The sequence below is a fragment of the Narcine bancroftii genome, chromosome 2 (genome assembly GCF_036971445.1).
Source record: "Narcine bancroftii isolate sNarBan1 chromosome 2, sNarBan1.hap1, whole genome shotgun sequence".
Taxonomy (NCBI): Eukaryota; Metazoa; Chordata; class Chondrichthyes; order Torpediniformes; family Narcinidae; genus Narcine; species Narcine bancroftii.
Genome location: NC_091470.1, coordinates 10281664 through 10858379, shown reverse-complemented (window position 1 = coordinate 10858379; position 576716 = coordinate 10281664). Strand labels below are relative to the sequence as shown.

Below are 576716 nucleotides of genomic sequence, written 5' to 3'. Positions count from 1 at the left end.
AAATGTTGTGCATATTGTATCAGGAGTGTGTAAATGAGTAAATGTTGTGCCTAATGTATCAGGAATGTCTAAATGAGTAAATGTTGTGCATATTGTATCAGGAGTGTGTAAATGAGTAAATGTTGTGCCTAATGTATCAGGAATGTGTAAATGAGTAAATGTTGTGTATATTGTATCAGGAATGTGTAAATGAGTAAATGTTGTACATATTGTATCAGGAATGTGTAATTGAGTAAATGTTATGCATATTGTATCAGGACTGTGTAAATGAGTAAATGTTGTGCATATTGTATCAGGAATGTGTAAATGAGTAAATGTTGTGCCTCATGTATCAGGAATGTGTAAATAAGTAAATGTTGTTCATATTGTGTCAGGAATGTGTAAATAAGTAAATGTTGTGCATATTGTATCAGGAATGTGTAAATGAGTAAATGTTATGTATATTGTATCAGGAATCTGTAAATGAATAAATGTTGTGCATATTGTATCGGGAATGTGTAAATGAGTAAATGTTGTGCATATTGTATCAGGAATGTGAAAATGTGTAAATGTTGTGTATATTGTATCAGGAATGTGTAAATGAGTAAATGTTGTACATATTGTATCAGGAATGTGAAAATGAGTAAATGTGTATATTGTATCAGGAATGTGTAAATGAGTAAATGTTGTGCATATTGTTTCAGGAATGTGTCAATGAGTAAATGTTGTGCATATTGTATCAGGAATGTGAAAATGAGTAAATGTTGTACATATTGTATCAGGAATGTGTAAATGAGTAAATGTTGTGCATATTGTATCAGGAATATGAAAATGAGTAAAGGTTGTGTACATTGTATCAGGAATGTGTAAATGAGTAAATGTTGTGTATATTGTGTCAGGTATGTGAAAATGAGTAAATGTTGTGTATATTGTATCAGGTATGTGAAAATGAGTATATGTTGTGTATATTGTATCAGGAATGTGAAAATGAGTAAATGTTGTGTATATTGTATCTGGAATGTGTAAATGAGTAAATGTTGTGCATATTGTATCAGGAATGTGTCAATGAGTAAATGTTATACATATTGTTGCAGGAATGTGTAAATAAGTAAATGTTGTGCATATTGTATCAGGAATGTGTAAATGAGTAAATGTTATGTATATTGTATCAGGAATCTGTAAATGAGTAAATGTTGTGCATATTGTATCAGGAATGTGAAAATGTGTAAATGTTGTGTATATTGTATCAGGAATGTGTAAATGAGTAAATGTTGTACATATTGTATCAGGAATGTGAAAATGAGTAAATGCTGTGCATATTGTATCAGGAATGTGTAAATGAGTAAATGTTGTGCATATTGTATCAGGAAAATGTCAATGAGTAAATGTTGTGCATATTGTATCAGGAATGTGTCAATGAGTAAATGTTGTGTATATTGTATCAAGAATGTGTCACTGAGTAAATGATGTGCATATTGTATCAGGAATGTGTAAAAGAGTAAATGTGCCTGTTGTATCAGGAATGTGTAAATGAGTAAATGTTGTGCATATTGTATCAGGAATGCGTGAATGAGTAAATGTTGTACATATAGTTTCAGGAATGTGTAAATAAGTAAATGTTGTGCATATTGTATCAGGAAAGTGTAAATGAGTAAATGTTGTATCAGGAATGTGTAAATGATTAAATGTTGTGCATATTGTATCAGGAATGTGTAAATGAGTAAATGTTGTGCATATTGTATCAGGAATGTGTAAATGAGTAAATGTTGTGCATATTGTATCAGGAATGTGTAAATCAGTAAATGTTGTACATATTGTATCAGGAATGTGTAAATGAGTAAATGTTGTGCATTTTGTATCAGGAATGTGTAAATGAGTAAATGTTGTGCATATTGTATCATGAATGTGTAAATGAGTAAATGTTGTGCATATTGTATCAGGAATGTGTAAATGAGTAAATGTTGTGCATATTGTATCGGGAATGTGTAAATGAGTAAATGTTGTACATATTGTATCAGAAATGCGCAAATGAGTAAATGTTGTGCATATTGTATCAGGAATGTGTAAATGAGTAAATGTTGTACATATTGTATCGGGAATGCGTAAATAAGTAAATGTGCATATTGTATCAGGAAAGTGTAAATGAGTAAATGTTGTATCAGGAATGTGTAAATGATTAAATGTTGTGCATATTGTATCAGGAATGTGTAAATGAGTAAATGTTGTGCATATTGTATCAGGAATGTCTAAATGAGTAAATGTTGTGCATATTGTATCAGGAGTGTGTAAATGAGTAAATGTTGTGCCTAATGTATCAGGAATGTCTAAATGAGTAAATGTTGTGCATATTGTATCAGGAGTGTGTAAATGAGTAAATGTTGTGCCTAATGTATCAGGAATGTGTAAATGAGTAAATGTTGTGTATATTGTATCAGGAATGTGTAAATGAGTAAATGTTGTACATATTGTATCAGGAATGTGTAATTGAGTAAATGTTATGCATATTGTATCAGGACTGTGTAAATGAGTAAATGTTGTGCATATTGTATCAGGAATGTGTAAATGAGTAAATGTTGTGCCTCATGTATCAGGAATGTGTAAATAAGTAAATGTTGTTCATATTGTGTCAGGAATGTGTAAATAAGTAAATGTTGTGCATATTGTATCAGGAATGTGTAAATGAGTAAATGTTATGTATATTGTATCAGGAATCTGTAAATGAATAAATGTTGTGCATATTGTATCGGGAATGTGTAAATGAGTAAATGTTGTGCATATTGTATCAGGAATGTGAAAATGTGTAAATGTTGTGTATATTGTATCAGGAATGTGTAAATGAGTAAATGTTGTACATATTGTATCAGGAATGTGAAAATGAGTAAATGTGTATATTGTATCAGGAATGTGTAAATGAGTAAATGTTGTGCATATTGTTTCAGGAATGTGTCAATGAGTAAATGTTGTGCATATTGTATCAGGAATGTGAAAATGAGTAAATGTTGTACATATTGTATCAGGAATGTGTAAATGAGTAAATGTTGTGCATATTGTATCAGGAATATGAAATTGAGTAAAGGTTGTGTACATTGTATCAGGAATGTGTAAATGAGTAAATGTTGTGTATATTGTGTCAGGTATGTGAAAATGAGTAAATGTTGTGTATATTGTATCAGGTATGTGAAAATGAGTATATGTTGTGTATATTGTATCAGGAATGTGTAAATGAGGAAATGTTGTGCATATTGTATCAGGAATGTGTAAATGAGTAAATGTTGTGCATATTGTATCAGGAATGTGTAAATCAGTAAATGTTGTACATATTGTATCAGGAATGTGTAAATGAGTAAATGTTGTGCATTTTGTATCACGAATGTGTAAATGAGTAAATGTTGTGCATATTGTATCATGAATGTGTAAATGAGTAAATGTTGTGCATATTGTATCAGGAATGTGTAAATGAGTAAATGTTGTTCATATTGTATCGGGAATGTGTAAATGAGTAAATGTTGTACATATTGTATCGGGAATGTGTAAATGAGTAAATGTTGTGCATATTGTATCAGGAATGTGTAAATGAGTAAATGTTGTACATATTGTATCGGGAATGTGTAAATAAGTAAATGTTGTGCATATTGTATCAGGAAAGTGTAAATGAGTAAATGTTGTATCAGGAATGTGTAAATGATTAAATGTTGTGCATATTGTATCAGGAATGTGTAAATGAGTAAATGTTGTGCATATTGTATCAGGAATGTGTAAATGAGTAAATGTTGTGCATATTTTATCAGGAATGTGTAAATGAGTAAACGTTGTGCATATTGTATCAGGAATGTGTAATTCAGTAAATGTTGTACATATTGTATCAGGAATGTGTAAATGAGTAAATGTTGTGCATATTGTATCAGGAATGTGTAAATGAGTAAATGTTGTTCATATTGTATCAGGAATGTGTAAATGAGTAAATGTTGTGCATATTGTATCAGGAATGTGTAAATGAGTAAATGTTGTGCATATTGTACCAGGAATGTGTAAATGAGTAAATGTTGTGCATATTGTATCAGGAATGTGTAAATGAGTAAATGTTGTATCAGGAATGTATAAATGATTAAATGTTGTGCATATTGTATCAGGAATGTGTAAATGAGTAAATGTTGTGCATATTGTACCAGGAATGTGGAAATGAGTAAGTGTTGTGCATATTGTATCAGGAGTGTGTAAATGAGTAAATGTTGTGCATCAGGAATGTGTAAATGAGTAAGTGTTGTGTTTATTGTATCGGGAATGTGTAAATGAGTAAATGTTGTGCATATTGTATCGGGAATGTGTAAATGAGTAAATGTTGTGCATATTGTATCAGGAATGTGTAAATGAGTAAATGTTGTGCATATTGTATCAGGAATGTCTAAATGAGTAAATGTTGTGCATATTGTATCAGGAGTGTGTAAATGAGTAAATGTTGTGCCTAATGTATCAGGAATGTCTAAATGAGTAAATGTTGTGCATATTGTATCAGGAGTGTGTAAATGAGTAAATGTTGTGCCTAATGTATCAGGAATGTGTAAATGAGTAAATGTTGTGTATATTGTATCAGGAATGTGTAAATGAGTAAATGTTGTACATATTGTATCAGGAATGTGTAATTGAGTAAATGTTATGCATATTGTATCAGGACTGTGTAAATGAGTAAATGTTGTGCATATTGTATCAGGAATGTGTAAATGAGTAAATGTTGTGCCTCATGTATCAGGAATGTGTAAATAAGTAAATGTTGTTCATATTGTGTCAGGAATGTGTAAATAAGTAAATGTTGTGCATATTGTATCAGGAATGTGTAAATGAGTAAATGTTATGTATATTGTATCAGGAATCTGTAAATGAATAAATGTTGTGCATATTGTATCGGGAATGTGTAAATGAGTAAATGTTGTGCATATTGTATCAGGAATGTGAAAATGTGTAAATGTTGTGTATATTGTATCAAGAATGTGTAAATGAGTAAATGTTGTACATATTGTATCAGGAATGTGAAAATGAGTAAATGTGTATATTGTATCAGGAATGTGTAAATGAGTAAATGTTGTGCATATTGTTTCAGGAATGTGTCAATGAGTAAATGTTGTGCATATTGTATCAGGAATGTGAAAATGAGTAAATGTTGTACATATTGTATCAGGAATGTGTAAATGAGTAAATGTTGTGCATATTGTATCAGGAATATGAAAATGAGTAAAGGTTGTGTACATTGTATCAGGAATGTGTAAATGAGTAAATGTTGTGTATATTGTGTCAGGTATGTGAAAATGAGTAAATGTTGTGTATATTGTATCAGGTATGTGAAAATGAGTATATGTTGTGTATATTGTATCAGGAATGTGAAAATGAGTAAATGTTGTGTATATTGTATCTGGAATGTGTAAATGAGTAAATGTTGTGCATATTGTATCAGGAATGTGTCAATGAGTAAATGTTATACATATTGTTGCAGGAATGTGTAAATAAGTAAATGTTGTGCATATTGTATCAGGAATGTGTAAATGAGTAAATGTTATGTATATTGTATCAGGAATCTGTAAATGAGTAAATGTTGTGCATATTGTATCAGGAATGTGAAAATGTGTAAATGTTGTGTATATTGTATCAGGAATGTGTAAATGAGTAAATGTTGTACATATTGTATCAGGAATGTGAAAATGAGTAAATGCTGTGCATATTGTATCAGGAATGTGTAAATGAGTAAATGTTGTGCATATTGTATCAGGAAAATGTCAATGAGTAAATGTTGTGCATATTGTATCAGGAATGTGTCAATGAGTAAATGTTGTGTATATTGTATCAAGAATGTGTCACTGAGTAAATGATGTGCATATTGTATCAGGAATGTGTAAAAGAGTAAATGTGCCTGTTGTATCAGGAATGTGTAAATGAGTAAATGTTGTGCATATTGTATCAGGAATGCGTGAATGAGTAAATGTTGTACATATAGTTTCAGGAATGTGTAAATAAGTAAATGTTGTGCATATTGTATCAGGAAAGTGTAAATGAGTAAATGTTGTATCAGGAATGTGTAAATGATTAAATGTTGTGCATATTGTATCAGGAATGTGTAAATGAGTAAATGTTGTGCATATTGTATCAGGAATGTGTAAATGAGTAAATGTTGTGCATATTGTATCAGGAATGTGTAAATCAGTAAATGTTGTACATATTGTATCAGGAATGTGTAAATGAGTAAATGTTGTGCATTTTGTATCAGGAATGTGTAAATGAGTAAATGTTGTGCATATTGTATCATGAATGTGTAAATGAGTAAATGTTGTGCATATTGTATCAGGAATGTGTAAATGAGTAAATGTTGTGCATATTGTATCGGGAATGTGTAAATGAGTAAATGTTGTACATATTGTATCAGAAATGCGCAAATGAGTAAATGTTGTGCATATTGTATCAGGAATGTGTAAATGAGTAAATGTTGTACATATTGTATCGGGAATGCGTAAATAAGTAAATGTGCATATTGTATCAGGAAAGTGTAAATGAGTAAATGTTGTATCAGGAATGTGTAAATGATTAAATGTTGTGCATATTGTATCAGGAATGTGTAAATGAGTAAATGTTGTGCATATTGTATCAGGAATGTCTAAATGAGTAAATGTTGTGCATATTGTATCAGGAGTGTGTAAATGAGTAAATGTTGTGCCTAATGTATCAGGAATGTCTAAATGAGTAAATGTTGTGCATATTGTATCAGGAGTGTGTAAATGAGTAAATGTTGTGCCTAATGTATCAGGAATGTGTAAATGAGTAAATGTTGTGTATATTGTATCAGGAATGTGTAAATGAGTAAATGTTGTACATATTGTATCAGGAATGTGTAATTGAGTAAATGTTATGCATATTGTATCAGGACTGTGTAAATGAGTAAATGTTGTGCATATTGTATCAGGAATGTGTAAATGAGTAAATGTTGTGCCTCATGTATCAGGAATGTGTAAATAAGTAAATGTTGTTCATATTGTGTCAGGAATGTGTAAATAAGTAAATGTTGTGCATATTGTATCAGGAATGTGTAAATGAGTAAATGTTATGTATATTGTATCAGGAATCTGTAAATGAATAAATGTTGTGCATATTGTATCGGGAATGTGTAAATGAGTAAATGTTGTGCATATTGTATCAGGAATGTGAAAATGTGTAAATGTTGTGTATATTGTATCAGGAATGTGTAAATGAGTAAATGTTGTACATATTGTATCAGGAATGTGAAAATGAGTAAATGTGTATATTGTATCAGGAATGTGTAAATGAGTAAATGTTGTGCATATTGTTTCAGGAATGTGTCAATGAGTAAATGTTGTGCATATTGTATCAGGAATGTGAAAATGAGTAAATGTTGTACATATTGTATCAGGAATGTGTAAATGAGTAAATGTTGTGCATATTGTATCAGGAATATGAAAATGAGTAAAGGTTGTGTACATTGTATCAGGAATGTGTAAATGAGTAAATGTTGTGTATATTGTGTCAGGTATGTGAAAATGAGTAAATGTTGTGTATATTGTATCAGGTATGTGAAAATGAGTATATGTTGTGTATATTGTATCAGGAATGTGTAAATGAGGAAATGTTGTGCATATTGTATCAGGAATGTGTAAATGAGTAAATGTTGTGCATATTGTATCAGGAATGTGTAAATCAGTAAATGTTGTACATATTGTATCAGGAATGTGTAAATGAGTAAATGTTGTGCATTTTGTATCACGAATGTGTAAATGAGTAAATGTTGTGCATATTGTATCATGAATGTGTAAATGAGTAAATGTTGTGCATATTGTATCAGGAATGTGTAAATGAGTAAATGTTGTTCATATTGTATCGGGAATGTGTAAATGAGTAAATGTTGTACATATTGTATCGGGAATGTGTAAATGAGTAAATGTTGTGCATATTGTATCAGGAATGTGTAAATGAGTAAATGTTGTACATATTGTATCGGGAATGTGTAAATAAGTAAATGTTGTGCATATTGTATCAGGAAAGTGTAAATGAGTAAATGTTGTATCAGGAATGTGTAAATGATTAAATGTTGTGCATATTGTATCAGGAATGTGTAAATGAGTAAATGTTGTGCATATTGTATCAGGAATGTGTAAATGAGTAAATGTTGTGCATATTTTATCAGGAATGTGTAAATGAGTAAATGTTGTGCATATTGTATCAGGAATGTGTAATTCAGTAAATGTTGTACATATTGTATCAGGAATGTGTAAATGAGTAAATGTTGTGCATATTGTATCAGGAATGTGTAAATGAGTAAATGTTGTTCATATTGTATCAGGAATGTGTAAATGAGTAAATGTTGTGCATATTGTATCAGGAATGTGTAAATGAGTAACTGTTGTGCATATTGTACCAGGAATGTGTAAATGAGTAAATGTTGTGCATATTGTATCAGGAATGTGTAAATGAGTAAATGTTGTATCAGGAATGTATAAATGATTAAATGTTGTGCATATTGTATCAGGAATGTGTAAATGAGTAAATGTTGTGCATATTGTACCAGGAATGTGGAAATGAGTAAGTGTTGTGCATATTGTATCAGGAGTGTGTAAATGAGTAAATGTTGTGCATCAGGAATGTGTAAATGAGTAAGTGTTGTGTTTATTGTATCGGGAATGTGTAAATGAGTAAATGTTGTGCATATTGTATCGGGAATGTGTAAATGAGTAAATGTTGTGCATATTGTATCAGGAATGTGTAAATAAGTAAATGTTGTACATATTGTATCAGGAATGTGTAAATGAGTAAATGTTGTGCATATTGTATCAGGAATGTGTAAATGAGTAAATGTTGTGCATATTGTATCAGGAATGTGAAAATGAGTAAATGTTGTGTATATTGTATCAGGAATGTGAAAATGAGTAAATGTTGTGTATATTGTATCTGGAATGTGTAAATGAGTAAATGTTGTGCATATTGTATCAGGAATGTGTCAATGAGTAAATGTTATACATATTGTTGCAGGAATGTGTAAATAAGTAAATGTTGTGCATATTGTATCAGGAATGTGTAAATGAGTAAATGTTATGTATATTGTATCAGGAATCTGTAAATGAATAAATGTTGTGCATATTGTATCAGGAATGTGAAAATGTGTAAATGTTGTGTATATTGTATCAGGAATGTGTAAATGAGTAAATGTTGTACATATTGTATCAGGAATGTGAAAATGAGTTAATGTGTATATTGTATCAGGAATGTGTAAATGAGTAAATGTTGTGGATATTGTATCAGGGATGTGAAAATGAGTAAATGTTGTGCATATTGTATCAGAAATGTGTAAATGAGTAAATGTTGTGCATATTGTATCGGGAATGTGTAAATGAGTAAATGTTGAACATATTGTATCGGGAATGTGTAAATGAGTAAATGTTGTACATATTGTATCAGGAATGTGTAAATGAGTATATGTTGTGCCTGTTGTATCAGGAATGTGTAAATTAGTAAATGTTGTGTATATTGTATCAGGAATGTGTGAATGAGTAAATGTTGTGCATATTGTATCGGGAATGTGTAAATGAGTAAATGTTGTGCCTATTGTATCAGGAAAGTGTAAATGAGTAAATGTTGTGCATATTGTATCAGGAATGTGAAAATGAGTAAATGTTGTGCATATAGTATCAGAAATGTGAAAATGAGTAAATGTTGTGTATATTGCATCAGGAATGTGTAAATGAGTAAATGTTGTGCATATTGTATCAGGAATGTGTCAATGAGTAAATGTTGTGCATATTGTATCAGGAATGTGTAAATGAGTAAATGTTGTGTATATTGTATCAGGAATGTGTCAATGAGTAAATGTTGTACATATTGTTTCAGGAATGTGTAAATGAGTAAATGTTGTGCATATGGTATCAGGAATGTGTAAATGAGTAAATGTTGTGCATATTGTATCAGGAATGTGAAAATGAGTAAATGTTGTGTATATTGTATCAGGAATGTGTAAATGAGTAAATGTTGTGCATATTGTATCAGGAATGTGTCAATGAGTAAATCTTGTACATATTGTTTCAGGAATGTGTAAATAAGTAAATGTTGTGCATATTGTATCAGGAATGTGTAAATGAGTAAATGTTGTGTATATTGTATCAGGAATGTGTCAATGAGTAAATGTTGTTCATATTGTTTCAGGAATGTGTAAATGAGTAAATGTTGTGCATATGGTATCAGGAATGTGGAAATGAGTAAATGTTGTACATATTGTATCAGGAATGTGTAAATGAGTAAATGTTGTGTACATTGTATCAGGAATGTGTAAATGAGTAAATTTTGTGTATATTGTATCAGGTATGTGAAAATGAGTAAATGTTGTGTATATTGTATCAGGAATGTGTAAATGAGTAAATGTTGTGCATATTGTATAAGGAATGTGTAAATGAGTAAATGTTGTGCATATTGTATCAGGAATGTGTCAATGAGTAAATGTTGTACATATTGTATCAGGAATGTGAAAATGAGTAAATGCTGTGCATATTGTATCAGGAATGTGTAAATGAGTAAATGTTGTGCATATTGTATCAGGAATGTGTCAATGAGTAAATGTTGTGCATATTGTATCAAGAATGTGTCAATGAGTAAATGTTGTGCATATTGTATCAGGAATGTGTCACTGAGTAAATGTTGTGCATATTGTATAAGGAATGTGTAAATGAGTAAATGTTGTGCATATTGTGTCAGGAATGTGTCAATGAGTAAATGTTGTACATATTGTATCAGGAATGTGAAAATGAGTAAATGCTGTGCATATTGTATCAGGAATGTGTAAATGAGTAAATGTTGTGCATATTGTATCAGGAATGTGTCAATGAGTAAATGTTGTGCATATTGTATCAAGAATGTGTCAATGAGTAAATGTTGTGCATATTTTATCAGGCATGTGTCAATGAGTAAATGTTGAATCAGGAATGTGTAAATGAGTAAATGTTATGCATATTGTGTCAGGAATGTGTAAATGAGTAAATGTTGTGCATATTGTATCAGGAATGTGTAAATGAGTAAATGTTGTGCATATTGTATCAGGAATGTGTAAATGAGTAAATGTGCATATTGTATCAGGAATGTGTAAATGAGTAAATGTTGTGCCTAATGTATCAGGAATGTGTAAATGAGTAAATGTTGTGCCTAATGTATCAAGAATGTGTAAATAAGTAAATGTTGTTCATATTGTGTCTGGAATGTGTAAATAAGTAAATGTTGTGTATATGGTATCAGGAATGTGTAAATGAGTAAATGTTGTACATATTGTGTCAGGAATGTGTAAATGAGTAAATGTTGTATATATTGTATCACGACTGTGTAAATGAGTAAGTGTTGTGCATATTGTATCAGGAATTTGTAAATGAGTAAATGTTGTGCATATTGTATCAGGAATGTGTAAATGAGTAAATGTTGTACATATTGTATCAGGAATGTGTAAATGAGTTAATGTTGTGCATATTGTATCTGGAATGTGTAAATGAGTAAATGTTGTGCATATTGTATCAGGAATGTGTAAATGAGTAAATGTTGTGCATATTGTACCAGGAATGTGTAAATGAGTAAATGTTGTGCATATTGTATCAGGAATGTGTAAATGAGTAAATGTTGTATCAGGAATGTATAAATGATTAAATGTTGTGCATATTGTATCAGGAGTGTGTAAATGAGTAAATGTTGTGCATATTGTACCAGGAATGTGGAAATGAGTAAGTGTTGTGCATATTGTATCAGGAGTGTGTAAATGAGTAAATGTTGTGCATCAGGAATGTGTAAATGAGTAAGTGTTGTGTTTATTGTATCGGGAATGTGTAAATGAGTAAATGTTGTGCATATTGTATCGGGAATGTGTAAATGAGTAAATGTTGTGCATATTGTATCAGGAATGTGTAAATAAGTAAATGTTGTACATATTGTATCAGGAATGTGTAAATGAGTAAATGTTGTGCATATTGTATCAGGAATGTGTAAATGAGTAAATGTTGTGCATATTGTATCAGGAATGTGAAAATGAGTAAATGTTGTGTATATTGTATCAGGAATGTGAAAATGAGTAAATGTTGTGTATATTGTATCTGGAATGTGTAAATGAGTAAATGTTGTGCATATTGTATCAGGAATGTGTCAATGAGTAAATGTTATACATATTGTTGCAGGAATGTGTAAATAAGTAAATGTTGTGCATATTGTATCAGGAATGTGTAAATGAGTAAATGTTATGTATATTGTATCAGGAATCTGTAAATGAGTAAATGTTGTGCATATTGTATCAGGAATGTGAAAATGTGTAAATGTTGTGTATATTGTATCAGGAATGTGTAAATGAGTAAATGTTGTACATATTGTATCAGGAATGTGAAAATGAGTAAATGCTGTGCATATTGTATCAGGAATGTGTAAATGAGTAAATGTTGTGCATATTGTATCAGGAAAATGTCAATGAGTAAATGTTGTGCATATTGTATCAGGAATGTGTCAATGAGTAAATGTTGTGTATATTGTATCAAGAATGTGTCACTGAGTAAATGATGTGCATATTGTATCAGGAATGTGTAAAAGAGTAAATGTGCCTGTTGTATCAGGAATGTGTAAATGAGTAAATGTTGTGCATATTGTATCAGGAATGCGTGAATGAGTAAATGTTGTACATATAGTTTCAGGAATGTGTAAATAAGTAAATGTTGTGCATATTGTATCAGGAAAGTGTAAATGAGTAAATGTTGTATCAGGAATGTGTAAATGATTAAATGTTGTGCATATTGTATCAGGAATGTGTAAATGAGTAAATGTTGTGCATATTGTATCAGGAATGTGTAAATGAGTAAATGTTGTGCATATTGTATCAGGAATGTGTAAATCAGTAAATGTTGTACATATTGTATCAGGAATGTGTAAATGAGTAAATGTTGTGCATTTTGTATCAGGAATGTGTAAATGAGTAAATGTTGTGCATATTGTATCATGAATGTGTAAATGAGTAAATGTTGTGCATATTGTATCAGGAATGTGTAAATGAGTAAATGTTGTGCATATTGTATCGGGAATGTGTAAATGAGTAAATGTTGTACATATTGTATCAGAAATGCGCAAATGAGTAAATGTTGTGCATATTGTATCAGGAAAGTGTAAATGAGTAAATGTTGTATCAGGAATGTGTAAATGATTAAATGTTGTGCATATTGTATCAGGAATGTGTAAATGAGTAAATGTTGTGCATATTGTATCAGGAATGTCTAAATGAGTAAATGTTGTGCATATTGTATCAGGAGTGTGTAAATGAGTAAATGTTGTGCCTAATGTATCAGGAATGTCTAAATGAGTAAATGTTGTGCATATTGTATCAGGAGTGTGTAAATGAGTAAATGTTGTGCCTAATGTATCAGGAATGTGTAAATGAGTAAATGTTGTGTATATTGTATCAGGAATGTGTAAATGAGTAAATGTTGTACATATTGTATCAGGAATGTGTAATTGAGTAAATGTTATGCATATTGTATCAGGACTGTGTAAATGAGTAAATGTTGTGCATATTGTATCAGGAATGTGTAAATGAGTAAATGTTGTGCCTCATGTATCAGGAATGTGTAAATAAGTAAATGTTGTTCATATTGTGTCAGGAATGTGTAAATAAGTAAATGTTGTGCATATTGTATCAGGAATGTGTAAATGAGTAAATGTTATGTATATTGTATCAGGAATCTGTAAATGAATAAATGTTGTGCATATTGTATCGGGAATGTGTAAATGAGTAAATGTTGTGCATATTGTATCAGGAATGTGAAAATGTGTAAATGTTGTGTATATTGTATCAGGAATGTGTAAATGAGTAAATGTTGTACATATTGTATCAGGAATGTGAAAATGAGTAAATGTGTATATTGTATCAGGAATGTGTAAATGAGTAAATGTTGTGCATATTGTTTCAGGAATGTGTCAATGAGTAAATGTTGTGCATATTGTATCAGGAATGTGAAAATGAGTAAATGTTGTACATATTGTATCAGGAATGTGTAAATGAGTAAATGTTGTGCATATTGTATCAGGAATATGAAAATGAGTAAAGGTTGTGTACATTGTATCAGGAATGTGTAAATGAGTAAATGTTGTGTATATTGTGTCAGGTATGTGAAAATGAGTAAATGTTGTGTATATTGTATCAGGTATGTGAAAATGAGTATATGTTGTGTATATTGTATCAGGAATGTGAAAATGAGTAAATGTTGTGTATATTGTATCTGGAATGTGTAAATGAGTAAATGTTGTGCATATTGTATCAGGAATGTGTCAATGAGTAAATGTTATACATATTGTTGCAGGAATGTGTAAATAAGTAAATGTTGTGCATATTGTATCAGGAATGTGTAAATGAGTAAATGTTATGTATATTGTATCAGGAATCTGTAAATGAGTAAATGTTGTGCATATTGTATCAGGAATGTGAAAATGTGTAAATGTTGTGTATATTGTATCAGGAATGTGTAAATGAGTAAATGTTGTACATATTGTATCAGGAATGTGAAAATGAGTAAATGCTGTGCATATTGTATCAGGAATGTGTAAATGAGTAAATGTTGTGCATATTGTATCAGGAAAATGTCAATGAGTAAATGTTGTGCATATTGTATCAGGAATGTGTCAATGAGTAAATGTTGTGTATATTGTATCAAGAATGTGTCACTGAGTAAATGATGTGCATATTGTATCAGGAATGTGTAAAAGAGTAAATGTGCCTGTTGTATCAGGAATGTGTAAATGAGTAAATGTTGTGCATATTGTATCAGGAATGCGTGAATGAGTAAATGTTGTACATATAGTTTCAGGAATGTGTAAATAAGTAAATGTTGTGCATATTGTATCAGGAAAGTGTAAATGAGTAAATGTTGTATCAGGAATGTGTAAATGATTAAATGTTGTGCATATTGTATCAGGAATGTGTAAATGAGTAAATGTTGTGCATATTGTATCAGGAATGTGTAAATGAGTAAATGTTGTGCATATTGTATCAGGAATGTGTAAATCAGTAAATGTTGTACATATTGTATCAGGAATGTGTAAATGAGTAAATGTTGTGCATTTTGTATCAGGAATGTGTAAATGAGTAAATGTTGTGCATATTGTATCATGAATGTGTAAATGAGTAAATGTTGTGCATATTGTATCAGGAATGTGTAAATGAGTAAATGTTGTGCATATTGTATCGGGAATGTGTAAATGAGTAAATGTTGTACATATTGTATCAGAAATGCGCAAATGAGTAAATGTTGTGCATATTGTATCAGGAATGTGTAAATGAGTAAATGTTGTACATATTGTATCGGGAATGCGTAAATAAGTAAATGTGCATATTGTATCAGGAAAGTGTAAATGAGTAAATGTTGTATCAGGAATGTGTAAATGATTAAATGTTGTGCATATTGTATCAGGAATGTGTAAATGAGTAAATGTTGTGCATATTGTATCAGGAATGTCTAAATGAGTAAATGTTGTGCATATTGTATCAGGAGTGTGTAAATGAGTAAATGTTGTGCCTAATGTATCAGGAATGTCTAAATGAGTAAATGTTGTGCATATTGTATCAGGAGTGTGTAAATGAGTAAATGTTGTGCCTAATGTATCAGGAATGTGTAAATGAGTAAATGTTGTGTATATTGTATCAGGAATGTGTAAATGAGTAAATGTTGTACATATTGTATCAGGAATGTGTAATTGAGTAAATGTTATGCATATTGTATCAGGACTGTGTAAATGAGTAAATGTTGTGCATATTGTATCAGGAATGTGTAAATGAGTAAATGTTGTGCCTCATGTATCAGGAATGTGTAAATAAGTAAATGTTGTTCATATTGTGTCAGGAATGTGTAAATAAGTAAATGTTGTGCATATTGTATCAGGAATGTGTAAATGAGTAAATGTTATGTATATTGTATCAGGAATCTGTAAATGAATAAATGTTGTGCATATTGTATCGGGAATGTGTAAATGAGTAAATGTTGTGCATATTGTATCAGGAATGTGAAAATGTGTAAATGTTGTGTATATTGTATCAGGAATGTGTAAATGAGTAAATGTTGTACATATTGTATCAGGAATGTGAAAATGAGTAAATGTGTATATTGTATCAGGAATGTGTAAATGAGTAAATGTTGTGCATATTGTTTCAGGAATGTGTCAATGAGTAAATGTTGTGCATATTGTATCAGGAATGTGAAAATGAGTAAATGTTGTACATATTGTATCAGGAATGTGTAAATGAGTAAATGTTGTGCATATTGTATCAGGAATATGAAATTGAGTAAAGGTTGTGTACATTGTATCAGGAATGTGTAAATGAGTAAATGTTGTGTATATTGTGTCAGGTATGTGAAAATGAGTAAATGTTGTGTATATTGTATCAGGTATGTGAAAATGAGTATATGTTGTGTATATTGTATCAGGAATGTGTAAATGAGGAAATGTTGTGCATATTGTATCAGGAATGTGTAAATGAGTAAATGTTGTGCATATTGTATCAGGAATGTGTAAATCAGTAAATGTTGTACATATTGTATCAGGAATGTGTAAATGAGTAAATGTTGTGCATTTTGTATCACGAATGTGTAAATGAGTAAATGTTGTGCATATTGTATCATGAATGTGTAAATGAGTAAATGTTGTGCATATTGTATCAGGAATGTGTAAATGAGTAAATGTTGTTCATATTGTATCGGGAATGTGTAAATGAGTAAATGTTGTACATATTGTATCGGGAATGTGTAAATGAGTAAATGTTGTGCATATTGTATCAGGAATGTGTAAATGAGTAAATGTTGTACATATTGTATCGGGAATGTGTAAATAAGTAAATGTTGTGCATATTGTATCAGGAAAGTGTAAATGAGTAAATGTTGTATCAGGAATGTGTAAATGATTAAATGTTGTGCATATTGTATCAGGAATGTGTAAATGAGTAAATGTTGTGCATATTGTATCAGGAATGTGTAAATGAGTAAATGTTGTGCATATTTTATCAGGAATGTGTAAATGAGTAAACGTTGTGCATATTGTATCAGGAATGTGTAATTCAGTAAATGTTGTACATATTGTATCAGGAATGTGTAAATGAGTAAATGTTGTGCATATTGTATCAGGAATGTGTAAATGAGTAAATGTTGTTCATATTGTATCAGGAATGTGTAAATGAGTAAATGTTGTGCATATTGTATCAGGAATGTGTAAATGAGTAAATGTTGTGCATATTGTACCAGGAATGTGTAAATGAGTAAATGTTGTGCATATTGTATCAGGAATGTGTAAATGAGTAAATGTTGTATCAGGAATGTATAAATGATTAAATGTTGTGCATATTGTATCAGGAATGTGTAAATGAGTAAATGTTGTGCATATTGTACCAGGAATGTGGAAATGAGTAAGTGTTGTGCATATTGTATCAGGAGTGTGTAAATGAGTAAATGTTGTGCATCAGGAATGTGTAAATGAGTAAGTGTTGTGTTTATTGTATCGGGAATGTGTAAATGAGTAAATGTTGTGCATATTGTATCGGGAATGTGTAAATGAGTAAATGTTGTGCATATTGTATCAGGAATGTGTAAATAAGTAAATGTTGTACATATTGTATCAGGAATGTGTAAATGAGTAAATGTTGTGCATATTGTATCAGGAATGTGTAAATGAGTAAATGTTGTGCATATTGTATCAGGAATGTGAAAATGAGTAAATGTTGTGTATATTGTATCAGGAATGTGAAAATGAGTAAATGTTGTGTATATTGTATCTGGAATGTGTAAATGAGTAAATGTTGTGCATATTGTATCAGGAATGTGTCAATGAGTAAATGTTATACATATTGTTGCAGGAATGTGTAAATAAGTAAATGTTGTGCATATTGTATCAGGAATGTGTAAATGAGTAAATGTTATGTATATTGTATCAGGAATCTGTAAATGAATAAATGTTGTGCATATTGTATCAGGAATGTGAAAATGTGTAAATGTTGTGTATATTGTATCAGGAATGTGTAAATGAGTAAATGTTGTACATATTGTATCAGGAATGTGAAAATGAGTTAATGTGTATATTGTATCAGGAATGTGTAAATGAGTAAATGTTGTGGATATTGTATCAGGGATGTGAAAATGAGTAAATGTTGTGCATATTGTATCAGAAATGTGTAAATGAGTAAATGTTGTGCATATTGTATCGGGAATGTGTAAATGAGTAAATGTTGAACATATTGTATCGGGAATGTGTAAATGAGTAAATGTTGTACATATTGTATCAGGAATGTGTAAATGAGTATATGTTGTGCCTGTTGTATCAGGAATGTGTAAATTAGTAAATGTTGTGTATATTGTATCAGGAATGTGTGAATGAGTAAATGTTGTGCATATTGTATCGGGAATGTGTAAATGAGTAAATGTTGTGCCTATTGTATCAGGAAAGTGTAAATGAGTAAATGTTGTGCATATTGTATCAGGAATGTGAAAATGAGTAAATGTTGTGCATATAGTATCAGAAATGTGAAAATGAGTAAATGTTGTGTATATTGCATCAGGAATGTGTAAATGAGTAAATGTTGTGCATATTGTATCAGGAATGTGTCAATGAGTAAATGTTGTGCATATTGTATCAGGAATGTGTAAATGAGTAAATGTTGTGTATATTGTATCAGGAATGTGTCAATGAGTAAATGTTGTACATATTGTTTCAAGAATGTGTAAATGAGTAAATGTTGTGCATATGGTATCAGGAATGTGTAAATGAGTAAATGTTGTGCATATTGTATCAGGAATGTGAAAATGAGTAAATGTTGTGTATATTGTATCAGGAATGTGTAAATGAGTAAATGTTGTGCATATTGTATCAGGAATGTGTCAATGAGTAAATCTTGTACATATTGTTTCAGGAATGTGTAAATAAGTAAATGTTGTGCATATTGTATCAGGAATGTGTAAATGAGTAAATGTTGTGTATATTGTATCAGGAATGTGTCAATGAGTAAATGTTGTTCATATTGTTTCAGGAATGTGTAAATGAGTAAATGTTGTGCATATGGTATCAGGAATGTGGAAATGAGTAAATGTTGTACATATTGTATCAGGAATGTGTAAATGAGTAAATGTTGTGTACATTGTATCAGGAATGTGTAAATGAGTAAATTTTGTGTATATTGTATCAGGTATGTGAAAATGAGTAAATGTTGTGTATATTGTATCAGGAATGTGTAAATGAGTAAATGTTGTGCATATTGTATAAGGAATGTGTAAATGAGTAAATGTTGTGCATATTGTATCAGGAATGTGTCAATGAGTAAATGTTGTACATATTGTATCAGGAATGTGAAAATGAGTAAATGCTGTGCATATTGTATCAGGAATGTGTAAATGAGTAAATGTTGTGCATATTGTATCAGGAATGTGTCAATGAGTAAATGTTGTGCATATTGTATCAAGAATGTGTCAATGAGTAAATGTTGTGCATATTGTATCAGGAATGTGTCACTGAGTAAATGTTGTGCATATTGTATAAGGAATGTGTAAATGAGTAAATGTTGTGCATATTGTGTCAGGAATGTGTCAATGAGTAAATGTTGTACATATTGTATCAGGAATGTGAAAATGAGTAAATGCTGTGCATATTGTATCAGGAATGTGTAAATGAGTAAATGTTGTGCATATTGTATCAGGAATGTGTCAATGAGTAAATGTTGTGCATATTGTATCAAGAATGTGTCAATGAGTAAATGTTGTGCATATTTTATCAGGCATGTGTCAATGAGTAAATGTTGAATCAGGAATGTGTAAATGAGTAAATGTTATGCATATTGTGTCAGGAATGTGTAAATGAGTAAATGTTGTGCATATTGTATCAGGAATGTGTAAATGAGTAAATGTTGTGCATATTGTATCAGGAATGTGTAAATGAGTAAATGTGCATATTGTATCAGGAATGTGTAAATGAGTAAATGTTGTGCCTAATGTATCAGGAATGTGTAAATGAGTAAATGTTGTGCCTAATGTATCAAGAATGTGTAAATAAGTAAATGTTGTTCATATTGTGTCTGGAATGTGTAAATAAGTAAATGTTGTGTATATGGTATCAGGAATGTGTAAATGAGTAAATGTTGTACATATTGTGTCAGGAATGTGTAAATGAGTAAATGTTGTATATATTGTATCACGACTGTGTAAATGAGTAAGTGTTGTGCATATTGTATCAGGAATTTGTAAATGAGTAAATGTTGTGCATATTGTATCAGGAATGTGTAAATGAGTAAATGTTGTACATATTGTATCAGGAATGTGTAAATGAGTAAATGTTGTGCATATTGTATCAGGAATGTGTAAATGAGTAAATGTTGTGCATATTGTATCAGGAATGTGTAAATGATTAAAGGTTGTGCATATTGTATCAGGAATGTGTAAATTAGTAAATGTTGTGCATATTGTATCAGGAATGTGTAAATGAGTAAATGTTGTGCATATTGTATCAGGAGTGTGTAAATGAGTAAATGTTGTGCCTAATGTATCAGGAATGTGTAAATGAGTAAATGTTGTGTATATTGTATCAGGAATGTGTAAATGAGTAAATGTTGTACATATTGTATCAGGAATGTGTAATTGAGTAAATGTTATGCATATTGTATCAGGACTGTGTAAATGAGTAAATGTTGTGCATATTGTATCAGGAATGTGTAAATGAGTAAATGTTGTGCCTCATGTATCAGGAATGTGTAAATGAGTAAATGTTGTGCCTAATGTATCAGGAATGTGTAAATGAGTAAATGTTGTTCATATTGTGTCAGGAATGTGTAAATAAGTAAATGTTATGTATATTGTATCAGGAATGTGTAAATGAGTAAATGTTGTACATATTGTGTCAGGAATGTGTAAATGAGTAAATGTTGTGCATCAGGAATGTGTAAATGAGTAAATGTGCATATTGTATCAGGAATGTGTAAATAAATAAATGTTGTGTATCTTGTATCAGGAATGTGTAAATGAGTAAACGTTGTGCATATTGTATCTTTGGCTTGGCTTCGCGGACGAAGATTTATGGAGGGGGTAAAGTCCACGTCAGCTGCAGGCTCGTTTGTGGCTGACAAGTCCGATGCGTGATAGGCAGGCACGGTTGCAGCGGCTGCAGGGGAAAATTGGTTGGTTGGGGTTGGGTGTTGGATTTTTCCTCATTTGCCTTTTGTCAGTGAGGTGGGCTCTGCGGTCTTCTTCAAAGGAGGTTGCTGCCCGCCAAACTGTGAGGCGCCAAGATGCACGGTTTGAGGCGATATCAGCCTACTGGCGGTGGTCAATGTGGCAGGCACCAAGAGATTTCTTTAGGCAGTCCTTGTACCTTTTCTTTGGTGCACCTCTGTCACGGTGGCCAGTGGAGAGCTCGCCATATAACACGATCTTGGGAAGGCGATGGTCCTCCATTCTGGAGACGTGACCCATCCAGCTGCGCTGGATCTTCAGCAGCATGGACTCGATGCTGTCGACCTCTGCCATCTCGAATACTTCGACGTTAGGGATGAAAGCGCTCCAATGGATGTTGAGGATGGAGCGGAGAGAACGCTGGTGGAAGCGTTCTAGGAGCCGTAGGTGATGCCGGTAGAGGACCCATGATTCGGAGCCGAACAGGAGTGTGGGTATGACAACGGCTCTGTATACGCTTATCTTTGTGAGGTTTTTCAGTTGGTTATTTTTCCAGACTCTTTTGTGTAGTCTTCCAAAGGCACTATTTGCCTTGGCGAGTCTGTTGTCTATCTCATTGTCAATCCTTGCATCTGATGAAATGGTGCAGGCGAGATAGGTAAACTGGTTGACTGTTTTGAGTTTTGTGTGCCCGATGGAGATGTGGGGGGCTGGTAGTCATGGTGGGGAGCTGGCTGATGGAGGACCTGTTTTCTTCAGGCTGACTTCCAAGCCAAACATTTTGGCAGTTTCCGCAAAGCTGGATGTCAAGCGCTGAAGAGCTGGCTCTGAATGGGCAACTAAAGCGGCATCGTCTGCAAAGAGTAGTTCACGGACAAGTTTCTCTTGTGTCTTGGTGTGAGCTTGCAGGCGCCTCAGATTGAAGAGACTGCCATCCGTGCGGTACCGGATGTAAACAGCGTCTTCATTGTTGGGGTCTTTCATGGCTTGGTTCAGCATCATGCTGAAGAAGATTGAAAAGAGGGTTGGTGCGAGAACACAGCCTTGCTTCACGCCATTGTTAATGGAGAAGGGTTCAGAGAGCTCATTGCTGTATCTGACCCGACCTTGTTGGTTTTCGTGCGGTTGGATAATCATGTTGAGGAACTTTGGGGGACATCCGATGCGCTCTAGTATTTGCCAAAGCCCTTTTCTGCTCACGGTGTCGAAGGCTTTGGTGAGGTCAACAAAGGTGATGTAGAGTCCTTTGTTTTGTTCTTTGCACTTTTCTTGGAGCTGTCTGAGGGCAAAGACCATGTCAGTAGTTCCTCTGTTTGCGCGAATGCCGCACTATGATTCTGGGAGAATATTCTCGGCGACACTAGGTATTATTCTATTTAGTAGAATCCTAGCGAAGATTTTGCCTTCAATGGAGAGCAACGTGATTCCCCTGTAGTTTGAGCAGTCTGATTTCTCGCCTTTGTTTTTGTACAGGGTGATGATGGTGGCATCACGAAGATCCTGAGGCAGTTTTCCTTGGTCCCAACAAAGCTTGAAAAACTCATGCAGTTTGGCATGCAGAGTTTTGCCGCCAGCCTTCCAGACCTCTGGGGGGGATTCCATCCATACCTGCTGCTTTGCCACTTTTCAGGAATGTGTAAATGAGTAAATGTTGTGCATCAGGAATGTGTAAATGAGTAAGTGTTGTGTATATTGTATCAGGAATGTGTAAGTGAGTAAATGTTGTGCATCAGGAATGTGTAAATGAGTAAGTGTTGTGTATATTGTATCAGGAATGTGTAAATCAGTAAATGTTGTGCATATTGCATCAGGAATATGTAAATGCATAAATGTTGTGCATATTGTATCAGGAATGTGTGAATGAGTAAATGTTGTGTATCAGAAATGTGTAAATGAGTAAATGTTGTACATATTGTATCAGGAATGTGTAAATGAGTAAATGTTCTGTATATTTGTATCAGGAATGTGTAAGACTTCACTATTATCTGGAAGTTCCAGATAGTTACTGATTCCACCTGCATTGAATTCATCCATTGTTATTGAATGAAGATCTACCGGGACAATGCCTGAAGAGAGCGCACAAAATCAGTGAACCGGTGCGGACTCGAAAGGCCAACATGGCCTGTTTCTGCTCCGTAAATGGTTATATTGTATTTGGAATGTGTAAAGCTACTCTGCAAATGTAAATGATTTCTCACTGATCTGGATGAAAGTCCAACTCTGCAGCAAGCAGGAGCAGAGATGAGGGAGGAGAATGTAAAGACATTGTTATCCTCTTTCATAGACTTTCACACATCCTGAAATTCTTTGTAGCCAAATATATTAGGAAGTATAATCACAAAATCCAAAGTATAGCATTGTGACATTGATCAGAGCATGCGTTTTTGAATTAATGATTGAGATGAAGTTTGAACAGGATATCAGGGAATCTCTGTGTGAGTTTGAAATAGATGTGGATTTAGAGTTGAAGGCTCTGGAATGGGAATTAGTGGATAACCTCAATCGCAGGCATTGAGACATGGTGTTGCGGGTACTGAAGACACAAGGTCATTTTTAGTGCAAATGGTCACATTAATTGTACTCCTTAACATGGTTAACATTCAAGAAGTTTTCTTAATCCTGTTGCTGCTTGTCACAGTCCAGTGGATGGAAAACAGAGAATGAAGCTAAGAGACAAGGCAAAGGGTATGGTTTGCTTTGCATCGACAAACTGCACCTGTTCTTCCTCATTACTCCCTAATTTAATGGCACAGAGGTGCAGCAGAAGGCAGGCGCACATGTGGGCAGCTTGCCAGAGACATTCTATACTGCCCCAAAGTCGGAGTTTCTGCTGAGTGAGGCAAGGAATATTTCATCACCATTAATTGGGCCAACTTCACACATTTTCCAAGCAGCAGTAAATTATGATCTCAAATAATTATTGGTGTCATTTTGAAACTATTCCAATCTTAAAACATGTTTCAATTTCAACAATCAGTTGGAAACGGCAACAGGCTGCCTCTTTGAAGTGGGATCAGGTTTCGACAGAACATTTTAAGTGAATTGCACAATTATTTCATCCAGTAAATAGTTCAGGCATTTAGTGAGAGGAAAAGTTGACTCTTAAATGTCCTCTGATATGGTTTAGAAAACCAATGAGATGGATCAAAGCATGGGAAGAGTAAAAATGGATGAACCTTCAGGACTGACCTTGGGACTAGGATTGAACTTGTCAAGAGAGCATCCAGCCCACAATGTGGGTATCAATTCTCCTGGTGAGAACCAGGACTCGGTCTCAAAATGAGCAAATGGTCATGGAGTCAGTCACACAATGTGTGGAAACAGGTCCTTGGGCCCAACTTGCCCATGCTGACCAAAATATCCCAGCTGCCTGTGTTTGGCTTATATTCCTCTAAACCCATCCTATCTGTATACTGTACTTGTCCAATTCTTTCTTAAACATTGCAATAGTACCTGATTCAACCACCTTTTCTGACAGCTTGTTCCATACCCCCACCACCCTCTGTAAAAAAAAAGTGACTTGGCTACCCTACCCAACTCTACTTTCAAATACCTCTAGACCATTCTGCCCTACAACACTCCCCAGTTCTCCACCACTCACCAAACTATTTCACATTTCTCTGTATTCCATTCCATGAACCATTCCTCAGCCCATCGATTGGACAAAAGATACACAAACCCTAGATTTAAGGTCCATTTCCTTCCTGTTATTATCAGACGTAGTAGAGAGACTGGAGAGTGGAGAGCAAGTTCCTTGGAGTTCACTTAACCAGTGACCTATCGTGGACACTCAACGTCTCCTCACTTGTCACGAAGGTGCAAGAGCAACTCCACTTCCTGAAAAGAATGAGGCGGGCACGGCTACCGACCACCATTGTGTCAACCTTCTATAGGAGCTCTATCGAGTGTCCTAGCCGGCTGCATCACCGTGTGGTACAGTTGCTGCACAGAGTAGATCACTGGAGTCTTCCTCCTCCACATCCCCACCAATCGACGTGATTTACTGGGATCGTTGTCTGAAGGGGGCACGGAAAATCATAGAAGACCCCTTCCACCCGCACACAGCGTCTTTCATCTGCTCCCATCAAGAAAAGATAGAGGAGGATCAGTGCATCACCAGCAGGCTGAGGAACAGCTTCTTCCCACGGGTAGTGAGAATGGTGAACGACCAAAGAAGCTGCTCACATCAACCCTCCAAGACTCTCATTTGTACAAAACAATATTTATCTTTATAAATAAAATACTTGGCCTGCATGGGTGTTATTGGCCTGCATGGGTGTTATTGGCCTGCATGGGTGTTATTGGCCTGCATGGGTGTTATTGGCCTGCATGGGTGTTATTGGCCTGCATGGGTGTTATTGGCCTGCATGGGTGTTATTGGCCTGCATGGGTGTTATTGGCCTGCATGGGTGTTATTGGCCTGCATGGGTGTTATTGGCCTGCATGGGTGTTATTGGCCTGCATGGATGTTATTGGCCTGCATGGGTGTTATTGGCCTGCATGGGTGTTATTGGCCTGCATGGGTGTTATTGGCCTGCATGGGTGTTATTGGCCTGCATGGGTGTTATTGGCCTGCATGGGTGTTATTGGCCTGCATGTGTGTTATGCCTGGTTGTGTGTCTGCATGTTTTGCACCAAGGACTGAAGAATTCTGTTTCGTTAGGATGTAGCGGGCGCACAGCGCGGTATTGCGAACCGCCAACGTCAGTTCACAGACTTACCTGACACATCGCGGACAAGCAGTGCTGGGTGCCAAAGTACAGCGAGTGGATCAGATGAAGCCCCTCCCTAAAGGCACGGGGCGCTAATGGCTCATAGTTTTAACCTCACTAACGAGCTCATTAACAGGCAGGGAATAAAAGGTCTGTGTATGTCTGCAATAAACCAGCATTGAGTTGACGACCTTTGAGTGTGTTTGCCTTTATTTAGTAGCATCTACCATAGTACCCACTACAAGGTTGTATTTATGCAATCAGATGACAACAAACTTGAGACTCTAAAATGAATCTCATGCTGGCAGAAGAGGATGCCCTTGAACTGTTTATAACTGTCCTTTCCTTTATACCCTGCACTCTGGGTTTGTACTTTTCTCTACACTCTGCTCTTCATATATTAATTTGGTTTCATCTGCTGAATAAGTTAACCTGCCTGGAGAGCTTTTCGCCCTATCTTGGTCAACATGTCAATAAACAATCAATTCAATTTTAAAAAATTCAGGTTTTTCACAAGGTAGCATCAATCTACAATAGCAAATACTCGGTGCCCAAAGATGTAGACTTTAAGGGACATGTGCAAGGAGCAAATATCGAGGGGGCAAGAAGTTTAGGCAGGCTATTTAAAATCTGAGTGCCTCAGAATCTGGCACCAAGATAGCCAGTGATGGAGTGGTTAAACGTCTGAATACACAAGAGGGCAGAACTGGAGAAGTGCAGAGAGCTCCAGAGGTTGCAGGGCAGAAGGAGGCAAAGGGGAGACCTTGAAAGCGGTTTAAAAAAGCTTAAACATTTAAAATAATTAAATCTTGTTTAACAAGGAACCAAAGTATGCCATCAAGTGGGAGGGGAATGACTGAATGAGGCAGCACAAATTAGCACATGGAGGAGAGCAGAGCCTGTGCTGACCTCAGGTTTGTGGAGGAGGAAAGCTGGCAGCTCACACAAAGTCAAGTGTAGAGGTAGCAGATGGAAACCAGGTGGAGTTTAGCCACATGACACATAGGGCAAGGTTCAACAGGTTAGGACTTTATTCCCTGGAGCATAGAAGAATGAGGAGAGATTTGATAGAGGTATTTAAAATTATGATGGGTAGAGATAAATGCAAATAGACTTCTTCCACTGAGGTTAGATGACCTCAGTGGACATGAGGACATGGGTTTAGAGTGAAAGGGAGAGGTTTGTCGGGAACATTAGAGTGGTAAATGCAGGTTTAATTTTAACTTTTAAGAAGAATTTGGACAGCTACATGGATGGGTAAGGTATGGAGGGCTATGGGCTGGATGCAGTTCAGTGAGACGAGGGAGAATAATAGTTTGGCAGAGACAAGAAGGGCTGAAGGGCCTGTTTCTGTGTTTTAATTTTCAGGTAAAGCCATGGTACCTGTTGAAGGTCTCTCAGGTTACACTGCATCAGGTAAGGTGCTTCACTCTATTCAGCATGAGAGACTGTGAGAACCCGGCCAGAGATAGGACGGCTACTTTTTCAGTCAAGGATAATACTTAAAGTAGCCTTTGACCTTTCCTACCCAAGCGCAGAAAGGTATGTTTTGAGAGGCAATACATTACCGGTTTCTGAGATTGAGGTCGAGGAGGGAAATCACAAACAGCCTTCCCCTGCCTGCCTTGTCGTACAATTGGGTCATGACAGACGATTCCTATTGACAAAAGAAATCAGCTATTACCTTCAAAGAAAGTCTTCAGATTGAGTAACTGTTCCCCTCACCACCAAACATTCTCCAAGTACCAGGGAGACCAATCGCATACTTGGGGACCATTTCACAGACCATCCTGAACTCCCAACTGCTGCTATGTCAACTCCCTTTCCTATTCCTATATCATCCTGGGCCTTCCGCACTGCCCCAGCGAAGCTCAACATAAACAATGACCTAGAACATTACAGCACAGTAGAAGCCCTATGGCCCACGATGTTGTGCCAACCTATAGATAAAACACACAAAAACCTACAAAACCCGACCTCATAACCCTCTATTTTTCTTTCATCTATGTGCCTAAGTTTGACAGTATTTTGAGGTGGATTGGGAGAAATTGCTAGAGCAGCTTGTACACACACATTTCAAAACAGAATTTTGGCAGGACTATTGCAGAATGCTTTTATAGAGAGAGCAACAAAGTTGCAGAATGCAGCTTGCCTGGAAACATGTGATCTTTGCAAGCTGGGCAGAAGAGTTTTGCTCTCAGAGAGGGAAGGTGCGAAACAGAGAAAGGAGTCACAGAAATCAGTTCCAGAGGGACAAGATGGCAAACTTTGGAAGGCTGCCTGGTCAAAGGAGAAGGCTGGCAGTCTGAACGGTGACCTGAAAGAAAGAGGATCATCTGGAGAACCCAGAAGGGGGCAAGTTTCGTCAGCAAGACTGATTGAGAAGGAATCAGGTGTGGATGTCCTGCAAAAGGTGTCTCTCTCTGAAAACCAACAAGAACCCTCCTGAGTGGTAACCATTTGCCTGTTAAACACCAAAGACTGATGAACTTTGATAATGCTAACTTCTGTGCACAGTACAAGAATTGCCTCCAACCAGTGAGATTGGACTGTGGTCTAAAGAACTTTTCTAATCTTAAACATACATGACACACACCTGCGCTTAGTATTAGAGGGGGGGATTAAGTAGGTTAAGTAAGTAGCTAGAGTAATAAGTTAACGTTTCTTTTTTTTGTTCAATTATAATTAAAAACTACTTTTGGTTAAGTGACCCGGTGTGTGGTGCAGATCTATTGCTGCTGGATTTTGGGGTCCTTTGGGCTTGTAACACTAAGAGTCTCTTAAATGTCTCTACTGTTCCATTCTCCACCACCACCTCAGGCAATATATTGCAGGCACCATCACTCTCTGTGTAAAAAAAACTTATCCATGATGTCTCCCCTAAACTTTCCTCACTTCACTTTGTACACATGTCCTTTGGTGCTTGCTACTCCCTTTTCCTGGGAAAAAGGTACCAGCTGCTCACCCTATGTACATCTCTCATAATATTGTAGACCTCTATTAAGTCACTTTTCAACCTTCTTCGCTCCAAAGAGAAAGTCCCAGCTCTGCTAACCTTGCTTCATAAGACATGTTTTCCAAGCTAGGCCACATCCTGGTCAATCTCCTCTGCACCCTCTCCGCAGCTTCCACATCCTTCCTATAATAAGGTGACCAGACTGAACACAATATTCAAAGTGTGGTTTTATCAGAGATTTATAGAGCTGCAACATCACCTCATGTCTCCTAAACTCAATCCTACAACTAATGAAGCCCAGCAAACCATAGGCCATCTTAACTACCCTATCAACCTGCGCGCCAGCCTTGAGAGATGCATAGATTTGGACCCCAAGGTCCTTCCACACTGTTAAGTATCCTTCTTCTCTTCCCGCCCCTTTTTTGAGCATCTTTCCAACCACCCTCACCCATTCTAGTCTTCTTTAGTTCTATTTCCCCATCCCATTCCCATCTGGAGTCTTCCGCTCTCTCATTCACACCCATCCCCCTATGACAGCATCATGTGGTTGGGCTGAATTACAGGAAATGGTGTGTTAGAACATGGGATGGAGATCCAGAATCCAATTGGGTGGTGCCAGAACAACATTCTTACTCTCAGACCAAGGAGCTTATCGTGGACTTGAGGGGAGGGGACAAACCTGTCTTCATTGATTGTCAGCAGTAGAAATGGTTAGGACCTTCAAGTTCCTCGGAATCCACATCATGGAGAACCTTGTAGCGAGCACATCGAGGCAACCATGAAGAAGGCCCCTTGGTGAAGGGCTCAGGCCCAAAACATTGGCTGTGGACTTTGATCTTTGCTACATAGAGTTCCCTGTTTGAGCTGCTGAGTTTCTCTAGCACTGTGCTTTTACTTCAATCACCGTGTCTGCAAATTTTCATATTTTACCCCCCATGCCCCTATTTGGCATGTTGTGAAATACTCTTATCAAACTTCTACAGGTTACTGACTGGTTGCATCAAAGCCTGGTTTGTAACGCAAGTGGCCAACAGTGCAGAAGGCTGCAGAGAGTGGCTGAATTAGCCCAGTCCATCACAGGCACCGACCTCCCATCCATTGAAAACATCTGTAAATACACAGAGCCCCCATTATTCTGGCCACAACTTCCTTTTGCTGCAACATTCGTGCAGAAGGCTTAAGTCTAGCTCTCCTGATTCAAGAACAGAACAGCAGGGGGGCAGCACACTTAGTGTACCAGTTAGTGTAATGCTATTACACGGCCAGCGATCAGGACAGGGGTTCAAATCCCGCACTGTCTGGAAGGAATTTGTACATTCTCCCCGTGTCGACATGGGTTTCCTCCCACTGTCACTTGGGTATAATTGGGCGGCACAGGCTCGTGGGCTGAAAGGGACTGTTATTGTCCTGCTTGTCTCAAACCTTGGTGCACGACTCGAACCCTGGCAGAGACTGGCAAAAGATCTGTATGCATTACTGAATCATCACTTTTTTTCTTGCACTGACAATATTTATGATATTTATAATTACTCTTTCTGTCTTGTAGTTGTGATCATTTATATTTTTACTTTTGATGAATACAACATACCTGTTATACATATATACGTGGCCTCAACAAATAAAACTTTTCAGTGCATCTGTACATTGAACTTATATATACGATAATACAAGAGGGTGCCGAGAACAGAGATTTCCTGATCGTAATGGAGCTTTGGATCTGGAGCTCAGGTTGTTGATGGTTTGGACTGAAGTCTGTGGCTGCAGAGATTGCGGAAGTGCTGGAGTTGAATCCACTGACACTCGGTGACTCCGAGGGGACTCTCTTTTGCTTCTCTTTGACTGTAAGAGGTGCTTCAGGCAATTTCTGCTGATGGCAAATCTGTCTGGCAATTTCATGTAAATATGACACTGATTTTATTACATGAATCTAAATGCTCATTGAATTGCATGGAATATAGGAGTTGGGAGGTGATGTTGAGATTGTATAAGACGTTGGTGCGGCCTCATTTGGAGTTCTGTGTGCAGTTCTGGTCGCCTAATTAGAGGAAGGATATAAACAGAGTGGAGAGAGTGCAGAGAAGGTTGACCAGAATGTTACCTGGGTTTAAGCATCTAGAGTCTAGGGAGAGATTGGACAGATTAGGTCTTTATTCTTTGGAGCGTAGAAGGTTGAGAGGGGATTTGATAGAAGTATTTAAGATTATGAAAGGGATAGACAGAGTGGATAGACTATTTCCGTTAAGAGGAGGAAAGATTAAAACAAGAGGACATGAGTTAAGAATTAAGGGGCAGAGGTTTAGAGGGAACATGAGGGGGAACTTCTTGACTCAGAGAGTGGTAGCCGTGTGGAATGAGCTTCCGGGAGAAATAGTGGCGGCGGAGTCAATTGTATTATTTAACAAAAGGTTGGACAGGTCTATGGATGAGAAGAAGATGGAGGGTTATGGGCATTGTGCAGGGAGGTGGGACTAGAAAGGGGTGTTTGGTTCGGTGCGGACTAGAAGGGCCTAATGGCCTGTTTCCGTGCTGTAATTGTTATGTTAACACTTTGGAGTGCTACCCCACAAACAACCTCCTTAACCTTCAGGCATCTGCCTGCTTTTTCCTACTTTGGCAAAGGGCTCAGGCCTGAAACATTGGTTACCCTTTACTTCTCATGGAGGCTGTGTGACCTGCTAAGTTTCTCCAGCACATTTGTATATTGCACTCAACCCCAGCATCTGCAGCCATTCCATAACCTATCCACCTTTAAATGCACATCTTCTTTCAACATACACATTTTTATTGGGTCAATTAACTCGTGTCACATGCATGACGACCCTTCCATCTTTACATCAGGGTCTGATTCATTTGTGTGTAAAAGCCCTCTCCATTACATTCCTACAGTACACTGAGCTCGTAAAAGACATTTCCTTGTCAGATAAACATTCAGATGGTTTTGTTTATTTCAGTCGCTCTAATAAATGTATTTACAAATTGCATTTAACCGTGGACATTGGAAAGTCCTTCAGGCCAATCAAATTACTTGGTTCAGAGGCAGTCCTGTACACATCCACCCACCAACAGTGTTACCCGGAGGCCTCAATGCTCACACTGAACCCCAAACTTGGAACAGCACGGAATAATCTCAATGTTGAGTGCTATTCCCTGCAATTAATTGTTTAAATATGTTACACACTAACTACATTTCCTGAAATACAATAAAAAACAATAACTGATCTGACATCAGCTAGAAAACAGGAGACACAAATTTTCCCCTCTCCGACAGTAAACTGTTTAAGCAACTTTAGTATTAATTGTAAGTTGCTTTTCTCTAAAGAAACTGGAGGATGCTCCAAGCTGTTCAGAAGCATCCTGGAAGTCCAGTCACTGTTGTATTACAGGTGCCTAACCTTTTATCAGGAATTCTGAAAACTGGTAACTTCCAAACACTGGCACTTTTTTCAGATGACATCTGCTCATCAAAGATGGAGTTTGGCACCAAGATAACCCAATGCGATCCAACTCAACTCCCAGGTATCCCGTCGTGTTCCGCTACTTTTTAAGTACTTTCAAATCACCTATACTAACAGCTAGCCAGCATCGCAGCACTTTCAATCAACCCAATGGCGGCTCAATGGCCGTCATCACTACCCATAATCCCCCATGCAACTGAAACCAAGAAAGGGGCTGTTTTGACGCTGGTACAGTAGGGGGCAAGAGGAGAGAGAGAGCGACAACAGTGCAACTTGGTCAGGCGAGGGGGAGGTAAGAGACGGCAGCGTGACTCGGACGGGTGAGGGGGAGAGACGACAGCATGTCTCGGGCGGGCGGTGGGAAGAGAAGGCAGCACGACTTGGGCAGGCAAGGGGAGAGACGGTAGCGCAGCTTGGGTGGGTGAGGGGGAGAGAGATGGCAGTGTGACTCGGGTGAGGGGTGGATGTGGCAGCACGACTTGAGGTGGCTTAATGAGACGGAAATCAAAATGATTCTGAAATCTGGAAGATTCTGAACAAATGCAGGTGTCCGGTCTCAACAATCCTGGATAAAAGGTTAGGTACCTGTATATGAAGATGGCTGGTATTTCCACTCAGAAACACCACCACATGATACCAGATAAAAAGTAACCAGACCTCTCTCAGGTAACAAGCCATCTTCAAGTGATAAGGAAACTCATTCTCCTAAAAATCACACACTCACCCACTAACGTAAACATGTCGGTCAGTAAACTTGCTTTAATCTTCAGATCCAAAGGTGCATCACTATTGAGATACAAAGAAAAATTCATTAATGGAAGGGTGGAAACAGTCAATTTCTAAACACTGCAGCCAAATAAAACTAAATACAGAAATACTGAAGAGTATAAATATAGAATTTGCAACATTAAGGAGCCTATTTGCCCAAGTATGCCAGTAGTACTCCTCTAGACAGACTAATGAATTCTACACCTACCTTCTCCATTAAAACAGAGCAGGGGGAAGCTCAGTTTCAGTTGATCTTGATCTGCCTTCTCCATCAAACATCTAATGATGTTCATTCTATAATTTCCATTTGACCCAAATTTTGTTTCTCCTTTTTAAGTACCCCATGAATCTTCTCTGTGCCACCTCCAAGACCAGTCTATTCTTTCTCAAGACCAGCACTGCACACAGTACTCCAACAGCAACCTCATCAGTACCCTGTACAGTTGCAACAAAACTTCCCGACTCTTAAATTCAATCCCTCCAGCAATGAAGGCCAACATTGTAGTTGCCTTCTTGGTTACCTGTTGCACCTGCAATTTATATGCATACACCCCCCAGTCGCTCTGTACAAATCCATGCTGCAATGTCAATACTTAAATAATTTATTATTTTTTCTTCCAAAATGACTGACTTCACATTTACCAATATTGTACTCCATCTGCCAGAACACCGCCCACTCAGTTAACTCATCGATATCCAAGTGAACAATTTGTCCTTCCACTCAGTTTAGTGTCATCAGCAAATGTGGATAAGCTACACTCAGTCGTCGCTTCCAAATCATTAATGCACTCCCTGAACAGTTGTGGGCCCAGCAATGACCCCTGTGGCATTCTGTTCACCACGGATTGCCAACCAGAGAATATCTGCCTTCTGTTGGTTAACCAATCCTCTATCCATACCAATACTTTACCCCCAACTCCATGCATCCTTATGGACAAGTCTTTCATGTGGCATTTTATCAAACTCCTTCCAAAAATCCAAATACACAATACCTCTCTATCCACTGTGCTCATTATAATCTCAAAGAACTCCAGTAAATTTGTCAAACATGACCTTCATGCTGCGTCTTCCTCGTGGAACCATTTCTATCCAGATATCTCACTATTTCTTCTTTAATGACAGTTTCAACCATTTTCCAGACGAAAGACATTAAATGAACTGGCCAATAGTTACCAGTCATTTGCCTACATCTTTTTATAAAAATCAGTGGCCTGACATTCGCTGTCTTCCAATCTGCTGGGGTCTATCCAGAGTCCAAAGAATTTTGGTCAACTATCACAAACACCTCTACTATAATTTCGGACATTTCTTTCAGTTCCCTGGGATGCATTCTATCAGGACCAGGGGACTTGCTTACCTTTGTGCCCATTAGTTGCTCCCCCCTACCTCTTCAGTGATGGCAAATGGATTAGGGAACTTCATCTCCCATCACGGCACGTTAGAAGTATCCTCCACCATGAAGACAGTCATTAATGACAAAATAGTCATTCAAACCCTCAGCCATTTCTGCGTTACCCAATACATGTATACCGTGCTTTTTGAAACTACAGCGTTCCTAGGAAACCTTTCATAAGGTGAAGACCTATTCACTACTATTGAAGGCTATTTTCATAAAACAAAAACTCATTCAAACCCTATTCCATTTCTTTCGGATAGCAAACACAGGTTTCTTTGTAAAAGTGAATTTTCGTAAAGCACGTATTCATAAAATGGGGTATACCATCTCCTCTTCCAAGGGACCTATGCTCACTTTAGCCACTTTTTCTGCTTTACATAATTATAAACATTTTCTATATCTGTATTTACATTTTATGCTAGTTTATTTTCATAATCTATCTTCCCTTTCTTTATTGACTGCTTAATAGTTCTTTTCTACTTTTTTAACATTTCCCCAATCTTCCAGTTTCCTCCTACTTTTGGTGACTATATACACTTTAACATTCATTTTGGTGCCTTATTTCCTTGGTTATCCATGGCTGGTTCTCCCCTGTGAAAAATTTATTTGAAAGTTTTCCATTGTTCCTCAACGGTGCCACCATCCAGCCTCTGTTCCCTAGGCTAACCAACTCCTCTCTCAGCCCATCGTAGTTGCCTTATGATGCAAGCATTAAGCCCTCTAGGACAAGGCAGTGGCTGAGACATCAGTGGTGGGGAAACCTTTGGAGCCAATAATCCATTGCAAAAGGATAAGCTGACAAACTACTAGAGGTGTCCTAAAATTTATTTAACTTGATTGAGTTCTCTGTTGAGGGTAACAGAGTGAATGTGAATTACCAGACAGCATTTGATGAAGTTCTGCATGACAGACGTTAATATGTTAGAAACTGTGGGATTAAAGAGGTCAATGGTTGTGTAGATACAATATTGGCCATTGTGTCTATACAACTGCTGGTGGTAAATATCAGTGGAATTTCTGAGCAGCTGGTATGAGGACCACTGCATTTTTTGACATATGCTTTCAAGACTATTTCATTGCAATTATTGCAGTTGGCACAGCACCACAGAATATAACGAACATTGATGAGGGCAGCACAGATCAGCACATGAAAACGAACACAGAAAGAGTGAAGTAATACATTTCAATAGGGCAAATAGAGTGGAGAATAGAAATCAAATAGCACAATATTAAATCTGCAGGAAGAGAGAAATATTTGGGCAAATGGAATAAACATTTCTAAATGGCAAGTCAAGGTTGAAAATGTAATTTTCCTCAAATTTGTTGAGAGAGAAAGTTTAAGGCTCCACATAAAATCTGGCTCAGCTTAAGGTTAAATATTTATGTTCAAACCTGGTTCCATACTTCAAGAAGGATATCAAGATCTCAGAGAGGCCACCAGAACAGTCCCAGAGATAAAGCTCAAGAAAAGGACATTCCTTTAAAACAGAGATAAGGAGAAATTTATTTAGCCAGAGAGTGGTGAGATCTGTGGAATGTGTTGTGGAGGCCAAGTCGTTGGATATATTTAAAGTGGAGCTTTAGAGATTCTTGATTGGTGAGGGCATCAAAGGTTAAAAAGGCAGGAGAATAGGGTTGAAAGGAAAAAATGCAGTAACCATGATGAATGGCAGAACAGACCAATGGGCTGAATGGCCTAATTCTGTCCCTGTCACCAGCATGTCAATTCAGTTCAAGTGGGGCCCAAAAGACAACTGAGGATTTTTATAATTCGAGCAAGAGCCCAGAGAAGGGTCCCAGCAGAAAGTTTAATGACCAAAGGCAAAAACTCATTGCTTACTTACCAGGCTAGTGAGGGTGAAAGATTGACTTCCAACAGCCAGGGTTTGAGGTTGGAGTCAATTAGGACATCAAAACCATACAGCTCTGTTAAAACACAAAACACAATTGTGTAAGGACTCTCAACATGTCTACAGATTTCCGATTGATGGTCCGAGTACATACATCACATACAACCCTGAGATTCTTTTTCCTGTGGGCACAGCAGATTACCACTTATTGGTACTGCAAAAACTAAACTGGTCACAGCGTGAACATGTAAACAAATAAAGAACTGTAAACAGATAACACATGTAAACAAACTGACTGTGCAATTCAAGGCGACAAAAAGAAAATCAATAAAATGCACAAGTAAGAGTCCTTAAATGAGTCCCTGATTGAGTTTGTCGTTGAGGGGTCTGATGGTGGAGAGGGAGCAACTGTTCCTGAACCTGATGGAGCGAGTCTTGTGGTACCTAGACCTCTTTCCTGATGGCAGGAAATTTGTAGATGGTATTATTTTTGTACCGAGTTACACAATCGCAGGTGTAAAGTGAGTAGAGCAGGGGGCTATGAACACAGCCCTGTGGTGCTCCAGTACTGATGGAGATTGTGGAGGAGATGTTCTTACCAATCTTAACTGATTGTGGTCTGGAGGTGAGGAAATCCACGATCCAATTAAACAGTGGGGTGTTAACTCCCAGGTCCTGGAGTTTGATCAGTTTTGAGGGGATGACGGTGTTAAATGCAGATCTGCAGTCGATAAAGAGTGTCCTGATGTATGCATCTTTGCTGTCCATTAGAGCCAGTAAGGCGGCATCTGCCTTAGACCTGCTACTACAATAGGCAAACTGGAGTATATATGGTGTGACCAGTTTAGTTTTTGCACTACCAATAAGTGGTAATTCTGCCGCGCCCACAGGAAAAAAGAATCTCAGGGTTGTATGTGATGTCATGTATGTACTCTGACAATCAATCGGAAATCTGAATGTTGCCAAGGATCTAGAATCACAGGACTGGGCACACCTTTGTCCTATGTCCTCACTCCTGTTCAGCTCCCACAATGGCACCATTCAGCGTCATCTACACACTGTATGACTTTTAATCCATGTTGTCCTTTTAAATGCAAACAAATTGCATGTCAGCTTTTTTAAACCATATTGCAGACCAACTTCCCGAAACTGATTGTGCCAATTATCAGAATTAGTCAATGAGCCGCCAATTTATGATGTGCACAGGCAGGAATCGGTGCAAACAATTCAGCCTTTGAGTTTCTTCCAACATTCAAGTAGATCTTGGTGATTTTTAACTCGCTCCTATTGCCCTTTTATTAATTACAAAACTCTTTTGGGAAGTAATCTATCATTTAGTGACCAGCATGGAATAGGTACTGCCTACTGTCGCTGATGGGACAAAGTGTCAGGAGGGATATCCAATGGATATTTAATACAGCAGTTCTCACTTTGTGCTAGCAACTAAATGCCAGCTATTACCCCAAAGGTTCAGTCGTAACATTTCAATCAAACCTTAACAACCACAGCCTTGAGGAAGGGGAATTGAAATGTTGCAGCTTCAAGTTTCTGAACTCTGTGCGAGGAAAAAAAATCCTCCTGATTTCCCTCTGGAGGACCAGCTTTCCACATTAAAGTTGTGGCCGCTTATCCTGTTTTTCAAACCAATTGACATAGTTGCTCTATCTTTGTAAATCTCAAACATTTTAAGTAAAAACATAATGCTGGAGAAACTCAGCAGTTCACATGGTGTACTTTAGAAGGCAAAGATAAAGATACATAACTAACATTTCGGGACTGAGCCCTTCATTAAGGTCTGCAGACTTTCGTGTTTCATTCCATCATTTTAAGTACCTTTATTTTGCAACTTAATTGTCAAAACTCAAAGGAATTTATATCCATGAATCAAATGTGAAGTATTCCGTACAAAGTTATACATTTTGGGTAGTTAGATCACAGAATGACACAGCTCTGGATAGTGTATATAGTTCAATGAACATGGGAGCACAGTTGGAGAAGGTGGGGAGAAACGTGGATGGCATTAGCCCAGAAAAGTCGAGACACTCTTACTGTTAGTCTAGTTAGAGGAACAGGACTAAATGTTGGTTTGTCCAGACAGAGTATTGTAGTGAAACACGAAAATCTGCGGACACAGTGACTTTAGTAAAAACACGCAAGCTGAAATGTCGGTTATAAATCTTTACCTCCTGTGGATGGTGCAAGACCTGCCGAGTTCCTCCAGCATTTCTGTGTTTTGACACATGGAGGATTGTGCAGTTCTCATCACCACATGGAAGCGACTGGATGGATCACTTTGTTCCTGATAAAGGAATCCAAGTCTAGTGGGCATAGGTTTAAGCTGAGAGGGAGGTGGCTTACAGGTGGCTGCCAGGGCGGGGGCGGTGGTAGGAAGGGTAACATGTAAGAGACATCTGGACAAGGACTCAAATGAGCAAGGCAGAGGGATATGGTATTAATGCAGGCAGTGGAATTGGTAAAGAGATCCACAATGGCTGGTGTAAACATTGTGGGTGGAAGGGCCAGTTTCCATGTGCTCAGGTTCTGTGTCCACGGAGAGCAAAACAGTATACACTTCGATCAGAAGGTCCCAACCTGAAACATTACCTATCGCTCTGTCTACATGCACCACAGGCCTGCTGAGAGCTTTCAGCATCTTCTGTTTTTATTTCAGATTCTGACTTCTGCATGTTTAAAAAATATTTTTCACACACATTATCTAACACTGTTAGAACAAGAGGGCACAACTTCGGGATTGAAGGGCGACCGCGTAGAACACATGCTGAGGAATTTGTTCCACCAGAGGGTGGTGAATCTGTGGGATTTCTTTCCACAGGTGGTTGTGGAGGCTGGGTCATTGGGTGTATTTAAGGCAGAGATTGATAGGTTCCTGATTAGCCAGGGCATCAAAGGTTATGGGGAGAAGGCCGGGCAGTGGGGCTGAGAGGGAAAATGGATCAGCTTGTGATTAAATGGCAGGAAGTCTCAATGGGTTGAATGGCCTATTTCTACTGCTATGTTTTACAGGCTTATAGTGGTCACACAGCTGTAGGACATGGAATTTTTTCTCTGGAGATTCATGGGTGACCTGATAGAAATATAAAAGTATGAGAGACATAGATAGGGTTAAAATGTCATATAATACAGACTCTAATTTTAAGATGAGAGGGGGGGGAAGTTTAAAGGACATGTGCAGATCAAGTACCCCCCACCCACAGAGACTGGTAGGTGCCTGAAGCACACTGCCAGCAATGAGGTAGAAAGGCATCTGAAAGCAACTTTCAAGTGGCATTTCGGCAGTTGTGCTCCAGCGGGACATGGAGGGATATGGACCAAGTGCAGGTAGATGGGATTAGTTAGACAGGTGCAGACACATTGGAGTCAGTGCTGTATAGTTCTACATTCTCATCACACCCTCATTGCATAAGGGGTTCACTCTCAGCATCGCGGTTTATTGGCCAGTAAATTCAGCCACCAACCCAAAATTCATTGGGAATAACACTCTAAATCCTGCACAGTGATATATTGGACCACAATTCAGGACTCCTGTTTTTTCCATTAACTCCAGTTTAGGTTCCAGTCCTTTCCCTCTTCCACAGGTTCAGACACTCATTGAAACACGATCCCATTGGCCTTAACGGTAGCTCAGTTTCTCCCATTCTTCTATGACTCCTCCTTCTCAGGCAGCCTCAAGACTAAGGCGAGCTTCTGCCCTGGACTGTGGGTCCCACAGTGGCTGATGGGGGTTTCCGCACATTCTGCCACAGGTGGGACACGAGCTGCCTCTTGGGGCTTGAGCAGTGGGCCTGGGTGGTAAGGGAGGAGGTACGGGCATAAGAGTGACACATCCTGCATTCATAGGGGAAGGTACATCAGGATAGTTGGGGGGGATGGGGGGGAGGGAAGGGAGATGCAATTGGTGGTGTAAGGAATTCGGACAAGGGAGTCACAGAAGGAGCAGACCCTGCGAAAGGCAGAGAGGGGAAGATGTGCCTGACAAACTCTTTTTCCATCGCCTCCATCTCCAGGACTTCTTCCACGACCTCCCCCCCCCCCCCCCCCCCCCACTGCTGGCACCTTCCCCTATGACTGCAGGATTTGTCACTCATGCCCGCACCTCTTCCCTTACCACCATTTGGGGCCCCAAACAGTCCTTTCAAGTAAAGCAATACTTCACTTGTGTATTCGTGGGATCCATTGTGGCCGTCTCTACATTAGAGAGACTGGGCGCAGACTGGGAGATCGCTTTACTGAGCACCTTCACTCTATCCGTATCAGTGACAGAGACCTCCCGGTGGCCAACCACTTCAATTCTACGCCCCAGTCCCATGCTCACATCTGTCCGTGCCCTCGTATACTATCCCACCAAGACCACCCATACATTGGAGGAACAACTCTTGATTTTCCGTCTGGGCCCTCTCCAACCAGATGGCATTAAGATCAACTTCTCCGGTTTCTGCGAGCCCATTCTCTGTTCTCCCTCCCTTTCCTTTCCCTTTTTCCTCCAGCTCTCCACCTCTTTCCCTCTCCATTCACAGAGCCATCCCTCCTCCCCTGTTGGCTGATGTGCCCTCCCTCCCATATCCACCTATTACCTCCTGCCTTTGGGGCTGTGCCCCTTCCCCTACCATTTTGTTCAGGTGCCTGTCGACATTTTTCCAGACCTTAATGAAGGGCTCAAGCCCGAATCGTCGGTTCTGCATCTTTACCTTTGCTATATAAATACACTGTTTGACCTGCTGAGTTTTTCCAGCATTATGTTTTTACTCCAACCACACCGTCTACAGACTTTTGTGTTTTACTTCTTGACTTTCACAAGATAGTAGATCAGCAACACAATCTCATGAAAGTTTTGGCAATGCTCTTCCATCATTTCCTCTATGACCTTGGTCATCCAGAGTCAATTGCCAGTTTTGGAAGTCCTATGCTGGGAATGCAAGTGGCATACTGCAGATATCAGAGTGTGATTCCAGCTGCTATCTGGGAGATGTTAGCCTGGGTGAGCTGATCTAATCTGATCAGGCTCAGTCATTCCTCCAAACCCACCTCAATTGCACTTTTGAACATCTTACCAGCACATCGACCTTTCAGCCACAGAGCAAATGGGGACACCTGCTAATTATTTCTCACACTTGAGCCCAGCTGGGTCAACTCCATCAACTTCACCAGTGTTTCCAAAAATGAGAGCATCCAAGCCTAAAGTCTGGAAGAGGCTGACAGATTGTGCAAGGAAGTACAAGAGGGAGACGGGCTGCTTTCGGGCAGAGGAGATTACAATGGAAAATGAGGGAGATGGTTTCACGTCATTCCAGTTCTATCCATGATATTACACTCTTTATAGAAAACAAAATATTTGTGAACTACAGAACTAAAGGAGTAACCCTGTAAATCAAGTAGAACCTGAATTTGGTGTTTCTTTTCACTTTTGGTTCAAGGTTTTTTCGAGTTATTATCTTTGGCAATAATTGGTTAATAAAACAAGCTTTAGGCAAACTTATGGTTTCTGTGAGAAATTGAAATTACAGTAAATTGGCAATGACATAAAATACCGACAGTTCCAAAGTCATTCACTGTCATCAGCATTTTACTCATCAGAGACATTTTCCCTCAAGTGACCTGATCACATCACTGGCCCATGTATTCTATAACAGGTCATCAGAAATATGCACATGACATCTTCTTTAAAAAAAATTATATTCTTAAAGGAAAACAAACTGCTGTCAAAAGACATTTTGTTAAAGTTGACTGTAAAATTATGCCTTTGGAACAGTTTCAGTTATTACAAAATCTTAAAATTGCAACCCTTTAACAATTCTGCCCAAATGTGCCTTCTTGGATGGCTTAGATCTTTTCCAAAGGTTATAGTGGAAATATTTTGATTAATTCACTACATTGGAGTGGATTTACCTCATTTAACATCCTTAAGATGGATATGGTAGTTTAGCCTCACAAAGATCAGCGCGTACAGAGCCGTTGTCATACCCACTCTCCTGTTCGGCTCTGAATCATGGGTCCTCTACCGGCATCACCTACGGCTCCTAGAATGTTTCCATCAGCGCTGTCTCCGCTCCAACCTCAACATTCATTGGAATGACTTCATCACCAACATCGAAGTACTCGAGCTGGCAGAATCCGCAAGCATCGAATCCACGCTGCTGAAGACCCAACTGTGCTGGGTGCGTCACGTCTCCAGAATGGAGGACCATCGCCTTCCCAAGATCGTGTTATATGGCAAGCTCTCCACTGGCCACCGAGACAGAGGTGCACCAAAGAAAAGGTACAAGGACTGCTTAAAGAAATCTCTTGGTGCCTGCCACATTGACCACCGCCAGTGGGCTGATATCGCCTCCAACCGTGCATCTTGGCACCTCACAGTTTGGTGGGCTGCAACCTCCTTTGAAGACCGCAGAGCCCACCTCACTGACAAAAGACAAAGGAGGAAAAACCCAACACCCAACCCCAACCAACCAATTTTCCCTTGCAACCGAGCCTGCCTGTCCCGCACTGGACTTGTCAGTCACCAACGAGCCTGCAGCAGACGTGGACATACCCCTCCATAAATCTTCGTCTGCGAAGCCAAGCCAAAGAAAAGAAAAAGAATTTGGCATCTGACATCTAAATTGGTGGTGCAGTGGACAATGAAGAAGGTATTCAGAGACCACAACTGGATGTAGAACTGGAAACCAAGGCCAAGGAATGGCAGATGGAATTTAACTTGGACAAGTGAGAAATGTTGCATTTTGGGAATTTAACCAAGGCATTGAATGGCAAAATCCTGGAGAACATAATATGACAGAGAAACCTCGGGGTCTAGGTACATGGTTCCCTGAAACTAGTAAAGGGAGTGATGGTGACAAAAACTGGCATTTTTTGGTCTTCATTAGTCAGGGCTCTGAGTACAGGTGCGGAAGCATCATTTTCCAGCTGGACAAGGTGTTAGGGAGACTGCAGTCAGGGTATTGTGTGCAGTGCTGGTAATCTTGTTATAGCATCATATTCCAGCTGGACAAGGTGTTAGGGAGACGGCAGTCAGGGTATTGTGTGCAGAGCTGGTAATCTAGTTATAGGATCATATTCAAGCTGGACAAGGTGTTAGGGAGACTGCAGTCAGGGTATTGTGTGCAGTGCTGGTAATCTAGCTAAAGGAAGAATGTCATTACAATGGGAAAAGTGCAGAAAAGATTTCCAGGGATGTAACTGGGGATAGCGGGCTTGAGTTATAAGGAGAGATAGAATGGGCTGGGACTTTTGCCCCTGGAGTGAAGAAAGCTGGGGGCCAGCATAGATAAGGTAAATATACACAACTATTTTCCTAGGATAAGAGAGTTTAAATTTAGGTGCATAGATTTAGCACGAGAGGGAAAAAGGTGTAAAAGGGATTGATGGGACAAGTTATTCCACACAGAGGAAATGAAACGAGCCACCTGAGGAAGCTGTTGAGGCAGGTACAATTACAACATTTAAAATACATTTAGGTAGGTACATGGATAGGAAAGGTTTTGAAGGATATGCGCCAAATAGGAATAGCTCTGGTAGGAAACTTAGCATGGATGTTGAGGCAAACCCAACAACCCTGTGAATACCTGTTATATCACCTGTCCTTTAGGATTATAATTCCTTGTGAAACAGAGAACAAAAAATGGCGGTGCTGCCACAGGTACAGACCTGGGAAGAGCAGGGAGAGGAGACACAGTTGCTCCTCTGCGGGGACCTACCGTCCAGTTTGGCTGTAGACGGCAATATTCACGCTTTAAACAGCTTGTTAAGGGAGCCATATTGTTTTATTTAAAATTCTGTGAACATGGGGTCTGGACCCAAGATGGTGGTGCCTGTGTTCGGTAGTGACCTCAAGAATCTGGGGAGCTGCAGTCAGGCGCAGGGCACCAGTAATGGAGAAACCACCTTCCCCTGATAAAAAAACCAGGAGAGATAACCCAAAGTATGGTGATCATGGTGGCGGACCAGCACAGAATTCTGCAGTTGAAAGTCACGCACAGGTACGAAGATACCGGCAAGGAACCCACATAGACTGCTGGTGACTTGAGATCAAGCGACTCACACCAGCTGTGGACTCCTGGAGACTGATTCATGAGAACCAGGCATCAGAAGCAGGATTCAAGAGAGTGCTGAAGGCTTCCTCATCGTGTCGGAGGCTTGGATCAGGGCTTGGATTGCCGATGGTTTGAACTAAACTGGAGTCTTATAGCTGCAGGAATACTGAAGGCGAAACCATGGAGACTCAGTGATTCGGGGGAATTCTTTTTTAGTTTGCTTTCTTTGACTGTTCTGAGTGTCAGGCAATTTCTGCTAATGGCGAATCTTTGTCTGCCTTATGGAACACCAGACACAATTTTACACAATATGACATTTCTGTTTTGTTAGATGACATCAAATAGTATCCGATCTGATGTGGTCAAAAAAGCACCAGACAAGCTGTTAGGACCAAGTGGCTTTCCTTACTTGACACGTTGATCTGCTCACTGCAGAACTGGCATCACAGTAAATACCAGCTAAGCATCCAGCACCACTCCACGTTCACAAGTGGTTTAACAGCATGACGTGGCTACGATTTGGTTAGTCCACGAACGTCTTATTAAGTTACACAACTTGGGTGGAATCACATTTTGATCATTTAATAATCTAGACAAGAGTCAAGCTCAGGAGGTACATGGCTAGAGAAGGTTTAGAGGGATAATGGGCAGAATACAGGCAAATCAAGTTTACTGTCATCTGGTTGCACAACAAAACAGAGTCTTCCAGTCCTCAGTGCAAAACATGCAGACATACAACCAGTCAACACACAGACATACCACACATATGCAGGACAGGTACTCATACATACAAATAAATAAATATTATTCATAAATACGAGAGTCTTGGGTGGTGAGTGTGAGCCGTTCCTTTGGTCATTCAGCTGGCTCTGATCCTCCTGTATCTCTTTCCCAACAGGAGCAGCTAAAAGATGGTGTGTGTGGGATTGAAGGGTTCTTTAATGATACTGTCCTCAAATAGTATTAGCTTCAAGAGGAATAGAATATAAGAGCAGGAATGTGATGTTGAGGCTTTATAAGGCACTGGGGAGACCTCACAGAGTATTGAGAGCAGTTTTGGGCCCCTCATTTAAGAAAGGATGTGTTGACATTGGAGAGGATTCAGAATAGGGTCACAAGGATAATTCCAGGAATTAAAGGGTTATCATATGAGGAACATTTAACAGTTCTTGGCCTGGACTCAGTGGTATTTATGAGAATGGGTGGGGGGGGGGGGGGGGTGGGGAGAAGAGATCTCATTAAAACTTTTTGAATGTTGAAAGGCATGGACAGAGCTAATGTCGAAAGGTTGTTTCCCATGGTGGAAGAATCTAGGACGAGAGGGCACAACTTCAGCATTGAAGGGCGTCCACTCAGAACAGAGAAGAGTAGGAATTTCTTCAGCCAGAGGCTGGTAAATCTCTGGAATCTGTTGCCATGACGGTTGTGCAGGCTGGATGTTATTTGGTGTGTTTAAGGTCGAGATTGATAGGTTCTCAATTAACCAAGGGATCAAAGGTTATGGGGGGGAAGGCCAGGCAATGGGGCTGAGTGGGAAAATGGATCAGCTCCTGATTAAATGGTGGGGAAGACTCGATGGGCTGAATGGCCTATTTCTGCTCCTATGTCTGTTTCCATGCTGAAAGATTATTCATAGTTTAGGAGGTGAAATGTAAGGGGATAGTAGTTCAAGATTTATTGTCATGAACAAGTAATGAAATTCATTGTTTTGTGGCAGTGTCACAGTTATATAAACCACTTTTCAAAATTTATAGAAATAGTGTATAAAAAGTCAAAGTCAGTGTCTGTGTTTCATTGATCATTTAGGAATCTAATGGCAGAGGGGAAGAAGCTGTCCTTGTGCCAGAGTGCATGGCCTAGGTGCTGGGGGTCCTGGAAGATCGAGCCGGCTTTCTTAACAGCCTCTTGTAGATGCCCTCAATGGAGTGGTGTGGTGCCTGTGATGCTGCAGGCCAAGACTTAAAAGCATTGATGTGAAGAGGGAGACTGGAGAGGGTACATTGGGTTCAAAACTGACTTGGTGGTTCGCAAAATTAAGAGGGGGTGTAGACAGAGTAAATGCAACTTGGCTCTTTCCACTGAGATTAGGAGAGATAAATACAAGAGGACATGGCTTTAGGCTGAAAGAAGAAAAGTTTAAGGAGAACATTAGGGGGAAATGCTTCACTCAGAGAGTGGTGGGAGTATCCAATGATATGGTGACTGCACACTCTATCTTGAGTTTTAAGAATAAATTGGACAGATACATGGATGGGAGAGGTCTGGAGAGTTATGGAATGGAAGCAGGTCATTGGAACTAGCTGAACAATGATCTGCACAGGCTAGAAGGGATGAATGGCCTGTTTTCTGTGTTGTAGCATTCTATGGTTGTTGCGGAGAAATGTTTTAATTCAGATTTATTGTTAGAGTACATATGTGAATGATATCACGTACAACCTTGAGATCCCTTTTTCCTGTGAGCCAGGCAGAATTAACACTAAATGGTAGTGCAAAAAATAAACTGTTCACAGTGTGAACATGTAAACAAATAAAGAATGTAAACAACCTGTCTGTGCAATACAGAGAGAAAAGAAAATCAATAAAGTGCACAAGTCCGAGTCCTTAAATGAGTCCCTGATTGAGTTTGTTGTTGAGGAGTCTGATGGTGGAGGGGGAGCAGCCAACTGTTCCTTTACCTGGTGGTGAGTCTTGTGGCCCCGATACCTCTTTCCTGATGGCAGCAGTGTGAAAAGAGCGTGTGTTCGGTAGTGTGCTGTTCTCCACTGGCAGCATTTCCCTATTCATGTGGTCAAAAGTGGGGAGGGTTTTGCCTGTAATGTCCTGGGCTGAGTTCACCACCTTTTGGAGGGCCTTATGCTCAGGGGTATTGGTGTCCCCATACCAGACTGTGATGAAGCCAGTCAGTACATTTTCAACCACACATCTATAGAAATTTGCCAGGGTTTCTGGTGTCATACTAAATCTCCACAAACTCCTGAAGAAGAAGTGCTGGCGTCCTTTCTTCACGATGTGTTGGGTCCAGGAAAGGACATCGAGAAAATAACTCCCAAGAACTTAAATTTGCTCACCCTCTCCACCTCTGATCCCCCACTGATCACTGGATTGTAAACCTCTGGGTTTCCTTTCCTGAAGTCAACAATCATCTCCTTAGTTTTGGTGACATTGAGTGTGAGGTTGTTATTGGTGCACCATTTGGACCAATCTCCATCCTGTACGCTGACTCAACCCCTCCCTTTATACAACCCACTACTGTGGTATCGTCAGCAAACTGGTAGATGGTGTTATTGTCGTACTAAACTACAGAGTCGTAGGTGTAACGCGAGTAGAGCAGGGGGGGCTAAGAACACAGCCCCTCAGTGCTCTGGTAATGGAGATTGTGGAGATGTTCTTACCAATCTTCAATTATTGTGATCTAGAGGTAGGATTGGAGGCCTGTGTCCATGTCAGTGCTATGGGATGCTGTACTGAGCTCACTGTTGTTTGTCACTGACAGGTATATTAACAATTTTGATGCCAATAGAGTCAATATAATTGGTAAATTTGCAGTGGACACCAAAATTGGTGGTGTTCTGGACAGTGAGGAAGAATATTCAACAGGATATAGACAACTTGGGAAGGTGAACCAAGGAGTGGCAAATGGAATATGCTTCTGAAAATTGTGAGGTGTCACACTTTGGTAGGTCAAACCAGGGAGGACTTACACGGTGAATGGTAGGTCAAACCGGAGAGGACTTACACGGTGAATGGTAGGTCAAACCAGGGAGGACTTACGCGGTGAATGGTAGGTCAAACCAGGGAGGACTTACACGGTGAATGGTAGGTCAAACCAGGGAGGACTTACACGGTGAATGGTAGGTCAAACCGGAGAGGACTTACACGGTGAATGGTAGGTCAAACCAGGGAGGACTTACGCGGTGAATGGTAGGTCAAACCAGGGAGGACTTACACAGTGAATGGTAGGTCAAACCAGGGAGGACTTACACGGTGAATGGTAGGTCAAACCAGGGAGGACTTACACGGTGAATGGTAGGTCAAACCAGGGAGGACTTACACGGTGAATGGTAGGTCAAACCAGGGAGGACTTACACGGTGAATGGTAGGTCAAACCAGGGAGGACTTACACGGTGAATGGTAGGTCAAACCAGGGAGGACTTACACGGTGAATGGCAGGTCAAACCAGGGAGGACTTACACGGTGAATGGTAGGTCAAACCAGGGAGGACTTACACGTTGAATGGTAGGTCAAACCAGGGAGGACTTACACGGTGAATGGTAGGTCAAACCAGGGAGGACTTACACGGTGAATGGTAGGTCAAACCAGGGAGGACTTACACGGTGAATGGTAGGTCAAACCAGGGAGGACTTACACGGTGAATGGTAGGTCAAACCAGGGAGGACTTACACGGTGAATGGTAGGTCAAACCAGGGAGGACTTACACGGTGAATGGTAGGTCAAACCAGGGAGGACTTACACGGTGAATGGTAGGTCAAACCAGGGAGGACTTACACGGTGAATGGTAGGTCAAACCAGGGAGGACTTACACGGTGAATGGTAGGTCAAACCAGGGAGGACTTACACGTTGAATGGTAGGTCAAACCAGGGAGGACTTACACGGTGAATGGTAGGTCAAACCAGGGAGGACTTACACGGTGAATGGTAGGTCAAACCAGGGAGGACTTACACGGTGAATGGTAGGTCAAACCAGGGAGGACTTACACGGTGAATGGTAGGTCAAACCAGGGAGGACTTACACGGTGAATGGTAGGTCAAACCAGGGAGGACTTACACGGTGAATGGTAGGTCAAACCAGGGAGGTTTACACGGTGAATGGTAGGGCCCTAGAGAGTGTTGTGGAGCAGAGAGACCTGGAGTACAGGTGCATAGTTCCAGAAAGTGGTGAATCAGGTGGACATAGTGGGGAAGAAGCCACTTGACATGCTGGCCTTCATTGAGCAGGGTACGGAGTACAGAAGTTAAGACCTCATAATTCAGCCATACAAAGCATTGTTAAGTGCACACTGGGAGTATTGTGTGCAATTCTTGTCACCCATTTATAGGAAGGACATCAATACATTGGAAGGGGTGCAGAGGAGTTTCACTAGGATGTTTCCAGGTCAGGAATGCTTGATATATTGGGAGGATACATAGAACATTACAGCACAGAATACAGGACATTTGACCCTTCCTGTCGGTGCGAACCAATAAAACGAGCTGACCTGCTCTCATTCCATAACCTTTCAAACTTCTCCTATCTATGTATTTATCCAATTTATTTTTAAAACTTAAGATTGAATCTGCATTCACTACATCAGATGGCAGCTCGTTCCACATTCCCATCACTTTGAGTGAAAAACTTTCCCTTAATGTTCCCCTTTCAGCCTAAGGCTATGACTTCTCGTATTTATCTCCCCCAATCCAAGTGGAAGCATCCTACTCACATCTACTCTGTCGATACCCCTCAATCTTATAAAACTCTATCGTCTCCTCTCATCCTTCTTTGTTCCAAGGAATATAGTCCTAACCTGTTTAATCTTTCTCAGTAACTCCTGAAGACCCAGCAACATTTTAGTAAATCTTCTCTGCACTCTTTCAATCTTATTGATATCTTTTCTGCTGCTGGGTGACCAGAACTGCACACAATATTCTAAGTGGGGCCACACCAATGAACATACCAAATTCTATACTGAATACTTTGATTTATAAAGGCTAAGATGCCAAAAGCTTTCTTGACCACCCTGTCCACATGCGACATCACCGACAGGGAACAATGTATATGTATTCCCAGAGATCTTTGCTCCTCCTTCTCAATGGTCTACCATTTGCTGTGTACATCCTACCCTGATTCACTCTTCCAAAGTGCAACACCTCACACTTATCTGCATTAAACTCCATCAGCCATTTACTTGCCCAATTTCCCAGCTGATCCAGATCCCTCTGCAAATCCTTCTCACAGTTCATGATGCCTCCTATCTGTGTGTCATCAGGAAACTTGTTGATCCAATTCACCACGTTATCATCTAGAACATTTATATAGATATCAAACAATAATGGTCCCAACACAGATTCCTGAGGCACACCACTCGACTCAGACGTCCAGTTTGAGAAGCCTCCATCACGTTATCATCTAGGTCTTTATTCTCCAAACAAAGGAGGCTTGAGGGATGATCTTGCACACATTGATAAAATCGTGCTCAGTATTTTTAACAGGGGAGACAATTCTAGAATGAGAGAGGAGAGGACCTGAGAGGTAACTGATCAACTTTCAGAGTTAGCTGTATCTGAAATGAGCTGCCACAGGAAAATGTAGAATGGGTGACATTTGGAATTTGGACAAATATATGTATAGGAAGGGCTTAAAAATAAATATACCAAATACCAGCCAATGGGACTAGTCTGGAATGCCAACTTGGCTGTAGGATTTTGACTTGGTTAAAGAGTACAAAACTCAGTCGTCTAAACACTCTGTTGTAAGGCATGAGCCTGCTTTAAGAAATACCTGCTTTTCTCTCTGTCTCCCTCTCATTATTATTCATTTTCCCATAACCCCCTCCTCCATCCCCACCCTACAAATTACCCATTTTCATTCCCTTCCCCTCCCAGCCAGCCTCTGTCCCCACTTTCACCCTCCCTCCATGTTTCTGAGAACCATAAAACAGAACAGCACAGAAACAGGCCCCTTCGGCCCTTCTATTCTATGCTAAACTATTTTTCTATCTCGTTCCACTGACCTGCACCCAGTCCATAACCCTCCACATCTTTTGGACCGGTACAAATTCTTCAATGTTAAAATCAAGCCTGCATTCACCACCCCAGCTGGCAGCTCGTTCTACACTCCCACCGCTCTCTGTGTGAAGAGGTTCCTCCTCAACTTTTCCTTTTTCACTCTTAACCATATTACCATAAAACCATTTACGGAGCGGAAACAGGCCATGTTGGCCTTTCGAGTCCGCACCGGTTCACTGATAACCCATGTCCTCTGGTTTCTAGCTCACCCACCCTCAATGGAAAAAGCTGACCTACATTTACTCTGTCTTTGGCTTGGCTTCGCGGACGAAGATTTATGGAGGGGGTAAAAAGTCCACGTCAGCTGCAGGCTCGTTTGTGGCTGACAAGTCCGATGCGGGACAGGCAGACACGATTGCAGCGGTTGCAAGGGAAAATTGGTTGGTTGGGGTTGGGTGTTGGGTTTTTCCTCCTTTGCCTTTTGTCAGTGAGGTGGGCTCTGCGGTCTTCTTCAAAGGAGGCTGCTGCCCGCCAAACTGTGAGGCGCCAAGATGCACGGTTTGAGGCGTTATCAGCCCACTGGCGGTGGTCAATGTGGCAGGCACCAAGAGATTTCTTTAGGCAGTCCTTGTACCTTTTCTTTGGTGCACCTCTGTCACGGTGGCCAGTGGAGAGCTCGCCATATAACACGATCTTGGGAAGGCGATGGTCCTCCATTCTGGAGACGTGACCCATCCAGCGCAGCTGGATCTTCAGCAGCGTGGACTCGATGCTGTCGACCTCTGCCATCTCGAGTACTTCGACGTTAGGGGTGTGAGCGCTCCAATGGATGTTGAGGATGGAGCGGAGACAACGCTGGTGGAAGCGTTCTAGGAGCCGTAGGTGGTGCCGGTAGAGGACCCATGATTCGGAGCCGAACAGGAGTGTGGGTATGACAACGGCTCTGTATACGCTTATCTTTGTGAGGTTTTTCAGTTGGTTGTTTTTCCAGACTCTTTTGTGTAGTTTTCCAAAGGCGCTATTTGCCTTGGCGAGTCTGTTGTCTATCTCATTGTCGATCCTTGCATCTGATGAAATGGTGCAGCCGAGATAGGTAAACTGGTTGACCGTTTTGAGTTTTGTGTGCCCGATGGAGATGTGGGGGGGCTGGTAGTCATGGTGGGGAGCTGGCTGATGGAGGACCTCAGTTTTCTTCAGGCTGACTTCCAGGCCAAACATTTTGGCAGTTTCTGCAAAGCAGGACGTCAAGCGCTGAAGAGCTGGCTCTGAATGGGCAACTAAAGCGGCATCATCTGCAAAGAGTAGTTCACGGACAAGTTTCTCTTGTGTCTTGGTGTGAGCTTGCAGGCGCCTCAGATTGAAGAGACTGCCATCCGTGCGGTACCGGATGTAAACATCCGCACCGGACTGCTCAAACTACAGGGGAATCACGTTGCTCTCCATTGCAGGCAAAATCTTCGCTAGGATTCTACTAAATAGAATAATACCTAGTGTCGCCGAGAATATTCTCCCAGAATCACAGTGCGGCTTTCGCGCAAACAGAGGAACCACTGACATGGTCTTTGCCCTCAGACAGCTCCAAGAAAAGTGCAGAGAACAAAACAAAGGACTCTACATCACCTTTGTTAACCTCACCAAAGCCTTCGACACCGTGAGCAGGAAAGGGCTTTGGCAAATACTAGAGCGCATCGGATGTCCCCCAAGGTTCCTCAACATGATTATCCAACTGCACGAAAACCAACAAGGTCGGGTCAGATACAGCAATGAGCTCTCTGAACCCTTCTCCATTAACAATGGCGTGAAGCAAGGCTGTGTTCTCGCACCAACCCTCTTTTCAATCTTCTTCAGCATGATGCTGAACCAAGCCATGAAAGACCCCAACACAATGAAGACGCTGTTTACTCTGTCTAGAGTCACGTGATGGAGTAGTGGCCGGTCAGGGAATTCCAGCCCTCTCCGGAGAAGTTTAAACAAAACGCACAAAACACAAAGGTACAAGATTAAAATTTAAAACAAAGTAAAAATAAAGGTGAGAAGAAAATGGCAGCGAAGAGAGAAAAGTCGAAAACAACGGGAAGAAGAGAAGAAGAAAGAACGTCGGAAGAAGAAGGTGAAGGCCTTACCTGTCCGAAGAGGCCCGCCGTGGAGAGAGAAGCCCGCTCCCGCAGGTCAGTGGAGGTCCCGGGCTCGGGACTACAAAAATGGCTCCCAGAGCCGAGGAAAAGTGCGCAAACGCGCATGAAAAAAAAGCACACTGACGGGAGGGGGGAACAGCTGCGGAGTCGACTCCACAGCTGAGAGAGACACCTGCAACACAGCAACAGGTGCAGAACACGGACAATAACGACAACAAGAAAGAAGAGGGTAAAAAGAAAACAAGGAAACAACAGATGGTCAACCCAGAGGAAGAAGAAGAAGAAGAACAGAAAGAAGTGGAAGAAGAAGAGAAAAGCAAGACAATGGATTTAGCTTTTTTTAAAGAATATATGGAATCAGTGAAAGAACGGCAATTACAAGAATTTGATGAGATAAAAAGAAGAATTAAAAATGCAGAAGAAAAAAATGAATAAAATAGAAATGGTCATGTCAGAGATAGGAAAAAGAGTGGAAAATATGGAAGAACTAGAAATAATCGTAGAAATGGAAGTAGAGGACTTAAAAGAGAAATTAGAAGAATCTAATAAAAAAAGCTAAAGAAGCACAGGAGCTGTTAGCTCAGTAGATATGATAGAAAACTATAATAGAAGAAATAATATAAAGATAGTGGGCCTTAAGGAAGATGAAGAAGGCAAGAATATGAGAGAATTTATAAAAGATTGGATCCCCAGGGTCCTGGGAAGACCAGAATTACAGGAAGAAATGGAAATAGAGAGGGCACATAGAACTTTAGCCCCGAAACCACAACCGCAGCAAAAACCAAGATCCATTTTAGTAAAATTTTTAAGATATACAACAAGAGAAAATATATTGGAGAAAGCAATGAAGAAAATAAGAGAAGACAAAAAGCCACTGGAATATAAAGGTCAAAAAAATTTTTTCTATCCAGACATAAATTTTGAACTCCTGAAGAAGGAGTTCAATACAGCAAAAACGATCTTATGGAAAAAAGGATATAAATTTATGTTAAAGTACCCAGCAGTACTTAAACTAGTTATTCCAGGGCAACAAAACAGACTATTCTCGGATCCAGAGGAAGCACGAAAATTTACAGAACAATTACAAAACAAGCAGAGAGATGAAGACATGTCTTCTTTGGCTTGGCTTCGCGGACGAAGATTTATGGAGGGGGTAAATGTCCACGTCAGCTGCAGGCTCGTTTGCGGCTGACAAGTCCGATGCAGGACAGGCAGACAAGGTTGCAGGGGAAAATTGGTTGGTTGGGGTTGGGTGTTGGGTTTTTCCTCCTTTGTCTTTTGTCAGTGAGGTGGGTGAGAGTAAAAATGACCACGAACTATATGTATGTGTGTATACATGAATGTATCTGTATTTAGAGGAAAATATATATAGATAAGAATTAATAAGGGAATGAAAGGGAATAGAGGGAATAAGGAGGGAATTAAAAGAGTGACCTTTGTTACATATGAAAATTGAAATCTTTTCCGGGGGGGGGCTGGGTGGGGAGGAGTTACGGTCACTGCAAATCAGTTGATGTTTGCGAGTGAATTCGCAAATCCAAATGGAGAGAGGAGATGTGGTTGCTCGACAAGGGATAAAGGGCAACTCAGGAGGGGGAGGGGAGAATGGGGTTAAAGAAGTTTTAAATAGGAGAATAAGGAAAATGTTTGATGTTTTAGAAATGTTGTCTTATAAAGTGTTCAAAACAAGAAAGCAGAAATGGATAAGAAGGAAAGGTGATGATGGAGAAACGGAAAGGGAAGATAAATAAAGTATGAAATGGCACGCTGAACTATATGACTTTAAATATTAACGGGATACAGAACCAAATTAAAAGGAAGAAACTGCTAAATTTACTGAAAAAAGAAAAAATTGATAAAGCATTTGTGCAAGAAGCACATTTAACTGAATTGGAGCACAAGAAATTAAAGAGAGATTGGGTAGGACATGTAACAGCAGCGTCGTATAATTCAAAAGCAAGAGGAGTAGCTATATTAATCAGTAAAAATGTACCAATTAAAATAGAAGAGGAAATAATAGATCCAGCAGGGAGATATGTAATGATAAAATGTCAGATATATTCGGAGTTTTCTCCTAACGAAGAAGATCAAAAGTTTATGCAAGATATTTTTTTGAAGATAGCAGATACGCAAGGGAACATATTAATAGGAGGGGATTTCAACCTTAATTTGGATTCAAATATGGATAAAACTGGGAAAAAAATTAACAGAAAGAACAAAGTAACCAAATTTATAATTAAATCGATGCAAGAAATGCAACTTTTGGATATATGGAGGAAACAACACTCAAATGAAAAGGAATATTCATATTACTCGGCTAGACATAAAACATACTCAAGAATAGATTTATTCCTGTTATCAGCTTGTATACAAGATAGAGTTAGGAAAACAGAATATAAAGCTAGAATATTATCGGACCATTCACCCTTAATATTGACAGTAAAGCTAGAGGACATCCCTCCAAGAATGTATAGATGGAGATTAAACTCCATGCTACTTAAAAGGCAGGATTTTAGAGAATTCATTGAAAGACAAATTAAAATGTACTTTGAAATAAATACGGAATCAGTGAAAGATAAGTTTATACTATGGGATGCAACGAAAGCGTTCATTAGAGGGCAAATAATAAGTTATGTAACAAAGATGAAGAAGGACTATAATCAGGAAACAGAGCAGTTGGAAAGGGAAATAGTAAATATAGAAAAAGAATTAGCAATGAAGGAAGATACAACTAAAAGAGAATTGGCAGATAAAAAAATAAAATATGAAACACTACAAACATACAAGGTGGAGAAGAACATAATGAAGACAAAACAGAAATATTATGACTAGGGGAAAAAATGCACAAAATTCTAGCATGGCAGCTTAAGACAGAACAAGCTAAGAAAATGGTATTGGCATCGAGGAAAAAAGACAAACAAATCACATATAATTCAACGGAGATCAATGAAAACTTTAGAGAATTCTATGAACAATTATACCAAACTGAAAACAAAGGGAAAGAAGGCAAAATAGATGAATTTTTAACTAAAATTGAACTTCCAAAATTACAAATAGAGGAACAAAATTAATTAACAGAACCATTTGAAATAGTAGAAATACAAGAGATAATTAAAAAAATACCAAATAATAAAACACCAGGAGAGGATGGATTCCCAATAGAATTCTATAAAACATTTAAAGATTTATTAATTCCTCCCCTCCTGGAATAATCAACCAGATTGACAAAACACAAAGCTTACCAGATTCATGTAAAACAGCAATAATTACAGTAATGCCAAAGCAAGGGAAAGATCCACTCGCACCAGCGTCATATAGACCAATATCATTATTTAACACAGATTATAAGATAATAGCTAAACTATTAGCAAACAGATTAGCAGAATATGTACCTAAAATGGTAAATCTAGACCAAACTGGATTTATTAAAAAAAGACGCACAACAGACAATATTTGTAAATTTATTAACTTAATTCATGCAGTAGAAAGGAGTAAAGCGCCAACAGTAGCAGTTGCTTTAGACGCAGAGAAGGCCTTTGACAGAGTAGAATGGAATTATTTATTCAAAGTATTGCAAAAATTCAGTTTACCAGAGAAGTATATTAAATGGATTAAAGCATTATATAAGGGGCCATTGGCGAAAGTGACAGTAAATGGATATATATCAAAACAATTTAACTTAAGCAGATCAACAAGGCAGGGACGCCCACTATCACCTTTATTGTTCGCGTTAGCTATAGAACCACTAGCAGAATTGATAAGAACAGAAAATAATATAAAAGGGATAAAAATAAAAGACAAGGAATATAAAATCAGTTTATTTGCGGATGATGTTATAGTATACTTAACAGAACCAGAACTATCAATAAAAGAATTATATAAGAAATTGAAGGAATATGGAGAAGTGTCGGGTTACAAGATTAACATAAACAAAAGTGAAGCAATGCCAATGAATAATGCGGATTTCTCAAAATTTAAGAAGGAACCACCATTCAGATGGCAAATGCAAGCAATAAGATACCTAGGTATACAAATAAATAAAAATCTCGGCCATCTATATAAACTCAATTATTATCCACTAATGAAAAAATTACAGGGCGATTTAGAGTATTGGAAAGATTTACCATTAACACTAATAGGAAGGATAAACTGTATTAAAATGAACATTTTCGCAAGGATATTATACCTATTTCAGGCATTGCCAATACACTTGACAGAGAAATTCTTCAAGGAGTTAAAGAAAATAATAAGGAAATTTTTATGGAAAGGGGGGAAACTGAGGATAGCACTAGATAAATTAACAGAATGGTATAAACAAGGAGGCTTACAACTGCCAAACTTTAAGAATTATTATAGAGCCGCACAATTAGGATACCTATCAGATTTTTACCACACATGGGAAAAGCCAGATTGGACTAGATTAGAACTAGATAAAATAGGGGAAAAGATACCTGAACACATATTATATAAATGGGATGAAAAATTGGTACAACGTTGGAGTTCTCCAGTATTACATCATCTGCTCAATATTTGGAAGAAGATTCACGTAGAAAGGAACAAATTACCAAATTTTTTCTTTGGCTTGGCTTCGCGGACGAAGATTTATGGAGGGGGTAAAAAGTCCACGTCAGCTGCAGGCTCGTTTGTGGCTGACCAGTCCGATGCGGGACAGGCAGACACGATTGCAGCGGTTGCAAGGGAAAATTGGTTGGTTGGGGTTGGGTGTTGGGTTTTTCCTCCTTTGCCTTTTGTCAGTGAGGTGGGCTCTGCGGTCTTCTTCAAAGGAGGCTGCTGCCCGCCAAACTGTGAGGCGCCAAGATGCACGGTTTGAGGCGTTATCAGCCCACTGGCGGTGGTCAATGTGGCAGGCACCAAGAGATTTCTTTAGGCAGTCCTTGTACCTTTTCTTTGGTGCACCTCTGTCACGGTGGCCAGTGGAGAGCTCGCCATATAATACGATCTTGGGAAGGCGATGGTCCTCCATTCTGGAGACGTGACCCATCCAGCGCAGCTGGATCTTCAGCAGCGTGGACTCGATGCTGTCGACCTCTGCCATCTCGAGTACCTCGACGTTAGGGGTGTGAGCGCTCCAATGGATGTTGAGGATGGAGCGGAGACAACGCTGGTGGAAGCGTTCTAGGAGCCGTAGGTGGTGCCGGTATTACCAAAACTAATAATTACGCAAAATCAGTTACTCCGATTTACAATAGATAACCTTTCCTTTAGAGAATGGGAGAAAAAAGGATCAAAAGAATAGAAAATTGTTTTTCAGGAAATAGATTATTATCTTTTGAACAAATGAAAGATAAATACAATATAACTCAAGATACAGTGCTGGCATATTACCAATTGAGATCCTACTTGAAGGACAAATTAGGAAGCAGTCTGAGTTTACCAGAGGGAAGTAACTTTGAATATGTGATTACAGATACAATGATAATCAAAAGATTTATAACAAATATGTATATTAAACTGCAAGAAAAGGAGAATGAGGAAACAAATGGTAAAACTAAACAAAAATGGAAACAAGATTTAAATCTAAAGATAAAAAAGGAAACATGGGAGAAGTTATGTTCTGGAACGATGAGAAATACAATAAACACGAGGTTACGTATGATACAATATAACTGGATACACAGGCTATACATTACACCTCAAAAGTTAAATAAATGGGACCCAACAGTATCTAACAGATGTTTTCGTTGTAAAAAAGAAATGGGAACAACAATTCATGCAATCTGGGCATGTGAGAAAGTAGAAAAATTTTGGGAAGATCTAAACCAGATATTAAAAAAAATTACAGAAAACAATATACCAAAAAACCCAGAGATCTTCCTCCTAAGTAACATAAAAAACAAAGAATTTGAACTTGATTTGGATGGTGCACAAAAAAGATTCGTTAAGATAGCTCTAGCCGTAGCAAAAAAATGTATTATGCCAACCTGGAAATTGGAAGATAATTTGAGAATACAACAATGGGATATAGAAATTAATAAATGTATTCCATTAGAAAAAATAACATATAATTTAAGAAATAATATTACAATATTTGAACAACTATGGGAGCCATACATGAAACACAATAGAGAAAACCTACCGGGGACATCTACCACCTAAATTAACGAAAGGAGAAGGAAATGAAAAGAATTGACTCAGTGGAATTTCTTGTTTATTTTTATTGAATGACAACATTGTTTGACTGGTTTAATGTATCTTAGATTTTATACTTTAAATGGATGGGGGGGGAGGTAGGGAGGATGGGATAGGAGGAGGGGGGGGGAGAAAATGACACTATATATTTGAAAAGGAAAATGTATGTATCATGGTCAATTTGGTTTATGGTGTGAAAAATAAAAAATTTTTAAAAAAAATTTACTCTGTCTCTCCCCCTCATCATTTTAAACACCTCAATCAAATCTCCTCTCATTCTTCTACGTTCCAGGGAAAAAAAACCCTAACATGTTTAATCTTTCCCTGTATCTCAGTTCCTGATGTCTGGGCAACATCCTAGTAAATCTTCTCTGCCCTCTTTCAATTTAATTGATATCCTTCCTGCAGTTAGATGACCAAAACTGCACACAATCCTCCAAATTTGGCCACACCAAACAGCATAACATTGAGTGGCACGGTAAGCATAGCAGTTTGCACAAAGCAATTACAGCGCCAGTGATCAGGACCAGTGTTTGAATCCCACACTGTCCGTAAGGAGTTTGTACATTCTCCATATGTCTGCGTAGGTTTTCCCCTGGGGCTCTGGTTTCCTCCCACCATTCGAAATGTACCGCAGTTTGTAGGTGAATTGGGCTCAAAGGGCCTGTTACCATGCTGATTTTTTTAAATCCCAAATCCTTTGATTTATGAAGGCTGATATACCAAAAGCTAACTTTACAACCCTTTCCACCCTGTGACACCTCTTTCAGGGAATTATGTATCTGTATTCCCAGATCCTTCTGTTCCACCACACTCCTCAGGACCCTATTAGTTACCATGTATATCCAGCTTTGGTTTGTCCTTCTGTCCATTTTTCCTAATCTGCTTCCACTCATCACCTACTTACCTCTGCCTCCAAACTGCTCATTTCCCCCTGTATCCATCTGCCCATCATTCCTTGCTCCGCCTCAGTCCACCTGTCACCTACAGGTCCCTGCCTCGCCCTCCCCCTCTTCTTTTTATATTGGCCATCTTCCATCTCCACCAAGTTCCCCCTCAAATGTTGACAATTCTTTTCTTCCCACAGATGCTGCTTGACACGCGAGTTCTTCCAGCAGTTGTTTTGTGCTGCAGATTCTGGCATCTGCAGTCTGCTGTGTTGCTAGAGATTATTGACAGCCTCACCAGTGATACCCACAGCTTCTCGCCAAATCTGCTGTGAAAGGGTTAACATCCATCTCAAGAGATTTGCATCTGGTGGCATTCCATAAACTTCAAGTGAGCAGCCAAGTAGGGGGGCCAAGTAGCAGGGCAAGGGTGGGGAGGGGGGGGGGATGAGGAAAGAGAGGGAGAAAGCATGATTGTGTTTGTGAGAAGGAAATGGGTCAGGATAAGAGGGTTATTGTTGCGCCTCTTCCCAGGAAGGGATCCAGCTCAGTGTGGTCTGGGTCTCTCTGGCGCCAAACTCAAGTTGAATCAGGGAGCTTTCCAAAAAAAGGCTTTCAGCTGGCTGAGTTGGCAGTGAGAAGGAAGCAGTGTGCTGCAGAAGTCGCCTTTGGGGATCCTGGCTGAGGATACTGTAAAGGCTGTGCTGAGAAGGAATGCAGGGCGAACAAAGCACTATTGCATACTTCCTCTGGAGGCAAGCAGCCACACGCGCAGTGTGTCATTCAGGAATTGGGATGGGATGGGGGGGGGGGGTGCTTTTCCTCCAGCCTGGGGGACGGATGCATTTTGTTTGTTCAAGTCAGATTGTAACAATTTGCACCTCATAATAAGCTAAATTAGCAGTAATTTAAGGTCATAAATTTGAATGCCCTGATTCTCCCCCCACCACTTCCCAGAAAGCTTCTTGCTTGCAAGCAACTTGTTAAAGAAATAGTACTGTCCCACTGGGAATCTTTCACAAAATCATCATGATTTTGTGCAACACTTCACAGAGTGGGGTTGGCAACCTAGATCGGGGAAAGAAGTGTTCCCAGAGGAGTAAGGCGCACTGCATAACATGGGAGACACAGAAGACCAGGTGCATGCTCGTAAAGCCACGGCCTAACGCTCCCTTCCTGCCAGGTTGTTCCAGAGAACACAAACAGCAAGGTGGCACAGTGGTTACCATTGCTGCCTCACTTCAGTTGTGCTCTGTGACAGTTTGCATGTTCTCTGTGACTGATAGGTTTCCATTGGGTTCCCTGTTCTCACGGACACAACCAATGTTCCCTCAGTGTGTGCAAAAATCTTAAGTTGTGCAGTTTTTTTTCCTGTGATTGAATGCTTGTGCAAATGTAAACTTGAAATAGTTTCAAGATAATTTTGGCACAGCCTATCTCTCATGGATAATAAAACTGCATTGGTATGTTTTAATCTTTCTTTGGCTTGGCTTCGCAGACGAAGATTTATGGAGGGGGTAAAATGTCCACGTCAGCTGCAGGCTCGTTGGTGGCTGACAAGTCCGATGCGGGACAGGCAGACACGGTTGCAGGGGAAAATTGGTTGGTTGGGGTTGGGTGTTGGGTTTTTCCTCCTTTGCCTTTTGTCAGTGAGGTGGGCTCTGCGGTCTTCTTCAAAGGAGGTTGCTGCCCGCCAAACTGTGAGGCGCCAAGATGCACGGTTTGAGGCGATATCAGCCCACTGGCGGTGGTCAATGTGGCAGGCACCAAGAGATTTCTTTAGGCAGTCCTTGTACCTTTTCTTTGGTGCACCTCTGTCACGGTGGCCAGTGGAGAGCTCGTCATATAACACGATCTTGGGAAGGCGATGGTCCTCCATTCTGGAGACGTGACCCACCCAGCGCAGCTGGATCTTCAGCAGCGTGGACTCGATGCTGTCGACCTCTGCCATCTCGAGTACTTCGACGTTAGGGATGAAAGCGCTCCAATGAATGTTGAGGATGGAGCGGAGACAATGCTGGTGGAAGCATTCTAGGAGCCGTAGGTGATGCCGGTAGAGGACCCATGATTCGGAGCCGAACAGGAGTGAGGGTATGACAACGGCTCAGTATACGCTTATCTTTGTGAGGTTTTTCAGTTGGTTGTTTTTCCAGACTCTTTTGTGTAGTCTTCCAAAGGCGCTATTTGCCTTGGCGAGTCTGTTGTCTATCTCGTTGTCGATCCTTGCATCTGATGAAATGGTGCAGCCGAGATAGGTAAACTGGTTGACCGTTTTGAGTTTTGTGTGCCCGATGGAGATGTGGGGGGGCTGGTAGTCATGGTGGGGAGCTGGCTGATGGAGGACCTCAGTTTTCTTCAGGCTGACTTCCAGGCCAAACATTTTGGCAGTTTCCGCAAAACAGGACGTCAAGCGCTGAAGAGCTGGCTCTGAATGGGCAACTAAAGCGGCATCGTCTGCAAAGAGTAGTTCACGGACAAGTTTCTCTTGTGTCTTGGTGTGAGCTTGCAGGCGCCTCAGATTGAAGAGACTGCCATCCGTGCGGTACCGGATGTAAACAGTGTCTTCATTGTTGAGGTCTTTCATGGCTTGGTTCAGCATCATGCTGAAGAAGATTGAAAAGAGGGTTGGTGCGAGAATACAGCCTTGCTTCACGCCATTGTTAAGGAGAAGGGTTCAGAGAGCTCATTGCTGTATCTGATCCGACCTTGTTGGTTTTCGTGCAGTTGGATAATCATGTTGAGGAACTTTGGGGGGCATCCGATGCGCTCTAGTATTTGCATCTGTGATACAAGTATAATTGGATGCTATGCAGTAACTCAAGTATAATTATTAATTACTATATTTTAGGTCACTCACTTTTTGTGTGTATATTTATGCCCTTTGTGCGCTGGTTGCAAAACTTGTATGCGGGCACACATGCACAGAGCGTAGAGGGAACAGTGGACACAAGCCTTTCGACCCAACTTATCCACACTAACCAAAATGTCCCACCTGCCTGCGTTTGGCCCAGATCCTTCTAAACCCATCCTATCCATGTATTCATCCAATATTTTCTTAAATATTGCAATAGTCCCTGCCTCAACCATCTGTCTGGCAGCTGTTCCATACATCCATCACCCTCAGTTTCTGCCTCAATCTCTTCCCCCTCACCTTAAACCAATGTCCTCTGGTTACAGATTCCCCTGCTCTGGCAAAAAGATCCTCTGTGTTCACCTGACCTATTCCTCTCGTGAATCTCTACAAGATCACCATCTTCCTGTTCCATGGAGAAAGCCCTAGCCTGCTCAACCTCTCCCTGTTGCTCAGGTTCCCAAATCCTGCCAAAATCCTTGCAAATCTCCACTACAAACCCTCTAGCTTGACAACATCTTTCCTTTAGCAGTGTCCAAAACTGAACACAATATTCCAAATGAGGCCTTACATATGTCTTGTGCAACTGCAATATGACCTCCCAACTTCTATAATTAATACTAACCAATGGTCAATATGCCAAACCCCTTTTTGACCACCTGATCCATGTACTTTCAAGATATTATGCACCTGTAGTCCTAGATCCCTCTGCTCTCCAACATTCCCCAGATCCCAACCATTCACTGTGAAGGTTCTACCCACATTAGACCTCCAAAAATGCAACCGCTTACTTGTCTCTACTTTAATTCCATCAACCATTCCTCTGCCCATCTGATCAAGATCCTGCTGCAATCTTGGCAACCATCTTCACTCTCTATGAGTCATCCACCAACTTGCTGCTCGTGCCATGTATGTGTTCATCGGAATCATTGATGAGAATGTCAAACTGCACATGGGCCCAACACTGGCCTCCAGGCCACCTTTATCCTCCTGCTGTTTTACCATGAAGCCAATTTTCTATTCAATCTGCAATTTCACCTTGAATCCCATGTGTCTAACATTCCAGAGCAGCGTTTTGCACAGAACCTAATTGGATGTCTTGCTGAAATCTCCTCCCAGATCCCAAAGATGAGCTGATTGGTTAATGAGTTAATGAGTGTAGGCAGCTGGCTGGCAAGGGAATCAGGGAGTTGATGGGCAGATGAGCGAGTATACATTACAATGGAATGGTGTTGATGGGAATGCTGAGAGCCAGCATAGATTTGACAAGGCCAATACTTGTCTATGTCGTGAGATCACAAAATCAAGGAACAGCAGTAGGCCATTTGGCCCATCGAGTCTGCTCCGCAACCGTTCTCACATCTAGTTCCAAATTCTAGCCTTTTCCCCATATCCTTTTGTACCCTGACTAATTAGATACCTATCAATCTCCCCCTTAAACCCCCCCAATGATTGGGCCTCCACAGGTGTATGTGGTAACAAATTCCACAAATCCACGACCCTCTGGCTAAAGAAATATCCCCTCATCTGTTTTAAATGGGTACCTTCTAATTCTAAGACTGTACCCTCTTGTCCCGGATTCACCCACCAAAGGAAACATATTATTCACATCTACTCTGTCCAATCCTTTCAGCATTTGATATGTTTCTGAGATCCCCTCTCATTCTTCTATACTCCAATGAATACAGTCCAAGAGCTGCTAAACATTCCTTATATGTTCACCCCTGCATTCCAGGAATCATCCTGGTAAATCTTCTCTGGACTCTCTCCAACATCATGACATCCCTTCTAAGGGGCCTCAAACTCAGCACAGTTCTCCAAATGAGGTCTCACCAGGGCCCCGTAGAGCCTCATCAACACCTCTTTACTCTTATACACCATTCCTCTTGAAACGAAGGCCAACATAGCATTCGCTTTCTTCACCTCTGATCCAACCTGGTGGGTAACCTTTTCGTTATCCTGCACGAGGACCCCAGGTCCCTTTGCACTTCTGAATTTTGAATTTTCTCCCCCATCTAAATAATAATCTGCCTGTTTATTTCCTTTTCCAAAATGTCCAATCGTACATTTCTCAACATTGAGTCTCATCTGCCATTTCCTTGCCCATTCTCCTAAACTGTCCAAGTCTCTCTGCAACCTTTCGGTGTCATCTGCAAATTCGACCACAAAACCATTCATTCCATAATCTAAATCATCAATACACATTGTAAACAGAAGCGACCCCAACACCGACCCCTGTAGAACACCACGAGTAACTGGCAACAGGATCCCTTCATTTCCACCCTTCGCTTCCTGCCCATCAGCCAAAGCTCCACCCAATCTAATATCCTTCCTGTAATTCCACGGACTGTCTTATTAAGCAGCCTCTTATGCAGCAACTTATCGAAGGGCTTTTGAAAATCCAAATAACACAACATTCACCTCTCCTTTGTCCATCCTACTTGACATTTCCTGTAGGCTATAATTACAATTAAATTTGTTTGGAACCATAGAACACTGCAGTATAGAAACAGGCCTTTTGGCCCATCTAGTCCTTGTTGAACTACCCTTCTGCCTGGTCCCATTGACCTTAACCCAGACCATGCCCCTCTCAGCCACACACCTCCCTAACATTCTCCTAAACATTGAAACCAAACCTGCACCCACCAGTTCCACTGGCAGTTCACACACAATACTCCAAATTTAGCCTCACCAATACAACATGGTTATCCAACTGCATGAAAACCAACAAGGTCGGGTCAGATACAGCAATGAGCTCTCTGAACCCTTCTCCATTAACAATGGTGTGAAGCAAGGCTGTGTTCTCACACCAACCCTCTTTTCAATCTTCTTCAGCATGATGCTGAACCAAGCCATGAAAGACCCCAACAATGAAGACGCTGTTTACATCCGGTTCCGCACGGATGGCAGTCTCTTCAATCTGAGGCGCCTGCAAGCTCACACCAAGACACAAGAGAAACTTGTCCGTGAACTACTCTTTGCAGACGATGCCGCTTTAGTTGCCCATTCAGAGCCAGCTCTTCAGCGCTTGACGTCCTGTTTTGCGGAAACTGCCAAAATGTTTGGCCTGGAAGTCAGCCTGAAGAAAACGGAGGTCCTCCATCAGCAAGCTCCCCACCATGACTACCAGCCCCCCCACATCTCCATCAGGCACACACAACTCAAAACGGTCAACCAGTTTACCTATCTCGGCTGCACCATTTCATCAGATGCAAGGATCGACAACGAGAGACAACAGACTCGCCAAGGCAAATAGCGCCTTTGGAAGACTACACAAAAGAGTCTGGAAAAACAACCAACTGAAAAACCTCACAAAGATAAGCGTATACAGAGCCGTTGTCATACCCACACTCCTGTTCGGCTCCGAATCATGGGTCCTCTACCGGCATCACCTACGGCTCCTAGAACGCTTCCACCAGCGTTGTCTCCGCTCCATCCTCAACATTCATTGGAGCGCCTTCATCCCTAACATCGAAGTACTCGAGATGGCAGAGGCCGACAGCATCGAGTCCACGCTGCTGAAGATCCAGCTGCGCTGGGTGGGTCACGTCTCCAGAATGGAGGACCATCACCTTCCCAAGATCGTGTTATATGGCGAGCTCTCCACTGGCCACCGTGACAGAGGTGCACCAAAGAAGAGGTACAAGGACTGCCTAAAGAAATCTCTTGGTGCCTGCCACATTGACCACCGCCAGTGGGCTGATATCGCCTCAAACCGTACATCTTGGCGCCTCACAGTTCGGCGGGCAGCAACCTCCTTTGAAGAAGACCGCAGAGCCCACCTCACTGACAAAAGACAAAGGAGGAAAAACCCAACACCCAACCCCAACCAACCAATTTTCCCCTGCAACCGTGTCTGCCTGTCCCGCATCGGACTTGTCAGCCACAAACGAGCCTGCAGCTGACGTAGACTTTTACCCCATCCATAAATCTTCGTCCGCGAAGCCAAGCCAAAGAAGAATCTATCTGTGACGCCATTTTCAAGAAATTGTATATCTGTATTCACTGATCTTGCTGTTCTTCTGCAGTTCCCGCCCATTTACCATGCATGTCCTACCATCCCAAAGTACAACACCTCAAACTTGTCCACTTTAAATTCCATCTACCATTTTGTACCCCATTTCTGCATTCTGCAGTTCCCGACCATTTACCATGCATGTCCTACCCTCCCAAAGTACAACACTTCAAACTTGTCCACTTTAAATTCCATCTGCCATTATGTACCTCATTACTGCATTCTTCAGTTCCCGACCATTTACCATGCATGTCCTACCCTCCTCAAACTTGTCCACTTTAAATTCCATCTGCCATTTTGTACCCCATTTTTCCAGTTGTTCAAGATTCTGCTGCAAGCTTTAAGAGTCTTCCTCATTGTCCATTATATCCCCAAAGGCGATGGGATGGTAAGGCTTTTGATAAGGTTCCTCATGTAAGGTTAGTAAGGAAGGTTCAGTCACTAGGGATTACTAGAGAGATAGGTTCAGAGGTGACTGGGAGATAGACAGCAGAGAGTCATGGTGGACAACTGACTGTCAGGATGGAAGCCTGTGATGAGGAGTGTGCCTCAGGGATCAGTTGTTTATCATTTATATTAATGATTTGGAGGAGGGGGTGGTTAACTAGGTAAGCAAATATGCAGACGATATGAAAATAGGAGTGGTGGATAGTGAGGAAGGTTTTCTTGGATTACATAGGATTTCATTGGTTTTGAAGAGTGGGCTGAAAGATGGCAGATAGAATTTAATGTAGACAAGTGCAAAGGTGCTGCATTTCAGAAAAAAATATCCAAAATAGGACATAAGTAGTTAAGGGGAGGGCATTGAGGTACGCAGAGGAACAGAGGGACCTGGGGGTTATGGTACAGAGTTCATTGAGGGTGGATTCCCATGTAGTCAGGGTGGTTAAGAAGGCGTATGGTATGTTAGCCTTCATAAATCAGAGTATAGGAGCTGGGAGGTGATGCTACGACTGTTTTAAAGCATTGGTGAGGCCAGGTTTGGAGTATTGTGTTCAGTTCTGGCCTCAAAATTATAGAATGGGTATAGATAAGGTGAAGAGAGTGCAGAGAAGATGCACTGGCTTACAACATCTAGAGTACAGAGAAAGATTAAGTAGACTGGGACTTTATTCATTGGAACTTAGACGGTTGAGAGGGGATTTGATAGAGGTATTTAAAATTATGAAGGGAATAGATAGACTAGACATAAACAGACTCTTTCCCCTGAGGACAGGGGAGATTGGAACAAAAGGGCATAAATTAAGGGTAAGGGGGCAAAACTTTAGGAGAAATGTTAGAGGATGCTTCTTCACTCAGGGAGTGGTGACAGAATGGAATGATCTTCCAGAGGAGATAGTTGTGGCAGGATCTTTTCAGTCATTTAAGAGATGGTTGGATGTGTACATGGGTATGAGGGGGTTGGAGGGTGGGAGGGGGGAACTAGTGGAGTTGTTCAAGTGAACAGGCACGGGCTCGAAGGACCAATATGGCCTGTTTCCGCGCTGTTAACGTTTATATGGTTATAAAGTGATTTCTGTATTCAGAGAACATGGAAAATTACAACATAAGCCCTTCAGTCCACAAAGTTGTGCTGGCCTATGTAAACATACTTCACAACAATCTAATTTTTCCCGACTCCACACTCATAATGCTCTAATTTCCTTACATCCATGTGTCTATCTAAGAGCTTTTTGAATGTTCCTATTGTACCAGTCTCCACCACCACCCCACCTTAGCAAAGCACTCCAGGCACCCGTTGTGCAAAAACAAAAAAAGAACTTGCCTCTGACATCTCCCCTAAGCTTTCCTCCACCAACCTTAAACAAATGTCCCCTGGAATTAGCCATTGTTGGCTTAGGAACAAGGTCCTGGCTATACAGCCTATCTATGTCTCTCATAATTTAATATACCTCAAAAAGTTACTTTTCATTTTCCATTGCTTCAAAAACAAAAGCCTTGGCTCGTTCAATTTTTCAATCACAAGATAATGCTCTTGAACCTATGCAAATCTTTTCTGAAGTCTCTCCAATGCTTCCATATCTTTCTTGCAATGGGGCAACCAGAACTGAACAAGTGTGGTTGAACCAAACTTTTATAGAGCTGCAACATTACCTCACAGCTATTGAACTCAATCCCCTGATGAATGAAGGCCAACGCAACATACACTTATCAACATTTGGCAAACATGAGGGATCTATGGACTTGGACCCCAAGATCCCTCCACACAGCCATTAACCACGTACTCTATCTTAAAATTCAACCTTCCAAAGTGCATCACTTCACAATTTTCCAGATTCAATTTCCATCTCTGCCCAATTCCGGTCTACATTCCATTGCAACCTACAAGACCTTAAAGAGACAGGAGCAGAAACAGGCTATTCAGCCCATTGAGTTTGTCCTGTCATTTAATCAGGAGTTGATCCATTTCCCCACTGCCTGGCCTTCTCCCCATAATTTTTGATTTCCTGGCTAATCAAGAACCTATCAATCTCTGCCTGAAATACAACCAATGACATGGCCTCCACAACCACCTGTGGCAACAAATTACACAGATTTACCACCCTCTTGCTAAACATACGACAATCTTGTACACTTTCTCCAGCATTTCCTAGCTCTACAAACTTACTGATGCACCCCTCTAATTCTTCGCCCATCATTTATAAAAATCACAAAGCCCAGCACAGATCCCCGTGGAACACCACGAGTCACAGACAACCAACCAGAATATGTTCCATCTCCTATCACCCTCTGATTTTTGCCAGCAAGCCAATTTCAAAACCATGCAGCCAAGTTTCCCTGGTCTCATGGCTTTCTGGATGAGTTTCTTGCACTAACTGCAATGGTGAATATTTATCGGTTTTTAATTTGGACATAGAACAAGGTAATGGTCCTTCCATTCCATGAGCCTGTGCCTCCCAATTACAAATGACCTATTAACCTAGGTCCTTGGAATCCTTTCACATTTATTATCTCTTTCATTTGAGCTCATTTAAATTTTTACCATTATAGTTGGTGCACCTTATGTACCTGTGTGGCTGCAGCAAGTAAGAATTTCAGTGCATCTGTACATCGTACTTCTTTCTCTTCTTCTTTCTCTTTGGCTTGGCTTCGCGAACGAAGATTTACGGAGGGGTAAATGTCCACGTCAGCTGCAGGCTCGTTTGTGGCTGACAAGTCCGATGCGGGACAGGCAGACACGGTTGCAGCGGAAAATTGGTGGGTTGGGGTTGGCTTTTTCCTCCTTTGTCTTTTGTCAGTGAGGCGGGCTCTGCGGTCTTCTTCAAAGGAGGTTGCTGCCCGCCGAACTGTGAGGCACCAAGATGCACGTACTTATCTACATGACAATAACTTGAACATTGACCAGTTAACTGCTCACAAGTGGCATGTAGTCCAGGGAGATGTAGTGATCTTGACAAGAGGAGAATATTACTGTGGAACAAGGTGATTTGGTTCATTGAATCCAAGCCAATGCCAAACAGAAGCTATCCAGCTACATATACTCCCTGGATGAAGCCCCAATGATCAGTGATGCTCGGCAGGGCTCGGTGCTAGAACCTGCTTCTTTTCATGTTACACATCAATGATGTGAACATTGAACACTACAGCACAGTACAGGCCCTCCCACCCACTTTGTGTCCTGACTTACCAAGAAAACCCTTCCTATCTCATAATCTCTATTATTCTTTCATCCATGTGCCCAAGTCTCTTTTCTTTCTTTTTAAAATACTTTCATTGATTTTAATAAAAAAAACTTGTACAAACAAAAAGGGTACAATTCAATAAGATGGTACGGACAGTTACATAAATAAATTGTAAATCATACCCATAATTCATATTCTAAATAGAACTCACCTTTGTTGAGAAATAAACTAATAATATAAAAAGAGGAAAGAAGAAAATAGTAGAGCATACAAGTCTCTTAAAAGACTCTTTTGTTCCAGCTGCCTCCACCATCCCTGGCAAGGCATTCCAGGCACCTACAACTCTGTAAAAAAAAAAAAATTACTTCTGAAGTTTCCCCTAAATTTCCCTCCCTGAACTTCATACAGATGTTCTCTGGTATCTCTGGCAAATCTCCTCTGCAACCTTTCCATGGCTTCCTACAATGAGGTGACCAGAACTGAACACAATATTTAAAGTGTGGTCTAACCAGAGATTTATCTAGCTATAACACGTTACGGAGTCCAGAGGACCCCAAAACCAGCAGCAATGGATCCGCACCACAACACAGGGTTACTTCAACAAAACTAGTTTTTAATTATATTTGAACAAAAAAACAGAATTGAACTTTAACTTATTACTTAACCTACCTAACTACTTAATCCCCCCTCTAATACTAAGCACAGGTGTGTGTAATGTATATTTAAGATTAAAAAGTTCTTTGGATCACAATCCAATCTCACTGGTTGCAGGCAATTCTTGGACTGTGCACAGAAGTTAGCATTAACAAAGTTCACCAGTCTTTGGTGCTCAACAGGCAAATGGTTACCACTCAGGAGGGTTCTTGCTGGTTTTCAGAAAGCACCTTTTCCAGGACATCCGCAACTGATTCCTTCTCAATCAGTCTTGCTGACGAAACTTGCCCCCTTCAGGGTTCTCCAGATGATCCTCTTTCTTTCAGGTCACCTTTCAGACCGCCAATCTCCTCCTTTAACCAGGCAGCCTTCCAAAGTTTGCCAATTTGTCCTGGAACTGATTTCATTCTGCTCTCTCTCAGTTCCACAGCCTCCCTCTCTGAGAGTAAAACTCTTCTCCTCTGCCTGCAAAGATCACATGCTCTCCCAGGCAAGCTGCTGTTGATACTTCGTTGCCTCCTGCAAAAAGCATGCTGCAAAAGTCCTGCAAATATTCTGTTTTAAAATGTGTGTGTGCAAGCTGCTCTAACAATTCCTCCCAAACCACCTCTAAATACTCTGTCACACATCTCTCAACTCCTAAACTCAATCCCCTGACTAATAAACTCCAGCATCCCATAGGCCTTCTTAAGTATCCTATCAACCAGTACGTCAACCTTGAGAGATGCATGGATTTAGACTCCAAGGTTCCTCTGTTCTTCAATGCTGTTATTAATAATGTACTCTGCCTTCAGGTTTGTCCTTCCAAAATGCAAGATTTCACACTAATCCGGATTGAACTCCAAATGCCTCTTTTCCACTCAACTCCGCATCTTGTCTATATCCTTTCCTGACCTATGACAACCTTCGAGACTATCCACAACTCCTCCAACCTCTGCAAACTAACTTCCCATCCTTCCGCCTCTTCATCCAGGTCATTTATAAAATTCACAAAGAGCAGGGGTCCCAGAGCAGATCCCTGTGGCACTCCACAAGTCACCGACTGCAAGGCAGATTACGATCTGCCCATTACTACTCTCTGCTTTCTAAAAGCTTGCCAAATATGTATCCACAGTCAAGTTTTCATAGATTCCACGTCTCATAGCTTTCTGAACGAGTCAACCATGTGGGACCTTGTTCAATGCCTTTCTAAAATTCATAAACACCACATTTACCACCCTACTTTCATCAATTTCTTTTGTTACCTCCTCAAAAAAACCCAATTAGGCTCGTGAGGCACGACCTTCCCTTCACAAAGCCCTGCTGATGATCCCTGAGAAGTCTGTACTTCTCCAAATCCTGTCCTTGTAAATCCTCTCCAATAGTTTGCACAGCACTGACATAACATGAATTGATCTCTAATTCCATGGATTTTCCCTATAACGTTTTTTTGGACAAGGGGACCACATTTGCCATTCTCTGATCCTCTGGCACCTCCCCTGTGGCAAAGGAGAATCGAAGATCATTGCCAACACCCAAGCAATCTCTTCCCTCCCTTCCCATGTAAACCTGGGGCACTTTGTGTCTGGTCCTGGGGACTAGGCAAAACCTAATGTTTTTAAAGAAGATCTAGCACTTTCCCTTTCTTAATCAAAACATGCTCCAACACACAAGCCAATTCTGACTTCACATTCTCTGGTGAATATTGAAGCAGACTATTCATTTAGGACCTCCCCAGCCGCCTCCTCTTCCAGGCATATATTGCCTCCTTTATCTTTAAGCGGCCCCACCTTCACTCTCGACATTTTTCAGTTCTTTAGATGAGGAAATTGATGGCTTTATGGCCAAGATTGCAGACGATACAAAGATGGGAGGAGGGAAAGGTAGTGTTGAGGAAGCCCAAGTCTGCAGAAAGTCTTAGGTTAGGAGATTGGGCAAGGAAATGTCACATGGAATTCAACGATACACTTCGGTAGAAGAAATGAAAGTGCACACAATTTTCTAAACAAAGAAGTTCAAAATCTGAGGTGCAGAGGGACTTGGGAGTCCTCATGCAAGATTCCCTAAAGGTTAACTTACAGGCAGAGTTGGTGGCAAGGAAGGCAAACACAATGCTGGAATTCATTTAAAGAGGGATAGAATATAAAAACAGGGATGCTGGGCATTATAAGGCATTGGTCAGACACACTTGGATATCAAAGCAAGGATGTGCTGTCATTGGAGAAGGCCCAGAAGAGGTTCAGGAGAATGATGTTTGGAATGAAATGGCTGTCAAATAAGGAGGATTTGATGGCTCTGGGACTGCATTTGCTGAAATTTAGAAGAATGAGGGGGAGATCTCATTGAAACCTATTAAATACTGAAAGGCCTGGATAGAGAGGACATGAAGAGATCTTTTCTGCTGGAGAGTCTGGGACCAAAGGGCACAGCCTCAGAATACAAAAATGTCCCTTTGGAACAATAAAGAGGAATTTCTTCATCTGGAAAGTGTTGAATCTGTGGAATACATTGCTGCAGGTGGCTGTGGAGGCCAAATCATTAGGTATATTAAAGACAGATGCAGATATGTTCTTGATTAGGAAAGGAATCAAGGGTTATGGGGAGAAGGCAAGAGAATGAGGTTGAAAAGGAATAGTAAATTAGCCATGGTGGAGTGGCAGGGTGAACTCGATGGGTTAAATGGCTGGATTCCACTCCTGTGACTTATGTGATATGATGCATTTTGGCAGCACCTAATAAGGCTGTGATCATGAGGTATAGAGTCCTAACGAATAGAAGGCATTGAAGCACAGAGGAATCTTGATGGACGTCCAAAGATCCTCGAAGGTGACAGTACAGTTGGATAATGTGGCTAAGAAGCCATATGGGATACTGGCCTTCATTCGATGGGACACTGAATACAAGAGCTAAGAGGATATGCTCAGTTGTGTGCTGACCTGGTCAACAGGAAAGGATGCGGCATTACTGGAGAGGGTGCAGAGCATCTTCACCATGGTGTTGCTTGGGATGGACTACTTCAAGTTGAAGGGAAACTTGAAAGGCTGGGTCTATTTTCTTGGGAGTGGAGGAGGCTTGACTGAGGTGAGTAAAACTATGGGAGATTAAAGACAGAGTAGGCTGCAGGTAGCCCCTCTTATAGCAGAGATATACAAGAGGACAGAGATGTTGGTTTTAGAGTGAGAGATTTTGAGGGGATCAGAGGGGGACCCTTTTTTAAACTGGTAGATGCAGACTTACTGACAGCACTGACAAGCATTTGCTTTGCCAAGGCACAGATTACTGGCCAAGTGCTGGGAGATGGGATGAATACAGATGGTTGCCACAGTCAATGTGGATCTGGTGGGTCGAATGGCCTGTTTCCACACTGTGACTCTACAACCTCTAGTTCCAAGGGAATCATTTCTTTCCACCTACTCTGTCCAGATTCATCACAATTTTAAACACTTGGATTAGGAGCCCTTTCGAGTTTCTTGGGTAAGAATCAGAATCACACAGCACAGAACATGTAGGTCCCTTGGTCCAACTCATCCAAGTTGACCATGCTGGCATTCTGGGCTCATCCTATCTGCCCGCAGTTGGCCCATATCCTTCCAAGCACTTCCGATCCATAAATCAGTCCCAACCCCTTTTGAATGTCAACACCATACTTCGACCGCTTCCTCCGACAGCTTGCTCCACATATGGACCACCCTGAGTGGAAAGGTTCCCTTCAGGCCTCCCTTAAATCTCTCCTCCACTCACATGAAACCAACCCCCTAGATAGAATCACCTTCCCTGGGAAATGGAACAGTGAGCATTCACCTTATCCATGCTCATATTTTATATATCTGGTCCCACGATGCCTACTAATCCCATGTTCCACACAAGGGTCAAAGCCTTTTATGCCATGGCATTTCAATTGTTCATTAAAACACTTAAATACCTGTCTCCACTGCCCTCACACTCTTGTTGAAAGGGACCAAATAATTTCTCCTGCTCTCATTTCCAATGTTCTCACATTCCTCGCTGCAACAGGGAAGCAGCCTGGAATCTTCGCCCAAGTCTCTGGTTTGCAGCGTGTTACCCACCACACGTACAACGACACACTCTTGCTTCAATTTTCAGCGAAAGGCCAACAGGCTCATGCGACACAAATTCAGGCATGAAGTAAAACAAATCAAGGCCCAAGTCATCACCACAGAGGACTAGAAGCATGACTGGAAAATCGAACAATACACAGTTGTTTTCAGGGATACCCGGATATGTTTGAAGGTTTGCAGTTTTCTACATGGTGCCAGGTATTGGAATGAACTGGTGAAAGACTAGGAAAAAGAAGATATGAATGACTTAAGACAAGAGAACAGCCATTCTGAAACTGACAGAGAAGGTCGCTTCTCAAATCACGCAGAACTATTTTAATAGACCACGCTCAAAATAGTTTCACAACCACAGAACACCAACTGGCAGAAAATTATAACACAAGGGTCCAATTCAAGGTTTATGAAAAGTAACCACCACTCTACATTTCCAAATCCCACAATATAACCAGATTGCACAAAGCTTCAGTGCATAGGACATAAAGCAATACAGCACAGTACAGGCCCTTGAGCCCTCAAAGTTGTGCCAACCCATATATTCCTTCCTGAAATAAAAGAATTAAACTCTCACTACCCCGTAACCCTCTATTTTTCTTTCATCCATGCGTCTAAGAGTCTCTTAAATGCCCGAAATGTTTCAACCTCCACCACCATCCCTGGAAAGGCATTCCAGCCCCCACAACTCTGTGTTAAAAAACATACCCCTGATGTCTCCTCTAAACTTCCCTCCCTTCACTTTATACAAATGTCCTCTGGTGTTTGCTGATCCTGCTCTAGGAAACAGGTGATGGCTGTCCACCCTATCTATGCCTCTCAGAATCTTACTGACCTCTTTCATGTCTCCTCTTATCTTTCTATGCTCCACAGTGAAAAGTCCCAGCTCTGCTAACCTTGCTTCATAAGATTTGTTTCCCAATCCAGGCAACATCCTGGTAAATCCCCTCTCCATAATTTCCACATCCTTCATAATGAGGTGACCAGAACTGAACACAATTCTCTAAGGGTGGTCTTATCAGAGATTTGTAGAGTTGCAACATGATCTCTTGACTCCTGAATTCAATCCCCCTATTAATGAATCCCAGCATCTAATAGGCCTTCTTAACAATCCTATTAACCTGTATGGCGACCTTGAGAGATGTATGGATTTTCACCCCAAAGTCTTTCTGATCATCCGCACTCTTAAGTAACTATTAACCCTGTATTCACCCTCCTGGTTTGTCCTTCCAAAATGTTTCACTCACACTTATCCAGATTGAACTCCATCTGCCACTTTTCTGCCCAACATCCTGTCAATATCCTCTTGTAACCTTTGACAACCTTCAGCTCCATCCACAACTGCTCCAACCTTCATGTCCCTCCACCTTTTCATCCAGGTCATTTATAAAAAAATCACAAAGAGCAGGGGTCCCAGAACAGATCCCTGTGACACTCCACTAGTCCCCAACTTCCAGGCAGAAAACTTTCCTTCCACTACTACTCTCTGCTTTCTTCCTACAAGCTAATTTTTTTATCCACACATCCAATTTTCCACTGATCTTGTGACACGTCTTTCTCAATGAGTCTCTCGTGGGAGACCTTTATCAAATGCTTTGCTAAAGACAATGTAGACCACATCTAGCTCCTTTCCCTCCTCAAAAAACTCAATTAGGCTTGTGAGGCACAACCTTCCCTTCACAAAGCCCTGCTGACTATCCTAGAGTAGACTGGATGTCTCCAAATGCTCATGGATCCTATCCTTAAGAACCCTCTCCATACGTTTACACACCCCTGACTTAATTTCCCCATTTAGAACTTTACTTAACCTGCTGTTCCTTTTACAAGATACAATAGCAACAGTTACAAAGTTAATAAAGCTGTCAACCTAGTATCGACCTGCTACCATCAAGAAAGGAGGTACAGGAACATCAAAATCAGGACTGCCAGGCTGAGAAACAGCTTCTTCCTGCAGGCTGAGATTGATGAACAGTATCCTCTAACCAAGTAAATTATTCCAAAATATTTATATATATTTATTTTACATTAATATCTTTATGTATAGATGTGATCATTATGTCCTGTGTATTGTGTGCACACGGTGGTCCATAGAAATGCTGCTTCATCTGGTTGTACATGTGCTGTCTGGTTATTTGGTAATTACTGTCAACCAAGTGTAACTGAGAATTTGGGAGTATACACATATCATTCCGACTTACTTAAATTAGCATACATTTTGGAATTTGTGAAGTGGCGAAATGGGGAAAGAGAGAAGTTAACTTAGAGTAAAAAAAAGCATAATAAATAAGCATGCAAGGGCACTGCAGAGAATTGTAAATTATGGAACTGTCAGGGTGAGTCCTGAACATTGAGTGACTTTCATATTGCAGACACAGACTCGTCAGAGAAACATTAAAGAAATCCTAAATGACAAAGGAGGTAGGGAAGGTGACAACAAGAAGAAAAGGGTTTTTGGCACAAATAATTCATAGGAGAATCAGGCTGAATACTAGAAGTGAAAATGGAAAAGTAAGGAGGAATTCAGAAGGTCATACAGAATCTATCGAAAGCAAATTGAATAGACAATTGGGCTACTCAGCAGAAACCTAGAAGAATTTCTTCACAAAATGCTCTAAAAAGTTGTGGTCAAGGTTGTGTTTAGGTTAGGAAGGGGAGAAGTTGAAATTGAAAATTTTAAGACCAAGAACAATTACTTTGGATAGACCATAAGCCATTCGGCCCATCAAAAGTACTGAAAATGCTGGAAATACTCAGGAGGTCAGGCAGTATATGTGGAAAAAGAAATATAGAACTCTACAGCATAATACAGGCCCTTTGGCACTCGATGTTGTGTCAACCCATATATTCCTACCAAAGAAATACTAAACCCTTCAGATCTTGTAACCTTCTATTCTTCTTTCTTTCATGTGACTAAGAGTCTCTTAAATGCCCCTAATGTTTCAGCCTCTACCATCACCCCTGGCGAGGCATTCCAAGCACCACAACTCTGTGTGTAAAAAAAACTTACCCCTGACGTCTCCCCTAAACTTCCCTCCCTTCACTTCGTATGGATGTTCCTGGTCTTTGCTACTTCCACCCTGGGAAAAAGACACTGGCTGTCTGTCTTATCTATGTCTCTAATAATTCACCTCTCATCCTTTGTTCCAACAATGTACATTGCAGGCCAAAGATCTTTCACAAATCTAAGTTTAAGTGTAGAGACAGTAGAGAGAGGGATGATTAGGACTAAGGAAAAAGGAAATATTCGTGACAGGATGAGATCAGTATCATCATCTGATTGTCAGATTCATTGGTCCCTCCTCAGTGAAAAAACACACCGAAATGCTGGAGGAACTCAGTGACTCTTGCAGTGTCCATAGGAAATAGATATATTATCAATGTTTTGGGCCTGAGCCCTTCTACACAGAATAAGTAATAAACAGGAAATCTCAAAAGAGTGACAGTGCTGGCTGAGGGAGGAGTCCAGACCAACAGAAGGTGTTAATTAGATATGATGTGATTTTGTCTATGTGAAAAGAGACAGTGGGAAAAGAGAGAGAGTCAGATCTGGGGGAAGAGGTGAGGGGGGGGTTAACAAAAGCAAGAAAAGTCCTTATTGTAAAAGGGTGAGATGGAACAAAATTTGTCAAGTGTGTCCAAGACGCATTCCTGACAGTGTTACAACAGGCCGACTGCAGGAGAGACCATACTGGAGCGAGTACGAGGTAATGAACCTGGTCAGGTTAGGGTTAGGTGACAGTCCTCTCGGTGGACAAGCATTATGGAGGCAGTGACCACAAATCCCCGACCTTCAGCAGTGCTATGGACAAGGATAGGAGCAATGATATGGAAAAGTGATTAATTAGAAGATGACTAATTATGATAGGAACTCAGAAGTGACATCTGGGAACAGATTTCTCTGGGAAATGCACAGCAGAATAAGAAGACATTTAGGAATCACTTGCATGGGGTTCGACATAGATGTGTCCCACTGAGGGATGGCAAGGTGAATGAACATTAGTTGACAAGAGAGATGGAATAGTGGGTCAAGAAGAAAGCATACTTAAAGAAACAAAAATCAGGAAAAGCTCTTGACAATAACAGGGTAGTCAGGAAGCAACTTAAGAAAAGGCTTAGTGGAACCAGAAGGAGATACAAAAAGGTCTTTGCAAAAAGGAGTAAGCATAAGGCAATCTACATTTATGTGAAGAGCAGGGAAATGAGGTAGGACAGTAGAAGACATGTATATGCATTTTAGTAAGGTGCTTTACAAGGTTCCCCATGGTAGGCTCATTCGGAAAGTCATGGAATATCGTCTGCTTGATGGGGAATTGACTTGCCTGCAGAAGGCAGAGGGTGGTAGCAGATGGAACGTATTCTGCCTGGAGGTCAGTGACTAGTGGAGTTCCGCAGGGATGTGTTCTGGGACCCCTGATCTTTGTGATTTTTATAAATGACGTGGCAGAAGATGAAACAAAGATTGGGGGTGTGTGGATAATGTAGAAGGTTGTCCTAAATTACCACAGAAAATAGACAGGATACAGATTTGGACAGAAAACTGGGAGATGGAATTCAATACAAATTATGTGTGAAGTGATGCCATCTGGAAGGTCAATCTTGAAAGGCGAAGTATGGGATTAATGGCAGGATTCTTAACAGTGTCAAGGAAGTGAGGGACCTTGGGTTCCAAGCACGCAGATTTCTCAAAGTTGCCATGCAAGTTGATAGCGTGGTAAAGAAGGGTACGGTGTGCTGGACTTTTACTTCATTCTGTGGATAGAGTGGCGAAGAAGGGTACGATGTGCTGGCCTTTTACTCCATTCTGTGGATAGAGTGGTTAAGAAGGGTACGGTGTGCTGGCCTTTTACTCCATTCTGTGGATAGAGTGGTTAAGAAGGGTACGGTGTGCTGGACTTTTACTTCATTCTGTGGATAGAGTGGCGAAGAAGGGTACGATGTGCTGGCCTTTTACTACATTCTGTGGATAGAGTGGTTAAGAAGGGTACGGTGTGCTGGCCTTTTACTCCATTCTGTGGATAGAGTGGCGAAGAAGGGTACGATGTGCTGGCCTTTTACTACATTCTGTGGATAGAGTGGTTAAGAAGGGTACGGTGTGCTGGCCTTTTACTCCATTCTGTGGATAGAGTGGTTAAGAAGGGTACGGTGTGCTGGCCTTTTACTCCATTCTGTGGATAGAGTGGTTAAGAAGGGTACGGTGTGCTGTCCTTTTACTCCACTCTGGAAGCTTTCATGATTACTTTTGATGTTATCCATAAATCACCAGATGTAAAGTGTTCAGTTTTGCAGTTGCCATGTTGGGATTAGCCCTGTCAGCTCTGACTCAGTGACAGCTCGTTCAACTCCAAGGCAGGAGGTTTCCTCTAGGGATACAAATAGTTTCTGTACATATTATTTTTTAACTCCCACTTTATCTTCTTTCATTTGGCCCATTAAGTCTCTATCAAGTGATCTCTCCCATTGGATGGCTCACAAGATCATGAACGCAAGTAGATTTTTCTCATCTCCCCTTTTGAACAAGTACTTAATTATAGTATGACTGTTCTCAGATAAACTTCAAGGGCCATCAGGCTGTTTACAAGTCTTTGTCATTACTTATTATTAAATCAACATAACCTGGCCTTTGCAAAAACCTATACTAGATAATATCACAGATCCAACCTTTTGTCAAAAAAATATAGCATCATGGCAGATGGAGATTAACCCAGACAGGCGGAAGGTTTTGCACTTCAGGTTTTGGAGTTCAGGCGGTCAAATTCAAGAAGAAAGTGTACAGCAAATGGCAGGATAGTTAGGAGCATTGATGCACGCAGGAATCTTGGGGCGTACGTCCACAGCTCCCAAAAGGGCAACACAAGTAGATCGACAATAAAGAAGACGTACACGTGCCTGCCTTAGACAGTCAGGGCATCGACTGAGGAATTCATGTTGCAGCTGTACAAAATTTTGGATCAGCCACATTTGGAAGAATGCCAGCAATTCTGGTTGCTGCATTACACAGAAAGTACAGTGTAGGCCCTTCGGCCCACAATGTTATGCTAACATATATAAATCTATTCCACAACAATCTCACCCAGTAGTTCTCAACTTTCCCCCACCATCCCCAACTCACATACCACCTTAAGTAATCTCTTACTAACCACAGAACACTTATGGATTACTTAAAGTGGTATGTGAATGGGGGAAAAGGTTGAGAACCACTGAGCTAACCCTTCCCTCCCTCACACCCATAACCCTCTATTTTTCCTACATCCATGTGCCTGTCTGAGACTTTTGAATGTCCTTATTTTACCAGCCTCGACCACCACCCCTGGCGATACATTCCAACCACCAAACACTCTCTATGCAAGAGCTTACCCCTGAATTTTCCTCCACTCACCTTAAACAGTTTTCTTCTGGAATTGGCCTTGGCTGTCCTGGAAAACGGGTGCTGGCTCTCCACTCTATCTAGGCCTCTCAATCTTATACACCTTTATTACGTCCATCTCATCCTCTGTCACTCTCAAGAGAAAGACCCCATTTTGCTCAACCTTTCCCGGTAAATCACCTCTGCACCCTTCCCAAAGCTTCCAAAACCTTCCAAAAATGATCTGACCAGAACTGAACAATACTCCAAGAGGTTTACAGAGCTGCAGCTTTTACCTCACGACTCTTGAACCCAATCTCCTGACTAATAAAGGCCAACATATCATACATCTTCCTAACCATTCTATCAATGCACAGCCACCTTGAGGTCTCTGTGGGATTCAATGCCAAGATCCCTGTCCCTCTACACTACTAACAGGCAAGCATCTGGGGAAAGGGCAGCAGGATCTCTTTTCTTCAGGACATCAGTGAAATACTTCATATTAAATCCTGCGTGTGCATGGGTCAAGACAATCATTAGCCACAAATCTACTCCCAAGTGTATAAGGTTACAAAGGTGAAGGTGGGCCAGAGCTAGGGATGAAGCAAGTAGTCATGGAACCCTAATCAGCTGAGGGAGAGGCAGAATGATTCTGTAAGACTCTGAAGAGAGAGCATGAAAGTGGGATAAGTGAATAATTCATGAAAACTGAACAGCCCTCAGTTAATTTCGGCTTTTCTTACTTTCATAAACCACAACTTCAGGTACTCAGCAGCAGGGCGTGTCAGAGCTAATGCACTTTCTTGTTTAACTCCACTCAGCACCCTATCCTGAAGAAGTTCTTCTCCTTATTGCACTTGACGTGCAGCTCCAGCGACCTGGGTTCAGTCCCCTCTTCCGGTGCCGTTGCTGTAACCACCTGGGCTACCCCTGGGTGCAGATTCCTTCTACGTAAGGAATCAAGGGCGGCACGGTTAGTGCAGCATTTAGTGCGTGTTGCACTGTAACAGTGTTTGTTATGGTGTCAGCGATCAGGACCAGGGTTTGAATCCCGCGCTGTCTGTAAGGAGTTTGTACATTCTCCACATGTATGTGTGGGTTTCCTCTGAGGGCTCCTGTTTCCTCCCACCATTCAAAACATACCGGGGGTTGTAGGTTAATTGGGTGTAAATGGGCAGGATGGGCTCGTGGTCTGAAAAAACTTGTTACCATGCTGTATATATGTCTGTATGTATAAAAGTGAGTGGCTAGGTTAATTGGTCACTGCAAACGCTCTTAGTTTTTAAGATTCAGGAGAATCAAAGGGGAATGGGCATGTAAGAGAGAAAGGATTGTCAGGAATGGAACTGCCTCAAGAGTTAGCATACACTCATTGGGATAAATGCTCCTTCTTCATGTCAAATATGGACAAGAAATTGTCAAGGGTGACCAAAACTTACCAAAGCAGTTGCCTTTGTGGGGCACAAACATTTTGGTGGCAGAGGCGATGGGGAGCTCTGCTGACATGAGGGCCTTGATGATGAGGTCCTCGATCTGAGTCATCAATGCTACAGAAGGAAGAGGAGACAACCATGGAACTGACCTCTTTCAAGACCCCACGCCACAAAATAGGGTTTTCCTTCCTTCCCTGTGAGGCCATTTGCCTCTCCCTTTACCTGAAGTCCTGACACCAATGTGGGTCTGCGCACCCCCAACTAACCCCCCCCAAACAGGAGTCCACCTACACCTCAGGAAAGTCTTCCTCCAAGTTCTTCACTCGTGAACACAGCTCGCACCCCTGGAGGCTTTTGGAGAGTGGATGGAGTCCCCGTGGGGCAAAGGTTTCAAAAGGAGCCACTCACAGGTCGTGTCGACTTCCTCCTGCTTCAGGTACCGCAGCATGGCACTCATGCTCCACTTGTTCCCATAATCCTCCACTTCCGGGTCATCACAACTGGAACAGACAGCACCACAGATGATTAGCACATTCCCCAGTGCAGTGCATTGCATATCCAATCACTGCTATTTCTTCACACGGTGTTGCAAGGGCTGCAAAAAGAATGAATTTAGGTTTATTAAATTTAGACACAGGATGTTAACAAGCCCATGCTGTCCAAATACACCCATCAACCTACAATCCCCGTAAGTTTTTGAAGGCTGGGAGGAAAACAGAGCACCCAGGGAAAACGCACAGACGCAGAGAGAACTTACAATCTCCTTACAGACAGCACCAGATTGAAACCCAGGTCGCTGTTGCTATAATAGCCATGTACTGACTGCTACTCTAACTGCCCAAATACAGCTTCTTTCACGATATCCCTCTGCAGCCAATTAAAAATAACTTTTGTCATGTAACAACATCAAGGTAGTAACTGCACTGGGAGAGACAGCTGCACAGAACTGGACTGGGGAGGTAGAAGAGCAACTTCGAAAATGGAATCGCTGGACTGGGCCGTGTTCAACAGGGGACTTGAATGAATATGCCATGGGTGTTACCGACTTGATCAGTAAATGATGCATCAGTGCATCTCGACGAAGAATATCCAGATATGTTCTAATGAGAAACCATGGATGAACCAAGAGATCAGCATCCCATTGATCAGATCCGTGACTTTCGATTCAGAGACAGAGAGGAAGTGTACAAGGCCATTACCAATGTTAAAAGACAATATGGGACTCAGCTGGAGTCTCAGATAAACACTCACGAGCTGTGGCAGGGCTTGCATGTCATCACTTCTTAAAAGGTATCAATTACATTTCTCTTTTTTACCTATGTACCTTTTATTAAGAGTACAGCTTTTTGCATTACGGATGAGCGAAAATTCTGCCTGGCCAGCAAAGGAAAGGTTCTCAGGATCATGCATGTTCTCTGACAATAAATTTGAACTTTGACTTTGAACTGCAAAATATTGTTTCTGGATGAGCCCAATGTCTTCTACGTTGCTTCGAAAGGAAAACTGTGATGCCCCCTCGCGAGCCTCCCCAGTCCCCCATTTTGCACCTGTGTGGTTGCAGCAAGTGAGAATGTCAGTGCATTAGTGCATTGTACTTATGAATATGACAATAAACTCTCATACTGAATTTCATTCCCAAGATTTGGGTATGGACTGAAGAACATTTGTTAAAATTTGCACTCAGGCCAGATCTTGGCACCCCTCAGCTGACTTGGATGGATAGGGACTACCTCAGAAGATGCACCCCAAGGACCATGAACCAGCAAAAAAAAAAAAATCACAGGTTCAGTCTTCCTCTCCGTTCCCACCCTCTCTCTCAAAATTCTTCTACAATAATCTCTCACCCAAACTATGGACTTTTTACTCTTCTTCCATCTGGTAGGCACTACAGGAGCCTTCACTCTCAAACCAGCAGGCTCAAGAAGAATTTTTTTCCCCCCAAGGCTGTGACCTTCAATTAAATCACAGCACTGAGTGTGGTACTACACCCACACTGTACTGTCGGTACGTTTCGAACTGTTTATGCGCTTGTTTTTATTTGTATATACCATGATGTTTTAACTTCTGGTTGGATGCCAATTGTATTTTGCTTGGCACAATGTCAACAAAGTGAAATAATCTAATCACAAACCAGTGCCCACAAAACTGCTTTACTCAGTCACTGTGACTGTGAGGCCAGATATTGCTCTAACTACATCTATCAGTTTGGAGGTCAGATATCAGCTTGGTTTGGTCACTGCTCTGCCCAGAAGATTGCAGAGAATGATCAATGTAGGTCAAGCCATTTTGCAAATAACCCCTCCTCCATTAGCTCCGTACCCCTCCCACTGTCTCAGGAAAGCAGCCTACGTATTATAGGAGCCATCCCACCCCAGTCACAATCTCCTCCCATTGGATGGAAAATACAGGAATTTGAAAATGTGCACCACCAGATTCAAGGATACTTTCTTTCCTGCTGTTATAAGATTCTTGAGAAGGGTTTCAGACTCTGGGGAGCAGCAGACTGGCACAGGACACCAGATACAGGCAGAGCACTGCCCTCCCACCCCCGAGAAGAAGCAGAGGAGACGACCCTGCAGGACAGTGACCACAGCAGCGGACCAGTGAGGGGCTCAGTGGCTGAGGGATCCACACCAGACTGTGGGCAATGTGGTCGGGGACCCACACAGGCTGCGGGCTGCTGGAGACTGGCTCGTGGCGAGCAGGGATCGGAGCTGGGATTCGAGAGGGTGCTGAGGGCAAAAAGGGCTCACAAAGGGCCTCAGGCGCCGAAGACTTCTTGAACGTGTTGGATGTTTGGATCTGGAGCTCGGGTGGCTGATGGATCGAACAGGAGTCTGTGCAGCTGCAGAGGCTGAGGGAGAGCTGGACGTGAATCTATGGGCACTTGGGAACTCCCTTTTGCTTCTCTTTCTGTAAGGGGCACTGGGCGACATGAATGGTGCGTTATGGCAGGCAGAAGGCAGTTTTGTGCATGTTACAAGTTCTGTTACAAGACGATGTTACAAGACGATGTTACAAGACGATGTTACAAGACGATGCCGCTTTAGTTGCCCATTCAGAGCCAGCTCTTCAGCGCTTGATGTCCTATTTTGCGGAAACTGCCAAAATGTTTGGCCTGGAAGTCAGCCTGAAGAAAACTGAGGTCCTCCATCAGCCAGCCCCCCCACATATCCATCAGGCACACAAAACTCAAAACGGTCAACCAGTTTACCTATCTCGGCTGCACCATTTCATCAGATGCAAGGATCGACAACGAGATAGACAACAGACTCGCCAAGGCAAATAGCGCCTTTAGAAGACTACACAAAAGAGTCTGGAAAAACAACCAACTGAAAAACCTCACAAAGATAAGCGTATACAGAGCCGTTGTCATACCCACACTCCTGTTCAGCTCCGAATCATGGGTCCTCTACCGGCATCACCTACGGCTCCTAGAACGCTTCCACCAGCGTTGGCTCCGCTCCATCCTCAACATTCATTGGAGCGCTTTCATCCCTAACGTCGAAGTATTCGAGATGGCAGAGGCCGACAGCATCGAGTCCACGCTGCTGAAGATCCAGCTGCGCTGGCTGGGTCACGTCTCCAGAATGGAGGACCATCGCCTTCCCAAGATCGTGTTATATGGCGAGCTCTCCACTGGCCACCGTGACAGAGGTGCACCAAAGAAGAGGTACAAGGACTGCCTAAAGAAATCTCTTGGTGCCTGCCACATTGACCACCGCCAGTGGGCTGATATCGCCTCAAACCGTGCATCTTGGCGCCTCACAGTTCGGCGGGCAGCAACCTCCTTTGAAGAAGACCGCAGAGCCCACCTCACTGACAAAAGGCAAAGGAGGAAAAACCCAAAACCCAACCCCAACCAACCAATTTTCCCTTGCAACCGTGTCTGCCTGTCCCACATCGGACTTGTCAGCCATAAACGAGCGTGCAGCTGACGTGGACATTTACCCCCTCCATAAATCTTCGTCCGCGAAGCCAAGCCAAAGAAAAGAAGAACAAGTTCTGTACTATTACATGACAAAGGAAACTCGAATTCACCACTCATTCATAAAAGTTGATGCCTTGCTCGATTTAACTATACTTTTCTCTTTAATACTACACCCTACACTTCTGTTTTATTGCAAAACTATTACGTGGTCTGTTGTTTTGATTCTTGCACTGTCTGTTGCAGTACATAGCTTTATTACCCTGAGAGCATGCAAAACAAAGTTATTCAGTGTATCTTGGTGCACATGACAACAGACAAGTTCATTCATTTATTTTGTAGCAGCTGTTGTTCCTGGCCTTGAGGAAGGAGCTCACTTATGGTGGGACTTCCTGCTGGTTCACCCACTGAGCCCCCTACTGTTTGGACATGCCATGGCAGTTCACGCTGCCAGGAGAAGGGGAGGGGCATTCTTTCAGGAAGGGCTCGGTGTGTGGGAATCCTACTCCTTTACCTCAGAGACCTAGGGTGGAGAGGACTGCAGGGAGGTGCCCAGTGCAGGTTTATGTTCATTCATGACTTCTCCAGGCACTCGCCCTTTCTGTGACTACTGAGTCAGTCCTGACTGAGAGGTTGCAGCCTGTGTTTGAGGAGTTCAAGAGACTGCTCCTCAGCCTCCTTCACCTGATATTTAAACATCCAGCAAGGAGGAGTGGATCCCTCACTCCTCGTGACACCCACGCTCAGAGGAGCCAAGGGTCAGTCGGGGGAGCTCCTCATTGGTCTGCCCCTTGGCCATGGCCAAAATGGCTGTTCCTGGTTACAGGCAGTAGGCTGTCAAGAATTCCACCCACACCAACTGCCTGTTCCTCTTCCGTGGATATGTCCATGCCCGGGTGTCCTTGGAGAGGGGGCTCCACTGGCTGTCTGGAGCCCTGGGTGCAGCATGGGCTGGAGTACATCTTGGACAGTAGGGATCACATTTTAAATGTAATTAATATGTCTAAAACACACAAAGAATGGGTTAGACAATGTAAAGGTCTCCCTATCCCATCCTGCTACCCACACTCTGGACAGTGTAGAGGCCGAGTCATTCATTACCTGACGTAGTCACGGCTTTTCTTGTTGATGCTGTAGTTGGTCAGATGCATGAACTGATTCTTGATATTCCTTGTACCTCGATCATATTTCACTGTGGCAAACCTTTTAAAAAAGAAAGTATACATTGCAAACATATTCCCATATTTCAGAAAAACTTCCTACATTCATGCAATTATGAGAAAGCAAAAGTAAGCAAAGAGCAACTATCAAATTAAGGTACAAAACAAATAAGATATATTTGACAAAGGGACGACACTCAAAATGATGGGTTCAGCAGCATCTGTGGAGGCAAACAGTGCAAGGTGACGTTTTGGGTCAAGATCCTTCATCAAAGCTGGGAGGGAACATGTGGGGGAGAGAGTGGAAGTGGTCAGTGATAGGTGGAGCCAGATGGAGAAGGGGATGATGGGCAGGTGAAGCCAGGCGGGGGAGGGGATGATGGGCAGGTGAAGCCAGGCGGGGGAGGGATGATGGGCAGGTGAAGCCAGGTGGGGGAGGGGATGATGGGCAGGTGAAGCCAGGCGGGGGAGGGGATGATGGGCAGGTGAAGCCAGGTGGGGGAGGGGATGATGGGCAGGTGAAGCCAGGCGGGGGAGGGGATGATGGGCAGGTGAAGCCAGGCGGGGGAGGGGATGATGGGCAGGTGAAGCCAGGCGGGGGAGGGGATGATGGGCAGGTGAAGCCAGGTGGGGGAGGGGATGATGGGCAGGTGGACAAAAGGAGTAAGTGGATGGCGAGTGTGAGAGGGTTGCACCAGGGATTGGATGAGCTGATATTGGGAAATTTGACCCATGAACCATAGAACTTCAGAAAACAACAGCACAGAAAACAGGCCATTCAGCCCTTCTAGTCTGTGCTGAAGCATCATTCCTCTAGTCCCACTGACCTGCACCCATTCCGTAACCTCCAGACCTCTCCCATCCATGTATCTATCCAAGTTATTTTTAAGACGAGAGTGAGCCCACATTTACCACGTCAGATGGCAGCTCGTTCCACACTTCCACCTCTCTCTGAGTGAAGTTCCCCCAATACATTCATCTTTCACCTTTAAACCATTTTCTTTCGTATTTATCTCTCCTTGAACCTCCCACTCCTTGATGATCTTTAATTGAAGGAAAAGATTCTGCAAAAACTCTTCCTTCTTTAGGTGCCACGAAAAATCTGTATTGATTATCGTCCAGAAACACCTTTAATGTAGCTGGGTGGGTGTCTGAATGTAAACTTGTAACCTTTCTTCCAAAGAATCTCCTTCACTGGATTAAACTTTTTTTCTATCCTCCACCACCTTGCTCAAATCAGCATAAAAGAACATTTTATTTCCATCAATAATCATTGGTGCTATATTTTGTCTTGCCTTTTGGACCTCTACCTTCAATATTTTTTTTAAATCTTGATAGTGTAAGCATTTAGCTAATGTGGCCCTTGGGTGGTTGAGTTGGCAGTGGCTTCCTTCTTAAGGTTCCAATTCAATTCCATTAGGAAAATTTTCTTCACCTAGAACTTTAGGAATCCATTTTTGAAAAAATTCCACAGGATTTTCACTTCCTTCAGAATCTTCTCAAAGACCAACAACATTATTATGTCTACTGTGATTTTCCAATATATCAATCTTTTCCAGCAATTCATTCTTTTGTTTTTCCCCAGACATTTCCAGAAGTTTCAACCCTCTCAACTCTGTCCACTCAAATGTTCACATCACTTTTAACAATCTGCACATCCAATTCCACTCTCTGAACTTTAACTTTATTAACTTCTGCTGCCTACTTCATCATATCAGTTCTGACATCCTTCACATCCCTTCGCATACTCTGTAAACCGCTTAAAATTAATGAAGGAAGATTCTTTCTAGTTGAACATTGACTTTCTTCAAGCTCTTCATCTTCCTTCAATTCTTGGTTTCCATTTCTTCTGTATCACTACCTGTCAAAAAGAAAACCAGGTGTTTCTGTCTGCTCTGTTCCAAGTTGTAATTCCCTAATTCTGCCAGTGCTAAAAGTGACGCTGTTGAATCTCTATTCAGAAGCTTGTTGTTCCTTTTCAAGCATACGCGGGGGTTTTGATGTTCCTCCAGAGATATATCTGAATGGCTCCAGTGCCATCTTCCTCAGTTCCCTGGGGTGGAGACACTGTTGCCGGCTTCAGGAAGGCGATCATCACCTGCGCCGTCCATGGGGGCCTCAGAACCTGAGCCCCAGACTCCAGTGTTAAGGTTGGCCATACATTGTCCATTCTGATCATTTCTTTGCTCTCTGTTAACTTGGTTTTTGCTGTCTTCCTTCTTCTACCAGCCATGCCCAGCACATTACAGGTATGTTCTAGAAAAGTTCTTATTTTCGGGCTTTAAATTACTCCCCCCATGAGAGTCTTTCCTCCATCTCCTTCCCTCATGCCATTACACTCCACTCCCTAATGCAGAGTCAATTTTAACATTGAAGAGGAACATGGATGGGGGAATGGAGGGCAATGGACTGACCAAGGTCAGCTGGACTAGCCAAAAATTAGTTTGGCACAGTCTAAAAAGGCTGAAGGGGCTGTTTCTGTGTTAAAGCATTCCTATTGAGATCCATGCAAGTGCCCATGGTTATCCCTTCGATCTCTGGAAATGGGACTAATCAGAAGGTTATTGAGGGCAAAGACAAATTCTGTCAAGCACTTGAGAGTTTTAGAGGGGAACCGCTTGTCAAGAACAAAATGGAGGGTATCAAGAAAACAAGATATAGGAGCAATAGTAGGCCATTTGGCCCATCAAGCCTGCTCAGAAACTTTCCTGATGGTGAATGGAGACTGGATGCCCATGTTAAATTGGAAACAGACTGAGAAGTTATAGAAATGGCGATGGGGATGAGAGGTGCCTCAGATGTGTCAAAAGGGAATGAGGAAAACAGGATGGAATTCATGCATGAAGAAGCAAGTTCAGTAGAGCTAGAGTAGGAAGAAACAATGACTCAACCAGAGTACCCTGTTTATGTATCTTGGGTAAAAGATTGGAGTAGGCAGTGCAGAGTTAGGGCACCGTGAGGTTAGAGGTTGTGGAAGGGAAATCTCCTCTGACGCCATGAGTTCTGTATTAGACCAGAAGATGGGGCCCGATGTGTATAAGTGGGGTCACAGTCCAAAGGAATCTCGAAGAGCTGCCGATTAGCCTCTGTAAGGTAGAGGTCAATGTGCCAGACTCTGACAGTACCTCCCTTGTCTGCCAGATGAAAGGGATTGTCAAGATAAGAAAAGGTTAGTAAACCCATGTCGCCTTACTGCACAGGAGTTGGGATATCATGTTGAAGTTGAATAAGGCATTGGTGAGGCCAAATTTGGAATATTCTGTACAGTTTTGGTCACCAAATTATTGGAAGAATATAAACAGAATAGAGAGAGTGCAGAGAAAATTTACGAGAATGTGGCCAGGGTTTCAGAGTTTGATTTTATACGAAAAGGTTGAGCAGGCTGGGACTTATTCCCTGAAATGTTGAAAATTGAGGGGTGATTTGATAGTGGTATTTAAAATTATGAGGGGGACAGATAATTTTCCATTGAGAATGGGGGAAGAGTCAAACAAGAGGACGTGGATTGAGATTGAAAGGGGAAAAGTTTAGGAGAAATATGAGGGGGAATTTCTTCACTCAGAGGGTGATGGGAGTGTGGAATGAGCTTCCGGCCAAAGTGGTAGATGCAGGCTCTATTTTAATATTTAAGGAAAAGTTGGATAGGTATATGGAGGAGAGAGGTGTGGAAGGTTATGGGTCAGGTGCAGATCAATGGGACATGTTGGAAGAAGGTGTTCAGCATGGACTAGAAAGGCCAAACTGGCCTGTTTCTGTGCTGTAATTGTTATATGGTTTTTTTAATTAACCTACAACCTGATACACTTTGGAGGGAGGGAAGAAATCCACGCAGTGAAGGAGAGAATATACAAATTCCTTAGAGATGGCATCGTATCGCTGGCACAGTAATAGTGTTGCACTAACCATTACACTAACCATGCCACCCAAATTGAATCACTGAGGGACAAGTGGGACAACACCACAGACAGCAATACAGAGAGGGCAGAAATATCAAACCCTTATTTAGCTGAGTATTTCTGAGGCAGCCACAACTGGTGGACACGGCAGTGAACAGTGAGATGCGGACTGATATGAAGACATTTTATAGTTGAGGGAATACATTACATAAACTAATCAAACTCAGAGCTCAAAGTCCTCAGTTCAGATGGTTTTAATCTGTGCAGTTTAAATTAATCTTGGAAAAAGACAACAGATTCTTTGCTGCACATATTTAATTATCCTTAGAAAAAGATGTGGTGCCAGAGGGCTGATGAACAGCTAATATCTACTTTTAATAGGGATAAAACATGAACTGACAAATATTGACAAATAAAGCTGTCATTTATCCCTGTTAGGAAAAAGAATCTAAGGAAGAGAAAACGAAGAAACAAAAAGCAAAGAAGAGAATTGAGAGATAAAGTTGATGCAGGAAATAGTGATGACATAAGGATCAGCTGCAGAACATAGAGCAATACAGGAAGAGGCCCTTCAGCCCAGTGTGCCTGCACTGGCCATGATGCTGTACATCTCCTTTAAAGGTACATCTTCTCTCACCTTAAAACTATGACCTCGAGCATTTGACATTTCCATCCTCGGAAAAGGACTATTCACGACTCTTATTAGGTTATAAACTTCCATCAGGTCTCCCCCCAGCTCTGATGCTCCAGAAGAAACCACCCAAGTTTGCCCAACTTCTTAGTTCAGACCCTTTATTTGGCATCTGCCTTTTTTCCACATTCCTGAGGATGGGTTCAGGCCCAAAGGTTGATGACCTTGTACTTCCCATGAATGCTGCATGGCCTGCTGAGTTTCTTCAGCAATTTTGTGAATTTCTGCAGATTTTCTTATTTTCCAACCCCTCATTGTGGTTAATGCCCTTTAATCCAAGCAACATCCTGGTGAACCTCTTCTGCACCCTCTCCAAAGTCAGATTTATGATCACAGTACATACATGACATCACATACACCCTGAGATTCTTTTTCCAGCGGGTGAGGCAGAATCATCACTTATTGGTAATGCAAAAAAACGTTATACAACGTACATATGCAAACAAATAAATGTAAACAACTGACTGTGTAATACAGAGAGGGAAAAAAATCAATAAAATGCAGTCCTTAAATGAGTCTCTGATTGAGTGGAGGGTACCAGCTGTTCCTGAACCTTGTGGCACCAAAACCTCTTTTCTGATGGCAGCAGCAAAAACGGAGTGTGTGCTGGGCGATGCGGATCCTTGATAATTGCTGCTGCTCTCCGATGGCAGTGTTCCCTGTAGATGTTCTCGATGGAGGGGAGGGTTTTGCCTGTGATGTCCTGGGCTATGTCCACGACCTTTTGGAGGCCTTTACGCTTGGGGGTATTGGTGTCCCCACACCAGACCATGATGCAGCTGACCAGCTCACTTTCCACCCAACATGTGGAGAAGTTTGCCAGGGTTTCCGATGTCATACCAAACCTCCATAAACTCCTGAGGTAGTAGAGGCTCGAATGTCCTTTCTTCACAATGCCATTTGCATGTTGGGTTCAGGAAAAATCGAGATTGGAAAGATAGTGGCTCCCAAGCAAAGTCCACCATGAGCTCCAACAAACTCTTTCCACTGAAGGTTTTTATGTGAGATCCTGCCTCAAGAAGGACCCCTATCAGCCTGGTCACAACCTCTTCCTGTGTTCCCTTCAGGTAGAGGGGACAGAGGCCTGAAGTCCAGCACCTCCTGGTTCAAGAACAGTATTTATACAGCAGCCAGCAGGCTCTTGAACCTCCCCAACTCCCCTAACCATAAATTCTAGTTTATAACACCTCAGTTTCACAAGATGTCTGCACTATTGACACTTCACTTTTATCTTGCCCCTACTGTGACTGTGAATATTTATCTATCTATCCTTTCATCTGTCCTTTTTCTGTCTTGGCACATTGCGGTAATTTAATGTACACTACTGTGGTTCTGTTTCTTGCCTGAAATATACTGAACTGATTATTGACACACAATCTGAAAGGTGCTGCCACCTTGCGTTGAACAAGCAATAAAAAAATGAGGCTTTGTATTTGAGAATCAAGTTTCTGTCATGTCTGCAAAGAACCAAATATCACTCACTCTTGTCACAACCACAATGTCTCCAATGAACACCCAGAGGAAACCTGCAGACACTGCAAAAATGTTTCATGCCACGTCAACCCAGTGCCCTGAGGCATATTCCACTCTCTGGCATCAACTGTCAGGTCAGTGTAGTGGGTTGGAGTACGTGTCCTGGTATGTCAGGGCAGTGCAGAGGGTTGGACACGGTGTCCTGCTGTGTCAGGGCAGTGCAGAAGGTTGGATACGGTGTCCTGTGTGTCAGGGCAGTGCAGAAGGTTGGACACGGTGTCCTTGAGTGTCAGGGCAGTGCAGAGGGTTGGACACGGTGTCCTGGAATGCACTTGGGCAGTGTAGCAGGTTGGACAAATGGCCTGAATTTCCCAACATTTACCCTCATATAAATTTTAGTAAATTAAGTTTTCAACAGGTGAGATGAAACTGACAAAAGAATTAGCAGTCAGCTACACAATGCACATATCACACACATGCACCTTCTCTCGCACACTTGGTGAAATTTGTTCTCATTGCCAGGTTTGAAGCACTTTGTAAAAATATAGAGGACTGGAAAAATGTCTCCAATCAAAATTACCACATATTTTTTGTTTTTTTTAAATAATTTTTTTTTCACACTGTGAACCATTTCAACCAAAATATATACAAACGTTTCTCATTAAATATTCACAGTGGCATTTTCTCCCTTCTTTCCCCCCTACCCTCTCTCCCCCAAAACCAATAAATATTCAACATAAATTAATGGAGCAGGTGAAGCCTGGAGAAAATTCTTAGAGATAGTACTTATAAACATCTGGATAGACAGGGTCTGATCAGGAGGACTCAACATGGATTTGTGGGAGGAAGGTCAGGTTTGACCAATCTGATTGAATTTTTTGAAGAGGTGACTAGGAATGTGGATGAGGGTAGCGCAGTGGATGTTGTCTATATGGACTTCAGTAAGGCCTTCGATAAGGTACCACATGGAAGGTTAGTTAGGAAGGTGCAGTCTTTAGGTATAAATTTTAAGATAGTCAAATGGATTGAACATTGGCTGAAAGGGAGAGGCCAGAGAGTGGTAGTGGATAATTGTCGGTCAGGTTGGAGGCCGGTGACCAGTGGTGTGCCTCAAGGATCTGTATTGGGCCCATTGTTGTTCGTTATATACATTAATGATCTAGATGATGGGGTGGTGAATTGGATTAGTAAATATGCAGACGATACTAAGATAGGTGGAATAGTGGAAATGAAGAAGGTTTTCAAGGATTGCAGAGGGATTTGGGCTGCTTAGAAAAGTGGGCTGAAAAATGGCAGATGGAATTTAATGCTGATAAGTGTGAGGTGCTTCATTTTGGTAAGAAGAATCAGAATAGGACATACGTGGTAAATGGGAGAGCATTGAGGAATACAGAAGAGCAGAAAGATTTAGGAGTGACGGTACATCGTTCCCTGAAGGTAGAAACTCACGTGAATAGGGTGGTGAAGAAGGCTTTTAGTATGCTGGCCTTTATCAATCATTGCATGGAATATAGGAGTTGGGAGGTGATGTTGAGATTGTATAAGACGTTGGTGCGGCCTAATTTGGAGTTCTGTGTGCAGTTCTGGTCGCCTAATTATAGGAAGGATATAAACAGAGTGGAGAGAGTGCAGAGAAGGTTTACCAGAATGTTGCCTGGGTTTAAGCATCTGGAGTATGGGGAGAGATTGGACAGATTGGGTCTTTATTCTTTGGAGCGTAGAAGGTTGAGAGGGGATTTGATAGAAGTATTTAAGATTATGAAAGGGATAGACAGAGTGGATGTGGATAGACTATTTCCGTTAAGAGGAGAAAAGATTAAAACAAGAGGACATGAGTTAAGAATTAAGGGGCAGAGGTTTAGAGGTAACATGAGGGGGAACTTCTTTACTCAGAGAGTGGTGGCCGTGTGGAATGAGCTTCCGGGAGAAATAGTGGCGGCGGAGTCAATTGTATTATTTAAGAAAAGGTTGGACAGGTATATGGATGAGAAGAAGATGGAGGGTTATGGGCATTGTGCGGGGAGGTGGGACTAGAAAGGGGTGTTTGGTTCGGTGCGGACTAGAAGGGCCTAATGGCCTGTTTCTGTGCTGTAATTGTTATGTTATGTAATGTTATATGTTACAATGCAATAAAACCATGAAACAATATCTTCACACAAAGGAAAATAAACAAGAAAAATGCGTCATCTGCTTTTACACACTGAATCTAGTCATTTTGTCTTCTTATCATTTTAGGGGGTGGAGGTCCGAGGCAAGCTCTCTCTGTTATGTTCCATGTATGGTTCCCAAATTTGTTCAAATAATGTGACTTTATTTTTTAAACTATGTTATTTTTTCCAATGGAATATATTTATTCATTTCCATGCACCATTGCTGTATTCTCAGGCTCTCTTCTGTTTTCCAAGTTGACATTATATATTTTTTTTTGCTACTTCTAAGGCTATCATAATAAATCTTTTTTGTGCTTTACCCAATTTGAGGCCTAATTCTTTACTTTTATTTAATATCTGATTTAGATCTTTCCAAAACATTTCACTTTCATACATGCCCAAATTGTATGTACTGTTGTTCCCATTTCCTTCTTACAGCCAAAACATCTATCTGATAATGATGGATCCCATTCTTTTAATTTTTGAGGATTGATATATACCCTGTGTAACCAATTATACTGAATCATGCGTAACCTTGTGCTTATTTTTCTTCATAGTTTCAGAACATAACTTTTGCCATGCATCATTTTTTATCTTTAAGTTTAAATCCTTTTCCCACTTTTGTTTAGGTTTATAGCTTATTTCATCATTTTCCTTATCTTGCAGCTTAATGTACATTTTCATTATAAATCTTTTAATTATAATTATGTCTGTAATCACATATTCAAAGCTGCTTCTTTCAGGTAAACTCAGTCTCTTTCCAAATTTATCCTTTAAATAAGTTTTCAGTTGATGATATGCAAACATTGTACCATGAGTTATTCCATATTTGTACTTCAACAGTTCAAATGTTAATAAATTATTTCCCAAAAAAAAAATTCTATTCTTTTGATCCCTTTTCTCTCCCATTCTCTAAAGGAAAGGTTATCTATTGTAAAAGGGATTAATTGATTTTGCGCCAGTAACAATTTTGGTATTTGATAATCCGTTTTTTTCCTTTCTAAGTGGATCTTCTTCCATATAGTAAATGATGCAGTACTGATGAGTTTTTATATTGCACCAGCTTTTCATCCCACTTATAAAGTATATGTTCCAGTACCTTATCCCCTATTTTATCTAGTTCTATCTTAGTCCAATCTGGTTTTTCCTTGGTCTGGTAAAAGTCTGATAACTACCTTAATTGTGCGGCTCTATAATTATTTTTAACGTTTGGTAACTGCAAACCACCTTGGTTATACCTCTCTGTTAATTTATCTAACGCTACCCTCAGTTTCCCCCCTTTCCACAAGAATTTCCTTATTATCGAGGAGTCACGTGATGGAGTAGTGGCCGGTGGGAGAATACCAGCTCTCTCCAGAAAAGAGGAAAAAAGTGAAGAAAAAGCAAAGCCCCAGACACACAAATCACAACAAATAAAAGATAAAGGTGTGGAGAAAATGTCACCTAAGAAAGAAAAGCCAAAAATAATGAGAAGGAAAGAAGAAAGACAGACACCAGAAGAGAAAGGTGAAGGGCTTACCTGCATGAAAAAGCAGAGACCCACCTTAGAAAGAGGAGCCCACTCCCCGAGGTTAGTGGAGACCCCACAAGGTCGCGACCCACTAACCGCAGGAGTGCAAAAATGGCTCACGGAACCAAACAGGGGTACGCAACTGCGCACGACAAGGAGAACACCAACGGGAGGGGGAACCAGCTGTGGAGTGAAACTCCACCGCACGAATAGCTGAGAGAGGCCTGACAGCAGGGCTGCAGCTGGAAGATAAAGAAAAGAATGGGAACGGGAGGGGTGAGAAAGAAAAAAGGAAACTAGAGACACAACAGATAACCAACCCAGAAGAAGAGGACCAACATCAAGACATCATGGAAAAAAAAATACCCAACAAAATGAGACAAGCAACTCAACAAGAAAGTCAGAAGAAACACAGATACAAGGAAGAGAAATAGAAGACACAAACCCAAGAGCAGACACAGAAGAAGAAGAAGAAGACGACCAATCTCTTCACTGAGGAATCGGAGGTAAAATGAATGGACTGTACAGAGATAAAAAAAAAACTCAAGAACATATGAAAGCATTAAAAGAATGGCTGACACTAGAATTTAGTGAAATGAAAAGTACAGAAGAAAAAGTGAGTAGAATAGAGCTGGTCATAACAGATGTAGGGAAAAGATTAGAAAATGTGGTAGAACATGTAATGGCGGTAGAAATGGAAGTGCACGACTTCAAAAGAAAATTGAAAGAAAGTGACAAAAGAGTTGAAGAAACAGGAGTTATTAACTCAGAAGATGGATATAATGGAAAACTATAGTAGGAGAAACAATATAAAGATAGTGGGCCTTAAGGAAGATGAAGGCAACAAAGATATGAAAGAATTTATAAAAGAATGGATCCCAAAGGTTCCAGAATGCCAGAAATGCAGGAAGGAATGGAAATAGAAAGGGCACACAGAACATTAGCCCCGAAACCACAGTCACAACAAAAACCAAGATCCATTCTAGTAAAATACACAACAAGAGAAAATATATTGGAGAAGGCAATGAATAAAATTAGAGAAGACAAAAAACCACTGGAATACAAAGGTCAAAAAAATTTTTCTACCCAGACATAAGTTTTGAGCTCCTGAAGAAGAGGAAGGAGTTTAATGCAGCAAAGTCGATCCTATGGAAGAAAGGCTATAAATTTATATTAAGATATCCAGCGGTGCTTAAAATAGTTATCCGGGGCAGCAAAGCCCTCTGATGAAGGCTTGAATGACAACATTGTCTGACTGTTCTCGGATCGGGAGAAAGCACGAGAATTTGCAGAATGCCTGCAAGACAGAAAGAGAGATGAAGAGATGTAACAAGAACAACAACAAATTACATATAAAGAAATAAAGATAATGTATAAGTAAGAACTAAAGGAGGGAAGAAAAGGGAAGTAAGGGAGAAGGGGGGGAAAAAAGAGGACGGGTTAAAAAAAATTAATAATAAATTAAAAAAGAAAAAGAGGGTGAACTTTGTTATATGTGAAGATAAAAGTCTTTTCTGGAGGGTGTTGGGTGGGAGAGAATAACAGTCACTGCGAAATCAGTTGACACTTGCGAGCAAGTTCACAATCCAAATAGAGAGGGGAGCTGTGGTTGCCCGACAAGGGGAAACTCGGGGGGGGGGGGGGGGGGACATTTGGGGTTAAGGGAATTTTAGATGTGGGAATAGTGGAAATATTTTATCTTTTAGAAGTGTTGTCATACAGTGCATTCAAAAAAAGAAAACCGAGAAATGGAAATGGGGAAAAGGGGAAAGGAGGTGGTGAGGAAGTGGAAATGAGATGTAAACAAAGTTTGAAATGGCCATGTTGAACTATATGACTTTAAATATTAACAGAATACATAACCAAATCAAAAGGAAGAGGCTGTTAAATTTACTGAAGAAAGAAAAAATTGATACAGCATTTGTGCAGGAAACACATCTAACTGAAGTGGAACACAAGAAATTAAAGAGAGACTGGGTAGGGCACGTAACGGCAGCATCATATAATTCAAAAGCCAGAGGAGTAGCTATATTAATCAACAAAAATGAACACCTAAGTTGATGGAAGGAGAAGGAAAGAAAAGAATGGACTCAGTAGAATTTCTGGTGTATTTTTGTTGAATGACAACATTGTCTGACTGGCTTAATGCAACCTAGATTGTATACCTAAAATGGATGAGAGGGGGGGGGGTGGGGGGGTGGCTTGGGAGGAGGGGGGGGAGAAAAAGTCACTGTATATGTGTGAAAAAGAAAAAGTGTATATCATGGCTAATGTGATTTATGGTGTGAAAAATAAAAAATTTAAAAAAAAATGAACAAATCAAAAAAGAGGAGGAAATAATAGATCCAGCAGGGAGATACATAATGTTAAAATGTCAGATATATTCAGAAATCTGGAATTTGGTCAATGTATATGCACCTAATGAAGAGGATCAAAAGTTTATGCAAGATATCTTTTTGAAGATTGTAGATACACAGGGGAATATACCGATAGGAGGGGACTTTAACCTTAATTTGGATTCAAAGATGGACAAAACTGGAAAAAAGACTAGCAGAATGAACAAAGTTGCCAAATTTATGATTAAATCGATGCAGGAAATGCAACTTTTGGATATATGGAGGAGACAACACCCAAAGGAGAAGGAATACTCATATTATTCGAGTAGACATAAAACAAACTCAAGATTGACCTGTTCCTGTTATCAGCCCATATCCAAGGGAGAGTTAGGAAAACAGAATATAAAGCTAGATTGTTATTGGATCACTCACCCCTGTTATTAGCAATAGAGCTGGAGGACATCCCACCGAGAACGTATAGATGGAGATTAAACTCCATGCTACTTAAAAGACAGGACTTTAGAGAATTAATTGAGCGCCAAATTAAAATGTACTTTGAAATAAATACGGAATCAGCGAAAGATAAATTTATATTATGGGATGCAATGAAAGCCTTCATCAGAGGGCAGATAATAAGTTATGTAACTAAAATGAAGAAGGACTACAATTGGGAAATAGAACAGCTGGAAAGGGAAATAGCTAGTACAGAAAAAGAATTAGCAACAAGGGAAGATACAACAAAAAGAAGAGAATTGGCAGACAAAAAAATAAAATACGAAACACTACAAACGTAAAAGGTGGAGAAGAACATAATGAAGACAAAGCAGAAGTATTATGAGCTAGGAGAAAAAACACACAAAATACTAGCTTGGCAGCTTAAAACAGAACAAACTAAAAGAACGGTATTGGCATCAAGGAAAAAGGACAAACAAATTACATATAACACAACAGAGATCAATGAAAACTTCAAGGAATTCTACGAGCAATTAGACCGAACTGAGAATGAAGGGAAAGAAGACAAAATAGATGAGTTTCTAGCTAAAATTGAACTATCGAAATTGCAAGAAGAGGAGCAAAAGAAATTGATAAAACCATTTGAAATAGAGGAAATACAGGATATATTAAAAAAGCTACCAAACAATAAAACGCCGGGAGAGGATGGACTCCTAATAGAATTCTATAAAACATTTAAAGACTTATTAATTCCTCCTCTCCTGGAAGTAATAAACCAGATAGAAGAAACACAAAACATTCCAGATTCATGTCTTTGGCTTGGCTTCGCGGACGAAGATTTATGGAGGGGGTAAAAGTCCACGTCAGCTGCAGGCTCGTTTGTGGCTGACAAGTCCGATGCGGGACAGGCAGACACGGTTGCAGCGGTTGCAGGGGAAAATTGGTTGGTTGGGGTTGGGTGTTGGGTTTTTCCTCCTTTGCCTTTTGTCAGTGAGGTGGGCTCTGCGGTCTTCTTCAAAGGAGGTTGCTGCCCGCCAAACTGTGAGGCGCCAAGATGCACGGTTTGAGGCGATATCAGCCCACTGGCGGTGGTCAATGTGGCAGGCACCAAGTGATTTCTTTAGGCAGTCCTTGTACCTTTTCTTTGGTGCACCTCTGTCACGGTGGCCAGTGGAGAGCTCGCCATATAACACGATCTTGGGAAGGCGATGGTCCTCCATTCTGGAGACGTGACCCATCCAGCGCAGCTGGATCTTCAGCAGCGTGGACTCGATGCTGTCAACCTCTGCCATCTCGAGTACTTCGACGTTAGGGATGAAAGCGCTCCAATGGATGTTGAGGATGGAGCGGAGACAACGCTGGTGGAAGCGTTCTAGGAGCCGTAGGTGATGCTGGTAGAGGACCCATGATTCGGAGCCGAACAGGAGTGTGGGTATGACAACGGCTCTGTATACGCTTATCTTTGTGAGGTTTTTCAGTTGGTTGTTTTTCCAGACTCTTTTGTGTAGTCTTCCAAAGGCACTATTTGCCTTGGCGAGTCTGTTGTCTATCTCATTGTCGATCCTTGCATCTGATGAAATGGTGCAGCCGAGATAGGTAAACTGGTTGACCGTTTTGAGTTTTGTGTGCCCGATGGAGATGTGGGGAGGCTGGTAGTCATGGTGGGGAGCTGGCTGATGGAGGACCTCAGTTTTCTTCAGGCTGACTTCCAGGCCAAACATTTTGGCAGTTTCCGCAAAGCAGGACGTCAAGCGCTGAAGAGCTGGCTCTGAATGGGCAACTAAAGCGGCATCGTCTGCAAAGAGTAGTTCACGGACAAGTTTCTCTTGTGTCTTGGTGTGAGCTTGCAGGCGCCTCAGATTGAAGAGACTGCCATCCGTGCGGTACCGGATGTAAACAGTGTCTTCATTGTTGGGGTCTTTCATGGCTTGGTTCAGCATCATGCTGAAGAAGATTGAAAAGAGGGTTGGTGCGAGAACACAGCCTTGCTTCACGCCATTGTTAATGGAGAAGGGTTCAGAGAGCTCATTGCTGTATCTGACCCGACCTTGTTGGTTTTCGTGCAGTTGGATAATCATGTTGAGGAACCTTGGGGGACATCTGATGCGCTCTAGTATTTGCCAAAGCCCTTTCCTGCTCACGGTGTCGAAGGCTTTGGTGAGGTCAACAAAGGTGATGTAGAGTCCTTTGTTTTGTTCTCTGCACTTTTCTTGGAGCTGTCTGAGGGCAAAGACTCATGATTCATGTAGAACAGCAATAATTACAGTAATACCAAAGATGGGGAAAGACCCACTAACACCAGCATCGTATAGACCAATATCTCTACTTAACTCAGATTATAAGATAATAGCTAAACTATTAGCAAACAGATTGGCTGACTGTGTACCAAAAATAGTAAAACTAGATCAAACTGGATTTATTAAAAGACGAACAGTGGACAATGTCTGTAAGTTCATTAACTTAATCCATGCAGTTCAAGGAAATAAGACGGCAACAGTGGCAGTTGCTTTAGACGCAGAGAAAGCCTTTGACAGGGGAGAATGGAATTATTTATTCAAAGTACTACAGAGGTTCAACCTACCAGAGAAATATATTAATTGGATTAAAGCATTATATAAGGGACCATTGGCGAAGGTGACAGTAAATGGATATATATTGAACCAATTTAAATTAAGCAGGTCAACTAGGCAAGGATGTCTAATATCTCCCTCACTGTTCGCTTTAGCTATAGAACCCTTGGCAGAACTGATAAGAACAGAAAATAAAATAAAAGGGATAAAAGTAAAAGAAAAGGAATATAAAATCAGTCTATTTGCAGATGACATCATAGTATACTTAACAGAACCAGAATTATCAATAAAAGAATTACATAAGAAATTGAAGGAATATGGAGAAGTATCGGGATACAAGATTAACGCAAATAAAAGTGAACCGATGCCAATGAATAATGCAGATTTCACAAAGTTTAAGAAAGAACCACCATTTAAATGGCAAACACAAACAATCCGAAACCTAGGTATTTGACGAGATAATTTAATTTGTATAGATGGCCTAGATTATTATCAGCCATTAATGAAGAAATGACAAGATGACTTAGAACATTGGAAAGATTTACCACTAACACTGATAGGAAGGGTAAATTGCATTAAAATGAATATCTTCCCAAGGATACAATACGTATTTCAATCGTTACCAAAAAAATTCACCAAACAGAGAAATTGTTCAAGGAGCTAAAGAAAATAATAAGGAGATTCTTATGGAAAGGTGGGGGGGGGGGGGGAAACCGAGGATACCGTTAGATAAATTAATAGAATGGTACAAACAAGGGGGCTTACAGCTACCAAACGTTAAGAATTATTATAGAGCAGCACAATTAAGATATCTATCAGATTTTTATCAAACAAGGGAAAAACCAGATTGGACCAGATTAGAGCTAGATAAAATAGGGGAAAAGGTACCAGAACATATACTTTAGATGTGGGATGAATAACTGGTGCAACATAGAAGTTCACCAGTACTGCACCATCTGCTCAACATTTGAAAGAAGATTCACATAGAAAGGAAAAAAAAACAAATTACCAAGTACCAAAATTATTATTGACGCAAAATCAACTAATCGCTTTCACAATAGATAACCTTTCCTTTAGAGAATGGGAGAGAAAAGAGATCAAAAGAATAGAAAATTGTTTTTTGGGAAATAATTTATTATCTTTTGAACAAATGAAGTACAAATATGGTATAACTCACGGTACAATGTTTGCATACCACCAACTGAAAACCTACTTGAAGGACAAATTGGGAAGCAGGTTGAGGTTACCAGAAGGAAGCAGCTTTGAATATGTGATTACAGACATAATGATAATTAAAAGATTTATAACAAACAAGTACATCAAACTGCAAGAGAAAGATGAAATAAGCTGTAAACCCAAACAAAAGTGGGAACAAGATCTAAACATAAAGATAAAAAATGAAAAATGGGAAAAGCTATGCTCCGGAACTGTGAGAAATATAATAAACATGAGGTTACGCATGATACAATATAATTGGTTACACAGACTATATATCAAGCCCCAAAAGTTAAAAAAATGGGACCCAACAGTATCAGATAGATGTTTTCGCTGTAAGAAGGAAACGGGAACAACAGGAACATGCAATTTGGGCATGTGAGAAAGTGGAAAAGTTTTGGGAAGATCTAAATCAGGTATTAAATAAAATCACAAAAAGCAACATACCAAAAAATCCAGAGATCTTTCTTCTTAGTAATATAAGAAGGAAAGAATTAGGCCTTAAACTGGTTGAAGCACAAAAAAGATTTATTATGATAGCCTTAACTGTAGCAAAAAAATGGATAATGTCAACTTGGAAAACAGAAGAGAGCCTGAGAATACAGCAATGGTACATGGAAATGAAGAAATATATTCCATTGGAAAAAATAACAATTTAAAAAATAAAGTCACATTATTTGAACAAATTTGGGAACCGTACATGGAACACAACAGAGAGGGCCTAACGCGGACCTCCACCCCCTAAAATGATAGAATGATAAGAAGACAGAATGACTTGACCCAGTGTGTAAAAGTAGATGATACAATTTTCTTGTTTATTTTCATTGTGTGAAGACATTGTTTAATGGGTTTATTGTAATGTATATGTTGAACATTTAGTGGGTTGGGAGGAGGGTGGGTGGGAAGGAGAGAGGGAAGGGAGGGGGGGGAAGGGGAGAAAATGAAACTGTGTATATTCAAGAGGGAAATGTTTGTGTGTATTTTGGTTAATATGGTTCATAGTGTGAAAAATTAAAAAAAAGAATTTCCTTATTATTCTCTTTAGTTCAATAAAGAATTTTTCTGTTAAAGGAATTGGTAACGTTTGAAATAAGTATTTTGTCCTTGAGAAGACATTCATTTTAAACTACAAAAATGTTAAGCTCAATTGCCATCATGTGGCCAAAAGGTGAACAGCATTACTGATGAACTGAGGTTTCCCTAGCCCAAGGGCAAGTGTTGTTTGCACCAGGAACACATGGTATATTAGAGGAGCCATGAATTATTGGCATGCATGGTGACTTAAAGAGCAACTATGAAGCAGGAGTCAGGTCATCAATGGTGCACTGTGACAGAGCTCAGAATAGAACATTTATTTCAGGAGTCTGGTGTTGGGCATGCAAATGTGACCTGCCCAATGTAACTCTGTATATGTCAGCATGGGGGAGTGGAGCCAATATGAAACTTACAAATTTACATGACAGTGCAGGCCCTTCAGCCAACTGTTCTGTGTCAAACTAATAACCTATTCTAACCACTGCCTATAATTTTCCCCTGCATTACCCTCCATTTTTCTCAGTTCCCTGAACCCATTTAATAATTATTTCAAAAACAATCCTATTGTCCCTGCCTCCACCACTGTTGTGCATTCCGTCTACCCACCACTCTATGTGAAGAAGTTGCTTCTTACACTCTCCCTTGTACATACTCTCAACCACCTTAAAAGCATGCCCCTACGATGACAAACAGAGTTGTATTGGTGAACTGGCCCTGATTGTCATGCGCGGTCAGCAGGGCAGCCACAGCAAAGATGGTGTCACAGGACCTTCTCTTCCGGTCCAGACTGGAAGAGCATGTGCGCACTTGCGTCAGCGTGACGCAAGCTCCGGAACGCAAGGGGTGGGCCAGACATGGCCTTAAAGGCCGCAGCGCAGAATTCAAAGTAAAGCAGGTTGTGTTACTCAAGCTCTCAGTCTCTTGTCTCAGTCTTCACCGCGCTTGCACACATCCTGCTACACTGGTGACCCCGACGAGTCTCTACGTCCTGAAGACTCAGCACAATGGACCCTACAGCTGGAGGCGCCGTTGTGTTGAAATTGCCAACATTCTGGACAAACAGGCCTTGCAATTGGTTTAGCCAAGTGGAGGCCCAGTTCAGAACAAACAGATAACCTCCGATTCAACAAGATACTTCTACATTGTCAGCTCACTCGACCAGGAAGCTGCTTCACGGGTTGATGATCTCATCCAGGCGCCACCAAAGGAAGGTAAATACATGGCTCTTAAAAACCTCCTTGTTAGCTCGCAAGGACTTTCCTGGTGCGAGGGGGCCGCCAGGCTCCTTCCCTTGGACAACCTAGGCGATAGGACCCTATTTGCCCTCGTGAACAAAATGCTCATCCTGGTAGAAGGGCACAAGCCCGCCTCATGTTCGAGCAGGCATTCATCGAGCAGATGCCCAAACAGACTCTTTATTGGCCGACACGAATTTCAGCGACCCGCGCAGGATCACAGCATGAGCAGATGTTCTCCATCGCTCAAAGCGCAAGACAGACTCAGTCAACCACATTACAGCTGCCACCAAGGGCAACGCCCAAGTCCAGTCCACCACATGAACAGGCCCCTCACTGCCAGAAAACAGAAAGGTCTGACCCAAAATGGTACTTCTACCATCAGTGTTGGGGAGCATCAGTGCTCAGGTTCCGCCAGCCATGCTCATTTCCAGAAATCAATGGGGCCAGCTGTCATTAGTGGCAGCGGTGGCTGGCCGACCGAACAGCCTTCTCCACATCTGGGACAGGATCTCGGGCCACAGGTTCCTCATGGACACGGTGGGGGGGGGGGGGGGGGGGCAGAGATAAGCATCTTTCACCCATGTTGCTCGAGTCGAGTCATGCACGAAGCCTCACAGCCCTTCCCTGTGCACAGCCAACAACACCGCCATTAAATGTTTTGGCAAGAGGCGAATTCCTGTACGTTTCGGCGAGACCACTTTCAATTGGTCATTCATGCTAGCTTCGGTGGACAAGCTCTATTAGTCGCAGATTTCCTAAGGGCACATTCTCTATGGGTGGACCTCCAGGGGAGACTATTAGTCCACACAGAGACTTTCTAGATGGTGCCTCTTGGCATGTCCCATGAACTGTCCACCCAGTTTGCCTCCGTGGAGGCTCCGCACGGCCAATACAGTCACCTCCTTGCTAGCTATCCCTCCATCCTTGCCAGCCTCCTAAGGGTCACAATACCTACTCACAGAAGTGGACAGGGGTTCACTCGATGGCTAGAGGCCATTCCCTTCCTGGACACCTCCAGCGACACTTGCGCCAGGGCTTTCCTCTCTGACTGGGTCTCCGGTTTTGGTGTCCCAGTGCACATAACGACCGACAGAGGAACCCGATTCACTTCTGCCCTGTGGAACGAGCTCTCCAAAATCCTGGGCACCCAACTGCATTGCACCACAGCCTACCATCCTCAGGCCAACGGGCTGGTCAAGTGCTTCACCTGAAATCAGCACTGATGGCATGGCTCAAGAAGCCCAACTGGGGAGACAAACTGCCCTGGGTTCTCCTGGGAATATGCACAGCACCTAAGGACGACCTCAAAATCTCCTCAGCTGAACTAGTCTATGGGGAGACCCTTGCATTCCCGGGCCAGTTCCTTCCTTCAGCACCCAGTCAAACCACCAACATCACAATCGTACTGGAGAGACTGCAAGACAAATTGAGCTCACTCACACCACCACGACACTGTCAACCACCTTTCAACTACCCCGCAGACTTATCCTCCTGCGAATACATGTTCATGCGAAGGGGCGGGCACAAGACACCCCTCCAGTGCCCCTATGAGGGACCCTATAAGGTGCTCCAAAGAAATGCATCCACCTTTACATTTGACATCAGGAGCAAGGAGGAACTGTTCACACTGGACCATTTGAAACCAGCCCACCTGGACTTGTCACCACCAGTGCAGGTTTCCCCACTGGTACGTAGGGGTCGGTCGCTGAGGCAACAGACCTCACCCTCAACGCATCATGAGACCATCGGTGCTGGTTGTGTTGGGGGGGATTGTATGGCAAGATACATAGTTGTAACGGTGAATCGGCATTGATGGTCACGCACGATCAGCAGGGAAGCCACTGCAAAGATTGCATTGCGGGATCTTCTCTTCCGGTCCAGACTGGAAGAGCGCATGTGCACTTGTGTCAGCGTGACGCAAGCTCCAGAACGAGAGGGGTGGGCCAGACGCAGCCTTAAAGGCCGCAGAGCAGAATTCAAAGTAAAGCAGGTTGTGTTACTCGAGCTCTCAGTCTTCATCGCACTCGCGCACAACCCGCTACACCCCCTCGTATTAGCCAGTTCAGTTTGGGAAAAAGCCTCCGGACATGCCGATGATGAATGGCTCTCATCATCTTGAAGACTAATCTGAAAAACTACCACCAGCACAGTAAGTGTAGCAGTTAGGGTGCAACACTTCTTCAGCACTAGTGATCCAGACTTGAATCCAGTTCTGTTTGTAAGGGGTTCATTCTCCCCATGACTGTGGGTTTCTTCCCACCGTTCAAAATGCAAGGGGTTGTCCGTTAATTGGTGTATTTGGGGGCGCATATGAGCTAGAAGGGCCTGTTACCATGCTATGTCTAAATAAATATATTTAACTTACACCAACTACGTTCTGAAACAAGGTCTACTGCAGCTCAATAGTTGAACTAGAACAGGTAAACAATGCTCGTGCGTGCTTGAAGGCAGAGCTCCAAGACGTCATCAACCCATTCACTGAAGCACAGAGGATAAAACGACTGAACTTCCACAAAATCAAGGTTCCCTATCAACTTGTCCTCTGTGCACTGCACTGCCCTCTGCAAGAAAGATGCATATAAGCTTCTGGAACTATGGACCTCTTCCCCTTGCTCGAGCCACTGCCTAGTGGAGAAAGACGTCAATGGTGACATTTCCCATGGATTTCAACGTGCTGAGTGCTGGTCAAGTAAGGATGAGTATCTGAAATTCAGGACATTGTACCCTGGTATAAAAGGCGTGGTCTGCCAGCAGACCCTGACCACACCCTTAGAGTGATAGACAGGGTGATGTTAGAAATGCTTCTCCCCATGGGTAGCTGCTTTCTGGCAGTAGACCAAAACACTGGAAAAACTCAGGAGGTCAGGCGGCATCCATAGAAAGGAATAGGCAGTCGCCGTTTTGGGCCAGCCTGAGCCCTTTTTCATGCATCCAAATGCTTTCTCCAGCACTTGTGTACTGCACTAAAATCCAGCATCTGCACATTACCTCCCAGCAGCTCTGAGACCTTTTCATGCAGAAAGTTCTGGATGCGGGACGTCAAGTGGAAATTTTAAATCTGACATTGTTTATTAGACAAGTGAACCAAGGCAGACATTTAAGATGGGATATGATCTTATTGAACAGAAGTGCAAGAGGTTGAAGAGCTGTTGCCCGTTCCTGTGCAATGGGCTTTAGGACTAGAATGCCCCTGCTAGCAGACACCTTCACGTAGTGTGAATTGTTACCCATCAAATGGTGGCTGTAGGGTCTCTGCCACCAGATGTTCCTCCTGTATCATTCCTGCAGCCTCCAGATCTATCCTTCTCTGCCCTTTACACGTCAACGGTGGAGGATGATGCTGACACCCAGCTCCACCTCACTGTCCCCAATCTTTCTTTCCCATTCCCTCACTGCTCATCAGCCATCTCACCACATCCAAGGTACAGTTTGAACATGAGGAAACTTCAGCTCCCACCTCTAGATCTAGATCCATTCCCATTCCTCAAACACCCTCTCATCACCACAGGCCAGAACGGATTGATGACATGCACACCAGAGCAGAAACGGACCACCTTCCCACTATGAACCTAAACCATAGAACAGCACTGCACAGAACAGGCCCTTCAGCCCAGGACCTCCATGTCCAACAAAATGACTACTGCTTCCCTGGGCACAGAACACCACAGACTTGCTCTTCACTGTGAGAAGCTGTTCTTACTCATCTGTGTCTTTAATTGACTTGCCTGAATCACGAGGCTGTGTCCCTTAATTATATTACCATTTATCAGTGGAAACAACTTCTCCATTTCTATTTTATCTATTTATTTCCTGAATTTACCTATTTCTCAGATCCCCTTTCATTCTTCTAAATTTCAGTGAGGACAGTCCCAGGTGACTAACCCCTCTTCATCGGCTAACCCCTTCACCTCCAGAATGAACCTCCCTGCACCACCTCCAAAGCCAGTACATTCTTTTTCAAGTAAGGAGGCCGGAAATGCCCACAGTATTCCATGTGTGGCCTCACCAGTCTCCTGATTGCAGCAGAATCACCTTAGCAATTCCTGCAGCAATGAAGGCCAGCATTCCATTTGCCTTCTGAATCAGCTTCAAACCACCTTTCTGTGATCATGCACAAACACTCCCTCGACAGAGTGCAAAGTGTACGTCCTCTATCTGCCAGACACTTGCCCACTAACAACTCATCTACATCTCAGATTCTGTGTCCTCCACACAATTTGCTTTTCCACTCAACTGCACCTCAACTCCCCACTAGACGGTAGTGTTTGTCCCTTGAAATCCCTCCTCAAATCCTCAAACTACACAGTCACCCAGCTCTTAAACCACTCATGTGTCTCCCAATTCAATCTTGCTTGTGTTGAAATGCTGCGAATATGCAATGTACCTGTACGTACCTGTAGTGCATAATCCATGTGTAAGATTGAAGATCCCTACCTTGTTAGTCCTTCTTCGTAGAGGTACACCACCAGAGGGTCGTAGGATGTTACCAGGACATATAGCCGTATATCGAACTTGAAGTCTGTAGATAAAAACTAAACAGTCAGCTCCACAGTTGAACGCATTTGTCGGATCAGGAAGAGAACATGGAAAGGAATGGATTGGCAACCTGCTTCAACCTCTGGATTATGATTCAAATTATTTCAAGGGCCTTGGTTGGAGCTTCAGATCATAATGAGAAATTGAGGCCTCAAGAACTTCCCTACTCATATTAAAGATACCATTGGATGGGAAACAAGGAGAATTCTCCAGCAAGGTACTCTTCCCAAGCTAACATCACCCAAAACATAACCTTCTCATATTGCTGATACACTCCAAATGTACGTCCCTGCCTTGCACGTTTGGATGTGCAAGCATATCAATCTGGCCTGACTGTTTCAGATGCTGGAGGTCACCACTATTAAGAGAATTCAAAACAAGGGCAACCCTAAAAATTAGCCTCAGATCCAAAAGTTTAGAACCTTCACAAATGGCAAATGATCCTGGGCCAATTAATAATTGAACATATTGGACCTACCGTATATTTTGGTGAATTAAGTAAGTCAAGAAACCCTAAAAAAAATTCTCAAAAAGGTGGTGGTGACGGGCAGGGGGGGGGTTCCACTTATACGCCAGATATACTTTTGAGATCTTAAATTCACCAAAAAAGCCAGATGACGTCAATTCGGTATACAAGTTGATGCTGGAAGCAGTTCCCCACCGCTGGCACCGCTGCTCCCTGACACCTCCCCATTGCTGGGTGCTGCCATAACCACTCTGACCTGGAATCCCAAGCTCGCCACTGCCACTCCTGCCTGATAGGCTGAGGTTTCTGCTCCTGCCGGGAGCATGATGTCTGTAATCTAGCTCCGTGGCCGCCGCTGTTGCTGCCTGGTAGGCAGAGGTTTTTGTTACCACCAGGAGCACGATATCGCTGTTCCAGCTCTGTGGGCTCACTGTTCCTGCCCAGTAAGCTGAGGGATTTTTTTTTTTTTTTAATAAACTTACTTAATTTACAGCTTTGTTACTTGCGATTGGGAGGTTTTAAAAAATTTCAGGTTATTCCAGGGAGACCCAGACAGCACAAAAAATATGGGCCGGATATACACCGGATATACCATAAAATGCTTAAAATTAGACGGGGAAATGGGGGTCGACTTGTACACCAAAATATACAGTAGACGAACAGAACAGGTTGGAGCATGTGGTATGTCAACAAAGACTCTTCATATTTCTACAGGAAATTTGGAGAGCATTCTAACTGGTTGCATCATTGTATGTTACAGAGGTGCCAATGCACAGAACAGCAAAAGCCTACAGAACTCAGCCATCATGGGCATCAGTCTTCACTCCGTCAACAACATGTGCAAGATGCAGTGTCTCAAGAAAGCAACTTTTATCATGAAGGACCCTCACCCCCCAGGCCGTGCCCGCTTCACTCTGCTTCCATCAGGGAGGAGGTCCAGGAGCCTGAAGATGAACACCCAATGGTACAAAAGCAGCTTCTTCCCCTCCACCATTAGATTTCTGAATGGACAATGAACCATGGACATGACCTCACTTTCTCTTCTTTGCACTATTTTTAAATGCAATTTATAACAATATTTGCACCTGTGATAATGCCACAAAACAATGAATTTCGTGACATGTTCATGACAAAAAATTCTGATTCCAACACCCATAGCAGAAAAGCCAACAGAGTGAATGCAAGCAATGAGATTACTTCTCAATTTCTCAAACACAGAGTTGACTCCAACATAGCAGGGCTGTAATCATTGCGATCCACATGCAGGACAAGTGGGAAACAGTCTTCAGAAAGTGTCTTTGACATGTTAAAAGTGTCTACCATGCCAACCTCAGCAGGTGCAAGTGTGAATCCTACTCAGGAAAGTGGCTTCTATGAAAGGCCTCAAAGGAAAGAGAAGAGATTAGAGAGAAAATTACAGTGAGGCTCAGGAAGAGGTGGGGAACATGCAACAAGGGTGAAATGAAATATTTCTGAGTCAGGTTGCAAGATGAGAGCAAGTCAGACAGTGAGATTAGTTGAAATAGGTAGAAAACAGGTCAAGGAATATGTTGAGGTTGACTATCCTGTAGTCGGCCACATCTCGACATCTGCCCCTAGATGATCTCCAGGCACAGCCTGACAATGTAGTCTGTATCGCACTACAATAAATGGTGAGCAACCATTTTGCCAGCACTGAAAACATTGAGAAAATGAAAGAGGGAGAAATGTGTGGCAGAGCAGAGCATAAGTAGAGAGTTTAACAGTTTTAGCAAGGCAATGGCATCCCTTAGTGCGATCACAAAAGGAATATTTTCCCATTTTGGTCAATAAACTTCCCATTCATCTTGTTCCCTCATCCCTGCAGGAAAGAACATTGAAAAGGCACTTTAACTTGTAGAGAAGATTTCTGGGTTCTTATATAGCCATCAAGTGACATCAGTGACCATAATTCTATTTATTTTAAAATAGAAGTTAGAACTGTACAGTACTGCGGAACTGCAGCCCACCAAGTCTGCACCACAAGAACAATACCAAATTAAACTGAAAATCTACCACTTATCCCTGTCCATATCCCTTTATTCCCTGCACTCAAAGTATCTATTTAAAGCCTCTTAAATTCTTTTATTGTATCTGTATAGGGAAAAGACTGGTATATTAGGCCAAAGATAATGTGGATGGTATGAGACAGAAAATTGCAAAGGTCAATTTGACTTAGATTTCAGATTTATTGTCAGTGTACACACATGCCATCACATATAAGTAAAAACACAAAGCTGGAGAAACTCAGTAGGTCAAACAGTGTCCCTTATAGCAAAGTTAAAATTACATGTCTGACGTTTTGGGCTTGAGCCCTTCATCAAGGTATGGAAAAATGTCGCAGGTGTCCAAACAAAAGAGTGGGGGTGGGGGGTGGGGAGAGGTGTGACCACAGAGGCAGGAGGTGATAGAGAAAGGAGGGAGGGGACAGCAACGATGAAGGGGAGGAGGGATGGCTAGGTGAAAAGAGGGGGAAAGGAGGGAGGAGAACTGGAAATGGGAAGGAGAGAAAAAGAGGAGAGCATTAGAAGGCCACAAAAGGAGCACAAAGGAATCACATACAACCCTGAGATTCTTTTTCCTAGAGACCAAGCAGAATTACCACTTATTGACAGGGCATAAATAAACTGTACTCTACATACACATGTAAACAAATAAAGAAATGTAAAGAAACTGACTGTGCAATACAGAGAGAGAGAAAACTCCATAAAGTGCACAAGAGTCCTTAAACGAGTCTCTGATTGAGATGGTTGTTGAGGAGCTTGTTCCTTATTTTGGTGATGCAAGTCTTGTGCCTTGGTTACAACAACTGGGAAAAGTGATCAAAGGAATGACAGATGAGATTTTACTCTGACATGCAGAAACATTGTTTCCCATAGTTGAGGAGTCTAGGACAAGAGGGCACAACTTCAGGATTTAAGGTCATCCACTTAGAACAGAGATGTGAAGAAATTTCTTCAGCCAGAGGATGATGAATCTGTGGAATTTATTGCTGTTAGCAGTTGTGGAGGCCAAGTCATTGGGTGTATTTAACAGAGACCACCAAGGCACGAAAACCAACAAGGTCGGGTCAGATACAGCAATGAGCTCTCTGAACCCTTCTCCATTAACAATGGCGTGAAGCAAGGCTGTGTTCTCGCACCAACCCTCTTTTCAATCTTCTTCAGCATGATGCTGAACCAAGCCATGAAAGACCCCAACAATGAAGACGCTGTTTACATCCGGTACCGCACGGATGGCAGTCTCTTCAATCTGAGGCGCCTGCAAGCTCACACCAAGACACAAGAGAAACTTGTCCGTGAACTACTCTTTGCAGATGATGCCGCTTTAGTTGCCCATTCAGAGCCAGCTCTTCAGCGCTTGACGTCCTGCTTTGCGGAAACTGCCAAAATGTTTGGCCTGGAAGTCAGCCTGAAGAAAACTGAGGTCCTCCATCAGCCAGCTCCCCACCATGACTACCAGCCCCCCCACATCTCCATCGGGCACACAAAACTCAAAACGGTCAACCAGTTTACCTATCTCGGCTGCACCATTTCATCAGATGCAAGGATCGACAATGAGATAGACAACAGACTCGCCAAGGCAAATAGCACCTTTGGAAGACTACACAAAAGAGTCTGGAAAAACAACCAACTGAAAAACCTCACAAAGATAAGCGTATACAGAGCCGTTGTCATACCCACACTCCTGTTCGGCTCCGAATCATGGGTCCTCTACCGGCACCACCTACGGCTCCTAGAACGCTTCCACCAGCGTTGTCTCCGCTCCATCCTCAACATCCATTGGAGCGCTTACACCCCTAACGTCGAAGTACTCGAGATGGCAGAGGTCGACAGCATCGAGTCCACGCTGCTGAAGATCCAGCTGCGCTGGATGGGTCACGTCTCCAGAATGGAGGACCATCGCCTTCCCAAGATCGTGTTATATGGCGAGCTCTCCACTGGCCACCGTGACAGAGGTGCACCAAAGAAAAGGTACAAGGACTGCCGAAAGAAATCTCTTGGTGCCTGCCACATTGACCACCGCCAGTGGGCTGATAACGCCTCAAACCGTGCATCTTGGCGCCTCACAGTTTGGCGGGCAGCAACCTCCTTTGAAGAAGACCGCAGAGCCCACCTCACTGACAAAAGGCAAAGGAGGAAAAACCCAACACCCAACCCCAACCCACCAATTTTCCCTTGCAACCGCTGCAATCGTGTCTGCCTGTCCCGCATCGGACTTGTCAGCCACAAACGAGCCTGCAGCTGACGTGGACTTTTTACCCCCTCCATAAATCTTCGTCCGCGAAGCCAAGCCAAAGAGAGATAGGTTCTTGATTAGCCAGGGCATCAAAAGTTATGGGGAGAAGGTCAGGCAGTGGGGCTAAGTGGGAAAATGGATCAGCTCGTGATTTTATGGTGGGGAAGATTCGATGGGCTGAATGGCCTATTTCTGTTCTTGTGTCTTATGGTCTTAATTGCACCTTGGTCAGCATGGATGGGTTGAGGTGAAGGGCCTGTTTTTGCCCTGTAACTCTCTATAATTCTATGGCAATGACAAAGAATCTAATATTGCCTGAATTCTGCTCCCTTTGTGGGCCAAGCAAGTTGAAACTAATGAGCACCAACACTGGGACAGGAATGTTCAATTAAACATTTGCAAATTAAAAGGAGCTGAATGGTCAAGTCCAGAACATGAAGTCGATTTAATGCACAGAAAGAAAAACTTACCATCTATCAGCAGTGGAGAGCGGATGTAACGGGAAACTAGGATACTCTCGTCTGTAGTAATTTGGCTGGGCTGAAACATTACAAAGAGAAGGAACATGTTTGAGTGAATGAAACAAACTGATACCGACAACCAGGTCGCAACACTTCAGGGTTAAGGTTAGCTCATCTCTGGGAGGAGTATCGAAACAAGGTTCTTGTGATACAAACCCCAGCGCATGAGTCATTGAGTCAAGAGCCCCACAGAGGAGGCCCCAAGGTGATACCCAGTGAACCTCATTGGGCAGAAAGGTGTGGGGGAGAAGAGGCAAAAATAAAAAATAATCGAGCATTATTCTTCGAAAGGGCCTGATCAAACTCATGAAGATGCATCAAAGGTCCTCGGCACACCATTTCTCAGAAGGTAGCGCTCTCATAGGTTCAAATGCCCACCCCCTCAGCTGCCAGGCATCAGGCAACCACTACTTAGGTAAAGCTCTATTAAATCTCTGCCCACTCATCTCAAAACCATGCCTTCTAGTTTTAAACTCCTTTACCCTGGGGAAAAAGACTATTTAGCTTATTTCTTCCCCTAATGATTTTATAAATCTCTGCAAGGTTCCCCCCACCCCACCCGCGCCCCCCCCCCCACCCCACTTCAGCCTCCTACACACCAGGGAGTAAAGTCCCTGCCTATTCTTACAACTTGAGACTGCCAACACTGGTTACATTGTCCTGAATCTTTTTGACACCTTTTTAGCATAATGACATTTTTCTGAGAGTTGGGTGACAAAACATTGGCCCCCGCGGCAAACCAGTGGTTCCAGGCCTCCAATCTGAGCAGCAAGCCTTCACTTTTTTCTTTCTTTCTTTTGCTTGGCTTAGCGGACGAAGATTTATGGAGGGGGTAAATGTCCACGTCAGCTGCAGGCTCGTTTGTGGCTGACAAGTCCAATGCGGGACAGGCAGACACGGTTGCAGCGGAAAATTGGTTGGTTGGGGTTGGGTGTTGGGTTTTTCCTCCTTTGCCTTTTGTCAGTGAGGTGGGCTCTGCGGTCTTCTTCCTGTCTAACATCCAACCAATTTCATATTCAACTGGCCAGATCAAGCTGCATCCCATCAAATCCGACCTTTTCAGACTAAATAGCCTAGCTCAGTCCCACTTTGCTTCATTTAGTTATCCATAACCCACACATCAGAAGCCAATTTGCAGTGAAAGTGACCGATGATAAAATTCACCAGTTATGCCTGTCTGACAAAAAGGGTGTGGAAAGATTGACCTTATTTGGCATAAAAGGCGGTATGATTAAACACAGAACACTACAGTACAGGCCCTTCACCCCTCAATGTTGTGCAGACCATATATATTATACCCTCCCTGCCCCGTAACCCTCTATTTTTCCTTCATCCATGTGCCTGTCTAAGAGTCTTTTCAATGCCTCCAATGTTCCAGCCTTTGGCAAGCCATTCCAGCCCCCCACAACTCTCTGCATAAAATAACATACCCCTGATGTCTCCCCTAAACTTCCCTTCCTTCCCTTCGTACCCATGTCCTCTGGTGTTTGCTGAGAAACAAGTGCTAGCTGTCCACCCTGTCTATGTCTCTCATAATGCCTCTATCAAGTCTCCTCTCATCCTTCTACACTCCAAAGAGGAAAGTCCCACCTCTGCTAACCTGGCCTCATAAGACATGTTCTCCAATCCAGGCAACATCCTGGTAAATCTCCTCTGATCCCTCTCCATTGCTTCCACATCCTTCCTATAATGCATTAACATACCAGTTAACACACCCTGTTACAGCACCCAGCATCCAAGGTTAGAATCCTGTGCTGTCTGTAATGTTTGCACATTCTCCCTGTGTCTGCGTGGGTTTCCTCCCACCTTTCAAAATGTACTGGGGGCTGTAGATTGATTTGGGAGTAATTAGCACAGGTTTGAAAGTCCAGAATTGACTTCTAATGTGCTGTCAATAAAAAAAGCTCCTAATCGATCACACAGCAGCAATTCCCGACTTTCAGACAACCAGTAGCAGGCACCTCGAAGAACAGTCTCCACAAAATTCTCCAAATTCACTTGAAGGCTAAGCAGACCAACATCGCCTGATTCTCAACACAGATGATCTATTTCAAGCTTTGTCATAGGAAGAGATTTCCAAGTGACCTGAGCAAATGATTCAAGGATGTTCTCAAAATCTCTTTGGAAAAAAAATTGCAGCATTCTCCTACTCCTGGGAATCTGGAATATGACTGCTCTTAGTAATGAAGGAGCATTCAATAGCTCAACCTATGTGTCACCGTACACCAAAACCCAGCATAAACCTACCCGTTAGCTGCCTCACTGGGCAACCATTGCCCATCTATGGAAAAGTCAGTGGTTCCCAGGTTTCCTGCTCATGAATTACCACAGAATCTGAAGAACCAGGGAGGAAGCAAGTCAGCCTCGATTCCAAGTGAACTATCTTGTGCATGTGACTCTCCTGGTGTGAGGAGACAATGACCATTAATATGCTGCTCAACATCAAGGAGGAGTCATGGTCAATCTGGTCCTCATTTGGCATCCAATGAAATGGACTTAGAAAGGGTTGAAAAAAGGAATCCTAATATGTAGCTCACAGCAAGACAAAGGTTTCTCTCTGAGCTTAAAACATCAAGGCCAGTTGTGCACTTGTACCACAGCCTCGATTTTGAATCCAGGACCCCAGTGATGATGTCCTGCAGCACTTACACTGCTGACCAGGTAGACACCCCGGCCTCTGGATGATGCCACAGGTTTGACGATCCACGGTCCCTTATCCTTTGAATGGGCATCTTGAAGATAAAAAGCATCATCAACAATGTTGACATTTCTAACAAAAAAAATTATGCCAAAGACAATGGTACAGGACCTTGTTCTCCCACTGGGACCAGGAATGGAACATTTTGAATTGCACCAAGGAACTAGAATAAATCCCGGACCCTATCCCTTGGGAGGGATTAAACTAGATGTTTTCAAGGTAGTAGTGAACCTGTCGTGGGGCCCCAAGAGACTAGAATAGATCCAGGCTCACTATGTGACAAGTTTGGGGTTAAAATACAAAAGTCTGCAGACACCGTGGTTGAAGTAAAAACACAACGCTGGAGAAACTCAGCAGGCCAAACAGTGTCCTTTATATAGCAAAAGTAAAAATACAGAACCAACATTTTGGGCTTGAGCCCCTCATCAAAGTATGAGCAAAATGTAGACAGGCGTTCTTGATGAAGGGCTCAAGCCTGAAACTCTCATTCTGGCGCCTGCCCACATTTTGCTCTTAAATTCTAACCCTAAAATTGCAAAAACAATGTATCTATCCAGACTGACTGATCCTTAAGGATTAAAACTTTGGAAAGGTGTACTCTGAACAACCCAGTTGGTGTTGACTTTGTTTCCAACCTACAAGGACATTTTATCAGCAAGTTAGATGGAAGATCAAGACAGCTTTCTGACCAAAGGGAAATAAAACTGATGAATAAGAGTACTTTGCTCTTATTCAAATGTTTAAAAGGAATTAAAAGATTTATGTATATATGTGATTAATATGTCCTTTGTATTGTGAATGTGCGTGCACAGTGGTCCAAAGCAACACTGTTTCATTGGGTTGTATATATACTGTCAGATAATTAACTTGAACTGGAGGGAAAATATTGCAAAATAAGATGGGTGGACTAAGCTGATTGATTAACAATGATTAACAAGAACAGAGAGTACCTCCACAGTGCTCAAATGGAGCCTTAACAAGTGTTCCAAGCAAGAGGCCTGCACAGCTGCTCAGAAGAGAGTTAAAAGTCAAGCCTCAGATCAATCCTGGACAGCAGGCTTCTTTTGTGAAGAATATTATTAAATTTATTGAAGCTTTTAACAAAAGCAAAATACTGCTTCTGCAGATAATGCTGGAAATACTCAAGAGATCAGGCAGCATCTCTAGAGAAAGAAAGAAAATTAACCTTTCAATTAGAGGATCTATTGAAAAACATCATTATACTCCGTGTAAAAGAGATTCTCAATTTAAATGGTCATTGAATGGAACAAAATATTTAGGGATACGAGTAGATAATAATTTAAATAATATATACACAAGTTAAATTATAAACCCTTTACTTCAGAAAGTTGATGAAGATTTTTAAAAATGGATGGAATTTCCAATAACATTATTGGGAAGAGTTAATTGTATAAAAATGAAAATATTTCCAAGAGTGCAATATCTTTTTCAAACATTACCTACACCTCTTCCGCAAAAATTATTTTCAGGAATTAAATAAATAGGTAAGAAAATTTCTTTGGAAGGGCAAACTGTCAAGAGTATCGTTAGAAAATTTAACATGGCGATATGAATTGGGAGGTCTGCGAACTTCCACACAAATAAGATTTCTCTTCTTTTTATGAAGGAGAGAAATCAGCATGGATTAAAATAAAGATGTACAAGATAGGAGAGAAGCCATCAGAAAATTTTATATATAAATGGGAACCAAGATTAATATCTGAAGATGTGCCACTGTTGTAGCACAGGTTTGGATTAATATATGAAACAATGAAATGGAATAGGAATTATGGGTTAATTAAAATGCCTTAGATTCAAAACAGACTTATACCATTTACCATGAACAATAGACTTTTTAATGTTTGGCTCTCTAAAGAAATTAGAAATATAGACAATTGTTATGAAGAACAAAACAATGTCATTTGATCAATTAAAAAATAAATACTGCATACAGAATAATACAATATTTTGCTATTATCTATTAAAAGCATATTTAGGAGATAAATTGGGTCCAATGAAAGAAGTAAAATAGAAACTTTGATTTGTAATAGACTTACTAAGAAATTTACATCTGCTATGTACTTATTATTGCAAAAAGGAACTTTGAAGCAGAGAATACATAGGTCTAAACAGATGGAAAATTGGTTTGAATACAAATATTGTGGAGAAAAATTGGCAAGAATTATGATGATTGTATGACAAACACAATAAATGTTAGATATAGATGGGTTTAGTATAAATATTTGCATCAATTGTACCTTGCGCCACAAAAATTAAATAGATTTAAAGCATCCAAGGTTATGGGAAGAAGGCTGGGCAGTGGGACTGAGTGGGAAAATAGATCGGCTCCATGATTAAATGGTGGGGCAGACTCAATGGGCTGAATGGCCCATTTCTGCTCCTATGTCTTATAACTGGGGAACATACGGGATGAACCAGCCTATACATACATTGCTTTATTTAATGGAAGTTAGCACTTTCTCTCAATCAACAACACCAGTATGTGCCATTCAGTCTCCACTCGAGTCAGTCTTTCCCATTTTTCTCTCCAAATCTCCCCCCTTCCTATTTAAAACATGCTTTATATACTACTTCTCCCAGTCCTGATTAAAAATCAGTTCACTAAATGTTGTCTTGGAGTCAAGAAAATTCAAAATTCAGAAGTGCAAAGGGACTTTGGGATCCTGGTGCAGGATAACCTAAAAGTTAACCACCAAGTTGGATTGGCAGTAAAGAAAGAAAATGCTATGTAGGCATTAATTTCAAGAGGAGTAGTGTATAAGAGTAAAGAGGTGTTAATGAGGATCTATGGGGCACTGGTGAGACCTCATTTGGAGTAACTGTGTGCAATTTTACACCCCTTGTCTTCGAAGGGATGTCATGATGTTGGAGAGAGTCCAGAGAAGATTTACCAGGATGATTCCTGGAATGCAGGGACTAACATATGAGGAATGTCTTGCAGCTCTTGGACTGTGTTCATTGGAGTCTAGAAGAATGAGAGGGGATCTCAAAAACATTTTAAATGCTGAAAGGATTGGACAGAGTAGATGTGAATAAGATGTTTCCCTTGGTGGTTGAATCAGAGACAAGAGGGCACAGTTTTAGAATTAGAAGGTACCCATTTAAAACAGAGATGAGGAAAAATTTCTTTAGCCAGAGGGTCGTGGATTTGTGGAATTCGTTGCCACATCCAGCTGTGGAGGCCAGATGATTGGGGGAGTTTGAGGAGGAGACTGACAGGTATCAAATTAGTCAGGGTATCAAGGGATATGGGGAAGAGGCTGGAAAATGGAACTAGATACAAGAATGGTTTATCTCAGGGTGGGGTTGCGGAGCAGACTCGATGGGCCAAATGGTCTACAGCTGTTTCTTTACCTTGTGAAATGCTGCCTGACCTGCTGAGCAATTACCAATTATAGTCAAACATTACCTTTTGGGCACTTTCAGATTGTGGAAACAGACTTTAATTCTCAGTTTTCTTAATGATGGAAATGAACAAGAAACACATTAACTGAACAGTCTCCTTTGGGCTGGACTACAGTGTGAGAGTACAAAATCCTCTTACTCCATAATTCCTGATACTCAGAAGGGAGGATAAATGCCTGAGGTATAATGTTGAAGTGCTTGAAACCATGAGTTTGTTGCATGCGTTGAATATTTTTATACAATCGATCCTTTCTGGTCAACTCATACGATCTGGACAAGAACAAAAAAAAACGATCAATAAAGTGAAATAACAATCATATCCTCAAGCTTCTCAGAGTACAAAGTTGAGAGTCAGAGCAGAATCAGGTTTATGGTCATGAACGTGCGTGAAATTTGTTTTGCAGTAGCAATATTGTGTACTGCAGGTGCAAAATTGCTACAAATTACTTTTCTGTAAATACAATATTTAAATTAATTAATTAGTGCAAAAAGAAGTAATGTCTAGAGATCATTGTCCATTAAGAAATCTGACGGCAGAGGGGAAGAAGCTGTTTTTGTAATGTTGGGTATGCATTTTCAGGCTCCTGTACCTCCTTCCTGATGGTGGCAGAGTGAAGTGGACATGGCCTGGGTGGTGGAGGTCTTTGAGGACAGAGGTTGCTTTCTTTGGACACCACCTCTTATTGATTCGTTAATGGTCATGACGTCATTGGCTGAGTTCACAACTCTCTGTAGCCTGCTCCTGACCTGTGCATTGACCCCTCCATACCCGACAGTGATGCAACCGGTCAGAATGCTCTCCACACTCCACCTGTAGAAATTTGCAGAGTCTTTGGTGACAGACCAAATCTCCTCAAACTCCTAGCCACTGGCTAGCTTTCTGCATGATGGCACTGACGTGATTACCATTGATAGAACAGAAATGACTCGGGTAGCAAAATCCCTGCAGTGTTTGACGCCACTTTCCCACAACTCTGGGTAACCTGGATGGAATCCTGAACTCAAAGGCCGATTGCAGAGCTTCCATGTCTCCTGTGACTATTTGAGTTTCCCCTGGTGCTTTGGTTTCCTCCACAAGCCAAAGACATACAGCTTAGTAGATTAAGAGATACGAGACTGGGCGAAGGGTCCTGAATCGAAACATAGACAATCCATTTCCCTCCACAGATGCTACTCAACCTGAGTTCTTCCAGCAGATAGTTTTTTGGGGCCAAGTTTGTATATTATTTGACCACTGCCAATTTCCCTAAATGATGATGTGTGGCACAAGAATCAGGTGGGGTTGAAAAGGTGGGAGCTTATTAGGAATGAGAGGGGGAAAGACAGGATTCGTGCAGATGGTATTTGAAATTCAGCACAGATGCAATTGGCATAGGAGTGATACAAGAAAGTCTGTAGATGCTGGAAAGTGCAGTACATGGACAGGCTCTACGCCCATTGTTAATACACAAAAGTGCTGGAGAAACTCAGTGAGTCTCACAGTGTCCTTAGGAGGCAAAAAGATATAACCATGACAACGAGTGCAGGCCCAAAACAATGGTGGCCTCTGGTCACTGTGGGACCAGCTGACTTTCTCTACTTTGTGTATTAACAACGGGCGTAGAGCCTGTCCATGTACTGTACAACTCTCAAGAGTTAACGGCTAGAATTCCAATGGCATTATTAACATGCTTCATAGTGACAGTCCTCAACAGAAATTATAACTTAAAGATTGGACTAGATCTAAGACGAGGCAGCATGCAACTTCTATCATATTTCAGCCAATCACAATTTCAATTTTTTTTTTTTTAAAAAGAAAATTCTGCTGATAGATACAAAATCAAAATACATTAATATAAATAACAATATATCCACTGGTTTAGAATATTATGTAGAACTTTGCAAACATCCAGAAAAATTAAACTCAATGGTCTAATAGAAATAGCAACGTTTAGAAATCGAAGGTAGCAGAGGAACTCAGGAGTTCTTGTGCAAAATTCGCTAAAGGTTAACCTGTAGGTAGATTTGGTGGTAAGGAGACATTCATTTTGAGAGGTCGAATATAAAAACGGATGTAATGTTGGGACCTTACAAGGCAAGTCAGACTGCACTCAAAGCATGGTGAAGAGTTTTGGGCTCCTTATCTAAGGAAGGATATGTTGCCATTGGAGAGGATCACTAGATTGATCCCTGAAATGAAAGGCTCATCATAGGAGTTTTTGAAGACTCTCCGACTGTACTCAGTGGAGTTTAGAAGAATGAGTGGAAATCTCAGTGAAACCTGTTGAATGGTGAAAGGGCTGGAGAGAGTGGATTTGGAGAGGATGTTTCCTGTGGTGAGGGAGACTTGGACCAGAGGGCAAAGCCTCAAGAATACAAACCGAGATGAGAAGGAATTTCTTTACCCAGACGGTGGTGAATCTAGAGAATTCATTGCCACGGACGGCTGTGGTGATCAAGTCATTGGGTATATTTAGGAGGTCGCTAGGTTCTTGATTAGGAAGGGAATCAAGGGTTATCGGAGAAGACAGGAGAATGGAGCTGACTCAATGGGGTCTCATTTCTGCCAAGCATTCAAAGCAATAGGCTCATTCACTACATTATCTGCTCAAGCTGAACATGTACTTCAATTCGTGATCAATCTGGTTAAAGTCTGTTAGCCTTTCCAGCCTCTGCATTTTCACAAAGACACGACGTGATGACTCCCATTAAGGTAAAGAACGCCACTATGTGCGTTTTTTTTGGTGATAGCTCATGCACTGCCGGCTTTAATACCTATATTTACAGGTCATTACTCGAGGATCTGGCTTGAACTTCATTTCCCCATTTTCAAGGAATTTATTTCACCCAGCAAAATGTACCATTGGCAAAAATCTTGAAAATAGCCAAGTGTCAATGAACCTTGGTTTTCAAGAGATATTGAGACTCTGGTTAAGAAGAAGAACGGGACCATTGCCTGAAGAGGGCGCACAAAACCAGTGAACCGGTGCGGACTCGAAAGGCCAACATGGCCTGTTTCCGCTCCGTAAATGGTTATATGGAAGTCTATTCCACTTAGATGTGCCAGGCTCCACATTGATAACCCTCCCCACTTTCCATAGTTTAAAATCTACAAATTTTATTTAAAGCTATTACTCTAATATGTGAGCCATTTATGTACAAGATAAACAGCATTTCCTCACCATCCCAACACACGGTTGACATAGTGGTTCATGCAATGCTGTTACAGTGCCAGCGACCCGGGTTCAAATCCTGTGCTGTCTGTAAAGAGTTTGGACATTCTTCCCATGTCTGCATGGGTTTCCTCTGGGGGGCACAGGTTTCCTCCCATCATTCAAAACATACCGAAGGTTATAGGTCAATGGGTTACAATTGGGCAGCATGAGCTCATGGGCTGGAAGAGACTGTTACCGTGCTGTATGTCAAAATTATTATTTTTTTTTTTAAAGGGAAAGGTTCCATTATAGTCACATCGTACTACATTGTAGTGGCCTGTGCAGAGATGCAAACCAGCCTGCAAAATGGCCGACAAACACTGTCTGTGAGGACCTGGGGGTGACACCGGCCACCATCCCAGGTGTCCTCCACATAGCAGGAAGACTGGTAACTCTGGCGGGAACACCAACCAACCCAAGGTCAGTGCTCCGATGACACGGGGCCTGACGTCAGTGCCAGGGGCCCATACAAGCAGAACTGTCAGTGCAATAAAGCAGTCTTTGACTCCTCATGTGTGTGAGTGTGTCCCTTCCACACTCGTCGTAGCGAGAATGTTACACTGATGACCCCGACAGGTACAACCGGAAGGTGACAGATCAAGCGGAGCCAGCGACCATCCACAAGGTCTCGCTCTGTGGCTTCCAACATTCTGAGTGTCACAGCTGCACGTGTGGTTGGAGCAGGTTGAGGCTCAATTCCAGCTTCGCTACACCACCGCTGACAATGCCTGTTACTTCTACATCATGAGCATTCTCGATCAAGACACAGCGGCAAGGGTTGAAGATTTCCTACGGCAGCCTCCAGACCGAGGCAAATACATGGCCCCTCAAAGAGCTACTAATCCACAATTGCTGGAAATGGACATATAGGGGGACAGGGCCCCATCCACCCTAATGAGTAAGATCCTCTTATTAATGAAGGGCCACAAGCCTGCCAGTTCTTCGAGCAGATCTTTCTGGAGCAGCTGTCTGAGGATTATATGGCTCTTGCTCACAGATGAAGACTTCAGCGACCTTTGGAGGGTCACTGCCTGGGCAGACATGCTTGAGAGAGTAAAAAAGGACACCAGTGCCATGGTGGACCACATCAACAAGCCCCGCGAACAACCCCCAGCGAGATCAAGGCCAAAGGAGAGGCAAGTGAACAATCTGGGACAGCTATGCTACTGCCATCAGCAATGGGGTGCAGAGGGCTGTTGATGCCACCCACCCTGTGGGTTTTTGGGAATGCCCTAGCCAACCATTGTTGATGGCTGCAGCGATTGACCCAGGTGATTGACCCAGGTCTGAGACTCACTGTTGGGCAGGAGTTTCCTGGTTGGCATGGGCACAGAGATAAGCATCCTAGCCCCTGTTGGCCTCGACACTTGCAATGGCAAGCAGGGCCTAACACCGAGAGCAGTCAACAGCTCCTGCATTCAAACTTTCAGGACCTGCACCATCCCCCTTTGTTTCAACAACGGCTGCTTTACCCTCATGGTAGTGGTGCAATCACTCCTGAGGGCCAACTTCCTCCGGGCCTACTGCTTGATGGTCAATGTCAAGGGAAGCCAGAACCTTTCAGACTCTGCCTCTGGGGGAAGCCAAGCTACAAGCCCCCCCACCTGGATTCTATAATGCTCTCAGATATCCTGGTGGAGTTTCCCTCAATAGTGACGCCATAGTTCTCTGCGGCCAACCCAAAGGAGGCAAGCCACCACAAACTGACCCAAGGCCCTCACTCCACGAAAAGCTCAGTAAGGCGAAGGAGGAGTTCAAAAAGATAGAGGAGCTGGAGATTGTGGGGTGCTCCAAATGTCCCTGGGCCTCTCCCATCCACATGGTACCTCAGTCAGTAGGGGGTTAGAGACCATGTGGAGACTACCGTCACCTCAATGAGGCCACCACACCAGACAGATATCCTGTGCCCCACATCCAAGACCTTGCCACCAACCTAGACAGGGCACGGGTGTTCTCCAAGGTGGACAAGGGGGTACTACCAAATCCCAGTTCACCCCCAGGACGTCCCCAAGACTGCAAAACCTTTCCAGAGGCTGATGGACACGGTGGGCCGGGACCTCCCATTTGCGTTCATCTATTTGCCGCAACCGCAAAACCACACTGCCCATCTGAGACAACTGTGCACCTGTCTGAGCGAGTTCAGGCTGACCATCAACCCCGTTAAGTGCCAGTTCGATCTGGACACCAGCAACTTTTAAAAAAAATATTTTATTTATATTTTCACACAAGCTTGTACATTGTTAGTGCCATCCAGGCAACTCGTATGCAAATTCACATATACTCCATTCTCATTATTGACTCTGCACATAGGCTCGTGTCTTTTCCAGCCCCCCCACGTCTAATACAAGACAGCTCATCCAGACTTCAACCAAAACTTTCTACACCAGGGAAATAAATATTAGGGAACGGAAATTGCCATGGTTCGGCGGGCGGCCATTGGGCTGATAAACATTCCCGACTTTCCTTGATCGGGGTTAGTGCTGGGGGGAGGGGGGGAGGAGGACGCCACAGCAGAGAACTATCAATCACCGCCATACGCCTATGTGGTGCATGTATGACTGCCATATCCTTCGAAAGGTGTCATATTTGTTTCTCAAATTATGTCATTTTCTGCAGGGGAATGCAGCTCTGCACTTCCGTGCTCCATCGCTTGATACCAAGACTAGAGTCGGACTTCCAGGTAGCCGCAGTGCACTTCCAGGCCACTGCCAATACAATTAACTCAAATTGTATTTGAAATTTGAACAGCTTCATTGTAAGCCTTGTGTCCATTATGCTGGACACCATCAACTTCCTGGGACTACCGTCAACTAACAGGGTTAACAGGCACAGGGCTACATCCCCTTCTGAGAAGGATGAGGTAATCCGGCACTTCACGAAGCAACGCACAGTGAAAGGGCTGCAGGAATTTGCCGGTATGATAAACTTTTACCACAGGTTCATACCAGCAGCGACACACATCATGCACCCCCTCTTTGCGCTGATGACCAGCAAGGCAAAAGACATTGCTTGGGACGAGGAGCTCTCCAGGACGTTCCAGAGTGCCAAAGACATGCTTGCCAATGCCACCCTCCTGGTCCAGCCCAGTCCAGAGGCACCTACCACTCTAACTATCGACGCCTCCAGCACAGCGGTAGGGGGCATGCTCCACAATCTACTGACTTTCGCCTTCCATAAGGTATCAGACCTGTGGTTGTCCCAACAGCAGACACTTGTCCCACATGTCCGAGTTTACCACAGACATTCAACATATCGCGTGGAAAAACAACGTAGTAACTGACTCTGTCTTGCTCCGCAATCGAGTCGATACATGCCCTGTCCCAAGGGGTCGATTATGTGGCCCTCGCCAAAGCACAGCAGCAGGAGCCTGAGATCCCCACTTACAAGACTGCTGTCTCCAGTCTCAGGGTGGAGGACATCCTGGTCGGCCCAGGTAACCTGACACTGCTGTGCGATGTTTCTACCGGCAGCCCCCACCCTATCATGGCTGCATGGAGGTGCCAGGTTTTTGAGGCTATCCACAACCTGGCGCATCCCGCCATTCGCACCACAGTCAAAATGGTGGCCAACAGGTTTGTCTGGCATTGCCTCCATAAACAGGTCAGCCAGTGGGCTAACACCTGCACAAACCATCAGTCCCTCCAAACTGAGAGTCGCCACTTTGTCCAGTGCCAGCACCTGTTATTCCCCCAAGCAGTCTCCCCTCCTGAGCCTGCTTAATTTCCAAGATCAGACAATCTCATGCACATTCAAGGCTATTAGGCTTCTGCACTTTCACAAACAACAAAGACACTCTCATTTTCAATCATAATCACAAAAGCATCACTATCCACTCAGATCATCAGGAAATATTGACGGACAGGAATTGGTCTGTTGCAGAACACTCAGAGCACAGCTCCCTGTTAGCATGGTTAGTGCGATGCTGTTATAGCGCTGGCGACACTGGTTTGAATCTGACCCTGTCTGGATGGAGTTTGTACGCTCTCCTCATGTCTGCGTAGGTTTCCCTGAGTGCACCAGTTTCCTCCCACCCTCCAAAACATACAGGGCTAAAGGTTAATTTGGGTATAATTGGGTGGAAGGGTTTAAATGGCCAGAATAGACTTCTACCATGCTGTAAGTAAAATTTAAATTTAAAATATAGGAGGTTGCAGGAGGGCCAGAGGGAACACCCATGGAAAATACAGACAAGCAGTACAATAGGTTCAAATTTGACAGAAAAAGCACAAGGAATCAAGCAAATGGATGGATGAGGAAGAAACAAGGTCGTTTAGATGTGTACCTGGGAAAGTGGTTGACTTTCTGAAACTCCAGTAGTGTGCGTAATAAATAAGGTTTCAGATGGGAGCCAGTCCACATAAGGTTGAAATCATTACTGTTGGGATGGACCTGTATGTAAAGATAAAACAATCAAGTCGATGTTAGAATTAACTCTTGCTTATGGGATGGATGCCAGTATATTCAAAAAACAGAAACAATGCGCTGAGGTGGAGATATCAAGCATCAACTGAGAGATAAATAACTATTCTCAATGGAAATCAGTATATGAAAAATGTGACATTACAGTACTTCAGACAGATCTTTTGATGGACCCAGAGTAATTTATGATTAGTGTTGGAGCAGACCTGGGAGATTCAAGAGCAGATAGCTGTTGGATTGAAACTTGTAGAAAGGCAGTAGCGAAAGAGATTCTGACCAGGGTCCTTCATCATGATGGCAGTCTTGGAGGCAGGATCTCACATAGATGGTTTCAATGGACAAGAGGCTAGTGCCCATGATGGCCTTGGCTTGATTTGACATCTTCTGCAGCTTTTTACATTCCTGGGGACTTCAGTTTCCAAACCACTCTATAAATGTTCCACAGTAACATGTAGTTCACAAGAGTATTCAATGGCATCTCAAATCTCCTCAGACTTCAGAAAGCAGAGGCTTTGATGCACCTCCTTCATGGCACCTCCATCATGTGCCAGTTCCAGGAGAGATTCTCTGACATTTGGACTCCCAGGAACCCCAATCATCCATAAACAAAGACAGGCGTGTCATTCCCTTGGCCTCTCCTTCTTGAAGTCCACAATGAGCTCCTTAGTCTTCCCAACAATGAGAGCAGGATTCTCAATTTCCATCCTATATTCTGACATCATTTCCCATTCCATAGAAGAAAACAGATCAAATGAGATTAGTACTGAGGCTTCACAGTCACTGTGGACAAGGTAGGCCTAGAGTGTCCATGTCTGGGCTACACAATTCTATTATTCTATGATTCACACAGGTCTACAGGTGTGGACTCAATGAGGGCCAGAGCAGAGTCACAGATCAAAAACACAAAGGCCTTTCAATCCACCATGCCCATGTTGACCATCACTTAGTCTGTGGTCTTCTTGGCCTTGGAAATTCAAGTACTTGACTAGATCGCTCTAAAATGCTATGCCAGTCTCTGGCTCCACCATGCACGAGGGTAGTGTGTTCCAAAATTTAACAACTCTGAGTCACGATTCTTCCTGAGGTTGACAAAAATCACTCATTTTAGACACCTACAATAGGAGAAAATGTTTCCACTACATTACACTAACCCTAATAGAGGTCCTTGTAATTCTATCTTCAGTTCTGGTCTCCTTACGTGAGGAAGGATGTACTGGCTTTGGAGGTTGTCCAGAGGAGGCTCACCAGGTTGATGCCAGAGATGAGGGGGTTAACCTAAGAGGAGATATTGAGGCATCTGGACTGACCTTGCTGGTATTCAGAAGAATGAGAGGGGATCTTGTGGAAACAGATAAAATTATGAAAAGTATAGATGAATAAGGTAGGTTGTTTCCATTTATGGGAGAGACAAGAACAAGGGGGCAGAGCCTCAAGTTTCAGGGAAGTAGATTTAGGGCAGAGATGAGGAGAAACTGCTTTTCCCAGAGGGTGGCAAATCTGTGGAATTTGCTGTCCATTGAAACAATGGAGGAGACCTCAGAAAATGTTTTCAAGACAAGGTTGGATAGAGTTTTACACAGTAAGGGAATAAAGGGGTATGGGGAATGGCAGAGCAGGCTATACAGGCCAGATGGGCTACTCCTGCTCCCATTTCTCTTATTTCTTATATACACCCCTCAGCTCCTGTCTACATTTAACTACGACATTCTATACCGCCCCAGGAGACTCAAATTAAATTAAATTGTACTGACAATAACCCCACCAGCAGTGCGAGTATAAGACAGCTTTAATAAACTAATATGGACACAAAGAGGTCTTGTCTCTCTGCAAGACCAACCTGGAAGACTTTATAGACAAGGTCACTGGGATGACCCCTGGTGGCCTAGTGGTGTAATTACATATTACCACAGTTCCAAAATAAAACAAACCCAATCTATTCAGTCTCTCCTCACAAATGAGATAAATGTGGCAACACTGGCAAAAAAAAAACTCCAGAACCTGAAAGTAAAAACAGAAAATGCTAGAAATACTTGGCAGATCAGACAGCTGTGGGGAGAGAAACAGGACTAACGTTTCAGGTCAAAGACCTTAGTCAGAACTGGGAAGGAGACAACAGAGCTTGTTAAGCTGCAAGGAGGTTGACCGAAGGTTGTGCGATGGGGCACTTACAAAAACATGGGTTAGCATGGAGAGAAGCTGTAAACAAGATCACTGTTACATTGAGACAAACAGAGGCTAGAGGAACAGCACCTAACACCTAGGCATGTTGCAGCCTTCTGGACTCAATACTGGTCACTTGATTTCTCAGTCATCCATCTGTGACATTAGGCAAGCTTGCTGTTTTTTTCCCCTCCCTTTTTAAAATGTCTCTGGGAGTGGAGGACATTCCCAGATTGACCTGCCGGGCATGGCTTCTGTTTTTAAAGAGATAGATTGTGAGGATTCAGTACAGGTCACTTCACTAACAGATACTTACACCACATTTCATTTAAAATGCAAGAGCTTTCAGACACCAGTGACTTTGCAAAAGACAATGGAACTGCTTTGGAAAGAATTTCAAAAGAAGGTGCAAATAGATAATGTTCACAATCAGAGGCTGATAAGATCTTTCAATGGGTTTGTAAAAGTTATTTGGCTTTTACAAGCAGAGAGAGGAAAGAAAACAGGATTCTTCTGAGAGAGGGAGGGAAGTCAGTTCTACAGTGGCTTTTGAGGCTGCAACATGGCAAGCTGGCAGGCTTGTTGAAAACCCCATTTTAAAGATGGGTTGAGAGTTCTGACTTCAGCCTGTTGAAAACCCTTGTAGTCCTTACAAGAGGAAATGGCTGGCTAGAGTTTTTTCTCTTGAAATAAGGGAAATAAGAGGAACTGTGGTGACCTAGAAGAGGATATTATTTGGAAAACCTATGATGGGGCAAATTTCTTCAGCAAGACACTGAAGTGGCTGATCGGAGGAAATCAGTTTGTGTGTGTGTCCAACAAGCAACAAATATCTCTCTGGAACCAACAAAAACCTTCCTGAGTGGTAACCATTTTTTTAATGCACCTTCTTTCTTTCTTTTCTTTGGCTTGGCTTCGCGGACGAAGATTTATGGAGGGGTATGTCCACGTCTGCTGCAGGCTCATTGGTGGCTGACAAGTCCTATGCAGGACAGGCAGGCACGGTTGCAGCGGTTGCAAGGGAAAATTGGTTGGTTGGGGTTGGGTGTTGGGTTTTTCTTCCTTTGTCTTTTGTCAGTGAGGTGGGCTCTGCGGTCTTCTTCAAAGGAGGTTGCTGCCCACTGAACTGTGAGGCGCCAAGATGCACGGTTGGAGGCGATATCAGCCCACTGGCGGTGGTCAATGTGGCAAGCACCAAGAGATTTCTTTAAGCAGTCCTTGTACCTCTTCTTTGGTGCACCAGATCCAGGTGAAGATTCATAAATGTTAAATTCTGTGCACACTATAAGAATTGCCTGATACCAGTGAACTTGGAGAAGTGAATGACTCAATTATTAAAGCAAAAAACTTTCCTGAACATATACACATACGCTTAGAATTAGAAGGGGGTTCTGTTAATAGTAATAAGTTAAAGTTCGATCCTGTTTTTATGTTTAAAGAAAATTAAAAGCAACTTTTGTTTAATAAACCATCTGTCTTGGTGAATTTCTATTGCTGCTAGGTTTTGGGGTTCTCTGGGCTCGTAACACTGTCCACGTTCTCCCTGTCAATCTGCTTCCATTCACCCAATGGCCAGATCTTGTTCTTTGCGGCTTATCCCCATGGCCACGCCAGCTTTACCCTTCAGAAACATCCTGACTCCCTCACTCTCCCTGCAACTTTACAAGCTTCCCAGTTCTGACAAAGGATTAACTCTCACTTCACACAGATGAAGCCCGTCCTTCAACAGACACGACCACGTCCTTCAAAAGTGTGGTGACCAAAATTGTACATAGTACTCCAGCTGTAATCTCACAAATGTTTCATACAAATGTTCCCTTCTCTCGCAGTGTAAGCCCAGGCTAATACAGGTAGGTCACTCATATGCCTTCTGACCTACTTGATCCACCAGTACTGCCACCTTCCAGGATCTTTGGACATGACAGGGACTCTCTGCTCCTCAATACCTCCTAGCCACCCAACATTGATCTGTATGTCCTATCTTTATTGGCACACCTGGTGGAGAGTATCACCTCACACTTCGCAGGATTAAATTCCATCCGCCACTGCCTTGTCCATTTTACCAACTGATCAATAACACCCTGTAATCAAAAACTAATCTCCTTACTATCACCACCACCAGTTTACACATCATCCGCAACCTAATTAAATCAGACCTCTTACATCCACATCATACATATATAATGAACAGTAAGAGTCCCTTACTCATTATAGGAAGCAAAAAAACAAATGGTGGGGGAACTCAACATGTGAAGTAGCTGTGTGAAAGAAGAAGAATATCAGTTGCATCTTCTGCCTCCAATTGCCTGACAAATTTGGATCTAATTTTTCAAGGTCTTGGACCCCATGGGCTTGAACCTTTCAGGCTAGTGTCCCATGTGGGACCTTGGCAAAGGCCATAAAAGACTAGGGAAACTACCCTCCATGACATAAATAGCTCAGTCGTGGAGAGAGTAGCGAGCACCAAAGTCTATCTAAGAAGTGACCTATTGTGGACATTTGACATCTCCTCACCCATCAAGAAGGCTCAACAGCAACTGCACTTCCTGATAAGACTGCAGTTTGCAAGGCTACTGACCACCATCATGTCAACTTTCTACAGGAACTCTATCAAGAATGTCCTGACTGGCTGCGTCACAGTGTGGTACAGTTACTGCAGAGAAATGGATCGGACGCCAATCCACAAGACCAGCAGAGAAGAACAATGGGGTTTCCCTTTCCCCACCCCCCCCCAACAATCAATGTGACCTACCGGGAGAAGGCGGCTCACAAAATCGTTGAGGACACCTACCAGCCCACACGCAGGATCTTTCCCGTCAGGAAAAAGATACAAGAGTATCAGTGCCAGCACCTCCAGACTGAGAAACCACTTCTTCCCACAGCAGTGAAACTGCTGAACCACTGAAATAAACTGTTCACAAACAATCCAAAGCTATACTATTTATTAAACAACATTTATTTTTATACATGTACATAGAACAATACAGCACAGTACAGGCCCTTCGGCCCTCGATGTTGTGCCGACCCATATATGCCTTCCTAAAAAACAGTACTAAACCCTCCCTACTCCACAACCTTCTATTTTTCTTTCATCCGTGTGCCTGCCTAAGAGTCTCTTAAATGCCCCCAATGTTTCAGCCTCCCCCACCACCCCCAGCAAGGCATTCCAGGCCCCCACAACTCTGTTAATAAATAATAATAGATAGATAGATGAATGGATAAATAAATAAATAAATAGATGGTGTTTGCTATTCCTCCCCTGGGAAACAGGTGCTGGCTCTCCACCCTATCTTTGCCTCTCATAATCTTGACGACCTCTATCAAGTCTCCTCTTTACTTCTACCCTCCAAAGAGAAATGTCCCAGCTCTGTTAACCTTGCCTCATAAGACTGGTTTTCCAATCCAGGCAACATCCTGTAAATCTCCTCTGCACCCTCTCCATAGCTTCCATAAAAGCTGAACATAATACTCTAAGTGTGGTCTTATCAGAGATTTGTAGAGTTGCAACTTGACCTCTCTACTCCTGAACGTAATGCCCCTATTAATGAAGCCCAGCATCCCATGGGCCTTCTTAACTATCCTATTAACCTGTGCGGCGACCTTGAGGGAATAATGGATTTGAACACAAAGGTCCCTCTGTTCATCCACACTCTTAAGTAACCGACCATTAAATCTGTACTCAGCCTTTTGGTTTGTCCTTTCACAATGCATCACCTCACACTTATCCAGATTGAACTCCATCTGTCACTTTTCTGCCCAACTCTTCATATCCTCTTATAACCTTCAACAACCTTTAGCTCCATCCGCAACTCCTCCAACTTTTGTGTCATCCACAAACTTACTGACTCATCCTTCCACCTCTTCATCCAATATATTTATAAAAATCACAAAGAGTAGGGGTCCCAGAGCAAATCCTTGTGACAATCCACTAGTCACTGACCTCCAGGCAGCCTTCCACTACTACTCTGCTTTCTACAGGCAAACCAATTTTTTTGTTCACACAGCCAAGGTTCCACCATGCCTCTTGACTTTCTGAATGAGTCTCTCATCCATGTAGACCACATCTACCACCCTAACCACGTCAATTTATTTTGTTAACTCCTCAAAAACCTCAATTAGAGTCATGACCTTCCCTTCACAAAGCCATGCTGACTATCCTTGAGTAGACTGGACTTCTCCAAATGCTCATAGATCCTATCCTTAACCCTCTCAATAAGTTTTCACACCACCTGATGCAAGACCCACTGGTCTATAATTCCCAGGATTCTCTGTGTTACCTTTTTAAAAAAAGGATCTACATTTGCCGTTCTCCAATCCCCCGGCACTTCCCGTGGCCAAAGAGGACTCAAAGGTCATAGATACTGCCCCAGCTATCTCTTCTCACTTCCCACAGCAGCCTGGAGTATATCGCATCTGGCCCCATAGACTTATGAAACCTGATGTTTCTAAGAAGATCCAACAGTTCCTGTTCCTTGATCTCCACAATGTCCAGCACACATTTCAACCTCATCGTGATCAAGGTCCTTTTCTCTGGTTAATACTGATGCAAAGTATTCATTTTGGACCTCCTGCACCTCCTTTATCCTTTAGTAATCCCACCTTCATTCTCGTCACCCTTCTGTTCTTCACATACGCATAGAATGCCTTGGGGTTCTCCTTAATCCTACATGCCGAGGCCTTCTCATACCATTTTTGAGCTCTCCGGAGTCCTCTCAGAATCAGAATTTATTGCTCTGAACAAGTCACGAAATTTGGTGTTTTGAGGTAGCATCACATTGCAAACATTCATACCATGAACCATCTTACAACACTAATATATATTAAAAAAAATAGGGCACAAAAAGTAAGGCCGTGTCTTTGGTTCATTGATCATTCAGGAATCTGATGGCAGCAGGGAAGAAGTTGTGCCTGTGCCACTGAGTGCTTTTGGCTCCTCAAGATTCAATTCATTGTCATAGTAATAAAACAATCATGCCACATGAAATTTCTTTTTGCCTGCTGCAAGGCAGACAGACTTACCACTGGCAGGAATTGCCTCTTACAGTCAGAGAGAGAGAAGGAAAAGAGAGCCCCCCAGAGTCACTGAGTGCCTCTAGATTCATCTCCACCACTGCCACAGCCCTCACAGCCATACAGAGTCCAGACCAAACCATTAGAAAGCAGAGCTCCAGATCTGAACCTCTGACACGATCAGGAACACTTGGCACCTGGTTCCGATACCTTCTGCCAGTTCAAGCCAATCTCCAGCAGTCCATAGCCTAGTGCGAGTCTCCCGACAGCAATCTCCAGCAGCCTATAGCTTCCGCAGTTCTTCGCCTCATCTCCTGTACCTCCTTCCCGATGGTAGCAGAGTGTCTTTGAGACTAGAGGCTGCATTTTTAAGACACCACCTCATGATGGAGTGAAGTCTGATGCTTGTGATGACACTGGCTGAGTTAACAACCTTCTGGAGTTTTTTTTTCTTGTCCTGAGATTTAGCTCTTCTGTACCAGACAGTGATGCTCTCCATGGTACACTCGTGTAAGTTTTAGAGTCTTCGGTGATGTACCGAATCTCCTCAAACACAAAGTATAACCGCTGGTGAGCCTTCTTTGTGATTGCATCAACATGGAGGCTCCAGGACAATGTTGACACCCAAGAATTTGAAGTTCTTGACCCTCTTCATGACTGAGCCCTCGATGATGACTGGGTCATGTTCCCGGACTACCTCCTAAAGTCCACAATCATTCTCCTTGGTTTTGCGAACGTTGAGCGCAAGGTTGTTGATGTGACACCACTCAAAGAGCCGATCTATCCCCCTCCTGTGTGCTTCCTCATTGCCATTTGTGATTCTGCCAACAACCATTATGTCATCAGTAAACTTGCAGATAGCATTGGAATTATGCCTGGCCACACAGTCGTGATGTATAATGAGTACAGCAGTGGGCTAATCATGCATCTTGAAGTGCATGTGTGTTGATAATTAGTGAGGAGGAGATGTTGCTTCCAGTGGAAAAACTCAAGGATCCAGTTGCAGAGGAGGGGTACAGAGCCCCAGTGTTTGCAGCTTCTTGGCCAGCACTGAGAAAATAATGTGTTGAAGGCTGAGCTGTAGTTGACGAAGAGCAGCTATATTTATGAATTGCTGTTTTCAAGGTGATCCAGAGCTGAGTGGAGAGCCAGCGATATTGTATCTGCTGTGGAGCCTTTGTGACGGTAGGTAAAGCGGATCCAGATCTTTGCTTAGGTTAATTCTGTCCATGATCAGCTTCTCAAAGCTGTTTATCTCAGTAGAAGTTAGTGCTAATGGGTGGGAGTAGTTGAGACAGCTCACACCACTCTCCTTGGGTACCGGGGATGATTGAAGTGCTTTTGAAGCAGACGGGAAGCTCCTTCCTGGCTATCATATACTTTTCCTGAGCCCTTCCTGTTTCTTGCTTCCTATATCTAACGTATGGTTCCTTCTTCCTCTTGACCAGTTGCCTGACTTGTTTCATTAACTACAATTCCCTTTTCCTACCATCTTTTCCTTGTCCCAGTGAGACAAACCTATCTTAAACCCTGCTTAAGTTGCCCCTAAACTCCCTCCACGTTACCTCTGTGCTTTCACCCTTGTTCCCAATTTCCTCTCGCTAGTTCCTGCCTCATCCCTTTGTAATTAGCCCTTCCCCAGTTAAACACCTTCCCCGTTTGACTGTTTATATCCTTTTCCATAACTATGTTGAAACTCAGGGAGTTGTGGGCACTCTCACCAAAAAGCTCTGCCACCGAGAGCTCCACCCCCTGACCAGGTTCATTCCCCAGAACCAGATCCGGTCTGGCCTCTCCTCTCGTCGGCTGGTCCACACGGTGTCAGGAATCCTTCTTGGACACACCTGACAAATTCAGCCCCACCTCTCCCTCTTGCAGTCAGGAGGTGCCATAACGACAACCCTGTATTTCTTGCTTCAATCCAAAATATGCCTGCTTTTCTGCCCCTCGGTATCCCGAGGGCTATTTGGGGCCTACAGATGACTCCCAGCACAGTGAGAGCTCCCTTCCTATTTCTGATTTCCAACCACATCGACTCAGTGGACCCTCCCTCTGCAGCCTCCTCCCTTTCGAAAGCCACGATACTATCCCTGAGCAGTAATGTTCCCCCACCCCCCCCCCCCACCCTATTCTACCTCCCATCCCATTCTTTTTAAAACACCTAAACCCAGGTACCTGCATCAGCCGATCCTGCCCTTCCTCCAGCCAACTCTAAAGTCATAACATCGTAGTTCCAAGTACCAATCATTGCTCTGTTCATTACCTTTATTCCTATACTCTTAGCATTGAAATGTACACATTTCAAACCCTCCAACTGATTGCCTTTATGTTTTGACCCCTGCCTGCTCTTTCTCAACAATTCAGAGCTCATAGCATCATGCTTCAGTCATTCTACCCTAATCTCTGCATTCACATTCTGATTCCTGTCCCCTGCCAAACTATATTAAACCCTCCCCATCGGCTCTAGCAATCCCGCCCGCCAGGAAATTGGTCCCCCTCCAGTTCAGGTGCAGCCCGTCTTTTTTGTACGGGTCAGACCTTCCCCAGAAGAGATCCTAATGATCCAGAAATCTGAACCCCTGCCCCCTGGGACCAACTCTTCAGCCACACATTCATCTGCCACAACTTCTTGTTCCTACTCTCTCTGCCACGTGGCACAGGCAGCGATCCCAAGATTATCACTCTTGAGGTCCTGCTTTTTAACTTATTTTCTAACTCCTTATATTCCCTCTTCAGGACCTCATCCCTACTCCTATCTATGTCAATAGTTCCCACGTGGACCACATCTGGCTGCTTACGCTCCCCCTCCAGAATGCTATGAACTCGATCAGAGACGTCCTTGACCCTGGCACCTGGGAGGCAACATCCCATCTGAGAGCCTCTATTTCGTTCACATAACCTCCTATCTGCTGTCCTAACCAATGAATCCTCAATTACCACAGCTCTTTTCTTCTCTCCCCCACCAGTTCCTTTCTGATCCGGGGGCCCATCCCCTGTGCCATTGATATATATGGTAGGTATCATTTCTTTGTATGTGTGTCTGCATGTTTTTTGCATCAAGGACCAGAGAATGCTGTTACGATGGGTCACACTTGTACAATTGGATGATAACAAATTTAAACTTGTTCTTTCTCATCTGTCTTACACCTACTCCCCCAAACCTCGAGGCCATGCCCCTTCCTACTAGTCTCACCTACCAATGGAAACAGCCTCTCTGATTCAATCTTATCTATTCTTTGATCATTTTGGATGTTTCTACAGGAATCCCTTTCATTCTTATTTCCAGTGAGTGTAATCCCAAGTGACTTATTCTTTCCAACCCCCTCATCTTTAGGATCAACCTGGTGAACTTCCTCTGCACCACCTCCAAAGTTGGTCTTTTCTTTCTCAAGAAAGGAGGCCAGATTGCACACAGTATTCCAGACAAACCAGAGCTCAAACTGGGGCCTGGGTGCTGGTCAAACTTTATCCTGTTGTCTCAGGTATTGGTGCCACATGAACAGTAATAAGAGGAGGCATTGATATATATCATGAAGGCATACTCAGATGAGCAGTCAACTGAACAAGTGACATTTCAACTTCAAACTTACCTCGTGGAAGCCGTGTACTGTCAAAATGCTGCGCACCAGTCTACTCTCAGTGCGTATGATCTTGTACGCCAGGTGATATCGCTCTGTGTAATGAGGGAAGGAAAAGAAAAATAGCAGATTGTGCCAGTAAAATTATAAACAAAAACTGTAAATCTGTACAATAGATCTGGGAGACAGTGAAGAAGGTTGTCTAAGGTTACAACAGAATAATGAATCTGGGAAAGTAGAGGAACAGTAGATGGAACTTAACTCAGATGAGTGTGAAGCGTTGCATTTTTGGAAGTTAAACCAGGGCAGTACTTGCACAGTGAATGCAGGTCCCTGGAGAGTGTTGTAGAACAGAAAGACTTAGGGTTACAATGCATCGTTGCATGACTCGGGATGGTGAATACACAAGGCATGCTTGTCTTCATTGGCTGTTACTTTCACAAGAGTTGGGATGTCATGCTACAACTGTACAGAATACTAATTAGACCACAAAACAGAGTTTTGTGTGCAGTTCTGGTCACCATCCTACAGGAAGGGTTAAACCAGAGGAGGGTGCAGAAAATATTCACCAGGATATTGATTAGACTGGAGGGCTCAAGTTATAGAGAGAGGCTGGATAAGCTGGGACATTCCTCCCTCCAATGAAAGGGTGTGAAGAGTGATCTTATTCAAGTTTATAAAATCAATAGAAATATAACTGAATTCAAAACTTGTAGCTCTGTTAAATTGTTTTGACTGAAAAAGTAGTCTACAGTGAACATATTTCAAAGGTCCAAGCCTCTACTCTAGAACTTGCTCTGAAGTATTTACATTCTTGCTTTGCACAAGTTCTGATAATAAAGTCAGCCTCACTATTCTGCACTTTGAATTCTGCACTGTTTGAATTCTGGATCGACAGATTTTTCTTCATAGCAGTAATACTTACCTCCAATTAAGCGCAAGTTGCTGTCTTTAGTCACAATACCATCTGCATAGAAAACCAAGATGGGCATCATTCTATTGCTGCCCGTCCATCGAAGGCACGGGTGCTCCCTGCAACATAAAGGTTGTTTTAGATGTAGATCCTCAGAACGAATACCCGAGGCCATTAAACCCATAACATTACTCTCTTCATTCTGTCCTTTCACCAGATCACAGTTTCTGAATGGAGCATCATCAAAAACAGAGTGTGAAAGAAAATCTGCACATCCCGGATGCTCCAAAGTAAATCTACGTGCAGCTCCAGTGCTGTCACGCGGTCTATCAGGAGCTGCAGCTGGACCCATTTACTGCACATGTAGTCCTCAGGGACACAGGAGGAGCATGACACGGGTCGGAGCTCATCTGCCATGTCTGAAATGAACCCCAGTGATATTAAATAAAAAACAACCCATGCCAAAGCCTCTCTGCGCCAAAGCAATACGCAAAAATCCTAGAGAAACTCAGCAGGTCACACACTTTTGTGTAATGCACCATAACCAGGGTACTCTGCTACACTTGTTCACACAGTCCCAATAGTAACATCTCATTACTTCTTGAATAGTTCACACTTGTATGGATATAGTAGTTGAGGTGTAAACTGTGCCTTCCATGAGAGAACAACATTTCTCTCAGCAACATTCTTCTTTACATACTCTGGCAGGGGTTGGGATCCATTGCAAGATGGAGACAGTGAGACAATGAGAGAACCGGTCTTGGGCCTAGTTCAGGTGAAAGGTGAGAGGCGAAGGACAAGCGAGGAGGAGCAAGTGATGGGGCAACAGGACTAATTGGTAAGGGCCAATAAAAGGAGGGGAAGATGAAGGAGCGGCCAGCAAGTGAGTGGCACAGAGAAGGAGTGGAGCACAGAGAGGCTTCAGCGCAGGTAAAAGGGTTTTTTTTTAATTTAATATCATTACTGGGGTTTGTTTCAGGCATGGCAGATGAGCTCCGACCCATGTCATACTCCTCCTGTGCCATGTGGGAACTCAGGGAGACTGAAAATGTCCTCGAGGACTATGTGTGCAGGAAGTATGTCCAGCTGCAGCTCCTGATTGACCACATGATAGCACTGGAGCTTCGCGTGGATTCACTTTGGCCCATCCAGGATGCAGAGAATGTGGTGGTCAGCACATTTAGTGAGTTGGTCACACCACAGCTTGAGAGTAGAGAAAGATAGGGACTGGATGACTAACAGCAAGAGCGATTACAGATAGGTAATGCAGCAGTCTCCTGTGGTCTTTACCCTCCAAAACAGACAGACCACTTTGGATATTGTTGGGGGAGATGGCCCATCAGGAGAAGGCAGCACTCGTCAGGATCATTGCACTATGTGCAAGAGGGAGGGAAAAGGAGTGGTAGAGCAATAGTTATAGGGGATTCTATAGTAAGGTGAACAGACAGGAGCTTTTGTGGCCTCAAAAGGGTCTCCTGGATGGTGTGTTGCCTCCCGGTTGCAAGGGTCAGGGGATTTCTCAGAGAGGCTGCAGGACATTCTGAAAGGGGAGGGTGAACATCCAGCTGTAGTGGTCCATAACGAGATAGGAAGAAAGCGAGATGAAGTCCTACAAGCCGGATTTAGGGAGCTAGGAGATAAATTAAGGAGTAGGACCTCAAAAGTAATAATCTCAGGATTATTACGGGTGCCATGAGCTGGCCAGAGTAGAACTAGAATGAATATGTGGCTTGAACAGTGGTGCAGGAGGGAGGGTTTCAGTTTCTTGAGGCATTGGAACTGGCTCTGGGGCAGATGGGACCAGTACAAACCAGATGGTCTACATCTGGGCAGGGCTGGGATCAATGCCCTAGGGCATTGTTCCTCTGTACCCCTAGGCATTTTTATAGGTTCCCGTATTCCCCTAAAAATTAAGGATTAAAAAAAAACACGACATTGCACAATCTGACTGCAGATTACAATACAGTAGTGGTTATTCTCTCAGACCCCCTGAAAAGTGCAAATGTACCCCCAGTGGTACATGTACCCCCAGTGGTACATGTACCCCCAGGTTGGGAACCCTTGCACTAGGGAGATTGTTTCCTAGTGCTGTTGGGGAAGGGGGGTGGGAACCTACAAAGAATGAGGAAGGTGGTACAGAGACCAAAGGCAGAGTTTGGAAAGAGAAAAAGAAAAATAGAGGACAGAAAAGTCAAAACCAAAGGATGCCGAGGTCACTAGATTCTAAAAGGACAATGAGCATAATGGTGTAGTATTAGAAACAAGGTTAGTGAATTTGAGGCACAAATCAGTACACAGGCATATGATTTAGTGGCCACCACAGAAACATGGTTGCAAGGCGGGCATGATTTGGAATTAAATATTCAAGGGTATCAGGTAGCACGGAAAGATAGACAGGATGGTGGGGTGGTGCTCTTAATCAAGGATAAGATCGGAGAGGAGTCACGTGATGGAGTAGTGGCCGGACGGTGAACTCCAGCCCTCTCCAGAAAAGTTGGAAAAAACAAAGGAAAACACAAAGGCACAGAAATAAAAGTTAAAGAAAAGTGAGTATAAAGGTGGAAAGAAGATGACAAAAAAAGAAAAATCAAAATCAACGGTAAGAAGAGAGGAAGAGAAGACAACGGAGGAAGAAGGAGAAGGCCTTACCTGTTCGAAGAGGCCCGCTGTGGAGAGAGAAACCCACTTCCTCAGGTCGGTAGAAATTGGACTACTAAAATGGCTCGCTGAACCGAGTAAAAGTGCGCAACCGCGCATGCGCGAGGAGTTGCGCATGCGCGATGCGCATGAAAAAAAACACACCGACGGGAGGGTGGACCAGCTGGGGAGTCCATCTCCACAGCCGGCAACGACAGCTGCAGAACACCTGCAGCAAGAAGAGAACACAGAAGACAATGGAAACAATAATGAAGAGAAGAAAAGGGCAACAAAGAAACAACAGATGGCCAACCCAGAGGAAGAAGAAGAGGAAGAGTACAGTGAAATGGAAGAAGAAAAGAAAGGCAAGATAAAGGAGGTACTTTCTCTTATTAAAGGATACATGGAGTCATTTAAAGAATGGCAGACACAGGAATTTAATGATTTAAGAAGAAGAATAAACAACACAGAAGAGAAAATGAATAAAATAGATATGACCTTAACAGAAATGGGAAAGAAAATGGACAAGATGGAAGAGCGGGAAACAGCAGTAGAAATGGAGGTAGAGGACTTAAAAAAGAAATTAGAGGAATCTAATAAAAAAGTTATAGAGACACAAGAACTGTTAGCTCAGTAAATAGATATAATGGAAAATTATAACAGAAGAAATAACATAAAGATAGTGGGCCTTAAGGAAGATGAAGAAGGCAAGAATATGAGAGAGTTTATAAAAGATTGGATCCCTAGGATCCTAGGATGTCCAGAACTACAGCAAGAAATGGAAATAGAAAGGGCACATAGAACATTGGCCTTTAAACCACAACCACAACAAAAACCAAGATCTATTTTAGTAAAATTCCTAAGATATACTACAAGAGAAAAGATACTGGAGAAGACAATGGAAAAAGTAAGAGAGGGCAACAAGCCACTGGAGTATAAAGGGCAAAAAATCTTCATTTATCCAGATATAAGTTTTGAACTCCTAAAGAAGAGAAAGGAGTTCAATACAGCAAAGGCGATTTTATGAAAGAAAGGGTATAAATTTATACTAAAGCATCCAGCGGTATTGAAAATATTTATTCCAGGAAAACAAAACAGACTATTCTCGGATCCACAAGAAGCACGAAAATTTGCAGAACAACTACAAAATAGACGGAGAGATGAAGACGTGTAATGAGAGTAAAAATGATCACGATTGATATGTATGTGGGTAAAGAGGTATAAGAGTGTATAGGTATAATGTGCATACGTGAATGTATCGGTACTTAGAGGAAAATATAGATAGTATAGACAAGAATTAATAAGGGAAGGTAATGGAATAGAGAGAATAAGGAGGGAATTAAAAGAGTGACCTTTGTTACATATGAAAAGTGAAATCTTTTCTGGGGGGGGCTGGGTGGGGGGGAATAGCGGTCACTGCAAAATCAGTTGACGCTTGCGAGTGAATTCGCAATCCCAAATGGAGAGGAGAGATGTGGTTGTCCGACAAGGGATAAAGGACAACTCAGGAGGGGAAGGGGAGATTGGGGCTAAAGAAGTTATAAATAGGAGAATAAGGAAAATGTTTGATGTTTTAGGAATGTTGTCTTATAAAGGGTTTAAAATAAGAAAACAGAAATGGAAAAGGAGGAAAGGTAATGATGGAAAAACGGAAAGGGAAGATAAACAAAGTATAAAATGGCTACGTTGAACTATATGACTTTAAATATTAATGGAATACATAACCAAATTAAAAGGAAGAAACTGCTAAATTTACTGAAAAAAGAAAAAATTGATATAGCATTTGTCCAAGAAACACACTTAACTGAATTGGAGCACAAGAAATTAAAGAGAGATTGGGTAGGACATGTAACAGCAGCATCGTATAATTCAAAAGCAAGAGGAGTGGCGATATTAATTAGTAAAAATGTGCCATTTAAAATAGAAGAGGAAATAATAGATCCAGCAGGGAGATATGTAATGATAAAATGTCAGATATATTCGGAGTTTTGGAATCTACTTAATGTATATTCACCTAACGAAGAAGATCAAAAGTTTATGCAAGATATCTTTTTGAAGGTAGCTAATATGCAAGGGAACATACTAATAGGAGGGGATTTCAACCTGAATTTGGATTCAAATATGGATAAAACTGGGAAAAAAATTAACAGAAAGAACAAAGTAACCAAATTTATAATTAAATCAATGCAAGAAATGCAACTTTTGGATATATGGAGGAAACAACACCCAAAAGAAAAGGAATATTCATATTACTCGGCTAGACATAAAACATACTCAAGAATAGACCTATTTTTGTTATCAGCTAGTATGCAGGATAGAGTAAGAAAAATAGAATATAAAGCTAGAATACTATCGGATCATTCACCCTTAATATTGACAGTAAAGCTAGAGGACATCCCTCCAAGAATGTATAGATGGAGATTAAACCCCATGCTACTTAAAAGGCAGGATTTTAGAGAATTTATTGAAAAACAAATAAAAATGTATTTTGAAATAAATACGGAATCAGTGGAAGATAAGTTTATACTATGGGATGCAATGAAAGCATTCATTAGAGGGCAAATAATAAGTTATGTAACCAAGATGAAGAAGGACTATAATCAGGAAACAGAGCAGTTGAAAAGGGATATAGTAAATATAGAAAAAAAATTAGCAATGAAGGAAGATACAACTAAAAGAAGAGAATTGGCGGATAAAAAAATAAAATATGAAACATTACAAACATATAAGGTAGAGAAGAATATAATGAAGACAAAACAGAAATATTATGAACTGGGTGAAAAAACGCACAAAATCCTAGCATGGCAGCTTAAGACAGAACAAGCTAAGAAAATGGTATTGGCATCAAGGAAAAAAGACAAACAAATTACATATAATCCAAAAGAAATTAAGGAAAACTTGAGAGAATTCTATGAACAATTATACCGAACTGAAAACGAAGGGAAAGAAGGGAAAATAGATGAATTTTTGACTAAAATTGAACTACCAAAACTACAAATAGAGGAACAAAATAAATTAACAGAACCATTTGGAACAGTAGAAATACAAGAGATAATAAAAAAATTACCAAATAATAAGACACCAGGAGAGGATGGACTCCCAATAGAATTCTACAAAACATTTAAAGACTTATTAATTCCGCCCCTCCTGGATGTAATCAACCAGATTGATGAAACACAAAACTTACCAGATTCATGTAAAACAGCAATAATTACAGTAATACTAAAACAAGGGAAAGATCCACTCTCACCAGCGTCATATAGACCAATATCTTTACTAAACACAGATTATAAGATAATAGCTAAACTATTAGCAAACAGATTAGCAGAGCAGGTACCGAAAATGGTAAATTTAGACCAAACTGGATTTATCAAAAAAAGACGCACAACAGACAATATTTGTAAATTTATTAACTTAATTCATGCAGTAGAAGGAAATAAAGCACCTGCAGTAGCAGTTGCTTTAGACGCAGAGAAGGCCTTTGACAGAGTAGAATGGAATTATTTGTTCAAAGTATTGCAAAAATTCAGTTTACCGGAGAAGTATATTAATTGGATTAAAGCATTATATAAGGGACCGTTAGCAAAAGTGACAGTAAATGGACATGTATCAAAGCAATTTAACTTAAGCAGGTCAACGGGGCAGGGATGCCCACTATCACCTTTATTGTTTGCGTTAGCTATAGAACCACTAGCAGAATTGATAAGAATAGATAATAATATAAAAGGAATAAAAATAAAAGACAAGGAATATAAAATCAGTCTATTTGCGGATGATGTTATAGTGTACCTAACAGAACCAGAACTATCAATAAAAGAATTATATAAGAAATTGAAGGAATATGGAGAAGTGTCGGGTTACAAGATAAACGTAAATAAAAGTGAAGCAATGCCTATGAATAATGCGGATTTCTCAAAATTTAAGAAGGAATCTCCATTTAGATGGCAAATGCAGGCAATAAGATACCTAGGTGTACAAATAAACAAAAATCTCGGCCAATTATACAAACTCAATTATTATCCACTAATGAAAAAAATTACAGGACGATTTAGAGCATTGGAAAGATCTACCACTAACACTAATAGGAAGGATAAACTGTATTAAAATGAACATTTTTCCAAGGATATTATACTTATTTCAGGCATTGCCAATACAACTGACAGAAAAATTCTTCAAAGAGTTAAAGAAAATAATAAGGAAACTTTTATGGAGAGGGGGGAAACCGAGGATAGCACTAGATAAATTAACAGAATGGTATAAACAAGGAGGCCTACAATTGCCAAACTTTAAAAATTATTATAGAGCCGCACAATTAAGATACCTATCAGATTTTTATCAAACAAGGGAAAAACCAGACTGGACGAGATTAGAATTAGATAAAATAGGGGAAAAGATACCTGAACACATATTATATAAATGGGATGAAAAATTGGTACAACATAGAACGTCTCCAGTATTACATCATCTCCTCAATATTTGGAAGAAGATTCATGTAGAAAGAAATAAAACAAATTATCAATTACCAAAACTAATATTGACGCAAAATAAGTTACTCCCTTTTACAATAGATAACCTTTCCTTTAGAGAATGGGAAAAAAAAGGGATTAAAAGAATAGAGAATTGTTTTTCAGGAAGTAGATTCTTATCCTTTGAACAAATGAGAGATTGTACAATATAACTGGAAATACAGCGCTGGCATATTACCAACTGAGATCCTACTTGAAAGATAAATTAGGAAGCAATTTGAGTTTGCCAGAGGGAAGTAACCTTGAATATGTGATTACAGATACAATGTTAATCAAAAGATTTATAACAAATATGTATATTAAACTGCAAGAAAAAGAGAATGAGGAAACAACTGGTAAAACTAAACAAAAATGGGAACAAGATTTAAATATAAAGATAAAAAAGGAAACATGGGAGAAATTATGTTCTGGAACGATGAGAAATACAATAAATACGAGGCTACGTATGATACAATATAACTGGCTACACAGACTATACATTACACCTCAAAAGTTAAATAAATGGGACCCAACAGTATCTGATAGATGTTTTCGATGTAAAAAAGAAATGGGAACAACAATTCATGCAATCTAGACATGTGAGAAAGTAGAAAAATTTTGGGAAGATCTCAATCAGATATTAAATAAAATAACAGAAAACAATATACCAAAGAATCCAGAGATCTTTCTCCTAAGTAACATAAAAAACAAAGAATTTGGAATTGATTTGGAGGAGGCACAAAAAAGATTTGTTAAGATAGCCTTAGCCGTAGCAAAAAAATGTATTATGTCAACCTGGAAATTGGAAGATAATTTGAAAATACAACAATGGTATATAGAAATGAATAAATGTATTCCATTAGAAAAAATTACATATAGTTTAAGAAATAATATTGAAATATTCGAACAAATATGGGAGCCTTACATTAAATACAATAGCGAAAACCTACCGGGGACAATCATTACCTAAGTTGATGGAAGGAGAAGGAAAGAAAAGAATGGACTCAGTAGAATTTCTGGTGTATTTTTGTTGAATGACAACATTATCTGACTGGTTTAATGTAACCTAGATTGTATACCTAAAATGGATGGGGGGGGGGGGGGGTGGGGGGTGGCTTGGGAGGAGGGAGGGGGGGAGAAAAAGTCACTGTATATGTGTGAAAAAGAAAAAGTGTGTAGCATGGCTAATGTGATTTATGGTGTGAAAAATAAAAAATTTTTAAAAAAAAAGGATAAGATCAGGGCAATAATGAGAGATGATATAAGATCTAAGGAGCAGAATGTTGAGTCCATCTGGGTTGAGATTAAGAATAGTAAAGGGGAAAAAAAAAATCACTGGTGGGAGTTGTCTATCGCCCACCAAAAAACAACAGCACAGTGGCACAGCCAATTAACCAAGAGATAGTTGAGGAATTTAAAAACGGAACGGCAGTTGTCACGGGGGACTTTAACTTCCATTTAGATTGGGAAAATCAATTGGGTTTGAGGGAGTCTGCAGGATGATTCTATTCTTGAGCAGCATGTTAAGGAACCAACAAGGGAGAATGCTATTTTAGATCTAGTATTGTGCAATGAGATGGGCAAAATGAACAATCTGGTAGTTAGGGACCCTCTTGGAAAAAACTATCAGAGTGGGATTGAATTTCTCATCCAGATGGAGGGTGCAATCGTTAGATCTAAAACCAGTGTATTACGCTTGAACAGAGGAGACTACAACAGGCTGAGGGAGAAATTGGTCAGCGTGGACTGGGAGCACTGGCTAGTTGGCAGAACAGCTGAGGAACAGTGCAAGACTTGCAAAGAGATTTTTCACAGCACTCAACAAAAGTATATTCCCGTTAAAAATAAGGGCAATAAGCGAAGGAAGAGCCAGCCTTGGTTAACTAAGAAAAGTATAAAATTAAAAGTTCATGTGTGCAAAATAGCCAAGAGTAGTGGGAAACTGAAGGACTGGGAAAACTTTAAAAGGCAATAAAGGATAAAAAAAAATAGCAAAAAATTTTATAAATATATAAAATGGAAGAGGGTGGCTACAGTCAATATAGGTCCCTTGTAAGATGAGAAAGGGAGATTGATATGATGAAATGGGCGAGGCATTGAACAGATATTTTGTGTCACAATTCACAGCCAAAGAGTGGTGATAGGAATGCGAAGGGAGGTGAGGGCCTCAACAAAATAACTGTTACAGAAGAGATAGTGATGAGCAAACTAATGGGTCTAAAAGCAGACAAATCCCCTGGTCCTGATGGGATGGATCCCAAGGTACTGAGGGAAATGGCAGGAGTTATAGTCGATGTACCAAAATTCTCTGGATTCTGGGCAGGTCCTGGCAGATTGGAAGACAGCAAATATCACACCACTTTTTAAAAAGGGATATAGGTAGAAGATGGGTAACTATCAGCCAGTTAGCTTAACGTCTGTAATCAGGATAAATGCTTGAAACTGTCATTAAGGAAGAAATAGTGAGGTATTTAGAACTAAGGGGTTCCATCAGGCAGACGCAGCATGGATTCAGAAAGGGCAGTTCTTGTTTGACAAATATGCTGAAGTTCTTTGAGGATATAATGGGTGCGATAGATCAAGGAGAACAGGTTGATGTAGTATATTTGGATTTCCAGAAGGCATTTGATAAGGTGCGGTACAAGAGACATCAAAAAGGTTAATTGACAAAAGGCAGAGAGCTGGGATAAATGGATGTTTTTCTGATTGGCAGACGGTGGTAAGTGGGGTGCCGCAGGGGTTGTTGCTGGGCCCGCAGCTGTTCACCATTTACACTGAATTTGGAAGAGGGGACAGAATGTAGTGTAGCCAAGTTTGCGGATGATACTAAATTGAGTGAAAAAGCAAATTGTACAGAGGATGGGGAGAGGCTGCAGAAGGATATAGTTACGTTAGGTGAGTGGTCAAAGGTCTGGCAAATGGAATACAATGTTAGTAAATACGAGGTCATCCACTTTGGTTGAAAAAAAAAAGATCAGATTATTATTTTAAATGGCGAAAAACTGCATCATGGTGTAGTGCAGAAGGACTTGGGAGTGCTTGTGCATGAATCACAAAAAGTTGGGTTGCAGGTACAGCAAGTTATTAAGAAGGCAAATAGAATGTTGGTCTTCGTCACTCGAGGAATTGAATTCAAGAGCAGGGAAGTCATGCTGCAACTGTACAAGGTCCTGGTAAGGCCGCACCTGGAGTACTGCGTGCAGTTCTGTCTCCATACTTGAGGAAAGAGATACTGGCCTTGGAAGCAGTCCAGAGGAGGTTCACAGGTTGATCCCAAAGATGAGGAGGTTGACTCAATTGCCTAGGATTATACTCCCTCAAATTCAGAAGAATGAGAGATTTTATAGAAACATATAAAATTATGAAAGGGACAGATAAGATAGAGGAAGGAAAATTGTTTTCACTGGTAGATGAGACCAGAATTGAGGGACACAGCCTCGAGATTCGGGGAGTAGATTTAACATGGAGATGAGGAAAATCTGTTTTTCCCAGAGAGGAGTGAATCTGTGGAATTCTCTGCCCAGGGAAGGGGTTGAGGCAACTTCATTAAACATATTTAAGGTTCAGTTAGATAGATTTTTTACATAAAAAGGAATTAAAGGATATGAGGGAAAGGCAGGTGGGTGGAATTGAGTCAATGATCAGATCAGCCATGATTTTATTGAATGGCGGAGCAGGGATGGCCAGTTCCTGCTCAAATTTCTTGTTATGAGAGACTTAAAGGTTAAGAGGGGTCAGGAAGGCAAAGGAAGAGCATTGAAGCAGAACTGGATGGAGGAAGGCAAATGTTGAGGTAAGAACACACAGTAAATGCTGAAAGAACTCAGTCAGTCTTGCAGAATCTATAGGAGGTAAAGATATTTTACCAACATTTCAGGACTGAGCCCTTCTTCGAGATATAAGCAGGAGTGCGGGGAGGTAAGCAGAGAATTTACTGCATCCGGTGCTCCCGTTGTGGCCTTCTCTACATCAGAGAGGCTAGACGCAGACTGGGAGATCGCTTCACTAAGTATCTTTCTTTTTAAAATTTTTTATTGATATTTATTCAATAGAAAAAAAATGAACAATTAGGATATGTGCTACAGAAAAAATTACAATAATGATCATGTGTAGAAATTCAGAAGGTACAATAGCACAAACATAACGATACAATAGAACCTAACCAAAAAAAACCAAAATATAAATTCTAAACCCCTTCCCCTCAGCAAGGTTGAAGGATGACATTTTAAAAATTCAGGTGGCATAATCTTGGAGAGAGGCAGCATTGTGCCAAAATTCCAAACCAACACGAACTCAAGGTTATGAAAATAGACCGTAAAGGAGCCAGATATTGTTTGGAATTTGATATTTGAATCAATGACAACATATCTAATTTTTTCCAAGTTTAAACAAGACAGAATATCCCTGAGCCATTGTGCATGGGGAGGTGAAATATTGTCTTTCCATTTATAATCAAAATTGCTTGTCTGGCCATTACAGAAAGATAAAATGTGACATTGATTTGAAGTTAGGGTTATGAAGTATTCCAAAAAGAGCTATTAAAGGGTTAGGTTCCAATTTTAATTTAAAAATAACCATAAGAGGGGTCGTGGCCACGCAAAGGACCAAGACAGACGTGTTTTGATTGAACTCTCTGTGAAGAGTATTAAAAAGACAGTTAAAACTTTAAAATTGTTTTATCCCCAAAAAATGGATAAAACAACTACTAAGAAACAAAGGTAGCCAAGAACAAGGAATGAAGAAGTTTCTACGCAGCCAGGAACATCAAGTGAAAGCTTGAAAAAGAGCAGTGCAAAAATGGTCTCAGGACCGGCGGACTCTGGCAGAGCTGGGGAGTTGGGACAAGAACTAAATATTATCCTGAAGATAGAAAACTTGAGCAACTAAATTGTTGACGTTGAAAATGTAATGAGAGACACAAATGAAAGGATGACTGAAATTAAAGAAATCGTTAAAGATTTAATAGAAAAAATGAACCAACCAGAAGTATACATGGTAAAAAACACAAGATAAGCTCAAAGCTTTGGAGAAAGATGCAAAGCAATGGGAGTCAGATAGACAAGGTCCGTTGGACAAGATCGACCACATGGAGAATTTCAGCAAACAAAACAATGTTCAAATTATTAGACTGAAAGAATGAATTGAGGGAGAAGATCCGGTGAACTTCTTTGAATGATAGATCCTGTGTGTGCTGGGAGAAGACACATTCAGAGGAAAAACTGCATATTGAAAGGGCTTAACGGAACCTCGGACCCAAGAAAGCCAGCAATCAGCACCATGACCGGTCCTGGTAAGATTTTTGAGTGACTGGGAACGGGAGACATTTCAGGGTGCACCACATGAATAAGCAAAATGATGGCCTGCCTGAGTTTGATCATGAAAAAGCACCATTTAAAAAAAGATATAATTTTAGTCCGACTTTGATTAAGCAAAGGTCGGAGTTTGATGATGTAAAAAGACATTCCAAAAAGTTGAAATATTTGATCATCTACCCACGACTCTAAGGGTCAAAATAGCAAAGATAATTAACACTTTTTCTAGACTAAAAACGAGATAGAAGACTTACTGCGAGGTTTATGAAAAATCCAAGGCTGCCAAAGAAGAAGACTGTGAAGAACATTTACAATAGGATGAAGTAAAAGTTTAATTTTTTTTTAAAAACCATATTGTATTTATTGTTGAAAATTAAATTTTATTGAAATGTTCATGGAGAGCTCAGAAAAGAGAGAAAACTTGGGAAAAGTAGTAGCAAGGTGGAGACTCCATTCTAAGGGGGATAATGGTGCCTGAAGAGGAGTATCTATAAAAGGATGGTGCTAAAGAGAGGGGTTCTTCTTCCTCGAGAGATTCTGCAGGCTTTTTTCATGGGCTTTCAGGGTTTCCTGTTTACATCTCCATGAGGGCAATGACGTTGTATGTTTTTTTAAAGTGCATTATTTAAACTACCGAAAAAGGTTTTAGTGTTCAAAAATATTTGTTTGAAAAATAAATATGGATAGAATATTAAAATTTTATTAGTCTTAATGTTAATGGGATAAATGGGTAGGTGAGGAGGAGGTGGGTCTTTACACACCTAAAAAAATTCAAGGCAGGTGTACTCTTTCTACAAGAAACTATCTTACAAAATTGGAACATGCTAAATTTAAAAAGAATGGGTGGGACAAGTAATATCGTCTACATTTGGCTCAAAAGCAAGAGGAGCGGGGAGGAGTCACGTGATGGAATAGTGGCCAGTAGGAGAATACCAGCCCTCTCCAGAAAAGAAGGAAAAAGGTGAAGAAAAAACAAAGCCCCAGACACACAAATCACAACAAATAAAAAATAAAGGTGTGGAGGAAATGGCACCAAAGAAAGTAAAGCCAAAAATAACAGGAAGAAAAGAAGAAAGAAAGACGCCGGAAGAGAAAGGTGAAGGCATTACCTGTACGAAGAAGCAGGGACCTGCCGTTAAAAGAGAAGCCCACTCCCTGAGGTCAGTGGAGACCCCGCCGGGTCACGACCCATCAAACACAGGACTGCAAAGATGGCTAACGGAGCCAAATAGAGGTGCGCAACCGTGCATGCGCGATTGATGTGCATGACAAAGACAACATCGACGGGAGGGGGGGGGGGATCAGCTGTGGAGTGAAACTTCACAGCACGAACAGCTGAGAGAGACCCGACTGGAGGGCTCCCAGCTGGAAGATACAGAAAATAACGGTAACGAGAGGGGTGAGAATGAAAAAAGGAAACTAGAGACACAACAGATAACCAACCCAGAAGAAGAGGGCCAACATCAAGACACCATGGAAACAAAAAATACCCAACAAATTGAGACAAGCAGCTCAACAAGAAAGTCAGAAGAGACACAGATACAAGGAAGAGATATAGAAGACACAAACCCAAGAGCAGACACAGAAGAAGAAGAAGAAGAAGACGACCAAGCTCTTCACTGAGGAATCGGAGGTAAAATGAATGGACAGTACATAGATTTTTTAAAAATTCAAGAACATATGAAAGCATTAAAAGAATGGCTGACACTAGAATTTAGTGAAAAGAAATATGAAAAGTACAGAAGAAAAAGTGAGTAGAATAGAGCTGGTCATTACAGATGTAGGGAAAAGATTAGAAAATGTGGTAGAACATGTAATGGCGGTAGAAATGGAAGTGAATGACTTAAAAAGAAAATTGGAAGAAAGGGACAAAAAAGTTGAAGAAACAGGAGTTAATAACTCAGAAAATGGATATAATGGAAAACTATAATAGGAGAAACAATATAAAGATAGTGGGCTTTAAGGAAGATGAAGAAGGCAAAGATATGAAAGAATTTATAAAAGAATGGATCCCAAAGGTTCCAGAATGCCAGAAATGCAGGAAGGAATGGAAATAGAAAGGGCACACAGAACATTAGCCCCGAAACCACAGTCATAACAAAAACCAAGATCCGTGTTAGCAAAATTCCTGAGCTATACGACAAGAGAAAATATATCGGAGAAGGCAATGTAAAAAATGAGAGGACACAAAAAACCACTGGAATACAAAGGTCAAAAAAAAAATTTCTACCCAGACATAAGTTTTGAGCTCCTGGAGAAGAGGAAGGAGTTTAACGCAGCAAAATCAATCCTATGGAAGACAGGCTACAAATTTATGTTAAGGTATCCAGCGGTGCTTAAAATAGTTATCCCGGGTCAGCAAAACAGACTGTTCTCGGATCCGGAGAAAGCACGAGAATTTGCAGAATGGCTGCAAGAAAGAAAGACAGATGAAGAGATGTAACAAGAACAAAGAATGACGACAAACTACATATAAAAAAGAAAAAATAATGTATAAGTAAGAACTAAAGGAGGAAAAGAAAAGGGAAGAAAGAAAGTAAGGGGGGAAAAAAAGAGGGTGAGCTTTGTTACATGTGAAGATAAAAGTCTTTTCTGGAGGGGGTTGGGTGGGAGAGAATAACAGTCACTGCAAAATCAGTTGACGCTTGCGAGCAAGTTCGCAATCCAAACAGAGAGGGGAGTTGAGGTTGCCCGGCAAGGGACAAGGGGAAATTCAGGGTGGGGGGGGGACATTTGGGGTTAAGGGAATTTTAGATGTGGGAATAGTGGAAATATTTTATGTTTTAGAAGTGTTGTCATACAGTGCGTTCAAAAAAAGAAAACAGAAATGGAAATGGGGAAAATGGGAAAGGTGGTGGTGAGGAAGCGGAAATGAGATGTAAACGAAGTATGAAATTGCCACGTTGAACTATATGACTATAAATATTAACGGAATACATAACCAAATCAAAAGGAAGAGGCTATTAAATTTACTGAAAAAAGAAAAAATAGATATAGCATTCGTGCAGGAAACACATCTAACTGAAGTGGAACATAATAAATTAAGGAGAGACTGGGTAGGGCAGGTAACAGCAGCATCATATAATTCAAAAGCCAGATGTGTAGCCATATTAATCAACAAAAATGTACCAATCAAAATAGAGGAGGAAATAATAGATCCAGCAGGGAGATACGTAATGATAAAAGTGTCAGATATATTCAGAAATCTGGAATTTGGTCAATGTATATGCACCTAATGAAGAGGATCAAAAGTTTATGCAAGATATTTTTTTGAAGATTGTAGATACGCAGGGGAATATACTGATAGGAGGGGACTTTAACCTTAATTTGGATTCAAAGATGGATAAAACTGGACAAAAGACTAGCAGAAAGAACAAAGTTGCCAAATTTATGGTTAAATCAATGCAGGAAATGCAACTTATGGATATATGGAGGAGACAACACCCAAAGGAGAAGGAATACTCATATTATTCGAGTAGACATAAAACATACTCAAGGATTGACCTGTTCCTGTTGTCACCCCACATCCAAGGGAGAGTTAGGAAAATGGAATATAAAGCAAGATTGTTATCGGATCACTCACCCCTGTTATTAGCAATAGAGCTGGAGGACATCCCTCCGAGAACATATAGATGGAGATTAAACACCATGCTACTTAAAAGACAGGATTTTAGAAAATTCATTGAGTCCAAATTAAAATGTACTTTGAAATAAATACGGAATCAGTGAAAGATAAATTTATATTATGGGACGCAATGAAAGCCTTCATCAGAGGGCAGATAATAAGTTATGTAACTAAGATGAAAAAGGACTACAATTAGGAAATAGAACAGCTGGAAAGGGAAATAGTAAGTATAGAAAAAGAACTTGCCACAAGGGAAGATACAACAAAAAGATGAGAATTGGCAGACAAAAAAAATAAAATATGAAACACTACAAACATGTAAGGTGGAGAAGAACATAATTAAGACAAAGCAGAAGTATTATGAGCTAGGAGAAAAAACACAAAATACTAGCTTGCCAGCTTAAAAGAGAACAAAAAGAACGGTATTGGCATCAAGGAAAAAGGACAAACAAATTACATATAACACAACAGAGATCAATGAAAACTTCAAGGAATTCTACGAGCAATTAGACCGAACTGAGAACGAAGGGAAAGAAGACAAAATAGATGAGTTTCGAGCTAAAATTGAAGTACCGAAATTGCAAGAAGAGGAGCAAAACAAATTGATAAAACCATTTGAAATAGAGGAAATACAGGATATATTAAAAAGGCTACCAAACAATAAAACGCCGGGCAAGGACGGACGCCCAATAGAATTCTATAAAACATTTAAAGACTTATTAATTCCTCCTCTCCTGGAAGTAATTAACCAGATTGAAGAAACACAACACATGCCAGATTCCCCAGACAGGGAAAGATCTACTAACACCAGCATCATATAGACCAATATCTCTACTTAACTCAGATTATAAGATAATAGCTAAACTATTAGCAAACAGATTGGCCGACTGTGTACCAAAAATAGTAAAACTAGATCAAACTGGATTTATTAAGAAAAGACGAACAACGGACAATATCTAAGTTCATTAACTTAATCCATGCAGCACAAGGAAATAAGATACCAACAGTGGCGGTTGCTTTAGACGCAGAGAAAGCCTTTGACAGAGTAGAATGGAATTATTTATTCAAAGTATTAGAGGTTAAACCTACCAGAGAAATATATTAATTGGATTAAAGCATTATATAAGGGACCATTGGCGAAGGTGACAGTAAATGGATATATATCGAACCAATTTAAATTAAGCAGGTCAAGTAGGCAGGGATGTCCACTATCTCCCTTACTGTTCGCGTTAGCTATAGAACCCTTGGCAGAACTGATAAGAACAGAAAATAAAATAAAAGGGATAAAAATAAAAGAAAAGGAATTTTAAATCAGTCTATTTGCAGATGACATCATAGTATACTTAACAGAACCAGAATTATCAATAAAAGAATTTCATAAGAAATTGAAGGAATATGGAGAAGTATCGGGGTACAAGATCAACGCAAGTAAAAGTGAAGCGATGGCAATGAATAATGCGGATTTCACAAAGTTTAAGAAACACAAGCAATCTGATAGCTAGGTATTCAACTAGATAATAATCTAGGCCATCTATACAAACTAAATTATCAGCTATTAATGAAGAAATGACAAGATGACTTAGAACATTGGAAAGATTTACCACTAACACTGATAGGAAGGGTAAATTGGATTAAAATGAATATCTTCCCAAGGATACAATACCTATTTCAATCGTTACCAATTCCCTTAACAGAGAAATTCTTCAATGAGCTAAAGAAAATAATAAGGAAATTCTTATGGAAAGGGGGGGAAACCGAGGATAGCGTTAGATAAATTAACAGAATGGTACAAACAAGGGGGCTTACAGCTACCAAACTTTAAGAATTGTTATCGAGCTGCACAATTAAGATACCTATCAGATTTTTATCAAACAAGGGAAAAACCAGATTGGACCAAATTAGAGCTGGATAAAATAAGGGAGAAGGTACCAGAACATATACTTTATAAGTGGGATGAAAAACTGGTGCAACATAGAAGTTCGCCAATACTGCACCATCTGCTCAACATTTGGAAGAAGATTCACATAGAAAAGAAAAAAACAAATGACCAACTAGCAAAATTATTATTCATGCAAAATCAACTAATCGCTTTCACAATAGATAACCTTTCCTTTAGAGAATAGGAGAGAAAAGGGATCAAAAGAATAGAAAATCGTTTTTTGGGAAACAATTTATTATCTTTTGAACAAATGAAGTACAAATATAGTATAACTCACGGTACAATGTTTGCATACCACCAACTGAAAACCTACTTAAAGGACAAATTGGGAAGCAGGCTGAGGTTACCAGAAGGAAGCAGCTTTGAATATGTGATTACAGACATAATGATAATTAAAAGATTTATAACAAACAATTACATCAAATTGCGAGAAAGAGAACGATGAAATAAGCTGTAAACCCAAACAAAAGTGGGAACAAGATCTAAACAAAGATAAAAAATGAAAAATGGGAAAAGCTATGCTCCGGAACTGTGAGAAATATAATAAACATGAGGTTACGCATGATACAATATAATTGGTTACACAGGCTATACACCATGCCCCAAAAGTTAAATAAATGGAACCCAACAATATCAGATAGATATTTTCGCTGTAAGAAGGAAATGGGAACAACAGTACATGCAATTTGGGCGTGTGAGAAAGTGGAAAAGTTTTGGGAAGATCTAAATCAGGTATTAAATAAAATCACAAAAAGCAACATACCAAAAAATCCAAAGATCTTTCTTCTAATTAATACAAGAAGTAAAGAACTTGGCTTCAATTTGGATGAAGCACAAAAAAGATTTATTATGATAGCCTGAGCTGTAGCAAAAAAATGTATTATGTCAACCTGGAAATTAGAAGATAGCCTGAGAATACAGCAATGGTACATAGAAATGAATAAATGTATTCCACTGGAAAAATAACATATAATTTAAGAAATAACGTCACAGTATTCGAACAAATTTGGGAACCGTACATGGAACACAACAGAGAGGGCCTATCGTGAACCCCCACCCCCTAAAATGATAGAATGAGAAGATGAAATGAACTGACCCAGTAGATGATACAATTTTCTTGTTTATTTTCATTGTGTGATGACATTGTTTAATGGGTTTATTCTAATTTATATGTTGAATGTTTAGTGGGTAGGGAGGGGGGTGGGAAGGAGGGAGGGAAGGGCGGGGGGGGTAGGGGAGAAAATGACACTGTGTATATTCAAGAGGGAAATGTTTGTGTGTATTTTGGTTAATGTACATAGTGTGAAAAATAAAAAATTTTAAAATAAAAAATCTAAACTGTTGGAGAATAAAAAATTGAAATACAACACATAGAATGGAAAATAAATATTAAAAATGAACAAAAATATTATGAATTATAGGGAACAGGTGCATTAAGTCTCATCTTGGCAGTTAAAGGCAGAGGAGTCTACTAGAATCATAAATGCAATAAAAACAGACTGATATTATAACATATAATCAAAAACAAATAAATAATGCTTTTAGACAATATTATACAAAACTATATAAATCAGAGCTATTAGGAGATGAAAATGAGATGGATGAATTTTTAACAAATGTTGAACTTCCAAAATTTGAAGATCGAAAACAAATGGATTCAGCGCCTCCTTCATGAGAGAGGAAATTGAGAAAGCTTTAGGTACTTTACAAGCTAACAAATCTCTGGGGAAGGATGGGTTTCCTCCAGAGTTCTACAAACAATTTAAAGACATTGATACCTCTAGTATTGGATGTATTAGACTGGGCAGTGGAGACCCAGACCCTTCTGGAATCTTTTTCAACTGTTATAATTACAGTTCTACCAAAGAAAGGTAGCGACCCATTAAAAACTTCATCATATAGACCTACATAACTCCTAAATACAGATTATAAAATATTGGTAAAGGCATTAGCTAACAGACTGGGACAAGATCTACCAAAATGAATATACAGATCAAAATGAATATACAGAGTAGCATAAATAGCAGGACTTACCGGGGCTCGGTCTTAGAAAGGTCGGACTCAGGGTCGGAGGAGGCAGTGAGTCAGCGTCTGGTGTCGTGTGAGAGGAGTTAATTGGGGTTAATTGGTAAGGGTTAATAAAAGGAGTAGAAAGGGAGGGAGCGGCCAGCGAGGAGCGGCGCAGTGAGTGAGTGGCCCAGTGAAGGAGTGGGGACTTGGGACTTTGGCTCGAGGGACTTCGGCGAGAAGGAGCTACTTGTGTGGGAAGGGTATTTACATTAAGAAAGGAGGAAATGGAGTCAGTTGGGGTAGTTAAGTGCTCCAATTGTGGGATGTGAGAAGTCGGAGACAGCACAGCCGTTCCTGATGACTACACCTGCAAAAGGTGCATACAATTGCAACTCATAAGTGACCGTGTTAGGGAGCTTGAGCTGCAATTGGATGAACTGAGGATCATAAGGGAAGCAGAGGTAGTGATAGAGAAGAGTAACAGGGAGACAGTCACCCCTAGAAGGCAGGAGTCAGGGAATTGGGTGACTGTGAGGAAAGGAAGGAGTGTGCCTGTGCAGAGTACCCCTGTGGAAGTGCCACTCAGCAACATGTATTTGGCATTGGATATTGCTGGGGGGAACAGCCTACCAGGGACGAGTCGTGGGGGGTCAGGTCTCTGGCACAGGGGCTGCCCCTGAGGTTCAGAAGGGAAGGAGAGATAAGAACAGGATACTTGTAGTTGGGGACTCATTAGTCAGAGGGATAGATAGAAGGTTTGTGGGACGAGATCAGGGATCCAGGTTGGTCTGTTGCCTCCCTGGTGCCAGGGTCAGGGATATTCTGATCGAGTTCATTGCATTCTGCAAGGGGAAGGAGAACGGCCAGAAGTCGTGGTCCATGTGGGGACCAATAACTTAGTTAGAAGTGGGGATGAGGTCCTGAAACATGATTATGTGGAAAATAGGTAGGAAGTTAAAAAACAGGACCTCCAAGGTAGTAATCTCTGGATTGCTGCCCGTGCCACGCGCTAGTGAGGGTAGAAATAGGAGGATGTGGAGGATGAATGCGTGGCTAAAGAGATGGTTCAGGGGGCAAGGGATAAGATTTCTGGATCATTGGGATCTCTTCTGGGGAAGATCGGACCTATACAAAAGGGACGGACTCCACTTGAACTGGAGGGGGACCAATGTGCTGGCAAGCAGATTTGCTAGACCTCTGGGGGAAGGTTTAAACTAGTTTGGCAGGGGGGTGGGGAACAGAGTGTGAGTGCAGTGTCATGGCCACCAAGATAGGAATAATAACGATAACAAAGGTAGGATGAAGATTAGGGTAAAAGGTAGAAAAGAGAATATATGTGAGGGTCATTCTCTGAAATGCATATATTTTAATGCAAGAAGCATAGTGAACAAGGTAGATGAGCTTCGAGCATGGACAGATACTTGGGGTCATGATATTGTGGCAATTAGTGAGACCTGGCTACAGGAGGGGCAGGACTGACAACTTAACGTTCCAGGATACATTTGTTTTAGATGTGATAGAGCAGGGGGTAAAAAAGGGGGAGGAGTTGCTCTGCTTGTTAAGGAGGACATTACTGCCGTGGGGTGGCAGGAAAGTCTGGAGGGATCTTCCAGTGAGACTGTTTGGGTGGAATTCAGGGGTGAAGGAGGCATGTGGGTGCTAATAGGGGTGTATTACAGACCACCAAATGGGCCAAGAAAATTAGAGGAACAAATTTGAAGGGAGATAACGTATATGTGTGAGAATCATAAGGTAGTGATCATGGGAGACTTTAACTTCACTCACATTGATTGGGATACCCATACAGTTAGAGGGCTGGATGGGCTAGAGTTCGTTAAATGTGTTCAAGATTGTTTTCTAAATCAATTAGTAGAAGAACCGACTCAGGACGGTGTAATACTAGATCTCCTGTTAGGGAATAAGCTAGGTCAGGTATCGGACATTAATGTTGGAGAACAAATTGGGTCTAGTGATCATAACTCTGTTAGTTTTAGGGAAGAGCAAGGAGGGGCCTAAAGTTGAGGTTCTGGATTGGAGAAGAGCAAATTTCGAAGGAATAAGAAGGGATTTGGGGAGTATTGAGTGGGACAGGATATTTTCAGGTCAGGATGTAAATGAAAAATGGAGGATATTCAAAAAAGAAATTTTGAGGGTACAGAGTAGTTACGTCCCAGTGAGGATCAAAGGAAAGGCTGGTAGTCATAGGGAGGCTTGGTTTTCGAGGAATATTGGAAATTTGGTTAGGAGAAAAAGAGAGGTGTACAAGAGGTATAAAGAGCAGGGAGCTGAGAGTTTGAAGGAGGACTACAAGGAGTGTAGAAGGAATCTTAAGAAAGAAATTTGAAAGGCCAAAAAAAGGCACGAAGAGGCTTTGGCAGACAGAGTAAAAATAAATCCAAAGGATTAGTGAGGGATAAAATTGGACCCTTTGTAGATAGCGAGGGTAAGCTGAGTGAGAAGTCAGAGGAAATGGGGGAAATTTTGAATAATTTCTTTGCCTAGGCATTCACTAGGGAAAAAAATATTGAACCAGTTGAAGTAAAGAAAAATAGTGGGGAGGTCATGAAGCATATAAGGATAACCGAAGAGGTAGTGATGGCTGTGTTGAAAAAGATCAAGGTGGATAAATCTCCAGGACTGGACAAAATATTCCCAAGGACACTCAGGGAGGCTTGTGGACAGATAGTGGGGCCATTAACAGAGATATTTAGGATGTCACTGGTCACGGGGGTAGTGCCAAAGGATTGGAGGGTAGCGCAAGTGGTTCCGCTGTTTAAGAAAGGGTCCAAATGCAAACCTTGGAATTATAGGCCTGTGAGTCTGATGTCTGTGGTGGGTAAGTTGATGGAAAGTGTTCTGAGGGATGGTATTTACAAATATTTGGAGGTACAGGGATTGATAAGGAGTAATCAGCATGGTTTTGTCAGGGGTAGATCATGCTTGACAAACCTGATTGAGTTTTTCGAGGGGGTTACAAAAAAGGTTGATGAAGGGAAAGCTGTGGATGTTGTCTATTTAGACTTTAGTAAAGCTTTTGACAAAGTTCCCCACAGGAGGTTAGGAAAAAAGGTGGAGGCATTAGGTATAAATGAGGAGGTAGTGAAATGGATTCAGCAATGGTTGGATGGGAGGTGTCAGAGAGTAGTGGTAGACAATTGTTTGTCCAATTGGAGGCCGGTGACTAGTGGAGTTCCTCAGGGATCAGTCCTCGGTCCACTATTGTTTCTTATATATATTAACGATTTGGAAGTAGGGGTGGAGAATTGGATAAGCAAGTTTGCGGATGATACAAAGATTGGTGGTGTTGTGGACAGTGAGGAAGATTACAGTAGATTAAAAGGTGATTTAGGAGGGCTGGAGGTGTGGGCTGAGAAATGGCTGATGGAATTTAATACAGATAAGTGTGAGGTGTTACATTTTAGAAAGGCAAGTCTAAATAGGTCATATGCATTAAATGGTAGGCTATTGAGACATGCAGAGCAACAAAGGGATTTAGGAGTTGTGGTAAATAGTACCCTCAAGGCTGATACTCAGGTAGATGGTGTGGTGAAGAAGGCATTTGGAATGTTGGCCTTCATCAATCGGAGTATTGAATTCAAGAGTAGGGAGGTTATGATGAAATTGTACAAGGCATTGGTGAGGCCAAATTTGGAGTACTGTGTACAGTTTTGGTCACCAAATTATAGGAAAGAAATAAACAAAATAGAGAGAGTGCAGAGAAGGTTCACAAGAATGTTGACAGGATTTCAAGGTTTGAGTTACAGGGAAAGGTTGTGCAGACTGGGGCTTTTTTCTCTGCAGCGTAGAAGATTGAGAGGGGATTTGATAGAGGTGTTTAAGATTTTAAAAGGGACAGACAGAGTAAATGTGGATAGGCTTTTTCAATTAAGAAAGGGGGAGATTCAAACTAGAGGACATGGTTTAAGATTGAAGGGGGAAAATTATAAGGGGAACATGAGGGGAAATTTCTTTACGCAGAGGGTGGTGAGGATGTGGAATGAGCTTCCGGCAGACGTAGTTGAGGCGGGATCATTGGTTACATTTAAGGAAAGACTAGATAGTTACATGGATAGGAGAGGACTGGAGGGGTATGGACCGGGTGCTGGTCAGTGGGACTAGGAGGGTGGGGATTAGTTACGGCATGGACGAGTAGGGCCGAACTGGCCTCTTCTGTGCTGTAAATGGTTATATGGTTAAATGGGATTGGTTAAAGGAAGACGCTCTTCAAATATCTAAACAGACTATTTAACATAATACATATGGAAAAGTCAGAAATGAATCTATCTTCCTAGATGCAGGAAAAAGCACTTGATCAATTAGAATGGTCTCTTATTTAAATGATTGGAAAAATTTGGTATAAGCAGAAAGTTTACCATAAACCACAAGCCAAAATTATAACTAACAATCATATATCAGCATTTTTTCCCTTGTGTAGGTCAAGTAGACAGGGGTGTCCTGTCTCCAACTCTTTTTATCCTAATTATTGAAACCCTGGCAGAGATTATTAGGAGAGACCCGGACATTAAGGGCTTCAAAGTTGGACAGGAAGAACGTAAAATTAGTTTATTTGCTGATGATGTACAATTATACACGTCTGACCTGGCTGAATCCTTGATAAAATTACAAACAATATTAGAAAATATGAAAGAGTATCAGGTTATAAAATAAATATGAACAAGAGTGAGATAATGCAATTGAAAAATTTTGATTATGAATGATATCAAAAAGGTAGTAGATTTAAATGGAAGACCATGTTATCAAATATTTAGGAATAATGACAGATAACAACTTACAGTATATATAATTACACTCCTCTTTTAGAAAACAAGATTTACAGAAAAGGAAAGACCTGCTGATCTAGTGGGAAGAGTAAATTATATTAAAATGAATGTGATGCCAAGATTACAGTATCTTTTTCAATTCTGCCTATTGCATGACCTAAATTATTGAATAATTATACAAGGTAATTCCTATAGAATAACAAAATGCCAAGAATTTCATTGGATAAGCTAACATGGGACTATAAGGTGGGAGAACGTAGACTTCTGGACTTTAAGAAATATTATTTACCTGCACAAGCAAGATTTTTATCATCCTTTTTTGAAGACAGTCCCTTTTCTTGGATTTGAATGGGATTGAAATCAATAGAAGAAGAAACAGTATATTTATAAATAGAATGTCAAGTTAATTAAAAAAAGATGGATAACCCTATATTAATACATATGATTAGAATATGGTAAGAAATTAATGTGTATTGAAAAAAAATCAGGTATATAATTAAGAACACCATTATGTAAAAATGAACTACTGCCCATGAATTTGGGTAACAAAAAATATTGAATTCCTGATACTGTATGATAAAGGAATAAGATATAGCGATGATTGTTATGTGGAGGGCTCTCATGTCATTTGAACAATTAAGAAATAAATACAGAGTGCCTAACAGGACTTTCTTTTGTTTTCTCCAGTTAAGATCATTCCCAAGAGAAAAATGGGGGCCAACCCACCTGAAATTAGTGAAATGGAATGAACAATTTGGCTGGGGAATACACCTAAATTTATAACTAAGATGTACTCTGCTATCCAGAATTAAAGTGCGGAACCAAGTTTAGAGAGATCGAGAGAGATGTCTGATTTTTGTGTTGCAATAATGGAAAGATGTTGGTCTGATTGGTGTTTGGATAGCATGATGTCAATTATAAATGCAAAATAATGGATTAGAGCAATACAATTTTTTTTTTTTTTTTAAAAACACCATTTATATCTCACATATATCAACATTGGAAATATTGGAAATGTGTTTTAGGTGTGGGACAGCAATAAGAACATTCTTGCATGTAGATGGTCGTGAGTGAAGGTGAGACCTTTTTGACAGGATATTAATGAAATATTAACAAGAATAGCAGGAGTGACCTTCACAAGCAATCTGGAGCTTTATCTTTTGGACAATTTTATTGAAATAAGTAAAAAAACTGACAAAATTCCAAATTTTATTTGTTAAAATAGCCTTGGCAATGGCTAAAAAATGTATTGCAATTACTTGACAAAGGTGACCATCTCATTTAATCCGTTTAATAGAATTTTTTTTCCCCCCAAAAAAGATGTTTATCGTTCTTGGTAATTGGAATACCCAGTAAATTGATCTCTCACAATCTTTGAAAGGAAATTAATATAACTTATAGGCATAGAAACATTTAAGGGTAAAGTTCATTTTTATGCAGATTCATCCTGAGACTTCGAGAACTGACTAAATTGAGAAAGAACAAATAATATGAATGGTAAAAAAGAGCCTCTGGATTAGATACAAAAAGCAAATGATTGTCTGGATAGAAGAAAACTTCATATTCAATACCTTTCCTATAAATCCCTGAAAGATCTCTACACTCACGAAAGGCAATTGCTAACAGCTCTAAGATCAAGTCAAAAAGTAATGGACTTCAAAGGACAGCCTTAATGAGTACCCCCTTGAAGATTAAAAGGTTTTGATTGTTATGAGTTCAAAAGGACTGAAGCATTAGGACAACAGTCCATACCAGTGACAGGGTTCTGCTAGTGGCCAATCATTTCAATTCTGCACCCCACTCCCACTCCCACTCCAACATGTCTGTCCATGGCCTCATGCAATGCCAAACCAAGGCCACCTGTAAATTGGAGGAGGAACATCAAATATTTCATCTGGGCACTCTCCAACTCAATAGCATTAACATCAACATCTCTGGTTTCTGCTAGACCACTCCCCATTCTTTCTATCTTCCCTTTCTGTTTGCTTTCCTCCAGCTCTCCACCCCCTTCCATCTCCATTCACAGAGCCAGTCCCTCCCCCTGTTTGCTGTTGTGCCCTCCCTCCCTTAACCACTCAATTCCTCTTGCTGGTGGACCTGCCCCACCTTCACCATTTTATTCCGGTGCCCACGTACACTTTTCTCATACCTTGATGAAGGGCACAGGCCTGAAATGTTGTTGATGTATACTTACCTTTGCTACACAGAGTCCACAGTTTGACCCACTGAGTTTCTCCAGCATTGTTTCAAACATGGTGTCTGCAGACTTTTGTGTTTGACACCATACAAATTGAGGTTTCTGGTGCACAAAGCTAAAAGTTGATACAGATTGCAGAATGTCATCAAAAGAACAATGGGCAGTGCTGTTGTTTAAGGGGAGGTACTCTCATGCTTCAGAAATGGAGCCTAGCTCAGAACTTCTTGGAAATGCTTCATTTGGTCTGGGCACCAATGCACACTGTCAATCAAGGAGGTGCAGGATGCTTCTCAGAGTCCTCCAGGGATAAGGGGTTCTGTTAGGGGATGTGTTGCAAAACACAAGTTCAAGATGAACAACTTGGGAGTTTAAAATCAAAGCTTTTTAGTAATATTGTTGATTAAGAATGGTTTCATTTGAATCCAGAATATGCAGTTTCAGAATGAAACCAGGAAGTACCATTTCCTCACAACAGGTGGTGTACACCTGGAAAGTCCCTGCCCAAAAATCTTGATGGTGCTGGCTTACATGATTTTGTCAGACAAGGAGATCCAAGTTTTCTAGGCAGGGAATACTCCACATGTTCTACCAGCATTAAACTTCCCAAGCACACACCTCACACTTTCCTGCTGAATCCTCAGACAACCTTCTTCACTAGCTAGGATTCCACCAATATCCATATTATCTGCAAACTGCATCTGAAACCACCAACATTCTTAAAGTAATTTATAGCAAAGGCCCCAGCACTGAACCCCGTTGTACTTCTCTTATTGCAGACTTTGTCAGAAAAATACATCCACCACTATACCTCCCAACACCCAGACAGTTTGGGATGAAGATTGGCAACATGCCTCCTTGGATCCCCTGCATCTCAAGATGGAGTGTTTGTTTCTTAAATTCCTCTTCAGATCCTGAAATTTAGAAAAACTCTGAGCTATGCCAATGTATTCTATGTGACTTGCACATGTACTGGCACAGACAGACATTTAGGGAAATCTTACACATCATTACACCTTTCTGACACCCAACTAAATTGCTCCACCACTGCAATATTAGAATAGTGCAATTAAAATGGTACACTGACGAGGAAGATACAAAAATGCACATGAGGCGTGGTCCATTTGAGCCACAGATTGGATGATAATGCACCACCTCACAGGATTCCTGTCTCTTTTGATTTAAGCCAAATTTCCATCCATGCTACAGTATCTGAAAGTAACAAATGTTCATTTGGCCATTTAAGAATTTTCCAAACCATGTCTACAGCGAGAGCAAAGATGACATTAAAGAGGTAAACAAGTGTGTTTTTTCACCAAAAATCAGGGTTAAAGCTGCAGAAAGCAAAATTTGCAATTCAGCAAAGGGTTTGAATCAGAGAAGTTGTAGAGCAGAATTTTAAACAGGCAGATAAAAGCAAAATCAAGGGATTTACAGATTTCCAACGTTAATCTCACTTACTCCAGCTCCTTCCCATCGGAGGAATTGGGAGAATCCTCTGGCACGTGACTTACAGCAGGCATTCCCTCCTGACTCGAGACCAATTGGCTACAGGTGACACATAAGCACTTGTGAAGATGTCACCTTCGTTGTCTGAATGATTCCATCCCTTGCCACTTCAGACCACTCTTCTCCAAGCACTCCATTCAACCATCTTCACTGGAAAAATAAAATCAATTCAGATTAAAAATAAACACATCATCTATTACGTATTGCAAGCAATTTTGGGTTTCTCATTTAAGAAAGGATATGCTGACATTGGAGAGGCTTTAGAGGACGTTCACAAGGATGATTCCGGGAATAAAAGGGTTATTATAGGAGCGTTTGACAGCTCCCAGCCTGTATTCAATGGAATTTAGATGAATGAGAGGGGGGGGGATCTCATTGAAACATTTTGAATGTTGAATGGCATGGATAGAGTAGTTGTTTCCTATGATGGGAGAGTAGAGGACAAGAGGGCACAACTTCAGGAATGAAAGGCATCCACTTAGAACAGAGATATGGAGGAACTTCTTCAGCCAAAGGGTGGCAAATCTGTGAAATTTGTTGCCACAGGCAGTTGTGGAGGACAGGTCATTTGGTTATTTAAGCCAGAGATTGATAGATTCTTGATTAGCTTGGGCATCAAAGGTTATAGAGAGAAGGCTGGGCATTGGGGTTGAATGGGAAAATGGATCAGCTCATCACTAAATAGTGGAGCAGACTCAATGGGCTGAATACCCAATTTCTGCTCCTATTTCTTATGCAGACCCTTTCTCTTTGATGTATGCCTCTCGACCGACTGAAGGTTCCACCTTAAACCTGCACCTGCACTTCAGTTTCACATGCTGGCTGACCTGCAGTACATTGCCAGAGTTTAAATGCAGAATTTCAACTTTTGTGGATTTCCTTTTAGATAACCAAAAATGCTGTAATTATTCTTCATTCCTAATTCAATATGCGCCATACAATTCCAATTACACATTTCAAGCATGGTTTAAGGTAAAATTACTGTTCAAATTAAAATTACAGATTTTTAAAATAGTTTTATTTTTGATTTTTTTCAAAAATTATACATATTAACTTTTTCTCACAAACAACAAATAAAAAAGTCCCTCCCTCCCCCCTTCCGTATATACAGATCCGTTCACTGTCAGAGCTTACATATATTTTAAGTATATAGAGTACAGTTGGGAAAACTACATATTTGTATATATGTTACTTTTGTACCCTTTTTTGTTCCTTTTTATTACTGGATCTGGGCCCCTGTGTGGTCCAGGTTTGGCTGCCAGACCTTTACATACGGGTCATATTTATTCCTTAAGTTATATGCGATTTTTTTTCCCCCATAGGTATCCAGCTGTTCATTTCCACAGTCCACTGTGCTATGAGGGAAGTCCAAGTGATCACAACACATTTTTTTGCCACCGCCAGTGCTACTTTTATAAATTAAATTTGATATTTGGTCAATTTGTTGCTTTTTTTCCATGAAATTACACAGTAATTTGGGAAGAATGTGGGAAGATTATTGATTTTGGAGGTAATAATTGGAATAACAATGACAGACATCATTCCCAGAGCAACACATCAACACTGATCATGCACTCAACTCAAGAACCAAGAGCAGGAGTAACCAATCAGCCCATCATACCTCCCCCACGACAATTAAATCTCAGCTGCTCATCTTAATGCCCTTTTACATACATCTGTAGAAGCCCTTGTGATTTTCTTTCACCTTGTCTGCCAGAGCAACCTTCTTAGTCCTCCCAATTTCCTTAAGTATTTTCTTACACCCTTCAAGTACCTCATTTGTTTCTTACTAACTATACCTTGCAATCCTTGCAACACCTTAAAAAAGATAAAGGTTGATAAATTTCCCGGACCGGACAAAATATTCCCTAGGACACTCAGGGAGGCTAGTGGACAGTTAGTGGGGTCATTAACAGCGATATTTAGGATGTCGCTGGCCACGGGGGTGGTACCAAAGGATTGGAGGGTGGCGCATGTGGTTTCTCTGTTTAAAAAAGGGTCCAAATGCAAACCTGGGAATTAATAAATGGATGACCCTCCCAATAACTTAGAATTCTATTTATACACAAGATTTTCTACTATCCTCTCACCAGCCATATGCAACTCCAATTTTATCCATGAAGACTTGTCTCCTCCATCAAAGAGGGATGTTGCAAACTTCAAATGGGTTTCCAAAATATTTTGAAATCCAGGAGCATTAATCCTTCTAATTCATAATTCTAAGTTAATTTTTCAATAGACTCTGGAAGGCTTATCTTTCCACAGAAACTTCCTGATGCATTTATTAAGGTTTTGAAAGAATCTCTGAAGAATAGGAACAGGCAAACTTTGAAAATAATATTGTACTCTGGGCAGCACACCAATTGACCCTTCCAATTATTGGGAGGGTCATCCATTTATTAAAGCTTTAGTAAAGCTTTAGTAAAGCTTTTGACAAAGTTCCCCACAGGAGGTTAGGAAAAAAGGTGGAGGCATTAGGTATAAATAAGGAGGTAGTGAAATGGATTCAGCAGTGGTTGGATGGGAGGTGTCAGAGAGTAGTGGTAGAAAATTGTTTGTCCAATTGGAGGCCGGTGACTAGTGGAGTTCCTCAGGGTTCGGTCCTGGGTCCACTATTATTTGTTATATATATTAACGATCTGGATGTAAGGGTGGAGAATTGGATAAGCAAGTTTGCGGATGACACAAAGATTGGTGGTATTGTGGACAGTGAGGTAGATTACCGTAGATTAAAAGGTGATTTAGGAAGGCTGGAGGTGTGGGCTGAGAAATGGCTGATGGAATTTAATACAGATAAGTGTGAGGTGTTACATTTTGGAAAGGCAAATCTAAATAGGTCACATGCATTAAATGGTAGGCTATTGAGACATGCAGAGCAACAAAGGGATATAGGAGTTGTGGTAAATAGTACCCTCAAGGCTGATACTCAGGTAGATGGTGTGGTGAAGAAGGCATTTGGAATGTTGGCCTTCATCAATCGGAGTATTGAATTCAAGAGTAGGGAGGTTATGATGAAATTGTACAAGGCATTGGTGAGGCCAAATTTGGAGTACTGTGTACAGTTTTGGTCACCAAATTATAGGAAAGATATAAACAAAATAGAGAGAGTGCAGAGAAGGTTCACGAGAATGTTGACAGGATTTCAGGGTCTGAGTTACAGGGAAAGGTTGTGCAGACTGGGGCTTTTTTCTCTGGAGCGTAGAAGATTGAGAGGGGACGTGATAGAGGTGTTTAAGATTTTAAAAGGGACAGACAGAGTAAATGTGGATAGGCTTTTTCAATTAAGAGTGGGGGAGATTCAAACTAGAGGGCATGGTTTAAGATTGAAGGGGGAAAATTATAAGGGGAACATGAAGGGAAATTTCTTTACGCAAAGGGTGGTGGGGATGTGGAATGAGCTTCCGGCAGACGTGGTCAAGGCGGGATCATTGGTTACATTTAAGGAAAGACTGGATCGTTACATGGATAGGAGGGGACTAGAGGGGTATGGACCGGGTGCTGGTCAGTGGGACTAGGAGGGTGGGGATTTGTTACGGCATGGACTAGTAGGGCCGAACTGGCCTGTTCTGTGCTGTAAGTGGTTATATGGTTATATGGTTATATGGCCTCACTTTAAGACATGACCGGGTTGAATGCAAGAAAATACCTATTTCTTAACGACAATGAAAACATTGGTCTGATATTTCCTATTTGAATTTATCTAACCTTTGTGGGGAGTAAGCTATAGTTATTGCACCATCTGACACCGTACATTAATCATACTGTCCCTACATCAGTTGGACCAACAAAATGGATCAATTTCCATACCCAAATCTGATTCCCACCTTTGTCTTGATTTAGCAAGCCCTTGTTCAGGGCTTCCCATATGAAGCAAGGAATACATTTTTAAAATAATCCATTTTATGCTCCCCTTTCGAACCAGAGTCTCTATTTTTCTACACTGCAGTAAGGTTTGTGCTGGACCTAATTTGTCCCTTAAATAAGATTTTAACTGAAGATAGCAGAAAAAAAATGAATTTTTATTCCCAATTTGCTCAAATGTCATAAATTGACTCCTCTCTGGGACCAAGTGTCCAGGATTTTATTATCAATCATTAATGGAATTAACAGATTTTGTGCCACGGATATTTTAGGTGAAAGACCCCCCCCCAACCCCTCTTGCCCCCAATTTGACCATTAATTTTATTCCATTTTGTATTTTATGTTTTAATGGGGGGGGGGTTTCTTTCAGGCCAGATAATTTAGAATTCTATTTATACACAAGATTTTCTACTATCCTCTCACCAGCCATATGCAACTCCAATTTTATCCATGAAGACTTGTCTCCTCCATCAAAGAGGGATGTTGCAAACTTCAAATGGGTTTCCAAAATATTTTGAAATCCAGGAGCATTAATCCTTCTAATTCATAATTCTAAGTTAATTTTTCAATAGACTCTGGAAGGCTTATCTTTCCACAGAAACTTCCTGATGCATTTATTAAGGTTTTGAAAGAATCTCTGAAGAATAGGAACAGGCAAACTTTGAAAATAATATTGTACTCTGGGCAGCACACCAATTGACCCTTCCAAACAAAGTTATTGGGAGGGTCATCCATTTATTAAGATCATCCTCAATTTTCCTAAGCAAGGAAAAAAAATGTATAAATTTTCCAGGCTGTTATCTACCTTGATACCTAAATATCAAGTCCCATTGAGCGGCCACTTAAATTGAGAATTTCTCTTAATTTGTTCCTAATTCTGTCCAATAAGTGGCAAAACTTCACTCTTGTCCCAATTGACTTTATAACCCCAAAATCTTCCAATTTAGACTGCAATTTTTGGAATGAGTGAATGGATGTCAGATATATTAGAACATCAGCAAATAAATTGATTTTACGTTCTTCTGAATTGATCACGAAACCCTTTATGTCTGGATTTAGACAGATCGATTCTGTTAACGGTTCAAAAGTCAGGAAGAAAAGAACTGTTGATAATGGATAGTGGAAATGCAGATGAAATTTGACCATTAGTTGTTACTTAGCTTTAGGCTCAGAATATAGAGCTCAAATCCAATTAATAAATGTTTGTCCTTGTCCAAATTTTTCCAGTATTTTAAATAAAAAGTTCCACTCCTAAATTCTTCTTAAATGCTAAACCTGAGCCTGCATTCACCACTTCAACTGGCAGCTCATTCCACATCCCCACCACTCTCGTGTTAAGAAGTTCCCCTAAATTTTACTCTTTCACCCTTAACCCAAGTCATAGGAACATAGGAAGTAGGAACAGGTGTAGGCCAAAAATGGCCCATTGAGCCTGCTCCGCCATTCGATACGATCATGGTTGATCTAATTTAGGACCTAACTCCCCATATCCCCTAATTCCTCTATCATGTAAAAATTTATGTAACCGAATTTTAAATATGTTTAATGAGGCAGCCTCAACCACTTCGCTGGAGAGAATTCCAAACATTCACTACTCTCTGGGAAAAACTATTTTTCCTCATCTGTCCTAAATCTACTCCCCCGAATCTTGAGACTGTGTCCTCTCGTTTTAGTTTCCCCGGCCAGCTCAAAAAACCTTCCTACATCTATCCTATCCATACCCTTCATAATCCTATATGTTTCCATAAGATCTCCTCTCATTCTTCTGAACTCGAGCGAATACAATCCTAGACGATTTAATCTTTCATCATAAGTCAACCCTTTCATCCCAGGGATCAACCTAGTAAACCTCCTCTGGACCATCTCCAAAGCCAGTATAATCCTTCCTCAAATATGGAGACCAGAACTGGACACAGTACTCCAGGTGCGGTCTCACCAGTACCTTATACAGTTGCAACATTACCTTCCTACTCCTGAATTCAATTCCTCTAGCGATGAAGGCCAACATTCCATTTGCCTGCTGAAACCTAACTTTTTGCGATTCATGCACAAGCCCTCCCAAGTCCCTCTGCACAACAGCATGCTGTAGTTTTTCACCCTTTAAATAATATTCAGCTCTTTTATTTTTCTTGCCAAAGTGGATAACCTCACACTTACTAACATTGTACTCCATCTGCCAGACCTTTGCCCACTCATCCAGCTTAACTCTATCCCTCTGCAGACTCTCCACATCCTCATTACAATTTGCTCTTCCACTCAATTTGGTGTCATCCGCAAACTTGGCTACACCACATTTTGTCCCCTCCTCCAAGTCATCAACGTAAATGATGAACAGTTGTGGGCCTAACACTGACCCCTGCGGCACCCCACTTACCACTCTCTGGCAACCTGAAAAACTTCCATTTATCCCGTCTCTCTGCCTCCTGTCAGACAACTAATTTTCAATCCAGGCCAATAGACTTCCCCGGACTCCACTTTCCTGTAACTTACTGAGAAGTCTCTTGTGCAGCACCTTATCAAACGCTTTCTGGAAATCCAAATATACAACATCAACCTGTTCCCCTCTATCCACCGTACCCATCATATCCTCAAAGAATCCTAACAAGTTTGTCAACCAAGATCTTCCCTTTCTAAAACCATGCTGCGTCTGCCTGATTGAACCCTTATGTTCCAAAAGTTTCACTATTTCATCTTTAATGATGGCTTCAAGCATTTTTCCAACCACAGACGTCAAGCTAATTGGCCGATAATTTCCAGTCTTCTGCCTACATCCCTTCTTAAAAAGTGGCGTGACATTTGCTGTCTTCCAGTCTGCCGGGACCTGCCCAGAATCCAATGAATTTTGGTATATGACCACCAATGAATCAACTATAATTTCTGCCATTTCCTTCAGAATCCTTGGATGCATATCATCAGGACCAGGTGATTTGTCTGGCTTTAGTCCCATTAGTAACAACTATTTTATCAAGGCCCTCCCCAACATTCGCATCCTTAACTCCGCACTTGGGCATGCTGGACGTGTCTTCCACTGTGAAGACTGACACAAAATATTTGTTTAATGCCTCGGCCATTTCCTCATTTTTTGCTACCAGTTTTCCTTTCTCATCCTCCAAGGGTCCTATGTTAACTCTGGCCACCCTCTTCCATTTTATAGATTTATAAAATTTTTTGCTTTCTGTTTTTATATTTTGTGCCAATTTACTTTCATAATCCTTTTTCCCATTTATTACCCGCTTTGTAACCCCTTGTTGTCTCTTAATGTTTTCCCAATCTTCCAGTTTCCCACTGCTCTTTGCAGCTTTGTACACGTGTGCCTTCAATTTTATAATCTCCTTTATTTCCTTTGTTAACCACGGTTGATTTTTCCCTCCCTTGCTGCCCTTTTTCCTGACCAGAATATATTTTTGTTGAACATTACAAAATATTTCTTTGAAAATCTTCCACTGTTCCTCAACTGTTTCATCAATTAGCCTGTGCTCCCAGTCCACTCTGCTCAATTCCTCCCTCATCCTATGGTATTCACCCCTGTTTAAGCATAATATATTAGTTTTAGATCTAACTATTTTCCCTTCCATCTGAATGAGAAATTCAATCCTACTATGATCGCTATTTCCCAGATGGTCTCTGACTATTACATCATCTACTCTACCTATCTCATTGCACAACACTAGATCCAAGAGAGCATCTTCTCTTGTGGGTTCCTTAACATGCTGCTCTAGAAAGCTATCGCGGATGCATTCTATGAAGTTCTCTTCCAGACTCCCACGACCAACTTGATTTTCCCAATCTATGTGGAAGTTAAAGTCCCCCATGACGACTGCCGCATCATTATTACATGCCTCACTTATCTCTCTATTTATTTCCTGTGCCACTAAACTATTGTTATTTGGTGGGCGATAGAGATAGTTATTCTTTATCTCTACCCAAATGGACTCAACATTATGCTCTTTAGATCTTATATCATCCCTCACTACTGCCTGGAGCTCCTCTTTGATTAAGAGTGCAACTCCACCTCCCTTACCATCCTGTCTATCTCTTTGCATCACCTGATACCCTTGAAAGTTTAATTCCCATTTCGGGTCACCTTGTAGCCATGTTTCCGTGATGGCTACCAAATCATAGGCATGGGTACCGATTTGCGCCTCAAGTTCACTAACCTTATTTCTAATACTGCGGGCATTCAGATAAAGTGCCCTTATGCTCTTTGTCTTTTTAATAGCTAGTGACTTCTGTAACCTTTTCTTTTGATTTTTCTGCCTACTATTTTCTTAACACTCTCATTGACCCGAAAACTCACTGCACCATCTGATTTTTTACTTTCTCCTCCCAACATTACTTTTCCTATTTTACTTTTCCTGGCCATTACTTTATCTTCCCTACCCTTTTCCCTATCACTCTGGTTCCCATACCCCTGCCAAATTAGTTTAAACCTTGCCCCACTGCTGTACCAAACATACTTGCCAAAATGTTGACATCTTTTGGATTTAGGTGCAACCCGTCCCTCTTGTAAAGATCATGCCTTCCCCAAAAGAGATCCCAAAGATCCAAGAAGCCAAATCCTTGCCTTGTACACCAGCCCCTCAGCCACACGTTCATTTTCCTCATCCTTACATTCTTTTCATCACTTGCTTTTGGAACAGGTAGTAATCCCGAGATCACCACCCTCGTGTTCCTGTCTCTCAGCTTTTGTCCCAGCTCACTGTAATCCCTTTTCATTACCTCGTCCCTTTTCTTGTCAATGTTGTTTGTACCCACATGTACCAAGACATCAGGCTGCTCTCCCTCTCCTCTCAGAATATTTTGGACCCGATTTGTGATATCTCGTACCCTTGCACCAGGGAGGCAGCACATCATGCGGGTGTACTTATCTGGCTCACAGAATCTCCTGTCCGTACCCCTGACAATGGAGTCCCCAATAACTACTGCATTTCTCCTTTTCCTTTTCTTTTGCACCAGTCTGCCAGGCTCATTGCCATTGACCTGGTGCCCGTGGCCATCTTCTGTCCGGTTATCTCCCTCAACAGAATCCAACACAACTGTTGCTGAGTGGGATAGTCACTGGTGTGCTCTCCGTTTTTCTTGCTTTTTTCTTTTCCCCCCCTGACGGTTTCCCACTTACCTGACACAGGTCCTGGAGTATTTACCGCCCTGAAAGTTGAGTCGATTAACTCCTCACTCTCCCTTACAAGCCGCAGGTCATCAATCTGCAACTCCATATCCCTAATTCGCTCCCTTAGTAACTGCATCTCGGAACACCTGGTGCAGATGTGGCCATTTGGGAGGGTGGAGGTCACCCACTGTTCCCACATCTGACACCCAGTACAGAGCACTAACCCTATTGGCATGACTCTGAATACGAAGGCAAATCACTCAGCTTACCTTTTCTCCTTGCCTGCTTTCGCCAAAGCCTGATAAGCCAAAGCCAAAAAGTCTCACTCCTTCACTGCTCCACTCACTCACTGAGCCACTCCTCGCTGTCCGCTCCCTCCCCTTTCACTGCTTTTATTGGCCCCTTGACCAATTAACCCTGTCACTTTCAGTAAGCTCCTCCTCCTCTGACTCACTTTCAGCAAGCTCCGCCTCCTCTGACTCACAGCCCGACTCTCTCCAAGCTCCTCCTCTGACTCCCAGCCGAACCAAATAGGTTGTCTGGTCCTCTGGTTTGTACCTCATCTACCCTCAGTGGAAAAAGCCTTTCGACATTTACTCTATCCATCCCCCTCATCATTTTAAATACCTCGATCAAATTTCCCCTCAATCTTCTACACTCCAGGGAATAAAGTCCTAACCTCTTTAAACCTTTCCCTGTAACTCAGTTCTTGAAGTTCAGGCAACGTCCTCATAAATCTGCTCTGCATTCTTTCCATCTTATTCATATCTTTCCTGTAGTTCAGTGGCCAAAGCTGCACACTACACTCCAAATTTGGCCTCACCAATGTCTTGCACAACTTTAACTCAACATCCCAACTCCTGGACTCAATCCTTTGATTGATGAAGGCCAAGATGCCAAAAGTTCTCTTTCCAACCCTGTCCACCTGTGACGCCACTTTCAGGGAATTCTGGATCTGGATTCCCAGGTCCCTCTGTTCTCCCGCCCTCCTCAGTGCCCGACCATTCTCCGTGTGTGTCCTTTCTTGGTTTGTCCTTCCAAACTGCAACCCCTCATTAAATTCCATCGCCACTTTTCAGCTGTTTTGAAAACCTTCCTCACTGTCCTCAACACGTCCAAGCTTAGTGTCATCTGCAAACTTGCTGACCCAATTGACCCCACATTACCACATTGATATCGAGGACAAACAACGGTGCATCTATTTAAAACTAATCAGTCGTGCCTGTTATATAGAGAATTTAGGTTAAAATGACTTAAGTTAAAATGTGATGATTAATCATAAACAGGGAAGCCAGAACGGACAGGGAGCTTACTAGCAGCCAAGGACAAAAGGTTCAGCTGGATATGTTTTTTTAAACCTATCTTTTCATGGTCATAGTGAGAGACATGCAGGAGACAAAGGATTGATAAGAAGGGTGAGAAACAGAATTTAGTGTATGTAGAGTTCGCAGCGTACGTAACGAACGTGATAATTAATAATGCAGTTGTACTTAGAATGTTTTTGTAATACTAACCAATTAAAACAGTATTAATAAGAAGGGGAAGGGCAAATAATAAAGGTATAAAAATCAATGCACTGTATGTATCGGGGCTTAACTGGTGAGAAACCAGTTGAGTCCAACTCTGCAGACTTGTAAATAAAGCTTGTCGTGTCATCAGTTTTAAAGAGACTCATGTGTGAGAAGTTTTATTTCTGACAGTGCCCTCATGTCGACAAGTTACCTGCAGCGGGCACGATTACCCTCTCCTCTCCGCCAAGGCCGGGGTAAAGCAGAGCAGCTCGCCGCCGCCGCACTGAGCCTCCTCCCCGGCCGCACAGGCCTCAACCAGAGACCCGGCAGCGGCACCGCCACAGTGAGGGGAGGGGGCGGGGGGGGGTGGGGTGGGTTCGGCCCCGGCTGCCCACCTCGTCGCCGCTCCTTCCGCAGCTTCACCCGTCTCCCTTGGTAACTGCAACAAACCCGCCAACCCCAATGCGCCTGCGCCTGCGCGTCCGTTCCGAGGAGTGCGCCTGCGCGTCCGTTCCGAGGAGTGCGCCTGCGCGTCCGTTCCGAGGAGTGCGCCTGCGCGTCCGTTCCGAGGAGTGCGCCTGCGCGTCCGTTCCGAGGAGTGCGCCTGCGCGTCCGTTCCGAGGAGTGCGCCTGCGCGTCCGTTCCGAGGAGTGCGCCTGCGCGTCCGTTCCGAGGAGTGCGCCTGCGCGTCCGTTCAGAGGAGTGTGCCTGCGCTGAGAATTGTTTCCCTCCCCCCGACCGAACCTGCGCAAAACGCCGCGTCAGTTCAGCGGAGTGCGCCTGCGCCACATCGGGGAGGAGGGGGGGGGGGTGCGAAGACCATACTGCGCGTGCGCACGATTTGGGGCTTCTCAGCCAAAGGGAAATCCAAAGACTTGTCATTCTAAATATTTACTGTCGGCCTCAGACATTGTTTTCACGAATAAATTATTTTCCAATTGCCCAGAATAGTTCTCGTCGTGCATGGGGATAAATGATGCAGGTTTCCCATTTATTGCCAGGGAACAGACAGGACGTCTCCTTCCCTTTCCCTCAGGCCAGGCAGAATTGCCACGACTTGGTCATGACAGAGCAGAAACATGTAAACAACCTGACTCTGCAATATAAAAGAAATCAATAAAGTACAAAGTACAAGTCCTGAAATGACTCCCCAAAGACCACAAACAGGCAGGCGTCGCTGGCTCCAATGCCCATGGTCACTCCTTTGATTTGTAGGAATTGAGATGAATTAAAGGAGAAGTCATTTAGAATGAGAACAAGTTCTGCCAGGCAGAGGAAGGTGGTGGCAGAGGGTGACTGGTCAGGTCTTTGGTCCAGGAAGAAGCGAAGTGCTTTCAGACCTGCTGTGTGGGGGATAGAGGTATAAAGGGATTGGACATCCATCATGACGATGAGGCAGGCCCGTTCAGAGAATCTGAGGTATTGCGGGACGTAGGTGGGGTGGGATTGGACCAAGGGAAAAAAGATAGAGTCAAGGGAAGATTAAACTAGATCAGTATGACAAGAGAAATCGGAAACAATGCGTCTGCCTGAATGGTTTGGTTTGTGTATCTTGGGTAGAAGGTAGGAACGAGCATCGTGGGGATGGGAGACAATGATGCTGGTGGCTGAAAAGGGGAGGTGACCAGAGGTGAAGAGGTTGAAGAAGGTGTTGGAGACAGTAACTTGATGAGCTGTGGTGGGTCCTGTGGAAGAGGGAGATGGGAGGAGGTGTCTGAGACCTGTTGTCTGGCCTCAGCAAGGTAGAAGTCAGTGTACCAGACCACAACACCACCACCCTTGTCTGTGGGTATGATGGTGAGGTTGGGATTGTTGCAGAGAGAGTGGAGGGAAGAGTGTTCTGAGGAAGTAAGATAAGAATACGAGAAGGAGGGGGGTGGTGAAGTTGAGACGGTGATGTCTCAGCAGCAGTTGGAAATAAAAAGGTCCAGAGCGGGCAGCTGGCCAGGATGAAGTAGAAGAAGTGCAAATCAGGAGAAGGAGTCTTGAGTGAAGAGTCATGGCATGGAAGTGAGGCTGGAGGCTGAGGCAGCAGAAGAAGAGTTCGGCATCATAGCGTGCATGGAACTCGTTAAGGTGTGGGCAGAGAGGGATGAAGGTGAGGCCTCTGCCGAGGACCAAGAGGAAAAGGTCAGAGGGGAGTGTAAAGACCAAGCAGGGATCAGAGTGGGAAAGTGTTGTCACTGGGCATATTTAATGAGAAACATTTGTACATATTTTGGTTGATATGATTCATTGTGCGATAAATAAAAAATTACAAAAAAAATGGGAAAGTGTTTTGGAAGGTGTTGCGGGGATTTGGAGGGTTGGGGAGGTCAAAGGATGGAGATGGAAGGTGGGGGGTTGGAGGTGGAGGGTTGACAAGGGGAGGGGGAAGGTTTGGGAGGTCAAAGGGGGGAAGTGGGTGGTGGGGGACTGTTCCACAGATGATGCTATAGCCATATCCCTTCACTCCATCCTGACCCACCTGGAGCCTCTTACACCAGTCTGCTGTTCATCAACTTCAGCTCAGTGTTTTATATGATCATTCCCCAGAGGGTGTGGAGAAGCTGTCCTTGCTGTGACTCAACACCCCTCTCTGTAACTGGATTCTGGATTTCCTCATGGAAACACCACAGTCTGCCAGAGTAGCAGAAGAATGTTGAGCACCGTCACTCTGAGCACAGGCACATTTCAGGGATGAGTGCTCAGACCATTCCTGTTCATGCAACTCACCAGATCCGGCTCCAACAGTGTCATCAAGTTTGCAAATGATCACGTAGAAAGGAAAAAAAACAAAATTACCAACTACCAAAATTATTATTGATGCAAAATCAACTAATCCCTTTCACAATAGATAACCTTTCCTTTAGAGAATGGGAGAGAAAAGGGATCAAAAGAATAGAAAATTGTTTTTTGGGAAATAATTCATTATCTTTTGAACAAATGAAGTACAAATATGGTATAACTCACGGTACAATGTTTGCATACCACCAACTGAAAACCTACTTGAAGGACAAATTGGGAAGCAGGTTGAGGCTATCAGAAGGAAGCAGCTTTGAATATGTGATTACAGACATAATGATAATTAAAAGATTTATAACAAACAAGTACATCAAACTGCAAGAGAAAGAGAATGATGAAATAAGCTGTAAACCCAAACAAAAGTGGGAACAAGATCTAAACAAAGATAAAAAATGAAAAATGGGAAAAGCTATGCTCCGGAGGTTACGCATGATACAATATAATTGGTTATACAGGCTATACACCATGCCCCAAAAGTTAAATAAATGGGACCCAACAGCATCAGATAGATGTTTTCGCTGTCAGAAGGAAACGGGAACAACAGTACATGCAATTTGGGCATGTAAGAAAGTGGAAAAGTTTTGGGAAGATCTAAATCAGGTATTAAATAAAATCACAAAAAGCAACATCCCAAAAAATCCAGAGATCTTTCTTGTAAGTAATATAAGAAGTAAAGAACTAGGCCTCGATTTGGATGAAGCACAAAAAAGATTTATTATGATAGCCTGAGCTGTAGCAAAAAAATGTATAATGTCAACCTGGAAATCAGAAGAGAGCCTGAGAGTACAGCAATGGTACATGGAAATGAAGAAATATATTCCATTGGAAAAAATAACATATAATTTAAAAAATAAAGTCACATTATTCGAACAAATTTGGGAACCGTACATGGAACACAACAGAGAAGTCCTACCGCGGACCTCCACCCTCTAAAATGATAGAATAAGAAGAAGATGAAATGAACTGACCCAGTGTGTAAAAGTAGATGATACAATTTTCTTGTTTATTTTCGTTGTGTGATGACATTGTTTAATGGGTTTATTGTATTGTATATGTTGAACATTTAGTGGGTGGGGAGGGGGGGTGGGAAGGAGAGAGGGAAGGGAGGGGGGAAAAGGGGAGAAAATGACACTGTGCATATTCAAGAGGGAAATGTTTGTGTGTATTTTGGTAAATATGGTTCAGAGTGAAAAATAAAAAAATAAAAAATGTTTGCGGATGGCACAACAGTCGTTGGACTCATCAGTAACAACAATGAATTACCTTGCAGGGAAGAGGTGGAAAATCTCGTGAACTGGTGCAAGAGTAACAATCTGAGACAAGTTTATTGTCATCTGATTGTACAAATACAACCCGACTAAACAGTGTTCTCCGGTCCTCAGTGCAAAACACACAGACACAGAACCAGAAATTATACACATACAGAAAAATAATACAAATGCAGGACAAGTATTGTATCTATACAAACAAATAAATAAATTTTGTTTTTACAAACGAGAGTCTCGGATGGTTAGTGTGAGCAGTTCCTTTGATCATTCAGCATTCCCACTACCCATGGAAAGAGGCTGTTCCTCAGTCTGGTGGTGCTGGCTCTGATCTTTCTGTATCTCATTCCTGATGGGAGCAGCTGAAAGATGCTGTGTGCAGGGTGGAAGGGGTCCTCAATGATTTTGTGCGCACTCTTCAGTCTCAATGTGGACAAGACAAAGGAGATGATCGTGGACTTCAGAAGGACCAGGAATGACCACCCTCCACTACACATCAACAACTCTGTAGTAAAGAGTGGAGATATCTGTCTCAGAGGGTGACATCAGGACATCATTCAAGAGGGTAAACCCTCGCAAGGTGCCAGGCCCTGATGGTGTACTTGGCAGGGTACTGAAAATCTGCGTTACCCAACTAGCCAGAGTGTTCATGGACATTTTCAACATCTCATTGTGGCAGTCAGAGATTCCCACCTGCTTCAAAAGGGCATCAATCATCCCAGTACCCAAGAAGAGTAGTGTGAGCTGCCTCAACACCTACTGCCCAGTAGCACTAGCTTCAACTGTGACAAAATGCTTTGAGAGGTTGATCATGGCCAGAATTAACACATATCTAAGTAAAGATCTGGACCAACTGCAATTTGTCTATGTCACAATCGCTCCATAGCAAATGCAATATCGCTGGCTCTTCGCTCAGCTCTGGATCACCTCAAAAACAGCAATTCATAAATGCAACTGCTCTTTATCAACTTCATATCAGCCTTCAACACCATTATTCTCTCAGTGCTGGTCAAGAAGCTATAAATTCTAGGCCTCTGTACCCCACTCTGCAACTGGATCCTTGACTTTCTCATTGGAACACCACAGTCAGTCTAAATTGGTAACAACGTCTCCTCCTCACTAATCATCAACACAGGCGTACCCAAAGGATGCGTACTTAGCCTACTGCTCTACTCGTTATACACCCATGACTGTGTGGACAGGCACAATTCCAGTGGTATCTACGTTTGTCGATGACACCACAGTTGTCAGCAGAATCACATACGGCAATGAGGAAGTGTCCAGGAGGGAGATGGATCAGCTCTTTGAATGATGTTACAACAATAATCTAGTGCTCAATGTCAGCAAAACCAAGGAGACGATTGTGGACTTCAGGAGGAAATCAGGGAATATGACCCAGTCCCCATTGAGGGCTCAGTAGAGGAGAGGATCAAGAAATTCAAATTCATGGGGGTTAACATCTCAGAGGATCTGTCCTGGAGCCTCCATGGTGATCACAAAGAAGGTTCGCCACCAGCTCTACTTTGTGAGGTGTTTCAGGAGCTTTGGTATGTCACTGAAGACCCTAGTAAACCTTTACAGGTGGACCGTAGAGAGCATCCTGGCAGGTTGCATCACTGCCTGGTATGGAGGCACCAACTCTCAGGACAAGAATAAACTCCAGAGGGTTGTTAACTTGGCCTGCGACATCACAGGGACCAGACCACTCTATCGAGGACATCTACATGAAGCAGTGTCTTTAAAAAAGCAGCATTTATCCTCAAAGACTCCCACCACCCAGGCCGTGCCCTCTTCACTCTGCTACCATTGGGGAAAAGGCACAAGAACCTGAAGATGAGCACTCAGCGGCACAAGGACAGCCTCTTCCCCTCTGTCATCAGATTCCTGAACAGACGATAAACCACAGACACGGCCTGACTTTTCATCCACTGTAATTGTTATTATTATTTCATTTTTTATAGTAATGTTGTAAGATGGTTATAATATGTATATTTGCCCTATGATTCTGCCACAAAACCCCGAATTTCATGACCTGTTCATAACAATAAATCCTGATTACCATGTTCCTTGGCATTTACTTAACTGGTGACCTATCGTAGACACACAATATCTCCTTACTGATCAGGAAGGTGCAACAGCGACTGCATTTCCTGAGAAGACTGAAGCGGGCAAGGCGACCGGCCACCATTATGTCAACCTTCTTCAGGAGTTCTATCAAGAGCATCCTAGCTGTCTGCATCAGTGTGGTACGGTTGCTGCAGAGAAATGAATCGGAGGTCAATCCACAGGACCATAAGAGTGGCAGAGAGGATCAGTGGAGTCTTCCTCTTCTCACCCACTCCCCCAATAACATAATCTACAGGGATCGTTGTCTGAAGAGGGCACGCAAAATCATTGAGGACCTCTTCCACCCCGCACACAGCATCTTTCAGCTGCTCCTGTCAGGGAAGAGATACAGGAGGATCAGAGCCAGCACCATTAGGCTAAGGAACAGCTTCTTCCCATGGACCAGTGAGAATACTGAACCACCAAAGGAACTGCTCGCACTAACCATCCGAGGCTCTCATATTCACAAAGCAATATTTATATATTTATTTGTACATCTAAATATAGCACATGTCCTGCACATGTACTGTTTGACTATATGTGTGTTATTACAAGCTCCTGTTTAAGTAAAATGCTCACTGTAAGGGATAGTATAAACAGGAGGGATTGAATGGTCACAGTTAACATTTAACTTTTCACACAAGCACAATACAAGTCACAGCCCAGCAAAAATTCAATATATTGGAGGAACTGAGGGAAGGCTTGTCACAGTCTGTTCCAAATTCAATACATTTGCAAATACATTGTGATTTTACAAGGGAAACCAATCTGACTGCGGAAAACAGTTCTTTGAAGCAGCTCTTGTAGCAGCCTCTTCTGTGGAATTCAGAGCAAAGCATGCTCTGTGAATGGCTTGGCCTTTTGTAAGGTAAAACATCATGAGATGGGAATGTGTAAGGAGTTACCCTGTACAGGGCTGTAACAAGATGTGAATGCATCCTTGTACTTACAAGATAAGAGAGACATTGATGGATTGAGAGGCAGGAAGCTAGCAGGGAAAGGATAGCAACAGTTTTAGTCATTGGACAAGTAATGATATGATGATGTTCTAAGCACGTATCCAAGGGTATAAAAAATCACCATTTTGCTGATAACGGCAGAATGCATTCTCCGACTAACATTGTTAGTTGCAAGTGTTACAATCCGGTAATAAAGAACAAAGAACCCTGATTTCGACTCAGTCTGGTGTTTGTCTCACTCATTCATGAACAAAGCAGACCTAACAATTTTCAGTGGATTGACCTGTGCGAGGAGGGTCTTTTTGGGAAGCAAAGTGCTTCAATTTAAGTGGGACTAACAGCAAAGTTACTTTCAGGGACTGGCGCCAGGGTCCTGGAAGCTTCATGGACGCCACCCAGTTTGAGTCTTGCCTTCAGAAGGACCACGAGTGTTATGACCACAGCTTGTGTGGATGGACATTTCTTCAAAGGCAACACATGGAGAATTCGTTAGTCTGTAGCAGCTCCAACTCTAGTCTTCCCATCAGTTCAACATTAATTCTGGGCATCAAACTTCAAAGGCCTGCGCTTCAAAACTGAATTTGGAAGACTAAACTTTGAAGTAACTTTCTAGATTTTGGCCTGAGCTGTAAGGGTTTGGGTAACATACACGCACACAGCTGTTTGGACATCCCTCATGTTCCCTCACACCTTGATGAAGGGCTCCAGCCTGAAATGTTGATGATGTATCTTCACCTTTGCTATACAAAGACACTTTGACCTGCTGAGTTTCTCCAGCATTTGTGTGTTTTATCACTCAACCTTGGTGTCAACAGAATCCTGTTACCACACAGAACTGGGGATAGATTTAGTGTTAAGGATAGTTTAAGAATTAAAACTACAGTTGAAGAGTTAGAAATAAAATAAGTGCTTTAAAATTAAATAGTCTGGTTCATTACACGCAGTTCATAACAGTGTTATGTCTGGTCATGCATCTGCATGTTTTGCACTGAGGACTCTGGAGAACGCTGTTTCATTGGGTGTTGTATATGTACAATTCACCGTGTCGAAGGCTTTGGTGAGGTCAACAAAGGTGATGTAGAGTCCTTTGTTTTGTTCCTAGAACGCCTCGGATGCCCCCCAAAGTTCCTCAACATGGTTAGCCAACTGCACGAAAACCAACAAGGTCGGTGTAGAGCTCGTCGAAAGAACCAAAGACTTGTTGATCCAAACCAAGGCTTTTATTAGCAAAAGACAGGAGCTCTTCACAGGTGGCTGACCAGTCCGGAATGATCCGACCTGGCTAGGGACACAACCCTTTAAGGCCCAGACAATAGGTGTGGCTTAGATCTCAGCCAATCGCTGTAAGCACAGTCTAGATACAGTAACTATATACACTATGTACATTGGTGATAGGTCTGTACTATCACATTCACCCCTTCTTGGAGAACTGACCCTGGAAAAAAAACAAAAAAAAACGAGGGAGAGAATGAAAGGAAGGGGTAAGTCAAGGACTGTAGCGGTCAGGGGGTCTGACCATCCGGCGTGACCGCCGTGGTGCCGGGATTAGGGTCGCTGGGATGGTGTCGCCAGCGGGCTCGTCGGGTGCGACTGCTCCGTCGCTCAATTCCCCAGTCATGTTGTCGGCAGGGTGGCCCGGGTCGTTGGGGTGCTGTTGGTCCTTCTGTTGCGGCACGGGGCCTGGGGAATAAAGAGTTGGGGAAGGTTGGGTTGGGGGGTTTGCTGGGTCTACCGCGTGCTGAGCTAGTTCCCGCACCAAAACAGTTTCCTCTCGCCCGTCTGGGAACTCAACGTAGGCGTAATGTGGGTTCGCGTGGAGTAGAGTCACTCGGTCGACCAAGGGGTCATTCTTTGAGTGCCGGACGTGGCGTCGCAAAAGGACTGGGCCAGGGACGGTGAGCCATGCCGGTAGAGTGGTTCCTGATTCGGATTTCCTCAGGAAAAGGAACATCCTTACGTGGGGGGTGGCATTTGTTGCAGTACATAGGAGGGAGCGGATGGAGTAAGGCACTAGTGAGAACCTCCTGCCAGTGAGAGGAGGGGAGACCTTTAGACCGGAGAGCCAGTGTAACCGCTCTCCATATGGTGGCATTCTCCCTCTCGACCTGGCCGTTACCGCGTGGGTTATAGCTCGTGGTCCTGCTTGAAGCAATACCACACTCCAGAAGGTACTGTTGCAGCTCCGCGCTCATGAATGAGGACCCCCTGTCACTGTGGATGGAATTGGGGTATCCGAAAATGGCGAAAATACTGTGAAGGGCCTGTATCACTGAGGTGGCAGTGGTGTCTGGGCAGGGCACAGCGAACGGGAAGCGGGAGTATTCGTCGATGGCCGTAAGGATGTAGGTATTACGGTTGGTCGACGGTAGGGGCCCCTTAAAGTCTACGCTAAGACGCTCGAAGGGGCGGGTGGCTTTGATAACGTGGGAGTTATCTGGACGGAAGAAGTGGGGCTTGCATTCAGCGCACACCGAACAGGCTCGGGTCATGGAGCGGATCTCCTCGACTGTGTAGGGTAGGTTGCGCGCCTTGACAAAGTGGGCAAACCTAGTGACCCCTGGATGACAGAGCGCCTCATGGAGTTTCTGTAGTCTGTCCATCTGTATGCTGGCGCACGTCCCCCTGGAGAGCGCGTCAGGCGGGTCGTTGAGCTTACCAGGCCGGTACAGGATGTCATAGTTAAAGGTGGAGAGTTCAATTCTCCATCTGGCAATTTTGTTGTTTTTTATCTTACCACGCTGGGTGTTGCTGAACATGAAGGAGACCGCGCGTTGATCAGTCAACAGTGTAAAGCGCCTCCCAGCGAGGTAATGTCTCCAACGACACACCGCTTCAATTATGGCCTGGGCCTCCTTCTCGATCGAGGAGTGTCTACTCTCCGGACCTTGGAGGGTTCTGGAGAAGAAGGCTACAGGCCGACCGGCCTGGTTCAAGGTGGCTGCCAGGGCGAAGTCGGTTGCATCGCTCTCGACTTGAAACGGGACAGACTCATCGATCGCGTGCAGCGTCGCAGCAGCGATGTCGGATTTGATTCGATCGAAAGCCCTGTGGCTTCGGTCGAGAGGGGAAAGGAGGTGGTCTTGATAAGAGGACGCGCCTTGTCGGTGTAGTGTGGAACCCATTGGGCGTAATAAGAGAAAAGGCCCAGGCAGCATTTGAGAGCATTCTGGGTATGGGGGGGGGGGGGGGGTAAGTCCATTAGGGGACGCATGCGGTCAGGATCTGGCATGACTATCCCGTTCTCCACCACGCAACCTAGAATAGCGAGTCGTGTGGTCCGGAAGACACACTTGTCCAAATTGTAAGTCAGGTTCAGCCGACAGGCAGTTTGAAGAAATTTGTCTAGGTTGGCGTCGTGGTCCTGCGTGTTGTGGCCGCAGATGGTGATATTGTCCAGATACGGGAAGGTAGCGGTTAGCCCGTTCTGGTCCACCATCCTGTCCATTTCCCGCTGGAAGACCGCGACACCATTCGTGACCCCGAATGGTACCCTGAGAAATTGATATAGCCGCCCATTCGCTTCAAAGGCCATGAATGGTCGGTCCTCGCAGCGGATCGGGAGCTGGTGGTAGGCCGAACGTAGGTCAATGGTGGAGAAAATGCGGTATTGGGCGATCTGGTTCACCACATCCGTGATGCGTGGCAGGAGCGTGAAGCAGTTAATGGTCTGGCTATAGTCGACCACCATCCGTAGTTTTTCCCCGTTCTTGACAACCACCACCTGGGCTCTCCAGGGGCTTGAACTGGGTTCGATGATGCCCTCATCCAGCAATCTACGCACCTCACTCCTAATGAATTGCCTGTTTTCGTAACTATATTGCCGACTTTTGGTGGCCACAGGCTTCCAGCAGGGGTGAGGTTTGCGAAGAGTGCTGGCAGGGCAATCCAGAGTGTGGAAAAGCCGCAGGATTGGCCCCAGGGCACGGGGGTGGGTTGCTCGGGTGCTTCAGGGGTGGGGCGATGGCAGACCGAGAGGGCGGCGTGGGGTTCCCCAAAGTGTAGGGACACCGTTCAGAAATGACACTGGAAGTCTAATCCCAGCAACACTGGGGCGCACAATTGGGGAAGGATGAATAATTTGAAGTGGGTGACCGTTACGCCCTGTACTTCCAGCATGGAGATGCAATACCCCTTTATCCCAGTCGAGTGCGACCTCGTCGCTAATGAGATCCTCTGGGTAGTGGGGATAATGTCAAGTCCCCAACGGAGGGCCAGATCTGGCTGGATAAAACTGTCAGTTGACCCAGAGTCAAATAAGCAATTGGTGTAGTGTCCATGCACTTTAATCAGTTCCATTGCTCTGGTGAGGGGATGAGAGCATTGCTGGATTAGTATTATTGAAGCAGTTGACAGGGGAGTTTTGCGCGATGACGTCACGCAACGGGATGGCGTCACGCAACGGGATGGCGTCACGCAACGGGATGGCGTCACGCAACGGGATGGCGTCACGCAACGGGATGACATAGTCAACGCTGAGGAGCAGGTTGGAGGATCTCCCGGAAGTGCTGTTGTGGTGGCATCGGCGGGTGAATGGTAAGTAGTGGGGTTTGTAGTTGCTCGCGATTGGCGGTGGGTAGGTCGTTGGTCGTGGCGGTCGGGCCCTGGCGGTCATCGGCGATGGATGCTAGGGTGTCTGTGGCGGCGGCAGCAGCGGCGGTAGCGTCGTGTGTTCCGCACGGGGGCTAGGGGTGGGCCAACACCATGGTTGTGAGGGTGGGCTGCCCCTTCCGGGTTCGGCGTCTCTATGACGTCAGGCGTTGCCGTGCAGGGGAGCCCTCGCTCTCATTGGATGAGAGCTCTGGGGAAGAAGAGTTTGAATGGTATAGTGGCGGTTGGGCTTCACACGAGGCACTGTGTTTGCCGCCGGCCATTTTAGACCTACAGACTGCAGCAAAGTGGCCCTTTTTAAGGCACTTCTGGCACCTGGCTTTTCTTGCTGGGCACTGGGACCTGCTGTGCTTGTCCCTCCTGCAGAAATAACATTTTGGGTTCGCAGGGGGAAGGGTAGCAGCAGCCGACAGGCCGTCAGTGGTAGGGTAGAAGGGCACTCTACTCACATCAGAACGTGGGGTCCAGTCCCTAGAGAACTCCCTACATCCTCCATTGTGATTGCAATCCAGGCCACGTCCTCTAGTTTTTCTACCCCTTGCTCGAGCAAGCGCAGCCTCACTTCGTTCGAATGGAGCCGGCCACATAGGCATCCCGGACGAGATCATTTGTGATCTCGGCAGCAGTTTTGTCCACACAGTTACAGTCCTTGCCCAATGCCTTTAATACGTGTAAATATACCCTGCTGGACTCGCCGGGCTGTTGCTTCCTCGAAGCAAGCACGAGCCGGGCATAAACTCTGTTCACCAGTTGATTATACAGTTCTTTCAGTACCTTTATGGCTGCGGTGTAAGTGGTCTCATCCTGGATGTTCTTGTAGACTCTCAAGGACACCATAGACAGCAGTGCTGTTAGATGCTGGTTATCCTCCTCCACCTCAATGAATCTCAGGAAGTTTTCAAAGTTCTGCAGCCAGAACTTAAAGGCTGACTGTGGGTCGATATCAAGTTTTTCTGGCCGAGTTAAACGCTCCATCCCTTTCAAAAAAAAATTATTTTTGCTAATAAAATTGTAGAGCTCGTCGAAAGAACCAAAGACTTGTTGATCCAAACCAAGGCTTTTATTAGCAAAAGACAGGAGCTCTTCACAGGTGGCCGACCAGTCTGGAATGATCCGACCTGGCTAGGGACACAACCCTTTAAGGCCCAGACAATAGGCGTGGCTTAGCTCTCAGCCAATCGCTGTAAGCACAGTCTAGATACAGTAACTATATACACTATGTACATTGGTGATAGATCTGTACTATCACAGTCGGGTCAGATACAGCAATGAGCTCTCTGAACCCTTCTCCATTAACAATGGCGTGAAGCAAGGCTGCGTTCTCACACCAACCCTCTTTTCTTTTTTTTTCAATTTTTTATTTTTCACACTATAAACCATATTGATCAAGATACATACATTTTCCTTCTTAACAAGTCCGCTGCCTGTCCCGCATCGGACTTGTCAGCCACAAACGAGCCTGCAGCTGACGTGGACTTTTTACCCCCTCCATAAATCTTCGTCCGCGAAGCCAAGCCAAAGAAAAGAAATATACAGTGTCATTTTCTCCACCCCTTCCCTCCTCCACTCCCTCCCTCCCTCCCTCACCTCCCCTCCCTCCCACCCTCACCTCCCCTCCCATTTATTTAAAGTTCAGAATATAAGATACATTAAACCCGTCAAACAATGTTGTCACTCAATAAAAATAAACAAGAAATTCCACTGAGTCAGTTCTTTTCATCATCTTCTCCTTCTGTCATTTTAGGTGGTAGATGTCCACGGTAGGTTTTCTCTATTGTGTTTCATGTATGGCTCCAATATTTGTTCAAATATTGTAATGTTATTTCTTAAATTATATGTTAATTTTTTCTAATGGAATATATTTATTCATTTCTATATACCATTGTTCAATTCTCAAGTTATCTTCTAATTTCCAGGTTGACATAATACATTTTTTTGCTACAGCTAGGGCTATCGTAACAAATCTCTTTTGTGCTCCATCCAAATCGAGTCCAAATTCTTTGTTTTTTATATTACTTAGGAGGAAGATCTCTGGGTTTTTTGGTATATTGCTTTTTGAGATTTTATTTAGTATCTGGTTTAGATCTTCCCAAAATTTTTCCACTTTCTCACATGTCCAAACTGTTGTTCCCGTTTCCTTTTTACAGCGAAAACATCTATCAGATACTGTTGGGTCCCATTTATTTAACTTTTGAGGTGTAATGTATAGCCTGTGTATCCAGTTATATTGTATCATACATAACCTTGTGTTTATTGTATTTCTCATGGTTCCGGAGCATAGCTTCTTCCATGTTTCATTCTTTATCTTTATGCTTAGATCTTGTTCCCATTTTTGTTTGGTTTTACCATTTGTTTCCTCGTTCTCCTTTTCTTGTAGTTTAATATACATGTTTGTTATAATTTTTTTGATTATCATTGTGTCTGTAATCACATATACAAAATTACTTCCTTCTGGTAACAGACTGTTTCCCAATTTGTCCTTCAAGTAGGATTTCAGTTGGTAGTATGCCAACATTGTATCATAAGTTATATTATATTTATCCTTCAATTGCTCAAAAGATAATAGTTTATTTCCCGAAAAACAATTTTCTATTCTTTTAATCCCTTTTTTCTCCCATTCTCTAAAGGAAAGGTTATCTATTGTAAAAGGGATTAGCTGATTTTGCGTCAATATTAGTTTTGGTAGTTGGTAATTTGTTTTATTCCTTTCTACATGAATCTTCTTCCAAATGTTGAGCAGATGATGCAATACTGGAGAATTCCTACGTTGTACCAATTTTTCATCCCATTTATATAATATATGTTCAGGTATCTTCTCCCCTATTTTATCTAGTTCTAATCTAGCCCAATCTGGCTTTTCCCTTGTTTGATAAAAATCTGATAGGTATCTTAATTGTGCGGCTCTATAATAATTCTTAAAGTTTGGTAGTTGTAAGCCTCCTTGTTTATACCATTCTGTTAATTTATCTAGCGCTATCCTCGGTTTCCCCCCTTTCCATAAAAATTTCTTTATTATTTTCTTTAAATCCTTGAAAAATTTCTCTGTTAAGCGTATTGGTAATGTCTGAAATAGGTATTGTATCCTTGGGAAAATGTTCATTTTAATACAGTTTATCCTTCCTATCAGTGTTAGTGGTAAATCTTTCCAATGCTCTAAGTCATCTTGTAATTTTTTCATTAGTGGATAATAATTGAGTTTATATAGATGGCCGAGATTTGTATTTATTTGTATACCTAGGTATCTTATTGTTTGCGTTTGCCATCTGAATGGTGATTCTTTCTTAAATTTTGAGAAATCGCATTATTCATTGCCATGGCTTCACTTTTATTTGCGTTAATCTTGTAACCTGACACTTCTCCATATTCCTTCAATTTCCTATGTAATTCTTTTATTGATATTTCTGGTTCTGCTAAGTATATTATAATGTCATCTGCAAATAGACTGATTTTATATTCCTTGTCTTTTATTTTTATCCCTTTTATTTTATTTTCTGTTCTTATCAGTTCTGCTAGTGGTTCTATGGCTAATGCGAACAATAAAGGAGATAGTGAGCATCCCTGCCTTGTTGATCTGCTTAAGTTAAATTGTTTTGATATATATCCATTTACTGTCACTTTCGCCAATGGCCCCTTATATAATGCTTTAATCCAATTAATATATTTCTCTGGTAAGTTGAATTTTTGTAGTACTTTGAATAAATAATTCCATTCTACTCTGTCAAAGGCCTTCTCTGCGTCTAAAGCAACTGCTACTGTTGGAGTTTTATTTCCTTCTACTGCATGAATTAAGTTAATAAATTTACAAATATTGTCTGTTGTTCGTCTTTTTTAAATAAATCCAATTTGGTCTAGATTTACTATTTTTGGTATATAGTCGGCTAATAGTTTAGCTATTATCTTATAATCTGTGTTAAGTAAAGATATTGGTCTATATGACGCTGGTGTAAGTGGATCCTTCCCTGCTTTTGGTATTACTGTAATTATTGCTGTTTTACATGACTCTGGTAAGCTTTGAGTTTTATCAGTCTGGTTGATTACTTCCAGGAGGGGAGGAATTAATAAATCTTTAAATGTTTTATGAGGTTTTTCAGTTGGTTGTTTTTCCAGACTCTTTTGTGTAGTCTTCCAAAGGCGCTATTTGCCTTGGCGAGTCTGTTGTCTATCTCATTGTCGATCCTTGCATCTGATGAAATGATGAAAAACCTCACAAAGATAAGCATATACAGAGCCGTCGTCATACCCACACTCCTGTTCGGCTCCGAATCATGGGCTACGGCTCCTAGAACGCTTCCACCAGCGTTGTCTCCGCTCCATCCTCAACATCCATTGGAGCGCTTACACCCCTAACGTCGAAGTACTCGAGATGGCAGAGGTCGACAGCATCGAGTCCACGCTGCTGAAGATCCAGCTGCGCTGGATGGGTCACGTCTCCAGAATGGAGGACCATCGCCTTCCCAAGATCGTGTTATATGGCGAGCTCTCCACTGGCCACTGTGACAGAGGTGCACCAAAGAAAAGGTACAAGGACTGCCTAAAGAAATCTCTTGGTGCCTGCCACATTGACCACCGCCAGTGGGCTGATAACGCCTCAAACCGTGCATCTTGGCGCCTCACAGTTTGGCAGGCAGCAACCTCCTTTGAAGAAGATGGCAGAGCCCACCTCACTGACAAAAGGCAAAGGAGGAAAAACCCAACACCCAACCCCAACCAACCAATTTTCCCTTGCAACCGCTGCAATCGTGTCTGCCTGTCCTGCATCGGACGTCAGCCACAAACGAGCCTGCAGCTGATGTGGACTTTTTACCCCCTCCATAAATCTTCGTCCGCGAAGCCAAGCCAAAGAAAGAAAATGTTTTATAGAATTCTATTGGGAATCCATCCTCTCCTGGTGTTTTATTATTTGGTAGTTTTTTTATTATCTCCTGTATTTCTTCTATTTCAAATGGTTTTGTTAATTTATTTTGTTCCTCTGTTTGTAATTTCGGTAGTTCAATTTTAGTTAAAAATTCATCTATTTTGTCTTCTTTCCCTTCGTTTTCAGTTTGATATAATTGTTCGTAGAATTCTCTGAAGTTTTCATTAATCTTCGTTGGATTATATGTGATTTGCTTGTCTTTTTTCCTTAATGCTAATACCATTCTTTTAGTTTGTTCTGTCTTAAGCTGCCATGCTAGAATTTTGTGCATTTTTTCTCCTAGTTCATAATATTTCTGTTTTGTCTTCATTATGTTCTTCTCCACCTTATATGTTTGTAGTGTTTCATATTTTATTTTTTATCTGCCAATTCTCTTCTTTTAGTTGTGTCTTCCTTCATTGCTAATTCTTTTTCTTTATTTACTATTTCTCTTTCCGACTGTTCTTTTTCCTGGTTGTAGTCCTTCTTCATCTTAGTTACATAACTTATTATTTGCCCTCTGATGAACGTTTTCATTGCGTCCCATAGTATAAACTTATCTTTCACTGATTCCGTATTTATTTCAAAGTACGTTTTAATTTGTCGTTCAATGAATTCTCTAAAATTCTGCCTTTTAAGTAGCATGGAGTTTAATCTCCATCTATACATTCTTGGAGGAATGTCCTCTAACTCTATCGTCAATATCAGGGGTGAGTGGTCCGATAATATTCTAGCTTTATATTCCGTTTTCCTAACTCTATCTTGCATGTGAGCTGATAACAGGAATAGGTCTATTCTTGAGTATGTTTTATGTCTGCCCGAATAATATGAATATTCCTTTTCCTTTGGGTGTTGTTTCCTCCATATATCCAAAAGTTGCATTTCTTGCATCGATTTAATTATACATTTGGTTACTTTGTTCTTTCTATTAATTTTTTTTTCCAGTTTTATACATGTTTGAATCCAAATTAAGATTGAAATCCCCTCCTATTAGTATGTTCCCTTGCGTGTCTGCTATCTTCAAAAAGATATCTTGCATAAATTTTTAATCTTCTTCATTAGGTGAATATACATTGAGTAAATTCCAAAACTCCGAATATATTTGACATTTTATCATTACATATCTCCCTGCTGGATCTATTATTTCCTCTTCTATTTTGATTGGTACATTTTTACTGATTAATATAGCTACTCCTCTAGCTTTTGAATTATACGATGCTGCTGTTACATGTCCTATCCAATCTCTCTTTAATTTCTTGTCTTCCACTTATATGAATGTTATATCAATTTTTTTCTTTTTTCAGTAAATTTAACAGTTTCTTCCTTTTGATTTGGTTATGTATTCCATTAATATTTAAAGTCATATAGTTCAACATAGCCATTTCATACTTTGTTTATCTTTCCTTTCCGTTTTCTCATCATCACCTTTCCTTCTTATCCATTTCTGCTTTCTTTTTTTGAACACATTATGAGACAACATTTCTAAAACATAAAATATTTCCATTATTCTCCTATCTAAAATTCCTTTAACCCCACTATCCCCTCCCCTTCCTGAGTTGCCCTTTGTCCCTTGTCGGGCAACCACATCTCCCCTCTCCATTTGGATTTGCGAAATCACTCGCAAGCGTCAACTGATTTTGCAGTGACCGTAACTCCTCCCCACCCAGCCCTCCCAGAAAAGATTTTAATCTTCATATATAACAAAAGTCACTCTCTTAACTCCCTCCTTACTTCCTTTCTTCCCTGACTTTCCCTTATTAGTTCTTATCTATACTCTTTTTTTAAAATATACATACACACATATATACATACATATATATATATACCCATATACACACATACATATAGTTTGTGGTCATTTTTGTTCTCGTTACATATCTTCATCTCTCTGTCTGTTTTGTAGTTGTTCTGCAAATTTTCGTGCTTCCTCCGGATCCAATAATAGTCCGTTTTGCTGCCCTGGAATAACTATTTTAAGTACCACTGGGTACTTTAGCATAAATTTATATCCTTTTTTCCATAGGATCGTTTTTACTGTATTAAACTCCTTCCTCTTCTTCAGGAGTTCAAAACTTTTTGACCTTTGTATTCCAGTGGTTTTTTGTCTTCTCTTATTTTCCTCATTGCTTTCTCCAATATATTTTCTCTTGTTGTATATCTTAGGAATTTTATTAGAATGGATCTTTGTTTTTCTTGTGGTTGTGGTTTAGGGGCTAATGTTCTGTGTGCCCTTTCTATTTCCATTTCTTCCTGTAATTCTGGTCTTCCTAGGACCCTGGGGATCCATTCTTTTATAAATTCTCTCATATTCTAGCCTTCTTCATCTTCCTTAAGGCCCACTATCTTTATATTGTTTCTTCTATTATAATTTTCCATTATATCTATCTTCTGAGCTAACAGCTCTTGTGTCTCTTTAACATTTTTATTAGATTCCTCTAATTTCTTTTTTAAGTCATCTACTTCCATTTCTATGGCTGTTTCTCGTTCTTCCACCTTGTCTTTTTTTTTTAATTTTTTATTTTTCACACCATAAACCACATTAATCATGATACATACTTTTTCCTTTTCAAATATATACAGTGCCATTTTCTCCCCCCCCTCCCATCCCACCCTCCCTACCTCCCCCCCCACCCCACCCCCCGTCCATTTGAAGTACAAAATCTAGGATACATTAAACCAGTCAAACAATGTTGTCATTCAATAAAAATAAACAAGAAATTCCACTGAGTCAATTCTTTTCATTTCCTTCTCCTTTCGTTAATTTAGGTAGTGAATGTCCCCGGTAGGTTTTCTCTATTGTGTTTCATGTAAGGCTCCCATATTTGTTCAAATATTTCAATATTATTTCTTAAACTATATGTTATTTTTTCTAATGGAATACATTTATTCATTTCTATATACCATTGTTGTATTTTCAAATTATCTTCCAATTTCCAGGTTGACATAATACATTTTTTTGCTACGGCCAGAGCTATCTTAACAAATCTTTTTGTGCACCATCCAAATCAATTCCAAATTCTTTGTTTTTTATGTTACTTAGGAGGAAGATCTCTGGATTCTTTGGTATATTGTTTTCTGTAAGTTTATTTAATATTTGGTTTAGATCTTCCCAAAATTTTTCTACTTTCTCACATGTCCAGATTGCATGAATTGTTGTTCCCATTTCTTTTTTACATCGAAAACATCTATCAGATACTGTTGGGTCCCATTTATTTAACTTTTGAGGTGTAATGTATAGCCTGTGTATCCAGTTATATTGTATCATATGTAACCTCATATTTATTGTATTTCTCATCGTTCCAGAACATAACTTCTCCCATGTTTCCTTTTTTATCTTTATATTTAAATCTTGTTCCCATTTTTGTTTAGTTTTACCATTTGTTTCCTCATTCTCCTTTTCTTGCAGTTTAATATACATATTTGTTATAAATCTTTTGATTATCATTGTGTCTGTAACCACATACTCAAAGTTACTTCCCTCTGGTAAACTCAGACTGCTTCCTAATTTGTCCTTCAAGTAGGATCTCAATTGGTAATATGCCAGCACTGTATCTTGAATTATATTGTATTTATCTTTCATTTGTTCAAAGGATAATAATCTATTTCCTGAAAGACAATTTTCTATTCTTTTGATCCCTTTTTTCTCCCATTCTCTAAAGGAAAGGTTATCTATTGTAAAAGGGAGTAACTTATTTTGCGTCAATATTAGTTTTGGTAATTGATCATTTGTTTTATTCTTTTCTACATGAATCTTTTTCCAAATATTGAGTAGATGATGTAATACTGGAGAACTTCTATGTTGTACCAATTTTTCATCCCATTTATATAATATGTGTTCAGGTATCTTTTCCCCTATTTTATCTAATTCTAATCTAGTCCAATCTGGCTTTTCCCTTGTTTGATAAAAATTTGATAGGTATCTTAATTGTGCGGCTCTATAATAATTCTTAAAGTTTGGTAGTTGTAAGCCTCCTTGTTTATACCATTCTGTTAATTTATCTAGTGCTATCCTCGGATTCCCCCCTTTCCATAAAAATTTCCTTATTATTTTCTTTAACTCCTTGAAGAATTTTTCTGTCAAGTGTATTGGCAATGCTTGAAATAGGTATAATATCCTTGGGAAAATGTTCATTTTAATACAGTTTATCCTTCCTATTAGTGTTAATGGTAAATCTTTCCAATGCTCTAAATCGTCCTGTAATTTTTTCATTAGTGGATAATAATTGAGTTTATATAGTTGGCCAAGATTTTTATTTATTTGTATACCTAGGTATCTTATTGCTTGCATTTGCCATCTGAATGGTGATTCCTTCTTAAATTTTGAGAAATCCGCATTATTCATTGGCATTGCTTCACTTTTATTTACGTTAATCTTGTAACCCGACACTTCTCCATATTCCTTCAATTTCTTATATAATTCTTTTATTGATAGTTCTGGTTCTGTTAAGTACACTATAACATCATCTGCAAATAAACTGATTTTATATTCCTTGTCTTTTATTTTGATCCCTTTTATATTATTTTCTGTTCTTATCAATTCTGCTAGTGGTTCTATAGCTAACGCGAACAATAAGGGTGATAGTGGGCATCCCTGCCTTGTTGATCTGCTTAAGTTAAATATATATCCATGTACTTGCCCTTCCCTTCTTCTTCCATTTCTCTGTGTTCTTCCTCTTCTTCTTCTGAGTCCACTCCAGGATCTGTGTCCTTTACCACTGTCTCTTCTGGTTTTCTTGTTGGGTTGTTTGTTTTATTTTGTTGGGTATTTTTGGTTTTCTTCTTATTATTAGAAGTGTCTTGCTGCTGGTCTTCTTCCTCTGGGTTGGTCATCTGTTGTTTCTTTGATTTCTTTTTACTCTCTTCTTTCTTGTTCTCATTATTTTCTATGTTCTCCTCTTGCTGCTTTGTTGTCAATTTCAGCTCTGGAGATCGACTCCTCAGCTGGTCCCCCCTCCCGTCAGTGTTTTTTTTGTCTTGCGCCTCACGCATGCGCGACTCCTCGCGCATGCGCGGTTGCGCACTTTTGTTTGGCTCTGTGAGCCATTTTTGTAGTCCCGAGCTCGGGGCTTCAACTGACCTTAGGGAGCGGGCTTCTCTCTCTGCAGTGGGCCTCCTCGGACAGGTTAGGCCTTCACCTTCTTCTTCCGACGTCCTTTCTTCTTCTCTTCTTCTCGTTGCTTTTGGCTTTTCTTTCTTCACTGCCATTTTCTCCACACCTTTATTTTCACTTTATTTTAGTTTTTGTGTTTGTGCCTTTGATTTTTTCTCTGTTTTTTTTAAACTTTTCCGGAGAGGGTTGGAGTTCCCTGAGCGGCCATTACTCCATCACGTGACTCCCTTGCACCAACCCTCTTTTCAATCTTCTTCAGCATGATGCTGAAACAAGCCATGAAAGAGCTCAACAATGAAGATGCTGTTTACATCCAGTACCACACGGATGGCAGTCTCTTCAATCTGAGGCGCCTGCAAGCTCACACCAAGACACAAGAGCAACTTGTCCGTGAACTACTCTTTGCAGACGATGCCACTTTAGTTGCCCATTCAGAGCCAGCTCTTCAGCGCTTGACGTCCTGTTTTGCGGAAACTGCCAAAATGCTTGGCCTGTAAGTCAGCCTGAAGAAAAGTGAGGTCCTCCATCAGCCAGCTCCCCACCATGACTACCAGCCCTCCACATCTCCATTGGGCACAGAAAACTCAAAACGGTCAACCAGTTTACCTATCTCGGCTGCACCATTTTATTGGATGCAAGGATCGACAACGAGATAGACAACAGACTCGCCAAGGCAAATAGCGCCTTTGGAAGACTACACAAAAGAGTCTGGAAAAACAACCAACTGAAAAACCTCACAAAGATTAGCGTATACAGAGCCGTTGTCATACCCACACTCCTGTTCGGCTCCGAATCATGGGTCCTCTACCAGCATCACCTACGGCTCCTAGAATGCTTCCACCAGCGTTGTCTCCGCTCCATCCTCAACATTCATTGGAGTGACTTCATCCCTAACGTCGAAGTACTCGAGATGGCAGAGGCCGACAGCATCGAATCCATGTTGCTGAAGATCCAACTGCGCTGGGTAGGTCACATCTCCAGAATGGAGGACCATCGCCTTCCCAAGATCGTGTTATATTGCGAGCTCTCCACTGGCCACTGTGACAGAGGTGCACCAAAGACGTACAAGGCCTGCCTAAAGAAATCTCTTGATGCCTGCCACATTGACCACCGCCAGTGGGCTGATATCGCCTCAAACCGTGCATCTTGGTGCCTCACAGTTCGGCGGGCAGCAACCTCCTTTGAAGAAGACCACAGAGCCCACTTCACTGACAAAAGACAAAGGAGGAAAAACCCAACACCCAACCCCAACCAACCAATTTTCCCTTGCAACCACTGCAACCGTGTCTGCCTGTCCCGCATTGGACTTGTCAGCCACAAACGAGCCTGCAGCTGACGTGGACATTACCCCTCCATAAATCTTCGTCCGTGAAGCCAAGCCAAAGAAAAAATATGTACAATTAGACGATAATAAACTTAATTTAGAGTTGCCACACCACCTCTCAATTCTTGAACTCAATCCCATGACTAACGAAGCCCAACATACCATAGGCCTTCTTAATGATCCTTTTGATCTTGAGAGATCTATGGATTTGGATCCCAAGGTCATTCTGTTAAGAATCCTGCCATTAATCAGTTTCATCCTCCAAAATACATCACTTCACAATCATCCAGAGGGGATCTGTATCACCCTTTAAACACTGTCTGGGTGGGGGGGGGAGGGGGAGGGAAGAGATCCGGTCCCCAGCAAGGTGGATCCTGAACCCCTGAACCCAGTGAGAGGGGTTCCCAGAGTCCAATGGGGTGAGGAGGGAGTCCCTGAACCAAATGAGGGAGGGGGGTGCCCTGACGCCAGTGAGGGGCGGAGTCCCTGAGCCCATTGAGAATGTGGGGGGGGGGGTGGATATCCCTGAGCACATTGGGGAAAGATCCCTGAGCCCGGTGAAGGGAGGGACCCTAAGACTGGTGAGGAGGGGAATCCCTGTGAGGAGGGGAATCCCTGAGCCCGGTGAGGAGGGAGGGGGTCCCTGAGCTCGGTGAGGAGAGGGTCCCCTGAGCCCAGTGAGGAGGGGGGGATTCCTGAGCTTGGTGAGGAGGGGGTCCCCTGAGCCCGGTGAGGAGGGAGGGGTCGCTGAGATCGGTGAGGAGGGGGGGGGGGGGTCCCTGAGCCCGGTGAGGGGAGGAGATCCCTGAGCTCGGTGAGGAGGGGGGGATTCCTGAGCCCGGTGAGGGGAGGGGTCCCCTGAGCCCGGTGAGGAGGGGGAGATTCCTGAGCTCGGTGAGGAGGGAGGGGTCCCTGAGATCGGTGAGGAGGGGACGGTCCCCTGAGCCCGGTGAGGAGGGGGGGGATTCCTGAGCTCGGTGAGGAGGGAGGGGTCCCTGAGCCCGGTGAGGAGGGGGGGGTCCCTGAGCCCGGTGAGGAGGGGGGGGTCCCTGAGCCCGGTGAGGAGGAAGGGGTCCCTGAGATCGGTGAGGAGGAAGGGGTCCCTGAGATCGGTGAGGAAGGGGGGGCCCTGAGCCCAGTGAGGAGGGGGGGGGTCCCTGAGCCCGGTGAGGAGGGGGGGATTCCTGAGCTCGGTGAGGAGGGAGGGGTCCCTGAGCCCGGTGAGGAGGGAGGGGTCCCTGAGATCGGTGAGGAGGTGGGGGTCCCTGAGCCCGGTGAGGAGGGGGGGGGGATTCCAGAGCTCGGTGAGGAGGGGGGGTCCCTGAGCCCGGTGAGGAGGGGGGGGGATTCCTGAGCTCGGTGAGGAGGGAGGGGTCCCTGAGCCCGGTGAGGAGGGAGGGGTCCCTGAGATCGGTGAGGAGGTGGGGGTCCCTGAGCCCGGTGAGGAGGGGGGGATTCCTGAGCTCGGTGAGGAGGGGGGGTCCCTGAGCCCGGTGAGGAGGGGGGGGATTTCTGAGCTCGGTGAGGAGGGAGGGGTCCCTGAGATCGGTGAGGAGGGGAGGGTCCTTGAGATCGGTGAGGAGTGGGGGGGTCCCTGAGCCCGGTGAGGAAGGGAGGGGTCCCTGAGATCGGTGAGGAGGTGGGGGTCCCTGAGCCCGGTGAGGAGGGGGATATTCCTGAGCTCGGTGAGGAGGGGGGGGGGATTCCTGAGCTCGGTGAGGAGGGAGGGGTCCCTGAGATCGGTGAGGAGGTGGGGGTCCCTGAGCCTGGTGAGGAGGGGGGGATTCCTGAGCTCGGTGAGGAGGGAGGGGTCCCTGAGATCGGTGAGGAGGTGGGGGTCCCTGAGCCCGGTGAGGAGGGGGGGATTCCTGAGCTCGGTGAGGAGGGGGGGGATTCCTGAGCTCGGTGAGGAGGGAGGGGTCCCTGAGATCGGTGAGGAGGTGGGGGTCCCTGAGCCCGGTGAGGAAGGGGGGAGTTCACGGAGCCCGGTGAGGAGGGGGGGGGGGATTCCTGAGCTCGGTGAGGAGGGGGGGTCCCTGAGATCGGTGAGGAGGGGGGGGTCCCTGAGATCGGTGGGGAGGGGGGGTCCCTGAGCCCGGTGAGGAAGGGGGGGGTTCCCTGAGCCCGGTGAGGAGGGAGGGGGGTCCCTGAGCCTGGTGAGGAAGGGGGGGGTTCCCTGAGCCCGCTGAGGAGGGGGGGGGGTCCCTGAGCCCGGTGAGGAGGGGGGGGTTCCCTGAGCCCGGTGAGGAAGGGGGGGGTTCCCTGAGCCCGGTGAGGAGGGGGGGGGGTCCCTGAGCCCGGTGAGGAGGGAGGGGGGTCCCTGAGCCCGGTGAGGAAGGGGGGGGTTCCCTGAGCCCGGTGAGGAGGGGGGGGTCCCTGAGCCCGGTGAGGAAGGGGGGGGTTCCCTGAGCCCGGTGAGGAAGGGGGGGGTTCCCTGAGCCCGGTGAGGAGGGGGGGGGGTCCCTGAGCCCGGTGAGGAAGGGGGGGGTTCCCTGAGCCCGGTGAGGAAGGGGGGGTTCCCTGAGCCCGGTGAGGAAGGGGGGGTTTCCCTGAGCCCGGTGAGGAGGGGGGGGGGTTCCCTGAGCCCGGTGAGGAGGGAGGGGGGTCCCTGAGCCCGGTGAGGAAGGGGGGGGTTCCCTGAGCCCGGTGAGGAGGGGGGGGGTCCCTGAGCCCGGTGAGGAAGGGGGGGGTTCCCTGAGCCCGGTGAGGAAGGGGGGGGGTTCCCTGAGCCCGGTGAGGAGGGGGTGGTCCCTGAGCCCGGTGAGGAAGGGGGGGGTTCCCTGAGCCCGGTGAGGAGGGGGGGGGGTCCCTGAGCCCGGTGAGGAGGGGGGGGGTCCCTGAGCCCGGTGAGGAAGGGGGGGGTTCCCTGAGCCCGGTGAGGAAGGGGGGGGTTCCCTGAGCCCGGTGAGGAAGGGGGGGGGTTCCCTGAGCCCGGTGAGGAAGGGGGGGGTTCCCTGAGCCCGGTGAGGGGTCCCTGAGCCCGGTGAGGAAGGTGGGGGGGGATCCCTGAGCGCGGTGAGGAGGGGGGGGGGCCCTGAGCCCGGTGAGGAGGGGGGGGGGTCCCTGAGCCCGGTGAGGAGGGGGGGATTTCTGAGCTCGGTGAGGAGGGGGGGTCCCTGAGCCCTGTGAGGAGGGGGGGGATTTCTGAGCTCGGTGAGGAGGGAGGGTTCCCTGAGATCGGTGAGGAGGGGAGGTTCCTTGAGATCGGTGAGGAGGGGGGGGGTCCCTGAGCCGGGTGAGGAAGGGAGGGGTCCCTGAGATCGGTGAGGAGGTGGGGGTCCCTGAGCCCGGTGAGGAGGGGGGTATTCCTGAGCTCGGTGAGGAGGGGGGGGATTCCTGAGCTCGGTGAGGAGGGAGGGGTCCCTGAGATTGGTGAGGAGGTGGGGGTCCCTGAGCCCGGTGAGGAGGGGGGGATTCCTGAGCTCGGTGAGGAGGGGGGGGATTCCTGAGCCCGGTGAGGAAGGGGGGGGTTCCCTGAGCCCGGTGAGGAAGGGGGGGGTTCCCTGAGCCCGGTGAGGAAGGGGGGGGTTCCCTGAGCCCGGTGAGGAAGGGGGGGGGTTCCCTGAGCCCGGTGAATAAGGGGGGGGTTCCCTGAGCCCGGTGAGGATGGGGGGGTTCCCTGAGCCCGGTGAGGAAGGGGGGGGTTCCCTGAGCCCGGTGAGGAAGGGGGGGGTTCCCTGAGCCCGGTGAGGAAGGGGGGGGGGTCCCTGAGCCCGGTGAGGAGGGGGGGGGTCCCTGAGCCCGGTGAGGAAGGGGGGGGTCCCTGAGCCCGGTGAGGAAGGGGGGGGTTCCCTGAGCCCGGTGAGGAAGGGGGGGTTCCCTGAGCCCGGTGAGGAAGGGGGGGGGGTCCCTGAGCCCGGTGAGGAAGGGGGGGGGTCCCTGAGCCCGGTGAGGAAGGGGGGGGTTCCCTGAGCCCGGTGAGGAGGGGGGGGTTCCCTGAGCACGGTGAGGAAGGGGAGGGTTCCCTGAGCCCGGTGAGGAAGGGGGGGGTTCCCTGAGCCCGGTGAGGAAGGGGGGGGTTCCCTGAGCCCGGTGAGGAAGGGGGGGGTCCCTGAGCCCGGTGAGGAAGGGGGGGGTTCCCTGAGCCCGGTGAGGAGGGGGGGGGTCCCTGAGCCCGGTGAGGAAGGGGGGGGGCCCTGAGCCCGGTGAGGAGGGGGGGGGTCCCTGAGCCCGGTGAGGAGGGGGGGGTCCCTGAGCCCGGTGAGGAGGGGGGGGGTTCCCTGAGCCCGGAGAGGAGGGGGGGGGTTCCCTGAGCCCGGTGAGGAAGGGGAGGGGTTCCCTGAGCCCGGTGAGGAGGGGGGGATTCCTGAGCTCGGTGAGGAGGGGGGGGTCCCTGAGCCCGGTGAGGAGGGGGGGGATTTCTGAGATCGGTGAGGAGGGAGGGGTCCCTGAGCCCGGTGAGGAAGGGGGGGGGTTCCCTGAGCCCGGTGAGGAGGGGGGGGTCCCTGAGCCCGGTGAGGAGGGGGGGGTCCCTGAGCCCGGTGAGGAGGGGGGGGGTCCCTGAGCCCGGTGAGGAGGGGGGGGTTCCCTGAGCCCGGTGAGGATGGGGGGGTCCCTGAGCCCGGTGAGGAGGGGGGGGGTCCCTGAGCCCGGTGAGGAGGGAGGGGTCCCTGAGCCCGGTGAGGAGGGGGGGGTCCCTGAGATCGGTGAGGAGGTGGGGGTCCCTGAGCCCGGTGAGGAGGGGGGGATTCCTGAGCTCGGTGAGGAGGGGGGGTCCCTGAGCCCGGTGAGGAGGGGGGGGATTTCTGAGCTCGGTGAGGAGGGAGGGGTCCCTGAGATCGGTGAGGAGGGGAGGGGTCCTTGAGATCGGTGAGGAGGGGGGGGGTCCTTGAGATCGGTGAGGAGGGGGGGGGGTCCCTGAGCCCGGTGAGGAGGGGGGGGGTCCCTGAGCCCAGTGAGGAGGGGGGGGGGTCCCTGAGCCCGGTGAGGAAGGGGGGGGGTCCCTGAGCCCGGTGAGGAAGGGGGGGGTTCCCTGAGCCCGGTGAGGAGGGGGGGGGTCCCTGAGCCCGGTGAGGAAGGGGGGGGGCCCTGAGCCCGGTGAGGAGGGGGGGGTCCCTGAGCCCGGTGAGGAGGGGGGGGGTCCCTGAGCCCGGTGAGGAGGGGGGGGTTCCCTGAGCCCGGAGAGGAGGGGGGGGTTCCCTGAGCCCGGTGAGGAAGGGGAGGGGTTCCCTGAGCCCGGTGAGGAGGGGGGGATTCCTGAGCTCAGTGAGGAGGGGGGGTCCCTGAGCCCGGTGAGGAGGGGGGGATTTCTGAGATCGGTGAGGAGGGAGGGGTCCCTGAGCCCGGTGAGGAAGGGGGGGGTTCGCTGAGCCCGGTGAGGAGGGGGGGGTCCCTGAGCCCGGTGAGGAGGGGGGGGGTCCCTGAGCCCGGTGAGGAGGGGGGGGTCCCTGAGCCCGGTGAGGAGGGGGGGGTTCCCTGAGCCAGGTGAGGATTGGGGGGGGTCCCTGAGCCTGGTGAGGAGGGGGGGGTCCCTGAGCCCGGTGAGGAGGGGGGGGGGGTCCCTGAGCCCGGTGAGGAGGGGGGGGTCCCTGAGCCCGGTGAGGAGGGGGGGGGTCCCTGAGCCCGGTGAGGAGGGGGGGGGTCCCTGAGCCCGGTGAGGAAGGGGGGGGTTCCCTGAGCCCGGTGAGGAAGGGGGGGTTCCCTGAGCCCGGTGAGGAAGGGGGGGGGGTCCCTGAGCCCGGTGAGGAAGGGGGGGGTCCCTGAGCCCGGTGAGGAAGGGGGGGGTTCCCTGAGCCCGGTGAGGAGGTGGGGGTCCCTGAGCCCGGTGAGGAGGGGGGGGATTCCTGAGCTCGGTGAGGAGGGGGGGTCCCTGAGCCCGGTGAGGAGGGGGGGGGATTCCTGAGCTCGGTGAGGAGGGAGGGGGGTCCCTGAGCCCGGTGAGGAAGGGGGGGGTCCCTGAGCCCGGTGAGGAGGTGGGGGTCCCTGAGCCCGGTGAGGAGGGGGGGGGTCCCTGAGCCCGGTGAGGAGGGGGGGGGTCCCTGAGCCCGGTGAGGAGGGGGGGGGGTCCCTGAGCCCGGTGAGGAGGAGGGGGGTCCCTGAGCCCGGTGAAGAGGGGGGGGGGTCCCTGAGCCCGGTGAGGAGGGGGGGGGTCCCTGAGGCCCGGTGAGGAGGGGGGGGTTCCCTGAGCCCGGTGAGGTGGGGGGGGTTCCCTGAGCCCGGTGAGGAGGGGGGGGTTCCCTGAGCCCGGTGAGGAGGGGGGGGTTCCCTGAGCCCGGTGAGGTGGGGGGGGGTTCCCTGAGCCCGGTGAGGTGGGGGGGGTTCCCTGAGCCCGGTGAGGTGGGGGGGGTTCCCTGAGCCCAGTGAGGAGGGGGGGGTTTCCCTGAGCCCGGTGAGGAGGGGGGGGGGTTCCCTGAGCCCGGTGAGGAGGGGGGGGGTCCCTGAGCCCGGTGAGGAGGGGGGGGTTCCCTGAGCCCGGTGAGGAGGAGGGGGGGTTCCCTGAGCCCGGTGAGGAAGGGGGGGGGTCCCTGAGCCCGGTGAGGAGGGGGGGGGTCCCTGAGCCCGGTGAGGAGGGGGGGGGGGGTCCCTGAGCCCGGTGAGGAAGGGGGGGGTCCGTGAGCCCGGTGAGGAGGGGGGGGGGGTCCCTGAGCCCGGTGAGGAAGGGGGGGGGGTCCGTGAGCCCGGTGAGGAGGGGGGGGTCCCTGAGCCCGGTGAGGAGGGGGGGGGGTCCGTGAGCCCGGTGAGGAGGGGGGGGTCCCTGAGCCCGGTGAGGAGGGGGGGGGTCCCTGAGCCCGGTGAGGAGGGGGGGGGTCCCTGAGCCCGGTGAGGAGGGGGGGGGTCCCTGAGCCCGGTGAGGAGAACCTGGACCAGGCCGGTGCCAAAATCAGCAGCAGGAGCCAAGGCAGATGACGTCACCCAGGCCGGCTCGCCGGGGCGAGTGCGCATGTGTCAGCAGCGCCCCGCCTCCTGGCCAGATCTGACCAATGGGGAGGGAGGATGGGCACCGGGGTGGTGGACGCTGGCATGGCGGCCCTGCGCTCCCCTCGGCTTCGCTGCCCGCAGCCTGGAGCGGCCGAGCGCCCGCTCACCCCGGCCCGGCCCAGTCTGTGAGGAGCCGCCTCGTCCGTCCCGAGCGTGTGACCGGAGCCTGAGTGAGCGGCCATGGGGCTACTGTCCGTGTGAGGGGCGGCGATGCCGGGCGGCCGGGCGGGCGCGGTCAGGGACGGGGAGCAGGACGAGGAGGAATTCCAGGATGGAGCCCCGTTCTATGTCAACCGAGGGGGGCTGCCGGTGGACGAGGCCACCTGGGACAGAATGTGGAGGCACGTCGCCAAGGTGCACCCTGAGGGGGACACGATGGTGCAGAGGATCCGAGGCTTGCCTTCCCTGCCCAAGGTGACTGCCGCCTCCCCTCCTTGCCAGCCGCCTCCCCTCCTTGCCAGCCGCCTCCCCCTCCTTGCCAGCCGCCTCCCCCTCCTTGCCAGCCGCCTCCCCCTCCTTGCCAGCCGCCTCCCCCTCCTTGCCAGCCGCCTCCCCCTCCTTGCCAGCCGCCTCCCCCTCCTTGCCAGCCGCCTCCCCCTCCTTGCCAGCCGCCTCCCCTCCTTGCCAGCCGCCTCCCCTCCTTGCCAGCCGCCTCCCCTCCTTGCCAGCCGCCTCCACCTCCTTGCCAGCCGCCTCCCCCTCCTTGCCAGCCTACTCCCCTCCTTGCCAGCCGCCTCCCCCTCCTTGCCAGCCGCCTCCCCTCCTTGCCAGCCACCTCCCCTCCTTGCCAGCCGCCTCCCCCTCCTTGCCAGCCGCCTCCCCTCCTTGCCAGCCGCCTCCCCCTCCTTGCCAGCCGCCTCCCCCTCCTTGCCAGCCGCCTCCCCCTCCTTGCCAGCCGCCTCCCCTCCTTGCCAGCCGCCTCCCCCTCCTTGCCAGCCGCCTCCCCCCTCCTTGCCAGCCGCCTCCCCCTCCTTGCCAGCCGCCTCCCCCTCCTTGCCAGCCGCCTCCCCCTCCTTGCCAGCCGCCTCCCCCTCCTTGCCAGCCGCCTCCCCCTCCTTGCCAGCCGCCTCCCCCTCCTTGCCAGCCGCCTCCCCCTCCTTGCCAGCCGCCTCCCCCTCCTTGCCAGCCGCCTCCCCCTCCTTGCCAGCCGCCTCCCCCTCCTTGCCAGCCTACTCCCCTCCTTGCCAGCCGCCTCCCCCTCCTTGCCAGCCGCCTCCCCCTCCTTGCCAGCCGCCTCCCCCTCCTTGCCAGCCGCCTCCCCCTCCTTGCCAGCCGCCTCCCCCTCCTTGCCAGCCGCCTCCCCCTCCTTGCCAGCCGCCTCCCCTCCTTGCCAGCCGCCTCCCCCTCCTTGCCAGCCGCCTCCCCTCCTTGCCAGCCGCCTCCCCTCCTTGCCAGCCGCCTCCCCTCCTTGCCAGCCGCCTCCCCTCCTTGCCAGCCGCCTCCCCTCCTTGCCAGCCGCCTCCCCTCCTTGCCAGCCGCCTCCCCCTCCTTGCCAGCCGCCTCCCCCTCCTTGCCAGCCGCCTCCCCCTCCTTGCCAGCCGCCTCCCCCTCCTTGCCAGCCGCCTCCCCTCCTTGCCAGCCGCCTCCCCCTCCTTGCCAGCCGCCTCCCCTCCTTGCCAGCCGCCTCCCCCTCCTTGCCAGCCGCCTCCCCCTCCTTGCCAGCCGCCTCCCCCTCCTTGCCAGCCGCCTCCCCCTCCTTGCCAGCCGCCTCCCCCTCCTTGCCAGCCGCCTCCCCCTCCTTTCCAGCCGCCTCCCCCTCCTTGCCAGCCGCCTCCCCCTCCTTGCCAGCCGCCTCCCCCTCCTTGCCAGCCGCCTCCCCCTCCTTGCCAGCCGCCTCCCCCTCCTTGCCAGCCGCCTCCCCCTCCTTGCCAGCCGCCTCCCCCTCCTTGCCAGCCGCCTCCCCCTCCTTGCCAGCCGCCTCCCCCTCCTTGCCAGCCGCCTCCCCCTCCTTGCCAGCCGCCTCCCCCTCCTTGCCAGCCGCCTCCCCCTCCTTGCCAGCCGCCTCCCCCTCCTTGCCAGCCGCCTCCCCCTCCTTGCCAGCCGCCTCCCCTCCTTGCCAGCCGCCTCCCCCTCCTTGCCAGCCTACTCCCCTCCTTGCCAGCCGCCTCCCCCTCCTTGCCAGCCGCCTCCCCCTCCTTGCCAGCCGCCTCCCCCTCCTTGCCAGCCGCCTCCCCCTCCTTGCCAGCCGCCTCCCCCTCCTTGCCAGCCGCCTCCCCCTCCTTGCCAGCCGCCTCCCCCTCCTTGCCAGCCGCCTCCCCCTCCTTGCCAGCCGCCTCCCCCTCCTTGCCAGCCGCCTCCCCCTCCTTGCCAGCCGCCTCCCCCTCCTTGCCAGCCGCCTCCCCCTCCTTGCCAGCCGCCTCCCCCTCCTTGCCAGCCGCCTCCCCCTCCTTGCCAGCCGCCTCCCCCTCCTTGCCAGCCGCCTCCCCCTCCTTGCCAGCCGCCTCCCCCTCCTTGCCAGCCGCCTCCCCCTCCTTGCCAGCCGCCTCCCCCTCCTTGCCAGCCGCCTCCCCCTCCTTGCCAGCCGCCTCCCCCTCCTTGCCAGCCGCCTCCCCCTCCCTGCCAGCCGCCTCCCCCCCCTGCCAGCCGCGTCCCCACAGCTTAAAGCGCCTGCAGGTTTCGAGCAGAGACTTAATAGAGGTTGACAGGATTCTGAGGGGCTTAGACAGGGTGGGCGGCAGCGCCAACACCAGAGGACACGTGTACAAAGGGATTTACCAGGCATTTTCCTGGATTGATAAATGAGGCAAGGTGAGCAGAGCCGGGACTTTTCTCTTTGGAGCGTACAAGGATGAGAGGAGACTTGATAGAGGTCGACAAGTTTCTGAGAGGCATAGATAAGGTGGAGAGCCAGCGCTGTTTCCCAGGGCAGGATCAGCAAATACCAGAGGACGTGTGTACAAAGTGAAGGGCGTGATGTCTCGGGGAGTCATCAGGGGTGAGTTTTTTACACAGTGAGTGGTAGGAGCTTGGAATGCCTTGCTGGGGTGGTGATGGAGGCTGGAACAATAGAGACATTTAAAAGGGTCTAAGACACATGGATGTAAGAAAATGGTGGGTTCTGGGTATGAAGTCGCGAAGGACTAGTTTGTTGAATGGGTTTATATTGGTTGGTACAATATCATGAGCCAAAGGGCCTATACCTTTCTGTATTCTGTTATTGCCTGTGGTGTGGCAATCAGTTCAAGATTCAATTTATTGTCATGTAACAAAGTGTCATATTACACAAAATTTCCTTTTGTCTGTTGTAAGGCAGACAGATTTACCATCGACAGAAATTACCTGAAGTGCCCTAGTCAGAGAAAGAGAAGCAAAAGAGAGTCCTCTCAGTGTCACTGAGTGTCCATGGATTCACCTCCAGTGCTCCTGCTGCCTCTACAACCACACAGTCCAGCTCAAACTATGGATAATCCGAGCTCCAGATATGAACCTCTGATACGATTAGGGACCCTTCAGCACCCTCTCTCATCCTGATTCCAATACCTGTATCCCTTCTGCCAGTCCCCAGCAGTGTATAGCCTACGTGGGTTCATCGCCTCTAGTCACTAACAGCCTGCTGCGTGTGTGGGTCCTTCAACGCCTCACTGGTCTGCTGCTGTGGTCACCGTCCCATCTCCTCTGCTTCTCCTCAGATGGGGTGGGTTATCTCCCCATTTTTCTGGTGCCCTGCACCAGTCCCTGGCTGATGCCCATCATCGGCACCTCCATCTTGGGCGCAGACCCTGCGGTGCGGGCATTTAAGAGACCCTTAGGCAGGCACAGATGAAAGAAAAATAGAGGGTAGGAAGGGTTTAGTCCTTTTTTGTAGGAATATAGGAGATGGCACAACATTGAGGGCGGAAGGGCCTGTAGTACTCTATGTTTTTCAAGCAGCTTGGCCATTGGAATGGTTGTACACTAATTTGCAACCATGACAAATAAGCCAGGTTTCTGTGCTCCCTGTTGTCAGGTTTAAGCTGTTTGGGGCTGGGACAATGCCTTTTAAATGTTATTCAAGTAGTGTGTGCGCATGTTCCGATTTTTATTTTTTTACTGATGCATGTCTTGAATTAATAAAAGGTTATGTGGTGCTTCTGTATCATGTCTATCCGGAATATAGCTGGTTTGTGCTCTATTTTTTGAGTTTTATCTGTTTTGTATTTTTGGTGTCTTGTAGCAGTAAACTGCCTTGAAGCTGATTAAATTTGTTTCTTGTGAGAGATTCCTAAATGGTGTTGCTCCTTTATTTTACTCTTCCTTGTCTTTTTCTTACACTATTTTTATTTATTTTGTAAGGTTTTGTGTAAGAATGTTTGCACCGTGATGCTGCGGCAAAACAATTAATTTTGTGACCTGTTCATGACAATAAATTCTGATTCTTGTCAATGTGTAAGACCTGTCTGTTTCCTCCCCACTCGGGCCAGTCATCTCATCAAACAGTGTGTGGAATTGTCAAAGTAAATCTCTGCTTCCTCTTCCTTTCCATGTCTGCAGTGAATTTACTGGATCGAGGCTAGAATCCTGCAAAACAAAGGTTTTCCCCAAAGAATTGGAAAGCTTTACAAAAGAAACTGGATTTCATTAATCATCAGTAGATGTAGGAACACCCAGTATAAACCCACCAGCTGCCGAACAAAACAAAACTGCTGCTATCATTTTGATTTTAATAGCAAAATGCAGTTGGTGAAATGTATCTTTAATTTTGCAATTGAATGTTTTTGAGGAGTTTCATGATTTGTTTGCAATAAATCTCTTAAAATTGCTTAAGTTTCGAGAGCTGCTTGTGCTAATGGATACGAGTTTATTGTCCTCTCCATTGCACAATTTGCATAGGCTCCCAAATTCTAATTTGCTGCAGCTGAACAGGTACTTGGTCAAAGAAAAAGAACTGCAATAATCTAAGTGAAGAAGATGTACAAAAAATAGAATAAATATTTAGTCACCATCGTGCAAGAAAAAAAAGTGATTAGATCTGTGCAGTTTTTGTGTAGTTTCAGAGTTGTCCATGGTTCGTGGAATGAGGCAAGGTTCAGGAGTCTGATAGCTATTGCAATGAAACTGTTCTTGAACCTGTTTTCAATTAAATCTAGACCTACAGTAGTAATTTACCTACAGCCCCCATACATTTTACACTATTGTCCCCGCTACCCAAAGGGAGCGGAGAGAAGAGGTTGTGACCAGGGTGATGGTGGTCCTTTATGATGTTGGCTGGCTTCTTGCGGCAGCTCCTCACATGTCCTGAATGGATGGGAGGGCTGAGCCTGTGAGGGACGTGGCTGTGTTTGCTATTTCCTGGAGCCTTCCTAGACACTTGAATGACAAAACTAGGCTGAGATGCAACCAATCAAGATACTGTCCTCACTACATCTGTACAAGGTTGGTAAAGTATTCAACCACAAGCAAAATCTCCTCTCATTTCTCTGAAAATATTAGTTCTAAGAAATATTAGAAACTGTTATTTTAATTAATGCTGAGGAATTTTTGTATCTAATTGCCTTTGTGCTCTAATGTGAGACCAACTTCAGTCTTGCTTGGATAGCAGCGTTGTAGTTTTGGATGCATTGGTTTTGATGGTAGACACTGAAGTCGGTCAATAAGGTGGAGGATAGATGCTTGGTGAAAGGGAGGATACATGGGAGATGGGCTGTGGCAAAGAGGAGAAAGCTCATGTTAGGATTGGATCGAATGTTTGGTCACAGGCAGAGAAAGAGAATGGCACTGGTGGAAAGGTAAATACCTTTCTCTTGTTTAACATTGAATTGCTGGATTGAGCCAAGACATCCTGATCAGACAATCATGAAGGAAATGATCATGGACTTCAGGAGGACTAGGAACAACCACCCTCCACCACACATCAACAACTCTGTAGAGCAGAGAATGGAGAGCACCAAGTTCCTTGGAGTTTACTTAACTAGTGACCTATTGTGGTCACTCAGCATCTCCTGTCTTGTCAGGAAGGCACAACAGTACTTCCTGAGGAGACTGAAGAGGGCAAGGCTACCGGCCACCATCATGTCAGCCTTCTATAGTAGCTCTGTCAAGAGCGTCCTGGCCGGCTGCATCACAGTGTGGAGAAATGGATTGGAGGTCAATCTACAGGACCATAGAGTGGCAGAGAGGATCACTAGAATCTTCCTTCCCCCCTCCCCACCATCGATGTGATCTACTGGGATTTGGAGGCCATGCAAAATTATTGAGGACCCCTTCCACCTCGCACACAGCATCTTTCAGCTGCTCCCATGGGGGAAGAGATTCAGGAGGATCAGAGCCAGCGCCACCAGGCTGAGGAACAGCTTCTTCCCACGGGCAGTGAGATGCTGAATGACTGATGAACTGCTGTCATATTCATTAAGCAATATTTATTTTTATAGATGAAATACTTGGGCTGTGTACATAATATTTGTCTGTATGGGTGTTATGTCTGGTTGTGTGTCTGCAGGCTTTGCACCAAGGACCAGAGAATGCGGTTTCATTGTGTTGTACTTGAACAGTTAGGTGACAATAAACTTTGATGAAAGTCTGGGGCAAATTATTGAATACTTGTACTCAGATGGAGGTGTCTGGTATTAATCTCCCTCAGTGGAAGAATCAGGGTGAAGGCTTCTCACATGAGAAGCATGAACACCTTTGGGGAAAATGGGCCATTTTAGATCAAATTGCATTTTTTTTTGTCATACATAGTGAAAAATGTTTTGCATGTTATTTAGTAAAATAAAAGAAAAGGGGAGAGTAGAATTTTATAAAGGTTCTGTTAAAATAGTGCAGGGGCATCGTCTTTTACCAATGAGAAGTCTGTTCAAGAATCTGATTGCAGGAGAAAAGAAACTGCCCTTGAATCTAGCAGAGCCTGTTTTCAAACTCATAACTTCCCCCCCCATCCCATTGGGCAGGAGAGAGCGCCACTGGGATGGGACAGGTCCTTTAGTATGTTATGAAACACGGAAGTCTGCAGGAACTCAGCTGGACTTGCAGCATCCATAGGAGGTAAAGATGGATGATGTTGGCAGCTTTCCTGAGGCAGTGAAAAGTGTCGACAGATCCTGGAGGTTTGTGTGGTGCATTCACAACTTTCACCAGTTCCTCACCGTTTTAAAATTAAATTTAGACATGCAGCATTGTCACAAGCCCTTCCAGTCCATGAGCCCGTTCTGTCCAATTAACCTCGAACCCCTGTACTTTTTGAAGGGGCAGAGCAGTTCCTGTACCACGGTGTCATAGATAGAGAATTTGGGTTAAAAAGGGTTTAAGTTAAAATGTGATGATTAGTCATAAAAGGGGGCTAACCACTAGAGTTTAGCTGGAAAATGTTACAAAAGACTTGCAACAGATTTAACTACAGAGAGACATGCAGGAGCCAAAGATTGATAAAGAGTGAAAAACAGAATTTGGTGTGAGCAGAGGTCATGAATGATCGTGGTGTGCGTGACTAACAGTAATCAGGATGATTCTGCAAAAACTAACCAATTAAAGCAGTGTAGTGGAGATGCCGAAGGACAAGCAAATTGTATAAAAAACAGTGCACTGTATGTATCAGGGCTCGACTTGGCAAGAAGCCGGTTGAGTCCAACTCTGCAGACTTGAGAATAAAGCTTGTCGTGTCACCTATCTTAAAGAGACTCATTTGTGAGAATTTGTGTTTCTGACAACGGGACAGGATGCTTTGCCTGGTTAGAAGAACATTAATACATTCCCAAAGATTGATTTCCTCCCTTTCCCATGGTGGTGAATCTTCACCTGATGCTGTCATCCCAGTGAGGAGTTCATGTTGACTGTGTCTCTTGGAGAATTCTGCCAGTAGTGAGAGTTAATTTTATCCTAATTAGATTGAGACCACCTTCCAAATGGTGATTACAACACTGCTGTTCTTGTAAACAAACACTAGATAAAACTCCCCTTGGCCTTTGACCTACAAATTGCAGTCAGTTTGTTGGCTTATTTTAAAACATTTAAAATATTTTAAAGTCATGACAATCTTCAGGAAAACAAATTTTCCTTTTTAAATATGACAAGTTTTCAATTCCTCACCTTTTCCTGAGGCATGTTCATCCTTGGCACAACGTGGTCCTCACTTCCTCTCCTGAGGGAATGTTCATCAAGACAGAAATGCTGGAGAAACTCAGCAGGTCTCCCAGTGACCAGAGATATATTACTGACGTTTCAGACCTGAGGCCTTCAAGACACAGTGTGATCCTCACTTTCTTGTTGGCCTCATCAGCAACAATGATGAATCACACTGTGACAGATTATAGATATGTTTTTGGGAGATAAATTGGGGCCGGTTTTTTAGTGTAGGTCACATACAGATCTCATTTAAAATACTGGAGCTCTGCTCGTGCTAGACAGGCTGGCTCCAAGAGCCTTTGCAAAAGTTGGAGAGTGCCCAAGAGACTTCACTAATGGATAGTTGCTTTGAGAGGAACAGATGAAAGAACATGGGAGCTGCAGGCTGTCTGGGAGTGCTGTTTGCTGTTCTAATAGGGTCATATGGTTTTTGCAAGCAGAGAGGGAGTCAAACAGGCTTTTCTCTGAGAGCGAGATCAATTCTTCAGTTTTACAGTCAGCAGTAACAGCTGGGACTGGAACAGGACAAGGTGGCAAGCTTGTGGAAAACCCCATTTGGAAGATGGGTTGTGAGTGCTTAGTTCAGTCTGGTCAAAGCCCTTGTGGTTCATATATGTTTCACTTGAAATAAGGGAAACAAAAAGGAACTCTGGGATGACCTGAAAGAAAGAGGTTATCATCTGGAAAACCCTGAAGGGGCAAGTTTCTTCGGCAAGACACAAGTGAATGATTAAAAGGAATCAGTTGTGGGTATCCAGTGAACAAATCTCTCTCTGAAAACCGACAAGAACCTTCCTGAGTGGTAACCTTTCAAGCACCAAAGCCTGGTGAACTTCATAAATGCTAAATTCTGTGCACAATCTAAGAATTCACTGCAACCAGTGAACTTGGAGGAATGAGAAGTGAAATTGGACTGTGAATCATACATACATGTCTGCTTAGAATTAGAAAAGGGTTTAAGTTAGGTTAGATAATAGTGAAAAGTTAAAGTGTGATCCTGTTTTCATGTTTAAAGATAATTAAAAGCAACTTTTGTTTAAGTAATTATTTTGAATATCTATTGCTGTTGGGTTTTGGGGTCCTCTGGGGTCGTAACAGCACTACATCCAAGAGATGGAGAATCTCATGATATGGTGCTAGAATAACAACCTGAATCTCAATGTAACATGGATAAAACAAAGGAGATGATTGAGGATTTTAGGAGGATCAGGGATGACTGCTCTCCACTGCACATTGATAGCTCAGTAATGGAGAGCACCAAGTCCCTTGGAGACAATTTAACTAGTGACCTTTCATGGACACATCACATCTCCTCACTGGTCAGGAAGGACTGCTCTTCCTGAGAAGACTACCGGCCACCATCCTGTCAATCTTTTGAGAGTATTCTGGCCACCTGCATCACAGTGTGATAGGTTGTTGTAGAGCATTGGATTAGAGGGTCATTTCACAGGATCATGAATGGCAGAGAGGATCAATGAGGTCTCCCATTTCTTGCCCCCCCACCCCCAATAAATGTGATGTACCAGGATTGTTGTTCGAAGAGGACTCGTAAAATCACTAATGACCCACTACTATTGAGCACGTCGTATCTTTCAGCTACTCTCATTGGGAAAGATACGCAGGAGGATCAGAGCCAGCTCCACCAGGCTGAGGAACAGCTTCTTCCCATGGGCAGTGAAAATGGTGAATGCTCATAAACACCCTCCAGTACTCTACTATTTATTATATACATTTATATAAAAAATGTATGTATGGTTTGACTGTGTTGTGTATTTGCATGTTTTGCACCAAGGTCAGGAGAAAGCTGTTTCATTGGGTTGTACTTGTACAATTGGATGAGAATAAACAAACTCGACTGAAGGAGATGAATTACTGACACCAACTGGTTTCCACTTCCTCCAGTGGCCATTCCTCCAGCTGCTGAACAATGTTAGCCAGCTGTTTATATATGGTGACAGCACAGCCAAACCCTAATCTCTTCCAAAGGGATTTCTAAACAATCTTTCTGCATGTGGGTGTTTACAACAGTCCTAAGCACAATGAGGCTTGTTGATTTCCCATCTAATGTCTGTTATCCCAAAATCCATTTAGATACAATCACACTTGCCTGGATTATACACCATCTAACATTTCTTTGCCCCTATTTGTAACTGATCTGTATCGTGCTGTATCCTCCTTTGACAACCTTTCTCACTATCCATGTCTACAAATCACCAATTTTGTGTTACCTGCAAACTTACTAATCAACCCACCTGCATTTTTGTCCAAATGATTTATAGATGATTACAGAACCGGAGAGACACAGTCAGCGAAGCAGTTTGTACGACATTATTACAGTGATACGGGTTCAAATCTGCTGCTGTGTGGAAGGAGTTTGAACCTTCTCCCCATGTCTGCATGGGTTTTTTCTGAATGCTCTGGTTTCCTCCTACCCTCCAAAACGTATGGGGATTGTATGTTAATTTGGGCAGGCATGGGCTCGTGGGCCAGAAGGCCCTGTTACCGTGCTCTATGTCTAAAAAAATAATTGCAAACAATGTGATTTGTGAATTTACAAAATACAGCCAAAACAATCAAAGAGAGAAAGGGGGTTTTGTTCCTGTGGAACACTCTTAACTCAATTACAGCTGCGATGGCAATGAGAATCCCCAGGGCCTGCTAGTCTGCACGCCAGAGTGCTGAATGAAGTGGCACATAGATAGTGAGTTCATTGGTGATTATTTTCCAACATTCTTGCACTCTGGATCAGTTCCCTTGGATGGATGGTGGCTAATGTGCCACCATTTTTTAAAGAAGGGATGGAGAGGGAATACAGTCCAGTTTACCTGACTTCAATGACAGGGAAAATGCTGGAGTCAATTTTTAAAGAATATGGTTATATGTCATTGTTGTGCAGACATGGAGGAGTGACAGGATTAGTCCAAATCAGCTTGCTTGACAGATTATCCAGTTTTTAAGGATGCTCAGTGGATGGGTTTGCAATATTGTGGCCATTAAGGATACTTGACTATCACGAAGGCAGGATTGGCTGTTTGATGCTTTGAGGTTCAGTTGTTTAAAAAGGGACAGGAGAGATATAAAAGAGAGAGGGGGAGTGCCATTGCTAATCAGAGATGGTACCTCAGCTGCAGAGGATGTCAGGGAGGGATTGTCTATTGCAGTGTGAGTGGGAAGGGAAGGTTGAGAATCACTACTCTTGACCCGACTGTTACTGAAATATTTTGCTTGAGAAAAATTGTCATTGGCCCATTTCCTTTGGAGTTATGAAACCGTGCACATAATGAGCCAATTAGGGATGATTAAAACAGTGGTTCTCAACCTTTTTCTTTCCACTCACACACCACTTTAAGTTTTCCCTAAGCCATAGATGCTACTTAAGGTGGGATGTGGGTGGAAAGAAACCATTTGAAAACCACTGTTTTAATCATCCCTAATTGACTCGTTATGTGCACGGTTTCATAACTCCAAAGGAAATGGGCTAATGACAATTTTTCTCAAGCAAAATATTTCAGTAACAATCGGATCTCGAGCAGTGATTCTCAACCTTCCCTTCCCACTCACAGACCACCTTAATCAACCCCTTACTCATCACAGAGCACCGAAGGCCGAGGGAATACTTAAAGTGGGATGTGAGTGGAAAGGAGAAGGTCAACTGGGTCAATGTGGGTGGAAGCCAGAAACAGGAAAGGAGCAATTGATGTAGAGTTAGTAAAAATACAAAATGCTGGAGAAACTCAAAAGGTCAAACAGTGTCCTTTATGGGTAAAGATACATAACCAACATTTTGGGCTTGAGCCCTTCATCAAAATGTGAGAAAATGCTGGCAGGTGTCCAAAAAAAAGGGTGGGGGGGGGTGGAAAAGGCAGGAGATGATTGGTGGAGAAAGGAGGGAGGGTTTACAATTAATGCCTTGGACAATGTTCCTCTTTGATGTAAAAACACAATGTTCTGTGAGATGTTCTAATCTTGCATAAGATATTCCATTGGAGCTGACCAAAAGAGTTGGAAAGCAATGTACGATCAAAGCAAATGGCTCCGGAGGAACAGAAACCAGCTCGACTACAGGCTGAGATACTTAGTGCAAATAAGCAAATGAAAAAGCATGGAGAAGTCCCGAAGAAACTGTGTATAAGCAGAACTGCAGGTCCAGTTGCTTGATAGCATTACACCCTGTGTTAACTGAGTTCTTGAGTTTTGTAAAACTAATAAAGTGGTATTCTTAATAATATGGTCCTGAAATTCATTCTAGCATTGAAAGGCACAAGGCTTTAACACAGTAACTCATTGGGAATAGTCGATGGACCTCCGAGTAGCCACTGGGCCACTGAAGAAGTAGTAGGCAGATTTTCACGTCAGAGAATTTGGAATGGTGCAAAAATAACAGGGTTGCTGTTATAGGAGACTTCAACTCCCCTAATATTGACTGGCAGCTCCTTTCTGAAAAAAAGTTCATATGGGGCACAATCTGTCAGGTGTGACCAAGAAGGAATCCTGGCACAGTTTGTAGACGTGCCAACTAGAGGAGAGGCCTTTGTAGTTCCAGTACTGGGACATATGTAGTGAAGGGGAGGACATTGGGGAATGCACAAGAACAAAGAGATTTTGGAGTTATGGTGCAGCGTTCCTTGAAGGTGGATTCCCATGTTGACAGGGTGGTTAAGAAGGCATTTGGTATGTTAGCCTTCATAAATCATAGCATAGAGTATAGGAGCTGGGAAGTGATGTTGCGACTGTTTAAGGCATTGGTGAGGCCAGGTTTGGAGTATTCTGGTCTCCAAATTATAGGAAGAATATAGATAAGGCGGAGAGGGTGCAGAGAAGAATTACCAGGATGTTGCCTGGCTTAAAATACCTAGAGTACAGAGAAAGATTTTGAAGAGGTTAGGATTTTATTCATTGGAATGTAAACGGTTGAGAGGGGATTTGATAGAGGTGTTTAAAATTATGAAGGGAATAGATAGACTAGATGCAAGTAGACTCTTCCCCCTGAGAGCAGGGGAGGTTGAAACAAGAGGACACGAGTTGAGGTGAAACATTAGAGGATGTTTCTTCACTCAGAGAGTGGTGGCTGAATGGAATAATCTTCTGGAGGAAATAGTTGAGGCAGAGTCAATTCTTTCATTTAAGAGGAGGCTGGATATTTACATGGATAGGAGGGGGTTGGAGGGTTATGGGCGGAGAATAGGCGGGGGGGGGGATCTAGCGGAGTCGTTTGAGTGAACTGGCGTGGACTTGAAGGGCCGAGATGGCCTGTTTCCATGCCATCAACTGTTATATGAACCTGGTCGGGTGAGTGAGCACTTTGTAGATGAAGTGACGACAACTCCCTGACCTTTATCATAGTTAATGCACAAAGGATAGAAGCATGAACTTGGGAGAGTAACTGGAGAACGGGTGTACAGTAGGAGGTTGTTTCGGGACCCCCTGCGCAGGGTTCTGGATAGGTTTGCCCCACTGAGAGGGAAAGGATGGTACGGTAAAGGAACCATAGTTGATAAGAGAGGTGGAACAATTAGATGAAAAGAAGGAAGTACACTAAAGGAAGCAAAAATCAGGTAGAGCTTTGAGGAAGGAACAAGAAGGGACTTAGGACAACAAGAAGGAGACATGAAAGGCCTGGCAAGTAGAATTAAGGAAAATCTTTTGGCGTTTTATGCATATTTGAAGAGCAGAGTATGAGAGATAAAGGGGGAAATGTGCCTGGTGACAGATGAGGTAGCGGAGGTCCTAAATGAATACTTTGCTTCAATATTTGCTAAGGAGAGGAACCTCGGTGAAGGTAATGTCAGCGTGGAGCAGGTTAATTTTAAAACATCTTAAATTTAGACATTCAGCATGGTAACAGGGCCTTTTGGCCTACAAACCTGCGCTGCCTAATTACACCCAGTTGACCTACAACCCCAGTACGTTTTTGAATGGTGGGAGGAAACCCACGCAAACATGGGGAAAATGAACAAACTCCTTTCAGACAGCTTCAGATTCGAATCCTGGTTGCTGGCGCAGTAACAGCAGTGCGCTAATTGTTATACTAACCATGCCACCCTATATAGCTGAAGCTTGTCAAAGTTACAAGAGAGGAAGTGCAGGAACTGAAAAATTGTCAGATAGATCATTCCTGGGACTGGATGGGATATTCCCCCTGGAGGCGAGGGAAGAGATTGCTGGGGCATTGACATGAATTTTTTTGTATCTTCCCTGGCCACAGGAGTGTTACCAGAGGAATGGAGGATGGCAAATGTTCCCTTGTTCAAGAAAGGAAATAAGGAGAATCCTGGGAATTGTAGACCAGCGAGCCGTGCATCAGTGATGGGCAAGATATTTGGAGAGGATTCTTATGGACAGGATTTATGAATATTTGGAGAAGCATAATGTTATGTATCAGACCAGCAGCAATAGAAATTCACCAGGACAATGGTATCTTCAAAACAATTATTTTTATTACTTACTATTAATATAACACTTCTTACTTAACTCTAACAACCCCACTGTGTGTGTGTGTGTGAGAGAGAGAGAGAGAGATAATCCCAAATCCATTACACTTCAGGTATAATTCTAAAAAGTCCATTTTTAAAAATTCAGTCAGTTTTGTGTTGAAACTCAGATTCTTTAAATTGTTGCTCAGAAGTAATTATGGAGTAGGTGTGAGGCATCAGACATCAAAACTCATGAAATTCTTGGAGTTGTTTGTCAGAATTGTTTCTTCATACAAATTATTTCCCTCTCTTGCACGGAGGTTTCAGAACTTGTTTTTTTTTCACGATGATTTCACAAACTCCGGAAAGGGTTACATGATGTGGTCACGTAAAAATGGGCAGTGAAACTGTCCTCTTTTCAAAGAGACAGCTGAAGTGGCTCTTCCTTGCCACTCATTTCCCATGGTCAAGAGAATAAAAGAACAGTACCTCTCTAACAGAGGCTACTGGATTTCTGACCTCAGATGTTTCTTGGTGCAAGATTAAAATGCAGCCTTTCCAATGTCTTAATCGTGTCTGCCTGTCCCGCATCGGACTGGTCAGCCACAAACGAGCCTGCAGCTGACGTGGACTTTTTTACCCCCTCCATAAATCTTCGTCCGCGAAGCCAAGCCAAAGAAAGAAATCATGTGACATGACATCACTGCTGATTTTGTTTCAAGTCCTTCACTTCCAAATGCACTTACGAGCCACTGCCTCTAATCTGCTGGCCATTGAATCAAAAGCTTTGTTTGAACAGATGCTTCTCCTTAGCAAACTCTATTATCTTCGATATTTCAAAGGAGAATCACTTTGGGATTTATGGCTGCTTATACAGCTTCAGACAACAATGGTTTAGCAGACATTTCGACTTTTCGACTTTCAAAATAGTTTATGTACGCAAGGGTCTGTGTGTCCCTATCCACCTAAGAAATGTGTATTTAATAACTAAAGATTAATAATAACATAATTCCATCACAGTCTTATTAGAGATAATCAGCATGGCTTTGTAAGGGGTAGTTCATCCCCCATGAGCCTAATTGAGTTTTTTGATGAAGTAACAAAAGAAATTGATGAAGGTAGGGTGGTGGATATAAATTACAGTAAGGCATTTGACAAGGTTTCCCATGATAAGCTCTTCCAGAAAGTCATGAGGCATGGGATCCATGGAAATTTGGCTTTATAGATTTGGAATTGGCTTTCCCAAAGAAGACAGAGGGTGGTATTAGAAGAGGTGTATTCTGCCTGGAGGTCAGTGACTAGTGGCGTTCTACAGGGATCTGCTCTGGGTCCCCTGCCCGTGCTCTTTGTGGTTTTTATAAATGAAAGATGAAAAGATGGAGGGGTGGGCAGTAAGTTTACAGGATGGAGGTGTTGTGGATAGTGTGTAGGTCTGTCATAGGAAATGCCAGGATATAGACAGGATGCAGAGTTGGGCGAAGAAGTGGCAGATGGAGTTCAATCTGGATAAGTTTGAGATGATGCACTTTGGAAGGTCGAACCTGAAGTTGGTGTATGTGGTTAATGGCAGGATTCTTATTTGAGAGATCTTGGGGTCCATCCCATAGATCCCTCAAGGTTGCTGTGCTGGTTGATTGGGTGATTAAGAAGGTGTATGGTGTTCTGGGCTTCATTAGTCGGGGCATTGAGTTCAAGAGCCGTGAGGCAATGTTACAATTCTATAAAACTCTAGTTAGACCACACTTGGAGTATTGTGTTCAGTTCTGGTCACTTCATTTCAGGAAGGATGTAGAAACTTTGGAAGAGGGTGGAGAGGAGATTTGACAGGGTGTTTCCTGGATTGTAGATCATGTTTTATGGAGCAAGGTTAACAGAGCTTGGGATTTTCTCTGGAACGAAGAAGGATGAGAGGGGAACGAGAGAGGTCTACAAGATTATAAGAGGCATAGATAGGGTGGACAACCAGGACCTACTTCCCAAGGTGACTGTAGTAAATAACAGAAGACGTCTGTACAAAGCGAGGGAGTGAAGTTTAGGGGAGATGCTAAGGTTATGTTTTTTTACTCAGAGAGTAGTGGGTGCCTGGAATGCATTGCCAAGGAGGCTGGTACAAAAGAGACATTTAAAATACACTTAGACAGGCACATGGATGCAAGATAAATAGGTTATGGAAGGTTTAGATTGTTAATTACATTTGTGTAGGTTGGCACAACATCATGGGCCTGTACTGTGCTACTTATGTTCTCCAATAGACGGGGTGATGGTACAGGACCGAGGTTGGGGGGAAGGGGGGTGTAGTGCTGGGGAGACACTTGTGCACAAAGCCACTCCGTCTGAGGCAGGAGAGGAAATGGACAAGGACAGAAGGCACAGCAGACGAGCAGGTGGAAATGTGAATGATAAAAACAGATCAGGAACACCTTCCGGGAGATTGAAGAGAGTCAGAAGAATTAGGTTGAGCGGGGATGGATTACTGTATTCACTTATGAATATAGTAAGTGAATCTGTGAACTGGAACACTGTTGCCACATGGCAGGGGCAGGAAGAATGGTTTGCAGCAAGAAAGATGTTAGGAGTGGCGTTAGCGAGAACAACTGCAGATGCTGGGGCTGAATACAAAACACAAACATGCTGGAGAAACTCAGCAGGTCACACAGCATCCAGAGGAAGTAAAGGGTAACCAACCCTTTTAAGTCCTCTCACCAGACGGCATTAAATTAAAATTTTGAATGTAATTTATTTTTACAAATTTGCAGCACAGTAGAGGGTGATTCCGGCTAAATCTAATCCTGTGTCGTCTAATTACATCCAAACCAACCTACAACCCTGTACGTTCAAGAGGGTGTGAGGAAACTGACGGAGACACAGGAGAACATACAAGCACCTTGAGAACAGCACCACACATTCAAACCCAGGTTGCTGGGTTTGAATCTTGGTCGATGCTCATCAACATTAACATCGACTTTTCCATTTAATCCTCTACCCCGTGTCTCTAACTTTTCCTTTCCCTCTAGCTCCCAACTCCCTTCCTTTATCAGAGAGCTACTCTCAAATCTCTCCCCCATTACCTCAACTTTTCTTTTTTCTACCCTCCCACCTCTGATGACCTCTTGCCGGTTAGCCTATACTCCTCCACCGACCCTTTCTATTATAGTTTGAGGTTTGAGTCAAAATGGAATCGGTGTATTGTTACAGAATGGGTTAATAAAATTATGATAGAAATATATCTTAAAAGGGATAAAATTGTGAGGTTTACTTGTTAGATTACATTTCACAAACAAACATCTCAAGTGCCATGCAGAGATAGACTTCATGTCTCCAATTGGCTTTGTTGAGACAATGGGAGAGGACTTGTGAGAGTTTTACAAGAAGGTGCTAATGGATCAGCAGGTTTGTACTGGGGCCCAGACTCAAGAGCTATTAGAACTAGTGCCAGAAGTTTAAATTGCTGGTTGAAGGTTGCTATTCTAAGAGGGGTCATGTGGTTTTGCAAACAGAGAGAAAACATTCATTCTTTGGGGGCGAGATAGAGACTGAGAGATTCAGTAGCGGTTTGTGTTGAAGACTGCAATTTGCAGATCTGCTGCAAGACCCCATTGCAAGATGGGTTTTAAGTTCCGAGTTTAGCCTGTTATAAATCTCTGTAAATCCATTGCAGAGGTTGTGGCTGGTTAATGTATTTCTCCTGAAATAGGGGAAAAACACTCTTTGTGGTAACGTGGAAGAAGAGATGATCTTTTGGAAAAATTCAAGAGGGGGCCAAATTTCTTCTGCAAGACACTTCAGTGGCTGATTGAAAGAGATCAGTTTGTGTGTGTGTCCAACAAACAATACCCCTTTCTGAGGGGTAACAATGTAAGTTCAAGCACCAGAGCCTGGTGAATGCAATAAATGTTTAATTCTGTGCACAGTACGGAAGATTGCCTGATTCCAGTGAACTTGGAGAATAAAACCAGTTTTGTGTAAGTAGCCGTTGTCTTGGTGAATTTCTGTTACTGCTGGGTTTTGAGTCCTTTGGGCTCGTAACAGTATTAACTATGTTTGAATTTCTAACCCAGTGCCTGGATGGAAATCAAGTGAGAAGTCTCCAAAGAGGATGAGAGGGGCATGTTCACAGTGGAGATTTCTGCAAAAACAGTCAGTGTAATTTTTAAATATAGAACATTCCAGTACAGTACAAACCCTTTGGCCCAATGATGTTTTGCTGACCTATATAAACGTGCTATACAAATTTGCAGTTTGAGTTTCTTCCAGTTAACTCAAAGGCATGTAAATAAAGGAATGTATCCCATTCTACCATACAGAAAGAAAATCTGGAGTTTGTTATGAGATGTATTGGCAGAGAGTTATCAAAGAAATCTGCTTCCGCAGTTCTGTTGCTTTCCCAACACTAAGCTCTATACTCCGAATCCTTTGTCTGTGCTCCCACACCTGTTCGACCCTGTCTACTGAATGTGCCAGCTAAGGCACTTCCCACTGCAGATACTTTAGATATTTGAGTATAAATGAACTTAATGCTGCACATTTCCTGTGTTTTCAGATTCCAATGCCATCTGTGCCTGCCTTTCAGCTGTCCACGCTTGTCCCTGAACGCCTGGAAGCCATACAGAGATACACCAGGGAATTGCAGTATCCTTTGGTGAAGTGCGGTCTGCACCTAGTGTCTGCCAGTGATTGGGGTGTTGCAGGAGCCCAGAGGAACTCAACAGCACATATGAAATAGAAGCAGGAATAGGCCATCTTGGCTATTGAGCCTGCTAATGAGATCACATCTGATCTGATGATGGGCTCATCTCCACCTACCTGCCTTTTCCCCCATATCCATTAATTTCCCCTACTATGTAAATATCTATCCACCCTTGTCTTAAATATATTTACTGAGGTTGCCTCCACTGCTTCCATGGACAGTGAATTCCACAGATTCACCACCCTCTGGGAAAAGCAATTCCTACTCATCTCCGTCCTAAACCTACTACCCTGAATCCTGAGGCTATGTCCACTAGTTCTAGTCTCGCTTACCAATGGAAACAACTTGCCTATCTCTGTCTTATCTATGCCTTTCATAATTTTATACATTTCTATAAGATTCCCTCATGAACCAGAGAGTGAAAAAATTGCAGATGCCTGAATCTGAAATAAAAGCACACAATTCTGGGAAAACTCAGCATGAAATAGCACTAATGTTTCTGATTGATAACCTTTCAAAGAAATGAGAATTGCAAGTCCAGACCTGTGGCAGGTCTTTCGGAGCCACAGAGGAGTGAGCCTCTCCCTTGAGTGGTTATTTGACCCAGGTTGACTGTCACGTGTTCACAATAGGAAATCCCCTTGTTACCCAGAGCAGCTCATGCAAACATACAACAACCTCCTCCAGCCTGCTCCACTACTTAATCACATCATGGCTGAGTAAACTCATCTCAACATTCCCATCTACCTATGGCCCCCTTTCTTGTCAAGAATCTACTCAACTTTGCACCACTGCTCTCTGAGGAAGAGTTCTAAAGATTCTCATAAAGCATCTCACAGACAGTGGTTCCTGGTTCAAGGTACTCCCACAACATGAAGCATACACCCTATCAAATAATGCTCAGGATCTTGTTTCAGTCAAACCTCCTTTCACTTTTCTAAACTCCAGAAAGAAGTCCAACCTGCCCAATGTTTTGTCATTAAGTAACTCAACCATCCCAGTTATTTGTCCAATAAGCCTACTGTGAATTGCTTTTAACATACTAATTTTCTTTCCTTAATTCGGAGAGTAATACTGTACTTATCAACAGTACAAAAAGCGTTCAGCACTGGAACGGGCCCTTCAGCCAAATGATGCCCGTGATACCAATTTAAAATATTCCCCTCTGCCTGCACATGATCCATATCTCTCCATGACTGTTTAAACTCCTCTAAAACATCGTTGTCATATCTGCTTCCACCACCACCTCCAGCAGCCTATTCTAGACACCTACCCCATTTCCTTCAACTTTGCCATCTCGCCCTCTATTATTTGACATTCCCACCTATAGCTAATACTCTCCAATCCAGACAACATCTTGTCAACCTCTTTTGCATCCTCTCCAAAGTAATGTGACAACCAGAACTGCATGATTCAAGTGTGGCCTAACCAAAGTTTATTCCTACACATGACCTTCTGACTTTTATATTCAATGTCCTGACTGATGACGGCAAATATGCCTTCTACATTACACTTTCAGGGAGCAGTGTATTTGCACCCTGGGATCCCTCTGTACATCAATGGTGCTGCCATTCACTGTATACTTCCCTCTTGCATTTGACCCCCCCAAAGTGCCACACCTCATACTTGTCTGGGTAAAACTCGACCTCCTATTTCTCTACCAATATTTCCAGCTGATCCTTTGTCAACCTTCCTTACAGTTCCAATCTATAGGTTTTCACAAGCGCAACCTTCCTACTTCTGTATTCAATTCCCCGAGCAATGTACAATAACATTCTGTTGACCTTCCTATTAAGAGAAAAACAGAATGCTAGAAGTCTCCCATTAATTAATTCAAGGTAAAGCAAGTTAAAAGTTAGGAATCACATAATTTGGTTTCATTTGTTAGCTGATTTATTTTGCAGCTGGTAAAAAAAAAACAATGAAACACTGAGTGCAATGGTATAATCAGTAGAAGTTATGTGAAGATCCTGTTACCAAGCTCGAGGTTAGCGGGCCCTTGAGTTGGAGAGACAAAGAGTCTGTTTAAACCAACAGACAAAAGGAGGGAAAGTGCAGACATGTTGTCTCCACCTTGCCCCTTCCCTGAGCTCTACTCCCAAATGGACTGGCAGGGTGGACTTGATGGGTGAATGGCCTTATTCCGCTCCAATGTCTTAGGGTCATATTTTGGCTGAGTTGAGTAATTCCTGGGGTAGGGAGTGGAGTTGCCTTCCATAGTAGCAGTATATACATGCTGAATCACAATGGAACATCCCATAAGGTCTCTCTGGTTTCCATCTGACTTCAGTTGAAAGATGTTAATTTACTCGCAAGCTCCCCATGCTTCAGTCAGCTCCTGAATAGCTAGAACATTTTATACATTTAACTGGCATTCTGTGAAAATGCAACTGCATTTAAAGCAAGGTTTATTTTATTGATGGCACCCTTTGCCATCATTTCAGGGCATAGGCAGGGTGGGATTGGGGTTAATAGACTCTCCTCCTGCACCCCTGCCCCCCACTCCCAGATCCATGCATCTTTCAACCCGTGAGGGAATATTGGGCTACTGCAGAATATTATATCAATTCTTTACTAAAATTGACAAGTCAGTTGGACCCAGTACTGCAGGGTCTCTTGTTGACAGGAATTTTGTACAAGAACAATTCTGCCTCAGCCATGCTGTTGCATTACTTAACTGCAATCCAGGTACAATCACACTGGGACCCAGTTCTTTGAGATAAAGAAGAATCGCCCTTTAACTGGGTAAGTATCATTGATCTGCACAGCCACTTGGCATTCTGTGAAAATGCAACTGCATTGAAAGCAACTGCATTTAAAGCAAGGTTTATTGTTGCAACAAACTTCTTCAAGCAACCAACTTTAAACCGCCTTTATAATGAACCCATTTGAGCCAGCTGTAAGTTTCTCCACCCTGAACATTGAATTTGCACAAAGCAGCAAAACGGTATTTTAGAAATCAGGATGGAATGTCCTACACACTGTGCAGAGGACGGGCTGGAACAGGAGGTGTTACAACTGAGCAGGGATTGGCATGTGACAAGCCCTCGAAGATGAAGTCCTGCCACACAGTTTTTCAGTTATGACTCAGAACACTCAATAGAGGTGGGGTGCACGAGAGCGCTATGTAAGTGAGCACCAGAGGGATAACTGCCCATCAACAGCAAGGTTAACAACATTAACGTTATAAATGAGTCACAATAGCTCAAACGACGATCTTTGAATCCTGTCTCCATCTTCATTTGGTTCCTTGTATTCCTCCCTATTCCTGTTAATGGGGAAGGAATTGAAACAGGAGCTAATCGATTCAATACCATCTATAGACACAGCCTTAACTTCAAGTCTGGAAAATTACTGGGAATGTCCAAGGAAAGTGATCAAAGTTTGGCAGGTTGTTGTAAAATGCTCAGATGCCTCACTAATGTCAAGGGTCCTTCTGGGTTGAGCACATATGCAGTGAGGTTTCCATACAGAACAGACATGCTTCATTAGGAGGCAGTGGAAGAGGTCAGTCAGGGCCTTGAATGGGAATTCAACACACTCTTAAGGGAAAAGAATTTGCATGACAACAGAGAAAGAGCAGCAAAGAAGGGTTGAAACGTTCCCTCCCAACACGTGGCCCTTGAGCGTCCTTTGTGTCAGAATGAATAACCTGGACTGCTACGTCGATTTTCTCGTCTTTTGTTAGGAGAGAGACAAGTCTGAGAGTTTGCTGTAAAAGCAGAAGAGCAGAGGCATTTGGAGCTGCGAGTCAAGAGAAAACGACAAATGGGCTCATCTAATTATGAGCTAATTAACAATATATTATCTTCTAAAGCTTTTGTTTCTTACAGCCTAATGGATCTTGCAAAAGAAATGATTCGAGAATCTCTGCCAATAAAGTGCTTGGAAGCAGTGATATTAGGGATGTATCCTTTTTATTTTATGGACATACTTGGAAAACAGGCTGCTGTATACTGGAACTTGCTGGTCTTTCCCAGGCAGAATGATCTCATGCATGCAAACACCCCAAGTAGGACTCAGCTGGGTGTCTATTTGTTAGTCTACTGCCTCAGTCAAGTCCGCTTCTCAAGTCCCACAGTTCACCTCTGCTTACAAAGTAACTATCTACCCCAGCCTTAAAAAAATTTCCAGATATGGCGGCATCAACACTCCTTTGAGAAGGAGACTTACAACTCATCTTTGTCTAAAAGTGGGTGACCAGTCCTTTAAACAGTGACCCAAGTCCATAGCTCCCTGAGAATGGCCATGCAAGTTGATAGGATGGTAAGGAAGGCTTACTTTCACTGGGGCACTGAGTAAGGAAGGCTAGTTAGGGCTGTACTGTAGGCAGTAAAATATTGATTAGGCTGCACTTGGAGAATTGCGTGCAATTCTGATTCCTCCATTGCAGGAAGAATGTGGAGGCTTTGGAAAGGGTCCAGAGATTTATGAGGATGGTGGCTGGATTAGAGGGAATGAGCTAATAGGGAGAGGTTGGATAAACTCGGGATGTTTTCTCTGGAGTGTCAGAGTCTGAGGGGAGACCTGATAGGTTTATAAAATTATGAGTGGGATTGATAGGGTGAACGGTTAGAATCTTTTCCCCAGGGAAAAAATGTCCCGCATTTAAGGTGGGGGTGGGGGGGGGGGATTTTAAAGGAGATGTGTGAGGGAACATTTTTATACAGAGAATGCTGGATGCCTGGAGTGGAGGAAGCAGGTACAATAGGAGTGTCTTCCAGATAGACCCGGATATGCAGGGAGTGGAGTAATATGGATCATGTGGAAGACATCTAACTTAATTTGGCATCCGGTTTGGCACAGTTATCACAGGCCCATGTTCCTGGTCTTTGATCCCTGGTTCCAGGTTCTCCCAGAAAATTCCAATGGATTCAAGCCTAGTCTGTCCAACCTTGTTCATTTCCAGGTTTTAAAATAATGAACCTTCTCTGAAATCTTCCGTTATAGGGAGCCCAACACCGTACTCAGTAATCCAGGTGTGATCTCACCAGTGCCCTCTATAACTGAAGCATAATTTTCCTTTAATTTCCCTCAGCAATCAACAATAACATTGTTAGCTTTCCTCATTCATTCATGCAGCTGCTCACTCTCCTTTTGTAATTCATGAAGAAGGATCCCTGGTTCCTCCTGGTCTCAGTTCTTCAATCTCTCACCCTTTGTTTCTTTATTTTCCTGCCCAAATCTTTTCCCATATTATATTTCTGTAAACCTCTCTGTCCATTTGTAGCCTCCTGATGTCCTCTTCACAATTTACATATGGAGAGATAAAATGAAATCTTATTGACAAATCAGATAAACATTTGATCACAGCTCACAATTTAAAGACCCGCTGGGAATGTTGGAGAACTGGTTAGCCATTAGGAAGATGAATAACTAGTTCATAATTTCAATGTTTGGAGCGTTGGAAAATAAAGTAACTTTGGATCATTGTTGACAGTAGAAAGGAGGGCAGGAATTTCCATAGACAGACGGGTTTTGGAGTTACATTTGCTCAACAAACGCTCTCAGCTGCTTCAGGCAAAGCCTGCACTCATCCTGTGACTACGTACATCCCTTCCACATCCCAAACACGTGCAGCTGTGGAAGATAAATGGCTACTGTATGTTATTCTTGGGGTGTGAGTGGGTGGTAGTGGGGAGGAGAGAGTTGTTGGGAATCTGGGCAGAATAAAACAGGCTCAATGCAGGTTTAGTGAATGGGTGATTAATGGTCATCATGGACTCAGTGAAATGAATGGCCTGCTTCTGGGATGGATGACTCCAGGACTTACTTCCAGAAAGCATCAGGGGATAGATGTGGCCACAGGCCTCAGGCAGAACCTCTGATGGTGGGCAGAATGAAACATGCTCCTTCCATTCCAACACTGGCTGGGAGAGGGGAACCGAGTCAGATTCCATGTTGGAGAAAGCTGGTCAGCTTCTTCCACCTGCTACGGTGTTAATTCCCCATTCTGATCCCGTTTCCTTGCCCACACTCCCTGGTCATCCCTTCTCAGTGGTGGCTGCATGCAGACGGTCCTGGTCATAGATGTTGTCCCTGTGCTGAAACTGCCCCAGTCACCCGATGGTGTGATTTTCCTTCATGTGTGTGTTCAGTTACCTCACCAACAACATGCCCGGTGTAGAGAGATTCCCTATCAGTTTCAAAACTCAGTTCTCAGGGAACCACTTCCGCCACATAGTGCTGGGGATCCACCATGCCGGGCGCTTTGGTACACTGGGCATGAGCCGGCGTGAGGACCTCATGTTCAAACCCCCCGTGTGCAGGACTTTGCTTGACCTCATCCTAGAGTTTGAGGCCTCCTACAGGAAGTGCTGGCACACGCTGAAGAAGGTCAAGATTGGCCAGTACGTGTCCCACGACCCTCACAGTGTGGAGCAGGTGGAGTGGAAGCACTCAGTTCTGGACGTGGAGAAGCTGAGCCGGGAAGAGCTGCGCAAGGAGCTGGAGCGACACACCCGGGATATGCGGCTGAAGGCAAGGCCTGGGGCCATTCTCTTAACCTGTTACAGGAATCTGAGCCTTGCCACCAAGGCCAGTGTAACACCTGAGCCGAGTTGCCTCTGGCTTCAGGGAGTGATGCACAAGGGCTGAGAATCTGTCCAGTATTTAACAGCTGATGATTAGTTCCCCTGCAAGAGCAAAGGTTTTAAACCATTGGGTGAATATGTTTGGTGCTTCTGGACAGAGACACGAGAGAGGTGGTCAATTTTCCCTGGGAGAGTTAAGCCCAGCATCTCCACCTGAAACAGCTGGCAGGCTGTGGTGGGGTGGGTTTGGGGGGCACTCACTAGAAAGGTGATAAGCTTGTTTCCTTCCCTGACCCACTGCAGGTTGTGAAGGGAGCAGCCATGCCCTCGTCCCCAACTCCTGAGAGGAAGAAGGACACGTCATCACCCCAGCGCAGCCAGTCAAGCCCGCATCGCAGGAATGGCCGCAGTGAGAGAAGGTAGGAGCTGCAACATGGGTGTTGGGATGAGTCTCCTCAATTCCCCCATTAACTGCTCTGTAATAACCCACCAACCTGTTTCATCAGATGTACATTATCTGGTGATCTAAAGATATCCTCAAACTCACCTTTAGACATGTCCTGTGGTCTGATCTCCAGGTTCAATACTTGGTGAAGAGTCCTATGTTTATCTGAGAGACATTCCCACAGAACACTACAGCACAGAAACAAGCCCTTCGGCCCATAAAGTCTGTGTCAAACGATTATTCCACCTAGTTCCATTGACCGGACCATAGCCCTCCATACCCCTCCCATCCATGTACCTGTCCAATTTTAAGGGTTTAAATCAAATCCATCTTTACTAGCAGCTCATTTAGATCATATCAGATACTATGTGTTGTCATTAATAAAACAGAAATGTCAGATTACACTTTGTCTCTGATCACAGAATTTAAAAATAATACACCATCGGCTCCTTTAACAGGCCGTTTAAAGCCTGTAGGGGCCATTGGTAGTAGGACTGGGCAGTAGGACCCTGCGGAGGAACGCTGTGTCTCCGCTCTCCACTCTCCCCGGGTCCGCACTAGGGGCAGTGCTGCCATTTTCTTTTCCATGCTCTGACCACCCTCTGAGTGAAGAGGTTCCCCCAAATGTTCTCCTTAATTGTTTCACCTTTCACCCTTAAACCATGTCCTCTAGTTGTTACATCACCCAACCTCAGAGGAAAAGCATTTACCCTATTTATACCCCTCAATGAAATCTCCCCTGATTCTTCAATGTACCAGGAAATAAAGTCCTAACCTGTTTAACCTTTCTCTGCAACTCAGCTCCTCAAGTTCAGGCAACATCCTTGTAAATTTTCTCTGCACTCTTTCCATCTTATTGATATCTTTCCTGCAGAGAGGTAAGACAATTCTCCAAATTTGGCCTCATCAGTGTCTTACACAACTTCAACATAGCGTCCCAGCTCTTGTCCTCAATCCTTGATTAATGAGGGCCAGTGTGCCAAAAAGCTTCTCTTGAGTTCCACAAATGTGCTGCCTGCTTTTAGAACCACTCAGTATCAGAGCATGAGAGATCAGCGCAGACACTCCTTACTCAGAGGTGACTAATCCTGAAGAGTGTCACATACTGACAGTCATTCTTTTAAACTAATCCATTGCTCGATGCTTAAACAACCCAGTCTCCCATTGAATCTTCCCCCTCTCACCTCGGTTCCATCTGGTCTCTCTACACCACCTTCTGACCTTCTCTTATCGGAACCAGCATAGGCAGCTTTTGTCTCAGATCGCCCCCTCCACCGCCCTCCTGTGTGACTCATCTTCCTCTGTCTGACCCCTTGGCTTATCTTGCTTCTCCATCCCTTTGTCTGGCATCTGCCAATCTACAGCCTCTGTCCATCATGTTCCACCTCTGCCTGCCCAACATGGGGCCCCTGTCCCAGCCTTCCCATCCTGTCCTCTTTACACTAGCTTTGTTTAAACTGTAAGATAATAAGATACAAGAGCAGAATTAGGCCATTTTCTCCCATCAAGTCTGCTCTGCTATCAAATCGTAGCTGAGTATTTTTTCAGTAAACCCATTCTTCTGCCTTCTCCTCAGAACATTTGCCACTCTCCTCCCTTACTAATCAAGCTCTGCTGAAGAAATTTCTTCTCATCTCTGTTCTAAAGGGATATTCTTTTATTTTAGGGGTGTACCCTCTGGTCCCAGACTCTCCCACTGATGGAAAAATCTTCTCCATGTCCATTCTATCCAATCCTTTCAATCCCCTTTCATTCTTCTAATCTCCAGCGAGTGCAGGCCCAGGATCATTCTTGTAAACCTCTTCTAGACCCTCTCCAACACCAGCACATCCTTCCTCAGACATGGGGCCCAAATCTGTTCGTAATACTCCTTATGTGGCTTGGCCCATGCCTTAAAAAGCCTCAGCATTCCATCTTTGTTTTTATATTCTAGATGCTGTTATAAATTTACATATCCTTCCTCACTGTCCACTACACTAGTACATTTCATGTCACCTCAAATGTATTAATCATTTTAACTTCACTGACATCCAAATTGTCAATCTAGATGACTAACAGCAGTGGACCCAGTACTGACTCCTGTGGCTCCCCACTGGTCACAGGCCTCCAATCAGAAAAACATCTCTCCACTACTCCCCTTGGATCCCATGTGATTTAACCTTCCAGACATGAGGGACCTTGTCAAACGCCTTAGAAAAATCCATATCTACAACATCCACTTCCCTGCCCTCATCAACCTTCCTGGATAAAACATCAGACTTGTGAGGCACTGAGACCAAGGATGATGCAAATATCTCAGCAATTTCTTCCCCAGCCTCCCACAAGCAGCAAGGTTGCAATAATAATATTGCCATATCCAGAAGTATAATACACAAATACATCAAAATTCCTACTTCCTGCAGCCAAGAAGGGATGCAGGATTCACCAACAACAATACGATGTATTAATTACCCCAGTACGGAAAGCAATAAGTATAAAGGATAGTTAGATAAATAAATATTCACAGTGCAGGAAAGAAAAGTGATGTTTCAGTAAAGGTGGTCCCGGAGTAGTTAATGAGGACGTTCAAGTAAAAGGCAGTTGACCTCTCGGGCCTGAGCTCTGCCTTTTGCTTTCTGTGGATGCTGCATGACCTGCTGAGTTTCTCCTGCACTTTGTTGAAATAGTGCCACTCTTCTGCAGTAATTCAACAATTCTGCCTTCCTTCGATGTCAGTGGCTCTCCCTTGCCCTCGGTGAGGTACTAAATGAGAGCATCTGAAGAGTTTCCCTGCAGGAATGATCATCCAGTGCAATCTCCCACCTCCTGCCGGCAGACACACTACTTGTCATTTTGATAGGTGTATTTTGCACCTCTTATTAAATCTGAGCAGTATTGATTCCTGCTCCACACTGTAACATGTATTTGACACCTTTGCTCAGTTAGGAATTGTGAACGAGTTCCTTGTTTGTTTTCCAGATCTTCAGGAGAGAAGAAAACTACAGAACAAAAGGGCCTGCATGATGTGGGCTACCAGATCCGTGTGTGAGCTTTCTACTCTGGGATTCGTGTTTGACTACACTGTGCATTGATGTCCACTCTCTCCTGTGTGCATTAACCTGTTAAGAACAAAGGATGCGATTTAGTATTTCAACGTAGCAGCTAACAGTATTAAACCAACTGTAACTTTTTACATTTTTATTTAATTGTTTTCTAATCTTCAAAGAAAGGCTTTTCAGTCAAAGAACAGATACTTGGATAGAAACTGTTCGGTTTGACTGTAAACTGAGGGGTGACAATTTTTAATTAACGATCCCCAATTCCTGTGGGGATGTTACAGATCCTCATTTAGATGTTGCCGATCTCAGAGACTCTTTTTAGATCTCGAGAAGGAACAGGGAATGCTGAGCCATACTGGCAGGCAGGCGAGGCCCCCAACTTTATTACAAGTGCTCTGAGTTAGCCAATTGTAACCAGGGCTATGGTTTCATTAGCCCAGACAAGGAAAACTTAGCAAGGTTTCTAATGTTCACTGTCCAGTGGGGAATTAGTATGCCATATTTGGCATACTAAAGGAAATTTTGTGTAATATTACATTGTCCATTTCATTACATGACAACAAAAGAATCTTAAATCTTGAAGAGGCCTAATAGGGAAAGTGGATGAACTTAGGGTTAGATAAGTATAGAACAGTGGGATGTTGTAACTAGAACGGAGACATGGTTGAAAGGAGACCAGGACTGGAGCTCGATGTTCTTGGTACTGTAGTTACAGGTATAAGGGGAACAGTGGGAAGAGAGGTGAGGGGGTTGCAATATTAGTCAAATACCACAGTCATCTTTTAAGAGGAAGTTGCTGGAGAACATTCATATGGTATAAATCAGGAAATGAAAAGGAATGGTGGATACTGCAGGCTACCAGGATACACCAGGGAGATACAAGATCAAATATGTCAAGAGATTGGTGATGGTTGCAAAAATAGCAAAGTTGGTATTGTTGGTGATTTCATCTTCCCCGGCATTGGGGGGGAATTGGATGAGGTGAACTTTGTTAAATGTGTCCAAGAGAGCTTTCTCCACAATATGTGGACAGGCCAACTGGGGATGGGCAATATTAGTCCTTGCACTGGCTAGTGAAACTGGTCAGGTAACTGAGGTAGGTAGAGAACACTTTGGGGCCAGTGACCACAGTTCTAGCAGCTTTAAGATAGTTATGGAAAAAGATAACACATTAGAATCCTCAGTTGGGGCAAGGCCAATTTCATCATGGTTGAACTGGATGAAAATGTTAGTGGGGAGGGTTTGAAGAGTATGATAGGAAGGTCCAGGACAAACGTGTTTTCAATCAGGTAAAGGGCAGGAATGGCAAGGTAAAGGAACCGTGGTTAACAAGGGCGAAAGGGCAGGATCAGAGAGAACAACAGATAGAGGAGAATAAGAAAGAGTAGGAGCATGGTGAAGATGGAAATAAGCTGGCTGTGTAAGAGAAAATACAAAATTATTTTATATATAGGAAGAACAAAGATCAGGAAGGGCGTCGATGAGTAGCGCTGAAGGAGATGGGGAAGGTTGTAAATGAATATTTTGTGAATATGTTTACTGTGGAGCAGGGTAAGCAGGAGTGGGAGGTAACTAAAGATAGCCAAGGGCATGTCTGCATCAGTAGTGAAGATGTGTTAGTTGTCTTAGATTATATCAAGGGGGATAAATCTCCAGCTCAAGACCAGGTGCACGCTAGAACATTTTGGGAAGGAAGGAACAAAATTGTTGGGGCCTCTACAAAGGTTTTTAACTCCTTGCTGAAGTTCCAGAGGACTGGAGGATGGCAAATGGAGTGCCGTGGTTTAAAAAGGGTCGTAGGAATATTCCTGGTAACTACAGACCTGTTAGTCTGACATCAGAAGTAGGGAAACTGCTGGAGGGGATTCTGAGATTTGGATGGCCAAAGGAAAATTCGTGCATGGGAAATCACGTGTTTCAAACCTGATCAAAGGTGACAAAGGGTAGATGAGGGCAAGTAAGTTGATGTTATTTATATGGATTTTAGTCAAGCATTTGATAAGGTGCCACATGGAAAGTTAGGGCACATGGGATAGAAGGCCAATGAGATAACTGGATAAAAAATTGGCTCCGTGATAGGAGTCAGAGAGTGGATGTAGAGGGCCATGACCTGTGGAGTGCCTCAGGGTTCAGTACTGGGACTCTTGATTTTTGTAATATACACAAGGATATTTGTGACAAGGTAAGTAAGTATCCTGATGACTGTTCTATGGTGTAGAGTTACCTGGGTTTACATAGGATCTGGACCAGATGAGGAGCTGGCCTGAGGAATGGCAGATGCAGATTTGCTTGGAGAAGAGCTGAATTTGGGTAAAATGGAACCAGCGCAGGACCATAAAGAGCATTGTGGAGCAGAGGGACGGAGGGGTGCAGGTACAGAGTGTTTAAAAAGTAGCAGGAAAGGGAGGTGTTTGTTTAAATCTTGCCAGCGTCACGAGCTGGGGAAGGTCAGAACGAGAAGATAGTATAGAGAAATGAGTGGCTGGAGATGGTGCAGGTTCTTGGATCATTGGAACTCCTTGGGGAAGGAGTGACCTGTACAAATTGGACAGGTTGCACCTGAGCTGGAGGGGAACCAATATCCTGGCAGAGAATTTGCTAATGCCATTGGGGGGTGGTGTGTTTAAACTAGATTGGCAGGGCAGTAGGAACCAGAGGGAAGAGGAAGAGGTGGTTGGTGCACGTTGGGACGGCTGGTAGGGAGGTTGTGTGAAGGGCAGGCAGAGAGGGCAACATTGCAGCCAGTGGGACGCGTTGCAATGCAACAGGAACAGAGTCAATGTAACAAATACAGGGCTAAAGGTTTTATATTTAAATGTACGCAGCATGAGGAATAAAGGAGGTGATCGTGTAGTACGGCTACACATCGGCAGGTATGCTGTGGCCATCACGGAGTCATGGCTAAAGGATGGATGTTATTGGGAGCTGAATGTCCCACGATACACAGGGTATCGAAGACAGGCAGGTAGGCGGAGGGGGTGGTCTGGCTCTGTTGGTAAGGAACATTACATCATTGGAAAGAGGTGACATTGGATCAGAAGATATAGAATCATTGTGGGTGAGTTAAGAAATGGTGAGGGTTGGCTGTTCTCTACAGACCTCCAAACAGTGGCCGAGATGTGGAATTGCCACAGCGAAGAGAAAAGGTGTGTCGGAAGGGCAATGTTGTGGTCGTCATGGGGGATTTTAACATGCAAGTAGATTTAGAAAACCAGATTGGGGATGGATCTCAAGAGAGAGAATTTGTAGAAAGCCTACGAGACTTTTTAAGAACAGCTCGTTGACGAGCCCTCGAGGGGATTGGCTGCACTGGACTGGGTTTTGTGTAATGCACCAGAGGTGATTCGAGAGCTGGGAGTAAAGGAACCGTGAGGGGCAGTGATCACAATAGGATAAAGTTCAATTTGAGATGTAACTTGGAGAAACTAAAGTCAGATGGGTCAGTATTTCAGTGGAGTGAAGGGAATTACAGCGGCACGAGAGAATAACTGGCCAAAGTAGATGGGAAGGGGGCAGAGCAGCAGTGGGTGGAGTTTCTGTAAGAAATGGGGAAGGTGCAGGAGAAATACAGACAAAAAAGAGGAGATATTCGAATGGAAAAACGTCACCACTGTGGCTGAGGAGGGATAACGCCAACGTGAAGAATAGAGGGCGAACAAGGAAGCAGAAATGAGTGGGAAGGAGGAGGACGGGGAAACTGCAGAAAACATATAGAAGTTGACTAAGAACTCATAAGGAGGGAAAAGATGAAGTATGAAAGTGAGCAGCAAATAATGTCAAAGGTCACGTAGGGGGCTGAGTGGGAAAATGGAGGGGCAGACTTGATGGGCTGAATGGCCTATTTTGACTCTAACTATGGTTAATTAAAAGGAACCTGAGAGGCCAATGTTTCCAAACACAGAGTGGTACATCTGTGAAATGAGCAAATGATGGCGGGGGTACAATTAGGACATATGGACGGGTACACAGAGAGGGTTAGAGGGATATCAGGTAAATGGTGCAAGCTCAGATGGGCAAGTTGGTCAGCATAGGTGTTCCGCTCCATGCCTCGATCACCAGCCTCACCGCAAGATGCCCTTTCTTCAACAGGGCAATCTACAAACTGCCTGGACACACTCAGCAAATTCTGCCCTATTTAATCCCCATATGAGAATCCCACGCAGTATCAATGAAGTTAAAATAACCTACTAATTCCACATTTATCTGTGACCTCCGCCAAGGATACAATCCCATCAGAGTGACCACCTCTTTATTTCCACCTTCTACCCATCCCACCTCCCCAAATGTACTGCCATGATATTCCCCCCCCCCCCCCCCCCCCAATCATTAGTACATCTCCTCCTCTTCCCCACCCCTGTCCTGTCACACTGGAGGCATCTGTACCCCAGAACACTGAGCTGCCCATCTCTCAGTCATGCTTCTGTGGGCTATAATCTTGCTATCCCAGATATTTCTAGAACAGCCATTTCCCCAATGTTTGGTCTTGTAATCGAAGCTCTCTGATAGAATCCCATCTGGGGGTGGCCAAACCTTGGTTCGCAAGCCACATGTGGCTCTTTGACATATAATATGCAGCTCACAGAGGTCCCTATGCCTAGGCCCCGCCCACCAGCCCAAATGAGCTCCTGACACCCCAAATGACACAGGCATTCACCACGGTCAAAAGTAGTAAAATTTACCCTCAAAATTGGTCCATAAAACTTGACTATTACGCAAGTAGATACTGTACGTGTATTTTAGTAACAGTTTAAAAACTACACACACAAATAAATATTATTATGCACATGTATTTCTTAATATTTATACAAGTTTTGTAACAAAATGTGCAGGTGAGAGTAAAAACATGTATGTAATATCTTTTCCATGTCTTGCAGTTCTCAAACATCTGAAGTTATCATATGTGGCTCTTATGTTGAACAAGTTTGGCTGGCCCTGATCTAACCTTTGCAGTTACTGAGACCTTCTCAGGAACTGAAACCCCAATAAACTAGAAGCCAGTCAAAGCAGGTCCCAGGAGTCTAACCCCTGGGACAATGCCGTTTATAAATGCCAAAACTGATATGAACCAGGATCTGGTTCAATGCAGACATAAAGCACGGTAACAGGCCCTTCTGGCCCACAAGCCCATGCTGCCCAATTAACTGCCAACCCCCGGTACATTTTGAATGGTGGGAGGAGACCAGAGCCCCCAGAGGAAACCCATGCAGACACAAGGCAGAACATACAAACTCCTTACAGAGTTTGTGGATTCTTCCAGTGTTCAGCTGCTTTTCCCAGCGCAGTTCGGTCGGTGCTGGTTTGCGGAGATACTCAGGTTAACCTGAGTGGTCTGCGCAAGTTCTCTGGTGTGGAAGAGTGGAGGTCAGCTGGCCTTGTAACATCAGGGTCAGTGATGCGAGCCCAGGTACGGAGGCTGTGGAGCCATGCTGAATGATGGAGTGGATCCAGGTCTGAAACAATCACATTGAATGACAGGAGAGGTTGGAGCCCAGGTCCCAAGTTCAACTGACACATTGGACTTGTTTCTGACACACTGGTCCAAATAAACGGGTTCCTTTGCCAAGGTTTGGAGCGGACTGGTGAGATAGGCACACACATTGACTGAGGTGCCAGAGCTGCCACGTTGGGAACAATACCAGCCTGATTCAGAGGGTGTTGCACTGTCACATTGCCTGAGGTATAAAGTAGATGCTGGGATGGAAAAAAGCCCATTGGCAAAAGGGAGGCAGTGATGTGTCTCACTGAGCCTCTGGGGTGGGAAGGTTGCTGTCCATCACTGCCACCGTGAGGTGTGACGAGGCTTGAACTGAATCTGTCGCGCTGGCCACACTGATGCCAACCTGTGTTCAGTACATGCCCCCAAGGTTTCTACATTCACATGCGACGCCAGCCGAATTTTGATGAATGGATTGTATTTTCCATTTATTGGCAAAAGGGAGGCAGTGATGTGTCTCACTGAGCCTCTGGGGTGGGAAGGTTGCTGTCCATCACTGCCACCGTGAGGTGTGACGAGGCTTGAACTGAATCTGTCGCGCTGGCCACACTGATGCCAACCTGTGTTCAGTACATGCCCCCAAGGTTTCTACATTCACATGCGACGCCAGCCGAATTTTGATGAATGGATTGTATTTTCCATTTCTAATTTGTATGATTGAAGTGTACAGAATAAATACCAGACCAATGCTCTGGTGCCTTGCACTGTCCTGGAGTATGACAGACAACCTCGTGTCCTTATCAATGCAGGATTGATAAGCAGGATGGATCAGTTACAGGAAGAGGTATGGAAGGCTAGTCTGGAATGAGGTAGACTATTAATTCAGCACAGGTTAGATGGGCTGAAGGGCCTGTTTCTGTGCTGACTTGTTCTAATGATAATTCTATGCCCAGATGGAGATGAGAATAATAAGAGTTCGATCTCACAGAAAATGCAGGATATGTCTCTATTGTAGCTCATCATGTGGAGGTTACAGGCTCTGACCTACCTCCTGTCCGAATCACTAGTGTGGTCTGTAAGATGGCCATGGAAGGTTGGGCCGAAAGGTCTGTTTCCGTAACTCAGAAAATCCCTGTCAAATCAATCCCAGTGATTGTCGTTCCATTTTTAAATCAAATGCTCACTCCTTTGTCTCGTTTACTACAGGGATCCAGTGTTCAGGCTCTAAATTTTGCTTTCCTTATTCCCCAGAGTAATTTCTCTACAATGCTGCCCGTTTCTCTTGACTTATGCTCCTTTCCTGCATCAACACTCGGGTTCTCATTTGCTGGATACTAATTTGTTTTTCACGTTTTCGATTTAATATTACACCTTAATTAATACTGTCCTTAATTTGATTTGATACTGAATTCATTATGACTCTGGCTGAGTTTCTCCAGCACCATTTAGAATTTAGATTTTCACATAGTTGGGGTAATTAAGGGATACAGGGAAAAGGTGGCGCTGAGTTATGATCACCTGGGGCTAGAAGAGGATTGATGGGCCGAATAAGCCACACCCCCTGCTATCCACACTCCCACTATTCTCTGTTGATCTCTTGTATCAAGACCCTCTCCCCCCCCCCCCGGTAAAAGCACGAGGCCCCAGCGAGGATCGAACTCGCGACCCCTGGTTTACAAGACCAGTGCTCTAACCACTGAGCTATGGAGCCACACTGCTGAGCGCCGCCGCTCTCCGCCCTAACACATTCCTCCCCGCCGCTCGGTCTCGCTCTATGGCCGCTCGCTGCGCGCTCCCACGCCATTCATCCACGGGCTCCCGCATTCACCGCCACGGAGGGGGGCACCGCTGCGGCGCGGCCGCCAGAGGGCGCAGCACTACATGCCCAACAGAGGCCACACTCCTCACCGCCAGCAGAGGGGCCACCCCACCACACTCGTCTCCGCAGGGTTCCGCCGCCCGGTTCTGATGCTGACGGCTCAATGCAGCCTTCAAAACGGCCTGTGTCCATGGTATTTTTAAATGAAATGCCACAACCAGATGACAGCACCTGTGCTGCAGCGGCCTTGAGGGGTTGCAGACCAGAGAGGCGCAGTGGACTGGCTCATGGCACCCATAAAAGGAGCAGAGACCCCTCCCTCGTTTCATCGCCACTTGCTGCCATTTTTCACACCTCGATGACGGGCTCAAGCCCAAAACATCGGGTTGACCTGCTGAACTTCTCTAGCATTTTGTGGTTTTACTTTGAATGTTTTAAGGCAGGCAAAAGAGTTTTGTGTAATATTACACATTCTGTATTATTCCACACTCCCACTATTCTCTGTGGCCCCTAAACTTTTCTTCCTTAACCCATTATTACAAGGTCCCGTTTTAGTAAAAATGGGATTATCACTAAGGATAGTATAGGACAGGAGGGACTGAATGCTCACAGAAAACATTAAACATTTCACACATCACATAGAAGATAGGAGCAGGAGTAGGCCCTTCGAGCCTGCTCCGCCATTCAACGAGATCATGGCTGATCTTAAAGTTCAGTACCCCGTCCCCGCCTTCTCTCCGTAACCTTTAATACCCTTATACTGAAGAAATAGATCTAATTCCCTCTTAAATAGATTGAATGAACCTGCCTCTACTGCCCTCTGTGGCAATGAATTCCACAGATTCATCACCCGCTGGGTCAAGAAATTCCTCCTCATCTCGGTCCTAAATGGTTTGCCTATTATCCTCGAACCATGGCCCCGGGTTCTGGACTCCCCCACTATTGGAAACATCCCATCTGCATCCATTCTGTCCAGTCCTGCCAGAATTTTATAGGTCTCTATGAGATCCCCTCTCAATCTTCTAAACTCCAGCGAGTACAATCCCAATTTGCGCAATCTTTCCTCCTAAGTCATTCCTGCCATTCCAGGTATCAGCCTGGTGAATCACCTCTGCACTCCCTCCATTGCAAGAACATCCTTCCTTAGATAAGGTGACCAAAACTGCCCAGCAACAAGTGGAGGAAGTGAGGGAAGGCTTGTTCCAGATTCAATACATTTGCAGATACATTGTGATTTTGCAGGGGAGAACCGTTCTGATGCAGGAGAGGAAACAGCTGTTTGCAGCAGCTCTTGCAGCTAGACATTCTGTGGGATCAGAGCAAAGTCAGCTCTGTGAATGACTGGGCCTTTTCTGGTGGATTGACCTGTGCCAGGAAGGTCTCTTTGGAAACCAAGTGCTTCATTTTGATTGTGACTAACAGTGGAGGTCACTTGGAGAGACCAGTGCAGGGACTTGGAAGCTTTGTGAACACCACCCAGTTTGAGTCTTGCCTTCAGAAGGACCACGAGTGTTATGACCACAGCTTGTGGGGATGGACATTTCTTCAAAGAGGAGAATTTGAGAGTCTGTAGCAGCTCCAACTCCAGTCTTCCCATCAGTTCAACATTAATTCTGGGCATCAAATTTCAAAGGCCTGCGCTTCAACACTGAATTTGGAAGACTGAACTTTGAAGTAACTTTCTAGATTTTGGCCTGGACTCTAATGGTTTGGGTAACACACACAATTTAAACACTGTCTGCTTCATTGTCCATTGCTGCTCATTATATTAACGCCAGTTTAATGCCATCCTTTACAGTCTTTTACCCCAAACGTGGCGAACATGTTAAAGACATGATATAGATTGGTCTGAAAACACCAAAAACTGTATGCGTCAAATGACATAGGGTTTTGGTCCTCAACAGGGTCAGCTGGAAACAGGGGGGGGGGGGGGTGGTGAAGAGAGAGAAATGCTGTAAAACATCAGTTTGCTATAAAAGGTCCCTAAAGCTAGTCACTGATACAGAACTGCAACTAGGAAAGTGGGATTGAAGCCAATCCCCAGAATGGTATGATCCATTTAAGACAGGGATCTATGGTTCAACAGAGAATTTCCCGTGGGTCAAGGTCACCCTTGGCCGACCAGACCTCGTCCTCTGATTAGTTACCCACTTTCTCTCTCTCCCCTCTTCTTCTTCCACCCTGCACACAACCACCCCTCCCCCCCTCCCCACAAGAGTCAGGGAGTGTTTCCAGGGTGGACAATGGAAGAGGGACTTCGTATGGAACTTCCAAGGTCCCCCGAACCAGAGCTTGCAGGAATCTCGACAGATGCCAGAGCCTTTACCATGGAAAACTTTCCAGTGACTGCCTGGATTGTTTATTGCCCGTGGCCGAAGGGGCCCGTGGCCGAAGGGGCCCGTGGCCGAAGGGGCCCGTGGCCGAAGGGGCCCGTGGCCGAAGGGGCCCGTGGCCGAAGGGGCCCGTGGCCGAAGGGGCCCGTGGCCGAAGGGGCCCGTGGCCGAAGGGGCCCGTGGCCGAAGGGGCCCGTGGCCGAAGGGGCCCGTGGCCGAAGGGGCCCGTGGCCGAAGGGGCCCGTGGCCGAAGGGGCCCGTGGCCGAAGGGGCCCGTGGCCGAAGGGGCCCGTGGCCGAAGGGGCCCGTGGCCGAAGGGGCCCGTGGCCGAAGGGGCCCGTGGCCGAAGGGGCCCGTGGCCGAAGGGGCCCGTGGCCGAAGGGGCCCGTGGCCGAAGGGGCCCGTGGCCGAAGGGGCCCGTGGCCGAAGGGGCCCGTGGCCGAAGGGGCCCGTGGCCGAAGGGGCCCGTGGCCGAAGGGGCCCGTGGCCGAAGGGGCCCGTGGCCGAAGGGGCCCGTGGCCGAAGGGGCCCGTGGCCGAAGGGGCCCGTGGCCGAAGGGGCCCGTGGCCGAAGGGGCCCGTGGCCGAAGGGGCCCGTGGCCGAAGGGGCCCGTGGCCGAAGGGGCCCGTGGCCGAAGGGGCCCGTGGCCGAAGGGGCCCGTGGCCGAAGGGGCCCGTGGCCGAAGGGGCCCGTGGCCGAAGGGGCCCGTGGCCGAAGGGGCCCGTGGCCGAAGGGGCCCGTGGCCGAAGGGGCCCGTGGCCGAAGGGGCCCGTGGCCGAAGGGGCCCGTGGCCGAAGGGGCCCGTGGCCGAAGGGGCCCGTGGCCGAAGGGGCCCGTGGCCGAAGGGGCCCGTGGCCGAAGGGGCCCGTGGCCGAAGGGGCCCGTGGCCGAAGGGGCCCGTGGCCGAAGGGGCCCGTGGCCGAAGGGGCCCGTGGCCGAAGGGGCCCGTGGCCGAAGGGGCCCGTGGCCGAAGGGGCCCGTGGCCGAAGGGGCCCGTGGCCGAAGGGGCCCGTGGCCGAAGGGGCCCGTGGCCGAAGGGGCCCGTGGCCGAAGGGGCCCGTGGCCGAAGGGGCCCGTGGCCGAAGGGGCCCGTGGCCGAAGGGGCCCGTGGCCGAAGGGGCCCGTGGCCGAAGGGGCCCGTGGCCGAAGGGGCCCGTGGCCGAAGGGGCCCGTGGCCGAAGGGGCCCGTGGCCGAAGGGGCCCGTGGCCGAAGGGGCCCGTGGCCGAAGGGGCCCGTGGCCGAAGGGGCCCGTGGCCGAAGGGGCCCGTGGCCGAAGGGGCCCGTGGCCGAAGGGGCCCGTGGCCGAAGGGGCCCGTGGCCGAAGGGGCCCGTGGCCGAAGGGGCCCGTGGCCGAAGGGGCCCGTGGCCGAAGGGGCCCGTGGCCGAAGGGGCCCGTGGCCGAAGGGGCCCGTGGCCGAAGGGGCCCGTGGCCGAAGGGGCCCGTGGCCGAAGGGGCCCGTGGCCGAAGGGGCCCGTGGCCGAAGGGGCCCGTGGCCGAAGGGGCCCGTGGCCGAAGGGGCCCGTGGCCGAAGGGGCCCGTGGCCGAAGGGGCCCGTGGCCGAAGGGGCCCGTGGCCGAAGGGGCCCGTGGCCGAAGGGGCCCGTGGCCGAAGGGGCCCGTGGCCGAAGGGGCCCGTGGCCGAAGGGGCCCGTGGCCGAAGGGGCCCGTGGCCGAAGGGGCCCGTGGCCGAAGGGGCCCGTGGCCGAAGGGGCCCGTGGCCGAAGGGGCCCGTGGCCGAAGGGGCCCGTGGCCGAAGGGGCCCGTGGCCGAAGGGGCCCGTGGCCGAAGGGGCCCGTGGCCGAAGGGGCCCGTGGCCGAAGGGGCCCGTGGCCGAAGGGGCCCGTGGCCGAAGGGGCCCGTGGCCGAAGGGGCCCGTGGCCGAAGGGGCCCGTGGCCGAAGGGGCCCGTGGCCGAAGGGGCCCGTGGCCGAAGGGGCCCGTGGCCGAAGGGGCCCGTGGCCGAAGGGGCCCGTGGCCGAAGGGGCCCGTGGCCGAAGGGGCCCGTGGCCGAAGGGGCCCGTGGCCGAAGGGGCCCGTGGCCGAAGGGGCCCGTGGCCGAAGGGGCCCGTGGCCGAAGGGGCCCGTGGCCGAAGGGGCCCGTGGCCGAAGGGGCCCGTGGCCGAAGGGGCCCGTGGCCGAAGGGGCCCGTGGCCGAAGGGGCCCGTGGCCGAAGGGGCCCGTGGCCGAAGGGGCCCGTGGCCGAAGGGGCCCGTGGCCGAAGGGGCCCGTGGCCGAAGGGGCCCGTGGCCGAAGGGGCCCGTGGCCGAAGGGGCCCGTGGCCGAAGGGGCCCGTGGCCGAAGGGGCCCGTGGCCGAAGGGGCCCGTGGCCGAAGGGGCCCGTGGCCGAAGGGGCCCGTGGCCGAAGGGGCCCGTGGCCGAAGGGGCCCGTGGCCGAAGGGGCCCGTGGCCGAAGGGGCCCGTGGCCGAAGGGGCCCGTGGCCGAAGGGGCCCGTGGCCGAAGGGGCCCGTGGCCGAAGGGGCCCGTGGCCGAAGGGGCCCGTGGCCGAAGGGGCCCGTGGCCGAAGGGGCCCGTGGCCGAAGGGGCCCGTGGCCGAAGGGGCCCGTGGCCGAAGGGGCCCGTGGCCGAAGGGGCCCGTGGCCGAAGGGGCCCGTGGCCGAAGGGGCCCGTGGCCGAAGGGGCCCGTGGCCGAAGGGGCCCGTGGCCGAAGGGGCCCGTGGCCGAAGGGGCCCGTGGCCGAAGGGGCCCGTGGCCGAAGGGGCCCGTGGCCGAAGGGGCCCGTGGCCGAAGGGGCCCGTGGCCGAAGGGGCCCGTGGCCGAAGGGGCCCGTGGCCGAAGGGGCCCGTGGCCGAAGGGGCCCGTGGCCGAAGGGGCCCGTGGCCGAAGGGGCCCGTGGCCGAAGGGGCCCGTGGCCGAAGGGGCCCTGGAACATTTCAGGTGCCGGTTCAGTTGCTTCCATTTCTATTTGATATAGGGACAATGTTATTGACCATGGATCAGGAAGTTATGGATAGATTGAATCTTTTGCTCTCTGGCAGGACTGGATAACCTACCCCACCTTTTTGTCTCATCCTGCTGGAAGTATGGTGGGTCAAAATGTACACAAAATCCTTTTGAAGAAAGGAGAGCCAGTCAGCAAAAACTGGAGATCCCCCTGTCTTCTTTCCCTGAGCTCTCCACGCCTTCCCTCTCTCGTCACTGAGAAAACATATGTCCTCCCCCTCTTGTTGCTGTCCCCCCCTCCTTTCTGTACCTGGAACAGTGCTCATCACACTGTACCGTTTTATTTAGTGCCTGTCGATATTTTTCCACACCTCGATGAAGGGCTCAAGCCCGAAACATTGGTTCTGAATCTATCTTTGCTATATAAAGGACCCTGTTTGACCTGCTGAGTTTCTCCAGCATCATGTTTTCACTCCTACAGTGACAGTTCTGTACTCAGCCTCGTCTCGTGTCAGGGGAGTCCAAAAGCAAACTTGAGGAACATTATTCCCCTGTACACCCTGAACCCCAACCACATGAATGGTGATTTTTTTGCCCCCACTTTAGGTAACCCCCCCAAAACAGTTTCCATTTCTTCTTGCATGTTCTGTTGTATACTTCACTATTCAGGCTCTCTGTCTGATCTGCCAAGTTCCGCCAGAAATTCTCGGCTTGCTGTGGGCTCCACGGTTTTGTTTAAAACTGGCATTTCCGATCACATTTCTATTGAAATTCAGACCGATACCAGTTGTTGATAACTTGTGCTCTGACAGGTTACTGCTCAAACTTTGCTGTTATTCCTACAAGCCTCTGCTCTTGGTGAAGCCATGGTTTTTGGGGCTGCCTTCAGAAAATGAGTCAATTCCCCACAAGGCAGGTAATTTGCAGTAGAGTGATCTCAACCATATAGGAACCATTAGAGCCACAGGAACCCAGTTCTTTTCAGTTGATGCATGAATAACACAAGATCCAAGGACAAAAAAAACAAAATCTAGTGGTCAATCAAAGTTTAGCATAAAAAGAGCAAGGCTGTGGCCAAAATATTTATTTGTGTTTAAAAAAAGTGAACCATTCCCCCCTCACCTGTTATGTGTATACAAAGGGTTTATTTTAAAATCAAGCTAACAACTCAAACAGCATGCAAAATGAAACTTAGTAAAGACAAACCTGGGAGACAAGAAAGTCCACCAAGTGGTTGGCAGCACAAAATGAACACTGATCCCAGACTCCTCTTCCATCCTGAAACTTCCCCACTGTTCCTTTCCTCTTTGCTTGTCCAAATCTGACCCCCTGTAGAGGAGTCTGTCAAAGGGAAAAAAAAACACTGGAAGGAAATACTCTCAACACTGCAGGAACAAGGAAAAGGGAGCAAACCACTAACTTTCTGCCAGATGCATGCGGCCTTAAACCTTAGTCGGAAACTTTGTACACCCAGGCAAAATTGCTGACAGGGCCTGTTACGCCTGTCTATTAGTCAACACTTCTAGTTTGCGGAGAAGTGCGTTGCCAAAGGCATCACGATATGCAGGGCTGAGCAAGTCCAACAGGGAATATATGGTCTCATGAAACTCCATCGACAAGGACTCATCCACTTGGTCAAAGTTGTAAGCTACCACCTGGAAGACAAAAGGCAGGTCAGTATCATGTGTGAACCAAGGTAACCACCAATACCCAGCAGCACTAGGTGTTCGTAGGAAGTGGACAATTCCATACATCTTTCAAATGAAGAGCCTTAAACCAACATCAACAGTCCCAACAATGGAGTTCAGCAAGTGAAATGATTAGGTCTATCAGATGTGTTGTGGACAATCACCAGCGTCTCCTGTTTAGTCTCGAGCTTACCTGCTCAGGAGTAAAAGTGATGAATTCTCCACAACACATCTGATACTTTGGATGAAGATCAGACACAATTTATATAAAAAATGCATCACGGCCAGAAGTGCTGTGACAGTAGCGCTGCCGCTGGTGTGGACCTGGAAGAGTGGGGAGCAGAGACACAGTGCTGCTCCATATCTTTAAGCGGCCTGTGAAAGGAGCAGACCTTTTTAAAAAAAATCCTGGAAGGCAATGCCCGTGTTGGACAGCGTATCGCGCAAGTAGTTGAAGAATACAGGGAAGTAGCGGACCAGCGCATGGCGACAAAAAAAAGGCACGGGAAAAAAAAAGACTGTCCCCGTTAAGAAGCATGGGAGATGACCGGGTAGGACGGTGATCACAGCACTGGACCAGAGAGGGGCTCAGCAGCTGAAGGACCCACACAGGCTGCAGTCTGCTGGAGACGGCTTCATGGGAATCATGATTAGAGGGCAGTGAAGGCAACGAGGGCTTCTAAAGGGCCTCAGGTGCTGAAACTTAGAACCATAGAACACAACAGCACAGAAAACAGGCCATTTAGCCCTTCTTGTCTGTGCCAAAAACATCATTCCTCTGGGAGAGAAGGCCGACTGCACAGGCAAGAGTGCCATCAGCAGGGCTCATGCGCCTTTCCATTTTAATTGCAGTGTGAGGAAGCCGTGAAAGATTAATGGAGTAAGGGTTTGTTCGATTGAGACAATTGATTAGGGCTAGAAAGCAACCAAGTTAACAGGTTGAGAGCAATTAAAGGAGGGACAGCTATTGGAGCAGCCAGTGACGGACTGGCTCAGTGAGGCATTGACATTGCAGCTTTGTCAAATAGTGACTGACGAAGAGGTTTCTCCTCATTAGGGCCAGTGAGTTTCTTTAATTGTGTTTATTGCAAGAATTCAGTTATGGAGCCAATGTTCCAATTGCAGGATGTGGGATGTCAGGATGTGGGATGTCAGGGGGAGCACGTGTTCCTAATGACTTTACCTGCAAGAGGTGCATCCAGCTGTAACTCCTGGGAAATCTAGTTAGGGAACTAGTTGGATGAACTCTGGATCATTTGGGAAGCAGAGGTTGTGATAGATAGGAGCTTCAGGGAGGCAGTCACCTCTAAGTGTAGGAAGGACCTTCAGGAGGGGCAAAGGGAATAGGCAGAGAGACAAGGGTAGATCTGTGGCCATTCCTGTTAACTATAGGTATACTGTTTTGAATACTGTTGGCAACTTACCAGAGACTAATTGTAGTGGTCAGGTCTCTGGGACTGGATCCTCAGCTCAGAAGGGAAGGAGGGAAGAGAGGAATGCAGTTGGGATAAGGGATTTGATAGGAGGATAAAGAGGTTCTGTGGTCTCCCTGGTGCCAGGGTCTGTGATAACTAAGATCACGTGGTCCCGATTCTCAGAAGGGAGAATGAGCAACCACATGTAGGGACTAACGATGTGAGCAGGAACAGTGAGGAGGTCCTGAAAGAGTTCAGAGAGTTGGTAACAAAGTTGAAGGAGAGGATCTCCAGAGTTGGAATCTCAGGATTGCTACCCATTCCATGTATTAGTGAGGCGAGAAACCCAAAGATAATCCATCTTAACACGTGGCTAAAGAGACGGTGCAGGAGGGAGGGCTTCAGGTTTCTGGATCATTGGGCTCTCTTCCCAGAAAGGTGGGACCCATTTCAATGGGACAGTTTGCACCTGAACTGGAGGGGAACTAACATCCTTGCAGGTAGTTTTGCTAGTGTTGCTCTGAGAGGGGTGGGGGGTGATTTAAACTAGATTTGCATGGGGAGGGGAACCAGAGTATTAGAACAGATGGTAAGGTGGAGGTCGATGAGAGTTATGCAAGGACTGTATGCGAAGACAGGGTTGTTCAGGAAAGAAAGTCTCACATACATTTACTTCAACGTGAGGAGTATTGTCGGGAAGGTGGATGAGCTTAGAGCGAGGATTCCCACATGGGATTATGACATTATTGCTATTAGTGAGACTTGGTTGCAGGAGGGGCAAGACTGGCAGCTCAATTTTCTAAGGTTTCGTTGTTTCAGATGGGATAGAGGGCAAGGGAGGAAAGGAGGAGGTGTGGCATTACTCGTCAGGGAAAATATCACTGCTGTGTATGGACAGGACAGCACTGAAGGCTCGTCTACAGAGGCCATATGGGTGGATCTGAGGAACGGGAAGGGGATGAGCTCAGTAATAGGGAGGTATTACAGACCACTCAATACTCTGAGAATTGGAGCAGCAAATCTGTGGGGAGATAGTAAGAAACAAAGTTGTGGTACTGAAAGATTTTAACTTAGCACACACGGGGGACTCTCATACGTGGATGGTTTGAAGTTTGTCAAATGTGTACAGGAAAGTTTTCTACATCAATATATAGAGATACCAACGAGAAAAGATGCAAAACTTGATCTCCCATCAGGGAACCAGACAGGTCAGGTGGCAGAAGTCTGTAGGTGAGCATTTTGAGTCCAGTGACCATAATAGCATTAGATTCAGGTTAATTATGGAGAAGGATGGGTCTGGTCCTCAGGTTGAGTTTCTGAATTCAAGAAAGGCCAATTTTGAGGAAGGATCTCAAAAAAGTTAACTGAAATAAGTTATTTTATGGCAAGGAAAGCCTCCAAGGACAACATTTTGAGCGTGCAGAAATAATGTTGTAGAAGGGCAAAGCTAACAGACATTGGGAACCCTGGTTTTCAAGGGATATTGGAGAGTTGATGAAGGAGGGGGCTATATCTGCAGTATGGACAACAAGGAGGAAATTAGTTACTTGTAGAGTATAGAAAATGTAAGAGAATGTTTAAGGAAATTAGGAAGGCAAAAAGGTGGTTTGGCAGATAATGGGAAGGAAAATCCAAGGGGTTTCTACAAATATATTAAAAGTAAAAGGATAATAAGAGACAAAATTGGACCCCTAGAAAATCAGAGGGACAACTACGTGTGGAGCCTCATGAAATGGCGGAGGTCTTCAAACAATTTTTTTGCATCAGTATTTACACAGGCAACTGGCATCATGAATAAGGATGGACCATATGGAGGTGCTCACTGCCTTGCAACGAATAAAGGTGGACAAAACCCCTGGACCGGATATGATATTCCCCCTATGCCTTGAGGGAGACAAGAACTGAAATTGCAGGGTCCCTGGCAGATATATTCAAAATGTCTTTAGTCACAGGGGAGGTACCGGAGGATTGAAGGGTGGCTCACGTTGTCCCGCTGTTCAAGAAGGGCTCCAAAAGTAAACCAGGCAATTATTAGGCCAGTGAGCCTGACGTCAGTAGTGTGTAAATTATTTGAAGGATTTCTGAGATTGGATATAGATAATTGTACTGTCAGCAGCTGATTCGGAACATCAGCATGGATTTGTATTGGTAGGTCGTGTTTAAATTATCTTGTAGAGTTTTTTTTTGAGGAAGTTACCAAGAAGGTTAACGAGGGAAAGGCTGTGGATGCTGTTTATATGAACTTTAGTAAGGCCCTTGACAAGATTCTACATGAGAGGTTGGTTCAGAAGGTCAGGGCACTAGGTTATACATGGAGAGGTTGCAAACTGGATTCGAAATTGGATTAGTGGAAGAAAACAGAGTGGTGGTGGATGACTGCTTTTCAGACTGGAGGCCTGTGTCGAGTGGTTCACCTCAGGGATCTGTGTTCGGACCATTATTGTTTGTTATCTCTATAAATGACCCAGTTGACAACGTGGTGAATTGAATCAGCAAGTTTGCTGATAGGAAGCATCGTGGATTGTGACGAATCTGGACCAGCCAAACTCCAAGCCATCCAGCTCTTTTTATAGAACAGGAGTGCCAGTCAATATGTGGCAAATTAAAATCTCCAACTATCAAAACCTTCATTGTGTTGGAGATTTGGATCTGGAGCTCAGGTTGGCGAACAATTGAACAGGAGTCTGTGCTGCTACAGAGGCTGCGCAAGCGCTGGAAACTGAAGAGACTTTTGCTTCTTTGTCCCTTACTGCAAGGGGTGCTTTGTTTGCCTGATGACATGACATATACATGACATTTTTAATGTATTACAAGACAATAAAAGGAACCTTGAATTAACCTATTGCCAAACTCCTCAATAATAAATTGACCCCAAAACCATACTTTTAAGGATTATTTCTATAGTCTTTGACTTGAGAAATCTCATCTAAATAACAGATTGATTCCATGTACATCTTCAATAAGATAAAGCATTTGTAAATTTATCTTTGCTCAGATGAAGGCTATTGAATTGTGATCTGGAATTAGTGCTCTCACCCGGAGTCCTGCTTCAGTCAGCTCAAGGCAGTACCGGTTTCTTTCTAGTGTTTCTACATTGATGAAGACAACATCTTCTCTGACTGGAAGCATTGTTGAGACAGCCATGTGGTTGACAGCAAAGCTGACATCATGGATCACTGCCTCAGCTTCCTCTCTCATATCCTTCACGCCTGCCTCTTCCCAATCTTCAAACTTACTTGAACAGTCAACACGTGGGGAAATCGTACTTTTTCCAGGATGTTAACTTTGTTCCTCGTGATAAGACTGCAAATCCAAATAAAAGTGCGATGCACAATTATTTCAAAAAACAAACTGGCTAATTATTACAGTCAAATCCCCATTATCCAGGATTCAAGCAACCAGCAGCCTCAAACAACTGCCGCAAAAAACCCACACAGGAAGGATTAAAATTGATGGCACAAGCCAATAACACATGACGCTATCTCAAGCAATCCGGCATCTATCAATCCCCATAGGTGCTGGATACTAGTTTTTTATTTCATATAAACTGTACTTGCATGGAAACCAATCCATTATTCTCAAAACAGTTCTCTGCTCCCGTCCCAATGACAATAATCAACTCTGGATCATCTTGGCAAGTTTTATTGCTATTAATGTAGACCATTTGTTCCATCAAAAGGCAAGTATGGGGCAAGAAATCAATTCCAACACTTTCAAGCATATTTGAACTCATTCAGTTGGTGGATTCAAATACAAATGTCAAAGTGCTTGCATTTGGCAGAATCAAACTCAGGTTTGCAAACCAGCTCTTTCCTTTCCAAATTGTGCTTCACTCATTACAAGACCACAAGATTGCAATATACAGAAGTAGGCCATTTGACCTATTAAGTCCAATGTTGTTCCATCATGAGCTGATCTATTCTCATGAAACCCCACCCCTTGGCCTTATTCAAACGTCACCTTGGCAATAAGGTGAGAGTGCCAACTTCTTAAAATCTTATAACCTCCATTATAACCTCATCCTGCCTCACTCCAAAAAGAAAAGCTCCAACTCTGACATCTGGCAACTCCCTTCCCTCTGTCCTCCCCCTCCGACACCCAACTCTCCTCCCTTCACCCACTTTCAACATTCCCTCTCCCCTTAATCCCCGCCTTTCAACACCAACACCCCACCACTGACCCGACCCATTTTCATCCCTCTTGTTCCCCCACTCCTCCTCCCCCCCCAGCCGCCCCCTCTCCTCCACCGCCCCAGCCGCCCCCTCTCCTCCTCCACCCCCCAGCCGCCCCCTCTCCTCCTCCACCCCCCAGCCGCCCCCTCTCCTCCTCCACCCCCCAGCCGCCCCCTCTCCTCCTCCACCCCCCAGCCGCCCCCTCTCCTCCTCCTCCTCCCCAGCCGCCCCCTCTCCTCCTCTTCCTCCACCCCCACAGCCGCCCCCTCTCCTCCTCTTCCTCCACCCCCACAGCCGCCCCCTCTCCTCCACCACCCAGCCGCCCCCTCTCCTCCTCCTCCACCCCCCCCAGCCGCCCCCTCTCCTCCTCCACCCCCCCAGCCGCCCCCTCTCCTCCTCCTCCACCCCCCCAGCCGCCCCCTCTCCTCCTCCTCCACCCCCCCAGTCGCCCCCTCTCCTCCTCCTCCACCCCCCCAGCCGCCCCCTCTCCTCCTCCTCCACCCCCCCAGCCGCCCCCTCTCCTCCACCCCCACAGCCGCCCCCTCTCCTCCTCCTCCTCCTCCCCCCCAGCCGCCCCCTCTCCTCCTCCTCCTCCCCCCCAGCCGCCCCCTCTCCTCCTCCTCCTCCCCCCTCAGCCGCCCCCTCTCCTCCTCCTCCTCCCCCCTCAGCCGCCCCCTTTCCTCCTCCTCCTCCCCCCCCAGCCGCCCCCTCTCCTCCCACAGCCGCCCCCTCTCCTCCTCCTCAACCCCCCCAGCCGCCCCCTCTCCTCCTCCTCAACCCCCCCAGCCGCCCCCTCTCCTCCTCCTCCTCCACCCCCCCAGCCGCCCCCTCTCCTCCTCCTCCACCCCCCAGCCGCCCCCTCTCCTCCTCCTCCCCCCCCCAGCCGCCCCCTCTCCTCCTCCTCCCCCCCCAGCCGCCCCCTCTCCTCCTCCTCCCCCCCCAGCCGCCCCCTCTCCTCCTCCTCCCCCCCCAGCCGCCCCCTCTCCTCCTCCTCCCCCCCCAGCCGCCCCCTCTCCTCCTCCTCCCCCCCCAGCCGCCCCCTCTCCTCCTCCTCCCCCCCCAGCCGCCCCCTCTCCTCCTTCTCCCCCCCAGCCGCCCCCTCTCCTCCTTCTCCCCCCCAGCCGCCCCCTCTCCTCCTTCTCCCCCCCAGCCGCCCCCTCTCCTCCTCCTCCCCCCCAGCCGCCCCCTCTCCTCCTCCTCCTCCCCCCCCAGCCGCCCCCCTCCTCCTCCCCCCAGCCGCCCCCTCTCCTCCTCCTGCCCCCCCAGCCGCCCCCTCTCCTCCTCCTCCTTCCCCCCAGCCGCCCCCTCTCCTCCTCCTCCCCCCCAGCCGCCCCCTCTCTTCCTCCTCCCTCCCCAGCCGCCCCCTCTCCTCCTCCTCCCTCCCCAGCCGCCCCCTCTCCTCCTCCTCCCTCCCCAGCCGCCCCCTCTCCTCCTCCTCCCCCCCAGCCGCCCCCTCTCCTCCTCCTCCCCCCCAGCCGCCCCCTCTCCTCCTCCTCCTCCACCCCCCCAGCCGCCCCCTCTCCTCCACCCCCACAGCCGCCCCCTCTCCTCCTCCTCCTCCCCCCCAGCCGCCCCCTCTCCTCCTCCTCCTCCCCCCCAGCCGCCCCCTCTCATCCTCCTCCTCCCCCCCAGCCGCCCCCTCTCATCCTCCTCCTCCCCCCCCAGCCGCCCCCTCTCCTCCTCCTCCTCCCCCCCAGCCGCCCCCTCTCCTCCTCCTCCTCCCCCCAGCCGCCCCCTCTCCTCCCACAGCCGCCCCCTCTCCTCCTCCTCAACCCCCCCAGCCGACCCTCTCCTCCTCCTCCTCCACCCCCCCAGCCGCCCCCTCTCCTCCTCCTCCACCCCCCCAGCCGCCCCCTCTCCTCCTCCTCCCCCCCAGCCGCCCCCTCTCCTCCTCCTCCCCCCCAGCCGCCCCCTCTCCTCCTCCTCCCCCCCAGCCGCCCCCTCTCCTCCTCCTCCCCCCCCAGCCGCCCCCTCTCCTCCTCCTCCCCCCCAGGCGCCCCCTCTCCTCCTCCTCCCCCCCCAGCCGCCCCCTCTCCTCCTCCTCCCCCCCCAGCCGCCCCCTCTCCTCCTCCACCCCCCCAGCCGCCCCCTCTCCTCCTCCTCCTCCACCCCCCCCAGCCGCCCCCTCTCCTCCTCCTCCTCCACCCCCCCCAGCCGCCCCCTCTCCTCCTCCTCCTCCACCCCCCCCAGCCGCCCCCTCTCCTCCTCCTCCTCCACCCCCCCCAGCCGCCCCCTCTCCTCCTCCTCCTCCACCCCCCCCAGCCGCCCCCTCTCCACCTCCTCCTCCACCCCCCCCAGCCGCCCCCTCTCCTCCTCCTCCCCCCCAGCCGCCCCCTCTCCTCCTCCTCCCCCCCCAGCCGCCCCCTCTCCTCCTCCTCCCCCCCCAGCCGCCCCCTCTCCTCCTCCTCCCCCCCCAGCCGCCCCCTCTCCTCCTCCACCCCCCCAGCCGCCCCCTCTCTACCCCCCCAGCCGCCCCCTCTCCTCCTCCTCCACCCCCCCACCGCCCCCTCTCCTCCTCCTCCCCCCAGCCGCCCCCTCTCCTCCTCCTACCCCCCCAGCCGCCCCCTCTCCTCCTCCTCCCCCCCCAGCCGCCCCCTCTCCTCCTCCTCCCCCCAGCCGCCCCCTCTCCTCCTCCTCCCCCCAGCCGCCCCCTCTCCACCTCCTCCTCCACCCCCCCCAGCCGCCCCCTCTCCTCCTCCTCCTCCACCCCCCCCCCAGCCGCCCCCTCTCCTCCTCCTCCCCCCCAGCCGCCCCCTCTCCTCCTCCTCCCCCCCAGCCGCCCCCTCTCCTCCTCCTCCCCCCCCAGCCGCCCCCTCTCCTCCTCCTCCCCCCCCAGCCGCCCCCTCTCCTCCTCCTCCCCCCCCAGCCGCCCCCTCTCCTCCTCCACCCCCCCAGCCGCCCCCTCTCCTCCTCCTCCACCCCCCCACCGCCCCCTCTCCTCCTCCTCCCCCCAGCCGCCCCCTCTCCTCCTCCTCCCCCCCCAGCCGCCCCCTCTCCTCCTCCTCCCCCCCCAGCCGCCCCCTCTCCTCCTCCTCCCCCCAGCCGCCCCCTCTCCTCCTCCTCCCCCCCAGCCGCCACCTCTCCTCCTCCTCCTCCTCCCCCCCAGCCGCCACCTCTCCTCCTCCTCCTCCTCCCCCCCAGCCGCCACCTCTCCTCCTCCTCCTCCTCCCCCCCAGCCGCCACCTCTCCTCCTCCTCCTCCCCCCCAGCCGCCCCCTCTCCTCCTCCTCCCCCCCCCAGCCGCCCCCTCTCCTCCTCCTCCCACCCCCCAGCCGCCCCTTCTCCTCCTCCCCCCCCAGCCGCCCCCTCTCCTCCTCCTGCCCCCCAGCCGCCCCCTCTCCTCCTCCTCCCCCCCAGCCGCCCCCTCTCTTCCTCCTCCCCCCAGCCGCCACCTCTCCTCCTCCTCCTCCTCCCCCCCAGCCGCCACCTCTCCTCCTCCTCCTCCCCCCCCAGCCGCCCCCTCTCCTCCTCCTCCCCCAGCCGCCCCCTCTCCTCCTCCTCCCCCCCCCAGCCGACCCCTCTCCTCCTCCTCCCCCCCCCAGCCGCCCCCTCTCTTCCTCCTCCCCTCCCCATCCCAAACAGAACAGTTCCCGCTCTCTCGCCCCTCCATGGGACTGAGGGTGGCGGCCCCGGCCCCACTAGGCCAGGCGGTCGGCGTGACCCTACGGTTTATTCAGCAACAACCTAATAATTGGGTGATATTTCTCAGGTCGGGAAAGCCCGGCCCGTTACCGAACGGTCCCCGGAGGGAACAGGCGACCCCCATACCACTCACGTTTACAGGAGGCTTCAGCATCCAGCAGCGCCTCTCCCCCGACATCCAGCTCCGCGCTCGCCCGCCATCTTTATGACAGGCAGCCCGTCTGCCGGGCTGTCAACGCGATGACGTCACGCAACGTCAGCGCCGGAGCCGGGCTCAGGTGGTGGGATCGCGGTGTCAACAGAGACTGAGGCCTGGCCTGGCCTGGCGCTGATGGCCGCCTGTCGTGTCTGTGGGGCCTCCGGCCAGTGTTGACAGGAACTGTGAGGGCTGCTGGGCAGCGCCACGGAGTAGCTTGGGTGTGCAGACAGGGAGAGGTTGGGGAGGTAAATGTAGAGGGAGTGAGGTAAAATATCGGGGGGTGAGGTAAATATTGGGGGGGGTGAGGTAAATATTGGGGGGGTGAGGTAAATATCGAGGGGGGGTGAGGTAAATATCGAGGGGGTGAGGTAAATATCGAGGGGTGAGGTAAATATCGAGGGGGTGAGGTAAATATCTAGGGGGGGTGAGGTAAATATCGGGGGGGTGAGGTAAATATCGGGGGGGTGAGGTAAATATTGGGGGGGTGAGGTAAATATCGAGGGGGTGAGGTAAATATCGGGGGGGTGAGGTAAATATCGAGGGGGTGAGGTAAATATTGGGGGGGTGAGGTAAATATCGAGGGGGTGAGGTAAATATCGGGGGGGGTGAGGTAAATATCGAGGGGGTGAGGTAAATATCGAGGGGGGTGAGGTAAATATCGGGGGGGTGAGGTAAATATCGAGGGGGTGAGGTAAATATCGAGGGGGGTGAGGTAAATATCGAGGGGGGGTGAGGTAAATATCGAGGGGGTGAGGTAAATATCGAGGGGGGTGAGGTAAATATCGAGGGGGGTGAGGTAAATATCGAGGGGGGATGAGGTAAATATCGAGGGGGGTGAGGTAAATATTGGGGGGGTGAGGTAAATATCGAGGGGGGTGAGGTAAATATCGGGGGGGTGAGGTAAATATCGAGGGGGTGAGGTAAATATCGAGGGGGGTGAGGTAAATATCGGGGGGGTGAGGTAAATATCGAGGGGGGTGAGGTAAATATCGAGGGGGGTGAGGTAAATATCGAGGGGGGGTGAGGTAAATATCGAGGGGGTGAGGTAAATATCGAGGGGGGTGAGGTAAATATCGAGGGGGGTGAGGTAAATATCGAGGGGGGGTGAGGTAAATATCGAGGGGGGTGAGGTAAATATCGGGGGGGGTGAGGTAAATATCGAGGGGGGTGAGGTAAATATCGGGGGGGTGAGGTAAATATCGAGGGGGTGAGGTAAATATCGAGGGGGGTGAGGTAAATATCGGGGGGGTGAGGTAAATATCGAGGGGGTGAGGTAAATATCGAGGGGGGTGAGGTAAATATCGAGGGGGGGTGAGGTAAATATCGAGGGGGTGAGGTAAATATCGAGGGGGGTGAGGTAAATATTGGGGGGGGTGAGGTAAATATTGGGGGGGTGAGGTAAATATCGGGGGGGTGAGGTAAATATCGAGGGGGGTGAGGTAAATATCGAGGGGGGTGAGGTAAATATCGGGGGGGTGAGGTAAATATCGAGGGGGTGAGGTAAATATCGGGGGGTGAGGTAAATATCGAGGGGTGAGGTAAATATCGAGGGGGTGAGGTAAATATCGAGGGGGTGAGGTAAATATCGAGGGGGTGAGGTAAATATCGAGGGGGTGAGGTAAATATCGAGGGGGGTGAGGTAAATATTGGTGGGGAGTGAGATAAATATCGGGGGGGTGAGGTAAATATCGAGGGGGTGAGGTAAATATCGAGGGGGTGAGGTAAATATCGAGGGGGTGAGGTAAATCAAGGGGGGGTGAGGTAAATATCGAGGGGTGAGTTACATATCGGGGGGGTGAGGTAAATAGCGAGGGGTGAGGTAAATAGCGAGGGGTGAGGTAAATATCGGGGGGTGAGTTACATATCGGGGGGGTGAGGTAAATTCGGGGGGTGAGTTACATATCGGGGGGGTGAGGTAAATAGCGAGGGGTGAGGTAAATAGCGAGGGGTGAGGTAAATAGCGAGGGGTGAGGTAAATATCGAGGGGTGAGGTACATATCGGGGGGGTGAGGTAAATAGCGAGGGGTGAGGTACATATCGGGGGGGTGAGGTAAATAGCGAGGGGATGAGGTAAATATCGGGGGGTTGAGGTAAATATCAAGGGGTGAGGTAAATATCGAGGAAGGTGAGGTAAAAGGACTGGTGAGGTAATTATCGAGGTGCTGAAGGAAGGCTGGTGATTTCTGTGGGGAAAGTCTTGGCTCAAAACAACGTTGAATCTGGAGACAAGGGTGATGATTCAGGAAGGGAAACGACAAAGGGAATCATAAATACTGAGGGGAAAGGCCCTTGGCACAGGCTGGGCAAGTCAGCAGGGACAAGTGGGTTAGAGGGTGAACAGGGGAATCAGACTAAATAGACTTGTGTGCAGCAACACGAGTTGAAGCTCAGGGAATTTTGTGGCACTGAAAATAAGAAAAAAATGCATGTTTATTTAACAACTTTGTTGTAGTGAAGTGGAGGAGGAAAGAGGGAGAGAGTGAAAAGTCTTCCATCAGGTCTGGGGGTTTTATTTTACTGGGATTAGGGTCATTCTGACAGGGCATCCATTGTTGTGTATGGGTCAAAGTCAAGATGCCTTGGCCGTTCTCCGAGTCAATAAAGAAGCGGGCATGCAGGTACCTTCTCCACCGATACCTGGACCACTTCCTGGAGGAGAAGTTGAGCCTGGAGCAGCTGAGTGTGGACCTCTATCAGGGCACTGGCTCCCTTGCACAGGTGCCTCTGGATAAATCGGTAGGCGTTTGACTTGCTCTGCATGTAGCAACATAAATAATTGGTAGAGAGGTAGCAAATCTTACCCAGTACAAACTAATTGATGGAGTCAAGGCACAACGCTGGAGGAATTCAACAGGTCAAACAGTGCACTTTGTAGAGCAAAGATAAAAATACATCATCAACATTTCAGGCTTGAGCCCTTCATCAAGGTATGAACAAAATGTAGCCAGGTGCTCATACCTTGATGAAGGACTCAAGTCTGAAATGTTGATGATGTATCTTTATCTTTGCTCCATAAAGTGCATTGTTTGACCTGTTGAGTTTCTCCAGCATCGTGTTTTTACTTTAACCATTGTATCCGCAGACTTTCCTGTTTTATTCCTGTGATATGAAGTGCAGAGTGTTGGCAGGGTGTTGTACAGATGAGTTTGTATCTTGCAACAAATTACTGCACAAGTTAATGAAATGTAGCAATGATACAGTGAACATTTGCAATTCTGTCAAATCTTTGGTAGCTACAACATAATCAGGACCTGCTTTATAACCACTGAAGTAATTTGTAAGAGTTACTGTTGTACAATCTGGAAATGAGCTGCCAGAGGAGGTGGAGGAAGGAATAATGACAACATTTAAAGTGCATCAGGACAGGAACTTGAATGAACAGGGCAAAGAGGGAGATGTAGTTAAAGTGAGCAAGTGGAATTAGTACATCCATGATGGCCAGCATCAGTGTGTTGGGCTGAAAGCTCTATTCCCATGGTGCACAACTGTGTTTCCATGACTATAAAGGCCAGTTTGTACAGAAAAGTTTCACAAACAGCAATTAAATTAACCATTTATGTCAGAAAGAACTATTTGGCTTCAACAACTGAAGTACTTTGTCAAAGCATTGCTTGACATGACTGGTAAAGTAGACATTTCCTTCAGTTAACAAACATTTCGCAAACTTTAAGTAATCCCTATGCTATAGGTGCTCAGTGATTAGTTAAGGATTACTTAAAGTGGTATGTGAGTGGAAAGGAAAAAGTTTGAAAACCACTGATTAAACATCTCGATCAGACATGCAAGTTCCCCTTGGTACTGAGCCCCATTTGTTTATACTCTTTCAATGTATTCCTATTGATATGAATGCCAACATTGTATTTGTCTTCACCACTAACTCAGCCTGAAGGTTATCCTTTAGGATCTCCTGCACGAGGACTCCCATCACTTTGCATCTGTGGATTTTGAATTTTCTCCCAATCCAAATCCCCTTTTATTCTTTCTACTAAATTGCATGACTGTACACTTTCCAACATTGTATTTCATTTGCCACTTTGCCCATTCTCCTAATCTGTCCATCTTTCTGAGGCCTCTCCGTTTCCTCCTCACTTTCAGCCCTTCCACCTGTCTTTGACTTCCTTACTCTTCTACTCAATGAAGGCAGCATGAATCATGCATCCTTTACCAGCTAAAGTACAGACAAGGAGATTTTTCAGGGACTTATGGATTCTCTGTACATCGAGTTCAAGTTCATTGTCACATGTACCAATATGAGGTGATGGAGGTTGTTTTGCAAGCAGACTATTGGCCATCTCGTGCCTAGTGCAAGAAACACAAAAAGGTGGAATTACAGCGAGATCAGTTGGTACAGAGCAAAGACAACATAATTTTACTTTTTTTGAGGTTCATTCAGTAGACTAATAACGGCAGGAAAAAAATTGTCCTTGCATCTTGTAGTGTGTGATCTGTACTATTTCCTTAAGAGGGGAGCAAGGAGGAATGAAGTGCAGAAAGATTGTGACTGGGTTGGGATGAGTCTTTCAATCAAAGACTGAGGATTGATTCTAAACTACAACTACACGAGATATTAGGACAGATGACTCAAAGCTTAGTCAAAGAGGTAGAATTTAAGAAGCATCTTCAGTCATTCCAGAGACATGGTCTTCAATGATAGTGTGATTAAATTCAAGAAGACCGAATAGGAGGAGTGAAACATGAAAGTCTGCAGAAGTTATGATTGTAGTAAAAACACAGAAATGCTGGAGGAACTCAGCTGGTCTTGCAGCGTCCCTAAGAGGTAAAGTAAAATAACTGACATTTTGGGCCTGAGCCCTTCAAGGTTTGAGTAAAAACCAGGCAGGCGTTTGAATTAAAAGGTTGGCGAGAAGAAAAGGGCAGGGGGAGGAGCATAGACAATTGGTATTAATTGCCATGGATAGGAGGACAGGAGAGGAAAGGCAAGAATTGATTAGGGCAGGGGATGGCTCTGTGAATGCAGAACTGGAGGACAGGAGACAGGGAAAAGGAAAGAGAGAGAGAAAGCTAGAGGAAAGGAGACATGTAGGGATAGATGGGGGGGGGGAGGGTTTGATTTAATAGAACCTAAGAGTCAATGCCAGCCAGCTGGAGGGTCCCCAGATGGAAAATGAGGTGATGTGCCGAGGAAAAGGAGGAGCTCAATTATTGGACTGGAAGAGATGATGAGGGACAAAACCATGGAGGCATTTCAAAATAAGGATGTAGATCCCCAAGCATAGGAATGCTGGCTGAATGGGGATTAGGATGCAGACAGAGTTCTGGTTATTTTCAGGTTTGCAGAAAGATGAATTACAGAGACTAGCCAGATCATTGTATCCAGGGATGAAAAGGCATTGAAGGAGGATTTCAGTGCCAGATAAACTGAGGAAGGGGCATGATTTCAATATAAAAATAGTTGTTCTTTGTGGTGATATAAATATCATGTTCTTCTCTGGATCAAATACCTTCTGTCTCATTAGTTACCAGGAGAGGAATGGTATCAGAGGGTAGGGGAAAGGGTGTGCGATGGAACCTGAAAACAGCCTTCTTGAATTCCCAAGCCTGCAGCCTTTTCCACCATGAGATCAAAGCAGCAGATGCTTGGAATCAGCACAGGCAGGTTCTGCTCCAATCTGTGCACCATCCCGACTTGGAAATGAATCAAAATTCCTCCATTCTTACAGAGTTGAGATCCTCCAACTCCCAACCCAACAATGTTTTGGAATTGCCTTCATGGGATGAACTGCCACAGTTCCCCTTCAATAGAGCAAGGGAAATTGGGGGATGAGTAATAAATGGGGGACGGCTTGCTGGTAATGCCTACATACTGAAAAAGTTTTTTAATAAGTTGGAGGAAAATTCTCTCTTCAGGAATGATTATTGGTCAAGTCTTTGGACAACTGATAAATGATTTGGTGGAGGGATCAGGATGGATGATGATATGTCAGAGGATACATGAATTTTTTAATTTTTAGATAAGTCATACAGCACAGAACAGACCCTTCAGCCCACTCAAGTTGGCATTCTGGACTAATCCCATTTGCCTGCATTTGGTCCATATTCTTCCAAGCCTCCCTTACCCATAAATCTATCCAAATGTCTTTTGAATGTTGTGATGGTTCCCACTTTACAGTCTCCACTAGCAAATCATTCAAGATATGGACCACCCTCTAAGTGAAAATGTTACCTCTCAGGTCCCATGCCTACATCTTTCCCATCTCACCATAAATTTATAAGCTCCAGTTCTAGCTTCATGTACCCTGGGAAAGGATTTTGAGCATTTATTATATCCATTTAAATTTAGACATACAGCACAGTAACAGGCCCTTCTGTCCCATGAGCCCATGCCACTCAAGGTCAACCAATTGGCCTACAACTCTCATACGTTTTGAAGGGTGGGAGAAAACCCACAATGTGGGTTGCTGGCAGCCGTAGCAGTGTTGTGCTAACTGCTACACTTACAGTGGTGCTCCCAAATTCCCCGCTATAAGATTATCCTTCAGCCCTCTTTGCTGTATGGAATAGCAATCCCAGCAACATCCTGGTGAATTCCCTCTTCCAAATTTTTGATGTCCTTCCTACAGCTGGATGACTAGAATTGCACTCACTATCCCATTTGGTCTAATGTTGACTTCATACAGCTGAATCATGAGGTCCCAACTCTTAAACTTAATATCCCACTCAATGAAGGTCAGTGTGCTAAACACAGCCTTCATTACCTTTTCCATCTGAGTCATCACTTTCAGGGAATTGTGACATGTTCCCTCGATGTTTTAAGGTGACCTCATGGCAGGTAGCATTTGAATAGGAATAGAGTGTGTGTGTGTGTGTGTGTGTGTGTGTGTGTGTGAGAGAGATTCTTTGGCTAAAACTGCTCCGTCAAGCTGAAGACAGTTGGCCATTGTGCATTGCAGCCTGTATCTATACTGAAGCATAGATTAACTGTTAAGCAGAATTCATGCAAACTTTCGACTTGAAAGATTTTCCAAAATAACTGTTAACAACTTGCATGTTTTTTTTAATGAGAATTGACTCTAGTCTGAAAGGCTAGATTTGTATATTACTTTCTAGAGGTAATTTCCAATTATTACAAGTGTTTTATACAACCATAAATCTCTACTAACAAACTCTTATATGTAATACTTATAAATATATTAATTCATGTTTCTGATTATAATTGTATTAATTCACCACCAAAATAGCAGATTAAAACCTGTCATGAGAGAATTGATTCGCTGCAACCTTAGCTTTTAGCAGATTAAGTGGCATTGAGGAAAGGAGCAGAGGGATATGGCCTGATGCAGGCGTATGGGGATAGAGCAGATGGGCATCATGGGAGCATGGAAGTGTTGGGCAGAAGAGCCTGTTTATGTGCTGTACAACTCTTCACAGAAGAAGCTTGGGTTCCCAACATAAGGGCTATACTGTGTTTTGACTTTGTACATTTTTTATTTAATTGGAAAATCTGTTTATCTCTTTATGGATTCTTTTTGGATGATTTATTTGGGGTAATAAAGGGGTTGTTAAGTAATGTCATTTGCACCCTCAAGTTGTCTTACTACTGAACATAACATTCATAAAATGGGTAGAATCGGTACTGAACAACTTTTAGTGAGACATAACTTTGCTTCCATCAGATGATATTGACAAAGAATTATTTAAAATGCCATTTGTCACAGAATGGGAAAGAAAATGGTTTGCCAGGAAAACTATTCAATTGAGCTCCTAGAACTGATGTTGAACTTGCATATTTTTCTATGCTTTCAGTCCCTGAATGAAATCCTCGAATCCCTTGATGCACCTGTGGAAATGATTGAAGGATTTATCCAAAAAATTTCAGTTTCTATCCCTTGGTCTTCACTCTTGCAAGAGAACTGTGCGGTGGAGGTACAGGGACTGGAGATGGTCTTTCGTCCAAGGCCTCGAATAGGTATGTGGTTGTCTTTTTCACAATTGTCCATCATCATACAAACAGGGAGCCTTCAGCCCCTCCAAGGTGTTTTGGTTTTCAAGCTTAACCATTGACCTCAATATCTACCAAAACTGATTACAGACCAGGTAGGATTTGTTAAAGGAAGACATTCCACTAATAGTCTAGGAAGGTTATTTAATATAATACATATGGCAAAATTTGAACAGAATCCAAGTATTGCACTCTCCCTGGATGTGGAGAAAGTATTCAACCATTCGGAATGGCCCTTTCTGTTTAAAACACTGGAAAAATTTGGCAGAGAAACTATTACAGCGGTACTTCAGCAAGATAGATGAGAGGGTTTATCCAGGGAGGATGGAATTGAGTAATGGAAAAGGGATAGTTACTAATGGGGAATGAGGAGCAAATTTGTAGGAGATCGCAGGGTTGTGATTGTGAGAGATTTTAAGTTTCCAAACATAGATTGGGAAACCCATTTTGTGAAAGGGCTGGATGGGTTGGAGTTTGTAAAATGTGTGCAGGATAGTTTTTTTGCAGCACAACAAGAGGTACCAACGAGAGAAGGGGCAGTGTTGGATCTACTGTTGGGGAATGAGATAAGTCAGGTGAGAGGTATGTGTTGGGGAGCATTTCGGGTCCAGTCATCATAGTGCCATTATCTTTGTTACAAGATCAAACCAGCAACCACAAAGAAGGCATATCACACATGGATAAAGATGAACAATTATTTTTATTAACAAAAATTCACCTTCAAACTTTAATTCAAAATCCCCCCTTTTATAACAATGCCCACTGGTTACTATGCAAATTTCTATAACAGTGTAAAACTAATAAATTCCTCAGCCTAAATATAACATATGTAATTAAAGTCTAAGTTATATTTCCAACCAGCCCACAGAAAAAACAGACACAAAACACATAAGACTCAAAAAACTTCAATCTCAACTAAAGCAAAGATTGTAAACAAAATACAGTTTGTTTGGTAAACTGAAGCTAAAAGATCTTTGAGAGAGAGAGAGAGAGAACACAAAATTTGAAGTTGTCTTGTGTTGCTTGCAGGGAGAGGAACAATGACTTGGTCCGGATCCTTCTGGCTGCCATCGGAATGTTCATCCCTTTTAAAATACCCAACATTCTAAACTGTCTTCCAGACAATGACTCATGTTTTGGGCCTTCTTCCACTCCACAGCACCACCCAGTGGTGGTTTGTCATCCAAGTCCAGAAATTTTTAGATCATTTTCTGCACATGCTCAGTCCGTCTACCACTCTCTGCAGTCCACCTTCACCTTGGCTCTCAAAGGCAAACTGTCACTTTTTAACATAAAACCACACAACACATAGGTGAATACACAACACAGAACTCTGTAATTACATCTTCAATGTAATTATGGAAAGGGATAGGTCAGGACCGAAGGTTGAGGTTTTTGATTAGGGAAAAGCTAGATTTAAGGAGATGCGAAAGGATTTACAAGGAGTCGATTGGGACAATCTGTTTTATGGGAAGGATGTAGTAGAGAAATGGAGGTCTTTTAAAGGTGAGATTTTGAGGGTCCAAAATCTTTATGTTCCTGTTAGGTTGAAAGGTAGGGTCAAAAGTTTAAGAGAGCCATGGTTTTCAAAGGATATTGGAAACTTGGTTTGAAAAAAGAGGGAGACCTACAATAAATATAAAAAACAAGGAAAAAAGATGTTCAGTAAATACATTGAATGTTAAAAGAACCTTAAGAAAGAAATTAGAAAAGCTAAAAGAAGGTATGAGGTGGCTATAGCAAGCAAGGTGAAAATAAATCCAAAGGGTTTCTACAAATATGTTAATAACAAAATGAGAGTGAGGGATAAAATTGGTCCTTTAGAGAATCAGAGCGGACATTTAGAGAATCAGAGTGGAGACGAAAGAGATGGGGAAGATCTTGAATGATGTTTTTTTGGTATTCACTAAGGAGAAGGATATTGAATTGTGGGGAGTAAAGGAAGCAAAGAGGGAAATTATGGAGACTGTAGTGATTAAGAAAGAGGAAGTACTGGAGCTTTTGAAGCATATAAAGGTGGATATGTCTCCCGGACCCGACGGGATTTTCTTCATGAAGTTGAGAGGTTAGTGAGGAAATAGCAGTGGCTCTGGTAGTGATTTTTCAAATGTCATTGGAGATGGGGATAGTGTCGGAGGATTGGCATATTTGCTAATGTGGTTCCTTTGTTTAAAAAGGGTTCAAGGAGCAAGCCTAGCAATTATAGGCCTGTACGTTTGACGTCTGTGTTAGGTAAGTTAATGGAAAATGTTTTCAGAGATAATATATATAAGTATCTAGAGAAACAGGGTCTGATCAGGAATAATTATCACAGGTTTGTGAGTGGAAGGTCATGTTTGACCAATCTTGTTGAAATTTTTGAAGAGATGACTAGGAATATTGATGAAGGGAAAGTAGTGGATGTTGTCTATATGGACTTCAGTAAGGCCTTCGATAAAGTTCCACATGGAAGGTTAGGAAGGTTCAGTTGTTAGGTATTAATTTTGAGATAGTCAAATGGATTCAACAGTGACTGGAAGGGAGATGTCAGAGAGACGTAGTGGATAACTCTTTATCAGGTTGGAGGCCATTAACAAGCGCTGTGCCTCAGGGATCTGTATTGGATTCTTTGCTGTTTGTCATATACAGTAATGATCTGGATGATGAGGTGGTAAATTGGATTAGTAAATATGCAGATGATACTAAAATAGGTGGAATTGTGGATCATGAAGATTGCAGCGGGATTTGGACGCTTAGAAGAGTGGGCTGAAAGATGGCAGATGGAGTTTAATGCTGAGAAGTGTGAGGTTCTTCATTTTGGAAGGAATATCAGAACAGGACGTACATAGTAAATGGGAGGGGATTGAGGAATGGAGTGGAGCAGAAAGATCTAGGAATAACGGTGCATCATTCCCTGAAGGTAGAATCGCATGTGGACAGGGTGGTGAAGAAGGCTTTTAGTATGTTGGCCTTTATAAATCAAAGCACAGAATACAGGAGTTGGGAAGTGATGATGAGACTGTTCAAGGCATTGGTGAGGCCAAATGTAGAGTACTGTGTGCAGTTCTGGTCACTGAATTCTAGGAAGGATATCAACAAGGTAGAGAGAGTGCAGAGAAGAGTTACGAAAATGTTACCTGGGTTTCAGAATCTAGATTACAAAGAAAGATTGAGCAAATTAGGTCTTTATTTGTTTGAGGTATTTAAGATTATGAGGGGGATATATAGAGTTGAGAGTAGGAGAGATTGAAACAAGAGGTCATGAGTTAAGGCACAAAAGTTTAGAAATAACATGAGGGGGAACAACTTCACTCAGAGAGTGGTGGCTGTGTAGAATGAGCTTCCAGGAGAAGTAGTGGTGGCAGGGTCAATTTTGTCATTTAAGGAAAAATTGGTAAGTATATTGATGGGAGGGAAATGGAGGGTTATGGGCAGGGTACAGGTAGGTGGGACTAGAGGAGAGGACTTGGTTCGGTGCAGACTAGAAGATTTGAGATGGCCTGTGTCCGTGCTTATATAATTATAAGCAGATAAAAACTTTTTATCATAAACCACAAGCTAATAACCAATAGTCAGATGTCAGCAGTGTTTCTCATGAGCAGATCAAATAGACAGGGATGCCCCCTGTCCCCAGTGCTTTTTATACTAGCGTTTGAACCACTAGTAGAGATTACAAGAAGGGATCCAGATATAAAGGGCTTCAAAGTTAGTCTATTTGCCCATGACGTGTTATTGTACCTATCAGACCCAGTTAAACCTTTGGAAAATTTACAAGGAATATTAGAAAAATACGGAAGAGTGTCTGGCTATAAAATAAATATGGACAAAAATGAGATAATGCCATTGACACATTTAGAATGTAAAAGGTATCAAAAAGGAAGTAAATTTAAATGGAAGAAAGATGGAATGAAATACCTTGGAATAGCAACTGACAATAATCTATAGAATCTGTATAAACTAAATTATGTTCCTCTTTTGGGAAAGATAGAAAAGGGCCTGCAGAAATGGAGAGATTTGCCAATTACTTTTATGGGAAATATTAATTGTGTCAAAATGAAAGTAATACCAAGACTATAGTATCATTTTCAATTGCTGCCTATTTTATTATCTAAAAATTTCTTTAAATTGTTAAATAATCATATTAAACATTTCCGATGGAATTGCAAGGTACCAAGAATTGCACTGGAAAATCTAATATGGGGCTACGGGCTGGGAGGACTTAGATTTCCAGATTTAAAAAAATACTTCTTAGCTGCACAGGCAAGATTTCTCGTAGCCTTCTTTGTGGAAGACGGCCCCCTGTCTTCAAATGGAAATGTACTCAATGGTGGAGGGGTGGGGGGGGGAAAGCAAAATTAATGAATGAACAGGAAAAAAAAGGTATATCAATAAAGGCTTCACTTTGTAAAAGTGTGTTATTGCCTATGAACATTGCCAATAGAATACTAAATTCATGGTGTGACAAAGGAATAAGGTGTATTAAAGACTATCATACAGAAGGAACTCTTATGTCCTTTCAACAACTAAAACATAAATATGAAATGGCCAATGGGACCTTCTATTGTTTTCTCCAGTTAAGATTGTTCCTAAGAGAAAGATGGGGACCAATGTTGACCCCACCTGAAACTAGTGAAATGGAATGAACGGTATGGATGGGGAATACACCCAAATTTATAACAAAAATGTATTATGCTGTCCAAAGTGAAAGTGCAAAACCAGGTTTACAGAGGTCAAGGGAAAGATGGGAGTTGGTCTTGGGTGTAGTAATCTCAGAAAGAAGCTGGTCAGATTGGTGTACGGACAGTATGACATCAATTATAAATGCAAGATGTGGACTAGTTCAGTATCATTTTCTGCACCACTTATATCTTGCTCCACAGAAGTTAGATAGATCAAAAGCAAAAATTTCAGAGATGTGTTTCAGATGAGGGACTGAAATAAGAATTTTTCTACATGCTGCATGGTCCTGCGTAAAGGTGAGGCCATTTTGGCAAGATACCAAAAATTAACCAGGATAACAGGAGTGGCCTTCACAGGCGACCTGGAGCTATATTTATTTGGTAATTTTATGAAAATAAGCAGCAAATTGAATAAATATTAAATCTCATTTATAAAAATAGCACTGGCGGTAGCAAAAAAGTCCAACTCCCCACTACTGAAAAAATGATGGACTGTGGAAATGAACAGCTGTGTACCTATGGGGGAAAAAAATCACAAAAAAACTTAAAGAATAAATATGACACTTTTGTAAAGATGTGCTAGCCGTAGCTGGACTGCATTGGGGCCAAAATACAGTAAACGAAAGGAATATAAATGCTGATATTATACATACCCAAAAATGATTTCCCCAATTGTATTCTATCTATGTAAACAATGATGGTGTGTTGATCTGTGTGAGGGGGAGGGACTGGTTTGTTTAATATATTGTGATATTAAAGTTTTTATGTATACTTTTGAGAAAAAAAACCCAAATATTAAAAATAAAGCTTAACCATAGACCTGTACTGTAACTCCATTTACCTATCTTGGGAAATTAACCTTTAAGACTCGTAACCAATTAAAATATTCCAGTTAAATTTTCTGAATGTCTGTTTTCTGTGGTCAGAACAACAATAACTTGCATTTAAATGGCAATTCTGAGACTAAAAATATTCCACAATGTTTTATAAAAGTATTTTCAAATAACATTTAACAGAATCAAATTTTAAAATTTAAATTTAAACATTCAGCACCGTAAAGGCTCCTTCAGCCCATGAGTTTCAAATATTCCAATTAATCTACATTCCCCATGTTTTTGAAGGGTGAGAGGAAACCGGAGCACCTGGGTGGAACTCTCTCAAACATACCAAGAACGTATAATCTCCCTACAAACAGTACCAGATTCGAACCTGAGTCACTGGCGCAGCAATAGTGTTGAGCTAACTGTATGCTAGCCATGCCACCCAGCACGTTACATTGTATTGGGATGTATTGGGACAGGTCAAAAGTAGAACATAGGACATAGCACAGTACAGGTACTTGGGCCCACAGTGTTTTTTAAAAAAAAATTTTAAAAAATTTTCACACTATGAATCATATCAATCAAAATACATACAAACATTTCCCTCTTAAATATACACAGTGGCATTTTCTCCCGTTTTTTCCCCCTACCTTCTCTCCCCCCTTCTCAATCCTCTCCAAATCCATTTAACGTTCAAGATATACAATCTTCTTTTTTCTTTCTTCTTTGGCTTGGCTTCGCGGATGAAGATTTATGGAGGGGGTAAATGTCCATGTCAGCTGCAGGCTCGTTTGTGGCTGACAAGTCTGATGCGGGACAGGCAGACGCGGTTGCAGGGGAAAATTGGTTGGTTGGGGTTGGGTGTTGGGTTTTTCCTCCTTTGTCTTTTGTCAGTGAGGTGGGCTCTGTGGTCTTCTTCAAAGGCGGTTGCTGCCCGCCGAACTGTGAGGCGCCAAGATGCATGGTTTGAAGCGATATCAGCCCACTGGCGGTGGTCAATGTGGCAGGCACCAAGAGATTTCTTTAGGCAGTCTTTGTACCTCTTTGGTGCACCTCTGTCACGGTGGCCAGTGGAGAGCTCGCCATATAACACGATCTTGGGAAGGCGATGGTCCTCCATTCTAGAGACGTGACCTACCCAGCGCAGTTGGATCTTCAGCAGCGTAGACTCGATGCTGTCGGCCTCTGCCATCTCGAGTACTCGCTCCAATGAATGTTGAGGATGGAGCGGAGACAACAATACAATAAAACCATTAAACAATGTCTTCACACAATGAAAATAAACAAGAAAATTGTATCATCTACTTTTACACACTGGGTCAAGTCATTCTGTCTTCTTATCATTCTATCATTTTAGGGGGTGGAGGTCCGAGGCAAGCCCTCTCTGTTATGTTCCATGTATGGTTCCCAAATTTGTTCAAATAATGTGACTTTATTTTTTAAATTATATGTTATTTTTTCCAATGGAATATATTTCTTCATTTCCATGTACCATTGCTGTATTCACAGGCTTTCTTCTGTTTTCCAAGTTGACATTATACATTTTTTTGCTACAGCTAAGGCTATCATAATAAATCTTTTTTGTGCTTCATCCAGTTTGAGGCCTAATTCTTTTCTTCTTATTTACTTAGAAGAAAGATCTCTGGATTTTTTGGTATGTTGCTTTTTGTGATTTTATTTAATATCTGATTTAGATCTTCCCAAAACTTTTCCACTTTCTCACATGCCCAAATTGCATGTACTGTTGCTGTTTCCTTCTTCAGCGAAAACATCTATCTGATACTGTTGGGTCCCATTTATTTAACTTTTGGGGCTTGATATATAGTCTGTGTAACCAATTATATTGTATCATGCGTAACCTTGTGTTTATTGTATTTCTCATAGTTCCGTAGCATAACTTTTCCCATTTTTTCATTTTTTATCTTTATGTTTAAATCTTTTCCCCACTTTTGTCTGGCTTTATAGCTTACTTCATCATTTTCCTTCTCTTTCAGCTTGATGTACATGTTCGTTATAAATCTTTTAATTATCGTTGTGTCTGTAATCACATATTCAAAGCTGCTTCCTTCTGGTAATCTCAGTCTGTTTTCCAATTTGTCCTTTAAGTAAGCTTTCAGTTGATGGTATGCAAACATTGTACCATGAGTTATTCCATATTTGTACTTAATTTGTTCGACTGTTAATAAATTATTTCCCAAAAAACAATTTTCTATTCTTTTAATTCCTTTTCTCTCCCATTCTCTAAAGGAAAGGTTATCTATTACATAGAAACATAGAAGATAGGAAAGGGATTAGTTGATTTTGCGTCAGTAATAATTTTGGTAGTTGGTAATTTGTTTTTTTCCTTTCTAAGTGAATCTTATTTCATATATTGAGTAAACGATGCAGTACTGGTGAGCTTTTATATTGCTTTTATATGCACTAGCTTTTCATCCCTCTTATAAAGTATATGTTCTGGTACCTTCTCCCCTATTTTATCTAGCTCTATCTTAGTCCAATCTGTTTTTTTCCTTGTCTGATAAAAATCTGATAAATACCTTAATTGTGCTGCTCTATAATAATTGTTAAAGTTTGGTAACTGCAAACCACCTTGTTTGTACCATTCTGTTAATTTTTCTAATGCTATCCTCAGTTTCCCCCTTTTCCATAAGAATTTCCTTATTATTCTCTTTAGTTCATTGAAGAATTTCTCTGTTAAGGGAATTAATAACGATTGAAATAGGTATTGTATCCTTGGGAAGACATTCATTTTAATGCAATTTACCCTCCCTATCAATGTTAGTGGCAATTCTTTCCAATGTTCTAAGTCATCTTGTAATTTCTTCATTAATGGCTGATAATTTAATTTGTATAGGTGACTTAAATTATTATCTAATCTAATACCGAGGTATCGGATTGCTTGTGTATGCCATTTAAATGGTGATTCTTATTTAAATTCTGAATAATCTACATTACTCATTGGCATAGCTTCACTTTTATTTGCGTTGATCTTGTACCCCGATATTTCTCCATATTCCTTCAATTTCTTATGTAGTTCTTTTATTGATATTTCTGATTCTGTTAAGTATATGATGTCATCTGCAAATAAATTGATTTTAAACTCCTCCTTTATTTTTATCCCTTTTATTTTCTGTTCTTATCAGTTCTGCCAATGGTTCTATTGCTAAAACAAACAGTGAGGGAGATAGTGGACATCCCTGCCTAGTTGACCAACTTAATTTAAATTGGTTCAATACATATCCATTTACTGTCACCTTCGCCAATGGTCCCTTATATAATGCTTTAACCAATTAATATATTTTTCTGGTAGGTTGAACCTCTGTAGTACTTTGAATAAATAATTCCATTCTACCCATTCAAAGGCTTTTTCTGCGCCTAAAGCAACAGCCACTGTTGGTATCTTATTTCCTTGAACTGTATGAATTAAATTAATAAACTTACAGACATTATCCACTGTTTGTCTTTTAATAAATCCAGTTTGATCTTGTTTTACGATTTTTGGTACACAGTCGGGCAATCTGTTTGCTAATAATTTTGCTATTATTTTATAATCTGAGTTAAGTAGAGATATTGGTCTATATGATGCTGCGGTTAGTTGATCCTTTCCCGTCTTTGGTATTACTGTAATTATTGCTGTCTTACATGAATCTGGCAAGTTTTGTGTTTCTTCTATCTGGTTCATTACTTCCAGGAGAGGAAGAATTAATAACTTTTTAAATGTATTATAGAATTCTATTGGAAATCCATCCTCTCCAGGCGTTTTATTGTACAGCAGCTTTTTTAATATATCCTGTATTTCTATTTCCTCTATTTCAAATGGTTTTATCAGCTTGTTTTGCTCCTCTTCTTACAATTTCGGCAGTTCAATTTTAGCTAAAAACTCTCTTATTTTATAATCTTTCCCCTCATTCTCAGTTTGGTACAATTGTTCATAAAATTCCTTAAAGTTCTCACTAATCTCCATTGGATTATATGTAATTTGTTTGTCCTTTTTTCTTGATGCCAATACAGTTCTTTTAGCTTGTTCTGTTTTAAGTTGCCAGGCTAATATTTTGTGAGTTTTTTCTCCTAGCTCATAATACTTTTGTTTTATTTTCATTATGTTCTTCTCCACCTTATACGTTTGTAATGTTTCGTATTTTATTTTTTTGATCACCAATTCTCTACTTTTTGTTATATCTTCCCTTGTTGCTAGTTTTTTTTTTGTACTTACTATTTCCCTTTCCAACTGCTCTGTTTCTTGATTATAGTCCTTCTTCATCTTAGTTACATAACTTATTATTTGCCCTCTAATGAAGGTTTTCATTGCGTCCCATAATATAAATTTGTCTTTCACTGATTCCGTATTTATTTCAAAGTACATTTTAATTTGGCGTTCAATAAATTCTCTAATTTCCTGTCTTTTAAGTAGCATGGAGTTTAATCTCCATCTATATATTCTTGGTGGGATTTCCTCCAGTTCTATTGCTAATAACAGGGGTGAGTGATCAGATAGCAATCTAGTTTTATGTTCAGTTTTCCTAACTCTCCCTTGAATATGGGCTGACAGCAAAAACATATCAATCCTTGAGTATGGTTTATGCCTACTCAAATAATATGAGTATTCCTTCTCCCTTGGGTGCTGCCTCCTCCATTTCTTGCATTGATTTAACCATAAATTTGACCACTTTATTCTTTTTGCTAGTATTTTGTCCAGTTTTATCCAACTTTGTGTCCAAATTAAGGTTAAAATCCCCTCCTATCAATATATTCCCCTGCGTATCTACAATCTTCAAAAAAATATCTTGCATAAACTTTTGATCCTCTTCATTAGGTGCATATATATTGATCAAATTCCAGAATTCTGAATATATCTGACACTTTATCATTACATACCTCCCTGCTGGATCTAGTATTTCCTCCTCTATTTTGATTGGTACATTTTTTTAAATTAATATAGCTACATCTCTGGCTTTTGACTTATAAGATGCTGCCCTAATGTGCCCTACCCAGTCTCTCTTTAATTTATTATGTTCCACTTCAGTTAGATGCATTTCCTGCACAAATGCTATGTCTATTTTTTATTTTTTCAAGAAATTTAATAGCCTTTTTCATTTAATTTAGTTTTGTATTCCATTAATATTTATAGTCATATAGTTCAACATGGCCATCTCATATTCTGTTTAGACCTCATTTCCCCTTCCTCACCACCACCTTCCCCCTTTTCCCCATTTTCATCTCTCAGTTTTTCCTTTTTGAACTCAATGTATGACAACCCTTCTAAAACATAAAATACTTCAACAACTCCCACATCTAAAATTCCCTTAACCCCAAGTGTCCACCCCCCCTCTCTGAGTTGCCCCTTGTCCCTTGCCGGGCAACCTCAACTCCCCTCTCCATTTGGATTTCAAATCCGCTCGCAAGCGTCAACTGATTTTGCAGTGACTGTTATTCTCTCCCACCCAGAAAAGTCTTTTATCTTCACATATAACAAAGCTCACCCTCTTTTTTTCCCCCCTTACTTCCTTTCTTCCCTATTCTTTCCTTTCTTTATTTCTTACTTATACATTATTTTTACATCTTTATATGTAGTTTGTCGTCGTTCTTCGTTCTTGTTACATCTCTTCATCTTTCCTTCTGTCCTGCAGGTGTTCTGCAAATTCTCGTGCTTTCTCTGGATCCGAAAACAGTCTGTTTTGCTCCCCTGGGATAAATATTTTAAGTGCAGCTGGATATCTTAACATAAATTTATAACCTTTTTTCCATAGGATCGATTTTGCTGTATTAAACTCCTTCCTCTTCTTTAGGAGCTCAAAACTTATGTCTGGGTAAAAAAATATTTTTTGTCCCTTGTATTCCAATGTTTTTTTGTCTTCTCTAATTTTATTCCTTGCCCTCTCCAGTATATTTTCTCTTGTTGTGTATCTCAGAAATTTTACTAAAATGGATCTTTGTTTTTGTTGTGTCTGTGGTTTCGGGGCTAGTGTTCTGTGTGCCCTTTGTATTTCCATTCCTTCCTGGATTTCTGTCGTTCCCAGGACCTTTGGGATCCATTCTTTTATAAATTCTTTCATATTTGTGCCGCCTTCATCTTCGTTTAGGCCCACTATCTTTATGTTGTTTCGCCTACTATAGTTTTACATTATATCAATCTACTTTGTGACTCTTATACATTATTTTTACATCTTTATATGTAGTTTGTTGATGTTCTTCGTTCTTGTTTCATCCCTTCATCTTTCCTTTGTCACTGTCTCCCAATTTTCTTCTTAAGTCATTCACTTCCATTTCTACAGCCATTTCTTGTTCTTCCACATTTTCTAATCTTTTCCCTATTTCTGTCATGACCAGCTCTATTCTACTCACTTTTTCTTCTGTACTTTTCATTTCACTAAATTCTAATGTCAACCATTCTTTTAATGCTCTCATTTGTTCTTGAAATTTTAAAAAATCTATATACTGTCCATCTTTTTTTAACCTTCTATTCCTCTGTGCAGAGCTTGGTCTTCTTCTGTGTCTGCACCTGTGTTTGTGTCTTCTACTTCTCTTCCTTTTATCCATGTCTCTTCCGACTTTCTTGTTGAGCTGCTTGCCTCACTTTGCTGGGCGTTTTTTTGCATGGTGTCTTGCTGTTGGTCCTCTTCTTCTGGGCTAGTTATCTGTTGGGCCTCCTGTTGCTGTTCTTCTTTCCTATCACTTCCTTTCCTGTCGCTTTCCTCTTCCAGCTGAGAGCCCTGATGTCGGGCATCTCTCAGCTGGTTGCGCTGTGTGAGTTCACTCCTCAGCTGGGCCCCCTTCCCGTCGGTGTTTTCTTTTTCCTTAGTGTGCGCACTGTGCATTTCTCTTTGGCTCAGAGAGCCATTTTTGCAGTCCAGCGGTCGGGAGGTTGCGACTCTGCAGGGTCGTCACCAACTTTGGGGAGCGGGCTCTTTTCTCCATGACGGCTCCCTGTTTTTTCGTGCAGGTAAGGCCTTCTCCTTTCTGTTCCGGCATCTTTTCTTCTTTTTTTCCCATTGTTTTTACTTTTTCCTTCTTGGGTGCCATTTTCTTTCTTTGCTCCACAACTTTATCTTTTATTTGTTGTGTTCTGCGTTTCTTGAACTTTGTGTTTTCTTCACTTTATTTCTTCTTTTCTCCATCACGTGACTCCTCTGTGGGCCCACAGTGTTGAGCTAACCTAACAACCTACTCAAAAAACTTAACCACTGCCTAGAAATTTCCTACTGCATAACCCTCCATTTTTTTCAGTTCCATGTCCCTATCTAAGTCTCTTGAAAGTTCCTATTGTATTTCCCTCCACCACCGTTGCTAGCAGTGCATTCCATGCACCCACCATTCTCGGTGTGAAAAACATACCTCTTACATCCTTCTTGTACTTACTCTGTAGGCTTTAAGGTGAACTTTAAAAAGGGTTGATAGAGTTGGAGATATTTAGGGAGGGAATTTTAGAGTTTTGGCTTGTGAAAGAGGAATTTAGGCCTGGTTACCCAAGAAAATTCTACTGCAATTCTTCACATAATATTATAAGGTGGTTTGCATCTGTCTAAGTGCAGAAAATGAATTGGTTTAGAAGCTGAAACTAAAGTTGCTATTGTTGGTAGTAATAGGTGCTGCTGCTTCTCTCACCACACTGCCCCTTCAGTTTTGCAGTAATGTCAGCTCAAAGTGCACAAGTAGAGTTGTGAGTGAGGTGAGAGTGCTGTCCACTGACCCATGTCTATGTTGGTTTTAGGCAGAGCCTAGACTGTAATTTGTGTAGGTTGGCAACAAGTCGTTCTTACCTGGTTATATATACTGTTCAAAAAAGCATTCGACTCTTCAAGCCATGTAAAAGCAATGACAATGAAATTGAATTGCTCTGCCTTTGCTTTATAGAATGTATAGTTTTGTAGATAGATCCAAAATCTAACAGTGGTGAATGGGGAGAGTTATTGTGCCAATTTTTCACCCACTCATGGATTTGATGTCACTAGTGGGAAGGTGTTTTACAGAAACAGTTATCCCTCAACAGTTGTTACTAGATGCTGAAGCAGCTGTCCAGTTTTTGCTCTGTTGTTAAGTAATTTTTTTTCATTTTAAGTTTCATTCTCACTTAAATGAAGAATATTAGCTTTAGATCCAGAGTAGCATTTCAGCTCAGTCACTAATTTATTCAGGGTCATGCCGGAACCTTACATATCACTGCTTTATTAGGCCTCAGTTGGAGTATTGGTGACATTTCTAGGCACTGTGGATATTAGAAAGGTTATAGAGGAGAATTTCCAGATTGTTCGGTGGGATGACGAACTTTCATTACAGGAGAGGTTGGAAAAGTAAGAATGTTCTCTTTGGGCTAGAGAAGACTATGAAAGCTTGTTTCCCATGGGGGAGATTTTAGGACAAGAGACTTCAGGATGGAACATGGAACCCTAATGTTTCCTACCAAAAAGACTCAACCCTCCCTACCTCGAACCTATTTTTCTTTCATCCATGTGCCTATCTCAGAGTCTCTTAAATGCCCCTAATGGTTCAGCCTCCACCACCACCCCTGGCAAGGCATTCCAGGCACAACAACATATCCCTGATGTCTGCTTAGAACAGAGAGTGGTAAACCTGTGGAATTTGTTGCTACAGGCAGTTATGGAGGCTGTCTTTGGGTGTATTTAAGGCAGAGATTAATCTGGTTAGCATAGCGGTTTGTGCATTGGTATTACAGTGCCAGTGACCTGGATTCAAATCTGGGACTGTCTGTAAGGGATTTGTACGTTCTACCCCTGTTTGTGCGTGTTTTCCCCAGGTGCTCGTTTGCTCCCATCCTCCAAAACATACTAGGTTGTAGGTTAATTTGGGTGTAATTGGAAGACTACACAAAAGAGTCTGGAAAAACAACCAACTGAAAAACCTCACAAAGATAAGCGTATACAGAGCCGTTGTCATACCCACACTCCTGTTCGGCTCCGAATCATGGGTCCTCTACCGGCACCACCTACGGCTCCTAGAACGCTTCCACCAGCGTTGTCTCCGCTCCATCCTCAACATCCATTGGAGCGCTTACACCCCTAACGTCGAAGTACTCGAGATGGCAGAGGTCGACAGCATCGAGTCCACGCTGCTGAAGATCCAGCTGCGCTGGATGGGTCACGTCTCCAGAATGGAGGACCATCGCCTTCCCAAGATCGTGTTATATGGCGAGCTCTCCACTGGCCACCGTGACAGAGGTGCACCAAAGAAAAGGTACAAGGACTGCCTAAAGAAATCTCTTGGTGCCTGCCACATTGACCACTGCCAGTGGGCTGATAACGCCTCAAACCGTGCATCTTGGCGCCTCACAGTTTGGCGGGCAGCAACCTCCTTTGAAGAAGACCGCAGAGCCCACCTCACTGACAAAAGGCAAAGGAGGAAAAACCCAACACCCAACCCCAACCAACCAATTTTCCCCTGCAACCGCTGCAATCGTGTCTGCCTGTCCTGCATCGGACTTGTCAGCCACAAACGAGCCTGCAGCTGACGTGGACTTTTTACCCCCTCCATAAATCTTCGTCCGCGAAGCCAAGCCAAAGAAGAAAGAAAAAATTGGGAGGCATGGGCTTAAATGGTTTCTAATTTGTTGTAAATAAAATTTTAAATTTTGATTAGCCAGGTCATCAAAGCTTAGGGGAGAAGGCTAGGGAATGGGGCAGAATGGGGAAATGGATCAGCTCATGATTAAATGGCAGGGAAGATTTGATGGGCTGAATGGCCTATTTCTGCTCCAATTTTTTATGGTCTAATTTAAAAGAGGTGTTTGAGATGAGGAGAGGTGTTTATGGAATGGATGGAGAAAACCATTCCTTCTGGTGACCAGATCAGTAATCTAAGGTTAGGCAGTCAAAATGATTGATAAGAGAATTTGTAGGTAGAGGAAGGGAACTATGTTTGACTTGGAGTTGTTGAGCTATGAAAGACTGTTGCTGTGCCAGTGTATTGTTCCATGATCTGATGTGTGGGTTTTCTGTGGCAGTGTCGGGCTCCGAACCCATGTACTGGTCCAGCTTTATGACCGACAGTATGCAGCTGGCCAAGGAATGCCTCAACCAGAGACTGACGGATGATCAAGCTGAAGGGTCACAGCCATTTGAGGGGCTCGAGAAGTTTGCAGAAACCATCGAAACAGGTTAGTAATGGTCGGGGAAACTGGGAGTGCTGCTCAAACACTGATCCTTTATTGGTGTAGCAGCTACACTGTAGCCTCTTGTTTTTCTGCCTTGGCCTGCAGTGATGTGAATGTTGCTGAGTTCCTGTGGTGAGTGGAGAAACTATCATCTTGGAATAAAATTACCCAAGTTTTACACCCACGATCAAGCATTTCAACTCTGCTTCAAAGTGTAGGGGTGGTTTGACTGGGCCTATCCCCGGGCCAACAATCCTGCATCACTAAAGTACATGAACAAAGTTAATGAGATTGTACTCTTATCATAGAACCATAGAACGTTACAGCACAGAAAACAGGCCATTTGACCCTTCTAACTGTGCCACCAATAAAACTAGCTCGTCCCACTGACTGGCTCTCATTCCGTAACCCTTCAGACCTCCCCTATCCATGTATTTATCCAATTTATTTTTAAAACTCGAGATTGAATCTGCATTCGCTACATCAGATATGGCAGCTTATTCCACACTCCTACCACTCTGAGTGAAAAACTTTCCCCTAATGTTCCTCTTGTATCTCTCCCCTTTTAGCCTAAAGCTATAACCTTTTGTATTTATCTTCCCCAATCTGTGGAAGCATTCTATTCACATCTACTCTGTCTATACCCCTCATAATCTTATAAACCTCTATCAAGTCTCCCCTTATTCTTCTTCGTTCCAAGGAGTATAGTCCTAACCTGTTTAATCTTTCCCTGTGACTCAACACCTGAAGACCCAGCAACATCTTAGTAAATCTTCTTTGCACATTTTCAATCATATTGATATCTTTCCTGCTCCTGGGCAACCAGAACTGCACACAATATTCTAAGTGTGATCTCACCAATGACTTGAATAACTTCAACATAACATTCCAACTTCTATACTGAATACTTTGATTTATAAAGGCTAAGATGCCAAAAGCTTTCTTTACAACCCTGTCTACATGTGACGCCACTGACAGGGGGCAATGCATATGTATTCCCAGAGATCTTTGCTCCTCCGCACTCCTCAATGGCCTGCTATTTGCTGTGTATGTCCTACCCTGATTCACTCTTCCAAAGTCCAACACCTCACGCTTATCTACATTAAATTCCATCAGCCATTTACTGGCCTAATTTTCGAGCTGGTCCAGATCCCTCTGCAAGCTTTGAAAATCTTCCTCACTGTCCACGACGCCCCCTATCTTTGTGTCATCAGCAAACTTGCTGATCCAATTCACCACGTTATCATCTAGGACATTTATATAGATATCAAACAATAATGGTCCCAACACAGATCCCTGAGGCACACCACTCGAAACAGACCATACATCATTCACTGAGAAGCAACTATCCACCACCACTCTGTTTTCTTCAACCAAGCCAATTTTGAATCCAGTTTGAATACCTAGTGTCCTGACCTTCTGAAACAACCTCTCATGTGGAACCTTGTCAATGGCCTTACTAAATTCCATACAGACAACACCCACAGCCTTTCCCTCATCCACCTTCTTGGTAACTTCCTCAAAAAACTTTACAAGATTTGTTAAACATGACCTACCACACACAAATCCATGCTGACTGTCCTTAATCAGATGATCCAAGTAATTATATATCTTATCTCAGAAATCCTTCAAATAATTTGCATACTACTGACGTCTTGATCTCTGGCCTATAATTGCCTGGTTTACTTTTGGAGCCCTTCTCAAACAGTGGGACAATATGAGCCACCCTCTAATCCTCCAACACCTCCCCCATGACTAAGGACATTTTGAATATATCTGTCAGAGGCCCTGCAATTTCAGCACTTGTCTCCCTCGAGATGAGTAAAATTCTCGTAAAAGAAGAAGGTATAAACATATAATTGGGTTATAATGGTGATTGGGGGTGGGGGGAGGGCAACAGTGAGTTTGACTTCATTCACCCAATGGAAAGATTGTGGTCAGGGGTTGGAACTCTGCAAGCTTTATTGACACTCCCTCCACTCTGAACCGCACTTCACTACCAATGTTCTTGCTGAGGTTGAATAAACTCAGCACTTACTGAGTCTATGTTTCTTCCTTTACTGTATTGGGGCAGCTTCGAAGTTCTTGCTTGGTTAGATTGGAAATGTTGGTCAGGAATTTATTTCCAGCATCCCACCTCCTGAAGCTAACATATAATACTGCTTTTTTTGTTGTTCAGTTCTAAGAAGAGTCAAGCTTACATTTATAGACAGTGTTCTCAGGATTGAGCATGTTCCAGAGAATTCAAAAACTGGAGTCGCATTGGAGATTCACATTCAGAGGTAAATCATGTGGCTTAATTTCCCAACACCAGTTTGGCTGCTTGCATTGTCCAGCTTCAGCTGCAGTGTCTAAGGTATCTGGCAGAACCACCCACAGGCTGGTGGCACAATACCTCTCAGATTCTTTTCATTGGCCAGCAAGGCAAGTATTGGGTATGGCCAGAGCATGGATTTTTAAAGCATGTTGTTCCATCATCCTGATCTAGCAGATTCATCATTTGCAGTGTGAATTCTGCAGGTTAGGAGCCAATGCCAACACTTGTCTCAAAACAGATGGATTGGAGATTAAACATGAAAGTCTACAGATGCTGGGGTCAAGTGCAATGCACAAAAGTGCTCGAGAAACTCGGCAGGTCAAGCAGCATCCATGGGAAATGAAAGATAACCAGTGTTTTGAGCCTGAGCCTTTCATTGGGAATAAGAACCATCATTATGACAGACCAGGCTGCAAAAGCTATTATTTACCTTTCCTCTACTTTTTTTTGGAATATTTTATTTATGATTTTCTAAACGTAAACTCAGTTATCAGCATTATTAGTGTCAATGTTAACCATATCAGCATTGACTACAATTTATAATTCTCCATTTTATACAGTTTTCTAGAGTTCAAGCTCGTTTCATCACCCTCTCTCCCTAACCCCCATATTTAATACTTACCTAACCACAGATATACATGACACTCAAGACATTCACAATGGAGGTATTATACGTATATCAGGGTTATGGGTTTGTCATGATCAGTGCTCAGGCTGTTTTCTTCTCTTGACTTTTTTTGGTTGGGATGGGATGGATATCTCCCCCCGCCCCCTTACCTGACTGAGGGATAGACGGGAAGGTAGGGCAGCAAGGCATGATGGTCCACACTATAATCTTGCTCCTCTGGAATTTAAGTATGGCTGCCAAATTTACACTTTTTTCTTAAGTTATAAGTAATTTTCTCCAGGGGAACACAGCTTTGCATTTCTGTGTTCCAGTGAGTAATGCTCAGGCAGGAATCAGATTTCCAGGTAAACCACTTTGCACTTCCTGGCCATGGCCAATACAATCATTACGAACAGAATTTGAAATTTAGACAGCTTCATCTTAAGTCTCAAGTCCATTATGTTTCCCAACAGGAACAGCTCTGGGTCCTGTGGGAATTCTTTGCCTATGATTTTTTTTGGACTTGGCCTAATTCCACCCAAAAGGGTTTCACCTTGGTACATGTCTAGGTTGTGTGCACAAAGGCTCCATTTAAGCACTGATCTGACAATTCTGGTTGAGATCTGTTCAATTTTTGCGGCGTCAGGTACAGCTGGTGCAGAAAGTTGTATTGCACCAGCCTGTACTGTGTATTAATGATTGCAATCATACTGGTCCAACACAAGTCAGACCAGCAGAACTCATCAATCTATATTCCTAGGTCCAACTCCCACCTCTGCCTTGATTTATGAAGGCCTGATTTAGGTCCTTCTGCTTGGAGCGAGAAATACATTGCCAAGATAAACTTTTGTGTGTTTCCCCCTTCAAATCAGGTTCTCTATGTCACTGCATGCTGGTAGGACCATAGTTGGACCTAATTTGTCCTGCAAGAAAAATCTTATCTGAAGGTAGCAGTGGAACGTCTTATATGATAAATCATACTTAAGCCTGAATTGTTAAAAAGATATTAGATATCCCTGCTTGTAACAGTCCTCTCTTTACACACCTGATGCCAGTTCAATGCCAGGTGTCCAGCACCTTGTTGTCTACCGTCAATGGTATTAATCTATTTGGAGTCAGGGACGTTTTGGGGGACAGCCCCTCTTTGGTTCATGGATATTGGGTAACTTTATTCCAAATGAAGATGATTTGTTTTAGTATAGGGCTGCCTGTTTTCCCAGATAACAATTAAGCATTCTATTTATAAATGAAGTCCTCTGCTACTTTCTCACCTGTGCAGGTCAATTTGGGCCCAGGATGGTACATTTCTCCCTTCAATGAGTGATGCAATATATCTTGACTTGGCTTTTCAATAGTATTTTTTGAAGTCTGTCATCTGTGATTCGGCCAGACTGTAATCCCAGGTCAATTTTTCCATAGAGACCCTGGCTACCTTTCCATTCCATAAAAAGTTTCTTATTTGTGAGAGGAAATTTTGGAAGAGTTCCTGGAGCAATGCCATGGTACTGAAGTCTCGACAACACATTCATTTTGACACAGTTGATCCTGCCCACTAAGGTTATAGGCAGGGACATCCATCTATTTAAGTCCTTGATTCTCCCAAGCAAAGTGGTATAATTTAGTTTGTATAAATTATTCAAGTTATTGTCTATTCTGACTCCTAGATATTTAATCCTGTTTGTGGCCACTTTAAATAACCGTTTTCTTGGTTATGACTGTAATCTCCCTTAGAAAGTGGCTTAATTTCACTCTTGTCCCAATTGACCTTATAGCTGGTGATTTCCCCATAATCCTCCAGTGCAGAGCGCAGCTTGGGCAACGAGTTTGTTAAGTATGTCAGATATATCAGCATGTCATCGGCAAATAAATTGATTTTATGTTCTTCCTGGCCTACTCTAAAACTCATGATGTCTGGATCCTGGCGAATGGCTCGTACGAACAGGGCTGGGAAGAACAGGCACCCTTGTCTACTTGATCTTGTCAGTGGGAAAGCTGGAGAAATTTATCCATTGGTCACAACTTTCGACTTGGGCATATGGTACAGCGACCTTATCCATTTTATAAAAGGTTTCTCTAACCCCCAACTTTTTCAGCACTTTGAATAAGAAATCCCATTCCAGTCTGTCAAATGCCTTTTCTGCATCCAGGGCCACAGCCAAACCTCTCTCTGGTTTGTGCCAAATGCATTATACTCAACAGTCTGCTAGTTTTATCCGCTGCCTGTCTTTTTTGCACAAAGCCTGCTTGGTCTTTGTTTATTAGTTTTAGCAGATGTTTTGCCAATCTATTTGCCTGGATTTTGGCAGTATCTTACAGACTGTGTTTAACAGTGAAATGGATCTATAGGAAGATGGCATTAGTGGATCTTCGTCTTTTTTAAGGATCGTCGTAATGATTGCTGTCGAAAAAGATTCTGGGAGAGTATGAGTCTCCAATGCCTGGTCTACCACCTCCATATAGAGAGGCGTCAATAAATCCTTAAATTCTGTATAAAATTCAGGTGGAAATCCATCCTCCCCTGGAGACTTGTTAGTGTGCAGTGAATTCAATGCTTTCCCTATCTCTTCTTTTGTAAAGGGAAGATCTTGGCTCTCTTGTTCTTCTGGGTCTAAATTTGTTAACTCTAATTTAGACAGGAACTCACTGGCTTTATTAGACCCTGTCAATTCTGATTTGTATAAACCCTCAAAGAATTCCATGAAGGTTTCATTAATCTCTTTTGGTTTATGGGTGATCCTGTCATTCCCAATTTGTACCGCATTGATCGTCCTTAAGGCCTGTTCTGTCCTCAACTGTCGGGAAAGGGTTTTGTGGGCTCTCTCTCCCAATTCATAGTATTTTTGTTAGACTGCATTATGGCCTTTTCCATACTATAATGTTTGGAGTGTATTATATTTCAAGTTTTGATTTGTTTGAGCCCTGTAATGGTTCTTTGAATCCTTTTCTAAATGAGTAATTTCCTTTTTTAATTCATCCACCTCCCTCATTTTTTTTTACTGTTTTGTACCCAATTATCTGACCTCTCAAATATATTGTGAGGATGTCCCATAGGAGGAATTTATCTGGCGTACATTTGGCCTCACAGAACACATCTATCTGCACTCTTATGAAACTATAAAATTCCAGCTTCTTTAACAGTAGCATACACCATCTGTATTCTGATTCCTGTTTATCTGGCATTTCTATTGTTAATGTCAGGGGTGAATGATCTGAGAAAAGTCTAGCTGTGTACTCAGCCTCTATGATCCTACCCTCTACATGGGCTGAGTAGAAGAAATAGTCCCTCTCCCTCGGATGCTTCCGCCTCCACACATCTATCAAGTTCAGCTCCCTCATGCTGCGTCTCTTTTGGTTATTTTCTTTGTTGACTTATCTAGGACAGGATCCAGAGAAAAATGAAATCTCCCCGAACCAGAATGTTTTCCTTTCCCTCTGCCAATCTCTGGAAAATGTTCTGTATGAAGTTTTCATCATCAAAGTTGGGGGTGTACAAGTTCACTAAGGTTCAGGATTCTGAATATATATGACTGTACACCATTTACAAATCTTCCTGTTCTGTCTGTAATCACATTCTGCACTCTCACTGGAACACTCTTCCCTATCAGAATTGCCACCCCCCTTGCATTTGAGCTGAATGAAGAGGCTATTACCTGGCCCACCTTTTTAGTTTTTGGTGTTCCCGCTCCATTAAATGCATTCCTTTTTTTTAATGTGTGCCAAAACTCTTTTTCTCTTCACCATCCCAATCAAGCCATTAACATTAAAGCTAACGTACTTTATACTTTTGGCCATTGCCTCAGGGATTCTCAGATGTGTTTTCCCCCCATACCTCTACTACCCTGTGTCCATCGTTTGTCCAACCTTTTTCCTTCAGCCCTCTGCTCCAGCCCGTTGGGCCCATGACAAACCTTAGAAAGATAAAACAAGAACAAGGACCACAAACCCAAAAAGGACAGATAAAAGAAATGATTTCAACAAAAGAAGAAAAAGGAAAAAAAAACAAAGCAACACAATATACTACACCAAACCCCAATCCCATGCAGCATCCGCCTTCCCTTCTCCCTCTGCTGGTGACTGAATTCCCCATTTTGTCACCACCCCCTTTTATATTAAAGGTTGTGCCTTTCGCACCCATCTACCTCCCTCTTCTCTCCACTCACCCTTCCTGTTTTCCTCCTCTTTTTAAAGTAATTTTATGTTTTATAACTCAGGATAAAGAGCTTTGTTCTGGATGTGCCATTTATTTCTTGATTTTTCTGAATGCCCCTGTAATTTCTCAAGAGTTTCTGTTCCTTACAGGATCGAATACTGTGATGAATCTGCAACTGAATGTCCAGATGTCAGCATTCATCTCCCCACAGCTTTTGCCCACAAGAACCTGCAGATGGGTGGAATCTCGTTATTCTGGTTTGAGTTCCCTGAAAGTGCGAGAACCTCACCCAGGGTTTCGCCAATGCAGGTGAGAGCCCTATGGGTGGTTTTCAAAGTGGCACATGGATGACAGAGACATGCATTCAGTCACTGCATTGGTGCAGAAATGCAGCACACAACACTTCACAGATAGGTAGAGATAGAACAGGCGGGAAGCAATTTTGTGTAATATTACATGTTCTACTCTGTGACATAGATAAAGGAATCTTGAGATAGAATATAGGTTCATGGTTGGTGCAGACTGAAAACCCAAAGGGCCTGTTCCTCTGCTCTGCTGTTCTAAGTGCCCCTCTTTAGAAATCCCTTTTACTGGAATTTGATTGGTGGCTATTATGTGTTGGCGTTTCAAGTGCTTGGAAGGTCTTTGGTTTGAGGTGCTAAATCTTCTGTGCTGCTGGATTTCCTAACGATTTTATTTCTGCATTTCCTCAACTACAGTTTTTTCATTTTTATTAGCCAGTGTGCACTGGTTAGGAAAAATGAGGGGTGGATAATACATTGAAGCCATGTGCTTTAGTGAAAGGAAATGATGGAGTAGATGCTGAATAATTTTTTTTCCTCGGGCTTAGAATAAAGGGTTGACTATTTAGCCCAAGATGAAGAGAGATTCTTTTCTCAAGAAGTTTGAACATTTTCGCAGTTTCACATTCTTTGGTCCATTCTGCAGTCTTAATTCTTTAAAATCATTTTGTAGGACCTCATTCCTTTGTATGGGCCGTGAACACCCAATATCAGTTTGGGCCTTGAGTTCTGATTCAGTCAAGGGAATACAGCAAAATTTGTATACTTATGCATCACAATTGAACCTGTTTAGTGCTGGTAGAATTTTTTTAAATTTAGAGATACAACACAATAACAGGCCCTTCCAATCCATGAGCCCGCACCACCCAAATACACCCATTTGACCAATTAACCTATTAATCCTGTCTCTTTGGAATGTGGGAGGAATGTGGGCAAGTTGCCAGATGAAGTGGCGAATGCGGGCTCGGTTTTAACATTTAAGAAAAATTTGGACAGGTGCAAAGAAGGGAGGGACATGGAATGGGTGCAATATAGAAATGGGACTAGGCAGAATAATGAGTTCATCATAAATGAAAAGGGCCAAAGGGCATGTTTTCTGTGCCGTAATTTTCTGTGGTTCTATGAAATGAAGCTCCCAGAAGAAACACATGCAGCCATGGGGAGAATGTACAACAGAGAGTGTTGGATTCAAACTCTTTTACAGTTAGTGCTGTAATCGTGTTGTGCTATCTGCAAGGCAAACTGCTACCAAAGGCAGGTAATACTTTACCAGGAGCATAACCCTTCTAAGTGCAGGTAACACATTTTGACAGGGAATGAAACACAAATCCTCTGTTTGATAACTCGTATTTGAGGCCTATATCATCCTCCAAGCTAAGGCTGAATAATATGCTCCTTTTAGAATAAATCAATCTGCTAATGGTGTTGTTTTATTTCACAGGAAATGGAACCAAAGCTTTCTCCAAGTTGGAACCCGAAGATTGTTTCTGAACCTCATCCTCAGTTCACGAGAAAAGCATCAGATGCTGTTCATTTTGATCCAGTCCAGATTGGGAGCTGTGAAGGAAAGATGGAACTGGAACTCACTCTGAGGCAGAATGAAGCACATCCAGTTGCCAAGGTAAGACATTGCCCAATGTTCACGCACTTCTGTAAATAGTAGATTGTCTAAGAGAAGATAGGAGTATCTTATTGCCACCAACAGCACAAGAGTTCCCTCAGAATCAGAATCAGTAATCTCAGGTATAAAGAAGTCTAGAATATCAGTCCCAGTGCTATAATGAATGTCCATAAAATAAATCTTGAGGCAAAATATCTTTTTAGTGGGGAATATTAGATGCTTTCACTGATACCTGTCAGAAAGCTTTCTTCCTGCTCCCAGGTTCTTTATGCCAAACTGTCATCGTGGCAGCAACCTGCACTGCCCATAATCGTGTAAGAAATCTTCACCCTGCTAAGACATTGCCAAAACATTTGTCTGACTCACCAAAGCTGAATACTGCATAGATCATATGTAATGTATTCTGTCATGGACTTCTCACTTCTCCCAAGCGAGGGGAATGACCAGGAATGCAAGGCTTTGGGAAATATTTTCATGTTTTCTAAAAAAATTATTGAATGCAAACTGCAGGATAATCGAGGCAACATTAGTAAACTAATGGTCTTGCATCGTTATAATCCACGATTGAAAGAAAGAGATTGTAGACGGTGCTGCTGGTGGCATAACAAGGGCAGTTTTCATTAAAGGGGAGTAGAGAGAAGATCCTTTAGAGAGCTTGTTAGATCCTTTAAAGAGTAAAGGAGAATGAGAGATGACTTAATAGATGTCTACAAGATCATGAGAAGCGTAGATAAGGCAGACAGCCAGCACCTTTTTTCCCAGGTCGGGATTAGCAAACACCGGAGAACATCAGTACAAAATGAAGGGAGGAAAGTTTAGGGAGACTTCAAGGGTAAATTTTTTTACACAGAGATTTATGGGTGGCTGGAAAGCCTTGCCACGGAAGGTGGTGGAGGCTGGAACTATAGGGTCATTTAGAGACTCTTAGATAGGTTAAATGGATGAAAGAAAAATAGAGGTTTATGAGGTAGGGAAGGTTTGGTTTTATTTTGGTAGGTATATATATGTCAGCATAATATTGATGGTCGAAGAGCTTGTAACTTTGCTGTAATGTTCTGTGTTAAATGAAACTAATCCAATGATTGGAAAATCAGTTGCTAGTAGAAGTCTGATGTCATCATCCACTGAATAAAAGGTGTGTTGTAGAATCCTGACCAGCAATCCACGGAAACCAATCATAATCATCCAAAATGACAGTCAACAAGGGTTTGAAAAAGTAAACCTTTAATGAGTTGAGAAGGCTGCAGGAAAATGGGCCACTGCCCATAAATGTTATAATTAAATTTCCTTGTAACATCCAGTGAGTGAAGGCTCCATGACTGTGCCATTCTATAAAGTCAGAGATTTGACTGGATTTAATTAGCTGGTGTTAGTTGGGGTACCTCTGTTGCCTTTGGTGTTCTTAATCTGGGTAGGTGAAAATCAACCTGCTCTGAAGCTTGCTGGCCACTCCTAGTATCTAAAGAAGTTCTGAAAGGACTGGACCTTATTTGGTATGGCTGGTTCAATTTCCTGTCAGAATTTATTTTGGATTGGTAGTGAAAAATAGTCACTTGGAAAAAGGATCCTGGCTTCATCAGCATTCACAGACCTACACCCAGCTAGTGCCAACTCATTAAAATAAAAAAGACTACAAATGCTGCAAATCTTAAAAAAGAAAGCTGGAAATACTCTATGGTTCTTCAAAATGTACTGGGGGTGTAGTTAAAACTACTCCGAAATGCTGGAGTACCTTGGCTGGTCTTTTCAGCGTCCATAGGAGTCAAAGATATATTGGTGACTTTTTGGGCCCGAGCCCTTCAAGGAATAAGCACAAGCCAGAAGCAGGAAATCTTGGAAAGTCGCAGAATTAAAATAATGGGGAGAAATCTAGACCATCAAAAGTGGTTAATTGGATATGATAAGGGATGAGGTATGAATTGATCGTGTTTGTGCGAAAGGAGACAGAATGGAGAGGCAGATCAGGAAAAGAGGGTGTTTTAATGAAAGCCAGAAAAGTCAATATAAATGGCATCTGGTTGGAGGGTGCCCACTCATATAACCATATAACCACTTACAGCACAGAACAGGCCAGTTCGGCCCTACTAGTCTAGGCCGTAACAAATTCCCACCCTCCGAGTCCCACTGACCAGCACCCGGTCCATACCCCTCCAGTCCTCTCCTCTCCATGTAACTATCCAGTCTATCCTTAAATGTAACCAATGATCTCGCCTCGACCACGTCTGCCGGAAGCTCATTCCACATCCCTACCACCCTTTGCGTAAAGAAATTTCCCCTCATGTTCCCCTTATAATTTTCCCCCTTCAATCTTAAACCATGCCCTCTAGTTTGAATCTCCCCCACTCTTAATTGAAAAAGCCTATCCACATTTACTCTGTCTGTCCCTTTTAAAATCTTAAACACCTCTATCAAGTCCCCCCTCAATCTTCCACGCTCCAGAGAAAAAAGCCCTAGTCTGCACAACCTTTCCCTTTAACTCAAACCTTGAAATCCTGTCAACATTCTTGTGAACCTTCTCTGTACTCTCTCTATTTTGTTTATATCTTTCCTATAATTTGGTGACCAAAACTGTACACAGTACTCCAAATTTGGCCTCACCAATGCCTAGTACAATTTCATCATAACCTCCCTACTCTTGAATTCAATACTCCGATTTATGATGGCCAACATTCCAAATGCCTTCAGAGGATGAGTTATTGTTCCTCCAATTTACAGATGGTCTTAGTCTGTACTGAGGGTATAGGTCAATCGGGTGTAACTGGATGGCAAGGGCTTGTAGGCCGAAAGGGCCTGTAACTGTGCTGTATGTATGTCTAGGTCAGGCAGCGTTTGTGGGAAGAAGGACAGGTGGAGACCCGTTGCGAAGCGGAGGAGAGAAAAAAGGTTACAAAGCTGCAGGGAGAGTGGGAAAGTGGGATGTCTTGGATAGGGTAGAAACATAGAAACATAGAAGATAGGAGCAGGAGTAGGTCATTCGACCCTTCGAGCCTGCTCCGCCATTCAACGAGATCATGGCTGATCTTAAAGATCAGTACCCCGTCCCCGCCTTCTCTCCGTAACCTTTAATACCCTTATACTGAAGAAATAGATCTAATTCCCTCTTAAATAGATTTAATGAACCTGCCTCTACTGCCCTCTGTGGCAATGAATTCCACAGATTCACCATCCTCTGGGTCAAGAAATTCCTCCTCATCTCGGTCCTAAATGGTTTGCCTATTATCCTCAAACCATGGCCCCGGGTTCTGGATTTTCCCATCCTTGGAAACATCCCATCTGCATCCATTCTGTCCAGTCCTGCCAGAATTTTATAGGTCTCTATGAGATCCCCTCTCAATCTTCTAAACTCCAGCGAGTACAATCCCAATTTGCGCAATCTTTCCTCCTAAGTCATTCCTGCCATTCCAGGTATCAGCCTTGTGAATCGCCTCTGCACTCCCTTCATTGCAAGAACATCCTTCCTTAGATAAGGTGACCAAAACTGCACACAATACTCCAGGTGGGGTCTCACCAAGGCCCTATACAGCTGCAGTAAGGTATCCTTGTTCCTAGACTCAAACCCTCTTGATATGAAGGCCAACATACCATTTGCCTTTTTAACTGCCTGCTGTACCTACATGCTCGCATTCAGAGACTGGTGTACAAGTACACCTAGGTCTCTCTGCACTTCCCCATCTCTTAATCTATTGCCATTCAAATAGTAATCTGCCCTCCGGTTTGTATGACCAAAGTGGATAACCTCACATTTATCCGCATTACAGTGCATTTGCCATGTATCTGCCCAGTCCCTCAATTTATCCAAATCACACTGGAGCTTCCTGACCCCCCTCTTCAGTGCACACAATCCCTCCTAGCTTAGTGTCATCTGCAAATTTGGAGATATTCCATCCAATCCCCTCATCCAGATCATTAATGTAAATTGTGAACAGCTGGGGTCCCAGTACAGATCCCTGTGGCACCCCACTGGTCACCGCCTGCCACTCAGAAAACGAGCCATTTATCCCAACTCTCTGTCTTCTACCTGCCAGCCAGTTCTCAATCCACATCAATACTTTGCCCCCAATCCCATGAGCCTTGATTTTGAAAGCCAGTCGTTTATGCGGGATCTTATCGAAGGCCTTTTGGAAGTCCAGGTACACCACATCCACTGGCTCTCCCCCATCTATTTTACCTGTCACCATCTCAAAGAATTCCAATAGATTTGTCAAGCACGATTTACCTTTTGTAAATCCATGTTGACTCTGTACGATCCCTTCTCTGCTAGTCATATGCTCCGCTATTACATCCTTAATAATGGATTCCATCATTTTGCCCACTACTGATGTAAGGCTCACCGGCCTATAATTCCCCGCTTTTTCTCTACCCCCGTTTTTAAATAGTGGGGTAACATTAGCTACCCTCCAATCCATGGGTACTGATCCTGAGTCTATCGAGTTCTGGAAAATAATTCTTAAAGTATCTGCTATCTGAATGTCCACTTCCTTAAGTACCCTAGGATGTAGATTATCAGGCCCTTGGGATTTATCTGCCTTCAATCCCATCAATTTCTCCAAGACCATGTCCTTAGAGATACTGACTTCTTTCAGTTCCTCCCTTGCATTAGTCTCTATGTTTCCCAACATCCTTGGGTGGTTATTTGTACCCTCTCTTGTAAAACAGAACTAAAGTAAGAATTTAATTGGTCTGCCATTTCCTTATTCCCCATTATATATTCCCCTGATTCTGACTGCAAAGGACCTACTCTGGATTTCACCAATCTTTTCCTCTTGACATATTTATAAAAGCTTTTGCAGTTGGTTTTTATATTTGCCGCAAGCTTACTTTCGTAATTTATTTTTGCTCTCTTGATTAATCCCTTTGTCCTCCTTTGCTGCATCTTGAACTGCTCCCAGTCTTCGGTTGTGGTACTTTTTTTGGCCAATTGATATGCTCTCTCTTTGGACCTAATGCTGTTTCTAATTTCCCTTGTTATCCACGGTTGAGTTCACCTTTTTTGGTTTATTTTTATGCCAAACCGGTATAAACGATTTTTGCAATTTCTCCATTAGATCTGTGAATGCTTTCCATTGTCTATCCACAGTCAACTCCCCCATAAACACCACCCAATCAATCTTACTCAACTCCCGTCTCATACCATCATAATTCCATTTATTTAAATTCAGGACCTTAGTCTCGGTTTTAATTTCATCACTCTCCATGTCGAGTGAGAATTCGATCATATTGTGATCGCTCCTACCCAAAGGGCCTCGTTCAACAAGATTGTTGATTAGCCCCTTATCATTGCATAATACCCAATCTAAAATGGCCTGTTCCCGAGTTGGTTCCTCGACATATTGGTCTAGATAACTGTCCCGTAAACATTCAAGGAATTTCTCCTCCTCAGTATTTTTACCAATTTGACTAGTCCAATCTATATGCAAATTAAAGTCTCCCATGATGACAGCTGTTCCCTTATTGCACGCTTCTCTAATTTCTCTTTTAATGTCTTCCCACCTCTACACTACTATCTGGAGGCCTATATACCACCCCCCACTAACGTTTTCCGCCCCTTGCTATTCCTCAGTTCTACCCATATAGATTCCGCATCTTCTGAGTTAATATCCTTCCTGTCAATCGTGTCGGTCCCTTCTCTCACCATCTTTCTTGCCGATCCCTCCTAAATATCGTATACCCTGGGATGTTAAGTTCCCAGGCTTGCCTCAGTAAAACTGAGGTGGCCATGGGATAAGCTGTAAACAAGCTGGTCTGGTTGATGAGTGAATGGGAGCAGTTAGGGAGAGAGAATTAGAACATTGACCAAAGAACAGAGGTAAGAGAATGTGGGAATTGTGAAATACAGAGCAGGAGGACATGCCAGGCAGGTCAGACCCTGCTCCCAAAGAGAAAAAAAGAACAAAATATGGGGAAAAAATGAATTGAGTGAACATTGGAGAAAGATGACTGATACTGTCTGAGAAATCATTATCTAAATCATAGAATTTAGTATCGAGTCCATGAGGCTGCATCGTGCCCAGACAGAAATTGAGGTGCTGTTCTCCATACTTATGTTGGGCCACCCTGTGTCAGTACCAGAGGCCACAGACTCATAGGTCAGGCTAGGAGAAGAATGAAAAATTAAGGTGGCAGGCGATGGGAAGCTCAGGACTGCAGGCTGACTACAGGTCCTCCACAAAGTAATATCCCAATCAAAGCTTGATTTCTTCAGTGTTGGGGAGATAACATGGTGAGTGAATACAGTGCAAGTCAATCTGCCTCAGCTGTTTGGGTCCCTGGGTGATGGGAAAGGACTCCTATGTATGTAAATGGGGGTTCATCAGGTGAAACTCTGTCTTTTGGCAAATCCACCATTTGTTGTTGTCCAGGTTTAGCATTTGCACATCGACAATTAACACATTTTGATATAATTCTTTTGATCAATGTTGACGCATCAAATATCCAATATTTCTTATGCAGTTCTGATAACACAACTTGTTTTTGAAACATTCAGATTCTTCTTCTATTTTGATATCTCGTTATCAAACACCTTTTTCTGATTAAAAACGAATTATCTCCAATTCAGGATTTGCCAACTCATCAACTGTTAGGTAATGGGTTTTTCAAGTCTTCAGATTCTCTTTCTTGATATGATTTAAAAGCATGGTTTTTAACCTAAGAATCCATGCTACAGCCTTTTTCAAACAAAACTATAAAAAGTGATAGCAAATTAATTGAGTGATTGGATAATTTTTGATAGATATTTGAATAGTATTTACATTAGTGTTTTGGATTTCAGGATCCTACATTGAAATTTCTTTTAACTCTTTCGGATTTTGAGGCCAATCTTCTTGAGATCGCATAAGAAATTGAGGACCAGATACCCATGTGTTGGCTCTCTTCAGAAAAGATTGAACTTTGATTCTCGTGAACCCATTATCAGCTGGATTATCCACTATTTTAACATATCTCCATTGATTAGCATACAAAACCTTCTCGATTTCACTTAATCTGTTAGTCACAAAGGTACAAAACTTGTGGTTTTGTTATTACATACTTAAGCAGTCAAAAACATAGTCTGCTCACTTCATCTGTAATTTTCTTCTTGACATAGTGTCCATTTTGCTTGCATAGTAGCGACAGTCAATGCCATTCAAGGTATGGTGACTGACTTTAATGGAGCCACTCTGGCTTTTCCCATTACAAATCCACAATGCACTTGCTCTTGGTTATTTCATAATACTAAATAACTGACAGGTCCAAAACCACCCTCACTTGAGTCAGCAAAGTGGTATAACTGAGCAAATGTGGCCATTCCAAAGTCTGTTGGTTTAAAACATCCATTGACTTCAAAACTTTCTAACATTTTAACACTCTCAATCCAATTCCTCCAATTTTGTGCGATGGATTCTGGTATTGTTTCATCCCATTCAAATTTCTTTCTACTCAATTCTTGCAGAAATTTCTTGGCTATTAATATTACTAATGCCAATATTCCTAAAGGATCATATGATCGAAAGAATGCCTCTTCTTGTTAAAGGACATTCTTTCAAAACAATCTTGAATTTCAAAACATCAGTTCGAGTACTCCATTGCACTCCTATAGATATTTTATCTCCTTTGCTCTTTCTGTCTCAGGAATAACAGCCGACACATCTCAACTGTTGCTAATCCATTTCGTAAGGAAGAAACCTCCTTTATTGCAGATCTCCTTTAACTCTTGATAAAGATCAATTGTTTCTTTCTTTTGCCTCCTTTAAAACCTTGGTCTGGATCCATATATTGGCAACTTTTGACTGGTTCCTTCACCTGTCCTGCAGTTTACTGTTCCAAGTAATAAAGACGATCTTTAGTGTTTTTAGTATTACTTTCAATGTGATGTTCAAAAGATTTCATGAACGTCAGATATTGTAATGGATCTCCATTTAAAAACTGGAATTTCCTTCTTAGGTAAACGTTGTTGTGCTAACAGAGCAGAGATTTCATTTTGTTTTGCTATGAGTGATATATTGTCTTGTCCACCATGGCTTGAGACTGGTTGTATTAAGGTAAATGGAGAAAATGGATCTTGAACTAGTGCCATAGGTGTAGAACCTTGAGTTATAAGTGATGGCATTGATGGGAATCCTTTGGTTGTAAATGATGGCATTGGTGGAGATCCTTGACTTGTAGCTGGTTCTCTAGCAACATGAAGAGACGTCAGTGGTTAAGTACGATTAACTCGCAGGGTTGAACTTTTTTGAAGTAATCTCCTTTCGGGAAGATTCTTAGGTTGTGCGCTCTAGAGAGATTGAATGTCGCTAGTTCTTTCCATCTGATTGGTCATTGTCATTTGAGCATTAGCAGCGACACCCGTGGCTCCTTGCTTGAGTAGATTTGTTTCTTGTGGCTGCGTTACCCATTGCTCTGCTGGAAGGTTAGGTGCTAACCTTTTGAATATGTCACTTTGAGTGGCAAATCTTGCAGAAGCCTGAACTAATGCTTTCATTTTGGCCATATTCACAGTACATTTTTCCTCAAGCTCTAATGTTTTCTTTTGTCTATTCAATAATCTATTTTGTTCTTTTTGCTGTATCTTCATTTGAACCTCCCTATCATCTAAAGCATATCTTTTCTCCAACCACTATTGTTGAGCACAGACAGTAACCAAATCTGTTTGTGCCTTAGCATACATAGCTGATGTGCTTGAAGCATGTGAAGCTGTACTTGCTCTAGATGCCTTTGAAGACTTGGAAGATCTCCCTGATCCCATAACCTTGGAAATATTATCATCAGGCTTCACATCTGAACTTTCAGATACTGATAATTGTGTCTCTATCTTCTACATTTTGCTTGGTTCAGCACCAGTGGGATTTTGCAACATAGATTCATCTGTCCCAGTTCCACTAACCTTTAAGCCAGCTAATGAAACCTGCAGTGCCTTGACAGAGTCTTCTTCTTGCTTGATAGTTAAAGCCGCTTCTTCTTTGGCTACTGGCTCCAACCTCCTGCCAAGCGTTGTTGGTCTGCCTTGCTGGCTCAACTCACAACCAAACAGTTCTTTGAGAGGAGCTGTTTGCTCAAGGTCTTTAGCCCAAAGAGACTTCTTCTTATCCATCTTGGGTTCTTCATGCTGCAACCTAGCTTCTCCTGGTTCCTGGGAACTGTAAACAGGTTTTGAATCTTACTTGGCCCTTTAAGAGAGTTGCTGCTGGCTGAATGGACTTGGTTCTGTCGATATGCACACAAGCTTCCTTATCTGTGATTGTTTATAATATTTCATGGGCTTCCTGCCAATTCTGCCATAAGAGTTCTGGCTTATCTTTTCAAGGTCACAGGTGTCTGGCCAGACCTTGGCTCAATTTCAAACTGCAAAATTTACAGACAGGTTCTCATGGTTTCTGGAGTATTCTATTATTACACCATAGATGCCATTTGCTTTAAATTAAGATGTTAATTCTTTTGACAAATTTTATGAGCCTTTCTTCCAAACAAAGTTCAAAATTTTCTTTGAATCAAAATATAGATGACACTTATTCTAATATATCCTAATTTTAAAGTATCATTTTCCAAAAGCATGAGGTACGATATTCCAAATTTCGATTTCTTTAATCCAATAAATCCAACTCTGTGACTGCTGCTTTATGTAGTTTTAATTCGTTGATAAAATGGATAATCATTTTGTATAGCTTTGCATTAAGACTTTCATAACAATGAATAACAAAGCATTTACTGTATAATGATAGAGATATAAAGCATATATAAAGAAGCTCAAACTTTAAAGAGATATAAAATGACATTTAAAGAGACAAAAAGGTATTTAAGGAGAAACAACTCAATGAAAAATTTCTTGTGCTCATGCCTTCTCTACATCCTGAAGAATAATAATTAGTCTGGGCAGATATTATGACATATGACATCACAGTCACTATGGTAACACTACAAACATTAGTCTCTTAAAGAGACAGGCACAAATTAATGAAGAATTAAAAAAACACAAGGTTTTATCCTTTACGCGGAGATGCCAACACTCAGGAAAGAAAAAACTCCAGAGGGTTGTTAACTCGGCCTGCGACATCATGGGCACCAGACTTCACTTCATCGAGGACACCTACATGAGGCGGTGTCTTAAAAAAGCAGCCTCTATCCTCAAAGACCCCCACCACCCAGGCCATGCCCTCTTCACTCTGCTACCATCAGGAAAAAGGTGCAGGAGCCTGAAGATGAGCACCCAGCGGCACAAGGACAACTTCTTCCCCACTGCCATCAGATTCCTGAATAATCAATGATCCACAGATACTGCCTTACTTTGACTTTTCGTGCACTATTTTTATTTATTGTTTTAAGGTGGTTTATATGAATGTTTGCCCTGTGATGCTGCCACAAAACACCAAATGTTGTGACTTGTTTTATTTTGAATATTTTATTTTTGATTTTCCAAGACTCTCACAAATCTAAACCAACAGTACAACCTTCTCAGCAATGATATATTGTAGAGTTTCGTTTTGTGAGTGTGGAGAAGAATGAGACTAGTTTACTTCTTTGGCTGTTGTGCTTATATGGGCCCCAGGTGTTGACGTCAGGGCCCACCATCATCGGAGCACCATCCTGAGATTGGCTTACCTTCCCGCCAGAAGTCCCCGTCTTCCTGCCTTGCGTAGATCACCTGGAATGACAGCTGTGTTCGTCAGCCATTTTGCAGGCCGGTCTGTGTTTCCGTGCGCGGGCTGCTGCAAAATCACATTACATTCAGAGTCCATTTTTCCCCCCACCTACCCCTCTACCTTCTCTCCTATACCTTAATACCACAAGGAAAATATTATGTAAGTTAAACAAATATAAAGAACCAAAAATCTATGGAGCTACAGACCCTTAAAGGAACCAAATATAAACCCAGAGTAACATAAAGTAAAATGAAAATAATATGAAACAAGAGCACATCACCTGTGCCACCACCCATTGCATTTATCTCAATCATTCCAGTATTAGTACGGATTTTTACCTTTCTTTTATTTGGAAAGGCTGTAGCTACATCTGCATACCTATATGCTGCAGATAAGGCTTTCACACCCCAACGAATATGTCATATTTCCTCCTTAAACTGTACGTGATTTTCTCCAGGGGAATACAGCTCTGCATTTCCATAGTCCATCGTGTAATATTTAGTTGGGAGTTGAACTTTCACATGACTGCTATACATTTCCTGGCTACCGCCAAGGAGACCGTCACAAACTGAATTTGGTACTTGGTCAGTTTAAAACACATGTCCATAATGTTCCCCAGAAGGTACAATTCCGGATCCTGTGGAAAATCCACCTTTGTAATTTTTTTCAGAATGTCCCCAGAAGGATTTCACCTTTGTACACAGCCAGGTTGAATGGATAAAGGTTCCAATCTCCACACCACACCTAAAGCACACTTTTGAAACTTCTGGGTTGGATTTATTAGTTTTTGTGTTGGGAGGTACACTTGATGCAAGAAATTATATTACACTAATCTGTACCTGACATTAATAACTGCTGTCACGCTGACCCAACATGGATCTGACCAGCACCACCCGTGTGTGCGCCGTGTAGAGTAGACACAGGAATCCTGCCCACACCTTCAGGCTTCAGAAGGGTTCGGGGGATTCCAGGACCACATGCTATTGTTATCCTTAAGAGCCTGTTTAACCCATTGTTGTACCTCATCACGGGTAACTGGGGCAGGAGAAGCTGACTCGATAGAAGCAGCAGTGGGAGCAGAAGGCACAGCTGGGCTAGGAGGACCCAGCAGCTGGGGATGATGTTCCCCTGCCTTCCTCTTATAAAGGGCATACAGGACCGCAGTAGGTTTCCCATCAATATCACTTTTAGATACGCCTAACTTTAACAAAGTTAGAAAAAGGTCCTTTCTGGTCAGTCCATTATTAACAGCAGCCCCTCTCCTTTCATCCTGTCTGTTTGCTTTAACCTGGGTTGTACGTGGATTTTACCTCCCAACTCCAGTTCTTGGAGTCCAGATAGGGCATGCACCGCCTCAGACACGAGGTGCCCAATTAGCGGACTAGTTACGGACAGGACCAATCCCCGTATGGTAGGTTAGGCTGAACGAACCAATCGGGTATGCATTCCGTCTGTGAATAATTCTTCATCGGGGCTCCCCCCATGCATCCACAGCCTTAGACGCCCCGCATACAAAGCAGAGGCCATGGCCTGTTGGCGAATCACTGCTATACCTTCCTCTGGGGTGTGCCCCAATGGTTCTGCAAATGCAAATCCCAATCTACTGGTGACAGATACACCCGTAACAGGGCTTCTCCTAGGGTAGCAAGCAAATAGTCTACATCTCTCCTTCTGCCACGTAATTCGGCAGTGACTCGAATATCAGTAGTTAATGATCCTAACCCCAACAATTCCTCAGGGGTCAGGTATATGCTACCTCCCCCTTGCTCCCAAACACGCAGAAGCCAGGCTGCCAAAGTTTCTCCTGTCTTTTGCCTAAATCGATCTCCAATGGCGGCCAGCTCTTTTATAGTGAAGTCACGTATTGTTGTTGACTGTTCCCGACCCCTGTTCCCACTCTGGCACATAGGGCCCTCTACCCAAGGGATGGGAGGCTGCTGAGACCATCCCGTTGAGGGGGGAGCCCACTGAGCATAAGCAGGGGTTTGGGAGCCTTCCCCTGGGTCTGCGGGATATCGGGGCACCTGTCCCTTCAGTTTCTACACTTACATCATCCCCCCTTTCGCCTTCGTCTGCTTGGGAAGTCCGCTGCCTTACGGGGTGGGCTTGAACAGCGGAGGGAGAGGGGAGTATGCCAGGCACATGCCGGGGGGTATCTGCATTATTACCATTATCATCATACCAGATATTCCCGTCCCAATCATCAATTACATCAGGATCGTTGCCATTCCTTATCATGGCACAAATACGATGTGGATCAGGTTCTATCCCTTGCTTTTCCTTATTCGCACAGAGCTTCTGCCGGAGTTTAATATTACGGCAAATTGTTTGAATATGCTTATCCTCCCATTCTTTGGCTCGATCCTGACTGGTGCTAACAATTTCGCTCATCATCGAGCAGCGTTGTCGTATAGTCTCTACTTCCTCCTCTAGTTGTTTTCTCTTATGTTCAGACTTCACTTGCTTCTGAACTAATTCAACTTCACGCAGAACGGCGCGGCGTAAGGCTGTGGCCAGCAGCCAAAAACCGTCCGTCAGCGTCCCCCGTTTTTTTGGAAACTTACTTTCTCGAAGGAGAGTGGCAACCCGCTCTCCCAGAGGCGCCCTTAAGGGATCTAACCTTTCATCCCAACTGATGGGTGGTCCCAACAAAGACAGGGTATTAGCCAGCATGCCAAACCCATCATCTTTGGAAGTCCATCCCGGAATCCAAAACTGCTCAGGGCTCACCTCTTTCTTTCGGCGAAACATCTTGAGACCAATCCTGCTCGCAGCGCCAATTGTCTTGGGTAAACTTGTACCTCTCACTTTGTTCGTTTTAGATTGGTCACAGTGTTTGTGCTACCGAAAGAAAACAGAGGCACACACCGAGAGCAGTTCAGTCTACACAAATGTTTATTACAAATTCAAAGCAGGTTTCAAACTACAATATGCAAGCCCTGCCTAATCATACTTAACAACGCCTGGACTGATCCCAACTGCCGAAGCGAGGCATTGACGGCACACTTGTAGTAGGTTGCCGGGGCGCCGGTAGCAGCTTCTTCACCTCCCCCGACCAGGACGTTGCTCGGACTCTGGCTGTTCTTCCTTCTTGACAAGGGATGTTCCCATCCATCGGAGAGTCTAAACTTCAGCAGCAGGACCACAGGCTTATATACCCCAAAAACAATTAATCATGCACCCATTCCCTCTAACATTTGTCAGTCAAAATCAAAGCTGAGCATACTATTCTACAATTTAGAACACACATGTCAAGAACACACATGTCAAACTCTGGCCCGCGGGCCAAATTTGGCCCGCGATATAATTATATTTGGCCCGCAAGATCATTTCAAAAATGTATTAGAGGTGGCCCGCTGGCCGCCGCGCCAGTATAGCACATGCACAGTAATACAACAAATCCCAGAATGCATTGGCGTCAGCCTGCTAATCGCCCCCACCTCCTCTGTTTACGTTGCAGGGTCTCATCGTGGACTCTGGTTTTGGGGCCTGGCCGGTGTCAGGGGAAGGAAGCCAAGGCCGCTTCCCAGCGCCCGGAAGCGGAAGCGGAGGCCTCAGGCCTGACCTCGCCAGGACCGTTGCCCACTCCCCCTCCCTGCTGCAGGCCGATCCGCGACTCACGGTGACGGGGCTACTGATCCGCCGAGATGCTGTCCTGCAGCAAGAGCCGATGCCCCCGCACTGTCGTTGTCCAACCCGATCGCCCGCAAACCCCGCCCTCCTGCACACAGGGCTGAGTAAGGATTATGAACTTTAATCTCAGGATAAAACGACCTTCCAATATTTTCATGTCACAGTGATAAATATATTCCTGGTTAAAAATGGTCCTGCACCTGGATACAAGCTCATTAGGCATAAAACTTGAAAAGTGTGTAAATCAAAGGATATCTGTACCAATAGAAAAAGGGCATGGCAAATAACCCTGCTAGAGTTCATGCCCACAATCAGTCACCCATTTGATTGTTTCAGGAATCATGTTATTCTCCCACATTCTCAATAGCCCTCAGATTTTACTATTCGACAGCACACTAGCAACATTTGACAAATCCTCTATAGAGAAATATTATTTATTGAATATTTTATTTCTCATTTGTTAATGCTTCTGGAAAGAGTTTATCCAAAACTATTATTAAACATTTATTTTAATAAGAAAAAGTTTAACATTACATATGTTGAAAGAAGAGAAAACATGCAGATGTTGTTGAAAATTTTCAATAAATATTTAGTTCGGGCCTCGACTTAGTCCAAGTTTTTAATTTTGGCCCTCCGTGAATTTGAGTTTGACACCCCTGATTTAGAAGATTAATTATTATGGAACCAGGATGCTATGATATCCTGGTTTACCTCGTAGATACAAAGACTTATTGAAACTTCTAAGGCTTTGCAATGCCATGCTATCCTACATTTAGGAAAGAACAATTAGTCATGCGCCTACTCCTTCTAACATTTGTCAGTCAAAATCAAAGCTGAACATACTATTCTACAATTTAGAAGATTAATTATTATGGAACCAGGATGTTATGATTTTCTGATTTATCTCGTAGATACAAAGACTCATTAAAACTTCTTGAGCAAGACAGGTTGTGACCAATTCGTCAATTTCAGAGTGTCGTATTTGACAACTGCTTTCCCTGGGCCTCAGTGGAATTCCATTTCAAAGTGTATCTTCAGATAAATCCCCATGGCTGAGTTTAATTACATCTGCTAATTCTGAAAGTAAGGTGACCTGAGTGTGGCCCCAGTGTCGTCAGTTTCACATAAGCAAACAAGCATCTGAGCACATGGTTTTAATCCTCCATTACACACTACTCGTGGATTGTTGTGCCCAAGTCCATCTCCCACCTTTTCCTTGTCTTGTGTAAGCCCAGCTTCAGACCCTCACTTTGGAATAGGAGGTACATCAAAGAAATAAACTTGCACGTATTCGAATTAGAAGCTCCATGACACTACACATGGGTAAGGCCATAGATGGTCTCATGTCGTGATAAATTTAATTCTGATTCTGAATGAGGAGATGAAATGCTTTACAGGAGGCAGGGAAAGACGAAGAGTTGTTGAAAGCACTGTGGGAGTTGGTGGGCTTATCATGGATGTGAGTACCTAGCCTATCACCTAAGATAAAAACATCCAGAAAAGGAAGAGAAGAATGAAAATATTTACCAAATGAAGGTGAGGGCATGGTGGAAATTAGCAGCGAAAGTAATGAAACTGTCAGGTTCTGCATGAGTGCAAGTGGCTCCACCAGTGCAGATATCGGTGTACCAGAAAAGGCAGTGGGCCTGGGTGGAGCTGAAACATATCCCCTAAAGGACGGCATAGCTTGAGGTCATATGAATGTCCACAATTATAACTCTGATAGAACCATAGGACGCTACAGCACAGAAAACAGGCCATTTGGCCCCTCTCGTCTGTGCTGACCATCATCTCCCTAATCCCACTGACCTGCTCCTATACCATAATCCTCCAGTCCTCTCACATCCATGTTACTGTCCAGTTTACTCCGCAACGCCTCCTATCTTTGTACCATAAGCAAACTTGCTGATCCAATTCACCACATTATCATCCAGATCATTGATGTAGACAACAAACAGCAATGGTCCCAACACGGACCCCTTAGGCTCACACTGGTCACAGGCCTCCAATCCGAGAAGCAACCATCCGCTACCACCCTCTGCCTTTTCCACACAGTCAATTTTGAATCTGGTTTACCACCTCTCCTTGAATAACTAGTGTCGTGGGGGTGTGGCAAGATGGCGTAAGGATCAGACGTGCCTTCCAGTCCTCTCCTGACTCTATCTTATTGTTTTGTCTAGAAATGCCCGTTAAAATTCTTTAAAAGTTTAGATAATTTCAGTGCTTTTAATTTAACTTATGATGGTACATTTGATGGAAAAGAGCAAAAAAAAACGACAACAGATCATCAAAAAACTACATTTTCCAAAAGTTCAAGTTTTGGAGCCTACCTACAGGAAAGACACCGGGACTCAGCGTGAAATGGATCCCAGGAGAGAGGTACAGTGTTCGGATGTAGAGCTCTATGTTACATTGGTAGAGCCCCCTAAAGAGGGCGCCAAACAGCCTTTAGAACAAAGAGTTACTCAAAGGCATTTGTCAACTGTAGAGGTGGCGCTGCAAACTGCATCTCTTGAGATAGAAGATGTACTGGGAGAACTTAATACATTATGGACTGGGGAAAACCCCGGCCAGCGTCCTCCAGTCACTGCTGGAGAGGCTGTGGCTGAGGTTTCCACACGTAGACATACTACAAGGAAGGCAACCAGAATGAAGGAAGGAACAGAAGATCCTTTGGTTATGCAGAAGAAGCAGGAATCTGTTGAGCCAAAATCTCTTCCAATTGAAAATATTTTTGTGAATCTTGAATTTAAATTATCTTATACAATGCAGGGATTATCTAAGATTATGACTGAACTTGGTACTAGGTTTAATACTCTGGTGAAAATACATTCTCAACAGATGGCTGAGTTTGGAGCTTTTAAGCTTGAAGTGAGAGATAAATTTAATTCGAGTGAAGAAGATATAGACGAAATACGGGATCAAGTTTTTGATGTGACCAAAATGGTCGAAGACTTACAAACTCAAAATAAAAATTTGGTGAAAAAGATTGATTATTTGGAAAACCAATCCAGACTGAACAATATAAAGATTATTGGTTTGCCGGAAGGTATGGAGGGACCAGATCCAAGAAAATTTTTTACTGAATGGATTCCGCAGGTGCTGGGTCAAGAACATTTCCTGGAAGGTATAATACTGGAACGTGCTCACAGAGCCTTGCGTAAAAGACCTATTTCAGGTCAAAGTCCAAGACCTGTTTTGGTTTGTTGCTTGAATTATTACGACAGAGAAATAATTTTACGAGTGGCTATTAGAAATGCACAACAGAGAAAATCACCCTTGATGATTCAAAATAATCGAGTTTTCTTCTATGCGGATTTGAGTCAAGAAGTTATGTTCCAAAGACAGGAATTCAATCCTGCTAAAGAATTGTTGTGGAAGAAAGGTTACAAGGCAACCTTTAGATATCCAGCTGTTTTGAAGGTTTTTCAAGATGGTTGCCAACCAGTTCTTTGATTCTCCAAAGGAAGCTATAGCATTTGTTCAAGAGCTGCCAATTACTCAGTTTCAACAGAGACATAGTCCGCCGCGATCTCTAAGGAGACAAGAGATGGAAGAAAAGAGCCGTGCTCCAAGAAGGAATGGTTGTAATGGTGACTCGGCAGTTAGAGCTGATTAAAAGAAGAGTTGTCCCTTTTTTTTTTCTAATGTTTTTTTTTAAAAAAAAGGGATATTAAATAATGATGATGTTAGTTTAAGATGAAGTGAGAGTTGGGGGAGAGAACTGGATAGGCACTATTTCCTGAAAGTTATCTCACACCCATTTTTTTTTGGGAATTACCGCATTGCGCGGTTTAGACGAGAGGGGGTATTTTTAACCTCCTACCTGTTTTTTTCCTTTTTTTTGTATTATTAGATTAAAGAGTGAAGGGGTTTTTTTTGTTTATTAAAAAAAAAGCATAAGAAAGTATTTGATTGTTTAAAAAACTAAAAATTGATGTGTTTTTTTTTGTAAAGTTTATTCAGTAGATAAGGAATATTTGAAATTTAAATGTGAATGGGATGGATAAGTTTTTTTATATTTTTTCTTTAACTTTAAGGTGAAAGGAGTGGTAATTCTGGTGTATATTATTTTGTTATTTTAGTTATAGAACGAAGGGAATAATGGTGAAAGTTATAAATTGAATTGTACAATTCTTAATGAGGCTTGAATTTTGTTTGTGGTTTATGCTCCATTTGTTGAAGATATAGATTTCGTTGTAGATGTGTTTTTATTATTTGGATATCTGAATTTTAACGTAATGATTGGGGATATTTAAATGTGGTATTAGATTTCGGAAAGCCAGATTTAAACCTACCCGAATTGTGCTGCTGTATCCACCCCCACCCCCTTCCAGTCAGCCTTCCGTTCCCCCGCCCTCCCGCCCGTCCGACTCGCGCTGCCAGTCTCTTCCCCCCCCTCGCTCACCCGACTCGTGCTGCCGCCTTTCTCCCCACTTGCCGGATTTTGGAGCTTTCTGGATTTTAAATGTCCGGATAAATGATCATGTACTAGTGAAGAGGGCTTCTAATATTCTTGTATTCATCAGTGTGGTGATATAACATTTTCTGTCTCGTCCAGCTGGATGTGAAGGGCCAGATCGAGTCGATGAAATTTTTCCTGTCTCCACAGCAGGTCCACCTTCTCCTGGACATGATTAGTACCATCCTGCTGCCAGGTCAGTCCTTGAGGAGCTTTCTGTTTGTATTTTAAATGTATCAGTTTCTCTTCTCGATTTCATCTTTCTTGTCTTATTCAACTTAATTCCAACAGCCCAAAAAAAAGACATTGGTGAGGCAAGATTTGGAGTGTTGTCTGCAGTTTTGCTCACCTAACTACAGGAAGGCTAGCAGTAAGATTTAAAGAGTTCAAAGAAGATTTACTAGGATGTTGTTGAACTTGAGGAACTGAGTTACAGGGAAAGGTTAAAGAGGTTAAGACTTTATTCCCTGGAGTGTAGAAGAATGATGGGAGATTTGATAGAGGTATTTAAAATTATGAGGGGTATACATAGGGTTAAATGCAAGTAGGCTTTTTCCACTGAGGATAAGTGAGATACAACCCAGATGACATGGGTTGAAGGGGTGAAAGGGGAGAGGATTAGGGGGAATTTCTTCTCACACAGAGTGGTGGAGGTGTGGAACAAGCTGCCAGCTGAAGTAGTGAATGTGGGCTCAGTTTGAATTTTTAAGAGGAATTTGGACAGGTACATGGATTAGAGGGGTATGGAGAGCTGTGATTGTGGTCAGTGGGATGAGGGAGAATAATAGTTGGGCACAGACTAGAAGGGCCTGTTTCTGTGTTGGACAGGTACATGGATGGAAGAGGCTTGGAAGGATGTGGAAGGTGCAGGTCAGTGGGGCGAGGCAGAATAATAGTTTGGCTCAGACTAAAGGCTCTGGCTTGTGATCAGTCTGTAGATAATGCAAGGGTGACTTTCATGCACTCCAGCCCACTCTCCAGTTTTCTTTTCACCACGGAGTCATATGTCATCTCAGGGCAGTTCCTTTGGTTGATCAGGTATGTGGGGATTGGTATGATTATATATGATCTTGAGGCCACACTTATGCTGTGTACAGTCTTTGTCCTCTTATTTAAAAAGGGATCTTCAAGCATTAAACTAGTCTAGAAGAAATTCACTTGTCTAATTTCTGGGAGTGAGGGTTTTCTTGTTACAAATGGCTAAAAGTTGGCTTGATATTCCTTAGAGTTTAGAAAGAAATGTCTTAAGAGCTATGACTACGTAGATGTTGAAATATTTCTACAAGTGGGAGAATCTCGAACAAGTATAGGCGGCAGTCATTTAAAACCAAAATACGTAGAAAGGTAATGCAGAGGGCGGTGAATCTCAGAGAAATAGAGAGGCTGGATCTTAGGAGGCTCTTGATGAGGAGATAGATAAAGATTCAAAAGATCAGGGAATGAGGACCTTGTAGAATTTGCACAAGAGAGGAGGTTGGGGCAGATTGCCATGTTTGTACTGAATGGCAACTTTGAGGGGCTACATAGCCTATTCCACCTATTTTCTTATGTTAATCTCCCAGTCAACAGGTTGACTATCCTAAGAAGCGAGGTTTCTGTTTGCTTAATACGAATCTGCACCAGGTGTTCTCAAACTCTGGCCTCATCCCAGCCTCCCACCAGCAGAGGCCGGTTGTTATACCAACAGATGTGACCGTTAAACTCTGTCAACTTCCCTCAGTCCCTTGACATCTGAAACTAACTGTTAAGTCTTCCTTTCTCTTGAGTCTGTCAAAAACATTCAAAAAACATAATTTATGTTTTAAGGAATGCATAATTACCTGTTTAAATTTATTCTTGTGGGTGTTTTTGGTAAGGCTGGCATTTGTTTACTATCCCTAGTTACTCTGAAGGGCGTACCTTGTTTAACAATAGTGAGAATCTGTAATTGATTAGACTGGGTAAAGACTTCTAATGCCTTTCTCTAAAAGTTGTTAGTGAATCATTTTGGCTTATACAACAAGGTGATATTTTCCCCTCAAAATTAATTTATATTATTAAGCAGCCATGGTAGGATTTCACTTTCTCTGTTATTTCTGGGTTTTAGGTTGTTATTATTAATCTAATGGAATAATCAATTTCCTACAAAATGTTCTACAAAATGTTTCATTCTAATATTGACAATTAGGATAACTGCCCTAATTCAAGTTGGGTCAGACAAGAGCAGAACAGTCCAAGAAACAGCACATAATTTGTCTGTAACTACCCGATGAGGTTTTATTTCTGAGCTTGGGTGTTGCTGCTTTTTCAGTTCCTGTAGTGGCCAGTTTCTGGTGTGGGTGAAAGGCTCACAGAGTGCACCTTGAAATTCTTAAAGCCACCATGTTTTATTTGCACTTAAAAATGATGAATGAGTTGGAGCAAAATCAGTCCTCATGATCTTCAAGGCAAAGTGGTGAGAATTGTTGGAGCTACCCAAAATAATGAATCACCTTGACAGAAACATTGACCTGTTTCTTGTTTAAAAATTTGCATGAAAATTACCAGTGATATTGAAACAAGGATGGTAGTCATAGGCAATAGGGCAATATTCATCAGCTGGGATGTTGGGCGGATCAATGGCAGATAGAATTTAGTTCCAATACCTGTAAGATGCTAGTACTCGCCCAACCTTTAAAACATTTCTGGATCAGCACTTGTGTCATCATGGCAGAGAAGGTTTGGATCAAGTGCTGGTAAATGTTGGTATTAATAGAGATGGGTTCTTGGTGCTTCAAATGAGTGGTTGGCCCTTTGTGTGGTGTATGACTCCATGACTAGATTTTAAATGCAGGGGCATGCAAGGCAAGGAGGGAGGGTAGCATGATGCTTTGCAGATCATTGCGTTCCCGTTGGCTTAAAAGGCCTCCTGACATCTGAGCTTCCATGGTCCTTTGCATCTTGCCTCTTGGCTAAAGCTCATCAGTTTGAAATGTGTACCAAAAATCCAAAATGTAAGAGCTGCATTGTTGGCAGTACCACTCTGCATTTAACTTGGGCCCAGGCGATCCATCAGCTGAATATTACATATAGCATGACATTCTCGGAAAAGGCACAGAGATTTCCTGAGGTCCTCCAAGATTTTTTTCTTGGCTAAACAACAGCTTGCAGTTATGCACCAAAGTCAAATAATTGCTGGAAATTTGAAATACAAATAGAAAATATTGGAAATGCTCAGTAACATTCTGATGAGAGATCATTAGCTTGGAGTGTTTCTCTCACTGCAGCTGCAGCTTAACATTGGAGTATTTCTTGCATTTTTCTGATATTAATGCATTATGATTTTACTGTGGTAAATACCCCAAGGAGCTCAATAGATGCTTTATTAGACAGAATTTGACACCAAGCCACCCACAAAGGTATTGGGAAAAGTGATTTGATTGGTCAAAAGGTAGGTTTTACAGAGGAGCTTTAAGGAAGAGAAAAGAAGATTTAAGATGGGAGTTTAGGAGCTTATGGCAAGAGCTGGTCATTGCTGATGAGGAGCTGTCAAAATGCAGGCAGTTTTTAATCTTCAGTTGGTTGAAATGAATGGTCTGTTGAAGATGCAACAGCTGTTATGTGGTTTGTTCAGGATGCACAGAGGCAACAGTTCTTCAGTCGAAAAGCCGGCGGAATCGGCCGATGCAGCAGGAGGATCAATATCTCATTCAGATGGAACTCAACCGATGCCTGCAGAAGGACACAGCTTCCCCCGGCATCTCAGCAGAACAGAGCTATTACGAGACGGAAACAGTTCGAACCACTTCAAGTCGCGGTACGGAACACATTCAATGATGAACTTCAAATCAAAATCTGAACCATTTTCAAATGCATTGATTGCTCAGTTCTGAGTTTAAGAGGCATTTAGACAGATGCACAAACTGGCAGGGAGATGGGCCATATGCAGGAAGATGGGATGTTAAAATTGGAATTGTGGTCAGCACAGACTTGATGGGCTGAAGAGCCTCTTCCTGTGGTTTATTCTGGTGATTGCAACCTTTTCACACTGCCATCTTTTACCAACGTTGCAGTGAAATCTCATCCCCTGTTGACAATGGCTTGAATTTGAATCCCACTGAGGAATTTGAATTTGAATAATTAATTAAATCTGGAATTTAAAATAAATGCTGATTGTAACAATTGCATTGTTATTAGAAATTCCCCTGATTCACTACTTCTATCTTTACCGAGTCTAGCTCTATGTGACTCCAGAACCATACCCTTTAGTCAAGTCTTAACTGCCTTGTGAAATTGCTTGTTAAGCCACTCAGTTTGGGGGCAAATAGGAATGGACCTGCCTAGTTAAAAACATCTAAATCACATGAATTGTATTAAACATAGAGAGATAAGTGGTACAGACCCCTCGTGCCCTTGTATACATCACACTGAGAGCTGATGCATTCTTAAACATATAATCGAGAGAGAAACCATTCTCATCAGGGGCCACGGACTGAAATCATAAAATATTTTTTGTATTTTATGTAATTGGTAGGAGAGAAGTGCAGAAGAAACTAACTAAACCTGACTGCTTCTCAGGGGAGGTGGTCCATAAACCTCGGGCATAGCCCTAAGGTACTATTGTCAAAAAAAAGGTTGAAAATGGCTGATCTAGAGCTTGTACACAATTATAATATGCTGAAATAACCACTCCAGTTGTTGTTCTTCCTGGCCTGGTCTCTGAGTAAGTAGTTGCATTGTTAGTCACGTTTTCATTTCTCAACGAAGCCAGACTCTGCTCTCGTGACTCTGATTGATGAATGCTGATCTCGTGTGAGTACTGAGGAGCTGAAATGTAGACACTCTGCTGTCATAATGAGGAAACCCCTTGGGATGTGATTGGAAAATGGTTCACATCACCCTAAACACCTCATGCATTCTGCATTCTTTGTTAGTTGATGATTTGAAATTGGGAAGCTTTGGGCAACCGTGCCTCAGTGTTTGGATTCTAACGACTGGGCTAGCTTTAGAGTTTCTAGAGGGAAAGGGAGAGTTTAAGACATGGGATGCCTTCTTAGAAACAGTGGTGGAAACACAATCGAAGTCAGTCTGAGGAATTTCCAGAGGTGTCGGACTGGGTGGGTATCATTTTTTCTTGTCCTAAGAAAATAAAAGTAGCCACTCTCTCCCCCACCATCCTTCCCTGAACTGGTATCTAGTTAATGCTCAGAGTGAGAATTTTAGGTAAAGTGAATGAAAGGGTGTTTATTTATGATGAGGTCATTGCAATTCCAAAACAGAATACAGATAGATTGGGTGAAAATCTGATAAATGGGAATTTAATGTGAGGAAGCACGAGATCATGGCTTTGGCAAGAGGAATCAAAAGAAAGGGCAAATTATCTGAATGGAGAGACTGCGTGAGTGAAGTTTAGAGGGTCTTGGGTGTTCTCGTGTGTGAATTACAAAAAAGGTTAGCAAGCATGTCCATCAAGTATGAGGGCAAATGGCATGTTAGCCAAGAGGTTGGAATTTGAGAATAGAAGGGTTTTTGTACAGTTTCAAGATTCTTGTACACAAAACTGCCTTTAGTCTGTCGTAAGAAAAAGATTCGTCAGATATTGCCCAGTGCTCCTTACAGTCAGAGAAAGAGAAATGAAAGAGTGCTGAGAGTCACTGTGTCCGTGTATTTTCCCTCAGCACAACTGCAGCCTCTGCATACCTGTTTGACACGTCATCAGCCTGAGCACTCGATTTAAATTTCCGATGCAATCAGGAAGCCTTCAGTCCTTCGACACCCTCTCGCCTTCCGGTTCTGATACCTGGTATTCCTTCAGCCCGTCTCTACCCAGTCTCCAGCAGTCTTTAGATTGGTGTGAGTCCCTTGACCTCCGTTGCCAGTAGCCTGCTGCCTGCATGGGTTCCTCATCTTGAGTCAACCGAACTGTTGTGCAGGATGTTAGTGAGGCCACATCTTATTCCCCTAACCTGAAATAAAAGAAGTGGTCCAAATGAAATGCTCCAGGCTAATTCCTGGATGAGAAGGTTTCCCCATCAGGAAGGGTACACTGTTTGGTTCTGTTTTTATTCTTCAGACAAGGGCCCTTTGGCCCTCTAGGGGCCACAGCAGATTTAAATAAAAACCTTGTTCTCTTTTCAGCTCACAACATACAGTCAATAGCTGTATGTTTTGTTAATGTAGTTGGTAAGAGAGAAGTATGACTGCTTCACAGGTCCACAAACTTTGAGCAGAGTCCTAAGGGGGCCATAGCCAAAGAGAGATTAAGAAGAGTGAGGAGTGGCCTTAATCAAACGTGAAGGATCCTAATGGCTCTTGATGGTGGGAGTTGAGATGTTTCTGCTGCTGGACGTGTCGTATTACAAGGGGACTTTGTTGAAAATAAGGGGCCTGTTAGTAAACACGGATGTACGTAGAAATGGGTAATGAATTCTCCACAGTGTTCTCTTCTCAAAGGTGAAGGAGGTCAGATCATTACATACATTGAGTTGGACATAGATAAACATTTGCAATAAAGAACTGGCATAAAGTTGAGGCCAGCATGGACCAGCTTGTGGTAATAGTGGTGCAGGTTTGAGAAGCTGGCTCCTATTTCCATGTGATGATGTTCAAAATAATCTGCATGTTTCTGTTCTTGACCAGACTGGGTTGTTTCATGATTAAATGAGCAATGAGGCAAATGCGATATTGAATCCCCATCCTGTGTACATCATCAGCCCCCGTTCCCAATCCACCCAACTTCCCTTTCCAGCCTTCCTCTTCCACATGGGGTTGAGTGGGTGCTGTGCAGTGACCGGCTATGCCATGTTTGTAACTACGCGACTGAACTTGAACTGAATTCTGCTATATTTCATGGATATTTTGCATCAGTGCTCATTTGGATATTGTTCCCTCTTAATGCAGCAGCATATCCCAATTGCTTCCTTCGGCCAGACGGTGAGTGAGTGAGTGAGTGAGTTCGGGATCGGAGCCGTTATTTTATCATTTATGCCAGTGCTCATCCAAAGATATCCCTTGACAAATTCGGTCGAGTGCTAGATACTGTGCTCATTTCATAATTTAGTATCAGTGGTGCTGAGATAAAACCACATTGAAGCTGTGGTCAAGAAAGTGCACCGATATTTGAAGCCTAAAGAAGCTAGGCATGTCCCCAGTGTTGCCAGTCTTTATAAATGCACCAGAGGAAATATCCTGTCTAGATGCATCACAGCATGGTACAGGATCTGCTCTTCTCAAGACGTTGAGAAATTGCAGAGTTGTGAATTCACAACTCACAGGCCACCTTTGTAAACTAACCTCCATTGACTCTGTCTGCACAACCAGCCACCTTGGGAAAGCTGCCAACAAATGAAAAGACACATCCTCCCCCTCCCAAAAGGCAGGAGATGAGAGTTTGAAACGCGCACCAGATTCAAGGACGGTTACTTCCCTGCTGTTGTAAGACTATTGAACAGAAGCCTCTTTAGTCAAATGATGATGGTGCTCTTGCACTATTTTAACTGAACATTTTCCCTGTGTCACTTCACTCTGTGCTTTTATTTTGCATTGCCTGTTGTACTTTAATATGGGTTGACTTGTTTGGATAACACCCAAAACAAAATTTTTCTGAAAATTGTTTATTTTTAAACAATTCAATTTATTAGCTTTTCATTTCTCACAGCAGAAGATGATGTCTTCTTCTCAATGGCAGACATGGAGATGTCAAACAGTGTGACATCCCTTCCACCTCTTGGAGAACCAACTGTAGATATGGAATTATCATTGAGCAGTACACATGTTAACTCACCAGACAGCTCTCCGCAGAGTGCGACAGGGGTAAGAAAGGAGTGTGTATGCTGATCCAAGTGATTTTCGTGCTTCTTTGCCCACTGTTTTATATGTAACGGTTTCGATGTGAACTTAGGAGTTGTGATGAACAAATATGTCGGTGACATGAAAGTTAGTGGTGCTGTGGAAAGTGCGGAAGGTTGTCAAGGTCTACAGCAGGATATCAATTAGATGAAGGGCCTTTCAAGTGAAGCAACACTTCACCTGTGAATCTGTTGGGTCATCTACTGCATCTGGTGCTCCCAATGTGGCTTCCTCTACATCGGAGAGACTGGACACAGACTGGGAGATCATTTCACTGAGCACCTTTGCTCTGTCCACTGCAATAAAGAGGACCTCCCAGTGACCAACTACTTAAATTCCACATAGCACTGCCACACTGACATGTCCAACCATGGCCTCGTGTGCTGCCAAACTGATGCCACCTGAACATTGGAGGAACAGCACCTTGTATTCCGTCTCACCAGTCTCCAACCAGAGAGCATCAATGATGACCTCCAATTTCTGTTAACCTCTCCCCCAGTTTCTCCCTCACCCCTCTTGTTTCTCTTCCTCAGGCTGTCTTTCTTAGCCCTCTGCCCTCTCCCCCTATCAATTCTCACCTATTTTCTCTTTTCCCCTCCCACCTCTATCCACCTATTATCTGTTGTCCTTTCCTTCCCTTTCTCCCCGCTCCACCCACCTGTTTTATTCAGGGATCTGCCTGATTTTTGGCACTCCTGAAGAAGGGCCCAGGCCTGAAATGTCGACTGCCTTTTACTTCTTATGGATGCTTCTGAATTTCTCCAGCACTTTAGTGTACTGCATCTAATGTTGTGAGATCAGTAAAAAGGCCTTTTGATTCTGAGCATGGTGTAAAAAAAAAAGTAATATGAATCGAATTATTCTACGTTTCAGTTTTCCACGTCGTGGGATGATTACCTGGATCGTTCTGGACCAGGAGGTCGAATTATACGGGAGTCGCCGTTTAACTCCAAAGAGTTGCCAATAATACAGAGGCCTCTCCGATCAAGCAGTAGGTTGCAGAGTGGATTGTCAAATGGGACTCTGCCCGGGTTCAGTTAATTGACAGCTGAGTCGTGTTTAAACTATTGAGAAAGTTTTAGGAAGACTTTAAAAGACTTTTAAAAATGGCAGGAGGCAAAGCAATTGAGTGAGTTATGAGTACTTAATAGTTAGCACACTTGAAGTATTATGTGTAGATCTGGTTGCCATGCAACAGGAAGGATGTGATTCTGCTGGGGAGAGTGCAGAGGAAATTCATCAGGATGCTGCCTGGATTGGAGGACTTTAGTGGGGAGAGATTGGATAGCCTGGGCATGATTTCCCTGGAGCGAAGAAGTCTGGGGAGTGGCTTAATCGATAGAAAATTATAAAAATCACAGAGGGGTAGACCATGGCAGGGATATCAAAATCAAAAGGGCAGAGATTTAAGAATTATTTCCTTGTGGGTCCAGGATAGGAGTTTGAATCTCGGGATATTTTTACTCTCAAAGGTGAACATGTGCATTCTTCAAGAACAGAAGGCAGTTGAAACCAATTCATTTAATATATTTAAAGAGGAAATAGGTAGATTTCTAGACAGAAAGTTTTATAGGGGATCTGAGGGGAAAATCTTTTACACAAGGGTTATTGATATCTGGAATGAGTTGCCAGAGGAGGTGGTGGAATCAGACGGCCTTCAATAGACAAGGCACAGAAATATACAAGTCTAGTGCAGGCCAGTGTAGGTTGGCAGAGGTTGGAATGAGCCTGATGGAATTTCTGTACAGTTCAACTGGATGCCAAGAACATCTCAGGGTTTTGACAATCCCCTCCAGAAGTCCATGGAGGGGGGGCTTACATGGGAAGGCTTTTCACCCAAAATGATAAAAGACCAATGAATCAATCTTATCAGTGGCTTTATGGTTCTCCTAATAATGCTGGTCCTTGGTTTGCAACCATTGGCCTGGAAGACTACACTTGGGGACAAGTCATTGAACCAGTGCCATGCAGAGATGCATGATAAAGTGGCTCATTGCCATTTGAATCTGCAGTACCATCCAATCATGAATGGTACCGTATTATATTCCCTGTCTCCCCCTGCATGCCTTGACCCTCTTTCTGTCCAGAAATCTAACAATTCCCTCCTTAAATATATTGAATTGGCTTTAACTGCCTTCTGTTCTTGAAGTATTCACAGTTACCTTTATATGAAAAATATCCCGACATTGCAAAATCCCATCCTAGACGCACAAGCAAGGAGAAACACACTCTCTATATCCACCTGTTGTGCTCTGTCATCCTTTAAACTCTAGTGGATACCATCAACCTGATCTCTCATTGTACTACAGTCCTTCTACACCAGGAATCAATGTGATGATCCTCCTTTGCACTCCTGCTGTAAGACCTTCCTTTGGTAAGGAGACCAAATATCTGTACAGTAAAATCCCTGTTATCTGAAATTCAAGCAATTGGCAAAAAAAAGTGAAAAATAAATAAGTTTAAAATTGGCATATCTCGTTGTTTGTTTGCCAGTCACATACTGAAAAATTCACTTATCCGGCATCTACCAATCCCCATAGGTGCCGGATACCAGGGGTTTTACTGTATTTGTAACAAGATATCCTTGCTGTTGTGCAAATCTGATCGAGATTCTTGAAGAGGCCAGGGTGATAGATGGGGTAAAACACAAAAGTCTGCAGACCCTGTGATTGTAGTCTAAACACAGAGGTGCTGGGTGGTGCATATTGTCTATATTGACCTTCTCAATACCTTTGAGGCCCTGCATGATAAGATAGTCTGGATGGTGAGATTACATGGTGTCCAAAGTGAGCTGGCCAGTTGGATTCAAAATTGGCTTCATGCAAGGAGTCAGAGGCCATTTGCAGAGGATTGCTATTCTGAATGGAAGTCTATGACCCAGTGCCACAAGTGATGGTACTGGGTCCACTGTTGTTGGTCATCTGCAATAATCATTTCAAGTTCATTTATTATGATTTGATTGTACATAAACAACTGGACAAAACAGGGTGAATCCAGACCATGATGCACACATAAATACACTATACACAGTACATAATGATCACATTTAAAAATTTAAACATATATATATATATATATATATCTCTCTCTCTCTTTGGCTTGGCTTCGCGGATGAAGATTTATGGAGGGGTAATGTCCACGTCAGCTGCAGGCTCGTTTGTGGCTGACAAGTCCGATGCGGGACAGGCAGACACGGTTGCAGCGGTATATATAGTGTGTATGTGGATGATTTACATCAATCTCACTGCCTGCAGGAATAATCTATTACCTAGCCAGTCAGTCCTGATTTAGATACCCCTGCACCTCCTCCTTGTTGATAGAGGGTTAAATATACTGTGCGCTGTATGGAACTGGCCTTTGATAATTGACCCCGATTTAGGCAATGTTTCCAGTAAATATCATTAATAGAGGAAAGGGAGACACCAGTACTCCTCTCCACTGTTTTGATGATCCTCTGTATAGACTTGCTTTGTAGCTACCGTCCCACACAATGATGCCGCCAGACAGGACACTCAATAGTACTCTTGTAAAAGGTTGTCAAGATGGGGGCCGGTAGCCTTGCCCTTCTCAACCTCCTTAGGAAGTGTGGGTGCTGCTGTGCTTTCTTGACTAATGAGAAGGTGTTGTCGGTCCAGGATAGGTCATAATTTAAATGCACACCAAGGAACTTTTTGCTCTCCACTATGTTCACGTCAGACCATTGATATGTAGCAGAGAATGGTCGTCCTACGTCCTTCTGAAGTCCACAGTCATCTCCTTTATCCTTTCAATCTCCTCTCTAGAATGCTGATGAAGCCAACTACTGTTGTATCATTCACAAATTTGATGATCCTGTTGGAACTGAATCAGGCACTGCAGTTATGGGTTAGCAGCATGAATGATAGCGTATCTCATTGTGATGGGGCTTGAGATTTTGCTGCCAATTTGGACAAACTGTGATCTTTATGTGAAGAAGTCTAAAATCCAGTTGCAGAGAGAGGTGTTGAGTCTCAGTAAGGTCAGTTTATCTACCAGCCTCTATGATTGTGTTTCAATGACGATATAATTAATTTTGACAAGAAAATGAAAATAGTTAGTAAGTTCGCTGATGATACCAGAATTGATGGTGTAATGGCCAATAAGGAAGGATATTTAAGTTTACAACAGGATCTAGATCAGTTAACTGACAAGTGTGAGGTGTGGCATCATGTTAAATCAAATCAGGGAAGGACTTGCATGGTAGAGCCCTTGGGAGTGTTGTAGAGAGATGTAGGAGTACAGGTACCTCATTCCCTGGAAGTGGTGACTTGGGTGGATAGGGTAATGAAAATGTTTGGCCCACGTCATCATTGGGTAGGGCATGGAGTCATGATACAGTTGTCCAAGTCATTGGTGAGACCACACTTGGGGACAAGTCATTGGTGAGACCACACTTGGGGACAAGTCATTGGTGAGACCACACTTGGGGACAAGTCATTGGTGAGACCACACTTGGGGACAAGTCATTGGTGAGACCACACTTGGGGACGTCATTGGTGAGACCACACGGGGACAAGTCATTGATGAGACCACACTTGGGGACAAGTCATTGATGAGACTACACTTGGGGACGTCATTGGTGAGACCACACTTGGGGACAAGTCATTGGTGAGACCACACTTGGGGACAAGTCATTGATGAGACTACACTTGGGGACGTCATTGGTGAGACCACACTTGGGGACAAGTCATTGATGAGACCACACTTGGGGACGTCATTGGTGAGACCACACTTGGGGACAAGTCATTGATGAGACCACACTTGGGGACGTCATTGGTGAGACCACATGGGGACAAGTCATTGGTGAGACCACACTTGGGGACGTCATTGGTGAGACCACATGGGGACAAGTCATTGGTGAGACCACACTTGGGGACAAGTCATTGGTGAGACTACACTTGGGGGATGGTGTGCTGTTCTGGTTCCCCAGCTGTAGGAAAGATGTTGGAGATTTTGGATTCCAAAAATACTGGAGAAACTCAGCAGATCATACAGCATCCACAGGAAGTAAAGGGGATCACCAATTTTTTTGGGCTTGAGCCCTTCAATGGAAAAGATGACATTGTTGGAAAGTGTGCAGAAGAGATTTACCAGGATGTCACGAGGTCTTGAGTTATTGGGAGAAGCTGGTTAAGCTTACCTTTACTCGATGGAGCCTCGGAGGCTGAGAGGTGATCTTCTAAAGGTATATAAAATCATGAGGGACATGGATAAAGTGAATGCACACAGTTGATAATTCCAGAACTGGAAGTGAGAAGGGAGTGATTTAAGATGGACCTGAAAGGTAGTATTTTCACTGAAGGTGGTCTGTATCTGGAATGAGGTGCCCAGAGAACCAATAGAAATGGTTCAAAAGATGTTTGGCCAAATCTATGGAAAGGAAGGGCTGAGAACAATAAGGGCCAAATTCAGACAAATTTCATAGTCTAATGCCATTAAAATTTTTAATTTTAATTTTAGACATACAGCATGGTAACAGGCCCTTCTGGCCCACAAGTCCATGGCACCCAAATATTCCAATTAACCTACAACCCTTGGTATGTTACCCACACAGACACGGGGAAAACATACAAACTCTTTACAAACAGCATGGGATGGCGCTGTAATAACATTGCGCTAACTGTGCTGTCCTTCATTTAATATACCTCCTTCCTGCTTTTTTTCTTTATCAAAGTGGTTAACAATTTTTCATGTTATGCTGCATCTGCCGTGTATTTTCCTACTCGATTTATCTAAATCAACTTGGAGGCTTTTTTTGCATCCTTCTCAGCACTCCCAATCCACCCCAGTTTAATGTTATCAGCAAGCTGAGAAATATTGCATTTGTTGCTTTCTTCGAGGTTTGTTTGGGCTCTAAACACTGTGATACTCCATTAGTTACTACCATCCCCCATTCCTAACAAAGACCTATTTATTCCTTTCTTATTAAGTCTTCTCAAACCAGTTTTGAATCCACCCTGAAATAACATTTTCCTTCACCCCCCACTATCCCCCCCCACCCCAATTCAATACATTTGTGGGACTTTGTTAAATGTGTGAAAATACAAAGACATCACAACTACTGGTTCTCCCTCATCTATTATAGCAGTTACATTCTCAGAAAAAAATTCCAATGGACTTACAATGGCCAGAAGTCTTGAAGTACTGGAATTGTGTGCTGTTGGGAATGAAGACTGTATATGCCAAGTTTAGTGCCAGAGGAAGCTGATGAACACTTTGCTGTAAACCCTAGGGGAGGTTTGGGGCTTGAATGGAACTGAATTGAGTTGTTTACTGTCACATGAATTGAATGCTTCATTTTGCATGTGATGCAATCAAGTCAACTTGTACAGCAGGAAATACAATAAAAAAACAGAAGAGGGAATAGTTTTATAATAAGTTTGTATTTACAAATATAGTAAAACCCCTGGTATCCAGCACCTATAGGGATTTGTAGATGCTGTATTTTTTGGTAGCTTGTGTCATACTCAACTAATACACCTGCCATTAAGAATAAACAGTTTAAAAAAGACTAGACTGTACATAAACTGACCAAATTTCACTGGCATGAATGTATAAACCTTAAAGCATTTTACTTTATTTTCAATCACATTCTTTGAAGACATTTAACTATAACTACATCTGCAGATTCTTCCTCCTTCACAGAACTCCCTGAAAGAAGAACAATAAAATTATAGATAATTAACCCTCCCCACCAAGTTTACAGATAAAGCCTCTGACTGGGGAAACCCTTACTAAGCAGGGATAAGGATAAGGAGGTACTTTGAGAATCACCCAATGGCAAGAGGCATCAACCAGCTCTTCATCCTGGGTGACGCCATTGCTGTTTCACATAACTTTATTTAAACAACTGCCAAGAGCAAAGTATGATCAAGGCACTCAGCTGGCTGAATATATGCTCCCATCTTCACCAAAGGTTTATGTATTATGAGAACATTTACTTTTACAATTTTAAACCTGCATAATTTAAAAAAATTTCCTCGATTTTTTTTTTCTTTTGCTGGTTGCTTAAGGCTGCTGGTTGCTTGAATTCCGGATACCAGGGTTTTACTGTATAGAGATGAATATAGTTTTAAAACAGAACTTTTTCTGGTGACAGATGCATTTAAGAGTCCAGTGACTGCAGGAAAGAAACTAAATCTGTTTCAAGAATCTGAAAATTGATCTTTTCAAGAGCATGTATCTTCTTCCCAAAGGGAGGGGTGAGGAGGAGGGAAGAGAGTGTGATGGGGGTGCGATGGGTCCTTTGGTATGTTGGAGCTTTCCTAAGATAGCAGGGTGTAGATGGAGTCAATGGATGGGAGGTTGGTTTGTGTGATATCCCAAGCTATGTTCACAACTCTCTGCAGTTCCTTACACTCTTGGGTGGAGCGGTTACCCCACCAAGCTGTCAGACAGAGTGCTTTCGATGGTGCATCTGTAAAAGTCGGTAAGTGCCAAATGTCCACCAGATTCTAATGAAGTGTGAGGATGCTATCATTGGGAAACCCACTGAGTGTACTGAATATGTCGAGCCTTGGTTTCAGCAGGGGGAATAAGCTGGGAAGGATGAAGTCTGGGAGTAAGGCTTAAGTTAAATTGGAAGAGTGTGATTGATTCTTGCATGGAGCATTTTCCATGTATGCTTTGTCCATGATTAATTTTTAGGAATTCCCTGTAAAGTTTCCCCTTTGTTTTACAGGTCTCCTCACCAAGTCACACCCAATTGATGAATCCAGGCCTGAGGTTGTTATCCGGCTGGTGATTGGCAGTCTTTCTGTGTCTGTGCTGCACATTGATCCACTGCCACCACCTGAGAGCCCGTTACACCTTGAACCCTTAACAAGGATGGCATCCCATTTCTTCGAGCATTTGAAGACCCTCGATCTCTCTCAGTTCCCGGCAAAAGATTTCCACGTACTGCGAAACAAGTTTGCCACGGCCTGTCCCCATGATCACCTGTGGTTTGTGCAATGTTGCCTATTAATGCTCATTCCATCCTATATCTGTTCGGACTTCTTCTAGAATACTGCCTCTTTTCTGATAGCCCAGATGTTGTAACCACTAAAACAGAATGTTTTCTGTATTGTAGCAACTCAATCATATCCTCTCACAGTCAATACACTTTCTGTGAAATGTGTGGTTTCTTCTCCAAACCTTTCAAAATAACAAATCCCATAAATGTGTTGTAATTTTTTCATGACTGTTCTCCAGGCCGCCTCCAGATATGACATATTCCACTATATGAAGGGTTCAAACTGAGGAGGTGGAGTTGTGAAGCATAGAACAGACTCTATGGCTCAACTCAGCCATATCAGCCAGGGTGGCTTTCTGCACATGTCCCACTTGCCTGCATTTGTCCATCTCAAACTCCCTCCTCCTGAGAGAAAAGGTTGCCCTTTAGTTCTCTCTTGTACCTTCCCCTTCATCTTAAATTAATATCCTCTCATTCTAGAATCTTCCACCCAAGGAAAAAAGACTGTGAGCGTTTACTTTATTCATGCCCCTCATGACTTTTTATAAAGGTCACTATTCAGCCCCCTACACTCCAGGGAATAAAGTCCCAGCCTATCCAGTCTTTCCCTATAACTCAAGGTTCCAATCCTGGCAACATCCTGGTGAATTTTCTCTGCCACCATTCCAACTTATAACATCTTTCCTATCTGGAATATGAGCTTCATAGTTTAATTGCCCCATTCTTTCATAGGCTGTTTGCAACCAGCATGAAGCTGAACTATGAACAGCGAAGGGGCACCAGCTCTAGGAGTCTCAGTACTGACGTTTGCATTAATTGGATGGAACTGCTGGAATGTTTGTTCCCTATGGATTTCCCAACATCCATACCCCAGTATACAGAGGTGAGAGTCGCCAGAAGCACAACTCTAATCAGGGCCCAACTTCTTCACCACACCTAATCCACACCACTACTTCCCTTTTCATCTTTGTTCCATATAATGGGTCATTAAAGTAGAAACCTTTCCTTTTGAAACCCCCCTCCTGTGAACAATTAAAGTGGAGGGTGGGGTTAGGTTACGGTTCCTCATCTTCGAGGTGTTTGGCCGATGAGAGATATTGACCATTAGCTTTTGGAGCATAGGCCATTCAATCTGTCGAATCCTCTCTGCCGTTCCATTATGAGCTGAATCATTCTCCCACTCAGCCCCACTCCCCTGCCTTCTCCCCATAACCTTTGATACACTGACTATTCAGATACCTATTAATCTCTGCCTTAATATACCCAATGACTTGACCTCCACAGCTGCCTGTGGCAGCAGTTTCTAGAGGGTCACTGCTGTCTAGCAAAAAAAAAATTCCTCCACATCTTTGTTTTAAATGGGTGCCTTTCAATCCTGCCTTCTGGTCCTAAACAACTTTGCTGCATCTACTCTGTCCAGGCCCTTCAACATTCAAAATGCTTCTATGAGGTCCATCTCCTAGACTGCAATTGTAGGTGAGAGATGTGGATCACTGGCATTTAGATGAGTTCTTGTGGGGTATAGAATGATCCATTTTGGGTTCTGAGTCAGCCCCAGCTAGCTTTGGTTAGATGTGGATGCACTGGCTTCCATTTCATGAGCCAGCTATTTCTGTAGTCATTGTGACTGAATGCGCCAATTAATTATGACACCTACGGATGCTGCTCTTACTGGGACTAGGAGTTTGATTTGCCTGTATGTTAAAATGCTCAAAACCCACTTTATATTTTGTCGTGCTTCATCTTTTCACTTGCTGTTTGCTTGTCATATGGTTTTTCTATGAATTTTTATGTTCAAAATGGGGCAGGATAGTGCAACCTTTTTGCGAGCTGGCTGAAGAGCATGCAACACTATGTTTGCTGTAATTCTGTACAAGTCATATTAAACTAAATCACTAAGTCAAGTTGACAATAATTTGGCAAGTGGGATTAAACGTATTTCACCAACTGCTCACATTTACATTTGAGCTTTGCATCTGTATTGACTGGCTTTCAACCTACATTTCCCCCTGGTTAAGAATGCATTTTTTTAAAGCTCATTGGATGGTGACATTGCTATCAGAACTCTGGGAGAGACATCCATTCTTAGAGGAGTAATTGCATGATACCATCCTATCTGCATATGAAATTGAAGTCACTCTACTTCACTGTAATCAAGGTTCAGTAGAGGATGTTCTAACATGATTTTGATCTGAAAGGGACTTCTCTCTGGGAAATTTTGCCTGAAATTCTTACCCTCTCGCCTTTTCTGACTTTTGGCAGCTGATCACATTTCAGTCCGTGGGTGAGAGTGAAGCTCAGCCTGTACCTCCTGTACAGATTCATTACAAACACGTTGACCGAAGAGGAGTGCAGGTATGAACAGGATGAGCAGTTTCCAATTTCTCTTCTCATAGCTATTCGCTGCTTAATGCTGAATGGGAACAGCCCCATCACTTTGTCCACAGCTGGAAATGTGATAATGACAAGAACCTAACTTTTTGGTATTGAGGGGTTGAAAAGTGGACCCAGAGCAATGCAGTATGTTCTTCAAGTGAAGTCCATGGGATCCCTTACCTCCTTCTGGGATGTCTCATTTGAAAGATGATGCATTTGATTTGGCAGCAGACTGGTGCTGCAGACACTGTAGCTTCAGAGACCCAGACTCAAACCAGACCTCTGGCACTGTCTATGTGGAGTTTGCACATTCTTCCTGGGGCTGTGGAGATTTTTTCCAGGCATTATGGATTCATCCCATGTTCCAAAGCCATGTGGATTGGTGGGATAATTGGCCAGTGTAAGTTGGTCCTAGTGTGTGGGTGAGAGACAGAATGTAAGGGGAGTCGATGGCACGGGAAAAACAAAGTAGGATTAGTGAGGAAAGATGCTGATTTTAGTGAGGACTTGGTAGGCCTGTAGGACTTGTTTCTGCGCTGTAAAACTGCCTGACTGCATCTTTCCATCAGTGGTGCGCTGGGTTTTGATCTAGATTTTTATGCTTGAATCTTGAGCAGCATTTCCTTTCTTGTGTCCTGAGTTAGAACAGTAGAACACTACAGCACAAAAAGCAGGCCCTTAGGCTCATCTATTCTGTGCTGAACTCTTATTCTGCCTCGTCCCATTGACCTGCATCAAGATCGTTGCCTTCTATACCCTTCCCATCCACCTACCTATCTAATTTTTTTCTTAAAAGTCAAAATGGTGCTCACATTCACCAGTTCAATAGCTAGGACAATGGTTGATGTGCTCTCTATTTTCAGGGCAGTCAAGGGAGATTGACATCGGTGCCACAAAAAGCAGACCTGCAAATTGAGCTCGGCTTGATTCATTCGGAATTGGACATCAGTATTGTGGACAGACTCAACTCATTGCTGCAGCCACAGAACCTTGCGACGACAGAGATGATGGCATCACACATGTACACTTCATTTAACAAACACATCAATCTGGTCAGTTTGTGGGCACAATTACATTCAGCATACAGTCATAAAATCAATGTCCTACTGGGAATGATCATGGAAAGTTATGGCAGAGAGGGAGAACATTTGGCCCATTATGTCCATGCCAGCTGAAAATGGACCTTGAGTCATATAGATTGGACTAGCCAAATTAGTAAAAACACTGAGGAGGAAGAATTCCTTGAATGTTTATGGGATGGTTACTAGACCAATATGTCGAGGAACCAACTCTGGAGCAGGCCATTTTAGACTGGGTATTATGTAATGAAAAGGGGCTAATCAACAATCTTGTTGTACGAGGCCCTTTGGGTAGGAGCGATCACAATATGATCGAATTCTCACTCGTCATGGAGAGTGAAGAAATTAAAACCGAGACTAAGGTCCTGAATTTAAATAAAGGGAATTATGATGGTATGAGACGGGAGTTGAGTAAGATTGATTGGGTGGTGTTAATGGGGGGGTTGACAGTGGATAGACAATGGAAAGCATTCACAGATCTAATGGAAGAATTGCAGAAATCATTTATACCGGTTTAACATAAAAATAAACCAAAAAAGGTGACTCAACCGTGGATAACAAGGGAAATTAGAGACAGCATTAGGTCCAAAGAGAGAGCATATCAATTGGCCAAAAAAAGTACCAAATCCGAAGACTGGGAACAGTTCAAGATGTAGCAAAGGAGGACAAAGGGATTAATCAAGAGGGCAAAAATAAATTACGAAAGTAAGCTTGAGGCAAAAATAAAAACCAGCTGCAAAAGCTTTTATAGATATGTCAAGCCTGAAGAGAGTGCACAAAATCAGTGAACCGGTGCGGACTCGAAAGGCCAACATGGCCTGTTTCCGCTCCATAAATGGTTATATGGTTAGATGGTTAAGAGGAAAAGATTGGTGAAAAAGGTCCCTTGCAGTGAGAATCAGGGGAATATATAATGGGGAATAAGGAAATGACAGACCAATTAAATTCTTACTTTAGTTCTGTTTTCACAAGAGAGGATACAAATAACCTCCCAAGGATGTTGGGAAACAAAGAGACTAATCCAAGGGAGGAGCTGAAAGAAATCAGTATCTCTAAGGACATGGTCTTGGGGAAATTGAAGGCCGATAAATCCCAAGGGCCTGATAATCTACATCCTAGGGTACTTAAGGAAGTGGCCATTCAGATAGCAGATGCTTTAAGAATTATTTTCCAAAACTCGATTGGATCAGTACCCATGGATTGGAGGGTAGCTAATGTTACCCCACTATTTAAAAAGGGGGTAGAGAAAAAGCGGGGAATTATAGGCCGGTGAGCCTTGCACCAGTAGTGAGCAAAATGACGGAATCCATTATTAAGGATGTAATAGCGGAGCATATGACTAGCAGAGAAGGGATCGGACGGAGTCAACATGGATTGACAAAAGGTAAATCGTGCTTGACAAATCTATTGGAATTCTTTGAGAGGGTGACAGGTAAAATATATGGGGGAGGGCCAGTGGATGTGGTGTACCTGGACTTCCAAAAGGCCTTCGATAAGGTCCCACATAAACGACTGGCATGCAAAATCAAGGCTCATGGGATTGGAGGAAAGGTATTGATATGGATGAGAACTGGCTGGTAGATAGAAGACAGAAAGTTGGGATATAAACAGCTCATTTTCTGAGTGGCAGGCGGTGACCAGTGGGGTGTCACAAAGATCTGTACTGGGTCCCCAGCTGTTCACAATTTACATTAATGATCTGGATGAGGGGATTGGATGGAATATCTCCAAATTTGCAGATGACACTAAGCTAGGAGGGACTGTGTGCACTGAAGAGGGGGTCAGGAAGCTCCAGTGTGATTTGGATAAATTGGGGGACTGGGCAGATACATGGCAAATGCACTACAATGTGGATAAATGTGAGGTTATCCACTTTGGTAATACAAACCGGAGGGCAGATTACTATTTGAATGGCAATAGATGGGGAAGTGCAGAGAGACCTAGGGGTTCTTGTGCACCAGTCACTGAAGGTGAGCATGCAGGTACAGCAGGCGTTTAAAAAGGCAAATGGTATGTTGGCCTTCATATCAAGAGGGTTTGAGTATAGGAATAAGGATACCTTACTGCAGCTGTACAGAGCCTTGGTGAGACCCCACCTGGAGTATTGTGTGTAGTTTTGGTCACCTTATCTAAGGAAGGATGTTCTTGCAATGGAGGGAGTGAAATGTTCTTGCAATGGAGGGAGTGAAATTCCAGAGCTCAGAGCTTTGGCAGTTCAAGCTCGGGGTACCAGTGATTCAATTCAGGTTTGGGAAATTACTCAAAATTTGAAGAGCACAGATATTCAGGATGTTTTAGATCTAGAGGAGATCATAGAGTCTTGTGTGCTATCCATTTCTAGAGGAGCAGTCTCCTTACTGCCATATCATAGAGTTTTACAGTACAGAAACTGGCCATTCACCCCAATAACAATGTTTACCAAGTTATTTCCCTGTATTTTCCCCATATACTTCCATATTTCTGTATGTATTTAAGTACCTTTTAATTGTCCCTGCCTCTCCAACTTCCTCTAGTGGGTTGTTTCATATACCAAACCCTCTCTCTGAGAAAAGTGCCCCTCTAGTCCCTTTTAAATCTATCCTTTCTCTGCTTGTCTGTATCTTCTTGTTTTAGACTCTTTCCTGCAGAAAAGACAATGTATCTATCTTATCTCTGCCCCTCAATGTTTTATACACCTCTACAATGTATCTATCTTATCTCTGCCCCTCAGGGTTTTATAAACCTCTATAATGTATCTATCTTATATATGCCCCTCAGGGTTTTATATACCTCTATAAGGAACTCCAGCCTCATGTTTTAGGGAGAAAATGGTAATCTATCCTTTTAACTTCAGCCTGCCAGTTCCGACAACATTCTTATGAATTTTTTCTGCACCCTTTCCAGATTAATGACATCTTTCCTATAGCTAGGTGACCAGAACTGCATGTAATACCCTGGGTGATGGTCTCACTGTGACGTTGCTTGTGCTTCCCTTTGCAGCAGAGAGCTTTTACAGAAGTTTTCCGAGATGATTCTGGCTCTCCGGCCAACTATCGAATGTCCATGCAACTCACCACACCCATGTTCAAAATGGCCATCCGCTTCCCAATCCCAGACCTTCGGTCTGACCAGGAGAGAGGGCCTTGGTTCAAGAAGTCACTTCAGAAGGAGATTTTACACCTGGAATTCAGCGAGTTGGAATTTAAGACAGAGTTCTGCGGGAGTTTATCCCACGAGCAACTGAAACTTGAACTCACTTTCAAGGAGCTCCTTGGTGAGCTGAGTGGCCGTTGTTGTTGCTTTTGTATTAATTGTTTTAAAGAAGTGCTAGATTTTATTGTACACATATTATATCTACTGAGGGATGAGAGAGCATTTCTGATATCATTGGACCATTTAGCCAGCTCACTGGGGTTCAAATCCTGCCATGGCGAATTGGTAACACTGGACAACAATTTTCCTCAAAAGGTTCACTTCCTGAGGAAAACAATGGGGATTATGATAAACAACTTCAAGCTGAACAAAGACAATTTCAAATTTGCTGCATCACATAAGGATGTTGGAGAAACATTAAATTAACTTTTATTGAATTTAGCATGTTTAATTGCATGATGATGCTGACACTTTAGAACAACTGACTAAAAATGTTTTGCCACTGATTTTTATTTGTACTCAGCATCTGATGCCTCTTGAGTCAGTGACCAAAAATAGACAACCAGCATTAATGGATTCCAGTTGCCCTGATAACACTTTTCCATGATCATAATGTCCTGGTGAAACCTTTCATCATGTTCATCACTGACTACATCAGCAGGGAAGAACATAAGAAATAGGAGCAGGAGTTGGTCTTTCGGCCCATCGAGCCTACTCTGCCATTTATTAAGATCATGGCTGATCTGATCATTGAATATGCAAGTACATAAAATGAATTTTCAATGACACTTAAAATATGGCAAAATAGATTATATCTAAAAAGTGGTATGTTATAGGAAAATTTTAAGGTGATTTTCATGATCAGCAGCCTACAAGCCATAAAATACACCGAAAAATGTTCAGGAAGCAAAATCTTCATTGTCCAGTGTCATTTGTCTCTCTGGAGTTTGCAGCTTATTTGCAAATTGCCCACGCTGTCCACTATTTTTCTCTGGTGATGGAACGCTCTTTTCTTAATCTTTTGTGCATCCTTCCTTTGCTGAAGGTGGAGAGCCTTTGGTCTTGCACATCCATGTCTGAGCCTAACGGGATGTCCGTTGCTGGGAAGCACTGTACTTTGTGAACGAGATTGGAACTATCGTGCTGTCTCCCCTAAAAGTAATTCCAAGGTCTGTTCAACACAGGAGGGCCTGGGAGATTCAAGGATGTGGCAAGGATGTGGCTTTAGGGACATTACAGCGCTCTGGGGAGGAGACAGCATATGCTCGAATCTGAAGCTAACCACAGTCTGTTGGAGAAGCTCAGTGGGTCAAACAACACCAGTGGGAAAGAACTGAGGTGGACTTCCTCCAACAGATTGTATTTAGCCAGTGCTGTGGATCACATTCACACTGGGGACATTACTTATTAATCTTTGCTTTATCTTAGGTAAGCTTCAGGAGGATCTTGGGACTCCATCATTCACCTTTATAAAAGTTTTACATGGTGCTGATGGAGACCTGTCGGCCTCGAACAGCGGCAAGTTTGATTGGCCAAGGTAGGTGTCACTCCATTTTCCTGTATCACAACAGGGACTAGTTCTTTTTAAAGTTTCTCATTGGGCTGAAAAGTACATTGGAAAACTTGGAGGTTGTGAAAGGAGCATTTTCGCCTAATTCCTAATGAAGTGATGTTTGAATCCAAGCATTTTGGCATGAATTGAAGAAGTACTTTGCGATGTCCAGTCTCCAGATCATTTCTTAGTAGGACAGGTGTTGATTCCACAGCACATTTGTATTGGTTTCTCTGAATCACAATTATTCCCGTTTCTTTTCTTCCACAACCTGTGTTTTCACAAAGATACCAAGATAGATTCAAACGCATAAACTTACGACTTTATTCCCTGGAGCTTAGAAGAATGAGGGGAGATTTGATAGACGTATATAAAATTATAAATGTTAAATTTAGACCTACAGCATGGTAACAGGCTCTTTCAGCCCATGAGCCCGTGCCACCCAGTTACGCCCAATTGACCTATCTCCAGTACGTTTAGAAGAGTGGGAGGAAACCGGACCCCCTGGGGAAAAACACGTGCAGTCATTGAAGGATGTGACAGATAGAGAGGGATTCAAACCCCAGTCTCCATTGCTGGCGCTGTAACGGCGTTGTGCTATCTGTGCCGTCCCTACGCTAACTGTGCTGTCCTGATGGGTATAGATGGATAAAGTTAATGCAAATAGACCTTTTCTACTGAGGATAGGTGAGCTACAAATTGGAGGGCATGGGTTAAGGGTGAAAGGGAAGCGGTTTAGTGGGAATATTTGGGGGAATTTCTTCACACGGAAAGTGGTGGGAGTGTGGAACGAGCTGCCAGCTGAAGTGGTGAATGCAGGCTCAATTTTAATATTTAAGAAACATTTAGGGGCGTGCTACGTGATGACATGGGGTTAGTCTGATAATCCCTGCTCTCATTGAAAAAGTTGAGAAAAAGTGACAGAAAGGTTATAAAAGTTACAGAAAATATATGAAAGAGTTGTCTGAAGACATATAGACATTAACAATGCCACCAGAGAAGGGCGATGGACTTATGACTGTACAAGAAACCAAGTAAGAAAAAGAACAAGAAAAGGAAGAGAGGCCGACCTTAAGAAAGGATCCTGGAGCTGTTCATAAGGTTACATCCAAAGGAGAGAGGCCAGAAGCCGGGGAGACCTTGGACACTGCTGCACAAGGTCTGCCCTGACAATGGCCGCCGACTTTGGGCGAAGAAATGACTGCGCATGCATGACTCCATGTGCAGAGCACAAAAAAAAGAGGAAATTTTGAAAAAGATTCCAGACATCCACAGCTCCAGTGATCAAGAAGAAGACCTGGAAAAACAAAGGAAAGAACAAGAACAACTGACAATCAAGAAAAAAGCTGAAAAAGGTGCAGAAGCTTCTTTATCTTCTGGTGAATTAAAGCAAACGTTAGACTTTTTTCGACAATCCATGGAAGTGTTAACTGATGAAATCAGGAAGAATGGTGATAAGATGGAAAGATTAATGTAACAAGTGGACACTAGATTTGAAATAGTGGATAGAAAAATTAAAGGAAATTAATTTGAGATTCAAACTCTGAAAGATCAAGTGTAGAAAGTACAAGCAGAAGCAGCTGTAAAGCATGATCGGTTAATGCAAAAAATAGACATTTTGGAAAATTTCAGCAGACGGAACAATATCAAGATTGTTGGACTTAAAAAAGTGGGTGAGGGTCAAGACTTGAAGAAATTTCTGCAATGGTGGATACCGGAATCTTTGGGTCAGGCTGCATTTCAAGGGAATTTGGAGATAGAATGAGCCCATAAGGCATTGAGACCTAAACATCAGCCTGTCCAAAGGTCCTGTCCAATAGTTGTCAGATTCCTTCGATATGAAGTAAGAGAGAAGATATTGGAGCTGACTGCGAAACAAGCTAAAGAGAGACAATCACCTTTGATTTACAATGGAAATAAGATTTTTTAAAATCCAGATATGTTTTGATTTGTTGAAAAAGAGAAAGGAGTTTAATCCAGTTAAAGATGTGGAAAAAAGGCTATGCTGTGGCAGCGCACATTTCTGTGAGCAAACTGACCCCACTTTGCCGGGGGGGGGGGGGTTGTGTGGCGGTGCACATCTCTGTGAGTGAGCCGGCCTCGTTTGTACCTCTGCGCTGGCGAGGCAGCTGCAGAAAGATGGTGCTGTCGGGGCTTGTTCATTGGCTCATGGCTTAGGCCACAGCTCGCGCCCCGGGCAGTGTGGTGATGTCACCGCTGCATGGGGGTTGAACTGCCGTTGGCCTTAAAGGGGAGCGCACGAAATTCAAATAAATTGTTCAACTGAATCCTCCAACGTGTCCAGTGGTGTGTTTCCGTGTGTGTAGCAGCTGCTACATTGGTGACCCTGCAGAGCCCAGATGTTATCTGGTCTCCAAACATGGATTCGTCGGCGATCAACGCTTCTCCCACCCCCAGACCCATTGATCTCACATGTGGTTTCGGCATGTGGAGGCGCAGTTTCATCTCAGACAAATCACCTCTGTCTCCACGATGCTCTACCATGAGGTGAGATCCCAACCCTTCTCGTGGACCTCTGCAACAGACTCGCCTTGCTGGCACCCCCACCACCGACCCACCACGGCAAGAACCCAGCGAACATCTCCAAAGAGCTGGCTTCAGTGGAGTTTGTGTTCATCCGGCGTGGCCCACACCCGACCTCCCCTGCAGCGCCCGTGCGAGGGCCCGTACCAGGTCCTCCACTGATCGGGAAAGACTTTCACTCTGGACATCGGGGGCAGGGAGGAACAATTTACGGTTGACCGACTGAAGCTGGTGCACGTGGACTTAGACCAACCCATGCAGACAGCCCAACCTAAATGGAGGGGTCGGCCGATCAAGCAGCGGGACATGTAATCCAGTTCCGGGGGGGGGGGGGGTTGTGTGGCGGTGCACATCTCTGTGAGTGAGCCGGCCTCGTTTGTACCTCTGTGCTAGCGGGGCAGCTGCAGAAAGATGGCGCATTCGTGGTTTGCTCATTGCCTCATGGCTTAGATCACAGCTAGTGCCCCAGGCAACACAGTGACATCACTGCTGCGTGGTGTGAACTCCCATTGGCCTTAAAGGGACGCACGTGAAATTCAAATAAACAGTTCAACTGGAACCTCCACCGTGTCCAGTGGTGTGTTTCTGTTTGTGTAGCAGCCGCTACAATCCCTTTGTTTTGAGATATCCGGGTGTTCTGAAAGTATTCATCCCAGGAGGTAGGAATAATTTTTTTTACTGTGCCTAATGAAGCAAAGGTATATGCCGATTCATTGCCTGCTAAAGATCAGCAGATGGTCGAAGACACCTGAATTTATTATATAACTGAGATGTTTCGCTGTAACTGAAAATACATTGTGTTTCGAGAGGGTTAAAAAAGGGAGGAAGGTTTAACCTATACTGGGTGTGATCTAATATACTGGATAAGATTAATGGATTAAAAGGTATATTGATAAATTTATAGTAAGGGATGGTATGGTGATTCGAGTGAGTTAGTGAGGAATGTGATGTTGACCACAATGCTGTCATGGGCACTAATGCAACTAGTTTTGCATCCCGTATAGTTCAGCGTGATAGAGACGCTTTAACATCACACGCCTCTAGGGTTTTTCTTTATCCTTTTTTCTTTTTTTTGGTTTCTAACCTGAACCATTTATAGATGCAAGATACATGGAGAGGGTTGGGTTGGTTGGAGAGATGGAGGGGGATGCTGGAGGGATTATAGGTTTGAACTTGGATGTCTCATGGCAGGGAAATTGTAATTTATTAGTATTAATATTAATGGAATTCAGAGTCTGATAAAGAGAAAAAGTTATTGAATTATATGGAAAAAAAACTAAGGTAGATATGGCTTTTATACAGGAAACTCGTTTTAACAGAAACAGCATACGAAATTAAAGAGAAACTGGGTAGGGGAGGTATTCTCTTCTTTATTTAATTCTAAGCTAGAGGAGTTGCAATATTAATAAATAAAAGTCTACCAGTTGAAATATTGGATGTAATGACTAATAAAGTGGGGAGGTATGTAATGATAAATTGTAAAATATATTTTGAATGTTGGACTTTGATGCATATATATGGAAAATTTATACATGATGCTTTTATGCAGTTAATTAATGCAAAAGGGAAAATAATTATGGGAGGAAACTTTAATTTTACATTTGATTCCAAGTTGGATAGATCAGGAGGAATTATGGTTAAAAATAAGGTGCAAAGGATGTGAAAAAATTTATGAATGAAATGAACTTGTTGATATTTGGAGGAAGATGCATCCTGATATTAGAGTTTATTCATTTTATTCTTATAGGCATAAGACATATTCCCATATAGATATGTTTTTAATTGCCTCTCATCTTCAGTCAAGAGTTCATGGTAATGAATATCAAGCATGTATATTGTCTGACCATTCACCTTCAGTTATGTCAGTTTTATTGGAGGAGCAAAATATAGGTTATAGATGGAGGTTTAATGCATCATTGTTGAAAAGGAAAGATTTTTGCGATTTTATAAGGCAACAGATAAAAAAATTTTATGGACCTGAATGAACATTCTGTAACTAATAAATTTGTGGTATGGGATTCTTTGAAGGCTTATTTAAGGGGACAAATAATAAGTTATATGGCTAAGGTTAAAAAAGAATATATGTCTGGAAGTTAATTCTTTGGAAAAGGAAATAATAAAGAGTGAAAAAGAATTACAAAATCGAGGGAATGATGAACAAAGGAAAATGTTGGATTTTAAAAAATTGAAGCTCAATACAATACAAACAGAGAGAGTAGAGACAGATATAAAATGGGCCCGACAAAAATATTATGAATTGGGAGATAGAGCACATAAAATTTTAGCATGGCAATTATAATCTTACTTATAAAACACAAGGTATTAATGACGTGTTTATGAAATTTTATAAGAAATTATATAAATCAAAATCTTTGAAAGATGGGAATAAAATAGATGAATATTTGTCCAAAATTACTTTACCACAGTTAAGTATAGAAGAGAAGACAGAATTAACAAATCCATTTACAGTTACAGAATTCTATGATATTTTGATGTCCTTATCAAATAATAAGGCTCCAGGGGAGGATGGTTTCTCTCTGGAGTTTTACAATGAATTTAAAGAGTTAATTAATTCTGATACTTATGGGATTGTAAGAACAAATGGAAGATCTTTTGGACTTACCTGAGTCGTTTAAAACTGCATTAATAACATTTATTCCAAAAAAAAAGATAAGGACCCTTTGCTTCCACCTATAGACCAATTTCATTATTGAATACTGATGATTACATTTTGTCCAAATAAATAGCTAATAGATTAGCTAAATGTTTGCTTTAATTGATTAACATGGACCAAATAGGTTTTATTAAAAATAGAAGATAAGCTGATAATATTGTAAGATTTTTGTTGAATAGATATGGCTCAGAAAAGAAAAATGCCATCAGTGGCTTTAGCTTTAGATGCAGAAAAGGCATTTGATAGATTAGAATGGGACTATTTATTTAAAGTACTGAAGGTTTTTGGAATTCTGATGTTTTATAAATTGGATAAGAGCATTATATCATTCTCCAAAGGCTAAAGTGATTTCAAATAGACAAATATCAAAATCCTTTCTGTTGGAAAGATCATCTAGACAAGGATATCCATTATCTCCTTTTTTATTTGCATTAGCTATACAACCTTTAGCAGAGGTAATTAGAAGTGATAATGAGATTGAAGGCTTTAAGATACATGATAAAGAACACAAAATTAATTTTTTTTGCAGATAATGTAATACTATATCTTACAAACCCTGAAAGTTCATTTATAAAAAAGTAAATGATCGATTGGCGGAGTATGGGTTAGTATCAGGTTACGAAGTAAATATTAATAAAAATGAAGTGATGCCAGTGATGGAGACAGATTACCGCTGGAAGCAGCAGTACATCTAGGGCCTATATAAGCCAGGGAAAACCGTCAATAAATCAGTATTGACTGTACTCACTTTGTGTAAGTGTCTTGCTCTCACATCTTGCTGCAGCACGCGCTACACTATAAATACATATAATTTTATTTCTTGGAATTTGAATGGCTTTAATCATCCTCTTAAGTGCAAAAATATATTTAATATTCTTAAGAGATTTCAGACCGATATTATCTTTGCGCAGGAGATTCACATTCGTAAAGAGGATGAATATAGGGTTTTTTTTAAAATTTGGGTTTATAATTCCACTGCCTTTCTCAAGCTAATGTTAGAGGTGTCTTGATTTTTATTAATTCCAAGGTTCCATTTGTACATTTTAATACATTATCTAATGTAGCTGGTTCATTGGGAAATAAGAAGATGGTAATGGCATATATATATATATATATATATATATATATATATATATATATGTGTTCCCAATATCACCTGTCCTGAAATTTTTCAAAAGGTTTTTAATTCTCTACCTAATCTGAATGAATACAATGTAGTGGCACGTGCACGGAGATGTGGGCTGGCCCACAAAATGGCCGATGAATGCAGTGACTGTACGGATCTGGGGGTGACACCAACCATTGTCCCAGGTGACCTCCCGCATGGCAGGAAGATGAGGAACTGTGGCGGGAACGCCAGCCAATCCTAGGCTGGCGCTCTGATGATGTGGGGCCCTGATATCAGTACCTGGGGCCCATATAAGCGTGACAGCCATTGCAATAAACCAGTCTAGACTTCATTTTTGGTGTGTGTGTTGTCCTTCATGAATGGTACATTGATGACCCTGACAATTCCAACTGGCAGTTGGACCAGAAGATAACGGATCAAGCAGAGCTAGCGATCATCTACACGGTCTCACTCAGGCTCCCAATGTTTTGGGTGTTGCAGCCACACATATGGTTTGAGCAGGCCGAGGCTCAGTTCCAGCTTCGACATATTGCTGCCACCGACACCCGGAGCAAGGCAAATACGTGGCTCTCAAAGAGCTGTTAACCTGCACTTTGGGCTCTCCCGTTGCAAGCGCACTGCCCAATTGCTACATATGGACAGATTGGGGGACGGCCCTGTCCGCTCTAATGAGCAAGATGCCACTGTGACCAAGGGCCACAGACTTGCCTCTTGTTGAGCAGATCTTTCTGGAGTAGTTGCCCAAGGATATCCAACTTTTGCTCTCAGACAGGGACTTGAGCGACCTTTGGAGGGTGTGGCCTGGGCGGACATGCTCTGGAGAGCAAAGAAGGACACCAGCACCATCGTAGACCATATCAGCAAGACCAAGACCAGCGGAGAGACAAGTTAATACCCTGGGACGATTCTGCTACTGTCATTAGTGATGGGATGCGGAGGTCTGTTGATGCCAGCCACCCTGACGCCTTGCACAACCGCCGTTAATGGCTGCGGAGGTTGGCCCACGTGATAACCTTTTCTATGTTTGGACTTTATAACGCTTTAAGACAACAAATTCACCAGCATCTTGACACATTTTTCCTCAATATTGGCACCACAGTTCTCTGCGGCCAAGCCAAAGCGTGGCGTAAAGCACCACATTCTGACCGAGGGGGGGGCACTCTTTGCCAGGGCACCCAACTCCCTCTCAAGAAGCTCAGCCTAGCGAGGAAGGTGTTTAAGAAAATGGAGCAGCAGGGGATTGTGCAGCCCTTTGACAGTCCCTGCACCTCCCCCTTCCACATAGTGCCAAATAGCAGTGGGGGTGAGGCCATGTGGCGACTAACGCTGCCTCAACGAGGCTACCACACCCAACAGGTATCCAAGACTTCACCGCAAACCTGCACAGGGCACAGGTGTTTTCCAAAGTGGACCACATCCGGAGGTACCACCAAATCCCAGTTCATCCCCAGGACGTCCCCAAGATCACGATTATAGCCCTCTTTGGCTTGTTTGAATTCTTCCATGTGCCCTTCAGTCTAAAGAAAGTGGCACAAGCTTTCCAACGACTGATGGATGCAGTGGACCGGAACTTCCCATTTGCGTTCATCTATTCTCATCGCTAGCTGCAGCTGCAAGGCCACGCCATCTACCTGAGGCAACTATTCACTTGGTTGAGTGAGGTCGGGCTAGCAAGGATAAACCCTGTAAAGGGTACAGGGATAAACCCTGTAAAATTCCAATTCGGCCTGAGCACTATTTCCTTGGGCACAGAATAAACAGACATGGGGCTATACCCCTCCTTGAAAAAGTCAAGGCGATTTGGTACTTCACCAAGCCACGAACAGTAAAAGGGCTACAGGTGGCGTTGGCCAACACCACCCTCCTGGTCCATCCCAGACCGGAGGTACCTACTGCTCTGACAGTTGATACCTCGAGCACAGTGGTAAGGTGCATACAGGAACAACTCATTGAAGGCCGGAACTCAAATACAGCACTTTTGACTGAGAGCTATTGGCACTGTATCTGGCAGTAAGACACTTGTGTTATGTTTTGGAAGGTTGCAATTTAAGGTCTTCACTAATCTCAAGCCATTGACCTATGCCTTCCATAAGGTATTGGACCCATGGTTGGACCTATGAGGGGCCCTACAGGGTCATCAAGGACAATTGCTTCACTTTTGTCCTTGACATTGGTGGTAAGTAGGAGACTTTTACCATTGACCACCTGAAACTGGCATATCTGGACTGTACTTAGCCAATCTCCATTCCTCCCCCGCGACTTAGGGGCAGACCGCCCAAGTCAATGGTATACATGATCGCTGGTTCTGGGGGTCATGTAGCGACCCGCACAAGGAGACGCGGACCAACCCACAAAATGGCCAATGAATGCAGCGACTGGGGGTGACACCGACTGTCGTCCCAGTTGACCTCCCGCACAGAGAGAAGATGGGGAACTGTGGTGGGAATGCCAGCCAATCCCAGGCTGGCACTCCAATGACGCGGGGGCCTGACATCAGCACCTTGGGCCCACATAAGCGTGACGGCCAGTGCAATAAACCAGTCTCGACTTCAAGGCTTTGGTGTGTGTGTCGTTCTTCTCCACACTTGCGTAATGCAAACTCTACAACGTGCTGATTATGGGTGGAGTTTCAACTGTTGCTTAAGTCCTGTGATTGATAGGTCCTCTGCCATTTAGATGCTTCCAAATAAATCAGGTAGTTATATTAACTCTTTCCTGCTGGATTATGGTTTATTCAATATATGGAGATTTTTACAACCAAAGGAAAAGGAATTTTCTTTTTTTTCCCTCATGTATACCATAAATACTCTAGAATTTTTTTAAAAAGTTGATACGCAACTGGTGTATTCGATAAGGAAATGTGAATATGACACAATTGCTGTTTTTGATCATGTGCCTTTAAAGCTTTCTGTTGAAATTTCCAGTGTCACTTCCGGAGTTCAACAATAGCGATTCAATTCCACTCTGCTTCAGGATGAGAAATTCGTTTAGCTTTATTAAAGGTCAGATCTCTTCTTTTTCCAGACCAACTCTACTGAAGGAATGTCCACTCTGATAATTTGGGATGCACTTAAAAGCATTTTTACAAGAACAAATAATTTCTTATTCTGCTGGACTTAGTAAACATACTAAAAATGAACTGACAGTACTCACTAACAGAGTTAAAGAGATCAACAAATTATATTCTATGACGTCTAGTATGGACTTTTATAAGGAAAGAATAGAACTTCAAACTCAGCATAATTTATTATTAACTTACCCGATCAAGAATCAAGTACATAAACTTAAATTTCAATTTTTTGTACATGGAGAGCAATCAGATAAATTGTTAGCTAGTCACCTGAAGGCAGTGTCATCTAAAAGACAAATTACAAAGATACGTAAGAATGATGGAAACTTTGATCATGTTAAAATGAATAAACTGTTTCAGGGATTCCATTCAGATCTATACAAATCTGAATTTCCTGATAATTCTATTTCTCTGCAATGATTGAATATTCCCTAAATATCACCAGAAGATCAAAACCTGTTGGAAGCTCCAATTTCAGAGTTGGAAGCTTCCCAATCTATTTCTTCTCTTCAATCTGGCAAGGCCCCAGGTCCAGATGGCTTTATGATATAATTTTTAAAATAATTTACTAATTTACTTGAACCTCAACTATGTAAAGAATTTGAAAATTCCATTTTTTAACTTTTTGTGAATTGTCAATTTCAATGATTCCTAAAAAAGATAAAGTTCTTATTCAATGTACTTCTTTGCTGAATGTATATTTTAAGGTTCTTTCTAAGATTTTGGCCAGTAGGTTGGAAAATATCCTTCCCTCTGTTATATCTAAAGATCAGACTGGATTTATTAAAGGTCGTTATTCACATTTTAACATCCATAGATTATTGAACATTATCTATTCCCTTTCGGATATAATTCCAGAATGTATAGTTTCTCTAGATGCTGAAAAGGCTTTTGATAGAGTGGAGTGGAACTATTTATGAAACATTAAGGAGATTTATGGGCTTTATATCATGGATGAAATTGATTTATATTATGGTGGTTAGTAATAATAACAAACCCTCTTTATTTAGCCTGTTTCAGGGAACTAGACAGAGATGTCCCCTTAGCTCCTTGCTATTTGATCTAGCTTTAGAACCTCTGTCAGAAATGGAGTAACTCATAAGGTTTCTTTGTATGCAAATGACTTATTAATTTATATTTCAGATCCTGATAGATCTACCCCATTATGTTATCTGTGTTTTTTCAATTCAGCTCTTTCTCTGGATATAAATTAAACCTTCATAAAAGTGAACTTTATAAACTCAATTTTTTATCCTCTATTTGAGTCTGTGAGATTGACATTTTCCTAGATGGCCGCCTTTATCATTATCTTTAATAGGTCATATTAATGCAGTTAAAATGATAATATTACCAAATTTATTATATCAATTTCAAGCGATTCCAGTTTTCATCTCAAATTTTTTTTAATGATATTGATTCAAAAGTTTCTTCCTTTATTTGGAAGAATAAAAACTCTAGAATTAGTAAATTTCATTGACAAAAAAAATTATTATTGGGCTGTTAATACTCATTAACTACCTTTTTGGAATTTTTATTCTGACAAATTGGATCATTATGGACAGATTTAGAACTGAAATCTATACAGCAGTATTCAGTGGCCTCTTTATTGGAACTTCTCTTCCATTTAGTTTTTCCAAGATATACCTAATCCAATACTCAAACTATATTGTGAATCTGGTTCCAATTTAGAAAATTTTTAAATTTAACTTAAAAAACTTTGTTTTCTCTAGTGCTGTCTCTCATAATTATTTTTTTCCACCATCAATAATTGATCAATCCTTCTCCATATTGGAAAAATCAAAGATATTATTTATTTTGCATATTTATTTAAGGAAGGTTGTTTAATGTCTTTTGAACAGTTGGCAAGTAAATATGACTTGCCAAATGCTCTTTTTTTTAGATATTTACAGATTAGTAATTTCTTAAATACCATATTACTGGATTTTCTATTTGTATATCCACCAGATCTAGTTGATATTTTTCAATTGAATCCTTCTCAGAAAGGATTAATTGGAATTATATATGATAGATTATTGAAGTTACATCCAGTGCTTCACAATAAGATTAATAAGATTTGGGAATTGGAACTTGCAAGACCTTTATCGGAGGATATATGGGACAAGATTCTTTAACTAGTGAATACATCTTCAATATGTGCCCGACATTCATTAATCCAATTCAAAGTGGTGCATCTTGTTTACATGTCCAAAGGTAAACTGGCTTGTATCTTTTCTAATATTAACCCTACTTTTGACAGATGCAAATCCGATATTGCTACATAGACACATATGTTTTGGTCTTGTCCATCCTTAGAAAATCTATTGGAAAGAAATTTTTAATATCTTTTCAACTATATTGCAGGTGGAGCTATGACCCAATCCAGTAACTTCTCTTTTCAGGGTTATTGACCCAGACATGGGGAGGTTTTCTGTATCTGTGCAATGGGTTGTGGCCTTCACTATATTGTTGGCTAGAAGAGCCGTCCTATTCAAATAGAAGGACTCTAGACCTCCAACAGTGTTTCAGTGGTTCTCTCATGTCCTGTTTAAGTTCAGAAAAAATTAGATTCATCAGTGAAATTTGAAGACACACGGTGACCTTTTATGTCTTATTTTCATTTGATGTAAATGTTTTTAATGTGATCAGATGTACCTACTTTTCCTTTGTTTTTTTTGACTCAAGGTGTGAATCAAACACTACAAAATATATATAAATATTTTTGATGCCTTTTTTTGCTTTCATCCAGTGCAGTGGAGGGGGGATAGAGTTTATACTGTTTGAAGTTTTATCTTGATATATACACATATGTGATCTTGTATTTTCAGTTTAATTCCCTTTTCTTCATTGTACTGTATTTATTATAAAAACCAATAAAAAAATTTGAAAAAGAAAGATTTATGATGAGAGGAGAAAGATTTAAAAAAGACCTGAGGGGGACCTTTTTCACACAGAGGGTGGTAGATGTATGAAATGAACTGGCAGAGGAAGAAGTAGAGACATACTGTTTAATCTTTCAAAGACATTTGTACAGTACATTGATAGGAAAGGTTTGGAGGGGTATGGGCTGAAATTAGGCAAATGACATAAAAAACTTGGACATGATGGGTTGAAGGTCCTCTTTTTGGGCTGTAGAACACCATGCCTCTTTGGAGAGTACCTTCAATGTAGTCCAATGTCCACATCCTTCTACAGTCACAGTAGTGATAATTGGGGAAAATATGACACTCAGACTTGAAATATTTGGCAAGTATCCAAAAGCTTGAACACAAAAGTAGATTTTAATGATCTCTCTCGCTCTCTCTATATCATTCCACCTCCATCTGCTCTGATCCCATGATCCCATCATATGACCAAGAGTGACTTGGGTCGTCATTTTGATTCTATTGCTGTTTAATAGCAATTGGGATGTTTCTCTCTGTACTGAATGAGACACATTTGTTACTAGGGTCGTATTAAAGGTGAATCCAACGGCTGTGCATTCCATCTTGGAAAGGATAACAAGTGAAGAGGAGGAAGCCCCTTACGGAAGTCCCTTACTGGAGGAGGATGAAGAAGGTGGAGGCCATTCACTAAAAGATGTCTGTGATTTGGGAAAGTGGGAACCTTCACCATTCTCCTCTCGAAGAGTCATGTATGAAAATGAGGAGGTAAGTAAGATCTACATGTGAAACAGATTGGTAAGATTCTATCTTTGCATTGCAATAGCCTTCTACCCAACCTTTTTTATTTAGATGGCTGCCTGCTTTTTTCTCATAACTTGAAGACGTTGGTTATATATCTCCACCTCTTATGCACACTGTGAGACCTGCTGAGTTTCTCCAGCTTTTTTGTTTTTTCACTACAATCACTGCGTCTGCAGATATTCACTTTTTCAATGTCATCATTGATATTTTATGATTTTGATAAATAAATCTTTGTTTATCAAGGCAAAAGAGTTAGTGTTTTGTTAAAATTTCGGTATCCAAATTAATACGGTGCTTCTCATGAGGGTTTGTTAATATCGACCTGCGCTATATCTCCGCTGGATAAAACGACAGGAGAACAAATGAGCAACACAAACAATCTTTTATTGTATGTCATTAGCAGAAGTGGGGAGCAGAAATGAGGAGTAGCTTTCACTATTTGATTCCTTCTGCTATATATCCACTCAATCAATAGAGTTTTGTTTACTTTAAACAGTCTTCAAGGTTGACATCAGACTCTACGTGCAGCTGGTCTTGGATTGGATATTCCACAATTACTTCTTGATGTCTCTCACAATATCATCTTATGGTTTCAATCACACGATGTCTGACCACTTCCCTTTGTTAATGCTAACAAAATTATGTCACTTTATTTTCTACAATAGAAGCTCCCTAGCACCTTTACATTCCCTCCTCTTGTTTCATGATAATATAGTAAATTCTGGTTGTAGAGAATGCAGTAAGAATCTCACTTTTGTTTAAGGGGTTAACTGTGTACATATTGACTTCACCTTTTGACTGGGGGATTTACACACAAACCCAGCATGCCTTCTGTGACACTTTCTCCCATAAATGTGATACAGTGACAGGAAGGTATTCTATCCTGATGAGATTTTGCTTCTCCTAAACAACACCCTGCATATGAATGAGTGACAACTACATTTTCTTATTTTTATTCAAGGCTTTTACAGTCAGAACGCTGTGTCCCCCATGGCTGCCCTTTAACTTTCACAGCTTTAGGTGTTGTGACAGAATATATAGAAATATTTTTGGGAGATAAATTGGGAAAGGTTGGAGTAGTTTACATACAAACACTTTAAAACAGATCTTATTTGAAATACTGGAGACTTCATGTCCACAGTCAGTGACTTTGCAGAAACTTTGAAGAGTGCCTATGGAGACTTCACATGTAGGTGTTAATTCGACTGATGTTGTCGAATGAATGGACTATTGTCTTTAAAGCAACAGCAGAGACATAGTGGCTCCTCACACCTTTTTTCAGGAGCTTTGAAGAGTGCTCAGAGAGGTCACTGATGGGTTCTTGTTTACCTAAAAGCTAAAAGGCTGACTCCTATGGTTTCCTGGAGAAATTTGAGGTTTTGCAAGCAGGGAGAGAGTCAAGCAAGCTGTTTGAGTCTCAGTCTCCGTGTGTGTGTGTGTGTGTGTGTGTGCGTGTGCGTGTGCGTGTGTGTGTGTGTGTGTGTGTGTGTGTGAGAGAGAGAGAAAGCAGTCTCTGATTTAGTGTCAAGCAGTAGAAGCTTGCTGGAACTGAAACAGAAGCTCCAGAGTGGAAGATGGCTTAGAGGACCAGCTATCTAATGTTTCACTTGGAATAAGTGGAACAGAAAGGAACTCTGTGGTGACCTGAAAGAAAGAGGTTATCATCTGGAGAACCCTGACAGGGCAAGTTTTGTTAGCAAGACACTGAGTGACTGAGGGAAGTACCTCAGTTGTGGATGTCCTGAAACAACACATCTCTCTCTCTCTCTCTCTCTGCAAACCTACAAGAACCTTCCTGAGCAGTAACCATTTACCTTTCGAGCACCAAAGCCTGATGAACTTTATAAATGTAAAATTTTGTGGACACTCTAAGAATCTAAGAATTGCCTGCAACCAGTGAACTTGGAGGAATGAGAAGTGAGATTGGACTGTGAATCAAAGAACTTTTCTGAACTTACTACACATTACTTACACATACGCTTAGAATTAGAAGGGGGTTAGGTTAAGTTAAGTAATAATAAGTTAATAATAATGCATAAGTTAAAATTTGTTTCTATTTTCATGTTTAAAGATAATTAAAAGCAACTTTTGTTTAAGTGACCATTTGTCTTGGTGAATATCTGTTGCTGCTGGGTTTTGGGGACATAACAGTGCAGTCAACAATACTTGAAACAAGCCCTTCCACCTTGGCACCAACTTATTCCTCTTCCAGTGTCTTATCAGGACATAATCTCCTGACTTAATTTTTGGAGGGGGCCTTTCCTTATCGCCACCTTCTCTGAAAGTTGCTAACTTGCAAATGTAAGGTCTTAAGAACATCAATTAGTTCTTGAACATAGATGATCATCTTATCACTAAGGGCTTGGCTTGCAAATCAAAGCACACTTCTATATTCTAGTAGTTCGCCACCCATGGCATGCAAATATCACCTCTGCTGGAGTTATCCTGGTCCTTCTGTGTGTTCTTCTCATTTCTAAGAGCACCAAAGGAAGCACCTTCAGCCAAGTAAAACCTTTCTCTTCCATTAATTTGGTCAGTTTGTTGTTCAAAATGCCATTAGTCCTCTTCTCTATTCCTGCTACCTGGGGATGATGGGCATGGTGGAATTGCTTTATTTTAAGGTGCTGACACAGTTCTTCATTCACTTTGGCAGTAAAATGTGATCCATTGTCCGAGTTGATAACAACTGGGAGTCTGAACTGTGGTATTATTTCTTACAGTACAACTCCCACTGCTGTTTCAACTGTACTGTTGACTGTAGGAATAACTTGTATCCATCTGCTAACAAGGTCAATAATAACCAAACAATATTTATAACTGTGTATTCTGGGGAAACTCCATAAATCTATTTGTATACATTCAAAGGATCCAGTCCGCATCCCTGTCTTACAGGGTTGTTTTTCGGTCAAATTGCACAACCCCGTGCATTTCTCTGTGCTTCCTTACTTAGATGAGAATGCCACCATGTTTGTAATGCCACTTTCACCATTCCCTCCTTTCCAGGGTAGGTCATGGTCTAGACGAAATTCAAAAAGATCGGGAGAAACAGGTCAGGTACACAAACTTGATTGGCAGGGGTGAGCCAAAGTCCTGTGGTAGGATGATGGGCACACCCATGCTGCCACCACATATGCATTTGGGTTTCAGAGGCTGTAATTGTTTCACATAGTCCATGTCTCGTAAGGCTGTTCTATTCAGTAACTGGTTCAGTTCCTCTGCACTTACAACAAGAGCTTTGGTAAGAGTTGCATTTCATGCAACCTCATCTGCTTTTGCATTTCCCAGGAATATGAGGTCTTTGGATTTTGAATGGGCCTCACTCTTAATTACTGCTATATCTTTTGACAACAGGAGGGTCCCTGAGGAAGTCAGGAACCCGCGATGTTGTCACAATGTACCAAAGTCATGGGACATCCAAAGGCATACGGGAATTTGTATAAATGGTGATGGACAGGCAGTGGCCAAATGCAGGCATGTGTTAAGGCATATCATCCTGCCTGCTGGGTGGAAAGGGCCAAAAGGCCGCACACTCCAAAATCTCATCATCTGTGACAATAACCCGAGCATCTGTGCCCATGGCTGTCAATAGAGATCACCTGTCCACAAACTAAGCAGGCACCTCTGACAGCAATCGATCCTTTTAATCATCTCGTGCCGAAGTAAGCAGTCTGTTACGTTGAAAACAGCCAGTTCAGGCTGCTCAGGAGTGTCGGGTGGTTCAGTTAGAAAAGCTGCAGGGTTGATAGTAGTATAGCTGTACAATGTCAAAGAAGTGTTAGCAAGGAGAGAAACCTCATAGCAACCTAAACGAGCCTGTGTTAATTGTTGCGTTATGTTGGATGTTAGGAGGGCAACAATATAATGTTGGGTGCATACCTCAACAGGTTGAGAGGGAGGAGTCACGTGATGGAGTAGTGGCCGGTCAGGGAATTCCAGCCCTCTCCCGAAAAGTTAAAAAAAAACACACAAAGCACAAAGGTTCAAGATTGAAATTTATAATAAAGTAAAAATAAAGGTGAGAAGAAAATGGCAGCGAAGAGAGAAAAGTCGAAAACAACGGGAAGAAAAGAGGAAGAAAGAATGTCGGAAGAAGAAGGTGAAGGCCTTACCTGTCCAAAGAGGCCCGCCGCGGAGAGAGAAGCCCGCTCCCTCAGGTCAGTGGACGTCCCGGCCTCGGGACTACAAAAATGGCTCGCGGAGCCGAGTAAAAGTGCGCAACCGTGCATGAAAAAAAACACACTGACGGGAGGGGGGAACAGCTGCGGAGTCGACTCCACAGCTGAGAGAGACACCTGCAGCACAGCAGCAGGTGCAGAACACAGACAATAACGACAACAAGAAAGAAGAGGGTAAAAAGAAAACAAGGAAACAACAGATGGTCAACCCAGAGGAAGAAGAAGAAGAAGAACAGAAAGAAGTGGAAGAAGAAGAGAAAAGCAAGACAATGGATGTATCTTTTTTTAAAGAATATATGGAATCAGTGAAAGAATGGCAATTACAAGAATTTAAGGAGATAAAAAGAAGAATTAAGAATGCAGAAGAAAGAATGAATAAAATGGAAGTGGCCATGTCAGAGATAGGAAAAAGAGTGGAAAATATGGAAGAATGAGAAACAATTGTAGAAATGGAAGTAGAGGACTTAAAAGAGAAATTAGAAGAATCTAATAAAAAAGTTAAAGAGGCACATGAGCTGTTAGCTCTGAAGATAGATATCTTTGGCTTGGCGTCGCGGACGAAGATTTATGGAGGGGATAAATGTCCACGTCAGCTGCAGGCTCGTTTGTGGCTGACAAGTCCGATGCGGGACAGGCAGACACGGTTGCAGCGGTTGCAGGGGAAAATTGGTTGGTTGGGGTTCGGTGTTGGGTTTTTCCTCCTTTGCCTTTTGTCAGTGAGGTGGGCTCTGCGGTCTTCTTCAAAGGAGGTTGCTGCCCGCCAAACTGTGAGGCGCCAAGATGCACGGTTTGAGGCGATATCAGCCCACTGGCGGTGGTCAATGTGGCAGGCACCAAGAGATTTCTTTAGGCAGTCCTTGTACATTTTCTTTGGTGCACCTCTGTCACGGTGGCCAGTGGAGAGCTCGCCATATAACACGATCTTGGGAAGGTGATGGTCCTCCATTCTGGAGACGTGATCCACCCAGCGCAGCTGGATCTTCAGCAGCGTGGACTCGATGCTGTCGACCTCTGCCATCTCGAGTACTTCGACGTTAGGAATGAAAGCGCTCCAATGAATGTTGAGGATGGAGCGGAGAGAACGCTGGTGGAAGCGTTCTAGGAGCCGTAGGTGATGCAGGTAGAGGACCCATGATTCGGAGCCGAACAGGAGTGTGGGTATGACAACGGCTCTGTATATGCTTATCTTTGTGAGGTTTTTCAGTTGGTTGTTTTTCCAGACTCTTTTGTGTAGTCTTCCAAAGGCGCTGTTTGCCTTGGCGAGTCTGTCGTCTATCTCGTTGTCGATCCTTGCATCTGATGAAATGGTGCAGCCGAGATAGGTAAACTGGTTGACCGCTTTGAGTTTTGTGTGCCCGATGGAGATGTGGGGGTGCTGGTAGTCATGGTGGGGAGCTGGCTGATGGAGGACCTCAGTTTTCTTCAGGCTGACTTCCAGGCCAAACATTTTGGCAGTTTCCGCAAAACAGGACGTCAAGCGCTGAAGAGCTGGCTCTGAATGGGCAACTAAAGCGGCATCGTCTGCAAAGAGTAGTTCACGGACAAGTTTCTCTTGTGTCTTGGTGTGAGCTTGCAGGCGCCTCAGATTGAAGAGACTGCCATCCGTGCGGTACCGGATGTAAACAGCGTCTTCATTGTTGAGGTCTTTCATGGCTTGGTTCAGCATCATGCTGAAGAAGATTGAAAAGAGGGTTGGTGCGAGAACACAGCCTTGCTTCACGCCATTGTTAATGGAGAAGGGTTCAGAGAGCTCATTGCTGTATCTGACCCGACCTTGTTGGTTTTCGTGCAGTTGGATAATCATGTTGAGGAACTTTGGGGGGCATCCGATGTGCTCTAGTATTTGCCAAAGCCCTTTCCTGCTCACGGTGTCGAAGGCAGGTATGGATGGAATCCCCCCAGAGGTCTGGAAGGCTGGCGGCAAAACTCTGCATGTCAAACTGCATGAGTTTTTCAAGCTTTGTTGGGACCAAGGAAAACTGCCTCAGGACCTTCGTGATGCCACCATCATCACCCTGTACAAAAACAAAGGTGAGAAATCAGACTGCTCAAACTACAGGGGAATCACGCTGCTCTCCATTGCAGGCAAAATCTTCGCTAGGATTCTCCTAAATAGAATAATACCTAGTGTCGCTGAGAATATTCTCCCAGAATCACAGTGCGGCTTTCGCGCAAACAGAGGAACTACTGACATGGTCTTTGCCCTCAGACAGCTCCAAGAAAAGTGCAGAGAACAAAACAAAGGACTCTACATCAGAAGATAGATATAATAGAAAACTATAATAGAAGAAATAATATAAAGATAGTGGGCCTTAAGGAAGATGAAGAAGGCAAGATATGAGAGAATTTATAAAAGATTGGATCCCCAGGGTCCTAGGAAGACCAGAATTACAGGAAGAAATGGAAATAGCGAGGGCACATAGAACTTTAGCCCCGAAACCACAACCGCAGCAAAAACCAAGATCCATTTTAGTAAAATTCTTAAGATATACAACAAGAGAAAATATATTGGAGAAAGCAATGAAGAAAGAGAAGACAAAAAGCCACTGGAATATAAAGGTCAAAACATTTTTTTCTATCCAGACATAAGTTTGAACTCCTGAAGAAGAGGAAGGAGTTCAATACAGCAAAAACGATCTTATGGAAAAAAGGATATAAATTTATGTTAAAGTACCCAGCGGTACTTAAAATAGTTATTCCAGGGCAACAAAACAGACTATTCTCGGATCCAGAGGAAGTAAGGAAATTTGCAGAACAACTACAAAACAAGCAGAGAGATGAAAACATGTAATGAGAGTAAAAATGACCACGAACTATATGTATGTGTGTAAAGGGGTATATGTGTGTATATATATAGTGTGTATACATGAATGTATCCGTATTTAGAGGAAAATATATAGAGTATAGACAAGAATTAATAAGGGAGGGAAAGAGAATAGAGGGAATAAGGAGGGAATTAAAAGAGTGACCTTTGTTACATATGAAAATTGAAATCTTTTCTGGGGGGGGGCTGGGTGGGGAGGAGTTACGGTCACTGCAAAATCAGTTGACGTTTGCGAGTGAATTCGCAAATCCAAATGGAGAGGGGAGATGTGGTTGCCCGACAAGGGATAAAGGGCAGCTCAGGAGGGGGAGGGGAGAATGGGGTTAAAGAAGTTTTAAATAGGACAATAAGGAAAATGTTTGATGTTTTAGAAATGTTGTCTTATAAAGTGTTCAAAACAAGAAAGCAGAAATGGATAAGAAGGAAAGGTGATGATGGAGAAACGGAAAGGGAAGATAAACATTTTAAGTATGAAATGGCTACGCTGAACTATATGACTTTAAATATTAACGGAATACATAACCAAATTAAAAGGAAGAAACTGCTAAATTTACTGAAAAAAGAAAAAATTGATATAGCATTTGTGCAAGAAACACAGTTAACTGAATTGGAGCACAAGAAATTAAAGAGAGATTGGGTAGGACATGTAACAGCAGCGTCGTATAATTCAAAAGCAAGAGGAGTAGCTATATTAATGAGTAAAAATGTGCCAATTAAAATAGAAGAGGAAATAATAGATCCAGCAGGCAGATATGTAATGATAAAATGTCAGATATATTCGAAGTTTTGGAATCTACTCAATGTGTATTCACCTAACGAAGAAGATCAAAAGTTTATGCAAGATATTTCTTTGAAGATAGCAGATACGCAAGGGAACATATTAATAGGAGGGGATTTTAACCTGAATTTGGATTCAAATATGGACAAAACTGGGAAAAAAATTAACAGAAAGAACAAAGTAACCAAATTTATAATTAAATCGATGGAAGAAATGCAACTTTTGGATATATGGAGGAAACAACACCCAAAGGAAAAGGAATATTCATATTACTCGGGTAGACATAAAACATATTCAAGAATAGACCTATTTTTGTTATCAGCTCGTATGCATGATAGAGTAAGAAAAACAGAATATAAAGCTAGAATATTATCGGACCATTCACCCTTGATATTGACAATAGAGTTAGAGGACATCCCTTCATGAATGTATAGATGGAGATTAAACTCCATGCTACTTAAAAGGCAGGATTTTAGAGAATTCATTGAAAGACAAATTAAAATTATAATTAGAAATAAATACGGAATCAGTGAAAGATAAGTTTATACTATGGGATGCAATGAAAGCGTTCATTAGAGGGCAAATAATAAGTTATGTAACCAAGATGAAGAAGGACTGTAATCAGGAAACAGAGCAGTTGGAAAGGGAAATAGTAAATATAGAAAAAGAATTAGCAATGAAGGAAGATACAACTAAAAGAAGAGAATTGGCAGATAAAAAAATAAAATATAAAACACTACAAACATATAAGGTGGAGAAGAACATAATGAAGACAAAACAGAAATATTATGAACTAGGGGAAAAAACGCATAAAATTCTAGCATGGCAGCTTAAGACAGAACAAGCTAAGAAAATGGTATTGGCATCAAGGAAAAAAGACAAACAAATCACATATAATCCAAAGGAGATCAAGGAAAACTTTAGAGAATTCTATGAACAATTATACCAAACTGAAAATGAAGGGAAAGAAGAGAAAATAGATGATTTTTTAACTAAAATTGAACTACCAAAATTACAAATAGAGGAACAAAATAAATTAACAGAACCATTTGAAATATTAGAAATACAAGAGATAATAAAAAAATTACCAAATAATAAAACACCAGGAGAGGATGGATTCCCAATAGAATTCTATGAAACATTTAAAGATTTATTAATTCCTCCCCTCCTGGAAGTAATCAATCAGATTGATAAAACACAAAGCTTACCAGATTCATGTAAAACAGCAATAATTACACTAATACTAAAGCAAGGGAAAGATCCACTCGCACCAGCGTCATATAAACCAATATCATTACTTAACACAGATTATAAGATAATAGCTAAACTATTAGCAAAAAGATTAGCAGAGTATGTACCTAAAATGGTAAATCTAGACCAAACTGGATTTATTAAAAAAAGACACACAACAGACAATATTTGTAAATTTATTAACTTAATTCATGCAGTAGAAGGGAATAAAGCACCTGCAGTAGCAGTTGCTTTAGACGCAGAGAAGGCCTTTGACAGAGTAGAATGGAATTATTTATTCAAAGTATTGCAAAAATTCAGTTTACCAGAGAAGTATATTAATTGGATTAAAGCATTATATAAGGGGCCATTGGCGAAAGTGACAGTAAATGGATATATTTCAAAGCAATTTAACTTAAGCAGGTCAACACAGCAGGGATGCCCACTATCACCCTTATTGTTCGCGTTAGCTATAGAACCACTAGCAGAATTGATAAGAACAGAAAATAATATAAAAGGGATAAAAATAAAAGACAAGGAATATAAAATCAGTTTATTTGCGGATGATGTTATAGTATACTTAACAGAACCAGAACTATCAATAAATGAATTATATAAGAAATTGAAGGAATATGGAGAAGTGTCGGGTTACAAGATCAACGTAAATAAAAGTGAAGCAATGCCAATGAATAATGCGGATTTCTCAAAATTTAAGAAGGAATCACCATTCAGATGGCAAATGCAAGCAATAAGATACCTAGGTATACAAATAAATAAAAATCTCGGCCATCTATATAAACTCAATTATTATCCACTAATGAAAAATTACAGGATGATTTAGAGCATTGGAAAGATTTACCATTAACACTAATAGCAAGGATAAACTGTATTAAAATGAACATTTTCCCAAGGATATTATACCTATTTCAGGCATTGCCAATACACTTGACAGAGAAATTCTTCAAGGAGTTAAAGAAAATAATAAGGAAATTTTTATGGAGAGGGGGGAAACCAAGGATAGCACTAGATAAATTAACAGAATGGTATAAACAAGGAGGCTTACAACTGCCAAACTTTAAAAATTATTATAGAGCCGCACAATTAAGATACCTATCAGATTTTTATCAAATAAGGGAAAAGCCAGATTGGACTGGATTAGAATTAGAACAAATAGGGGAAAAGATACCTGAACATATATTATAGAAATGGGATGAAAAATTGGTACAACGTAAGAGTTCTCCAGTATTACATCATCTACTCAATATTTGGAAAAAGATTCATGTAGAAAGGAATAAAACAAATTACCAATTACCAAAACTAATATTGTCGCAAAATAAGTTACTCCCTTTTACAATAGATAACCTTTAGAGAATGGGAGAAAAAAGGGATCAAAAGAATAGAAAATGTTTTTCAGGAAATAGATTATTATCCTTTGAACAAATGAAAAATAAATACAATATAACTCAAGATACAGTGCTGGCATATTACCAATTGAGATCCTACTTGAAGGACAAATTAGGAAGCCGTCTGAGGTTACCAGAGGGAAGTAACTTTAAATATGGAATTACAGATACAATGATAATCAAAAGATTTATAACAAATATGTATATTAAACTGCAAGGAAAGGAGAATGAGGAAACAAATGGTAAAACTAAACAAAAATGGGAACAAGATTTAAATATAAAGATAAAAAAGGAAACATGGGAGAAGTTATGTTCTGGAACGATGAGAAATACAATAAATACGAGGTTACGTATGATACAATATAACTGGATACACAGGCTATACATTACACCTCAAAAGTTAAATAAATGGGACCCAACAGTATCTGACAGATGTTTTCGATGTAAAAAAGAAATGGGAACAATTCATGCAATCTGGACATGTGAGAAAGTAGAAAAATTTTGGGAAGATCTAAACCAAATATTAAATAAAATTACAGTAAACAATATACCAAAAAATCCAGAGATCTTCCTCCTAAGTAACATAAAAAACAAAGAATTTGGAATTGATTTGGATGGTGCACAAAAAAGATTTGTTAAGATATCTCTAGCCGTAGCAAAAAAATGTATTATGTCAACCTGGAAATTGGAAGATAATTTGAAAATACAATAATGGTATATAGAAATGAATAAATGTATTCCATTAGAAAAAATAACATATAGTTTAAGAAATAATATTGAAATATTTGAACAAATATGGGAACCTTACATGAAACACAATAGAGAAAACCTACCGGGGACATTCACTACCTAAATTAACGAAAGGAGAAGGAAATGAAAAGAATTGACTCAGTGGAATTTCTTGTTTATTTTTATTGAATGACAACATTGTTTGACTGGTTTAATGTATGTTGGATTTTGTACTTTAAATGGATTGGGGGGGAGGTAGGGAGGGTGGGATGGGAGGAGTGAGGGAGGGAGAAAATGGCACTGTATATACTTGAAAAGGAAAATGTATGTATCATGATCAGTGTGGTTTATGGTGTGAAAAATAAAAATTTTTAAAAAAAACAGGTTGAGGGGGGTGATAGTTCTTGTGTAAGTATTGCAATAATGGGGATCCACTGGTGGCAGAAATTTACCATTTGCTTTGGTGTGGAGGGCGGTGGATAAAAATTTATGATGGTTGTCAGGTGGGCCGGTGTCAAGACCCGTTTTTCTGCACTTAATAGAATGCTCAGAAATTTTATTTATTTCTTCCCCTGGCTGACCTTATTACATAAACCCAGATGTGAAGGGCATTCATCAAAAAGTGAATGTCTGTCTCATTAATCTCTTTACTAATGCTGCTGTTTTCTCCGGCAGACACTCCATCAGTATTGTGTTAAACTGTGCAGACATTTGGCCCCCATTAAATGTCACAGCCCCTGCATACATTTGATAGGCCATTGTAAATCTTTCCCAGAATTCCTGGCCCTTTTCCTTGGATCTTGGTCTGTATTCCAAGACAATTCTCATATCATTTGGACTTTTCAGGCTATCCACCAGGGCTGTAGCATGGTATTAACTTGTGCCTGGGGTGCCACATTATTGAGGCCATCATAATTATTAATTGGTTAACCACTCACACCATGCCTACATTTTCTTAGCATTTTCTTCCAGTATTAAGATAGCGTGACAGAGGGAGAATAAACCTTGTGGCTGTGCCCAATACCTTGTTTGGGTAGAACGAAGGTAATTATCGAATCCGATCGGGCCCTTATTTCTATTTCGGGCGTGATTAGTAACATTTCCTGTAGCTTCCAAGGGGTTATACACCTGGATGGTTTGATTCTGTCCATCATTGTCATCCTGGGCATGGGGGATGTAGGAAAAAAAACTAATAGTTGTAAATTTTCTACTCACTGCTCCGTGTACTGTGTGGAACTCTAGTCAATAGTACCAGCTCCCTAGACTGTTGAGTTAAAGTAATTAATACCACCCTGTGATACAAGTTCCCTGGATCACTTGATCTCTGTTGCCTAATCAGCTTCCTGCTGATCTGAGCTTTTCAACTCCAATTGTCTGAGACACCTGATTCCAATTGCCAGGTACAGCCTTCAGATAAAATCCTTGTTGAAATCTACGACAGGGACAACTTGGAGAGGAAAGGCAGAGATAGGTTCGGTCTCTGGGTTTGGTCCATACCTACATTCTGCTTTCCTCTAGGATTTGTTTTTACTCTTCCTCCTACTGTGTAGGTGGGTAGACAGAGAGGGGGGTCTGGGATGGTGGGGCCACATTCATTCCCGGAATTTGCACTACTACTGGCATCTCCTGTAATATCCGTGGAGCCATGGGTACTTATTGATGGTTTGGCACATGAGGTGCGGGGTGTTACCAGCTCAAAGAGCCTTCCAACCCTTGTTTGTCGTTATCATGCAGAAATAGGGTTTGTTTGTTTTTTTAATTTTATTTGCATCAAAACATATACAGTATTTATCCATAATATAAGAATAATAAGAACTAAGACACAAAAAGAATACAGTTTTTAAATATTTTCATCCCCCAACCCACCCACCCCCCTCCCTTCTCAAAAAAATAAGAAAAAGAAAAGCCTGTCTGATAAAAACTTGTATCTTTCAATTAATTAATGACAGTTTACATAATAATCTTAAACCATAACTAATTAGGGCAGGTTGGATGGGGTGTGGTGGACGCTGAAGGTAAAGTCGTAGCAATAAAATAAATCCATGTAGGGTTTTCAAATCATTTTCAAATTTTTCTGGTTGATTTTCTAAATTATATGTTATTCTCTCTCATAGTATACAATTTAATAATTACGTCCGCCATCTATTCAACCCAACAATATCACCAGATTTCCATGTTACAGCTATAGATTTCTTTGCTATTGCTACACTTAAAAACTTCATTAGATAAATATCTAACTTAAATTGGGGAATATCTCCCAATAAAAATACTCTAGGATCCTTCAAAATGAGCGTCTACGTCCCAATAAAACACTTGTATCTTTCCAAAACTTATCTACCTTTTCACATTGCCAGATTGCATGCAGGAAAGATCTTACTTCTTTATTACATCTAAAACATTGATCAGAACAATTCGAATGAAGTGCATGTAATTTGTATTGAGTATAATATAGAAGAAGAAGAATATGTGATGTAGAAAATTAAATGTACCATTTGATATCTTACATTAATTGTATTAGTTACACATACATAATATAATTTTGACCCTACTTCGTCTTGAATCTGTATATTTAAATCTTTCTCTCATCTAGATTTAGATTTAAATAAATCCTTTTTCTTAATAGTCTCTTGTTATTTTGCTAGACATATTTCAATAAACGTATTTCAATAAACATATTGGTTATTAGATATTCAAATGGACTTTGTTCTGCTAATTTAAAATTCCTCCCTGATTTTCTTTTTAAATATAATTTAAGTTGATAATAAGAAAAAAAAAGTGTTATGTGGTATGTTATCTTTCAATTGGTCAAAAGTTTTAAAAAAAAAAGGATCCCAAAAAACAATCCTTTTTTTTATTCCACAATTATACCAAACATCAAAATAATGATTATTAACTGTAAAAGGAATTAAAGAATTTTGATTTAATATAATTTTAGCTAACCAATAATTCTTCATTCCTCTTTCTACATGAACTCCAGTCCATTCTTTAAGTATAAGCTTCAAAACTAGTGGAACAGATTTTCCTTTTAATAATCCCTCAGGCCATTTATATAAAATATGTTCAGAATTACTTTCTCCTATTTTACTCATTTTGATTTGTACCCATGGAATCTTTTCATCAGTCTGATAACAAGAAGTCAAAAATCTAAGTTGAGCTGCTTTATATTATTTCTTAAAATTATGCAATCGAAGTCCCCCTTGATCAAATTTCCATGTTAATTTTTCCAATGCCTTCTGAGGCATTTTATCTCTCAAAATAAATCTTGTGTGGTGGCGCAATCTCTCGTGGCGAACTGGCCCCGCTTGTACTGCCGCGTGGTGGGGCTGCCATGAGAAGATGGCGCCATCAGGGGTTATCCCTTGCCTTGTGTTTCCAGCCCAGCACGTGCCCCGGGCAGCTGTTTTGACGTCACCACGCTTGCGGTGGCTGAGCTCACGTTGCCCTTAAAGGAGCGCATACAGGATTTGAATAAAACAGTTGTTGAGTGCATCCAACGTGGTGGCTGTGAGTTTCTTCACTGTAGCTACCACTACATTGGTGACCCCGACGAGCCCAGATGGTTTTCTGGTCTCAAAACATGGATCCTGCCGAGATCAACGCCGTTGCTATCAAGGTGCCCCCCTTGTGGACCCATCGCCCGCATACGTGGTTTGGGCAGGCAGAGGTGCAGTTTCGCCTCCGGAGCATTTCCGCGGATGCCACGATGTTTTACCACGTTGTGAGCATGCTGGACGAGGAGACCGCGGCCAGGGTGGACGATCTCATCCACAAATCACCAGCTGAGGGTAAATACCCTGCCCTCAAAAACCTCCTTCTGGGCACATTCAGTCTCTCTCCACAACAGCGGGCCTCCAGACTTGTGCATCTGGACGGATTGGGAGACCGAACGCCATCAGCCTTCATGGACGAGATGCTGGTGGAAAATCACAAACCCTGCTTCTTATTCCGCCAGATCTTCCTGGAGCAGATGCCTGAGGACATTCAGCTCCTGCTGGCAGATGAGGATTTCACAGACCCACGACGAGTTGCAGCCCGAGAGGGAGAACGAAGCCGCCTTTAGCCAAGTCACCCATCGAGGAACCAGCCGGCCGCAGCCTCCCCCCAGCACAAGCCAGAGGAACTCCACTCCACCTGGTGCTTCTATCACCAATGCTGGGGGGCACAAGCTCGTAAGTGCTGGCAACCTTGTACCTACCAGGGAAACGACTCGGCCAGCTGCTGTTGATGGCTGTGATGGCTGGCCACGTGAACAGCCTCCTGCACGTGACCAATAAGTCCTCCGGCCAGCGTTTCCTGGTGGACACTGGAGCGGAACTGAGTGTCTTGCCACAACAGCCCTCAAGACACGCATCGAGCTTGTGGTCATACCCTGTGGGCGGCCAACGATTCCGACATCAAAACCTTCGGCACCCGCAGGGTGCATATCCAGATCAGGAAGGAGAAATTCCACTGGAGGTTCATGCTAGGCTCAGTAGGTACCGCGCTGTTGGGGGCCGACTTCCTCAGAGCGCATGGTCTATAAGTAGACATGAAGGGTAAAAGATTGATTAACGCCCACACATTCCACTTGTTCGCCTTGATGTCATAGACGCCTGCAAACCCGGAATTGTCGCCATCGCCGCTCCCAGGGATGAGTATTCCAGCATACTCGATGAGTTCCCCTCCATCCTGTAGCCACGGTTAAATGCCACCTTACCCCAGCACAGGGTATACCATCACATCTCCACACAAGGTCCCCTGCTGCATGCCAAGGATCGATGACTTCCACCTGAGAAGCTGCAGTTAGCCAAGGAGGAGTACTCGCGCCTGCAGGTGTTGGGTATCGTCCGCCGCTTGGACAATCTCTGGGCATCCCCTCTTCAGATGGTCCCCAAATCCTCTGGAGACTGGAGACCCTGCGGGGATTATTGACACCTGAACGACACGATATCCCACATCCAGGACTTTATGGCCAACCTCCAAAGTCTTCTCAAAAGTCGACCTGGTGCGGGGTTATCATCAAATTCCAGTCCACCCCGAGGACATTTGTAAAATGGTTATCATCACCCTGTTTGGCCTTTTCAAATTCTTGCGTATGCCCTTCGGGCTTAAGAATGCGACCCAGACTTTTCAGCACCACATGGACGCAGTGGGCAGGGACCTGGACTTTGTGTTTATTTACCGTGAGGATATCCTTAATTGCCAGTCATGACCACGAGGAGCACAAGGCCCATCTCCGCACCCTGTTTGCCCGCCTGGCGGAATTCAGCCTCACATTCAACGTGACCAAGTGCCAGTTTGGCAAGCAGACGCTACGGTACCTGGGACACACCATCTCGTCAGCAGTAGCCGCCCCGGTGCCAGAAAAAGTCATGGCCGTCCGGCAGTTCCCCAAACCCACCACCCTCAAGGGCCTGCAAGAAATTGTAGGTATGGTAAACTTTTATCATCGGTTCATCCCCAGTGCCGCCCGCATCATGTGGCCGCTGTTTGCATTGATCGCCGCTAAAGATAAAGTCCTGGTCTGGTCAGAAGAGGCAGTGGGCACTTTTGCGGCAACGAAGGATGCTCTGGCCAGTACTATCTTGCTGTTTCACCCGTGCCCGGAGGCACACACCGCGCTCTCAGTAGACCCCTCAGCCACGGCCGTTGGGGGTATACACGAGCAGTGGGTTGATGAACAGTGGTGCCCTCTGGCCTTCTTTAGCAGGCACCTTCGCCCACCAGAGCTCGAGTACAGCACCTTTGACCAGGAGCTCCTGGCGCAGTACCTGGCCATTTGGCTCCTCCGGTATTTCCTGGAGGGCAGACCATTCACGGCGTTCACTGACCACAAGCCCCTCTCGCAGGCCCTCGCAATGGCCAAGAATCCGTGGTCGGCCCGCCAGCAATGCCATCTCTCCTACGTGTTGGATTTCACCACCGACATCCAGCACAGGGCAGGTAGAGACAATGTCGTGGCGGATGTGCTCTCCCGACCAGCAATCAACACCCTTGCCCCCAGCCTCAACTACACCCAACTGGCGCAAACACAGGGAAAGCGCAAAGACACAGGCCCTCCGGACTGTCATTTCGGGGCTCCACCTCCCAAGACATTAGGTTGTTGAACAGCCCGGACCTGCTGCTCTGTGACGTTTCCACTGGTTCACCGCACCCAGTAGTCCCGCCGCAGTGGAGGTCGTGGGCCTTCAGCATGGTCCATGATCTAGCACACCCCTCGGTGAAGGCATCAATGCATATGGTGACGGAGTGGTTCATGTGGCACAGGCTCAAGAAGGAGGTGGCCGAGATGGCGAGGAGCTGCACTCAGTGCCGGGCCTCCAAGTTCCTCCCCATACGCAGGCCCCGATTCAGCAGTTCAACCCAACAGTAAAGAGGTTCCAGCACAAACATGTTGACATCATTGGGTCCCCTGCCAGTGTCCAGGGAGGCACGCGACTTGCACACGATGGTCAACCGGACCACGAGATGGCCGGAAGCCATCTCCATCAAGGAGACTTCCACCGAGATGTGCGCCAGGACTTGAGTCGGCCACTGGATCGCCAGGTTTGGAGTTCCGGCGCACATCACCAGAGACAGGCGCCCAGTTCACCTCCGTCCTCTGGTCTCAACTGGCGAACCTTCTGGGGGTCAAACTCCACTACACCACAGCCTATCATCCGCAAGCAAAACGTGTGATGGAGAGATTTCACCGCCACCTAAAGTTGGCCCTCATGGCTCACCTCACAGGCTCTGGTTGGGTGAATGAACTACCCTGGATCCTCTTAGGCATCAGAACAGCACCCAAGGAGGGACTACAGGCGTCGTCTGCAGAGTTGCGCGCCACTCTTGTTGCCCGGTGACTTCTTCGGCCTGGAATGTTCATTCAGGTCCATAAATTTTTTTATCTGTTGCCTTATAAATTCACAAAACTATTTCCTTTCTGCAATGTTGCATTAAAACTCCATCTATAACCTATATTTTGCTCCTCCTTCATTAAAACTGACATAACTAATGGTCAGACAATATCCTTTTTTGATATTCAATATTATGAGCTCTTGTGTGAAGTTGAGAGGTGATTAAAAAAACATATCTAAACAAGAATATGTTTTATGCCTATAAGAATAAAATGAATAATCTCTAATATCAGGATGCATCTTCTTCCAACTATCAACAATTTTCATTTCATTCATAAAGTTTTTCACATCTTTTGTTACCTTATTTTTAACCATAATTCCTTCAGATCTATCCAACTTGGAATCAAAGGTAAAATTAAAGTCTCCTCCCATAATTATTTTTCCTTTTGCATTAGCTAACTGCATAAAACATCTTGTATAAATTTTCCATCATTATTCGGTGCATATATGTTCATCAAAATCCAATATTCAGAATATATTTTACAATTTTTCATCACATACCTCCCCACTTCATCAGTCATTACATCCAGTATTTCAATTGGTAAACTTTTATTTATTAATGTCGCAACTCCTCTAGCTTTAGAATTAAATGAAGAAGAGAATACCCCTCCTACCCAATCTCTCTTTAAGTTCATATGCATATTTCTGTTAAATGAGCTTCTTGTATAAAAGCCACATCTACCTTAATTTTTTTCATATAATTCAATCACCTTTTTCACTTTATCAGATTCTGAATTCCATTAATATGGAATAAATGACAATTTCTCTTCCATTAGACATCAAAATTAAAACCTATATCCATCCTGCTTCCCCCTCCCTATATAATATATCTATAAACAGTCAAGGCTAAGAACCCAAAAAAGAAAAGATAAGAAAGGAAGAAAAAAATATAAAGAAAAACCCCAGAGGCAAGTGATGGGAAAGCATCTCTATTACCCTGATCTGTACGGGATGCAAAACTAGTCGCATTCGTACCCAAGATAGCGTAGTGGTCAGCATCACTTTCCCTACTAACTCACTTGAAACATCATACCATCTTTTAAGCTTATCAATAAACCTTTCAATCCATTAATTTTATCCAGTATATTAGATCACCCACAATATAGGTTAAACCTTCCTCCCCCTTTAAACTCTCTCAAAACTCTATGTATTTTCAGTTATAGCAAAACCTCTCAGTTTTTAAAATGCATTCAAGTGTCCACAACCATCTGCTTCATTAGGCTCAGTAAAAAAATTTATTCCTCCCTGCTGGGATGAATACTTTCAAAACAGCTAGATATCTCCAAAGACATAGCCTTTTTTCCACAATACATCTATAGCTGAATTAAACTATGCAGGAATAAGGTTGCCATACACACAATGGTTCCCTTGGCTCTCTTTCTGTTTATTGGCCATTTTAGTCATAAACTGGTGCTGCGCCTTATTTTTCTCATCTCTTTTTCTCCTGACAGCTCCAAGATCTCCCAGTCTTTTGGTCTGCCCTCCTTTGCACATATCACAATCCCTTGCTTACTTGCATTATTCCTCCAACTACCCTCCTTAGCCTTCTGCCAATTTTTTTAAACCTTGTTTCTTCCATTCCCCTATCCTCTTTTTTTCCATTTCTTTCCTACATCTTTTTTTCCCATAGCAACAGCTCGACCTTTCCTAATTCCTTTACAGACCAAGTACCCCCGACTGGCCATCCCTCATTGCCTAATCTTTTTGTTAACATGGTCTACAGCTATTGATGGTCTTTCTGATTTTTTCGGGTAGAAATAACACATTTGCTGTACTTTTATCCAGTGCCTGGCCCCTTTTGCTGCTTTTCAAATCCTAGTTTATTCCAGCAAGTACAGCTGCAGTTCGAATTACAATTTATCCCAGCTTCCAAGTGCAAACCTGTAGATATCCTGCTTCTTCTCCAGATCTTTTTCAGATTGAGGCTAGGATCTAGGTCTCCCTTGGATGAGGAACCTCAGTGCTCCTGGAGGCCAGTGCAGGAGTCAGATGCACAGGATGTGAAGTTGCCTTATTTCTCTCTCCAGCTTGCTGAACACTGTCCTCTGCTGACTCAGTCCGAGGCAACCCAAGCGTCCAATGACATCCTGCTAATTTCACCATGTTAAAGATTTCACCGTGCTGTATCTTAGCTGGATAAAGCAACAGCAGAACAAATGAGCAACACAAACAATCTTTATTGCTAGCAGGAATGGGGAGCATTCACTACTCGTTTCCTTCTGCTATGCCCACTCAATTAATACAGAGTTTTGTTCACTTTAAATAGTCTTTTCAAGGTTGACATCAGGCTCTATGAGCAGCTAGTCTTGGGTTGGAACATTCCACAATTACTTCTTGAGAAGTCTCACAGTATTTTCTTTCAGTTTTGATCGCATGATGTCTGGCCACTTTCTGATGTCTGTTAATGTTAACAAACGTAAGTCAGTTTATTTTCTACAACAGAAGAACCCCTAGCACTCTTATATTTTCCTGCCCTCCCCTTTTACACTAGCACGCTTGCATTTTCCTGCCCTCCCCTTCTCAAGTTAGACACAGCAAAACTCATTTAGTGCAGCCTTTTCAGACTTCCTCAGGCAGGTAAAGCAGGGCAGATTTGGTACGAACAAAGAATTAAAAGAATTTTGTGTGGCATGGTTAGTGTATTGGTCAGCATAATGCTATTGGATCGCAAGTGACGCAGGTTTGAATCCCCTACTGCCTGTAAGGAGTTTGCATTTCCATGTCTGCATGGGTTTCCTCCAGACAATCTAGTTTGCTTCTCTATTCAGAGCGAGTAGGTTAAATTGGGTGTATTTGATCACCATGGGCTGGAAAGGCCTGTTACCTTGTTGTATTTCTAAATTAAACCAGAAAGTGCTGAAAGTTTTGAAATTCTTAGATTTTTCACATCCATTTGTATGTGGCCTTTCTAACTGAAGTTGGCAAAGAAGTGCTGACTTGGCATCTCATCTGAAGAGTTGCATTTGATCTATGGTCAAACATGAGGTCACAGTGGGGGGTGTGGTGAGATGGCAATTCCACCTCTCCCCAGTTGAACTATTTAAAAGTCTGAAAAGTTCTTTAAAAAGTTTCTGAAGGTGTCTGAAGATTGAAAATAGACAATGGCTGCAAATGTGAAGAAACCAAAAGCTCAATTACAAAAGAAACTACCTTATAAAAGTGCTGAGGAATTGAGGCCTACTTACCAGAGTGAAGCCATGGAGTCGATTGATCTAGCTCCTAAACCTCAATGAACTCCAGGACTGATAAATATGACACCGGCACTGGCATTGTTACCCGCCTGGACGACTCTGAAATGTGTGGACAAGGCAGACAAATTGTGTCTTTCAACGTTGGCGTGCAGTCCCGCTACTGTGCCCGGCAACCCCAAGACACGCAGTGGTGCCTCAGAAGACAGGCCTGCACGGTTGGTAGCGCTACCGGGCATGCGCGGAGCATCACGAGCTGCTGGAGAGGTTCTGAGTGGCGGGGGGACCTGACTAACGCCAGACTGAAGATGACGGCCCGGCGGCATTGGTCGGGGTCCAGAACCGCAGTTGAGGGACCTGACCGGCAGCAAGTGCAGGTGAAGAAGAGGAAGTAAGTCCTGCTTTGTTAGAGGCACAGAAACATGAAGAATTTACTACAATTATTGAAGCTAAAGAAGGTAGGTCTCAAGGTGGAATGGTGGGGGGGGTGGTGGTGGAATAGTGGGGGGGGGGGGGGAACCAGGATTTGAAGCTGTCTTTTAGAAGAAATGGACAAATATGTCATTACAGATGTCTTCTCAGATGAATCGGGGATTTATGGACATGAAAGTTAAAATGAATAATATCTGTGAAGGATTGTCATCTGTAAAGAAGGACATAACTGATAAGATTAATGTTAATAAATGTCTGAAAGCAGTGGATACAGTACAAGAAATTTTTTTTTAAATTGAAGAGATATTTCATGAATGCAAAGATCAAGTGGAACAGAATAGAGAAAAAATAGAACAAGTGGAGGATTCATTTGTTAGATGGGAGATTCAGAGGAGAGAGTTGTTGAAGAAGATTGATTCTTTGGAGAATCAAGGTCGACAGAATAATGTGAAAATAGTAGGACTTCCGGAGGACATTGAAGGTTCAGATACGGTGAAGGTTTTCAAAAAGTGGATTCCAGATGTGTTGGGTATTGAATTTTTTCTGGATGACTTGGAATTGGACAGAGCACATAGGACGTTGAGGAATAAACCTTACCCGGGTCAGCTGCCTCGAGCAGTTTTAATTCGGTTTGAGATATCAGGACAGAGAGATGATTCTGTGGATTGCTGTCCAGAAAGCTCGACAAAATCAAGCTCCAACGATGGTTCAGGGCAGTAGGGTGTTCTTTTATGCTGACCTAGTCAGGAGATTATTAAGAAATGTAGTGAATTTAATTCAGCTAAAGAGGTGTTGTGGAGAAAGGGGTATAAGTTTACTTTTCGATACCCGGCTGTGTTGAAAGTTTTCTATGGGAATTATCAATCTCAGTTTTTTGAGAGTGATCTTGATGCATTAATTTTTGCTAATTCTTTGCCAGACGTGCAGGGATCGGATCGATCATTGTCACTCAAGAGGAGAGTATCTGATAAGAGGAATAGGAATGGAAAGAGGGGAGATCTGACACCAAGTTTTCTTGATCCGGAACAATCTTTGGGACTGGAATCAGTGCGATGTATTTGACTGAGATGAATAATTGTTGAGAAGTTCGGAGGGGGTGGGGGGGGTGGATGACTCTGAAGCTTTTGAAAATATTCAACCACTAGTGGGTTTGTCCACACCCAGTTAATCGGGGAATTACTACATCGGTGTAGTTCTAGGAGAATTTTCTATTGTATTTTTTTAGGGTCTTTTTTGTATTTTATTTAAGGGAAGTTATTTTTTATTTGTTTAAGCAAGGGGTGCTTTTTTTTATATAATTGTTAACTGTGTGGATAGTAGATTTTTTATATAAAATATGGCTAATTTGAATTTTGCGACTTTTAACGTAAGGGGTTTCAATAATCCGATTAAGCGTAATCGTGTATTGGCTTATATTAAAAAGATGAAGGTTGATACTGCTTTTTTTACAAGAAACATATTTAACTGAAAAAGAACATTTTAAATTGAAAAGAGATTGGGTAGGTCATGTAGTTGCTTCTTCTTTAAATTCGAAGGCGCGAGGAGTGGCGATTCCAGTTCATAAGAAGATACAGTTTGAATTGGAATCATTTTCTGAAATAGCTGGTAGAGTTTTAACGGTGAATTGTAAGATTTTTGGAGAATCTTGGACGTTGTTGAATGTTTACACACCCAATGTAGATGACGAACAATTTATATCTGAGGCTTTTATAAACATTAAACCAGGCTAATGAAAATATTTTAATTGGAGAGGATTTCAATTGTGTTTTGGATCCGTTTTTGGATAAATCTCCGAAAAATATTAAGAAATCTTAAGATGGCCATACAGATAACATCTTTGATGAAAGATTTAAATTTGGTAGAAATTTGGAGAAGATTAAATCCAACAGAAAAATATTTTTCTTTTTATTCATCCAGACATGATTCATTTTCTACAATAGATTTGTTTTAGTGTCGGCACATCTTCAAGCTTGAATTGTTCAGGCTGAATATAAGAGTAGGATTGTGTCCAATCATTCTATGTTATTTATATCTTGTGTTGGTTCTGAGATTATGCAATCAACATTAATGCAACATTAATGAAAAAAACTTTAGTTTATTAGCTATATTAAGGAACAAATTTCTTCTTTTTTTAAGTATAAATATTAATTCAGTACAGAGTAATTTTATTTTGTGGGATGCTTTGAAAGCATATTTAAGGGGTCAAATTATTAGCTATTCAGCAAAAGTAAAAAAATAATATTTGGCAGAAAGCTTGACGTTGGAGAAACAGATAAGTGAGCTGGAAAAAGAATTTCAGAAGAATACTACTGAAGCATTGACTAAGTTGACGTACAGAAGAATAAACGCAGCATTCACTAAGTTGAAACTTCATTATAATACACTGCAAACATATCAATATGAGCAGTTAATTCAAAGATCTAAACAGCGTTATTATGAATTAGGAGATAGAGGTCATAAGGTATTAGCTTGGCAATTGAAAACTGAACAAGCATCGAGAACTATTAATGCTGTTAAAAAGAATTCAATAGTTACTTATAAACCTCAGGAAATTAATGATCAATTTCATTAATTTTATCAGAAATTATATACTTCTGAGGGGGCTCAGGGTAATGATTCTATTGAATCTTTTTTATCTACTTGGCATTTGCCAGTCTTGGGAGAACAAGAAGTGAAAGAACTGGAGTCTCCATTTACAGATTTTAAAATTAAAGAAGCTATACAAAATGTGCCAACTGGGAAATCTCTTGGAGAGGATGGATTTACTGTAGAGTTTTATAAGGTGTTTTATGAAGATTTGTCTCCTATATTTATATTTATGGATGTGCTTCAACAAATAACAGATGAACAGTCATTACCAGCATTTTTTTCAAGTGATAATTACAGTAATTCCAAAGAAAGACAGAAACCCGTTTAATGTGGCTTCATATCGACCAATTTATTTATTAAATGCAGATTATAAAATAATAGCTAAAATATTGGTGAATAGACTTGCTAAATATTTACCTCAATTAGTACATGGTGATCAAGCAGGTTTTATTAAAAATAGGTATGCTTCGGATAATATTCTTAGATTATGTTGATCAATGCGTTGAGGCAGCAACCCAACCAATCAATGGTTGTTGCACTTTATGCAGAAAAAGCATTTGACCGGGTTGAATGGAAATTTTTATTTAAAGTGTTAGAAAAATTTAATTTTGGGCCATATTTACTGGTTGGGTTAAAATATAAAAATCCACGATATAAAAATCCAGTTGCTAGGGTAGTGATGAACGGACAAACTGACATAGAAACATAGAAACATAGAAGATAGGAGCAGGAGTAGGTCATTCGACCCTTCGAGCCTGCTCCGCCATTCAACGAGATCATGGCTGATCTTAAAGTTCAGTACCCCGTCCCCGCCTTCTCTCCGTAACCTTTAATACCCTTATACTGAAGAAATAGATCTAATTCCCTCTTAAATATATTTAATGAACCTGCCTCTACTGCCCTCTGTGGCAATGAATTCCACAGATTCACCACCCTCTGGGTCAAATTCCTCCTCATCTCGGTCCTAAATGGTTTGCCTATTATCCTCAAACCATGGCCCTTTGTTCTGGATTTTCCCATACTTGGAAACATCCCATCTGCATCCATTCTGTCCAGTCCTGCCAGAATTTTATATGTCTCTATGAGATCCCCTCTCAATCTTCTAAACTCCAGCGAGTACAATCCCAATTTGCGCAATCTTTCCTCCTAAGTCATTCTTGCCATTCCAGGTATCAGCCTGGTGAATCACCTCTGCACTCCCTCCATTGCAAGAACATCCTTCCTTAGATAAGGTGACCAAAACTGCACACAATACTCCAGGTGGGGTCTCATCAAGGCCCTGTACAGCTGCAGTAAGGTATCCTTGTTCCTAGACTCAAACCCTCTTGATATGAAGGCCAACCTACCATTTGCCTTTTTAACCGCCTGCTGTATCTGCATGCTCGCCTTCAGAGACTGGTGTACAAGTACACCTAGGTCTCTCTGCACTTCCCCATCTCTTAATCTATTGCCATTCAAATAGTAATCTGCTCTCCGGTTTGTATGGCCAAAGTGGATAACCTCACATTTCTCCACATTGTAGTGCATTTGCCATGTATCTGCCCAGTCCCTCAATTTATCCAAATCACACTGGAGCTTCCTGACCCCCTCTTCCATGCACACAACCCCTCCTAGCTTAGTGTCATCTGCAAATTTGGAGATATTCCATCCAATCCCCTCATCCAGATCATTAATGTAAATTGTGAACAGCTGGGGTCCCAGTACAGATCCCTGTGGCACCCCACTGGTCACCGCCTGCCACTCAGAAAATGAGCCATTTATCCCAACTCTCTGTCTTCTACCTGCCAGCCAGTTCTCAATCCACATCAATACTTTGCCCCCAATCCCATGAACCTTGATTTTGGAAGCCAGTCATTTATGCAGGACCTTATCGAAGGCCTTTTGGAAGTCCAGGTACACCACATCCACTGGCTCTTCCCCATCTATTTTACCTGTCACCATCTCAAAGAATTCCAATAGATTTGTCAAGCACGATTTACCTTTTGTAAATCCATGTTGACTCTGTCTGATCCCTTCTCTGCTAGTCATATGCTCCGCTATTACATCCTTAATAATGGATTCCATCATTTTGCCCACTACTGATGTAAGGCTCACCGGCCTATAATTCCCCGCTTTTTCTCTACCCCCCTTTTTAAATAGTGGGGTAACATTAACTACCCTCCAATCCATGGGTACTGATCCTGAGTCTATCGAGTTCTGGAAAATAATTCTTAAAGCATCTGCTATCTGAATGGCCACTTCCTTAAGTACCCTAGGATGTAGATTATCAGGCCCTTGGGATTTATCTGCCTTCAATTCCATCAATTTCCCCAAGACCATGTCCTTAGAGATACTGATTTCTTTCAGTTCCTCCCTTGCAGTAGTCTCTATGTTTCCCAACATCCTTGGGAGGTTATTTGTATCCTCTCTTGTGAAAACAGAACTAAAGTAAGAATTTAATTGGTCTGCCATTTCCTTATTCCCCATTATATATTCCCCTGATTCTGACTGCAAGGGACCTACTCTGGATTTCACCAATCTTTTCCTCTTGACATATTTATTAAAGTTTTTGCAGTCGGTTTTTATATTTGCCGCAAGCTTACTTTCGTAATTTATTTTTGCTCTCTTGATTAATCCCTTTGTCCTCCTTTGGTGCATCTTGAACTGCTCCCAGTCTTCGTTTGTGGTACTTTTTTTGGCCAATTGATATGCTCTCTCTTTGGACCTAATGCTGTCTCTAATTTCCCTTGTTATCCACAGTTGAGTCACGATTTTTGCAATTTCTACATTAGATCTGTGAATACTTTCCATTGTCTATCCACAGTCAACTCCCCCATAAACACCACCCAATCAATCTTACTCAACTCCCGTCTCATACCATCATAATTGCCTTTATTTAAATTCAGGACCTTAGTCTCGGTTTTAATTTCATCACTCTCCATGTCGAGTGAGAATTCGATCATATTGTGATCGCTCCTACCCAAAGGGCCTCCTACAACAAGATTGTTGATTAGCCCCTTTTCATTACATAATACCCAGTCTAAAATGGCCTGCTCCCGAGTTGGTTCCTCGACATATTGGTCTAGATAACCGTCCCGTAAACATTCAAGGATTTCCTCCTCCTCTGTATTTTTACTAGTCCAATCTATATGCAAATTAAAGTCTCCCATGGTGACAGCTGTTCCCTTATTGCACGCTTTTCTAATTTCTCTTTTAATGCCTTCCCTCACCTCTACACTATTATTTGGAGGCCTATATACCACCCCCACTAACGTTTTCCGCCCATTGCTATTCCTCAGTTCTACCCATATAGATTCCGCATCTTCCGAGTTGATACCCTTTCTGTCAATCGTGTCGGTCCCTTCTCTCACCATCAATGCTACCCCACCCCCTCTGCTTTCTTGCCGATCCCTCCTAAATATCGTATACCCCGGGATGTTAAGTTCCCAGGTTTCCCCACCCTGCAGCCAAGTTTCTGTAATCCCAATCAAATCATATTTGTTTATCTCAATTTCCACAGCTAATTCATCTACCTTGTTCCGAATGCTTCTTGCATTAAGATATAAAGCCTTCAGATTTGCTTTTTTTTACCCTCTTGCTCTTTCTGATTTTTTACTTTCGCTGCCTAACCTAACTTTGTCATTTAACGCGTCAAGGCTGTCCATTGTCACCAGCCTTATTTGCATCGGCTATAGAACCATTAGCTGCAGCAATTAGACAAAATGATAATATTAAAGGGATAAAAATTGCGGAAGATGAATATAAGATTAATTTATTTGCTGATAATGTATTGATATATTTAACACATCCAAAACAATCTATGAAACATTTGCAAAAATGTTTGGAGCAATTTGGAGTATTATCGGGATATTTATTTTAAAATTGGGATAAGAGTGAAATATTACTGATTTCAGATGGGAATTATAATGAGTGAAAGCATATTACAAGATTGCGATGGTCTGATAAAATTAAATATTTAGGGTTAATTGTTGATGTGGATTACCATTATTGAAAAAGATTAAAGTGGATTTGAATAAATGGAAAGATCTTCCGTTAACATTAATAGGTCAGGTAAATTGTATTAAGATTAATATCTTTCCACGTATTCAGTATCTCTTTCAATTGATTCCATGTTTACTTCCAAAAGTATTTTTTCAAGATTTCAATATGGCGGTGTGGAAATTTTTATGGAAGGGAAAGTTAGCTAGATTAGCATTACAGAAATTAACGTGGAAGTATGCTTTTTAAAAAAAAAAAATTTTTTTTCACACTGTGAACCATATCAATCAAAATACATACGAACTTTTCCCTCTTAAATATACACAGTGGCATTTTCTCCCCTTTTTTACCCCTACCTTCCCTCCCCCCTTCCCACCCCCCTCCAAACCCATTAAACGTTCAACATATACAATACAATAAAACCATTAAACAATGTCATCACACAATGAAAATAAACAAGAAAATTGTGTTATCTACTTTTACACACTGGATCAAGTCATTTTGTCTTCTTATCATTTTAGGGGGTGGAGGTCCGAGGCAAGCCCTCACTGTTATGTTCCATGTAAAGTTTCCCAAATTTGTTTAAATACTGTGACTTTATTTTTTTAAATTATATGTTATTTTTTCCAATGGAATGCATTTATTCGTTTCTATGTACCATTGCTGTACTCTCAGGCTCTCTTCTAATTTACAGGTTAACATTATACATTTTTTTGCTACAACATTTTTGTGCTTCATCCAATTTGAGGTCTAATTCTTTACTTCTTGTATTACTTAGAAGAAAGATCTCTGGATTTTTTGGTATGTTGCTTTTTGTGATTTTATTTAATACCTGATTTAGATCTTCCCAAAACTTTTTCACTTTCTCACATGCCCAAATTACATGTACTGTGGTTCCCGTTTCCTTACAGCGAAAACATCTATCTGATAATGTTGGATCCCATTTTTTTTAACTTTTGGGGCGTGGTATCAAACCTGTGTAACCTCGTGTTTATTATATTCTTCATAGATCCAGAGCATAACTTCTCCCATATTTCATTTTTTATCTTTATGTTTAAATCCTTTTCCCACTTTTGTTTGGGTTTATAGCTTATTTCATCATTTTCCTTCTCTTGCAGTTTGATGGACATGTTCGTTATAAATCTTTTAATTATCATTGTTTCTGTGATCACATATTCAAAGCTGCTTCTTTCTGGTAATCTCAGTCTGTTTCCCAATTTGTCCTTTAAGTAAGCTTTCAGTTGATGGTATGCAAACATTGTACCATGAGTTATTCCATATTTGTACTTCATTTGTTCAAGTTTTAATAAATTATTTCCCAAAAAACAATTTTGTATTCTTTTAATTCCCTTTCTCTTCCATTTTCTAAAGGAAAGGTTATCTATTGTGAAAGAGATTCGTTGATTTTGCGTCAGTAATAATTTTGGTATTTCCCTTGTTTGATAAAAATCTGATAGATATTTTAATTGTGCTGTTTAGCTGAAAGCCCCCTTGTTTGTACCATTCTGTTAATTTATCTAGCGCTATCCTCGGTTTCCCCCCTTTCCATAAGAATTTCCTAATTATTTTCTTTAGCTCATTGAAGAATTTCTCTGTTAAGGAAATTGGTAACGATTGAAATAGGTATTGTATCCTTGGGAAGACATTCATTTTAATGCAATTTGCCCTTCCTATCAGTGTTAGTGGTAAATATTTCCAATGTTCTAAGTCATCTTGTAATTTCTTCATTAATGGCTGATAATTTAGTTTGTATAGATGGCCTAGATTATTATCTAGTCTAATACCTAGGTATCGGATTGCTTGTGTTTGCCATTTAAATGGTGATTCTTTCTTAAACTTTGTGAAATCTGCATTATTCATTGGCATCGGTTCACTTTTATTTGCGTTGATCTTGTACCCCGATACTTCTCCATGTTCCTTCAATTTCTTATGTAATTCTTTTATTGATAATTCTGGTTCTGTTAAGTATACTATGACATCATCTGCATATAGACTGATTTTATATTCCTTTTATTTTTATCCCTTTTATTTTATTTTCTGTTCTTATCAGTTCTGACAAGGGTTCTATAGCTAAAGTGAACAGTGAGGGAGATAGTGGACATCCCTGCCAAGTTGATCTGCTTAATTTAAATTGGTTTGATATATATCCATTTACTGTCACCTTTGACAATGGTCCCTTATATAATGCTTTAATCCAATTAATGTATTTCTCTGGTAGGTTGAACCTCTGTAGTACTTTGAATAAATAATTCCATTCTACCCTGTCAAAGGCTTTCTCTGCGACTAAAGCAACCGCCACTGTTGGCGTCTTATTTCCTTGTACTGCATGGATTAAGTTAATGAACTTCCAGATATTGTCCGTTGTTAGTCTTTTCTTAATAAATCCAGTTTGATCTTGTTTTACTATTTTTGGTACACAGTCGACCAATCTGTTTGCTTATAATTTTGCTATTATCTTATAATTTGAATTAAGTAGAGATATTGGTCTATATGATACTGGTGTTAGTGAATCCTTCCCCGTCTTTGGTATTACTGGAATTATTGCTGTGTTACATGAATTTGGCAAGTTTTGTGTTTCTTCTATCTGGTTCATTACTTCCAGGAGAGGAGGAATTAATAATTCTTTAAATGTTTTAAGGAATTCTATTAGGAATCCATCCTCTCCAGGCGTTTTATTGTACGGCAGCTTTTTTAATATATCCTGTATTTCCTCTATTTCAAATGGTTTTATCAGCTTGTTTTGCTCCTCTTCTTGCAATTTCGGCAGTTCAATTTTAGCTAAAAACTCTTTTATTTTTTAATCTTTCCCCTCATTCTCAGTTTGGTACAATTGTTCATAAAATTCCTTAAAGTTCTCACTAATCTCCATTGGATTATATGTAATTTGTTTGCCCTTTTTCCTTGATGCCAATATAGTTCTTTTAGCTTGTTCTATTTTAAGTTGCCAGGCTAATATTTTGTGAGTTTTTTTCTCCTAGCTCATAATACTTTTGTTTTATTTTCATTATGTTCTTCTCCACCTTGTACGTTTGTAATGTTTCATTTTTTATTTTTTGTCTGCCAATTCTCTTCTTTTTCTTATATCTTTCCTTGTTCTTAGTCCTTTTTCTGTACTTACTATCTCCCTTTCCAACTGTTCTATTTCCCGATTGAAGTCCTTTTTCTTCTTAGTTACATAACTTATTATCTGCCCTCTAATGAAGGCTTTCATTGCATCCCATCATATAAATTTGTCTTTCACTAATTCCTTATTTATTTCTAAGTACATTTTAATTTGGCGTTCGATAAATTCTCTAATTTCCTGTCTTTTAAGTAGCATGGAGTTTAATCTCCATCTATATATTCTTGGTGGGATTTCCTCCAGTTCTATTGCTAATAACAGGGGTGAGTGATCAGATAGCAATCTAGTTTTATGTTCAGTTTTCCTAACTCTCCCTTGAATATGGGCTGACAACAAAAACATATCAATACTTGGGTATGGTTTATGCCTACTCGAATAATATGAGTATTCCTTCTCCCTTGGGTGCTGCCTCCTCCATATATCCATAAATTTCATTTCGTGCATTGATTTAACCATAAATTTGGCCACTTTATTCTTTTTGCTAGTCTTTTGTCCAGTTTTATCCAACTTTGTGTCCAAATTAAGGTTAAAATCCCCTCCTATCAATATATTCCCCTGCGTATCTACAATCTTCAAAAAATATCTTACATAAACTTTTGATCCTCTTCATTAGGCACATATATATTGATCAAATTCCAGATTTCTGAATATATCTGACACTTTATCATTACATACCTCCTTGCTGGATCTAGTATTTCCTCCTCTATTTTGATTGGTACATTTTTTTAAATTAATATAGCTACATCTCTGGCTTTTGACTTATAAGATGCTGCCCTAATGTGCCCTACCCAGTCTCTCCTTAATTTATTATGTTCCACTTCAGTTAGATGCGTTTCCTGCATAAATGCTATGTCTATTTTTTCACGAAATTTAATAGCCTGAAATTTAAAATTAAAATTTAATTTGGTGATGTATTCCATTAATATTTATAGTCATATAGTTCAACATGGCCATCTCATATTCTGTTTAGACCTCATTTCCCCTTCCTCACCACCACCTTCCCCCTTTTCCCCATTTTCATCTCTCAGTTTTCCCTTTTTGAACTCAATGTATGACAACACATTTAAATCATAAAATACTTCAACATCTAAAATTCCCTTAACCCCAAATGTTCCCCCCCCCCCTCTGAGTTGCCCCTTGTCCCTTGCCGGGCAAACACAACTCCCCTCTCCATTTGGATTGCGAACCAGCTTGTAAGCATCAACTGATTTTGCAGTGACTGTTATTCTCTCCCACCCAACCCCCTCCAGAAAAACCTTTAATCTTCACATATAACAAAACTCATCCTCTTTTCCCCCCCCTTACTTTCTTTCTTCCCTTTTCTTTCCCTTCTTTAGTTCTTACATCTTGTTTTTACATTGTTTTTACATCTTTATATGTAGTTTGTCATCATTCTTCGTTCTTGTTACATCTCTTCATCTCTCCTTCTTTCCCGCAGGCATTCTGCAAGTTCTCGTGCTTTCTACAGATCCAAAAACAGTCTGTTTTGCTCCCCTGGGATAAATATTTTAAGTGCAGCTGGATGTCTTAACATAAATTTATAGCCTTTTTTTGCATAGGATCGATTTTGCTGTGTTAAACCTCTTCCTCTTCTTTAGGAGTTCAAAATTTATGTCTGGGTAAAAAAATATTTTTTGACCCTTGTTTTCCAATGGTTTTTTATCTTCTCTAATTTTATTCCTTGCCCTCTCCAGTATATTTTCTCTTGTTGTGTATCTCAGAAATTTTACTATAATGGATCTTGGTTTTTGTTGTGTCTGTGGTTTCGGGGCTAGTGTTCTGTGTGCCCTTTGTATTTCCATTCCTTTCTGCATTTCTGGCATTCCCAGGACCTTTGGGATCCATTCTTTTATAAATTCTTTCATATTTGTGCCACCTTCATCTTCCTTTAGGCCCACTATCTTTATGTTGTTTCGCCTACTATAGTTTTCCATTATATCCATCTTCTGAGCTAACAACTCCTGTGACTCTTTAACTTTTTTGTCACTTTCTTCCAATTTTCTTCTTAAGTCATTCACTTCCATTTCTACAGCCATTTCTTGTTCTTCCACATTTTCTAATCTTTTCCCTATTTCTGTCATGACCAGCTCTATTCTACTCACTTTTTCTTCTGTACTTTTCATTTCACTAAATTCTAATGTCAACCATTCTTTTAATGCTCTCATTTGTTCTTGAAATTTTAAAAAATCTATATACTGTCCATCTTTTTTACCTTCTATTCCTCTGTGCAGAGCTTGGTCTTCTTCTGTGTCTGCACCTGTGTTTGTGTCTTCTACTTCTCTTCCTTTTATCCGTGTCTCTTCCGACTTTCTTGTTGAGCTGCTTGCCTCACTTTGCTGGGTGTTTTTTTGCATGGCTTCTTGCTGTTGGTCCTCTTCTTCTGGGCTAGTTATCTGTTGGGCCTCCTGTTGCTGTTCTTCTTTCCTATTACTCCCTTTCCTCTTCTTCCAGCTGAGAGCCCTGATGTCTGGCATCTCGCACCAGGTCGTGCTGTGTTAGTTCGCTCCTCAGCTGGGCGCCCCTCCCGTCGGTGTTTTCTTTTTCCTTACTGTGCGCATTGCGCATTTTCTGTTTGGCTCAGAGAGCCATTTTTGCAGTCCAGCGGTTGGGAGGTCGCAACTCTGTGGGGTCATCACCAACCTTGGGGAGCGGGCTCCCTTCTCCATGAAGGCTCCCTGTTCCTTCATGCAGGTAAGGCTTTCTCTTTTCTATTCCGGCATCTTTTCTTTTTTTTCCCGTTTTTACTTATTCCTTCTTTGGTGCCATTTTCTTTCTTTTCTCCATAACTTTATCTTTTACTTGTTGTGCTTTGTGTTTCTTGAATTTTGTGTTTACTTCACTTTATTTCTTCTTTTCTGGAGAGGGCTGGTATTCTCCTACCGACCACTACTCCATCACGTGACTCCTCCCCCGACGTGGAAGTATGCTTTAGGAGGACTTCAATTGTTTCATGTTCAAAATTATTATGAGGCAGTACAATTAAAATGTGTTAAATATTACTCAACCTGCTAGTTAGGCCAAAGTGGAATTAGGTTGTCCTCCGAGTTTCAGGTGCATCATTTTATATTGAAGTGGAATTCTTGTTTACTACAGGGATATAATATGCCTGTTTGAAAACATTTATTAGGGATTTAGAATAAAAGGAATTCTGTTATAGGTTCGAGGGGTAAGATATCATCTCTAACTCCATTATATCAAAATAGGATTATTCCTTTTTCAATGAATAATATGTATTTAAAGATTTGGGACTGTGAAGGTATAAAGGTGTTTGAGGATTGTTTTGAAGAAGGGCAGTTTCTTTCTTTTAATCGACTTAGGGAAAAATTTGGAATAACATTTAATTCTTTATTTGTGTATTATCAAGTTCGTGCTTTGGTAAGAGATATGAAGCTACCTGAATTAACAAAGTTTGAGTTTTAGATTTTGCAAACATTAAAAAAAGTTTTATTTCTGATATGTATGCTTTATTACAGGATAGTATGAATAAACCAGATTTAAGTAAATCTAGAAATAAATAGAAAGAAGATTTATCTTATGATGGGAGGTTATGTGTCAAGATGGGGTGATGAAACTACTTAATGTCCACATGAGTTTCCTCCAGGCACTCCAGTTTGCTTCCCTATTCAGAGTGCGTAGGTTAATTGGTCACATGGGTGTATTTGATCACCATGGGCTGGAAGGGCCTGTACCTTGTTGTATCTCTAAATTAAATTAAAGCAAAAAGTGCTGAATGGTTTGAAATTCTTAGATTTTTTCACATCCAGTTGTATGTGGCCTTTCTAACTGAAGTTGGCAAAGAAGTGCTGACTTGGCATCTCATCTGAAGAGATGGATTTGATCTATGCTCAAGCATGAGGTCACTGTTGCCTTAGAATTGTTTTTGTAACTTGGTATATTTATTTGATGTGTGCACAGAAATTCTGACCTAAATCACAAGTCAACTTATGGAATTGGGCAACTCTTGCCAACGTATTGTTTAAGGCAACTTTGATTTGTACTTTGAAATCTGGCATCAGTCCCTGGTATGTGAATCTGAATCTCTGACCTGATCTCTGTGTTCTTCGCAGATGGTGATGCCAGGGGATCAGCTCGAAATGGGCCAGTTCCAGGATAAAACCATGAGCACCTCCCATTATGTCCTGGAACTTATGTTACCAAATGTCAGCCTTGCCCTGCCATCCAAGGCCTTCTATGAGAAGGTGTATAATAGGCAAGTATATAGTCCTTCTTGCTCTAAATACAACAAACCAGGTTATGATCGAGTTTTGTTTTGCTATTGAGTACAGTTTTCTTGTTAAATTCATAAGTATTCTTAGTGCGGGATCATGGGCAAAGCTAGCACTGGTTGGCCGTTTCTAACGTCGTCAGACACATTGCTTGGCCATTGACCCATGTTGGAATCATGTGTTCACAAGTTTCCTGGGGTTCTCTTATTAATCTAACCAATTATTTATGAGTAGTTGGGTACTTATTATAGTCTAACAGTTTACCTTTACTAATATCACTTTGATAATTCTTAATTTTTAAAATTAAACTCTCCATTTGCTTTTCTGCAATTCTAGATGTATTAATCCGCACCTCAGTGTAACTGATCCAGTAATGTAGGGGTTAAAAAAAAATTTACATTTTAGTTTTTGCTTTTTTTGTCATTTTGTACAAAGTACTTTGTAAGAGTAAGGTTTTATAAATAATTTTGGCCATTTGTCGTGTTTTGTTACATTTCATAGTTTCCTTTCCATTCCTCTTTTTTTAAAAAAAACCTTGGCTTCTTTTTTCCAAGAACTTGAGCTTCTCAAATTTGGATGAGACATGGAACCTTGCAGCGCAGTACAGGCTCTTTGGCCCACGATGTTGTGCCGTCCTATATATACTTACCCCCCAGAAAGCTAAACCCTCCTTACCTCATAACCCTCTATTTTTCTATCATCCATGTACCTAAGAGTCTCTTAAATGCCCCTATTTTTCCAGCCTCCACCACTAGCCCTGGCAATACATTCCAGGCACCCACAATTCTCTGTGTTTAGATGAAAAAAAATACCCCTGATATTTTCCCTAAACTTTTCTCTCTTGTACAGGTATCATCTGGTGTTTGCTACTCCCACTATGGAGGGTGGGGGGGTGGTGGAAAAGTGCTGGCTGTCTACCTTATCTACGCTTCTCATAATATTGTGGACCTTTATTAAGTCACCTAACATGACATGAATATGTAGTAGGAACTGCCTGTTCAGGTTAAAGATCTGATGGAACAAGGTGTTCCTCTGGTGTCTGTGTCAACATTTCTTCCTCATCAACCAACACAAGCAAAAACCTTTTTGCATGCTCTTATGCAGGATCACATTGGGAAACAGAACATTGCAGTGCAGTACTAACCTGCAGCTCATCATACTGTGTCAATCAATGTAAACCTTTTCCACAGCAATCTAATTTTACCTCACACCCATAACCCTCTATTTTTCTTTCGTCCATGTGTATATCTAATAGTCTTTTGTACCATACTCCACTACCACCTCCAGCAATCCACTCCAGGCACTGCTACTCTCAGAGGATATAAAAAAATACCTCTGACATCTCCACTGAATTTAAACTGATGTCTTCTAGTCTTTGCTATTGTCACCCCAGAAAAAGGTGCTTATTGCCCACCCTATCAAAGAAGTCTCTCATCATTCGTCGTTCCAAAGAGAAACCCTTAGTTCTGTCAGTGTTGCTTCATAAGATAAGTTCTCCAATCCAGGCAACATTCTTGAAATCTCCTCTGCACCCTCTCTAAAGCGTCGACATCCTTCTTGTAATGAGGCGACCAGAATTGAACGCCTTGAATGTGTAAATTAGGTGTTTTGGCTTCCCTTATTACAGTTGCTATGAAGGAAATGTTGAAGATGTGACAGGTTAACCCAATTCCACTGTCTTTGGCTGTGAAATCCTGCATATGTTCTATAGCTAAGATGAATATTAGTACAATTAAATAATTGTTTGCATGCTCTAACTACAGAATAAACAATTTGTTGCTCTGGGAGCCTGCTGCGCCATCTCCTGTCGAGACGGTTGAAAATGTTACCTATGGAGTTGGGTTGTCTGTCGCCAGCCAGATGATTAATGCGTTCAGCAAAGAGAGTCTCACTCAGCTTAAGTCTGCCCTCCTCCAGGATGGTATCGTATATTTGTGATCTTTTGTATTTTCTGACTGAACCCGTTTAACTTTAGGTTTGAAGTGTGAGGGTTGAACAGTGGAATCGTTTCCTATCCCCATAACACTCTCCCCTGGGGTGTTTTCTTTTTCCCAGTCCTGCACTTTGACTATAATTAGATTATCAGAACTGGGATGTGGGAGGGTGCCGCAGGCAGGAGGGGTTCCCAAGGGGCCTCCAGCACGGAAAGCTTCCTGATCGTGTTGGAAGTTTGAATCTGAAGCTTAGGTTTGGAAATGGTTTTGGCTGAAATCTTTGTGGCTGCAGAGGTTGCTGGAATGCTATAGGTGAATTCATGGACACTCATCGACTCTGGGGGGACTCTCTTTTGCTTCTCTTTCTCTGACTGTTAGGTAATTTCTGCTGATGGTGTATCATTTTTGTGCCATACGGCAGACCAAATGCAATTTTGTATAATATTATGTTTTTTTACACAACGATAAAGGAATCTTGAATCATGTTCTGTTATACAATCTTAAGAAGTTTCTAGGATTGATCCCTTCTGTGAAGAGGCTTCAGAAGGAGAGGCTTGAATTTCTGACTTACTTTTAGCATCCCTTCAGATTGTTTTGTCCACAAAGTACGTTCGGAAGAGCAGCTGGTGTTATGACATCAGTCAACATGTAAAGACAAAGTTCCTCAAATTGCCACGTAATAATATTGAGATAAGCTGTTCCAGGCACAAAAATTGGCCAAGTCCCCAGGAAAGGCCCACTGCCCTTCTGGAAGAGGTGGCTGTGCCACAGTGTAGGATTGCATCCAAAAGCCTGATGAACTAGAAGAATAATCAAAAAGTTTCCAATGACAGAATTGCCAGAAACCACAAGAGAGAGATTTAAGCAAATTTGTAGAAACATTAGAAGAGAGATGTCATGCGTTACCATCTGGATAATGTACTCTGAAAGTTGGTGGGCACTCACGGACCAATTTGCAAGTCAAAAGGAAAAGAACAGGGATTAGGGAATAATTGGAATTGCTCTGTCCAAGGTATGACCCATCTTCAATCCTGTTTTGTTTTATGAAGCTGGTAGACAATCAAACACTGATTAAATGAGGGTAATAAGATCAGAAATGCAGTTGTGGGGGAAGGAAAGGAATGTCAGTTTGTTCATCTTTTGGACTCTAGCTGGTGCAGATTTCTCCTTGCCCTCTCACCTGCCGTTTGAACTCTGTGTACTTCAGCGTTCGACCATTCACGCGGAGACCCACAGTGTTCAGCTGGGGGACAGCCCGTGTCACTGCCCGATTCTTGATCCCTTCCCTGTGTTTTTGCAGATGAGGAGAGTGGATCCGATGATGAATCTCTGCAGTTCCAGTCCACCGTTGATCCGGTCCACAGGTCACGGCGCAAGAAGAAGGTTGAGCAGCTGAACAAGAATTGTCAGAGCCTCTTGTCGATCCTCCTCAATGTGTCTCATGGATTGGTGACAGTACATACAGATACCAAGGTTTGGAGCATGGAGGGCTATGTGCTGGATGTCTGGGGGTCTTGAGATGGTGGAAGGTGAATAACCTGATACATACGGGCACTTAGGAGCTGATGTGACACTGGACTGGAATGTTTGAGATTGAGTTCAAATCTCACATTTAGTCGTTAGAGAATTCAAGTTCAGATGTAATTGGAATTGAGAAATTATTTATTAGAAAGTTGGATGACCATAAAACCATGTGGTGAGTGAAGGAAAAGTCTGTCCTCTGTTCCCATTCAGTTGATGGGGGCCATGCTCAGTTGGCCAAAAAAAACACTGGATTGCATCAAAGACACTATGAACAGTGCAAAAAGCTGGCTTTCCACCTTGTCTAATGATCTGCACTCATTGTTCCCTTGCAGAGTGAAGATGGCACAGTGTTAGCTGGAAAGCACAGTGAATTCTGGTTGGAGATTGAAAATGGAAGCATGTTCACTGTGGGGAAGTATCAGGGCTGTGACGACCAACATTATTTCTGTCTTCAGACCAACAAGGTTTTCCTTTGTCACCAAGGTACAGGTGGGATGCAAACGTAAATTTTCTGAGTTATATTTTTCATACACTCTTTCATTTTCTGAATTCACAGACTGTCTGGTCTCATGCTTCCTACTTTCCTGTTTAGAATGATATGCTGCTCCATCAGTATGCCCTTGTAACTTTAAAATACAGGGCTGTTTTTTTCACAAGATCAGGTCTTCCAGTCCAAATCATCCAAAATGTTTTCCTTCTCTGTTTTATTCCTATTCATTCCCAATTCAATTTCTAACCAAAGTCACTGATTATAAATTGAGGGGTCACTTCTCCTGAGTGTATCTCAGGTGAGTACAGGTCTCCCTCTTTCTCCAGGATACTTATTCACTCTGGGAAGCACAGTGGTGCAGCAGGTAGAACTGTCTCCCAATTCCAGAGCCCTAAATTCAGTCCTAACCTCCAGTACTGACTGTGTGGAGTTTCCATGTTCTTGCTGTGACCATGCGAGTTTCCTCTGAGTTCTATTTTTTTCTCCCATATCCCAAAGATGTGCGAGTTGATAGGTTAATTGACTAATGTAAATTGTCTCTTGTGCGCAGGTGGTAAGAGCTTGTGGGAGGAGATGAGAGTGTGAGAGAATTTTTCAAAAAAAGAGGGATTAGCATAAGTGGCTACTAGATGATTGGTGTGGACTCTAAAATTGAAGTACACGCTTACTTGCAGTATGACTATGACTCCACGACCCTCCACAGGCTGAAAATATAGCACCAGGAATCAAATTGGAGTCCCATCGTGTCAATGTTTCAGTGTCACTGATTGTGTGTGAAGAATATGGCCAAAGTGTTGCAAAATTCTATGGTTCTGTTCAAGGAAAAACTGCAGCACTTCTTTGCATCTAGTTATTGTGTGTAGACATTTTTAACACAGAAAGACTGCTAATCATTTGATTGCAGAACTGTTTTGTTTTCTAACAGGATGATACAGTTAGTGTAAAGGTGACATGGTTAGCATAGGGCAGCATGATTAGCGTAGCAGTTGGTGCAATGCTGTTATAGAGCCAGCGACTGGGATTCTAATCCTTTGCTGTCACTAAGGATTTGTATGTTCTCCCTGTGTCTGAGTGGGTTTCCTCCAGATGCTCCAGTTTTCCTCTACCATTCAAAAAAACGCAACGGAGGATGTAGGTTGGGCTGCGCAGGTATGTGGGCCGAAAGGGCCTGTTACTGTGCAGTATGTGGGCTGAAAGGGCCTGTTACTGTGCAGTATGTGGGCCGAAAGGGCCTGTTACTGTGCAGTATGTGGGCCGAAAGGGCCTGTTACTGTGTAGTATGTGGGCCGAAAGGGCCTGTTACTGTGCAGTATGTGGGCCGAAAGGGCCTGTTACTGTGCAGTATGTGGGCCGAAAGGGCCTGTTACTGTGCAGTATGTGGGCCGAAAGGGCCTGTTACTGTGCAGTATGTGGGCCGAAAGGGCCTGTTACTGTGCAGTATGTGGGCCGAAAGGGCCTGTTACTGTGCAGTATGTGGGCCGAAAGGGCCTGTTACTGTGCAGTATGTGGGCCGAAAGGGCCTGTTACTGTGCAGTATGTGGGCCGAAAGGGCCTGTTACTGTGCAGTATGTGGGCCGAAAGGGCCTGTTACTGTGCCGTATGTCTATATTAAAATTTCAAATCATCATTCCTTTGGGAATGGAAAAGGAAAAAGACATGCTGAAGGATTTCAGCCCAGAAGATTGACTATTCTTTATCTCACACTGATGCTGCTTGACCTGCTAAGTTTCCCCAGTAGATTTTTTTGTTCTTGACTCCACAACTACTGTCTCGTGTATCTTCCCAAAAGCAAAGGTTCTCCAGATTATTTTATAACATAAGGACACAAAGCTTAGCTCTGGTTTTCTGAGCCTTTTTCCCTCTGGTTTTATTTAGGAGTGGTGGAGGATGTTGGTGATGTGAATCTCCCCAGCAATGCTTGGCCTCAATGGCTCGAGCCCACCATCTACCCATCTGAGGAGGGTGTGTGGACCAAGCAGGCTGCTACTTCAGTGGGAAGTGGTATAGAGAGTCCAAACATGCTGTCCATTGCAGCAAAGGTTCACCACAACAAGAGTGAGAGCAACATGAAGGTAACATTGAAGGGCACAGGCCCAATACATTGGTGACCCTTTACCTCCTTTGGATGCTGTGTGACTTGCTGAGTTTCTCCAGCATGTTTGTGTAATTGCATTCAACCCAAGTGTCTGCAAACTTTCTTGTTTAACTTTCACCAAACTTCTGTCTTTTTCATTTTGAAGACACCTTGTTGATCCTTTGATGTTAGGTGGTCATGAGCTGAGAGAATCTCACCAATCGCTTGTCAACTGGAAGTCTTGATCCTTGTATGTTACTGTAACTTTCATTAAATTAAATTGAATGCTTCATTCGACCAGGAGTAGTTACTCTCCCTATGTTGCAATTTCTCATTTGATAATGTTTCTGTCAGATTCTTTGCTGAATAATTTCTATATCTTTAGTCATTTGCATGAAAATGGATAAAAAGTGTATTTGATGGGTGACATCACAAATTTACAAAAGTTGTTAAATAGTCTGTCACAATTTGATGAAAACTGGAACTCTGCCCCTGCTTGTCCTCAATTCCATCGTCGTCATGGGTAACGATGCCATTGGCTTCCAAGGACTTAATGAAATATCCTTCTGAAACTTTTCCACCACTCTGTGTCATCCTCTTTAAAACAAGAAATAGAACATACCCCATCAAATCAGGATGTTCATCACCCTTCCCAAATAAATCCTTGTGTTCCTGCGTATTTTAATCCTTTTCTCTGGAGCATCCAGAGTGTTTAAAACTGTTCAACATGTTTTTAATGGGGGGTGTGGCAAGATGGCGTAGAGTCTAGACGTGTAATCTCGACCTCTCTGGCTGGACTTTTAAGTACCCGTTTTTTAACCCTTTGTTTTCAAGTTTAAACTTCTTAAACTTTAGTTTAAAGTATTAAGGAACTATTATGGCCATTAATGGTAAAAAGATTAAAGTGCAGAAGAAGTTACATTTTCCAAGTACTGAAAATTTGGGGCCTAAACAACTTGCTACAGCTTCAGGTTTAATTTCTTCAGTGCCTAAACTACAAAGACTGCCTGTGGGAGCTGAAAAAAAAAATGTTTACTACTCACCAAGTGAAGGATAGCGCTGGAATTACCCGTTCTCTGGAGGAAGGTGCGTGTTCCCAAGAAGTGGATCCTGATTCTGGCAGCCTGCCGATTTTAACGGAGGGAGTACGCAGGAAGACGACTCCATTGTCTGAAATGCTGCATCAGGAAGCATTTCAACCAGAAGATATCGCTTTCCTCCGTGATTTTTTGAAAAAACAGCGAGCTGCGGGGGGAGACCAGCGTTGACCCCCTGAGGAAGTCGGGGTGCCATCGCTGGGAGTCCAGACCTGCAGTAAAACCGTTAAAATGCCTTTTGTTGAGTTTCAGCAGGAACTGCAGTTACCTGGTCTGCCACTACGTTAGAGAAAGCAGGCCTGAGCTTTTCTGAACTACAATGTAAGCAGTTAAATGCTGTCATCCAACCTATAATGAATGAGCTGGCTCAAAGGATAAGTTCAGAATTGAATACAGTTAAAGCACATGTAGAAGCATCTTGTGAAGATTTTAAAAAAATTTAGTCTGCGTTTTTGGAATGTCAACAACAAGTGGCTTCAAATACAGAAAAAGTGTTGAAGGTTGAAAAATTCGTTATCGAATTGCGAGAACGTGAGAAGGAGTTAGAGAGGAAAATAGACTATTTGGAGAATCAAAGTAGAAGGAATAATGTGAAAATTGTTGGTTTGCCAGAAGGTATGGAAGGACAAGATCCTCTTCGCTTTTTTAAAGACTGGATCCCACAAGTACTAGGGCAAGAATTTTTTTCTGAAGGTTTGGTATTGGAAAGAGCTCACAGAACTTTAAGGAGATCACCTCTACCTGGTCAATCACCGAGACCTGTAATAATTCAATGTTTGAATTATTTGGATAGAGAAGCAATACTTCGACTGGTGGTGCAAAATGTGAGAAAACGACAAACTCCCTTATTGATTCAGAATAGCAGAGTTTTTTTCTATCCTGATTTGAGTAAAGAGGTTATTCAATGTCGACGTCGATTTAATCCAGATAAAGAAGTTTTGTGGCGTAAAGGTTATAAGTCTACTTTTCGCTATCCAGCAGTGCTGAAGATGTTTCATGAAGATTATTAATCTCGGTTTTTTGAGGATGATCATGAAGCAATGATTTTTGCTGATTCATTGCCAGATATAAGAGGACAAAGACGTAGTCCACCACTGTCTCCTTAAGAAAAATCTGGTTGTTCTGGAAACGGAAGAAATGGTAGAAATGGGAAAAACGGGAATGGAAAGAGTCCAACTTCTTTTGAAATGGGATCTCCAAGTTTGGAACCTCTTGGATGAATAGCAGAATGTTCTTATTTTTATTTTACTTTTTACGTTATTATGATATTTTGAGATTATTTTGTTTGTTCGGCTGGGGAGGAAGAGATTTGTTCTAGGTTCTATTAGTCATCAGCCACTGGTGGGTGATCCACACCCAAATTTTGTTTAGGGATTACTACCTTTTGGTAGTTTTTTTTTGTGGGGGGGGGGGGAAGGGTTTGTTAATTATTTTTTTTCTTATTTTTTTTTATTTTCATTTTATCTAGCTTTTAATTTGTGATTTTTTTTCTCCTCTTGGAGGGCCTATATACGATGATTTGAGTTTTTATATAAAGATATTATTGGTCTTTAGTAATATTAGTAGATATGTTAAAGTTGAGGTTTGGTACTTTTAATGTTCAAGGTTTAAACAGTTCGATTAAGCGTAACGATGAGGGACAGCTATAGTATTGATAATTGTTTCTTTATTTTTAAATTTGATCTTTGGTAAAATGTGTGTTTGGTAGCAATATGATTTTACCTGAAATGACTAAATTTGAGACTTTTCTTATGAAGGTACCAGAGAAGGGTTATATTTAATTTATGTAATAAACATTATAGGATGGTATAGATAAAAAGGGTTGGGATAAATCCAAATCTGTATAAGATTAAAATGCCTTTAGATCTGATAGTATCTTTATTGGGCAGTTTGCAATCTTTGAGAGGTTTGGGATTAGATAAATTTCAACTTGCTTTTGTATATTTAGCTTTATTTGTAGTGAAAAAATGTATTGTTAGTACATGGAAAGATACAAATATGATTGATATTAATAGATGGCATAATGAGATGACATACTGTTTAATAATGGAAAAAATTACAAATGTTTTGCGTGATAACTATAGCTTTTTTATTAGTAAGTGGTTGTTATATTCAGAATATTTATATTTTGATTTATGTTGATTAGATTTTAATATGTATGTTTAATTTTTCCTTAATTTTTTTTTCCTTTCTTTATGATTCTCCTTAGGAGAGCTGGCTGAAGGGGGGGAGGGTTTTTTTTTCATTTTTTCCTTTTTTTTCTATAAAGTATAACGTTCATGTTTTTGGTTTATTGTTGTATATGTTATTTACGATCTGTATTTTGAACGAATAAATAAAGTTAAAAAAAAGCATGAGATATCTAAGCGGGTGGTTTTCTGTGAATGCTAATACTCCCTCTATTTCAGGAGATCCTCGTGGCTATCGGTGTGCGTGGAGCCACCCTTCAGTACCGCAACGTGCCCCCAGGTCAAGGCTGGCATGAACAGGTAAGCTGCTTGTCAGTCCCCAATGGGTAGAGAATGGAAGAAACCGGAGTAAGAGTCCACCAGTCAAATCCTAGGCTGCTCTGCCATTCAGTAAGATCATGAGTCCCATACCCCTAGCTTCCCTGCAGTTCAAACATTTATGAACCTCTGTCTTTAATCTTCTTTGTCATTCTTTCTTCCAAACTGGAGAACTTTACATTTCCCCACATTGTATACCTTCTGCCAACTTCTTGCCCATTCATTCAGCCTGTCTGCATCTTTCTTCAACTTCAAAATTCAGATTTATTGTCAGAGAACATACTGTACATGACATTACATAGAACCCTGAGATTCCTTTTCCTGCAGGCTAGGCAGCATTTCTACTTCTCGGTAGAGCTACTCAGGATAAGGCTAAGTATACAAAAGAGAGAAATGTAAAGAATTTATAGAGAATAAATACTGAATAATTAGTAGAGTGCAAAATAAGAGTGCTTAAATGAGTCTCTAATTGAGTCTGTTGCTCAGGAGTCTGATCGTGGAGAGGTAGCAACTGTTACTGAATGTGGTGGTCCGAGAACCTGGTAGCACCCTATACCTCTTTCCTGATGGCAGCAGTGAGAACACAGCGTGTGCTGGGTAATCTAGATCTTTGATAATTGCTGCTGCTCCCCGATGGCAACATTTAACGAAGATTTTCTCGATGGTGGGGAGTTGCCTGTGATATATTGGGCTGAGTCCACTACCTTTTGCAGAGCTCTCCAGTCAGACATGTTTGTGCCCCCCCCAATACCAGGCAATGATGCAGCTAGTTAGCACACTTTCCACTACATATCTGTAGAAGTTTGCCAAGGTTTCTGATATCATACCAAACCTCTGCAAACTCAAGAAAGTAGAGATGCTGACATGCTTTCTTCACAATGACACAAATGTGTCAAGTCCAGGAAAGATTCTCTGAGATAGTGACTCCCAGGTTCAATGTAGATCTAGCTGATTAGCACTGAGCCTCAGAGTTCAGACTCTGGATGTAATGTTTTGAATGAAAGAGCCTGTTGGTGTGGGGATTTAGACATGGTAGCTGCTATTTACAGTGGCATGGATGGAACAACTAAAAGGCAGGAGAGGGAAGGGGAAGATGCAGACTTGGTTCGGCTGTGAGTCGGAGGAGGAGCTTGGAGAGAGTCAGGCTGTGAATCAGAGGAGGAGTAGCTTGCTGAAAGTGACAGGGTTAATTGGTCAAGGGGCCAATAAAAGGAGTGAAAGGGGAGGGAGCGGCCAGCGAGGAGTGGCTCAGTGAGTGAGTGGAGCAGTGAAGGAGTGAGACTTCCTGGCTTTGGCTTATCAGGCTTCGGCGAAAGCAGGCAAGGAGAAAAGGTAAGCTGAGTGATTTGCCTTCGTATTCAGAGTTATGCCAATAGGGTTAGTGCTCTGTACTGGGTGTCAGATGTGGGAACAATGGGTGACCTCCACCCTCCCAAATGGCCACATCTGCACCAGGTGAACCGAGATGCAGTTACTAAGGGAGCGAATTAGGAATATGGAGTTGCAGATTGATGACCTGCGGCTTGTAAGGGAGAGTGAGGAGTTAATCGACTCAACTTTCAGGGCGGTAAATACTCTAGAACCTGTGTCAGGTAAGTGGGAAACCGTCAGGGGGGGAAAGAAAAAAGCGAGAAAAATGGAGAGCACACCAGTGACTATCCCACTCAGCAACAGTTATGTTGTGTTGGATTCTGTTGAGGGAGATGACCGGACAGAAGATGGCCACGGGCACCAGGTCAACGGCAATGAGCCTGGCAGAGTGGTGCAAAACAAAAGGAAAAGGAGAAATGCAGTAGTTATTGGGGACTCCATTGTCAGGGGTACAGACAGGAGGTTCTGTGAGCCAGATAAGTATACCCGCATGGTGTGCTGCCTCCCTGGTGCAAGGGAACGAGATATCACAAATCGGGTCCAAAATATTCTGAGAGGAGAGGGAGAGCAGCCTGATGTCTTGGTACATGTGGGTACAAACGACATTGACAGGAAAAGAAACGAGGTAATGAAAAGGGATTACAGTGAGCTGGGACGAAAGCTGAGAGACAGGAACGCTAGGGTGGTGATCTTGGGATTACTACCTGTTCCAAATGCAAGTGATGAAAAGAATGTAAGGATAAGGAAAATGAACGTGTGGCTGAGGTGCTGGTGTACAAGGCAAGGATTTGGCTTCTTGGATCAATGGGATCTCTTTTGGGGAAGGCATGATCTTTACAAGAGGGACGGGTTGCACCTAAATCCAAAAGGTGTCAACGTTTTGGCAAGTATGTTTGGTACAGCAGTGGGGCAAGGTTTAAACTAATTTGGCAGGGTTATTGGAACCAGAGTGATAGGGAAAAGGGTAGGGAAGTTAAAGTAATGGCCAGGAAAAGTAAAATAGGAAAAGTAATGTTGGGAGGAGAAAGTAAAAAATCAGATGGTGCAGTGAGTTTTCGGGTCAATGAGAGTGTTAAGAAAATAACAAAGAAAAATAGTGGGCAGAAAAATCAAAAGAAAAGGTTACAGAAGTCACTAGCTATTAAAAAGACAAAGAGCATAAGGGCACTTTATCTGAATGCCCGCAGTATTAGAAATAAGGTTAGTGAACTTGAGGCGAAAATCAGTACCCATGCCTATGATTTGGTAGCCATCACGGAAACATGGCTACAGGGTGACCCGAAATGGGAATTAAACTTTCAAGGGTATCAGGTGGTGCAAAGTGATAAACAGGATGGTAAAGGAGGTGGAGTTGCACTCTTAATCAAATAGGAGCTCCAGGCAGTAGTGAGGAATGATATAAGATCTAAAGAGCATAATGTTGAGTCCATTTGGGTAGAGATAAAGAATAACAAACGGAAAAAATTATTGGTGGGTGTTATCTATCGCCCACCAAATAACAATAGTTTAGTGGCACAGGAAATAAATAGAGAGATAAGTGAGGCATGTAATAATGATACGGCAGTCGTCATGGGGGACTTTAACTTCCACATAGATTGGGAAAATCAAGTTGGTCGTGGGAGTCTAGAAGAGGACTTCATAGAATGCATCCGTGATAGCTTTCTTGAGCAGCATGTTAAGGAACTCACAAGAGAAAATGCTCTCCTGGATCTCGTGTTGTGCAATGAGATAGGTAGAGTAAATGATGTAATAGTCAGAGAGCATCTGGGAAATAGCGATCATAGTATGATTGAATTTCTCATTCAGATGTGACTACCATAGGATGAGGGAGGAATTGTGCAGAGTGGACTGGGAGCACAGGCTAATTGATGAAACAGTTGAGGAACATTGGAAGATTTTCAAAGAAATATTTTGTAATGCTCAACAATTCCGGTCAGGAAAAAGGTCAACCGTGATTAACAAAGGAAATAAAGGAGAGTATAAAATTGAAGGCGCAGGTGTACAAAGCTGCAAAGAGCAGTGGGAAACTGGAAGGTTGGGAAAACTTTAAGAGACAACAAGGGGTTACAAAGCAGGTAATAAGAAATGGGAAAAAGGATTATGAAAGTAAATTGGCACAAAATATAAAAACAGAAAGCAAAAAATTTTATAAATATATAAAACGGAAGAGGGTGGCCAGAGTTAACATAGGACCCTTGGAGGATGAGAAAGGAAAACTGGTAGCAAAAAATGAGGAAATGGCCGAGGCATTAAACAAATATTTTGTGTCAGTCTTCACGGTGGAAGACACGTCCAGCATGTCCAAGTGCAGATTTAAGGATGCGAATGTTGGGGAGGGCCTTGATAAAATAGTTGTTACAAAGGAAGTAGTGATGGAGAAACTAATGGGACTAAAGCCAGACAATCGCCTAGTCCTGATGATATTGCATCCAAGGGTTCTGAAGGAAATGGCAGAAGTTAGAGTTGATGCATTGGTGGTCCTATACCAAAATTCTTTGGATTCTGGGCATGTCCTGGCAGACTGGAAGACAGCAAATGTCACGCCACTTTTTAAGAAGGGATGTAGGCAGAAGACTGGAAATTATTGGCCAATTAGCTTGACGTCTGTAGTTGGAAAATTGCTTGAACCCGTCATTAAAGATGAAATAGTGAAACTTTTGGAACGTAAGGGTTCAATCAGGCAGACACAGCATGGTTTTAGAAAGGGAAGATCTTGTTTGACAAACTTGTTAGGATTCTTTGAGGATATAATGGGTGCGGAGGATAGAGGGGAACAGGTTGATGTTGTATATTTGGATTTCCAGAAAACGTTTGATAAGGTGACACACAAGAGACTTCTCAGTAAGTTACAGGGAAGTGGAGTTTGGGGAAGTATATTGGCCTGGATTGAAAATTGGTTGTGTGACAAAAGGCAGAGAGTCGGGATAAGTGGGAGTTTTTCAGGTTGTCAGAGAATGGTAAGTGGGGTGCCGCAGGGGTCAGGGTTAGGCCCACAACTTTTCATCATTTACATTGATGACTTGGAGGAGGGGACAAAATGTGGTGCAGCCAAGTTTGCGGATGACACCAAATTGAGTGGAAGAGCAAATTGTAATGAGGATGTGGAGAGTCTGCAGAGGGATAGAGTTAAGCTAGATGAGTGGGCAAAGGTCTGGCAGATGGAGTACAATGTTAGTAAGTGTGAGGTTATCCACTTTGGCAAGAAAAATAAAAGAGCTGAATATTATTTAAAGGATGAAAAACTACAGCATGCTGTTGTGCATAGGGACTTGGGAGGGCTTGTGCATGAATCGCAAAAAGTTAGGTTGCAGGTGCAGCAGGTTATTAAGAAGGCAAATGGAATGTTGGCCTTCATCGCTAAAGGAATTGAATTCAGGAGTAGGGAGGTAATGTTGCAACTGTATAAGGTACTGGTGAGACCGCACCTGGAGTACTGTGTCCAGTTCTGGTCTCCATATTTGAGGAAGGATATACTGGCTTTGGAGATGGACCAGAGGAGGTTTACTAGGTTGATCCCTGGGATGAAAGGGTTGACTTATGATGAAAGATTATATCGTCTAGGATTGTATTCGCTCGAGTTCAGAAGAATGAGAGGAGATCTTATAGAAACATATAGGACTATGAAGGGTATGGACAGGATAGATGTAGGAAGGTTTTTTGAGCTGGCTGGGGAAACTAAAACGAGAGGACACAGTCTCAAGATTCGGGGGAGTAGATTTAGGACAGAGATGAGGAAAAATAGTTTTTCCCAGAGAGTAGTGAATGTTTGGAATTCTCTAACCAGGGAAGTGATTGAGGCTGCCTCATTAAACATATTTAAAATTCGGTTAGATAAATTTTTGCATGATAGAGGAATTAGGGGATATGGGGAGAAGGCAGGTAGGTGGAGTTATGTCATAAATAATCAGCCATGATTGTATTGAATGGCGGAGCAGGCTCGATGGGCCATTTTTGGCCTACTCCTGTTCCTACTTCCTATGTTCCTATGTTCCAGACAGTGCAGAGTACCCCTGTGGCCGTTCCCATCAACAAAAGGCATACTGTTTTGGATACTGTTAGTAGGAATGACCTCCCAGAGACAAGTTGTTACGTCTCTGGCACAGAGGCTGGCTCCCCTGGCTCAGGAAGGAAAGGGAGAGAAGAGGAGAGTGATGGTGATTGGGGACATGTGGATAGGGGGGTTCTATGTACAAGATCGAGGCTCCCAGATGGAATGTTGCCTCCTAGATGCCAGGGTCACGGATGTCTCTGATCGAGTTCATAGCATTCTGGAAGGGGGAGGGGAGCAGCTGGGTGTTGTGGTCCACATGGGAATTAAAGACATAGATAGAAGTAGGAAAGAAGTTTAAAAAGCAGGACCTCGAGGGTGGTAATCTCATGAATGCTGCCTGTGCCATGCGCCAGAGAGGGTAGAAATAGGAAGTTTTGGCAGATGAATGCGTGGCTGATATTTGGTACAGGGAGCAGGAGTTCAGATATGTGGATCATTAGAATTTCTTCTGAGAAGATCTGACCTGTACAAAACTCTTACTCCCACACCTACCTGGACTACACGTCCTCACGCCCTGTCACCTGCAAGGACTCCATCCCCTTTTTTCAATTCTCCGTCTCCGCTGCGTCTGCTCCCAAGATGAGGTCTTCCAGTCCAGAGCCTCTGAAATGTCTGCCGCCTTCCACAAACGTGGCTTCCCCTCCACCACTATTAACTCAGTCCTCACCCACAACTCATCCATTCCCTGCTCATCTGCCCTAGTTCCCCCACCCCCCAGAAACAATAAACATAGAATCCCCCTCATCCTCACCTACCACCCCACCTGCCTCCACATCCACCACATTATCTGCTGGAATTTCGAGTTCTTATCCCACCATCAGACACATTTCTCCTTCTCTTCCCCTCTCAGCCTTCCGTATGGACCGCTCCCTCTGTGAATCCCTTGTGCACTCTTCCCTCCCCTCCCATCGCCCCCCCAGCATCTTCCAATGTGGTCGTAGGAGGTGTAATACCTTCACCCTTTGCCTCTTCCCTCGCCCTGGTTCGAGGTCCCACACAGACCTTTCAGGTGAAGCAATACTTCACCTGAACCTCCAAATAACTCATTTACTGCATCTGGTGCCCCCTCTGTGGCCACCTGTACTTGAGAGAGACTGGTCGCAGATTAGGAGATCACTTCGCCCAGCACCTCCTCTCCATCCACAATAAAAGCGACCTCCCCATAGCCAACCATTTCAATTCTGAGTCATGCTCTCAAGCTCACGTATCTGTTTTTTTTATTTTATTTTTTTATTTTTTATTTTTCACACCATAAACCACATTAACCATGATACATACTTTTTCCTTTTCAAATATATACAGTGCCATTTTCTCCCCCCCTCCCTCCTCCCATCCCACCCTCCCTACCTCCCCCCTCCCGTCCATTTAAAGTACAAAATCTAGGATACATAAAACCAGTCAAACAATGCTGTCATACAATAAAAATAAACAAGAAATTCCACTGAGTCAATTCTTTTCATTTCCTTCTCCTTTCGTTAATTTAGGTAGTGAATGTTCCCGGTAGGTTTTCTCTATTGTGTTTCATGTAAGGCTCCCATATTTGTTCAAATATTTCAATATTATTTCTTAAACTATATGTTATTTTTTCTAATGGAATACATTTATTCATTTCTATATACCATTGTTGTATTTTCAAATTATCTTCCGATTTCCAGGTTGACATTATACATTTTTTTGCTACGGCTAGAGCTATCTTAACAAATCTTTTTTGTGCATCCTCCAAATCAATTCCAAATTCTTTGTTTTTTATGTTACTTAGGAGGAAGATCTCTGGGTTCTTTGGTATATTGTTTTCTGTAATTTTATTTAATATTTGGTTTAGATCTTCCCAAAATTTTTCTACTTTCTCACATGTCCAGATTGCATGAATTGTTGTTCCCATTTCTTTTTTACATCAAAAACATCTATCAGATACTGTTGGGTCCCATTTATTTAACTTTTGAAGTGTAATGTATAGCCTGTGTATCCAGTTATATTGTATCATACGTAACCTCGTATTTATTGTATTTCTTATCGTTCCAGAACATGACTTCTCCCATGTTTCCTTTTTTATCTTTATATTTAAATCTTGTTCCCATTTTTGTTTAGTTTTACCATTTGTTTCCTCATTCTCCTTTTCTTGCAGTTTAATATACATATTTGTTATAAATCTTTTGATTATCATTGTGTCTGTAATCACATATTCAAAGTTACTTCCCTCTGGTAAACTCAGACTGCTTCCTAATTTGTCCTTCAAGTAGGATCTCAATTGGTAATATGCCAGCACTGTATCTTGAGTTCTATTGTATTTATCTTTCATTTGTTCAAAGGATAATAATCTATTTCCTGAAAAATAATTTTCTATTCTTTTGATCCCTTTTTTCTCCCATTCTCTAAAGGAAAGTTTATCTATTGTAAAAGGGAATAACTTATTTTGCGTCAATATTAGTTTTGGTAATTGATAATTTGTTTTATTTCTTTCTACATGAACCTTCTTCCAAATATTGAGTAGATGATGTAATACTGGAGAACTTCTATGTTGTACCAGTTTTTCATCCCATTTATACAATATGTGTTCAGGTATCTTTTCCCCTATTTTATCTAATTCTAATCTAGTCCAATCTGGCTTTTCCCTTGTTTGATAAAAATCTGATAGGTATCTTAATTGTGCGGCTCTATAATAATTTTTAAAGTTTGGCAGTTGTAAGCCTCCTTGTTTATACCATTCTGTTAATTTATCTAGGATTCTACTAAATAGAATAATACCTAGTGTCGCCGAGAATATTCTCCCAGAATCACAGTGCGGCTTTCGCGCAAACAGAGGAACCACTGACATGGTCTTTGCCCTCAGACAGCTCCAAGAAAAGTGCAGAGAACAAAACAAAGGACTCTACATCACCTTTGTTGACCTCACCAAAGTCTTCGACACCGTGAGCAGGAAAGGGCTTTGGCAAATACTAGAGCGCATCGGATGTCCCCCAAAGTTCCTCAACATGATTATCCAACTGCACGAAAACCAACAAGGTCGGGTCAGATACAGCAATGAGCTCTCTGAACCCTTCTCCATTAACAATGGCGTGAAGCAAGGCTGTGTTCTCGCACCAACCCTCTTTTCAATCTTCTTCAGCATGATGCTGAACCAAGCCATGAAAGACCCCAACAATGAAGACGCTGTTTACATCCGGTACCGCACGGATGGCAGTCTCTTCAATCTGAGGCGCCTGCAAGCTCACACCAAGACACAAGAGAAACTTGTCCGTGAACTACTCTTTGCAGATGATGCCGCTTTAGTTGCCCATTCAGAGCCAGCTCTTCAGCGCTTGACGTCCTGCTTTGCGGTAACTGCCAAAATGTTTGGCCTGGAAGTCAGCCTGAAGAAAACTGAGGTCCTCCATCAGCCAGCTCCCCACCATGATTACCAGCCCCCCCACATCTCCATCGGGCACACAAAACTCAAAACGGTCAACCAGTTTACCTATCTCGGCTGCACCATTTCATCAGATGCAAGGATCGACAATGAGATAGACAACAGACTCGCCAAGGCAAATAGCGCCTTTGGAAGACTACACAAAAGAGTCTGGAAAAACAACCAACTGAAAAACCTCACAAAGATAAGCGTATACAGAGCCGTTGTCATACCCACACTCCTGTTCGGCTCCGAATCATGGGTCCTCTACCGGCACCACCTACGGCTCCTAGAACACTTCCACCAGCGTTGTCTCCGCTCCATCCTCAACATCCATTGGAGCGCTTACACCCCTAACGTCGAAGTACTCGAGATGGCAGAGGTCGACAGCATCGAGTCCACGCTTATGAAGATCCAGCTGCGCTGGATGGGTCACGTCTCCAGAATGGAGGACCATCGCCTTCCCAAGATCGTATTATATGGCGAGCTCTCCACTGGCCACCGTGACAGAGGTGCACCAAAGAAAAGGTACAAGGACTGCCTAAAGAAATCTCTTGGTGCCTGCCACATTGACCACCGCCAGTGGGCTGATAACGCCTCAAACCGTGCATCTTGGCGCCTCACAGTTTGGCGGGCAGCAACCTCCTTTGAAGAAGACCGCAGAGCCCACCTCACTGACAAAAGGCAAAGGAGGAAAAACCCAACACCCAACCCCAACCAACCAATTTTCCCTTGCAACCACTGCAATCGTGTCTGCCTGTCCCGCATCGGACTTGTCAGCCACAAACGAGCCTGCAGCTGACGTGGACTTTTTACCCCCTCCATAAATCTTCGTCCGCGAAGCCAAGCCAAAGAAGAATTTATCTAGTGCTATCCTCGGTTTCCCCCCTTTCCATAAAAATTTCCTTATTATTTTCTTTAACTCCTTGAAGAATTTCTCTGTCAGGTGTATTGGCAATGCCTGAAATAGGTATAATATCCTTGGAAAAATGTTCATTTTTATACAGTTTATCCTTCCTATTAGTGTTAGTGGTAAATCTTTCCAATGCTCTAAATCGTCCTGTAATTTTTTTCATTAGTGGATAATAATTGAGTTTATATAGTTGGCCGAGATTTTTATTTATTTGTATACCTAGGTATCTTATTGCTTGCATTTGCCATCTGAATGGTGATTCCTTCTTAAATTTTGAGAAATCCGCATTATTCATAGGCATTGCTTCACTTTTATTTACGTTGATCTTGTAACCCGACACTTCTCCATATTCCTTCAATTTCTTATATAATTCTTTTATCGATAGTTCTGGTTCTGTTAAGTATACTATAACATCATCCGCAAATAAACTGATTTTATATTCCTTATCTTTTATATTTATCTCTTTAATATTATTTTCTATTCTTATCAATTCTGCTAGTGGTTTTATAGCTAACGCGAACAATAAGGGTGATAGTGGGCATCCCTGCCGTGTTGACCTGGTTAAGTTAAATTGCTTTGATATATATCCATTTACTGTCACTTTCGCCAATGGTCCCTTATATAATGCTTTAATCCAATTAATAAACTTCTCTGGTAAACTGAATTTTTGCAATACTTTGAATAAATAATTCCATTCTACTCTGTCAAAGGCCTTCTCTGTGTCTAAAGCAACTGCTACTGTTGGCGCTTTACTCCCTTCTACTGCATGAATTAAGTTAATAAATTTACAAATATTGTCTGTTGTGCGTCTTTTTTTAATAAATCCAGTTTGGTCTAGATTTACCATTTTCGGTACATACTCTGCTAATCTGTTTGCTAATAGTTTAGCTATTATCTTATAATCTGTGTTAAGTAAAGATATTGGTCTATATGACGCTGGTGCGAGTGGATCTTTCCCTTTAGTATTACTGTAATTATTGCTGTTTTACATAAATCTGGTAAGCTTTGTATTTTATCAATCTGGTTGATTACTTCCAGGAGGGGAGGAATTAATAAATCTTTAAATGTTTTATAGAATTCTATTGGGAATCCATCCTCTCCTGGTGTTTTATTATTTGGTAATTTTTTTATTATCTCTTGTATTTCTACTATTCCAAATGGTTCTGTTAATTTATTTTGTTCCTCTATTTGTAGTTTTGGTAGTTCAATTTTAATTAGAAATTCATCTATTTTCCCTTCTTTCCCTTCATTTTCAGTTTGGTATAATTGTTCATAGAATTCTCTAAAGTTTTCCTTGATCTCCTTTGGATTATATGTGATTTGTTTGTCTTTTTTCCTTGATGCCAATACCATTTTCTTAGCTTGTTCTGTCTTAAGCTGCCATGCTAGAATTTTGTGCGTTTTTTCCCCTAGTTCATAATATTTCTGTTTTGACTTCATTATATTCTTCTCCACCTTATATGTTTGTAGTATTTCATATTTTATTTTTTTATCTGCCAATTCTCTTCTTTTAGTTGTATCTTCCTTCATTGCTAATTATTTTTCTATATTTACTATTTCCCTTTCCAACTGCTCTGTTTCCTGTTTATAGTCCTTCTTCATCTTGGTTACATAACTTATTATTTGCCCTCTAATGAACGCTTTCATTGCATCCCATAGTATAAACTTATCTTTCACTGACTCCGTATTTATTTCAAAATACATTTTAATCTGTCTTTCAATGAATTCTCTAAGATCCTGCCTTTTGAGTAACATGGAGTTTAATCTCCATCTATACATTCTTGAGGGATGTCCTCTAACTTTATTGTCAATATTAAGGGTGAATGGTCCGATAATATTCTAGCTTTATATTCTGTTTTTCTTACTCTATCTTGCATACGAGCTGATAACAAAAATAGGTCTATTCTTGAGTATGTTTTATGTCTAGCCGAGTAATATGAATATTCCTTTTCCTTTGGGTGTTGTTTCCTCCATATATCCAAAAGTTGCATTTCTTGCATCAATTTAATTATAAATTTGGTTACTTTGTTCTTTCTGTTAATTTTTTCCCAGTTTTGTCCATATTAGAATCCAAATTCAGGTTGAAATCCCCTCCTATTAATATGTTCCCTTGCGTATCTGCTATCTTCAAAAAAAATCTTGCATAAACTTTTGATCTTCTTCGTTAGGTGAATATACATTGAGTAGATTCCAAAACTCCGAATATATCTGACATTTTATCATTACATATCTCCCTGCTGGATCTATTATTTCCTCTTCTATTTTAATTGGCACATTTTTACTAATTAATATAGCTACTCCTCTTGTCTTTGAATTATACGACGCTGCTGTTACGTGTCCTACCCAATCTCTCTTTAATTTCTTGTGCTCCAATTCAGTTAAATGTGTTTCTTGCACAAATGCTATATCAATTTTTTCTTTTTTCAGTAAATTTAGCAGTTTCTTCCTTTTAATTTGGTTATGTATTCCATTAATATTTAAAGTCATATAGTTCAGCGTAGCCATTTTATACTTTGTTTATCCTCCCTTTCCATTTCTCCATCATTACCTTTCCTTCTTATCCATTTCTGCTTTCTTGTTTTGAACGCTTTATAAGACAACATTTCTAAAACATCAAACATTTTCCCTTTTCTCCTATTTAAAACTTCTTTAACCCCAATCTCCCCTCCCCCTCCTGAGTTGTCCTTTATCCCTTTTCAGACAACCACATCTCCCCTCTCCATTTGGATTTGCAAATTCACTCGCAAACATCAGCTGATTTTGCAGTGACCTTAACTCCTCCCCACCCAGCACCCCCCAGAAAAGATTTCAATTTTCATATGTAACAAAGGTCACTCTTTTAATTCCCTCCTTATTCCCTCTATTCCATTTCTCTCCCTTATTAATTCTTGTCTATACTCTATATATTTTCCTCTAAATACGGATACATTCATGTATACACACTATATATATACATGCATATACCCCTTTACACACATACATATAGATCGTGGCCATTTTTACTCTTATTACATGTCTTCATCTCTCTGCTTGTTTTGTAGTTGTTCTGCAAATTTCCTTGCTTCCTCTGGATCCGAGAATAGTCTGTTTTGTTGCCCTGGAATAATTATTTTAAGTACCGCTGGGTACCTTAACATAAACTTATATCCTTTTTTCCATTAGATCGTTTTCGCTGTTCAGAGTTCAAAACTTATGTCTGGATAGAAAAAAATTTTTTGACCTTTATATTCCAGTGGCTTTTTGTCCTCTCTTACTTTCTTCATTGCTTTCTCCAATATATTTTCTCTTGTTGTATATCTTAAGAATTTTACTAAAATGGATCTTGGTTTTTGCTGCGGTTGTGGTTTCGGGGCTAAAGTTCTATGTGCCCTCTCTATTTCCATTTCTTCCTGTAATTCTGGTCTTCCCAGGACCCTGGGGATCCAATCTTTTATAAATTCTCACATATTCTTGCCTTCTTCATCTTCCTTAAGGCCCACTATCTTTATATTATTTCTTCTATTATAGTTTTCTATCATATCTACTGAGCTAACAGCTCCTGTGCTTCTTTAGCTTTTTTATTAGATTCTTCTAATTTCTCTTTTAAGTCTTTTACTTCCATATCTACAAATGTTTCTCGTTTTTCCATATTTTCCACCCTTTTTGCCAATTCTGATATGGCCACTTCCATTTTATTCATTCTTTCTTCTGCATTCTTAATTCTTCTTTTTATCTCATCAAATTCTTGTAATTGCCATTCTTTCACTGATTCCATATATTCTTTAAAAAAAGATACATCCATTGTCTTGCCTTTCTCTTCTTCTTCCACTTCTTTCTGTTCTTCTTCTTCCTCTGGATTGACCATCTGTTGTTTCCTTGTTTTCTTTTTACCCTCTTCTTTCCTGTTGCCGTTATTGCCTGTGTTCTGCACCTGCTGCTGTGCTGCAGGTGTCTCTCTCAGCTGTGGAGATCGACTCCGCAGCTGTTCCCCCCTCCCGTCAGTGGGTTTTTTTTTCATGCGCGGTTGCGCACTTTTACTCGGCTCTGGGAGCCATTTTTGTAGTCCCGAGCCCGGGACTTCCACTGACCTGTGGGAGCAGGCCTCTCTCTCCGCGGCGGGCCTCTTCGGACAGGTAAGGCCTTCACCTTCTTCTTCCGACGTCTTTCCTTCTTTTCTTCTTGTTGTTTTTGGTTTTTCTTTCTTCGCTGCCATTTTCTTCACACTTTTACTTTCACTTTGTTTTGGTTTTTAAGTTTGTGCCTTTGCTCTTTCTCTATCTTTTTTTAACTTTTCTGGAGAGGGCTGGAGTTCCCCTACCGGCCACTACTCCATCACGTGACTCCCCTAGCTCACATATCTGTTCATGGCCTTTCACATTATCCCACCCTGACCAGCCGCAGATTGGAGGATCAATACCTCATTTTTAATCTGGGCACCCTCCAACCCCAGGGCATGAACATTGAGTTCACTGCATTCCACTAATTATCTTTCCTTTTCCCCCCCCCACCCTTAACTAGTCATTCCAGTTCCTACTTCCTTTCTCTCTCCACCTAACCTAGATTCCTCCCTTCTTCCTTTCTCTGGTCTTCACCCCCCCGCCCAACTTATCATCTCTCACCCTCACCACACCCCCGTCTCCCCTTCCCCCTTTTGTTCAGACATCTCTCATATTCCCCCACACCTTGATGAAGGGCTTAAGCCCAAAACGTTGGTGATGTATCTTTACCTTTGCTACATAAAGGCACTGTTTGACCTGCTGAGTTTCTCCAGCATTTGTGCGTTTTTTCACTTAACCACGGTGTCAACAGAATCCTGTGTTTTACCCCAAAAAAGAAGGGTTGTTTCTGTGGTTCATTGTCCATTTAGAAATCTGATGGCAGAGGGAAAGCAGCTGTTTTTGTACTATCTTCAGGCTTCTTAGCCCCCTTTCTGATGATAGCAGTGTGAAGAGGACATGCCCTCTGGTATTTGATATTTCTACTCTGAATAAAAGACTCCCTCACTATCAATCTACCTTGTCTATGCCTCTCATATCTTTCTATACTTCTATTAGTTCACCCCTCAGCCTCTGACATTCCAGAGAAAACAATCCAAGTTTGTCCATGATGATGCTGGCCACATTTACAACCTCATGTAGTCTCTTTCTGTCCTGTGCATTGGCACCGTCATACCGGACAGAGATACCACTAGTCAGAATGCTCTCCGCTGTACACCTGTAGAAATTTGCAGGAGTCCCTATTAAACCTGTCTGCTACATTGCCCTGACCCAGAAGGATGACCAGGAAAGAGGTCTGAAATTGCAATGAGCCTCTTTTCCTGTTCACAGTTCCTCAACAACTTCAGGGAACTTCCTAATTCCTGAACATTATTGATTCATACGTCTGCAATATACTTAGTGTAAAGGTAAGTAGGGGTTGATAAGAATAAAAAATTGGGATTGTTGCATGATATTTGTGTTTTAATTAGGATTCAAAATGTTTCCTGCTGCTGTTTGTGATTAATATCTAATTTTGTCTATTAGATACTGGATTTCTTGAATATCGCTGAGGAGCCAGTGTTGGGGTATTCTCGTCCAGCCAATGCAACAACCTTCCATCTTCACCTCTGGAGCTGCGCCCTTGACTACAGGTGAATAGAACATCAAACAATCCAGCATAGGAAAAGGTCAATGATTGGATCAACTGTGGTGCCAATTTAAACTAATCCCATCTGCCTGTGCATTGCCTATATACTTCTATTCCCTGTCTGTTCATGTATCTTATATGTTGTCTGCTTCCATCACCCTCCCTGGCATGTTCCAGGCATCTATTTCTCAGTGGTAAAAAGAAACTTACCTTGTAAGTCTCCTATAAATTTCCCCCCTCTAACCTTAAAGCTATGCCCTCTGGTATTTGATAGTTCTACCCTGCATAAAAGACTCTCTGACTATCAATCTACTTTGTCTATGTCTTTTATATCTTTTTATACTTCTATTAGTTCACCCCTCAGCCTCTGACATTCCAGAGAAAACAATCCAAGTTTGTCCAATCTCTGCTGATAGCTAATATTATTTAATCCAGACAACATTCTGGTGAATCTCTTCTGCACTTTCTCCAAAGCCTCCATATCTTTCTGTAATGTGGCAACCAGAACTGCACACAAGACTCCAGGTGTGACCCAGCTACAACCCGATGGCCCAGCTTTTATACTCAAGCTCACACCAATGAAGGGCTACATGCCCTCTTTACCATCCTATCTACTTGTGTAAACACTTTCAGGGAGCTAGGAACTTGCAGAAGAACATAAGAAATAGGAGCAGGAGCTGCCCGTCTGTCCTCCTATAACTCCCATAATTTATTTCAGTCGCCTGGGATGCATTCCATTTGGACCAGGAGACTTATCTTCCTCCATGCCTACTTGTTTGCACCCCAAAATTTACATTTGATCTCCCAACATGGAAGACCTCTCTATCTGCCATTTCTCTGCTCTTATTTCCAACTGATCCATACCCTTCAACAAACTTCCTCCATGAGTGTCAGCATTGATTTCTGCAGAATACCACTGGTTACCGACCTCCAGTCAGCACTTCCTCTAATGAAACACTGCCAAATCCAGGTCATCTGGACTCTATTGTTAACATTGAAACTTGGCCTTCATCTTGTTCCTTATTCCAGAGGATTGCAAGGAACAAAGTGATATCTGGATGAAAGCTTAAGTTGGACATCTTGATACAAGACACCAGTGAGGTTAAAGAATTGTGGATGCTAGGCTTGGTTTATAAGCAAAAGAGAAGGTGTACCATTTCAAGAAGTGCGAAATGAGTTGGAGTAGAGGATGTTTTACCTGTGCTTTTGTCTACATTCTAGGCCTCTGTATTTACCAGTTCGAGCAATAGCAACCGTTGAAACCTTCACGATATCCAGTAACATTTTACTGGACAAGAACTGCTCTACGTTAAGGTACTGACTAAACTTCTTTCAATTCAATTGTTTATTTTTTCTGTTTTTCAACCAGCTAACTGCTATCATAATCTATCTTCTTCATCTTCCAGAATTATTATTGATGACGCTGCATTATACTTGTCAGAGAAATGTCATAATGCCGGGGTGAACTTAAAGAAAGGTGAGATCCTTCATTACTTCATCAGAGGAGGAGGAGCTTGCTGAAAGTGACAGGGTTAATTGGTCAAGGGGCCAATAAAAGCAGTGAAAGGGGAGGGAGCGGACAGCGAGGAGTGGCTCAGTGAGTGAGTGGAGCAGTGAAGGAGTGAGACTTCCTGGCTTTGGCTTATCAGGCTTCGGCGAAAGGAGGCAAGGAGAAAAGGTAAGATGAGTGATTTGCCTTCGTATTCAGAGTCATGCTAATAGGGTTAGTGCTCTGTACTGGGTGTCAGATGTGGGAACAATGGGTGACCTCCACCCTCCCAAATGGCCACATGTGCACCAGGTGAACCGAGATGCAGTTACGAAGGGAGCGAATTAGGGATATGGAGTTGCAGATTGATGACCTGCGGCTTGTAAGGGAGAGTGAGGAGTTAATCGACTCAACTTTCAGGGCGATAAATACTCCAGAACCTGTGTCAGGTAAGTGGGAAACTGTCAGGGGGGGGAAAGAAAAAAGCGAGAAAAATGGAGAGCACACCAGTGACTATCCCACTCAGCAACAGTTGTGTTGTGTTGGATTCTGTTGATGGAGATGACCGGACAGAAGATGGCCACGGGCACCAGGTCTATGTCAATGAGCCTGGCAGAGTGGTGCAAAAGAAAAGGAAAAGGAGAAATGCAGAAGTTATTGGGGACTCCATTGTCAGGGGTACAGACAGGAGGTTCTGTGAGCCAGATAAGTACACCCGCATGATGTGCTGCCTCCCTGGTGCAAGGGTACGAGATATCACAAATCGGGTCCAAAATATTCTGAGAGGAGAGGGAGAGCAGCCTGATGTCTTGGTACATGTGGGTACAAACAACATTGACAAGAAAAGGGACGAGGTAATGAAAAGGGATTACAGTGAGCTGGGACAAAAGCTGAGAGACAGGAACGCTAGGGTGGTGATCTCGGGATTACTACCTGTTCCAAATGCAAGTGATGAAAAGAATGTAAGGATAAGGAAAATGAACGTGTGGCTGAGGGGCTGGTGTACAAGGCAAGGATTTGGCTTCTTGGATCTTTGGGATCTCTTTTGGGGAAGGCATGATCTTTACAAGAGGGACGGGTTGCACCTAAATCCAAAAGGTGTCAACATTTTGGCAAGTATGTTTGGTACAGCAGTGGGGCAAGGTTTAAACTAATTTGGCAGGGTTATTGGAACCAGAGTGATAGGGAAAAGGGTAGGGAAGTTAAAGTAATGGCCAGGAAAAGTAAAATAGGAAAAGTAATGTTGGGAGGAGAAAGTAAAAAATCAGATGGTGCAGTGAGTTTTCGGGTCAATGAGAGTGTTAAGAAAATTACAAAGAAAAATAGTGGGCAGAAAAATCAAAAGAAAAGGTTACAGAAGTCACTAGCTATTAAAAAGACAAAGAGCATAAGGGCACTTTATCTGAATGCCCGCAGTATTACAAATAAGGTTAGTGAACTTGAGGCACAAATCGGTACCCATGCCTATGATTTGGTCGCCATCACGGAAACATGGCTACAAGGTGACCCGAAATGGGAATTAAACTTTCAAGGGTATCAGGTGGTGCAAAGAGATAGACAAGATGGTAAGGGAGGTGGAGTTGCACTCTTAATCAAAGAGGAGCTCCAGGCAGTAGTGAGGAATGATATAAGATCTAAAGAGCATAATGTTGAGTCCATTTGGGTAGAGATAAAGAATAACAAACGGAAAAAATTATTGGTGGGTGTTATCTATCGCCCACCTAATAACAATAGTGGCACAGGAAATAAATAGAGAGATAAGTGAGGCATGTAGTAATGATACAGCAGTAGTCATGGGGGACTTTAACTTCCACATAGATTGGGAAAATCAAGTTGGTCGTGGGAGTCTAGAAGAGGACTTCATAGAATGCATCCGTGATAGCTTTCTTGAGCAGCATGTTAAGGAACCCACAAGAAAAAATGCTCTCCTGGATCTCGTGTTGTGCAATGAGATAGGTAGAGTAAATGATGTAATAGTCAGAGAGCATCTGGGAAATAGCGATCATAGTATGATTGAATTTCTCATTCAGATGTGACTACCATAGGATGAGGGAGGAATTGTGCAGAGTGGACTGGGAGCACAGGCTCATTGATGAAACAGTTGAGAAACATTGGAAGATTATCAAAGAAATATTTTGTAATGCTCAACAAAAATATATTCCGGTCAGGAAAAAGGGCAGCAAGAGAGGGAAAAATCAACCGTGGTTAACAAAGGTAATAAAGGAGAGTATAAAATTGAAGGCGCAGGTGTACAAAGCTGCAAAGAGCAGTGGGAAACTGGAAGGTTGGGAAAACTTTAAGAGACAACAAAGGGGTTACAAAGCGGGTAATAAGAAATGGGAAAAAGGATTATGAAAGTAAATTGGCACAAAATATAAAAACAAAGCAAAAAATTTTATAAATATATAAAATGGAAGAGGGTGGCCAGAGTTAACATAGGACCCTTGGAGGATGAGAAAGGAAAACTGGTAGCAAAAAATGAGGAAATGGCCGAGGCATTAAACAAATATTTTGTGTCAGTCTTCACGGTGGAAGACACGTCCAGCATACCCAAGTGCAGATTTAAGGATGCGAATGTTGGGGAGGGCCTTGATAAAATAGTTGTTACAAAGGAAGTAGTGATGGAGAAACTAATGGGACTAAAGCCAGACAATCGCCTAGTCCTGATGATATGCATCCAAGGGTTCTGAAGGAAGTGGGAGAAGTTATAGTTTTTTTTAAAATTTTTTATTTTTCACACCATAAATCACATTAGCCATGCTACACACTTTTTCCTTTTCACACATATACAGTGACATTTTCTCCCCCCCTCCCTCCTCCAAACCCACCCCCCCACCCCCCCCCCCCTCCCATCCATTTAAGGTATACAATCTAGGATACATTAAACCAGTCAGACAATGTTGTCACTCAACAAAAAAAAAAACACCAGAAATTCTACTGAGTCCCCATTCTTTTCTTTCCTTCTCCTTCCATCAACTTAGGTAATGATTGTCCCCGGTAGGTTTTCGCTATTGTATTTAATGTAAGGCTCCCATATTTGTTCAAATATTTCAATATTATTTCTTAAACTATATGTTATTTTTTCTAATGGAATACATTTATTCATTTCTATATACCATTGTTGTATTTTCAAATTATCTTCCAATTTCCAGGTTGACATAAAACATTTTTTTGCTACTGCTAGAGCTATCTAAACAAATCTTTTTTGTGCATCCTCCAAATCAATTCCAAATTCTTTGTTTTTTATGTTACTTAGGAGAAAGATCTCTGGATTCTTTGGTATATTGTTTTCTGTTATTTTATTTAATATCTGGTTGAGATCTTCCCAAAATTTTTCTACTTTCTCACATGTCCAGATTGCATGAATTGTTGTTCCCATTTCTTTTTTACATTGAAAACATCTATCAGATACTGTTGGGTCCCATTTATTTAACTTTTGAGGTGTAATGTATAGTCTGTGTATCCAGTTATATTGTATCATACGTAGCCTCGTATTTATTGTATTTCTCATCGTTCCAGAACATAATTTCTCGCATGTTTCCTTTTTTATCTTTATATTTAAATCTTGTTCCCATTTTTGCTTAGTTTTACCATTTGTTTCCTCATTCTCCTTTTCTTGCAGTTTAATATACATATTTGTTATAAATCTTTTGATTATCATTGTATCTGTAATCACATATTCAAGGTTACTTGCCTCTGGCAAACTCAAACTGCTTCCTAATTTATCCTTCAAGTAGGATCTCAATTGGTAATATGCCAGCGCTGTATCTCCAGTTATATTGTACTTATCTTTCATTTGTTCAAAGGATAATAATCTATTTCCTGAAAAACAATTTTCTATTCTTTTAATCCCTTTTTCCCATTCTCTAAAGGAAAGGTTATCTATTGTAAAAGGGAGTAACTTGTTTTGCGTCAATATTAGTTTTGGTAATTGATAATTTGTTTTATTTCTTTCTACATGAATCTTCTTCCAAATATTGAGGAGATGATGTAATACTGGAGAACTTCTATGTTGTACCAATTTTTCATCCCATTTATATAATATGTGTTCAGGTATCTTTTCCCCTATTTTATCTAATTCTAATCTCGTCCAGTCTGGTTTTTCCCTTGTTTGATAAAAATCTGATAGGTATCTTAATTGTGCGGCTCTATAATAATTTTTAAAGTTTGGCAGTTGTAAGCCTCCTTGTTTATACCATTCTGTTAATTTATCTAGTGCTATCCTCGGTTTCCCCCCTCTCCATAAAAATTTCCTTATTATTTTCTTTAACTCCTTGAAGAATTTTTCTGTCAGTTGTATTGGCAATGCCTGAAATAAATATAATATCCTTGGAAAAATGTTCATTTTAATACAGTTTATCCTTCCTATTAGTGTTAGGGGTAAATCTTTCCAATGCTCTAAATCGTCCTGTAATTTTTTCATTAGTGGATAATAATTGAGTTTATCTAGTTGGCCGAGATTTTTGTTTATTTGTACACCTAGGTATCTTATTGCCTGCATTTACCATCTAAATGGAGATTCCTTCTTAAATTTTGAGAAATCCGCATTATTCATAGGCATTGCTTCACTTTTATTTACGTTTATCTTGTAACCCGACACTTCTCCATATTCCTTCAATTTCTTATATAATTCTTTCATTGATAGTTCTGGTTCTGTTAAGTACACTATAACATCATCCGCAAATATACTGATTTTATATTCCTTGTCTTTTATTTTTATTCCTTTTATATTATTATCTATTCTTATCAATTCTGCTAGTGGTTCTATAGCTAACGCAAACAATAAAGGTGATAGTGGGCATCCCTGCCACGTTGACCTGCTTAAGTTAAATTGCTTTGATACATGTCCATTTATTGTCACTTTCGCTAACGGTCCCTTATATAATGCTTTAATCCAGTTAATATACTTCTCCGGTAAACTGAAGTTTTGCAATACTTGGACAAATAATTCCATTCTACTCTGTCAAAGGCCTTCTCTGCGTCTAAAGCAACTGCTACTGTAGGTGCTTTATTTCCTTCTACTGCATGAATTAAGTTAATAAATTTACAAATATTGTCTGTTGTGCGTCTTTTTTTGATAAATCCAGTTTGGTCTAAATTTACCATTTTCGGTACATGCTCTGCTAATCTGTTTGCTAATAGTTTAGCTATTATCTTATAATCTGTGTTTAGTAAAGATATTGGTCTATATGACGCTGGTATGAGTGGATCTTTCCCTTGCTTTAGTATTACTGTAATTATTGCTGTTTTACATGAATCTGGTAAGCTTTGTGTTTCATCAATCTGGTTAATTACATCCAGGAGGGGCGGAATTAATAAGTCTTTAAATGTTTTGTAGAATTCTATTGGAAATCCATCCTCTCCTGGTGTCTTATTATTTGGTAATTTTTTGTTATCTCTTGTATTTCTACTATTCCAAATGGTTCTGTTAATTTATTTTGTTCCTCTATTTGTAGTTTTGGTAGTTCAATTTTAGTCAGAAATTCATCTATTTTCCCTTCTTTCCCTTCGTTTTCAGTTCGGTATAATTGTTCATAAAATTCTCTAAAGTTTTCCTTAATTTCTTTTGGATTATATGTAATTTTGTTGTCTTTTTTCCTTGATGCCACTACCATTTTCTTAGCTTGTTCTGTCTTAAGCTGCCATGCTAGGATTTTGTGCGTTTTTTCACCCAGTTCATAATATTTCTGTTTTGTCTTCATTATATTCTTCTCCACCTTATATGTTTGTAGTGTTTCATATTTTATTTTTTTATCCGCCAATTCTCTTCTTTTAGTTGTATCTTCCTTCATTGCTAATTCTTTTTCTATATTTACTATTTCCCTTTCCAACTGCTCTGTTTCCTGATTATAGTCCTTCTTCATCTTTGTTACATAACTTATTATTTGCCCTCTAATGAATGCTTTCATTGCATCCCATAGTATAAACTTATCTTCCACTGATTCCGTATTTATTTCAAAATACATTTTTATTTGGTTTTCAATAAATTCTCTAAAATCCTGCCTTTTAAGTAACATGGGGTTTAATCTCCATCTATACATTCTTGGAGGGATGTCCCTCCAAGAATATTGACAGCTTTACTGTCAATATTAAGGATGAATGGTCCGATAGTATTCTAGCTTTATATTCTGTTTTTCTTACTCTATCTTGCATGCTAGCTGATAACAAAAATAGGTCTATTCTTGAGTATGTTTTATGTCTAGCCGAGTAATATGAATATTCCTTTTCTTTTGGGTGTTGTTTCCTCCATATATCCAAAAGTTGCATTTCTTCCATTGATTTAATTATAAATTTGGTTACTTTGTTCTTTCTGTTAATTTTTTTCCCAGTTTTATCCATATTTGAATCCAAATTCAGGTTGAAATCCCCTCCTATTAATATGTTCCCTTGCGTATTTGCTACCTTCAAAAAGATATCTTGCATAAATTTTTGATTTTTTCGTTAGGTGAATATACATTGAGTAGATTCCAAAACTCCGAATACATCTGACATTTTATCATTACATATCTCCCTGCTGGATCTATTATTTCCTCTTCTATTTTAAATGGCACATTTTTACTAATTAATATAGCCACTCCTCTTGCTTTTGAATTATACGATGCTGCTGTTACATGTCCTACCCAATCTCTCTTTAATTTCTTGTGTTCCAATTCAGTTAAGTGTGTTTCTTGCACAAATGCTATATCAATTTTTTCTTTTTTCAGTAAATTTAGCAGTTTCTTCCTTTTAATTTGGTTATGTATTCCATTAATATTTAAAGTCATATAGTTCAGCGTAGCCATTTTATACTTTGTTTATCCTCCCTTTCCGTTTCTCCATCATTACCTTTCCTTCTTATCCATTTCTGTTTTCTTGTTTTAAACCCTTTATAAGACAACATTCCTAAAACATCAAACATTTTCCTTATTCTCCTATTTAAAACTTCTTTAGCCCCAATCTCCCCTTCCCCTCCTGAGTTGTCCTTTATCCCTTGTCGGACAACTACATCTCCCCTCTCCATTTGGGTTTGCGAATTCACTCGCAAGTGTCAGCTGATTTTGCAGTGACCTCAACTCCTCCCCACCCAGCCCCCCCAGAAAAGATTTCACTTTTCATATGTAACAAAGGTCACTCTTTTAATTCCCTCCTTATTCCCTCTATTCTCTTTCCCTCCCTTATTAATTCTTGTCTTTCCTCTATATATTTTCCTCTAAATACGGATACATTCATGTATACACACTATATATATACACACATATACCCCTTTACACACATACATATAGTTCGTGGTCATTTTTACTCTCATTACATGTTTTCATCTCTCTGCTTGTTTTGTAGTTGTTCTGCAAATTTCCTTACTTCCTCTGGATCCGAGAATAGTCTGTTTTGTTGCCCTGGAATAACTATTTTAAGTACCGCTGGGTACTTTAACATAAATTTATATCCTTTTTTCCATAAGATCGTTTTTGCTGTATTGAACTCCTTCCTCTTCTTCAGGAGTTCAAACTTATGTCTGGATAGAAAAAAATGTTTTGACCTTTATATTCCAGTGGCTTTTTGTCTTCTCTTTCTTCATTGCTTTCTCCAATATATTTTCTCTTGTTGTATATCTTAGGAATTTTACTAAAATAGATCTTGGTTTTTGTTGTGATTGTGGTTTAAAGGCTAATGCTCTATGTGCCCTTTCTATTTCCATTTCTTGCTGTAGTTCTGGACATCCTAGGATACTAGGGATCCACTCTTTTATAAACTCCCTCATATTCTTGCCTTCTTCATCTTCCTTAAGGCCCACTATCTTTATGTTATTTCTTCTGTTATAATTTTCCATTATATCTATTTTCTGAGCTAACAGTTCTTGTGTCTCTATAACTTTTTTATTAGATTCCTCTAATTTCTTTTTGAAGTCCTCTACCTCCATTTCTACTGCTACTGTCCGCTCTTCCATCTTGTCCATTTTCTTTCCCATTTCTGTTAAGGTCATATCTATTTTATTCATTTTCTCTTCTGTGTTGTTTATTCTTCTTCTTAAATCCTTAAATTCCTGTGTTTGCCATTCTTTAAATGACTCCATGTATCCTTTAATAAGAGCAAGTATATCCTTTACCTTGCCTTTCTTTTCTTCTTCTATTTCCCTGTACTCTTCCTCTTCCTCTGGGTTGGCCATCTGTTGTTTCTTTGTTGCCCTTTTCTTCTCTTCTTTCTTGTTTCCATTGTCTTCTGTGTTCTCTTCTTGCTGCAGGTGTTCTGCAGCTGTCGTTGCCGGCTGTGGAGATCGACTCCCCAGCTGGTCACCCCTCCCGTCGGTGTGTTTTTTTTCATGCGCCTCGCGCATACGCGATTGCGCACTTTTACTCGGCTCAGTGAGCCATTTTTGTAGTCCAATTTCTACCGACGTGAGGGAGCGGGTTTCTCTCTCCACCGCGGGCCTCTTCGAACAGGTAAGGCCTTCTCCTTCTTCCTCCGTTGTCTTCTCTTCCTCTCTTCTTACCGTTGCTTTCGATTTTTCTTTTTTTGTCGCCATCTTCTTTCCACCTTTATACTCACTTTTCTTTAACTTTTATTTCTGTGCCTTTGTGTTTTCCTTTGTTTTTTCCGACTTTTCTGGAGAGGGCTGGAGTTCACCGTCCGGCCACTACTCCATCACGTGACTCCCCCCTCAGAAGATGCATTGGTGGTCCTATACCAAAATTCTTTGGATTCTGGGCAGGTCCTGGCAGACTGGAAGACAGCAAATGTCACGCCACTTATTAAGAAGGGACGTAGGCAGAAGACTGGAAATTATCGGCCAATTAGCTTGACGTCTGTAGTTGGAAAAATGCTTGAAGCCGTCATTAAAGATGAAATAGTGAAACTTTTGGAACGTAAGGGTTCAATCAGGCAGACGCAGCATGGTTTTAGAAAGGGAAAATCTTGTTTGACAAACTTGTTAGGATTCTTTGAGGATATAATGGGTGCGGAGGATAGAGGGGAACAAGTTGATGTTGTATATTTGGATTTCCAGAAAACGTTTGATAAGGTGCCGCACAAGAGACTTATCAGTAAGTTAGAGGAAAGTGGAGTCTGGGGAAGTCTATTGGCCTGGTTTGAAAATTGGTTGTCTGACAGGAGGCAGAGAGTCGGGATAAATGGGTGTTTTTCAGGTTGGCAGAGAGTGGTAAGTGGGGTGCCGCAGGGGTCAGGGTTAGGCCCACCACTGTTCATCATTTACATTGATGACTTGGAGGAGAGGACAAAATGTGGTGCAGCCAAGTTTGCGGATGACACCAAATTGAGTGGAAGAGCAAATTGTAATGAGGATGTGGAGAGTCTGCAGAGGGATAGAGTTAAGCTGGATGAGTGGGCAAAAGTCTGGCAGATAGAGTACAAAGTTAGTAAGTGTGAGGTTATCCACTTTGGCAAGAAAAATAAAAGAGCTGAATATTATTTAAAGGGTGAAAAACTACAGCATGCTGTTGTGCAGAGGGACTTGGGAGGGCTTGTGCATGAATCGCAAAACGTTAGGTTGCAGGTGCAGCAGGTTATTAAGAAGACAAATGGAATGTTGGCCTTCGTAGCTAGAGGAATTGAATTCAGGAGTAGGGAGGTAATGTTGCAACTGTACAAGGTACTGGTGAGATCGCATCTGGAGTACTGAGTCCAGTTCTGGTCTCCATATTTGAGGAAGGATATACTGGCTTTGGAGACGGACCAGAGGAGGTTTACTAGGTTGATCCCTGGGATGAAGGGGTTAACTTATGATGAAAGATTAAATCGTCTAGGATTGTATTCGCTCGAGTTCAGAAGAATGAGAGGAGATCTTATAGAAACATATAGGATTATGAAGGGTATGGATAGGATAGATGTAGGAAGGTTTTTTGAGCTGGCCGGGGAAACTAAAACGAGAGAACACAGTCTCAAGATTCGGGGGAGTAGATTCAGGACAGAGATGAGGAAAAATAGTTTTTCCCAGAGAGTAGTGAATGTTTGGAATTCTCTAACCAGGGAAGTGGTTGAGACTGCTTCATTAAACATATTTAAAATTCAGTTACATAAATTTTTACATGATAGAGGAATTAGGGGATATGGGGAGAAGGCAGGTAGGTGGAGTTAAGTCATAAATTAGATCAGCCATGATTGTATTGAATGGTGGAGCAGGCTCGATGGGCCATTTTTGGCCTACTCCTGTTCCTACTTCCTATGTTCCTATGTTCCTACTCTCAGTGAAAGCCAATGCTCCTGAGTGTCAGTTCACTAGGGATCAGGGTCACTGGAAATATGACAGTCCTCAAGTGTTGGGGCTCTAGTTGGAGCTCCCCCAAAAGGAAGTGTCCTGGAGGTTTGAGAATCTCCCCTTTTTCCCACTCTCCCCACCCCCAAAGTTGTGAGAAGTTAATCCCAGTGTTCTGACATATGGACAATAAAGGAAAGGAAATATAGTTCCAAGTGGGAGGGGTGTGTGACTGAGAGGTAAACCTGCAGTTGGTGTTTTTCTGCTCTTGCTGCCCTTGTCCTTGGTGGTAAGAGTCAGGTGCTATTGGAATAGCTGGGAGTGACTAGAATGTCAATAGCGCACTGTGTGCCAGTGGTGGAAGGAATGGATATTAAACGTAGCGTGCGGATTTCCAGACAAATGGCTGCTTTGCCTGGATAGTGTTGAGTGTCTTGAACATTGACAGAGCAGCACTCATTGAGGCAAGTGGAGAGTGCTCCATCTTACTCCCAATATGTGCTCTTGATGACAAAGGCTTGGCAGTGTCAGTACACAAGTTCCCACCATCCCAGGAGAAGATGTTGGTTTTTCTAAATCAAAGCATTAAGTACAGGAGTTGGGATATCATGGTGAAATTGTATAAGAAATTGGTGAGGCCAAATTTGGATTACTGCATGCGATTTTGGTCACCTAACTACAGGAAAGATCATCAATAAGATTGAAAAAGTGCAGAGATTTATAAGAATGTTGCTGGAACTGGAGTAGCTGAGTTACAGGGAAAAGTTAGAGCTTACGACTTTATTCTCTGGAATGTCTGAGAATGAGGGGAGATTTGATAGGGGAATACAGAATTATGAGGTGTTAAGAGAGAGTTTATGCAAACAGGCTTTTTTCATTGAGGTTGGGTGAGACTTGAATGAGAGGACATGGGTTAAGGGTGAAAGGGAAATATTTAAAGGGAATATGAGGAGGAACTTTACTGCCAACTGAATGTGGGCCCAGTGTTGACATTTAAAAATATTTTGGATAGGTACATGGATGAGAGAGGCAAAGAGGGCAATGGGCTGGGTGCAGGTCATTGGAATGAGGTGGAATAATAGTTTCGCATCGTCTCGATGGGTTGAAAGCCTGTTTCAGTGCTGAAATGTTCTCTGGTTCTAAGAGGGAAGTAGTACCATTGGAAGAAAGGGAACCATGTCACTTTGTGTGGTAGAAACTGGAGAATGGAGAGGAATCTTATTCAATACAGCCAACTGGTTTAAGATGGCTTTTCTCTAATCAACAGGATCACAGAAATTTACTCAACAAAAGAGGGCATAGTTAAATGTGTTCAAGAAGCAAAAATAACCCTTGGGTTAATCGCACTTGCAACTTGTCTTCACTGTTTGTTCCAGATTATGTCCGAGTATTGGACATGGGGTTGTTGGAATTCCGCATCACTGCATCAAAGCCGACAGAGGAGGAAGAGAGGGTGAGACCCTGTTTATCCATGTGAACCTTGCTGTGCTGCACAGCTCGGACGTCCCACTGAACCTTGCTTTTCTGTACAGTTGCAGCCTCGGTTCGAGCTGCGCTGCTCCAGTGATGTCATCCACGTGCGGACCTGTTCTGACTCCTGTGCTGCCCTTATGAACCTGATCCAGTACGTGGCCAGCTACGGAGATCTGCATCCACCCTGCAAGTTCCAAGGCACTCCTAGAGCAGCAACACACAGGAACAGGGTAATGAAGGAAATATTTGCAGCATGAGGATCAAGTTTATTGCTGGCAATGCTGGAATTGGTCAGGCTTGGAAACCACCTCCCCCCCCTTCATTTAAATAGATTGATGTAAATCACTTGTGTGGATCTGCAGATATAATTCTGACTGCTTCTCCTGTTGTTTGCCATTGGCTTCTCTGCCTGACATTGTCTTTGCTTTGTCATCTGGAATTTCATTTTACAGTTTTGGTCACCAAATTATAGGAAAGATATAAACAAAATAGAGAGTGCAGAGAAGGTTCACGAGAATGTTGACAGGATTTCAAGGTTTGAGTTACAGGGAAAGGTTGTGCAGACTGGGGCTTTTTTCTCTGGAGCGTAGAAGATTGAGAGGGGACTTGATAGAGGGGGGTGTTTAAGATTTTAAAAGGGACAGACAGAATAAACATGGATAGGCTTTTTCAATTAAGAGTGGGGGAGATTCAAACTAGAGGGCATGGTTTAAGATTGAAGGGGGAAAATTATAAGGGGAACATGAGGGGAAATATCTTTACGCAAAGGGTGGTGGGGATGTGGAATGAGCTTCCGGCAGACGTGGTCAAGGCGGGATCATTGGTTACATTTAAGGAAAGACTAGATAGTTACATGGGTAGGAGAGGACTAGAGGGGTATGGACTGGGTGCTGGTCAGTGGGACTAGGAGGGTGGGGATTTGTTACGGCATGGACTAGTAGGGCCGAACTGGCCTGTTCTGTGCTGTAAGTGGATATATGGTTGTATGACTCAAACCTGCCTTCTCAATTAACCTTTCAATGAGTTGTCATAATTACTCTTTTATGCAGTGCACCTTGAAACATTGAAAAGATACCATAGTAACATTATGCACATATGAAGATCTCTTCCACCCTCCCCTCTGCCCCCCACCCCCACAACCAAAGAACATTACAGCACAGAAAACAGGCCTTCCTAGGAATAAAACCACAGTTCATTTGATTGCAGACAAAAACCAATGCCAGTTAAAGGGAAACAACCTTTTGGTGAATGTTTAACAGCCAATTGGTATGGCTAAACAGCTAATATAGACAAAAATACTTCTAATTCAGTTCTTTTCCAAAGAATAAGTTAGAGAAGACTGAATGAAGTGGGGTGTGGTGATATCTGTTCTAGGCACTGGGCAGGAGAAGGAAAAAGAAATGTGGTTTTGGACAGTGTTGTTGGTTCACGTAGTAGCATACTCATTTCTTTGTGTTTAGGAAATGAGTACGCTACTACATATCCCTGGAGGATACCTCCACAGCCAAACTAGGGCCAATCGTAAATTGGAGGAGCAACACCTAAGCATTCTCCAACCAGATGGCATTAACATTGACTTTTCTGGTTACCATTCAGCCACTCCCTATCTCCCTCTCTTCCCTATCCCTCTGTCTCCTTTACTGCAGCTCTTCACCCCTTCCCTTTCCATTCAGAGAGTTACCCCCCCCTCCCCCTATCACTTCTCAGCTTTTTACATGTGCCCTCCCTCCAATATCCATTTATTACCTCTTGCCTGTCAGCCTGTACTTCTCCCCCTGCCTCTCCCCCTTACCATTTTATTTAGGCACCTGCCTGCTTTATACCTTGATAAAGGCCCAAAACATTGGTTATATACCCAACATAAAGAACCCTGTGTTACTTGCTAAGTTTCTTCAGCATTTTTGTGTAAGTTACAATCACAGCATCTGCAGACTTGTTTTAAGAGAATAAACCAAGTTGTTCAGGTAAGTATAAACTGGTCTCCAGATATTGTGTCCTGCCTGCTGTCACTCTGCAGCCCCAGGACATAGGAAACTAGACAAACAAACAGTCCCTCACAAGCTGACAACCTTTCTGCCCAGAAGAAGGGGACAAATGCACAGGAACGACAGGTGTGCAGGGTTCTCTCTGAGTTGCATTAGGTCCTGATCTGTAAGTACATTATAGGACCTCCATCAATACTAAGTCCTTGCACTCCCTCCTCACAGCACCTTCACCAGAACATAGAACAGTCCAACACAGGAAAAGGCCTTTTTCCCCAAGATATCTATGCCAAACATGATGTCGTTAAATTAATATGTTTAATATGAAGGTGAGGTCAACAAAGGTGATGTAGAGTCCTTTGTTTTGTTCTCTGCACTTTTCTTGGAGCTGTCTGAGGGCAAAGACCATGTCAGTGGTTCCTCTGTTTGCGCGAAAGCCGCACTGTGATTCTGGGAGAATATTCTCAGCGACACTAGGTATTATGAGCACCGTGAGCAGGAAAGGGCTTTGGCAAATACTAGAGCGCATCGGATGTCCCCCAAAGTTCCTCAACATGATTATCCAACTGCACGAAAACCAACAAGGTCGGGTCAGATACAGCAATGAGCTCTCTGAACCCTTCTCCATTAACAATGGCGTGAAGCAAGGCTGTGTTCTCGCACCAACCCTCTTTTCAATCTTCTTCAGCATGATGCTGAACCAAGCCATGAAAGACCCCAACAATGAAGACGCTGTTTACATCCGGTACCGCACGGATGGCAGTCTCTTCAATCTGAGGCGCCTGCAAGCTCACACCAAGACACAAGAGAAACTTGTCCGTGAACTACTCTTTGCAGATGATGCCGCTTTAGTTGCCCATTCAGAGCCAGCTCTTCAGCGCTTGATGTCCTGCTTTGCGGAAACTGCCAAAATGTTTGGCCTGGAAGTCAGCCTGAAGAAAACTGAGGTCCTCCATCAGCCAGCTCCCCACCATGACTACCAGCCCCCCCACATCTCCATCGGGCACACAAAACTCAAAACGGTCAACCAGTTTACCTATCTCGGCTGCACCATTTCATCAGATGCAAGGATCGACAATGAGATAGACAACAGACTCGCCAAGGCAAATAGCGCCTTTGGAAGACTACACAAAAGAGTCTGGAAAAACAACCAACTGAAAAACCTCACAAAGATAAGCGTATACAGAGCCGTTGTCATACCCACACTCCTGTTCGGCTCCGAATCATGGGTCCTCTACCGGCACCACCTACGGCTCCTAGAACGCTTCCACCAGCGTTGTCTCCGCTCCATCCTCAACATCCATTGGAGCGCTCACACCCCTAACGTCGAGGTACTCGAGATGGCAGAGGTCGACAGCATCGAGTCCACGCTGCTGAAGATCCAGCTGCGCTGGATGGGTCACGTCTCCAGAATGGAGGACCATCGCCTTCCCAAGATCGTATTATATGGCGAGCTCTCCACTGGCCACCGTGACAGAGGTGCACCAAAGAAAAGGTACAAGGACTGCCTAAAGAAATCTCTTGGTGCCTGCCACATTGACCACCGCCAGTGGGCTGATAACGCCTCAAACCGTGCATCTTGGCGCCTCACAGTTTGGCGGGCAGCAGCCTCCTTTGAAGAAGACCGCAGAGCCCACCTCACTGACAGAAGGCAAAGGAGGAAAAACCCAACACCCAACCCCAACCAACCAATTTTCCCTTGCAACCGCTGCAATCGTGTCTGCCTGTCCCGCATCGGACTGGTCAGCCACAAACGAGCCTGCAGCTGACGTGGACTTTTTACCCCCTCCATAAATCTTCGTCCGCGAAGCCAAGCCAAAGAAAAAAAAAATATGAAGGAGTTGAGGAAGGCAGCTCAGAATGATTAGTAAATGCTGGCCTTGCCAGAGGCATCTGAACCCAACTGACTAGACGCATAACAAGCCAGGTATCAAATAACATCGAAATGGAATGTAGGAAAGAGATTGAAAGTTGGTGGTATGGGGCCAAGATAACAACCTCAGTCTCAATGTCATTCTGGCAAAGGAAATGATCAGTGACTCAGGAGAGGAGTCAAAGTTTACCCTCCTGTCCTCATTGGGTTGCTCGACCTCATGGGCTGGAAGGGCCTGTTACCATGCTGTAAGTTTTTTTTAAATTAATGCTGAAGTCACAGGATCTTAGAAATAAATGACCAGACCTGGGACAAGCACATTGATGCAATGGCCAAGAAAGTACATCGATGCCTCTACATCTCAGAAGACTAAGGAAGTTCGTCATGTCGCTCTTTTCCTCAACAACTTCTACAAGTGCACCATCGATTTGCTGGAGGAATCAAGGTGTGGTACAAGAGTACTTGGCTCAAGATCAGAAGAAGCCACAAAAGTTGGTGAACGCAGCTGAAAACGTCACGTAAACATTTCTCCCCTTCTTGGACTCCGTCTACATCCGCTGTCTAGGAAAGGCAGCCAACCCAGTGCAGAACCTCTGATGCACTCTCTCTCCCGCCATCAGGGAGAAGGCTCAAGAATGTGAGAGCACATACCACAGGCTGAAAGTTTTTTTGCTGCAGCCATTAGGCTCATGAATGAACCCCTCAACAGTGCTCTAATGTTGGCCTTACCTGCTGGTAATTGATCTTCCTATTCATGCAGTCCTACACTCTGTAATTGTACTCTTGACACTGATATATGAATGTTAGAGATAGCCATTTGGCAGGGTCACAACAGACTTTTCTCACTGCACGAGTTATTGGGTGACAATCATCTTGAGCTAAAGAGAAAAACTGGATCAGCAAATTTGGAGCAGTGGAACGTAAGAGGGCACAACGTCATCAGACACTGGTGCTCATCTTGTTGCACCTCGTCAATCCATTGATCATTGCCAGCCTTTTACTGCTGCCTGGTTGTGATTGTATCTTTTTTTTCCACAGGTTGGATCCGGTGACAGCACTGCCTGCAGACCCTCAGGCCTCGCTGAGGCTGAGCAGAAGCTCCTGCGGGATCTGATGATCGATGCAATGGAGGAGACAGTTGTGTTGCCGTCATTACCTCCTCCCCCTTCCGCTGGACAGCAGTCAGATGGTGAATGAACAAAGTTGGGGGAGGGGGGGGAACATCAAAAGCTGGGATCATTGGAAAATATGAGTCATTAAGGGAACATGAAGGGTAAAAAGGGATAATGATTTAGTGAGGAAATAGGAAACAACATGTCCCATTTTGCAGAAGACACGAAGCAGGGTGGGGTTGTGAGCTGGGTGAGGCAGTTAAGGTGTGTAGGGTTACTTGGCAAATGCATGGCAGATGCATTATAATGTGGTTATCCACTTTGGAGGAAAGAATGGGAGGGCTGAGTACTATCTTAATGGTATCCAATTAGGAAAAGGGGAGATGCAAAGAATCTGGGTGTCGCTGTGCATCAGTCATTAAAAGTGGGCAGGCAGGTGCAGCAAGCAGTAAAAAAGGCGAATGGTACGTTGGCGTTCGTATCAAGAGGATTCGCGATCAGGAGCAGAGAGGTATTGATGCAGTTGTGTAGGGCCTTGGTGAGATCTCACCTGGAGTATTGTGTTCAGTTTTGGTCTCCTTATCTGAGGAAGGACATCATTGCCATGGAGAGAGTGCAGAAAAGGTTGACCAGATTGATACCAGAGATGGCGGGACTTGCATATGAAGAAAGGCTAGAACGAATGGACTTGTACTCGCTGGAGTTTAGATGATTAAGAGGAGATTTAATAGAAACGTTCAAAATTCTTAAGAGATTTGACAGGCTAGATGCAGGAAGATTGTTCCCAATGTTGAGCAAGTCTAGAACCAGGGGTCACGGTTTAAGTCCTTTAGGACTGAGATGAGGAAGAATTTTTTCACTCAGAGGGTGGTGAATTTTTGGAATTCTCTGCCACAGGAAGTGATTGAGGCTGGTTCCATAGCTATATTTAAGAGAGAGTTAGATTTAGTACTTGTGACTAGGGGGATCAGGGGGTATGGAGAGAGAGCTGGAACAGGGTACTGAATGGATGTTCAAAATGAATGGTGGTGTAGGCTTGAAGGGCCAAATGGCCTACTCCTCCACCTATTTTCTATGTTTCTATAATTTAGGAAATTATAGCCAGTAAAACCTCACTTCAGTGATAGGGAAACAATTGGACAGGATACTTAAGGATGGGGTTTAAACACATTGGAAATGTCACGGTCAGATCAGGGTCATCACAAGTCATCACAAGACTGTGTGAGAGGGGCAGGTCCTGTCTTATCAATTTGATTCCATTTTTTGTGAAGGTGACAAAGATTGTTGATGAAAGATGTTGTCAATATGGACTTTAGTAAGGTGTTTAACAAGGTCCCTCGAGGCAGACTGATTTAGAAGGTGCAGATATATGGGATGCACGGAGAGTTAGTAGTTTGGCTGGCCTCTCGAAGACGAGGTGTGGCGGAAGGCTGGTATTTGAACTGGAAGCCTGTGACCAGTGGTGTTGGGATTGGTGCTGGGACCCCTGTTTGTGATGTGTATAAATTTAAAAGATATTCTCTCAGACCTTGAAGGAAGCTAGTGCAGAAATTGCAAGAATCCTAGCAGAGGCATTTAAAAAGTCCTTAGCCATGGGTGAGGTGCTGGAGGATGCATCACAGGATGAATTTATAAAATCTGTAATTGCTGAAATCTGAAATAAGATCAGTGCTGCAAATTCTGCCTCACCTGCTGAATATTTGTGAAGTTTATTCAATCCAATTTATTTTTAAAAAAAATACACTACTGATGCTTCATCAAGAGCCTTTTGTTCCAAGGTGAGAAATGTGTCTGTGGATAGGTTCTTCCACCGGTTGTGTGGGCAAACTGCTGTATTCACAAGCAATTTAATGATCCTGTTGCATGTGCAAATGTCCAAGCTTAGTCTTCGTGACACAACATTAGGACAGTACAAACAATGGAAAATCCAGTTACTTCCTCTTGCTCTAACCACTGATTTTTAGGGTCATTGTTCAGTGTGTACACATGGCAAATTACATCAGTTATCTTTTTTCCACGTTTTACCTTCAGGGATCTACAGAGACCTCATTCAGGAGCGAGAGCCTGCACGGTCTGATCTTTTTCTCTTCCCTGATGAGAGCGGAGGCTCTTCACAAGAACAAAGCCCAAGTTCCACCATGGCCCTTCCTGAACAACACTCAGCCTACACGCCATTACCCAGTGAGCAACCTGAGAGTGAAGACTTCTGCATCCTGGACGCACCAAAGCTGGCAGTCACGGTAAGTGATGGAAAAGTCTTGGAACCACTGGTGTCAGAAGCAAGGGAAAGGCTTGGCTCAGATTTTGAATTAAGGTGACAAAATGTTCTGAGGGGGTTTAACAGCCTGAGAATTTCCTGGACTCTCTATCTGCTCATTGCGGAATGGGTAGATTGCTCAGAAAGTCTTATAGAATATTACCGCATAGTCTAGGCCCTTCAGCCCTCGATGTTTTGCTGACCTACAATATATACAATATTCTACCAAAATAAAATAAAACTAAACCCTTCCTACCTCGTAACCTATTTTTCTTTCATCCATGACCCTGTCAAATAGTCTCTTAAACGCCCCTAATGTTCCACCACTATCCCTGGCAATGCATTCCAGGCATCCATAATTATGTGTTTTTAAAAAATTAACCCCTGATGTCTCCCCTAAACTTTCCATCCATCATTTGTACAGATGTCCTCTAGTGTTTGCTACTCCTGCCCTGGGAAAAAGGTTTTGGCTGTCTACCTTATCTATGCCTCTCAGAATCTTATAGAACCTCTATCAAGTCTCCTCTCATCCTTCTATGTTTCAAAGAGAAAAGTCCCAGCTCTGCTAACCTCGCCTCATAAGACTTACTTTCCAATCCTGGCAACATCCTGGCAAATCTCCTCTGCACTGTTTCCATTACTTCCACATCCTTCCTAAATGAGGTGTCCAGAACTGAACACAATATTTTAAGTGTGGTCTCACCAGAGATTTGTAGAGTTGCAATATGACTTGGGTTTAAGTGTCACACCAGAGACCAGCTCACAACTTGGGATGGCACGATTTAAATTTTAAATTTAGGCATGCAGCATGATAACAGGCCATTTCAGCCCATGAGTCCATGCTGCTGAATTGACACACAATTAACTTATATCCTTGGTGCGTTTTTTGAATGGTGGGAGGAAACCGGAGTCCTTGGGGTGAAACAAAAACACACGGGGAGAACATAAAACTCCTTACAGACAGCACGGTCCCGAATGCTAGCTCTGTAAAGACGTTGCACTAACCGTTATGCTAACTGTGCCGCCCCAATGGGTTGTTCTTTGGAGGTAACGCTGTTTGGGTGGAATATTAAACCAAGACATGGTCTGCCTTTCCTTTTTGCTATCTTAAAGAGCAATAAATTCCCTCCAATGCCCTGGCCAACCTTTATCCATCAATAAAGCAGCTGGTCGTCAACACTTCATTTACTTTGGTTTTTCCAATCTCTGATTACTTTGTGGCAGATGTAAGTTGTGGACATATGCCATCAAGTTGAAATAAGATGAATAACGAGACCATACCTCAGGTTTCAGCCAGAGAAGAGTAGAAGAGTAATTTATTGATGTGCTGTCAGGCTAGATATAGACAAACAACAGGTGACCTGGCGTCATGACATTTGCAGTACTTACTACCTCATGACATTCACGTTGAGTAGGCCAGGGCTTCTCAGCAGACCTACAGGTGTTGCTGAGTCACTATGTTGTAGTGGCAAGTTGCCAGCCTGTTGTGTCTAGCTATCATGAGTTTGAAGTTGTTAGTGCTGGCTCTGTCTATTCCAACCCCCCAGTGTACTGCTACAACTGTATATTTTGGTGTATAAGTCAAGTTGTGAACCCTTAAAATCTCTTCAAAAATTGGGGGGCGGGGTCAACTTATATGCCAAATATAACTTTTGAGACCTTAAAACAACTCAAAACTGCTCTACATTGATTTGGCATACAAGTCAACCCTTGAAAAATCCCAAAAAAACCGACTACAACAGATTTTCATTTAAATTTTTATTGAAAACAACAACACATTTAGAACTCTACAAAATCACTATCGGTATCTTCATCTGAGGCAAAGTTCGTGGCAAACACATTCATACTCTCACTGTTCATATGTCTTTATCTGATGAGGCGGATTCAGCTTCATCTTCATTGTCCCACAATAAATCATCTTCCGTGCCATCCGTTGCACAAGGGATACCGCACTTTTTAAACTATTTTTACAGTGTCTACTCTAACTTTGTCCCATGCCTTGAGCATGAAGTCACACAGCATATCAAGTGATGCGACACGCATTGCCCCGCCGTATGTAAACAACTTTTCTACACTCGACATCCATTTATTCCATTCCTCATGGACTTTGGATGGCTTGTTCAAGCAAACATCAAGAGGTTACAAAATAGACATCAAACCACCCGGAATAACTGCTATGCAATATAGACGTCAAACCACCTGCAATAACTGTTATGTAAGTATTATGTAGAGCTAATCTACTTTTAGTGTTCTCAGTTAAGTGGCTACAAAACATATCCCAGACCAGTAAACTCTGTTCATTGTGTAAATCTCCTGGCTGCCTGTTCCACCATTTTCATCCATCTATACTTTTTCATGAAAATGTACAAAAATACCTGCTGGGAATTTTATTTTAGGTTTAATTTTGTGTTTGAAGATTACCTTGGGTCTTAACTTCGTCCCATGCAAAATTGCACGACAGTAAACCTGGTCCTTTCATGCCCTGTACTTCTGTTTATTTTTCTTTTTGAATATTTAATTTTTTCCATACATATAGTTAATAAACATTTATATGAAACAATAAGAATTTAAATTTGAGAGTTTCAATCATTACATGATAGTTATAACCCCCCCCCCACCCCCAAATAAATTTATAGAAAAGGAAAAATAGCATAATTGACTGATAATGAGGGTCATTTTCCAACTCACAGGACTCCAACAAGGTTTATATGATCAATTTAGGGAAGAAGATTAATAACTAAGCTGGAAGATACCTAAAATTTGAAGAAACGGCTCCAAATTTGCAAAAGTACACCATATTTATTTAACCATATAACCACTTACAGCACAGAACAGGCCAGTTCGGCCCTACTAGTCCATGCCGTAACAAATCCCCACCCTCCTAGTCCCACTGACCAGCACCCGGTCCATACCCCTCCAGTCCTCTCCTATCCATGTAACTATCCAGTCTTTCCTTACATGTAACCAATGATCCCGCCGCGACCACGTCTGTCGGAAGCTCATTCCACATCCCCACCACCCTCTGCGTAAAGAAATTTCCCCTCATGTTCCCCTTATAATTTTCCCCCTTCAATCTTAAACCATGCCCTCTAGTTTGAATCTCCCCCACTCTTAACTGAAAAAGCCTATCCACATTTACTCTGTCTGTCCCTTTTAAAATCTTAAACACCTCTATCAAGTCCCCTCTCAATCTTCTACGCTCCAGAGAAAAAAGCCCCAGTCTGCACAACCTTTCCCTGTAACTCAAACCTTGAAATCCTGTCAACATTCTCGTAAACCTTCTCTGCACTCTCTCTATTTTGTTTACATCTTTCCTATAATTTGGTGACCAAAACTGTACACAGTACTCCAAATTTGGCCTCACCAATGCCTTGTACAATTTCATCATAACCTCCCTACTCTTGAATTCAATACTCCGATTTATGAAGGCCAACATTCCAAATGCCTTCTTCACCACACCATCTACCTGAGTATCAGCCTTGAGGGTACTATTTACCACAACTCCTAAATCCCTTTGTTGCTCTGCACATCTCAATAGCCTACCATTTAATGCATATGACTTATTTAGATTTGCCTTTCCAAAATGTAACACCTCACACTTATCTGTATTAAATTGCATCAGCCATTTCTCAGTCCACACCTCCAGTCTTCCTAAATCACCTTTTAATCTACGGTAATCTTCCTCACTGTCCACAACACCACTAATCTTTGTATCATCTGCAAACTTGCTTATCCAATTCTCCACCCCTACTTCCAGATCGTTAACATATAACAAACAATAGTGGACCGAGGACCGATCCCTGAGGAACTCCACTAGTCACCGGCCTCCAATTGGACAAACAATTTTCTACCACTACTCTCTGACACCTCCCATCCAACCATTGCTGAATCCATTTCACTACCTCCTCATTTATACCTAATGACTCCACCTTTTTTCCTAACCTCCTGTGGGCAACTTTGTCAAAAGCTTTACTAACGTCTAAATAGAACACATCCACAGCTTTCCCTTCATCAACCTTTTTTGTAACCCCCTCGATAAACTCAATCAGGTTTGTCAAGCATGATCTACCCCTGACAAAACCATGCTGATTACTCCCTATCAATCCCTGTACCTCCAAATATTTGTAAATACCATCCCTCAGAACACTTTCCATCAACTTGCCCACCACAGACGTCAGACTCACGGGCCTATAATTCCCAGGTTTACATTTAGACCCTTTCTTAAACAGCGGAACCACTTGCGCCACCCTCCAATCCTTTGGCACTACCCCATGGCCAGTGACATCCTAAATATCTCTGTTAATGGCCCCACTATCTGTCCACTAGCCTCCCTGAGTGTCCTTGGGAGTATTTTGTCCAGTCCCGGAGATTTATCCACCTTTATCTTTTTCAACACACCCATCACTACCTCCTTGGTTAGCCTTATATGCTTCATGACCTCCCCACTATTTTTCTTTACCTCAACTGGTTCAATATTTTTTTCCCTAGTGAATACCGAAGCAAAGAAATCATTCAAAATTTCCCCCATTTCCTCTGACTTCTCACTCAGCCTACCCTCACTATCTACAAGGGGTCCAATTTTATCCCTCACTAATATTTTACTTTTAATGTACTTATAGAAACCCTTTGGATTTATTTTTACTCTGTCTGCCAAAGCCTCTTCATGCCTTTTTTTGGCCTTTCTAATTTATTTCTTAAGATTTCTTCTACACTCCTTGTGGTCCTCCTTCAAATTGTTAGCTTCCTGTTCTTTATACCTCTTGTACACCTCCCTTTTTCTCCTAACCACATTTCCAATATTCCTCGAAAACCAAGCCTCCCTATGACTTCCAGCCTTTACTTTGATCCTCACTGGGACATAACCACTCTGTACCCTCAAAATTTCCTTTTTGAATATCCTCCATTTTTCATATACACCCTCACCTGAAAATATCCTGTCCCACTCAATACTCCCCAAATCCCTTCTTATTCCTTCGAAATTTGCTCTTCTCCAATCCAGATTATTTTCTCCAAGGGGATACATCTTTGAATTTCTGCATTCCATCTTTCCATACCCAAGTGTGAATCTGACTTCCAGGTTACTGCAATATATTCCTTGCCACCACTAATGCTATTTTAACAAATTTCATTTGGTATAAATTGATAGTTTCAACTTGGGTCTTGTTCCTTCTATATTTCCAAACAGAATTAAGTCTGGGTTTTATGGAAATACAATGTAACATGTTCTTAAAAATTCCCTAAGTTCACCCAAAAAGGCTGTACCTTGGGACATGACTAAGTTGAATACAAGAAAATTCCTGTCTTTTCACCACACCTAAAACATTGATCTGAATTATTCTGCTTTCATTCTATTCATTTTTTGTGGTGTCAAATATAGCTGAAAAAATTATATTGAACTAGTCTATACTTTACATTAATAGTATTTGTCATACAATCTCAACATAAGTAGGTATGGAATACAAAACAACACGATATTCTCTTATTATCAGTTAAAGGCATATTTAAGAGAACATTTAGGTCCAGATTTGATATTACCTGAACAAAGATGGAGGAGGTCCAGCGCACAAGACACAGGAGAACCAGGTGGTGGTTTGCCTACCTGATGCCAAGGTCCAGGATGTTGCTGCTTGTGTCCAAGATATCATAAAGTGGGAGGGAGATGAGCCAGAGGTCATGGTACATGTAGGTACCAAAGACATAGGGAGGAAGAGAGAAGAGGTCCTGAAAAGTGAGTACAGGGAGTTAGGTAGAGAGCTGAGAAGAAGGATTGTGAAGGAAGTAATCTCAGGATTATTGGATGTGCATATGACAGTGAGAGCAGGAATAGAGTGAGGTGGAGGATGAATGCATGGCTGAAGGGATGGAGCAAGGGGCAGGGATTCAAGTTTCTGGATCACTGGGATCTTTTATGGGGGAGGTGGGACCTGTACAGAATGGACGGGTTCTACTTGAATCCCAGGGGGACCAGGATCCTGGTGGGGACATTTGCTAAGGCTGCTCAGAGACTTTAAACTAGAATAGTTGGGGGGAGGGAACCAAATGAAGGAGAATAGCAAGGAGAAGGTTAGATTGCAAACAGAAAACTTGTAGAAAATGTTTGGGGGTGGATAGGCAGGAGATTGAGAAGGACAATACTTTGTATGAAGATGGAGGAGAGATGGTAGAAAAAGAACATAAAGTTGTTTGTAAAGATAGGGACAAACAGAATAAGTAGTAGGAAATCTTTGAAATTCATTTACTTTAATGCCAGGAGAATTGTAAGGAAGGTGGATGAGCTAAGGGTGTGAATAGACACTTGGCAGTATGACATGGTGGCGATTAGTGAAACATGGTTGCAGGAGGGATGTGATTGGCAGCTAAATATTCCTGGATTTCATTGCTTTAGGTGTGATAGAATTGGAGGGGCAAGAGGGAGTGGTGTAGCATTGCTTGTCAGGGAAAATATTACAGCGGTGCTTAGGCAGGATAGATTAGAGGCTCATCCAGGGAGGCTGTACAGGTGGAATTGAGGAATGGGAAAGGGGTAGTCACACTACCCCATTAGGCCACCTAATGGGGAGCAAGAACTAGAGGAGCAAATTTGTAGGGAGGTAGATATTTGTAATAAGCACATGGTTGTGATTTTAATTTTCCAAATATAAATTGGGAAACCCATTCTGTGAAAGGGCTAGATGGATTGGAATTTGTAAAATGTGTACAAGACACAGGAGGATGCAGGATAGTTTTATAGAGCAATACATAGAGGTACTAACTAGAGAAGGGGCAGTGTTGGATCTACTGTTGGGGAATGAGATAGGTCAGGTGACAGAGGTTTGTGTTGGGGAGTATTTCGGGTCCAGTGATCATGGTGCCATTAGCTTCAGTGTAATTATGGAAAGGGATAGGTCAGGGCCTAAGATTGCGGTTTTCGAGTGGGGAGAAGCTAGATTTGAGAGATGAGAAGGGATTTACGAGAAGTGGATTGTGACAATTTGTTTTATGAGAAGGATGTAGTAGAGAAATGGAGGTCTTTTAAAGGTGAGATTTTGAGGGTCCAAAATCTTTATGATCCTGTCAGAATAAAAGGCAGGGTCAAAGGTTTGAGAGAGTCATGGTTTTCAAGGGATATTGGAAACTTGGTTTGAAAAAAGGAGACCTACAATAAATGTGTGGAGAATAAATTGAATTTAAAAAAAATCTTAATAAGAAAAGCTAAAAGAAGGTATGAGGGGCTATTGCAAAATATGTTAATAGCAAAAGGAGAGTGAGGGATAAAATTGGTCCCTTAGAGAATCAGAGCGGACAACTATGTGTGGAGCCAAAAGAGATGAGGGAGATCTTGAACAAGTTCTTTTCTTCGGTATTCACTAAGGAGAAGGATATTGAATTGTGCGGGGTAAAGGAAGCAAAGAGGGTAATTATGGAGACTGTAGTGATTAAGGAAGAGGAAGTACTGGAGCTTTTGAACCATATAAAGGTGGATAAGTCTCCAGGACCCGACGGGATTTTCCCCAGGACCTTGAGAGAAGTTAGTGAGGAAATAGCAGCGGCTCTGGCAGTGATTTTTCAAATGTCATTAAAGATGGGTATAGTGCCAGAGGATTGGCGTATTGCACATGTCATTCCTTTGTTTAAAAAGGGTTTGAGGAGCAAGCCTAGCAATTATAGACCTGTAAGTTTGACGTCTATGGTAGTAAATTAATGAAAAACGTTCTTAGAGATAGTGTATATATAAGTATCTGGAGAGACAGGGTCTGATCAGGAAAACTCAACATGGGTTTGTGGATGGAAGGTCACGTTTGATCAATCTTGTTGAATTTTTTGAAGAGGTGACTAGGAATGTTGATGAAGGAAGAGCAGTAGATGTTGTCTATATGGACTTCAGTAAGGCCTTCAATAAGCTTCCACATAGAAGGTTAGTTTGGAAGGTTCATGCACTAGATATTCATTTTGAGATGGTCAACAGTGGCTGAAAGGGAGATGCCAGAGAGTCATAGTGGATAACTGTTTATCAGGTTGGAGGCCGGTGACAAGCGGTGTGCCTTAGGGTTTTGTATTGTTTGTCATTTACATTAATGATCTGGATGATGAGGTGGTCAATTGGATTAATAAATATGCAGATGATACTAAATTAGATGTAATTGTGGATAATGAAGGTTTACAAAGATTGCAGAAGGATTTGGGACGCTTAGAAGAGTGAGTTGAAAGATGGCAGATGGAGTTTAATGCTGAGAAGTGTGAGGTGCTTCATTTTGGAAGGAATATCAGAACAGGACATACATAGTAAATGGGAGGGCATTGAGGAATGCAGTGGAGCAGAAAGATGTAGGAATAACTGTTCATCGTTCCCTGAAGGTAGAATCTCATGTGGACAGGTTGGTGAAGAAGGCTTTTGGTATGCTGGCCTTTATAAATCAATGCATCCAGTACAGGAGTTGGGAAGTGATATTGAGATGTTCAAGGCACCAGTGAGGTCAAATTTGGAATACTGTGTGCAGTTCTGGTCACCAAATTATAGGAAGGATATCAACAAGGTAGAGAGAGTGCAGAGAAGATTTACGAAAATGTTACCTGGGTTTCAAAGGCTTTTTCTATTAAGAGTAGGAGAGATTGAATCAAGAGGTCATGAGTTAAGGTGCAAAAGTTTAGAAGTAACATGAAGGGGAACTTCTTCACTCAGAGAGTGGTGGTGGTATGGAATGAGTTTCCGGGAGAAGTAGTGGCGTCAGGGTCAATTTTGTCATTTAAGGAAAAATTGGGTAGGTTTGTAGATAGGAGGGGAATGCAGGGTTATGGGTAGAGTGCAGGTAGTGGGACTAGAGGAAAGTACTTAGTTTGGTGCCATCTAGAAGAGCCAAAATAGCCTGTTTCTGGTGATCAAGCTGGTGCTGGGCACCTAAAAGCCAGCAGACCATGCAGTGGCACTGGACCTAGCAAGCAAACTGGAGAATGAACAGCAAGGGCAGCCAGCGACCCCAAAATGGCACTGGCCCCACTGCACATCAGCAATTGGAGCAAACGGTGAGAATGCGAGAGGTATAAAAGTTGGTCTTGAGTCCTAATAAAACACAGAGCTTAACCTGACTACATTCGTTAGTGTGTCTTTCTTTCAAGTAGCGTGTGGCTACAAATGGTGACCCCGAAAGTTTAGATGGCATCTAAACCAAATGATGAGCGAGCCGGCAGCAGTCCACGCAGTCACCCTTAAGCTGTTGACCTTCTGGACAAATTAGCCATGCGTATGGTTTGTCTAGGCTGAGGCACAGTTACAGATCACAGCAGAGTCCACCTGGTACTACCACATGGTGAGCACCCTGGACCAGAACATGGTGACCAGGACAACTTCAACCAAGAAGGTGTATACACTGCCTTCATGGACTTTCTAATCAAGATCTTTGGGCTCTCATGGCGAGAGAGAGGCATGACTGCTCCATCTGGACGGGTTAGGGGACAGGCCCCCATCCGCTCTCATGAACGAGATGCTGACCCTCCTGGGAAAACATGAGCCCTGCATCATGTTTGAGCAAGCATTCTTGGAGCAACTGCCCCAGGATGTCCAACTGCTCCTGGCAGGCGTTGACTTCAGCGACCTCTGGAAAGTTGCAGGATGAGTGGACGTTTTGTGGAAACAGAAAAGAGAATGCTCGGCATCCGTGGGGCTCGTCGCTAAATTCCGCAGCCAGACCCATGCAGACCTGTTGAAGGAACAGCTGCCCCACAGAGGAGGTGGCCCCAATGACCAGTGGTGCTTCTACCACCAAGGATGGGGCTCCCGAGCCCGCCAGTGCAGGCCACCATGCACATTGCAGGGAAACACTGGGGCCAGCCTTTGCTAATGGCCACGACGGCTGACCAACAAGATAGCCTCCTGTACATTTGGGACAGCCAGTGTGGATGGCGTTTCCTCATGGACACAGGAGAAGAGGTCCCCCATTGGGACAGGACACCAGGAACAAGCAGTCGGGCTGCACACTGATGGCTGTCAACAACAGCACAATCTGGACCTCCAGCACCCAAAAGGTCCAACTACAATTGGGAGGCACCCTTTTCTCGTGGGTGTTCACAGTGGCCACAGTGGAACAGCCGCTCCTCAGAGCAGACCTCCTGCGCGCCCATAGCCTACTCGTGAACCTGAAGGGTCGGAGACTGGTCCACACTAAGATTTCCAAACCTCCCCCCTCAAAGACACGAAGCTTGCAGTACTCCATGTAGACTCCGCGCAGCGATCCACGGACAGATATACCAAGGTCCTGGCAGAGTTCCCGGCAGTGCTTACCCCCCATTTCACTACGGCAATGCCCCGGCATGGAGTAGAGCACCATATCCTGACCCAGGGCCCGCTGTTCCACACATGAGCAAGACGCCTCCCTCTGGAGAAGCTCCAACTGGCAGAGGAAGAATTCTTTGGAAGAGCTCGGCATAGTGTGGTGGTCAGACAGCCCATGGGCTTCTCCCATGCATATTGTGCCCAAAGCCACTGGGACTTTGAGACCATGTGGAGACTGCTGCCAGCTCAATGAGGCCACAATGCTAGATCGATAGCCCATGCAGAACATCCAGGACGTTGCGGCTAACCTGCACAGGGCAAAGATCTTTTCCAAAGTGGAACTCTTGCAGGGATATCATCAAATCCTGGTATAACCCAATGATATCTAAAGACAGCCATCATCACCCCGTTTGGCCTGTTCAAATTCCTGCGAATGCTGTTCAGGTTGAAGAACGCTGTATGGACTTTCCAGTGGCTGATGGATCCACTGGGCCGAGACCTGGATGCCACCTTTGTTTACTTAGACGGCATCCTCATGGCGAGCAAGAACACCTGATGCACCTCCACAACCTCTACTCGCCGAGCGAGTTCGGACTGACAATTAAACCAGCCAAATGCCAGTTCAGGTTGGAGGTCATTGACTTCCTGGCCCATAGGATAACCAAGGAAGGAGCCACACCTCTACCCAGCAAGGTGGAAGCCATCTGGAAGTTTCCCGGACCCAGGATAATCAGGGCACTACAGGAATTTGTGGGAATGATCAACTCCTATCACAGGTTCATCCCCTCGATTGCCAGATCATGCGAACCTTTTGCACTTTTGACAGAGAGCTGCTGGTGCTGTACATGGCTATCCGCCACTTCAGGTACTTCCTCGAGGGCAGGTCTTTTATGGCTTTCACAGACCACAAGCTCCTGATTTTTGCAAGATCTTGGACCCCTGATCAGCCCGCCAACAGCGTCACCTGTCTTAAATCTTGGAGTACACCACAGCAAGGACAATGTGGTGGCCGATGCACTGTCCCGGCAGACTATCCATGCGCTATCAAAGGGAGTGGACTTTGTGGTGCTGGCAGAGGCGCAACAAGACGACAAAGAGATGCCCCAGTACAGGACAGCCATATCTGGACTGCAGCTCCAGGACATCCCAGTCGGCATAGATAACACCACCCTTCTGTGCGACGTGGCCACCAGCCAGGTCAGGCCTATCGTCCCGGTGGCTTAGAGACAGCAGGTTTTCAATTCCATCCATGGGCTGGCTTACCCATCCATCAAGACCACAGTCTGGCTGGTGGCCAGCAAATATGTGTGGCATGGATTGAGAAAACAAGTCAGCAGGTGGGCGAAGGCATGCACGCAGTGCCAAATAGCCAAGGTACAGCAGCATACCAAGACCCCACTTCAGTACTTTGAGCCCTTGGAACAAAGATTTGACCATGTCCATGTGGACATAGTAGGACCCTTGGCAGTGTCCCAGGCTTTCCACTACCTGTTCATGATGGTCAACCGCTTCACTAGGTGGCCAGAAGCAGACCCACTGTCAGACATGCCCATGACCTCGTGCACCAGGTCCCTCATCATGTGCTAGATGGCACGGTTCGGGTTACCCTCCCACATAGCTTCCAAACAGAGGGGCCCAGTTCACCTCTAGCCTGTGGTCCAACCTCGCCAGCGTGTGGGGCGTCCAGCTGCACCACACAACGACCTACCACCCACAGTCAAATGGGCTGGTGGAGCGCTTCCGCAGGCATCTCAAGGCTGTGCTCATAACCAGACTCCAAGGACCTAACTGGCTGGACTAGCAGCCATGGAACTGTTGGATATCCGCACGGCACCCAAGGAGGACCTCAACACCTCTTCGGCCGAACTCGTCTACAGAACTCCACTGGTAGTCCAGACAGACAGCAGGATGACGCAACAGCTCTACTCCGCAAACTGAGGGAAAGAGTCAGCAACCTGGCCCTGACTCCACCTTCCAGGCACAGACACACAAGGACCAACATGCCCAAAGACCTACAGGATTGTGAGTATGTTTTCATTCGCAGGGGTCTGCATTATCCACTGCTGCAGAGGCCATACGAGGGTCTGTTCCGGGTTGTCTGTAACAATGGAGCCATGTTCGAGCTGGAGGTTGGAGGAAAAACGGTCTTCACCACGGACAGATTAAAGCCTGCAAACCTGGACCCAGCGAGCCCAGTCAAAATGCCAGCACCACGCAAAAGAAGCAGGCCACTGAAACCTGCAGAGACACTGCCTCTGGGCAACAGGGATGATTCCACTGGTTCTGGGGGTTGGGGGGGGGTGTCATGTGGTGGCCTTCCACCGCGCCGATCGAGCTGGTGCTCTGGGCGGTGAGCGCTCCTAAAAGCCAGCAGACCGTGCAGTGGCACTGGCTCTAGCAAGCAAACCGACGGACAAACGGAAAGGGCAGCGTAAGGGCAGCCAATGACCCCAAAATGGTGCTGGACCCACTGCATAGCCAACAGATAGAGACAGTGTGCGGGGAAGAAGATATTGTCATGCAAGAAAGTATCCGCGCATGGGAAACCCACTTTTGTTATGCAGGTTGTTACATCTGCAATTGGGGCAAACGAGGCAAATGCCCAGATGATCCAGTGGGATTTAGAACCTTAACTCCCTTCCCCAACCCTCCTGCTGCATTTACCATTTAATCTTTAATCATTTAATTTGTACATAAAGAATTTTACAAAGACCAACAGAAAAATAAGTAGATATTTTACAAAAATTGTCAAATACTGTATATTTGCAGCAGGAGTGGCAACAGTGGAAGACCTTGCACAAACTCCTGTGCTTGTCAAAAACTCAAAAGTAACTTATTGTAACCTCCGGGCAGAAAAATCTTAGGTAAGGTGATGTAATACAAATTGATATGTTTTTTCCCAAAGAATCTTTTTAACAGGATTAAATTCTTTTTTTTAAATAAATCTGCTCTTATGTCAGGGTAAAATAAAACTTTACCCCCTTCAGACTCAAGCAGATCTTTTCTTGCTCTTGCCCCTTCTGCCACCAGAGTCAAAATCTTTTCTCTATCTTGATATCCAAGAAACTGAATTAGCACAGAACGTGGCTTCTGATTTTCACTTTCTGCTGGAGTTTTTGATTTTCCGTGGTTAAAACAATAGTCGTGTCTTCCTTCCACTCTTGTCACTTTCTCATCAACATGCTGCATTTCTTCCTGCATTTTCTTCTTTTTCCCATCTAACTTATGCCTTCTTAAACTGCCGTGGTCCACGTGGTGAATATTTTACCATAAGGCCATTACAGAGGGAATGTTTGGATTTGGCCCCAGCCACAACGAAGTGTTGGTCAGGATAATGTGTGGTAGAAAGGTGCTTGCAGGTGGTGACGTTTCCTTGAGTGGGTTGCCTTTGCCCTTGTCCTACCAGATGGTAAGAGCTGAAGATCTTATTTCATATCTTACCCAGCAGAGAGAGACTGAACCCGTAGTGAGGATGTTGGTCTCTGGCCCCATTCTCGTCAAAAATGAACACTTTGCATCACCTGTCAAGAAGATGGACAAAAGCAAAGCACCTCTGCATCTTCCTATCCCAGAGACCCGATATGCGGTGAAGGAGATCTCCGTTGTGTGGCATCTATATGGAGGAAGGGACTTTGGAACGGCGGTCACTTCACGCTCTCCCATTAAAAACATTCCGTGAGTTTCCTGTGAACTTTGTTACCACTATGTTCGTTGGTTATCATAATAAAATTCATTGAAGCCAATGTGATTAAACATTGGGCAGCACAGTTAATGTAGTGGTTAATGCATTGCTGTTACAGCCTCAGTGATCGGGACTGGTGACCAAATCCCATGCTGTCTGAAAGGAGTTTGTATGTTCTCGCTGTGTCTGTGTGGGTTTTCCCTGGGGGTTCTTGTTTCCTCCCACCTTTCAAAACGAACAATGGGTTACAGCTCAATTGTTTGTAAGTGGATGGCACAAGTCTGTGGCCTGAAGAACCTGAAACTGTGCTGTATGTCTAAATTTAAATTTAAAATACATGATGCCTTCAGCTCCCAGCACTAGTGACAGACCCATCTTCACCACACTGACAAATCCAGAAATCCTGAGCCTGTAATGGTAATAGTGGAGCTTCTTTTCACAATTCACTGAATGGAACTTTCACATATTCCCTCACAGACTTGATTCAATCTTCGTGACTGCACTAGAGATTTGAAAAAAAATGAAAAAAACCACAGGTCACTAATGGGTAATTTCAGGTTACCCACAGCCACTCTTCCCACCAGTGACAAGGTTCCTTCACTGTCATATAATAAATACAGAAGATTTGCTGCTTGCCATAAAGGCACACAAAGAAGCACCACTAGTATACACCATCACCCAAAATGACAAGAGAGAAAATCAATAAGGGCTCCATTTTGAGACAATGAGTATCCATGTCCATCACTTCCATGACCTCCTGTTCAGTCCAGCAGTAAACCCGAGCTCCCGGTTCCAAACATCCGACTCATTTAGAAAGCTTTTGGCCCTCAACACCCTTCAGGAGCTCCTCTTGTCCTCTGCACCCTCTTGAATCCTTGTCCAAATACATGGTCTTACCAGCCAGTCCCCAGTAACCCATGTGGGGGTCCCCCAGTCCCCAGCAGCCTGTGCACTTCCTTAAGTTTCCAGCAGTCCACGTCCTGCGTGGCTTTCACCTGCTGAGCCCCTCACTGGTTCTTCCCTGTCAGGTCATCTCCCAAACTTCTCCTCAGCAGGGGGTGTTCTCCCACTTCTGGTGTCCTACTCCAGTCCACTGATCTCCCTGAATCCGCAATTTCTGACAGCCCACTTCCATGGGTGTACCCATTTTGGGTTCAGAGCTCTGAGGTGTCAAAGATATGAAATAAGCACACCATAAGCCCCTTTTGCAGAGAATATAAAACCTGTACTGAGCAGTAGGACCTGTGGAGGAGCACTATGTCTCCATCCCCGCTTTCCTGGGTCTGCACTAGCGGCACCTGTCCATCTAGATTTCTGCTCCATATGTTCACTTTCCCATCCCCATTCTACACCTGGCTCCATCTTCCCATCATCCCCTCCCCAGCAGATTCCAACTATCACCTCCCAGGTTCTGTCCCAGCCTCTTCACTGCTGTATGCCAGCAATCTTTACCCCTCAGTCCTGATGCCAGGTGTCGACCCAAAACATCGGCTTATATCTTTTGCTTTATGAGTGCTACTTGACCCACTGAGTTCTTCCAGCAGTTTGTTGTTCCAGATCCCAGCACCCACAACCTATCTTGCCTGCAAAACTAATGTTGGTCATGTACGCAAGAGTTCAAGGCACAGTTGGAGGATTATTTTGAGATCAGTAAATCTGTTCCTATAAAATCACCTTCATCACCACACTTGATAAATGTGGACCAGTTCTAGCACAGAGACAGGTCTTGTAGACACTGAGCCCACATTGGCCATCAGGCAACAAATTTTCACACTACTCCTACCTTAACCCATTCTTCCCACAACACCTCGATTTCCATCAGATGCTAGTGGCAATTTACAGTGGCCAAGTCTCACTTTTTTAGTTTGTAAGAAGAAACTAGAGCTGAGGATGTGGGTAAGTCCTAAATATATGTCTTGTCTGTATTTCCCAATGAGAAGTAAGTGGGTGATAGCGAATTCATGAAGGGTTACGTTGATGGTTTGGAGCACCCCATTATTAAGAAGGGGGAGTATGATGCCATGGAATATACAAGGACTGATAAATCTCCAGGGCAAGGTGAGATTTTTCCCTCATTGCTATGGGAAGCAAGAAAAGGAGAGGTGCTGGAGTGCTGGGCCCCTGATGGAGATCTTTGCATCTTTATGAGTTTGCATTTAAACACAGAGCGGTACAGCTCTGCATCAGGCCCTTCATCTGACCCATTTAAATACAGAGCGGTACAGCACTGCATCAGGCCCTTCATCTGACCCATTTAAACACAGAGCGGTACAGCTCTGCATCAGGCCCTTCATCTGACCCATTTAAACACAGAGCGGTACAGCTCTGCATCAGGCCCTTCATCTGACCCATTTAAACATAGAGCGGTACAGCTCTGCATCAGGCCCTTCATCTGACCCATTTAAACACAGAGCGGTACAGCTCTGCATCAGGCCCTTCATCTGACCCATTTAAACACAGAGCGGTACAGCTCTGCATCAGGCCCTTCATCTGACCCATTTAAACACAGAGCGGTACAGCTCTGCATCAGGCCCTTCATCTGACCCATTTAAACACAGAGCGGTACAGCTCTGCATCAGGCCCTTCATCTGACCCATTTAAACACAGAGCGGCACAGCTCTGCATCAGGCCCTTCATCTGACCCATTTAAACACAGAGCGGCACAGCTCTGCATCAGGCCCTTCATCTGACCCATTTAAACACAGAGCGGCACAGCTCTGCATCAGGCCCTTCATCTGACCCATTTAAACACAGAGCGGCACAGCTCTGCATCAGGCCCTTCGTCTGACCCATTTAAACACAGAGCGGTACAGCTCTGCATCAGGCCCTTCGTCTGACCCATTTAAACACGGAGCGGCACAGCTCTGCATCAGGCCCTTCGTCTGACCCATTTAAACACGGAGCGGCACAGCTCTGCATCAGGCCCTTCATCAGACCCATTTAAACACGGAGCGGCACAGCTCTGCATCAGGCCCTTCATCTGACCCATTTAAACACGGAGCGGCACAGCTCTGCATCAGGCCCTTCATCTGACCCATTTAAACACGGAGCGGCACAGCTCTGCATCAGGCCCTTCATCTGACCCATTTAAACACGGAGCGGCACAGCTCTGCATCAGGCCCTTCATCTGACCCATTTCAACACGGAGCGGCACAGCTCTGCATCAGGCCCTTCATCTGACCCATTTAAACACGGAGCGGCACAGCTCTGCATCAGGCCCTTCATCTGACCCATTTAAACACGGAGCGGCACAGCTCTGCATCAGGCCCTTCATCTGACCCATTTAAACACAGAGCGGCACAGCTCTGCATCAGGCCCTTCATCTGACCCATTTAAACACAGAGCGGCACAGCTCTGCATCAGGCCCTTCATCTGACCCATTTAAACACAGAGCGGCACAGCTCTGCATCAGGCCCTTCAACTGACCCATTTAAACACAGAGCGGTACAGCTCTGCATCAGGCCCTTCATCTGACCCATTTAAACACAGAGCGGCACAGCTCTGCATCAGGCCCTTCATCTGACCCATTTAAACACAGAGCGGTACAGCTCTGCATCAGGCCCTTCATCTGACCCATTTAAACACAGAGCGGCACAGCTCTGCATCAGGCCCTTCATCTGACCCATTTAAACACAGTGCGGTACAGCTCTGCATCAGGCCCTTCATCTGACCCATTTAAACACAGAGCGGCACAGCTCTGCATCAGGCCCTTCATCTGACCCATTTAAACACAGAGCGGTACAGCTCTGCATCAGGCCCTTCATCTGACCCATTTAAACACAGAGCGGTACAGCTCTGCATCAGGCCCTTCACCTGACCCATTTAAACACAGAGCGGTACAGCTCTGCATTAGGCCTTTCATCTGACCCATTTAAACACAGAGCGGTGCAGCTCTGCATCAGGCCCTTCATCTGACCCATTTAAACACAGAGCGGCACAGCTCTGCATGAGGCCCTTCATCTGACCCATTTAAACATAGAGCGGTACAGCTCTGCATCAGGCCCTTCATCTGACCCATTTAAACACAGAGCGGTACAGCTCTGCATCAGGCCCTTCATCAGACCCATTTAAACACAGAGCGGTACAGCTCTGCATCAGGCCCTTCATCTGACCCATTTAAACATAGAGCGGTACAGCTCTGCATCAGTCCCTTCATCTGACCCATTTAAACACAGAGCGGTACAGCTCTGCATCAGGCCCTTCATCTGACCCATTTAAACACAGAGCGGTACAGCTCTGCATCAGGCCCTTCATCTGACCCATTTAAACACAGAGCGGTACAGCTCTGCATCAGGCCCTTCATCTGACCCATTTAAACACAGAGCGGTACAGCTCTGCATCAGGCCCTTCATCTGACCCATTTAAACACAGAGCGGTACAGCTCTGCAGCAGGCCCTTCATCTGACCCATTTAATCACAGAGCGGTACAGCTCTGCATCAGGCCCTTCATCTGACCCATTTAAACACAGAGCGGCACAGCTCTGCATCAGGCCCTTCATCTGACCCATTTAAACACAGAGCGGTACAGCTCTGCATCGGGCCCTTCATCTGACCCATTTAAACACAGAGCGGTACAGCTCTGCATCAGGCCCTTCATCTGACCCATTTAAACACAGAGCGGCACAGCTCTGCATCAGGCCCTTCATCTGACCCATTTAAACACAGAGCGGCACAGCTCTGCATCAGGCCCTTCATCTGACCCATTTAAACACAGAGCGGTACAGCTCTGCATCAGGCCCTTCATCTGACCCATTTAAACACAGAGCGGTGCAGCTCTGCATCAGGCCCTTCATCTGACCCATTTAAACACAGAGCGGTACAGCTCTGCATCAGGCCCTTCATCTGACCCATTTAAACACAGAGCGGTACAGCTCTGCATCAGGCCCTTCATCTGACCCATTTAAACACAGAGCGGTACAGCTCTGCATCAGGCCTTTCATCTGACCCATTTAAACACAGAGCGGTGCAGCTCTGCATCAGGCCCTTCATCTGACCCATTTAAACACAGAGCGGCACAGCTCTGCATGAGGCCCTTCATCTGACCCATTTAAACATAGAGCGGTACAGCTCTGCATCAGGCCCTTCATCTGACCCATTTAAACACAGAGCGGTACAGCTCTGCATCAGGCCCTTCATCAGACCCATTTAAACACAGAGCGGTGCAGCTCTGCATCAGGCCCTTCATCTGACCCATTTAAACATAGAGCGGTACAGCTCTGCATCAGGCCCTTCATCTGATCCATTTAAACACAGAGCGGTACAGCTCTGCATCAGGCCCTTCATCTGACCCATTTAAACACAGAGCGGTACAGCTCTGCATCAGGCCCTTCATCTGACCCATTTAAACACAGAGCGGCACAGCTCTGCATCAGGCCCTTCATCTGACCCATTTAAACACAGAGCGGCACAGCTCTGCATCAGGCCCTTCATCTGACCCATTTAAACACAGAGCGGTACAGCTCTGCATCAGGCCCTTCATCTGACCCATTTAAACACAGAGCGGTACAGCTCTGCATCAGGCCTTTCATCTGACCCATTTAAACACAGAGCGGTACAGCTCTGCATCAGGCCCTTCATCTGACCCATTTAAACACAGAGCGGCACAGCTCTGCATCAGGCCCTTCATCTGACCCATTGAAACATAGAGCGGTACAGCTCTGCATCAGGCCCTTCATCTGACCCATTTAAACACAGAGCGGTACAGCTCTGCATCAGGCCCTTCATCAGACCCATTTAAACACAGAGCGGTACAGCTCTGCATCAGGCCCTTCATCTGATCCATTTAAACACAGAGCGGTACAGCTCTGCATCAGGCCCTTCATCTGACCCATTTAAACACAGAGCGGTACAGCTCTGCATCAGGCCCTTCATCTGACCCATTTAAACACAGAGCGGTACAGCTCTGCAGCAGGCCCTTCATCTGACCCATTTAAACACAGAGCGGTACAGCTCTGCATCAGGCCCTTCATCTGACCCATTTAAACACAGAGCGGTACAGCTCTGCATCAGGCCTTTCATCTGACCCATTTAAAAACAGAGCGGTACAGCTCTGCAGCAGGCCCTTCATCTGACCCATTTAATCACAGAGCGGTACAGCTCTGCATCAGGCCCTTCATCTGACCCATTTAAACACAGAGCGGTACAGCTCTGCATCAGGCCCTTCATCTGACCCATTTAAACACAGAGCGGTACAGCTCTGCATCAGGCCCTTCATCTGACCCATTTAAACACAGAGCGGTGCAGCTCTGCATCAGGCCCTTCATCTGACCCATTTAAACACAGAGCGGTACAGCTCTGCATCAGGCCCTTCATCTGACCCATTTAAACACAGAGCGGTACAGCTCTGCATCAGGCCCTTCATCTGACCCATTTAAACACAGAGCGGTACAGCTCTGCATCAGGCCTTTCATCTGACCCATTTAAACACAGAGCGGTGCAGCTCTGCATCAGGCCCATCATCTGACCCATTTAAACACAGAGCCGCACAGCTCTGCATGAGGCCCTTCATCTGACCCATTTAAACATAGAGCGGTACAGCTCTGCATCAGGCCCTTCATCTGACCCATTTAAACACAGAGCGGTACAGCTCTGCATCAGGCCCTTCATCAGACCCATTTAAACACAGAGCGGTACAGCTCTGCATCAGGCCCTTCATCTGACCCATTTAAACATAGAGCGGTACAGCTCTGCATCAGGCCCTTCATCTGACCCATTTAAACACAGAGCGGTACAGCTCTGCATCAGGCCCTTCATCTGACCCATTTAAACACAGAGCGGTACAGCTCTTCAGCAGGCCCTTCATCTGACCCATTTAAACACAGAGCGGTACAGCTCTGCATCAGGCCCTTCATCTGACCCATTTAAACACAGAGCGGTACAGCTCTGCATCAGGCCCTTCATCTGACCCATTTAAACACAGAGCGGTACAGCTCTGCAGCAGGCCCTTCATCTGACCAATTTAATCACAGAGCGGTACAGTTCTGCATCAGGCCCTTCATCTGACCCATTTAAAAAAAGAGCGGCACAGCTCTGCATCAGGCCCTTCATCTGACCCATTTAAACACAGAGCGGTACAGCTCTGCATCAGGCCCTTCATCTGACCCATTTAAACACAGAGCGGTACAGCTCTGCATCAGGCCCTTCATCTGACCCATTTAAACACAGAGCGGCACAGCTCTGCATCAGGCCCTTCATCTGACCCATTTAAACACAGAGCGGCACAGCTCTGCATCAGGCCCTTCATCTGACCCATTTAAACACAGAGCGGTACAGCTCTGCATCAGGCCCTTCATCTGACCCATTTAAACACAGAGCGGTACAGCTCTGCATCAGGCCCTTCATCTGACCCATTTAAACACAGAGCGGTACAGCTCTGCATCAGGCCCTTCATCCTACCCATTTAAACACAGAGCGGTACAGCTCTACATCAGGCCCTTCATCTGACCCATTTAAACATAGAGCGGTACAGCTCTGCATCAGGCCCTTCATCTGACCCATTTAAACACAGAGCGGTACAGCTCTGCATCAGGCCCTTCATCTGACCCATTTAAACACAGAGCGGTACAGCTCTGCATCAGGCCCTTCATCTGACCCATTTAAACACAGAGCGGTACAGCTCTGCATCAGGCCCTTCATCTGACCCATTTAAACAGAGCGGCACAGCTCTGCATCAGGCCCTTCATCTGACCCATTTAAACACAGAGCGGTACAGCTCTGCAGCAGGCCCTTCATCTGACCCATTTAAACACAGAGCGGCACAGCTCTGCATCAGGCCCTTCATCTGACCCATTTAAACACAGAGCGGTACAGCTCTGCATCAGGCCCTTCATCTGACCCATTTAAACACAGAGCGGTACAGCTCTGCATCAGGCCCTTCATCTGACCCATTTAAACACAGAGCGGTACAGCTCTGCATCAGGCCCTTCATCTGACCCATTTAAACACAGAGCGGTGCAGCTCTGCATCAGGCCCTTCATCTGACCCATTTAAACACAGAGCGGTACAGCTCTGCATCAGGCCCTTCATCTGACCCAGCCTTTCCAAATGAGTGTAACTCGTACTCCAAGCTTTCTTGGTCCAGAATTCTCAGCAAGGCAGAATAACTACTCATTACTGCTTATTATTTTTTAGCATGAGACCAGGTTCAAGGTCTTCCCACAGTTTGCCGTCTCAGCCTTCTGCTCATCACAGCCACTCGACCAGGCGTGTGCAGGGCGGACCTGGGAGGAACCACAACATCCTGATGGAGATTCAGTTCAGTAAGGTAAGACGTTCAAGCATGCTTTACCTGCTCTCCTCTGACCATTGTTCTCCCTGCACCTATAATATCAAAAGACATAGGAGCAGAAATAGCCCATCGAGTCTGCCTTTCCATTCCATCATGAGCTGATCCCTTTTCCCACAATCCCACTGCATGGCCTTCACCCCATAACCTTTAATGCCCTAGTTAATCAAGAACCTATCAATCTTTGCCTTAAATCCATCCAATGATCTGGCCTCCACAACCTCCTGTGCCAACAGATTCCACAGATTGACCACCCTCTGGCGATTGAATTTCCTCTGCATCTCTGTTCTAAGCAGATACCCTTCAATCCTGGAAGTTGTGCCTCTTGTCCTAGACCAGGGATGGGCAATCTATGGCCCACAATCCAATTTATCCAGCCCACAACCGGTCAGCAATTAGCTGCGTGATTTTTTAGATCCCACCAACATTGCCAGCTACGGTTTTGGCTAATGTAGTGCAGTGCGGGACAATTGAGCGCTGCTGTGTCAGGTGGGCAGTGGGATCCGATTTCAAACAGTTGTTAAAAGGTTGAAAACATTTCCTTTTGTTGACTCTACATACCCAAACCAAGATAAATTTATTGTATAATATTTCAAATTTAACCAAAAGTTATACGTCAACAACCATGTCGCCCAATATCGAAATGTTTTCAAACCTCAAACCAAATCCAGTTTCCCTCTGATTTGGGGAGAGTCATTTTCTTTTCATTGTGACTAATTTTTCTCCTTTTTGACTTTTGTTTTTTTTATTGTGTCATTTTAATGCAAACTCAGATTTTTGGTGCATTTCCAGATTTGAAGATACCTTCCCTGACCTGAAATGCATTATCATCGTTTTTTGGAAGAAATACGGTTGATCTCGTTGCTTGTACTTTTTCTGTGAATTGTTTTTTGATAAATTGTTGTAAATTGTGTACCTCAAGCAGAGAGAATCGAATGTTCAATTATTTATAGTAGCATGTCGGGTTGGCGTTACAGTTAGTGCAACGCCTTTACAGTGCCATCCATTGGGACTGGACCAGAGTTCAAATCCCACACTGCCTGTCTGTAAGGAGTTTTTACATTCTCGTCGTACCTGCATGGGTTTTCTCTGGGGGCGCCGGTTTCTTCCTACCATTTAAAATGTACTGGGGGTAGAGATTATTGGGTTATAAATAGGACAGCATGGATTTGTGGGCCGAAGCGGCTTGTTACCATGCTATAAGTCTAAAAAAAAATCAGTGCGGCACTCCAGTCAATCACTGACACACCATCTGGCCCATGCAGGGTAAAAGGTTGCCCACCCATGTCCTTGACTCCAACCCTAGAAAACAAATTTTCTATAGCTACTCTGTCCATGCCTTTCAATATTCAAAATATTTCAGTGAGATCCCTCCTATTCTCTTAAATTCCAACGAGTACAGGCCAAGAGCTGTCAAATGCTCCTCATATGCTAACCCTTTCATTCCCGACATCACAGCGACCACACTGACCATATTCAAACACTCCTCGAGTGGTGAATGAATTCCTGGCATAGGCACACCTATACATGTGAATGAGCTGCAACAATCAGGGACTGGGTTCAGCTGAACTGTGAATGCTAAGCAGACTAGTTGGTGAGGTTAGCTGGTGGCAGCTCATCCCATGCTCACTGTCCCGTCACAGCAGATACCACCATCTTCTTCGACACGCTGTTTGAGGAGGAGTCACGTGATGGAGTAGTGGCCGGTAGGGGAACTCCAGCCCTCTCCAGAAAAGTTAAAAAAAGATAGAGGAAAAGCAAAGGCACAAACTTAAAAACCAAAACAAAGTGAAAGTAAAAGTGTAGAGAAAATGGCAGCGAAGAAAGAAAAACCAAAAACAACGGGAAGAAAAGAAGAAGGAAAGACGTCGGAACAAGAAGGTGAAGGCCTTACGTGTCCGAAGAGGCCCGCCGCAGAGAGAGAAGCCCGCTCCCACAGGTCAGTGGAAGTCCCGGTCTCGGGACTACAAAAATGGCTCCCAGAGCCAAGTAAAAGTGCGCGATGCGCATGAAAAAAAACCCACTGACGGGAGGGGGAACAGCTGCGGAGTCGACTCCACAGCTGAGAGAGACACCTGCAGCACAGCAGCAGGTGCAGAACACGGACAATAACGACAACAAGAAAGAAGAGGGTAAAAAGAAAACAAGGAAACAACAGATGGTCAATCCAGAGGAGGAAGAAGAAGAAGAACAGAAAGAAGTGGAAGAAGAAGAGAAAGGCAAGACAATGGATGTATCTTTTTTTAAAGAATATATGGAATCAGTGAAAGAACGGCAATTACAAGAATTTGATGAGATAAAAAGAAGAATTAAGAATGCAGAAGAAAAAATGAATAAAATGGAAGTGGCCATATCAGAATTGGCAAAAAGAGTGGAAAATATGGAAAAATGAGAAACATTTGTAGATATGGAAGTAGAAGACTTAAAAAAGAAATTAGAAGAATCTAATAAAAAAGCTAAAGAGGCACGGGAGCTGTTAGCTCAGAAGATAGATATAATAGAAAACTATAATAGAAGAAATAATATAAAGATAATGGGCCTTAAGGAAGATGAAGAAGGCAAGAATATGAGAGAATTTATAAAAGATTGGATCCCCAGGGTCCTGGGAAGACCAGAATTACAGGAAGAAATGGAAATACAGAGAGTACATAGAACTTTAGCCCCGAAACCACAACCGCAGCAAAAACCAAGATCCATTTTAGTAAAATTCTTAAGATATACAACAAGAGAAAATATATTGGAGAAAGCAATGAAGAAAGTAAGAGAGGACAAAAAGCCACTGGAATATAAAGGTCAAAAAAAATTTTTCTATCCAGACATAAGTTTTGAACTCCTGAAGAAGAGGAAGGAGTTCAATATAGCGAAAACGATCTTATGGAAAAAAGGATATAAGTTTATGTTAAGGTACCCAGCGGTACTTAAAATAATTATTCCAGGGCAACAAAACAGACTATTCTCGGATCCAGAGGAAGCAAGGAAATTTGCAGAACAACTACAAAACAAGCACAGAGATGAAGACATGTAATAAGAGTAAAAATGACCACGATCTATATGTATGTGTGTAAAGGGGTATATGCGTATATATATATATATAGTGTGTATACATGAATGTATCCGTATTTAGAGGAAAATATATAGAGTATAGACAAGAATTAATAAGGGAGAGAAATGGAATAGAGGGAATAAGGAGGGAATTAAAAGAGTGACCTTTGTTACATATGAAAATTGAAATCTTTTCTGGGGGGTGCTGGGTGGGGAGGCTGTGTACGGCCCCTCACCCCAAGTCCAAAGCCCGCTGCGCAGCTCAGACGGCAAAGTCCTCCTCAGCGACAAGATCTCCATCCTCAACCGATGGTCAGAACACTTCCAATCTCTTTTCAGTGCCAACCGCTCAGTCCAAGATTCCGCCCTGCTCCAGCTCCCTCAACAGCCCCTAAGGCTAGAGCTGGATGAGGTTCCCACCCTGGATGAGACATATAAGGCAATCGAACAACTGAAAAGTGGCAAAGCAGCAGGTATGGATGGAATCCCCCCAGAAGTCTGGAAGGCTGGCGGCAAAACTCTGCATGCCAAACTGCATGAGTTTTTCAAGCTTTGTTGGGACCAAGGTAAACTGCCTCAGGATCTTCGTGATGCCACCATCATCACCCTGTACAAAAAACAAAGGCGAGAAATCAGACTGCTCAAACTACAGAGGAATCACGTTGCTCTCCATTGCAGGCAAAATCTTCGCTAGGATTCTACTAAATAGAATAATACCTAGTGTCGCCGAGAATATTCTCCCAGAATCACAGTGCGGGGAGGAGTTAAGGTCACTGCAAAATCAGCTGATGTTTGCGAGTGAATTTGCAAATCCAAATGGAGAGGGGAGATGTGGTTGTCCGACAAGGGATAAAGGACAACTCAGGAGGGGGAGGGGAGAATGCGGTTAAAGAAGTTTTAAATAGGAGAATAAGGAAAATGTTTGATGTTTTAGAAATGTTGTCTTATAAAGTGTTCAAAACAAGAAAGCAGAAATGGATAAGAAGGAAAGGTGATGATGGAGAAACGGAAAGGGAAGATAAACAAAGTATAAAATGGCTACGCTGAACTATATGACTTTAAATATTAACGGAATGCATAAGCAAATTAAAAGGAAGAAACTGCTAAATTTACTGAAAAAAGAAAAAATTGATATAGCATTCGTGCAAGAAACACATTTAACTGAATTGGAGCATAAGAAATTAAAGAGAGATTGGGTAGGACACGTAACAGCAGCATCGTATAATTCAAAAGCAAGAGGAGTAGCTATATTAATTAGTAAAAATGTGCTATTTAAAATAGAAGAGGAAATAATAGATCCAGCAGGGAGATATGTAATGATAAAATGTCAGATATATTCGGAGTTTTGGAATCTACTCAATGTATATTCACCTAACGAAAAAGATCAAAAGTTTATGCAAGATATCTTTTTGAAGATAGCAGATACGCAAGGGAACATATTAATAGGAGGGGATTTCAGCCTGAATTTGGATTCAAATATGGACAAAACTGGGAAAAAAATTAACAGAAAGAACAAAGTAACCAAATTTATAATTAAATCGATAGAAGAAATGCAACTTTTGGATATATGGAGGAAACAACACCCAAATGAAAAGGAATATTCATATTACTCGGCTAGACATAAAACATACTCAAGAATAGACCTATTTTTGTTATCAGCTCGTATGCAAGATAGAGTAAGAAAAACAGAATATAAAGCTAGAATATTATCGGACCATTCACCCTAATATTGACAATAAAGTTAGAGGACATCCCTCCAAGAATGTATAGATGGAGATTAAACTCCATGCTACTTAAAAGGCAGGATTTTAGAGAATTAATTGAAAGACAAATTAAAATGTATTTTGAAATAAATACGGAATCAGTGAAAGATAAGTTTATACTATGGGATGCAATGAAAGCGTTCATTAGAGGGCAAATAATAAGTTATGTAACCAAGATGAAGAAGGACTATAATCAGGAAACAGAGCAGTTGGAAAGGGAAATAGTAAATATAGAAAAAGAATTAGCAATGAAGGAAGATACAACTAAAAGAAGAGAATTGGCAGATAAAAAAATAAAATATGAAACACTACAAACATATAAGGTGGAGAAGAATATAATGAAGACAAAACAGAAATATTATGAACTAGGGGAAAAAACGCACAAAATTCTAGCATGGCAGCTTAAGACAGAACAAGCTAAGAAAATGGTATTGGCATCAAGGAAAAAAAGACAAACAAATCACATATAATCCAAAGGAGATCAAGGAAAACTTTAGAGAATTCTATGAACAATTATACCAAACTGAAAATGAAGGGAAAGAAGGGAAAATAGATGAATTTCTAATTAAAATTGAACTACCAAAACTACAAATAGAGGAACAAAATAAATTAACAGAACCATTTGGAATAGTAGAAATACAAGAGATAATAAAAAAATTACCAAATAATAAAACACCAGGAGAGGATGGATTCCCAATAGAATTCTATAAAACATTTAAAGATTTATTAATTCCTCCCCTCCTGGAAGTAATCAACCAGATTGATAAAACGCAAAGCTTACCAGATTCATGTAAAACAGCAATAATTACAGTAATACTAAAGCAAGGGAAAGATCACCAGCGTCATATAGACCAATATCATTACTTAACACAGATTATAAGATAATAGCTAAACTATTAGCAAACAGATTAGCAGAGTATGTACCGAAAATGGTAAATCTAGACCAGACTGGATTTATTAAAAAAAGACACACAACAGACAATATTTGTAAATTTATTAACTTAATTCATGCAGTAGAAGGGAGTAAAGCACCAACAGTAGCAGTTGCTTTAGACGCAGAGAAGGCCTTTGACAGAGTAGAATGGAATTATTTATTCAAAGTATTGCAAAAATTCACTTTACCAGAGAAGTATATTAACTGGATTAAAGCATTATATAAGGGACCGTTAGCGAAAGTGACAATAAATGGACATGTATCAAAGCAATTTAACTTAAGCAGGTCAACACGGCAGGGATGCCCACTATCACCCTTATTGTTCGCGTTAGCTATAAAACTACTAGCAGACTTGATAAGAACAGAAAATAATATAAAAGGGATAAAAATAAAAGATAAGGAATATAAAATCAGTTTATTTGCGGATGATGTTATAGTATACTTAACAGAACCAGAACTATCAATAAAAGAATTATATAAGAAATTGAAGGAATATGGAGAAGTGTCGGGTTACAAGATCAACGTAAATAAAAGTGAAGCAATGCCTATGAATAATGCGGATTTCTCAAAATTTAAGAAGGAATCACCATTCAGATGGCAAATGCAAGCAATAAGATACCTAGGTATACAAATAAATAAAAATCTCGGCCAACTATATAAACTCAATTATTATCCACTAATGAAAAAATTACAGGACGATTTAGACCATTGGAAAGATTTACCACTAACACTAATAGGAAGGATAAACTGTATTAAAATGAATATCTTCCCAAGGATATTATACCTATTTCAGGCATTGCCAATACACTTGACAGAGAAATTCTTCAAGGAGTTAAAGAAAATAATAAGGAAATTTTTATGGAAAGGGGGGAAACCGAGGATAGCACTAGATAAATTAACAGAATGGTATAAACAAGGAGGCTTACAACTGCCAAACTTTAAAAATTATTATAGAGCCGCACAATTAAGATACCTATCAGATTTTTATCAAACAAGGGAAAAGCCAGATTGGACTAGATTAGAATTAGATAAAATAGGGGGAAAGATACCTGAACACATATTATATAAATGGGATGAAAAATTGGTACAACATAGAAGTTCTCCAGTATTACATCATTTACTCAATATTTGGAAGAAGATTCATGTAGAAAGGAATAAAACAAATTATCAATTACCAAAACTAATATTGACGCAAAATAAGTTACTCCCTTTTACAATAGATAACCTTTCCTTTAGAGAATGGGAGAAAAAAGGGATCAAAAGAATAGAAAATTATTTTTCAGGAAATAGATTATTATCCTTTGAACAAATGAAGGATAAATACAATATAACTCAAGATACAGTGCTGGCATATTACCAATTGAGATCCTACTTGAAGGACAAATTAGGAAGCAGTCTGAGTTTACCAGAGGGAAGTAACTTTGAATATGTGATTACAGATACAATGTTAATCAAAAGATTTATAACAAATATGTATATTAAACTACAAGAAAAGGAGAATGAGGAAACAAATGGTAAAACTAAACAAAAATGGGAACAAGATTTAAATATAAAGATAAAAAAGGAAACATGGGAGAAGTTATGTTCTGGAATGATGAGAAATACAATAAATACGAGGTTACGTATACAATATAACTGGATACACAGGCTATACATTACACCTCAAAAGTTAAATAAATGGGACCCAACAGTATCTGATAGATGTTTTCGATGTAAAAAAGAAATGGGAACAACAATTCATGCAATCTGGACATGTGAGAAAGTAGAAAAATTTTGGGAAGATCTAAACCAAATATTAAATAAAATTACAGAAAACAATATACCAAAGAACCCAGAGATCTTCCTCCTAAGTAACATAAAAAACAAAGAATTTGGAATTGATTTGGATGGTGCACAAAAAAGATTTGTTAAGATAGCTCTAGCCGTAGCAAAAAAATGTATTATGTCAACCTGGAAATCGGAAGATAATTTGAAAATACAACAATGGTATATAGAAATGAATAAATGTATTCCATTAGAAAAAATAACATATAGTTTAAGAAATAATATTGAAATATTTGAATAAATATGGGAGCCTTACATGAAACACAATAGAGAAAACCTACCAGGGACATTCACTACCTAAATTAACAAAAGGAGAAGGAAATGAAAAGAATTGACTCAGTGAAATTTCTTTTTTATTTTTATTGAATGACAACATTGTTTGACTAGTTTAATGTATCCTAGATTTTGTACTTTAAATGGACGGGGGGGGGAGGTAGGGAGGGTGGGATGGGAGGAGGGAGGGGGGGAGAAAATGGCACTGTATATATTTGAAAAGGAAAAAGTATGTATCATGGTTAATGTGGTTTATGGTGTGAAAAATAAAAAATTTAAAAAAAACAAAAACATGCTGTTTGAGTGAACTCCCGACACAAAAATTTCAGGTTACGGACAGTTCTCAGGTGCAGGGACTGCCTGTTCCCGCAGGCCCTCTTGCATTGAACTATTTACCTTGTATTTTCTCTCCTCATTGACTGGACAAAGGTTTCAGCGACAGCAAAATCTTCCTTGGGCTGACAGCAAAATCTTCCTTGGGCAACCTTTCCCATCTTTCTGCCTCACCCAATTTATAATATCCTATCTTTTAGGTGCTGATTCACTGTTATTAGCTGCCTTGCATTAGTATGAACCAGAGGACATGGGTAAAGGGTGAAAGGGGAAAGGTTTAGAAGGAACATTAGGGGGAACCTCTTAACACAGAGAGTGGTGAGAGTGTGTAAGAGCTGCCAGCTCAAGTAGTAAATGAAGGCTCAATTTTAACATGGAAGAAAAATTTAGACAGGTACATGGATGGGAGGGGTATGGAGTGCTATGGATTAGCTGCAGGTCAATGGGACAAGGCAGAATAATAGTTTGACAGAGACTCGGCGGGCCTGTTTCTGTGCTGAAGTAATCTGTGGTTCTAAATAGGAAATTCCCACAACAATTGCAGACATTGTTTCCAGCCTGAAGCCACACTTGCCCTGGTGGCTCCAACCTTTCACTATCCCTTGCATTTCAGGGAACGTGTGTGGACAGAGTGCTGATTGTGGATCTCTCCACAACAGGACAAATGCTCAAGGTCTGTGTGGTCTGCCTTTGGAGATTTGACCACTGTTTAAGATAAACTGGAACCTGCCATTGAGTTTGTCTGATGCTGCCTTACATTACTTGAGCGCAATGAACAGCAGGTCTAGACAATCAGCTCTTCCTTGGCCATTCCACCTTTCTGGATTAGAAAAGAGGTAATTCTTCATAATGCAAACCACCCAGCAGATCGATACAATTGAAAAGAACAAGACTGAAGAAAGGGAAAACATGAGGCTGGAGAAACTCAGCAGGTCACACAGTGTCTTTTATAGAGCAAAGATAAAGATACAGAACTAACGTTTTGGGTCTGAGCCCTTCATCAAGGTAAAATGTAGGTAGGCCCAAATAAAATGGTGGGGGGAGGGGCAGGGAGAATAGCACAGATCCACAGGCAAGAGGTAATAGGTGGATATGGGAGGGAGGGATAGCTCTGTGAATGGAGAGGGAAGGAGATGAAAAGCTGGAGGAAAGGAGACAAGGATAGGGAAGAGAGGGAGAGCGAGGAGTTCTGAAGTCTGAAGGAAGAGTGGCATCTCGTTTATTTTGCAAGCTGACCTTAAATGTCTGTGGTTTTTTTAACCCCAAAAGGTGAAATTTCAACATGAAGTTTATCCTCAGACAGACCACAGTGTGGATCCAGGCTCAGCAGAGCGTCCCATCTCACGGCAGGTCTTAATCATCCAGGACCTTGAGATTCGAGACCGGCTTGCAACATCGCAGATGAACAAGTTCCTGTACTTGTACTCAAGCAAAGATCTCCCAAGAAAAGCTCATGCCAACATGGTGAGGCAGGGATTGAAACCAGATGGGGGAACTCGGCATTGAGTTGGGGGTGAGGAGGGGTCCAGATACCGAATTTTATTGTCATGTTGCATTTAGTATGGTGTCAGGCAGCCATTAGCAGAAATTAAAGAGGTGCCTGGCAATTTCATCAGAGAAAGAAGGGAAAGAGAGTCCCTTCAGAGATACTGAGTGTCCGTGGATTCGCCTCCAGCCCTCCCGCAGCCCCTGCAACCAAACAGACCACTCTGAACCATCCCACATCATCAGGAAGCCTTCACAGCCCGAGACCCTACAACACTCTCTCACCCAAGGTACCCATTTGCATCCTGGTTCTGATACCTGGTACCCCTTCAGTCAGTCTCTAGTAGTCTGCATCCCGGTGTGAGTCCTTTGACTACAAGTTGTCAGCAGCCTGTAGCCTGCCTCAAGTCACCACCTGTGCCCTCGTTGATCCACTGCCATGTTCACTATCCCAAATGGCTTCTCCTGTGCTTCTCCTCCTCAGATGGTGGGGGGAGGGGTAGTCTTCCCAATTTCTTGTGCCTTGTGCCAGTCCTCAGTTTCACTGGATTATGCAACCTCTTATGGCTACTGCCAGAACAGGTGCCCCCATCTTGGGCTCAGACCTTGTGGCCACATTATTTTAAAATAAAACACCGTCTGCTCCTCTAAAGGGCAGTTTAAAGCTAGTATGGAGCCATCAGCATTTAGACTGGGCAGTAGAACCCAGCGGAGTAGTGCTGTGTCTCGAAAGTACAGAGCCCTTTGATAACTTCCAATTATAGTGCTATTTTGTTCAACAGTAGTGAAAGCACCTATGTATGTGAAACTGGATTGACTGTGGCATTCAGGCTGGGTCTTGCCCTCATTGAAGGAGAAATTATCAACCCCATTGAAGTTTGACTGTCTGTTTAATCACCAATCTCAGATAGGCCTAGAAATAATGTTAAAATTTATTGTCAGGAGTACATGCATGTCATCATATACAACTCTGAGATTATTTTTCTTGTGGGCCAGGCAGAATTTCTACAGGAAATATTCTAGAGAATTCAAGCCATTTTACTGTGCATTGGTCCCCCTGGGAATCGAACCCGTGACTATTTAATTTAACATCTGGCCATTTCTTTTCTAGCTGACTGTAAAAGCGTTGCATGTGAGTCCTGATTCCATTCGGATGCCCCAGGAGTGTTGTCTGCGTGTGACACTGATGCCCCTTCGACTAAACATTGATCAGGTTGGTAAAACTGAGTTTGAGAGAAATTCCACCAAAACCCTGAGTCTTGTTCAAGATTCAAGATTCCTTGATTGTCATGTGATAGTACAGAATGTAATATTACACCAAATAGCCTTTTCTCTGCTGTAAGGCAAATAAAAAGTTGTCATTAGTGTTGCCCAGCGTCCCTTATAGTAAGAGAGAAAGAGAAGCAAAAGAGAGTCCCTTCAGAGTCGCTGAGTGTCCATGAATTTGCCTCCAGTGCTTTTGAAGCCTCTGCAGCCGCAGACACTCCTGTTGAATCTTTGGCAAACCCGAACTCCAGATCCAAACCTCCAACACAATCAGGAAGCCTTCGGGGGCTCTTCTTTTCCTTAACACCCTCTCAAATCTGGGCTGCTAACTGTTACCATGAGCTGGTTTCCAGCAGCCCACAACCCATGTGGATCCCCTGACCTCATTTCCCTTTACCTCTGTGGGTGCCTTGGCTGCTGAGTCCCTTACTGGTCTGCTGTTATGGTCACTGTCCTGTAGGGTCCTTCGACTGCTGAGCCCAGCAATTTATAAATAACTTTGAGGAGACCTCTGTAGTGTTACCATGATTGTGCAGGAGGATTTTATTGCTGCTGGAGCCATGACCCTGGGTGGACCGGTGTCTTCAGAATCAATATCTGAGCAAGGATTGGCCTTGGCAGAGTCCTTACCACAGTAAGGACTGGCAGAATGTATACACGATGCCTTTCCAGATTCACAGGTTGAGGAACCAACTGGAAAACCAAATATTTTGAATCTTGTTTTGCCCACTGAGAAAGGGTTAATTGATGATCTTGTTAAGAGAGGTCTGACAAAGAATAATCATGATGTTTTAAAGTTTGATTGAAAGTGAAGGTTAAATGGGTCCTTGAGCCTAAACAAGGGAGACTATGCAAGTGCCAGAGGAATGTTGGTTGTTGCTGATTGGGAGAATGCAATGAAAGGCCAGAAGGTGGATAGGCAACGTGAATAGGGTTACATATCCAAAAATAAATTCCTTTAAGATACAAACCCCACCCCCCTCCCCCAACAGGAGAATTGTTTCCACCATGACTGAAGAAGGAAATTAAAGATGTAAATCTGAGAAAGAGGCTATAAAGTTTCCAGAAATGTCAAGTTCTCTGGCAGGGAAAATGGCCCTTCCCTGAGCTCATCTGTGCCAAGGAAAGTGGTCCTGTTTGCCTGCATTTGGCCCTTGGATTAAAAACATTTCAGAGCTCGACAAAGAAAATCCACAAAACAGCTAAACCCAAGAGAGTCCATAACTGGTGAGAAACATGGGCTTTTACGGGTTGATAAAAAGGTATCTATCAGTGGACTGTCGGACAGAACTGAGAGTGGGAATAGACTGGCCTTTCTCATGTTGGCAGGCAGCAGTTATTGGGGAATTGCAGGGTTAGGAGCTTGGGCTCCAGTTACTCACACCCATTGTCAGTGGCTGTGGGACCAAATATTATTTCCAGGTTTTCTGTTTGGACTGGACAAGGTGGGATAGTGAGGACTGAGAGGATGTCAAGAAACTTCAGGAGGATAAGATGAGTGGATGGGCTAGAGCAGCCATTCTCTATGGGGGCCTGTGGCTTCCTCCCCAGGGGCCACAGCACATTTAGGTAAAAGCCTAGTTTGCTTTTCACCTCATGTAATATAAATAATTTTGGTTTTTTTCTGTACTCGCAAGGAGAGAAGTACAGAAAGAAACCAAAACTTAACTGCTTCACAGGGTAGGGGGCCCATAAGCTTTGAGCAGAGTCTTGGAGGGGCCAGAACCGAAAAAAGATTGAGAATCGCTGGGCTAAAATGTGGCATATGGAATACAATGTGAAAAATCTGAGATCATCCATTCTGTTACGTGTAAGGGAAGAACAAGGTCGTTCTTCTAAATGGGGAAAGATTGAGAAATCAGTTATACACCATGGAAACAGGTGGCCCTTCAGGCCTTCACTGCTGAGTTGGCACCTAACGCCCATCCGCACTCATCCTACTTGAATTCTCATACCCTTGTCAAACCCCCCCCCGCCCTTCCATTCGATCCTAATTCTTCTATTACTCCCCTCAACTAGAGGTTTTGTGGACCATGCACTGGCCTTTTGGACAGTGGACTGTTACTTTAAAGGATGAATTTCTACTGAGAACTGGAGGTTGGTGATTTATGGAATTCCAGTCTGGTCCAGGAAATAACTAAAAGCTAGTGTGTGTGTGAAATCAACCAGCAACAAAACCAGCCACCATGGATATAGAGGGATTTTTGGCATTGTCTTCTCTTCAGAATTTCAAAAAGGCTAACAAGCAAGAGTTGGTGACATTCGCCAATAGGTTGGCAATTGCTTCAGTAGAACCATGTGTGTGTGCATGAGCACAGTGAGAAGAACTGAGACAGCAGGCTGTGAGCTTGTTAAGCACAACTAGTTTACTTTGAGTTTTGCGCTGTAACCTTTAAGGCCCTCTGGAGCCCGCCACTTATGTCCCAGAACTCACGTTATGCTGACGTGAGTGTGTATGCGGACTTCCAGTCTGTACTGGAAGAGAAGGACCCGCGACACCATATTTGCTACGGCTGCTCCGCTGACCACACGTAACAAGTAGAACCAGTTCACCACTACAAATATGTGCGCTGCCACACAACACCCCTCCTCCCCCAGAATCAGTGCTGGTGGTCTCACTGCGCATCATGGGTGAGGTCATCTTCTTGGGTGGCTGACCCCTGCGTGTTGGCGGTGGGACTGCCACTGGCTATGACAAGTCCAAATATGCCGGTTTGAGGCAGTCCAGGGTGAAAAGTTCTTCTTTGTCCTCAATATCAAGCGTGAAAATTGAGGCATTCCTGTGAAATACTTTGTAGGGTCTCTTGTAGGGACACTGGAGGGTGGTCTGTGTCTGCCCCTGCGCACAAACTCATAGTCACAGGTGTCTAGGCCAGTGGGATAAGCTGGTGGGAGGGTGGGTGGCAGTGTCGTGACAGCAGTGGTGGTGCGAGTGATCCCAGTTTGTCTCTCAATCTTTCCAGTACGATGGTGGTGTCCCTGTCCTGCCTTGGTGGTGAAGGCAGGAAACGGCCCAGGATTGCTAGGGGTTCACCGTAGACGAACTCAGCTGAGGAGGTTCACAGGTCATCCTTTGGTGCTGTGTGGATTCCGAGAAAGACCCGTGGCAGTTCGTCCACCCAGTTTGGCCTCTCTAGCCTTGCCATCAGTCCCATCTTAAGGTGGCAGTGAAAGCGCTTGACTAATCCATTGGACTGTGGATGGTTGGCGGTGGTGTGTAGCTGGGTGCCCAGGAATTTAGAGAGTTCATCCAAAGAGCAGAAGTGAATTAGCTCCCCGGTCAGTTGTTATATGCGCTGGGACTCCAAATCAGGAGATTCAGGCAGAGAGAAGGCCCAGGTGCAAGTGTCAGTGGTGGTGTCCAGGATTGGGATGGCCTCTGGCCACCTGGTAAATCTGTCCACCATCATGAGCAGATAGTGCTACCCTTGGGAGACTGGCAAGGGGCCCATTATATCGAGATGGATGAACCTGTTGTAAAAGTTCACCATGCCCATGAATTCTTGCAGCCTTTTCAGGCTCATTGGCCTGGTGAACGATGGGACAGCCTTCACCATGTCAGGTAAAGGAGTGGCGCCGTCCTTGCTGATCCTGTGCACCAGGAAGTTGATTTTGTCAAGGCCAAACTGGTACTTCGCCGGGTTGATGATGAGGCTGTATTCACCTAGCTGGTTGAAAAGCTGGCAGAGGTGGGAGGTGTGCTTCTCATGTGTCTTGCTCGCTACCAGGATGTCATCCAGGTAAATGAAGAGGAACTGCAAGTCTCTGCTGACCGTGTCCATGAGGCGCTGGAAAGTCTGGGCTGCATTCTTTATGCCAAATGGCATGTGGAGAAATTCAAAGAAGCTGAAGGGGGTGATGAAAACAGTCTTCTGGACATCATCCGGGTGGTATCCCCGGATCAGGTCAACTTTGGAGAAGATGTTTGCGCCATGGAGGTTGGCTGCAAAATCCTGTATGTGAGGATCGGGTAGTGGTCGGGTGTCGTTGAGGCACCTGTAGTCTCTGCAGGGTCTCCAGCTGCCATTGGACTTGGGCACTAAGTGGAGGGGAGAGGTCCATGGATTGTTGGAGTGGCGGATGATATCGAGTTCCTGCATGCACAAACTCTTCCTTGGCAAGGTTGAGCTTGTTGGAAGCCAGACACTGGGCTCAGGAATGTACAGATGGGCCTGTAGTTGTGATATGGTGCTGGATGCTGTGCTTTGGCATGGTGAACTGGGGACGCAGAATAGAGAGATAGCTGGCAAGGAAGCGGCTGTATTGGCCAAGTGAAGCCTCCATAGAGGCAAGCTGGTTGGCTGGCTCATTGGACATGCTGAGGGGTACTGTCTGGAAGGTCTCTGCTCTGGAGGTCTACCAGTAGGCAGTGTGCCTGCAAAAAATCTGCTTCCATAAGTGGTTTGTCCATGGATGCCACAGTGAATGACCAATTGAAATGATCTCACTGAAACGTACAGGGATGTACCTTTTGCCAAAAGTTTTAATAGTGGTGTTGGCTGAGCGCAGGGTGGGGCGATGGGGTCTCGTGTCTTGAGTGACATTGGGGGATGACGCTTATCTCCACACCTATGTCCCAGATATGGAGTAGGCTGTTTGGCTGGCAAGCTGCCGTGGCCACTAACATCAACTGGCCCTTTCATTTCCCTGAAACAGCAGGGTTGGTGGCACCTATAAGCTCCTGTGCTCCACCGTTGGTGATAGAAGTACCACTTCGGGTCGGGCTTCTCCATTCGTGGGCGGGACAGTTCTGGCTCACATATTGGGCACTGGCTTGGATGGTGGCTTTGACATGCAGTTGGCTTTCATTGTGGGCTCGTGTTTAGAGCGGTTAAGGACGTTTGCCCGTGCCGCAACCTTACGTGGGTCACTGAAATCCGCTTTGGCCAGCAGCAGCTTAATGTCTTCGGACATTTGCTCGAGGAACGTCTGCTCGAACATGAGGCAGGGCTTGTGTCCCTCTGCCAAGGTGAGCATCTCATCCATGAGGTCGGACAATGTTCTGTCCCCTGGGCTCTCCAGGTGGAGGAGCCTGGTGTCTCTTTCGCCTCTTAAGGAGGGTCTTTAAAGCCATGTATTTACCTTCCTCTGGCAGTGACTGGATTCATGCAAGGCCTTCTGGTCCAGCGAGCTGATGATGTGGAAGTATTTTGTCGAATCCAAGGTAATCAGTTTTATCTGGAACTGGGCCTCTGGTTGGCTGAACCAAGTGCGTGGCCTGTTCACCCAGAATGTGGGCCGCTTTAATAGCCTACAGCTGCGGGGTCCATTGTGCCGAGACTTCAGAATGTAGAAACTCATCAGGGTCGCGTGTGTGTGTGTGTGTGTGTGTGTGTGTGTGTGTGTGTGTGTGTGTGTGTGTGTGTGTGTGTGTGTGTGTGTGTGAGTGTGTGTGTGTGAGCTCAGCGAGAAGAACTGACACTTTAGGCTGTGAGCTTGTTAAGCCCAACTAGTTTACTTCAAGTTTCATGCTGCAGCCTTTAAGGCTCTCTGGAGCCTGCTGCTTATGTCCTGGAACTCATGTCAAGCTGATGTAAGCATGTACATGTTATTTCAGTCTGTATAGGAAGAGAAGGACTTTGGCACGACTGCTCCATTGACCACTCCAAGTGGAGCCGGTTCGCTGCTACAAATATGTGCACTGCCATACACGAATGAAAATAATGGAGAATGGGAGGAAAATTGCAAAATACTACATAGAAACAGGAAAGCTTGACCAAATGTTAGAGCAGTTTTCCAAGAGTAAAACCTCTGAGAAAATACAGTTGGAATTAAAAAGATTAGAAGTGGAACAGAAGAGATTATGGGAAAATCCAGAACCCGGGGCCATGGTTTGAGGATAATAGGCAAACCATTTAGGACCGAGATGAGGAGGAATTTCTTGACCCAGAGGGTGGTGAATCTGTGGAATTCATTGCCACAGAGGGCAGTAGAGGCAGGTTCATTAAATCTATTTAAGAGGGAATTAGATCTATTTCTTCAGTATAAAGGTATTAAAGGTTACGGAGAGAAGGCGGGGACGGGGTACTGAACTTTAAGATCAGCCATGATCTCGTTGAATGGCGGAGCAGGCTCGAAGGGCCGAATGACCTACTCCTGCTCCTATCTTCTATGTTTATCTATGTTTCTATGTTAGATTAGAAATTGAAGCTATATTCCAGGCTTATGAGTTAGTTTCAGAGGCAGAACTTCAGGAATTTTAAAGACATCCAATCGAAAACAGATTTTGCATGTGAAAAGGCTGTGTGTTTTGACTGGTGATGCGCATCGAAGACAGTAAACAATGATTATAATCGATTGTGAGAATTGATAATAATTAAGATTAAAAGATGTGTTCCTAATGATATTAAAGCATTCTTGGATGAGAAGGAGGTGAAAACTTAGCAGGAATCTGCTAAGTTAGCCAATAAATATGCTTTAACACATAATCCTAAGTTAAAATTTTAAAAAGAGCACTGTGGATAATGCAAATAAGATGGAGAGTAAATGTGAAAATAGTAATAGGGGTAAAGATTAATGTAAGTTGGTAAAGGAGAAACCTTTGGCTCCCCTTTGACATTATTGACCACTACCGTAAAGAGGCTGGTCACATGCTAGCAAGTTGTCCTGTGCTGAAAGAGAGAGGAAAACAGGTAGCACTGAATGCTTGTATTCAAAGTGAAAAGATGGATAAAAACCAAGAGGGATCCAAATTTACTGATAAAATTAGGGATGTATTCCAACCTTTTGTGACTGTGGGTTTGATTTCAGTTAAAGAAGGCGTAAAACAAATGCCATTGAATATATTGAGAGATACTGGTGCTGCTTGTGTTAGACAGAGTTTTGGGAATTTAGTGAAAAATCGGACACCTTTGATTAAAGGTATCAGGGGTGATACTGAGCCCATTCCTTTGCATGGAATAGTGTTAAAAATCAGCCTTGGTTAATGGACCTATTACAATAGGAGTTAGGTCGAACTTGTCAGTGAAAGGAATCTCACTGTTGTCAGGCAATGTCTTAGTGGAGGGGAAGGTTGTTTCTACAGTAGGAATGACAGCTAAACCAGTCGTTGATGAGTCAGAGAGGGACTCTGATATTTACCTTGTTTATGCTAACAAGAATAATGTCTAAAAAGGCTGTGAAAAATGATTTGACAGAAAATAAAGCCTGTGATCATCCAAAATAGCATTTAGGTGTAAATGACCTGATAAAGGTTGAGCAATCTTCTTTATTAGACCCAACCACTGATAGTAAACTTGAGGCTACAGATTTGTTGCTATCCAAACAAGAGTTGATAGCAAGGTAAAATGAGGATCCTGATCTTGCTGAAGTGAGAGATAAGTGCCAGTGGGTTATTATGTCAAAGATGAAGTATTGATGAGAAAGGGGAGACCCTGTGATGTTTCTCCCAGTGAAGATTGGAAAGTAGTGCACTAGTTTGTGATCCCTAAAGCCTATAAGGATGAAATTATAATTTTCTCTCATAGCATGCCCTTCGGTGGTCACCTTTGAGGTGAAGAAAACTATGGATAAGTCAATGAAACAATTTTATTGGCCTAGTTTAAAGAAGGATGTTGTAAGCTTTTGCTGGGCCTGTCATACTTGTCAGATGGTTGGTAAACCTAATCAGGGTCCTCCCCCTGTGCACCCTTAAAGCCTTTATCTGCTTTTAGTGAGCCGTTCTCAAAAGTGATTCCCAGAACCAAAGCTGAGAATCAGTATTTGTTGACAGTTATGTGTGCAGTCATAAAGTTTCCAGAGGCAATTGCGCTGGGAAACATTAAAGCAAAGTCAATTATAAAGGCTTTGTTGATTTTTTTTACCTTGGTTGGCCTGCCTATAGGAATTCAGTCAGATCAAGGGAATAATTTTCTGTCAGGCTTATTCCAACAAGTAATTTATGAATTGAGAGTTAAAGCAGATTGTATCTTCTGCATTCCATCCAGACAGTCAAGAGGCCATGGAGAGGTACCATTCAACCGTGAAAAATATGATGAGAACTTACTGTTTTGAGAATAAGAATGATTGGGATAAAGGAATTTATTTACAGTGAGGGAGTCTGTCCAAGAATCACTTGGCTTTAGTCCATTCATGTTGGTTTTGGACATGAGGTGAAAGGTCCTTTAATGTTATTAAAGGAATAGTGGGTTAATAATGATGTGCATTTAAATTTGTTGGATTCTATCTCAATTTAAGGATCAGTTGCATAAAGTTTGTGAAATGGCAAAGGAGAATTTAAAGGCCATTCAACCGAAGATGAAAGTTTGGTTTGATCACAAAGCACAGATGAGAAATTTTAAACCTGGTGACAAAGTGTTGATTCTGTTTCCAACACATTCAAATCATCTTAGTCCTAGGTTTTTAGAACCATATAAGGTTAAGCCTAAACATAATGAGGTCACTTATGCCTAATCGCAGATGAGAAACTCAGGACTGTCATGTAAATATGATTAAGCTACATTTTGAACAGTAGCCTCACAATGAGACTAAACGTTTGCCAGAGGTGATGGTTATCAACCAGGATAATGAGAAGGTCACAAAAGTTGATAAGCCTGAGCTTGGAAAATTCCATGTTTTTGCAGGACCTGGAAACAAAGTTGGTTCATCTCCAAACTTCAGAAATGGAAAAAAATGAAATAATTACTTTTAAAATTTGAGAATCTATTTTCCGATGTACCTCAGAAAATTTCCATAGCTTTTCATGATGTGAATGTAGGTGATGCAAGACCTATTTTTTTCTTCTTTGGCTTGGCTTCGCGGACGAAGATTTATGGAGGGGGTAAAAAGTCCACGTCAGCTGCAGGCTCGTTTGTGGCTGACCAGTCCGATGCGGGACAGGCAGACACGATTGCAGCGGTTGCAAGGGAAAATTGGTTGGTTGGGGTTGGGTGTTGGGTTTTTCCTCCTTTGCCTTTTGTCAGTGAGGTGGGCTCTGCGGTCTTCTTCAAAGGAGGCTGCTGCCCGCCAAACTGTGAGGCGCCAAGATGCACGGTTTGAGGCGTTATCAGCCCACTGGCGGTGGTCAATGTGGCAGGCACCAAGAGATTTCTTTAGGCAGTCCTTGTACCTTTTCTTTGGTGCACCTCTGTCACGGTGGCCAGTGGAGAGCTCGCCATATAATACGATCTTGGGAAGGCGATGGTCCTCCATTCTGGAGACGTGACCCATCCAGCGCAGCTGGATCTTCAGCAGCGTGGACTCGATGCTGTCGACCTCTGCCATCTCGAGTACCTCGACGTTAGGGGTGTGAGCGCTCCAATGGATGTTGAGGATGGAGCGGAGACAACGCTGGTGGAAGCGTTCTAGGAGCCGTAGGTGGTGCCGGTAGAGGACCCATGATTCGGAGCCGAACAGGAGTGTGGGTATGACAACGGCTCTGTATACGCTTATCTTTGTGAGGTTTTTCAGTTGGTTGTTTTTCCAGACTCTTTTGTGTAGTCTTCCAAAGGCGCTATTTGCCTTGGCGAGTCTGTTGTCTATCTCATTGTCGATCCTTGCATCTGATGAAATGGTGCAGCCGAGATAGGTAAACTGGTTGACCGTTTTGAGTTTTGTGTGCCCGATGGAGATGTGGGGGGGCTGGTAGTCATGGTGGGGAGCTGGCTGATGGAGGACCTCAGTTTTCTTCAGGCTGACTTCCAGGCCAAACATTTTGGCAGTTTCCGCAAAGCAGGACGTCAAGCGCTGAAGAGCTGGCTCTGAATGGGCAACTAAAGCGGCATCATCTGCAAAGAGTAGTTCACGGACAAGTTTCTCTTGTGTCTTGGTGTGAGCTTGCAGGCGCCTCAGATTGAAGAGACTGCCATCCGTGCGGTACCGGATGTAAACAGCGTCTTCATTGTTGGGGTCTTACAAGACCTATTAAACAGCATCCATATCAGATGAATATCGAAAAGTGCAAACTAGTAGATCAGGAAATTGATTACATGTTAAAGAATGGCATCATTAGAAAGTCCACTTCAGGCTGGAGTTCACCTTGTGTTTTAGTGCCTAAGCCAGATGGAACTGTTAGGTTGTGCACAGACGATAGGAAGGTAAATGCTGTGACGAAGACAGATGCTATTCGTTGAGTGGATGATTGTATAGACAAGGTGGAGAAGGCAAAATTTCTTTCTAAAATTAACTTGTTGAAAGGTTACTGGTGTGTTCTTTGAACAGATAGGGGTAAAGAGGTTTCTGCATTTGTAAAACCTTCTGCCCTTTGAAATGAAGAATGTTCTGAAGACATTTTAAAGAATGATTAATACTCTAATTCTGGGGTTCTACCTGGTGACATTGCTGATTTAGTTATCAGTAATGACACGTGGGAAGAGCATGTCCTTGAGTAAGACTTTCAAAGGCAAATCTCACCATTAAGTAAAAGCAAGTTTGCTCATGCGACTGTTACTTATCTGGATTATGTGTCATAGAACGGGGGCAGTTGGTGCCAGTTGAGGCAAAGATTTTGACCATCTCTGAGTTCCCTGTTCCAATTAGTAAGAAACCTCTTAAAAAGCTCCTGGTAATGATTGGCTATTATCACAAGTTTTGTAAAATTTTGGCAGATATTGCACTCCCTTTAACAAAACTGCTTAAGAAGGGATAAAATTTTGTCTGGTTGAATTGTTGCCAAGAGCATTTGAAAAATTGAATGCCATATTATGCCACAAACCTGTGCTTAAGTCACCTGATTTAGAGAAACCATTTTCTTTAGCCGTGGCCTGCCAGTGATGAAGATGTGGTTGTGGTGCTGTTACAGTAGAATGATGATAATATTGACTATCTTGTGGCCTACTTCTCAAAGAAGTTTAATGATCATCAGAAAAATTATTCCACCATAGAGAAAGAGATGTTAGCTCTTGTGTTGCTATACAACACTTTGATGTTTACATTTATACAGCTCAAAAACCTGATCATAATCCATTGGTCTTTTTGTGTAAAAACTGGAGTTTGATTTTGCAAGAGTATGAATTGATAATAACACACATTAAAGGAAAGGACAGTTTGATAGCTGATTGCCTTTTTAGATGCTAAACTTTGTAAATGAAATTAGTTACTGTGCGTTTGTATATAAACATTGTTTTGATGTATATTATTGTTGTGACACCTTAATTACTAAATTTTGTTCTTGCAGGTCAAAATTTTCTTTGTGGGTGGGAGGTGTTATGGACCATGGACCGACCTTTTTGGACTGTGACTGTCACTTTAAAGGATGGCTTCTACTGAGGTGTAACAAAGTGCTATTTCACCAAGGTCAAGCTATGCAGATAAGAGAGAGGGGAATATATTAATTGCTAGAACTTTCTAGGAGGAGGGGAAAATCCCGCTGCTGAAGTAGAGAGACAGAGTTCAGTGGAGTAGCCAGAAGGATACACAGAGACACTACATGCTCTGTGTTGAGAATGGTTCCAGCTGACTGAATACGAGTGTGACAAAAAGGTCACTTTATGTCTTCTTGTGAAGAAAATTGTGGAGGGCTGTATGAAATGCACATGCTGCCTCATAAGTGAGGTGGTTCAAAAAAACACAACCTTCAAGAACCAAGGTAAGTCCATCTAAAGAAACCTGCCAAAGGATTCATAAGTTTAATGCAACGCAACATCAGTCCTCTCTCTCTCTCTCTCTCTCTCTCTCTCCCCCCCTCTCTCTCTCCCCCCCCTCTCTCTCTCCCCCCCCCTCTCTCTCTCCCCCCCTCTCTCTCTCTCCCCCTCCTCCCCCCCCCCCCCACAATGTTCAATTTGATGTCTTTTTGTTATCAGTTAAAGAACTGATTTTTGGCATTGAACTTTGAGATTGAATTCTGTGGACTGTGTTTTTGGACTGACTTGTTTGACTGGACTGACCTGGGGTTTTGGAGATTTTTTGAGTATTGGACACAGACTGTAATGGTATGTTCCCCCCCCCCCCCCCTCCCCACATACACACTGTTTATGAACATATCTGCATATTTACTATAGAGGATTATAGTGGGGTTAATTTGGGTAAGACATCATATTGTTAATAGTTTTTAATAAAGGTAGAGTTTTGTGTTGCATTTTCTGTTGTTGCTGGTTTGAGATGTAACAAAGGCAAGATACAGCAATCATTGAACTTGCCATCCAATGTTACTGCAATGTGAGAGGAAACTAGAGCACCTGAGGAAAACTACCGCAGTTACTGGGAGAATGTGCAGATTGCCTGAGGTTGGGAACAAACTTGGGAGGTTGCAATTGTAAGACAGCAGCATGAAATGTTGCACCACTGCAATGCCCTGCTCTGAGGAATGGAGGTGTGGAGTATGTTCAGTGTCTGAGGGGTCCTCCTAGCTTACGGTCAGTAATCAGTGAGGTAAAAGTCAATGGCTTGTTGTTCCAAAAGGATCTTAATGCTATTTTGGACTTTGGTCTCCACGTGAAGGAGCAGGCCAATAGTCTGCATTTCTGCTGCACTTCACAGCTGTCCTGGAGAAACTCTGCAGGGCACACTTCATCCAGATAAAATAAAAGGCAGTCAACATTTCAAGATCAAAATCCTGGCAGATGCCTGAATAAAAAGAGTGAGGGGGAGGTGAAGGGGGCGATGGTGGAGACTTAGGTTAACAAGTGAGAGGTAAAAGATGGACAGAAGTGAAAGAAGCTGCTGGCCCAACCAATATGAATGATGCAATCTTGGCCTGAACACCATTTCCCTACCCTCTCCCCAGGGTGTGGGGTGTAGAGCGGGTCGAAAGAACCAAAGACTTGTTGATCCAAATCAAGGCTTTTATTAACTAAAAGACTGGAGCATATCACAAGTAGGTCGACCAGTCCAGAATGACCTGGTTTGGCTAGGAGCAATCCTTTAAGACCTGCCAGTAGGTGTGGCTACACTCTCAGTCAATCACAGTTATCCTGCACTACCATCTGTACATATGTACATATACACATTAGTGATAGAATCTGTACTATCACATTCACCCCTTCTTTGAGAACTGACCCCAGGGTGGATGGAGGTTAAGGGCTGTACCGGTCATGGGCCTGACCATCCAGCGTGACCGCCATGGTACCGAGATTGGGGTCGCTGGAGTCATGTCGCCAGCAGGCCCGTAGGGTGCGGCCACTGCTTTGCTCAATTCCCCAACAGCGTTGTCGACAGTCTGATTTGAGCTGGTGGGGTGGTGCTGGTCCCTCTGTTCAAGCACATGTCCTGGGGAAGAAGGAATAGCGGGGAGGTTGGGTTAAAGGCATTGCTGCGCCTGATGTGGCTTGGGCTAGGTCCCTTACCGAGACTGTGTCCTCCCTCCTGTCTGGGTACTCAACATAGGCATAATGCGGGTTCGCATGGAGTCACTTGGTCAACCAAGGGGTCAACCAGATGTGGTGTCGTCAGAGGACCGGACCAGGAACCGTGAGCCATGCCGGTATGGTTGTTCCCAATTCGGATTTCCTCGGGAAAGAGAACATCCTTTCATGGAGGGTGGCATTGGTCGCGGTGCATAGGAGGGAGTGGATGGAGTGTAGGGCACTAGTGAGCATGTCCTGCCAGCGAGAGGCGGGGAGACCTTTGGACCGAAGGGCAAATGTAACTGCTTTCCAGACAGTGGCATTCTCTCTTTCGACTTTCCCATTACCACATGGGTTATAGCTAATGGTCCTGCTTGAAGCAATACCACGCTCCAGAAGGTACTGCCGCAGCTCTGCGCTCATAAACGAGGACCCCCTGTCACTGTGGATGTAACTGGGATACCTGAAGATGGCAAAGATGCTGTACAGGGCCTCTATAACTGAGGAGGCAGTCATGTCCAAGCAGGGCACAGCGAAGGGGAAGCGGGAGTACTCGTCGATGGCTGTAAGGATGTAGGTGTTATAGTTGGTCGACGGTAGGGGTGGGTGGCTTTGATGTCGTGGGCGTTCTCTGGACGGAAGAAGTGGGGCTTGCACTCAGCGCACACCGGGCAGGCTCGGGTCATGGAGTGAATCTCCTTGACCGTGTAGGGCAGGTTGCGAGCTTTGACAAAGTGCGCGAACCTAGTGACCCCCTGGATGACAGAGCTCCTCATGGAGTCTCTGCAGCCTGTCCAGTTGTATGTTGGCACAAGTCCCCCTAGAGAGCGCATTTGGCGGGTCGTTGAGTTTACCAGGCCGATACAGTATGTCATAATTAATGGTGGAGAGCTCGATTCTCCACCTGCTGATTTTGTCATTCTTGATCTTACCTTGTTGGGTATTGCTAAACATGAAGGAAACTGCGCATTGGTCGGTCAGCAGCGTAAAGTGCCTGCCAGTGAGGTAGTGTCTACAACGATGTACTGCTTCGACTATGGCCTGGGCCTCCTTCTCGACAGAGGTGTGTCGGCTCTCAGGACCCTGGAGGGTTCTGGAGAAGAAGGCTACCGGGTGGCGGCCTGGTTCAGAGTAGCTGCCAGTGCAAAGTTGGACACATCGCTCTTGACTTGGAACGGAATGGACTTGTTGATGGTGTGCAGCGTTGCAGCAGCGATGTCCAATTTGATGCGGTCGAAGGCCACTCTGGCTTCGGTTGACGGGGGAAGGAGGTGGTCTTGATGAGTGGCTGTGCTTTGTCGGCATAGTGTGGAACCCATTGGGCATAGTAAGAGAAAAAGCCCAAGCAGCATCTGAGTGCCTTCTGGGTGTGGGGGGTGGGGGGGGGGGGGGTGGGAGGTGGGGCAAGTCCATGAGGGGACGCATGCAGTCAAGGTCCAGCATGACCACCCCGTTCTCCACCACACAACCCAGAATTACGAGCCAAGTGGTCTGGAAGACACACTTGTTGAAATTGTAGGTCAAGTTCAGGTGAATTGCAGTCTGAAAAAATTTCTCCAAGTTGGCATCGTGATCCTCTGTGTCATGGCTGCAGATGGTGACATTGTCCAGATACGGGAGAGTAGCAGTGAGCCCATTCTGGTCCACCATCCAGTCCATTTCCCACTGGAAGACCGCAACGCCATTTGTGACCCCAAAGGGTACCCTGAGGAATTGATACAGCCGCCCATTCGCTTTGAAGGCCATGAAAGGTCGGTCTTCTCGGTGGATCAGGAGCTGATGATAGGCCAAACCTAAGTCAATGGTGGAAAATACATAGTGTTGGGCAATCTGATTCACCACATCCATGATCCGTGGAAGGGGGTACACATCCAGAAGCATGAAGCGATTGATTGTCTGACTGTAGTCAACCACCATCCGCGGGTTCTCCCCCGTTTTTAATAACCACCACCTGGGCCCTCCATGGACTCGAACTAGGTTCGATAATGTCTTCATCCAGCAGTCTGCACACCTCGCTTGTGATAAATTTCCTGTGTTCATAACTATATTGCCGGCTTTTGGTGGCTACAGGCTTCCAGCCGGATGAGATTTGCGAAAAGTGCTGGCGGAGCAACTTGGAGGGTGGAGAGACTACAGGTGAGGCCCTGGGGCGTGGGGGCGGGTGGCTCGGGCTGCTGCTGGCAGGAGGTTCCCGGGGTGGAGTGGTTACAGACAGAGAGTGGAGCATGAGGCCCCCCAAAGTGCAGGGAAACGGTTTGAAACTGGCACTGAAAATCCAGCCCCAGCAGTGCAGGGGCGCACAATTGGGGAAGGACTAATAGTTTGAAGTCTGTGAACGTGATGCCCTGGACTTTCAGGGTCACCACGCAGTACTTCTTTACCCCAGTCAAGTGCGATCTAGTCGCCAATGAAATTCTCTGCAGTGGGGAGAATAGCCAGTCCGCAACAGTGGGCCAGGTCTGGGCAGATAAAACTGTCAGTTGACCCCGAGTCAAATAAGCAATTGGTATAGTGTCCAAGCACTTTAATCAGTTCCATAGCTTTTGTGAGGGGTTGGGGGAAGTCCTGGTCAAGGGTTATTGATGCAGAGACTTGTAATGGGGACAGTGGAGTCCTGTATGATGACGTCACGCAACGTGTGCATGATGATATCACGCAAACAGTTGGGCCTGAAGAGACAGCATCGAGTAGTTGGTGCTGGGGGTGTCAGCCAGCCAACGGTAAGTATTGGGGGGTCGCTGCTTGCCATCGGCGGTGGGGCGGACAGCGGCAGCGGGTCCCTGGTCGGCAGCGTTGGGTCCCTGGTGAGCAGCGTCAGTGGGTACCGGATCGGTAGCGTTGGTCGCAGTTGCGGGTACCAGGTCAGCTGCTTCAGTGATGGTGGGTCCCCAGTCGGTAGCGGCGGCTGGTCCCCGGTCAGAAGCAGCAGCGGGTCCCTGGTCGGCGGTAGCGGCGGCGGGTCCCTGGTCAGTGGCAGCGGCTGTTGATGTTGGGGCTGGGGCCTGGTCGGACGTTGCTTCGTGAGGTAGGGTGAACGTCATTGCGGCAAGGGCAGGTTGTACCTTCCGTGCTCGGCGTCTGCCCCGTGACATCATGTGCTGGCGTGCAGTGAAGTACTCACTCTCATTGGACAAGAGCTCTGAGGAAGAAGTGTTTGAAATGGAGAGTGATGATTGGGCTTCACACAAGGCACTGTGTTTGATGGCAACCATTTTGGAGTGACATACTACAGCAAAATGGCCGTTTATTTTTAAATTATTTTTCACACTATGAACCATATGAATTAAAATACACACAAATATTTCCCTCTTGAATATACACAGTGTCATTTTCTTCCCTTTTTTGCCCCCTTCCTTTCCTCCCTCCTTCCCACCCCCCACCAACCCCATTAAACGTTCAACATATACAATACAATAAACCCATTAAACAATGTCATCGCACAATGAAAATAAACAAGAAAATTGTGTCATCTACTTTTACACACTGGGTCAGTTCATTTCGTCTTCTTCTCATTCTAGCATTTTAGGGGGTGGAGGTCCGCGGTAGGCCCTCTCTGTTGGTTCCATGTGCGGTTCCCAAATTTGTTTGAATACTGTGACTTTATTTCTTAAATTGTATGTTATTTTTTCCAATAGAATATATTTCTTCATTTCCATGTACCATTGCTATACTCTCAGGCTCTCTTCTGATTTCCAAGTTGACTTTATACATTTTTTTGCTACAGCTAAGGCTATCATAATAAATCTTTTTTGCGCTTCATCCAGTTTAAGGCCTAATTCTTTCCTTCTTATATTACTAAGAAGAAAGATCTCTGGATTTTTTGGTATGTTGCTTTTTGTGATTTTATTTAATACCTGATTTAGATCTTCCCAAAACTTTTCCACTTTCTCACATGCCTAAATTGTTCCCGTTTCCTTCTTACAGCGAAAACATATGTCTGATACTGTTGGGTCCCATTTATTTAACTTTTGGGGCGTGATATAAAACCTGTGTAACCTCGTGTTTATTATATTCTTCATAGTTCCAGAGCATATCTTCTCCCATATTTCATTTTTTATCTTTATGTTTAAATCCTTTTCCCACTTTTGTTTGGGTTTATAGCTTATTTCATCATTTTCTTTCTCTTGAAGCTTGATGTACATGTTTGTTATAAATCTTTTAATTATCATTGTGTCTGTAATCACATATTCAAAGCTGCTTCCTTCTGGTAACCTCAACCTGCTTCCCAATTTGTCCTTCAAGTAGAATTTCAGTTGGTGGTAGGCAAACATTGTACCATGAGTTATTCCAAATTTGTACTTCATTTGTTCAAATGATAATAAATTATTTCCCAAAAAGCAATTTTCTTTTCTTTTAATTCCAATTCTCTAAAGGAAAGGTTATCTATTGTGAAAGGGATTAGTTGATTTTGCGTCAATAATAATTTTGGTATTTTGTAATTTGTTTTTTTTCTTTCTAAGTGAATCTTCTTCCAAAGGTTGAGCAGATGGTGCAGTACTGGTGAACTTGTATGTTGCACCAGTTTTTCATCCCACTTATAAAGTATTTGTTCTGGTAGCTTCTCCCCTATTTTATCTAGCTCTAAATTGGTCCAATCTGGTTTTTCCCTTGTTTGTTAAAAATCTGATAGATATCTTAATTGTGCTGCTCTATAATAATTCTTAAAGTCTTAAAGTTTGGTAGCTGCAAACCACCTTGTTTGTACCATTCTGTTAATTTATCTAGTGCTATCCTCGGTTTCCCCCCTTTCCATAAGATTTTCCTTATTATTTTCTTTAGTTCATTGAAGAATTTCTCTGTTAAGGGAATTGGTAACGATTGAAATAGGTATTGTATCCTTGGGAAGATAATCATTTTAATGGAATTTACCCTTCCTATCAGTGTTAGTGGTAAATCTTTTCAATGTTCTAAGTCATCTTATAATTTCTTCATTAATGGCTGATAGTTTAATTTGTATAGATGGCCTAGATTGTTATCGAGTCTAATACCTAGGCATCGGATTGCCTGTATTTGCCATTTAAATGGTGATTCTTTTTTAAACTTTGTGTAATCCGCATTATTCATTGGCATCGCTTCACTTTTATTTGCGTTGATCTTGTACCCTGATATTGCTCCATATTCCTTCAATTTCTTATATAATTCTTTTATTGATAATTCTGGTTATACTATGATGTCATCTGCAAATAGACTGATTTCATATTCCTTCTCTTTTATTTTTATCCCTTTTATTTTATTTTCTGTTCTTATCAGTTCTGTCAATGGTTCTATTGCTAAAGCGAACAGTGAGGGAGATAGTGGACATCCCTGCCTAGTTGACCTGCTGAATTTAAATTGGTTCGATATATATCCATTTACTGTCACCTTCACCAATGGTCCCTTATATAATGCTTTAATCCAATTAATATATTTCTCTGGTAGGTTGAACCTCTGTAGTACTTTGAATAAATAATTCCATTCTACCCTGTCAAAGGCTTTCTCTGCGTCTAAAGCAACCGCCACTGTTGGCGTCTTATTTCCTTGTACTCCACATTAGGGTTAGGGTTAACAAGGTTAGGGTTAACAAGGGAAATTAGAGACAGCATTAGGTCCAAAGAGAGAGCATATCAATTGGCCAAAAAAAGTACCACAACCGAAGACTGGGAGCAGTTCAAGATGCACCAAAGGAGGACAAAGGGATTAATCAAGAGAGCAAAAATAAATTATGAAAGTAAGCTTGCGGCAAATATAAAAACCAACTGCAAAAGCTTTTATAAATATGTCAAGAGGAAAAGATTGGTGAAATCCAGAGAAGGTCCTTTGCAGTCGGAATCAGGGGAATATATAATGGGGAATAAGGAAATGGCAGACCAATTAAATTCTTACTTTAGTTCTGTTTTTACAAGAGAGGATACAAATAACCTCCCAAGGATGTTGGGAAACAGAGACTAATGCAAGGGAGGAACTGAAAGAAATCAGTATCTCTAAGGACATGGTCTTGGGGAAATTGATGGGATTGAAGGCAGATAAATCCCAAGGGCCTGATAATCTACATCCTAGGGTACTTAAGGAAGTGGCCATTCAGATAGCAGATGCTTTAAGAATTATTTTCCAGAACTTGATAGACTCAGGATCAGTACCCATGGATTGGAGGGTAGCTAATGTTACCCAACTATTTAAAAAGGGGGGTAGAGAAAAAGCGGGGAATTATAGGCCGGTGAGCCTTACATCAGTAGTGGGCAAAATGACGGAATCCATTATTAAGGATGTAATAGCGGAGCATATGACTAGCAGAGAAGGGATCGGACGGAGTCAACATGGATTTACAAAAGGTAAATCGTGCTTGACAAATCTATTGGAATCCTTTGAGATGGTGACAGGTAAAATAGATGGGGGAGAGCCAGTGGATGTGGTGTACCTGGACTTCCAAAAGGCCTTCGATAAGGTCCCGCATAAACGACTGGCTTACAAAATCAAGGCTCATGGGATTGGGGGCAAAGTATTGATGTGGATTGAGAACTGGCTGGCAGGTAGAAGACAGAGAGTTGGGATAAATGGCTCATTTTCTGAGTGGCAGGCGGTGACCAGTGGGGTGCCACAGGGATCTGTACTGGGACCCCAGCGTTTCACAATTTACATTAATGATCTGGATGAGGGGATTGGATGGAATATCTCCAAATTTGCAGATGATGCTAAGCTAGGAGGGGTTGTGTGCACGGAAGAGGGGGTCAGGAAGCTCCAGTGTGATTTGGATAAATTGAGGGACTGGGCAGATACATGGCAAATGCACTACAATGTGGATAAATGTGAGGTTATCCACTTTGGTAATACAAACCGGAGGGCAGATTACTATTTGAATGGCAATAGATGGGAAAGTGCAGAGAGACCTAGGGGTTCTTGTGCACCAGTCACTGAAGGCGAGCATGCAGGTACAGCAGGCGGTTAAAAAGGCAAATGGTATGTTGGCCTTCATATCAAGAGGGTTTGTGTATAGGAACAAGAATACCTTACTGCAGCTGTACAGGGCCTTGGTGAGACCCCACCTGGAATATTGTATGCAGTTTTAGTCACCTTATCTAAGGAAGGATGTTCTTGCAATGGAGGGAGTGCAGAGGCGATTCACCAGGCTGATACCTGGAATGGCAGGAATGACATGAGGAAAGATTGTGAAAATTGGGATTGTACTCGCTGGAGTTTAGAAGATTGAGAGGGGATCTCATAGAGACATATAAAATTCTGCCAGGACTGGACAGAATGGATGCAGATGGGATGTTTCCAAGGATGGGAAAATCCAGAACCCGGGGCCATGGTTTGAGGATAATAGGCAAACCATTTAGGATCGAGATGAGGAGGAATTTCTTGACCCAGAAGGTGGTGAATCTGTGGAATTCATTGCCACAGAGGGCAGTAGAGGCAGGTTCATTAAATATATTTAAGAGGGAATTTCTTCAGTATAAGGGTATTAAAGGTTACGGAGAGAAGGCGGGGACGGGGTACTGAACCTTAAGATCAGCCATGATCTCGTTGAATGGCGGAGCAGGCTCGAAGGGTCGAATGACCTACTCCTGCTCCTATCTTCTATGTTTCTATCCATGGATTAAGTTAATGAACTTACAGACATTGTCTGTTGTTCGTCTTTACATAATAAATCCTGTTTTACCATTTTTGGTACACAGTCCGCCAATCTGTTTGCTAATAGTTTAGCTATTATCTTATAATCTGAGTTAAGTAGAGATATTGGTCTATACGATGCTGGTGTTAGTGGATCTTTCCCCGTCTTTGGTTTTACTGTAATTATTGCTCTTTTACATGAATCTGGCAAGTTTTGTGTTTCTTCTATCTGGTTCATTACTTCCAGAAGAGGAGGAATTAGTAACTCTTTAAATGTTTTATAGAATTCTATTGGGAGTCCATCCTCTCCAGGCGTTTTATTGTTTGGTAGCTTTTTTAATATATCTTGTATTTCCTCTATTTCAAATGGTTTTATCAATTTGTTTTGCTCCTCTTCTTGCAATTTCGGTAGTTCAGTTTTAGCTAGAAACTCATCTATTTTGTCTTCTTTCCCTTCATTCTCAGTTCGGTATAATTGCTCGTAGAATTCCTTAAAGTTTTCGTTGATCTCTGTTGGGTTATATGTAATTTGTTTGTCCTTTTTCCTTGATGTCAATACCGTTCTTTTAGCTTGTTCTGTTTTAAGCTGCCAAGCTAGTATTTTGTGCGTTTTTTTTCTCCTCGCTCATAATACTTCTGTTTTGTCTTCATTATGTTCTTCTCCACCTTATACGTTTGTAGTGTTTTGTATTTTATTTTTTTTGTCCACCAATTCTCTTTTTGTTGTATCTTGTTGCAATTTCTTTTTCTGTACTATTTCCCTTTCCAGATTGTATTTCCCGATTGTAGTCCTTTTTCATCTTAGTTACATAACTTATTATCTGCCCTCTGATGAAGGTTGTCATTGCATCCCATAATATAAATTGGTCTTTCACTGATTCCATATTTATTTCAAAGTACATTTTAATTTGGTGCTCAATAAATTCTCTAAAGTCCTGTCTTTTAAGTAGCATGGAGTTTAATCTCCATCTATATGTTCTCGGAGGAATGTCCTCCAGCTCTGATCAGATAACAATCTAGCTTTATATTCCGTTTTCCTAACTCTCCTTTGGATATGGGCTAACAATAGGAACTGGCCAATCCTTGAGTATGTTTTATGTCTATTCGAATAATATGAGTATTCCTTCTCCTTTGGGTGTTATCTCCTCCATATATCCAAAAGTTGCATTTCCTGCATTGATTTAACCATAAATTTGGCTACTTCGTTCTTTCTGCTAGTCTTTTGTCCAGTTTTATCCATCTTTGAATCCAAATTAAGGTTAAAGTCTCTTCCTATCAATATATTCCCCTGCATATCTACAATCAAAAAAATATCTTGCATAAACTTTTGATCCTCTTCATTAGGTGCATATATATTGACCAAATTCCAGATTTCTGAATATATCTGACACTTTATCATTACATATCTCCTTGCTGGATCTATTATTTCCTCTCTTATTTGGATTGGTACATTTTGAATTATATGATGCTGCCATTACGTGCCCTACCCAGTCTCTCCTTAATTTATTGTGTTCCACCTCAGTTAGATGCATTTCCTGCACGGTATATATATTTTTTTCTTTTTTCAGTAAATTTAATAGTCTCTTCCTTTTGATTTGTTTATGTATTCCATTAATATTTATAGTCATATAGTTCAACATGGCTATCTCATACTCTGTTTACATCTCATTTCCGCTTCCTCACCACCACCTTTCCCCATTTTCATATCTCAGTTTTCCTTTTTTGAACGCACTGTATGACAACACTTCTAAAACATAAAATACTTCAACCACTCCCACATCTAAAATTTCCTTAACCCCAAGTGTTCCCCCCCCCTCTCTGGGTCACCCCTTATCCCTTGCCGGGCAACCACAACTCCCCTCTCCATTTGGACTGCGAACCCGTTCGCAAGTGTCAACTGATTTTGCAGTGACTATTATTCTCTCCCACCCAAGCCCCTCCAGAAAAAACTTTTAACTTCACATCACAACAAAGCTCCCCTCTTTTCTTCTCTTTTCTTTTTATTTAACCCCTCCTCTTATTTTTCTTTTTTTTTCCCCCTTCTCCCTTACTTCCCTTTTCTTCCCTCCTTTAGTTCTTACTTATACATTATTTTTACATCTTTATATGTAGTTTGTTGTCATTCTTCATTCTTGTTTCATCTCTTCATCTCTCTTTCTGTTCTGCAGGCGTTCTGCAAATTCTTGTGGTTTCTCCGGATCAGAGAACAGTCGGTTTTGCTCCCCCGGGATAACTATTTTAAACCCCGCTGGATATCTTAACATAAATTTATAGCCTTTTTTCCATTGGATCGATTTTGCTGCGTTAAACTCCTTCCTCTTCTTTAGGAGCTCAAAACTTATGTCTGGGTAGAAAAAATTTTTTTGACCTTTGTATTCCAGTGGTTTTTTGTCTTCTCTCATTTTATTCATTGCCTTCTCCAATATATTTTCTCTTGTCCTGTATCTCAGAAATTTTACTAAAACGGATCTTGGTTTTTGTTGTGACTGTGGTTTCGGGGCTGGTGTTCTGTGTGCCCTTTCTATTTCCATTCCTTCCTGCATTTCTGTCATTCCCAGGACTTTTGGGATCCATTCTTTTATAAATTCTTTCATATCTTTCCCTTCTTCATCTTCCTTAAGGCCCACTATATTTATATTGTTTTGCCTACTATAGTTTTCTATAATATCCATCTTCTGAGCTAACAACTCCTGTGTTTCTTTAACTTTTTTGTCACTTTCTTCCAATTTTCTTTTTAAGTCGTTCACTTCCATTTCTACCGTCATTACATGTTCTTCCACATTTTCTAATCCTTTCCCTACATCTATTATGACCAGCTCTATTCTACTCATTTTTTCTTCTGTACTTTTCATTTTTTCTTCTGTACTTTTCATTTTTCTTTTCATTTCACTAAATTCTAGTGTCATCCATTCTTTTAATGCTTTCATTTGTTCTTGAAACATTTTTTTATCTATGTACTGTCCATTCATTTTACCTCCGATTCCTCTGTGCAGAGCTTGGTCTTCTTCTTCTTCTTCTTCTGTGTCTGCTCTTGGGTTTGTGTCTTCTATTTCTCTTCCTTGTATCTGTGTTTCTTGTTGAGCTGCTTGTCTCAGTTTGTTGGGTTTCTTTTTCATGGTTTCTTGATGTTGGTCCTCTTCTGGGCTGATTATCTGTTGGGCCTCTTGCTTCTGTTTTTCTTTCTCACCCCTCCCTTTCCTGTTGCTTTCTTTATCTTCCGGCTGGGAGCCCTGCTGTCGGGCATCTCTCAGCTGTTCGTGCTGTGGAGTTTCACTCTGAGATTCCTCGCGCATGCGCAGTTGCGCACCTCTGTTTGGCTCAGTGAGCCATTTTTGCAGTCCCGCGGTCGGTAGGTAGTGACCCTGCGTGGTCTCCACTAACCTCGGGGAGCGGGCTCCTCTTTCCACGGCGGGTCCCTGCTTTTTCGTGCAGGTAAGACCTTCACCTTTCTCTTCCGGCATCTTTCCTTCTTTTTTTCCCATTGTTTTTGGTTTTTCTTTCTTAGGTGCCATTTTCTCCACACCTTTATCTTTTATTTGTTGTGTTTTGTGTATCTGGGGCTTTGCTTTTTCTTCATTTTTTTTCCTCTTTTCTGGAGAGGGCTGGTATTCTCCTATCGGCCACTACTCCATCACGTGACTCCCCCCCAAACTGGATGTTTTTAAGGCACTTCTGGCACCTGGCTTTTCTTGCCGGGCACTGGGACCTGCTGTGCTTGTTCCTCCCGCTGAAATAACACTTTTGGGGTTGCATCGGGCAGCGTAGCGGCAGTAGTAGGGTAGAGGGAGGGCATCCTACTCACATCAGAGTGTGGGGTCCAGCCCCGAGAGTACACGTCCATACTTAAGACCGCAGCCTCCATCGTCCCTGCGATCCGGATCACGTCCTCTAGGTTTTCTCCCCCGTGCTCTAGCAGGCGCTGCCTCACCTCATTCGATCGAACCCCGGCCACATAGGCATCCCGAATGAGATCGTCTGTAGTCTCCGCTGCAGTTCTGTCTGTGCAGTCACAGTCCCTGCCCATTGCCCTTAGTGCCTGAATATAAGCTCTACAGGACTCACCAGGCTGTTGCCTCCTTGTAGCAAGTTTGTACTGAGCATAGACCCTGTTCACCGGTCGCTCGTAGAGCCCTTTCAGCACCTTCATGGCTGCGGCGTAAGTGGTCGCATCCTGGACACTCTGGTAGACTCTCAGGGACACCATAGTCATCAATATTAGTAGTCGATGGCTGTCCTCTATCACGGCAGGGTGCGAAGCATCTCACCCAGTGCTTAAAGTCATTCGAGACTATAGCTGAATGTGGGTCGATGTTGAGGCATTTCAGCCGTAGCATAAGCTCCATCCCTTCAAAGCTTTTTAGTTAATAAAATTGTAGAGCGCGTCGAAAGAACCAAAGACTTGTTGATCCAAACCAAGGCTTTTATTAACTAAAAGACTGGAGCATATCACAAGTAGGTCGACCAGTCCAGAATGAGCTGGTCTGGCTCGAAGCAATCCTTTAAGACCTGCCAGTAGGTGTGGCTACACTCTCAGCCAATCACAGTCATCCTACACGACCACCTGTACATAGACACATTGGTGATAGAATCTGTTCTATCACATGGGGGGAGGAATGTTCCTCTTCTAAGTTAAAAGATGGCACTTGTCTAAAATATTCAGTGTGAAGTTTGTGCCTTTTATTTTCACCTTATTTTCTTTCTATGGAGGGTTTCCTTGGAAACTTGCTGATCGATCTTCTGTTCTGTCTCTGTTCAGGATGCCTTGTTCTTCTTAAAGGCCTTTTTCAGTAGTCTGGCAGCAGAGCTCGAGCTGTTGATCCCTCCAGATCCTGTTCAGGAAGGTGAGTAACGGCATTTATTTGTTACCTCCCACAGTCAGCAGTTGGAGCAAATATCAAAACCATTTGACAAGGTCAATTATTTTTACCTTTCATTGCTGACTCGCAGGGAATGCTAACTCCACAGATTGTGGCACAGAGACTATTCAGTCACTGACCTTTACTGTGGAAGAGATTATATGGGCACACACTATCTGAGATTATATATTGTGGGATGGATTGTACGGGCACTGACCCTTAGTGTGGGAGGGATTGTATGGGCACTGACCCTTACTATGGGAGGGATTGTACAAGCACTGAATTTGGAGATTTTGGAATGACCACATAACTATCATGTCTCCAGTTCTTTGAGCCGTAGGTCGCCCAGGACTCAGAAGCATGCAAGAGGAAGGAATCCCTGGTGCCCTGTGGAGTATGAGTTTTGGGGTGGGTCTAAGGTTGACCATCAAACACCCTTTTCCTGGAATGTAGAAAGACTGTGCCCCTTCTCAGCGGATGGTTGAGGAGATGAGACACATGTAATCTGATGCAGTGGCCTTCAGTTGGGAAGGTGCAAGGACAGCCTCTGGCTGGATGAATCATGCATGGGTCCCTTCTCCTGATCACCAGCAAATGAGAAGATGATGTTGGTAAAACAAACCAATCACTGACACGGGAGAAACAGAGCTGCAGATGCTGAAACCTGGATCAGACCAGGAACTGGTGGAGAGACTCAGCAGGTCAAGAGGGCATCATGGGGGACATAGTTAGTCAACGTTTTGGGCCTGATCCCTTTTTCAAGACTTATAATTGACACACTCTGTGTTGATGTTGGCTCTGTTGACTGCGCTGAATGTTTTTCTTGTAATTGATAAAACAGGAAAATTATGTGAGTTGTTACTTGAAAGTGAAATCACTGAGAGAAGTGAGGTTCTGTCTGATCATTTTGCTCACTGCGTGCCTTTCCTCAGTGAGGAAATCTCCCGGGGTGGATGCTACCAGCAACCTTTCCAAAAACGAAGCTGGTGCTGTGGATCACAGCCCCATTATTACTCTCCCAGGTCAGAGACCGGTCCGGGCAGATCCTCTGACTGTTGCTGCCAGAACCTCAATCAATGAGCCAGAAGGCACCTCTTCAACAGTGTTTGGAGACCAGCCAATCTTCTTCAGGTGAGGAGTGTGGTGTGGGCAAGTGATGGTTCTTAGCTGTGATGTGGTACGCCCTTCCTCATCTGCCTTCTCGATCCCTACTATGTGTGAAAAGCACTGGGGTCATCTCTTGAGGGCTAATCGGTCAACATTTAAACTAGTATCAGGCTGGGTTGGCCACATGGAATACTGGAAACTGTCTGATTAATGTTTCTATTTACGACACAGTAGAATCCAATTTCCGCCATTTAAACTATTGCCAATTAACCTACAACTCCATATGCTCTGGAGGGTGGGAGGAAACCACTCAGGCAGGGGGAGAACGTACAGACTCCTTACAGACAGTGAGGGATTCGAACCCAGGTCACTGGTGCTCTAATAACATTGTGCCAACTGCTATGCTAACCACGTAGCCCATGGTCTGATCTCCATTTGTTATCAAAGATTTTGAACACCGCAGAAAGTGCAAGATTTACAGATACCCTGGAGCCTCCTATTGAATTGATATTAAATATTTCCATTGATCATGAAAATGGATTTTCATGGCCCCAACCCCATGCCCACAAGGATGCTTATTTACACTAGTCCCATATTACCATTTGCAATCTTTCCTTGCCATGTACCTGGTTGATTAATGCTTTCATTGACTGACCTTAGGATTCCCAGCATTTTCTTCTCTGTGTCCAAAATTGATCTTGCTTGGAGTTCATAATTTAGAAAAAATAATTTGGAAGAATCACTTGGATGATCTGCTCTGCTATTTTTGTTTATCCTTGCTTTGCATCTGAGAAATAAAATGTACAAACAGTTCAAGAGAGTTCCCCAGGGACCAGGCCCATCCCCAGCTAAAGCAGGCAAGGTTGATAGATTTATTTTATTTGCTTCATTTCTTTCTATAAATTTCAGCAGGGAAGAAAAGGCTTAAAAAGAATATTTTTATGGGAAAATACTCGTCTGTTCAAGAAATTGTTTTTTTAGTAAATGCGGCTGCAACATGTGATAACCAAGGCTGTGCTGTTTTTGAAGCTTGTTCTCTGTTTTGCTGACATCTACAGATGACAGGTCACGTGAATAGCTGCAAACGGGCTGCAGAAAGGGAAGCTGAACCTTGTAAAAGAGCTTGTGCCCATCTGCATATGGACTTTCTTGCAGAAAGACCCTGTTGTAGGTTACAACAGGTCTTCTTGTATAACAGAGCAAGGCTACCAGCCACCATTATGTCAACCTTCTACAGGAGCTCTCTCAAGAGCATTCCAGCTGGCTGCATCTCCATATGGTACAGTTGATGCAGAGAAATGGATTGAGTGTCAAATCCACAGGACCATAAGAGTGGGATAGAGGATCATTGGTGTCTCCCCACCCCATGTTTGACATGATCCAACGGGATCTTTGTCTGGATCACTGAGGACCCTTTCCACCCTGTACATCAGGAAAGAGATCCAGGAGGATCAGAGCCAGCACCACCAGGCTAAGGAGCAGCTTCTTCCCATAGGCAGTGAGAACGCTGAACGATCAAAAGAACGGCTCACACTGACCCTCTGAAACTCTCATATTCATGAAAGAATATGTATTTATTTATTTAAAGAGATGAAGAACTTGTCCTGCGTATGTATTGTTTGTCTGTGTGTATGTAGATTTGAGGAGATGCGAAAGGACTTGCAGGGTGTGCATTGGGACAATTTGTTTTATGGGCAGGATGTAGTAGAGAGATGGAAGTCTTTTAAAGATCAGATTTTGAGAGTGCAAAAGCTTTATATTCCTGTTAGGTTAAAAGGAGGGGCAAAAGGTTTGAGAGAGCCGTGGTTTTCAAGGAATATTGGAAACTTGGTTCGAAGAAAAAGGGAGGCGTACATTAGATATAAGAAGCATGGAGTTAAGGAGATGTTTGAAAGATACATTGAATGTAAGAGGAATCTTAAGAGAGGAATTAGGAAAGCTAAAAGAAGGTACGAGAAAACTATGGCAAGCAGGGTGAAAACTAATCCAAAAGAGTTCTATAAATATGTTAATGGTAAGAGGAAAGCTAGAGACAAAATTGGTCCCTTAGAAAATCAGGGTGGAAAACTGTGTGTGGAGCCTAGAGAAATGGGGGAGATATTGAACAGTTTCTTTTCTTCGCTATTCACTAAGGAGAAGGATATTGGGAGATGTGGGATAAAAAAAGCAAAATGGGTAAATATGGGGAATATAGAGATTACAAAAGGTGTAGTTTTAAGGCTTTTGAAGAATATAAAGGTGGATAAGTCTCCGGGACCAGACGGGACCTTCTCCAGGACATTGAGAGAAGTGAGGGAGGAAATAACAGAGTGGAGAGAGTGCAGAGAAGGTTTACCAGAATGTTGCCTGGGTTTAAGCATCTGGAGTATGGGGAGAGATTGGACAGATTGGGTCTTTATTCTTTGGAGCGTAGAAGGTTGAGAGGGGATTTGATAGAAGTATTTAAGATTATGAAAGGGATAGACAGAATGGATGTGGATAGACTATTTCCGTTAAGAAGAGGAAAGATTAAAACAAGAGGACATGAGTTAAGAATTAAGAGGCAGAGGTTTAGAGGTAACATGAGGGGGAACTTCTTTACTCAGAGAGTGGTAGCTGTGTGGAATGATCTTCCGGGAGAAATAGTGGCGGCGGAGTCACTTGTATTATTTAAGAAAAGGTTGGACAGGTATATGGATGAGAAGAAGATGGAGGGTTATGGGCATTGTGCAGGGAGGTGGGACTAGAAAGGGGTGTTTGGTTCGGTGCGGACTAGAAGGGCCTAATAGCCTGTTTCCGTGCTGTAATTGTTATGTTAGTTTTAAGGCTTTTGAAGAATATAAAGATGGATAAGTCTCCGGGACCAGACGGGATCTTCCCCAGGACATTGAGAGAAGTGAGGGAGGAAATAGCAGAGGCTCTGGTGGTAATTTTCCAAATGTCATTAGATATGGGGATAGTGCCGGAGGATTGGCGCATTGCGCATGTGGTTCCGTTATTTAAAAAGGGTTCAAGGAGGAAGCCTGGCAACTATCAGCTAGTAAGTTTGACGTCTGTGGTAGGTAAATTAATGGAGAAAATTCTTAGAGATAGTACTTATAAACATCTGGATAGACAGGGTCTGATCAGGAGCACTCAACATGGATTTGTGGGAGGAAGGTCATGTTTGACCAATCTGATTGAATTTTTTGAAGAGGTGACTAGGAATGTGGATGAGGGTAGCGCAGTGGATGTTGTCTATATGGACTTCAGTAAGGCCTTCGATAAGGTACCACATGGAAGGTTAGTTAGGAAGGTGCAGTCTTTAGGTATAAATTTTAAGATAGTCAAATGGATTGAACATTGGCTGAAAGGGAGAGGCCAGAGAGTGGTAGTGGATAATTGTCTGTCAGGTTGGAGGCCGGTGACCAGTGGTGTGCCTCAAGGATCTGTATTGGGCCCATTGTTGTTTGTTATATACATTAATGATCTAGATGATGGGGTGGTGAATTGGATTAGTAAATATGCAGACGATACTAAGATAGGTGGAATAGTGGATAATGAAGAAGGTTTTCAAGGATTGCAGAGGGATTTGGGCTGCTTAGAAAAGTGGGCTGAAAAATGGCAGATGGAATTTAATGCTGATAAGTGTGAGGTGCTTCATTTTGGTAAGAATCAGAATAGGACATATGTGGTAAATGGGAGAGCATTGATGAATACAGAAGAGCAGAAAGATTTAGGAGTGATGGTACATCGTTCCCTGAAGGTAGAAACTCACGTGAATAGGGTGGTGAAGAAGGCTTTTAGTATGCTGGCCTTTATCAATCATTGCATGGAATATAGGAGTTGGGAGGTGATGTTGAGATTGTAGAAGACGTTGGTGCGGCGTAATTTGGAGTTCTGTGTGCAGTTCTGGTCGCCTAATTATAGGAAGGATATAAACAGAGTGGAGAGAGTGCAGAGATGGTTTACCAGAATGTTGCCTGGGTTTAAGCATCTGGAGTATGGGGAGAGATTGGACAGATTGGGTCTTTATTCTTTGGAGCGTAGAAGGTTGAGAGGGGATTTGATAGAAGTATTTAAGATTATGAAAGGGATAGACAGAATGGATGTGGATAGACTATTTCCGTTAAGAGGAGGAAAGATTAAAACAAGAGGACATGAGTTAAGAATTAAGGGGCAGAAGTTTAGAGGTAACATGAGGGGGAACTTCTTTACTCAGAGAGTGGTAGCCGTGTGGAATGATCTTCCGGGAGAAATAGTGGCGGCGGAGTCAATTGTATTATTTAAGAAAAGGTTGGACAGGTATATGGATGAGAAGAAGATGGAGGGTTATGGGCATTGTGCAGGGAGGTGGGACTAGAGAGGGGTGTTTGGTTCGGTGCGGACTAGAAGGGCCTAATGGCCTGTTTCCGTGCTGTAATTGTCATGTTATTATGTGTTATGTCTGGTTGTGTGTTTTGCATATTTACATTGAGGACTGGAGAACACTGTTTTGGGGGTTGTACTTGTACACTCAGATCATTTGGCTTTGGCTCTGGTATCTGTAATGATATCACTTCACTTCTGCAGGAAACAGGCCCTGCCCCCAAGTGCATTGTGTGCACCTACCATTTGCTGGCGATTTTTTTTCCCCCAAATTTTATTAACACGTAACCAAAATTACATACATATGTCAACATTAATCTAGTTAACAGAAAACATACATGCATTTTTTCATTTTTCTCCCCCACACCAACTCCCTCCCAAAGAAAAGAAAACAGAAAAAAGGGGAAGAAAAAAGAGAAAGAAGAACTAAACTAATTTAATATCATTGTAAAATTAAATATTATGTTAATCACAACCTAACAATAAGTACATCATATGTGTAGAAATGTAAAAAATTGTTATAAATGTAAGTTATACTTTCATTATGAAATAAAATATAAAATAAACATATTACAGCATAAAATGAGGCCATGGTGTGACAGATTACCCCAAAATTAGCTAATAATCCTAATATGATTATAAAATAACCGCACCAATCTTTAAACAGGCCATCTCGGGCTCTCTAGTCCGCACCGATTTAAGTGATCTCCTCTAGTCCCTCCTACCTGCTCCCTGTCCATAACCCTCCAATCCCCTCACATCCATGCACTTATCCAACCTTCTCTGAAATGACACAATTGACCCTGCTGCACCACCTCTTCCGGAAGGTCATTCCACTCAGCCACCACTCTCTGAGTGAAGAAGCTCCCTCTCATGTTACTTCTAAACTTTTGCCCCCTAACCCTTAACATGACCCCTCAAGGGGAAGAGCCTGTTCACATCTACTCTATATCCCCCTTATAATTTTAAATACCTCTATCAAATCCCCCTTCAGCCTTCTACGGTCCAATGAATAAAGACCCAGTCTAATCAATCTTTCTTTGTATTCTAGATACTGCAATCCAGGCACCAATTTAGTAAAACTTTTCTGCACCCTCTCTACCTTATTGATATCCTTCCTATAATTTGGGGACCAGAACTGCACACAGTATTCCAAATTTGGCCTCACCAATGCCTTGAACAGTCTCAACATCACCTCCCAACTCCTATATCTATGTTTTGATTTATAAAGGCCAGTATACCAAAAGCATTCTTTACCAGTCTATCCACATGAGAATCCTCTTTTAAAGAACAATGAACCATTATTCCAAGATCTCTGTTCCTCTGCATTCCTCAATGCCATCCCCTTCACTGCATGTGTCCTGTTTTGATTATTCTTCCCAAAATGAAACATTTCACACTTATCGGTATTAAACTCCATATATGGGAACCAAATTTTCAAAAAATCTCCATACATGTTCCTTAAATTATATGTAATTTTTTCCAAAGGTATACAACTTTGAATTCTGCTATGCCAATGCTCTAATACTAAATCTGTTTCCAATTTCCTTGAAACTGCTACTCATTTTCAAGCAAGTGCCAATCCAATCTTTAAAAACTCCTCTGAGATCAATCCAAATTAGACCCAAGGTAAACCTTTACTATTATCTCCTAGTAGAAATAGCATAGGATTTCGTGGAAGTCAGGGTATGTTACCTGTTGTAGGAAATCAATCAATTTGGTCCAAAAGAAATTCAATTTAGAACATGTCCACGTGGAATGTAAGAAAGTACCAATGTTCTGTTTACATCAAAAGCATTTATCTGATAAGTCTAATTTCATCTTATTAAGTTTTTGAGGAGTAATATACAACTGATGCAAAAAATTATATTGAACCATTCTATATCTAACACTTACTGTATTTTTCATTCTGTCATGACATTTCTGGGCCCAACTTTTATCATTTATAACCATACTAAATCATCTTCCCACCTCTGCTTGGATATATGAAAGTCTTTTTTCTTAGCTCCTCTTAGAAGTAGAAGATACATAAACGATATAAACTGTTTAAGTTTGGATTAGTTATAATAGTTTAAATTTCATCATTTTGTGGTAATAAATAGAGCAAAGTCAAATTCTCTCACAAAAAGGCCTTTAATTGATATTATCCCAACATTGTAGTATTTTGTATTCCATCAGTAGTTTTCAATTGATCAAACATCATTAAACGTCTACCTTGATAACAATCTTTAATAAACTTAATCCTTTCTTTGACTAGTCAATAAAATTCTTATGGTCCAACGTAAAAGACATCAATCTATTTTGTACCAATGGTGTATTTGCTAATCCGTATCCCGTCATTCTCATCAATCTATGTATCTTATGTTCTGTTAAATGTCTAAATGTTGGTGTATCTACTTCCCCAGTTAATAACGCTTCATTCCATTTGTATAATACCTCTTCAGGCTTTAGTTCACCTATTTTATTCATTTAGTCAGTCCCCAGATCCTCATCGATTCCATAAACATCAAACCATCCTTAAATCCAGTTATAAAATTATTACTTAATTGAATAGAAAAAGAAAGAAAGAAAAAGAAAATTCCCCCCCTCGAGTACTGTGACACAGTCCCTCGACAATGCTAACCCCCTCCATTATTTGGGCTGCGAATAATTTAGCAATAACATTCACAAATCAGTAGAAGCCAGCCACCATATCTCCCGCTCCTCCGAGTACATTAAACTCATCTACACCTCAGTAACAAACACTCCAAACATTACATCTCCAAGTGGGGGACATTCAAACTAGAGGGCATGGTTTAAGATTGAAGGGGGAAAATTATAAGGGGAACATGAGGGGAAATTTCTTTACGCAGAGGGTGGTGGGGATGTGGAATGAGCTTCCGGCAGACGTGGTCGAGGCGGGATCATTGGTTACATTTAAGGAAAGACTGGATAGTTACATGGATAGGAGAGGACTGGAGGGGTATGGACCGGGTGCTGGTCAGTGGGACTAGGAGGGTGGGAATTAGTTACAGCATGGATTATTAGGGCCGAACTGGCCTGTTCTGTGCTGTAAGTGGTTTATATGGTTATGGTTATAAGTTATGCCCGTCACTCTTCAAGTGTTCACTTTTCCAACTCCATCTTGGTGCAAGTCTGGCAGTTTTTCAGCAAATTCTTGGGCATGTTCTGGATCCATAAAATATCGACTCAGTCCAGCTTGAACAAACACCTTCAGAGAGGTGGGGTAATGCAAGATAACAGTGTAGCCCTTCTTCTACAAAATATTTTTGACCAAATTAAAACTTGCGTCTCTTCAACAACTCAAAACTAATGTCAGGTTGAAAGAAGATCTTATTCCCTTCTGTTCCCAGTGAAGCTCTTCTCTCTTTGGCCTGCTTAGCTGCCAGTTCCAAAATGTTCTCCCTTATTTGGTATCGAAGAAATTTTACTAAAATAGGTCTTGATTTTTGATCCAGTAGAGGTTTAGATCTAAGGGCTCTGTGAGCTCATTCAATCTCGAAACCTTCTTTAAAATGTTCCTGCCCAAAAATTTGGGGTATCCATCCCTGTATAAATTGGATCATATTATCTCCCTCCTTTCCTTTTAAGCCAATAATCTTAATATTGTTACTCCAGCTAAAATTCTCCAAAGAGTCCACTTTATCAGATAGTTGTTCATTTTTGTCCTTCGTACGCTCAAATCCTTCCTACAATAGAGTGTGTCCATTTTTCCTTTAAGAAACTGATTTTCCAACTCAAGATCTTTAACCCTTCCTTCTACCTCATTATTTTTTACTTGCAGTTCTTTAATCAAATCAGAGACTTTATTAACTTTAACATCCATTTTATTTTCAGATCTTCTAATATCCCTTCTAATCAGCCTTAATTCATCCACAATAATAGTCGAGGAGTCTTGAGTAGAAGTAGCAGCCTTAACTTTCTGCCTTGCCCTCTTCTCCTCTTCCAATATTTCTTCCATGCTCATCTCCTTCCTTTTCTTCTTTTATAGCTCCTGCTTCTGCCTCTTCCTGTTGTTCTTCTTCTTCCAGTCTCTCTACACTCTCAGCCAGCTGTTCCTCTTGCCATCCTCAACGATGGTCTGGGGTCCTGGCCAACAGGCTTCATGAGCTTTTCTGATAGGGCCTCCCATTGCCAACAATCGCACATGCGCAAGGAGTCGTGCATACATGATAACATGGCTCCCCTCCCTGACTTGTCCAGGCCCTCCTGTTGTTGCAGGGATGCCTTGGTTCGCTGGGGGTAAGTCAGGAGGCTCTCCTCAAACGGAGAGCCGACATTACTCCGGGTCCCGACTTCATCAATAAGGTAGGACTTTCTTTGTCTTCTTTCTCTTCTTCTAGTTGCTCTATCTTTTCTTCCACTTCTTTGTCCTTCTTGAGTGGCATTTTTATGTTGTCTCCAGTTGTTCACCTTCACTGTAGATGAATTTTCAAACTTGTCTCTTCACTTTTTCTTTCTTTTTTAACTTTTTCCGGAGGAGCCAGATTTCTCATTTTGGCTCTACATCATCACGTGACATCCTCTGTCTGGCTATTCTTTAACAAGTTCAGTTTAGCTTTTACATTTTTAAATCTAATTTTTGAAAATCCATTTTCATGATCAGTGGAAATATTTAACATAAGATTCAAAAGAAGTCTCCAGGGCATGCTTTGCTTGATGGATTTTGTTGGTTCTGGAACATGTCAAAAATATATAAAACCAAAGTTTTTTTTCTCATTCCAGGGAATTTCGCTTCACATCTGAGGTGCCAATTCGGTTGGACTACCATGGCAAGCACATGTCTATGGATCAAGTAAGTAGTAGAGAGTTGTACTTGTATACAATGTACAGCTACACAAAATTCTTGCTTGCAGCAGACACACAGGTAGGCAACATAACCAACACCAATAGTGTATCCTAATGATTATAATATTCCAGGAGATCGACACAGAAATGATGAATATAAAGTGAAAAATTCACAGTTGCAGTTAGGACAATGGAGATGAAGCTCCTCAGAGGGAGAAGAGTCAGCACTTGATCAGTTGTTCCGGATGAGAGAGCAGCCCTGGGACAGGATGGTCATGTTCGAGCACCACAAAGGGTGAACCATGAAACAGATGCCATTTTCTCCTCCTTTAGCCGAGTCTGGGACAATATCTGCCAATGTTTGCAATAGGATTTGATTAAAGAATAGATCAGGAACAACCTCTGCACAAGATTATCGTCGATTTCTCACTTTGTGAAGAATATCCACAAAGGTTTGATTCTGTGCTTATCCAGTTCCCATTTGAATCTGCCTCAACCACGCCCCCTGAGAGTGGAGTTCAGGCCCAAACAACTTACAGCATAATGCAGTTCTCAGTTCATGTTGCTTGCTTACCTTTGACCACTTATCTTCATTCTGTGTCCCTGGTTCTTGACCCTTCTGGAAATGGAACAGTTTTTCTCCATACATTTGTGCATTCCATGTATGATTTAAAACAGTTCCGTCAGATAGTGGCACGAACCCTGCTTCTCACTGTGGTACAGTGGAAAAGATGTACTAAAGGTATGAGTTTGACCCCACAACCTCTCAGCTCAAAAGAGAGAGGTGTCCACCCAGGTCAGAAAGGAGTTGAGGAGTTTGACTTGTCTGCTGCTGTGAGATGGGATCAATTCCAACTGATTATCCTGGCATTTGGTGAAGTGCTGTCCAGTGGGCTGGGAGTGAGCCTCGTGTACAGCATGTCTGAATCAAGGTTGAGGGATGTGAACAGCTGTGGCTACCGGACTGAGCTTGTTCCTGAAGGGGAACGGTAATACAGATTGACAACAGAGTCTTCAAACCCTGTTTCCTATTTCAGGGCACCTTGGCTGGAATCCTGATCGGGCTGGCTCAGCTGAACTGCTCCGAGTTGAAGTTAAAACGGTTGTGTAACAGACATGGGTAAGAGCACATTTGGTCTGAATAAATATGCTGTAGTGCTGACCTGACTTGGTGTGGCCTTGGTCAAAGCTAGCCCTCAGGAGAGTAGATTTTCAGATTTATTGTCAGAGTACTGTACATACATGACATCACATGAATCCCTGATTGAGTTTGTTGTTGAGGAGTCTGATGGCAGATGGGTATTATCTCTTCCTGAACCTGGTGGTGTGAGTTTTGTGGCACCAATACCTCTTCTGATGGTAGCAGAGAGAACAGTGTGTGTGCTGGGTGATGTGGTTCCTTGATGGTTGTTGCTGCTCTCTGACAGCAGCGTTCCATGTCGATATTGTTGATGGTGGGGAGGGTTTTTTTCCCGTGATATCTTATCTATGTCTACTACTTTTTGGAGGGCTTTACACTCAGGGTATTGGTGTTCCTATGCCAGACCACGATGCAGCCAGTCAGCACACTTTCCAATACGCACCTGTATAAATTTGCAAGGGTTTCTGATGTCATACCAAACCTCTGGAAACTCTTGAGGAAGTAGAGCCGCTGTCGTGCTTTCTTCATGATGCCATTGGTGTGTTGGGTCCAGGAAAAATCCTCCAAGATAGTGACCCCCACCCAAGAACTTAAATTTGCTTACTCTCTCCACCTCTGATCTCACAATGATCACTGGATTGTATGCCTCTGGTTATCCCTTTCCTGAAGGGTTTGAAATATGACTCCTGCAGTGAGGTTGTCCCTGGAAGATGGCCCCATCATGGATATTCTCATATATAGCAGGGTGCTCATGAGAAAATGAGACCCATTCTGATTTTTGACCAAAGAAGCTGTGAAAGCTTTCAATCTGCTCCCAGGTGTCTTTATCACAGCTCCTCCTGCCCATCACATTTCTGACCTCTGACTTTCTATGTCGGAGTTCTCAAGTTCCGTCTGACACTCAACCCACATTGATTGTTCTGCAGGCTTCTGGGAGTGGACAGGCTCATCTCGTATGCACTAAATGAATGGCTGACTGACATCCGAAAATACCAGCTGCCTGGTATCCTTGGAGGCGTTGGACCCATGCACTCATTGGTCCAGTTGGGTGAGTGTTCACGAGATGAAAACTATTAAACTTCAAAATTCTCGTCTGTCGTATTCTACAGGGATCAGTCATTCAGGGGTTACTCTTTGGAGCAACAAAGGAAGAGAGGTGACCGTACAGAGGTTAGGACAGGCTTAGATAGGGACTTGTCAGTTGTCAGCCTGCAGCAGATGTGGACATACCCCTCCATAAATCTTCGTCCGCGAAGCCAAGCCAAAGAAAAAAAAAGATAGGGTGGACAGCCAGACCCCTTTTCCTGGGCCAACAATAGCAAACACCAGAGGACACCTTTTTAAGGTGAGTGGAGAAAAGTTTAGGAGAGATGTCAGAAGTAAGATTTTTTTTACACGGAGAGTGGTGGGTGCCTGGAATGCATTGCTTGGGGTAGTGGTGGAGGCTGGTACAAATAGGACACTTAGATCAGATTCAGAGTACATACACGACATCACATATAACCCTGAGATTCTTTTTCCTCTGGGCCAGGCAGAATTTCTTCTTACCGGTCGTGCAAAAAGCTGGACTCAAGAAAAGATCCATACACAAAAGAGGGACATGTAAAGAAGAAAGAAGTGCAAACAAACTGACTGTGCATGACAGCAAATAAATATTTAATAATAAATAATGCGCAAAGTCAGAGGTCCTCAAATGAATCCCTGATTGAGTTTGTCATTGAGGAGTCTGATGGTGGAGGGGGAGCAGTATTTCTGAACCTGGGGGTATGAGTCATGTGGCACCTGTACCTCTTTTCTGATGGTAGCAGCAAGAACAGAGCGTGTGCTAGGTGGGGTGGATCCTTGATGATTGCTGCTACTCTCTGATGGCAGCATTTCTTGTACGTGTGTTCATTGGTGGGAGGGGTTTACCTGTGATGTGTTGGCCTATGTCCACTACCTTTTGCTTTCCGTTCAGAGGTATTGGTGTTCCCATACCAGACCGTGATGCTGCTGGTTAGCACACTTTTCATTATACATCTGCTGGGAGGAATTCAACGTGTCAAATAGCATTAGTGGGAGGAACTGGAGCCCCCTGAGAAAACTCACGCACACACAGGGAGAATGTACAAACTCCTTACAACAGTGCAGGATTCGAACCCAAGTCCGGTCCCGATCGGTGGTGCTCTAAAGGTGTTATGCTAGCTGCTACACCAACCGCGCCACCCAGACTGAGGAGGACCTCAATAAATATTCAGACATGTAAGTATTTTAACTGTTTAAGTTCATAGTGTGCTTGACTTCTCCTGTTTTTGCTTAGTTCAAGGGTTGAAGGACTTGGTTTGGCTGCCCATTGAGCAATATCGCAGGGACGGACACATTGTGAGAGGTCTCCAGCGAGGAGCAGCCTCATTTGGGACCTCCACTGCCATGGCTGCACTTGAACTGACCAATCGCCTGGTACAGACCATACAGGTAAGCCAGAGGATGTCTCTCATTAACCCAGACAATTGCAGAGAGGCAGCAAATGTCTGATAACAACTTTTTATTTACTGCAGGCAGCAGCTGAGACAGCCTACGACATGGTTTCTCCAGGGAGCAATTCACACAGCTTGATGAGAAGCAAACGCATTTCTCAGCATCGATTGACTCACCAGCCAGTTGATCTGCGTGAAGGAGTGGCTAAAGCCTACGACCTGGTGAAAGAAGTAAGAGCGTGTGGGATGTGGTGGGCTGACTCAACGGTTTAGCAAGGAAGAGGATGAAATAACCAAGAGATCAATCCTGTTCACACAACCAAGCAGTAACTAATGGGGTCCCACAGAGTTGAGGCTAAACCTTCCCAACCTCTCATCCATGTGTTATTTGAATATCCCTACTGTACCAGCCTCCACCACCATCCTCAGCAATGCATAGCAGGCATCCTCCACTCTCTGTGTAAAATAAATAAATAATTTCCACATCTGTGATCTGGCCGAGGACTCAGTTCCACCTACTGCCCCCGCCCCCCCCCACCCCCCCCCCCCCCCGCTCCCCATGATCCTGAATTTCCTGACTGTGCAAAAATCTATCCAACCATGCCCTAAATGCCCTAAATATATTTAATGAAGCAACCTCTACTGCTTCCTTGGGCAGAGAATAGAGGGTTATGGGTGTGAGGAAGGGAAGGTTTAGATTGTTGAGAAGATTTATATAGGGAGGCCTGCACTGTGCTGTAATGTTTGATGTTCCATCATTCATTTTATTTGTGTCATTACCTCACACCCATAACCCTCTATTTTTCATGCATCCATGTGCCTGTTTGAGGTTTTTAGATGCCTCTATTGTACCAGCCTCCACCACCACCCTGACAATGCATTCAAGGAACCCACCTCTCTCTGTGTAAAAATAAACTTGCCTCTGACAGTGACATGCTGTTCAAGAAAAATATCACTGCATGAAGTCCTCCTCCAGCCTGATTTGCCCAATGTGCAAGTTAGTCTCTGTTGTTCTATGCATCAGATATACCACTGTAATGTTATAATTGATGGCCTTTCGACAACTCCCACCAGTGATCTTTTCCCTGTACTGTTCCTAATCTTTCCCCAGATGGGTTCAACATTCTGCTCCTTGTATCTTGTATCATCACTCACTAAAACCTAATCTCATTCATAATTAAGAGCGCTCCTCCGCTTCCCTTATTTTCTTGCCTAATCATTCCGAATTACCTGATACCCTTGAATATTTCATTCCTAACCCTCTCTGTATTGCAGCCACGTTTCTGTAATGGCTACTAAGTCACATCCCTTTGCACTGATTTGTACCATAGATTGGCTGACATTGTTTCAAATAATATGGGCATTCAGGAAAAGTGCCCTTAGACTTGTCCTTTAAGAATTTAATTATGTTTTTTTTTGCATTGGCTTTTCAGTTCTCCACTTTTTTCTAACTCTTGCTGCAGTCCCTGCATTGCTTTCCTCTGTCTTTCTGCCTGGATTCCCATCCCTCTGCCATATTAATTGAAATGTTCCCCAATAGGAAGTTCAGACCTGTCTTCTGTGACAAATAGATTGCCGTAATCTGGATCAGGATGAGCAAAAGGTTCATTAACTTGACCCCTGTGCTCCAACTGCCCCCATATCCCATGTTGTTGACCTCTGAGCAGGCTGTTGGGTGAGATGTAGCACGGCTATGGCAGATTTTAAGACTTTCTGCTGTTTGATCTTGTGTGTTTGGTTTGCAGGGATTCACAGACACGGCACAAATGATTTACGAGACTGCAACACGGGAACATGAAGAGCGAGGGATGACCGGGGCAGTGGGAGGAGTCCTGCGGCAGATCCCTCCGACCGTGGTGAAGCCTTTGATTGTGGCCACAGAGGCCACCTCCAATGTCCTTGGTGGGATGCGGAACCAGATCCAACCTGATGCGCGGCAGGAAGAGTCCCAGAAATGGCGGCTTGGTGACCAGTAATAGTGCTGGTTTGTCCCTGTAAACTTCAACCATGTGGGAAAGGGAAGTCCTCAAACTCCAGGGGCTGGGAACTGCAGGGCATCACTGCACGTTACGCTTTGCTCCCTGTAGATTTTTATCTCATTCAGATCTGTGAAATACAAAAACTCGGTGTCAAGGAGGGAAGATTTTAGCATTTAAATAATGTCTTTGATCTGGTAGCTGCAGGGAAGAAATGCTTTGAAAGGCCGAGCAGTGACTGGAAAATCCATTTCCTCGGTGTCCGAATGCTGAGCATCAGCAGCAGTTTGGCGATGCCTCGTGGGGCCTGCAACCAAAGAATCTAATTCCTCCAAATGTTTTTCATGGACTTGCTCCCCACGATTATAGCTACATCACCAACAACTCAAGCATCAGACTTTCCTTTCTGGGGAATCCATTATCCAGACTTCTGTGGCAGTCGGTTGAGATTAAACTGAAGGCGCTTGCTCGCCTGCTGTTGCTCCTCATGACGGTTTGGTAATCGGCATCAGGTGTTGCAGACATCCAGGGGTTAGATGTCGCAGTTCATTGAACATGTTGTGGAGCACAAGGCATGCAGCTTCAGCAGTCGCATTCTTGGTAGGAGCCTGTTGACAAGTTGCTTGGATGTGACTGGAGAGGAATGAGTCAGTGAGCACAAGAAAAATGCAGTAAAATGTGAGAGTCCGCAGACGCTGAGATTGTAGTAAAAACACAGAAATGCTGAAGGAACTCAGCAGGTCTTGCAGTGTCCATGGGAGGCAAATACCAATGTTTTGGGCCTGAGCCCTTCTTCAAGGTACAAGCAAAGAACAGACAGGCATCAGAATAAAGAATGGACAGGGGAAGGTGTCCAGACCAACAGAGGTGTTAATTGTGAGGGAACAGAGAGGTCTTGGGATCTAAGTCCATAGATCGAACACCTATTGACATTTTTGCATACCTTGATGAAGGGCTCAAGTCCAAAATGTTGGTTATGTATCTTTATCTTTGTTTTATACAGTAAGATGTTTGACTTACCAAGTTTCTCCAGTATTGTTTTTACTTCACTCACAGTGGCTGCAGACTTTCGTGTTTTACTTCTCCTTGGGACATAGTTTAAAGGGATGGTGTGGGAGAGGTTGGTGAGGTGGGTGTTGGCGGTTCAGTTAAGAGCTAATAAAGTTGTGATCTAAACAGAGTTGTGGAGCTATCCATCAGGTCAGGCAGAATATTTGGAGGGAGGACCAGAGTCAACACTTGGGGTTGATGGCCTTCCGGTCAGATCTCGCACCAGCTGGATTATTTCCAATTCCACGTTTTATCCACAGGTAGTGCTGCTGTCTTCCAGCTCTAGCAAGCCAAGCTCCCAATCTCCACCTCTAGTGCTGTCTGCGTGGAGTTTGCATGTCCTCCCTGTGACCACGTGGGTTTCCTTCCACATCCCAAAGCTGTATTGCTAGGTTAAATGGCCACTGAGTAAAGGAGGTTGAAGCATCTTAATGGGCATTGGGAGAGAAACTATTTTAGTGAGATTGTGGGGAAGGATACTGGTGGGATTGATCTGAGACAGTATATTGATGGGCTGAATGGCCAGATAATTGGAAAATATGTTCTTCACTTCATCCTGTTCCTTTACTTCCTTCTCTCCTCTCCCCTCCTTCCCTCTTTTCCCCCTCTCTCTCACACACTCTCTCACTCTTCAACCCCCCCCTTTCTTTCTGTATTCATGAACAGAGGACATTTTTCAGGGATCTCAGTACTCAAGGACAAATGCCTTGCTCCGAAGGATTTGTGCTTTCAATTTGTTTTGTTGTTGCCCCTAACGCAGAGAACACATTTTAAAATTAATTAAGTGGTAATCAGACACTTATCCACACTCTCTGAATGTGGCTTTTCAAACTTCCCCTTGAAATTAACTTTCCTCAACATTATTTTAGTCTGTGGAGCCTCTGTTGGATTGTTAAGACTTTTCCTGAATGTTGCCTTGTATAAACTTTTAATTTCCTATGTACAGCAGATTTAAAAACAATTTTTTGTGGATTTATTTACAATTTTTGGTTGCTTTAATTGTACATATTTCTGAATAATATTGTTGCTGTGGTTGTTACACAGTGATGGTTGTGAATGAATGTACCATAGTCAATGAACAAGAAAGGGAAGAAATAAATACCCATCTGCAGTTCACATTATCCTGCTTTGCGGAATGAATGCTGATGTGTTGATGCATATAAGACACTGGTGAGACCTCACTTGGAGTACTGTGAGCAGTTCACAAGGCTTCCAAAATCAAGGCTCATGGGATTGGGGGCAAAGTATTGATGTGGATTGAGAACTGGCTGGCAGGTAGAAGACAGAGAGTTGGGATAAACGGCTCGTTTTCTGAGTGGCAGGCGGTGACCAGTGGGGTGCCACAGGGATCTGTACTGGGACCCCAGCTGTTCACAATTTACATTAATGATCTGGATGAGGGGATTGGATGGAATATCTCCAAATTTGCAGATGACACTAAGCTAGGAGGGGTGTGTGCACGGAAGAGTGGGTCAGGAAGCTCCAGTGTGATTTGAATCAATTGAGGGACTGGGCAGATCCATGGCAAATGCACACAATGTGGATCAATGTGAGGTTATCCACTTTGGTCATACAAACCGGAGGGCAGATTACTATTTGAATGGCAATAGATTAAGAGATGGAGAAGTGCAGAGAGACCTAGGGTTACTTGTCCACCAGTCTCTGAAGGCGAGCATGCAGGTACAGCAGGCGGTTCAAAAGGCAAATGGTATGTTGGCCTTCATATCAAGAGGATTTGAGTCTAGGAACAAGGATACCTTACTGCAGCTGTACAGGGCCTTGGTGAGACCCCACCTGGAGTATTGTGTGCAGTTTTGGTCACCTTATCTAAGGAAGGATGTTCTTGCAATGGAGGGAGTGCAGAGGCGATTCACCAGGCTGATACCTGGAATGGCAGGAATGACTTAGGAGGAAAGATTGCACAAATTGGGATTGTACTCGCTGGAGTTTAGAAGATTGAGAGGGGATCTCATAGAGACATATAAAATTCTGGCAGGACTGGACAGAATGGATGCAGATGGGATGTTTCCAAGGATGGGAAAATCCAGAACCCGGGGCCATGGTTTGAGGATAATAGGCAAACCATTTAGGACTGAGATGAGGAGGAATTTCTTGACCCAGAGGGTGGTGAATCTGTGGAATTCATTGCCACAGAGGGCAGTAGAGGCAGGTTCACTAAATCTATTTAAGAGGGAATTAGATCTATTTCTTCAGTATAAGGGTATTAAAGGTTACGGAGAGAAGGCGGGGACGGGGTACTGAACTTTAAGATCAGCCATGATCGGGGGAAGTCACGTGATGGAGTAGTGGCCGGACGGTGAACTCCAGCCCTCTCCAGAAAAGTTGAAAAAAATAAAGGAAAGCACAAAGGCACAAAAATAAAAATTAAAGTAAAGTGAATATAAAGGTGGAAAGAAGATGGCGACGAAAAAGGAAAAGTCGAAACCAACGGTAAGAAGAGAGGAAGAGAAGACAACAGAAGAAGAAGGAGAAGGCCTTACCTGTTCGAAGAGGCCCGCGGTGGAGAGAGAAGCCCGCTCCCTCAGGTCGGTAGAAAGTGGACTACAAAAATGGCTCGCTGAGCCGAGTAAAAGTGTGCAACCGCGCATGCAAATAAGCACACCATCGGGAGGGGCGACCAGCTGGGGAGTCAATCTCCACAGCCGGCAATGACAGCTACAGAACAGCAGCAGCAAGAGGAGAACATAGAAGACAACGAAAACAAGAAAGAAGAGAAGAAAAAGAAAACAAAGAAACAACAGATGGCCAACCCAGAGGAAGAAGAAGAGGAAGAGTACAGTGAAATGGAAGAAGGGAAAGGCAAGACAATGGATATATTAAAGAATACATGGATTCATTTAAAGAATGGCAAGCACAAGAATTTAGTGATTTAAGAAGAAGAATAAACAGTACAGAAGAGAAAGTGAATAAAATAGATATGACCATATCAGAAATAGGAAAAAGAATGGACAAGGTGGAAGAACGAGAAGCAGCAGTAGAAATGGAGGTAGAGGACTTAAAAAAGAAATTAGAAGAATCTAATAAAAAAGTTAAAGAGACACAAGAGCTGTTAGCTCAGAAAATAGATATAATGGAAAATTATAACAGAAGAAATAATATAAAGATAGTGGGCCTTAAGGAAGATGAAGAAGTCAAGAATATGAGAGAGTTTATAAAAGATTGGATCCCCAGGATCTTAGGATGTCCAGAACTACAGCAAGAAATGGAAATAGAAAGGGCACATAGAGCATTAGCTTTTAAACCACAACCACAACAAAAGCCAAGATCCATTTTAGTAAAATTCCTAAGATATACTACAAGACAAAAGGTACTGGAGAAAACAATGGAGAAAGTAAGAGAGGGCAACAAGCCACTGGAGTACAAAGGGCAAAAAATTTTTATTTATCCAGATATAAGTTTTGAAATCCTGAAGAAGAGAAAGGAGTTCAATACAGCAAAGGCGATTTTATGGAAGAAAGGGTATAAATTTGTACTAAAGCATCCAGCGGTATTGAAAATATTTATTCCAGGACAGCAAAACAGACTATTCTCGGATCCAGAGGAAGCACGAAAATTTGCAGAACAATTACAAAATAGACTGAGAGATGAAGACGTGTAACAAAAGTACAAAAGACTGCAAACTAAAAAGACGTGTGTATAGGACTTTTCTTTCTTTGGCTTGGCTTCGCGGACGAAGATTTATGGAGGGGGTAAAAAGTCCACGTCAGCTGCAGGCTCGTTTGTGGCTTTAAAAGAAAATATATAGTGTATAGAGAAGAATTAATGAGGGGAAAAAGGGGGAAGAGAGGAGTAAAGAGGGAATTTAGAGAGTGACCTTTGTTGTATATAAAAATTGAAATCTTTTCTGGGGGGTGCTGGGTAGGGAGAAATTACGGTCACTGCAAAATCAGTTGACGCTTGCGAGTGAATTCGCAAATCCAAATGGAGAGGGGAGATGTGGTTGCCCGACAAGGGATAATGGGCACCTCAGGAAGGGGAGGGGACAATGGGGTTAAAGAAATATTCGGTAGGAGAATAAGGGGAATGTTTGATGTGTTAAAAATGTTGTCTTATTAACTGTTCAAAGAAAGAAAGCAGAAATGGATGAGAAGGAAAGGTGATGATGAGGAAACGGAAGGGAAAGATAAACAAAGTATAAAATGGATACATTAAACTATATGACTTTAAATATTAATGGAATACATAACCAAATCAAAAGGAAGAAACTGCTAAATTTACTGAAAAAAGAAAAAATTGGTATTGCATTGGTGCAAGAAACACACTTAACTGAAGTGGAGCACAAGAAATTAAAGAGAGATTGGATAGGACATGTAACGGCAGCATCATATAACTCAAAAGCTAGAGGAGTGGCTATATTAATCAGTAAAAATGTACCAATTAAAATAGAAGAGGAAATAATAGATCCAGCAGGAAGATATGTAATGATAAAATGTCAGATATATTCGGAGTTTTGGAATTTACTTAATATATATTCACCTAATGAAGAAGATCAAAAATTTATGCAGGATATTTTTCTGAAGATAGCAGATACGCAAGGGAATATATTAATAAGAGGGGATTTCAATCTCAATTTGGATTCAAACAGATAAAACCGGGAAAAAAATTAACAGAAAGAATAAAGTAACCAAATTTATAATTAAATCGATGCAAGAAATGCAACTTTTGGATATATGGAGGAAACAACACCCAACACCGGATAGACATAAAACATATTCAAGAATAGATTTATTCCTGTTATCAGCTTGTATACAAGATAGAGTTAGGAAAACAGAATATAAAGCTAGAATATTATCAGACCATTCACCCTTGATATTGACAATAGAGTTAGAGGATATCCCTCCAAAAATGTATAGATGGAGATTAAACCCCATGCTACTTAAAAGACAGGATTTTAGAGAATTCATAGAAAGACAAATTAAAATGTATTTTGAAATAAATACGGAATCAGTGAAGGATAAGTTTATATTAAAACATCAATAAACATCAATAAAGGAATTTCATAAGAAATTGAAGGAGTATGGAGAAGTGTCGGGATACAAGATTAATGCAAATAAAAGTGAAGCAATGCCAATGAATAATGCAGATTTCTCAAAATTCAAGAAAGAATCACCGTTTAGATGGCAAATGCAAACAATACGATACCTAGGAATACAAATAAATAAAAACATCAGCCATCTATATAAACTTAATTATTATCCACTAATGAAAGAAATACAGGAAGATTTAGAGCATTGGAAAGACTTACCATTAACACTAATAGGAAGGATAAACTGTATTAAAATGAACATTTTTCCAAGGATACAATACCTATTTCAGGCACTGCCAATACACTTGACAGAAATTTTTTTTAAGGAGTTAAAGAAAATAATAAGGAAATTTTTATGGAAAGGGGGGAAACCGAGGATAGCACTAGATAAATTAACAGAATGGTATAGACAAGGAGGCTTACAACTGCCAAATTTTAAAAATTATTATAGAGCCGCACAATTAAGATATCTATCAGATTTTTACCAAACAAAAGAAAAGCCAGATTGGACTAGATTAGAGCTAGACAAAATAGGGGAGAAGATACCTGAACATATATTATATAAATGGGATGAAAAATTAGTAAAACATAGGAATTCTCCAGTATTGCACCATTTGCTTAATATTTGGAAGAAGATTCATGTAGAAAGAAATAAAACAAACTACCAATTATCAAAACTAATACTGACGCAAAATCAGCTAATCCCTTTTACGGTAGATAACATGTCTTTTAGAGAATGGGAGAAAAAAGGGATTAAAAGAATAGAAAATTGTTTTTCGGGGAATAAACTATTATCCTTTGAACAAATGAAGGATAAATATAATATAACTCAAGATACAGTGCTGGCATATTACCAATTGAAATCCTATTTAAAGGATAAATTGGGAAGTAGTCTGAAGTTACCAGAAGGAAGCAATTTTGAATATCTGATTACAGACACAATGATAATTAAAAAATTTATAACAAACATGTATATCAAATTACAAGAAAAGGAGAATGAGGAAATAAATGATAAAACTAAACAAAAGTGGGAACAAGATCTAAACATAAAGATAAAAAAGGAAACATGGGAGAGGTTATGTTTAGGAACTATGAGAAATACAATAAATACGAGATTATGTATGATACAATATAATTGGATACATAGGTTATATATCACTCCTCCAAAGAAATAAATGGGATCCAACAGTATCTGACAGATGTTTTCGTTGTAAAAAATAGGAACAACAATTCATGCAATCTGGACTTGTGAAAAGGTGAAAAAATTTTGGGAAGATCGAAACCAGATATTAAATAAAATTACAGAAAGCAATATACCAAAAAACCCAGAGATCTTCCTCCTAAGTAATATAAAAAATAAAGAATTTGGACTTGATTTGGAGGGTGTACAAAAAAAGATTTGTTAAGATAGCCCTAGCTGTAGCAAAAATATGTATTATGTCAAACTGGAAATTAGAAGATAATTTGAAAATACAGCAATGGTATATAGAAATGAATAAATGTATTCCATTAGAAAAAATAACATATAGTTTAAGAAATAATATAACATTATTTGAACAAATATGGGAGCCGTATATGGAATATAATAGAGAAAACCTACCGGGACATCTATCACCTAAAATGACAAAAGGAAAAGAGAATGGAAAGAATTGACTCAGTGGAAGTTTTTGTTCGTTAATGTTGAGTGACAACATTGTTTGATGGGTTTGATGTATCTTGGACTCAGAGTTTTGAATGGATGGAGGGGGAGGTGGGGGGGGAGGGGAGGAGGGAGGGGGAGAAAATGACACTGTATATATTTGAAAGGAGAAATGTGTATATCTTGAATAATGTGATCTATAGTGTGAAAAATAAAAAATTATTAAAAAAAAGATCAGCCATGATCTCGTTGAATGGCGGAGCAGGCTCGAAGGGTCGAATGACCTACTCCTGCTCCTATCTTCTATGTTTCTATGATTCTGGGAATGAAAGGGTTATCATATGAGGAGTTTTTGACAGATCTTGGTCAGTATTTGTTGGAATTTAGGAGAATGGTGGGGGTGGGGGGGGGGGGACGAATTTCATTGAAACATTTTGAATGTTGAAAGGCATGGACAGAGTAGATGTAGAAAGGTTGTTTCCCATGGTGGGAGAGTCATAGAAACATAGAAGATAGGAGCAGGAGTAGGTCATTCGACCCTTCAAGCCTGCTCCGCCATTCAATGAGATCATGGCTGATCTTAAAGTTCAGTACCCCGTCCCCGCCTTATCTCCGTAACCTTTAATACCCTTATACTGAAGAAATAGATCTAATTCCCTCTCGTGTCCCTCTCTGGTTCTGCCTGTAAAAACCACCCATCATCTGCAATCCATGATTTCTCGTGACCCTGAATGGGAGGCTAAACAGGTCCTACACCTTGCCCAACGGACAGAAGGAGCACCTTGCACCTCCTTATGCTGAGTAATTGTGCAGCACCAACAGGACATTAAAAAAATCATACAAGAAGAAAAATTAGTCACAATGAAAACAAAATGACTAAGAAAACAGACACAAGCATTTTGATCTTAGGTGACAGTTGTTGATGCCAGTAGCTAAACATCTGGTGTGGTTCTTGGTGGACTTCATTTCTTAAAACAGTTGCTCACACGTGTATGTACTGCCAAACAGGCTGACTTGGCCTGACATGAATTTGGCCACGCAACGCAACTCAGCAACGACGTGACGTGAATTTAGCCACTCAACGCAACCCAGCAACGACGTGACATGAATTTGGTCACTCAACGCAACCCAGCCATGATGTGACGTGAATTTGGCCACGCAACGCAACCCAGCCAAGACGAGATGTGAATTGGGCCACCCAACGCAACCCAGACACGACGTGACGTGAATTTGGCCACTCAACGCAACCCAGCCACGACGTGACGTAAATTTGGCCACGCAATGCAACCCAGCCAAGATTTGACGTGAATTTGGCCACTCAACGCAACCCAGCCACGACGTAACCTGAATTTGGCCACGCAATGCAACACAGCCACGACGTGACGTGAATTGGGCCACGCAACGCAACCCAGCCACGACGTGACGTGAATTTGGCCACGCAACGCAACCCAGCCACGACGTGACGTGAATTTGGCCACTCAACGCAACCCAGCCACGACGTGACGTGAATTTGGCCACGCAACGCAACCCAGCCATGACGTGACGTGAATTGGGCCATGCAACGCAACCCAGCCACGACGTGACGTGAATTTGGCCACGCAACGCAACCCAGCCACGAAGTGACGTGAATTTGGCCACTCAACGCAACCCAGCCACGACTTGACGTGGATTTGGCCACTCAACGCAACCCAGCCACGACGTGACGTGAATTTGGCCACGCAACGCAACCCAGCCACGACGTGACTTGAATTTGGCCACGCAACGCAACCCAGCCACGACGTGACGTGAATTTGGCCACTCAACGCAACCCAGCCAAGACGTGACGTGAATTTGGTCATGCAACGCAACCCAGCCACGACGTGACGTGAATTGGGCCACGCAACGCAACCCAACCACGACGTGATGTGAATTTGGCCACTCAACGCAACCCAGCCACGACGTGACGTAAATTGGGCCACTCAACGCAACCCAGCCACGACGTGACGTGAATTTGGCCACTCAACGCAACCCAGCCACGACGTGACGTGAATTTGGCCACGCAACGCAACCCAGCCACGACGTGACGTGAATTTGGCCACGCAACGCAACCCAGCCACGACGTGACATGAATTTGGCCACTCAACGCAACCCAGCCACGACGTGACGTAAATTTGGTCACTCAACGCAACCCAGCAACGACGTGACGTAAACTGGGCCACTCAACGCAACCCAGCCACGACGTGACGTGAATTTGGCCACGCAACGCAACCCAGCCACGGCGTGACGTGGATTTGGCCGCGCCGCGCAACCCAGCCACGGCGTGGCGTGGATTTGGCCGCGCCGCGCAACCCAGCCACGGTGTGACGTGGATTTGGCCGCGCCGCGCAGCCCAGCCGCGGCGTGGCGTGGATTTGGCAGCGCCGCGCAGCCCAGCCGCGGCGCGGCGTGAATCTGGCCGCGCCGCACCACCCAGCCACGGCGCTGCGTGGATCTGGCCGCGCCGCGCAACCCAGCCACGGTGACGGTGGTCCCGCGTCATGGCCGTTTCCATGGTGACAGACGTCCCGCGCCGTCGCCGTTTCCATGATGACGGAGGTCCCGCGTCGTGGACATTTCCACGGTGACAGAGGTCCCGCGCCTTAGCCGTTTCCACGGTGACGGAGGTCCAGCGTCGTGTCCGTTTCCATGGTGACGGAGGTACCGCGCCGTGGCCGTTACCACGGTGACGGAGGTCCCACGCCGTGTCCGTTTCCACGGTGACAGAGATCCCGCGTCGTGGCCGTTTCCATGGTGACGGAAGTCCCGCGCCGTGGCCGTTCCTGCGGTGACGGAGGTCCCGCGCCGTGTCCGTTCCCGCGGTGACGGAGGTCCCGCGTCGTGGCCGTTCCCGCGGTGACGGATGTCCCGCGCCGTGGCCGTTTCCGCGGTGACGGAGGTCCCGCGCCTTGGCCGTTTCCATGGTGACGGAGGTCCCGCGTCGTGGCCGTTTCCATGGTGACGGAGGTCCCGCGCCGTGGCCGTTTCCACGGTGACGGGTCCCACGTCGTGGCCGTTTCCATGGTGACGGATGTCCGCGCCGTGACCGTTTCCATGGTGACGGAGGTCCCGCGCCGTGGCCGTTTCCATGGTAACGGATGTCCGCGCCGTGGCCGTTTCCGCGGTGACGGAGGTCCCGCGCCGTGGCCGTTTCCATGGTGACGGAGGTCCCGCGCCGTGGCCGTTCCCGCGGTGACGGAGGTCGCGCGCCGAGGCCGTTTCCTCGGTGACAGAGGTCCCGCGTCGTGGCCGTTTCCACGGTGACGGAGGTCCCGCGCCGTGGCCGTTCCCGCGGTGACGGAGGTACCGCGCCGTGGCCGTTACCACGGTGACGGAGGTCCCACGCCGTGGCCGTTTCCACGGTGACAGAGGTCCCGCGTCGTGGCCGTTTCCATGGTGACGGAGGTCCCGCGCCGTGGCCGTTTCCACGGTGACGGAGGTCCCACGTCGTGGCCGTTTCCATGGTGACGAATGTCCGCGCCGTGACCGTTTCCATGGTGACGGAGGTCCCGCGTCGTGGCCGTTTCCATGGTGACGGATGTCCGCGCCGTGGCCGTTTCCGCGGTGACGGAGGTCCCGCGTCGTGGCCGTTTCCACGGTGACGGAGGTCCGGCGCCGTGGCCGTTCCCGCGGTGATGGAGGTCCCGCGCCGTGGCCGTTTCCACGGTGACAGAGGTCCCGCGCCGTGGCCGTTTCCACGGTGACAGATGTCCGCGCCGTGACCGTTTCCATGGTGACGGAGGTCCCGCGTCGTGGCCGTTTCCATAGTGACCGTATCGCCCGGGCCCTGCCGCCGATGGAGGCCTCCGATCTGCTCTGCGGTCTCCCGTCCCTCCGCTTCGAGGCGCCGCTGGACGAGGATGGGAAACGCTCGGCCGAGGACATCCGGGTTCGCGCCTGGGCCCGGAGCGTCTGCAGCTGCTCACACGCCGCCTTCGTTTGCCGTCTGCTCGCCGCCCTTAGGTAAGCGGACCCCGGGGACTGGGGGTTGGTGAGGACTGGTCAGGGAGGGGTGGGGGGGTTAAGGGCCATCGTCACCGCCCTCTCTCCTGGACCCCACCTCCATTGACAACTCCCTGTCGAACCTTCTCCTCGACTCCCCTGTCCACCCTTCTGATTGATCCCCCGTCGACCCCCCCCTGTCAACACCCAAGTCAACACATCTCTCCCCCATCAACCTCCCCCTCACCTGTGAACCCCATTGACCCCCTGCACCTCTGTCGACCCTCCAGTTGACCCCCCTCATCAACCGCTCCCTCGTTGACCCTCTGTCATCGACCCTCCCTCATCGACCCCATCCCTGATCAATCCCCCTCCTCAGCCCCCTCATCAACCCCCCCACCCCGTCCCCATCACCCAACATCACATGGGTCAGTGCAGGACTCTGGGCCGAAGGGCCTGAGGGGATTGTTGGTTTATTGTCGGTACATACATGACCACACGTACATCCCTGAGATTCCTTTTCCTGTGGGTGCAGCAAAATTGCCATTTATTGATCATGAAACCGTACTCAAGAAAGGGTACGTGGGGAATGTCACATGATGACGTGAGAAGCAGCACCCACCCTAACGACTCCCGTGGGATTAATTAAAAAAAGCTCCATATTAAGAAAAGTGTTTTTGATTCACATTATTATAAAGTTAAATTAAGGTGAAAAAAAATGTTGCTTTAGAAAGAAAAGACACTAAACTTAACACCTACCAAAAAATCAGAGGAGAAGAAGAAAGAAGTTGAGCCTACCTTGTCAACAAAGCAGGCCACTGAAGTTCTCTCTGGATCTGCTGGCAAGGACCCTGGTGGGGGACCTTCCTCGGGAGCCTTCTTGGCAGCGTCCCGTAGAGATGGCGCCGGAGGAAAAATTTAAACTGCATTGTGCCTGGACGAGAAATCGTGCAGGCGCAAGGCAGGGGAAAAATACAAGGTCTCTTAAAGGGGCGTCTGGCGTCTTGACATCTGAATAAGGAGATATATCTCCAGTGGAAAAGGCCTCAGAAGGATGAGTGAAGAATAAATGTCAAATAACATTAGCCCCGAAACCACAGCCACAACAAAAACCAAGATCCATTCTAGTAAAATTCCTGAGATATATGACAAGAGAAAATATATTGCAGAAGGCAATGAAAAAAATGAGAGAAGACAAAAAGCCACTGGAATACAAGGGTCAAAAATTTTTTCTATCCAGACATAAGTTTTGAGCTCCTAAAAAGAGGAAGGAGTTTAATGCAGCAAAATTGATCCTCTGGAAGAAAGGCTATAAATTTATGTAAGATATCCAGCGGTGCTTAAAATTGTTATCCTGGGGCAACAAAGCAGACTGTTCTCAGATCCGGAGAAAGCACGAGAATTTGCAGAATGCCTGCAAAACAGACAGAAGAGATGTAACAAGAACAAGAATGATGACAAGCTTCATATAAAGAAGAAAAATAATGTATAAGTAAGAACTAAGAAGGGGAAGAAAGGAAGTAAGGGGTGAATTAAGAGGGCGAGCTTTGTTATATGTGAAGATAAAAGTCTTTTCTGGAGGGGGCTGGGTGGGAGAGAATAACAGTCGCTGTGAAATCAGTTGACGCTTGCGAGTGGGTTCGCAATCCAAATGGAGAGGGCAGATGTGGTTGCCCAGCAAGGGACAAGGGGCAACTCAGAGAGGTGGGGTATATTTGGGGTTAAGGGAATTTTAGATGTGGGAAAAGTGGAAATATTATGTTTTAGAAGTGTTGTCTTACAGTGCATTCAAAAAAAGAAAAGATATGGATAAGGGGAAAAGGTGGTGATGAGGAAGGGGAAATGAGAGGGAAACAAAGTATGAAATGGCCATGTTGAACTCTATGATTATAAATATTAACGGAATACATAACCAAATCAAAAGGAAGAGGCTGTTAAATTTACTGAAGAAAGAAAAAATTGAGATAGCATTGGTGCAAGAAACACATCTAACTGAAGTGGAACATAATAAATTAAGGAGAGACTGGGTAGGGCACGTAACGGCAGCATCATATAATTCAAAAGCCAGAGAAGTAGCTATATTAATCAATAAAAATGTAGCAATTAAAATAGAGGAGGAAATAATAGATCCAGCAGGGAGGTATGTAATGATAAAATGTCAAATATATTCAGAATTTTGGAATTAAGTATATGCAGTTAATGAAGAGGATCAAAAATTTATGCAAGATATCTTTTTGAAAATTGCCGATATGCAGGGGAATATACTGATAGGAGGGGACTTTCCCCTTAATTTGGACTCAAAGATGGATAAAACTGGAAAAAACAAAGTAACCAAATTTATGGTTAAATCGATGCAGGATATGCAACTTTTGGATATATGGAGGAGACAACACCCAAAGGAGAAGGAATACTCGTATTATTTGGGTAAACATAAAACATACTCAAGGATAGACCTGTTCCTGTTGTCAGCCCACTTCACAGGGTGAGTTAGGAAAACAGAATACAAAGCTAGATTGTTATCAGATCACTCACCCCTGTTATTGGCAATAGAGCTGGAGAACATCCCACCGAGAACGTATAGATGGAGATTAAACTCCATGCTACTTAAAAGACAGGATTTTAGATAATTCATTGAGCGCCAAATTAAAATGTACTTTGAAATAAATACAGAATCAGTGAAAGATAAGTTTATACTATGGGATGCAATGAAAGCCTTCATCAGAGGGCAGATAATAAGTTATGTCACTAAGATGAAGAAGGACTACAATTGGGAAATAGAACAGCTGGAAAGAGAAATAGTACAGAAAAAGAACTAGCAACAAGGGAAGATGCAACAAAAGGAGAGAATTGGACAAAAAAATAAAATATGAAACACTACAAACATACAAGGTGGAGAAGAACATAATGAAGACAAAACAGAAGTATGAGCTAGAAGAAAAAACGCACAAAATACTAGCTTGGCAGCTTAAGACAGAACAAACTAAAAGAACGGTATTGGCATCAGGAAAAAGGACAAACAAATTACATATAACTCAATGGAGATTATGAAAACTTCAAGGAATTCTACGAGCAACTACATTGAACTGAGAACGAAGGGAAAGAAGACAAAATAGATGAGTTTCTAGCTAAAATTGAACTACCGAAATTGCAAGAGGAGCAAAATAAATTAATAAAACTATTTGAAATAGAGGAAATCAGGATATATAAAAAAAAACTACCGAACAATAAAACGCCAGGAGAGGATGGACTCCCAATAGAATTCTATAAAACATTTAAAGACTTATTAATTCCTCCTCTCCTGGAAGTAATGAACCAGATTGAAGAAACACAAAACAAGCCAGATTCATGTAAAACAGCAATAATTACAGTAATACCAAAGACGGGGAAAGATCCACTAACACCAGCATCGTATTGACCAATATCTTTACTTAACACAGATTATAAGATAATAGCTAAACTATTAGCAAACAGATTGGCCGACTGTGTACCAAAAATTGTAAAACTAGATCAAACTGGATTTATTAAGAAAATATGAACAACGGACAATATCTGGAAGTTCATTAACTTAATCCATGCAGTACAAGGAAACAAGACGCCAACAGTGACGGTTGCCTTAGACACAGATAAAGCCTTTGACAAAGTAGAATGGAATTATTTATTCAAAGTACTGCAGAGGTTCAACCTACCAGAGAAATATATTAATTGGATTAAAGCATTATATAAGGGACCATTGGTGACGGTGACAGTAAATGGATATATATCTCAAACCAATTTAAATTAAGCAGATCAACTAGGCAGGGATGTCCACTATCTCCCTCACTGTTCGCGTTAGCTATAGAACCACTGGCAGAACTGATAAGAACAGAAAATAAAATAAGAGGGATAAAAATAAAAGAGAGGGAATATAAAATCAGTCTATTTGCAGATGATGTCATAGTATACTTAACCAGAAGTATCAATAAAAGAATTACATAAGAAATTGAAGGAATATGGAGAAGTATCGGGGTACAAAATCAACGCAAATAAAAGTGAAGCGCTGCCAATGAATAGTGCGGATTTCACAAAGTTTAAGAAAGAATCACCATTTAGATGGCAAACACAACCAATTCGATACCTAGGTATACAACTAGATAATAATCTAGGCCATCTATACAAACTAAATTATCAGCCATTAATGAAGAAATTACAAGACGACTTAGAACATTGGAAAGACTTACCACTGACACTGATAGGAAGGATAAACTGTATTAAAATGAATATATTCCCAAGGAGATAATACCTATTTCAATCATTACCAATTCACCTAACAGAGAAATTCTTCAAGGAGCTAAAGAAAATAATAAGGAAATTCTTATGGAAAGGGGGGAAACTGAGGATAGCGCTAGATAAATTAACAGAATGGTACAAACAAGGGGGCTTACAGCTACCAAACTTTAAGAATTATTATAAAGAATAAATGTCAAATTCAGAAGAGGAACGATTTAGAAGCAAGAAAAAGATTTTTATGAAAGAAAGATTGAGACCCAAATAGATGGACTTAATTTGACTTTGGAAAATAATTTTAAATTGCTGACTGCAGAATTGAAGCAAGTGAAAGGAGATTTGACTGTTAAAGTGGACAATGTTTTAAATAACATCTCACAGAGAGTTGATAAGTTGGAAAATAAGATTCAAGATGTTCGAGAAGTACAACATATTGAAGAGAGGTCTAACATTTCTGAAGATATGATGATCAGTTTGATTTTGATGAATGAAAAACTTGAAAAAAGTTAATAGTGTGGAAAATTATTGTAGAAGAAATAATGTTAAAATAGTGGGAATGTCTGAAGGTAAAGAAGGAGAAGATGTTATTCATTTTTTTCAAGAATGGATATCCAAGATATTTGGACAAGAACATTTTGAGGACAAGATTTTAATTGTGAGAGCTCATAGAGCCTTTAGACCAAAACCGAGCCCCAGCCAGAGACCCCGATCTATTCTGATTAGATTTTTGAAGTACCAGGATAGAGAGATACTTCTCAGTTTGGCAATGAGAAGAGCTGGAGAACATGGACCTTTGAGCTACGAAGGGGATAAGATTTTTTTAAAATCCAGACTTAAACCAGGTTCTTTTAAAAAGGAGAGATTTTAATCCAGTTAAGAAACTTTTGTATGATAAAGGTTATAGATTTGTTTGGCATTATCCAGCTACATTGAAAATATTTGTATTAGGTCATCAGAATATGTTTTTTCAAACTGTGTACGAGTCAAAGAGTATGCTCAGAATTTGTCTAAAATTCAAGTTAAAGAGGGCACTGATTTTACATTCTTCTCTTTGATGGATTAAGAATTTCTATATTGGATGGAATTGTTGGTTAGATAAAAAGTTTTTTTCTTCATGGGGGGGTTGAGGGATGTGTTAGTTTGATTCCTGGCAGCTGCATGTATTTTCATGATTTGACCATGACCAATAAAATGGAGGGAGGTAGTGCTAGCTTCTCTAGCACTTGGGGAGGGATTTTTTTTTTAGTCATTTTTTTTTCTTTTTAGAAATTAAGTATAATGTATTTAGTCTGAATAATCTTGATGTTTTTGGATTGAAGATGATGATGTTCAGGACCAAATTATTTTGTGGGAATTCTTCCTGGTTAGGAGTGATGAAAAGGAATTCTATAAATAAGGAAAATGACTAAAGTAATTAAGGTTATGAGTTTTAATATTAATGGAACAATTAAGAGAAAGAAAATTTTGTCTTAAATTGGAAGTTTTTGCAAGAGACTCATTTAACTGAAAAAGAACACTTAAAATTAAAAAGAGATTGGGTAGATCAAGTAGTTTTTCTTCATTTAATTCTAAGGTTAGAGGAATGGTGATTTTATTTAAGAAAAATTTGTCAGTTAACATTCAAAATATGATTACAGATCCGGCAGATAGATATATAATGGTCAAATATTTCAATGGAATTGACTTTGTTAAATATATATGCACCAAATATAGATGATGAAAAATTTATACAAGATACTTTTTTGAATTTGGCGGATGTTCATGAAAACATTTTAGTAGGAGGAGATTTTAATTTTTGTTTGGATCCTTTATTAGATAAATTTATCAAAAACAACAGTTAAATCTAAGGAAGCTAAAACCCTGTTATATTTAATGGATTTGAACTTAATTGATATATGGAGAAGGATACATCCTCGAGATCGAGATTATTATTTTTATTCTAATAGATTTGATACGTATTCTAGAATTGATTTTTTTTGTGCTTTCGGCTCAGAACCAATCTAGAGTTTTGAATATTGAGTATAAAACAAGAATATTGTCTGATCATTTTCCATTGTTGATTGAATTGGAATTTGTTGAAAAGCAACAGTCAGTATATAGGTGGAGATTAAATTCTTTATTATTGAAAAGGGAAGTTTTTTGCACATTTATAAGACAACATATAGAATTGCTTTGTGGTACAAATTTGCATTCAATAGAAGATATTTATTATTTGGGATGCGTTAAAAGCTTATTTACAGGGAATTATGTTACACTTCAAAAATTAAAAAGGACTATATGAAAGATATAGATAAATTTGAAAAATAAATAACAGTATTGGAAAAAGAAATTCGAAAATCATCATCAAAGAATAAATATAGATGTTTAACTAATAAGAAATGACAATATAATACAATGTTGACTTATAAAACAGAGAAAATGATATTATGACCTAAACAGAAATATTATGAGTTAAGAGAAAGATCTCAAAGTTTTAGCTTGGCAATTAAAAGCAGAATGGACTGCAACAATGATTAATGCAACACAACAAAATAATAATGAAGTGACATTTAAATCACAAGAAATAAATGAAACTTTTAAGGAATTTTGTGAAAAATTATATACGTCTGAATCATTGTAAGAAATGGTTATAGATAACTCTTTATCACAAATTACATTACCGAGATTAACTGAAACAGGTAAAGATTATTTAGATAGAACTTTTACTGAACAAGAAATTTATGATGAACTTAATTGTTTACAAAATAATAAATCTCCTGGAGAAGATGGATTTCCAGTTGAATTTTATAAAGAATTTAAAGATTTAATAATTATTTTATTTATGAAGTAATAGAACAAGCTTTCAGATTGCACAATCTTCCAGAAATATTTTCAACAGTGATAATTAATTATTCCCAAAAAAGAGAGATCCATAGAAACCAGCTTCATATAGACCTATTTTGTTGTTAAATGTTGATTATAAAATTAGAGTAAAGGTATTAGCAAATAGAATTAATATTTATCTTCCTGAATTAATAAATATGGTCAAATGGGTTTTGTTAAAAATAGACAATCTTCTGAAATTATAGTGTTTATTAAGTATAATTTATTCAGCACAAAAGAAAAAGGACTCAAGTATAGCAGTAGCTTTAGATGCAGAAAAAGCTTTTGATGGGTTAGAATGGGATTTCTCTGTGTGCATGAACCACAAGGGCTTTGACCAGGCCGTCTTCCAAAAGGCTTTCCACAAGGGTGCCAGCTTGTCCTATTCCAGTCCCAGCTACTTCTGCTGGCTGAAACACTGTACCAGTGATCTCTCTCTGACAAAAAAACTTTTTAACTCTTTGCTTGCAAAACCACATGATCCTCTTAGAACAACAAGTTCTCTTCCAGATAATCTATGGCTCCAACAAGATCTTTCATCTGTTGCCTTTTGTAAACAACAATCCATTAGTGAAGTCTCTTGAGCACTCTTCAACGCTCTTGCAAAAGCTGTGGAGCCGATACGTCTAGCATGGGACAGAGCTCCAGTATTTCAGTTAAGATCTGTTTTAAAGTGTTTTTTATGTGACCTACTCTAACAAACCTCTCCCAATTTATCTTCAAAAAACATATCTATATACTTTGTCGCAAATCAAATATATCGGATCGGTGTTTTAGATGTGGAGAAGATACAGGAACTTTTATCCATTCTACTTGGTCTTGTTCAAAGGTTAAACCTTTTTGGATTTCAATTAGTAAGTTTTTATGACGGGTTATGAGTGTTGTTTTTCCATTAAATCCTAAATTATTGTTGATGGTAAATTTTGAGAATATAACTCCTGAATTATCTTTTTCAGATTTTCAACTGAAATGTATTAATTTAGTTTTGGTAATAACAAGGAAATGTATTGCTGTTACTTGGAAATCAGATGTTTCATTAACATTAGGAAGATGGCAAACAGAGGTTCAAAGCTGTATTCCATTAGAAAAAAATACATATAATTTGAGGGGTAAATAGTCTGTATTTTTACAGATTTAGGGCCCGTATGCTCGAACAATGGGATTATAATTATAAATAGTTCCTTCGAGTCCTCCAGACTGGTGAAGTCTTCCCTTAAAAATTAGTAATGTTTTTTTTTAGAAAAATGTTTTTTGGGATCTTTGAGCATCTTCGGAAGCAATCCAACTCAATATATAACTATGTTATTATATATTTTAGGTATTAGTTTTTTTTAGTAGGGTAGTAAGGTTTAAGGTGGGGGTAGGGAATAGTTGGGGTTTATATGGAGTTTTTAAATTTTTTTCTTTTTATATAGCTGTAAATCAACATGTACTTGTAAGTTCTGTAACAGCGTGATTTATGATTTTATTAATTGTTACAATTGTCATATATATGTTGATTTTAAATAAAATATTCATAAAAAGATATGTTGAGGTACTTTGAGGAGCTGAAGTAAATCCCTGCCACCACACCGACGGTCATTAACGATTATTTTTATTCAATTTCAGAGCGCCCCTTTAAGGGCAGCATGAGCTCAGTCACCTGGTGTATTGTGTCATCATAATCGCTGCTCAGGGCATGCGCTGGAAGGGATGCTGGAGTCAAGAAGAAACCCCTGATGATGCCATCTCCTAATGGCTGCCCCGCCATGTAGCGATACAAGCGGGGCTGGTTCACCATTAGGCTGTGCGCCGCCTCACAACCCCCTCCCCCCAGAAGCGGCTACACATCCTGTCACTTGGGCGGACGACATGGCCGCCTGGACTGGTTGAGATAAGTCTAGGTCGGCGACTTTCAAGTGGTCCATGGTAAACAATTGCCCCCTGCCCCCCACGTCCAAAGTAAAAGTTCTGTCCAACTGCCGGAGAACCTTGTACAGCCCCTCGTAAGGCCGCTGCAGCTGTGCTCTCTGCTGTCCCCTTCTGATAAAGATGAATTGAGCCACATCGAGTTCTTTGGGCCGATGAGACGGTCAGGTGCCATGGTGCGACAGGGGTGGTGGGGTCAGGTTGCCCAGGGATTTACAGAGGTTAGAGAGCCACTCACCTTCGCTGTGCGTGGCCTCCGCTTGCGGGCTGAAGAATTCTCCTGGCAGTGAGAGTGGTGAGCCATAAACCATTTCAGCTGACGAGGCTTGCGGGTCCTCCTTGGGCGCCGTTCTGATTCTGAGGAGTACTCAAGGCAACTCGTCCACCCAGTCGGGACCGGAAAGCCTGGCCATCAGGGCAGACTTTAAGTGGCGATGGAACCTCTCTACCAACCCGTTAAACTGTGGGTGGTAGGCCGTGGTGTGGTGCAGTGTTACCCCTAAAAGCCTTGCCAGCTGCGACCATAGGGCAGAGGTAAATTGAGCACCCCTGTCGCTTGTAATATGGGGCAGCATGCCGAAACGAGTGATCCATTGGCAGACCAGGGTTCTAGTGCACGTCTCTGCCGATGCTTCACGGACCGGGAATGCTTTTGGCCACCTGGTAGCTCTTTCTACGATGGTGAATAGGTACCGCGACTCCCTAGATGCCGGCAAGGGGCCCACAACGTCTACGTGGATATGTTGGAACCTTTGCGGTTCTGGGTTGAAATGTTGGACAGGGGCCTGTGTGTGCTTGTGGACTTTAGAGGTCTGACATCAAATGCAGTTGCAGGCTAGTGCTGAGACCTCCTTCTTGAGACTGTGCCAGACGAATCGCTGAGCCACCATGTCTTTAATGAGGGGTGGGTGAGATCATGGATGGAACTGACGACCCTAGCCCTTCAGTCCTGTGGAACTACCGGGCGTGGTGATCCGGTGGAGGTATCACAGAGTAGCAGTTGGGTGGAATCGGGGAGGTGGATATCCTCAAGCTGGAGCCCTGATACTGTGGTGCGGAGAGCCTGGGTTTCGGCGTCACGCTGTTGGGCCTGTGCGAGCAGTGCATAGTCAAGACCGGGAGCTCGCGTGCTGATGGCTGGGTGGGAGAGCGCGTTAGCAACTATGTTGTCCTTACCCGCCCTGTGTAGAATGTCCGTTGTGAATTCCGAGACGTAGGAGAGGTGGTGCTGTTGCCTGGCTGATCACGGGTCCTTGGCCATCGATAATGCTTGGGTGAAGGGCTTGTGGTTGGTAAAGACAGTAAAAATCTTGTCCTCTATGAAATATCAAAAATGGCGGATGGCCAGATACAGCGCCAGGAACTCCCAGTCGAATGCACTGTATTTGAGTTCAGGAGGCCGCAACTGTCTGCTGAAAAAGGCTAGCGGGTGCCACTGTCCATCCAGCCACTGCTTGAGCACTCCTCCGACCGCTGTGGCAGAAGCATTGATTGATAGCACCGTGTGTGCTTCTGGGCGTAGGTGGACTAACAAAGTCATCTCAGTGAGGGCCCACTTTGTCGCTGCAAAAGCCTTGTCTGCCTTCCCCAACCAGGCCAAGGTCTTCTCCTTCGTCGCTATCTGCGCAAACAGAGGACGCATGATGTGGGCAGTGTTGGGGATGAATCGATGGTAAAAGTTCACCATCCCCACAAATTCCTATAGCCCTTTGAGGGAGGAGGTCTTGGGGAAATGTTGGATGGCTGCCACCTTCTCCAGTGCCGGAACTGCCCCAGACGCTGTGATGGTGTGCCCCAGGAACTGCAAAGTTTGTTGACCGTGAGGCTGAATTCTGCCATCCGGGCGAACAAGGTACAGAGATGGGCCTTGTGCTCTTCGTGAGTGCGGCTAGCTACCAGGATGTCGTCTATGTAGATAAAAACGGTCCAAATCCCTACCCACTGTGTCCATGAGGTGCTGGAATGTCTGGGCAGCATTCTTCAGGCCGAACAGCATGGGGAGAAACTCGAACAGGCCAAAGGGGGTTATAATGGCAGTTTTTCCAATGTCATCGGGATGGACTGGGATCTGGTGGTATCTGCGCACCAGATCGACCTTTGAAAAGAACCGCACGCCATGGAGGTTGGCCGCGAGTTCTTGGATATGGGGGACTGGATACCTGTCTGGAGTCGTGGCGTCGTTCAGCAGTCTGTAGTGTCCGCAGGGCCTCCGACCTCCCGATGACTTTGGGACCTTGTGTAGTGGCGCCAACCAAGCGCTGTTCAATCGCCAAACGATGCCCAACTCCTGGAGACTGGAGAATTCTTCCTTGGCTTGCTTCAGTTTCTCAGGCAGCAGCTGTCTAGCCCTGGTGTGGATCGGGGGGCCTTGTGTGGAGACATGATGGAATACTCCGTGTCGGGGGGAGGCGATGTTGAAGTGAGGCTCCAGGAAGGCAGGATCCCAGCGAATTTATCTTTGGCAATGGCGACTGTCGCAATCTCCGACCTGTCGTTGTCTGCCTTACCCAGGTGCACTGAGTGGAAGGTGCGGGCGTTGAGCAGCCTCCTGTCCCTCACGTCCACCAGCAGGCCGTGAGCCCTTAGGAAGTCAGCCCCCAACAGCGCCATGCTCACCGAGTTCAGGACAAACCTCCAAGTGAACTTCTCTTCCCCAATCTATATCTGTGCCCTACAAGTGCCATATGTTTTGATTGTAGAGCCATTGGCAGCCTGCAGGGTTGGACTGGGGGTTCAAGTCCGTGTTTCCAGTGCTGTGGGGGGGGGGGGGGGGGGGGGGAAGGGTGCTCAGCTCAGCCCCTGTGTCAACTAGGAACCGGCAGCCTGTGGATCTGTCTTGGATGTAGAGGAAGCTGTTCACATGGCCAACTGTCACAGCCATTAATGGCGGTTGGCCTGGCCATTTCCCTGGTAATCGCAGGGCTGGCAGAACTTGCGGGCTTTAGCCCCCCTGCGCTGATGGTAGAAACACCACGATGACTGGGCTTCTTTGGGCTTTCTCTTGGGGGTATCTTCCTGATGCCGGGGTGCTGGCTTGGAGACCTGGCTGAGTGCTGCCTCGTTCTCCTGTTTAGCTCACAAGAGGGCATCCTCCCGGGTTGCTGCCTTGCGGGGGTCGGAAAAGTCCTCTTCAGACAGATGGAGCCGAATGTCCTCTGGCATCTGTTCTAGAAAGATCTTTCTGAGGAGGAAGCACAGCTCGTGATTCTCTACCAGGGCCAGCATCTCATCCATGAAGGCTGAGGGGCTGCAGTCCCCTAACCCGTCTAGATGTAAGAGTCTGGACGCACGCTGCTGGGGTGAGAGGCCAAACTTCCCCAGGAGCAGATTCTTGAAGGCTGTGTACTTTCAGTTGCCGGTGGCCAATGGATGATAGCATTCACCCTCATCGCTGTGTCCTGATCGAGGGCGCACACGACATGGTAAAACTTGGTGGTATCAGCTGTGATGTTGCGGAGGTGGAATTGTGCCTCCGCATGGCCGAACCACTTCCATGGGCGATGTGGCCCGAAAGGGGGCAGGTCATCTGGGCCCGTCAGGGTCACCGATGTGGTGCTCTGAAGAGCTGAAGTAAATCACTGCCACCACACTGACGGTCGTTAACTACTCTGTTTTTAATCCAATTCAGCACGTCCCTATAAGGGCAGCATGAGCTCAGTCACCTGGTGCATTGTGACATTATAATCGCTGCCCAGTCACGCGCTGGAAGGGATGCTGGAGTCCAGAATAAACCCCTGACGACGCCATCTCCTAATGGCTGCCCCATCACATGGCGATATAAGCAAGGCCGGTTTGCCATGAGACTGTGTGGCGCCACAATGTGTATAAAAAAATGTAAACAGAGAAATAAGTGGAAATAAACTGACTATCCAATACAGAAAATAAATATTCAATAATCAATAAAGGGTAAAAGTAGGAGTCCCTTCAATGAGTCACTGATTGAGTTGTTGACAGTGTTTCCGGTAGGTATTGTCAATGGTGGGGAGGGTATTGCCTGTGGGGTCCTGGGCTGTGTCCATTACCTTTTGGAGGTCTTTATGCTCAGGGGTATTGGTGTCCCCATTACCAGACAGTGATGCAGCCGGTCAGCACACTTTCCATCACATCTCTGTAGACGTTTGCCAAGGTTTCCAATGTCATATTAAACCTCTGCAAACTGTAGCCAGTGTAGAATTGTTTTCTGGACCCTCTGAGTTCCCTTTCCTGTTCCAAGGTGATGGTTCCACCTCAGAACTGAGGCTGTGATGGAGTCTGGAGCCTTGAGGTATCAGTACCACCCAAATAGAATGTGGTGGTCACTGTTGATACCTGTAGCACACTCCAACACTGCTGTAGATTTCAAGAAGAAAAGCTGAACAGCTCCGTTCTGAGGGAATAACAACACCAAACAACTAAAATAAGTAATTTGTCTTTAATCAAGTTGTATCCTGATCGGGGTGGCCAGATTACAATGCCGAGCATAAGCACCTATACTCTGCACTCTGGAGCACCCACTCAGAGTGCTTTTATCAGCCTGTATAGACATTCTTCTGTTATCTTGTTGGAACTTTGCCTCCATATAAGGAGTGGTTTTTCTGGTTCAGTGCCAGCCTTGTTTCTCAGAATCATTAATTACTGCCAGATCCTGTTATTTACCACAAGTCCACTTACTTTTCTTGGAGCAACCTTATACAATGGCCCCGAAAATCAACCTGGCAGTTCAGCCCCTCGTTTAATTTACAGCTGAGCAAACTTTTTAAATCAATGTGCATCTTCTCACAGTCTCACCAATGTTATTTTCATTCCTCAAATGCAGAACCTTCTGCAGAAACCGAGCACCGTGGTTCTACGTCCGAGACTATGGTTTCTCCTTATCAGCACCTTTCGACTGCTCAGTTGGACAATAGTTAATCACATTTCTGTTTAACCAATCAAGTATCCATTATACACAAAACACAGAATTCCCAGTTTAAACATACAATAGCGCACAATTTATCATCAGGACCTTTGGGAGTTTGCCGGTGCCAGACCAGCAGATTTTCTGGGGAGGTTTTTCTGATTTATACTTATGCACACATTTTAATTTTTTCACATGATTGCATAATTAGTTTTCCAGTGAGCCCATGAGTTTAAGTGGATTTATACAAACATCCATGACCCTGGCTCTAAACCATATTCAGCGTTCTCAGAATCGGGTTTATTGTCAAAACTTGTTGTTTTGCAACAGCAGTATTGTGCAGAGAAAGGCACAAAATTACTCTAAATTACAATTCCATGAATACAAGTTTAAAATAAATAAATTATGCAAAGAACAATTGTGGGACTGTATGTGGCTCATTGTCCCTTCAGAAATCTGGTGGCTGAGGGGAAGAAGCTGTTTTTGTGCCTCTGGGTGTTCATCTTCAGACTCCTAGACCTCTTTCCTAATGGTAGTAGTGAGAAGAGGGCATGGCCTGGGTGGTGGGTGCCCTTGATAGGGACTGCTTTCCTGAAACACCACCTCTTGTGGATGTGCTTGATGGCAATGGCTGAAGTCTCTTCCTGTCCTGTGCATTGGCTCCTCCATCCTCCACCCCAATCCTTCCACTAACCATACACCCACATACTCTGGCTGCACTCCAGACCCTGGTTGTGACTGGATAAACTCCTAGCTCACACTCTGAACTGATCCTGGACCATCATGGTTTCTGAACCATGCTGGATTATTTGAGTTTTTCTTGGTTAGAAGCTTTCAGCAGAAAGGATACAGCTGGGTACTTTTCCACATCGTCATCGAGATGAAGGGTGTTGAGTCTATTGCAATTTGTTTAATTCTCTGTTTAAAGTTCGCTAACCGTGCTCTGCAATTCCCACAGATGCAAGGTGCTGGAGAATTCCCACTTTCCCCATTCCTGGATGGCGAAATTCCAGATATTGAAATCCAACAGTGGTTGTCTGAGCATTGGAGTACTGGGAGATGATGATCTCGGGAAGCAGCTAGTGTTGGTGTTGATTCACCATGCCTACATAGCTCCAAAACACATCACCATCTCCTCTAGTTGGCCAGAAGCACTCGGTATGTTTGGAGTAAAACACACTGTGGTTGAAGTAAAAACACACTGCTGGAGAAAATCAGCAGGTCAGACAATGTCCTTTATACATAACCAATGTGTTGGCCTTGAACCCTTCATCAAGGTATGAGCAAAATGTACTCAGGTGCCCTAACAAAGGTTTTGGGCTTGAGGGCTTCATCAAGGGTGCCTACCTACATCTTGGTCATACCTCGATGAAGGGCTGTAGCCCATAACATTGGTTATGTATCTTTGCTACATAAAGTCCACTGTTTGACCTGCTGAGTTTTTCCAGCATTCTGTTTTTACTCCACTCCGTATGCTTACTTGTGAATGAGTAAATTTGTAATGATGCTTTACATTGAGTAAAGGGGAATAGAAATCCACCTTGTAGTCTGAAAAAATTCTTAACCTTTCTTGGAGGGTAAAGGAGGATCTCTGAATAAACTCCCAGAAATGGCACCCCCTCAATCCTTCTTGATAGTCCAAAATTCCCTATGATCAAATACTTCATGAGCATTGTCCTGAGAAGAGATGGAAGCAGATACAGTCATTGTGTTTATGAGGCTTCTAGATAGAGACAGGAGTTTGCAGGGAATAGAGGGATGTGGATCATGTGCAAGTAGCAGTTTTACTTCAGAAACTGGTTTTGCACCTTTGGGTGCTCATCTTCAGGTTCCTGTTCATCCTTCCTGATGGTATGAGTGAAGAAGATGGCATGGCCTGGGTGGTGAGGATCTTTGAGAATAGAAGCTGCTTTCTTGAGACACTGCCTTTTGTAGATGTCCTTTTTTTTAATTTTTTTTATTTTTCACACTATAAACCACATTGATCAAGATACATACATTTTTCTTTTCAAATATATACAGTGTCGTTTTCTCCCCCCCCTCCCTCTTCCCATCCCACCCTCCCTACCTCCCCTCCCATTCATTTAAAGTACAGAATCTAAGATACATTAAACCAGTCAAACAATGTTGTCATTCAGAAAAATAAACAAGAAATTCCACTGAGTCAATTCTTTTCATTTCCTTCTCCTTTCGTTAATTTAGGTAGTGAATGTCCCCGGTAGGTTTTCGCTATTGTGTTTCATGTAAGGCTCCCATATTTGTTCAAATATTTCAATATTATTTCTTAAACTATATGTTATTTTTTCTAATGGAATACATTTATTCATTTCTATATACCATTGTTGTATTTTCAAATTATCTTCCGATTTCCAGGTTGACATAATACATTTTTTTGCAACGGCTAGAGCTATCTTAACAAATCTTTTTTGTGCATCATCCAAATCAATTCCAAATTCTTTGTTTTTTATGTTACTTAGGAGGAAGATCTCTGGATTCTTTGGTATATTGTTTTCTGTAATTTTATTTAATATTTGGTTTAGATCTTCCCAAAATTTTTCTACTTTCTCACATGTCCAGATTGCATGAATTGTTGTTCCCATTTCTTTTTTACATCGAAAACATCTATCAGATACTGTTGTGTCCCATTTATTTAACTTTTGAGGTGTAATGTATAGCCTGTGTATCCAGTTATATTGTATACGTAACCTCGTATTTATTGTATTTCTCATCATTCCAGAACATAACTTCTCCCATGTTTCCTTTTTTATCTTTATATTTAAATCTTGTTCCCATTTTTGTTTAGTTTTACCATTTGTTTCCTCATTCTCCTTTTCTTGTAGTTTAATATACATATTTGTTATAAATCTTTTGATTAACATTGTATCTGTAATCACATATTCAAAGTTACTTCCCTCTGGTAAACTCAGACTGCTTCCTAATTTGTCCTTCAAGTAGGATCTCAATTGGTAATATGCCAGCGCTGTATCTCCAGTTATATTGTACTTATCTTTCATTTGTTCAAAGGATAAGAATCTATTTCCTGAAAAACAATTTTCTATTCATTTGATCCCTTTTTTCTCCCATTCTCTAAAGGAAAGGATATCTATTGTAAAAGGGAGTAACTTATTTTGCGTCAATATTAGTTTTGGTAATTGATCATTTGTTTTATTTCTTTCTACATGAACTTTCTTCCAAATATTGAGTAGATGATGTAATACTGGAGAACTTCTATGTTGTACCAATATTTCATCCCATTCATATAATATGTGTTCAGGTATCTTTTCCCCTATTTTATCTAATTCTATTCTAGTCCAATCTGGCTTTTCCCTTGTTTGATAAAAATCTGATAGGTATCTTAATTGTGCGGCTCTATAATAATTTTTAAAGTTTGGCAGTTGTAAGCCTCCTTGTTTATACCATTCTGTTAATTTATCTAGTGCTATCCTCGGTTTCCCCCCTTTCCATAAAAATTTCCTTATTATTTTTTTTAACTCCTTGAAGAATTTCTCTGTCAGGTGTATTGGCAATGCCTGAAATAGGTATAATATCCTTGGAAAAATGTTCATTTTTATACAGTTTATCCTTCCTATTAGTGTTAGTGGTAAATCTTTCCAATGGTCTAAATCGTCCTGTAATTTTTTCATTAGTGGATAATAATTGAGTTTATATAGTTGGCCGAGATTTTTATTTATTTGTATACCTAGGTATCTTATTGCTTGCATTTGCCATCTGAATGGTGATTCCTTCTTAAATTTTGAGAAATCCGCATTATTCATAGGCATTGCTTCACTTTTATTTACGTTAATCTTGTAACCCAACACTTCTCCATATTCCTTCAATTTCTTATATAATTCTTTTATTGATAGTTCTGGTTCTGTTAAGTATACTATAACATCATCCGCAAATAAACTGATTTTATATTCCTTGTCTTTTATTTTTATCCCTTTTATATTATTTTCTGTTCTTATCAATTCTGCTAGTGGTTCTATAGCTAACGCGAACAATAAAGGTGATAGTGGGCATCCCTGCCGTGTTGACCTGCTTAAGTTAAATTGCTTTGATATATATCCATTTACTGTCACTTTTGCCAATGGTCCCTTATATAATGCTTTAATCCAATTAATATACTTCTCTGGTAAACTGAATTTTTGCAATACTTTGAATAAATAATTCCATTCTACTCTGTCAAAGGCCTTCTCTGCGTCTAAAGCAACTGCTACTGTTGGCGCTTTACTCCCTTCTACTGCATGAATTAAGTTAATAAATTTACAAATATTGTCTGTTGTGCGTCTTTTTTTAATAAATCCAGTTTGGTCTAGATTTACCATTTTCGGTACATACTCTGCTAATCTGTTTGCTGATAGTTTAGCTATTATCTTATAATCTGTGTTAAGTAAAGATATTGGTCTATATGACGCTGGTGCGAGTGGATCTTTCCCTTGCTTTAGTATTACTGTAATTATTGCTGTTTTGCATGAATCTGGTAAGCTTTGTGTTTTATCAATATGGTTGATTACTTCCAGGAGGGGAGGAATTAATAAATCTTTAAATGTTTTATAGAATTCTATTGGGAATCCATCCTCTCCTGGTGTTTTATTATTTGGTAGTTTTTTTATTATCTCTTGTATTTCTACTATTTCAAATGGTTCTGTTAATTTATTTTGTTCCTCTATTTGTAATTTTGGTAGTTCAATTTTAGTTAAAAATTCATCTATTTTGTCTTCTTTCCCTTCGTTTTCAGTTTGGTATAATTGTTCGTAGAATTCTCTGAAATTTTCATTAATCTCCGTTGGATTATATGTGATTTGTTTGTCTTTTTTCCTTGATGCCAATACCATTCTCTTAGTTTGTTCTGTCTTAAGCTGCCACACTAGAATTTTGTGCGTTTTTTTCTCCTAGTTCATAATATTTCTGTTTTGTCTTCATTATGTTCTTCTCCACCTTATATGTTTGTAGTGTTTTATATTTTATTTTTTTATCTGCCAATTCTCTTCTTTTAGTTGTGTCTTCCTTCATTGCTAATTCTTTTTCTATATTTACTATTTCCCTTTCCAACTGCTCTGTTTCCTGATTGTAGTCCTTCTTCATCTTGGTTACATAACATATTATTTGCCCCCTGATGAATGCTTTCATTGCGTCCCATAGTATAAACTTATCTTTCACTGATTCCATATTTATTTCAAAGTACATTTTAATTTGTCTTTCAATGAATTCTCTAAAATCCTGCCTTTTAAGTAGCATGGAGTTTAATCTCCATCTATACATTCTTGGAGGGATGTCCTCTAACTCTATTGTCAATATCAAGGGTGAATGGTCCGATAATATTCTAGCTTTATATTCTGTTTTTCTTACTCTGTCTTGCACACGAGCTGATAACAGGAATAGGTCAATTCTTGAGTATGTTTTATGTCTACCCGAATAACATGAATATTCCTTTTCCTTTGGGTGTTGTTTCCTCCATATATCCAAAAGTTGCATTTCTTGCATCGATTTAATTATAAATTTGGTTACTTTGTTCTTTCTGTTAATTTTTTTCCGAGTTTTATCCATGTTTGAATCCAAATTAAGGTTGAAATCCCTTCCTATTAGTATGTTCCCTTGCGTGTCTGCTATCTTCAAAAAAATATCTTGCATAAATTTTTGATCTTCTTCGTTAGGTGAATATACATTGAGTAAATTCCAAAAATCCGAATATGTCTGACATTTTATCATTACGTATCTCCCTGCTGGATCTATTATTTCCTCTTCTATTTTAATTGGTACATTGTTACTGATTAATATAGCTACTCCTCTAGCTTTTGAATTATATGACGCTGCTGTTACATGTCCTACCCAATCTCTCTTTAATTTCTTGTGCTCCATTTCAGTAAAATGTGTTTCTTGCACGAATGCTATATCAATTTTTTTCTTTTTTCAGTAAATTTAGCAGTTTCTTCCTTTTGATTTGGTTATGTATTCCGTTAATATTTAAAGTCATATAGTTCAACGTAACCATTTCATACTTTGTTTATCTTTCCTTTCCGTTTCCTCATCATCACCTTTCCTTCTTATCCATTTCTGCTTTCTTGTTTTGAACACTTTATAAGACAACATTTCTAAAACAGCAAACATTTCCCTTATTCTCCTATCTAAAATTTCTTTAACCTCACTATCCCCTCCCCTTCCTGAGTTGCCCTTTATCCCTTGTCGGGCAACCACATCTCCCCTCTCCATTTGGATTTGCAAATTCACTCGCAAGCGTCAACTGATTTCGCAGTGACCGTAACTCCTCCCCACCCAGCCCCCCCCCCAGAAAAGATTTCAATTTTCATATATAACAAAGGTTACTCTCTTAATTCCCTCCTTACTTCCTCTCTTCCCTTTCTTTCCCTTATTAATTCTTATCTATACTCTATATATTTTCCTTTAAATACGGTTACACTCATGTACACACATATATACATACACACTCACACACACACACATATATATTTATATATATACATATATACCCATATACACACATACATATAGTTCGTGGTCATTTTTACTCTCGTTACATGTCTTCATCTCTCTGTCTGTTTTGTAGTTGTTCTGCAAATTTTCATGCTTCCTCCGGATCCGAGAATAGTCTGTTTTGCTGCCCTGGAATAACTATTTTAAGTACCGGTGGGTGCTTTAGCATAAATTTATATCCTTTTTTCCATAGGATCGTTTTTGCTGTATTAAACTCCTTTCTCTTCTTCAGGAGTTCAAAACTTATGTCTGGATAGAAAAAAATTTTTTGACCTTTGTATTCCAGTGGCTTTTTGTCTTCTCTTATTTTCTTCATTGCTTTCTCCAATATATTTTCTCTTGTTGTCTTCTTTCTTCTTTGGCAGGCACCAAGAGATTTCTTTAGGCAGTCCTTGTACCTTTTCTTTGGTGCACCTCTGTCACGGTGGCCAGTGGAGAGCTCGCCATATAACACGATCTTGGGAAGGCGATGGTCCTCCATTCTGGAGACGTGACCCATCCAGCGCAGCTGGATCTTCAGCAGCGTGGACTCGATGCTGTCGACCTCTGCCATCTCGAGTACTTCGACGTTAGGGATGTAAGCGCTCCAATGGATGTTGAGGATGGAGCGGAGACAACGCTGGTGGAAGCGTTCTAGGAGCCGTAGGTGGTGCCGGTAGAGGACCCATGATTCGGAGCCGAACAGGAGTGTGGGTATGACAACGGCTCTGTATACGCTTATCTTTGTGAGGTTTTTCAGTTGGTTGTTTTTCCAGACTCTTTTGTGTAGTCTTCCAAAGGCGCTATTTGCCTTGGCGAGTCTGTTGTCTATCTCATTGTCGATCCTTGCATCTGATGAAATGGTGCAGCCGAGATAGGTAAACTGGTTGACCGTTTTGAGTTTTGTGTGCCCGATGGAGATGTGGGGGGGCTGGTAATCATGGTGGGGAGCTGGCTGATGGAGGACCTCAGTTTTCTTCAGGCTGACTTCCAGGCCAAACATTTTGGCAGTTTCCGCAAAGCAGGACGTCAAGCGCTGAAGAGCTGGCTCTGAATGGGCAACTAAAGCGGCATCGTCTGCAAAGAGTAGTTCACGGACAAGTTTCTCTTGTGTCTTGGTGTGAGCTTGCAGGCGCCTCAGATTGAAGAGACTGCCATCCGTGCGGTACCGGATGTAAACAGCGTCTTCATTGTTGGGGTCTTTCATGGCTTGGTTCAGCATCATGCTGAAGAAGATTGAAAAGAGGGTTGGTGCCAGAACACAGCCTTGCTTCACGCCATTGTTAATGGAGAAGGGTTCAGAGAGCTCATTGCTGTATCTGACCCGACCTTGTTGGTTTTCGTGCAGTTGGATAATCATGTTGAGGAACTTTGGGATATTTTCTCTTGTTGTATATCTTAAGAATTTTACTAAAATGGATCTTGGTTTTTGTTGTGGCTGTGGTTTCGGGGCTAATGTACTATGTGCCCTTTCTATTTCCATTTCTTCCTGTAATTCTGGTCTTCTTAGGACCCTGGGGATCCAATCTTTTATAAATTCTCTATATTCTTGCCTTCTTCATCTTCCTTAAGGCCCACTATCTTTATATTATTTCTTCTATTATAATTTTCCATTATATCTATCTTCTGAGCTAACAGCTCTTGTGTCTATTTAACTTTTTTATTAGATTCTTCTAATTTCTTTTTTAAGTCCTCTACTTCCATTTCTACGGCTGTTTCTCGTTCTTCCACCTTGTCCACTCTTTTTCCTATATCTGACATGACCATCTCTAATCTATTCATTTTTTCTTCTGCACTTTTAATTCTTCTTTTTATTTCACTAAATTCTTGTAATTGCCATTCTTTTACTGATTCCATATATTCTTTTAAAAAAAAATATCCATTGTCTTGCCTTTCCCTTCTTCTTCCATTTCTCTATGTTCTTCTTCTTCTTCCTCTGGGTTGGTCATCTGTTGTTTCCTTGTTTTCTTTTTACTCTCTTCTTTCTTGTTCTCGTTGTTTTCTATGTTCTCTTCCTGTTGCTGTGCTGTAGCTGTCATTCTCAGCTGTGGAGATCGACTCCTCAGCTGTTCCCCCCTCCCGTCAGTGTTTTTTTTTCATGCGCAAGGCCAACTGTGGGTAAGGCCTTCACCTTCTTCTTCCGACGTTCTTTCTTCTTCTCTTCTTCCCGTTGCTTTCGACTTTTCTTTCTTCGCTGCCATTTTCTTCCCACCTTTACTTTCACTTTTTTAAAATTTTTATGTTTGTGCCTTTGTGTTTTGTGTATTTTTTTTAAACTTTTCCGGAGAGGGCTGGAGTTCCCTGACTGGCCACTACTCCGTCACGTGACTCCTCTTGTAGATGTCCTTGATGGGGAGGAGGATAGCTCAGGGAAATCCTGCACCATCAACCTGCCTGACTGAACTTGCAATGTGATCACCTCCCTATGCATGACCTTCTCTGTCTTTTTGTTCTCAATGTGTCCAACTGCAGCTTCAAATGATCTACCTGGTCTGAGACACTTCCTGTGGACACACTCATTGAACATTACAGCACAGTACAGGCCATTCAGCCCTATATAAACCCTGTGACCTATATAAACACTGAACAAACTAAACCTTCTCTACCTCATACCCATAACCCTCTATTTTTCTTCCATCCATATGCCTGTCTAAGAGTCTTTTCAATGTCTCAATTCTACCTGCCTCCACCACCACCCCTGGCAAGGCATTCCAGGCACCCACCACTCTGTGTGTAAAAAAAAATTTGCCCCTGACATCTCCCCTAAAATTTCCTCCCGTTACTTTGTACAGATGTCCTCTGGTGTTTGGTACTCTCATCCTGGGAAACAGGTGCTGGCTGTCCACTCTATCTTTGCCTCTCATAATATTGTAGACCTCTGTTAAGTCTCTTCTCATCCTTCTGCACTCCAAAGAAAAAAGTCCCAGCTCTGCTAACCTTGCCTCATAGACACATTCTCCAATCCAAGTAAATGTCCTCTGCACCCTCTCTGAAGCTTCCACGCCCTTCCTGATATGAAGTGACCAGAACTGAACACGATATGCCAAGGGTGGTTTCACTCGAGTTTGATAGAGCAGCAACATCACATTGCAGCGCTTGAAGTCAGTCTGCCAACTAATGAAGCGCAACATGCCATACATCTTCTGAACCACCCTATCAACTTGCATGGCAACTTTGAGAGATCTATAGATTTGGATTCCAAGATCTCTCTTTCCTTCACACTCCCAAGAATTCTGCCATTAATCTTGCACTGACTTTGGGTTTGATCTTCTGTTGTGTATCACAGAAGTGTGATTGGTGAATGGACATCCCAACTGAAGGAGAAAATATTTGTGGGATCATAGCATTGGGTAATGAACCTGACCACCTTAATTTCTCACAGAAATTCACAGAAGGAGCAGACCACTTCACTGGCTGCCATCATTGCCTTTGAGGGGAAAAAAAACTGACTGATTGAGGAAAAAGGAAAGTCCATTCCATGTCCTTACCTTGGTACAGTGTGCTCTCCTCAGCCTAGTGTTTACCAAAGCCGTCTGACCTCTCAGCAGCCCTTCTCCACCAGAGCCTGCTGCCATTTATGTGCTCCTGCGATGGTTGTGTTTTAAACTCTCCCCTGCTGCTGCTCCTCCTTGCTTCTCAGGATGGTGCCAGTTAAAACTATTAAAGGAATTGATTGAAGGGAGGTGAGAGTTGGATTCTGAACAATGAGACACAGTTGGCTAAAAACATTCTTCAACTGCTGCCCATTGTGTAACTTCCTTTTCCCCTTCAATTTCAGATGAGCTGATGGATCTGGGAGTCCACTGCATCTGTGACAACCAACGACTGGCCACTTCTGTGGACGTGTTATTTCTCTGCTGTCAGCCATTTCAACTCAAACTGGTTGCCTCCAAGATGCGGGGTCACATCTCAAAGACCTGCATTGTGTATAGTCTGGTAACAGCAGTCCCTGCAAGGAGGTCAGTCACAACTACTAGCTCAATCCTTGCACCCAGGTCTTCCAATGCCAAATCTCATACCCATCCTGACCATTCCTCGCACAGGTCCATCCCACCAACACTGTTCCATAACCAGACCTTCCATAGCCCTGGTCTACCATGTCTTGGTAAATGCCATCCTCGTGTCAGTTCCTCATCCACCTCATTGTCACTCCTCTGTCCCAGCAACAATCACTGCCATATTCCAAGTCTCTGGAATCTCATAAAATGGATGTTGGTACAGCTGGGGAACAACTTCTAGTTTGATGTTTAGCATTCCATTCTACAACTTGCTTCTCAGGATCATGCCAGTTGAAGTATTTTTGGATGGTGTAATGGAAGAGTGGTGAGATTTAGATTGTTGAACAAATGGGTTGTGATGTCTTCCGGAATAGAGCCCTTGAGCTAGGAGTTCAATCCTTGGGTTGTTCTGGCATGGTCTGGGTCATCATTTGATCTATTCCTCATGTTCTACTTCTGGGACAGATGTCTACATCATCCCTGGCCTGTCCTTGTGTAGCTAAGACACTTCAAGGTCTTCCTTGGAGAGTTGAAGTCTGATATGTCAACAGTGACCCAGTTGTGGCTGTTGAACCACACCCAGCATTGCTCTGCCATTGGATTGACAGGCCAAATGGAAAAATTGTCACGTGTGCTAGCTCTGCTGCCCCAGCGGATAAATAAAGGATTCCTTCTGAGACTTGCTCCTCTTGACTGTAGCTCTGATGTATTGGAGGTGTTGCCAGTAAGTTAAGTGTATTGTCATGGTATTCTGGTGTTGGTTCAAGGGTGAGTGACTGGCTGGGAATTAATCCTGACTTTCAATATTGTCTGTGGAGTTCACATGTTGACATTGTAATCACACGGATGTTTTCCAGATGTTATGGTTGCCTCCCACATTCCAAAGATTGATGACTGTCAGGTCTGTCTTGGTGTAGGTTAATAGCACAAAAGAAAAGAGTTGACAGGCCTGTGTGAGAGAGAATAAAGTTCAGGGAAATGGCATTGCACCCCTCGGTGTCTCCAAGGACAATGGGCTCAGTCGTCTCCTGTCTCATTACAAAGCAGGCCCTGAGCATTTTATCCTTCTTCATGTATTACCCCTGAAAACAGTCAGATTTGGTGCTTACCATGTGGAAATTCTCTTTTTTCAATCAGGCTCCAGCATCTCCTAGGACACTGCAATATCGTGAGACCACAGTATATCTTCCAAGGAGATCTCTGGGCTCGCCTGTGGGAAAAGAATAAAAATATTGCGGAAAGTCTGCTTGACCAGGAAGTCGTGGAAGAGACGAGTCCATTTAAAGAGCCATGTAAGTAATGTGGAAACCCGCTGAAGTTTTTATGAGAGTTTGTTCATCATCGCCAGTGCAGATGACACTTCCTAATCTCTCCTCTTTCCTAATTTCAAAACATGTCATCTTCACACAAACGTAAGCGACGATATTCCAAACTACTATCTTAGTTCCAATAAACCAAACTCTGTATTTGCAGCTGTAAATAGCTCTAATTTGTTGATATAAATGGATAAACATTTTCCATAACTTGGAATCAAGATTTTTATAACAATGAATAAACAAAGCGTTTGGCTTCATTTAAAATCATAATGGTATAAGACAATAATAATAGATGATTGAGACAAAATAAGACGAATTCAAAGAAAACTATTTTGATCCTCCATGGTTCTTCAAAGAATGAAAGCAAGCTCCCCGTACACCCAGATATTACAACATATGACATCATAATAACATAACAAACAACTGTTCTTTTCTTTAAGGGGTAGTCATAAAATTAACTAAGTAAAAGCACAAAGTTTTAACCTTTACAGCCAGGACAGCTTTTATTGTTTGCCCTTAACTCCCCTTGGACTAAATGGCTTCAGTGAATAGCCAGGAGCGGAGTCACATTCATTGGGGATTAGTAAACCTGATGGGTTCAAAGAATCTGTGGTGAAGAGTGTGTTCAGAACAAAAGTGATTGGAGCAGGAACCTCTGCCATTCATTAAGGTCAAGGCTGACCTGGCCATGGACTCAGCCCCACCTATCTGTCTTTTCCTCTTCCCCCGTAATTCCTCTACAATGCAAAAATCTATCTTACTCTGTCCTAAACATATTTAATAAGGCAGCCTCTACTGCAGAGCATATAGATTCTACTTTTGGGGAAAAGCAGTCCCTCCTCGTACTTTAAACTCTGTGGAAAATGACAGGTTTCTTCCACATTTACGAACATGCATTGAAGATTGGCTGACTGTAGAAAGTAAAGAAGTCCTAGTGCAGGATTCCCGAACGGTTAATGTGCAGGTGGAGTCAGTAAGGATGGTAAATGCAATGTTAGTGTTCATTTTGAGAGGACTAGAATATAACAGCAAAGAGGTTTTATAAGGCATTTGGAGTACTGTGAACAGTTTTGGGCTCCATATCCATGGAAGGATGTGTTGATGTTGGAGAGAGTCCGGAGGAAGTTTATGAAAATGATCATGGGAATGAGAGGGTTAATTTATGAAGAATATTTGATGGCTCTGGACTGGGACTCACTAGAGTTTAGAAGCATGAGGGTGTATTTCTTTGAAACATACCAAATGTTAAAAGAGCTGGATAGAGTGGATGTGGAGAAGATGTTTGCAGTAGCTGGAGAACGTCAGTTCAGAGGGCACAGGCTCAGAATAAAATGATGCACCTTTAGAACAGAGATCAGGAGAAATTTCATCCAAAGGGTGGTGAGTCTGTGGAATTTCCACAAGTGGCTGTGTTGGTCAAGTATTGAAAGCTAAAGTTGACATGTTCTTGATTAGTCAGTGTCAAAGGTTATAGGGAGAAGGCAGGAGAATGGGACTGAAAGCAGAAATACATTAGCCTTGATTTGAATGGTGGAGAAAACTCAATGTGCTGAATGGAGCTTCTGCTCCAATCTGTTATAGAACTGCAATTGCTATGGGAGATTTTAAGCTATATATTGATTGGATAAACAAGGGGCTCATAGACAAATAATTTGCAGAATGCACAAGGGATTGGTTCTTAGAGCAGTGTCTCAGGAACCTAACAGGAACAAGCTAATTTAGATATGATCAGGAATAATCAAGAGGGATAAAGGAGAGATCTCCACAGGACCAAAACAATTGTTTTCAACTTAAATTCAGGCAATTGAAATGAAATGAATGTGGCAAAGAAGGCATTTGGCGAGCTTGTCTTCACTGGATGGAGTGTTGAGTATAATCGTTGGAAGCTCATGATCCAGTTGTTCAAGGTATTGGTCAGACCACACTTCCAGTGTGCAAATCTGGTCACACAGCTATAGGAAGGGCATCAATAAACTGGAAGGGGTACAAAGGAGATTCTAAAGAGTTTGAATTGTAAGGAGAGGTTGGGTAGGCTGGGCTTTCATTCTCAACTTTTTTTTCCACTCACATTTATCACCTGAAGTAATCCTTTACCAAGCACATCCTATGTCATGCCATTGAGTTGGAGGCGGAGGGAATTTTAGAACAGATAAAGTGAATGCTTGCAATCTTTTCCCAGGCCAGCTGATTCTAGAATGGAGATGAAAGAGAGGAGAGATTTAAAAGGGACCTAAAGGACAACATTTTCAGTCAGAGTGGTCATACAGCTGTAAATGGAAGATTTAAAAGAGAAATGTTAGTGAAATAGAAAGTACAGGGAAAACAGAACAGAATGGTTGTATTTACTACATGTACAGATTACGATGATACAATAGCGAGACGCATTCTAATGAAAATACCTGTACGTTGGCACTTGGTTCTGTAGTTTCACTATTCGCTGCATGTAATGTTGGCGTGACTAACGTTTTTCGTTATCACGCAACAGCTGATGGATGCTTTGGCTGGCATTATATTTGATGATTAAAAATGGTTTGTTTCAGTGTGGTATCAAAGATATTCAACATTTAATTATAAGATAGGCTTTGTTTTAGATAAATTGTCTAGCTGTAGGCTATGGTAAGTGGTCTGAGCACATTTAAGCTAGGCTAGGTTATAATGTATTCTTTTTTGACTTAAGATTTTCCACTTACAATGGATTTATTGGAATGCAACTCCATCGTACGTAGAGGAGCACCTGCACTTGTGTAATAGATGATACCCCATTTTTTGGTTCAAAAATTGCATGATTCCATATAACCCGTGTAAAAGTTAACCCTCTCTATTTTTGGCCCTGGCTGCCCCCCCATCTGAGCTCCCAACACCCCGAATGTGAACTTATCAACTGGTCCTGGCCACCCAAGCTTCTGACGCCTTGAATAACACAGTTACTTACTGCATTGAAAAGTTGACTCTCCCTTCCCCCCCCCCCCCCACCGCAATTTGACCCGAAAAATTAGTCCAGAAAGCTCTACTATTACACAAGTTTTAACAGTAATGAGAGGATATGCTAGGAGTGGCTTGCCACACTTTATTGGAGCCACCTTATTTGATTTTAATTGCATCAAACTTCTATAACAGGAAAGGTACTTCAGTGAGGCACAGGTTGAAAATTAAAATACCGCCCCCCTATAGATGATACTTTCCTTATTCTAATATATCCTAATTTCAAAGTGTCTTCTTCCACGGCATGAGCTGCGATATTCCGAATTTCAATCTCTTTAATCCAACAAATCAAACTCTGTGGCTGTTATTTTATGTAGCTTTAATTCATCGCTAAAACAGATAAACATTTTGCATAGCTTTGCATTAAGACTTTCATAACGATAAATAACAAACCATTTACTGTATAATGAACCAAAAGAAATGTAGAGATACTAGCTTAAAGAAATACACAAACTTTAAAGAGATACATAAAAAGGTATTTAAAGAGATGCCAAAAATTGAAAGAAAAATTTCTCGTCCTCATGCTTCCTTCGTATCTGGTTGAATAATGAGCAAGCCTCAGGAGATCTTGACGGATATTACGACACATGGCATCACAGTCACTATGGTAAAAATACAAACAATAGTTCTCTTAAAGAGATGGGCACAAAATTAACTAAGAGTAAAAAAAAACCAAGGTTTAACTTTATATTCCCACCCCACAGGCTGGTACATAGAATACAGGTCAGCAACAATGAATAGCTTTCATTGGCCCCTCAGTGAGGACGTGCCACGAAGAGCACTGCGCTTGTGGGTGGGGCAGGGTAGGGATTAGAGGGGAAGGATGTGAGGAAGAGATGGAAACAGTGAAACCAGAGAGCAGTGGGAGTTACCTACAATTAGAGAAATCAATCATCATTCTGTTATGTTTAAGAGGTTATCATGTTCCAGAGGGACATGATGTGTTGATCCTCAGGGTTATATTTGACCTCAACCTGGCAATTTTGTCTATTCTCACCCTTTCTGTGGAGAACAGAGTTGAAACGGTCGGCTCATGGGAGTTCAAGCATAAACCCATCAAAAGCCTTCCAAATATGAGAGTAAACACTGCATTCTCATTGAAGATGTTCTACTTTTTGTTGTAGAGATTGTTCTGAATTTGATTTTGATCCTTCCAGATCTGAAATTCATGAAACCAACATGGTTTGAGGAGGTTTTGTATTCTGCCCTGAACACCTGCTACCTTCTTAAAGTGCCACACATGGTCTCAGTGACAATTCTCAATGATCTGCTATTTAGTGCGACACATGGACTGGAAGCATTCAGTGATCCAGATTTGTTTGTATGTGAAAGTTTCATCGATGAATCTTTTGCACAATCACTTTCACAAAACAGGTATGTTTTGTCTCTAAAACTCATCAATTGGTAAGACAGAATGAAATGGAACCTCAGAATCAAACAGAATGGAGACAGGCTATTCAAATGAACTTGTCCACACTGATCATTTTATCCCCATCGCTCAGCACTCAGTCCATACAGATGGAAGCAATTCAGATGTTCATCTGGACACTTCTTAAATGCTGTTAGTGACTCTCTCAGCCAGAATTCCAGATACTCACCATTCTTACATCCATTTCGAATTCTCTTCCCCTTACCATAAACCAATGCCCACTAGTTTTATCTCTCACTGATGCAGTGAAATGTTTCCTGGAGTCAATCCTGTCAGTACTCCTCTTAATTTTATATAATCATGCTCCCTCTTAACCTCCTTTCCTTCAGGTAGAACAGACCCAGCTTCTCCAGTGTCTCCTCAGAACTGAACCATTCCATCCCAGGCAACATCCTGGTGAATCTCCTCTGCCCCTTCTCTTGCACTGTCACATCCTTCCAACACCGGTAACCAGAAGGTCAATGAAAGAAATTCAAAAACCCAGACAAAAAATCCAGAAATGTGAGCTAAAATGATATTTATGACATTAAATACAGTTAAATACATTTGGAATAAAAAGGAACATTAAGATGTCAGATTGTAAAAATCCCTCTGGATTGGACATATTCTTCCTGAGATGAAGTAGCAATCCACTGAGATTGCTCTGGATGGCATAATGACAATGAAACAAGGTGGGGTCCCCAGCAGTAACTCAGCATTAAATTTGTACATGACAAAAATTTATCTCCTTATGAAAACTGAAACTATTGGTCCAACATTCCTGTTGAACAACCTGACAAAAACAGAGCAGACTCAATGGGCCAAATGGCCTACCTCTGCTCCTGTATCCTATGGACAAAGTCACATGCCCAAAATTACACCTCACAGCCAATAATCGAGACTTTCATCAGACTGCTGAGTGTGCGTGGTCCCATTGACAGGATAAACCCAGTGGCATGTGAACAGGTAGGGAATCCACAATACTGACTCTCAAACCCATGAAGATCAGGAGTCAGAGGACGGTATTGGAGGACTGTGACCAGTGCTGTGCCTTATGGATTAGTACTGGGTCCCTGCTGTTTGTCAGATATTTTAATGTTGGATGAGAAGGTAATGAACATGATTACTAAGTTTGCAGATGACACCAAAGGTTGGTATAGTAGACGGTGAAGAAAATTACCTAGGGTTGAAAAGAATCTAGATCAACTGAGAAAGTGGGCAAATGAAAGTGGATGAAATTTAACTCGGACAAGTGTGAAATGATGCATTTTGGGACATTAAACCAGGGCAGGAACCGCACAATAGTTGAGTGAGCTCTGGGGATGTTGTGAAACACAGGAATTCAAGTAACGGGAAAAAAAATTGAGGAAAGTATATCATTAAAAATATGGAATTTTAAAACTGGCGAGCCTCGCCATTAGTTCTCCATTCATGGAACATGCAGTCTCAAGCAACCGGGAAATTCACTTATCTGGCATCGACCAACCCCTGTCGGTGCCAGATAGCAGGGCAACACAAGTAAATCAGGTCGTGATGAAGGTGTTCTTGTGGTGGCAAGTCCCATCCTCATTCAAGGCGCCCTCCATCAAGTTGAGTGGCATCACCCTCTGTTAAATTAGAGATTCAAAACAGATTTAACAAGTCAAAACTTTCTATCCATGAGGCACTGTCCCTTCCTCACAAGCAGAAAGGTATTCTACCATTCTCTGAAACTCATTGCCTCATCTACTGCTCACTGCCAACACATCAAAGCAGGAGCCTACCCTGATTTACTGAAGCATGCATTAGGATATGGCAGGAAGAGTATTAAGTTTCAAAAGAGGAGTCATGTGATGAGGTAGTGGCTGGTCGGGTGGAAACAGCCCTCCAGAGAAAAGGAAAAAAAAGTGTGAAAAAACAGAGCTCAATAAACAGGAAGAGAAAGATAAAGTTACAGAGAAGAGACAGAAGATGGAACCCAAAAGAGAAAAGGTAAGAATAACAGAGAAAAGGGAAGAAGGAAAATCACTGGAGAAGAAAGAAGAAGGCCTTACCTGCACATCAGAGCAGAGAGCCACCGTGGAGAGGAGCGGCCGATCTCCGATGTTGGAGATTTCCCCAGAGGAGCAGTGTCCTCCCGACCGGCAGACTTAAAAAATGGCTCTCAGAGCCAAGAAGAAGTGCACAGTGCGCAAGTAAATGAAAAGATCAACGCCGACGGGAAGGGGACTCAGCTGAGGAGCGGCCAGCTGAGAGGCGCCCAGTATCGGGGCATTCGGCTGGGGGAAGTAAAGAAGAAAAGAAGAATAGTGAGAAAGAGAACGAAGGGTGGGAAGAGGATGAGTGGCAACGGGGTGACTGGCAGGGGGCCCAGCAGCGGGTCGGCCTGCAGCAGGAGGCCCAACAATGGGTCAACCTGCAGCAGGAGGCCCAACAGCAGGAGACACAGCAGCTGGAGGCCCAGCAAGGATACAGAAGCAGCTCACCAGAGAAGGATGAAGATACACAGATACAGAGAAGAGAAGAGAAGAGAAGAAGACACAGACAGAGATACAGACACAGAAGAAGAGGAGGAAGACCAAGAATTTCAAAGGAAAGAAGAAGGTAAAACAGAAGGACAAAATTTAGATAAAGCCTTTTTTGAAGAACAAATGAGGTCATTAAAAGAATGGCCATCATTAGAATTTAGTTCAATCAAAAGAAAAATGAAAAGAGCTGAAGACAGAATGAAAAGCTAAGAGTTAGTCATGACTGAAATTGGGAAAAGAGTAGAAAATGTGGAGGAACAAGAAGCTGCTGTAGAAATGGAGATAAATGATTTAAGAGGGAAGCTGGAAGAGAGTAGAAAAAAAATAGAGAGACACAAGATATATTGTCACAAAAAATTGTCGTATTGGAAAACTACAGTAGGCGAAATAACATAAAAATAGTGGGTCTGAAAGAAGGCAAAGAAGGGTCAGATATGAAGGAATTTATAAAAGGATGGATCCCGAAGGTGCTGGGAACGACAGATACACATGAAGAAATAGAAATCAAAAGGGTGCATAGAGTACTAGTACTGAAACTGCCACATCAAAAATCGAGATCCATATTGGTAAAACTTGTAAGATATACGACAAGATAAAATATACTGGAGCAGGCAAGAAAGAAGGTTAGAGAAGACAATAAGCTGTTGGAATATAAGGGACAAAAAATAATTTTTTACCCGAACATAAGCTTCAAACTTTTAAAGAAGAAGAAGGAATTCAACACGGCAAAAACAATCTTATGGAAGAAAGGGTATAATTTTATATTAAAACATCCAGCAGTACTCAAAGTATTTATTCATGGGGAATGGAATAGAATGTTCTTGGACTTAAAGAAAGCCCAAGAATTTGCTGAACATTTGCAGGACAGGAGAAGAGAGGAGGAGGAGTGACAAGAAGTAAGTACCGGCAAGAAAATATACAAAAATATGTAAAAATATAAAGTAAAGATTATGTATATATAAAGATTTAAAGATGGATAAGAGAAGGAGAAGAAGGGGAAAAAAAGAGAGAGAGCTTAGTTATAAGTATAGAAAAATAGTGTTCTCGGGGAGGGGGGTGCTGGGAGGGAGAATAATGGTCACTGCGAAATCGGTTGACGCTTGTGAATAAGTTAGCAAACCGAATGGAAAGGGGAGTTGTGGTTGTTGTCAAGGGACAAGAGGCAATTCAAGGAGGGGAGGTTCATTTGGGGTTAAAGGGTTATTGCTTGTGGAGATTGTTGGGGTATTTCATGTCTTAAGTGTGTTGTCATATATTGAGATTAAAAAGGAAAACTTAAAAAACAGTAATGGAAAAAAGGGGATGGAGGTGGTGAAGAGGCGGAAAAGAGTGAAAATAAAGATATAAGATGGCCACGTTGGACTATATGACTATAAACATTATAACCAAGTTTAAGTGTATCCCATTGGGGAAAAAAAAATCACATAATTTAAAAGACAGTTATAATGATTGGGTAACCGGGGAACCATATATGGAACATGGCAGAAAGAGTAGGCCTCAGACCACCACCACCTAAAGTAATAAGAAGATAAACACAATCAGATTTAATTTGAATAAGTAGATGATACGTCTTTTTTGTTTGTATTCCTTTTGTATAAAGATATTGTTTTATTGTGTTTTATATGTCCAATATTTACTGTTTTTGGAGGGGGGGTGGGGAGGGGGAAGGGAGGGATGGGGAAAAAAAAGAGAAAATGTCACTGTGGATATTTAAAGAGATGCATCTGTAAATATATTGGTTGATATGGTTCATAATGCGATAAAGAATTACCAAAAAAAGGCTTACTTCAAAAAAAACCGTCAAACTCCAGCATGCTGAGTGACTCTGGGAAAAGGTGTTTTATAAACTGTTAAGATATTTCCCAGAACAAGTGTGGCTTTTGGCTGTCTGGAAAATTGCCCACAAACATCTGGCAAAAATGAGGCAAAACCATCCCATTAGCCAATGGAGGAAAGTGCCAATAACATCTACTGATGCTAGAAACACTCTTGAGGAGCTCAGTGGGATGTGCAGCATCTGTGGGGAAAAAGAATGAAAAGTGAAGGATCTGCAGGACTGATGTAGGCTCTTGACCCGAGACATTAACAATTCTTCCCCCTCCCCTCCATTAATATCGGTTGGCCACTGAATTCCAACAGGCACATTGTTATTTGCTCCACATTGCGGCCATCTGCAGTTTCTTCTGTTTCCTGTTTACTGATGGCTCAGAGTCACTCAATTACAGCCTGATTAAAGATTGGACCCAAATTAGAATAAACGAGGTGAATTCCACTTGCCATCCATATGAAATGCATCAATCCTTGATCATCGTTGGGTCTATTCTAGTGCCACCATTCTCAACAGGGGCCATTATCTCCCCTGGGATCCACAGCACATTTAAGAGGTTGGGGGGAGTGGAATGGGAGAAACAGACTGAAATCATGAAATAATTTGGTTTTTTTTTATGTGGTCGGTTGAAGCAGAGAAGAAACCAAATAAATGTGACTGTTTCACAGGGGAGGGGGCCCATAAACTTTGAGCAGAGTCGTAAGGGGACATAGCTGAAAAAAAGGTTAAAAATGGCTTTTCTAGTGCTCCCTGCCTGACTGCCCTCTGGGAGCACCTTGTGGGCAGTAAGAAATGGCTTCGCAAGAAGGTTGTGAAATACTAGGTGTTCCTCTTTCTACAGATGCTCCCTGCCCTGAAAATTTTGCACCGTTTGCTGTTTTTATATTTTGGTTCCAGATTCCATTGGTTACCCATATGGCCAGGCCACCAACTCACTTATTTCACCTTTTAGTGTGCTCCTATGATCCTCAATTCATTATGATTGATATTTTTGGAACTTTAAGAATTGTGCCCTGTTCACTCAAATTGAACCCAATAACATGTATATTTAGAAAAGCAGCGGCCCTCATACAATCTGTTCATTGCCTGAATCAGAATCAGAAATTATGTCAGGAATATGTCCTGAAATTTGAGTTTGTGGCAGCAATACAATGCAATATTGCTATAAATTACATTTAAAATCAATCAATCAGTGCAAAAAGAGGTGAGGTAGATTCTGATTCTGATGGGGTTACAGTAATTTCTGACTAGTCCTCCTGAACTCACACACTTTCTTTTAACTATCTGTTTTCAGCCCTTTCCCCTGGTTCGACTTGTCATCCATGTCTCAGCAGGACACACCCCTCACAAGATTCTTCTCAATGCATCCACGATTACAGCTGCACCTCAGCTTCGTATACCACATGACCATGTTAAAGAGCCAAGGGACATTTAACGAGGAATGCTGCAGAGACTGACCCTTCAAGTTAAGTTGGCGACTGATGTCGAGTGATGTGATTGTTACCACGTGTTTGTATCAACATGGTACACAACTTTAAAGAAATTATAGAGTCAAAAGAACAAAAATGTCATATTATGCCCCATTCACTTGTTTTTAATCACCAATATTTTGTCCAGCTCCCCTTTGAAACATTTTGGCAGTGTTCTCTTTGAGCAGCATGATCTCCTTCAATGTGTCTGCTTAGGACTGCGCACTTTTCCATTCTGATCCAACAGTCCCCAGACTGTTGCACAGTGAGTTGGATAGAGTAAAGTTTGCACCAGGCTGGAGAAAGGAGATGCAGTGGATGTTGTGCATTTGGATTTTCAGAAGGCATTTGACAAGGTGCCACACCTGAAGCTACTTCACAAGAGCCCATGGTATAACAGGAAACATACAAGCGTGGATAGAGTATTGGCTGATTGGCAAGAAGCAATGAATAGGAATACAAGGATCATATTCTGGTTGGCAGTCAGTCGAGGTGAATAAAATGTGGGTTTGATAGTTGGCTCAGATTTGGTGGCCCAAAGGACTGATTTCCATGCTATACTGGCTCCGTGACAAACCTGATCAATGTTTCTTTGAATCTTCAAGGGCATTTGTCCTGTAACGCCAGTATTATCCAGTTTAGTTCTAGTCCAATGTTTCAGGCCTGGCCTTTCATCAGGAATAAGAAAAGAAAACAGGCAGATGGCTGAATATAAAGCTGTGGGGATGGGGGAAGAGGAGGGAGGAAAGGGAAGGAGTACAGGCCTCTAAGAAAGAGGTTATGGGTGGATACAGGTGGGATGGTAGAAACACTCTCCTCTTTACTAATCTCTCTATCTCCACCTTGGGAGACAAACTATCGAAAGAATCTATAAACCCACTATTCCTACAGTTACCTTGACTAAACCCCCATCCCCCTCCCCGTCTCCTGTAAAGATTCTATTCCTTTCAATCCCTCCAACTCCACTGCATCTGTTCCCAGGATGAGATCTTCTATTCTCGAACATCTGAATTGTCCTCCTTTTTCAGAAAACCTGGCTTCCTCTCCACTGCCATCAACTCAGCCTTCACCTGCACCTCCTCTATTTCCCACACCTCCCCTGGTCCCTTCTGCCTCAAAATGCACAAGGACAGGATTCCCCATGACCCTGTACTCCTAGGTCCTTCTGCTATACAACACTCCCCAGATCCCTACTATTCACTGTGAAGGTTCTACCCATGTTGGACCTCGAAAATGCAACACCTTCCATGTTCAAATCAATTGGCAACTCCTCAGCAAAGGAATCAATGTACACCTATCTGCACGTGGCAAGATCTCAACAGAGCCTTACAGCTCCTCCCCCACCCCCCCATAAACCAGGCCACAGCACATTGAAGTAAAAGCCTTGTTTTAACTTCACGCAACATTTTTTTTGTGTTTTTTATGTAGACAGTAGCGAGGAAGTACAGAGAAACCAAAACTTGACTGTTTCACAGGGAAGGGAGCCCATAAACTTTGAGTAGAGTTCTAGAAGAAAAAAGGTTGAAAATGGTGGTTTTAGAGACTAGTCAGACATGGGCTGATAAGCAGCAACACAATGTCACAGGCAATGATCATGTTCAACAAGACAATTAACCACCTACCTCTGTCATTCAATGGCATAACCATCTGAGTCTCCCAAAAATGACAAAAAACTCAACTGGACTTGCCACATAAATGTTGGGGCTGTTGGATCAAGTAAAAAGGGTGGATATTTTGCAATTAAATGCTTCACTTTCTTTCCACCAGGACTACATAAGAACATAAGAAATAGGAGCAATATAATGTGATCATGGCTGATCTGAGATTGGATCATCTCCACCTCGCTTTACCCCATATCCCTTAATTCCCCTACTATGTTAAAATCTATCCAACCTTGTCTCAAATATATTTACTCCAGTAGCCTCCACTACTTCAATGGGCGGTGAATTCCATAAAAAAGCAGTTCCTTCTCCATCTCCTTCCTAAATCTTCTACGCTGAATCCTGAGGATTCTTGTCTCACCTACCAGTGGAAACAACTTACTTACCTCTAACTTTTCTATGCCTTTCATAATTTTATATATTTCTAGAAGATCCCCTCTCATTCTTCTAAATTCCAGCGAGTACAATCCCAGATGATTCAATCTCTCCTCATAGGCCGACCCTTTCATCTGTAAAATCAACCTGGTGAACTTCAGGGGCGTGGCATGATGGCATAGGTGGGAGATGTGGGAAGACACCTCTCCCGACATAACTAGCAAAAACCTGACTTTTAAAGTTTTTAAAATTAAAAAAAAAATATTGGATAGACAGTTAATACATCTTAGAAGGCAATAATGAGGAAAATAAAGGCACATGCTGTTAAAAAAATTGATTTCAAAACAACTTTCAAGCACTGAAGAAATTGGGCCTACCTTTGAGATGGAACCTGGAGAGTCGATTCCTGTTTACTCAAGACAACCACTGAAGTCCCTAGTTAAGTAGCACTCGACTCTGATGGCAACACCACACAGCATTGGGGAAGATGGCGTCAGAGCCCAAAGACATCCTCCTCCCAACTATGAGGAGCAATTCGCTCATGCACGAAACTTTGCGCATGCGCGTTACATCGAGTTTGGTCAGTGTGGCAGGGGACCCGATTTCTCACAGCCCAGCAATGTTAGACTGATGTTGGGGGGGGGGGGGGTCAGGACACGTTGGCAGGCTGAAATGCCATTGGTTTCGACAGAGGAAGAAGAAGGAGACATTGGAGGGGGACTGAAGGAACATGACATTTACCCAGGTACAGAAGAGGAAGATACAATAATATATAAAGGTAGGCCCATATCTAAGTCTGTGTCAATGAAGTTTAAGCCTGATCCTCATTATTCATATTCAGCAAGTCAATTTGATATGTTATCTAAACCAATAGAGAACATGGCAAGTCAGATAAGTCAATAAAGCTTTTCATCTATGAAGGAACAATTTACTAGTCTGAAAGAAGAGATGTCATCAATTAAGATGGATGTGGCAAAGTGTGTGAGGCTGGTGGATAAGGTACAAGATAAATTGAAGAAAATGTTCATGATTGTAAGGATGATGTGGAACAAGATGGGACAGATGGAGGATTCATTTACTGATGGGAAATTCAGAGGAATGATTTATTGAAGAACATTGACGCTTTGGAAAATCAAAGTTGTAGAAATAATGTTAAGGTTGTTGGTCTTCCAGAAGATTTGGAGAGTCCTGATCTGGTTCAATTTTTTCAGAAGTGGATTCCTGTAATTTTGGGGAAAGAATATATGCCAAATGGTTTGGAATTGGAGGGAACTCATAGAACGATAAGAGGAAAATCTCTTCCTGGACAAGCGCCACACTCTATTCTGATCAGATGTTTGTGATTAGTAATCAAGGCCCCCCTGGTAGTTAAGAATTATAGTTTTCTTTTATGCTGATTTGAGCCAAGCTGTCATTAGTCGTTCTAATTCTGCCAAAACTGTTTTGTGGATACAAATTTGCTTTTCGATATCCTGCCAATTTTTAATGGAGACTCTCAATCTCAGTTTTTTAGTGACGATGTTGAAGCTAATTCTTTACCTGATAATAAACAGATGAAAAGTCAAGAAAGTTTTTTCCAACAGTCCACACCAGCTCAGAAGGAGAAGGAGAATGGTGTACAAGAGAAGGGATCTCAGCAGTTGGATGAAATTGACATCGATGATGATCGTTAATAAGAGGGTGTGAAGAAGGGATTTATATCGGAGATGTATTCTTTATTACAGAATCCAGTGCCCAAGTTGGATTTGCATAAATTTATGTTGAAATGGGAAAAAGATTTATGAATACTTATTCATCTAAATGATAGAATTTATGTAAGGATAGAATGACTAAAATTATAAATATAAGCTATCAGTTAGTTCATTGTAATTTTGTTCATCAATTATATTTAACTCTGGAAAAATTAAGGAGATACAATTTAATTTCTTCAGATTTATGTTTTAGATGTCAGAAGGAAGTAGGTTCTTTTTTACATTCTACTTGGTTATGTGAAACAGTAAAACATTTTTGGAATAGACTTAAGGAGCTTTTAGTACTTTGAAAATGAAACTTTCATTGGATCCTTTAGTATTTTAGTCGAGTAACATTAAGATGTTTCCTCCCACTGTTCAAAATGTACGGAGGATGTAGATTAACTGGGATATCTGGGCGGCACTGACTTGAGGGCCAGAAGGGGACCTGTTACTGTGTTTCAAAACTTAAAATCTCAGCAGCACTGCACCATTGGTAGCCTCAAAATGAAAGCGACCTGGTCATTTCAACTCTTGTTTTCTGCCTTTCACCAATCTACCAATGCCGATGTGTTCCCTTCTACTTCCCAGAGTCTTCGTATTATGTCTTTTGAAACTCCAAATTTATTACATCTACTGATTCCTCCTTATCCACTCTCCAAGTCAAATCCTCAGACAGATTTGTCAAATATAAATTTCTTTACTCAAACCAGGTTGACTCCTCTTGATCATATTAGTATCATCCTCTTTTTGCTCATCTACGTCTTTCAAAAGAGGTAGATTTTCTGCCTTAATTCCAGCTTTTCCTCCTTCCAGTGACACCCCTCAACCGACCCCTGACCTCCACTTTTACAACTCTTAATATCCAGCTGAAAACAACTCAGGATGACAGCAATTCTATTTTAAATCATTTTTGATGATACCCATATTGTTAACCATTGTTTAAATGAGCTCTTTGTGCTTTGCAATGGTAGCATTGGCTGAATATCTCCGGAATATGGAACAACAGCAATATCCAGGTTAATAATCATTTAGCAAGGACTGTGGTGAGGGTACATTTCCGTGATTTAGGGTTTACAACTGTAATCATGAGAGAGGGGAGGTTCTGGCCTGTAGTGGGACACACACAGGGAGCTGTCCTTTGCAATCACATTTATTGAGGAGTTTTATTAGCTTCCAGTCTTCCATATACTGCATCCATTTTTCAATCACTTCAGAGATTAACCAACATCTACGAATTCCTTTACAGAAGGTTCAAGTTTATTTATCATCCAATGGTATTAGTAAAACCCGGCAAAACAGTGTTCTCTGGTCCACAGTGCCAAACTGTGTAGACACATATACAGACATAACACATACTGACGATCAACACAGGCACACCTCAAGGATGCAATGGAGTAGGTAAAGAACTTAAAATTCCTTTATGTCAATATCTCTGAAGATCCTGGGGTCTCCATGTTGATGCAATCACGATTGCTCACCAGTGGCTATACTGAGGAGTTTGTTGAGATTTGGTGGGTCTCCAAAGACATTGGCAAATTTCTACAGATGGACCATGGAGAGCATTCTGACTGATGGCATCACTGTCTGGAATGGAGGTGCCAATGCACAGGACAGGAACAGGCTACAGAGAGTTGTGAACTCGGCCAGCGCCATCATGGGCGTCAGACTTCACTCCATCAAGGTCATCTACATTAGGTGGTGTCTCAAGGAAGCAGCTTCTATCCTCAAAGACCCTCACCACCCAGGCTGTGCCTCTTCACCCTGTTACCATCAGGAAGGAGGTCCAGGACCCTGAAGACAAATTCCCAACAGTACAAAAACAGCTTCTCCCATTCTCTGAATGGACAATGAAGCACAGACACTTCTTTACTTGGTCTCTTTTTGCACCAATTGATTTATTGTTAAAGCAATATTTGCACCTGTGACAGTGCTGCATAACAACAAATTTTGTGACGTGCACGTCAATAAATTCTGTCTACATATATTTAAAATATTATTAATAGTAGAGTCGTCAAGAGTTGTTTCATCTGTCATTCAGCAGTCTCAATGTCCATGGGAAGAAGCGGTTTCTCAGCCTGCTAGTTCTGGCTCTGATATATTTCTGGAGGGGTGCAGGGTGGAGGGGTGCAGGGTGGAGGGGTGCAGGGTGGAGGGGTGCAGGGTGGAGGGGTGCAGGGTGGAGGGGTGCAGGGTGGAGGGGTGCAGGGTGGAGGGGTGCAGGGTGGAGGGGTGCAGGGTGGAGGGGTGCAGGGTGGAGGGGTGCAGGGTGGAGGGGTGCAGGGTGGAGGGGTGCAGGGTGGAGGGGTGCAGGGTGGAGGGGTGCAGGGTGGAGGGGTGCAGGGTGGAGGGGTGCAGGGTGGAGGGGTGCAGGGTGGAGGGGTGCAGGGTGGAGGGGTGCAGGGTGGAGGGGTGCAGGGTGGAGGGGTGCAGGGTGGAGGGGTGCAGGGTGGAGGGGTGCAGGGTGGAGGGGTGCAGGGTGGAGGGGTGCAGGGTGGAGGGGTGCAGGGTGGAGACTCCAGTGATCCTCTCTGCCACTCATGTTTCTATCGACTGACTTCCAATCCACTTCTCTACAGCAACTGTACCACACTGTGATGGAGCCAGCCAGGACACTCTCGATAAAGCTGCTGAATTTAGGGGTATTCTGGAAAAGTGGATCATTTGTACTCTACAATTCTACCTGACAGATTTTTTTCAATGCACCTTGCCTTTCCAGTTCATTTCTGCTCCTCTTGTTCCTTTCCCCCAAATGTGACTAGGTTTTTGGAAAATGCTCTCCTGTAAGAATCACAAGGACAGGTCTTCACATCTGCTACACTCAGAGACTGCATTGCATCAACATAACAATTGTATTAACTATAAATATTAATGGAATACATAACCAAATCAAAAGGAAGAGGCTGTTAAATTTACTGAAGAAAAAATAGACCTAGCATTCGTGCAGGAAACACATGTAACTGAAGTGGAACACAAGAAATTAAGGAGAACTGGGTAGGGCACGTACCGGCAGCATCATATAATTCAAAAGCCAGAGGTGTAGCTATATTAATCAATAAAAATGTACCAATCAAAATAGAGGAGAAGTCTGAGTGAGAAGTCTGAGGAAATGGGGGAAATTTTGAATGATTTCTTTGCCTCGGTATTCACTAGGGAAAAAAATGTTGAACCAGTTGAGGTAAAGAAAAATAGTGGGGAGGTCATGAAGCATATAAGGATAACCGAGGAGGTAGTGATGGCTGTGTTGAAAAGGATAAAGGTGGATAAATCTCCCGGACCAGACAAAATATTCCCTAGGACACTCAGGGAGGCTAGTGGACAGTTAGTGGGGCCATTAACAGAGATATTTAGGATGTCACTGGCCACGGGGGTGGTACCAAAGGATTGGAGGGTGGCGCATGTGGTTCCTCTATTTAAGAAAGGGTCCAAATGCAAACCTGGGAATTATAGGCCTGTAAGTCTTTAGTAAAGCTTTTGACAAAGTTCCCCACAGGAGGTTAGGAAAAAAGGTGGAGGCATTAGGTATAAATAAGGAGGTAGTGAAATGGATTCAGCAGTGGTTGGATGGAAGGTGTCGGAGAGTAGTGGTAGAAAATTGTTTGTCCAATTGGAGGCCGGTGACTAGTGGAGTTCCTCAGGGTTCGGTCCTGGGTCCACTATTATTTGTTATATATATTAACGATCTGGATGTAGGGGTAGAGAATTGGATAAGCAAATTTGCGGATGACACAAAGATTGGTGGTGTTGTGGACAGTGAGGTAGATTACCGTAGATTAAAAGGTGATTTAGGAAGGCTGGAGGTGTGGGCTGAGAAATGGCTGATGGAATTTAATACGGATAAATGTGAGGTGCTGCATTTTGGAAAGGCAAATTTAAATAGGTCATATACATTGAATGGTAGACAATTGAGGAGTGCAGAGCAACAAAGGGATTTAGGAGTGAAGGTAAATAGTACCCTCAAGGCTGATACTCAGGTAGATGGTGTGGTGAAGAAGGCATTTGGAATGTTGGCCTTCATAAATCGGAGTATTGAATTCAAGAGTAGGGAGGTTATGATGAAATTGTACAAGGCATTGGTGAGGCCAAATTTGGAGTACTGTGTACAGTTTTGGTCACCAAATTATAGGAAAGATATAAACAAAATAGAGCGAGTGCAGAGAAGGTTCACGAGAATGTTGACAGGATTTCAGGGTCTGAGTTACAGGGAAAGGTTGTGCAGACTGGGGCTTTTTTCTCTGGAGCGTAGAAGATTGAGAGGGGACTTGATAGAGGTGTTTAAGATTTTAAAAGGGACAGACAGAGTAAATGTGGATAGGCTTTTTCAATTAAGAGTGGGGGAGATTCAAACTAGAGGACATGGTTTAAGATTGAAGGGGGAAAATTATAAGGGGAACATGAGGGGAAATTTCTTCACGCAGAGGGTGGTGGGGATGTGGAATGAGCTTCCGGCAGATGTAGTCGAGGCGGGATCATTGGTTACATTTAAGGAAAGACTGAATCATTACATGGATAGGAGGGGACTAGAGGGGTATGGACCGGGTGCTGGTCAGTGGGACTAGGAGGGTGGGGATTTGCTACGGCATGGACTAGTAGGGCCGAACTGGCCTGTTCTGTGCTGTAAGTGGTTATATGGTTATATGGTTATAGGAGGAAATAATAGATTCAGCAGGGAGATTCGTCATGTTAAAATGTCAGATATATTCAGAACTCTGGAATTTGGTCAATATATATGCACCTAATGAAGAGGATCAAAAGTTTATGCAAGATAACCTTTTGAAGATTGTAGATACTCAGGGGAATATATTGAAAGGAGGGGACTTTAACCTTAATTTGGATTCAAAGATGGATAAAACTGGACAAAAGACTAGCAGAAAGAAAGTAGCCAAATTTATGGTTAAATTAATGCAGGAAATGCAACTTTTGGATATATGGAGGAGACAACACCCAAAGGAGAAGGAATACTCATATTATTCGAGCAGACATAAAACATACTCAAGGATTGTTCCCGTTGTCAGCCCATATCCAAGGGAGAGTTAGGAAAACAGAATATAAAGCTAGATTGTTATCTGACCACTCACCCCTGTTATTAGCAATAGAGCTGGAGGACATTCCTCCGAGAACATATAGATGGAGATTATGCTCCATGCTATTTAAAAGACAGGATTTTGGAGAATTTATTGAGCGACAAATTAAAATGTACTTTGAAATAAATATTGAATCAGTGAAAGACAAATTTATACTATGGGATGCAATGAAAGCCTTCATCAGAGGGCAGATAATAAGTTATGTAACTAAAATGAAAAAGGACTACAATTGGGAAATAAAACAGCTGGAAAGGGAAATAGTAAGTACAGAAAAAGAATTAGCAACAAGGGAAGATACAACAAAAAGAATAGAATTGGCAGACAAAAAAAACACGACAAACATTAAAGATGGAGAAGAACATAATGAAAATAAAGCAGAAGTATTACGAGCTAGGAGAAAAAACACACAAAATACTGACTTGGCAGCTTAAAACAGAACAAGCTAAAAAACGATATTGGTATCAAGGAAAAAGGACAAACAAATCACATATAACCCAACAGAGATCAATGAAAACTTTAATGAATTCTACGAGCAATTATACCAAACTGAGAACAAAGGGAAAGAAGACAAAATAGATGAGTTTCTAGCTAAAATTGAACTACTGAAATTGCAAGAAGAGGAGCAAAACAAATTGATAAAACCATTTGAAATAAAGGAAATACAAAGATATATTAAAAAAGCTACCGAACAATAAAATGCCTGGAGAGGACGGACTCCCAATAGAATTCTATAAACATTTAAAGAGTTACTAATTCCTCCTCTCCTGGAAGTAATGAACCAGATAGAAGAAACACAAAACATGCCAGATTCATGTACAACAGCAAAAATTACAGTGATACCAAAGATGGGGAAAGATCCACTTACACCAGCATCATATAGACCAATATTTCTATTAGATTAAAGTTTAAAAAAAGAATCACAATTTAAATGGCAAACACAAGCAATCCGATACCTAGGTATTAGACTAGATAATAATCCAGGCCATCTATACAAATTAAATTATCAGCCATTAATGAAGAAATTACAAGATGACTTAGAACATTGGAAAGATTTACCACTAACACTGATAGGAAGGGTAAATTGCATTAAAATGAATGTCTTCCCAATCATTACCAATTCCCTTAACAGAGAAATTCTTCAGTGAGCTAAAGAAAATAATAAGGAAATTCTTATGGAAAGGGGGGAAACCGAGGATAGCGCCAGATAAATTAACAGAATGGTACAAACAAGGTGGCTTGCAGCTACCAAATTTTAAGAATTATTATAGAGCAGCACAATTAAGATATCTATCAGATTTTTATCAAACAAGGGAAAAACCAGATTGGACCAGATTAGAGCTAGATAAAATAGGGGAGAAGGTACCAGAACATAAATTTTATAAGTGAGATGGAAAAACTGGTGCAATATAGAAGTTCACCAGTACTGCACCATCTGCTCAACATTTGGAAGAAGATTCACTTAGAAAGAAAACAAAAATGACCAACTATCAAAATTATTATTGACACAAAATCAACTAATCCCTTTCACAATAGATAACCTTTCCTTTAGAGAATGGGAGAGAAAAAGGATTAAAAGAATAAAAAATTGCTTTTTGGGAAATAATTTATTATCATTTGAACAAAGGAAGTACAAATATGGTATAACTCACGGTACAATGTTTGCATACCACCAACAGAAATTCTATTTAAAGGACAAATTGGGAAGAAGACTGAGATTACTAGAAGGAAGCAGCTTTGAATATGTGATTACAGACACAATGATAATTAAAAGATTTATAACAAACATGTACATCAAGCTGCAAGAGAAAGAGAATGATGAAATAAGCTGTAAACCCAAACAAAACTGGGAACAAGATCTAAAGATAAAGATAAAAAATAAAAAATGGGAAAACTATGCTCCGGAACTATGAGAAATACAATAAACACGAGGTTACGCATGATACAATATAATTGGTTACACAGGCTATATATCACGCCCCAAAAGTTAAATAAATGGGATCCAACAGTATCAGATAGATGTTTTTGCTGTAAGAAGGAAACAGAAACATGCAATTTGGGCATGTGAGAAAGTGGAAAAGTTTTGGGAAGATCTAAATCAGGTATTAAATAAAATCACAAAAAGCAACATCCCAAAAAATCCAGAGATCTTTCTTCAAAGTAATATAAGAAGTAAAGAACTAGGCCTCGATTTGGATGAAGCACAAAAAAGATTTATTATGATAGCCTTAGCTTTAGCAAAAAAATGTATTATGTCAACCTGGAAATTAGAAGACAACTTGAGAATACAGCAATGGTACATAGAAATGAATAAATGTATTCCATTAGAAAAAATAACATATAATTTAAAAAAAATAAAGTCACAGTATTTGAACAAATTTGGGAACCGTACATGGAACACAACAGAGAAGTACTATTGCAGACCTCCGCCCCCTAAAATGCTAGAATGAGAAGAAGACGAAATGAACTGACCCAGTGTGTAAAAGTAGATGACACAATTTTCTTGTTTATTTTCATTGTGTGATGACATTGTTTAATGGGTTTAATGTATCATAAATGTTGAACGTTGAGTAGGTAGGGAGGGGGGTGGGAAGGAGGGAGGGAAGGGAGGGGGAAAAGGGGAGAAAATGACACTGTATATTCAAGAGGGAAATGTTTGTGTGTATTTTGGTTAATATGGTTCATAGTGTGAAAGATAATTTTAAAAAAATACATAATTGTATGTGGCACTGACAGACTGCAGTTATATCAGATATCAGGGCTTTTATCCACACACAAAGGTTTTAAGCACATGTAAATCCATTTGGGATCACTTTTATCAGCCAATTTATAGGTAGAAGGACTTTAATTTCTGGAGTTGCTTTCACCACCTCAGCATTAGCGGCAGACAATCGATTCGCAGAGTGAGAGAGCTGCAATCAGGTCAGAGAGAAGAGTTTAAAATGGAGCATTTCGTGGGTCTCAATAGGCAGGGACTGTGAATGAGAGGAGGAGCGTTTTAAAAGTAGCGAGAGATAGCCGCTTGTTTAAAGGTCTCCACTGGCCCATTAGCTGTAGCTGTATGGGAACGCTGAGGAATCAGTCCAGCAACAAAACTGAAAGTCTACAAAGTCTACTCACGACCCTCCTGTATGCCTGTGAAATGCGGACTGTATCGAAGGCATGCAAGACAGCTCTACCATTTTCACGTGACTTGTCTTCGCAGAATATTGGGCATCAGTTGGTAAGATAAAGTACCAGACACTGAAGTTCTCTCTAGAGCAAGTCGACCATCAGTCCACACACTGCTAATGAGAGCACAGACCCGGTGGGCAGGTCGTGTCAACTGTACACTGGATAAGCACATACCCAAGAAGCTCCTGTTTGGGGAAATCTCTGCTGGTAGACAGTGGCATGGAGGGCAGAAGAAACATTACAAAGACACATTAAAGACCTCTCTGAAGTCGCTTGACATAGTCATGACCACCTGGGAAATGCTGGCACAAAACCGCCCTACATGGCATGGCCTTACCCACACAGCCTGTCAAGCTTACGAAGCCAGGCACACTGATGAAACAACATAAGCACAAGCTGCACAAGTCCAGCGCTACAAATGCAGAGCATACACATCTGCCCAACATGTGCCAGGTCATTTTGTGTCCAAATTGGCTGGACCAATCATCTTCGGACACACCACATCCAATTTTAAAGTGACGACGATGGATGAACGACAAGCTGTAGCCAATAAATGTAAGATCACGTCAAGAGGGATGGCCATTGTGGAACGGCCCAGTGTAGGAGTCAGAATGAGGCTTTGGTTCGAGAGGCTTCAACGAGCAGAAGCTGAGGTGGACGTGTATGAGTTGAGGCAAGGTAAGGACAGGTTTTTGCAGCAAGGCCAGAGACATGCTCCTCTTGCAGAACGTGGATCGTCATGGAAGCCTGATGACTTCATCTGCAAGAAGTTCATCCAGCTGCACTGTGTTAGGAAATTGGAGCTGGAGTTGGCTGAGGGGGTGATAGGCAGGAGATACAAGGATGCAATCAGATGAACAGAGACATGAACAGGATCCAATAATCTTACAGAGACAGAGAAAGGTATTCTAGTGAAGACCTGAAATTTATGTCTGGGTAAGTCAACCACCATGATTGTAAACTCATCATTCCAGGTCATGACCCTCAGGTACTACATTTCTCCCTCCCTGATAATTCCCAACCACTTCAGTATTCTCCGTTTGGATCTGTGAACTGTTTCTTTTACAAGAACCATCAGGAGGAGGCCTCCAGGTCCCTGAAACCTCCCCAGCCTCCTGGTCTTCTCTGCCTGTTCATGTCACCCTCAATGCCTAGATTTGTCAAAAAAAATCTCCCTCCACCTTAAATATTCCCGACGCTCCAGTCTCTGGGGTAAATACTTCCAGATATTTACCATCTGAAGATGGCATTTCTACACACATGTCCTTTCTTGCCCCCTTGTTTGAGACTCCCCCACTAGTGAAAATATCTCAATATTTCCGTCAAGCCCCTTAGGATATTTTGTACCTCAGCAAGGTCACCTTTATTCTTCCAAGTTCAAAAAACGGCAGCAAAGTGTAGACATACCTGTAATCATTATTCGCTGACAGAACTGTTGTAATTCATAAAGGCCGCATCCCCCCCCCCCACCCACCCATCTCACTGTGGGTAACTGAAAACCAATGGAGCTATCAGAAAGTACAATGTGCCCACAATAACAGGACCAGTCTTAGACAGTTGTGTCTACTTCTTCATAAATCACACCCAGACACTTCGTCAACTCTTCTGCCCATGGATTGGATATGATTTGCATCTAATTTGTAAAATTGGTGATGCTGCTTGACGAACATTGATTTAGTTACATGGCAACGGAGCGACATATTATGGGTGTGATAGAGCTCGCAATCGCCTGGAGTCTGGGACAACACATCGAGACAGCGTTTTCTGTTGTGTTCACGGAAGCTGATCGGAGTCTACTCTGTGGGCTTTTGGAGGATATTCACGCGATCAAGTCTTTCAGGAATTCTTGTAACGTCAGTGAGTCAGCCTTGAATCCTGTTGGAGCTTTTCTCTCCAGGAATAAGCCCATGGGATCCCTGTGACGGAGGGAAATGCTACGACTCCACAAAGGCTCTCTGATCTTCAGCAGCTTTTGAACCTCGTGGGAAATCACCTAGAAACAACAGCATACTGTTATACAGGCCCGAAAAGAACCAAATGAATGAAGATTAACACTAAGCCATGTAAGGAGACCTCGGAGTAGGCCAGAGAATATCTGAAAGGAAGAGTTGTGAGTGTAAAGAGGTGGAGAGATGTCAGGAGGGACTGTCTCAGCAACATCATCTCCAGCATAGGAGAGTCAACACCTGGGGATGTACAAGGGGCCTGATGTTCAAGAAGTGTAGCACGGAGACACCAGCTAATCAAGCATCTTCCTTACATCTCCAGCAACCCAGATGCAGGAGCAGAAGTAGGCCACCGTTCCAACATGACTTGATCCATTCTCTCACTCAGCTCCACTCCCCTGCCTTCTCCCTAAAACCTTCGATACCCTGACTCTACAGACACCTATCAATCTCTGCCTTAAATGCTCATCCCTTCATTCCAGGAGTCACTCGTGAATCTTCTCCAAACCTTCTCGAATGCCAGTACATCCTTTCTTAAATAAGGAGCCCAAAACTGTACCCCATACTCCAGGTGTAGCCTCACCGGTGCCTTGTAAAGCCTTAACACCTCATCCCTGCCCTTACATCTGATTCCCCGAGATATGAATGCCAACATAGCATTCACCTTCTTCACATCTGGCACTGTCTGAAGTTTGCACTTCTTTCTGTGATGGTGAGGCTGTTCTCTGGGGTCCGTTTCCTCCCATATCATGAAGACTGTTCGGGCACTTGGCCAGTGTTAAATTGCCCCTGGTGTAGAGGTTGGTCAGAGAACCAGGGTGAAGGACCAGGTTTGTGAAAGAGGAGATTACACAGCAAGAGGTCAAGGAGTGGGACTGGTTGCTCTTCAGTTCAGGCTCACACTCCATCAGCCAAATGGCATCTGCTACGTACGAAGAGAACACAATGAACAGCGAGTAGGATGGGGTTCACACCATGAATGGTAAAATCTGAGGGAAGGAGAAATGCAAAAGTTTGACAATGAACAGCGAGTAGGTTGGGGTTCACACCATGAATGATAAAATCTGAGGGAAGGAGAAGTGCAAAAGTTTGACAATGAACAGTGAGTAGGTTGGGGTTCACACCATGAATGATAAAATCTGAGGGAAGGAGAAGTGCAAAAGTTTGATGGGTGAAATTAGTGAAAGAGGAAAATAGGGAAGGACATTGCAGAGGCTTCAAATCTGATATTTCATTGCTCCCTGGTTCATGAGCAGACCAGTGGATTGGACATAGTAGCATTGGTAAATGGGAGAAAGTAATTACAGTAATTAAAGCAATTACAGGCCAGTTAATTTAATTTTGGTGGATTGGAAATCACTGAGCCTTCCTCAGGAAAGTTAATATCAGAGTAGCAGTGTTGATTTGTTCATTAAGGCAAAACTGGCCTGAGATTTTTGGGAAGTAATAGGGTGGGTGATGAGACTGCGCTAGATCTAGGGTACCTGAAATCCAGCAAAGCCTTTGACGCAGCCCCACACAGCAGGATGGTAAAAAAAAAATCAAAACCTCATGGGATCCAAGGGAGATCAACAAATTAGATGCAAAACTAACCTGTTGGAAGAAGTAATCAAAGTGTTGTGTGAACTCCGTCTCAGCTCCCTGCTCTCAGTAAGGGAAGAATTTAGACTAAATAGAGAGGCATGATAAAAGTTATAGATGATACAAAGATTAGCCTTGACAGGGAGGAGTAAGACTGTAGGAAAGTATAGACAGTTTGGCCAGCTGTGGTAATAGAAACTTAACCCAGAGATTACATAATTGGGAAGGTGCAGCATTACGAGGAAATACGATGTGAATGGTGGAGGAACAGAGGGATTTTGAATCACCATCCACATTTCCCTATAAATAACAGGAAAGGGTCAATAAAATGTTTAAAATGGCACATGGGAGACGTTCCTTTGTGAGCTGAGCAGGGAGGTCACTCCAGAATGGTGTGTGCTGGTTGTCGACAGCAATTTATTGTCAGAGTACAGAAATGGCATCATATACAACCCTGTGTTTCTTTTTCCTGCGGGCCAGGCAGAATTTCTATTTATCAGTAGTGCAAAAAATAAAGAAAAGATGAGTTGTAGCGGCTGCACTGATCCACAAGCGAACCGGACCATGGAGGTGCAGACTCATACTTGCTGACATCACAATAGTCCCGGGTTTTGGGGGGGGGGGGGAGGTGTGCAAAAGATCATGGGGGTCGTGCTGATAAGCTCTTGGAGAGTTCCGGTAAAGTCAGTTGGTTGGTTCAGCTCACTCCCAGCTTCTGTGTGGTTTCTCTTTCATTTGCTGCATAGCCCACCCACTTCAACTAGGTAACCTTATCGGGCAACGTTTGCCGGAATCCTGGCAGGATTCCCAGCCATTATAATGCCACAGTTCTCACCACGGTCCTGAACCATGGCGTCTAGCACCAAATCCCCATGTAGGGACCCCTGCTACAAATCACTGCTACATGCCAGGGCACACAGGCTTCCTCCTGACAAGCTGCAGCTTGCCAAGGAAGAATTCAGGAAGATGGAGGAGATGGGAATCATTCGGCACTCGGACAGCCCATGTGCCTCTCCTCTACACACGGTGCCAAAGTCTTCTGGGGTATGGAGATCTTGTGGGGACTACTGCCGGCTCAATGATGACAGCTGACCAGTACCCAGTTCCCCACATCCAGGACTTCATGGGAGCAAGGATCTTCTCAAAAATTGATCTGGCCAGGGGTACCACCAGATCCCTGTGCATCCCAGCAATGTCCCCAAGACACCCCTCATTACTCGGTTCAGCCTTTTCAAGTTCTTCCACATGCCATTTGGCCTCAAAAACGCAGCGCAGACTTCCCAGAGACTCGGACTCGGTGGGGTGAGGCCTGGATTTTGTTTTTATCTCCCTAGATGACATCCTCATTCCTCGTCATTCGCGACAGGAACACCTAACACATCTCCAGCTGCTCTGCCAACAACTGAGTACAAAATGTCAGTTTGGTCTGACAGCCATCGATTTCCTTGGGCACCGCATATCAATTGACATGGGGCAGTCCCTCTTCCATCAAAGGTTGAGGCCATTCATAAGATCACCAAGCCAACTACGGTCAAAGGTTTGCAGGAGTTCGTTGGGATGGTCAACTTCTACCATCGATTCCTGCCGTCAGCTGCCAGGATCACGCAACCTCTTTTCAAGCTGCTGTCCAGTCAGATCAAAAAACTCAGCTGGGACATGGAGTCCAAAGACATGGAGTCCAGGCCAAAGACACTCTGGCCAAGGCCACCCTTCTAGTGCACATTGATGTGTCCACCGCCCTCAGTCAATGCATCCAACATGGCCATCAGCAGTATCCTGGAGCAGCTGATTGTTGGACATGGGAGGTTCTTCAGCAGATTCCTGCACCCCCCCAGAGCAGTAGTGCGTTCGACAGTGAGTTGTTGGCCCTCGACCTCGCCATACGCCATTTCTCTTTTGCCTACGAATAATTTTTTTTAATCTTGTATATATGAAATTAACATTTATAGTAATTTTTGCATCTTGTTCTGCTCCATATCGCTGCTGCAAAACACATCTCATGATGTGTTCATGGCAATAAACCTGATTCTGTTATGCAGGTAGATGGGTGGTAAAGACGGTGCATGGAATGCTTGGCTTCACCAGGTAGGCACTGAGTATCAGAGTAAGGAGGTTAATCAACTGTGGTTAGACTGTACTTGGAATACTATGTGCAATTCTGGTCACCCCATTACAGGAAGGATGTGGGTGAAAGGGCACAGAAGTGGTTTAGTAGCACCTCCCCTCCTTGGCCCCTCCCCCTCTCCAGCCCTCAACCCCCACATCCCTCCTCTGGCTTCCTCAGCCCCATACTTCCTCACCACACCCCCCATCCCTCCAACACCTTCCCTCTTGTGCCCCCTCTCATATCGACCGATGATCTTGTGCCTGTGATCTCCCTCCCCCCTCCCCCATCATTTTATTCAGGCGCCTGCCTACATTTTGATCATACCTTAATAGAAACGTCGGATATATATCAAGGAAGTAAATCAGGAAAGTCTGCAGACACTGTGGTTGAAGTAAAAACATGATGCTGGAGAAACTCAGCAGGTCAAACAGGGTACTTTATATTAGCAAAGGTAAAGATACAGAACCAACGTTTCAGGCTTGAGCCCTTCATTAAGTAATAAGTGCCTGGCTACATTTTGCTCATACCCTGATGAAGGGGTCAAGCCCATAAACTTTGTTATGTATCTTTACTACATAAAGTACATCATTTGACCTACTGAGCTTCTCCAGCATTGTGTTTGCTACAATCAGAGCATCTGCAGACTTGCACTCTCTTTACCAGCATCATGCCTGGTTTGGAGGGTATGAGCTGTAATGAGAGGTTGAACAAACTAGGGTTGCTTTCTCTCCTGGGTGGGAGTAAAACAGGAAACTCTGCGATGTTGGGGGTCAAGTCCTGTAAATAAAGGTGCTGGAGAAACTCAGCAGGTCACACAGCATCCATGGGAAGTCAAAGGCAGTTGACATTTTGGGCCCGTTTCCATGCTCTGTGATTGTATCTAAAAGGATATCACGAAAAAGTGGGTTTAATGAGTTAAGTCATACTAACTGGCAGAGCAGCTGAAAAGACTGAATGGGCTCTTCCCTGTTCCCATATTCTCACATCCCTCTCCAATGAGTGAACAGCTCCTCAGACTCCACCGGGAGTGAGTGAAGTGTCTGTGAAATACATCATGGGCACAGTCCCTTTGGGGAATGGCAGATATAGTGAAGTGTCAGTGTTGAATGCCATAACACCTCCACTTGTTCCATAACATAAGCCTCCTGATGGGATTAAGGACCTTGATTGTAACTTTCTTTCACGTTGTCAGTATAGGTTCCGATCGCACCGTGCAGCAGATAACAAGGGGTGATTTCAAAATGGTTCATGGAGGAAAACAAAGGAGTGGATTTTAAACCCAATGACTGACCTTCATGTGCTCAAAGTCCGTGATTCCTAGACTGGATAGCGTGGAGCAGTTGATGAAAATGAGTTTCCTGCCTGAGATTCTATTTGAAATGAAACAATCCTGGGGGGGAAAAAAAAAAGATAGGAATCATGAAAAAGTGTTAATTTGGAAAAGGGAAGGGGGTTTAGAAGCCAGCTCAATGATGCCACGATAGCTGACCAGTACCCAGTTCCCCACATCCAGGACTTCACGGGAGTAAGGATCTTCTCAAAAATTGACCTGGTCCAGGGGTACCACCAGATCCCTGTGCATCCCAGCAATGTCCCCAAGACACCCCTCATTACTCGGTTCAGCCTTTTCGAGTTCAAGTCCTGTAAATAAAGGTGCTGGAGAAACTCAGCAGGTCACACAGCATCCATGGGAAGTCAAAGGCAGTCAACATTTTGGGCCCGTTTCCATGCTCTGTGATTGTATCTAAAAGGATATCACGAAAAAGTGGGTTTAATGAGTTAAGTCACACTAACTGGCAGAGCAGCTGAAAAGACTGAATGGGCTCTTCCCTGTTCCCATATTCTCACATCCCTCTCCAACGAGTTAAGGGAAGGTATGAGCTCTCATTACAGCTCATACCCTCCAAACCAGGCATGATGATGTTAAGGGAAGGTTCATTTTATTGTAACACACATGATGCACAGTACTTTAACTTCTGCCTGCCATAAGGCAAATAGTGGCCATTAATGTTGCCCGGCACTGAGTGTCCGTGGATTCACCTCCTGCAGCCTCAGAGACTCCTGTTTGATCCATCGGCAACCCGAGCTCCAGATCCAAACTTCCGACACGATCAGGAAGCCTTCAGCGCCCGAGGCCCTTTGGGAGCCCTTCTTGCCCTCATCACCCTTTCCAATCCCAGGTCCGATACCTGGTTCCATGAGCTGGTCTCAGCACCCTGCAGTCCGTGAGTGTCCCACAACTGCAAGTCATCTGCATAGGTCCAGTTATAAACAAGCAGCCTTCAATCCTGAAGTAGTGCCTTCAGGAGCGCTGGACAAAGTGGTGACTCTCTGACTTCCTTATAGTAGACAAAGTTAAAGAATTTCATGTATGTTACATTCTAAATATAGTGTTATGTGACAATAATGGAACCTTTACCAGACTCCCCTACCAGTTATTTTATAATATTTGTATATGATGTAAATATTATATATAATTTTATTACATACATACACACACAGGTCGAGTATCCTGTATCCAAAGTTCCAAAAACCGAAAAGATCCAAAAACCACATTTTTCTTTAGTGCCGACATGAGGTCACAAGTAGAAAAAATTTCAACACCTGACTTTACCGTGTGGGGCTCTGACTCTCTGTTGTTGCCAATTTGTATACAATAACAGAAAAAAAAACCTAAATCTTTGCTTCTGGCCGGGAAGATCCAAATGGAGCTGGCTCCAAGTTTTCAGCATCGGCTGGAGCCGGAGTCGCCGACTCAATTCTCAACATAAGGTGCTGTCCCGTCCACATCGGAGAAGTTGCTTTGGGCTCCCAGGCAGGAACGGGAACCATACTCAGGGGCCAGAGATCAAGGTATTTTTTTGGTACGTATTAAACATTATTTCATGTGAACTTTTCATTTGTGTCATCATGTCATTGTTTAACCGCTGATGCTAATGTGCTATTTTGAGGTTTTTTTGATTTCGTTCCGAAAACCAAAAAAACCCAAAAACTGAATTTGTTCCCAAGCGTTTCTTAAATGGGTGTGTGTGGGCCATTCTAGTCTGTGCCAAACCATTTTTTTTGCCTAGTCCCACTGACCTACACCCAGTCTCTAGCCCTCCATCCCTCTCCCATTCATGTACCCTCCAAATTACTGCAGGGCTATGGCAGGATCGAGTGGAGGGCTCATCCATTAAGGCGATTTGGGTGAAAGTGAGGAATGGGAAAGGCATGAAAACACAAATTGGGGTGCATTATAGACCCCCCCCCCCAATGGACAGAGGAATTTAGAGGAGCAAATTTGTAAGGAGATAGGATATGTGTAGTAAACATAAGTTGGTCATTATAGGAAATTTAAATTTTCCACACGTTGACTTGGACACCCATACTGTAAAAGGGCTGGATGGGTTGGAGTTTGTCAAATGTGTACAGGAAAGTTTTCAAAATACACAGAAGAACAGACGACAGAGGCAAAGAGATAGGTCAGGTGACAGAGGTTTGTGTTGAGGAACACTTAGGATCATAATACTTTTAATTTTAGGTTAATAATGGAGAAGGATAGGGCTGGGCCTAAGGTTGAGATTCTTGATTGGAACAAGGCTAATTTTGAGGAGATGCAAAAGGATTTAGAGGGGGTGGATTGGAAGAATTTATTTCCTGGGAAGGATGCAACAGTTAAATGGATGATATTCAAAGGGGAAATTTTGAGAGTAGAGTCGGTCTGTCCCTGTGAAGATTAAAGGAAAGGTTAGAAAATATAGGGAGCCTTAGTTTTCAAGGGATATTGGGAATTTGGTTTGGTGGATGTGGGAATAGATGAGGTGCTTGAGAAATTATCTTAATTGAGAAAAAATCTTAAGAAAGAAATTAGAAAGGCTAAAAGGAGGTATGAGGCTGCTTTGACAGAAAGGGTAAAATAAATCCAAAAGGTTTCTACGGGTACATTAACAGTAAAAGAATAGTGAGGGATAAAATTTGGGCCCCTTGAGGATCAGGGGGGTCGGCTCTGTGAGGAGTCAGAAGAGAAAGGGGAA

General features: G+C 42.8%; 6 protein-coding genes and 1 non-coding gene across 40 annotated transcripts in view; 3 read left to right on the top strand and 4 right to left on the bottom strand.

Moving 5' to 3' along the window:
• Positions 1-181516, bottom strand: part of ttll5 (tubulin tyrosine ligase-like family, member 5) — a 1011501-nt gene extending 829985 nt beyond the window's left edge. For 6 of the 7 annotated variants that reach the window (XM_069915842.1, XM_069915845.1, XM_069915843.1 and 3 more), the window contains exons 1-15: positions 181245-181516; positions 170504-170701; positions 142052-142158; positions 141139-141221; positions 130242-130348; positions 122905-123035; positions 119291-119373; positions 116591-116660; positions 111296-111380; positions 88236-88337; positions 83615-83706; positions 83213-83320; positions 36290-36371; positions 33006-33067; positions 27439-27527 (exon numbers count right to left, since the gene is read on the bottom strand). In XM_069915842.1, the coding sequence (XP_069771943.1) occupies positions 27439-27527; positions 33006-33067; positions 36290-36371; positions 83213-83320; positions 83615-83706; positions 88236-88337; positions 111296-111380; positions 116591-116660; positions 119291-119373; positions 122905-123035; positions 130242-130348; positions 141139-141221; positions 142052-142158; positions 170504-170565 (1263 nt within the window). In that variant the 5' untranslated portion in view covers positions 170566-170701; positions 181245-181516. The remainder of the gene's footprint in view (positions 1-27438; positions 27528-33005; positions 33068-36289; positions 36372-83212; positions 83321-83614; positions 83707-88235; positions 88338-111295; positions 111381-116590; positions 116661-119290; positions 119374-122904; positions 123036-130241; positions 130349-141138; positions 141222-142051; positions 142159-170503; positions 170702-181244) is intronic. The other variant, XM_069915841.1, reaches the window with a different exon arrangement.
• A 29503-nt stretch (positions 181517-211019) lies between these two features.
• vash1 (vasohibin 1) lies at positions 211020-243358 on the top strand. Of its 6 annotated transcripts, XM_069915834.1 has the most exons (9): positions 211328-211415; positions 225244-225452; positions 229510-229588; positions 229992-230080; positions 232827-232883; positions 233972-234046; positions 236237-236618; positions 236975-237090; positions 240075-243358. In XM_069915834.1, the coding sequence occupies exons 3-9, from the start codon at positions 229559-229561 to the stop codon at positions 240142-240144; spliced, it is 819 nt and encodes a 272-aa protein (XP_069771935.1). In that variant the 5' UTR covers positions 211328-211415; positions 225244-225452; positions 229510-229558; the 3' UTR covers positions 240145-243358. The 6 variants fall into 6 exon arrangements, with proteins under 6 accessions (XP_069771939.1, XP_069771934.1, XP_069771935.1 ...); XM_069915836.1 differs by lacking the exon at positions 229510-229588; XM_069915838.1 differs by lacking the exons at positions 211328-211415; positions 225244-225452; positions 229510-229588 and adding an exon at positions 211020-211171.
• Positions 229331-263800, bottom strand: gskip (gsk3b interacting protein). 5 transcript variants are annotated; one of them, XR_011351026.1, is made up of 4 exons: positions 263692-263800; positions 258782-259048; positions 254063-254297; positions 229331-235382 (listed from the first exon to the last, which is right to left on the bottom strand). XR_011351026.1 is itself a non-coding variant. In XM_069915839.1 (3 exons), exons 2-3 carry the CDS (start codon positions 258941-258943, stop codon positions 254139-254141), a joined length of 321 nt encoding a protein of 106 aa, XP_069771940.1. In that variant the 5' UTR covers positions 258944-259048; positions 263692-263800; the 3' UTR covers positions 253710-254138. The 5 variants fall into 5 exon arrangements, 1 of the variants encoding a protein (XP_069771940.1); XR_011351023.1 differs by lacking the exon at positions 229331-235382 and adding an exon at positions 239625-240214 and having other exon boundaries at positions 253849-254297; XR_011351025.1 differs by lacking the exon at positions 229331-235382 and adding an exon at positions 239625-240214.
• trnat-ugu (transfer RNA threonine (anticodon UGU)) lies at positions 247227-247299 on the bottom strand. The gene has a single exon. It is a non-coding gene; the product is annotated as a tRNA-Thr (tRNA).
• Positions 263801-509627, top strand: LOC138753182 (autophagy-related protein 2 homolog B-like). Of its 17 annotated transcripts, none has more exons than XM_069915817.1 (43): positions 263802-263939; positions 266327-266493; positions 271522-271684; positions 287152-287304; positions 289481-289583; positions 294525-294684; positions 296119-296298; positions 315106-315202; positions 318599-318781; positions 322622-322776; positions 323686-323803; positions 330512-330773; positions 331517-331667; positions 333047-333139; positions 334024-334212; positions 337219-337492; positions 338800-338908; positions 351786-351987; positions 387413-387555; positions 389335-389492; positions 390806-390978; positions 391362-391518; positions 393395-393591; positions 397099-397179; positions 412419-412525; positions 413743-413835; positions 413928-413998; positions 425573-425649; positions 425729-425899; positions 430563-430713; positions 432668-432876; positions 446585-446814; positions 454952-455084; positions 464544-464738; positions 465871-465972; positions 491568-491652; positions 492600-492798; positions 501826-501895; positions 502926-503008; positions 503956-504077; positions 505329-505483; positions 505567-505716; positions 507231-509627. In XM_069915817.1, the coding sequence occupies exons 2-43, from the start codon at positions 266332-266334 to the stop codon at positions 507459-507461; spliced, it is 6297 nt and encodes a 2098-aa protein (XP_069771918.1). In that variant the 5' UTR covers positions 263802-263939; positions 266327-266331; the 3' UTR covers positions 507462-509627. The 17 variants fall into 17 exon arrangements, with proteins under 17 accessions (XP_069771929.1, XP_069771930.1, XP_069771933.1 ...); XM_069915816.1 differs by having other exon boundaries at positions 263802-263975; XM_069915821.1 differs by having other exon boundaries at positions 263802-264002; positions 315157-315202.
• An 8861-nt stretch (positions 509628-518488) lies between these two features.
• Positions 518489-555142, top strand: noxred1 (NADP-dependent oxidoreductase domain containing 1). Its single transcript, XM_069915812.1, has 6 exons — positions 518489-519175; positions 534022-534221; positions 543316-543496; positions 544673-544827; positions 548991-549207; positions 554871-555142. The coding sequence occupies exons 1-6, from the start codon at positions 518943-518945 to the stop codon at positions 555031-555033; spliced, it is 1149 nt and encodes a 382-aa protein (XP_069771913.1). The 5' UTR covers positions 518489-518942; the 3' UTR covers positions 555034-555142.
• LOC138753181 (sterile alpha motif domain-containing protein 15-like) lies at positions 548219-575923 on the bottom strand. Of its 3 annotated transcripts, XR_011351021.1 has the most exons (4): positions 575195-575923; positions 573992-574090; positions 568474-569059; positions 548219-548435 (listed from the first exon to the last, which is right to left on the bottom strand). XR_011351021.1 is itself a non-coding variant. In XM_069915813.1 (3 exons), exons 1-3 carry the CDS (start codon positions 575273-575275, stop codon positions 568886-568888), a joined length of 354 nt encoding a protein of 117 aa, XP_069771914.1. In that variant the 5' UTR covers positions 575276-575923; the 3' UTR covers positions 568404-568885. The 3 variants fall into 3 exon arrangements, 2 of the variants coding, with proteins under 2 accessions (XP_069771914.1, XP_069771915.1); XM_069915813.1 differs by lacking the exon at positions 548219-548435 and having other exon boundaries at positions 568404-569059; XM_069915814.1 differs by lacking the exon at positions 548219-548435 and having other exon boundaries at positions 568404-569059; positions 575191-575920.
• Between the last annotated feature and the right edge of the window lie 793 nt (positions 575924-576716).

Coding starts and splice junctions, on each gene's coding strand:
- LOC138753182 (XM_069915817.1), top strand. CDS start 266,332: ATGCCTTGGCCGTTCTCCGAGTCAATAAAGAAGCGGGCATGCAGGTAC. Junction 287,305..289,480: donor TGCAGAAACCATCGAAACAG/GTTAGTAATGGT, acceptor TTTGTTGTTCAG/TTCTAAGAAGAGTCAAGCTT. Junction 464,739..465,870: donor GAAAAGCTCATGCCAACATG/GTGAGGCAGGGA, acceptor TTTCTTTTCTAG/CTGACTGTAAAAGCGTTGCA.
- vash1 (XM_069915833.1), top strand. CDS start 211,212: ATGCCGGGCGGCCGGGCGGGCGCGGTCAGGGACGGGGAGCAGGACGAG. Junction 232,884..233,971: donor AAGAATCGCCCTTTAACTGG/GTAAGTATCATT, acceptor TGTTTCTTACAG/CCTAATGGATCTTGCAAAAG. Junction 234,047..236,236: donor GAAGCAGTGATATTAGGGAT/GTATCCTTTTTA, acceptor GTGTGTGTTCAG/TTACCTCACCAACAACATGC.
- LOC138753181 (XM_069915813.1), bottom strand. CDS start 575,275: ATGTCGGCACTAAAGAAAAATGTGGTTTTTGGATCTTTTCGGTTTTTG. Junction 574,091..575,194: donor AGGATACTCGACCTGTGTGT/GTATGTATGTAA, acceptor TTTCCCCCCCAG/GATTGTTTCATTTCAAATAG. Junction 569,060..573,991: donor CGGACTTTGAGCACATGAAG/GTCAGTCATTGG, acceptor TGTTGTTTCTAG/GTGATTTCCCACGAGGTTCA.
- noxred1 (XM_069915812.1), top strand. CDS start 518,943: ATGGTGACGGAGGTCCCGCGTCGTGGCCGTTTCCATAGTGACCGTATC. Junction 534,222..543,315: donor TAGTTGGCCAGAAGCACTCG/GTATGTTTGGAG, acceptor CTTCAATTTCAG/ATGAGCTGATGGATCTGGGA. Junction 544,828..548,990: donor GAGTCCATTTAAAGAGCCAT/GTAAGTAATGTG, acceptor TGATCCTTCCAG/ATCTGAAATTCATGAAACCA.
- gskip (XM_069915839.1), bottom strand. CDS start 258,943: ATGAGAGAGGAAGCTGAGGCAGTGATCCATGATGTCAGCTTTGCTGTC. Junction 254,298..258,781: donor TGACTGAAGCAGGACTCCGG/GTGAGAGCACTA, acceptor TTTGTCTTCCAG/GTGGTAGCTTACAACTTTGA.